This window comes from Letharia lupina (assembly GCF_014066315.1).
Source record: "Letharia lupina isolate WasteWater1 chromosome Unknown contig_5, whole genome shotgun sequence".
In the NCBI taxonomy this organism is placed as follows: domain Eukaryota; kingdom Fungi; phylum Ascomycota; class Lecanoromycetes; order Lecanorales; family Parmeliaceae; genus Letharia; species Letharia lupina.
This window is the reverse complement of record NW_023502974.1, coordinates 1,097,223-1,638,715: the sequence shown is the minus strand read 5'-3', so window position 1 is coordinate 1,638,715 and position 541,493 is coordinate 1,097,223. Positions and strand designations below refer to the sequence as shown.

At 47.3% G+C, this 541,493-nt stretch overlaps 184 protein-coding genes and 1 non-coding gene across 185 annotated transcripts; 95 read left to right on the top strand and 90 right to left on the bottom strand.

The window, feature by feature from the left end:
- Window positions 1-19,440: 19,440 nt before the first annotated feature.
- On the top strand, window positions 19,441-20,033 carry HO133_008766 (uncharacterized protein; the record flags this gene model as incomplete). The annotated part of the gene is made up of 2 exons (XM_037299630.1): window positions 19,441-19,815; window positions 19,968-20,033. The coding sequence occupies 2 exons, from the start codon at window positions 19,441-19,443 to the stop codon at window positions 20,031-20,033; spliced, it is 441 nt and encodes a 146-aa protein (XP_037155631.1).
- Window positions 20,034-22,170: 2,137 nt separating this feature from the next.
- On the bottom strand, window positions 22,171-25,835 carry HO133_008765 (uncharacterized protein; the record flags this gene model as incomplete). Its single annotated transcript, XM_037299629.1, has 8 exons — window positions 22,171-22,331; window positions 22,442-22,509; window positions 22,560-23,152; window positions 23,210-23,745; window positions 23,795-24,092; window positions 24,314-24,604; window positions 24,657-25,720; window positions 25,781-25,835. 8 exons carry the CDS (start codon window positions 25,833-25,835, stop codon window positions 22,171-22,173), a joined length of 3,066 nt encoding a protein of 1,021 aa, XP_037155630.1.
- Window positions 25,836-26,098: 263 nt separating this feature from the next.
- On the top strand, window positions 26,099-28,273 carry HO133_008764 (uncharacterized protein; the record flags this gene model as incomplete). The annotated part of the gene is made up of 5 exons (XM_037299628.1): window positions 26,099-26,107; window positions 26,278-26,294; window positions 26,348-26,957; window positions 27,018-27,183; window positions 27,231-28,273. 5 exons carry the CDS (start codon window positions 26,099-26,101, stop codon window positions 28,271-28,273), a joined length of 1,845 nt encoding a protein of 614 aa, XP_037155629.1.
- Window positions 28,274-28,956: 683 nt separating this feature from the next.
- On the bottom strand, window positions 28,957-31,668 carry HO133_008763 (uncharacterized protein; the record flags this gene model as incomplete). The annotated part of the gene is made up of 6 exons (XM_037299627.1): window positions 28,957-30,083; window positions 30,134-31,045; window positions 31,111-31,258; window positions 31,309-31,426; window positions 31,493-31,521; window positions 31,621-31,668. The coding sequence occupies 6 exons, from the start codon at window positions 31,666-31,668 to the stop codon at window positions 28,957-28,959; spliced, it is 2,382 nt and encodes a 793-aa protein (XP_037155628.1).
- Window positions 31,669-32,426: 758 nt separating this feature from the next.
- HO133_008762 (uncharacterized protein) lies at window positions 32,427-33,404 on the bottom strand (the record flags this gene model as incomplete). Its single annotated transcript, XM_037299626.1, has 3 exons — window positions 32,427-33,125; window positions 33,182-33,273; window positions 33,380-33,404. 3 exons carry the CDS (start codon window positions 33,402-33,404, stop codon window positions 32,427-32,429), a joined length of 816 nt encoding a protein of 271 aa, XP_037155627.1.
- Window positions 33,405-33,834: 430 nt separating this feature from the next.
- Window positions 33,835-35,394, bottom strand: HO133_008761 (uncharacterized protein; the record flags this gene model as incomplete). The annotated part of the gene is made up of 5 exons (XM_037299625.1): window positions 33,835-34,198; window positions 34,257-34,697; window positions 34,756-34,898; window positions 34,966-35,219; window positions 35,310-35,394. The coding sequence occupies 5 exons, from the start codon at window positions 35,392-35,394 to the stop codon at window positions 33,835-33,837; spliced, it is 1,287 nt and encodes a 428-aa protein (XP_037155626.1).
- A 1,331-nt stretch (window positions 35,395-36,725) lies between these two features.
- On the bottom strand, window positions 36,726-38,146 carry HO133_008760 (uncharacterized protein; the record flags this gene model as incomplete). Its single annotated transcript, XM_037299624.1, has 2 exons — window positions 36,726-36,890; window positions 36,941-38,146. The coding sequence occupies 2 exons, from the start codon at window positions 38,144-38,146 to the stop codon at window positions 36,726-36,728; spliced, it is 1,371 nt and encodes a 456-aa protein (XP_037155625.1).
- Window positions 38,147-38,401: 255 nt separating this feature from the next.
- HO133_008759 (uncharacterized protein) lies at window positions 38,402-38,756 on the top strand (the record flags this gene model as incomplete). The annotated part of the gene is made up of 3 exons (XM_037299623.1): window positions 38,402-38,507; window positions 38,564-38,677; window positions 38,734-38,756. The coding sequence occupies 3 exons, from the start codon at window positions 38,402-38,404 to the stop codon at window positions 38,754-38,756; spliced, it is 243 nt and encodes an 80-aa protein (XP_037155624.1).
- Window positions 38,757-38,898: 142 nt separating this feature from the next.
- HO133_008758 (uncharacterized protein) lies at window positions 38,899-39,531 on the bottom strand (the record flags this gene model as incomplete). The annotated part of the gene is made up of 3 exons (XM_037299622.1): window positions 38,899-39,039; window positions 39,098-39,138; window positions 39,294-39,531. 3 exons carry the CDS (start codon window positions 39,529-39,531, stop codon window positions 38,899-38,901), a joined length of 420 nt encoding a protein of 139 aa, XP_037155623.1.
- A 314-nt stretch (window positions 39,532-39,845) lies between these two features.
- Window positions 39,846-40,393, bottom strand: HO133_008757 (uncharacterized protein; the record flags this gene model as incomplete). The annotated part of the gene is made up of 2 exons (XM_037299621.1): window positions 39,846-40,003; window positions 40,159-40,393. 2 exons carry the CDS (start codon window positions 40,391-40,393, stop codon window positions 39,846-39,848), a joined length of 393 nt encoding a protein of 130 aa, XP_037155622.1.
- Window positions 40,394-40,825: 432 nt separating this feature from the next.
- On the bottom strand, window positions 40,826-42,816 carry HO133_008756 (uncharacterized protein; the record flags this gene model as incomplete). Its single annotated transcript, XM_037299620.1, has 2 exons — window positions 40,826-40,957; window positions 41,008-42,816. 2 exons carry the CDS (start codon window positions 42,814-42,816, stop codon window positions 40,826-40,828), a joined length of 1,941 nt encoding a protein of 646 aa, XP_037155621.1.
- A 528-nt stretch (window positions 42,817-43,344) lies between these two features.
- Window positions 43,345-44,436, top strand: HO133_008755 (uncharacterized protein; the record flags this gene model as incomplete). The annotated part of the gene is made up of 6 exons (XM_037299619.1): window positions 43,345-43,420; window positions 43,472-43,895; window positions 43,961-44,037; window positions 44,098-44,211; window positions 44,296-44,321; window positions 44,380-44,436. The coding sequence occupies 6 exons, from the start codon at window positions 43,345-43,347 to the stop codon at window positions 44,434-44,436; spliced, it is 774 nt and encodes a 257-aa protein (XP_037155620.1).
- A 326-nt stretch (window positions 44,437-44,762) lies between these two features.
- On the bottom strand, window positions 44,763-45,610 carry HO133_008754 (uncharacterized protein; the record flags this gene model as incomplete). The annotated part of the gene is made up of 2 exons (XM_037299618.1): window positions 44,763-45,450; window positions 45,498-45,610. 2 exons carry the CDS (start codon window positions 45,608-45,610, stop codon window positions 44,763-44,765), a joined length of 801 nt encoding a protein of 266 aa, XP_037155619.1.
- A 249-nt stretch (window positions 45,611-45,859) lies between these two features.
- On the top strand, window positions 45,860-46,958 carry HO133_008753 (uncharacterized protein; the record flags this gene model as incomplete). Its single annotated transcript, XM_037299617.1, has 5 exons — window positions 45,860-45,862; window positions 45,917-45,982; window positions 46,038-46,196; window positions 46,253-46,579; window positions 46,632-46,958. 5 exons carry the CDS (start codon window positions 45,860-45,862, stop codon window positions 46,956-46,958), a joined length of 882 nt encoding a protein of 293 aa, XP_037155618.1.
- Window positions 46,959-47,155: 197 nt separating this feature from the next.
- On the bottom strand, window positions 47,156-47,921 carry HO133_008752 (uncharacterized protein; the record flags this gene model as incomplete). Its single annotated transcript, XM_037299616.1, has 3 exons — window positions 47,156-47,594; window positions 47,655-47,820; window positions 47,879-47,921. The coding sequence occupies 3 exons, from the start codon at window positions 47,919-47,921 to the stop codon at window positions 47,156-47,158; spliced, it is 648 nt and encodes a 215-aa protein (XP_037155617.1).
- Window positions 47,922-48,265: 344 nt separating this feature from the next.
- HO133_008751 (uncharacterized protein) lies at window positions 48,266-50,540 on the bottom strand (the record flags this gene model as incomplete). The annotated part of the gene is made up of 4 exons (XM_037299615.1): window positions 48,266-48,486; window positions 48,545-48,706; window positions 48,766-50,462; window positions 50,536-50,540. The coding sequence occupies 4 exons, from the start codon at window positions 50,538-50,540 to the stop codon at window positions 48,266-48,268; spliced, it is 2,085 nt and encodes a 694-aa protein (XP_037155616.1).
- A 2,283-nt stretch (window positions 50,541-52,823) lies between these two features.
- On the top strand, window positions 52,824-56,887 carry HO133_008750 (uncharacterized protein; the record flags this gene model as incomplete). The annotated part of the gene is made up of 3 exons (XM_037299614.1): window positions 52,824-53,522; window positions 53,597-56,720; window positions 56,784-56,887. The coding sequence occupies 3 exons, from the start codon at window positions 52,824-52,826 to the stop codon at window positions 56,885-56,887; spliced, it is 3,927 nt and encodes a 1,308-aa protein (XP_037155615.1).
- A 390-nt stretch (window positions 56,888-57,277) lies between these two features.
- On the bottom strand, window positions 57,278-58,821 carry HO133_008749 (uncharacterized protein; the record flags this gene model as incomplete). Its single annotated transcript, XM_037299613.1, has 5 exons — window positions 57,278-57,421; window positions 57,549-57,556; window positions 57,630-57,792; window positions 57,974-58,010; window positions 58,562-58,821. The coding sequence occupies 5 exons, from the start codon at window positions 58,819-58,821 to the stop codon at window positions 57,278-57,280; spliced, it is 612 nt and encodes a 203-aa protein (XP_037155614.1).
- Window positions 58,822-59,992: 1,171 nt separating this feature from the next.
- Window positions 59,993-61,250, bottom strand: HO133_008748 (uncharacterized protein; the record flags this gene model as incomplete). Its single annotated transcript, XM_037299612.1, has 4 exons — window positions 59,993-60,033; window positions 60,094-60,334; window positions 60,382-60,968; window positions 61,028-61,250. 4 exons carry the CDS (start codon window positions 61,248-61,250, stop codon window positions 59,993-59,995), a joined length of 1,092 nt encoding a protein of 363 aa, XP_037155613.1.
- A 470-nt stretch (window positions 61,251-61,720) lies between these two features.
- On the top strand, window positions 61,721-63,340 carry HO133_008747 (uncharacterized protein; the record flags this gene model as incomplete). The annotated part of the gene is made up of 2 exons (XM_037299611.1): window positions 61,721-61,857; window positions 61,915-63,340. 2 exons carry the CDS (start codon window positions 61,721-61,723, stop codon window positions 63,338-63,340), a joined length of 1,563 nt encoding a protein of 520 aa, XP_037155612.1.
- A 356-nt stretch (window positions 63,341-63,696) lies between these two features.
- HO133_008746 (uncharacterized protein) lies at window positions 63,697-64,419 on the bottom strand (the record flags this gene model as incomplete). The annotated part of the gene is made up of 4 exons (XM_037299610.1): window positions 63,697-63,777; window positions 63,899-63,980; window positions 64,175-64,272; window positions 64,369-64,419. The coding sequence occupies 4 exons, from the start codon at window positions 64,417-64,419 to the stop codon at window positions 63,697-63,699; spliced, it is 312 nt and encodes a 103-aa protein (XP_037155611.1).
- Window positions 64,420-64,903: 484 nt separating this feature from the next.
- Window positions 64,904-67,727, bottom strand: HO133_008745 (uncharacterized protein; the record flags this gene model as incomplete). Its single annotated transcript, XM_037299609.1, has 3 exons — window positions 64,904-66,036; window positions 66,089-66,721; window positions 66,776-67,727. 3 exons carry the CDS (start codon window positions 67,725-67,727, stop codon window positions 64,904-64,906), a joined length of 2,718 nt encoding a protein of 905 aa, XP_037155610.1.
- A 1,791-nt stretch (window positions 67,728-69,518) lies between these two features.
- HO133_008744 (uncharacterized protein) lies at window positions 69,519-71,057 on the bottom strand (the record flags this gene model as incomplete). The annotated part of the gene is made up of 4 exons (XM_037299608.1): window positions 69,519-69,795; window positions 70,094-70,811; window positions 70,859-70,907; window positions 70,977-71,057. 4 exons carry the CDS (start codon window positions 71,055-71,057, stop codon window positions 69,519-69,521), a joined length of 1,125 nt encoding a protein of 374 aa, XP_037155609.1.
- Window positions 71,058-71,857: 800 nt separating this feature from the next.
- On the bottom strand, window positions 71,858-72,220 carry HO133_008743 (uncharacterized protein; the record flags this gene model as incomplete). Its single annotated transcript, XM_037299607.1, has 3 exons — window positions 71,858-71,935; window positions 72,000-72,119; window positions 72,182-72,220. 3 exons carry the CDS (start codon window positions 72,218-72,220, stop codon window positions 71,858-71,860), a joined length of 237 nt encoding a protein of 78 aa, XP_037155608.1.
- A 1,948-nt stretch (window positions 72,221-74,168) lies between these two features.
- Window positions 74,169-75,385, top strand: HO133_008742 (uncharacterized protein; the record flags this gene model as incomplete). Its single annotated transcript, XM_037299606.1, has 4 exons — window positions 74,169-74,241; window positions 74,301-74,477; window positions 74,526-75,252; window positions 75,301-75,385. The coding sequence occupies 4 exons, from the start codon at window positions 74,169-74,171 to the stop codon at window positions 75,383-75,385; spliced, it is 1,062 nt and encodes a 353-aa protein (XP_037155607.1).
- A 206-nt stretch (window positions 75,386-75,591) lies between these two features.
- Window positions 75,592-76,488, bottom strand: HO133_008741 (uncharacterized protein; the record flags this gene model as incomplete). Its single annotated transcript, XM_037299605.1, has 2 exons — window positions 75,592-76,399; window positions 76,466-76,488. The coding sequence occupies 2 exons, from the start codon at window positions 76,486-76,488 to the stop codon at window positions 75,592-75,594; spliced, it is 831 nt and encodes a 276-aa protein (XP_037155606.1).
- A 265-nt stretch (window positions 76,489-76,753) lies between these two features.
- HO133_008740 (uncharacterized protein) lies at window positions 76,754-77,617 on the top strand (the record flags this gene model as incomplete). The annotated part of the gene is made up of 2 exons (XM_037299604.1): window positions 76,754-76,823; window positions 76,926-77,617. 2 exons carry the CDS (start codon window positions 76,754-76,756, stop codon window positions 77,615-77,617), a joined length of 762 nt encoding a protein of 253 aa, XP_037155605.1.
- A 556-nt stretch (window positions 77,618-78,173) lies between these two features.
- On the bottom strand, window positions 78,174-80,275 carry HO133_008739 (uncharacterized protein; the record flags this gene model as incomplete). Its single annotated transcript, XM_037299603.1, has 4 exons — window positions 78,174-79,360; window positions 79,409-79,742; window positions 79,831-80,004; window positions 80,135-80,275. 4 exons carry the CDS (start codon window positions 80,273-80,275, stop codon window positions 78,174-78,176), a joined length of 1,836 nt encoding a protein of 611 aa, XP_037155604.1.
- A 1,603-nt stretch (window positions 80,276-81,878) lies between these two features.
- Window positions 81,879-82,349, top strand: HO133_008738 (uncharacterized protein; the record flags this gene model as incomplete). The annotated part of the gene is made up of 3 exons (XM_037299602.1): window positions 81,879-81,944; window positions 82,010-82,029; window positions 82,172-82,349. The coding sequence occupies 3 exons, from the start codon at window positions 81,879-81,881 to the stop codon at window positions 82,347-82,349; spliced, it is 264 nt and encodes an 87-aa protein (XP_037155603.1).
- Window positions 82,350-82,781: 432 nt separating this feature from the next.
- Window positions 82,782-86,912, bottom strand: HO133_008737 (uncharacterized protein; the record flags this gene model as incomplete). The annotated part of the gene is made up of 2 exons (XM_037299601.1): window positions 82,782-83,925; window positions 84,235-86,912. 2 exons carry the CDS (start codon window positions 86,910-86,912, stop codon window positions 82,782-82,784), a joined length of 3,822 nt encoding a protein of 1,273 aa, XP_037155602.1.
- Window positions 86,913-87,830: 918 nt separating this feature from the next.
- Window positions 87,831-88,739, top strand: HO133_008736 (uncharacterized protein; the record flags this gene model as incomplete). Its single annotated transcript, XM_037299600.1, has 4 exons — window positions 87,831-87,956; window positions 88,061-88,198; window positions 88,267-88,485; window positions 88,551-88,739. 4 exons carry the CDS (start codon window positions 87,831-87,833, stop codon window positions 88,737-88,739), a joined length of 672 nt encoding a protein of 223 aa, XP_037155601.1.
- Window positions 88,740-89,060: 321 nt separating this feature from the next.
- HO133_008735 (uncharacterized protein) lies at window positions 89,061-92,579 on the bottom strand (the record flags this gene model as incomplete). The annotated part of the gene is made up of 4 exons (XM_037299599.1): window positions 89,061-90,411; window positions 90,458-92,268; window positions 92,325-92,458; window positions 92,516-92,579. 4 exons carry the CDS (start codon window positions 92,577-92,579, stop codon window positions 89,061-89,063), a joined length of 3,360 nt encoding a protein of 1,119 aa, XP_037155600.1.
- Window positions 92,580-93,169: 590 nt separating this feature from the next.
- On the bottom strand, window positions 93,170-93,966 carry HO133_008734 (uncharacterized protein; the record flags this gene model as incomplete). The annotated part of the gene is made up of 4 exons (XM_037299598.1): window positions 93,170-93,313; window positions 93,376-93,827; window positions 93,896-93,914; window positions 93,964-93,966. 4 exons carry the CDS (start codon window positions 93,964-93,966, stop codon window positions 93,170-93,172), a joined length of 618 nt encoding a protein of 205 aa, XP_037155599.1.
- A 279-nt stretch (window positions 93,967-94,245) lies between these two features.
- HO133_008733 (uncharacterized protein) lies at window positions 94,246-94,990 on the top strand (the record flags this gene model as incomplete). Its single annotated transcript, XM_037299597.1, has 3 exons — window positions 94,246-94,313; window positions 94,381-94,594; window positions 94,655-94,990. 3 exons carry the CDS (start codon window positions 94,246-94,248, stop codon window positions 94,988-94,990), a joined length of 618 nt encoding a protein of 205 aa, XP_037155598.1.
- Window positions 94,991-95,682: 692 nt separating this feature from the next.
- HO133_008732 (uncharacterized protein) lies at window positions 95,683-100,434 on the bottom strand (the record flags this gene model as incomplete). Its single annotated transcript, XM_037299596.1, has 3 exons — window positions 95,683-95,714; window positions 95,761-96,414; window positions 96,492-100,434. 3 exons carry the CDS (start codon window positions 100,432-100,434, stop codon window positions 95,683-95,685), a joined length of 4,629 nt encoding a protein of 1,542 aa, XP_037155597.1.
- A 2,737-nt stretch (window positions 100,435-103,171) lies between these two features.
- HO133_008731 (uncharacterized protein) lies at window positions 103,172-104,143 on the top strand (the record flags this gene model as incomplete). The annotated part of the gene is made up of 2 exons (XM_037299595.1): window positions 103,172-103,378; window positions 103,427-104,143. The coding sequence occupies 2 exons, from the start codon at window positions 103,172-103,174 to the stop codon at window positions 104,141-104,143; spliced, it is 924 nt and encodes a 307-aa protein (XP_037155596.1).
- A 2,537-nt stretch (window positions 104,144-106,680) lies between these two features.
- On the top strand, window positions 106,681-108,539 carry HO133_008730 (uncharacterized protein; the record flags this gene model as incomplete). Its single annotated transcript, XM_037299594.1, has 2 exons — window positions 106,681-106,999; window positions 107,050-108,539. The coding sequence occupies 2 exons, from the start codon at window positions 106,681-106,683 to the stop codon at window positions 108,537-108,539; spliced, it is 1,809 nt and encodes a 602-aa protein (XP_037155595.1).
- Window positions 108,540-108,976: 437 nt separating this feature from the next.
- Window positions 108,977-110,506, bottom strand: HO133_008729 (uncharacterized protein; the record flags this gene model as incomplete). The annotated part of the gene is made up of 3 exons (XM_037299593.1): window positions 108,977-109,194; window positions 109,343-109,958; window positions 110,126-110,506. The coding sequence occupies 3 exons, from the start codon at window positions 110,504-110,506 to the stop codon at window positions 108,977-108,979; spliced, it is 1,215 nt and encodes a 404-aa protein (XP_037155594.1).
- Window positions 110,507-111,386: 880 nt separating this feature from the next.
- Window positions 111,387-114,636, top strand: HO133_008728 (uncharacterized protein; the record flags this gene model as incomplete). The annotated part of the gene is made up of 3 exons (XM_037299592.1): window positions 111,387-111,634; window positions 111,689-112,196; window positions 112,249-114,636. The coding sequence occupies 3 exons, from the start codon at window positions 111,387-111,389 to the stop codon at window positions 114,634-114,636; spliced, it is 3,144 nt and encodes a 1,047-aa protein (XP_037155593.1).
- A 615-nt stretch (window positions 114,637-115,251) lies between these two features.
- On the top strand, window positions 115,252-116,278 carry HO133_008727 (uncharacterized protein; the record flags this gene model as incomplete). Its single annotated transcript, XM_037299591.1, has 2 exons — window positions 115,252-115,312; window positions 115,509-116,278. 2 exons carry the CDS (start codon window positions 115,252-115,254, stop codon window positions 116,276-116,278), a joined length of 831 nt encoding a protein of 276 aa, XP_037155592.1.
- Window positions 116,279-116,770: 492 nt separating this feature from the next.
- Window positions 116,771-120,087, bottom strand: HO133_008726 (uncharacterized protein; the record flags this gene model as incomplete). The annotated part of the gene is made up of 7 exons (XM_037299590.1): window positions 116,771-116,852; window positions 116,910-117,134; window positions 117,183-117,280; window positions 117,338-119,050; window positions 119,102-119,704; window positions 119,756-119,913; window positions 119,970-120,087. The coding sequence occupies 7 exons, from the start codon at window positions 120,085-120,087 to the stop codon at window positions 116,771-116,773; spliced, it is 2,997 nt and encodes a 998-aa protein (XP_037155591.1).
- A 1,027-nt stretch (window positions 120,088-121,114) lies between these two features.
- On the top strand, window positions 121,115-122,413 carry HO133_008725 (uncharacterized protein; the record flags this gene model as incomplete). Its single annotated transcript, XM_037299589.1, has 7 exons — window positions 121,115-121,126; window positions 121,232-121,239; window positions 121,295-121,341; window positions 121,404-121,423; window positions 121,557-121,831; window positions 121,901-121,988; window positions 122,039-122,413. The coding sequence occupies 7 exons, from the start codon at window positions 121,115-121,117 to the stop codon at window positions 122,411-122,413; spliced, it is 825 nt and encodes a 274-aa protein (XP_037155590.1).
- Window positions 122,414-123,228: 815 nt separating this feature from the next.
- HO133_008724 (uncharacterized protein) lies at window positions 123,229-125,754 on the bottom strand (the record flags this gene model as incomplete). Its single annotated transcript, XM_037299588.1, has 12 exons — window positions 123,229-123,248; window positions 123,298-123,360; window positions 123,405-123,413; window positions 123,478-123,608; window positions 123,659-123,695; window positions 123,755-123,799; window positions 123,867-124,170; window positions 124,319-124,364; window positions 124,512-125,014; window positions 125,075-125,464; window positions 125,513-125,655; window positions 125,709-125,754. 12 exons carry the CDS (start codon window positions 125,752-125,754, stop codon window positions 123,229-123,231), a joined length of 1,737 nt encoding a protein of 578 aa, XP_037155589.1.
- A 2,048-nt stretch (window positions 125,755-127,802) lies between these two features.
- On the top strand, window positions 127,803-128,583 carry HO133_008723 (uncharacterized protein; the record flags this gene model as incomplete). Its single annotated transcript, XM_037299587.1, has 3 exons — window positions 127,803-127,827; window positions 127,974-128,126; window positions 128,456-128,583. 3 exons carry the CDS (start codon window positions 127,803-127,805, stop codon window positions 128,581-128,583), a joined length of 306 nt encoding a protein of 101 aa, XP_037155588.1.
- A 495-nt stretch (window positions 128,584-129,078) lies between these two features.
- HO133_008722 (uncharacterized protein) lies at window positions 129,079-134,124 on the top strand (the record flags this gene model as incomplete). Its single annotated transcript, XM_037299586.1, has 11 exons — window positions 129,079-129,112; window positions 129,168-129,355; window positions 129,406-130,661; window positions 130,794-131,325; window positions 131,476-131,716; window positions 131,809-132,266; window positions 132,322-133,001; window positions 133,065-133,085; window positions 133,145-133,490; window positions 133,546-133,655; window positions 133,710-134,124. The coding sequence occupies 11 exons, from the start codon at window positions 129,079-129,081 to the stop codon at window positions 134,122-134,124; spliced, it is 4,281 nt and encodes a 1,426-aa protein (XP_037155587.1).
- A 618-nt stretch (window positions 134,125-134,742) lies between these two features.
- Window positions 134,743-135,770, top strand: HO133_008721 (uncharacterized protein; the record flags this gene model as incomplete). Its single annotated transcript, XM_037299585.1, has 3 exons — window positions 134,743-134,815; window positions 134,891-135,142; window positions 135,211-135,770. The coding sequence occupies 3 exons, from the start codon at window positions 134,743-134,745 to the stop codon at window positions 135,768-135,770; spliced, it is 885 nt and encodes a 294-aa protein (XP_037155586.1).
- A 497-nt stretch (window positions 135,771-136,267) lies between these two features.
- HO133_008720 (uncharacterized protein) lies at window positions 136,268-139,483 on the bottom strand (the record flags this gene model as incomplete). Its single annotated transcript, XM_037299584.1, has 4 exons — window positions 136,268-137,664; window positions 137,713-139,233; window positions 139,286-139,387; window positions 139,447-139,483. 4 exons carry the CDS (start codon window positions 139,481-139,483, stop codon window positions 136,268-136,270), a joined length of 3,057 nt encoding a protein of 1,018 aa, XP_037155585.1.
- Window positions 139,484-140,108: 625 nt separating this feature from the next.
- HO133_008719 (uncharacterized protein) lies at window positions 140,109-141,138 on the top strand (the record flags this gene model as incomplete). The annotated part of the gene is made up of 2 exons (XM_037299583.1): window positions 140,109-140,225; window positions 140,380-141,138. The coding sequence occupies 2 exons, from the start codon at window positions 140,109-140,111 to the stop codon at window positions 141,136-141,138; spliced, it is 876 nt and encodes a 291-aa protein (XP_037155584.1).
- Window positions 141,139-141,235: 97 nt separating this feature from the next.
- HO133_008718 (uncharacterized protein) lies at window positions 141,236-143,028 on the bottom strand (the record flags this gene model as incomplete). Its single annotated transcript, XM_037299582.1, has 2 exons — window positions 141,236-142,497; window positions 142,557-143,028. The coding sequence occupies 2 exons, from the start codon at window positions 143,026-143,028 to the stop codon at window positions 141,236-141,238; spliced, it is 1,734 nt and encodes a 577-aa protein (XP_037155583.1).
- A 599-nt stretch (window positions 143,029-143,627) lies between these two features.
- HO133_008717 (uncharacterized protein) lies at window positions 143,628-144,911 on the top strand (the record flags this gene model as incomplete). Its single annotated transcript, XM_037299581.1, has 2 exons — window positions 143,628-143,763; window positions 143,830-144,911. 2 exons carry the CDS (start codon window positions 143,628-143,630, stop codon window positions 144,909-144,911), a joined length of 1,218 nt encoding a protein of 405 aa, XP_037155582.1.
- A 585-nt stretch (window positions 144,912-145,496) lies between these two features.
- Window positions 145,497-145,916, bottom strand: HO133_008716 (uncharacterized protein; the record flags this gene model as incomplete). Its single annotated transcript, XM_037299580.1, has 1 exon — window positions 145,497-145,916. One exon carries the CDS (start codon window positions 145,914-145,916, stop codon window positions 145,497-145,499), a length of 420 nt encoding a protein of 139 aa, XP_037155581.1.
- A 612-nt stretch (window positions 145,917-146,528) lies between these two features.
- On the top strand, window positions 146,529-147,439 carry HO133_008715 (uncharacterized protein; the record flags this gene model as incomplete). Its single annotated transcript, XM_037299579.1, has 5 exons — window positions 146,529-146,535; window positions 146,591-146,608; window positions 146,655-146,715; window positions 146,768-147,293; window positions 147,362-147,439. 5 exons carry the CDS (start codon window positions 146,529-146,531, stop codon window positions 147,437-147,439), a joined length of 690 nt encoding a protein of 229 aa, XP_037155580.1.
- Window positions 147,440-147,759: 320 nt separating this feature from the next.
- On the top strand, window positions 147,760-149,029 carry HO133_008714 (uncharacterized protein; the record flags this gene model as incomplete). The annotated part of the gene is made up of 2 exons (XM_037299578.1): window positions 147,760-148,029; window positions 148,085-149,029. The coding sequence occupies 2 exons, from the start codon at window positions 147,760-147,762 to the stop codon at window positions 149,027-149,029; spliced, it is 1,215 nt and encodes a 404-aa protein (XP_037155579.1).
- Window positions 149,030-149,953: 924 nt separating this feature from the next.
- Window positions 149,954-150,927, top strand: HO133_008713 (uncharacterized protein; the record flags this gene model as incomplete). The annotated part of the gene is made up of 3 exons (XM_037299577.1): window positions 149,954-150,118; window positions 150,172-150,743; window positions 150,795-150,927. The coding sequence occupies 3 exons, from the start codon at window positions 149,954-149,956 to the stop codon at window positions 150,925-150,927; spliced, it is 870 nt and encodes a 289-aa protein (XP_037155578.1).
- A 286-nt stretch (window positions 150,928-151,213) lies between these two features.
- HO133_008712 (uncharacterized protein) lies at window positions 151,214-152,127 on the top strand (the record flags this gene model as incomplete). The annotated part of the gene is made up of 2 exons (XM_037299576.1): window positions 151,214-151,226; window positions 151,298-152,127. The coding sequence occupies 2 exons, from the start codon at window positions 151,214-151,216 to the stop codon at window positions 152,125-152,127; spliced, it is 843 nt and encodes a 280-aa protein (XP_037155577.1).
- Window positions 152,128-152,263: 136 nt separating this feature from the next.
- HO133_008711 (uncharacterized protein) lies at window positions 152,264-153,175 on the bottom strand (the record flags this gene model as incomplete). Its single annotated transcript, XM_037299575.1, has 3 exons — window positions 152,264-152,874; window positions 152,937-153,084; window positions 153,146-153,175. 3 exons carry the CDS (start codon window positions 153,173-153,175, stop codon window positions 152,264-152,266), a joined length of 789 nt encoding a protein of 262 aa, XP_037155576.1.
- Window positions 153,176-160,254: 7,079 nt separating this feature from the next.
- HO133_008710 (uncharacterized protein) lies at window positions 160,255-161,235 on the top strand (the record flags this gene model as incomplete). The annotated part of the gene is made up of 3 exons (XM_037299574.1): window positions 160,255-160,581; window positions 160,640-160,940; window positions 161,009-161,235. 3 exons carry the CDS (start codon window positions 160,255-160,257, stop codon window positions 161,233-161,235), a joined length of 855 nt encoding a protein of 284 aa, XP_037155575.1.
- A 423-nt stretch (window positions 161,236-161,658) lies between these two features.
- Window positions 161,659-165,343, bottom strand: HO133_008709 (uncharacterized protein; the record flags this gene model as incomplete). The annotated part of the gene is given in 8 exon segments (XM_037299573.1): window positions 161,659-162,847; window positions 163,177-163,674; window positions 163,763-163,906; window positions 164,013-164,119; window positions 164,269-164,342; window positions 164,391-164,398; window positions 164,959-165,161; window positions 165,176-165,343. 8 exon segments carry the CDS (start codon window positions 165,341-165,343, stop codon window positions 161,659-161,661), a joined length of 2,391 nt encoding a protein of 796 aa, XP_037155574.1.
- Window positions 165,344-166,831: 1,488 nt separating this feature from the next.
- Window positions 166,832-168,042, bottom strand: HO133_008708 (uncharacterized protein; the record flags this gene model as incomplete). The annotated part of the gene is made up of 2 exons (XM_037299572.1): window positions 166,832-167,374; window positions 167,467-168,042. 2 exons carry the CDS (start codon window positions 168,040-168,042, stop codon window positions 166,832-166,834), a joined length of 1,119 nt encoding a protein of 372 aa, XP_037155573.1.
- A 26-nt stretch (window positions 168,043-168,068) lies between these two features.
- HO133_008707 (uncharacterized protein) lies at window positions 168,069-170,403 on the bottom strand (the record flags this gene model as incomplete). The annotated part of the gene is made up of 3 exons (XM_037299571.1): window positions 168,069-168,419; window positions 168,503-169,469; window positions 169,529-170,403. 3 exons carry the CDS (start codon window positions 170,401-170,403, stop codon window positions 168,069-168,071), a joined length of 2,193 nt encoding a protein of 730 aa, XP_037155572.1.
- Window positions 170,404-172,753: 2,350 nt separating this feature from the next.
- Window positions 172,754-174,045, top strand: HO133_008706 (uncharacterized protein; the record flags this gene model as incomplete). Its single annotated transcript, XM_037299570.1, has 2 exons — window positions 172,754-172,757; window positions 172,877-174,045. 2 exons carry the CDS (start codon window positions 172,754-172,756, stop codon window positions 174,043-174,045), a joined length of 1,173 nt encoding a protein of 390 aa, XP_037155571.1.
- Window positions 174,046-175,143: 1,098 nt separating this feature from the next.
- On the top strand, window positions 175,144-175,693 carry HO133_008705 (uncharacterized protein; the record flags this gene model as incomplete). The annotated part of the gene is made up of 3 exons (XM_037299569.1): window positions 175,144-175,234; window positions 175,280-175,387; window positions 175,473-175,693. 3 exons carry the CDS (start codon window positions 175,144-175,146, stop codon window positions 175,691-175,693), a joined length of 420 nt encoding a protein of 139 aa, XP_037155570.1.
- A 966-nt stretch (window positions 175,694-176,659) lies between these two features.
- HO133_008704 (uncharacterized protein) lies at window positions 176,660-178,127 on the bottom strand (the record flags this gene model as incomplete). Its single annotated transcript, XM_037299568.1, has 3 exons — window positions 176,660-176,803; window positions 177,295-177,829; window positions 177,955-178,127. The coding sequence occupies 3 exons, from the start codon at window positions 178,125-178,127 to the stop codon at window positions 176,660-176,662; spliced, it is 852 nt and encodes a 283-aa protein (XP_037155569.1).
- Window positions 178,128-180,892: 2,765 nt separating this feature from the next.
- On the top strand, window positions 180,893-181,907 carry HO133_008703 (uncharacterized protein; the record flags this gene model as incomplete). Its single annotated transcript, XM_037299567.1, has 3 exons — window positions 180,893-180,965; window positions 181,019-181,708; window positions 181,753-181,907. 3 exons carry the CDS (start codon window positions 180,893-180,895, stop codon window positions 181,905-181,907), a joined length of 918 nt encoding a protein of 305 aa, XP_037155568.1.
- Window positions 181,908-182,268: 361 nt separating this feature from the next.
- On the bottom strand, window positions 182,269-182,817 carry HO133_008702 (uncharacterized protein; the record flags this gene model as incomplete). Its single annotated transcript, XM_037299566.1, has 1 exon — window positions 182,269-182,817. The coding sequence occupies one exon, from the start codon at window positions 182,815-182,817 to the stop codon at window positions 182,269-182,271; it is 549 nt and encodes a 182-aa protein (XP_037155567.1).
- Window positions 182,818-183,916: 1,099 nt separating this feature from the next.
- On the top strand, window positions 183,917-188,639 carry HO133_008701 (uncharacterized protein; the record flags this gene model as incomplete). Its single annotated transcript, XM_037299565.1, has 2 exons — window positions 183,917-184,748; window positions 184,798-188,639. 2 exons carry the CDS (start codon window positions 183,917-183,919, stop codon window positions 188,637-188,639), a joined length of 4,674 nt encoding a protein of 1,557 aa, XP_037155566.1.
- A 1,111-nt stretch (window positions 188,640-189,750) lies between these two features.
- Window positions 189,751-191,521, top strand: HO133_008700 (uncharacterized protein; the record flags this gene model as incomplete). Its single annotated transcript, XM_037299564.1, has 2 exons — window positions 189,751-190,532; window positions 190,594-191,521. The coding sequence occupies 2 exons, from the start codon at window positions 189,751-189,753 to the stop codon at window positions 191,519-191,521; spliced, it is 1,710 nt and encodes a 569-aa protein (XP_037155565.1).
- Window positions 191,522-192,056: 535 nt separating this feature from the next.
- On the bottom strand, window positions 192,057-193,293 carry HO133_008699 (uncharacterized protein; the record flags this gene model as incomplete). The annotated part of the gene is made up of 2 exons (XM_037299563.1): window positions 192,057-192,693; window positions 192,755-193,293. The coding sequence occupies 2 exons, from the start codon at window positions 193,291-193,293 to the stop codon at window positions 192,057-192,059; spliced, it is 1,176 nt and encodes a 391-aa protein (XP_037155564.1).
- A 378-nt stretch (window positions 193,294-193,671) lies between these two features.
- Window positions 193,672-195,033, top strand: HO133_008698 (uncharacterized protein; the record flags this gene model as incomplete). The annotated part of the gene is made up of 4 exons (XM_037299562.1): window positions 193,672-193,888; window positions 193,965-194,351; window positions 194,404-194,860; window positions 194,913-195,033. The coding sequence occupies 4 exons, from the start codon at window positions 193,672-193,674 to the stop codon at window positions 195,031-195,033; spliced, it is 1,182 nt and encodes a 393-aa protein (XP_037155563.1).
- A 455-nt stretch (window positions 195,034-195,488) lies between these two features.
- On the top strand, window positions 195,489-197,705 carry HO133_008697 (uncharacterized protein; the record flags this gene model as incomplete). Its single annotated transcript, XM_037299561.1, has 3 exons — window positions 195,489-195,909; window positions 196,010-197,355; window positions 197,409-197,705. The coding sequence occupies 3 exons, from the start codon at window positions 195,489-195,491 to the stop codon at window positions 197,703-197,705; spliced, it is 2,064 nt and encodes a 687-aa protein (XP_037155562.1).
- Window positions 197,706-199,122: 1,417 nt separating this feature from the next.
- On the bottom strand, window positions 199,123-199,196 carry HO133_008696. Its single transcript has one exon. It is a non-coding gene; the product is annotated as a tRNA-Cys (tRNA).
- A 357-nt stretch (window positions 199,197-199,553) lies between these two features.
- Window positions 199,554-201,084, bottom strand: HO133_008695 (uncharacterized protein; the record flags this gene model as incomplete). The annotated part of the gene is made up of 5 exons (XM_037299560.1): window positions 199,554-199,735; window positions 199,794-199,902; window positions 199,958-200,340; window positions 200,400-200,445; window positions 200,500-201,084. The coding sequence occupies 5 exons, from the start codon at window positions 201,082-201,084 to the stop codon at window positions 199,554-199,556; spliced, it is 1,305 nt and encodes a 434-aa protein (XP_037155561.1).
- A 187-nt stretch (window positions 201,085-201,271) lies between these two features.
- Window positions 201,272-201,848, top strand: HO133_008694 (uncharacterized protein; the record flags this gene model as incomplete). Its single annotated transcript, XM_037299559.1, has 2 exons — window positions 201,272-201,706; window positions 201,765-201,848. 2 exons carry the CDS (start codon window positions 201,272-201,274, stop codon window positions 201,846-201,848), a joined length of 519 nt encoding a protein of 172 aa, XP_037155560.1.
- Window positions 201,849-202,112: 264 nt separating this feature from the next.
- HO133_008693 (uncharacterized protein) lies at window positions 202,113-204,166 on the bottom strand (the record flags this gene model as incomplete). Its single annotated transcript, XM_037299558.1, has 4 exons — window positions 202,113-202,871; window positions 202,931-203,052; window positions 203,112-203,865; window positions 203,915-204,166. 4 exons carry the CDS (start codon window positions 204,164-204,166, stop codon window positions 202,113-202,115), a joined length of 1,887 nt encoding a protein of 628 aa, XP_037155559.1.
- A 95-nt stretch (window positions 204,167-204,261) lies between these two features.
- HO133_008692 (uncharacterized protein) lies at window positions 204,262-205,265 on the bottom strand (the record flags this gene model as incomplete). The annotated part of the gene is made up of 2 exons (XM_037299557.1): window positions 204,262-205,080; window positions 205,143-205,265. The coding sequence occupies 2 exons, from the start codon at window positions 205,263-205,265 to the stop codon at window positions 204,262-204,264; spliced, it is 942 nt and encodes a 313-aa protein (XP_037155558.1).
- Window positions 205,266-208,983: 3,718 nt separating this feature from the next.
- Window positions 208,984-210,229, top strand: HO133_008691 (uncharacterized protein; the record flags this gene model as incomplete). The annotated part of the gene is made up of 3 exons (XM_037299556.1): window positions 208,984-209,318; window positions 209,393-209,756; window positions 209,804-210,229. The coding sequence occupies 3 exons, from the start codon at window positions 208,984-208,986 to the stop codon at window positions 210,227-210,229; spliced, it is 1,125 nt and encodes a 374-aa protein (XP_037155557.1).
- An 899-nt stretch (window positions 210,230-211,128) lies between these two features.
- HO133_008690 (uncharacterized protein) lies at window positions 211,129-213,221 on the top strand (the record flags this gene model as incomplete). Its single annotated transcript, XM_037299555.1, has 2 exons — window positions 211,129-211,428; window positions 211,479-213,221. The coding sequence occupies 2 exons, from the start codon at window positions 211,129-211,131 to the stop codon at window positions 213,219-213,221; spliced, it is 2,043 nt and encodes a 680-aa protein (XP_037155556.1).
- Window positions 213,222-213,623: 402 nt separating this feature from the next.
- Window positions 213,624-215,452, bottom strand: HO133_008689 (uncharacterized protein; the record flags this gene model as incomplete). The annotated part of the gene is made up of 2 exons (XM_037299554.1): window positions 213,624-215,021; window positions 215,078-215,452. The coding sequence occupies 2 exons, from the start codon at window positions 215,450-215,452 to the stop codon at window positions 213,624-213,626; spliced, it is 1,773 nt and encodes a 590-aa protein (XP_037155555.1).
- Window positions 215,453-215,794: 342 nt separating this feature from the next.
- HO133_008688 (uncharacterized protein) lies at window positions 215,795-216,525 on the top strand (the record flags this gene model as incomplete). The annotated part of the gene is made up of 4 exons (XM_037299553.1): window positions 215,795-215,891; window positions 215,947-216,196; window positions 216,277-216,400; window positions 216,448-216,525. The coding sequence occupies 4 exons, from the start codon at window positions 215,795-215,797 to the stop codon at window positions 216,523-216,525; spliced, it is 549 nt and encodes a 182-aa protein (XP_037155554.1).
- A 777-nt stretch (window positions 216,526-217,302) lies between these two features.
- Window positions 217,303-221,867, bottom strand: HO133_008687 (uncharacterized protein; the record flags this gene model as incomplete). Its single annotated transcript, XM_037299552.1, has 5 exons — window positions 217,303-218,322; window positions 218,376-218,533; window positions 218,598-221,563; window positions 221,614-221,739; window positions 221,854-221,867. The coding sequence occupies 5 exons, from the start codon at window positions 221,865-221,867 to the stop codon at window positions 217,303-217,305; spliced, it is 4,284 nt and encodes a 1,427-aa protein (XP_037155553.1).
- Window positions 221,868-222,338: 471 nt separating this feature from the next.
- Window positions 222,339-223,974, top strand: HO133_008686 (uncharacterized protein; the record flags this gene model as incomplete). Its single annotated transcript, XM_037299551.1, has 3 exons — window positions 222,339-222,497; window positions 222,652-223,281; window positions 223,333-223,974. 3 exons carry the CDS (start codon window positions 222,339-222,341, stop codon window positions 223,972-223,974), a joined length of 1,431 nt encoding a protein of 476 aa, XP_037155552.1.
- Window positions 223,975-224,402: 428 nt separating this feature from the next.
- Window positions 224,403-225,561, bottom strand: HO133_008685 (uncharacterized protein; the record flags this gene model as incomplete). Its single annotated transcript, XM_037299550.1, has 2 exons — window positions 224,403-224,854; window positions 224,922-225,561. The coding sequence occupies 2 exons, from the start codon at window positions 225,559-225,561 to the stop codon at window positions 224,403-224,405; spliced, it is 1,092 nt and encodes a 363-aa protein (XP_037155551.1).
- Window positions 225,562-225,929: 368 nt separating this feature from the next.
- HO133_008684 (uncharacterized protein) lies at window positions 225,930-229,886 on the bottom strand (the record flags this gene model as incomplete). The annotated part of the gene is made up of 5 exons (XM_037299549.1): window positions 225,930-228,813; window positions 228,866-228,954; window positions 229,163-229,335; window positions 229,489-229,499; window positions 229,870-229,886. The coding sequence occupies 5 exons, from the start codon at window positions 229,884-229,886 to the stop codon at window positions 225,930-225,932; spliced, it is 3,174 nt and encodes a 1,057-aa protein (XP_037155550.1).
- Window positions 229,887-232,094: 2,208 nt separating this feature from the next.
- HO133_008683 (uncharacterized protein) lies at window positions 232,095-233,697 on the top strand (the record flags this gene model as incomplete). The annotated part of the gene is made up of 2 exons (XM_037299548.1): window positions 232,095-233,211; window positions 233,255-233,697. 2 exons carry the CDS (start codon window positions 232,095-232,097, stop codon window positions 233,695-233,697), a joined length of 1,560 nt encoding a protein of 519 aa, XP_037155549.1.
- A 30-nt stretch (window positions 233,698-233,727) lies between these two features.
- HO133_008682 (uncharacterized protein) lies at window positions 233,728-235,824 on the bottom strand (the record flags this gene model as incomplete). Its single annotated transcript, XM_037299547.1, has 5 exons — window positions 233,728-233,734; window positions 233,913-234,809; window positions 234,864-235,108; window positions 235,159-235,590; window positions 235,789-235,824. 5 exons carry the CDS (start codon window positions 235,822-235,824, stop codon window positions 233,728-233,730), a joined length of 1,617 nt encoding a protein of 538 aa, XP_037155548.1.
- A 1,643-nt stretch (window positions 235,825-237,467) lies between these two features.
- On the top strand, window positions 237,468-239,473 carry HO133_008681 (uncharacterized protein; the record flags this gene model as incomplete). The annotated part of the gene is made up of 4 exons (XM_037299546.1): window positions 237,468-237,646; window positions 237,825-238,464; window positions 238,517-238,681; window positions 238,727-239,473. 4 exons carry the CDS (start codon window positions 237,468-237,470, stop codon window positions 239,471-239,473), a joined length of 1,731 nt encoding a protein of 576 aa, XP_037155547.1.
- Window positions 239,474-240,156: 683 nt separating this feature from the next.
- On the top strand, window positions 240,157-243,009 carry HO133_008680 (uncharacterized protein; the record flags this gene model as incomplete). The annotated part of the gene is made up of 3 exons (XM_037299545.1): window positions 240,157-240,333; window positions 240,384-240,411; window positions 240,464-243,009. The coding sequence occupies 3 exons, from the start codon at window positions 240,157-240,159 to the stop codon at window positions 243,007-243,009; spliced, it is 2,751 nt and encodes a 916-aa protein (XP_037155546.1).
- Window positions 243,010-243,163: 154 nt separating this feature from the next.
- Window positions 243,164-245,081, bottom strand: HO133_008679 (uncharacterized protein; the record flags this gene model as incomplete). The annotated part of the gene is made up of 2 exons (XM_037299544.1): window positions 243,164-244,182; window positions 244,412-245,081. The coding sequence occupies 2 exons, from the start codon at window positions 245,079-245,081 to the stop codon at window positions 243,164-243,166; spliced, it is 1,689 nt and encodes a 562-aa protein (XP_037155545.1).
- A 380-nt stretch (window positions 245,082-245,461) lies between these two features.
- Window positions 245,462-246,049, top strand: HO133_008678 (uncharacterized protein; the record flags this gene model as incomplete). Its single annotated transcript, XM_037299543.1, has 1 exon — window positions 245,462-246,049. One exon carries the CDS (start codon window positions 245,462-245,464, stop codon window positions 246,047-246,049), a length of 588 nt encoding a protein of 195 aa, XP_037155544.1.
- A 668-nt stretch (window positions 246,050-246,717) lies between these two features.
- Window positions 246,718-248,365, top strand: HO133_008677 (uncharacterized protein; the record flags this gene model as incomplete). The annotated part of the gene is made up of 3 exons (XM_037299542.1): window positions 246,718-247,241; window positions 247,291-248,277; window positions 248,335-248,365. 3 exons carry the CDS (start codon window positions 246,718-246,720, stop codon window positions 248,363-248,365), a joined length of 1,542 nt encoding a protein of 513 aa, XP_037155543.1.
- Window positions 248,366-249,863: 1,498 nt separating this feature from the next.
- HO133_008676 (uncharacterized protein) lies at window positions 249,864-250,228 on the bottom strand (the record flags this gene model as incomplete). The annotated part of the gene is made up of 2 exons (XM_037299541.1): window positions 249,864-250,164; window positions 250,215-250,228. 2 exons carry the CDS (start codon window positions 250,226-250,228, stop codon window positions 249,864-249,866), a joined length of 315 nt encoding a protein of 104 aa, XP_037155542.1.
- Window positions 250,229-250,726: 498 nt separating this feature from the next.
- On the top strand, window positions 250,727-251,931 carry HO133_008675 (uncharacterized protein; the record flags this gene model as incomplete). Its single annotated transcript, XM_037299540.1, has 2 exons — window positions 250,727-251,512; window positions 251,569-251,931. The coding sequence occupies 2 exons, from the start codon at window positions 250,727-250,729 to the stop codon at window positions 251,929-251,931; spliced, it is 1,149 nt and encodes a 382-aa protein (XP_037155541.1).
- A 1,444-nt stretch (window positions 251,932-253,375) lies between these two features.
- On the top strand, window positions 253,376-258,706 carry HO133_008674 (uncharacterized protein; the record flags this gene model as incomplete). The annotated part of the gene is made up of 6 exons (XM_037299539.1): window positions 253,376-253,420; window positions 253,488-253,508; window positions 253,573-253,599; window positions 253,650-254,021; window positions 254,072-258,301; window positions 258,359-258,706. The coding sequence occupies 6 exons, from the start codon at window positions 253,376-253,378 to the stop codon at window positions 258,704-258,706; spliced, it is 5,043 nt and encodes a 1,680-aa protein (XP_037155540.1).
- Window positions 258,707-259,413: 707 nt separating this feature from the next.
- HO133_008673 (uncharacterized protein) lies at window positions 259,414-263,121 on the top strand (the record flags this gene model as incomplete). Its single annotated transcript, XM_037299538.1, has 3 exons — window positions 259,414-259,537; window positions 259,616-262,950; window positions 263,014-263,121. The coding sequence occupies 3 exons, from the start codon at window positions 259,414-259,416 to the stop codon at window positions 263,119-263,121; spliced, it is 3,567 nt and encodes a 1,188-aa protein (XP_037155539.1).
- Window positions 263,122-263,731: 610 nt separating this feature from the next.
- HO133_008672 (uncharacterized protein) lies at window positions 263,732-264,221 on the top strand (the record flags this gene model as incomplete). The annotated part of the gene is made up of 2 exons (XM_037299537.1): window positions 263,732-263,860; window positions 264,066-264,221. 2 exons carry the CDS (start codon window positions 263,732-263,734, stop codon window positions 264,219-264,221), a joined length of 285 nt encoding a protein of 94 aa, XP_037155538.1.
- A 1,302-nt stretch (window positions 264,222-265,523) lies between these two features.
- Window positions 265,524-267,740, top strand: HO133_008671 (uncharacterized protein; the record flags this gene model as incomplete). Its single annotated transcript, XM_037299536.1, has 2 exons — window positions 265,524-266,619; window positions 267,163-267,740. 2 exons carry the CDS (start codon window positions 265,524-265,526, stop codon window positions 267,738-267,740), a joined length of 1,674 nt encoding a protein of 557 aa, XP_037155537.1.
- A 1,189-nt stretch (window positions 267,741-268,929) lies between these two features.
- HO133_008670 (uncharacterized protein) lies at window positions 268,930-271,659 on the bottom strand (the record flags this gene model as incomplete). Its single annotated transcript, XM_037299535.1, has 3 exons — window positions 268,930-270,890; window positions 270,941-271,439; window positions 271,498-271,659. The coding sequence occupies 3 exons, from the start codon at window positions 271,657-271,659 to the stop codon at window positions 268,930-268,932; spliced, it is 2,622 nt and encodes an 873-aa protein (XP_037155536.1).
- A 681-nt stretch (window positions 271,660-272,340) lies between these two features.
- On the top strand, window positions 272,341-275,563 carry HO133_008669 (uncharacterized protein; the record flags this gene model as incomplete). Its single annotated transcript, XM_037299534.1, has 2 exons — window positions 272,341-273,250; window positions 273,309-275,563. The coding sequence occupies 2 exons, from the start codon at window positions 272,341-272,343 to the stop codon at window positions 275,561-275,563; spliced, it is 3,165 nt and encodes a 1,054-aa protein (XP_037155535.1).
- Window positions 275,564-275,955: 392 nt separating this feature from the next.
- Window positions 275,956-276,824, bottom strand: HO133_008668 (uncharacterized protein; the record flags this gene model as incomplete). Its single annotated transcript, XM_037299533.1, has 4 exons — window positions 275,956-276,121; window positions 276,342-276,500; window positions 276,599-276,671; window positions 276,752-276,824. 4 exons carry the CDS (start codon window positions 276,822-276,824, stop codon window positions 275,956-275,958), a joined length of 471 nt encoding a protein of 156 aa, XP_037155534.1.
- Window positions 276,825-277,242: 418 nt separating this feature from the next.
- HO133_008667 (uncharacterized protein) lies at window positions 277,243-278,234 on the bottom strand (the record flags this gene model as incomplete). The annotated part of the gene is made up of 5 exons (XM_037299532.1): window positions 277,243-277,325; window positions 277,383-277,421; window positions 277,477-277,915; window positions 277,964-278,035; window positions 278,211-278,234. 5 exons carry the CDS (start codon window positions 278,232-278,234, stop codon window positions 277,243-277,245), a joined length of 657 nt encoding a protein of 218 aa, XP_037155533.1.
- Window positions 278,235-278,564: 330 nt separating this feature from the next.
- On the top strand, window positions 278,565-279,287 carry HO133_008666 (uncharacterized protein; the record flags this gene model as incomplete). Its single annotated transcript, XM_037299531.1, has 3 exons — window positions 278,565-278,736; window positions 278,820-279,069; window positions 279,146-279,287. The coding sequence occupies 3 exons, from the start codon at window positions 278,565-278,567 to the stop codon at window positions 279,285-279,287; spliced, it is 564 nt and encodes a 187-aa protein (XP_037155532.1).
- A 148-nt stretch (window positions 279,288-279,435) lies between these two features.
- Window positions 279,436-280,326, bottom strand: HO133_008665 (uncharacterized protein; the record flags this gene model as incomplete). The annotated part of the gene is made up of 3 exons (XM_037299530.1): window positions 279,436-279,546; window positions 279,987-280,210; window positions 280,269-280,326. 3 exons carry the CDS (start codon window positions 280,324-280,326, stop codon window positions 279,436-279,438), a joined length of 393 nt encoding a protein of 130 aa, XP_037155531.1.
- Window positions 280,327-282,125: 1,799 nt separating this feature from the next.
- HO133_008664 (uncharacterized protein) lies at window positions 282,126-282,843 on the top strand (the record flags this gene model as incomplete). The annotated part of the gene is made up of 2 exons (XM_037299529.1): window positions 282,126-282,207; window positions 282,317-282,843. The coding sequence occupies 2 exons, from the start codon at window positions 282,126-282,128 to the stop codon at window positions 282,841-282,843; spliced, it is 609 nt and encodes a 202-aa protein (XP_037155530.1).
- Window positions 282,844-283,383: 540 nt separating this feature from the next.
- Window positions 283,384-284,668, bottom strand: HO133_008663 (uncharacterized protein; the record flags this gene model as incomplete). The annotated part of the gene is made up of 2 exons (XM_037299528.1): window positions 283,384-284,221; window positions 284,274-284,668. 2 exons carry the CDS (start codon window positions 284,666-284,668, stop codon window positions 283,384-283,386), a joined length of 1,233 nt encoding a protein of 410 aa, XP_037155529.1.
- Window positions 284,669-286,711: 2,043 nt separating this feature from the next.
- Window positions 286,712-289,091, top strand: HO133_008662 (uncharacterized protein; the record flags this gene model as incomplete). The annotated part of the gene is made up of 2 exons (XM_037299527.1): window positions 286,712-288,877; window positions 288,927-289,091. 2 exons carry the CDS (start codon window positions 286,712-286,714, stop codon window positions 289,089-289,091), a joined length of 2,331 nt encoding a protein of 776 aa, XP_037155528.1.
- A 276-nt stretch (window positions 289,092-289,367) lies between these two features.
- Window positions 289,368-290,895, top strand: HO133_008661 (uncharacterized protein; the record flags this gene model as incomplete). Its single annotated transcript, XM_037299526.1, has 2 exons — window positions 289,368-289,506; window positions 289,559-290,895. 2 exons carry the CDS (start codon window positions 289,368-289,370, stop codon window positions 290,893-290,895), a joined length of 1,476 nt encoding a protein of 491 aa, XP_037155527.1.
- A 170-nt stretch (window positions 290,896-291,065) lies between these two features.
- Window positions 291,066-291,526, bottom strand: HO133_008660 (uncharacterized protein; the record flags this gene model as incomplete). Its single annotated transcript, XM_037299525.1, has 3 exons — window positions 291,066-291,377; window positions 291,426-291,470; window positions 291,524-291,526. The coding sequence occupies 3 exons, from the start codon at window positions 291,524-291,526 to the stop codon at window positions 291,066-291,068; spliced, it is 360 nt and encodes a 119-aa protein (XP_037155526.1).
- Window positions 291,527-291,746: 220 nt separating this feature from the next.
- HO133_008659 (uncharacterized protein) lies at window positions 291,747-292,825 on the top strand (the record flags this gene model as incomplete). Its single annotated transcript, XM_037299524.1, has 5 exons — window positions 291,747-291,857; window positions 291,914-292,112; window positions 292,169-292,313; window positions 292,367-292,518; window positions 292,599-292,825. 5 exons carry the CDS (start codon window positions 291,747-291,749, stop codon window positions 292,823-292,825), a joined length of 834 nt encoding a protein of 277 aa, XP_037155525.1.
- Window positions 292,826-293,511: 686 nt separating this feature from the next.
- Window positions 293,512-295,589, top strand: HO133_008658 (uncharacterized protein; the record flags this gene model as incomplete). The annotated part of the gene is made up of 3 exons (XM_037299523.1): window positions 293,512-293,600; window positions 293,658-295,423; window positions 295,474-295,589. The coding sequence occupies 3 exons, from the start codon at window positions 293,512-293,514 to the stop codon at window positions 295,587-295,589; spliced, it is 1,971 nt and encodes a 656-aa protein (XP_037155524.1).
- A 1,280-nt stretch (window positions 295,590-296,869) lies between these two features.
- Window positions 296,870-299,178, top strand: HO133_008657 (uncharacterized protein; the record flags this gene model as incomplete). The annotated part of the gene is made up of 3 exons (XM_037299522.1): window positions 296,870-297,524; window positions 297,576-298,169; window positions 298,244-299,178. The coding sequence occupies 3 exons, from the start codon at window positions 296,870-296,872 to the stop codon at window positions 299,176-299,178; spliced, it is 2,184 nt and encodes a 727-aa protein (XP_037155523.1).
- Window positions 299,179-299,754: 576 nt separating this feature from the next.
- On the top strand, window positions 299,755-302,595 carry HO133_008656 (uncharacterized protein; the record flags this gene model as incomplete). Its single annotated transcript, XM_037299521.1, has 3 exons — window positions 299,755-299,906; window positions 299,999-302,384; window positions 302,461-302,595. The coding sequence occupies 3 exons, from the start codon at window positions 299,755-299,757 to the stop codon at window positions 302,593-302,595; spliced, it is 2,673 nt and encodes an 890-aa protein (XP_037155522.1).
- A 2,932-nt stretch (window positions 302,596-305,527) lies between these two features.
- On the bottom strand, window positions 305,528-306,099 carry HO133_008655 (uncharacterized protein; the record flags this gene model as incomplete). The annotated part of the gene is made up of 2 exons (XM_037299520.1): window positions 305,528-305,900; window positions 306,062-306,099. The coding sequence occupies 2 exons, from the start codon at window positions 306,097-306,099 to the stop codon at window positions 305,528-305,530; spliced, it is 411 nt and encodes a 136-aa protein (XP_037155521.1).
- Window positions 306,100-308,106: 2,007 nt separating this feature from the next.
- On the bottom strand, window positions 308,107-311,336 carry HO133_008654 (uncharacterized protein; the record flags this gene model as incomplete). The annotated part of the gene is made up of 3 exons (XM_037299519.1): window positions 308,107-308,267; window positions 308,326-311,044; window positions 311,196-311,336. The coding sequence occupies 3 exons, from the start codon at window positions 311,334-311,336 to the stop codon at window positions 308,107-308,109; spliced, it is 3,021 nt and encodes a 1,006-aa protein (XP_037155520.1).
- A 1,273-nt stretch (window positions 311,337-312,609) lies between these two features.
- Window positions 312,610-315,474, bottom strand: HO133_008653 (uncharacterized protein; the record flags this gene model as incomplete). The annotated part of the gene is made up of 1 exon (XM_037299518.1): window positions 312,610-315,474. One exon carries the CDS (start codon window positions 315,472-315,474, stop codon window positions 312,610-312,612), a length of 2,865 nt encoding a protein of 954 aa, XP_037155519.1.
- Window positions 315,475-315,882: 408 nt separating this feature from the next.
- Window positions 315,883-318,087, bottom strand: HO133_008652 (uncharacterized protein; the record flags this gene model as incomplete). Its single annotated transcript, XM_037299517.1, has 1 exon — window positions 315,883-318,087. The coding sequence occupies one exon, from the start codon at window positions 318,085-318,087 to the stop codon at window positions 315,883-315,885; it is 2,205 nt and encodes a 734-aa protein (XP_037155518.1).
- Window positions 318,088-318,618: 531 nt separating this feature from the next.
- HO133_008651 (uncharacterized protein) lies at window positions 318,619-319,814 on the top strand (the record flags this gene model as incomplete). The annotated part of the gene is made up of 3 exons (XM_037299516.1): window positions 318,619-318,733; window positions 318,833-318,980; window positions 319,040-319,814. 3 exons carry the CDS (start codon window positions 318,619-318,621, stop codon window positions 319,812-319,814), a joined length of 1,038 nt encoding a protein of 345 aa, XP_037155517.1.
- Window positions 319,815-328,154: 8,340 nt separating this feature from the next.
- HO133_008650 (uncharacterized protein) lies at window positions 328,155-330,145 on the top strand (the record flags this gene model as incomplete). Its single annotated transcript, XM_037299515.1, has 2 exons — window positions 328,155-328,734; window positions 328,863-330,145. 2 exons carry the CDS (start codon window positions 328,155-328,157, stop codon window positions 330,143-330,145), a joined length of 1,863 nt encoding a protein of 620 aa, XP_037155516.1.
- Window positions 330,146-331,136: 991 nt separating this feature from the next.
- HO133_008649 (uncharacterized protein) lies at window positions 331,137-331,643 on the bottom strand (the record flags this gene model as incomplete). Its single annotated transcript, XM_037299514.1, has 1 exon — window positions 331,137-331,643. The coding sequence occupies one exon, from the start codon at window positions 331,641-331,643 to the stop codon at window positions 331,137-331,139; it is 507 nt and encodes a 168-aa protein (XP_037155515.1).
- A 431-nt stretch (window positions 331,644-332,074) lies between these two features.
- On the top strand, window positions 332,075-336,410 carry HO133_008648 (uncharacterized protein; the record flags this gene model as incomplete). The annotated part of the gene is made up of 6 exons (XM_037299513.1): window positions 332,075-333,623; window positions 333,686-333,740; window positions 333,809-334,217; window positions 334,291-334,388; window positions 334,554-334,660; window positions 334,819-336,410. 6 exons carry the CDS (start codon window positions 332,075-332,077, stop codon window positions 336,408-336,410), a joined length of 3,810 nt encoding a protein of 1,269 aa, XP_037155514.1.
- A 2,142-nt stretch (window positions 336,411-338,552) lies between these two features.
- Window positions 338,553-339,060, top strand: HO133_008647 (uncharacterized protein; the record flags this gene model as incomplete). The annotated part of the gene is made up of 2 exons (XM_037299512.1): window positions 338,553-338,572; window positions 338,652-339,060. The coding sequence occupies 2 exons, from the start codon at window positions 338,553-338,555 to the stop codon at window positions 339,058-339,060; spliced, it is 429 nt and encodes a 142-aa protein (XP_037155513.1).
- A 1,749-nt stretch (window positions 339,061-340,809) lies between these two features.
- On the bottom strand, window positions 340,810-341,204 carry HO133_008646 (uncharacterized protein; the record flags this gene model as incomplete). The annotated part of the gene is given in 2 exon segments (XM_037299511.1): window positions 340,810-340,968; window positions 340,980-341,204. 2 exon segments carry the CDS (start codon window positions 341,202-341,204, stop codon window positions 340,810-340,812), a joined length of 384 nt encoding a protein of 127 aa, XP_037155512.1.
- Window positions 341,205-341,783: 579 nt separating this feature from the next.
- HO133_008645 (uncharacterized protein) lies at window positions 341,784-343,395 on the top strand (the record flags this gene model as incomplete). Its single annotated transcript, XM_037299510.1, has 5 exons — window positions 341,784-341,927; window positions 342,307-342,591; window positions 342,734-342,809; window positions 343,100-343,214; window positions 343,275-343,395. The coding sequence occupies 5 exons, from the start codon at window positions 341,784-341,786 to the stop codon at window positions 343,393-343,395; spliced, it is 741 nt and encodes a 246-aa protein (XP_037155511.1).
- Window positions 343,396-343,551: 156 nt separating this feature from the next.
- On the bottom strand, window positions 343,552-344,284 carry HO133_008644 (uncharacterized protein; the record flags this gene model as incomplete). The annotated part of the gene is made up of 2 exons (XM_037299509.1): window positions 343,552-344,168; window positions 344,230-344,284. The coding sequence occupies 2 exons, from the start codon at window positions 344,282-344,284 to the stop codon at window positions 343,552-343,554; spliced, it is 672 nt and encodes a 223-aa protein (XP_037155510.1).
- Window positions 344,285-347,868: 3,584 nt separating this feature from the next.
- Window positions 347,869-351,224, top strand: HO133_008643 (uncharacterized protein; the record flags this gene model as incomplete). The annotated part of the gene is made up of 3 exons (XM_037299508.1): window positions 347,869-349,190; window positions 349,453-349,802; window positions 350,056-351,224. The coding sequence occupies 3 exons, from the start codon at window positions 347,869-347,871 to the stop codon at window positions 351,222-351,224; spliced, it is 2,841 nt and encodes a 946-aa protein (XP_037155509.1).
- Window positions 351,225-353,760: 2,536 nt separating this feature from the next.
- Window positions 353,761-355,785, bottom strand: HO133_008642 (uncharacterized protein; the record flags this gene model as incomplete). The annotated part of the gene is made up of 1 exon (XM_037299507.1): window positions 353,761-355,785. The coding sequence occupies one exon, from the start codon at window positions 355,783-355,785 to the stop codon at window positions 353,761-353,763; it is 2,025 nt and encodes a 674-aa protein (XP_037155508.1).
- A 1,277-nt stretch (window positions 355,786-357,062) lies between these two features.
- HO133_008641 (uncharacterized protein) lies at window positions 357,063-358,414 on the top strand (the record flags this gene model as incomplete). The annotated part of the gene is made up of 3 exons (XM_037299506.1): window positions 357,063-357,071; window positions 357,120-357,323; window positions 357,806-358,414. 3 exons carry the CDS (start codon window positions 357,063-357,065, stop codon window positions 358,412-358,414), a joined length of 822 nt encoding a protein of 273 aa, XP_037155507.1.
- Window positions 358,415-359,334: 920 nt separating this feature from the next.
- Window positions 359,335-362,350, top strand: HO133_008640 (uncharacterized protein; the record flags this gene model as incomplete). The annotated part of the gene is made up of 3 exons (XM_037299505.1): window positions 359,335-359,359; window positions 359,428-359,607; window positions 359,658-362,350. The coding sequence occupies 3 exons, from the start codon at window positions 359,335-359,337 to the stop codon at window positions 362,348-362,350; spliced, it is 2,898 nt and encodes a 965-aa protein (XP_037155506.1).
- Window positions 362,351-362,516: 166 nt separating this feature from the next.
- On the bottom strand, window positions 362,517-364,746 carry HO133_008639 (uncharacterized protein; the record flags this gene model as incomplete). The annotated part of the gene is made up of 11 exons (XM_037299504.1): window positions 362,517-362,596; window positions 362,644-362,749; window positions 362,793-362,941; window positions 362,993-363,317; window positions 363,384-363,786; window positions 363,843-363,963; window positions 364,020-364,117; window positions 364,176-364,258; window positions 364,338-364,417; window positions 364,484-364,539; window positions 364,595-364,746. The coding sequence occupies 11 exons, from the start codon at window positions 364,744-364,746 to the stop codon at window positions 362,517-362,519; spliced, it is 1,653 nt and encodes a 550-aa protein (XP_037155505.1).
- Window positions 364,747-365,712: 966 nt separating this feature from the next.
- HO133_008638 (uncharacterized protein) lies at window positions 365,713-369,647 on the top strand (the record flags this gene model as incomplete). Its single annotated transcript, XM_037299503.1, has 8 exons — window positions 365,713-366,228; window positions 366,283-366,295; window positions 367,416-367,975; window positions 368,023-368,264; window positions 368,315-368,372; window positions 368,526-368,606; window positions 368,664-369,246; window positions 369,313-369,647. The coding sequence occupies 8 exons, from the start codon at window positions 365,713-365,715 to the stop codon at window positions 369,645-369,647; spliced, it is 2,388 nt and encodes a 795-aa protein (XP_037155504.1).
- A 2,375-nt stretch (window positions 369,648-372,022) lies between these two features.
- HO133_008637 (uncharacterized protein) lies at window positions 372,023-372,932 on the bottom strand (the record flags this gene model as incomplete). The annotated part of the gene is made up of 5 exons (XM_037299502.1): window positions 372,023-372,104; window positions 372,169-372,209; window positions 372,268-372,310; window positions 372,368-372,391; window positions 372,442-372,932. The coding sequence occupies 5 exons, from the start codon at window positions 372,930-372,932 to the stop codon at window positions 372,023-372,025; spliced, it is 681 nt and encodes a 226-aa protein (XP_037155503.1).
- Window positions 372,933-373,078: 146 nt separating this feature from the next.
- On the bottom strand, window positions 373,079-373,989 carry HO133_008636 (uncharacterized protein; the record flags this gene model as incomplete). The annotated part of the gene is made up of 3 exons (XM_037299501.1): window positions 373,079-373,775; window positions 373,841-373,914; window positions 373,963-373,989. The coding sequence occupies 3 exons, from the start codon at window positions 373,987-373,989 to the stop codon at window positions 373,079-373,081; spliced, it is 798 nt and encodes a 265-aa protein (XP_037155502.1).
- A 513-nt stretch (window positions 373,990-374,502) lies between these two features.
- Window positions 374,503-376,721, bottom strand: HO133_008635 (uncharacterized protein; the record flags this gene model as incomplete). The annotated part of the gene is made up of 3 exons (XM_037299500.1): window positions 374,503-374,686; window positions 375,171-375,420; window positions 376,124-376,721. 3 exons carry the CDS (start codon window positions 376,719-376,721, stop codon window positions 374,503-374,505), a joined length of 1,032 nt encoding a protein of 343 aa, XP_037155501.1.
- Window positions 376,722-377,651: 930 nt separating this feature from the next.
- Window positions 377,652-378,635, bottom strand: HO133_008634 (uncharacterized protein; the record flags this gene model as incomplete). The annotated part of the gene is made up of 1 exon (XM_037299499.1): window positions 377,652-378,635. The coding sequence occupies one exon, from the start codon at window positions 378,633-378,635 to the stop codon at window positions 377,652-377,654; it is 984 nt and encodes a 327-aa protein (XP_037155500.1).
- Window positions 378,636-381,593: 2,958 nt separating this feature from the next.
- HO133_008633 (uncharacterized protein) lies at window positions 381,594-382,633 on the top strand (the record flags this gene model as incomplete). The annotated part of the gene is made up of 2 exons (XM_037299498.1): window positions 381,594-382,243; window positions 382,300-382,633. 2 exons carry the CDS (start codon window positions 381,594-381,596, stop codon window positions 382,631-382,633), a joined length of 984 nt encoding a protein of 327 aa, XP_037155499.1.
- A 1,195-nt stretch (window positions 382,634-383,828) lies between these two features.
- Window positions 383,829-386,640, bottom strand: HO133_008632 (uncharacterized protein; the record flags this gene model as incomplete). Its single annotated transcript, XM_037299497.1, has 7 exons — window positions 383,829-384,248; window positions 384,342-384,426; window positions 384,502-385,283; window positions 385,444-385,548; window positions 385,621-385,843; window positions 386,031-386,307; window positions 386,454-386,640. The coding sequence occupies 7 exons, from the start codon at window positions 386,638-386,640 to the stop codon at window positions 383,829-383,831; spliced, it is 2,079 nt and encodes a 692-aa protein (XP_037155498.1).
- A 102-nt stretch (window positions 386,641-386,742) lies between these two features.
- HO133_008631 (uncharacterized protein) lies at window positions 386,743-389,461 on the bottom strand (the record flags this gene model as incomplete). Its single annotated transcript, XM_037299496.1, has 3 exons — window positions 386,743-387,672; window positions 387,730-388,252; window positions 388,419-389,461. The coding sequence occupies 3 exons, from the start codon at window positions 389,459-389,461 to the stop codon at window positions 386,743-386,745; spliced, it is 2,496 nt and encodes an 831-aa protein (XP_037155497.1).
- Window positions 389,462-391,011: 1,550 nt separating this feature from the next.
- Window positions 391,012-391,683, top strand: HO133_008630 (uncharacterized protein; the record flags this gene model as incomplete). The annotated part of the gene is made up of 1 exon (XM_037299495.1): window positions 391,012-391,683. The coding sequence occupies one exon, from the start codon at window positions 391,012-391,014 to the stop codon at window positions 391,681-391,683; it is 672 nt and encodes a 223-aa protein (XP_037155496.1).
- Window positions 391,684-391,706: 23 nt separating this feature from the next.
- HO133_008629 (uncharacterized protein) lies at window positions 391,707-393,291 on the bottom strand (the record flags this gene model as incomplete). The annotated part of the gene is made up of 5 exons (XM_037299494.1): window positions 391,707-391,942; window positions 391,997-392,189; window positions 392,239-392,985; window positions 393,042-393,224; window positions 393,277-393,291. 5 exons carry the CDS (start codon window positions 393,289-393,291, stop codon window positions 391,707-391,709), a joined length of 1,374 nt encoding a protein of 457 aa, XP_037155495.1.
- A 339-nt stretch (window positions 393,292-393,630) lies between these two features.
- On the top strand, window positions 393,631-395,076 carry HO133_008628 (uncharacterized protein; the record flags this gene model as incomplete). Its single annotated transcript, XM_037299493.1, has 1 exon — window positions 393,631-395,076. The coding sequence occupies one exon, from the start codon at window positions 393,631-393,633 to the stop codon at window positions 395,074-395,076; it is 1,446 nt and encodes a 481-aa protein (XP_037155494.1).
- Window positions 395,077-396,450: 1,374 nt separating this feature from the next.
- Window positions 396,451-398,840, bottom strand: HO133_008627 (uncharacterized protein; the record flags this gene model as incomplete). Its single annotated transcript, XM_037299492.1, has 6 exons — window positions 396,451-396,474; window positions 396,532-396,727; window positions 396,790-397,983; window positions 398,341-398,444; window positions 398,496-398,711; window positions 398,772-398,840. The coding sequence occupies 6 exons, from the start codon at window positions 398,838-398,840 to the stop codon at window positions 396,451-396,453; spliced, it is 1,803 nt and encodes a 600-aa protein (XP_037155493.1).
- Window positions 398,841-399,467: 627 nt separating this feature from the next.
- On the bottom strand, window positions 399,468-400,689 carry HO133_008626 (uncharacterized protein; the record flags this gene model as incomplete). Its single annotated transcript, XM_037299491.1, has 4 exons — window positions 399,468-399,754; window positions 399,817-399,895; window positions 399,957-400,250; window positions 400,315-400,689. The coding sequence occupies 4 exons, from the start codon at window positions 400,687-400,689 to the stop codon at window positions 399,468-399,470; spliced, it is 1,035 nt and encodes a 344-aa protein (XP_037155492.1).
- Window positions 400,690-402,371: 1,682 nt separating this feature from the next.
- On the top strand, window positions 402,372-403,582 carry HO133_008625 (uncharacterized protein; the record flags this gene model as incomplete). The annotated part of the gene is made up of 3 exons (XM_037299490.1): window positions 402,372-402,689; window positions 402,743-403,069; window positions 403,121-403,582. The coding sequence occupies 3 exons, from the start codon at window positions 402,372-402,374 to the stop codon at window positions 403,580-403,582; spliced, it is 1,107 nt and encodes a 368-aa protein (XP_037155491.1).
- Window positions 403,583-404,458: 876 nt separating this feature from the next.
- Window positions 404,459-405,661, bottom strand: HO133_008624 (uncharacterized protein; the record flags this gene model as incomplete). The annotated part of the gene is made up of 3 exons (XM_037299489.1): window positions 404,459-404,902; window positions 404,963-405,236; window positions 405,384-405,661. The coding sequence occupies 3 exons, from the start codon at window positions 405,659-405,661 to the stop codon at window positions 404,459-404,461; spliced, it is 996 nt and encodes a 331-aa protein (XP_037155490.1).
- Window positions 405,662-406,015: 354 nt separating this feature from the next.
- HO133_008623 (uncharacterized protein) lies at window positions 406,016-407,620 on the top strand (the record flags this gene model as incomplete). The annotated part of the gene is made up of 3 exons (XM_037299488.1): window positions 406,016-406,154; window positions 406,205-406,734; window positions 406,796-407,620. The coding sequence occupies 3 exons, from the start codon at window positions 406,016-406,018 to the stop codon at window positions 407,618-407,620; spliced, it is 1,494 nt and encodes a 497-aa protein (XP_037155489.1).
- Window positions 407,621-407,811: 191 nt separating this feature from the next.
- On the bottom strand, window positions 407,812-410,428 carry HO133_008622 (uncharacterized protein; the record flags this gene model as incomplete). The annotated part of the gene is made up of 3 exons (XM_037299487.1): window positions 407,812-407,968; window positions 408,019-410,018; window positions 410,120-410,428. The coding sequence occupies 3 exons, from the start codon at window positions 410,426-410,428 to the stop codon at window positions 407,812-407,814; spliced, it is 2,466 nt and encodes an 821-aa protein (XP_037155488.1).
- Window positions 410,429-410,832: 404 nt separating this feature from the next.
- On the top strand, window positions 410,833-411,823 carry HO133_008621 (uncharacterized protein; the record flags this gene model as incomplete). Its single annotated transcript, XM_037299486.1, has 2 exons — window positions 410,833-411,394; window positions 411,456-411,823. The coding sequence occupies 2 exons, from the start codon at window positions 410,833-410,835 to the stop codon at window positions 411,821-411,823; spliced, it is 930 nt and encodes a 309-aa protein (XP_037155487.1).
- A 1,478-nt stretch (window positions 411,824-413,301) lies between these two features.
- HO133_008620 (uncharacterized protein) lies at window positions 413,302-414,189 on the top strand (the record flags this gene model as incomplete). Its single annotated transcript, XM_037299485.1, has 3 exons — window positions 413,302-413,522; window positions 413,731-413,848; window positions 413,962-414,189. 3 exons carry the CDS (start codon window positions 413,302-413,304, stop codon window positions 414,187-414,189), a joined length of 567 nt encoding a protein of 188 aa, XP_037155486.1.
- A 120-nt stretch (window positions 414,190-414,309) lies between these two features.
- HO133_008619 (uncharacterized protein) lies at window positions 414,310-415,344 on the top strand (the record flags this gene model as incomplete). The annotated part of the gene is made up of 2 exons (XM_037299484.1): window positions 414,310-414,612; window positions 414,778-415,344. The coding sequence occupies 2 exons, from the start codon at window positions 414,310-414,312 to the stop codon at window positions 415,342-415,344; spliced, it is 870 nt and encodes a 289-aa protein (XP_037155485.1).
- A 902-nt stretch (window positions 415,345-416,246) lies between these two features.
- On the top strand, window positions 416,247-417,916 carry HO133_008618 (uncharacterized protein; the record flags this gene model as incomplete). Its single annotated transcript, XM_037299483.1, has 2 exons — window positions 416,247-417,482; window positions 417,698-417,916. 2 exons carry the CDS (start codon window positions 416,247-416,249, stop codon window positions 417,914-417,916), a joined length of 1,455 nt encoding a protein of 484 aa, XP_037155484.1.
- Window positions 417,917-418,562: 646 nt separating this feature from the next.
- HO133_008617 (uncharacterized protein) lies at window positions 418,563-419,555 on the top strand (the record flags this gene model as incomplete). The annotated part of the gene is made up of 2 exons (XM_037299482.1): window positions 418,563-418,856; window positions 418,902-419,555. The coding sequence occupies 2 exons, from the start codon at window positions 418,563-418,565 to the stop codon at window positions 419,553-419,555; spliced, it is 948 nt and encodes a 315-aa protein (XP_037155483.1).
- A 1,932-nt stretch (window positions 419,556-421,487) lies between these two features.
- Window positions 421,488-423,332, bottom strand: HO133_008616 (uncharacterized protein; the record flags this gene model as incomplete). Its single annotated transcript, XM_037299481.1, has 5 exons — window positions 421,488-422,250; window positions 422,319-422,391; window positions 422,447-422,983; window positions 423,139-423,267; window positions 423,317-423,332. The coding sequence occupies 5 exons, from the start codon at window positions 423,330-423,332 to the stop codon at window positions 421,488-421,490; spliced, it is 1,518 nt and encodes a 505-aa protein (XP_037155482.1).
- A 3,971-nt stretch (window positions 423,333-427,303) lies between these two features.
- Window positions 427,304-429,761, top strand: HO133_008615 (uncharacterized protein; the record flags this gene model as incomplete). The annotated part of the gene is made up of 2 exons (XM_037299480.1): window positions 427,304-428,998; window positions 429,060-429,761. 2 exons carry the CDS (start codon window positions 427,304-427,306, stop codon window positions 429,759-429,761), a joined length of 2,397 nt encoding a protein of 798 aa, XP_037155481.1.
- A 729-nt stretch (window positions 429,762-430,490) lies between these two features.
- HO133_008614 (uncharacterized protein) lies at window positions 430,491-431,726 on the bottom strand (the record flags this gene model as incomplete). The annotated part of the gene is made up of 3 exons (XM_037299479.1): window positions 430,491-431,080; window positions 431,131-431,252; window positions 431,305-431,726. The coding sequence occupies 3 exons, from the start codon at window positions 431,724-431,726 to the stop codon at window positions 430,491-430,493; spliced, it is 1,134 nt and encodes a 377-aa protein (XP_037155480.1).
- Window positions 431,727-433,453: 1,727 nt separating this feature from the next.
- On the top strand, window positions 433,454-433,992 carry HO133_008613 (uncharacterized protein; the record flags this gene model as incomplete). Its single annotated transcript, XM_037299478.1, has 2 exons — window positions 433,454-433,934; window positions 433,967-433,992. The coding sequence occupies 2 exons, from the start codon at window positions 433,454-433,456 to the stop codon at window positions 433,990-433,992; spliced, it is 507 nt and encodes a 168-aa protein (XP_037155479.1).
- A 902-nt stretch (window positions 433,993-434,894) lies between these two features.
- HO133_008612 (uncharacterized protein) lies at window positions 434,895-436,076 on the top strand (the record flags this gene model as incomplete). The annotated part of the gene is made up of 3 exons (XM_037299477.1): window positions 434,895-435,225; window positions 435,414-435,826; window positions 435,897-436,076. 3 exons carry the CDS (start codon window positions 434,895-434,897, stop codon window positions 436,074-436,076), a joined length of 924 nt encoding a protein of 307 aa, XP_037155478.1.
- A 1,223-nt stretch (window positions 436,077-437,299) lies between these two features.
- On the bottom strand, window positions 437,300-439,674 carry HO133_008611 (uncharacterized protein; the record flags this gene model as incomplete). The annotated part of the gene is made up of 2 exons (XM_037299476.1): window positions 437,300-439,129; window positions 439,204-439,674. 2 exons carry the CDS (start codon window positions 439,672-439,674, stop codon window positions 437,300-437,302), a joined length of 2,301 nt encoding a protein of 766 aa, XP_037155477.1.
- Window positions 439,675-440,573: 899 nt separating this feature from the next.
- Window positions 440,574-442,247, bottom strand: HO133_008610 (uncharacterized protein; the record flags this gene model as incomplete). Its single annotated transcript, XM_037299475.1, has 1 exon — window positions 440,574-442,247. The coding sequence occupies one exon, from the start codon at window positions 442,245-442,247 to the stop codon at window positions 440,574-440,576; it is 1,674 nt and encodes a 557-aa protein (XP_037155476.1).
- A 902-nt stretch (window positions 442,248-443,149) lies between these two features.
- On the top strand, window positions 443,150-445,207 carry HO133_008609 (uncharacterized protein; the record flags this gene model as incomplete). Its single annotated transcript, XM_037299474.1, has 2 exons — window positions 443,150-444,156; window positions 444,370-445,207. 2 exons carry the CDS (start codon window positions 443,150-443,152, stop codon window positions 445,205-445,207), a joined length of 1,845 nt encoding a protein of 614 aa, XP_037155475.1.
- Window positions 445,208-445,822: 615 nt separating this feature from the next.
- On the top strand, window positions 445,823-448,988 carry HO133_008608 (uncharacterized protein; the record flags this gene model as incomplete). Its single annotated transcript, XM_037299473.1, has 3 exons — window positions 445,823-447,164; window positions 447,214-447,842; window positions 447,897-448,988. 3 exons carry the CDS (start codon window positions 445,823-445,825, stop codon window positions 448,986-448,988), a joined length of 3,063 nt encoding a protein of 1,020 aa, XP_037155474.1.
- Window positions 448,989-449,602: 614 nt separating this feature from the next.
- Window positions 449,603-450,769, bottom strand: HO133_008607 (uncharacterized protein; the record flags this gene model as incomplete). The annotated part of the gene is made up of 2 exons (XM_037299472.1): window positions 449,603-450,648; window positions 450,712-450,769. The coding sequence occupies 2 exons, from the start codon at window positions 450,767-450,769 to the stop codon at window positions 449,603-449,605; spliced, it is 1,104 nt and encodes a 367-aa protein (XP_037155473.1).
- A 154-nt stretch (window positions 450,770-450,923) lies between these two features.
- HO133_008606 (uncharacterized protein) lies at window positions 450,924-452,769 on the top strand (the record flags this gene model as incomplete). Its single annotated transcript, XM_037299471.1, has 5 exons — window positions 450,924-451,109; window positions 451,164-451,206; window positions 451,258-451,341; window positions 451,395-451,553; window positions 451,604-452,769. 5 exons carry the CDS (start codon window positions 450,924-450,926, stop codon window positions 452,767-452,769), a joined length of 1,638 nt encoding a protein of 545 aa, XP_037155472.1.
- A 589-nt stretch (window positions 452,770-453,358) lies between these two features.
- Window positions 453,359-455,460, bottom strand: HO133_008605 (uncharacterized protein; the record flags this gene model as incomplete). The annotated part of the gene is made up of 2 exons (XM_037299470.1): window positions 453,359-454,345; window positions 454,825-455,460. The coding sequence occupies 2 exons, from the start codon at window positions 455,458-455,460 to the stop codon at window positions 453,359-453,361; spliced, it is 1,623 nt and encodes a 540-aa protein (XP_037155471.1).
- Window positions 455,461-456,027: 567 nt separating this feature from the next.
- Window positions 456,028-457,160, bottom strand: HO133_008604 (uncharacterized protein; the record flags this gene model as incomplete). Its single annotated transcript, XM_037299469.1, has 3 exons — window positions 456,028-456,393; window positions 456,479-456,805; window positions 456,909-457,160. 3 exons carry the CDS (start codon window positions 457,158-457,160, stop codon window positions 456,028-456,030), a joined length of 945 nt encoding a protein of 314 aa, XP_037155470.1.
- A 529-nt stretch (window positions 457,161-457,689) lies between these two features.
- On the bottom strand, window positions 457,690-463,170 carry HO133_008603 (uncharacterized protein; the record flags this gene model as incomplete). The annotated part of the gene is made up of 3 exons (XM_037299468.1): window positions 457,690-459,765; window positions 459,816-460,085; window positions 460,138-463,170. 3 exons carry the CDS (start codon window positions 463,168-463,170, stop codon window positions 457,690-457,692), a joined length of 5,379 nt encoding a protein of 1,792 aa, XP_037155469.1.
- Window positions 463,171-463,269: 99 nt separating this feature from the next.
- Window positions 463,270-465,179, top strand: HO133_008602 (uncharacterized protein; the record flags this gene model as incomplete). Its single annotated transcript, XM_037299467.1, has 6 exons — window positions 463,270-463,492; window positions 463,549-463,638; window positions 463,697-463,770; window positions 463,827-463,991; window positions 464,043-464,159; window positions 464,217-465,179. 6 exons carry the CDS (start codon window positions 463,270-463,272, stop codon window positions 465,177-465,179), a joined length of 1,632 nt encoding a protein of 543 aa, XP_037155468.1.
- Window positions 465,180-465,567: 388 nt separating this feature from the next.
- On the top strand, window positions 465,568-466,899 carry HO133_008601 (uncharacterized protein; the record flags this gene model as incomplete). Its single annotated transcript, XM_037299466.1, has 3 exons — window positions 465,568-465,701; window positions 465,796-466,033; window positions 466,192-466,899. 3 exons carry the CDS (start codon window positions 465,568-465,570, stop codon window positions 466,897-466,899), a joined length of 1,080 nt encoding a protein of 359 aa, XP_037155467.1.
- A 307-nt stretch (window positions 466,900-467,206) lies between these two features.
- Window positions 467,207-469,315, top strand: HO133_008600 (uncharacterized protein; the record flags this gene model as incomplete). Its single annotated transcript, XM_037299465.1, has 2 exons — window positions 467,207-467,268; window positions 467,320-469,315. The coding sequence occupies 2 exons, from the start codon at window positions 467,207-467,209 to the stop codon at window positions 469,313-469,315; spliced, it is 2,058 nt and encodes a 685-aa protein (XP_037155466.1).
- A 1,107-nt stretch (window positions 469,316-470,422) lies between these two features.
- HO133_008599 (uncharacterized protein) lies at window positions 470,423-471,235 on the top strand (the record flags this gene model as incomplete). Its single annotated transcript, XM_037299464.1, has 4 exons — window positions 470,423-470,497; window positions 470,556-470,611; window positions 470,678-471,097; window positions 471,157-471,235. 4 exons carry the CDS (start codon window positions 470,423-470,425, stop codon window positions 471,233-471,235), a joined length of 630 nt encoding a protein of 209 aa, XP_037155465.1.
- Window positions 471,236-473,001: 1,766 nt separating this feature from the next.
- On the top strand, window positions 473,002-474,513 carry HO133_008598 (uncharacterized protein; the record flags this gene model as incomplete). Its single annotated transcript, XM_037299463.1, is given in 3 exon segments — window positions 473,002-473,807; window positions 473,822-473,969; window positions 474,136-474,513. The coding sequence occupies 3 exon segments, from the start codon at window positions 473,002-473,004 to the stop codon at window positions 474,511-474,513; spliced, it is 1,332 nt and encodes a 443-aa protein (XP_037155464.1).
- A 1,827-nt stretch (window positions 474,514-476,340) lies between these two features.
- Window positions 476,341-476,730, bottom strand: HO133_008597 (uncharacterized protein; the record flags this gene model as incomplete). The annotated part of the gene is made up of 2 exons (XM_037299462.1): window positions 476,341-476,547; window positions 476,572-476,730. The coding sequence occupies 2 exons, from the start codon at window positions 476,728-476,730 to the stop codon at window positions 476,341-476,343; spliced, it is 366 nt and encodes a 121-aa protein (XP_037155463.1).
- Window positions 476,731-477,818: 1,088 nt separating this feature from the next.
- On the top strand, window positions 477,819-478,796 carry HO133_008596 (uncharacterized protein; the record flags this gene model as incomplete). Its single annotated transcript, XM_037299461.1, has 1 exon — window positions 477,819-478,796. The coding sequence occupies one exon, from the start codon at window positions 477,819-477,821 to the stop codon at window positions 478,794-478,796; it is 978 nt and encodes a 325-aa protein (XP_037155462.1).
- A 440-nt stretch (window positions 478,797-479,236) lies between these two features.
- Window positions 479,237-480,565, bottom strand: HO133_008595 (uncharacterized protein; the record flags this gene model as incomplete). Its single annotated transcript, XM_037299460.1, has 1 exon — window positions 479,237-480,565. One exon carries the CDS (start codon window positions 480,563-480,565, stop codon window positions 479,237-479,239), a length of 1,329 nt encoding a protein of 442 aa, XP_037155461.1.
- Window positions 480,566-481,134: 569 nt separating this feature from the next.
- On the top strand, window positions 481,135-482,202 carry HO133_008594 (uncharacterized protein; the record flags this gene model as incomplete). The annotated part of the gene is made up of 3 exons (XM_037299459.1): window positions 481,135-481,352; window positions 481,405-481,509; window positions 481,566-482,202. 3 exons carry the CDS (start codon window positions 481,135-481,137, stop codon window positions 482,200-482,202), a joined length of 960 nt encoding a protein of 319 aa, XP_037155460.1.
- Window positions 482,203-483,110: 908 nt separating this feature from the next.
- HO133_008593 (uncharacterized protein) lies at window positions 483,111-483,905 on the top strand (the record flags this gene model as incomplete). The annotated part of the gene is made up of 4 exons (XM_037299458.1): window positions 483,111-483,303; window positions 483,386-483,532; window positions 483,603-483,731; window positions 483,796-483,905. 4 exons carry the CDS (start codon window positions 483,111-483,113, stop codon window positions 483,903-483,905), a joined length of 579 nt encoding a protein of 192 aa, XP_037155459.1.
- Window positions 483,906-485,030: 1,125 nt separating this feature from the next.
- Window positions 485,031-486,140, bottom strand: HO133_008592 (uncharacterized protein; the record flags this gene model as incomplete). Its single annotated transcript, XM_037299457.1, has 2 exons — window positions 485,031-485,988; window positions 486,052-486,140. 2 exons carry the CDS (start codon window positions 486,138-486,140, stop codon window positions 485,031-485,033), a joined length of 1,047 nt encoding a protein of 348 aa, XP_037155458.1.
- A 5,254-nt stretch (window positions 486,141-491,394) lies between these two features.
- HO133_008591 (uncharacterized protein) lies at window positions 491,395-493,144 on the bottom strand (the record flags this gene model as incomplete). The annotated part of the gene is made up of 5 exons (XM_037299456.1): window positions 491,395-491,699; window positions 491,758-492,376; window positions 492,433-492,706; window positions 492,754-492,977; window positions 493,028-493,144. 5 exons carry the CDS (start codon window positions 493,142-493,144, stop codon window positions 491,395-491,397), a joined length of 1,539 nt encoding a protein of 512 aa, XP_037155457.1.
- Window positions 493,145-498,071: 4,927 nt separating this feature from the next.
- HO133_008590 (uncharacterized protein) lies at window positions 498,072-498,742 on the bottom strand (the record flags this gene model as incomplete). Its single annotated transcript, XM_037299455.1, has 2 exons — window positions 498,072-498,659; window positions 498,710-498,742. 2 exons carry the CDS (start codon window positions 498,740-498,742, stop codon window positions 498,072-498,074), a joined length of 621 nt encoding a protein of 206 aa, XP_037155456.1.
- Window positions 498,743-509,267: 10,525 nt separating this feature from the next.
- HO133_008589 (uncharacterized protein) lies at window positions 509,268-510,499 on the top strand (the record flags this gene model as incomplete). Its single annotated transcript, XM_037299454.1, has 5 exons — window positions 509,268-509,637; window positions 509,706-509,781; window positions 509,835-509,880; window positions 509,940-510,284; window positions 510,365-510,499. 5 exons carry the CDS (start codon window positions 509,268-509,270, stop codon window positions 510,497-510,499), a joined length of 972 nt encoding a protein of 323 aa, XP_037155455.1.
- A 3,249-nt stretch (window positions 510,500-513,748) lies between these two features.
- HO133_008588 (uncharacterized protein) lies at window positions 513,749-514,735 on the bottom strand (the record flags this gene model as incomplete). The annotated part of the gene is made up of 1 exon (XM_037299453.1): window positions 513,749-514,735. The coding sequence occupies one exon, from the start codon at window positions 514,733-514,735 to the stop codon at window positions 513,749-513,751; it is 987 nt and encodes a 328-aa protein (XP_037155454.1).
- Window positions 514,736-515,261: 526 nt separating this feature from the next.
- Window positions 515,262-517,982, bottom strand: HO133_008587 (uncharacterized protein; the record flags this gene model as incomplete). Its single annotated transcript, XM_037299452.1, has 2 exons — window positions 515,262-517,028; window positions 517,779-517,982. 2 exons carry the CDS (start codon window positions 517,980-517,982, stop codon window positions 515,262-515,264), a joined length of 1,971 nt encoding a protein of 656 aa, XP_037155453.1.
- Window positions 517,983-518,986: 1,004 nt separating this feature from the next.
- Window positions 518,987-519,942, top strand: HO133_008586 (uncharacterized protein; the record flags this gene model as incomplete). Its single annotated transcript, XM_037299451.1, has 2 exons — window positions 518,987-519,562; window positions 519,625-519,942. The coding sequence occupies 2 exons, from the start codon at window positions 518,987-518,989 to the stop codon at window positions 519,940-519,942; spliced, it is 894 nt and encodes a 297-aa protein (XP_037155452.1).
- Window positions 519,943-520,637: 695 nt separating this feature from the next.
- HO133_008585 (uncharacterized protein) lies at window positions 520,638-521,463 on the bottom strand (the record flags this gene model as incomplete). Its single annotated transcript, XM_037299450.1, has 2 exons — window positions 520,638-521,115; window positions 521,189-521,463. The coding sequence occupies 2 exons, from the start codon at window positions 521,461-521,463 to the stop codon at window positions 520,638-520,640; spliced, it is 753 nt and encodes a 250-aa protein (XP_037155451.1).
- A 1,168-nt stretch (window positions 521,464-522,631) lies between these two features.
- HO133_008584 (uncharacterized protein) lies at window positions 522,632-524,777 on the bottom strand (the record flags this gene model as incomplete). Its single annotated transcript, XM_037299449.1, has 3 exons — window positions 522,632-523,267; window positions 524,097-524,545; window positions 524,666-524,777. The coding sequence occupies 3 exons, from the start codon at window positions 524,775-524,777 to the stop codon at window positions 522,632-522,634; spliced, it is 1,197 nt and encodes a 398-aa protein (XP_037155450.1).
- A 571-nt stretch (window positions 524,778-525,348) lies between these two features.
- On the top strand, window positions 525,349-525,738 carry HO133_008583 (uncharacterized protein; the record flags this gene model as incomplete). Its single annotated transcript, XM_037299448.1, has 1 exon — window positions 525,349-525,738. One exon carries the CDS (start codon window positions 525,349-525,351, stop codon window positions 525,736-525,738), a length of 390 nt encoding a protein of 129 aa, XP_037155449.1.
- Window positions 525,739-529,509: 3,771 nt separating this feature from the next.
- On the top strand, window positions 529,510-531,387 carry HO133_008582 (uncharacterized protein; the record flags this gene model as incomplete). Its single annotated transcript, XM_037299447.1, has 6 exons — window positions 529,510-529,735; window positions 529,783-529,843; window positions 529,894-530,392; window positions 530,445-530,873; window positions 530,938-531,104; window positions 531,228-531,387. 6 exons carry the CDS (start codon window positions 529,510-529,512, stop codon window positions 531,385-531,387), a joined length of 1,542 nt encoding a protein of 513 aa, XP_037155448.1.
- Window positions 531,388-541,493: the final 10,106 nt, after the last annotated feature.

The window sequence follows — 541,493 nt, the reverse complement described above, 5'->3', positions numbered from 1 at the left end:
AATACTATATTAAGTTAATATCGATAAAACTAAATAATTAATCTTATTTTTATTATATAATTTTAATAATATTAAGATTTAATATTAAGTTATAAAATTAAAAACTAACGTCTTAGTTTAAATATTAATTAAACTTTTCTAATTTTTCGATAATAAAGATTTTATAATAATTATTAATTATATCGCTTTAAAATCTATTTTTTAAAATAAGATTAATAGTTATTAATCTACTTGATTAAATAAATAAGTTTTATATTTATCGACTTTTTAATCTAGAATAAAAATTATATATAGAGTTAAAAAAACTTATGATAACGTTAATAGATTATCTTGATTTCTTATTAAAAATTTAATTATAGAAGAAGTATTAATAAAAAATCTAGATATAATTAGTGTTTTTTTTATAGTAATATTATAAATTAAAAAGAAATTCCTTAATAAAATTTCTATAGCTTTATTTAATAATTTATACTTTAATTATATATATAAATAAATCTAGAAATAAGTAAAGAATATTAAAGATTTAAAATCTAGCTCGTAAATTATCTATTAATTCTATTATTTTAATATTAATTTAAAATTATTCTATATATTAGATAATAAACTAAATCGCTTATATATTCTTAAAAAATTAATATATAAAATTTTAAAATATAATTATAACTATTATACTTATAAGAATATATATTAAATATATAATCGACTTTATAACTCGATATACTTTTTAAAAATATAAAAGATAATTTAGAAGTATATTAATAATTATCTAATATATTAATTATTAAAACTCTTTTAATAATTATTATATAAATAGCTCTAGCTAATAAGAAGTTTTTAATAATTATTAAAAGAACTATTTATAAACTTTAAAATTAAATTATCTTTAATCTCTAATAAATATAATTATATCTTAATAGTTATTAATAAATTCTCTAAATTCGTTTAATTAATATTAGAAAATAAGAGAGATACGGCGAAGATTTAAGCGATAAGATATTTTAATTAAATCTATAGATTTTAGAAGATCTTCTATAAATTAATCTTCGATTAAAATTTTAAATTTATTAATATATTCTAAAGAATATTATTCTTAAAATATAAAGTAATATTAGAAATAATAATAATCTATTACTTTTTAGCGAATAGATAGATAAAATATATAAATTAAATAATAAAGATAATTTTACGATATTTACTTATTAATAAATATAAAAAGAATTAGAATACTCTATTAACGAAAGTTAAGTACTCTCTAAATGTTATAAAAAACGCCTCGACTTTTATTACTTCTTTCGAAGTACTTTATAAAATTAAATCTAAAGATTTTCTAATAAATATAATTTTAAATAAAGACTTAGCGTCTATAGACTTTATTAAAATTTAAAAAATAATTTATAATAATATTTTTAATATAATTAAGCTAATATAGATTAAGATAATTATTAGATATAATATTAAATATAAAATCTTTAATCTAATTAGAAATATATATTTTAAATTAACTAAAATTAAAAATATAGATTACTATATCTTTAAAAATTCCTCGTTATCTATTAAGAAAGTTAACTTATATAAAATTCTTAAAAAGATTAATACTTTAATCTATAAACTAAAACTTTTATTTAATATATCTAAAATCTATTTAATTATTTTAATTATTTATCTAGAGTAAGCTAAGTCGAACTCTTTTAATAGAGAGATATTTTTATTTATATTTATAGTTATTAAAGGATAGAAGAAGTATATAATAGAGAAGATTATACGCTAAGAGAAATAAGAGAAGAAGAATAGATATTATATATACTAAAAAGAGTACTTCGAAACTATTTAGAAACTTATTAATATATTTTAAAAGAATATATTAAAAATAGTTAAGAAATTCGAGAAATTAAGAATATAAAAATAAGATTATAAATTTTTGCTTTCTTCTTTACACTTATAAAGTAAAAATAAATTTAAATAAATTTAAATCTTTTTATTATTATACTTCTATCTTTATTTATATAAATATATTTATATTTTATTTTAATTTAATAATATTCTACTCTAGCTATATTTTATATTTATTAATATATAAATATTATATATATAAATATTATTGTAAAAATAATAGCACTTTCGTATTTTTTCGCTAATATAATTTATTAAAAGTTTAAATATAGATATAAAAATATCTTTAAAAAGAAGATTAATTTTTATCTAATTAATTAATCGCTAATTAAAATAGATAATAATTATATCTAGCGTTTTCTAAGTATAAACTATTACTATCTAAAACTTATCTAGAAAAAAATCTAAAAAAATATTTTTAATATTTTTACACTTTTAAAAATTTAGAGAAATATTATAACTCGTATTTTTTATATAAACGACTTTAAAGATTATTCGATATTAATTCTATAATATAATAATATTATACTTTTTTATTATCTCGCTAAATTTAAATTTAAAAATCTTTTTAAGCTTTATAATATAATTCTTATAATTTTAAATAATTAATACCTCTACTTCTTAATCTAAAATATCTTATAATTATTAATTTAAGAAGTACTTTATTATATTACGAATAAAGCCTCTTAACTAATTACTAATAATATTACTAAACTCTTAAATTTTAACGAAAATCTCTATTAGATAAAGAAAGACGTTAACCGCTATTCTTTTATTTCTCTATTTATTTACACTTTTAACTATAATAATTACCCTCTATTTAATACTTTCTAATTAATTTAAATTAAGATTTACGCGAAGATATTAAAATAATTAAAAATCTTAAAAGCTTTTTATATTTACTATTTACGAGATTATTAAAAAGAAATTAAACTATAAAATAGAGATAAAAACTTCTTATTTTTTAACTCTAATTATTATCTATAAATTCGCTATAAAGTACTATTAATCGTAATTTTAAAGATAGATTAGATCTTAAACTACTTTAGAAAAGTTATTAATATTACTTTAAAAACCGCTTTAGATTATATCAATCTTTAGAGTTTTTAATAAACTATTTTTAAAAACGCGAATAAAGTATTATAGTATATCTATAATAATTTAAGAGAGTTATTAAATATAAATTAAAGTTAAAATTAAAGTAACTTTTTATTATATTTCTTACTAATTTTAAATTTAGTTATATTAGCGCTTTAAATATTAAAAAATCTAAATTACTTAATTAATATAACCTTTATTACTTTAAGAGAATTTAGAATTTTAATTATCAATATAAAGAAAGAGAATATCTTTATTACTTATCGAGATCTAGATAGATTAATAAATCGCTAGATTTTTAATAATTTAAATAATAAAGAAAAGTTTAAGAATATTATATTATAGCTTCGAACTAGCTACGCTAATAAGCCGAAATAATTTATTATTAATAGATTTTCTATCTATATTATCGTCGATATTACTAATCATATTATTAAAAAGAAATTTCTTCTCTATTTTAAAAGTTTTATATAATAAGATTATATATCGAAAATAGATTTAAGTTTTAAAAGTTTAATTTTAATTCGAAAGAATAGCTAGTCTAAAACTTTATTAGTATATATAAAAGAATAAGGTAGGGCTGAACTAGAAAACCTTGAATTTATATATACAGCCAATTATAAATTCGTTAGGTCTACGCTTTTTGGTTAGACACCGCGGGTAAATAAATTAGCATCCGCAATCATTAAAAATCTATAAAAATCTATATGCAGAAGTCTTTCCCTCTGAAATAACCAGCTTTCTACGAATACTATTATTTTATAATTTCGTAAATTATAGAGCTTAGTGTACGCTTTCTAACGCTATAAAAATAATAAAATTTGATTTATTATTAATAAATTAAACTAATATTCAAATATTGTAGTTATATTAAACGCGTTCGGGATCGAATAATAATTCTTTTATCTATTTATATAATTATTATTTCTCTATCACTCTATTAATTCTATTAATTTTATTAATATAAATATATTTACTCTCTCTACCCCTCGCTCTTATATTATTAAATCTATAAGATATATATACCTCTTTTATCTCCCTTTTAGAGCCTCTACTAATATCTTTAAGCCGCCTCTTAACGAATTTGTTATTATTAATAATCGAGGTTATAAGCGAGCTTAATAATTATCTACTACTACTTATAAACGCGTTAAAAGACCCTCAAAAAGAGTTTAAACGGATATATTTTTCTCTATATACTCTTTTTAAGCTAGCGATAGTATCTTCTAATCTAACGATGCTATCTCTTAAGACGTATCTTTCTTCTCTACTCGTTTATATTTAAAAACGCGTTAAAAGGCTCTTAAAAAGAGCCCGAACGGATTTATAATTATCGTCTTTCTCTATATACTCCTTCTAAGCTAGCGATACTCGATTAGCTATTTAATTAATACTATCTATCCTATTAGCTTAATAATTCACTTAATTAGATTATTAGCTAGTTACTTAGTTATTTACTTAGTTAATTACTTAGTTAGTTACTTAGTTAAAGTACTTAGTTAAATAAAAGAAGAAACTATAATAAGCGAATACGAAGAATATTACGGAGAATATTGCGGATATAGTTAATAGTAGTAGTAATATAATAAATCGACTCTCTATAATCTTATATTAATTTATTTAATTAAGATAAGAGAAGTTATTATAGTAAGTAAATGCGGAGAATACTATGAAGAATATTACGGAGAAACTAAGTAGTAATAAGGCTATTATTATTAAGAATACGACTTAGCTCTTTAAGATCCCACGTTATATACTCTCTACGATTTTATATTAAATTATTACTTAGTAAGCGAAGAATACTACTATAACTTAGTCTATTATTCTTATTATATTAATATAATATATTACTATAATAACGTTATAAGAGAAGAATCTACTACGATAATTATAGTTAATTAAATCTCTATAAGAGGAATATCAGACGATACATATTTAGATAAATTAAAATCGTTCGATGTCTTACTCTGATAGCTATTTTATTATTCGAAAGATTTCACTGCGGTAGGAGATAATATAAGATTCACACCACTAATTAACATGTTATCTTCATTTCTTTCCAATATTTCGATACTTCTTATCATAAGAATATGGCCTTTCTCTGTTTTTTATGGGCAATTATTACGGATTAATTCTTCACACTCGATATACCTTTCTAATTAGGCCTTAGCGCGCCTCTCTCCGCACATATATACTTATATATAGGTCAAAAACGCACAGTAAGCGATTAGAGTTCGATTTGACTTAGGGCTAGGGCTAAAATTCGATTTGACTTAGAAAAATCCAACTCTATGAATTTAATTCATGGGCCTTTACTTATACTCTATAATATATTAGCTATATAAAAAAATAAGAATAATATTAAATACTTTATTATATAAAATATATATTAACTATATAAGAATCTCGAAAAGTATATAAAACTTATATATAAGCTTTTTATTAGCGCTTAAAAAAGTATAAAAGATAGAATATACTCTAATAAACTAGTAAAAGATATTAAAGAAAAAACGATATAATATTATTATCTAAGAGATATCTATTTAAATAACTATAGAATCTTAAAAGATTAAAATATTTTAAAGAGTCTTTTATTAAATAAATAATAGAGACTCGAGAAGTTATAATCTCTCTTAACTCTATATCTTAATTAAATATTAATTATAATCTTAATATTAAGCTCTCTTAGATAGACTTTATTAAAAACTTTATTAATTAATATCTTATTTTTAATTATATAATTAATTTTACTTTTAAACTCTATTTTAATATTATTAATAATAGACTTTTTAAAAATTAAATATTTAAAGAATAAGATATCGATAAAGTTAAAAAGTATAGAGATTAGATTATTTAGATAAGTCGCTAAGCTATCTATTACTATCGTCTTTATTAATTAAAAGATTTAAGCTCTAATTATCTTCGACTTATATTAGAATAACGCGATAGCGATTTTAGCGAATAAATTCTTAATATTAAAGATAGCGATAACTATAGTAAATAGAGAGTAGATTAAATAAAATATTAATATTATTTTATAAAAAAGCGATAACGCTATTAAGACTCTCGCGATAAAGTTTTTAAATATAAAATCTCTAATCGCTTAATATAAGAGTTAAAATTTTAGAATTTCTCTAGCACTTAACGAATAAATAAACCTAGAAAATTATATTTAAATCGATGAAATTTCTAGTATTATTATTAGATATTATTTACTTTAACGCTCGAGATAAGCTTTTTTTTAAAAGAGAAGATATTATAGCTATAGCTATATCTGTTAATATTACAATTAAATATGGCTTAATATAGCTTAGCGCTTAATATAGCTTGATACTTAGTGATATCTTAGTAATAGCTTTTCTTAGAAGAATAATTATAACTTTTATTATTAAAATCTTATACTTATACTTATAATATAATAACTTTACTAAATTAGAATATTTAACTCTATTAAAAATAAAGTTATTTTATATTAATTTTAATTTTAAAATTATATATTAACTATTAAATTAATAATTATTAATTAAAAATAATTAAATATTAATACTAATAATCTAATTATAGTCTAAAATATTTTAAAGTTAATATTACTATCTTTTAATATATTTATAAATCTATTAAAATAAAAATAATAAAAATATCTTATTAATATTAATTTCTAGATTTTTAAAAGTTTTTTAAAAAAAAATTAAAGCTTTATTATCGAATTCTTTTTTATAATTATCTATATTCTATTATTATAATTATAAAATTAGAATAATTTTCGAAGTCTTATAATAGTAGCTAGCGATATAAATATTCTAAATTTAAATTTTTAAATAAATAATATAAAAAGAGTATTAATCCCTCTTTAAGAAGAAGATCTATATATTTATAATAACTATATTTTATATAATTCTATTAAAAACTAGTCTATATTTATAAATAAATTTTTATTATTAAATATCTTTTATTTTAATTATATCGCCTATATCTATTATAGCTCTATATATAAATTTTTTTTTATATATAAAAACTCGAAGTTTAAAGACGATAATTAATTAATATTAATAAGATTTTTAAAAATTCTAATAATAATTAGAGTATTTATTCTACTTCTATTATTTTATTAAATAATAGCTTTATTAACTTTAAATTCGAAGTTAATAAAAATATATTTAACTTTATAAGCGATATTAAGCTATTTAATTTTTATATTAAAATAACGTCCATGATCGGATAACGAGAATAACTGGGCTTCGAGAATCTTGGCATACTAACATTAGCGTATAGAGATAATTAATTAAATTTGATAAGGCTATTACTAATATTCTCTATAATAAAGCTACTACTAATTACCTTTCTCCGCTATTTTAATTTATAAACTATATATAATATAGTGAAATAATAATATATTTATCTATATAGTAGTCTTTAAATAGGCCTATATAATAGTTAATTAAGTCTCTTAAAGAATAAATTACTTTATATAGAGAATATCGTCTAAATACGATTATTTTCCCTTCTAAATTAATTAAATAATCTTATCTATCTTCTTATTACTAGTCTTAAAAATCTTTAACTTAATATCTAACGACTCTTAATATATAATATTAGAGAAATCTCGCTCTATTAGATCCTTCTCTAAATTATTTATCTTATTAAAGAAATTATAATATACTTCTAATTTATAATATAGAATAATAAACTTATACTTTAAAAGTATTTTTCGATAAATATTCTTCTTTTGTAAATACTTTTAGTATTTCTTCTTTATAATTCGATATCGTATCTTCTTTATCTAATCTCGCTTCTTTTTAAAAATCGTAATTTACTATATAAGTATAGCTTCTTTAATTATAAAATAATCGTTATTTAATATTAATCTTCGAAAGATAGATTTAATCTTTCAAACTCGATTCTCGCTAAATAATAGTCAATTTTATTAATTTAGAAGAATATTATCGATATAAAGCTTAGTAAATCTCTTTTTAAGCTTATAGAGTCGAAGTTCTATTATAAGACTTTAACGTATAATCTTAAAAAGCTCTATTTAAAGTCGTAGTTACTATATAGTTTTTAAAGTTTTTAATAATAATTATTCGAGCTCGAATAGCTCTAGCTCTAAAATTATAGAATAATCTTTCTAAAGTAGACGCTTATATATCTTTTAAAAATATAATAATATAAGATTAATAGCTTTAAAGCCTACTTAAATTACTTTAAGATAAAATATATACTCTTATATTTGAATATAAAGATTAATAAATAAATCTTTATTAATAGAGTCTATATTAAGCTCGAATTTTTTATTAATAATATTCTTATATACTTTCTATAGTAGTTTAAAAATAGTAATATTAAGTAATTATAAGAGATATATTATATAAGAAGATAAATATAAGAAAAGAATCCTTTAAGCGTAATATATTATAACGAATTACTATATAATATAATTATTATAACTATCTAGAATTAATAGTCGATATATAATATCGTATATTACTTCTTTAATAGCGAGGTTAAAGACTTCTATTAGCTACTTTATAATAAGCTTTAAATTTATTTAGCCTTATAAATTAATAGCTATCTTTATCTTATTTATAAGATTCTATTTTTATTAGCTACTTTATTAATTTTTATCTTTAAAGATAAGAGTTAATAGAATAATCTATTCTATAGAGTTAATAGCCTTAATAATTATAACTAATTCTCGATTTTCTAACTAAGTCTTAAATCGATATTTATCTTTAATTTTTATAATAACTTTCGCTTTAGAGGCTATATCTATAAAAATTCCTTTCTTATTAAAATTATAGATATTTTTTATAAGAATCTTATACTCGATAATAACGCTAGCTAGGAGATTAAATTAATAACGAATTATTTTAAGATATATAATCTTCGCTCGATTATTATCTAATACTCTACTATATATAGTTTTTAATTAACTATTATATTTTAAAAATTATTTTATCTATCATTTATTTATATATATATTTATATTCTCTATTTTTATTTAAAGAAGTTCTAAGACTATAATATATAGAGCGTTTACTCTAGATAAGTATCTTTATTTAATTAATTTCATATATTAGCTAGCTAGAATATTTTTCTCTTCTTAAATAAAATACTTTTATAGCTCTAATTTTTATATACGAGTTTTTCGGCTATAAATATAAGTATATAATAAGAATATAAGAATATTAAATTCGATAGCGAGCTTACTAAGTTTCTAAGTAGGATTCTTCTATTATAATTCTATTATTTTAATTATATAAATTTCGAGAGTAATAATCTTAAAAGACTTCTTCTAAGTTATAATTATTTAATTAAATATTATAAGCTAGATATTAGACTAGTAATAAAAAGAGCGAAAAAGAGATAAAAGGGTAGCGAGATAGATATTTAAACTTTATTATTTTGCAGAAAGACCCTTACTAATAAATCTATACTATATACGATTAGACAACTAAGTTTTATATATACTTACTAAGATTCTCGAAGCCCAGTCATTCTCGTTATCCGATTATAGACGTTAACTTTTTTATTTACTTTAGAGTTACTTTTAAAATCTTTTTCTAATTTTACTATCTTATCTAAAATAATAATAAAATTATTATTATTATTATCGCTATCGCTATTAAGATTATAGGTATGAGAAGTATATATGTACTCCGGGAAAGGAGTTTCACGAAGAAGAAAGGTATTTCTTGGTATGATTCTGATTGATTGATTGAAGAAGCTAGCAAGCTATGAAGAAACGAAGAAAGTAGTTACACGCCAAGTCACGCTAGGCTAAGCTACGCCAAGTCACGGAAACGTAACAATCGCTCTCTCTATTAATATTTTATATATTTTTATTTAAATTATTTTTTAACGATAATAGATTTAAATAATTAATTATAATATTTTATAATTAATATTTTTAATTAATCTTAATTTAATAGAGATAATTTTTCTCTAATTTTTATCGCTATTCTAAAATCTAATATAAGATATATTAAATAAAAATAAGATATTAAAAACTAATTAATACTTAATAACTTTTAACTTTTTATTAAAATTATTAAATTTAAAATTTATATAATTATTTTTTAATATCTTAAATATAATAATCGCTAACTTATAAAAATTAATTATAATAATAAAAATCTTTAAATAATATTAGATACTATTATTAAATATTATAAATTTAAAGATTTTAAACTCTATATAAAGCTAATTTATTAATTACTTAATATTATCTTTACTTTTAAAAGAGATATTTATTAATATAATTTTTTTTATAAAATTATTATTAAAATTATTAGTTTATATAAATTATTTATTTTATTAAAACTTTTTCTAATTTAGCTCTTTCTTATAGAACTTAAAAACTTTTTTAATATCTTTATAATAACTTATATCTAGATCTATAAGCTATATAATAATAAAATTATTAAATTTAATAAAATTATTTATATTATAATAAATAAAGAGATTTATCTATTATTATTTAAAAATAATAATAATATTATATATACTATTTATAATAATAGCGATAAAAATAAAAATAAGTAATTCGCTAAATATTATAAAATCGATAATTTAAAAACTAATCGCGAAATTTATTTTTTATATAACATTATTAAATATAAATTAAGATATCCTCTCGCTAAATATTAAATTAAATATTTTTACTTAAAATTTAAAAAATTTATATTAAAAATAAAAAAAAAGAGAGGATTTAAATTATCGCGATTAATTTTAATAATATAAAAAAAAGCCTTAGTATTAAGTGTAAGCGTATTAAAGAGATACTTTTTAATATCTTTATTCTAAAAGAGAATAAATATCTTAATATTAATTATATCTTTTTAAAAGAATTAAATTTAATTATATATTATATAAATCTTAATTTTAATAATTTTAATAATTTTAATAATTTTAATAATTCTAATATTTTTAATATAATTAATAATAAAAAAGTTATTAATTTAATAATTATTAATTCTAATTTAAAGTATAACTTAATAATTAATAATTTTATTAATCTATACTTTTATATAGTAATAAACTTTAACTACTCTTATTATTTCTTTATTAATTATTTAATATTTATTATTTATAAAAAGATTTATTTATATTTTATTCGCGATATTAAAAGTAATTAAATTTAATTTCTTAATTATAATATTATTAATTTAAATTACTTCGTTTAAAATAAATATATAAATATTATTTTATTAAATATTTTATATATATTTAATATAGATATTAATCTTCTTTTTATTAATAAACTTTTAAATATTAATATTATAATCGCTTTTTATAAAATTAATTACGCTTTAATTAAAAATAATTTAAAATTTATAAATATTAATAATTAAGATTTTTTTTAATCTTTAAAATAGTTTAAATAATATCTTAATAATATATAATATTTTTTTAAACTCGATTTATTAATTTTAATATATTTATATAAATTATTTAAGTTAATAAAATCTAAATAAACTTCTTACTATAGCGATAAATATAGATTTTATTAAGAATATCGCGAATAAGTATATTTATAAATATTATATTATAAAATATTAAAAGATTATTCTCTATATTAATCTTATTACGCTTAATATATAATTAAATAAATTTATTTATAATAATTTTATAAAATCTCTATTTTCTACTAATTTTAATAGCTATAGATACTTTATAATATTTAAAAATAATTTTATCTTTTACTCTAAAGTCTATTATATTTATTATAAAAATAAATTTTTTATTATATTTTTATAATTTAAGATTTATTTTAAATTATATAATTATAAAATTTTTTATATTTATTTTAATAATAAAGATGAATATATATTTAAAGTTTTTTTTAATTATCTCGCTCTATTAAATATTAAATAAAAATTTATTATCTTTAATAACTCTTAGATAAATAATATAGCTAAGTAATTTAGATAAACTTTATTATATAAGATATATCTTATTCTTTTAAATTTTAAATTTAATAAATCTTTTTAATTTAAAATTATTATTATTACTAATTATCTAATATTAAAATTATTATAATCTTTTTTAAAATCTTTTATTAATAAAAGCTTATTCTTTCTTATTTATATATAATTAATTCTATTACTTATATAATAAAACGAATTTAGAAAAAGCTTATAGATTAAAGTAAAAAGTATATACTATTAAAATATAAAAGGGAGTATATCTTTTAATTATATAATCTTATTAAAAAGATAATTATTTACGCTAATAGCGTATACTTTATAAAAAAAAATTAATTATAAATTTAAAAGAAGAAATTAAGATTTATAAATTTTTAAATAAATAATAATATCTAATAATATTAATATTCGCTATAAAAAAGATATTAAATAAATAATATATTATTAATATTTTAAAAGATATTAAATCTAAAGAAATATTAGAAGATATTATATTTATAATTAAAATAGTTATTAAATTTTTAATAGCTTTAAAATCTTTAATATTTATAAAATTAAGATTAAATTTTTTATAGTTAATTAATAAGCTAATATCTTCGCGAAGATTTATATAAGAGTTTTTAATATAATATATTTAATTAATTACGCGAAACCTTCTAGCTTAAATATTTTTAATATAAATTACTTAATTTACTTAATTAAATATTATATTTATATTTATATTAATAATTTAATCTATATTATCTATATAAAAAAATTTCTTAAATTTAAATTTATTATTTATTATTATTAAAGTTATATAAATTATTCGCGAAGATTATAAATTAAGCGCTATTTAAAGAATATTATATAATTATTTAAATTTTATAATTTTAAATCTATAAAATCTATTCTCTAATTCTCTTTTAAAAATCTTTATAATATTTATCTTATTTATAAATTATATTAATAAATTAAATATTTTTAAATCTATTATTTATAAATAGATTATATCTAATTAGCTATTTTAAATAAATTAAAAACTTTTTATAAAAAATAAATATAAATCTCTTATAAATAATAATACTTAATATTTTATTTAGACGTTTTTTAAGATTTATATTTTAAAAGATAAATAAATTTATATCTTAAAATAAGATCTTAATAGAAAAATTACTCGCTATAAGATATATTAAATTATTTAAAAATTCGAATAATAAAAAAGTTATAATTATTATAATACTTTTATATTAATAATAAAGTTTATAAATTATAAAATAATTTTTATATTTATAACTATTTTAAATTAAGATCTAAAATAAATAGATATTAAAATTATCTTTTTATATAATAATATAAAGAAAATTTTTTATATATATTAATTTAATAATTTTAATAAGAATAATATTAAGATTTATAAGTTAAATAAGATATTTATAATTTAAAATAATTCTCTTAAATTTAATATTAATATTTTTTAAAGTATATAAAAAAGCTAAATCTTTTCTTTATTAAATTAAATAATAATATATTTATAAATCCTAAAAAGAATATTATTATAGCGCTCTATATTAATAATATCTTAATTATTAATTTAAATAAAATTAATATTTAGTAAATTAAAAAGAGACTTAATGAGAAATTTAATATATTAAATTTAAAATTATATATTTATTATTTAGATATAATTATTAAAAGAAATTATTATAATAATATTCTTTATTTAAAATAAAAGATTTATATTATTTAATTTTTAAACTATTTTAATTATTAAAATTTTATTTTAATATTAATATTTTTTAAAATTAATTATAAATTAATTTTTATTAAAAAGAATTATATTATTTTAAAAAAATTATAAAAGAACTATTAATTTATAATAAGATCTCTTATATATATTATACTCGATATTTATTTTAATATTATTTATATAATATTATTAATAAATCGCTATTTAGTTAACTTAACTTTAATATATTAAAATATAATTATTTAAATCTTTTAATATCTAAAAAATATAGTTTACTATAAACTTATATATAAAGACTCTTTTTAAAAACTTATCGATTATATTAATTTTAATTAAGCTAATAAAGATTTATATCTAATTATCTTTTTAGAATAAAAAGTAATATAATTAATTAATTATCTAAGCGTTAAGCTATTATAATATTATTTACTTATAAAATAAAATATATTAATTAAATATAAATTATTATAAAATAATTTAATTAAAGAGTTTACTTAATTAACTCTTTTATTTTAATAATATAAATTTTAAAATTATTATTATTTTCGATAGTAATTAGAATATAATTACTCTTATAAAGAATACTTAATTTTATACTTATATTAAATATATTAATATTATTTACTATTTTATATAGAAAAAGATTAATAATAATATTATAGATATATAATATATTTTTGTTAATAAATAGATAGCTAATAAACTTATTAAGACTCTTTACTTAAATAAATTTATTACTTTTTAAAATATCTTTAAAATAAAAATTATATTTATTTATCTTTTTAATAGTCGTTAATTTTACTACTATTTTAGTATAGTTTTAATATAATAATATCTAATAGAAAAGCTATTTTATTATATCTATATTTAGATCTAAGAGAGTTATCTACTATTAACTACTTTAAAAGAATTATTTTATTAGTTTTTATACTATAAATAATCTATTTAAGCTACTCGTCGAGCCGCTATTTTAATACTCTATAAACTCGCTATTTTATATCGAAATAGCTATTTCTTTAGCGCTATTACCGCTATCGTTATTAAAACTTTTAAAGCTCTTTTAAGAAATCTATATCTATTCGTTATTAATATCTTAAGTATTATATCTTTAAATTACTATAATCGTAGCTACTATTATTAAAAATTAGTTATCTAAAATAATCTCTATAAAAATCTTATAACCGACGATATATAGTTAGAAGAATTTCTTTTAATTATTTTAGTTATTTTTATAAATATCCTTCGATCTTAAAATAAATAATTTTTAATATATACTTTATTAGATAATCTAAAAATAAAAATTTCGAAAAATCGCTTTTTAATAAAAAGTGAAATTTGAGTTATATTTAAATAGAGGCTATAATTTAATATAATTATTTTCAGATTTCAACTTTTTACTTTATCTACTCTATTTTAAATATTACGAATCTTAAATCTTATATTTTTTAATTTTATTTATATAAAAAGAGAATAGAGGTATAGAAAGTATAAGAGATATATTTTTACGCTAGCTATCCGATATTAACTTATCTTAATTATTCGATATTAATTTTATTTCTATTATTTAATATTAACTTATTTTAATTATCTAATTTAAATTTTACTTTAATTACTTAGCGCTAATTTACTTTAATAATTTAATAAAAATCGTTAAATTATTTTATCTTATCTATTTAATTTTAATATCGTTAATATTAAACTTTATATTTATTAAATTTCCGCCTATAAGAGAATATATACGAAGAAGAGTATTAAAATTCGAATTATATAACTCTTAGCGTCTTAGCGATTATGTGATATAATTACGTAATACGCCTTAGCGTATTTATATCTAGTCGCTCTTTTCTTTATAGTAACTCTATAGTTAATAACTAAGTATCTTATCTTATATTTTTATAATATATATAAATTTAAGATTTTTTAGCTTAGCTCTATCTTATTCTTTTATATATACTAATTCGATTTTATTACTATTAGTATATATAAAAGAATAAAATATAGTTAAGTTTAAAAATTTTAAATTTATATATATATCTAGCTAATTATAAATTTAGAATTACTACGCTCTTTAATTAAATCGACTAAACTATCGCGGATAAATAAATTAATATTCGTAATTATTAAAAGAATATAGTCGAATAGCTCTAATTAAAAAATAGATATATATTATTTAATTTTAGAATAACTTTTTTATTTTCTATTAAAATTTTAAGATTATCTTTTTAAATTATAGAACGAAATGTGAGCTTTTAGAGATTTTTTTTTTTTTAAATTTAGTCTTATAATTATCAAAGCGTAAGGAATTCAAATATCGCTTATTAAAGTTCGCTTACTAAAGATCGCTTATCTATTTACTCGATAGCCCTAATTAAAAAAATAATTATGAATTTAATTCATAGGCCTTTACTCGTTCTATTATGAAATAACAAATTATAAAGATTAAGTTTTAGAGATTGCAAATCCTAGTGAAGACGAGTACGCACAATAGCCTTAGTGCGGCCTTCCCGGCCCCCTACCCCTGATTGCATAATTCTTAAGAAAGAAAAAAAAATTCCCGCAGTTCTGGCACACCCCAAAATCAAAAATCAAAAATTCAATTTTTCTATATAGGTTCACAACCACAATTGATTATAGTCTAAAAATTATAAAATATATATTTTATACACTTAAGTATTTAGTATCAAAGTATCTAAAAAATTTAATTTATATAACGTAAGTAAAATAATAAAATGTTAATTTGACAGTGTCGAGGGTGCGCTGAAAAATCATCTGAATAAATGCCAAGATTTTTTTTTTTTTTACCTCGGCTATTCTAAATGCTATCAAGAGTACTTCGTAAAATTCGCTATTATTCTATTTTACAAAATAACGAATAATTTAAATCTTTTAAAAATCTTATAATCTAATCTATACTCTATTTATTAAAGGTAGCTATTACGCGTATAGCCCCTATTTACTAGACGTATAGCCTCTATCTAATAGACGTATAGCCTCTATCTACTAGACGTATAGCCTCTCTAATCGAATTAGTAATTACGTGAAAATTTATAAATATTAATCGAAATTAATAAAGAATCTATATAAGCTAACGAATACTAATTAAAAATAATAAAGAACTCGTATTTAATCTCTTCGAGATTCTTATAAAGATACTTAATAGTAGTAGAATAAGTCTCTCTATATCTCTTTCTATAGATTTATAATATTAAATAATTTTAATTTATCGATTAGTAAGATCTTTAAATAATTTCTTTATAGCGATAGCTAATTAACTAACTACTCTCTTTACTTACTATTAAAAATATATCTATTATACTTAAATATCTACTATCTATCGATTAATTAATCTTTTTATATTTAAAATATATTAAATATAATCTTATTACTCTATATATAGACCTATATAATATTATCTCGCTATTCTTATATAGTATTATCTCGCTATTCTTCTCTTATAGTCTATTTAATTTATCTATCTTATCGTCTTTCTTATATAATATCTAATTATTAAAATAGTTACTATAGCGATTATAAATCTTCTTATTATAACGCTTATAATATAGAGATAGATATAGAGATAGATATAAATATATACTCTAATTCTTATCTATTAAGCGAGAGATATAGTAGACGATAAGATAAGAGTTAATTTTACTATTATATTTTACTATAAAGATATTCGATAAAGACTAGATACGAATTCTTTACTATTTTTAATTAAATTTTATTAGCTTTCGCGCGGCCGCTAACTCGATTAGGGGGGTTATACGCCTAGTAGATAGAGGTTATACGCTTACTAAGTAAGGGCTATACGCGTAGTAGCTGCCTTATTAAATTTTGATTAATTTTTCAGATTATAATTAATTGTGGTTGTGAACCTATACAGAAAAATTGAAATTTTTGATTCTTGATTTTGGGGTGTGCCAGAACTGCGGAATTTTTCTTTCTTTCTCAAGGATTATGCAATCAGGGGTAAGGTAGATCATCATCGAGTTTCACCCACGACCCTATCTATCACCAGTACCTACATGTCCCTTACTAGCCACTATCTTAAGTATCATAATCTTGGTAGCTCGGATTTGAGGATAACTAATTGCTGACTACAGTACCTTATGTCGGCTTCACCTGCCATTTTATTCCATTCTTACTTGTCCTGCTTCCAACAGCTCGTCCGTGATGAAACCACTCATGTGGACTGTGGACTGGGAGATTGTGAGATAATTCAAGGCACCACAGGGGTGCAGCCTTGCATTGCGTGTCATACTGCTAGGAACGAGAGAGTGCGGCGCGTTTAGCAGAGGTCTTCCTTTTATTCACTAAAAAATGGTAAGGATCATCTGGACTACTGTAACTGGATGTGTATAATCTTATTATCGTTGCAACATCTAAATGATACCGTGTCGTCAGACCCCTGCTCGACTTCTCGCGGCGTACTCCAAAGCCACAATCTGATTAATATGAAGCTACAGCTCCGGGATTTATTGACTGCCTTTGCTGCTTTTGCATGTGAGAGGATGAGAGCATGCGTGTGGGCACAGGACGAGTACACTCCCATCCTGACGACTGTCTTCACCAATGCTCGCATCAAGTCTGTTGAGCGAACGCTACAACAAACACCATGGCTAATGAGGCACCTCCTACCGGCGAACCGGGCTTCAATCTCCAAGCGGATCAGGGTGACAGGATACGAGCATCGAACATCGCCTTCATAATAATACCTACAGTCTTTGTCATTCTACGTCTCGTCTCCAGGAAGATCTCGAGGGCGGGATATTGGGTATAACGTCGGATCATCTGCTTTGACATAAATATTGTACTGATGCTCTTGCGTCACATTAGTGGGACGACCTTCTCATTTTTCTTGCTTTGGTCAGTGGCATACTTTTGGTGCTCTGTTTCCGGGAGTCTGTCTGACAGTTGGGAAGCTTCTTTCATACGTCCTGCCTATACTCAATCTGATATGTCAGTCGTCAACTCTCATTACCGCTTCCAACCCACCTGACACATAAGATAGCGATTCCTCGAGGATTCGGTAGGCACATATGGATACTGCCCCTCGATGCGACATCGATGTTCCTCCAAACCCTTTGGGTCTTTGAACTTTTCTTCGGGCTCACCATTTGTTTTAACAAGCTCTCCATGTAAGATTGCCCGACGAAGGGACTTCGAGTCTGATTTGCTGATGCGGTCTCGTATCTAGTCTTGCGTTCTATCGCAGGATCTTTCCTATTGCCCAGCTCCGGATCGTTCTGCTCATCATGACTGCCGTCGTGCTGTGTTTTACAGTCACGTTCGTAATGATTGTCATATTCCAATGGTAAGCCGTCCACCCAGCGGTCTGAACGAATTTTATTCACACATACAAACTTCAGTGTGCCCATACATGCCTTTTGGGATGTAGAAGACAGAGTACATGCTCGTTGCGTGAATGTAAACTTGCTCTTCTTGGTCGCTGGTGGAGTCAATTGCGCATTGGACGCGCTGATTGTCTTTATGGTACAACCCCAGCACGCATGACTAGACGCACTTTTGCTGATATTAATGAAGCCAATTCCTCTCCTGTGGCGTCTGCGAACAACCAAGGGGCAAAAAGTAACCCTGACGTCCATTTTTATGATTGCTGGCTTGTGAGAAGATTTCCGGCTTAGATAGCCCCAACGTACTGATTATGCTTGCAGCGTTTGCCTATGCAGTATTATCCGATTAATCGTTCTCTCGCGATTGGAAGACGTTGACCTTACCTGTAAGTTTCTCGTTGCTATATCAAGGAATTATGGAAAAAGATGAGGTCCGATGAACATGCAAGGGAGGTACGTGAACGCTGGAATCTGGACTGCCACTGAGCCGACTATGGGCGTCGTCAGCGCATGTTTGCCGAGTCTACGACCTCTCCTGAAAAGGCTTGTCAGTAATACCTACCATGGCCCAACGTTCAAGGGTACGAGAAACAAGAGCGCCCAGGACTATGGCAGCGGCACCCCCTCGCGGTACACGTGGAGTCGCAACAAAGGTGAGGATGGTACCCTTAGAAGTTTCACTCGTCTTGAAGAAACGGGCGTCGAGAATAATACAACTTGGGGCCACAATGCGCACGTGCATGGCGGAAGGAAACAGCGTGGGAATCCTGATGATCAGATCAGTCTAGAGGAGATGCAAACCCCATCGAGACGCATCGTACGTACATTTCGGAGCTGATCCTTGTTTGGTAACGAAGTTGACTCGCAAGACATGTTTCGGGAGCAAGAAGACCTTTCTATTCCTCAGATCTGTCTTGCAACTTTACTTCCTACCTCGAATAAACAACGCTAACTCCGAGGTCTGCGTAGAAAGTCAAGACCGAAGTGACGTTGATCAGCACCAAAAGATTAGAGTATAGAGACCAGCTGTTTTGAGACAATTGCGCAAGCTGGCATGGGAAGCTCTAGGAGAAGGAGGTTCTGTCGTGATTTTAGATATAAAATACCTCTTTCCTTGTAGCATTGGAGTGGCTATGATGACACTCAAAGTCTAATCACGCCTTGATGGCCTTATCGACAATTTTCGAGCACCCTAGCGGATCATGAAGCTCATCCTGACGACGGCGTAGCTTGTGGCTATACATCTAGCAATAAGAAATTTCCTCGACTTGGAAAGCTCCCAGAATTCAGTCTTGTGTACATCTCCTATATAATTGAGAGAAGCCGGTGCACTACGCTGAATGCAGAGAACGTTCCTCTCGTACGAGTAGCTGCCCCGGCGATACAAAGCCTGGATACGTGTTGCAATGCCGCCCGGTATGAAAACCACCCGTTGCAAGGGCTTGCAGCATCCAGTAGACTCTTTCCCATCTTGTCAACTCTTAGTGGATACCATGGTCTGGGTTGTGAGGCAGTCGGACATTGACCTCCAAGAAGATTGCTGACCGCTGTGGGAATGGGACCAATGCAGTGCTATTGGCACCCGCAGTCACAAGGTTTTCCTTCACCCTGACTGGTGCATTGGCAGTAGCAAGTCTATCTAATTACATATACTTGCTTGTATCGGAGAAGATCGCTGCGTGAATGTTTTTGGTGATCCGGATGATCCGGAATCTCTCCTTTGACAAAAACTTCAGAAACCTCCTCAGTCCCCCACGGCGGTTACGTTACTTCCTGTATTCTCTTAGTAGCCACACTGCACTTCCATGCCATACTATCTATCTTCTTACCACGAACCACACACTTTGGCCTTTCGACCCGCTTTCTTCGCCGAATTTCCGAGGACAGAGCAAACTTCAAAAAATTACAGAATCAAAACTTGTACTTACGCAAGGCGATCAGGCACCTTGTGTGGTAGGTTACCTCACGCAATCAAATTTCCATGCAAACAACAGGCATGTCTCTTCCGGCGGCTTATTCACTCTCTCCACCTCCTCTATCTCTCCCTTCTACCCAAGCACTACGTAGCGGCACCGACCAAAACTGGTCGCTCCATCACAAGCCGTTCCACAATATCCGTAAAACAGGTCACCACTGTACGTGTTTTTGGATTAATTATTTCATACTGGGCAACGAGATTTGATCGAAAGACACTCTTGGGAGCCAGAAGCTTTGATTTACCCTCCAGAACTGTCCCCAGGCTCCAGTTACTGTTCTAACGAGGAGAAGATGATTCCGGAATCTTCAACAGTCAGGACTCACTTGAAAACGGTTAGGCTGGCCCGGCCTTGGTCGATCAGTGGCTGTGTTTCGAGGGGACGGAGCGTTTCACGCAGGAGAGCCTAGGCTATGTGGCTGACATGTTTCCACAAGTCATGGACACAGCGTACGGCCAAGAAGATCTTGAAAGAGAGATGAAGAACCTACAAGCCGACGCAGGAGGTTCCCCCACGGCATGCGGAGCCTTGGATGTCGGCTTCATTCCCGAAAGGTCCGAGGCAATCTCAAAGGGCCCAATCCTGGTATTCAACTGCCGTGTGAACCTTGACGTCAGAAATGCTAACCCGTTGGAGGGCGCGGCATGGCTCATCGCAAGAGTAAGAGCCAAGATGACAATGAATGGGCGAATGGACATTGACTTTATTATCTTGGAAAAAGCGAGTATATCGTGGCAGTAAGCTCTCATGTTGCACTCATTGTCGGCGCAGAGAGGAAGATGAGTAGAGGCAATCCCGGCAGCGAAGGAGGACATGGGAGCAAACCCTGGAGCAAAGACCTCGATTCAACTAGAGTACTTGCGTCATGACACTCTAGGTCTCTCTCATGCACCACTAACATGATGGAGAGAAATATAAATCGCCGACAGCAATGTGAGAAAGAGGCTATACGATGTTCGTCAGCTATTATAGGCGCAAAGGATTCTCGCTTGCGTCACATAAAGCTCTCGACTGCTCAGAGGATCTTCGCTCTCCTCTCATCATCTTAGCATTCGCCTTCAAAAGCTGCCACGCCATGTGCAAAACACTAACGTCCGGGGTCAAGCTACCGCTAGTATCTGCAGTGACTCCCCGCGAAATATGCGTCGCCACGCTAAGCCATAGACCATGAATACACATAGTCGGCGAACAATTATCTAGCTTCCGCGGAACAGGAACTGCATGTCCTCGGGGGTCAGCTTCTCCATAGCAACCTGATCGTTATTGATGGTGCCGTTGATCATGTTCGCCTTCTTCTCCTGTAACATCACCATGCGTGACTCGACCGAGTCCTCTATACAGAGACGGGTGATGACACCTTTTATGGGAGTCAGCATCTTCCCAGAAAAGCAAATCTGGCCCTCACAGCTACCCTCGTCACTCAATCTCAGGTTGGAATTGGAAAAAAAACCCTCGGAAAATACTTACAAGGACGCTTCTGGCCGATACGGTGACAGCGATCAGCGGACTGCCACTCGGCGGCAGGGTTCCACCAACTAAATGAGCATTAGCGGTATGTATGAGTCTATATAAAGTTGGTACTTACGGGTCGATGATAAATACTCTTGAGGCTTCTGTCAGGTTCAAAGCCACACCCCCAGCCTTTAGTGAAACGAGGAAGACCTCGACATCAGTGTTATTCATGAAATACTCAATTGACTTCTGGCGCTGAGCTGGACTCATACTGCCGTCTAGCATCACGGTGTTAAAGCCTGCACGACGAAGACGCCATTCGACCAGCTGTAGCATTGACGTGAACTGTGAAAAGACGATTGATTTGTGGGTTTGCTTCTGACTTCTTAGCTTGTAGAGATCGTAAACCAACATCTCTATTTTGGTGGATGAAGTCCAGTCTTCCATCTTGATTCGATTGATGATGGAGCTCTTCTTGACATTATCTTCGTCTTGCTCGATGTCCGGCTGATCGAAGTCGATGGTCAACGGGATGTGACATCGTGGGCAGTCTGGAGTGTCGTCTTCAAAGGACCTTACGTAGTCCTTTGCACATTTACGGCAGAACTCATGATGGCAGCGCGAACGAATGGGTTCCTCGGCAGTCTCATCGCATATACTGCAGACCAGGACGTTCTGTCCGCCTTGCGCGTGCTTCTTTAGGATAAGATCAGGGTGATTTGCTACCTGTTGAAGAATTAGATGTCAAGATATCAGGAAGGGCAAGCTGAGTAGAGGACGTACTTGACGCATCTGCATGATGAGGCCAAAAATGTTTGCGTAGTTGTTGAGCATGACACCACGACTCACGTACGTATCAAATTCCCGGGTGGTATTGGACATAATACTGGAAGAGAAGTCTCGCTCGATCTCGCCGAAGAACTCATTGTGAATGATGACTTCCTTAGGTGGAAGCTCCATGGAAGCAGTGTGATCACGTTTCATACGTCGCAGCATGATTCGGTCGGTGACAAGGCGTAGCTTGCCAAGTGCAGCCCGACGAAGCTCATGGTCTTCCCCTTGAGTGATAGGGTTCAACAACTCCTGGTTGAAAATCGAGACGTGGTCAAAGCCAGTGTGATTGCAAGTCGTACATTTCTTCGCTTCGTCTTGTGTCCAATGGAGCTCTGCACATTTGCACTTCTTGCAAAAGTAGCATGCAAAAGGCGCAATCTGAAGGAAGCGGAGAAGTGAAAAGAACTCCCCGATGCGGTTTTGCACAGGTGTACCGGACAGGCACCACTTATGATCTGCCTTGAGTGCGAAGCAAGCTTTGGCGACTGCAAATGGGTCAGACAATGAAAATCCTCTGCGGATTATAGTGCATACCTCCAGTAGTCCGCGTCTTGATATTATGTGCCTCGTCCAGGATCAGTCGATGATAATTAATAGCGTGAATCTTGCTGTTCTCTTTGATGAGGCCGTCGTCACGTTTCCAGCCCTTAGATTCTTTGCGATATACCGATTCGAGTCCTGAGTAAGATATCATGATTACATCAAAGCCTCTGAGGTCTTTCACCTTCAAGTTCTTAACCTTCGGGTTCGAATTGTGATAGATTAAAACGCGCAGTTTGCCATCCGTGTATTCATTTATCTCGTTCTGCCATTGCATGAGCGCAACGGGGGGCTGCGACAAACGGTCAGTTCCATTGGATACAGTCAACGCAGTAGTACAAATCTCATGTGACGTAGCCCAGAAGGATCAACAAGGTACAAGAGGTGGTGGCAGATGAGCGTTCAATAACGATAGAAGAAGGCAAGTTTTTTGGGGGAAAGCCAATATGGAATCGACAGAATCATCGAAGAAGAGGATTTGTGCTGTGCAGTATAAAAGCGGCGAAAACTTACGACGACTACCAATGTAGGGTCTTTTGCCGGATAATCAGACATGATCAAGGATACAGCCTGGATAGTCTTGCCCATTCCCATTTCGTCGCCGAGAAGACCTCCTTTCCATTGAGATTTCTCCTGCTTCGTCATCCAGTCCAAGCCTTCGAGCTGAAATGTTTTAAGCTTACGCGTAATCGTCTCGGGTTGCACAGCTTGCGTGAGCTTGATTAGAGGGACGGCTTCAAGATCTGTCCACATGGTCATGATCTCAGGATGCGCTTTCTCTAGCTTTTGCCGCTCTCTTACAGCCTAATGTATGTCTTAGTCCTGCATGTAGGTTCAAAAGAATCTCTGAACTTACCCTATCTTCAACCCGTCTCTGCCAAGAGCGTCTGCCTCGGGTGGACGGAGCTCCTCTACGGCCACGACGGCCAGTAGCCGGGTCGGCGGTTGGCGCTGACAAAGGGCTGTTAACCACACCGACGACATCATCAACCTCTTCACCAGCATCTTCGGATTCTTCAAATGCATCAGAACGGATATCAGAGCCGAAAAGAGACGCGTCGTCGCCATGATCAGACAAGTCAGAGTCCTCGCTGTCAAGGATTCTGCGGGAGGCCTTGTCTTTAATAGACTTGTTTGCAGAGTCCCGAGCAGCTCGAGATGGCAAAGATGTACGGTGGTTTGCCTTCAGTCTCTTACTCTTGGGCATAAGAGATTCTATGATTTCTTCCTCATTAAGGGACTCCTCTTGGGACCGATCGCCATCTACATCCGGAGGAGTAGCCCGAGATAGGAAAGCCTTGTGGCCTCTTCTGATGGACCTTCGAGACATAGGTATGTCGAGTTCTGGGACGTCGTCCGGATCTGGCGAATGCTCTTGGCTTAGATCAGAAAGCAAAAGTTCGTCTTCGGAATCTTCGATCAGACCTTTTCGAGCTCGTCTAGGTCTGCGAGCCTCTTCTTGGTCCTCGCCATACTCTCGCTCTTGTAACTTTTGAGCCAAGAGAGCATCAGCTTCCACGAGCTCGTCAACTTCCAAGCGCTTCCGCTTTCCCTTGGATGGTTCCTTGGGCTGATAAGTAGGTATGCTGCTGCTAACTCTACTTGGACGTTTGGAAGATCGTTCCTCTCTCACCAGGGATTCTGCAGGTGTCACAGCCACGCTCGTGCCTGGTGTGTCATACTCGCTAGACTGGTCGCGCACACTGGAGACGGAAGAGGCGATTGACGAGCGGCCATTGACTGGAATCACGACTTTCTTCAGTACCTGCTGAGGAAGCTGATTCCTCTTCGCCTTTGCATATATAGGCTCTTGAACCAAGTCCATGTCTTCAAATTCGGCGGCTGCGGAAATTTTGGGCCTGGATTGATTGGATGGTCTGCCTGCCTTTCGACGAGGAGATGACGATTCGGGATTCACGGCTGGAGTAATGGTCAGGCTGTATTCGTGATTGACTACTAAATGATCAAGCAGCGACTCACGAAGATGAGGGGACGAGCGGGCAATTGCCCTTGCGGCCGCGACTTTCCTGGCCATGACCGGAACAGAATAGGATCCTTGGAAATATGGCCCTTTGTAATGGCGTTTCCTGTTACACTAACAGACAAACCACGAGGAGAGAGAAAAAATTTCAATTAAAGGCAGACTCTGACTCTGGAAAATTTGAGTGTCAAAGCACCATTAAAGGAAGTGTAGAAGTAAGTAAGGGGTTCGCCCAGTGATAGATTAAAGAATCTAAAGGATTATTTGCCACACTTTCTACGACGCGTTCTGAGGGCGCGTAAAGTGATTTTCCCGCTATGAGTAAAGTCAGTCACCCTTTCCCAAATCAAACACGAGCAAGAGTACAACATACTCCATCTCAACATTCTCAAACATCACACTCCGCACTACTCTCACTTTGGATCTGGAGCAAGACGTTCGATATTACACCTACATTTCTCAACCGCACAGAAGCCTTCTTTACTACTAATTGTAGCCTGTGGCAATAACAATGTACGCTCGAGGTCCCTCCGCCAATGCATACAGTATCTAACGTTGTGACCCAGGGCAGGACGAAGAGCAGCAAACAATCAGATCAGGGGGCCCCAGTCGGCTCTCACTGACTTTCTCGCCTCGAACAACATATCTGCTGCTCAAATCTCTGCAGACTATGAGCGTCGCCAGAGGGAAGCTCGACGGCAACAGGAACAGGAATCAACCGCGAATGGTGAATCTATCGACCAAAAGGACGACGAAGAGCGTGTAGAAACGGCGGCTCAGAAGAAGAAGAGAAAACGGCAGCAGGAGAAGACTCTAGCCAAGATCAAGGAGAGCAAAGACTACAAGCGCCAAAAGAAACGCAAGGATGAAGGCTCTGATGGCGAGAATGATGATGTTGCATGGGACATGTACACGAGAAGGAAGCCATTACCTGGTCAGCTGGAGAATTGCGAGAATTGCGAGAAACGATTCACTGTCACCGCATACAGTAAGACAGGCCCAGATGGCGGACTCCTTTGCACCAAATGTTCGAAGGAGCAGGAAGATCAAAAGAAAAAGGATCAGAAGTCGAAGAAACAGGCTGTGAGTCGAGACAAACGTCGACATGTCCAGAGCAATCTTTTGGATGGTATTGTGCAGATCGGTTCCAGGACACTACAGGAGCTCTGCATTAAGGTACTGCGCCTGACTGATGCGGCCATACTCCAGCATGTGTAATGTCCTAATCCTGTACAGGAAGTTGCGAACAACATCCACGAAGTCGAAGAATTCGGTGACCTGCCGCAATCTCTACTGAATCGCTTAAGCCAAATCCTATCCAGGAGACGTGTTATTACGTCCCGAACCCTTGAGCTTTTCCTTCGTCCCGATCTTGAGACTATAGATATCTATGACTGCGGCAGTAAGTTCCGCTCGTTGTAATTACAGGGTTTGGTTGACGCTCAACAGAACTTGAGACCGAGGATTACATCAAAATTTTCTCGGTGGTTCCAAAAGTACAGAATCTTAATCTCCGAAACGCCGGGCAATTCAAAGACGAGGTTGTCGACTATATCATCGAGCGTAATGTTCCCCTTAGAATTTTACAGCTTGAGGCAGCGAACCTAGTGTCCAATGGGAAGTGGGCAGAATTCTTCGAGAATTGTGGGCTTCGGCTCGAAACTCTCAAGTTGTCTTGGCTCGATTACTCCATGGATGAAGATACTTTCATGTGTCTGATCCGCCACTGTCCTAACATCAAACGCTTGAAGATGAAGAAATGCTTCCGGCTTGGGGACGTCGCCCTTGGTGTTATGACCGAGTTGAGGCAACTGGAGCATGTGTCTCTTCGCTTTCCAACGGCAACTACCCCGGGTGTCCTTGCCGATCTTATATCATCTGTCGGTCCAGGCCTTCGTACACTTTCTCTCGAAGGGTTCAGCGATGCCGATGACGACGCTTTGTCCATGATTCATTCCAATTGCACCCAGCTAAGCAAATTACGATTTACCGAGAACGATTGTTGTACCGACGTTGGGTTCGCATCTCTCTTTATCAATTGGTCAAATCCGGCCCTTGCCTTCATCGACTTTTCCAGCAACCGTTCTGTCGATTATGCAGTACCTGACGGTCCCGAAGATCCCGTCGGACTCGCATCTGGGGGTTTTGAGGCGTTAATTAGACATTCTGGGTCCCGTCTCGAACGGTTAGATATCAGCTCATGCCGTCACATCACCTATGAAAGCTTTTCTAGAGTATTCGATGGCAAGCAACAGTACCCCGTCCTCAAGGACATCAACATCTCATTCTTAACGAAGATTGATACCTCGATAGTCGCTGGAATGTTCAGAAGCTGCCCGGAGCTGATCAAGGTTACAGCGTTTGGATGTTTCAATGTGACCGAAGTGGCAGTACCGAAAGGGGTAGCTCTCATTGGAGTGCCGAATGCACAAGACGCGATCGTACAGGAAGGCGAAGTTGACGCTGATGTTTGGAATGGCCTCACAATGTGAAGCGTGAAGAGTACATTGCTGAGACGCCAAACATCAACGAATTCAACCTGCCTCCTTCACAATGGTTTCCTTGGCTGTCAGAATACTTGTAGATAGCTCCTAGCGTAGAAAAACCAGGAGGCAAAGTATCTCGGTTGAATCACAGTTCCTAAACTGCTAGGTCGTAGATGTACCTATCCCGTCTCCTGGTAACATGTTCTGGCAAAATATCAAAGTACTGCCTCTTTTGCAACGCAACAACTTTGGTCAAAAGTCTTTTGACTAACAAGGTTTACAGTCAAACTTTGTGCTATATCATTTCCAATCTGCTCAGAGAAAGACTTTGCTTACTTTGAAAGTTTCGCTGTAGGTCGTTTCACTGTTGAGTTGTGCTATGTTGAAAGCAACGAGTTGTTGATAATCGGTCGGCAGCCCCTGAGTTTTACTTCTTGCTAGGACATCAAGACAACTGAAGGGCAAGGAGTTTGATCGAAGGCGCGAGGTATGGGACACGATCCCTTTCTCTGACCATTTCAAAAAATGGCTGAGAGTGCATGTATATCACTTGTTGATGTATACCCTAGAACGGCCGATTAATTATGATGAATAATAATGTTACATGGGTAATGTGCCGCTCCAATATTTAGACCCTAAGAAACCGGGGTCCAAAGGTCGGCAATATGTCACACTGCATTGTGCTGTGTTCAATCATGCCGTCTCCTGACCCAACCATCCACTTCAGCCTCTTTACCACCCTCCCAGACAATCGTTTCCTCAGCTTCCGGAGCAAGAGGACCAAAGGTATCCACCTCTTCGACCTCATCCTCGTCTTCCTCCTCGATGATCTCGCCACTAGTTCTTCCAGCAGCGCTCGCACTTCTGCTGCCACCCACACTGGAATCTCTTGGTCTGCCGGCAGGAATGCCACCATTACTATTACCAATGGAGAGCATTGGACCCCGAAAAGGCTTCTTCTTCCGCTTTGCGAAGACCAACCCGCTAGGAGAGGCGAAGTTGGCCGGTTCATTGTAGTTAGGCGCCGCTCGGACGAGGCGGATGTTTGAAGGGAACGCTGTCACAGTAGGGGTGGCGGGGAGAACTTTGACAGAGGTGTGCGGAGAACGTGAGGTTTTGGAAAAGGGAACAGAAGAGTGGACCGAGTTGGAAGTAGACGAGGTGGAAGACGCTTTCGAGTGGGTATGGACATGATGAATGCTGCGGATGGAGGATACTGAAGAGGAGGTAGACTTGCGGCCACGGAGACCGCCAGAAGATCGGCGATACGAGGACCGAGGCGTTATTGGAGCAGGAGACAGAGAAGACCTATGTTTGGGATTTGGTATACCAGGCCGAGGATATGAAGCGCCAGAAAGCTGGCGTGTAGGTGTGGCAGCTGATCGGCTTGGAGTCCCATTGTTTAGCGTACGGCGGGGCTCGATGGGGCTCTTTCTCTCCTGTGGAGAGTTTTTGAGCGTCGAAGAATCGCTCCTAGAGATAGGGGATTTGGCCCTCTTGGCAGATTCCATGAACCAATGCTTGATGGATGCCAGCTGGTGGAAGAAGGCGTGTTGGCGCCGACGATTGGGACGTCTCTTTGACATTCCGTTCGGCGGCGCCAGAAGGTCAGAATTCGTAGAGACCAGTTGGAGCGTGCTACCTGGACGGGATTGCCTTCTCTCTTTGGGAGGAGGAGGTGGTCGACGCCGAGAAGAGCTCGCTGAACGGGAACGTATCGAGTCTTTCTCGATTGGCGGAGGAGGGACAGGAGAGCCAGGCGAATCAAGAGTGCTCCCTTCAGGCAACAGAGGAAGCTCAGGAAGAATCAGTTGAGCTTTGTTTGTTTCAGTAGAATCCAACTACTTATATGTTCAGTCGACTTACGAGTGGGTGTGCTGCGCCTTTCCCGCCTCCCTCGACTTCGTGAAACATCAGCACTCGGTGAAGGGGAAAGACCCTCTTCATCCACTTCTCTTAAAGGTCCTGCTATGCGTTCCAGACGACTGCTAGCAGCGCTAAGCCTTCGAAGATTTTTCGCCTCCATCTCTCGCTCCCTTCGCTTTCTTTCCCTCCTTTTCTCTTTACGCCCCTCTTTCTCGATCAACAGGGCCCACCAGCCAGCCAAAGCATCGCAGCGCTGAGCAAGAACATTTTCAATGACCTTGTCCACATCAACCCCAGCACTGCGCATACGCTCCAACGTCTCTTTTTCCAAATTCGTAGTAAAGGGTAGAGGCTGAGTCAACTTTAAAATAGCTTGCTGTTGCGGAGCGTATTCCGACAGAAAGGGATTTGTCAAAATATCAGCAATTCCAGGTCGAAAGAGTGGTCTCTTCGAGAGGAGTTGGCTAATAAGAGATTTGGCATCCGGCGGAAAGGTGTCAGGAAAACTTGGCTCGCTCGAAAGAATCTTATGCTTCGTGATCATGTCATCGTCGTCATCAAAAGGTAGCTCTCCGGTCAGCAGTGCGTAAAGTATTATCCCAAGACTCCAAACATCAACCTTTTCTCCAGCGTATTTTTCTCCTTTTAGCATTTCCGGCGCGCTATAGCAGACAGTCCCACAAAATGTCTGTAGATAGCTCGATTTGCCTTCGTACTCACGTGTAAAGCCAAAATCACACAATTTGACGTTCTCATTTTTGTCCAGCAGGATGTTCTCCAGCTTTAGATCTCGGTGGACACAGGAAAGGTTGTGTACGTAGGCAACGGCTCCGACGAGCTGGGTAAAGATACTCTGGACCTTCTCCACGGGTATTGCCCCATGACGAAGCAGGTAGTTGTAGAGCTCATCCCCTGCCAGAAAACAAATCAAAAAATCAGTGGGGCTCAAGAGACAACATCAGATATCATAGTCACACCAGGGCAGTACTCCAGAACGAGCCAGACCAGATTCTCGGTTACAATGACTTCGTACAATCGAGCAATGTGAGGGTGTAGAAATTGCCGGTGATGATGGATCTCGCGGGCAAGATTCGAGTCGTCCTTGTTGGCTGACTTGAGCACCACCTTATAAATGTTTTAGCGATGATTATAGATTCCAAGAACATAAGTTGCACCTTGGACCCGTTGGTGAGTTTGTGCGATGCAAGGTAGACCTTGCCGAAAGACCCCTTGCCTATGAGGCGGCCCAATGTATAATTCCCAACTGTCCGTAATTCTTTCGACGAGAACTCTCTGTAGTGGGCGACGGTCTCAGTATATTCCTTTGAATATGTCTTCGGTCACAAGGGCGCAACATACTCCAACAGCTCATGGTAGGAATTAGCGAGCTGTGGGTCCCAGATGGTCAGCGCAAAAACAGGTCAATTGGGGAGAGAGCAGATAAAGCAAAAGTTTGAAGGTCCACGGGGATATTTGGCACTGCTGACCTTGTTTTTCTGAGTTTGCAGCTCTGCCTTGCTTCTGACAGCCGGCATATGTCACAGCGTGAGTGGTAGGTCAGACGTTATCCGCTCTAAGACCCTTGGCTCGGTATTCGGGCGGAAAGCAGCAGGCCTCAAGACGGTGGGAAGAGGGGAGAGTCTGTAGAGAGGGGAGAATATGAAAATCATTGGGATGAATGATTAGTCTAGGTACCTAGGTAGGATTTGGGCGGAAATTGGAGTTGGGTTTTTTTGGGGGGGAGGGGTTTTTGCCTCTATTATTTCTGCGCGGCCATTCACATCCCTGCCGTGACAGCGGACTCGCGGGTTTTGCACCTCGCCAGATTTCGCCTTTCTTAATCCAGTGTATCTGGTACTATCTATGGATAGAATTGCTACATTGCAGAGGCCGCTCGTGCTCACTCGTCATGATTCAATCGAGGAAGCTGGTGGTGATGAGATAAATAAAAGCCAACGATTTCTACTGTGGCAAATCACATTGTTGAAGCCCGACTCTTTTTGACTGATCCACGTGACATCAAATGCATGAACGCCTTCTGCAAAGGAGGGACGCTGGTCTTCTCGGATGCTCAAAAGCAACACAAAGGGCTCTTTCCAGATACACAATGTAGCCTTGTAAGCCCGAAGCCGGTAATGCTTCGCTGAGTCGGATTCGTTGTATCTTGTAAAGGAATCCCCTCGTTGGGAAATCCGGATGTGGCCGATGCCGAGTTGACAATATTCACATGAAATCATCGTCGCTGCAAGATATTAGAAGAAGCACCGGAAAGTATACAAAATACTGCAACGACTCACTCGTCAACGTCGGCCCCATAGCTTGTTGTGTCCGCCTTGAAGCTCGTGTCACGATTGGCTACCAATGTCGCTTTGCTCTTAGCAGCTTTGGTTTTCTTTCCGCCTTTCTCTGATGCTTTTTCCTCCTTCATCTTCTCGTTGGACAGCGTGGTCAGACCGCTAGCTATCTTCTTGATCTGATCGCTCGGCAGATCCTTGACTATTTGCTTGGTGAATTCTTGCATGAAAAGGGTGTACTGGGCCTTCTTTGAGTTGGATGCCAATATGGGCGTGAGGGTCTCGCGCAGCTTCAGGAATTGGTCTTTCGTGTTTGGGTTGAAGAGAGGAAGCACGGAAAGATCCACGGCGCTCGAGGGATCCGACAAATCTGCGGCCACCACAGCTTTTGTAGCCGACCGATCCTTTTTGATACCAATGTTGCCAAACATGTCCTCGGCGTGCTTCAGGTCCGAATCCTGTTCTGTTTGTCGTAATCTTGCGCGAGCGGTCGCCTCATCCTCCTCCTCGCTACTCGATTCCTCCTCTTCCTCCGCCTTTCTACGCATGGTAGCCATCCTCTTCTCCTCTATCCTCTGCGCTTTTGACTTTTTGTTAGCAGCTGCTTCTGCATCTGCCTTGGCTTTGGCCTCTGCTGCTTTTTTGGCCTTTTCACGTTCGACCTCGGAGTCCTCGGCGGCATCCCATGACTCGAGAACCTGATGAATTTTGAGCTTGATGTTATCTGAAATAGCGAGGCTGTCTATGTGCATACATCGCTGTCGTCTTCCTCATCATTGAACTTCGATCGTCGAGCAATAGCCGGAGGCGAGGAATCGGACGAGCTCTCATCCTCGGAGTCATCGTCTGGATTGGGCAGATATCTGCGCGTCAGCGTTACTGCTTGCAAGAATCATACCATGGAAATGCCTTGCAGCAAGTGTGTGACAGGGATCAGGTGGGGCCGACGAACCTCTTCGCCGGTTTGCTGGCGGCATGTCCGCAGTTGTAGATTAAGAGTACGGAAAGGAAAAGCTGGGCAGCTTCACTGCTGCGCGTGTCGTGTATAGTGATACCACTAGACCAGCTCTGTGAAGTGTGAAACCGATGATGTTCTGTAGGAAGGAAAGTTGTTGTGTGCGACAAAGACTACACTTTAGCACTAGCGCTCATGCGGAGAGGACGTTTACAGAGACCTTATGTACGAGTACTCAACTCCTCCAGTACTCCAGGGGCAGCCTGGATACAATCTCAGAATTGGGATGAGTAAGTTCATTCTTACTTTTGTTATTGGTTTAGGTCAATTTTGGGAGTGGGTTTCATAATACTACGGACGGGACTGCTTGAAGCTGCCGGAGAGGGCCAACTGGGTGTGTAATTTGTGGCGTTCGAAGGCCTCGGTGGCCTAGGTGTTGGCTATCCATTTCTTCAAATATTGACCGATGTTCGGAATTTCTCACCAGCAAAGATGGCGGATGGGGTCTCTTTGCTAAGCTCCTCTTCGATCCTGAGAATCTGGTTCAGCTTGGCTAGACGCTCAGACCTAGCAGGTGCCCCTGTCTTGATCTGCCCGCATCGCAATCCTACGGCAATGTCCGCGATTGTAACGTCTTCCGTCTCCCCAGAACGATGCGAAACCATCAAGCCCCATCCTGCTGCATAAGCGTCTTTGGCAGCCTGGATCGACTCCGTGAGCGTACCTATCTGATTGACTTTGAGTAGCAAGGCGTTACAAGATTTTAACTCGATCGCTTTCTTGATGAATTCGGGATTGGTAACGGTCAAGTCGTCTCTAGAAACGGTCCTTTCGTCAGCACTCCAGCTGAACGAACAGCTCAATGGATTCTTACCCAACAATCTGAAAGTCCGATGTCTTGTAGAAGTAACTCCATGCCTCCCAGTCATCTTCTGCGAAGGGATCTTCGATGCTGACGATGGGGTAGTTGCTGGCCAGAGACTTGTACATGTCTGCAAGTTGCTCGTAGGTGATCCATTTGCTCTTGTCGCTATCAGGGTTCTTGAAATCCAAATCGTATTTCTTTGCGTCTTCCTTGTAGAACTCGCTGGACGCGACGTCCATAGCGATCTTCACCTGCCCTTTGTATCCTGCCTTTTCGATAGCCTCCGTAATCAAATCTAGGGCCTCTTCTGCGGTCTGGATGTCTGGTGCGACTCCACCTTCATCCCCAACATTACCTGCGGATTGACCATACTTCTTCTTTGCGAGCGACTTGAGCTGCTGGTACACTTCGCTTCCTTGACGCATTGCTTCGCTGAAAGACGGAGCAGCACTAACGATGTCAGCTATTGGAGAAGTGCATGGCAGGGTTTCCCGAGGCCTGAACATACGCGGGCACGATCATGAACTCTTGGAAAGCCAGACGACCACCGGCATGAGATCCGCCGTTGAGAACATTCATGAAGGGAACTGGCAACACATATGGCTTTTTCGTCCCTGCAAGATCGGAAATGTGGGCGTACAAAGGCACGTTCTTTGGTGAATCGGACCTATCAGTACTAACGAAGGCGGACAAGTCTCCAAAGCCCAAGATGACATACCTTCTTCGCAGCACCCGCCTTTGCAACAGCCAAGCTGACGCCGAGGATAGCGTTGGCGCCCAATTTGGTCTTGTTCTTAGTTCCGTCTAGCTTGTTCAAGAACTCGTCGACCTTTGCCTGGTCTGTCACATCGAATCCTTCCTTGATGACAGCAGGGCCAAGGATTTCATTGACGTTTGCGACGGCTTTGAGAACCCCCTTTCCGCTCCATTTGGATTTATCGCCATCCCTTAGCTCACATGCTTCGTGTTGCCCTGCTCAAATGTTAGCCTCTTGCTTTTCTGCCTTCTTTTGTTCTTTCTTCCCTGTGCTGGCTCCGCTTGGCACGATGCTTCTGTGGAGACCAGTGCTGTCGACAAGGTCTACTTCCACGGTGGGATTGCCTCGACTGTCGTAGACATAGCGTGCGTGGATCTTCTGGATTGCCATGCTGCCTGGGGCAAAAGGAGATTAGCCTGTGAAAAGGAGGACACCAATTCCGAGGAAAGGAAGAACTGCGAAAGCTCTTAATTGACTGGCGTCAACCCAAATCAAATAGCAAGGTGTTCTCGGAGTGAGAAAATAAATGGTGATTTGCGGGCGGGATGAGGAAGCGCAAAGCATGAAGTAACAAAGACAACACGCACGGAAGTAGAGTATATGGCAGACTTACCTTGTCTTGACGAATGTTGTTCAATGAATATCTTAATGGATTCGAAAATGTTTGCGAAGGGACTATTTGCTTTTGACAGCAAAGTTGAAAAGAAACGTGTGACCAAACCGCAAATCTTAGTGGGGTAGTGGGGCAGAACGGCGGCCCGACTTTTCGGCGCTTACCCAAGAGAAAAGAAAAAGCACGGCAACACCATTGTACCAGCGCCATTAGGAATCGAACCTAATACGAACTAAATACACCCAACAATACCAAGGAGCCAAGCCTTTCGGGCAATATTCCGGAGCGACGTTTTCGAAGGAAGTGGGAGTAGATTATATTGGAACGAGAGCCGGACCCGCGTGAGAATTGAGATCCGACGCTTTTGCCGTTGGTTCCTTCGGAGTAGCCAAATTGGAAGGGAGTCGGCCCTGCGGAAGAACGCCAGTACTCGTAGAGACTCTCCATTTCTTTTCCCAGTCACAAGATATTCCATGACCCAATTCGACAACGATCATTGACGATCGAAACTTCAAATATCACAACAGGACGTACGTTTGTGGACAAGAAACACACGAGGGGTAAGAAGATGATGTCAACAATCATTGTGAAGGGATCATAGCTAGATAAGCTAAGTGACATGAGTGAGCAAAAAGTTTATGAAAATGGGATTCGATTTTCGGCTTTTGGTATGGATACTAATGCCTGCAGTTTGAGCGTTAAGAAGAGCTGGAGGCCTGCAATTTGATGGCACTGCTATGGGCAACAAACCCCAGCTTGACGACTAGATTGAGGCTGGGAGCCTGCAGTTTTGTAGCGCTGAGAAGATCAGAAGCCTGCACTTTGATGACCCTTTGAGGACACAAATCCTGTGGAACAGTGGTACAAGTCTGCCAATTGGCACACCCTTGACCCTAATGCTTGCATTTTTACGAGATTGTAACCACCATTATGCTTCAGATCGAGAACTGACTGATTGTTGAATGGTATGGAAGGGAGAAGTGCTGGACAGAGTTGTGACAGAATTGAAGCTTTGTGGGATACCGCAGTTGAATGTATATTAGGCCCATTTCTGCCACATCTGTCGACATCTTGGGGGTATGTATCATTTCGAATGCAAATTTCTTTGCTACTTGGCGTAAACCTCAAGAGTGTCCATATCGCTGATCTCCGTTTCCTCAATCCTGCTATCAGGCGATAATCGCTCTCCATCAAAGGACATGAAGACATCCTTATCTCCACCAATCTGATACCGAGAACGAAAAGCATTAACGACCTTAGAGACGAGAGTAGACTAACGCTTGTTAGCCATTGTACCAAGCAATCAACACACCAATGACGAACCGGCCGGACCTGGAGCTTGAAATCGTCGAGTCCCTTGGCTTTCAAAACGATTCTGACTTGAGTTTCATGATCCTGCACCGCCACGGCTTCCTCCTGCGCGGCCGAATCCTCTTGACCGGTAGTCTCGCTGCGCTTTGCTTTCTTGTAGGCTTCCAATATTTTGGCCGTCATCGCTTCCATATGAATTTGCCCCTCCTCTTCCTCCCACGAGCCTCCTTTCGTGGAGATCCTTCCCATGGCATCAACAGTGATGCCCAAGCTTCTGCACGTCGTGACATCAAAGACTCGCTTTCCCCGCCACGTCAGGAAGACCGTGTCTGTGAAATCGGTAGTAAAGTTCTGCCGGTTTGCCCATGCCAGTCTTACGTCTTTCAATCGCTGCGACACTCTTCTGCTAACGATCAATGGGATTGTGTTGTCAATTCTCGAGGTTATCAATATTTGAAGAATTGGATCTGGCTGTGAGGTTGGAGGCATTGGTTGGAGCAAGGACACTTGGCCCTCTTGAGGGTTTACGGTTGTAGATGCTATGTCTTCCTCCAGACGTTTTCTTCGGGCCTTTTCCCTGGCCTGACGAGCCAACTCCGGGAACTCCTCATCCGATACTGGTTGGTCATCCTCTTCAGGAGGAGCTGCAGGCTTGACAATCGCAGAACTCCAGGTTGTATCTTGCCCGGGTAATGCTGAGGAGTCTTCCTCATCTTCAAGATCAATGATATCAGAAACCTTTTGCTTCTGCTTTTGTTCTTGGCCGACTTTGCTCGCCGCAACCTTAGCTTCGTAGCGCTTGAGTAAAGATTTTGGAGAATGTATCGGCTTTTGAGAAATTGTGGGAGAAACATGGTGACTTTTGGGTTGGGTGGGGCTGGCTTTGCCTTCTTTACGACTGGAGTGACTCGAACTTTCATCGCTACTAGAGTCATCGTCCTCATCATCCTCATCCTCATCCTCAGAAACACGCCGTCTCTTGCCTGCGCGTTCTCCAATTATATTTTGACGAGCTCTTTCTCTCTCTTTCCTAGCTAACTTCCTTTTCCGTGCACGCTCCGCTTCAGCAGCAAGATCGGCATAGGCCTGATTTGAACGGTGAAAGAGATCAGTATCATTGCTCAGGGCTTGGGGCTTGCTCCAGCTTGGCTTGTTGAAGAGAGATCGCTTCCGAGGAGCGGACCCGACGGCACCCTGGGTAGGCTGTTCGGCGATCATACCGAGTCTGTCCGCTTGTTCGAGATCCAGAAAGTGAGACAGGAACTTTTGAAGTCCGGCTGAACGCGCGCTTGGCGCGGTCTCGGCGCGTAGAGTCAACCTCACTCAGTGAGTGACAGTCAGTAAAATGAAAGAAACTTGTGACCAAACCTAATTTACAAGTCCCAGCTCAAATAAAGGAGACTTGAGAACTTCTCGTTGGATCCCATCCTATCACAGTATTCTGAACCTCACAAACTTAGGTCCAAGATATCGATGGAGAACGGCGCAAATTCCGGAAGCTCTGATCCCAGCTCTTTCCTTACAGAGATAATTGGAGCGCCAGTCAAGGTGAAGCTCAATAGCTCAGTGGAGTATAGAGGTATACAGTTCCGGTTTGAGATGTCGGAGCTGTATGCTAAGATTGTGGATCTCCAGGGTACCTCATATCCGTGGACGGTTATATGAACATCTCCTTAGAGAAGACGGAGGAGTACGTGGATGGGAAATTGCGCCGTTCTTATGGAGAGGCTTTCGTGAGGGGAAATAATGGTAACCCTCTGTTTCATATTCTTTGAGTCCGGGCTTTTTCGTTAACCCTCCCTCAGTGCTGTATATCTCTGCCTCGTGAATCAACGATCGGATTTTGTCTCCAACTCTACCATGATCTGCCTAGGCGTTACCATCTGGTGGCGGTGGAAATCTTGGTCCAATACTAAGACTACGCTCGGGAGGTTTGATCGAGGCAGCGAGGTATCAAAGCGAACCATTATCTATCCACCACTTTTCAAAGGCGCTCCAGGTACCGCAGTACTCCAAGCGAAGTATGTACGCCCATGCAATTCCAACTCCCCATTTTCATTCTTCCCAACGTCTGCCGCTCCCGTTGCCTCAAGGACCCTCCTCTTCGTGTCCTTCCCTGGAGTAAGCCTGGAGACTTGATTACACATGGGTGTTATATTTTCGACTCACCGCTAGCTCTTGTCCCTCTAGTACAGCGAATTGGCTCAGAGCTACACCATTTCGGATTTAGCACTTCTCTTTCGAGACGAATTCACGAGTCTGAAGACATGTTTGGGGCAAGGACATGTGTCTTGCTCCTCAGACATGCCCTAAGAATCGAAGAAGGATATTGAAGGCGAAGAAATAACCCAAAAAGGGTGCTTACTATGGTACCTATCCCAAATAGCGTCTGAACTTAGCCATTGAGTGAATTCCACAGATTCTTCCCCGAGTGGCAGTGAGAATAGGGGCTCTGCTGCTTGAATGCTGAATGGCGTGCTTTTAAGCTGTTCCTCAAAGACTTTTCGCCACTGCTCGTGTCGAAAGCGGACATCCTCGTTGCCAAAGGACCATGTGATATCTTTCAGCTTTCCTTCCCATTCGGTGGTGGGCTTCCATGTCATGGGCGCGTTATCTTGACTCCTTCAGCTAGGCTCACAGCCAACTTTCAATCATCGAGTACAAACAGTCTTCAATGTTCTGTGCGTATTTTAGAGTCAGCATTGCCCTTTTGAGGTAAAACCCCTGAGCCATTTCATGGGTTTACCCATATCATGCCAAATGCTCCACCGGGCGAGAGAATTCTGTAGATCTCTTCAAGGGCGTCTTTGTTTGCGAACCTGAGGATGATTAGCAGCAACGGCCCGAGGAACCAATAAGAACGGCCTTTTCTGCCATACCAATGAAATGCCTTGCAAATTGGCCCTACATTAGCGCATCAAGCCCATGTCGGCCGTGTCGTAGAAGTCAATGGTCGCACCTGAGCAGCAATCACAGCATCAACGCTCTGGCTTTCCACTCCCGCCATACTACTAGCCTCGCCTTCTAGAACCTTCACACCCATCAACCCCTTCTTCTCCAATTCTTTCCTCATGTCTGAATCAATTCTTCGGTGTCAGTACCTCGCTTTCACGATACTTCTGTAAGTCATAAGACGAGTCGAGGAGGTAAATGGGGGCCAAGAGGGAATTTCTGGTCAAGACTCAAAACTTGGTATAGATGAATGAAAGACCGCTCGCAGTTGTACGCACCATTATGAGGTTCGACAGCAAGAATCTCAAAATCCTCGTTCCTACCCACTAGCAACTCCGTAAATTTGCCCGTACCTGCTGCAAGATCAACAATACGGGCTCTCTTTACTCCGTTGACTTGAAGGCGCTCGAGGAAACGAGTCACGGCTTCAGGAGGGTAGGAGGGTCGATGTTTGTCATACGAAGAGGCATTTTGAAAACCATTGGTCGAAGCTGATGGTATTGAGGATGCCATCTCTAATAGGATTATTACACAACTTGGTAAAGGCCGTACGTCAGTTAGACATTGGAGTCTTCTCAAAGACCTTGAATATGTGCAGATATGGCACTAGGATCATATGTTTGCAGCAGGACGTTTCTCCGCTAGCGTATGTACTTGGGATATCTAGTGCTAAACTCTACGGTATCTCTCTTCATGCCTGTACCTTACATGCACCCTGGTACCGCGACGCATGGCTGAGTGGATCTCGTATTAAGTGCTCAGTATGCAACCCGGCCATTGAGCCATGCAAAAAGACCCCAAGTCCAGTCTTCCCCATATGTACAGATATTTCTACAACATGACTTCCGATCGATAGAAACCTCCTTTGTACAATCAGCGCCGACAAAAAGCAAACCCCTGAACTCCGCGCTAATTGGGCTGACGAGCAAATCGACATATCTCCATCTATGCGAAGTTGCCTGCCAAACCCATGAAGAACGCTTGCACAGCGAGTTGCAACGACCATAGGCCAACCTTTTTGAAACGCCGCAGCCTAGCTTGATCATCTGTGACATCCTTTGCGAAGGCTTGATAGGTCTACCAGCACGTCAGCGACTCGTCATTCAAGCTTCGCACTCTAGTCTCACCTCTGCTGAAAGATCATCCATCAGACCGCTGTCAAAGATCGTCCAGCTACCATCAAATTCACTAGCTCGCTTAACCACACGGCAATTGATGGGGATGAAGGTTCTGCGCGAGTTCATATAAGCCACTATGGGCCGGATAAGAGCGTTCTTCACATAAGACAGATCTTTCGTGAAGATCGGCACAGCGGCACGGATATCATTAAGATGGACTCTCAGGTCCATCACAAGAAAGCGCTTGTCGTCATCAGACGGACCAGAGTCAGTCGAAGCAGTCAATTCGTCGTCTCTGCGTACATCGATGTCATTGGTTCTAATCGACTCTCGACCTTTCTGGGGGTGTCGACTGGATGTGACAGTGGCCTCCATTCTATCGTAGAAGTCGGACATGACTTTGGCAATGCTTTCATCATTATCTGCTGGGAACATTAGATCCGCTACAATGTCGACGTTCCCTTCATGGATCCAGGAGAACGGTCCTTCCACCCCCCTATTTAAATGATCTATGTTCAAGCCATCTATCCTCAGGCGGCTGTGCTTCTTCCACGGGGTTGCCTGTCCATTTATCTCAAGTCCGCTACCTAGTTGACCGCCAACATGCCCGTGCATCTGACGCGGATGAATTGTGAAGAGCGACTCGTCAAAGGATCCGGACATTATGTTAGCAGATAAAAAGTCGTAGAAGAGCCATTGCCTTCGAAGCTGAGGCAGGTCGCAAGAGAAAATGCTTATGGAGAATGGCCGAAAACCATGAGGTTGATGAACAGTCACCAGCAGATCTTCCAATTTGAAAGAGTTAATTTCAAAGTCACCTGGATTATGCTCGTGCTTGTAGGTCCGAGGGTCCACGTAGTCTCCTGTGTAGTGCACTGACGTTCTATCAATGACACCCCGAACGCCTTTGATCTCTACATCGCGGAGTAAGCCCTTGCTGTTGAACCACTTGGTAAATGAAAGAGTGACGTTGACTGTATCAAGAGACAAATCGAACTGCGTATAATTTGCGTCCTCCTCTTCTTCGTCACTTTTAGCACTGATTGAAATCATTTCCCCGGAGCCCTTCAGTTTCTCTGCGCTTGCGGCAGCAGCCGCAGCTGCAGCCTCTGTTGATGGAGAGCCTTTGCTTACTTTGCCAGCTCCCTGACCTGGCCGCCTAGACACAAAGACATTCTTGAACGTGATGACCCCATCGCCCCACTTGGGGACGATTGCTGATTCAAAGACCACCTTGACACCAGAAGACTTCGTCAGGTAATTGCCCACCCATCGAGCCAAAGTCTCCTGAGCAAAGACTGTATTTACAGCAAAGATAGCAAGGGAGAAGAATGTAGTCGTACCCAATATAATCCAAAGGACATGGCCCAGTAAGAACCAAGAGAAAAAAGCCCCAATCTCATCCGCATTGAAAGGCCGCACGCTTCGGATGGAGAACCACTTGAAACGGACCTTGAGTCGTGACCAGAAGCCAGTAGCAGCCGCAAGAAGCTCTTCTCGACTTGGTCTGTGGATGTGTGAGATATCTGGTAGGCGGTCCCTCAAATGTTTATTTGCAGCGCCTTTCATAGTACCAGGGTATAAGGACGCAGAGGAGGGTTCAGGCTTGTCAGGCGTGGTGGCATGCCGAGTTTGTATCGCATTTGGACCATCTAGGGCTGGGGATCTGTTTTTCTCTTGTCCAGAGTCTTTTCGGCGCAAGCCATACGTAGAAAACCGCCTATCATCTCCCCAATGGAGACCCAATAAGCCGCGTTTGCCTTGGATATCCGACCTCTGCTGGGCTGGACCCAGGTTTCTTCCACTTGAGAATGGCATTACGGATGCAGCCCAATCATGCAGAGGCCCCAAGGTCAGGATTGTTGGGGCGGTCGTAACTCCAATCGATCTTGGTAAGGTTCGAAATATGGGAGGACAAACATAATCTGGCAACGATATTGGTCTTGCGGTGGCAGATGCATGTCTCCAAACCCTGTGATTGATAAGAACATTAGACAAGGGTGTTATCTGAATAGCAAAGCAGGTCGCTCGCGTGCCCCAGACAGTGGCGCACAGCTTTTGTCGTACATTGCTGCTCATCCTTTTCAGACAATCATTAATCTTCCCTTGTGATCATGGTCACAGATCTATCGATGATTATTCGAGTGATTTCTTCACCCGAAAGAGATGATGAAATTTTGTGAAGTCTAACGACAAAGCACGATAATGCCGTTGAAAAACAAAACTTTGCCCACGGAAACGGCAAGATCTCGGACTTAATTTTCCGCACAACAGAATCGCTCTAAAGTAAAAGTACATCTTGACTCGAGATCGCAAAAGCACAATACACATTTACGCTACCTTGAGATGCCTGCGCCTACAGCACTGCTTAGGCGGCCTGAAAAGCTTGCAGAAGCAGAGGCAACACCATTGCCTCAAGACAGTAAGATTCTACAAATCTACGGTTTTTGGCTCTCTATCTAATTCGCTACAGATGACTATGGAGACGAAATTCTGGTCGATGCTACCAGCGCCACACCCTCAGTCCAACAGGATACAGCCGCTGAGCATCTGGATTCCGCAATGCAGGTTGACGAAGAAGGGCGCCCAAAGTTCCCACCCGCAAAAGAAGCTGAGAAGTCCCTTAAAGTAGAGGCACGAAAGGTCTTCATCCCACCCCACCGTTATCCCGCCCTCAAATCGAAATGGCCTAAGATATACCCTCCGCTTGTTGGACATTTGAAGTTGCAGGTGCGCATGAACGTATCAGCCCGAGCAGTCGAAATGAGAACCTCATCGTATACCGTTGATTCAGGAGCACTGCAGAAGGGCGAGGATTTTGTGCGGGCGTTTTGCTTGGGGTTTGATTTGGAGGATGCTATCGCAATGCTGCGGCTCGATGATTTGTATATCGAAACGTACTATCACCCCCAAGCCCCTAACGGAATGGGCACAGCTTCCATGGAGACTAATTGATAAATAGCTTCGAAATCAAAGATGTGAAGACGCTGAATGGAGAGCACAAAAATCGAGCAATTGGACGTATAGCGGGAAAAGGAGGTAAAACCTCACGACGGGACTGTCTCCTGTTTGACTTGCTGATACCGGGGTTCTTTCTAGGCAAGACAAAGTTCGCTATCGAAAACGCGAGTAAAACTAGAGTTGTGCTGGCGGACCAGACCATACATGTTTTGGGAGGGTTCAGAAACATCCACATTGCAACAGAAGCCATCTGTAAGATTTCCATCAGGCATTCCTTGTGGAGGTCAAGGGGTGCAGTGTCCTCGGCCATTTGAGTTAATATATTTGCAAAAACAGGTAGCCTGATATTAGGAAGTCCACCGGTAAGTCTCCAGCTACTCTCTTGTTTAATGCAATTGCCTGACATACTTTATCTTTCAGGGCAAGGTATACGGCAACTTGAGAACTGTGGCCTCACGTATGAAAGAACGCTTTTAGTCGCGTTTGCGCAAACAGGGTGCAGTTTGCAGGGCATTAGCATGCAGTTCTGAGCATGAGGACATGTGGATCGGGATAGAGTCAAAACCAGAAGTCATGGACAACAATGGAGTCGGCGTCGGAGAACCGAAATCAGGTATTTAGCACACGCGGAATCCGAAGTTGTTGCGGTGAAAAGGCATGGCAGGGGCGAGGTAGAAAGGTTCAGGGCTATGGCTAAATCGAGGTCTGGAGTCCGTGTAGGCATACTCAAGCGCTCAGATACATACACTATTGCGCCAGTGCGATGTCTCGTCGACACCATGCTACGTCGTGAAACCTCCAGGTTAGTCTCTCTTCAGTGGGAAGAACGCTTCCTCAATCCCTTCCTGTGTTATGACAAGCATTTGCAACCCATCCCCAACCTCGATATGGCGCTCGGTCGCGCTCGTGAACGCATCCCTTACAAGCTGCTCCACTTCATGTCTTGGCAAGGGCTCTGCCTGCCGTGCCAACAGGTCGTGACCTTCGCCAGTACTCGGCAGATATTGATTCTTGAAGTTGACCTGGTTATCCAAGAACGGCATTATCAGGCTAGCTGCAGCCCCCGCGGCTCTACATTGCTCACGCTCGTAAGAGCCAACTGGGTCGTAGCTGTACAGCGCCCCTTTGCCGTCCTCGTCCAATCCACCTAGGATCGCCGTCACGTAGTAGGGGAAAAACCGTTTACCGTAAAGAATTGTAGCTAATCTCTGGGCACAAGCCTTGACAGACATCTTCTTGCCATGCTGGTATTTGTACATCTTGACGATTGCGTTGAGGCGTTCCTTGAGAGCTGTACCGTCTGCTGCGAAACCGACAACCGAAAGTATGATGTGTGCACCCTCTCCTGTTTCATCATCGCCACCGATCCTGAATACCTTGGGGGAGTAACGAGTATTGATGCTGTAGCCTGAGGTTAAACGAGTATCGCCTGCAATGATGGCAAAATCATTGCCTGTGATGCCTAGTGTAGAGCCGCCATTGTCTGTGTATCTGGCATAATTAGACGGTGGCATACAAGCAATGATACCCAGTCTTACGGGTAGAAGGCGTGTTCTTTATTACCAGTTGCCCCATTGTTGTGTGAAGCTTGGGAGAAGGAGTAGCTTGGAATTGAAGTCAGGGTTGGATTCGCGCCGAGTATTGACGCCATACTGGAAGATCTATGGCTGCTGTAAGCAAGGTGAGTAGATCGAGGCGATTTCGGAAAGCGTGGAAGATCTGAAAGGTAGAAGGTATGATGGCTTATGATCCAAGCAGCTTGCCAAGGCCGCTAGCGCAACGACGCGCAAAGCACCTGCCTGAGCTCCCAGCTTCGTTCCCAGCGCTGAGACCAGCTTCATGATACCCTCCTTTCAGGTCTTCTCATTTTTACGTTCGAATCTCCGCCTCTACTGTCGCCATGGTTAGTCATTTCGAACAAGCGAATTTTGAATATGAGCTAACAGCGTTCACATAGACATCCATTGGTACGGGGTACGACCTTCAGAATTCTGTCTTTTCACCTGACGGCAGGAACTTTCAGGTGGCCTTGATTACTCGTGCTTTCCAGACCTTTCGGAACTGATCCTCTTTTTCAGGTCGAGTACGCGGTCAAAGCAGTCGAGAACGGAGGTACCTGCGTCGGCATTCGATGTAAAGATGGTGTTGTCTTGGCAGTAGAGAAGATTGTAACCAGCAAATTGTTAAAACCTGGTGCGAACAAGAGGATAGCAACGGTCGATCGCAATGTCGGTGTGGTAAGTGCACATTCATGGGCGAGCCTAAGTGATGGAACTAATATATGCAATCATAGGTATCTTCAGGCCTTGTCCCAGATGGTCGACATTTTGTATCACGAGCACGAGATGAGGCTTCATCATGGCGGTCGACATACAAAGCACCTATACCTCTCGCTGCTCTTGCCGGTAGATTAGGTGGCTACGTCCAAGCATACACACTTTACTCAAGTGTCAGACCGTTTGGTGTAACAGCCATAGTCGGTGGCTGGGATTCGGAAGCAGAGCTGGGAGTAGATGGACAAGTGGGTAGTGGGCCAAGCATCGGCGCTGGTGGGAAGGTATCAGGCACTAAGGCTGGAGGTCCGGGCTTGTACATGATCGAACCAAGTGGTCTTTACTGGGTGAGCGTGTCGTTCGTACGAACCTTGACGATGACTAATGGAACGTCTGCAGGGATACTATGGCGCAGCTACAGGGAAAGGTAGGCAGGCAGCTAAAGCGGAACTCGAAAAGCTGGATCTAGCATCGGGCAATCTGTCACTCGAAGCCGGCGTGAGGGAAGCAGCCCGAATCATCTATGTTGCACACGAGGACAGTAAGGACAAAGATTTTGAGCTGGAGATGTCCTGGATTAGCTCGACCGAGGGACCAACCAAGGGAAGGCACCAGGAGGTCCCGAAGGACATCTTAGAGGAGGCAGAGAAGGCAGCCAAGAAGGCGATGGAGGGCGACGACGAAGAGGAAACGACGGCCGCCGAAGGGGAGACGATGGAGGAATGAGCTGGACAGATGCAAATGGTGTAATAATACAATTTTAGCATGCGTCAGGTGCCTATGCGGCGCTTTGTCTGGTACTTGAGATTCCCACTTCGATACTTCAACCTATGTGGCTGCTCACACAATTTTGAAGGCCGTATGTGGACCAATTTTCCTGCTAATGGCGTACATGAGCGTGCATTGCCTGAATGCTCCCTTTGTCATGAGAATTTTCCCTCCGCCCAAACCTGCCTCTTCACGCCCAGCTCAACAGCTACTCTGCCCCAGTCTTCCCCATGACAGTGTCCACCATCCATTCCCGCCCTCGCCCTGCCCTGCTCCTCGTTTAGCAATGTCAACAATCCGAATACAACCGGCACTCCTAGATCCAGTTGCACCTTCATCAAGCCATGTGATGTTGCGTCAGCAATGTATTCAAAGTGCATGGTCTCGCCTTTTATAAGAACGCCAATTGCAATGATCGCTGAGAATGGTGTTGCCAAAGGTGCCGTCGAAGACTTGGACGAGTTTTGTGGAGAGGAGGCGGTGGGTTCTGGCATTGTGAGGTCGGTCAAGGAAGCGGAGGACAGCAGATCCGTGACCGCTGAGATGGGCCCAGTGGGGTTGTTCGAGGATTCAATCTGTGAGGATGTGTACATTCTGGGAAGAAGGAATCAATCGGCATTTTAAGCTGACGTACAGGAGGGGGTCATAAGAAACCTTTGCACAGCGAAGGGCAGTTCATAGCTGCCCGGCACGTCTTGAACCACTATGTTCTCTTCTCTGACGCCAGAAGCTAACAGTGATTTGCGCGCACCCGCCACGAGAGCCGAAACCATTTGTATGTTCCATCTGGCGTGGACTATGGCTATGCGGAGGTTGGAGCCTGATGATGGCGAAGCATTAGCTAGGTGATTTGGGGATGGGCGGAACAGGGCACTTGCCATCGTGAATTTGGGTCTCACCAGGGCCTTTCAGCGATGCCATTATATGCACTCATGTACTGGGCAAATGATGAAAAGAAATCAACAGTTCGGATCGGAAACAAGCGTGGCCAATTGCAATTGCAATCGTAATTCGCTTGGAAGACCACTCCGATCTCGACTTGCCCCACCCAGTTGCGTCGTCCCCCAACAGCGTTTGAACGAGGAAGGAAAAGGGAGCACAACAATTTGGAGTATGCTGTTTTAATTTCATTGCGAATCGTCTATCTATTCGTGACTGCTATCCCATTCCATGCTTTTCGGACCACCCTCACAGCGCCAAAGAAAGGCTTCGTCCAATTGAACTGGCCTCAACCATATTGAACCCGATCCCTTGACCGTCATCATCTACTCCACAGTAACAGATTTGGCCAAATTCCGAGGGAAATCAACGTTGAGGCCTTCACCGACGGCGAGCCAGTATGCGATAAGCTGGAGAGGGATGACGTTGAGTAAACCTTGGAGACAGTCAACGGTCTTGGGAATCTCAATTTTCTCCGTCTGCTCAGATGGAAATTCGGAGTCATTGGGATTGCAAATGACAATTGGTCGACCACCACGGGCAATGACTGGATTGGAGTATTAGTGGACAATTCAAGGCTAGGGCGAATTCATGTGAGAAATTACCTTGCTGGTAAGCGTTGAGCGATTTGGCAAAGATGTCATCGCGAGTGAGAATCATGATAATGGGCAGATTTTCATCAACTAGGGCTAGCACACCGTGCTTCAACTCTCCAGACATGACTGCCTCACAGTGAAGGTAGGAGATTTCCTTAATCTTCAAAGCACCTGTACATTTTATGGTCAGCATGAAGCTCGCCAGCTTTTGGTGGAGGGTGATCTCTTACCTTCCAGCGCGGTCGAGAACTGACTACCACGGCCCAAGAGTAACAAGCTCTTTTGGTGCTTGAGGAATTTGGCACACATGGCCTTGATAGGGTCATTAAGCTTCAAGATCTGCTTGAACTGCTCGGAAACATGAGCCAAACCATTCATGATATCCTCGCGCCTCTTCTGCTTTGACGAACGGTCTTCGCTGAGAGAGAGCGCAAACATCATCATGGCGACGAATTGTGAGGTATACGCCTTGGTCGAGGCAACACCAATCTCAGGGCCGGCGTTGATATGCACACCGCAGTGAGTAAGGAGCGAGATCGACGAGCCAACCACGTTGACAACGCCTACGGTCAGGGCCCCTCGCTCAAGGCAGTACTTCAAAGCCATGAGGGAATCCGCTGTCTCTCCCGACTGAGACACGAAAACGCAAGTGTCGTCGCGGAATACAGGGGCTTGTCGGTCCAAGAAATCCGATGCAAGCTCGACAGAGATGGGGATCTCTGTCAATTCCTCAAAAGCCCCACGAACGGCCATACAAGAATGGAAGCTAGTACCGCAAGCAATGAAGATCAAGCGGCGGCAGCGGCGAATGGTGCTAATGTACTGCTTCAAGCCACCCAATGTGACCTTCTTGTTGGCAACATCTAAGCGTCCACGCATTGTGTTGATGACGGACTCGGGCTGCTCGAAAATCTCTTTCTGCATGAAGTGGTCGAATTTCCCTTTCATGATTTCTTGGAGTTCCAGCTCGAGAGTCTGAATGGCTCGTACATTGGATGTCCCATCGTCCTTGCTAAGACGGTGGATATTGAGGGAGCCTTCGTGAATGTGAGCGATATCGTCGTCTTCAAGGTACAGCACTTTCTTAGTATGCTCGACAATCGCCGAGGGGTCCGAGGATAAGAAGAACTCGGTGGGAAGTGGTTGTCCATCCTCAGACAAGAAGGCGCGGGACTGTGAGCGATGAAGGAGCGATTTGTCCGGGGGTGCGAGGAGACTGGCCGAAGCCTTTTTAATTGCAACATTCTGAGAAGCTCGCTCAGCAGGCAGAGGGCCGTCTTCAGCGTATTCCACATCGACGAAATCAACTTTCATCTTCTTCTGCGTCCTCACGCCCACAACAAGTGGTGAGCCCTTGCGAGCCGCGATAACCTCGTGTGGGTAGTGCACCGATTTGAGGAGAAGACCAAAGGCTCCTTGCAACTCCTTGATGACAGCTTTGGCGAGCACGAGAAACTCGATGTCTGGGTGCGCATCGTATAGATACTTTGCGAGTTTTGCAATACACTCGGTGTCGGTTTCGGTTTCGAACTTGAACCCCTTGCCCTCAAGAAGCACTCTCAATTCCTTGTAGTTGGTGATAATACCATTGTGGACGACGGAGAATTGCCAGCTCGGATCTGATCGATGGGGATGACAGTTGATTCGTGATGGCTGGCCATGTGTAGCCCACCGCGTGTGTGCAATGCCGGCGTGGGAGTCGAAGACCTTGTTCATGTCTGGCTCGCTCTCAGCGATAAGCTGCTTAAGCCTGGCAACCTTGCCAACCTCCTTGAACGCAAGGACCTCATTTTTTTTGTCTCCATCAACAGCAAGACCTGCCGAGTCGTATCCTCTGTATTCCAAGCGCGAGAGTCCATTGACGAGTGTCTCGATAATGTACTTGCGGTCCTTCTCGACCAAGTAGTTGATGTAGCCGAAGATACCGCTGTGAAGACAAAAGATGTTGTCAGCTTTAGGATGTTTACCTGCCAAAAGACCAGATCAGGGCCATGACTAACCACATGTTTGCAATGAACGAGAGGGTGTTGAAGCGAGATTTTCAAAGAAGTAAATACTTGAGTGTTTTTGAAACTGATGAGACCACAGTCAACACGATCTAGTGGAGAAGGTAGGGGGTTGGTCGGGAAGATGTTGAGGTTGTGAAGGAAGCAAGCTTGTTGTTTATAGCTTTGACGGATTTACCCCTGTCAGTGTCACTCCGAAACGACGCGCTAACAGCCCAGCAAATGACATGAAGGCTGAGACCTTGCCCCTTTTCTCTGCTTTCGTGTTTGTCTTCTTACACAACTTTGCACGTACGTGGCGAGACAGGCGCAGTCCAGTTTATGACTACCTTTGTCCTGTCCTGGAGCAAAAATGTCATGGCAAAGAACCAAAAATAGCATGCACATTATACGAGCGCCGAAAGCGTTCCTTGCAGTAGCGCCGCTTGCAAAATGGAGCTTGCATGCTGCTGCATCAAAGGCAGCACCAACCATGCCGGTATCCAGCCTTACCCACTTACGACAATACCGGATATTGAATGGTAGAGATCCGGGAACACGATGTGACCAAGGGCAGAACGACAACTGTGTTCTACTTCCCAAGGTGTCTTTTCAATTCTGGAAATCATGACTTCGACCATGCATTCATTTGCCTGGACATTTTACGGACTGCCGTTTCCTCTAGTAGCTCTTCTAGTAGGCCAATTTTACAATCTTACAGTTCTATAACCCTGTGGTCCTAAGACAGTCACCCTTTGCCACTACTTAGGACTTTGAGCTTTGAGAAGTTTGTGTGACGGCAGGCGATACAGCCTCAGATCTCCAGGATTCAGCTACTTATTAAGCACGTCATCTACTAGACTCGGTGCGTAGATCAAGACCTCGTCCAGCACTCAATTTTCCCTTTATTGTAACTGGCAGTAAGGGAAAGCCGGGAGCTTTGATTTCACCTTCGGTCCTCACATCTGAAGTCCAACTCTTACAGAACTGAGACAGCATTAGCAAACATCTAAACTACAACGGGAACCCACCACCAATGTTGATCAGTGCCTTTCGCAGAAGAAAATGGTGTTCCAGCTCCGCCAATGGCAGCTTTTAGCTTTGAGCAAGCGGAGGATTTGCACCGTCATCTACAGAATACCTGTCACCATGCAACAAGGGCTAGATTCATTATTGCCAGTCCCATATATCGGACATTGCAGACGAAAGATACCGGTCCCAGAGGCGACTGGAAGGGAATGGAAGTTCCGGAACTATGTCACTCCTGTGCTCATATCAATCAGGCTGGCCTAGCCACACTCGAACCCTTGCCTCATAATGATCCGAAGATCATCCACATCTTTGTTTGAGTACTATCTTTCCCAAATACCCGAAGGGGCTTCTGCTCGGATGTGGTCACTCTAGGCAGACCCGTTCGTCGTCACAGGCTGAAGGCGAGATGAGGAATAGTTTCTGCTTCAACTTCAAACTCAGGTTTCCATTGGACTTTGTGTTAGCTTAATACACTTCAGCAATGCAGAAGATGTTCGATTTCGCGAGCGGCGATATTAATAGACCTGTCAAATGGACCTCTGCGGCAAAGGACAGATGATAGAAAACAGCCCTGAGGCTCCGTTTGTAGTCCACGCCTCTGCTCTTGCTTTCGTGTTGAGCGAAGCTGCTGGTAAAGTTGTGCTGCAGCATCCCGAATGATGGCCTCTGGTAACTATTGCCGCTGTCGTCATTGATCAAGGCGCCGCGCGAATTTCTTAGGCTTTGATGTAGTGACATATCCACCAGATAATTATGTTTGTCTTCGTGTACTGTAGGATAAAGGCCCTGTACTAAACCGCGTGAAGGTGTATAGAAGAAGGCGATCCGCCATGATTTGATTCGTTTTCGGCGGCTCGGAATCAGGAATCGGCTAAAATTACGGGGTTTTTTGGGAAATGTGAAAGCAACCGTAACCTCACTACATCCAGTTGCTGCTCATGACAAGTGCCTGCCATTTGCCTACCCTCTGAAACCCAACTTTATTCTGACTTCGCTGCCCTTTTCTTACCTCACTCATGCGAGGTTCATTCACAGACTTGAATCCACCAATCGAATTGTTATCTGCCTGACATTCACTCTGCCGGTGATCGCGTTAGCCCAGACCCCTCCCACCGCGTGCGAAGCCACAGCGCACAATATCTGCTTCCAGAATCTCAAGCCTCCATAATCAGTACATGAGAGACAAACCGGCGGTCACATTTTTTGGGAGAGCTAGTTGGAGCGGCGAAATGGTGCATCTCAAACGGTACAGATAGAAACCATCTCCAAGGATGTCGCGCTCGTCAAAGGGCTTTGCCGATTTCTTCCCTACTGCTCCTTCAGTGCTCCAGCAAAAACGTTCCAAAGCTTCTCAGGATCGCAGAAGACACCAGTCCCCGTCCGTTGGCCTGTCTTGTTCCTCTAGTGCGCTTTCTGCACCTCCTGCTCCCTCTGACGGCGAGGGCGAAATCGACACCCTTGCCCACGGAACACCAAATGGCCATTTCAACGCAATGTCAAGCTCGCTGACGCATGAGGAGAACGAAATTGCGAACAGCGACATCGCACATGAAGTTGGCTCCACTAGCTCTACGAGCACTACATGTTCTATCTTCAGTGCAGTCAACAGAGATGCCAACATGGCGCATCAAGATGAACCACACAAATCCACAAGCCTAACGCCCCTCACCAACACGGACTCCTCCCCTCGAGCGAATGGTAATAATTCGCCGCCCAAAAGGCGAACTCATGATGAGCATCTCTCAGTTGGAAACTCGGCACTATCACCCCCGCGAGACCAAGTGGAAGGACCGTCGATTTATCGAGGCTTGGATTTTGCACGTGCCCAACTGCCAGCCGCGCTGTCGGCACGGCCTGGCAAAGGGGAGGTCAAGGGATTCCAAGCCGTTTACGACCCAGATTTAGACAAAACGCTGAAGGGAAAGGAAAAGAGAAGCCGTCAGGTTCAGTTCAGTCCATTTGGCGAAGAGGTGTGTTTGATTGCAATGTGTACATTTACTTGTTTGTTTCAGGCTTTGGGCAAGCTAATGGAATTTCTTTGTAGGAAGATGGGGCTTCCCCAACAGACCCCCGATTAAGAATTTCTAACTATACCAAAGGAGCTGCAAACAAGCACAAAAACCGCCACCGAATCGCACCGTACTCATTAAAAGCTTACCAGTATGACAAGGAAACGTCGATTGGGCCTGGACCGCCAATTAGAATCGTGGTGACCGGATTTGATCCTCTTACCCCTGTCAACCAAATACGTCATCTTTTCTCTAGCTTTGGAGACATAGCAGACATCACTAGTCACACTGATCCGGAGAACGGTAGCTTTCTGGGTATATGCCTTATTAGATACAAGGACAGTCGGTCGCTTCGCGGCGGGCCGGCCACATCTGCAAGCGCTGCTGCAAAGAAAGCTCACCTAGAATGCAAAGACGGTCAGACTAGGGTTGGTCTCTGTCCTGTTTTTGCTGAACTTGATCGTGATGGGTCTGTGGGCCGGCGTGCACTGGCCAAGGCCAAGGAAAGACAGCGATACAAAGAGAAAAAGGTGGAAATGCCAAAGAAGGAAACGAGTATGGAGATACCGGGGCCTCCTCCATCTGCGCCAAAAGGTCCTTCTGCGAAATTTCCTGTGCGGCCCAACCTGCCACCACCACTAGTACCAACGACGCCATTACCACGATCCACTGCAATACAACAGCCACCTTCGCAATTCGATGCTTCCAGAAAGGCTGCGGAAGTCGACTACCCAGGCTCGATAGAGGAGAAGCCCATACTGGATCAAATTAAGCGCGATCCGTATATCTTCATTGCTCATTGTTACGTGCCTGTAATGCCTAAAACGGTACCACATCTGAAGAAGAGACTCAAGAACGAGAATTGGGAGCAAGTGAGGTGCGACAAGACAGGGTATTATGTGATATTCGAGAATTCGAAACGAGGCGAGGAAGCTGCGGTCAAATGCTACAAAGCGTATCGTTTGCGTGAATTGTTCACCTACATCATGAACATGGAGTGTCATGAGTTTGGAAACCCCAATTACGAAAGAAGCCCCACTCCTGAGAGAGCTATTGCAGAGCAACGTGAAAAGGCAGAGCGGGAAAGGGTTCAAAGGGAGGATGAGCTGGATCTCGAGGAGGAAAAAAAGCAAAGAGCTAAGAACCTCGACCCCGTCAGCGAAGCGGCAGAAGTTCTCAGAACTGAGCTCCAAGTCAAGCTCATGCAGGATGTCCGACTCAAGCTTGCAGCACCAACTCTATATGACTTTCTGGATCCTGACCGGCATGCGGATAAAAGACGGAGACTGAATATCACAGATCCGAACGACAGGAGAGGAAGCGGTTCCAAATTTGACATGAGCGAAACACCGCCAAACGGTACGCCAGATTCGAGGAGCGATGTCTTGATCAATGGCCGTCGGCCCCTGGCGACTTCGACGTTGAACGTTACTACTCTGCCCAGAATTCGGAAAGGAGTCGGTGGTAAGCGAGAGAACGTTGGTTTCACAGACGAACGGCGTAAGCAGAAAGCTCCTAAGAAGATGGCAGTCCGTGGACTTCACCATCGTTTGCCCACATTTCGAGACGATGACGAGGATTCGGAAGATGAACGGCGTACTACTTTCACAAGAGATACCGAAGAGCAGGATAGTAGGCCAGCGAGCCGGATGAGCATTGCGTCAGACATGTCGGAAAACGAGAGCACCAACCCAACACCGAAGAAACCTCGCCGGCACAGTAGAGCTTCAGCATGGAGTACGATGCCTGACGAGGAAGATACTGATGATGTCACGCCAGCTATGACCGATATAGATCAGGAGATTTCTCGGGATGCCAGCAAAGTTCAACAAACGTCCAAGAAGAGAAAACGACTTATCCAGGACATTGCTGACAGAAAGAAGCAGAAGGAAGATGAAGAGTTATTCGGGATTAGCAAAGACGACGGAAATGTCCTTGTGCCTTCTTCGACAATAGAGATCGATTCTTCGGTCACAGGCATCCAGTTCTTTGAAATGGACGGTCTAGCTGACAATCCATCGAAAGATATTAGCGAAACGCCGGACCTCGATTCCGAGAGCAGATTGGTAACATCAAAACAGACAAAAGGAAAGAAGAAGAAGACCAAGAAGCAGGTCTTCGAAGAGCGAGAAGCCCTCAAGAAGCGGCAAGCCAAGGCTGAATTTAATGAGATAATGGCAAATGCTCCGAAGATTGGGGAAATCCAGCCTGAAGTGGTGATTGAACTTACAGAGCAAGCAACAGCTGAGAACGAATGGAGTGCAACGAAGGGGGAACCTCAGCGCACGGTTGCTGAGGATCCGAATGTAGTGCTTGACTTGGACGGATGGCAGCATAATGTCAAAGACGAAGAAGACCTACGATACCTGCGACAAGTCCTGGCTGATCGATCCGAGGCAAGTCTGGGTAATGTCTCCCTATGGGCCTGGAAGCAAAAAGAGATCAAGGCGCTTAATCGTGGTGGTGAGAGGGGCGTCATTAGAGCCGAGACCAACATCGACGGTTATTATGTACCAAACTCCACAGGCTGCGCCAGGACTGAAGGGACCACGAAAATCTTGGAGTCGGAAAAGTCCAAGTACCTGCCCCATCGGATCAAGGTTCAGAAAGCTCGCGAAGAACGGGAAGCCCAGGCGAAGGATGACCCTGTTGCTGCCGCTGCGGAAGCCGTGGCGCTGGCGTTGGCGAAAACCCAATCCAAGTCGTCCTCACGGTCGAACCGTGTCAACAATCGTCGTCTCGTCGCCGATATTGCCGCCCAAAAACAGGTGCTGGCCACATCCAATGGCGAAGGTGACGCGATCCGCTTCAATCAGCTCAAGAAACGAAAGAAGCCTGTCAAATTTGCTCGTTCTGCCATCCACAATTGGGGACTTTACGCAATGGAGAACATCGCTGCCAATGACATGATCATAGAGTACGTTGGCGAGAAGGTGCGACAGCAGGTGGCCGACATGCGAGAACGGCAATACTTGAAGAGCGGGATCGGCAGCAGCTACCTTTTCAGAATCGACGAAAATACCGTCATCGACGCTACGAAGCGCGGTGGCATCGCACGTTTCATCAATCACAGCTGTGATCCAAATTGCACCGCCAAGATCATCAAAGTAGAAGGCAGCAAGCGAATTGTCATCTATGCCCTCCGGGACATTGGGCAAAGTAGGTCTCTTCTTCTTCTACTACCTCTCTTCTTCCCCGAAGCTCACACTAATCTTTGCTTAGATGAAGAACTCACATATGACTACAAATTCGAACGGGAATGGGGCAGCGATGATCGAATACCTTGTCTTTGTGGCACTGCACGTTGCAAAGGCTTTCTCAATTGACATCTTCCTTCATGTCTGACTTTTGTTATATCTACACGTCATGTTGGTAGATAAGTCTTTGGCGGCCAAGTCCATCAGCGTTGCATCAAGCTATCACAGCATCCAAGGCGTTTCTAAAAACGTCAGGCGACTTCCAGTGAAAATCAAGCTGGAAGGGCTGGGTGCTTGGGTCAGCTATCTGGAAGCGTGCGCATTGAGGTCGCCGAAAAATAATGTATACTAAATCACTATCTGATATGATGCTTTTAGGGTGCTTGGATTCCTGTGAAATCCACTGCTCATCCAGAAAAGCATCTTTATCTCCCCCACCTTTGTAGAAGGTCTCCAAAAACCTGCTCTTCAGAAATGGAGAAATATGTCAAGAATGCGAACAGGCTCCGTGCCCTAGCGTCATTCGAATTCTGCTAAAACACCTCGCTTTTTTAGTTGTCTAACCTTTGGATATCCTCGAGCGTGCTTCAATGTTCCATCTGCGGCCTTCTCCAGACATGCACTTTCACCGAATGTCCTTCGGATGGTCCATGCTCGGTCAGACTACAACCGATGAGCCAAGACCCTTTCCATAGATTGGCTTGACTGCTTAGAAGACAAGAAGCAGATTCTTGCAGATCAAGCCGTAAATGTAGAGTAAAAATCACAAGTATGAACGGAGACAGCTCACCAAGATGACTGGGCAACAGAAAATTGGCAATCCCCTCCTTTATCCTGTACTCATGCCCACAATTGCCGCATACCATCTTACCCTCGCGAACTTCGGTCTCGAGAAGAAGGGTGTGCAGGTCTCGCATTACCTTGTCGTGGGAAGCTTCCGTATGGGAGGTCGTGTTGACGATGTCAGGAGTTGAAAGATCCGTCGTGGGAGCGGAGATTGTTGGCTTTTCACTGGGAACGGTAGTGAAGCCGAGCTAAAGATGAGAAGCGGTAAGTGGTGACTAGCTCCATAAACAAAAATTGGAGGGTTGATCGAGACGTCGTGATTGAGGAAACAGCGATAGAGTATAGACGTGGTGCAAGGTCATACTTATTGGAAATATGTATGCAAAGGAGAACAGCAAAAATTCTGAGTGGCTGACACGAGGCACATACCTCGTTAGCAGTAATTTTGAATGCTTCCCAGTCTATCCTAGGAAGGATGTTCCGTAGAAATGAAGCATTGTACTCAATGTCCGACTGCTCGAGCTCCGCGTCTTTAAAATGGAGGGGAAAGGAAAGGGAAGAAGTCTTGCATGCTTTGACGGCACAGGTCAGGAAGTTCACTGTCAGAATCTTCATGTTCAAATCCCTGTACTCCCAAGAATTGAGGTACAATGAAATTTCTCCCCTTGTGCTGTTCCGAAGACGGCGATGGCTTTCTGAGAAATTCTGGTTTCCTACCACTCCCCCAACTCAGGCGGACTTGGCAACAAAACTACTCTCGTATCATATTTCGCTTCACCACTTCGCCTACTGGTAATATGCTCTATATCTGCACATGTCCAATTATTCGCCATGCCGTCTCTTCGTACCAAATCCTCTCACTTAGCACCGTATTGCTGAACCCATAAGATCACGATCCATTCCCATTTCTAGTGCTCGCTCATTTTCGCTGATATGAGCCCTTCTAGGATTACCATGAATTGCTCCAACAGTCCATCCAGCTCCCCCTTTGCCTGCTACCACAGTAGCGAGCTGTACAGATCTTCACTCGCCATGACGGTCACGTACAATGCCTCCTCTCCCATCGTTTGCCCTGCTAATGCCGCGAGAGCACCACTCACTACACTCTCTACTAATGAATACAAACTGCCCACGCGGTACACGCTTTCAAGTCTTTCCGCGTGATCTTCAGCTTCCACGGCCTGGTGCCACAGTGTATCCGCAATTTGCGCAGTCTTGATTCCAATTTCGCTGTCAGTGTTGCTTATTTGAGAGGGTGTTTTGAGCCTCGGAATCATGTTCGAGAGTAAACACACCGAACATAATATATGTCTTAAGCCTCAAGACTACGTCTGAAGGAGAAAATTGGGGCTCCGAAAATCCGTACGTAGTCTAGCCAACAGCACTGGGAGCTCACCCAACCCCTACCAGAGCGAAATAGAAAGCCGTCGGTTGCATAGGGCTGGAATCGGCGAGCGTTGGCGGCAGAGCGCGGAGATGCTGGGGGGAACCTGGTACGAGAGCTGCACTCGATTTGAGGCAACTATGGTGCAGATGCTTTCGTTGGTCTGAAGCAGGTTCGCCTAGCTTTCGATAATTATGGGAGCAGCGGCTGCAGGATGATGGTCGACTCCTGCGTCACTCGCTGGACTCTGGCTCACTGCGGAGGCGATCGGTGATGCAGAGCTCGCCCCATCTGCTAGAGAAACTGGATTGGTGCTATCTGCAGCATTGTCGAAGGCTGGCCCCGCATAGTGCTCTTCTGCTCTCATAGACTGGCTGTTACGCCGAGACAGGGGTAATTCTTGAGAATTGTGACTTGAGAAATTCTCCCCAGCATCAGGGACCTAAAAGTGTGCATGTTTCAGTGTGCCAAGTGATAAGATATTGAAGGGCCAATCACTGCGTTCGGGAAGGCATTGAAGGGGCGCGGAGAAAATTGTTCCTTGACGTTGGGGATTGGAGCCAAGTACTATTGGATGAGGATTCTAGGAGGATCGAATATCTCTCCTGACGCAAAGGTCTAGGCTGTGACCACACGGTCTCTAGGACCGTCTCTTATTTCCTGCTGTTGGTCTAGGTGTGCCATGTCGCTCATGTGCGGAGCAACGTACGTGCAATATCAATGAAGTTGTATAACTTTCAGAAATCGAGGCGGCCGCTGGATGAGAACCATGTCATGAAGTATGCTTCGGCAAGTGATGATAAATAGGAATGGGCTTGAGGAAACAGAAAGGGGCTGTGGAGAAAATCATAGTCTGGACCACCGCCTTCTAGAATATCACCCTACTTCTGGCATCCAGAGGGTTCTATAACGACAGAATTTATCTATTGTACTTTTTCCTCAGTCGACATGAACCCCTTCTACTCTTCAATGGCCATTGACTGGGGGATTCTTCTCATATCAGTGCGAAGCGCCCTGGAAGATATGCGTTGTATACTTTTTGGAATCGATACAAAGCCCTCATCTCATGTGGACCATATGACCACTCGTCCATCAACACCGCTGGCTGCGAAGAATTAGCATGTGGAAGTTCTTCCTGAACCCCCAACTACCAGCGGGTACTCACAGCTGAACTTTCTGACGGTTCCGCCAGCTTCATCATAAGTTCTAATTGTGGCGATGGTGTTCTGGTGCACTGTCTTGAGCTGGGTATCGTCCTTGCTCTTTCCTTTTAGATCCATTTGCCTAAACATGTTCAGAGCAGATTCTTCACGCATTTCCTCCAATCCGGGCCTGCCCTTCGACTCCATGGAGCCTACAATCTGCCAGCCTTGCTCGTTACCCCGCAGTCTGTATATTTCGCAGTCCTGCCCACCGTCAGCTGCAGGTTCCCATAGGCATGAAGATTACTTACATATCCAGCAGCAATGATTTCGCTCTCTCCATTCCAGATCAGGCTCAGGAAGGGCAGGAGTTGCGTGCTAAGGCTGACGACGGCGGTGGGAGGCTCATCAGGACCGCTTGGATAGACGACTGTGATACTACTATCATGTGCAGTGAACGCCAGAGCATTGCCGCTTGGCGAAAAAGCACAGCCATGTACCCAACCCGCTGAGTTATTTAAAAATTCTCCACACACAGTGTTGAAAGGCAGTCTTTCGCCCCAGACACTGCTCTCGGGTCTAGCATCGACCCCCTTGATAAAGCTCGAGAACACCCTCGCATGCGCATCTGTAGATCCCGCCGCCAAAAGGACCGAATTGGGGTGCCATGCCACAGTTGTGATGGTACTTCGTATGGGCTTCTTCAAATGCTTCGACACCCACCAATCATTCTCCTCCTCAAAATAACAGACTGCAATGACCCGGGCACCAGAGCCGACCGCGAATTTTTTCTCCGATGGAGACCACCGTACAAATGTAGCTGCGCGATTGATGCGGAGTAATACGAGCGTAGGCTTCCAGCCGGAAGGTGACGGTTCCCAAACGTATGCGTTGCGATCTGCGAGTCCACAAGTCAGCCTTTTTCCATAGTACCTTTAACCTTTTCCCCAGACACACCTTGCGAGCAAGTGACGATTCGCCCGGTACTCGGCGCAATGTCGACACTTGTTACAGTCTTGTCGTGTCCCTTCAGCTCATCTTGCAAGCTGAACTTGTTCCCAGACCTGCTGTAGAGCTCAACGTTGTTGTCTCTGGCCACAGCTAGTGTCTGCCTGTCTGCGGAGAAGGAATGGTCTGCGATTGGGTGATGGAAAAGGTGGTGGACGTCGGGTGAAATCATTGCGAATAACGAGCGACAGGAGTAGCTCTCTACTATCGCCGTTGACTCAAGGTATCTGGCCGAGATGTAAGGGAATTATGCTGTCGTCGCTGGTGGTGCCGTCAGATGGAGGAAGGTGGGGGGTACCGCCGCCCTACTCGTGTGGCCAAAAATTCTACTTTAAACATCTTGGCCGTCCGACGCGGGAGTATCCACCAAATAATATTTCTCGTTTCTCCGCATCTTAACCCTAAAACCATAAACCAACCCTATTGAGCACAGGCAAACTTCGAGACTTCCAGCTTCACAGACTATTTTCTCTTCTATTCTACAACTCTTGTCCTACTGCACGCGACAGGGGACCAATCCTGTACATTCAGGCCGTCGAAATGCCCGCTTGACATAGGGTTCCACTACTCAGCAAGATAAACCGCCAGCACGTACCCGTCCTTTAAGGACCACTTGTTCCACTGGGCTCCAATCTACAACCTATGGCCTCCCACGTTGTTGTTCTAGACTCATCCGCACGCCGGGCTGTCATAAAAACAACGCCTGCCAAGCACCTCGCCGACGTCTTACAGGAAGCATGCACAAAGCTCGGCTTAGACGCCTCCCGTCATGGGCTTAAGTAGGAGGTCCCACTACGACTTTGATCAAGATTATGCTAATGTGCATTTGTGGATAGGAATAATAGTAATAAGACCCTTGATCTTTCACAGCCCATCCGGCTCTCAGGTTTATCCTCAGGTGCCAAGCTACAAGTAGTTGTTCTGTCGCGCTCGCCCTCAGTTGTCTCTGTGGCTCTACAGCTTCCGGACTCAGAATCGGGCGCGTCAAACAGACTCACGGGAAAATTCCCAAGCACAACCACAATATGGCTGCTACTAAGACACTTCGAGTCTGAATCGACGGGCTCGGAGCCCAGCAGGAACTTCACTGGTCGCGGGATACCACAAATGGAGACTGGGGCGAGCGGTTCCGGAAGACTGTTCTATGAGACTCCAGTAGTACAAGTCATGGGAAGGGAGCTTGTTTCATTCGCCGACCTGCAAAAGTCTCTTGCGCAGCTGGGGTTCAATAGTGGGGGTGTTCTCTTGCGCCTCAGTTTCCGTAGAACCGAGCGTCCTCTCGAAGAAGCGATTGTGGAGATAGACCAATATTTCAAATCTGCTGAGGGCGAACAGACCGGAGGTGTACACTCGGCCAGTGCAGCAAAAGCAGGGTCTGGTCCATCCGTCTTGGAACCCTTCCCTGCCCCCAACGATCGCGAAAGACCGTCGCCTCAAGAGCCTTCATCGCCATCTCAAATACAACCGCCCTCCCAACAGTCAGCAGCTCTGTTCTCTTCCCAGTCGCCCATAGGCGATGAAGCTCAGGCCCGCCCTGAATCTAGTGCGCTCCTCTCCGATGCTTTGCCAACTTTAGACACGATCATAACGGGCCCACCCGAGCGCCCAATATCTGTGTTCGCTCCGTCGTCAGCCTCGACACCTGCAGCTTCACGCCAAGCGTTCAACGAGAAAGATTATGAGCCGACCATCGCCCACGCCAAATTGCATCAAGCCCGTCTTGCCACATCAAGCGTCAACAGGCGCCTCCCCACTGATGCTGAGCTCGCAGTCCAGGCCGAGACCCAAGCCAAGAAAACTGCGGACGCAAAAGATGTGGGAATCAAGGTTCGTTTTCCAGATCAAATGCAGGTGATCAGCACATTCTCACACCTGGATACATCGACCACACTTTACAACTTTGTCAAAGGCCTTATGGAGAAAGAGAACGAGCCGTTTTCCCTCAATTTCAGCTCAGCGCAGGGACCGAGGAGTCTACCCAAAGACGGCAACGTGAGGCTGATAGGTGATCTGGGGATGGCCGGACGCGTGCTTGTTAATGTCCTATGGGAAGTTGGAGCAAGCAGTGAAGTAAGGGCAGGCAGCGTGCTGAAACCCGAATTCCAGAACAAAGCCAAGCAAATCGAAGTCAAGGAAATAGAAAGTGTCGAAACGGTCGAGAAAGCGAATGAAACGGTCGAGGGAAAAGGAAAGCAGAAGGACGAAGGGCGGGAAAGGAAGGGAGGCGTGCCTAGATGGCTTAAGTTGCCCGGAAAGAAGTGACAACAAAGCACGATTTTGATGAAGACAACGGGTACGTGCGAGGATCTTGAAGGCCTTCTTCGGGTGAGCGATGGTGCACGACGTTATGGTACATCTTGACATTAGCGAGCATGGTTTAGACGAAGCACGCGAGTAGCATCTACATGGAGTTGGAATAGATAGCCGTGAAGCCTTTGCTGTGTGTCACGAGCGAGCCGCCATAGACAGCACAGGGTGCAATGGCACGAGGTTCCACTTGTTCAGAAGGTCAAAACCTGCATCTCAACATCTCGGTCCATCAAGCTAACCCGTAAGATGGACCACACAGGAGTCTCCATGATCGTGTCCGCAAGACCTCCAGCTCCGAACACCCTCATCTAATGTCCAGCCCTTCTTGACTCGGCAATGACACCTTGCAACTCATCAACCTTTCGCTTCGCACGTCCAAACGTCCCGAGCTGTAATTCAAGCCATGAGTGTCAGCCGGTACCCATCCAAGAGCAAGTCTAGAAAGCTTCAAGTAGTGCAGGGTAGATACTCGAAAGAGTTTGGTAGGAGTCGAAGGAAGGCAATACGTACTCGCTTCTTCGCTAGCTTGCGGGCACGCTTGTCCTTGCTGTTGCGGAGTAATTCGATCACACGACGCTCATACGGTGCTAGTCTATTGGCCAAGGCGGATCAGCTACAGTCCCTTGACTTGAGCCGCTAGTATGCCGCCCAGGCGGGGTTTATTGCAGGATACACAGTCCAACATCTCGCGTGTTGGCACAGTTTTCGACACCATCGGGCTCCAATCAAGTAGACCTGATGCTTTCCTGCCTCCGTACTCAAGACGTGGTGGGACAGATGACCTACCCAGACACCTCCTTAACGATCTCTCTTACGAACGCGGTACGCTTGCTCAAGTGTCCTTTGGTGCGTGATATGCGTGACGATTCGCGAGGGGTGGTTTTCTATTCGAGCAAGTCCGTTAGCTCCCATGCTCCAAAGCTGACGAGGCCTACAGCACAGCTCCATCATGAACGATAAGAGGGAGAGAGTAGACATACATGGCCTTTGTTGAGACCAACAGCGATTCCACTGCGTTGTTTGACAGCCATCGTGAGGTTGGCGTTGTATCGATGTGAATGTGAAGATGGTTTGTCGTTGGGATTTCGTGCGAAGGTGAAGCGGGTAGCTAGGCTGTATTGGACTTAGTCGCGTTGATCTAAGCGACTTTTCTTCAGAGTACCTCAGGAGCTCAGCTCTTCTCCTTGTCTCCGAATGCCAATAGCCACGCATACCCAGATACTCTACAGCTAAGCGGCCTAGTGAGTTGGTAATATTTATTGGTATATCATGACATATGGCATCCCAATCATGAAACCTTTCCCATCTAACTTATAGGACATGGAACCCTCTCGAATAACACCCTTTCAGAAGCAACCTCGGCCTACTTTGCCCTCCGTAGCTCATTGTTCCTGTCCTGGCTCAGCATATGTGGGTATCTTTAATTCGAATAGTCGATTCTTCCCTCGCCATGACCCTTCTCTCTGCGAATCTCGCAATCTTCGATGCCAGAGTTTTGTTCAAATGTTAAGGCCATCATTTATCGCCGGAGCAATACTCCAAAACCAATCTCTGCAGATCCAGCAGCTTGTAAGGCTTCGTCATAAACCCTTCCATTCCCACCTCCCGCGCCTTTTCCAATGCAGTGTCTGTCACGTCCGCACTAACAGCCAGCACCGTAACACCTTTAACCTGCTTTCTTTTCTTTCTTCCATCGTCATCGTCGTCCTCCTCGAAGCCTTTCTCTCCCCTCCTCTCTTGCTCTTTTTCCATTGCAAATATCCTTCGAGTAGCTTCATACCCGTCCATATTCGGCATCCATAAGTCCATCAGAACAACATCTATGGGCTTCTCGCCGCGCGCAATCCTGTCAATGCTCATCTGACGCACGGCCTCGGCGCCGTCGTAGGCTTCGTGCACGCCTGTGTAACCGAGTTTCCCAAGCATGTTTACGAGGAGCTTGCGATTTATTTTGTTGTCCTCTGCAACTAAAAAAGTAAGAGGATGCTTCTTAGCAAGGTGGCGATCAAAGGTTGGTGATTTCTTTGTCGAAGGCCGGCGGGAAGGGGTAACTTGGGCTTGTTGAGAGAGGCTATTACGACGGGAAAACGATGAAGGGCCAAGGGGCGAGGTGGCCTTGACTTCAAAAAGGTCGGGTGTTTTGCTAGCTGTGGGAGTATGGCGGCTGCGGGACGTGCGCCGATGATCTATGGATGATGTTCGCCGGGCACGAGATTTGGCAATGGGTTCGCTAGCAGGAAGACGGGCTGGTGTAGACGCGCGGCCTGGAGATGTTGCCCTGCTGTCCGGATCTGTGTAGGAAAGCGGTATGCGAAGCTCGAATTCAGAACCGCGTCGAGGACCGTCGGTATCAGTCCTTACACATTGCAGGTCTCCGCCAATTCTGCGGGCAAGACCCTTGGCAACCATCAGCCCTAGGCCTAAGCCTTCCTTTTGCCGTGTGAGGGAGTCATCTTCACGAGAGAAAGCCTTGAATAGATAAGGTTGGAAGGCCTGGGGAATACCAGGACCTGTATCGACCACGTTGATAACGATGAATTTAGCTTTGGGAGTCAGGGTTGCCCTCAGTGATATTCTGCCCTCCTCGGTGAATTTGACGGCGTTCATGAAAATACAGGAAACTAATTTCAATAGATCCCGTTCATCGACTATCATCCAATTAGCACTATGTAAAACAAGATAAACTTTGTGGTCACACACCTAATACTGTCTCTGGGACTTGGGGATCCACCGACCATTCAATGATTTTGGTACGAGAATCCCCATTCGAGCTACTGGTCTTGACTTCGATTATCTCACCGCCGTCGATGTCCTCCGCAATTGCAGACTCTGGTCTCCCTCCATTTCTCAAACAGTCGTTAATGGTCATATGCAGCAGATCACGGACTTTGGTGTGCCTCAGGCTCGGAGTCACGGTGTATTCAGGCTCGGATAATTCGAATGCATTCTCCGGCTCAATGAGAGCCGGAGTTGGCTCAGTGAAATCTTCCATACCACCCGTATTACTGTCGCATTCTTCAACGGCCGTCCGCAGAGATGCTATATGTGGTGATAGTTCTCGGCGCGGTGTTGAGCTCTGAGACTGCAAGTGCCGATGCTTGGTGACTGGGCCGCTATTGCCAGAGTCGCTTGTCCTCTGTCGTTTGCTTCGCCGAAAGAAGATGCTCTTCCCGTCGATGCTTATACTTGATCTTCTACCATTGTATGAGACCGTTGACATCCCATCCATACTCTCGTCGTCATTGGGCGGATTGGGCGTATCTGGCACTTGCATGTTCAAATCGTATGCGTGGACCACATTATCAGCAGCTTCTACGGCTCTTCGTGAGCTATCTGTCATGACTGTTATTGCCAGTCCTCATTGGTCGTCAAGGGTTGGGGAATCACCTTGGACCACCTCAATATTGTCCCGCAATGTTTTGAAGACTTTGCGGACGGACGCATCGGATTGACCTTCTAAAGATTCTTGGACCGTTGCGTGCATGACGTCGAGCATTCCCACGACACCCTGCATCGGGGTTCGCAACTCATGAGACAAACTTCGAGCGTATGGTTTCAATGACTGTGCAGCTGTGACTGCTTCAGTAGGTATGACTTTACCAAGCTTGTTCCTTTCAACATCCTTGGCGTAGCTCTGTCCATCCACGAGTCGTTCGAGAATGATGTCTTCAAGTGCATGCAAGAGCAGCTCAATGTAGCCCCAGCCTAACCTGAGGTTCTCCACACCTTTGACCGTCCACATCATGCCAAAGTGTCCAAAGCACTTTCCCTCGGCGAATAAAGGTACCCCGAGGTAGGCTTCGGTAGGGAAGGGAAACTCGTTGGGATTGTTGAGGACAAATTGTTGTAGTCCCTCGGGAATCAAAAACACTTTGTCATGTTTCATGTTATGACAAGGGGCGCCATAGGCCAGGTACTTGTAATCTCGATGAAGATTCTTGAGCTGTGCACCGTCGTTGTAATAGAAGGCGACGCCTAGCAGACATGATCCAGGTTCTCCAATTGGTGGCATCTCAACTGCCGAATTTTGATCATCTACCAAAATTCGTTTCGTTACGAAGCCGTATTGAGCGCCGGTAATACTTGTCATACCCTCCATGAGCAAGCTCCAGAAATCATAGGTAGTCGCCTCCTTAAGACTTTGCTTCAGCCGTACAAGCTGCTCAACGACATTGTTCTCCAGTACAGAATAGTGTTGCTGAACGGTTTCGCGGAAGCCCTTGTCCCCATCATGTGCAGCTATACCTGGCTCAGGACCTGAAACGCACAATGTTGTCCTTTCCATCATGTCCGCCAAAGCGTCTCCGCCGGCACTCTTCTTCGTCTTTGGACGAGTCATCTTTTGACGATTCATCTCCAACGCTGTTCTCGTACATCAGGCAACTATGTGTTGTAACACCTTGGACAAATGCAAGCGGGGCAGGAATACTGGTTGGAGGGGTATCATTGGATCGGGGCCTTGAGGTGAAGCAGGCTGATGGTGTATCTGCGCCGTCAAATGATGGGATGGCCGGGTTATGAAACGGCGCTGGCGGCACTCACTTGGATTGGGGTGATTCTGTCTGGTGACCGAGTTGAAGTGACGAGTAGGTCATTGAGAGGTGCTCACTATAGTTGGGTGCGGAAGAAAGGCTGGCTGAGCGGAGGAGTGATAGCAGAAAGTGGTTCGTGGGTTTCCTGGGGTTTCCTGGGTGTCCTAGCAAGGCAGGCGGGCAAGGATGAAAAGATGGTGAGAGTAGATCTGGAGAAGAGGCTTTGCTTTGAGCGGGAGGCGCGGGTGGGGGGGGGGGGTGTATTCCTGTGGATTGTCGATTGCTTCACCGCGGACCGGCTCGCGCCTGAACCGGATATAAGTCCAAAGGTAAAGGTCCAGATAGGCAGATAGTGTTGAGACAGGTTCATGTAATAATCACGTTACGAGTCTCCGTACTCGGTAGGGTAGGGCAGGGCAGGGCAGGGTCAGGCAGGGCAAAGGAGTAGGAAATAATAAAGATGCATGCTGGATTCAGTATCATTGGCTCGGCCGGGGCGAGACAAGACGCGCCTTCCGTGTTCTAGACCTTTTCTATCTTTTCTACTCTAACTACCCTATTTTACCTTTTTTTTAACCCTTTTTACCCTTTTTACCTTTTCTACCTCTTTCACAGTACCTATCTTGGCACCAGTTACTCTACCAGTACTCTAGTCTACCTTACCCTACTCTCACTCCCCTCCACTCCACTTCACTCTCCCTCGCAAATCACACTATTAACGAAACGATTGAGTGTCAGATCATGGTCTCGATAACAGTCAACAGGAATCAAAACATCAGTCGACGGGGTCTCCTAAGTACCCAGGTAGTCGTTGCTTCAAACTCTGTTCACCCTTTCCTGCATATCCTTCTTCGCCAATATGTGGAGAGGGCGGCTAATGTCTCGTCCGTAGCACAACAAGTGAAAGGGAAAGTATCGAATACTTCTACACTACTTTACTTTACTAGTACTATATCCAGACCCGAGGTACCACCAGTACTTCCGTCCATACACCGACAGTCCAGAGTTCGATGGAAATGCTTCTTTCTGAAGTGTGAAGAGAAGCGTGGACATCGAAGTCTAGGCCCTGACCAGTGACCGGATTCTCTGCCCGATGTCAACCGCTTTTATAACTTTATAAGCAAAAGGGACCAAATTCGCCGCTCTATCGAAGCTATGCCTCTTGCAGTTAAAATCTGATGTCATCGAGTGAGATCTTGACAGCCCAACATGACTGATCCTTGCCTCTTACGACATCCCGAATCTTAAACCCGATCCACTAATGGTCGCACTTGGATTTTACTTAAGCAGCGTGAAAAATAAGTTGAGACTAAGGTACCTTAAGTACCTACCTACCTTACTGACCAAGCACGCGCATACAGTAGGTACTACCGTATCCTATCACCCCTTCTTCCACCAACCTCTTTCCAACTTCCTGCGCTGCGTAGCAGTGACTTGAGAGTGACTTGCAGTGACTTGGCTGTGCAGCTGCCACATTGACTGGAGCTGCACCTCCAAATAACCTCTTTTCGCATCCTCGGCATCATGCAGGCGCAGTAGTGTCAAGCCTGGACCTGGTCTTCGCTGAATCTGACTCAGGTCGCTTACATCCATGGAAATCATTCCTCCTTCTGATAACTCCTTCCTATCATGTCGACCCTTTCGGCCTCATAAGGCGGGTTCGGCCTCGTAACTACCTTAGGAGAGGCTCCTCCCGAGTCGCCCACTGGCACGGCCATCTCTCTTGTAGGGATAGCGCGCGGAACGAGATTTCTCCGTCCCACTGCATCTGTCAGTATCATTGTTTTAACGTCGAGCCGTGCAGAAGTCACTGTATTTCCTAGCTGATACCGTTGGACGCCCAGTTCTTTCGGTGCGCGAATACGGTTCACTATTCTTCATCCTATGAGTCTTGTAAGCAATATTTGATCTTGTGAACGAGACGACCGAGGAAAGCCATATCAGTCTTACTAAAGTCTTTGAGACGTGCTTAGGCTACACCAGACAAGAAATGAAGGAAAGGAGCAATGCCCGGTCCCTTTGATGAAACGCACATAGCTGACATGTGACTCCGCTTTCCTCGTGCTATGCTGTTACCCGAAGGAAAAAACAAATCTAGACTTTGAATGTATTTCAAACATGTTCACAGATTGTTCACCTTGAACGCGAGCGTTTCCGCCTCGGTGATTCAGACCTTGTTCCTGCATGCAAGCCATCACTCGTCCGTCCCCTCTGTTCTACCTCGTTTCGCACCCCTGCAGTGCTCAGTTGCGGGGACGGTTTCCTGTCCCTGCCTAGCCCCGCCATAACCCTCTCCGCAGCACTTGCTCTTTTTCCCTTTGTCACCACCAACCCACTTGGTTGTCCTGGAGTGTCAGCGGCGACGAAATCGATGCTCTCGCGTTGAAGTTTGACTCTCTCTTCTCCCTTCTTCTTGGAAAGACCATGCTGGGCTTCTGCCAGCTCTTCCTTGTAGGCCCATGTAGGAAATTCCGCTGGATTCCACAGCTCGCGGGGCAATGTGGTTGTGTATTGCCGCTCGCCACTCACACCGGCGAAGTCCATCAATTTAGGTAGTAAGCTTGGGTTTTTGAGGGCCGAAGAGGATGCGAGCTTGGTGTTAAAATGAACGCCTTGCTTCTTTAGTTCAAGAAAATGAGAAAACTTGTGGTTCGCGCCTGGTGTGGGCGAGGCAAGAGGCGACTGGGGGATATCAAGGTTGGGTTTGGTAGGCAACGTCAGACTACGGATCGTTGCGCGATGGAGCGCATAAGGTGAAGAAGAGGCGGAAAGAGCGCTGCTCTCTGGGGTCACCTTTTGAGGCGGAGGTCCAAGAACGGTTCCGTTGGGTCGCGCGGGGTGGAGAGCTTCATCTTCTGCTGGGACCGCAGTTGGCTCATTCCTTGTATTATCTGCTAGAGTCAGCGCCAACAACAAATTATAGCGCATGCCCGCTCACTCGGTGGTCTTTGGCCTCCTGATACTGATAAGTCCGACTGGGTGGGTGTCTAAGGTCTATCCAGTCAGTTATAGTAACCGACAAATAGTCGAATATGGGCAGGTGGGGATACCCGTACTTGGGACTTCGACTGCATTCGCCCGCTCTCATCGACGGAGTCCTCCTCATCACTGCTTCCATAGCCCACGAGGCCAGTCATTGTAACAAGGTCAGAGATGGAACCTCAGAGTGTCTACTGGAAAGGTACAAAGTTTGTACGGCTAAATTACCGCTAGATTACCGCTAGCTACTGTAATAAATCTAGCTGCATTTATTCATACACGGCATAGTCCACCATGTCTTGAGATCGAAACGCATGTAGACACATTTCATCCCTTGTAGGAATGAGTGGAGTTCATGCGGATTGTTCAGTTAAAGTAATATGCTATATGTAGTCTCAACCACCACGCTCACGGTAGGTTTCAGGCCACTCGAAGGATTCTCTACCCACGAATTATGAAGATCTTTGAGAGTGCTCGAGTATGACTGGTAGGACAAGATACATTTTCGCTATAAATTATGAAGGATCTGCCGTTGCGAAGAGCATAGCCGCCACTCATTGTCCGATACTGAGGTTGCCTGAATGAAGTTTATCGTCCTGCGATCGCTCCACAAAAGTAATCGTCGCCGTCTGGATAGTTGATATTGATGGTGTGTATGGGTAACCCTGTACGTTAGAAGTAGCCTTTTCGGTGGTAAGAGATCGATGCTGATTGATGATTGTTAATTGGTTGCCACCAGCCCGGCTCAATGACTACCCACCACGAAAAGGTGAACAAAGTATGGAGTTTATTGGTAAAGAAAGTAAGAAGTTTGTTTTAGCGGATAACAAGAAGTAAATGCAGGCGTGTCGATTTGTGAGCTTTACTGATGAGAGGCCGTAGGAATTCCTGATGCAGAGGTCTCGACGGTGTCCACTGGGTGCGATCTATCTGAGCAATATTCTGTCGAGGAGGCTGCTCACGTCGTCAAGTGCACGCTTTTGCTTGGAACAGGGTTCTCCGGCAGGCCAGCAGGATCCATGCCAGCTCCCAGACTCTGCAAGCGACCTGTTAGCATCTAGAATTCTAGTGTAAGGTATCGCGAAACTAGGTCTGCTTACCAGTTTCAGGGCCTTGTTTGGGCTGGGCGATAGCTTCGGCGACTGCTTCTGCTGCGCGCTTGAGTTTGGAGCAGGGTTCTCCTGCTTCCCAGCAGAACCCGTGCGTGCTCCCGGAAACTGCTACATGACGTGTTAGCTTGTAAACATCTATAGTAGGGCATGAGGGATGTCAGTCAGCTTACGAGTTGTAGCAGGAGGGGGTGGAGATTTTCCGCAAGCATCGAGAGCTTCACGCTTGGCTTTCGAGCAGGGCGCTCCAGGGGCGTGACATGGATGAGCTTCTGGATCGGCAGCTGCAAAGGCTTCGGCGGTAGCTTCTGCGAGAGCGAGAGCATCACGTTTGGCTTTCGAGCACGGCTCACCAGCGAGGTAACAGAATCCGTGACAGCTCTGGGCATCAGCTATGGCTTCAGCGGCGGCCTCGGCAGCACGCTTCAGCTTGGAGCATGGTTGGTCGTCCCGGTAACAGTGTCCGTGCCAGTTCTGTGCTTCGGGCGCCGGATTTGCGACTGCAGCACCTTCAACGGAGGCGAATGTGAGGAGTGTAGTCAGGATAATGCTAGTGAACTTCATGGTGATCACTGTTGGTGGTTGGAATTGATGTATGCTTGTTGTAAGATGTTGAAGTGAGTGACTGTGGTCTGAAGAAGATGTCTGAAGATCGATGTTGAAGGGAATATGGAAAGAGAGTGTATAACGAAAGAAGATTCCAGGATGTCGAGAGCAAGTAAGAGATCTTTATAGGGCGCAGACAAGGGACTCAAGACGTTAGAACTGTCAATAAGGGTTGTCTGGTGAAGGATTGTCAATAAAGAAAAGCACTTCTCGAAAGGATATCCGCAGACCAAATTGTGCAGAATCAACTGTCAATAGGATATACAAAGGCCTGCTGGTTTGTCAATAAGAATTTCGAGTTGTTGATGACGACAGAGAGGATAAGAATAACAATAGCACAGGTGTACTTTGCACCGGGCTCATGACGGCGACAAGATTTCCGAGTCTATTTTACTGGTCGCGGGGGAAGTCTGCGACCTTTTACTATCGCCATTAGAGCAGAAAGGTCCGGGACTTGGAATGACCTCGACTTCCAAAGGACTCCCCCCAGAAAGCATGGTCTCGGAGTGCGTTTCAAGGAGGACCATGGTGGGCTTGTCCATAGAATGCGGGGCTGTCAACCTAGGCGGTTCCTTGCTCGCTGCCCGTATCCCTTCATGTCGGAGACGAGGTGGCATGAAAGGCCTCTGGTTGGGTTATTGATACCCTAATCCGGTAAGGTCGTGTGTCAAGCGCTAAACTCGTTTAGACCAAAAAACAAAGCGACCACGTAAAATGATGATAACGGCGTAAGGTTCCTTGGCTCTGAAGAACCATCTATCGCGGCCAATCATGATTCTTTATTGTTGGATACGAGGCCGGCCCGAGAGACCAAGGGGCCAAAGATTTGGTCAAGACGGAGAGCAGGACTCAGAAAGACGGATACCACCATACTTTGGCGGAAGACTGAACATGGAAGGAGAGACGCGCAAGGGGCTACTCCCAAGGGACCATGAAATGAAAGACGTAGGATACGAGACCGGGAATAGACAACGTAAGTTGAGCGGGTCGAATGGTGAACATTTCCTTTGGCAGGTAAGTGATTCTCTAGTGACTCGTGTCACATCAAGCCAGCGTGAGAGACAGGTGCCAAAATACATCAGGTTGGCATGAATATTGTCTATGGATGTACGGTAACACGGTAAATCAACAAGTTGAGCGTGGATGTAATCGCAATCATAAGAGATTGGCAGTACGAAACCATGCTTGAGTATTGTTCAATAATGATTATGAGAAGATTCAACGAATCAAGTCCTCTGCTAGCGCGTTCTGAAAGCTTGGCATCAACTACTTTAAAGTACCATTCCGAGCAAAACTCCCCTCCGCTCGTATATCCATCCGCCTTTCCTAGGTCAGCAATCACAATGCTGTCTCAAGCTCCTATAAGATTGCCAAAGGTATGGGTGAGGTCCACCTCAAGCTTCTTAGTATAAGCTGCTAATCACCGCGTTGGCTCATTAGTCCCTCTTCCAAGGCCTCAAGGCTTCATCAACATGGCGCGCAGCCCCACCAACTGCAAGGAGTACAGCCCTCCGGAACGCAAGCATTCATCATTGACTGACCTCTCCACCAGCTATGGCTACAGTGCAGTCCGATATCTTCAAGCCAACCAAATTTGGTGGGAAATACACAACGACACTCATACCTGGTGAGCAATTGAGCTTCATTCCTCGTTCCAACTTTGAGGCCGCTTACACGAGAACGCAGGCGATGGTATTGGTGCTGAGGTTGCTGAATCCGTCAAGACTATCTTCAAGGCCGATAACGTACCGATTGAGTGGGAGCAGATCGACGTCACTGGAGTTGAGTCTGGAGATAAGCATTCTGAGGAGCTGTTCCGGGAGTCAATCGCTTCCTTGAAGAGGAATAAACTAGGTCTCAAAGGTACGAAATTTCGTTTGCATGGAAGAGGCTATATTGAGACCTTGTCAGGTATCTTACACACTCCTGTCGAGAGGTCTGGCCACCAGTCTTTCAACGTTGCACTGCGACAAGAACTCGACATCTATGCGTCTATTGTCCTCATTAAAAACATTCCTGGCTACAAAACTCGGCACGATAATGTGGATCTGTGTATAATTCGAGAGAACACTGAAGGCGAATACTCAGGTCTGGAGCATCAATCTGTTTCAGGTGTCGTCGAATCTCTCAAAATTATCACAAGAGCGAAATCGGAGCGGATCGCCAAATTCGCTTTCAGCTTCGCCCTTGCTAACCACAGGCAGAAGGTGACATGCATACACAAGGCGAACATCATGAAGCTTGCCGACGGTCTTTTCAGAGATACATTTCATCAAGTTGCCCAGGATTACCCAACGTTGACGGTCAATGACATGATAGTCGACAACGCCTCAATGCAGGCTGTTTCCAGACCTCAACAGTTTGATGTCATGGTTATGCCAAATCTTTACGGTGGCATCCTATCGAACGTAGGTGCTGCGCTTGTTGGAGGCCCAGGTATTGTGCCGGGCTGCAACATGGGTCGTGACGTCGCAGTATTCGAGCCAGGATGTCGACATGTTGGCCTGGATATCAAGGGGAAGGATCAGGCTAATCCTACAGCGATGCTCTTGTCCGGTTCAATGCTTCTTCGCCATCTAGGCCTTGATGAACACGCGAATCGTATATCGAAAGCCGTCTATGACGTGATCAAAGAAGGGTAAGGTCTTCTCTACAATCGGCCTACAAATGCTGATATGCATGATAGCAAAACGAGAACTCGAGACATGGGTGGCAACAGCACCACCCACGATTTCACAAGGTCTGTCCTGGACCAAATGGAAACGGCCTGAACTCTGCAAAGACGGATGTACATAGTACTGAATACCAGGAGAGAAGAGTTGAAAATTGGAATGAGTACAGTGCGTTTGATGACTGCTTTCAGCTATGCCAACAGCTATCACTATCAACGAAGAACATGGGTCATAGGTGCAAAGCTTCCACCATCTCTGCCCAAAGCGCCATGCTAAACATCGAGTAATTCGAAAACTTCAAGGCGTCACCAAGCAATCCTTCTCCTCCTTCCACTGAATTTTGAGTTGGTTTTCACAATCTTCCCTTTCCTCTCCATCTGCTCCTTTTTCCTCAAGATCCACTGTTTACTTCCTTTTGTTACCACATTCTCTTTTCTTTTCCTTTCCTGGTTGGTTTTCCCTCTTTCCACAACATCTACCCCGTCCATGCGCTCGACCACTCCCTCAATGGCCCCACCCCCAACACTCAAAACCAAATAGACCTTGGCATTCTTCGTCGCAGCTCCATCCTCCAGCAGTCCCGCTCCAAAACCCGCCTTGATGGCCGCCGCGCTGACCATATCCCTCTGCGCCCCGTTCTTCGGGTAGAACTGGCACACCGCCTTGCCGCCTCTTCTTAAACTTGCATACAGACCGTTGAAGAAGCGCGTAAGTCGAGCTTGAGGGCTGGTATCACTGCTTTCGGCGTTGCACAGCCACTGGACGGCGCTGATACTGATAGCTGCGTCGAAAGTACCTGCCCTGAACGGCACGCCCTGCCCAATATCGGCGAGGAGGAGGTCGCCCTCGACGTCTCGTTGCAAAGCAATATCAAGCATGGAAGCGGAGATATCCATGCCGACCCAGATATGAGGACCGCCGTCCGATGGTGGCACTGAGGAAAGGATTTCGCCGGAGAGGCCAGAACCACAGCCTATGTCGAGGACCAGGGATGGAGAAGGCAGGGAGAGGAGCTCGAGGGCGCGGTTGGTCATTTCAACCTGCACATTCTGTATGCGGGAGGATGTAGTGTACTTGCGGGACTCGGAATCATTGTAGAAGAGGTCGGGAGGGCTAGCAGATGGTCAGCAGGGCAAAGGCGGGGTGGAGGAATTGGTTGTAGGGTAGGGCTTTTCATACAGTGTGTCTTCTGGACGAGACATGGTGGGAGCGGCTTATTGTCACCCTCATGTCAGATGTGTAGCAGTGGGAGACTGACGAGGGAGCGCTGAGTGTCCAAAATATCACAATGGGTAATTCAATCGAAGCTTACAAGTGACTAGAGTAGAGATTGGAGAAGAAGGACGGACAAACTTTTCTTTTTGCCGAGCGTCCAAAAGAGCCAAGAGCGGAGCGAGCTGTCATGGCTCCGCATTCCCAAGCTTCAACAACCTTGGCGTTCATGGACACGTTGCCCATCATCCCGACATGTGGATACTCCCTCTTGTCGGTTATACAGGAGTGTTGCTCGGCTTTGGCTTCCTTACCCTCGCCATAGGTATATACAATGGCCCCTACATGATCATCCTCTTCCTCTTCCTCTTCCTCTTCCCCCATCAACCGACCGTGGCAAACCCAAGCTAAACCTCTTCATTCACAGCCAGCGGACTTTATTACCTTTCCGAACTGGTAGAAGAGCACACCGTCTTCGCCCGCAAACTCCTCACGCGCCTCATCTACGCCATCATCGCCATCCAGACCCTCCTGACCCTGATCGACCGCTTCCCCCTTCTCCTCTCCCTCGTGAGCATAGCCAGCCATGGCGTCTACATGGGCAACCTGCGCCATTTCCCCATTGTCAAACTGACCGATCCCGTCTTCATCCTTTCCTGCGGCAAGCTGCCCCGAGACCCGCGGCCCCTGTCCGAGTGCGTCGAATTGACGGAATACATAGTCCTCGTCCTCGCCAACCACTTCCTCTGGTTCCGCCACTTCTCTACTCCCCCGTCGCCCTCTTCATCGTCTCGCTATCCATCATCCATCTACGACCGTCCCGAGATGCCCACCTTCACCGAAATCGCGTCCTACTTCGGTATCTGTGTCTGGCTAGTCCCGTTCGCCCTCTTCGTCTCGCTAAGCGCGGGTGAGAACGTGCTCCCGAGTATGGGCAGTGAGTACGCCACTGGGGGCAGTCTAGGCACAAGCGAAGGGAGCTTGGGCGGCGGTGGCGATGGGAGAACCAGGAGGAAAAAGGGGTTGGTGAAAGCTGCGGTCGATTGGGTCGTTGAGTGGGTTGGAGAGACTGGAGGATTACGGGGACTTTGGAGGGGAGACAAAATCAGGAAATTCTAGCGGCTGAAATGTCTCTCTGTAGTTCTATCACACCTCCATTCGTCAAGGCAAAAGCGAGAGCGGACAACGTCGACCCGTGATCTTTTCTCACGGTACCGTTAATATTTGGAAGCCGTGCGACGATTTGTTGACATGGCGCTTGAATTCAGTCACATCTGAGTGAGCAGTCCCTACATTCAATTCGTGACTTCATAAAAAGTATGGGTATCTAGACTATGTACACATGAATATGACCCAGTGACTAATAATCCGATTTTTCATTGGCACGCTTTGGACTTGAGCGTCTTGACCTGCTTGATGAGTGAGCGCTGCAGCGTTCGCTAGTGCAAACTGCTTTCTGTGATGCAGCTCCGGATCAGCTGGGGTGCTAAAAGCTCGTGCAAACAAGTAAGACTATCGATGAATCGACTCGGGTTCCAAAGTGCTATACACCTGGAGCTGCCGCTTGCCTTGAATGTGCCATAAGCGGGCCGAAGCAATGAGCTGTCAAGACAGCATCGTGATCTTGTTGAGATCGTCAGTGCCGTTATGATCGCAGATGAGTTCGTAGAGGCAGTCAATGTGGTCGTGGAGTTCCGCGTTCACGTCCAACAATTCGTCCAGCATAAGCAAGGACCGCGAGTGGATCCGCATCGTGAGGAAATGGTTCATGAGTGTCATCACGTAAGAGGGAGGGGAAGGATGGTAAATTGGGATGATGCGGAGGGTGCCGAGGTTCGGGAGGACCTTGTGGGATCGGTGGAGTAGCCACCCCTTGCTCATGCTCAAGACTTAAATCGCGAAGTGAATTCCTCTTCCGCGAGGTATCTTGAAGATCGAATAGGTTAGCCAGTTTACCGCCGCTGTCGGGTCGTGGCAACGGATGTTGGCCAAATGAGATGTTGTATGGTAGTGGGAGTTGAAGAGACTCGAACTTCATACCTGTGGATGAGGATGAATTGAATGGAGACTGTGCAGGCTGATCCGGAGCGAACGATGATGCTGTCCGGCTAGCAAGTGGTTGCAGAGTTGGTCGAGCGGCTGGTTCAGCGTACGACGAACCCTTACTGCTCGGATTCGAGCCGAGTGGTGGGAGAGACAATGCAGATTTCCTTTCTCCGTCAAACGAGGCAGGCGAGTAGAGCGATGAAGCAGCAGTGCCAGTACTCAACAACGTGGAACCTATCGACGATTTGGATGAATCTGATGGAACATCCTGAGGTTGTGTAGGAACACGAGCGGACCGCCGTGGACTTTCAAGCGGGCTCCTTCGACCTCCGGACCTTCTTGGTTCAATGAACGGTCCTGAACCATGTCCTTGCAATTTCCGCGCTTCCCTGCTCTCGAGTGCCACGATGCGGGTATAGCTCTGGTCTGGCCCTGAGGATGTCATCGCCATTCGTTCATCCTGTCTTTCAGCGGAAGGCCGACCCTGGGCAGAGGTATGAAACAGTTGGCTAGTCGAAGACTCTCTGCGAGCCGACGGTGTGGACGGCGACGCGGACAACGGCGACGTATTGCCGAGCGGAGTAAGGGATGACAGACCTCCACGTCGTACAGCTGCCCCGGAAGTAACACTTGTCGGTGATGGAAGTCCACTAGTGGCTGAATAGAGGCCCCCTGAACTCACGGATCCGACTCTCCGGTGCATGAGATCGCTACTGCCAGACAAAGACTCTATGCCATCAAGCTGGCATTCCGCACTCCCACTGCTAGTTGTACTCTCCTGGGTTTCTTCTGGGGTGAGCTTTGGCCGTTTCCCACCTTGTCACGAGTTAGCTTTCGCGAAGTGACTGGGACATTTACATATACCCGAATTCGTAGCGTGCTTGGCTTTAAATTCCGCCAAGTACTGCTGGTACACTCTATAGGACCTGGTGGTTTTATAATCCGCCATTTCGGCATGGTATTTCTCCTTCGCCGCGGAGGCCTCAGATTCATATGGCTCCTTCTCTTCTGCCGAAACATCTTGCCAGCGCTCACCTACTCTTTTGGCAATGGCCGTGAACGACAGATTTTCGGGTTTCAGTTCTTCTCGTATCTCTGATGCTATCAGTAACATCTCGTGGGGCCTTGATTGATGACGCTCACTATTCGAGAATATGACGTAGGCAGATGGTGGTCTTTCAGGCGCATTCTCATCGGTCTGCGGAGATTCGAAAAAGATTTAGCCAAATACCGGGCAAAGTGGGATAAGGCGCAACATCTCCACGCCAAAAAGGAAAGGCCTATACCTTGGGGTGACGCCGATATTTTCTTTTGCCCCCTGCGCCTGTAGCGTCCTGGCCGTCTGTCCTGCTCTCATCTCCTCCATTACTCTGACGATGATCGCGATGGCCTGATCTGAAGGACGAATGCAATTGCTCCATAGTCACACCCTGCGTCTGGGCTATCTCTCTTTGCAATACCTGAATCACCGTTAGCTCGATACTGGCGAAAGACGCCCTCTAACATGAGCGCTGATTCGACGGTTGCTGACCCGGCGATGTCCAAGCTTTACCCCCAAAGTATCCCTAAAAACACCTGTTAGCCAGGCACTTTCAGGTAGAGGGAGCGATCGTACAAATCTGATTCGGTAATGTCCAGGACGGTTTCCCAAGTCTCAAAGCCTTCTTCGCTAAATCTCTCGACATATTGGGCAAGACCCAGTCGAGACAAAACAGGGTGGAGGTCAGTCATCAACGCTCCGAGCCGTAGAGTTATTAGGATCTAATGTCCGACTTGTTTGTTCAAGAGATGTAGGCCGCAGGTGTCCCGTGAACTGCTTGGCTCTTGTATCCACACTCTTTGTATTGGGTCCTTAACAGAACGTCTGGTTGTGGGTTGTTTGAAGTCGTGATAGCCCCAACATCCCCAATGTCCAGCTGTAGGTGGGAAGTGCCCAGTGTGTGAAATGTAATTATGGGTAAGATGAGCATTGAACCGGGCAGAAGGGTTTGATGCAGGCCATGGTATATGGATTGACTATAGGTATGAGTTCCACTGAATGGGACTGGAGGTCGTACGTTGGAAGATGATGGAGGGGCAAACGGGGGTGCAGCCAGGGAGTAAGTGGGTTGAGAATGGGGAGGGGGGAGGGGGGAGGTGTCAAGGCCCAGCGCTGACGTTGCGGACTCGAAGGATGGAAGGGTAAATGGTGGATGAAGAGCAATGATGTGTGCAGATTAGCATCAGGTTGTTGAGACTGATCAAAGGGAAGAGAGAGTGAGGGAAGGTGGAAGGATGGGGATGGGAAGGGAATGACGATGAATTGATAATGTCCATGCACAGATTGGAGGCAAAAGAGTGGAAAGTGGAAAGGGGAAAGTGGAAAATGGAAAATGGAAATAAGAATGCGGAGAAATGATAGGGATAATGATTGTGCATGAGACAGCAGCTTCATCTAGCAAATGCCTGGCGCATCGATGATTTGATCGTAGATCTACTATTTGCCCTACATAAGGTAAGGTAGTAAGGTAGTAGTAATATATTGCGGAAGAAAAGCTAACGATTAGGCCGGGAGATAAAATAATAAAATATTAATAATAAAAGAGAGGAAAGGGAAGGTCAGGGAAAAAAGGTCATACTCAGCAAGTCATTGGCTGTATATTCCTTGATTCTGTCTGGCCCCTTGGACCCTTGGACCCTCGGACCCTGATTTGTTCTGGAATGTCGGGCTGTTGACTAGTTGGCATCACAATTTGCAACGTCCATCGCTTTGCATCGTCGATTTCCCATTCTCGATCCACTCACCACTCATCAGTTAGTACGTACTCTTGCCTTTACCCCACAATCGGAATTGATATCGAGCAATCGGAATTCACAATTCTCATAAGACGATTCCTATCCATCTCCGATACCCGATTCCGAATACCCGCCCTTTTCCAACATCTGGAGCGCTGATGCAACAGACATTATTTGGCCAGGAACCTAGACACATGAAGCTCGTCCACCTCTTCATGCGCATGCGAGCCGGTCCTGGCGCAGGCTTTGATGAGAAAGTCGAGGAGAGTGTCGGAGAGGCATGCCATTTCATCAATTTGCATTATTATTATTAGGTATTATTATTATTATTATTGAGCATCGCGAATTCGCTACCTACCAACCTTTACCTAAGGTCCTCACCCTATGAATCGGTCGCATCGGCTTTAAGTGCTTAGATCGGGATTTTAGATTAGATTGATCAAGGTACTCACTCACGTCACCGTCATACCTTCGAGTACAAAGTGGAGTACCTTACTCTACAAACATCAGAGTGCTAGAATCTTTTACTCTCCTCGCTGACCACGCGAAAAAAATAGCCATGCCTCCTATCAGTCGCCCTCCGGCGTCTCCGGGCGATGCTGATGCTGATGCTGATCTTGCGCGAGTATGGCATATCTCATTTCTTGCTCCATCCTATCTCTGCTTACCAACCTCTTCACCGTACTTTAGGCTTTCCAAGAACTAGCAAAGTATGCTTCTTCCCCGCGATCAAGTCCCGTGGTGGCTATCGTCTGCAATCCGGACCACAATAATAAGTGGTCACCATCTGCATCCCGCTATCATTCGCACCACAATGCCAATCCAGCTGATCGGTGAATCGGTCGGCGCTAGGGGCGAGAGAACAGCTTCAGCAATGGAGACACAGCTCACAGCTCTGGAGCGCAAGATTGACGAGTTGCTTGCTACGGTCGCCAGCGCCGATGACCGGGGCGCAGAAGTAGACCGAGCAAGCACCGAGACAATAGGCAATGTTACCGGTGCAGGCGAGGATCAGTCCGAGAGGAAGTAAGAGACACGCCATGTTCGATCAGACTCCAGCTCGAGTCCGCAATCTTTCACAATGTGATACACCCAGTCGATCGAGGGATCCAGGCATCAGACCGCACATTTTTGCCCAGTATGATATTAGCATAGAAGGGACTTTGTTCTAGGTCACGGAAAGGGCCCACTGCTAAGCCTCGAGGGGTACTACGCTCTAAAGTCTTCTACGTACAAGTGAGGACGACAGTGTATTTACAACTATTCACCTGTATATGCAGTCATCATGGACAGACAATAAGGGTATTTGGCTCTTCAATCAAACACGTAGTATTCATCCAGGATCCCTTTGGCCAGCACCGCTGTCTGCCACTCACAGCTTCAATCCTCTGCATACCTCGATGCTCTTCCTTTTCACCTCGGTCCCAGCATTCATCATGCCAGCACTTACACCAAGCTCGGATCAGATAAGAATCGCTGCGTAACGGCTGGATCCGATGGCGCTTTCAGTGCGCAGTATAAAAGGGCCAGAGCCAACACGCTTGCGTGGGATCTGGAATGATTGGGTTTGTGCGCGGCGTGGGGAAGAATTTGGTGTTTGGTTTCCGTGTTGAAATGACGACGCAGATGGCTTAGGAGGCGAAGTGACCGGGCTAAAGCCGAGCAGCTGCGTCTGCTGAGTAGTTGATCGGTGAAGGGAACTTGCCGTACTTGACGTGGAAGTTGACTGTTGTGCCGTCAACTGAGGGTGTGATGACAGCGCATTTGCGAATGGGCCTAGGTGGCTGGGGTGGTTTCCAGAAGTAGAAGCTCTGGCCAGAGACTGGGGCCTGTTGCTGTGATCGTAAAGTGGAGCTGGATTCGCGGCTTCCTTGTTATCGATAACATCTCTGACTTGATTCCTCAGAAGAGCTTCGCCGGCTGATTTACGACGTTGAGACCAGGCGTGGCTCTGGGTTTCCCAAAGGTTGTCCTTGGCTGGTAAGGCCTCGTCGCTTTCATCAGTCACAGGGTTGGATGCTTTTCTTGATCTCTCAACGGTCTTGGGGCTCTTCCTTTCGAGCGATCCGTTACTCCAGAGATCTGGAACTTCCTTGCTGCCCTTCCTCTTACGCGGTGTAGCATTTGTACCTGACTCAGGGGGGTAAGGAGCCGCCCTTCGCCCTTCATGTTCCCGGGAGGTAGGGTTTGGCACCGGTCCTTCGATTATCATACTATGGGGACGAGACCTTATGATTTCCGCTTCCCGTTGCTTGACCTGTGACGCCGAAGGAAGCGCTGGCACCGGTGGTGCATCCATGGTGATGCCGTGAGGTCCAACTGATTTTCCTGGAATTCCCCCACGGTCGTTGAACGATTCAGGCCTGTGCGCCCCTACTACCGAGAAGCTTTGACTCCTTCGACGGCCCAGGGCCCATTTCAGCTCGTGCGCCTTGATATCCACTGCAGCCGAGGCTGGTACCGCGTCCGTAAACATGCTTCGAGGACGCACTCTCGCGCCAACCAAGGATTTTGGTCTTGGCATAGCAGTACTAATCTGATGGGGATGCCAATTGCTGGCATTTTGCGATGGGTTGGGGAACATCGATGTTGCGATGTCATACGGGCTATTACTATATCAAGTTTCGGAGTCAGCATCCCTTTCTCAAGGTAAAAGTACGGGTTGTGGGACAATCCAAAGACTCGAACTGGGCTTCTTGCTCTCAGAACTGTCTTTCTGGGGTGAAAACTCGCATTACAAGACCACTCCAGTGTCAGACTAGGCTTCCTAGTCGCAAAGCGATATCTTTTCGAGAGTAGAGACCCTGTTTGTGAGACAATCCCAGGGGTTCATATGGGCTTTTTACTCCAGAAACATGCTTTGCGACCCAAATGCTGGTCTCAATTAGGGAGAAACAGCTACAAAACGTACATACCCCAAAGATTCGGTCACAGTTCCGAAGTCTGCGATCGCTACCAGTGTGTCCTGGCGGCAATGGCCCTCGGATGATTTCGCTCTTGTTCTAGAAACAGAGCGAGAGCGAGTGGACCTCTGCTTATTCTCGTCTTTTCTAATTTGCCTTTGGAGGTCCTTTCTGTCTTTCTGCAATCTTCTTTCCAATTCTTTTTCTTCTTTCAGAAGCCTTTTCTCCGTTTCCTTCTCTTCTTTAGCCAGCTTCTTCTGCTCCTTCCTTCCTCTGCCACCGCCAAATTCAGACCAGCTAGGGGATCTTACCAGATCCGAAGGACCCCATTCATCTTCGACAACATTCGTACTGGCTCGAGGTTTAGAGGAAGCTGTCGAAAATGGTCCAAAAGGTTCAGAGGCCGCTTCAAGAGCATTTGGGGGGGACGGAAACCGAACCGGCGTGTTATGAGCCTGGACCGGAGACGAGGTTCTATCTGCAGTTGTATGCTGCGAGCTTGGAAATGTATGTTCAAGAAGGGGGAATTGGCTGAGCCTGTTTGCGTGCCTCGCGGCAATGAGTGAAGGTATACGAGGTATGTTCGCATCGGTAAGCTCGTGGTATCCTGTGATGAGATTCACGGGCGGAGGCTGTGACTTCGGTCTTTGTTTCTGGAGCTTGCGTATTGGATTCCGATGAAAGGAAGATCGAGCGGAAGATCTGACAGTCTCAACGGCCTGAGGTGGGGGTGAAGCAGAGACCTTGATAGAAGGAATTGGATTATCCCCCGTTCTAAAGCAAGCTTGATCAGCAGGAGCCCCTGTCAATGAAGCATACGAACAGTATCCGCTGTCTGTTTGAGGCTTTTCTGAAGAGGTGCTGTATCTCGAAGGCTGAGAGGACGGGACGGAGAGAGGTTCGGGTCTCCACGTCGATGAGATGTTACCATTTACAGTGAGTTTTCGAAGGGCGTCTTCCCTTGAGCTGCTGTTATTACCAGCATGCTGCACCTCAGCATCGTTGATGAATGACCTCCACGTTTCCTTTGCGGGATGCTGTAAATGTGATTCGATACCCCTCTTATCTTCAAGCGGTGGGTAAGAGAACGGACCGCCGTCAAGTTCTGCAATATATTCATCTGCTATATCTGAGGCGCCGTTTGGGGGATTTTCCCCAAAACAAGAGCACTCGTCGGGCGTCCTCCCCTCAACAAGACGGGCTTTGGATGACCTCCCCTCAAAAGGGAATGAATCGCTTGATGTTTCCCCCTTGAAGCGCACAAGTTCGTCGGGTGTTTCGGTTTTGGAAGGGAAAGATTCATTTCGTATTTCCCCCTTGACACGACAAGTTTTGATTGACCCCATCTCAAGGGGAAAAGATTCTTTCGATGTTTCCCTTTCGAAGTGCTCAATTTCATCGCGTGATTCATTTTCAAAAGAGAAAGAGTTGTTAGGTGTTTCCCTTTCAAGAGGAAAAAGACTGCTGGGTTTCGTTGCTTCAGCAGGGCAGGCTTTGGATGATCCCATTTTGAAAGGATATGATTCATTCGATGACCCATCCGCCAAGCGAAGTATGTCGCTGGGTGTCTCCCTTCTAAAACGAGCTGACTGATCGGTTGCCCCCCTGTCAGAACAAGCCACTTGATCGGCCGATTCCCTTGAGAAAGGAAAAGATTCATTCGATGTTTCCCTCTCGAAAGGTGAAGACTTTTCGGGGCTGCTTGTGACTCGACTCTCATATTTCAAGGGACTCCCACCACCAGAGGGTAGAGGTGTGGCATGGTCCCCGTCCCCAGTCACACTTCCTTCAGATGCTGTGTAGTATTCGTCGTGCGTTTTGGCCTCGGGTGTTGCTGAGCGACATGCCAAGTCTAGGGGATGATCCCCCGGTACCGGCGAACTAGCTCCATTTGTAACCCTTAATGTGCCCAATTGCAGTCCTCCTAGTTGAGAATATTGAAGATCGGAAGGGGTACGTCTACCATCTTCACCCATGTTCAATGTTGCAAGATGAGAGAGAGGTGAAGACTCGGGACGCAAAGGGTCGTAATAGTACTCGTGATCTGTTGATGGCTTGGGAGGCTTCCGCAGTATATCGCTGGCATTCCTAGTGGCTATGCCTGGTGTATAAAGTGATTTCCTACGGAGTGGAGCCATGACTGAGTCAACGTGCCTATCCTCGTCGACCGGCGTAGAGACGTGGTTCTGGGCCGCTAGGCTATCATGGTAGGCTCTTTGTTTGATCTGGTCCGCGATCATGGCCGCCTCTTCGGGGTCCATTCCTTGTGACTCTGTCGAGCATGTGGAAAGTAGCCGTGAACTTGAGGAGGTTGAAAGGCGTGTTGCCGATGCTTTGGCACTCTGGAGCGGCATAATCGATGAGCCTGTGCGTGATAACCGATTTTTGACGTCGCGCGCTGCGACTGCGATTCCAGTCTGCGCCTCTTCATCATCTGACGAAGTCTGTACGGCATCATGACTCGAGCCATACAGGTAAGCTCTAATTCTGCCCCGGGATTTGCTTCGGCTTCTACGTTCGCCGTGCGAGTTCACGATGACCGCATCTCTACCGAAATAGTCCTGATCAGAGGAGTTGTGAGGTGACGATGGCGTAGTAGGCTGTTCACTAAGGACAGTGGAGGAAGACTTATTCGTCCGAGGCTTAGACAGCCGTCGGGGGCCGACATGAACGTTTGATGAGTCCTCCATGGGGAACGTTTCTTCCGAAGTGGATAAATTTCCTCGGGCGAATATGCGAAAAAGACTAGATGCTGGGAAGGTATATGTTTTTCAAATTAAGGACCGACGATTCAATTAAGGACCGAGAAGAAGCCCAATCGACAATTGCATGACACGCTAAAACATGGACGCAAAGAAGGGTTGGCAGGAAGAAATGAGAAGGCTGGGACAGGCCCGTCGACTATCTCATTGGCGCCGGAAGTCTGGCTACGGTGCGGACCTCCTTACCGACGAATATGTGAGGAAGTAGTTAGAAGAAGGTGAGAATGAGATAATGAATGAAGACGAGGGAAGACGAGGAAAGTGGATGAACGATGAGAGCCATGGCAGAGCAACGGGCGATTGATTACGCAGGTAAACAGGATTGATTTCAAGCCACGGATGAATTCACACTACCAAAGTTCACCATACCATCTATGGGCAAGTGGCTGCAGCTATCCCCTGCTTTTTCTTAGCTTACTTTCAGCCATGCGATTTTTACCCGGCCATCTGCAGATGATCGACATGATCGGCCGACTCAGCCACGGCTGAACCAGTCGTGCATGCGAGCTGTTCAGCCACCGCTAACGCTACTGTACTGTTTATAACTAAGCGAGCGAAAACTATCACATCTCTCCTCCTCGCTTCTTAGATACGCACGATACGGTACCAATTGCAATCATACAACCATACAATCATACAAGCAAGCGCACGGAACAAGTCTCACCTGACCAAGGCGAATCGCAAACCAGCATCATTTGCACCAGTGGTGAGATTTCGCATGCGGTATTTGCGTTTTTTCTGCATGGCAGGCTGTCTTGATTTCAGGACATAGAGAAGACTACATTAAAAACCAGGTTCCAGTGCACATACAAGGCCTCATTTTGCCTATCAAATAGTAACGCTGACATGTCGCTCAATCGGCCAGAGGAGGCCGGCTTCATATCAAGAAAAGCCTTCGATGAAGCCTGTCAGGCGTTGGCGCTTTGTTCAGGTTTATGGTCCAGCGATATGAGCTTGGAGACTCGTAGACATGTAAGATCCCCTTGATCAGTTCAAAACTCTCTTCTTTCTTATGCCGGATAATTGAGCATAGAGGCAAGTTCTGCGTCTTTTCTCCTATGCTCACATGCGTCTAGGGAGAACACCAATACCTCAAGATAATACGTCTTCTAAGCACCAATGTTAACCCACCAGCACCATCAGATTCGGCCAAGCTCTTCTCCGCTGCGCAAGATTCTCATGAATCTAGCAATATCGAGGAAGAAGACGAGGACGTGAGCTCAGCGTTCCTTTTCTTAATCTTACAATCCAAAGTTTCAAAAATCCTGATCTTTAGATAAAGGTCGCCATCTACCATTCTCCCCCGTCGCTCACAGTCTCATCAGTAGAGTATCACATTCTACCGTCAACAAGCTACCGGGTCCCCGTCCTCTACTTCTTTCTCCACAATCTGCCACCTTCGATATTACAGAGTATAGATTTTGTTTACGAAAAGCTAGTACCAAAGCACCTTCAATCCGGAGTGAGAAATGCGGGTGTTATGGGGGGTATTAGTATGACTGTAAGTAGCCTCAAGGGGTCTGCCCCGGGCGTCTGAAAAGGGGCTAATCGGTCGAACAATTTCAGAATCACCCATTAACAGACATTCCATGCTTTTGGGTGCACCCCTGCAACTCGGCCGAAGCTATGCAAAATATCTTGGGTGGTATCAAGGGAGAAGTCAGTCCTGTAAAGTATATGATATTGTGGATCGGGATAGTGGGTAGTGTTGTCGGCCTGAGCTTGCCTAAGGAGATATTTTCCGCCAGACCGTAAATTGACTGCAAACACACGAGACAGATCAACAACTCCTGCCATGGTGCTATCTCGTAGCAAGACAAGCTGAATCTCAACATATGTCCCATGTATCAAACCTCAAGCACATATTCATTTCTATTGTAACCATTAGATATTATTAAAGCCCGACTGTAGTGCAGCTTTACTATCCAGGGAGAGCTAGCTACCTCTGCTATGTAACAGTAACGGTATCGAGGAAATCGCCACCCAGACCGTCGGTTATTATCCTTCCCACTCATAATCAAACAGAAGCCCAAGCTAGACTACAAAGCTAGCTCCACTAGCGTTCTTCTGCTCCTTTCATTGCCCAGGTCTGACCGCCAGACGGCCTCCCACGCTGCCTCTTTTCTGCAGCTTCGCTTGACTATCCTTGCCACCCTCTATGGCAGTCGGGCCGACGCCACTGTTTCTGTTTATGTTCGGCAGAGCAGTGAGCGTGTCTACGCCTTTGCCAGCCTTTTGGTCAATGTACAGCTGTGCGTTCGGAGAAAGTGGAAATGCGGGCAGGGTAGACGGGATGATGGCACCGTTCTGAACCAGCAATTCGGCAACAGGGAAAGCAACGATTGTTTTCTGACTACCAGATGGCGTCTTGGCGTTAGGTGAGGTAACAGGTGTAGGGAGGGCGGACCCCGCTGGAGCAGCTGGATCAGCGGCTGCGAGAGCGAGAAAGATGGAGTGCGTATTTCGGGAGCGGTCGGTGGCGTTCGGGTTTGCACGCAGCGCTAGAGCGTAGAGAACACCCTGAATGTCGTTCTTTTTGACGGAAGCCAGAAGCGTTTCGTCTGAAGTGGAATAACGAGACTGGGCATTTGAGCCTATGGGGTTTATGTATGCTCTATCAGCGTATTTGGCAGTGATAAAGCGGAGACGCTGCTCACGCGTTGCTTGTGCTGAGGGTTTCTGGTTGGGGTCGAGAGTAGCTTCCCACACCATATTAGAGATACGATTGCCGATTTGGAGCAAGACTTCGACAATGTCGGTACTGAACGATGTTGTGTCAAGAGTTAGGGAGCGGACTTTAGATATGTGAGTGCCGAGGGAGCGGTGAATGCCGCTGCATTCAATGCACAGCACGATGCCTAGGTTGATAGAGACCCACTCAGTTTTGGATTCAGAGTTGCAGTCAGCGCACCAGCGATTGCCTTGATCATTGCCTCGCACTATCTGAAGGAGTTTCGAGGGGTCATCTTCAAAGCTGTTGCTATCCGTACGGACATAGGTCGGTCGTGCGCCAACGGTGCGGTGCCTATACACGCTATTGGCGGCACTTGCGTTGGAAGGTGATTGATGGTGATGATGTCCAGAGTACGATGAGCTTTTCCCCGTAAGTATAGAACCAATATTTCGATGAGCGGTCCTCTCCTCTATTGTTGAAGGAGTAAAAGGTTGAGGTTGATTTCTGCCCTCGACGGCATTCTGTAGGGCGTTGTTCAAGGCATTTATCCAATTATTCATGTCTTCTTCTGACGTTGCTTGATAGACACGCTTGAATTGTGGCGTTATGACTTCGAAGCAAAACCTCCGTTCTGCGCTGCGGGATTCTCGAACCGACGCCATCCGCAAATCGATCGGCTCCATGTGAAGATCGAGCCTTTGTTTCCAATTGCTGTACTCGGACAATTTGCCCTGATCGAGTACGATCCAGAACCTGATACATTAGTATCTGACCAAGGTACGCTTGAGAGTTTACATACTTGTGCCATGCTTGTTTATTAAGGCCTTTGGGATCGACGTGGGAACCCGGTCTGCTTAGAGCCCAAAGTAACCCTTCTTTCTTGTGCTGAACCCTGTCTGGTCCGACAGCACCATTATGATCCCTTTCTTCAAGGTCACGGAAACCTTTGAACTTGTCGGGACTCACTACGGGAACACCACTGCTAGGTCGACTGCTGGGCGTGGAAGGAACACCGTGAGTGGAGTTTCGTGCAGACAAAGTTGAACCATGTTGTGACGCGGTCGAAGAAGAATAGTGAAGACCATTCCGACCATTACTATCAGCTCGCGAGAGCTCAGATTCCTGGGCGGAGGTCCCATTGGCAATGGACTGAATGGGTAAGATGTTAGATGCATCGGCCTCAGGCTCGACGTATGTCTTAGTGTTCATCTCCAGAATTCTTCGCTTTTCTTCCCTTTCAGTGCGCTGAATCTTATACTCTTTGTCGGCTTCCTTTACCTCATGGATCAACACCTCTAATTGAGGAGTCATCTCTCCAATTTTCTTTGCAGTCGACAGAAAACTCTTCGATTGTGTCTCTGCATATTTCGTTAATTGAGAGAGGACTTCTTGTTCTTTCCTGCCACCATGCAAATCTTGCATGAAAGACGAATAGTCAAATCGTTTGAGCTCAAAATTTCTTCTCTTAGTTTGATACTTGGAGTCACTTTCGTTTCGCTTCTTCTCCTTTAACGAGTCTTGACGTTGGCCAAGATAGCGACTGACATACGCATAATAGTCCTTGCTCTCATCTTCAAAATCCTTCTTCTTGGCTTCTGCCTGCTTGATATCAATGTTATATATCTTCGAGAGAGGGTCGATGATGAGTTTCTGCAAATGCACTGTGTTCTGCTTTTCATACTGAAGGATTTGGCTGGCAATCTTCTCGAAGTAGTGCTCGAGTGCTGGCTGGATGGCATTTGCATTTGACGCCGATGCTTCTCGAAGTGCTTCCATGAACGCAGATACCGCAGCATTGCATTCGACCTGAGCTGCCTGAGCTGCTTCGGCTTTACGCAAAACCTTCTTCATCCTTGTTCGCATGTTCCCAGTCTTTTGTTCCAGGGCTTTCATCGTGGCTCGAAATAAGGGTCCGTCTTCAACGGCGCTCATGTCTTCACTGGGCCGCGGACATGAAACTCCGACTACCACTGGATCTTTGGTCGAAACCTGTGGAACGCCTAAACTGATCTCTCCAGGTTCGATGATGGGTGATGGTGGCCCTATGTCCGTATGATCTGACTCACTTGGCGCAGATATCATAGATTGTGACGATGGGAGTCGGAGTCGAGGAGGTACATTTAGTTCGAAGTATGGCGAGGGTGTTTGGGGACCAGTGAACGTTTTTGGTGTGTTCTGTACCCAGAAGCTGAACAATGCAAGGGCTTGAAGCTTGTGGGCCCTCTGATCGTATTCAGAGAAGCTGCAAGCATTACGCCAACCTCCTCCTCGATCTTCGGTCGTTTTAGGGGGGCGCCATTTCCATGACCACTCAAACTTTGCAGACGGGCTACCACCCGTTGAATAGTCGCCGACCAGCTCCACGTTGGCATTTTTGTGAAGGTTTGGGTCTGCATGAAATTCTCTAATGACTAGATTGTCAAGATCCTTGTTGTTTGATGCGAAGGCGAAGGTGAGGCCATTAATAAATGTATCAATCCCTCCTGAAACCCCCGGCAGGCTGCTTTGACTTTGACGGATCACGAAGGTGAAGTTGAATATGAGCTCGTCGTCGTTGTTTAGGCGGAACAAGAATGACGGTACAGGCAATGTAGGAGACGATTCAGGGTCCTAAAAGAAAGACCTGGTCAACCTGCTGTTTCCCTTGCAGTAGGTATTCCTATTACCTGTATGTACTCCACAAGGCTTTCGTCGCCATAGTCCTTCCTGGCAATGATCCTAGTTGCCGGGTATACATTGGGAACAACATTGAGCAGGATCTTTCCCTTAGAATTTGTGACCGTGAGGGATGCGATAGATACTGTTATTCAGACTTTAGTCAAGACAGGAGAAGGGCGTCGTGAGTTTGGGCACTTACGGCGACTTTGGTCTCGAAGGACAAATGCCCCACCGTCTTCGGTTCGACTACTGACATTCCCCATACTCCAAGGAATAGAGTCAAGACTGCGGTTAGCCGAGACCTGGCGCTTTTACTCCCGTTCGAGACCTCGAGCGACTTATGCGATTATTTGTAAGGTATCATCCTTTAGCATATTTGGATGTTGATTGATGTTCGTGCAGCGGAGACGACGGCGGCGTTATCGGGTTCGCTGGATAAATCCCGTGGTAATGGCGATGCATGAGCAGTCCCCCATTCGTTAGGTGATACAGTATACAGGACTACAAGCCAACAAGTATGGGCGTCGTTCTGATGCATCAGTTTGAGACACCAGCATTCGCGAGCGCCAAGACTTAAGATAGATGTCAGGAACTCTCGAAACGTGGGGAATATCCTAGCGCCGAGCCTTATCACCTTAAACGGTATTCTCCAACCATCTGGTCCAATAACGCTCCTAGCAATATGGAGAAATGATAGAATAAAGGTCTGCTGATTTTTGTAAAAATTCGAGACATATCACATTGTACACAACTCTCGCATAAGTGCAGGACTTTGGTTGTCAATCATCGCTATGCATGCTCAAAGGTCTCTATGCCGCCCTCCATCGCCATGCGCCTGAGACTTGATTTCCCCCTAATCTTGTCTGCCTTTCAACAGCCTCTTCGTAACTTTGTCCTTCTCAATGATGTAGACATGTGCACCCCATCCCGACAACGCGTCTCGGTCCACCGCGTTAAGTAAAGCCTGGGATATGGTTTCGAACAGATCTTCCGGCTCCTACCAAGTTCAAGTGCTGTCAGCAATGCTCTCCATGCGGCAGAATTTAAGCTCCCCCATACCAGATCTGGCTCCCACAATCCCTCACACGTTCCAAAGAGCTGATCACTAGCCGTCCCCGAAACAATAAAGTCCTTCGCGAAATCTATACACCCAATGCTATCAAAGCCGCAGATGAAAGGCTTTCCAGTCTTGTGGTTTATGCCAGCGATCACCGGGCTGACAAAGTAAGGTCCAAATCTTTTCTCGTACAGACTCGTTGAAACCAGATTCGCCATAGTCTGCGGAGATATTTGACGCTCTTCACGTAGTCTGTACATGTTGACTTTGTAGCGGAAAAGATCGGAGACGGTAGATACATCGGTGGCTAGACCCGTGAGACCGAGATAGACGTCGCCGTATGAGAAGATCTTTGGGAAGTTGTTGGAGACTGTGAGTGACTGAAGACCGAGGCGGAGGTCACAAGCTATCGCAACGCAGTCTTTGCCGACCATGGCCACACAAGCACCGCCATCTAGATGGCAGTTTCAGCAAGATGATACAAAGACGACGCCTCGTCCATTGGGGGCTATAGCAGCTTACTGATGGCGAAGGGCGAGCTCTGATGAAATGGTTAGCCAAATTGACTCAACCGAGCTATTGAGACTTACCATCTTCAACAAAGCACTATAAAGTTGTTCTCCTCTCAATGGATGCCCAGGGACAGTAATCTTAAAGCCGTGGCTGGTGGTGCGAATGGGGACGTTTGGAGCTTAGCTGTGGAGGTCTACGCGGTGAAGTCTTGGAGCTCAGGTGCATAAAATGCAATCAGGCTAATTAGATTCTAGCCTCGCAAATTCTCGAGCAAAACCACGACAGGATTATTTCGCGGCACTGGGAAATGACTTTTGACATTCTCTCTTCGCTTTCCTGATACATTTTCGAATGGTAGAATGTCTACCAAAGCTGTGCCATCCCACAATGGCCCACCCCAAAAGTCCACATTTGCTCCAAATCAAACGTGAGTCTCTTTCATGATCAATAGGCAAGCCTAGCTCTAATATGGATCTCTAGCTAAACACTCACAGACTCTACCTGACCAACCTCCCCGAAAAGATCCAGAAACGTGACCTCCGCCTCTGCCTCTATACTCTCTTCGCAACCTATGGTCCGGTCCTTGATGTCGTCGCTCTTCGGAATAACAAGATGCGAGGCCAGGCGCATGTTGCTTTTCGAGATGTGCAGGCGAGTACGCAAGCGATGAGAGCGCTACAGGGGTTTGATTTCTTTGGGAAGGAGATCGTCAGTCCTGCCTTCCTTCACCGGCTAGTCATAGAAACAGATGCTGAGAAGTGAGGATAGAAGATACAGTATGCGAAGGGGAAATCAGACACGATAGCGAAGCTGGATGGCACATATCGTATGCCCGTTGCGGTGGGGATCGACATTACGACGACGGAGCTGCAGCAGTCCATATTCGGTGCTCCACCCTCGTCACTCCCAGCACCTGTGCCTTCTGCATCTAGTGCCAACGTTACCGAAGCGTCGATTGACAAGGGGAAGGTGGACGTTGATGGAGAAGAGGACGGACGGAAGGGAGTGAAGAGAGGAAGGGAGGATGAAAGTGATGACGAGGGGGCGCCTATGGAAGAAGACAGTGATGCCCCTATGGAGGCTTCTGATGAGGATGATGAATGAACACTGTGGATTCCGAAAAGAAATCTACGGGTACAATGCTTCGAGCCTGCATGACTACGCTGTGTTCGATGTGTAAAACATTGGGCAGATCGGGAATCTTGACCTTTCTTCCCAGACCCACAAAGAGGCGCGACCGATCACTTATGGCATTATCTACGTGCCCTGACCATGTTTTTGGAAGGATATACGGCTCGCTTCCGTCATGTGCCCTCTTCGCGAGGGAACCGTCGCTTTCAAGGCGATTAGTGGTCAAATGTCTCAACAGTAGGGATACAGGGGCAAAATCGAGTTCACATATTTTAGATATGAATTTGTTATTCTAACGATTGAGGTTATATATGCAATGCCGTGCACGTCTTGTACATAATCCTCTACCTTGGGAAAGGCACGCTAGATCTATCAGTAAACCTCACGTTTTGGGATGTCGCTTCTTTTGGTCACTGAGAAAATGCTATGTGGTCGAGCCACTCGTCGTTACCGAACCCCAAAACCCAGCTAGCAAAATGGCAGGAAATAAAGAATTATACGTCGTCGTAGGAACCGGCCTGATCCAGAGATTTCATGGGTATAAAGCAGGGTAGTCGCTAGATGCCAAGCCCAAACGCCAGGCTCAAAGTACGCTCTGAAGAGAAGAATAGCCACTGACCACACATTACTTTTACATATTAGTCTGGGAGTATATGATAGATCGATCAGTCAAACGCGTTTTCTTCATGTAGCATCTCTGCCATAACGTCAGTCCTGTCAGTCCTGAACTGGGAATGACCTACCGTTATCACCGCTCATCACGGGCAAGGAGCTCTTTCTCTGGCCTGGGCTCATTAACAGCATCGAGCTCTCTCTTCTCCTCGCCTTCGCAGCACCGCCTGCAGGCAGATTTCGAGGCCGAGCCACAGCATACTCGGGCCCCGGTACGGTTACCGAGCCCTGCTGGACATGAGACGTCGATATTTCGTAAGCTGGCTGCAAAGGGATGAAACCTGTGTCACCCGGGTCCATGGTGTGACTGTTGGGCGCTTGCTCATATGGATGTGACAGCTGCGAATTGGATGCGGAGAAAGTATCTTGAGTATAAGAGGGAGTAGGTATGTCTGAAAACATCTGCCGCCTCGGTGATCGGATATCCTCTGGGGTCAGAGGCTCACTCGTCGTAACCTCTAGTGACGGAACATTCGCAGCTTCGATCTTCTCGCGAAAGACAGCATCAAATTCGGTAAGGAACATGGAGAGCACAGGAGTTGGTATGTTGAGAGTGGGGGAGAAGACGATTCCGACGTTACGCATAGTCATCTTATTGATTTCCGAATTGTTGATGATGTTGATGAGGAAGGCCGAGAGGGCTCGGAGGAGCGTAAAATTAGGTTTGGGAAGCCTGTGGACGAGGACATTATAGGCAGCTATCTTTTTTGGCTTCTCGGTAAGGTCTGTACAAGAAGGTCAGCACTTCGAAGCTCACTTTTTGCAATTTAGAGAAGGTGTTTTTAGAAACAATGTTTCTTACCCAGAACAGCAATAAACTCGAGATGCAAATCGCGCGTCAGGACCGGTTGCGGCAGCTCGCGTAGATATAGCTTCAGCAATGAAGCAACGGCGTGCACGTCAAAGTACGGCTCGTCAGGACCGAGGAAATCAAAGTCGCCTTCGGCATTAAAACGCTTTTTGAGACCTTTGATTACAACGTTTGACCCGCTCATACGGAAAATGCCTTCTTCACTCGGAGCATCTTTACTCTCTAAGTATTCGAGGCAACGATAGACGACAGCTGGTAAGCAGACATCAATACCACGCGGGCCACAGTACTCGACAGCGTCAGCAAGAGGTGCGCCAAAGGCTGCCTTCACGTTAGTGATTTGCTCCTGGTACTGCTGTTGTGTTAAGCTGAGGTTCGAGTCGTTTGGGTGGTTGAGCCCAAGATCTGGGCCATTCTTGTCGCGGAAACCCCAAATGCTTCGTTTCTTGTGTTCCCTTTGAGTTCCCACAGGGACTGCCATCGGCTTGTTACCCCAAGCTCCCACATCGTTGATCTTGGCACCATTCGAAGGCGCCGAAATAGCTTTGGACTGCGATGTGTGTGTTTTGACAGAAGGCTGTGAACTAGATGTTGTCGGTGAGGGTGACTCTGTTGCCAGAGGATCAGGGGTGATCAGCACATGAGGGGCTTGAGCTGGCTTAGTGTCCTCGTAAGGGACAGCCTGGAGACTGTCGAACTTTTCGGAGTTTGGGCTGTCTGAACTGATCACATCGGTCTTGAGCGAGCTCTTTTTCGAAGGAACCACGACCCTGCTGGATCCCGAGTCGCTGTTGAATAGTGGAGGCCTCGATTTCCCATCCATTTCCGGACCATCCACATAGTGCAACAGGGCTGCCACCCAAGAGTCTCGCTCAGCATCGCTCTCGGCGCAGAGGACATGGTCCATAAAACTATCTTTATCCTTGCGTTTCGGTTCACGGATGAGAAAAGCGTGTCTGTAGTGACCATCGTTGTCATCGGGCCCTCGCGAAGGTGAGTAAGACGGTTTACTAGAAGATTGTTTGCCGATATGAGCACTTTGAAGCTTGATTGTTCCCAATACAGATCCACCAGGAGTTTCGTAGTAACGCAAGACGGGCTCTTCGAGAACGAAGAATCTCGCCTTCCAGCCGCCAAAATTTTTACCTTTCTTAGTCAAATAGCCCTCTTTGAGAAGTCTTCCCTCAATACCTTGCGTAACAGGTGATCCAGGGTGGGGGGCGGAGGCGAAACTGTTAGCTTCCCCGAAGGTTGGCTCCGCGGCCTGGGTGGATAAGTAATAGCACAAAGCGAGCGCTGCTTTCTCGTCCATTTGCGTATCTAAAATGTTCTCGAAGTACTGTTCTAAGGCCACTCTTCGTCCATCAATCTTTGCGGGAGCATGACCAGTGAACAACGACCGGTCTGGGAGCTTGGCATTGAAGGTCGTAGATTGGCGGAGCTGTTGGTCTAACTGTAGAAGCGACTGTATGGGTCTCTCGACCTGCCATAATTCCTGGCAATCAGACCGAGCCGATATTCCTAGCGTGAACACTGGTTCCTCGTCAGTTCCCTTCAGCACTAGGCTGTGGCGTGAAGGCTTCAGGCGCGAAGAGACCACCTTCACGATAATAGAAGGGAGAGCATTAGGTGGGATCAAAAGCTCGGGGTATGCATCAGACATGAAGCCTTTAAAGATACCCCTGTGCTTTGAGGCCTCTTCAGCCTCCGGCGCTACGTGGGTTTGCAGACAACTCAAAGAGTTCTTCACAGGACTAGAGGGTACCCGGGTCGGTCCGTTGGAATCATTGCGAGACTCGAAGTTTGCCGGCTTTGGCGAAGCTAGGGACATCGACGTATTGGGAGGAAGAGGAATAGGCTGCCTTGAGACCCTCGGCGAAAGAGGGAGGCCGGAGAAAGCGTTTCTAGGAGACATTGGAGGAGACCCCAGGGATGTCCCTACAACATCACGGGGCATTCTTGGGGTTGGAGGATTCATTGGGCGATGGTTTGGGCGTGGGCTTAAGGGAAGGCCGGGGCTCATAGGCTTCAAGGTCATAAGCCTCTCCGTGGTGATCGGCCCTTTCAGGCCACCAGAGGGACTGAGTACACCCGCTAGCGAGGCTGGCGGCGACAAATACTCAGTTGTACCAGTTGCGGTAGGCTCTCGTGAAATGGTTTTGATGGACGCGGGAATGGGAGTCCCATGACGCTGCGCAGGATTCACGTTTTCCCTGGCCACTGGCTTAGCCACATCCGCTGGGGGCTTCGACCCTTTCTCCTTCTTCGAACGACTTCGATCTTGCTTTTCCTTAAGCATAGCAGCCTCTCGTTCCTTGTCATCGGCCTCTCGTGTTTTCTTCCTGCCCCTATCTAAAGCAGGCAATTCGTCCACTTCCATATTTTCATCGTAGTCAGAGCCAGAATGATCGTCGGATCGAAAATGGTGCTGGGCTGGCTCATCAGGCTTCGGCTGGCCCAGATGTAGAGGCGCAGGAGGAGGTTTGCGAGGCGGTGTCGTCCTTTCAATGTCATTTCCCGGAGGTGTTGATTCGATTAACGCTAATGTTGGACCATTGAAAGCTTTGGCAAAGAAAGGCTGGGAACGTTTCGCGGTGAAGCTATTTGTTGGTGACACAACGGGTCTTACAGCTTGCGAGATTGGTGTAGGACTGTTAGGTGTATCCTTCTGAGCTGATGGCTCCAGATCGTTTGTCTGTACGGGAGTCACGACATGCGCAGCCTTGACGGGTCCGAGAACGCCAAGATCAGAGCTCGATGTGGCCTTGTGTGAATGGTTGGAGCCTCCTGCTCGCGGTTTGCTCCTCACCCAGTCGTCCGCTTCTTCCGACACTGCTGGCGTAGAGCTCAAGGATTGTTTCTGATTTTGATCCCGATCCTGATTCTGATCCTTGCCATCTATCAATGTGCCAGTGGGCGACTCGCCGCCTTCAGAATCACGGGGAATAGCATACACCAGGCTCTGTCTCTGAATTGGTAGATCAGCAGAGGCTTCGCTAGGTGCTGGAGAATGACTGGCATCTCTTGGCCGTGGCATTGGCGCTTTATGCGTCATGCTTGGGATCGGCGGAACCTTATCCAAATGTCCTTTCAACTCCTTTCGATATTTTTCCTTGTCTCTGAGAGCTTTCTCGAGATCTTGGTTTAACCCAAGCACCAATGAACGCTGCTTATCCACGATTTTCCATAATTGAGCGTTTTGTACAGCGGAAGACTGTTTTTCCTTCAACAGATGTTGAATGACTGCCTCTGGGGAGCCTGCCGTTTCTATGAGGTCCGAGATGTCTGATGCACTAGAGGTATCCAACGAGGTTTTGTGCGAGTGCTTTGAGATAGCGGAGTCTATGGACGATGTGCGTGGCATTGGCCGAACCTCTAGCGGAGCAAGTGCTTCGCCTAGCGGCGGAGATGCCGTGGATCGAGGGGAAGGCGGGGAGGAGTTGCCCAAGGGTCTTAGTTGAGGGAAAGGGGACGAGACGTTCCGCAGCTGGCTGTAGGATTGGGCCTTCGAAGGTGCTGCTATAGTAGCTCTAGAAGCTCTATTCTCGATTCCACTCGTATCCCCATTTGTAGTGACATTTTCTGAAGCAAGAAGCTCGTTCAGCCGCTCCGGGGGGGACTTGGGCTGTTCCAGGTTCGCGGCTAGATCGGGTCGCGGCGAACGTGGAGAAGATTCTGAAAGGCTATTACTTTGGAATGCAGTAGGCGATTTGGGACTCCTGATGTTGCTGTGCGTTTCGCCAACAGTCGCCGCAGTGGCAGCCTCGCTGACCTGCAACGGGGATGGCGTAGGCTTCCGCGGCGTACTGCGTCCATCAGCGGAGCGTGGCACTTGCGCACTCTGTCGATACCCAAGCAAATTTTGGCTAATGCCGGAAGCAACCCTGCGGGACTCAAAGTTGGCCTGCTCTGCAGTCCCTTTCCATGAATCCATCAGCTCCAAGGGCACGTCCAAAGGCGATGGAGTTGCGCCCAAATACTACAAATCCGAACATTCGTTCGAGACCTGTCGCAGGATCAGCGGCTGGTTAGATTGAGGTGAGATTGCGTAATGACTGGCGTGGAAGAAGGTGGGCGGCAAGGCCTCATAGGTAGTAGTGGTGGCGATGTAGGATTAGAGATTAATCGGGTGTCATGGCTGCTTCCCAAAGTTGGCGCTGCGGTGTTGATGGCAGGCTTTTAGGGAGCAGGTGGAAGGATGGCTACATGGACGGAGAGCAAGGTGAGCAGGCACATGGATAGTAGAGTGATGTTTACGAGTCGGGTGGTAGGTATGTAAGGATATGTATAGGGATGGGGGGCTAAAATGGATAATAAAGTGTATAGTAGTGTATGTAGTAGGTATAGAGTAGCGCCAAGATGACGGCACAAAGTGCTACTCCGAGAGTCCACGAATAATACATCTTTGGGCAAAGTCCAGCGTTTTCTCCTTTCTTTCACTGATGTTATATGCTGATCTAAATCAACTCCTCCGAACAATCATGGCACGCAGTCTGGCAGTCCAACAATGGTTCGTATAGTCTCATAGCCGCCGAAAGCAGCATTCAAAACGTTTCGGGTTGCCTGACAGCAACAGCTTAGTGCACAATGCAAAATAATCCCCCACTGCCCGAGTCCAAAGCTACGCTTCTCTTCAGTCTTCACATGACTTGCTCGACTTGCTTTGGGTGGGTGTAGCGGGAAGAAGGGAAAAAGGTCGTGCATTCCGGCTTGGCTTTCATGGAATACTAAATATATATATATATATATACACACACTTACACAGAGTAAAGCTTTACATCTCGGACGAAGGAGAGGAGAGGAGAGAAGAGCAGGACCAGTCGGTTGCTCTTTCAAGTTTCAACCTCCACCACTCGACGAGGCTCAAAAAAGACGTTAACAAAAAGCTCCGAATATTAGTACTCTCTCAGTACCTAAGTACCTACCTAGTAGTGAGGTAAGGTAGTAAGAGATAGTCTAGTAGTAGCACGACTGGAGAAGCGGTGAGTTCGAAAATTGAGGAGTCAGCAGATTGTTCGCAAATTCGCAATTCGGCATGATGTGCAGCTGCTTGATCGACCGAGCCGGAGGGGGTTAAGATTGCATGGGTTTGATTTGATTGGAGATCCACATCTGAAAGTGCGCCTCTACAATCTGCTAGTGCGCTAATATCAAAGTATTATTGAGCAATGAGCAGTGAAAAGTGAAAACTGAAGACCCCTACGGAGTAAAGTACTTTAGATTATAAGGTAAAGTACTTCCTTGCCGTCATCGTTTTGCAAGGCCCCCACGCTTTCACCACAAGTACCTACTCGTAAGTATGTACCTTGATTACCACGGACCGAGTACCTAGTAATAAAATTCACGCTCCGAAAGCACCGAGCTCGAGGAACGTCGCTTGGGCTGTCACGAGGTTTCTTCCCATGCTCTGAAGATTGTATCACATCGACGTTGACATAATGCTTTCGTCGCGCGCTCCTTAAATTAGTAGTACTCGTAGCCACCTCAAACAATTAGCCACCTCAAACATTTTTCCTCGCCGGGCCAAAAAACGAGCGATTCTGAAGTCGAATAATTTGAGACTACTTCACCACATCATTTTGTAAACTAAGTTAACCTGGCATATTATGTATATATATCTATTCTATATCTCTAACTTGATTGCTAGGGTAGAAACAAGCTAGAAGTATTATGCTACGATTATTCAGATGCCGGATGAATTAGGTTTCACAGCATTCCTCGCACTGAAGAATTAATCCCTTCATTAGTTATATCGTATCTCCATAACATTCAGCTCTTCATTCATCCCTTCATTACATTCATTCCTCCATCACATTCATCCCTCCATTATATTCATCCCCTCATAACATTCATCTCTTCATAGCATTATCTCTCCACAGCATTCACAAAGAGCTTCTCAGTCTATATAAACCGAGTTTTCTCCCAAGGTCTTCTTCTTTTCTACATATACCCTTCTCACCAAGGGCTTCTTAGCCTATATAAATCGGTGTCTCTCAAAAGAACTTCTTCTTTTCTACATACTTCTTCAACAACATCAGCAGCAAACACATACGCATTATATCACTATAAATTCTTAGTAATGACTGCATCAGTGGTTTTTGATCAAACTCCTTTTTCACAGTCTACTCTCACTCTGTTGCAGTCATCAACCTCATTGCAGCACGTATTGACTGAACGCTGGACTATGCTACGCACGAGCAGTATCTGTCACTTGTTATCCAGTCTAGGATCGTCTTTCTAAATATGAAAATATATATCCAAGTATACCCTCACAATCACCTTGCTAGCGCGAGTAATCTGCAATGGTTCCTGAGCATCTGTCATGATCTCGATCCACAGTGGACTGCATCTAGATAAGAAGATGCCAGTGAGTTCCTGGAATGGCTGATTGGACAAGTCCCGGATCTCAAACCCCTCTTCACGCTCGAGGAGCGCTTCAGTCATACAGAGTCATCTGGCAAAGGGCAGCATCTTATTGCTACCGAAAAAGTCAAGATTATTCTTCTTCCTTTAACCGTTTCAGATTTGACTTCTTTGACACTCTGAAAAATTTGCTCATCTCGTACGGGTATGATCACATAGACTACACAAGGTGCAAGCTATCGTCCACGGAGTATAGCATCTTGGCGCCTCCGCAGGTCTTGCTTATCCAACTACCTCGTTCGGGAGGTATGCAAAAGAGCTCGAAATTTATCTCTTTTCTATCCACTCTCTCACCACCCTATGTCCCTGCCAGCTACGAGCTCAAGGCCGTCATCTCTCATTACGGCAGCAGCATCTACACTGGACACTACAAGGCTCTCATATCCCGCGAGTTTGAATGGCTTGAATATGATGACGACCACGTCAAGTCCGTATGCTTTGAGAGAGTCGTCTGGGTAAGTCGACACTCTTTGCTGCAGTAGACTCTACTTACTAGTAAATAGGATAGCCATGCCTTCACGTTGCTCTATCATCGAATCAACGACAGCACCTTGATCCATCCCGTTCATCCTCCAAATTTCGCGCCGCCGACGGATGATACTGAACCCTTGAATGACTTCGACATGCAAACCTCCGACCCCGATGACGATAGCAATGCCTCTAACCAGGACCAAGATATTCAGAAACTTACCGAAACGGTGAACAGTGAGGAAGCGCTCTCCGAACCTGAGTCCGGTAGCAACGCCTCCGATCGAGACCAAGATATTGAGCAGCTTACCGAAATGGTGATCAATGATGAAGCGCTCTCTGGTGAGCTAAGAAATTTTATTTTCGGTGTACAGCTCGGGACTAATGTCTTGGATATAGTCAAAGGATGTGAAGACTGCAGGATGTACAAGGATGCCTATGAAGCCGTGACTTTGGGCTTTGCACAATATGATCTCTATGTTGCTGGGGTGTACAACCCGCTACTTGAGGACCTCAAGGCAAAGTCTTTGCAGGATCCGAAGGTCGAGGCAGAATTAGAGTGGATCGAGGATCAACAAGAGCACTTTGACTCGGCCATCAACAACACAATGACACGCCTCCGCGAGGTGATGCCTGAGTACATGGTTGGGCATTGGGTGAGCCTCTTCGATAGCGTCTCAAGAAAAGCAAAAGAGAAGAAGGCAGTCGATCAAGTAGAGCCTGGCACGGAAGTCGGCTTGGGAGTGGTTTGAAATTGGAGGCAGAAAAGAAGGTGGCCTCGGAGACTGAAGTATCTCCATGGGATAGCCATATGGAGGCGACGAAGGATATCAACTGGTCAGCTTAAGTGGAAACTGGAACTCGGGAGGTTTAGCTGGCTCGCCGTGATGACACCGATCTCAACATAGCTTGTCATGTTTATTCATGGCGGTTCGATTTATGCTTTCAAGTTTTAGAACACGTTTTATGGTTTTCGATACCTTACATCAGATAGAGCAAACTCGCGCGTTTCCTTGCAAAGCCTGCGCTCCCCAGAAAATATGTGATTTGAACCTCTGAGCAACATGCCTCGGACGCGTGTGGATGTCCATGGATGCCTCAATAAGGTCTTCAGGGTTATGTACATGTAACAGGCATACCGGATTTCTCTCACTCAACACTCCGCTTTCACACATCCTATGTGTATCTGATGTATTACCACAGCAAGATAGTCGCATTTTTTTGCTTCGTGACCATATTTCCCATAGTATCGACCACGAATATAGAGCTCCTCCTCAAAAAATCATCACACTCATGCCTTTCACCCTTAGATATTTGCCTTTCCCTCATGCCTCAGGGGCTTGAGCGGACGAAGGTCCCTCCCTTAATACTTGGTTTCCAGCTTCCTCCCTGTATCGAGCTCTAATGAAGATCCCATACGGCGTAATCTATGGCATTACCGTAGAAGACATGAGTCCAGTCTTGCTTCCAAGCCTATTCAATAACTTTCAAGCTTTCCTGCCCAGGTGTCCGCCCAACAGCTGTGAGTTCGCCTTGCAGTCAAGGGACTGCAGCAGTTGTAATGAGGAGTCAGTTGGAATCACTGTGACTCGTAATCGGCTATGGCCAAGTACTGTTGGGTTATCTCTTACCCATTGGAGATGATGTTCTTGACGGCTAAATTCTCAGCCTCGTTGAATCTACCGCCGATTAGAAGAGCTCATTTTCGAGACCCCTCATGTTGCAACATCCAGAGAAAGCTCCACCATTTCCCAATGATGTGTCAAGGTCGACCCTAGTGGAATAGAGAAACAAGCGCAAGGCTGTTGCTTTTTATGCGTTCGATCCTTTTTACTCAATATCGTTTGATAGAAAGAGCCGATTTGTTTTGGTCGATAGCCACAACAATGTGGGCAAATAGCTGCTCTTAACATTTCGAGGGTTTGAATTTGCTTCTATGCTTTGGCCACATTTTCTTGCTAATTGGTTAATGGTCTGCCTTGACAATGCGCTGTTCTCTGTTTTGCACATCCAGCATTTTCCATGTCCCCTTCCGTTCCTTAGTACTTCCTTTTCCTCGGACCGCCCACCAGGTACATAAAATCAGTAGGTGCCTCAGCCTATTACTCGCACCGCGGAATGTGCTGCTCAAACGCTCAAACGGGTAAGAAACTCCAAGTGTCAAAAGTTGCCTGCCACAAGATGGAGTTAATGTCTGCCAAATTTTGGTTGCGCTGAGATAATATGGGACTCAAAAAGTCTTATTGTCCACAGTGGCGTTCTTGGCTTATTGAAAGAAAAATGAGTATCATGCTTTCGAATCGTTCCACTACAAGGAGAGATAAGGTGCACAGGCAGACGTGTTCCATTCATGGGCACGAGTGTTGAATGCTTGGTCTGATGACAGCGAGCCCATGAAACTGAGCACAAGTCAGGAAATGCAGACAGTCCCGTGGGATCCCTGTCAGAACTCTTCTGGAGCTGGGTGGTCGTCTTTCTGCTCCTGGTTCTTCGCATTGTGGCAGAGCAAACTATGAGTATGAATTAGATGAAGTATTACTGTGAGACTCTTGCAGCATGATTTCAAACTGCTGATTGCAGAGTTCATGCGAGTATCTTACAATGATAATGTTCGAGGGTTGAATGCATATTGTTAGGCTCGGATAGTCCCGAGTGGAAGAGAGATTGGCTAACCACCCAATCAATTCGTTATCAGCAAGTCCTCTATTATTTAAATACTTTACGGATTATGTTGTACAGCCTCGGAACCGAACTGGTGAATCCCCCATTTATTTCTTTACTGCACCACTTTCCAGGAGTGGAGTTCGGGGATTAAAAGCTAGCGTCAGCCCATGTAACCATCAAGCCATCCATTTTGCTTCCAGCAACGCCCTTACCTACCTTACCTTACTTCTTCTACTTTCAATCAAATGGACCACAAAACTTTCTCATAATCAACGCAAATCAACTATCAGCACCCTCGCCCAACAAGCTCCCAAGCTCTCCGCAGCCTCTATCTATACTCTACATCTGTGGGACGAGGACGCCGAAAATGTTCCACTCTTACGCCCATCGTGACCCTTCTCGCAGACCCTGACATAATCTGATCCTCTTGTCGCATCCTGAAATACCATCGTCTTTGCCTTCTCCGCGATTCCAGGGCATCTCCCCTACCCACACCTGTGGCACTCTACCTAACATAAAGCGACTGCCTGACCTCCAGACCATCCACGCTCACCATCATACATCACCCATTGCCTATCTTGGATACCTCGGGAAGCCATCTGCCGGCAGCGGTGAAGTTTGCCATATGGCGAAAGAAGCGTTTCAAGAGACCAAAGTAGACCCGGCCATGTCCTCGCCCGAGTCCAGTTCCCTCGATTCCAACGGCGTTGGTCACACACAGCCAATCTACGATGACAAGGTAGAATCCCGAGCAAGTGTCCCTCGTCGTATTTTCGACAGCTTCAGGCGGGACCCCCATTCTAGGGTCACTCCCAGTGGTGTCGTTGGTGCCAATGGCGCCGTCTTCGATGCCGAAGCGGCTGCACAAGCCACTGCAGATTCGCCGTTGGCCAGGAAGTTGAAGGGACGACATTTGCAGATGATAGCTATCGGAGGGTCGATCGGTACGGCAGTCATCCTGCAGCTGCTTAGCTTAGTGCTAATCCTCTCACAGGTACTGGTCTTTTCGTCGCCTCTGGAAAATCCCTCTCGAACGGCGGTCCAGCATCGGTATTGATTGCATACAGTCTCATTGGGATCATGCTCTTCTGTACAGTTCAAGCTCTCGGCGAAATGGCTGTCCTGTTCCCGGTCGCTGGTTCCTTCTCCGCCTACTCTACTCGGTTCCTTGACCCGGCCTGGGGTTTCGCAATGGGCTGGAATTACGCAATGCAATGGCTAGTGGTACTGCCGCTCGAAGTTGTCGCCGCAGCAATTACAGTCAAGTACTGGAACTCCAAGATCTCTCCTGCCGCTTGGGTTGCCATCTTCCTCACTATTATCATAAGCATCAATTTGTTCGGCGTCAGAGGCTACGGTGAAGCGGAATTTGTCTTCTCCATTATCAAGGTCGTAGCAGTTGTCGGCTTTATAGTACTCGGCATCATCCTCGACATTGGTGGGGGTCCCAATGGAGGGTACATAGGTGGAAAATACTGGCACAACCCTGGAGCCTTTCACAACGGCTTCAAGGGTCTCTGCTCTGTTTTCGTCACTGCCGCCTTTGCTTTTGCCGGAACGGAACTTGTCGGTCTTGCAGCTGCTGAGACTGCTAACCCTCGTAAATCCCTTCCGACGGCAGTAAAGCAGGTCTTCTGGCGCATTGCTCTATTCTACATCGTTTCTCTAACTCTCGTCGGCCTGCTGGTTCCCTACAGCGACCCCCGTCTTATAGGCTCTTCAAATTCGGACGCCAAAGCCTCTCCATTTGTTATCGCCATCGAAAATGCCGGCATCACTGGCCTGGACTCTGTCATGAACGTTGTGATCATGATTGCAGTCCTCTCCGTGGGTAACTCCTCGATCTACGGCTCCTCTCGTACCCTGGCAGCCCTGGCAGAACAAGGCCAAGCGCCCAAGATGTTCGCTTACATCGACCGAAAAGGTCGTCCGCTTGTTGCCATTGTATTTGCTTCTGCCTTAGGTTTCCTCGCGTTCCTTGCGGCATCAAGTAAAGAAGAACAAGCATTTTTGTGGATGCAAGCCCTCAGCGGTCTCAGCTCGATCTTCACTTGGGGCTCCATCTGCCTCTGCCACATCCGATTCCGCAGAGCTTGGAAGAAGCAAGGCCGTACCATTGATCAGCTAGCTTTCCGTTCCCAAGCCGGTGTCCTTGGCTCTTGGGTTGGCTTCCTTTTCAACGTCCTGGTGCTTATTGCACAATTTTGGACTGGCATTGCTCCAGTGCCTAACCAGGATGGCACTCGCGTGACTGGTGCCGCGGCCTTGACCGAGAATTTCTTCGCAGCGTATCTGGCTGTGCCTATCGTGCTGCTATTCTACATCGTTTACAAGGTCCTCTATAAGACTCCTTTCATGAGAAGCAAGGACATGGATCTGAACACGGGAATCAGGCAGCTTGATCTGAGGGAGCTTCAGGCTGAAGACGAGGTGGAGAAGGCGCAGTGGCCGAAGTGGAAGAAAGCCTACAAACTCTTCTGTTAGAACGTCCTTCACTGATCTGAATGCATGATTCTTCATACGGCTTTATAGACACTGAATGGCGTTGGGGCAAGAGTCTATATTGAGAGATATGGGCAGCGTTCGGATGCCTTGGGAAGGGACCGAGATCTAAAGGAGTCTTTGCGCATGATTTGGGACAAGGCAAACCGCGATCTATGCAAGGATACCCCATGGGCACGGTCGGATTTTCGGGGTCTAATTCGGTGTAATAGGTCAGGTATTCGAGATAGAGGACGCATTAGAAAAATATGTTCACCATTGAAACACTCTCTCAAGCGAGACACTGCATACAACGAACAAGAAAAGAAGAGGCCACCAGAGGCCGTGTGTCAGCTAGGTCATTATACGGTTAGCTTTGATCGAAGGGACCAGGACAATTTGTAATCTTTCAATGAATATATCTACTATTCTTAATCCTGTCACGACCTTAGAGCAGACCTCACAAGCCTCTTGTAGCCATCCACGGCTGTCAATAGATGGCTAGCTTTCAGATGCTCGTGATCTGAGTGAGCAACCAAGATACTCCCTGGACCATAAAGATATCGCTTGTGCTTCCCCTTGAGGTTCGGTATATCTGTTCCATAATTAACTGAAACGGTCTCGAACCCTTCCACGTCACTGTCAATGTATACTGGCCCTGGAGTAGAGATTCGCAGTTAGTGTTGCTTATCTGAGAGGGTATATGAAGCCTTGGAACAGGCCGTCAGAGTAGAAACCCCGAAAACATGTCGCAAGACTCTCAGGTTAGGTAGAGAAGAGGAAATGTGGGTCCCTGAAATACGTACCATAACTGCCGTCACTGAAATCAAGCTCTAGGTCCTCGTCCACCGCCTTTACAGCGTCTGATACCAACTTCTTCACAGTTTCCGGGCATCCAGCAGCAATCCTAATACCAATCCTTGCGTAGGCTTCTTCAGCGATTACGTTGGCAGCAACCCCACCTGACATGTGGCCGATATTCAATGTGCTGTTGCCGTACTTCTCGGAGCTTGGAAGTGCCAACTTCTGTAAAGTAATTAGAGCAGGCATGAGCATGTGGTTTGCATTCTGGCCAAGCCATGGATATCCGCTGTGTCCAGCCTTTCCGTGGGCTTTGATCGTCAAGATCATAATACCCTTGTGTCCAGTCGCGAGTTTGAGCTCTGTCGGTTCGCCGAAGATGACGGTCTGCCATTCCATCTCAAGGTCGTTGACCTTTCTCATTCCATCGCCCCCTGTCTCTTCCCCAACAACGAAGAGAAGGGAGACATCATTAGCGGAGATTTCTCCAGAAGCGAGCAACTCTTGAGTCGCATAGATCTGTGCACTGATGGAACCTTTGGCATCCACACTTCCCCTGCCGAATATTTGATCATGCCTGTGAATCTCATAGCCGTAGTGTGGAGGAACCGTGTCGATATGCTTCACCAGGAGTCAGCACTGCCACTCCAAGACAAGTTTTGGGTCACAGGATAACTCGGGGGAGCTTTATAACAAAACCATCGGCGTTTTGCTTCCGCAACATGTACTGAGGCTCAAGTCAAGAGAGGGTACAGGACGGGCGAACATGGCTCCGAAAGGGTGCTTACGCTCGACAGTAGAACGGGAGTCTGCCGGTTTTCTCCAGGGTAGGCTAGGAGATTGAATCTCTGCTTGTGCCTTCTAAGCTCTCCTGCTTGGGAGTGCTGTAAGCCTGTGGGTAGAGGGTCGACATTTTGTCTCTCGACTGTGTAATTGTGAGATCTGAGGTAAGATTCTAGAAATTCTCCAACGGCTTGCTCATTGCCTGAGATGGACTCAATGTTGACCAGAGTTTTATGTAGCGAGAACAACGCATTCTTGCTTAGCTCAAAGTCATTGAGCCCGACCGGCTGCTCGAGTCCGAGATTTAATGGGGATTGAATGTGCTGGGAGAAGGTCGTGGTAGCAAAGGCCAGGGCGCAATGGGCCAGCCATTGAGTTATGAGCATATCGTTATCGACTCGTAATGCGGAGTAAAAGCATAGCCTGAATTGCACAGCGGAGATGGAGATGTAAAGCACGTTGTCTTTGCGGTGGCTACATATTGACTGCTAGAGTTGGAGGCCGGGGTGAGGGGGGGGGGAGGGTGGGGGCTTGGGGGCTGACCGTATCTAGGCATAATGGGGCATCCCATCCCTGTACATCATTTTCATCCAGGGGGGGGTAAAAGGTTACATTGCTCCTTAATCAATCCGGTACCCACGCTACTAAAAAGTCATCTCATCCTCTTGTCGTCAGCTTCATCACACACATATTATCTACCACCGTCGTCGCATTGAATTGACTTACTGTTCATACTCTACACTCGTTTTAAAAGTTGACCCTACACGCGGCTTCTTGCTTCAGGGTCTCGTCCATCTTTTAAACTTCCCGTCTCGTTGGTCTATTTATAATACGATAAATATCCGATTCAAACAACACACTGCGAGTTCCACTACATAGTACAACACTCGATACCGCAGCTCTTACCTAGATCTAACGACTACATTTCTGGGCACCCCAACGCATATTTCCATCCCAATTTCCTCTACCACTCATCACAACGTGCTGCCTGAAACGTTTCAGCCCTGGTCCAAGAACCCAAACATTGAAATCCTTCCGTGAGCTGCCACAATTTTCACCCTTGCTGCCATCACGACTAAGCATACATAGAGGGCAACGGCCATTGGACCTTACGCGTGTAGGCGTTTCGATCCGGAGGCCCGCATTGCTGCAACCATCCATTGCATCTGAGGATGAGATAATTTTCGCCAGGAACCTGTCAAACAAACTACGAGCACCACATCTCTCGATTAGGGCAGCATCAAAGATCTCCTCGAAACCTTCTATATGCCGATCAAGTTACCGAAAGGGTTTCAACGACGCAAGTCCTCCGGGAATGCTCTGGAGGAGCTGCCAAACCCCCCTGAACCTTCGTTCCGCGTCTTCGAGCGTCCCCAAGGGAGGAAATCCTTCGATGGGGGGAACAATTATAACAACTACAAGCGTATAAGTCTGGCGCGGCCGTTGAGCGCAGGGCAATTTGGGGAAGACCACCTCTTCGTCGATGGAAGAACAAGAAACAACCCCCCCAATCGGTACGTTGCGGCGGTGTTCCCATACGAAAGTTGCAGCATACTAAAAATTGCCAGGGGCAGCGGTGGAACCCATAATTCAGCCTCCAGCGGTGGCCAAAATGACAATTCCTCGTCTGAGGCCCGGTTCAGTTCCACGTCAACACTACCATCTTCAGCCGACGTACCTTTGAACGATAGGCCTTCCCCGAATGCTAAAGACCCTTATAATGTACCGACGCCTCCAATCCCCGAGTCAAATCCACTTTCTTTGAGAGCAGCTGGAAGAGCATTTTCTTTCGGTCGAAGGAGAGCGGAGTCACGATCGCTGCCTGTACCTGGACCTGGACCAGTCACGGAACAAGCGAATTCTGATGGCTACGAATCATTCAACCGGCCAAGAGCAATGACGGAGAGTAGCTACACTAGTGGAAGTACTGCAACACCGCCAAAGCTCGATACTCGACTTGATCTGGAACAATCTGATCTTAGTGAATTTGGCAACATGTTTGACAGCTTCGGGAAGAACGAGATCAAGCTGGTGGAGGAGCCAGCAGTGCTGGCCGTAACAAATACACAGAGCCCGGTATGTCTTGAACGACTGACGTACATTGGCCGCCCCCCTAATAGTTCTCTAGAAAAACACATCACCCGCAGGATCTAGGAGTTCGACAAAACAATACTATTCTGAGCGTTCGCCGTACACCGCTTCCCCGATACAGGGCGATCGATACCGCGAAGCAGAAGAGTCCCCCCGTTCCTGGAACAGCGATCATTCGCAGGGAGACTCAACTGCTAGTAGTAGCCAACGAGCAGCAGAAGCCCTTTCTTTCTACAGCAGCAACTCTTCTGGGTCTAGACCTGACCAATTTTCGCCCAAGTTTCAGACCGTGCCACTGCCCGAGTCGACCAGCTCCCCACAGAGGAAGACACAGCAACGGCCTCCTTCTGTCGTAGGAATAGGATTGCAAAGAAATAATATTTATGCATCGCGCAAAACCTCCGGAAGGGAGTCTGCTGACTCTGGCATTTTGCAGGACGAGAATGCCAGACTGGCGATGGACTCTCTTACCACAAGGCAGAAGCTCAGTCGTCAACCTGGCGACTTTGGTGCATATAAAGACAGTGATGACGAGGTAGATAACCCGGCTGCGTCCTTAATCCCAGAGACTTCCTACCCGTCGCCGAATGTAGCCTCTGGTCCTCAACAATCATCCAGGCGGAACACCAAACAGCTATCTCCAACACCGTTATTCGACAGCAGCGATCAGGACTTCTCTGCCACCCCATGGCGGGAAGAATCATCAGAGACCACACCTCGAGCACGAAAGCGTGAATTGATATACCAGGAGGAACGTTCATTGTTCGATGCATCGCCTCAATCGATAGGAAAGTCAGCCCCTCCTGCAGATTCCCAAGTCGAGACTTCCCCAAAAACTGAAAATCAGAACAAGGTTATGACTCCTGCCCAATTTGAGCGGTATCGAAAAGAGCAGGAGATGAGACGAGAGCAGTATTTTAACCACGATGCATCAGACGAAGAGGGGGACGACTACGAAGATGACGACGAGGTAGAGCGAAACAAGCAGCTTGCTCGACAGAGAAGGAAACAAGAGGCCCATCTTTCTGTGTATCGACAGCAGATGATGAAGGTGACTGGAGAGCAACCTTCTGATTTGCCGGATGTACAGCAGCGTCCAGGCATGGACAGATCACGCATGAGCGCACCGAATCTCACGGATCGTTCGAGTACCCCAACCTTCAGCTTTGACAAGCCCCCAGACCCGGCCAAGGCTAGTGACGACGAAGACGAAGACGTTCCTTTAGGGGTACTGGCAGCGCACGGATTTCCTTCGAAGAACAAACCCCCTACCGCTCTCACCAATTCCAGCGCAAGCATCCAGTACAAGAGCGAATCATATCCACCACCTCCATTGTCTACAGCTGGCACATCAGCAGTTGGAGCAGCTCGTAGTCTGCCACCATTTGCACGGAATCTACCTCCAGATCCATACTACGGCGCAGGCCTTGTCAACCCATCGAATCGCGAGTCTCTAGCGCTTGGTCATGGGTCTCCGGCATCAGTTCACGGTGGGCCCCCACCAAGCATGGCACCGGGTGGTCTTGTCGGGGTCATCGCTGGCGAAGAACGTGCGAGAGCTGCGCGAAGGGGAAGCCCCAACGCTCAAGGGAGCTACAGCTCTCCCCTACCTCCAGGCATGTCTCAAATGCAAATGGGAATGTTGCCGGGGATGCCGCCCATGATGTCACCTGGGGAACAAGCTACTGTTCAGATGTCCGAGCAGATGAACCAGATGATGCGAATGCAGATGCAGTGGATGCAACAGATGCAGCAAATGATGGCCAGCGGAGTGCAGAGTGGACCTCAAATGCCGTTTGCTTTTCCTCCTCAACAGCAGCAGATGATGATGATGAATGCCGGAATGGTAGCTCCACCGGGCAGTATCCAAAGACCAGTGTCTACAGGCCCACGTTCTGCACCAGGAATTCCAGCAGGTACACAGGAGAAGCAAATTCGCGCAATGAGTATGATGGGGCCTACATCCGCTGCAGGGTGGCAACCCCAGGATAACAACAGAAATTCTGTGGTCCCAAGCATGATGAGTGGTGCACTTGGGGGCACAAATTCAGGCTACACGGCGTCAATCGCGCCATCCGAGCGCAGTAATGTCGGCATGCCGTCGCGCTATCGTCCAGTTTCTATAGCGCCTGCTGATGAGCATGCGCAGAAATCAGCCGCAAAAACATCTACATTCACAAGTGGAATGCTCCAGCCAGGAGTGTCTGGCGGGAACAGCAGACTGTCTACACCTGGCGATAGGCAAAGCAAACCATCCTTGAGAACTGTCTCTCAAACACCGCCCAGGAAGTCGACCGCTAGTGACGATGACGATGAAGAAGGGTGGGAAGAGATGAAGAAGAAGCGTGAAACAAAAAAGAGCATGTGGAGAATGAACAAACAAAGGGATGATAGCGCGTATCTCTATGATTATCCTGCTGCATAAATCTGGGCTGAGAGTGCTTGCAGCCTTAGGCCGTGCAGGCAAAGGGGATAGCATGCAAAGGAAAAGTCGTAATGTAGGTAAAGAGTTTAGCGGGAGTTGCTCTTGGGCCATAGAGAGCAAAGGACAATGCATATGCATGCGCGTGTTGTTACCTGGTAATAGGTAATTGGATTCCGAGTGTAGCCATAGCATTTCATTTCTGTTGTACTTAGATTGCATGGTCGCATGAGCCATTGGAGGAAGTATCTATCCAAATTTATACATGTACATCTCGTGCTTTCCAACGACGGTGATGTGCTGAGATTCTTGGTCTCATCATTCCATTCAGCCATTGACATTGTCAACACCATAGGTCACACTTAAGGCAAATTATCAAAAAAAAAAAAGTTGATGATTGAAGCGTGGTATTTTCGAATTCACACAGTGATGACAATCAAGCCGAAGAGATTGTCAATCGTTGAGCAGATGCCCTTCGAGCAGATTGTGCTGTGCACAACAGATTCTGTCTTTCGTGCCCATTGCCACTTTTGTAACCCGCAGCGGAGTCAACGACAACCTAATCGGGTATAGTGCGTCTGGAACCGAAGCTTCTCGATAATTCGAGTCGTTGCCACCATGATGGGTAAGCATGGAAGTATCTACGAACTTCGGAATCAAAATGAAGTGCTTGAGATGGGTAAGCATACTGGTAGAATCGAGCATTTTCTAGAATTGGTCTGCTGGGGTATAAATATTCCCAGCAGCACCGACTTGACTCCTCATCATTCTCAAAAGACAAAAACCAAAAGTCGAACGAAGACTACTTTACATTCTGAGCCATCTCTCCCAAAACACAAGAAATCTTCCTCAACATTCTAAATCTACCACAACAGAACATACTCGCACAAAGCCAAACCAAACAATGCAACCATACCGCATCGTCTCCACCCGCTCCATCCCTCGCGTCTGCAAGGCATCCACACCAACTCGCACAATGTTTACCACACCATTCTTCCCTCATTTCAACACCCTGGGCAGCGATTTCGCGCCCCTTTTTCGTCTGCTCGACAGTGCGACAGCCGACCTCGTGCCCTCGTCTCGTCAGCAGGCTCGTCGAACCTTCACGCCAAGGTTCGATGTCCGAGAGGTTGGCGCCAGCTACGAGCTCCAAGGCGAAATGCCAGGCCTCGAACGGAAGGATCTCGATATCGAATTCTTAGACGATCGGACTCTTGTGATCCGTGGTCGGACAGGCATCGAGGCCGCCAAGACCAACGAAGCAGCAGAAGCAGCCGAACCAGCAAGGGCTGTCGATAACGAAGCAGCCGACGACAACGTTTCAGAGAAGTCGGCCAGCTACCAGAAGGCCAGCGTTGAAGACGAATATGTCGATGCGGGGGCTGAGAGTGAGGCTGCTGAGGGGGCCAAGACACCTGCCAGCACCGCCGCTGAGGTAGCACCGACGGCCGAGACCAAGAAAGCTGCAGAGCCGAGCTTCAAGTACTGGGTCAGCGAACGCTCTGTTGGGGAGTTTGAGAGACGATTTAGCTTCCCGGGGAGAGTTGAGCTTGAGAATGTCAAGGCGTCGCTCTCTAACGGCATACTATCCGTCGTCGTTCCCAAGGTTCTAGCCAAGGATTCGAGGAGGATCAACATTGAGTAGGTTGGATTGGAAAATGCATAGCGATGGTGCTAGGGTGGATAAGGCCTAGGCGAGGAGTTCAGGTTTAGCATTAGCAGGTAGAGGAACGATGCGGCAGACACATAATTGAGATCACATCCAAAACATTTTCCACACACTGGTGTATCTGTTGCTAAGATGATAAACGAGCACACTTCGGTGAGTATCGTTACAAATGTTATACAAAAGGTACTTCTTAAGAAGTTTCAAGTGAATTATCCACAGAGTATTATTATTATGATTCTATGTGTGAAGACAGCACCTACCTGCTCGGGACTAGTGCCTCTTGGCAGATTTACTACGGCCTGGTGCCCTAGGCTTGGAGCATCGCACAAAGTCTGAGATAATCAAAGTAGAGTAGGTGAAAAGGGTGCTTGTATCTATATTCTATTTCATTCGTCTCTATGCTCCTAGTTTCGATAAGCCTCCGAGATTTGCTCGTGAGTGTATGGTCCGCAAACCCAATAACACCGCCTATTCTTTTTTGGCTCTGATCTCCAAAGGCTTGGGTAGGTAGATCTTCCGCTCAAAGAATTTTAGGATCTCGTCGATGAATCTAGTAGAGGCTCATTAGCACCTATTCGAGGCCACGTAGACTTTGATATCAACCTACATTACGGGTATGCTTATTAGTAGCACCGCCTGCCACTCGTTCCAATTCAGTGGGACAATGGAGAAGAGCGTCTGTAGGAAAGGGGTGTAGAGTAGAGCGAAGTGAAGGACCATTGACAATGTAATGGCATAGACTAGGATCATATTGTCCCACAGTGGGAGTGTCAGAAGAGATTCGCTAGATGAGAGGGCGTTCATAGCATTGAGCATCTCAATGACGACCAAGCTGAGAATCGTTAATGCGTGATGCTTCGAATACTTGGAATGTACTTACATCGAAAGCGAGATTGTGGACGCAGCTTTTGCGCTGTCGTTCGAGAACATCTCACAACCAATCTCTGGGAACTGTGATGAACACCGGTGGAAGTGAGACTACATGGACCTTGTTAGCATCAAATGCAGCCTTGAAATTTCTCGTCATATGCTCACCAGTTGCCAGAACGTGATTTGAGGACCTTCCGAATTGAACATGAACCACCAGGCATATCCGAAGACTGTCGCTCCACCAACGTAAATGCCAATAACCATATATCTAAAGAACAGCCATCCGCTGACAAGAGCTTCATCGCGGCCCCGGGGTGGTCTTCTCATGACGTCGTGATCTGGAGGGTTGAATGATAACGCCGTCGCTGGTAGACCGTCAGTAACGAGGTTCACCCACAGCAGCTGTACAGGTATCAATGCCTCCGGCATTCCGGCTGCTGCTGTTAGAAATATCGAGACAACTTCTCCAATGTTGGACGAGATTAGGTAGCGGATGAACTGCTGGGTGTTGTTGTAGATCGATCTGCCTTCTTCGACAGCGCTTTCTATCGTTGCGAAATTGTTATCCGCGAGTACCATGTCCGCAGCTAGCTTAGCGACGTCCGTTCCAGATCCCATGGCAACACCAATGTCGGATTTCTTAAGCGCAGGAGCGTCATTCACTCCATCGCCTGTCATTGCGACGACTTCACCGCTTGACTGTAATAGATCCACAAGTTGAGACTTGTGGGTGGGCTCCGTTCGAGAGAAGAGTAGTGCTGTCTTGGCAGCCTGGAGCTTTTCGCCCTCACTCAAGGCATCAAATTCTCTGCCCGTATAACTCTTCCCTTTCAGGTCTTCGTGATCGCCAAAAACGCCAATCTGACGACAGATTGTCTCGGCTGTATTCTGATTATCTCCGGTAATGACCACCACACGAATGCCTGCCTCTCTGCATTTCATGATGGACTCTGCAACCTCAGGTCGTGGCGGATCAAGCATGCCTACTAAGCCGATCAAGGTCATGTTTGTCTCCAAGCGAGTGTACTCTTCCGTAGTCTTTGCTGAGCTTAGTAGAGGATTGGATCCCACATCTTCGACACTGGCAAGCGCAATGACTCGAAGCCCACGGTTCCCATATTCGACAACCTCCTCGGATATAAGACTTGTGAGCTTTTCATTCAGCGAGACCCGCTTTCCGTTGGAACCCAGTAAAGCATGTGTGCATCGCTCCAGGACTGACTCTGGCGCTCCCTTCACAAGAAGACGTTGTTGCGGGCCGTTGCCAACAAGAACAGACATACTCTTGCGGTCTCGTGAGAATTCATATGTGGCAAGAAGCGGATTCTTCTCCTCAAAATACTTGCTGGCATGGTGCATTCTCTCATGTACGGGCAACTCTCTAGCCGCTTGGTTTATGGCTGGCTCCGGTGTGCCTATCTTTTCCACAAGAACACGTAGTGCGCCTTCAGTGGGCTCGCCAACGTTGCTATATGTCATGTTCCTTGGATCGAAAGATAATTGCGACTCGTTACATAATGCGGCGACTTCTGTCATCTTCAAGACCATCGAAGACGACGCTGCTAGATCGTTCATATACTTGCCACCCGATAGAATGCCGCCTTCTGGAGAAAATGTCGTACCTTGTACATCGATTTCCTCGAGATCGGTGCCAGATTCATTCAAGAACACCATCTTGTTGACACTCATCTGGTTTGTCGTCAGAGTACCAGTCTTGTCGGAGCAAATCACGCTACAGCTTCCAAGTGTCTCAACAGAGGGCAGACTTCGGACTACTGCATTCTTAGCCGCCATTTTTCGAGTCCCTAGAGCAAGACAAGTCGTGATGACAACAGCTAGACCCTCCGGAATTGCTGCAACGCCAAGGGATACGGCAATCTGTCCGCTCATTTAGTACCTCAATTTCGAGTCGGACCCAGTTGACTATACCTTGAGATAGTAGATAGCTCCTTTAGCCCAGCTGCCATGTGAAGGATCGTTGAAGTGTTGGATATTGATCAGCCAGACAAGAATGCAGATGACTGTGATAACCTTTGCGAGCATGTCTCCAAAATCGTTCAGTTTCTGCTTCAACGGCGTGGGCTCAGAGATTTGCGACGTAATGCTTTCATGAATATCTCCGATAGCCGTCGATGCTCCCGTCAGAACAACTAAAGCAGTGGCGTGGCCTGTGGACACGGTGGTACCCGAGAAGAGCATGTTGACTTGATCCTGTTTAACAGCTCTCGAATCTTGAAGCGCCATGGTGTCTTTGCCAACGCTTTCACTTTCCCCAGTCAGGATTGCCTGATCAACACGGAAGCTGTTGCTCTGGATCGATAGTACTCTGCAATCCGCAGGAATCCGATCCCCCACTGCCACCGAAATGACATCTCCAGGGACGAGGTCATCCGCTTTTATGCGCTTCAGCGCGCCGTTTCGGACCACCTTGGCTTCATTTGCAGAGTACTCCTGTAGCGCCGCAATAGCCTTTTCTGCGCTACTTTCCTGCGAAACTCCAACGACCGCATTTAAAATTAGGATGGTCAGGATCTGTTCATGAGTCAGCGTACTTCCTACTTAATCAGGGCTGAGAGCACCGACAACTGCTGGATCCACGAAGGCAGTCCATCCTTCCCCGTCTTCGAACAAAGCGAGGACAAACGATATTGCAGCTGATCCCAACAGTATTATGACGAGCTGGTCTTTGAATTGCTCGAGTATAAGCTGCCACAAAGGCGTTGGAGGGTCTTCTGGCAATGCTATGGAGGTAACATTAGCACAGTCTTGCGGATAGAGATGTGATGATGCACAGTACCGTTGCGCCCATACTTTTCTAAAGATCTCCGAACCTGTTGCTCGGAGAGACCTTGCTGTTCATCGACTTGAAAGTGCTCCAGACTCTGCTCGGTTGAGGAGAGGTATGAAGCGTCCATAGTGTCCTCAAAAAGAAAGGATTGCGTTGGGACACTGACCGGCAGAAGTCCAATGCTTCTTGGAAAGGGCGTCTTACAAAGCGGTAGTGGCAAGAAGTATACCGTCTGAAAGAACGACGTGGAGGATATAGCATTCTAGGGGAAAGAAAACCTATTGGTGATTATCCTCGCATGAACGTGTCCTTTGCTTTGATTGGTTGATTTTTCTCTCTTACGGCAGAACATTTGTCCTAGTCTCATTCGTTCCCGCAGGGTTCCAGCAGAGCCTCAAACTCCATTTACTCAGCGGCGTTCATTGCCTACGAGAGAGCAGTGACTCGCACGAGTCACCTATAACGAGTAATTGCGCATTTCTATTGCTATAGAACAACATGGAGATTGTAATACTACTCATATCCAAAGATTACCAATGCTTTATGCCGTTACATGCTACGCTCGTGGAAATGGAGCGGACAGAGAAAGAAGAGCATTGGTTTCGAGAGGACCGAAACCTAGGTGCTGAATTGTCGGGCACAAGGGCAGATGGTTAGCCATCCTTCCCCCAAGCGGAACATCGATTAACAGCAAGGTCCCGATATCCATAAACGTCTTCTTAGGGTCTAGAGCCGTGCAAAGACACCAAACGTAGATTCGAGATCATTCTCTAACAAAGCCAGTAGTCAAAGTACATCGCGTTCGTTTGGGGTTTCGTAACCGTAGATTAAGTGTCTTGTCATCCATATTGTGGAAGATGGCAGTAAGCGTATGCTGCACTTGACTTGAACGCAAAGCATCTGCAGCTAAAGGCAATTGCAGGGCATTGCTACAACGATCCCAATGTTTGTTTGGGCCCAGGGTAGGGCTGATTAGCGTCGTCGTCGCTTATTGCGCGGCTGCCGTAATTTGCTGTCAAAACCTCACCACCACTCTTCTACCAAGTCTGTCCTCGAGTGTATTCCATCGATTGATACGTCGCACATATCTGCATCAAATCTTGCTAAGATCAGAAGTCACTTTCCACTTCTCACATAGACCGACTTGATACACCATGACGAGTGAGGTAAGTTATCAACGCGCCTATCTGTCCGGGCGGTCCCTCACACCAACCCCCCTCCGCCATAAAGCCCGTCTTGAACAATAGCTGACCCGAGAATAACTTTTACAGCGTGAAAGGTACTCACCTATTCTCCTCCTAACAGACTTGGCGGTTGACTAAAGTGTCTTACAGCAAGACATTTCTTGCGAGGCTGTGTGAGCAAGCCGAGCGCTACGATGGTACGCATTAATTTCAGGCTCGTCATCACGATAGATCTAATACTGACATTGACGCGTTTCAGAAATGGTCACGTACATGAAGGTCAGTTAAATGAATCCATTTAACGTTCTCCATGCTCACACTACGCAGGAAGTTGCAAAGGTACTACATCTCTAGCCACCAAACAAGCAGGACAAACAGTATGAGAGGGATCAATATCTGATGCGAAGATTAGATTGGCGGTGAACTCACGGTGGATGAGCGGAACCTCCTTTCAGTTGCATACAAGAATGTCGTTGGAACCCGACGTGCTTCCTGGCGCATAATCTCGTCAATCGAGCAGAAAGAGGAGTCGAAGGGCTCAGACAAGCACGTTGGTACCATCCGCGATTACCGCCAGAAGATCGAGACAGAACTCGAGCGTGTATGTCAAGATGTGCTTGATGTGTTGGATGAATCCCTCATCCCCAAGGCCGAGTCAGGCGAATCAAAGGTGTTCTACCACAAGATGTATGTGAGGCGAAGAAGGAGATGAGCAAAAAACTCGGCATTGCAACACATGCTAAGTATGAGATTTAGGAAGGGAGACTACCATCGTTACCTTGCCGAGTTTGCGTCAGGTGAAAAGCGTAAGGTTGCTGCTACTGCTGCCCATGAGGCGTACAAGGTATGGCACCTTCATATAAATGCGCCAGCAGCCTGCTCACCTCAAGATAGAACGCTACAGACGTTGCCCAGACCGAGCTCACTCCCACGCATCCTATTCGCCTTGGTCTTGCTTTGAACTTCTCGGTCTTCTATTACGAGATCCTGAATTCACCCGATCGCGCTTGCCACCTTGCCAAGCAGGCATTCGACGACGCAATCGCGGAGCTCGACTCCCTCTCTGAGGAATCCTACCGCGACAGCACTCTCATCATGCAGCTGCTCCGCGACAACCTTACCCTCTGGACTTCGTCAGATGGCGGTGACGCTGAGGCTGCCCCAAGTGGTGAGGCATCGAAGGAGGGTGAAAAGGCAGCCGAGCCCAAGGCTGAGACCTCTGCAGCTAGCGAGGCTCCCGCCGAGGCTGCGCGTCCTTCTGAAACATAGGGACCTTCATGGCCCCATCTGCTCTGACTTGGCCTTGGTTATCATCGTCACTGAAACGAGCGGAGTGGTGTACGGAAAGCTGAGATGTAACCACCAGGTCTTTGCAGTTGTCTTCCATCTTGCACGTTGTTTGTCATGCTGTGCGCGAAAGGTAGAGAGCAGGAGGGTCGTCTAGTCAGCTCAATCGGCTGAACTGCAGAGGTCTTTTTTTCTTTTGATCCATCATCCCAGCCTTCAAAGAGTACTTCTTCTCCTCGCGGAGACCCTGCTATTCTAGATAGGAGCTCGCAAATACAAAACCAGTCTCTACCCCAAGGCACATTTCGTAATACTTCCATTGTCACTGCCTATTAAATCAAATGTTCGCTATTTGGGACTGGATCCTATCAACTTTAGTCTTTAGCTTGTACTACTGGCAGCTATATGTAATAGGATCGAGCAACACTGATGCATAGAGGCGGAGATTGCGTGCGAGACTTCCGAAGAGTCAGAAGCTGAAAACTTCAAGCTCTACAGTCAGACAGGTTGTTGAACGAGAGAAAGATCAATCGCAAGGCTTCCTCCTCTCAACTCAAGCACACATTTACGGATATCAACCAGACTGAGATAAATATTAATCTCAAGAAACCCCGAATATAGGTGTTCTGTGAAGCAAACAAGAGAATTTTCCCTCGCTAACAGGAACATTAATTGAGGGTTCGTCTGAGCACAACTGTCACCATTTCTGCGAGGGTGCCCCAAATTCTTTCAATTGCACAGACGATGCGTACGCCACCCGAGCCTGGTCCTGATGCTTTTACCAGAATGTTTTCGCTTTATGGTCCACGTTGCGGTTCTACTACTATTAGAACGACTCGCTCATAGAATGCCTGGGTATCCGTTACGATGTCCGCTCAAAATCAAATCAATATGCAAGATGATATCCTTCTTCACCAGAGATGCGTCATCTTCAACAAGTCGTGCCGGCTGAAGAAAGCTCTATTCTTCTTACCCAAGACATCTGTAGATGCAGTCAGCACAAGTGAAGACTAGAAAGATGCGCAAAGGTTTTTGCAGTATCTTACACATGGGAATACTCAGCAGGCAAATGCCAACCTGAATGCTTGCAATGACGTAGAAAACTTTTAGTATGCCGCCTTGAACAAGCCAATGGTACGCTCCCCACGTTAACCCGAAGCTGAACAGGTTTTTGAATCTGGTCGAAGAAATCAGTCAACCTATTGCATCAGGACACGGAAGACGCACATTAGAAGGCATGTAAAGGCTTCGACAGCGATATCCCCTGAGTAGCTATTAGCATGTTTCGAATGACAGCTTTTCTATAGGACAAGAAGAGCTTACGATGTGCATCGACGATGTACAATGCACTAGAAACAGCGCCGAGGACTGTGATCATTGTCAGACCACGGTGGATTTGAGATAGAATTGATTCGAAATACGCGGCCGAACTCACCCATGCCCATTACCTCCAGCGCGTAAAAAAAATCTGGCCAAAACCAACCATATTTCGCAACGTTATTTGCTGTGATCCCAAATCCATACAGTCCCGCACATCCACATACCAATTGTGCCGCGACAAGTATGATACGGAACTCCGGTTCATAAACTCCGTTGTTCCTCCGAATCATTATCTTTGCGCTCCAATCAGCTAACAAACCTGCTAAAAGGAAGCCCAATATTGCTCCAATAAATGGTCCTGTGTACATATAGCCGGTGTGTACTTCGTCGAACCAAAGGGGGGGTCCGAGAAATATCGCCTTCAAGTTTTCGGAGTTAGCATTACTTATTCAAGATGATTTTCGAGTCAGGGAACATGTTCCGAGAGCAAGATCCTGTCGAAAAATGTCTCTGGAGACGAAATCTTGCTAGAGAACAGGAAGCATCAAATCCCAAAGGTAGACTTACAGCTAGAACCACACCAATCATAACAGTCCAACCAATGAGGGCGCCTCTAGATTCCAGTTTCGCAGTCAGTATTGCCTATCCGAGGAGGTACATTGAGCCTTGAAACATGTATCGAGAGTAAAGGCTCCCGAGACATGTCTCAAGAGTCATTATTTGCTCCAAATGGGGAAATACGGGCTCCGAAAATACGTACTGTATTAGACATGCCCAAAATATGGCTGGATGAAGGAAGAGGGGGATCGGACGGAGAACTAGTCTCAAGAAGCTTTCGTCTGTCTTCCGGCCATTGAAGGGGAGGAGAGAGCGGGCAAAGCTAACTTTAGGGGGGACCTGTGTAGTAGAGCGATGTTCTGAGATTGAGAAGTGATCCTTTTTGAAGGAGACCGGCATGCTTGAGTCTGGACTTTTTCCGTCCTCGGTGGGGCGTATTTCGCACACAGGGGTGATATTGGAAGAAGAGCTATGCTGGACAGACTCCTCGCCTCTGATGTCAATATTTAAGGAGTCGTCCCTTCGGAAGGCGGTTTCCGGGACGAAAAGGAATACAAATGGCAACATAGCACCGCAGAAGATGGCGATAAAGTAAAATGACCACGGCCAGCCTATGGTATGAGTGATCTTTCCCACCAAAATGGGTGTGAAAAAGGCTCCACCAAACAGAGCAAGATTTGAGCAGGCCATGCGTTTACCTCTTTCCTATATCACAGGTCAATTGGTCGTCCATTTCGTGCACTCACAGACCAAGGTAGGGCATACGTGAATGAAGTAGAGATCTCCCACACTTGCGTTGACCAGCGCCTCGAACGGCGCCAACCCTACCCCTTGAATGATTCTTGCCCACAGCAAGCTTTTGTAATTTGTCCCGGCGGCACCTCCCCACACGCTGGAGCCAACAATAAGAACAGTACCCAGCAAGAATAGGTGACGCTTGCCCCAAACTCGCGCGGAGGCTACGAAAAGGAAGCCAGCCACGCCCACTCCTAGCAGATGATAACCCGTGGCAAGTGCCATCTGCGTAAAGTCTTTGTCGAAGAGCAACGATAGTGTGACAGTGTTTGCAGCGAGCAAAGGACTCAATGTGGAGGCAATGACCGAGAGGATTGATAGGATGGCGAGGATAGCATCACGTTTCCATAACGGCCAATTCTAATTCCATCAGCTTAGCGATGTCGCGACTAGGAAGCTCTTTCATACTAGAGGGTCGTTTGGATCGTCACTAGGTTGTGGCACGAGTATGACGGGAATAGGACCACTTGTAGTATCATACTTCAGTCGCCGCGACTCGAGTTGCCCGTCCTGCGTCGGTCGACTGGCATCATCATACATGAAGGCGGTCCCTAGCATCACAAGTAATCAGCGTCATTGAGAGCCAAACCTCAGAACAACGAACCGGGGACTGTCTCAACTCTTGAAGATTCCAGGATTCCAAGGCCCATCTTGACGAATCTTCAGTCCTGATGACTGTCCGGTCTTGTTGAAGGTGCTAACTATGGAAGCTCGGAGGTGTGTGTCATAATCAGCATGCTCTGCGTTTTGAGCTTGTTCGCCCGGCACCGCTCCCCTGTGCCCAAGTATCTTATGAGTGTAGAGCGCCCCAGGCGAGATCTTCTGGACGATGACAGCTCTTGAATCTTAGCAGTTTTACGTCGGATGTATCATTTGCAGGTACAACTGTACCCAGGAATTTTTATTTGTTGGAAGACTTTGGTCAATCAGGCAGACCAGGTTGAATGCAGACACTCGTCTGGAGTCGTCTCTTTACTGACAGTGATGAAAGGAAAGGGAATAGAGTCGATTTAGCAGTAGAGTAGCGTATCCGAGGTTCCTCCGAAGAGCGAACCCCACCACCCCAATCCCCAGTCTCTTTTATCAAACGGCTCGGGCAGTGACATCACACTGGTAGAGTACTACCTACATTACTACTATAGTACCCCTCGACCTTACTCTGCTGATCTCTGAATGCATACTCCTTAAGTCACATAGGTGCGGACCGTACTTAGTCAACAAGGCACGGATAGTCTAACTTCAAGATTTAAAGTTTGATATGTGCTGGGGCGCGGGGCTACCCAGTAGCGGAAAGCTTGTCGATACCGTGGGAAGACACTGCCTTACATACCCATGATCCACCACTAAATCACTCTAATTATTCGGGGACTCTCTGAGAGCTCTCCGAGAACTGCGGCCGAACGGGCTGCCGAAGTAAGCTCGAAGCCCTCATATTCAGAGAGTCCGCGAATAATTAGATTGCTTCTAACTGGTAGAATTGTTACTCTTAGTATATCTTTACAAACACTTTATCAAATTTCGTCTATGCTACATTATTTGAGAGTGTATAAGTAATTCTACAACTCTATAGACTCACTTTATTATCATATTGTACTTATCACGAAAGGAGTTAAAGAAGATAGATTTCGAGATTTTGAAGTTCTTACTCAGCTTTCTCTTTAGGACGTACCCGCGTTTAGCTTAGAAAAAAGAAACACCGTACCTAAGATAAGTTTTAGCGTGAAATTAGCGGAATGGGAGGACCTGATTGATCAACCTTATTTTCATGGTTGTCGAACATTTTGTGATTTCAGTCTTGAGATTGAGAAAGCAAGCTTTTCAATAAAAGGCTAAAGGCAAATCATGGACAGCTTGGTCTAGGCCTTTGAGTCCAGGGTTCGGAAATACCTTAGCATGAGCCATTGATTAGCGGATGAGCTTAAAACCTACTGCTCGCCCTTTTGGTCTCACCCCCAGACCCCTTAATCGGTGCCGGTTTTCACGGCCAATAGCTCCCGCGACGGCGCGACATTAACAAAGCCAAATGCTTGTATCGGATATGGCCTCAGACAGTGATCAAAGTGTGTCTATTTTAGCGAATAATACTTGCATTAACGAATTTAATCTTTTAGTTGACCATTCTATAGAATATCTTAGGTTTATTATTAATATGAATTATTTTAAAGGTATCGCGAACTGATTCTTACTGCTAGCTGATTTGGTGGTGTAAGAAAGCTTAAATACTGACTAAAGGCCTAGTGCGAGGTTTAGGTTGGCCTTGGAAATCGACCAAGGGATATCAAAACACAGGACTGGTAAATCTGCTTCTGCTTCTGGTTATCAAGAATTATCTTTCTTTCACATGTAACAACCCGGTTGAAAGAAATGAAGCTCCTGATCCAGACCACCTTGGTCGGGCTCGCTACCCTCTGCGCAGCCCAACTTCAAGACCTACCTGATTGTGCCAAACCTTGTGCTTCAAGTTTGCCCAGTTCGTGCAAACTAAACCCCTCATGCATATGTGCCGATGATTCATGGATAAGTGGGATCTCATGCTGTATTGCAACGGTAGCTACTATTCAATTATAGCTTAGGAACATATGACTCTAATTTAAATGCGAATAGAAGTGCTCTCCATCCGATCAACAAAGTGGGCATTTCTCATCCAAAAGTCGCAATCACTAGGCATCATACTCATCCAACTGCACAGGAACGCTCAATGTCGCCGTTCAATTTTGTGATACGTAAGTCTTAGCAGCTCAAATCGCAAATATCTTTCGCCTCTCCTAGAATTCACAAAAACTCGATCCGCTGACTATCATCTTATATAGTGTCAACGTAAAGCTGCCATCTGCAGCAAGTTGTCCCGCGTCTGCTAGTGCCACCGCAGCAGTCAGCTCTGCCGTAGGCGGGGGCAACAGTGCCGCCAGTGCAGGCGGGAGTACCGCTGCGTCTGCGGTCACAACAAGCGCTGTCTCTGGTGCCGAGACCACATCATCGAGTTCTGCCACAGGGGGTTCTACTACTAGTACATCTGCTACTGGTGAGTGGTGTTCTCTTGTTACTACTCCCTCTGGATCGCAATCTTTTGGGCCCGTTCCCTTCATACTCCCCACGAAGCATCATATATTGCAATATCTGCTGCATCCCGAACAACGGCATCCTGGAGTCTTTTACTGGTTTCAAAACCGGTGATTCACAGTGTGTGGCCAAGATCCTGCAATCTTTCTGTCCGCGTTCCGATCTGACGCCCTGTTTCTCGCGGCAGTAGCACTTTATTATTGAACTGCAGAGGGGAGATTGGGGTCGTATCCAGAATACCGCGTTTTGACTCTGCCTCAGACTATCTATTTGACAGCTGACAAAATCCAGGGTCCTCATCGTCCAAGATGGCATCAACCTCAAGCTCTGCAACTCACGCGTCCACCGGCGCAGCTCAGGTCTGGGGCTCAATTATGGGCGCTGTAGGCGCTGCTGTGGCTGTTTTAGCATGGTTGTAGCTTAGGCCGTTTCCGGACGCCGTCTTTAGTATTTCTTTTCTTGTCCTGGTTCCCCACATATAGGAAGAATTGATCACAACGGGTTGTGTGCTACTGTAAACTCGCTACACAAGCATACCAGGCCCCGTACTTCGATATTGGAATTGGGAGCCTTTGTGGACATGTTCGTGTCCTGTGTATCGAGATTCATGTTAGAACTATGCCAGAGCGAATTATGTGGTGGTGTGTAACTAGGATTTAATTGATGAGGTCTATGCTATGCTATGGGTAGGAGAATATGTAGGCCACGGTGAGAGTAATAATGGTATCTACATTAGGATTGAGTTTCGGTGTTAAGCTAGCGCAAAATGCTAAGTCCTGGCCATCGTCATCAGCGACGATTCCTTCCGAGATAATGTCCTAGGTGACCGCCTGCTATTTGCGCGGTGCTTACTTGCTTCGTTTATAGCAAAAAAGGTCGCGCGCGGTCATGCATCAAGCTTGATACTTCTCACCATGAGGCACTCCAGTATACAGCTGCGCTCGGATGGTCAGTAACCATCGTTCAGCTACAGGAGCTGTTGAGTTACTGAACATACACCCAGAGCAAGTGCCGGAGAACCTTGTTGCCTTGCTTGATGGACGAAATTTATCCTCCTCAGAACCCTCAGAACCAGAGTCCGAACGATCAAAGAAAAGGCGAAAATTGACAGGGCCGAATGCGTCACAGACGCCCCTTCACTCGTATGATTCAAATGACTACTTGACTCTTGCTCGGGTGGATATTTACTTGGTGAGATTATGCTTGAATTCGAGAGTCTGCACGGACTAAGTTTGGATCAGGCATTTCGGAAAAGCCCAAGCGAGTCATATCCATCGCCCTCTCCAGACGAGAACGACAAAGAGCACCAGGTGCGGCTTGAACGGTTCGCTGAAAGGACTGATGGAGAATACTCATGTCGGATCACCACGGTGCACGGTCTTGCCCTTTTCGACGAAGTGATCCGTTCAAGCATTGATCCGCAGACGTTAGAGGTATTGCAGATAGCCACAAACCCTCCCAGTCGCCGGCAACCGAAAAAAACATTGAGGAGCAATTGCACACTCTCTAAATCACTGGGCTTTGACCATGGTGCGAAAAGATCGGGCTTCGAACTTGACGCACGTGATTACACGCTCGATCTTTGCGTCAGGATTTTAGTGCGCAATGCAAGGAGCTTGTCTGACAGCATCGGTATATCTCGAAACGACATACTAGACATCTGCGCACCTGAGAGTCTACCGGAAAAGACGGATTCCTGGTCTCCTCGGGACTTTTACGATAACGTTCATGTGCCTAAAAGTGATGGGGTGGCGCCAGATGTCCCGTCAATTGAGCAACTTCAGTGTGAGCTGTATCCTTTCCAGAAGAGGGCCGTTCAATGGCTTCTCTGGCGAGAAGGAGCCGTAGAAGCCCATGAGTCTCCTGAAGAGCTCCCAAAGCTCCCTCATGGATTTGTACACACTACCGATGGGGACGGCAGGCAATGCCTTGTCAGCAATTTTTGGGGCATGGCGACAACCGATGATCTAGTACCAGTACACATGGGCTCCGAACCAAAGGGGGGTATACTCGCAGAAGAGACTGGACTGGGCAAGACGGTGGAGTTGGTGGCATTACTGCTGTTAAATCCGGTAAATCCGGCTAGGCAGTCTCCTTCGCCAAAGGAATTACCACGGTGCTCCGCGACACTTATCATCACACCCCCTGCTATACTTCAACAATGGAAAAACGAACTGCAAGGTCTTGCTCCCAGTCTCAGTGTGTTTGTCTACGAAGGACTGCGAGTCGAGGCTGGCAAAAGCGATCATGAAGCGCTAATGTTGCGGTGCACGCAACATGATGTTGTTTTGACAACCTATAATGTACTCACCAGAGAGATTCACTACGCTGAGACGCCTGACCGGAGTCTACGCCACCAGAAAAGGTACGAGAAGAGGCTCTCTCCGCTCACACATATCTATTGGTGGCGAGTAGTGCTAGATGAAGCTCAAATGGTAGAGAGCGGAGTCTCCAACGCTGCTAAGGTTGCGAAACTCATACCCAGAGACATAGCTTGGTATGTACATTCCCGAGCAGTCGTTTCTTAACCCATACCACAGCGAGAGCGAATTTTGCCTTGTGCCCTTTCGGGCTGTTCCGTTACTCGGGTTCTTGTCTCGAAGGAGTTCTGATTCCGAAATCTTCATAGGTGCGTTAGCGGCACTCCGGTAAAGAAAGATGCGAGGGATCTCTTCGGGCTTGTCGATTTTTTGTGCTACAAACCATATTGTGATTTTCCTACACATGTGTGGGAAAGCCTTGTCATGCGGCATAGGAACGTTTTCAAGCAAATTTTTCGTACCCTTGCTCTCCGCCACACGAAAGATCAGATCAAAGATGACATCCAATTGCCGCCGCAGAGACGGGTGGTTGTCACCGTACCGTTCACGCAAATTGAAGAACAGCATTATTCGACGATATTTGGGCAAATGGCCGAGGATTGTGGCTTAAACCTGGATGGAACCCCACGAATAGACGATTGGAATCCTAATTTACCTGCTACCGTCGAGAAAATGCGCAGTTGGCTGATTAGACTACGACAGACTTGTCTTCATCCTGAGGTTGGAGCCCGCAACAGGCGGGCCCTAGGTAGTGGTAAAGGACCTCTGCGTACTGTTGGGGAAGTTCTTGAGGTCATGATAGAACAAAATGATATTGCGGTTCGCTTGGAAGAACGCACGGTACGCAAAGCCCCAAGTGATCCCTTGCTTAAATATTCGGGAGCTGAAGGGTTCATGCTCCCGACTGTGCTTTGCGGCCCTGTCTTACGACTCAAATCTGGGCACCGATTTCACCTTGCAAAACCCTGCTGACCCTTAAACCCTTATCAGCTTTTATTATCTCAAGCACGAAGGGGGCAGATCCTTGAACATGCTGAACAGAGCGAGAAAGCCTTAGAAATCTGGTCGCACACCCTCGAAGATGCCAAGTCAATCGTCCATGATTGCAGGGGGCAATTGAAAGCTGAGATTGATCGGCTGAGCATGACTGAAGAGGCCATGGAAAAGAGTGACGAAATGGAATCAGCGACAGTCATACGTACCGGACCCCACCGACAAAGACTGCGTGCAGGTATGTACATATTCACAAAATTTGCCTAATGATTTGTTGTTCTGACTGAAACTGCGCCTGGAGATGTAAAGCTAACCTCAAATCATACACAGCTATCGAGATTGAGCATATGTGTACCTTCTTTGTTGCTAATGCTTATTACCAACTAAAGACCGATGAAACGAGGATCAAACCCGAGTCAGAAGAGTTTTCTGAGCTGCAAAGAAAAGAAGAAATGACATATGAAAGGGCAAAGATCCTACGCAAAGAGTTACTGCGAGAAGCCCACACCAAGGCTGAAATGCTGATGAGCAGGGTTAATGAAAAGGTTAACGCAAAATCCCTAGTCAACATCCCAGAGATCTCGCCACTCAAAAATCGAGGGGGCATTGAATCTAGAAGTATTTTTGAGAGACTGGAGAGTATGATCGCGATCATGCAGAATCAAGCAAAGCAAATCAACGAATGGCGGGAGAAGACAATTCAACTTCTACTTCTTACGCTTGTCGATGAAGAGGAGGCTGATCTTCAAGGAGACGAATACGAGACCTCGACGAAACGACAAGACGAGGTGTGTTGCAGGGCGCCAGCGCCCAGTTTGTTGACTTCTACTGATTTCACTCTAGGTTTATGTGTACGTCGACGCTTTGAAGGCCCTCATTGCGGACCGTCACGACGTTTTGACCGGTCAGGATAATGAACTTATCAAACACGAGATGAGTGTTGCCTCAAAGCAAGCTAAGGAGGGCAAGGGTCATTCTCCCGAGCTATTACTTAAGCTCTTGTCCACCCGAAATCGACTTAAGCCTGCGAAGGACGTAGGGTCTGTTAGGGGCATGATAACAGAGCTTCGTGAACTTAAGACCACTCTCCGGGGAGCGACTGAGAAAGGCAGTTCTCGAGCAGCGGCAGAGCTATTGCTAATCAACGTCGCATTGGAATATTTGCATCAAATTTCAGCGGGACAAACGAAGGCAGTGGCAGGTCTAGATCAGGAAATCGAGTTATTCAAAGACACCATGAACCTGCGGCTTGATTATTACCGACAACTACAACATATCTCAGACACGGTGGCTCCTTACGAGGAAGACCTGAGCGAAGAAGCTCGCAATGGTATTCTGCTTGATAAAAAAGCATCCGAATCTCGTACAAAAGCTCGCATTGCAATGTTGAAGTCTAAAGGCCGCTATCTCGTGCATTTACGGGATGAAGCCACCAATGTCGAAAGTCAGAGACTGTGCATAATATGCCAGCAGCCATTTGAAGTGGGTATCTTGACCTCATGTGGACATTCCTACTGTGTCGAGTGTGTCCGTCTCTGGTGGGGATCTCATAGAAATTGCCCAACGTGTAAAAAGCATCTGACGAGGAACGATTTTCATCAAATTACGTACGTATTCACGAGTCTCATTGTGCATAATCATCGTTAAGGGGCTGATTGGAGTGTAGTTACAAACCGCAACAGCTTAGCATGCAGGAAGAAGCGCAGGAGAAAGAAACGGAAGTCAGGGTGGCGAACGGCATGGAAGAATCTGCAATATATTCTGGAATTCGCGACACGGTCCTTCATCAGATTAAAAATATTGACCTCGGCGGCTCATTTGGAACGAAGATCGATACCATCGCCCGACACATATTGTGGATTCGAGAGCACGATCCGGGCGCTAAGTCCATTGTCTTTTCTCAGTATCGAGACTTCCTGGATGTTTTGGCAAGAGCCTTTACTCAATTTCGAATCGATTTTACAGGCATCGACCGAAAAGATGGGGTACAGAAGTTCATGACCGACCCTAGCGTATGTCTTGGAGGACAGATGACACGGAAGGCGAAATACTGATATTGTGTAATAGAAGGAATGCTTCTTCCTCCACGCCAAGGCATCATCTTCTGGCCTCAACCTGGTCAATGCTACACACGTCTTCCTTTGCGAGCCGCTGATAAACACAGCGATCGAGCTGCAGTATGTATTTTTCGAGTCTCAAGTAGGCAATGCTAACTTGACATTGTAATCCAGAGCGATTGCGAGGGTGCATCGAATTGGACAGCACCAGGTGACTACAGTGTGGATGTATATTGTGGAAGACACGGTGGAAAAATCAATCTATGACATATCCGTGACCCGGCGGTTGGCGCACATGGGTCGCTCACGTGCCAAAACGGGGAGGAGCGAAGAAGCGAATCTGGAACACAAGATTGATGCGGCGAATACTATGGAGTTGGAAGAAAGCCTACTTGGAAATCTTCTTGCCAAAGGTTCAAGCAGTGGTGAGGTGGTTGGTAAGGAAGACTTGTGGAAATGCCTCTTTCGCGGCCGGCCAGGACACACCCAGTACTCTCCGGAAGCAGAGGGAGCAGTCGCCCGACATCTTGGAGGGACTGCCGCCAAAGCTCGACTGAACTTGGACGGGCAATCTTGGAACAGTGTATGATTCAGGCCACGAAGAGATTCCTTGCACACTGCTTGGTGGACGTACGACTACCAGTCAATAAGAGGAACGGTCATGCAGAGCTTGGCAAGAGAATTGTCAATTTGATCTGGTATCTTGACATACTCCACTATCTGCTCTTATTGATTTGATTGAAGTTGCAGAATTGTGGCATGTCTTGAATTTGAGTGGTTCCTTGGTTTGTTACGATCATACGAGTTGAGTACTTTATAAAGTACTTTACCTTAGGCAAGGTACGCTCGGTAAGATTGATTAGAGCTCAAGCTTCACATCCGGACTTCCCGACGGGCCGACTAATCATGACGTCATAAGGTTTTTTTTCTCCATGAATGGGAAAGTTGAAAGCGCATCCGAAGCCGAAACTTGCCAGGGAATGAGTGTATGACTTTGTTTCTTATTCTTATAACTTACCCTCCTTTACTTTCCTTACCTTTACTTTCCTTTACCGAGTAACCTTTCACCTTCCTCTTCAATTCTATCTCCTCACATTTATTCATTTCAATATATAAAAGCCATTGTCTGAGGCGTCCACAATCCCCTCTCACCCGACACATTTACCTCCTACGCGTCTCCCTGCCAAGTCGCGCACACTGCTCCCACATGGCTATACCGAGTTTCTTGAAATACGCCTTTGTATGGATACTGCCTCTGGTGAGCGCTTGCACCTGGCTGGGTAAGTCCAAGGGTTTCTAAACCACCCCTTCACATTCACTTTGACGGGGAATACTTTGGGCTAAAATATCTTCAGCCATGCTTCTAGCCATGTTAATTGTCTGGGAGCTTGAAGGCCACCCTCATTACGCCTCAATGAGCGCCAATCAACACATAGCATACATCTCCGACATTGGCGCCCAGGGTTTGAAACCCCTCTTTATAGCAGGCTGCTGCGTCACCACTGTCTTCCTCGACCTTTCCTTCGCATCAGAGCGTTGGCTACGACACACAGGACGTTTGGCACAGAATTTGGGCGTGGCCGAGAAGGTCCTGTCCGGCTTGTCCAGTACGCTGACACCCATCTCTGTATCAAGCCGGACTGCGAGATCCATTCATACTGATCAATCATCGCAGTCATCTTCGCCATCGCAGGAACCTGCGGCCTGATCCTCCTCTCCATCTTCGACACTCTCCATCACCCGCATCTGCACGACGGCTTCCTCCTCTTGTTCATCGCTGGCTACGTCATCAGCGCCATCTTCATCTGCGCCGAGTACCAACGCCTCGGCGTGCATTTCCGCCAACATCGGATCCTGCGTCTCTCCTTCTGGCTCAAACTCATATTCATTATCGTGGAGGTCGTTTTTGCAATCATCTTCGCGGCCACCACGTTCGACGGTGAACAGAACGTCGCGGCCATTTTCGAATGGATCATCGCGTTCGTCTTTACCTTCTACGTCCTTACTTTCTTTGTGGATTTGCTGCCGGCGGCCCGGAGCACCCAGGAGCACTCGAACGCTGAGCTTCTGCGTCGCAAAGAAGCAGAGAATGGGGGTGCGATGATGGAGGATTCTGGATACACCAACGGGACGACGACGAATGGCGTCAATGGGAATGCATATGCGGTTGGAGCGGCAGGGCATGATGGTGCTGGGACGGGGCATTATAGACCACCTGCTGCGCAGAACTTTTGAGAGCGGTCTTTTCGTACTGCAGGCACGGCGTTTCGAATTGCATTCCAAGGGAGAGGTAGCTGCATAGACGCAGTATCTTGAAAAGGAAGATTTTTGACGTGCGTTATATACCAGCGAAAGTCGAGCAGATGGGATAATCCTAATGGGCCATCAAGTAGGAAAGTGACTGGTTGCCGTATAGGCGGTCAGGAATCATTTCTGAGTCGAATTTGGAAAGGTTCACTCATAATTACAGTCATGCTCAGTCAAGATCTCTCTCTACTTGGAAAGAATTCCGCCTATTGGCATGGCGTGAGGCATAGAGATTTTGACTGACAGGAAAGAACGAAGAGGAAAGTAGCTCTCTGCATTAGCATATAAATTAAGCACAAGGAACTTATACATCATTTGCTTGCCTGATCCAACGACATAGATATCTCTTCAGGAAAAACTTGCAATCGCACGATTAAGGTATCGAATCAGCCATTCTTCCCACGAACGTCTTCCAACTCCCCCATTCACAAGTCCTCCATAAACTTCGAATCCCTCGCCGGACTGTCGCTCTTCCTCGCCGTTCCACCAAGAACACCAGCTGCCGGCGGATTCAACTTCTCGGTATCAAAGGTATCCCTCGCTTCCTCAAATTCTTCGCCTCCACCAGTCGAGCTCTCCGATTCTTTCGTATGGCGAGTCAAAGCAGGATCGATGTGGCCCTTGTCGATCTCTTCGTGCACAAATTGACTTTGTGTAATTGGCTCTCGTTCTCGTGGTATGGCGCTACGACCGCGAGTGTCTTCGTCACTCGAGAGAGAGCTGATGGAGGCTGAGGAAAGAGATTCGCGTTGAAGGGCGCCTGCAGCTGTCGGTCCAGTGTGAAGGCTACGAGTAGACGCTGAATAAAGGTCATCGTTCGCGGTTGGGCTCACTAGGGGCGCTTCGGTCGTAGTCGCGGTAGGATCTTTGCCCGCAAGAGCGACTTCGCGCATAGAGGAGTCGCCGCGATCCGAGCTGGTATTACTAGCATCGGGGCCAGTGAGATTTGCGCCACCAACGAAGCCTTTCCCTTTGCCCTCAGAGGGTGCGGTGGTTGACTCGGGCTTAGCGGGTTTGCTGGCGCGGCGGGAGAATTTCGTTTTGAGCCAGGAGGAGACCTTACCTGTATCTTTGTCTTTCATCGATTTCGAGGTCGAAGGACCGCTCACCGTTGTTTCGGTTGTAGCCGCAGGTATAGTGGGAACTACTCTAGCTGCGACAGGAGCCTCGTGCTTTGTTGTCGTCGAGGGCTCTGTGACGGTGGGGGTTGGCTCTGTCTCGATTGCTGGTGCCATGGCTGTTTCTGCTCCTACAACAGGAGCCGTCTTTGCATTGGACGTGTTCTCAACCAGCTCTTCAGTACCTGTGTTTGTGTTTCCCAATGAGGTGCTTGTTGTGGGCTCTCCTTCAACAGGTGCTGAAAATACACGTCTGGCTATTTCTTCCGCATTTCCACCGAGATGTCCACCGCTGTCCGCAGTGTACACTGGTTCAAGCTCAGACTCCTCCGTAGACGCTGGCGCCAGATTGGCCTGACTGGCATTTACGAGCTCCAACTCAGATGTTGGCAGAAACGTTGGATCGATCCTCTCTTCGTCGCTTGGAAGAGTCTCAGGCTTTGAATCATCGGTAGCAAAAGGCGTGGTCGCAGGGATAGGGTCGAGCACTGGTGGTTCTGGTCCAGCAACCACAGCTTCGGAATCGGCCTCCTCGGCCTCTTCCTTGGGCTCCTCGTTCGCAACCACCACTGGAACTTCCGAGACGACCTTTGTCTCCTTGACTCTACGCTTCTCCTGCTTCTCCGCCTCGCGAAGGCGCCTTTCTTCAGATTTCTTTGCTCTCTCCTCTTCCTTTCTAGCCCTAGCTTCTCGCTTTTCTTCCTCTGGTGATCGTTAGCATATATTCCAAAATAGAACTGGAATCAACTTACCCTTGAAGCGCCTCCAATCCTCTTTGGTCTTTGCATCACGCTCCTTCTGGTCCTGATTCTTCTCCGCAGCTAGCCGTTCACGCTCAAGTTGTTGCTGGCGAAGTTCTTCGTCTCTTGCGCGGTGCTTCTCGGCAGTTGCGGTGACCTCATCAAGTGTAGGCTGGACTCTGGCGGCGGCGATCGCATCAATCTCCGACTGGTCCATGTACCTGCCACCACCTATGTTGACTTTGCCATGATTGACCATTCTTGCGGAGCTTTCAGCTTTTGCCTTGGCCTTGGCCTTCTCTTCCCAGTCCTCCATCATTGCTGGGGAAACTTTACCAGTATCGTTGAAGACCTTTTCATCCATGCCATGCATGCTTGCTCTGACATTTCTTTGAGCGGCAGCCAAGAGCGAATCCCTATCCTTTTGCCGCTTTTTTGCATCCACCTGGGCTAGTTTGTCCGTGAACAGAGACATTTCGGACCTGATCTGTTGGGAGCGCTCTTCGTCATCTGCCTGGCCATCGCTGGATGCGCGCCTTCGAGCCCGACCTCGTATTGACAGCTTGTGGGTCTGGGGTGCAGCTTGTGTTCCATAATATGTCCTGTACGCTGCATGCTCATCATGGAGCTTAGCGAGGCGCTCAGCTGCTAGTTTCTGCGCCGCTTCCTGCAGGTTGGCATACTGCGGGGGGTTATGCGGTTCCTCTGGTGTAGCCGAGGCTGGACGATTGTGCACGCTGGTAGCAGCATATGAGCTATCAGATCGCCGGGTCTCCGCCGCTGCCTCGATAGCTTTCTGTTGAACATCATACATCTGCTTTGCCATTGAGATTGCTGCAGCGCGCAGGCCGGCTTGTCTATTCTTCTCTTCCACCTCCGGCGCAACTGGGGGATGGGACGTGTACATCTCGCGTGAAAGGTTGGTGATGGCTGCATTGTGTATCTTGGCGGCATTGATCGTGGAGCCAGCTGGGGCACGTGGTGCGGGCTGACTTCTCCCAGCAGCTCTTGAAACAGATGTGGCTGCCTTCAGCGCATTTGTCGCAGAATTCTTCGAATCTGGGTATAAGCTTGGTTCGATCGGCGTAGAACCAGCTCGTTTTCTTCCGCTAGCCATCGATTGAGTTGCCGCCATCATTGCTCTCCTGCCACCTTCCTCAGTATGACCATAGTCGAGTTGAGGACTCAAGCCTTTCATGCGCATCGCTTGACCTGCTGCTGAGTTTCCAGCGTCAGTTGGCGAGGGTCTCCAGATCTTGACGTCTCCTCCCTCCCTTTGAGCGAGAAGCGCGGCTTTTGAGCCGGCGGCACTCAGCTCTGGATGCCACAACGGAGCAGCTTTGTAGTCCTTGGCTAGCATTGCTGCCTTGTTGGCAGCTGGTATGTCTCCCGGCTTCCAGTACTCGAAGGATTTATGGTCTTTGTTTGCTAGACTTGCGGCGGCTCCTGCTGAGGATTCCGGGTGGGCGAGGCCTACAACAGGAAACGCCGGTAAATCTTTCGGGTCTGCATGCTTCAATGATGTTGCCGCACCTGGCGAACGAGGTCAGTCCAAAGTTGAAAGAGCAACAGAGGCTGGACTTACTAGCAGCCGAGAGTTTGTTGTGTTCATCCAGGGGATAGTTGCTCGGCTTTGTTTGCGACTTGTTGTCTTTGCCTTTTGTTACATATAGAGCGGCCGTCGCGGCTTGTGAAGGTCAGCCTACAACAAAGTAGCACGTGTCAGGATTCCACATCGTTGCTCACCTTGATCCTCGAGCTTCTGCGACTTGGCGGAAGTCATGATGTGAGTACAAAGTTTGGCTATAGATGATATCGTTGGTTTTGTTTAGGCTGGAATGGGGGTAGAGACTCCATGCGATGCCTGCAAGGGTCAGGATTGATCGCAGAGGACAAAGGCAAGACGGGCTGTTCGATTGTTTTCGAACGTTACTATTTCAGAGTCGAGTTGAGGTTGCAGCGGCGGGATCCTAATTTCCAGATGCCACTAGCAGGCAAATATGACGTGGAGGCTGCATGGCCATTGGATGTGAACAGCAGCAAGTTACGAGCAGCAAGTTGCAACACGATCAGTCAGATGTTGAGAATCCCTACCCTACTTATTATACTCTACTCTACATATTCACAGGCCTTCAATTAATTGATCGAGAATTGCGCAGGGGATTGAAAATCAGCAAGGTGCCTGGGTGCCAGGATTGATCCTCCCTGTAGCAACATGTTCTATTTCTCGTTCACTCACATGAGTACTTAGCAGCCCTGAAGTCGGAAATTTGAGATCGCACTTTCCGCGCTTTACGAGTTGTCAATACGCAGGCGTGATGGAATTCGTTCTCGATCTCCTTTGTTGCCCTATAGTCTGATCTTTCGCCTCTGAACCTACTGCAGCAGCAGCAGCAGCAGCAGCAGACATGCCATCAGATTCCCTACAGAACATCCTCAACTTCCGAGACGTTGCCCAGACAATTAATGAAATACAAGGCAACGACCGTCTTCGACAAGGCCGCATCTACCGCAGCGCGCTCCCTGTACGTACAGTCCCGAGTACTTACTTCTTTTTCTTACCCAAATCTGAGTCGCAATACATGTCTTTTGGTAGAAAACGGCTCTGGTCACTCTTCACACCCGTCTTGAAAGTCAGACCTTGCCTTGAAGAAGTGACGCTGAATGAAATGAGCATAGGACAATGCCTCCAAATCGGATCGGGAAGCGCTGACCTCAAAATACCACATCAACAACATCATCGACCTGCGCTCCACAACCGAGCACCTTGATCAAGCCAAAAAACGAAACGCTCAATTCCACACCTCAGCGGCTCTCGCTCCGGCTAACGACGAGGCGGCCGAGCCACTAAAAATACCGGGGATTACATACCACGAGATCAACCTGAACGGCGGATCCTTCGCGCGCGCCCTGCTCTGGAAGCTCAGATGGTTGAGCCTCAGCAAACTCGTGGGGCTCATGGTGTTAGGGTATAGAGTGGAGGCCATTGCTATTCTTGGTCGCGAAGTCATGGCTGAACGCGGATTGACTGGATTGGGGAAAGATAGCCTTGATCATGGCACCTCGGAACTCCGCGGGATATTCACAGTCCTTGCTGAATCAAGCAATTACCCTGCTTTAATACATTGTACCCAAGGAAAGGATAGGACTGGCCTTGTTGTCATACTCCTTCTGTTGTTGTTGAACGTTCCACTCGGAGCGATAAGTGCGGACTACACGGCTAGTGAGAACGAATTGGAAAGCGAGAAGGAGTCGAGAATGGAGGAGATCAGGCGGATCGGATTGGGCGAGGAATTTGCTGCATGTCCGGCCGGCTTTGTGCAGGAGATAGCTGGACATCTCCACAATGTTTATGGGGGAGTGAATGAGTATTTGAAGCGCATTGGGGTGGATGAGAGGACACAGGATAAAGTCAAGGAGAACATGCTGGCTTGGTAGCGATGTCAAAGTTCAAGCGAAGGAACGCTGTGTGTGAACTGCCGTCTATACAAGCCTATCTTTATTTGTCTCCGGAACCCCAAAACTCCGAACACGCTTATCGCTGGCCTCTTCTTTGCTTCTCCCGGGCGCCTTCAGGACGCACGCTGATTTCATAGCCTTCACTGTAAGGTACAACGTCTACTTGAACGCCGTCACCTTCGTCATCATCACTTGCGCTGATATCCTCGCTTTCACTTCTCTCGGGAGTCGATTGGCGAGAGTGTTCTCGGCGCAGCGCGGAAGGCTCGGAAGCGCGCGCCTGAGGCTCTCCCCTGATGCGAGGGTATTGTAGGTCCGGCTGCGGACTTGACACTATTCGTCGGCCTTGGCTGTACTGATGCGGTATCTGCGGAATCGGAGGCGAGTATGCTATGTACTGATCTGGCGGGTAGGGTTGACTGGATACGGAAGATGCTGAGCGAGGCCGAGGTATCCAGTTCGGGTCGTCCGGAAGACGTCGCGACGACTGTGGTGAACGAGGTGCTGGCGAGGCCAGAGCAGGATCAGGACCTGAGGAGTAACGCTGTTTGTGTGCACGAGGCAACGGAGGTGAAGCCTGTGCGAGGCTGTGCGAGCTTGCTGATCGAGAACCCGAACGCGATGATCCACCCTGTGGAGCTGTGGTTGGCGGGTAATATCCCAGCGGTGAATACGCAGGCACGCCGGCTGGACCAGGGACAAGAATACCAGGAAGCGTAGCTCTTCTGGAACCGGATGAATATTCGCTATCATAGGCAGGAAAATACCCTTTGCTCTTTCTCCTGCTAGACTTTTGTTCCCTAGATGCATCACGAGACTGACCGCTGCTTCGACGTCGATCGGCGTTTCTCATTTCTGGCTTCTTACGTGCACTCTCAGCTTCATCCTTTCTTCTTTTGCGTTCGAGAGCATCTATCTCAGGCTGGCTCAGTTTAACATTTGTTCTCCCCAGCATCTGTGCACGACGTATGCGTTCCAAAGCCTTTTGCACCAATAATTCTTCCTTGTCCCTAAGAGCGATCTGCATGGTACCGCTGGCTCCATGGTCCGAGCCATAGTCATCGCCAGACGACTCGGAGGACATCCTATCACCATACACCTGTCGACGACGTGAACGTTGATTCAAGTTTGCACCTGTAAACCGCAATTCATCGCTAACGAACGCCCCATCCAACCCAACACCCTGACCGTCATCTTCATCGCTGTCTACTTCTTCAAATCGTCTATCTTCTTCCCATTGTTGTGCCTGCCTGTCCGACCCACTCCTTCTCTTCCCCGGGCGAGCCCCTGATGGTCTTCCCCATAAGGGCGAATCTTTTGGAGTTCGCGGCCGACCACCTAGACCGCCTCCTCGGAAAAAGCTGTATCGATCGGTTTGTCCATAAAGGATGCGTGACCAAGTGTAGTCACACCGATGGCTCCGACTAGCCATAAGGCTGTTGCAATTGGGGAAGCCCAGATGAAGACGGGCACACCGATGATGAACAGGCCCGTGTATAGTTGGGAGGTGGTAAGACGAGCAAAGCCCAACTCGAGCTCCCGACCATCAAGTTTTTTAATTGCAAAGAGTCCAACGCCCATGAAGACCATGTCAAAGAGCAATGCTACATTGGTAAGCAAGCTATAGACTGTGAGCATCAGGGCTACTGCGAAATAGTTGCTTGAGAAATATGACAGGTTGTAATTGACTCTGCTCTGAACCTCCCCGAAATTCGCAGGCTTGGAGAGGCGCTTGAGATCCAGGAACTCGGAGATGGGCTTGAGGTTGGCGAATCGGGACGTCAGCGACTGCGACCGCACCCCTTCAAAGCGGGATCCGAGATTAAGGCGAGAGGTCAGAGCCTCGAGGGGGATGTTGATTCGCGACATTGCCGAATGAGTGAAGGTGTTGGTTTTGGTTCGTTTTCTTGGACTTTCAAGGGTAACACGGGGTGGAAAGAGGGTTATTCTGGTCTCTTTGTATTCGATTAGCTAGTGATTACAGAGACTAGAAGTGGGAATTGTTCACAATTTTCGGTGGAAATGGTAGCGAATAGTCAGACAGGTGGTTGTATAAAGGATTGTGGAGTTGAAAGAAAGCAAATGTGTTCTTTGTCCCACAGATTTTATCTGCTAGGCTTATTTTCGATGGAGGGTCTGTGTCCTTTCAGCCACGAACTACTTCAGCCATGCTCAATTGCTCATCACATATTTTCCATCCGCGGCAACCATTAGGCGTACCGCCCAGTTTTCTTGAGAATCAAGAGGGAAGTGAGTGGGGAGAAGAGTTCTCTTGTAAGTTGACTGTGTACCGGAATTATTCGCACATTTTACATTTCGGATCTCCCCACCTGCCCGATTCCTTGATTGGGACCACGACCTACTTTTACTACACAAGCTAAAGGGCCACTAGAGGTACACGCAGGTACACACATATTGGGAGCTTTTGTGCTATAGCTTCAGGCACACATGCATCACGTTCCTTAAACATGAAACTGTCACTCTTTGTTTTGCTCTGCAGCGGTCTGCTGGCGCTGGTTGCTGGGTTTACTAAGGATGACCACGAAATATTCCGACTTCGAGACGAGATCCAGGCTTCCGAGGGTCCTGAGGTGACTTTTTACGGTAATTACTCACACCTTCCTACCATTGTAATCGTATTCATGTTGGCTTACTCTTTTCAATCTCTAGATTTCTTGGGGGTGAAGGCTAGCGCTTCTCAGGACGAGATCGTCAAAGCCTACAGGAAGAAATCCAGAATTATACATCCCGACAAGGCAAAGCAGTCGCTCATAGCCTCCAAGGCAAAGGCAACTTCCAAGCCACTACTCGGACTGAAAAACAAGGAACCAGGCGTTCACGTTAACAAAGCTCCCACGGAAAGCGAAATTCAGACCGCGGTGAAGAAGGCTAGCGAGCGGTATGCTCGACTCGGCGTTATCACCGAGATTCTGAAAGGACCTGGTCGCGAAAGATACAATTTCTTCCTGAGCAGCGGCTTCCCCAAATGGAGGGGGACTGGATATTACTACGCCCGCTTTCGCCCTGGTCTGGGATCAGTGCTGGTGGGCCTGTTTGCATTTGGAGGAGGATTGGTCCATTACGCGGCTATGTATGTAAGCTGGCAGAGACAACGAGATTACGCCGAACGGGTCATTCGAGATGCGAGACGATCAGCCTGGGGCGACGACTCAGGAGTCAGAGGGATTCCTGGCATTGATGGTGCAATGACGGGAATGACAGCTAGCCCCCCTGCTTCTTTGGCGCAAGAGAACGGTGCGGCGGTGCTTAATCGACGCCAGAAGCGCATGCAGGAGAGAGAAAACAAAAAGGAGAAAGACAAGAAAACAGGCAAGGGGCTTAAGCGGAGTGGCACAAGTACACCTACACCTATTGAGTCGGAACCTGAACAGGGGCCCCAAGGGGCTAAGAAGAAAGTTCAAGCTCGCAATGGGAAAGTTCTCATCGTGGATTCCGTGGGAAACGTTTATGTGGAAGAAGAGGATGACAACGGTGAAAGGGTGGAGCTTTTGCTAGATCCAGAGGAGATACCCAAGCCCACGTTCAGGCGGACGGTTTTGTTCCGCTTACCGGTGTGGACTTATCATAAGATTCAGAGTCGCATTGCCGGTGTTCAGTCGAACTATGAGCAATCTGAATTGGAGGATCTGGAGACTGCTAATGACGGAGAGGATGGAGACCCAGAAATAAAGGAAGATTCAAGGAATGGAGCAGCACGAAAACGTGTCAAGAGGAATGGCAAGGCGCACTGACGAGACGTATTACACCTCCGGCCATCGAAAATCATAGTCGACAACCGTGGATGAAAGCGACCTCCACAAAGAAATCCCTTCCTAGTTGCGGCCTGGTGACCTAAGCTTAGAGGTAGAAAGCGTTCAATGTTGCGCCAATTGATTATGTACAGGCTTGCAAACCGTGGGGGACTTTAGCATTCTCGTTCGCCGATATAACTTGCTTTATGCATGGTCAAAGGATTCCACCTCGGTACTCGTAAACGGGCAGTGTTTTATCCAGTACAGCACTTTGCAAGCTAGAAAAAGAGCAAGTTGGCCTTTTGCGCATACTCCGACTGCTATTGGTTTGGACATCTTTCCTGGAAGGCCACCCTCACAATTGCAGTCTAATTCATTGCGTCAAGGCAGCTGTGGAACTCGCCATTTCATGTCAGTCATCAACGGTATAATAATTCGAGGAGGATATCCAATGAATAGGTTGCCTCTCTGAACCAGGCCTCTCGCTTCCTTGCCAATTAGCATTGGCCCGTCGCAATGTAGTCATGGTATAAGCTCGGAACACTTACCTCCCACGCCTATCAGTATCAACAGTCCGTCCTGGTCTCACACAAACATCTGCGCCATCTTCATCAAACCCTGTACACCGGCCCCACCGCCTACATCACTTCTTCCTCCAAATCCTTGTTTGCCTCCAGCACCTCCCGGCACCATACTTGCCAAACCGGCCGGTAACCTGATACCAAACTTCGCCAGCACCCCCGCCAATGCCCCGCCCGTCAACAATGGTAGCAAAAGCATTATCAGCTTGACCGGATGATCGCGCGCGTAATCGTACAGGTGACGGAGGTAGCGCTTTATTTGGGAAAGGATGCGATTGACGTAGCCTCCACGGGGTCGCGCGCGGCTAGAATGTGAAGAGGAGGTCCTGTAGTAGTAGCCTTTGCTGTCATTGGAAGGACGTTGCGGGTAGGCGGACGAGCGGCGCGGAGAGGAGGAGCGACCGGGACTGGAGAACCATGCCATTGCTGGTCGATAGTGAGATGGAGCTGGGTAGAATCAAAAGTCTTCAGAAAAGCTACGAAGCTCCAAGTTCAAGAGAGAGGTTGGGGCTGATGGGCCGCTGAAAGCCAAGGCGCCCTGCCAAGACTAGCTAGGGATTTCCCCAGAGTTCAATTCGCTCCCCAGCATACAATCAGAGTCCCTGATGAATGCAAAGAACAACAAATAGCCACTCGTACACCAAGATACCCTATGATCTCAAAATCATCTCGGCTTCGTCAATCCGAATTTGCATACGGGCTGGCTGTAAGGCTTAGTTCCCTACACTTGTACCTATAGGTACAGTACCGTAGGCGAGGCGAGACCTTCGAGTTCGGAGCTTTCCATTTGCTTGGCATAACGCTAACGATACGTCATTCAGGTTGCTTTCCATGTGGCATGTGCACTTAGGCTTCCATGTTCGTTTGAATTGTGTACACGTATCCGTTGAGACTACGAGTATTCATTCAAAATTGGACCCCACCTCTGGTCGCGCGCCTCCCCTACGTCCTAGGCAGCCTTTTTTGTCCAAAGCTCTCAGCTTGCCTTTGACGTGCAATAACAGGCATCACGCCTTGAGCAGCCGTTCTCAAAGAGATGTCCAGTAAGTGCCATTCTAATGGTCCTGATTCGTGAATAGCCTGCTAATCTTGTTCCAGACGCGCCTCCAGACTACTGTACGACCGGACCACGTATTGCCCCTCGCAGTTCTAACAAGTACAGATGTGATCCTCGACATACCACCCCAAGCTACCCAACAGCAAATCCGAGATGGCTACAAGAAGTATGTCCACGCATCCATGCTGTTAATATTGCGGACTAACCGTCTTGTCAAGACAAGCCTTGAAATCGCACCCCGACCGTGTCCCCTCTGACTCCTCTGAACGCCCGGCCCGCACCAAGAAATTCCAGCAAATCAATGATGCATACTACACACTTTCAGACCCTACTCGTCGCCGCGACTACGACTCAGCCCGCTCTTACCACGGTTTTCCCACTGGTGGCGAAGACAGCGATCCTGACACTGAAGACATACCTCGCCAAGAAAAGCCATCTGGTGGCTCTGGTGGCTTCCCCTGGTCTGCGTTTGGTTTCGGTGCGAAAAATACACAAGAAGAAGAACACTTCAGCAATGAACAGTTCGGAGGTATTTTTGAGGAGATGTTGAGAGAGGAAGGGATGGCAGAAGGCAAGGAAGCGAAGCCTACCAACAAGTTTTGGAGCATGGTAGGAGGTCTTAGTGGTGGAGCTATGGGCTTCATCGTTGCAAACTTCCCAGGGGCTATCGCAGGAGCAGTGGCGGGGAACAGGTTAGGAGCAGTGAGAGATGCAAGAGGGAAGAGCGTCTACAGCGTGTTCCAGGTGAGTGGATTGCGCTTTTCCTTGTTCCTCGATGGAGCAAGGAGTGGGCTTTTCTGACGAGGTTGTAGGAGCTACCCCAAGGCGACAAGGCTAAATTACTCAGCGAATTAGCTGCGAAGGTGTTCGCTCATGCGGTCGGGTCGTAATTGTTGAGACCTGAGTTGTAAGGCTTGACATTTGGCGCAGGCGTTCTTGGTGATGGATTGGTTTGATAAGACTCTATTGCACTCATACCTATTAACCCGTAATGCGTTCATAAACCTTTGATACCTCCATGTAGGACGAGCACGCCGGATAGTTTTATTAGGTAAAGTAAGTTCGGTAAGGTAGGACGAAGTCCACATGAGCACTAACTATACCTCTTTCGGGCAAGATCCAGGCGCTACCCCAGGTCTTGGCAACCTGAACCGTGACGTTTTCGCGACGCCTCTTCATTCACTATCCTTCCTCGACCAACTCGAACATGATGTCTCGCTTTCTGAGGCTCGTCCTATTGTTATGCTATTTCTCATCCCTCTCTCCAGCATTTGGGGTCCCTTCCTCGCAATCACCCTTGGTGGAGGACCTACCAGCAATCTCGAAGCCCAACATATCCATAGAGCTTTTCAATGACCTGGAAGAGCTATCACGCATAGTCGATATTTCTTATTGTGTCGGAGTGACAGGAATAGGCATTCAAAAACCTTTCCTATGCGCGAGCCGATGCCAGGATTTCCCCAGCTTCGAGTTGATAACGGTAAGCGTCTGACTTCTGCTCTTCGGCCTGCGCCTAGGTTTATGGTTATGAGTAGACATGGAATACAGGCCCCTTCATGTCGGACAGCTGTGGATACATTGTCCTTTCTCATCCTCCATCGCCTCCAAGGATTATTGTGGCGTTCCGCGGAACTTATTCAGTAGCGAATACCATCATCGACTTGTCAACGGTTCCACAGGAGTATATGCCTTATCCAGGTGACGAGGACGAGGCTGAGGACAAGCATGCCAGAAGCTTGCGGAAACGAGCAATAAATCCGCAAAGGGCAGAATGTACCAATTGCACTGTCCACGCAGGGTTCATGACCTCATGGAGGCATACTCGACCTCATATCCTACCCCATCTCGATGAACTCGTTCAGAAATATCCGGACTACCAGGTAACCTTGGTAGGACATTCTCTCGGCGGGGCGGTGGCAGCTCTTGCGTCTCTTGACTTGGAGTCTCGGGGTTGGAACCCCCAAGTAACAACCTTTGGTGAGCCAAGAATTGGGAACCAAGGACTGATGCAATACATCGACAAGACTTTCTCGGATCATGGTCACACAGACATCACTGGCAGGTACAGACGAGTAACACATTGTGATGACCCGGTGCCGTTGCTTCCTTTAACAGAGTGGGGCTATCAAATGCACGCTGGAGAAGTCTACATTTCGAAGCCGGAGCTATCTCCGGAGGCCAAGGACCTGAGATACTGTGAGGGTGACGAAGATCCAAATTGTATAGCCGGTGCGGAAGTCCACGACGAAGGTCAGAGCGGTCCGAATATCCCAAGCATTGAACAAGGCGCCGATATAGAAGGGTTCAAGGACTGGTGGAAGGACACGAAGGGTCTTTTAACAGTACCGCCACGCTTTCGCATATGGCAATTGTTCTTTGCTCATCGAGACTACTTCTGGAGGCTCGGGCTTTGCATACCTGGCGGAGATCCCAGTGATCGGTATCGAGAGTATCCTCATGGTGAGGGAGGAGAGCTCTGAATGCCGTCTGAGCTTCTTGAATTTTAGCGATGGCGTTGGTGGCGCTGTAGGGATACTTGGGGTGCTATATCTTATGACTGCCATTTCCACCTGATACGATGATTATGAATGCAAGAGCTGAGATACCGTAATCTTAGCACAGAAATATCCGAAGTTGCAACTTGTGACCAACCTGATTGGCATCATCTTATTATATTCCTGATTCCAGGAGAGGAATAGATTTCCAGCTGCCTCTGGCCTTTTCGTAGGAGATACTCAATTGCAGCGAAGTCTTTCTTGTCCAGCCCAATGCTCCTTTCGAACTCGGTCCTATGATGATGTTAACTTGTAATTCCGAGCTGGTCAGATGATTTCTGAAATGGCACCTACCTTGCAAAGCCCTTGAAGTTTTCTCTCACGTCCTAAGACGGGTTAGATATGTTCTTCGTTTTGATGACAGACTTTATAAGGTAATTAACGAACCGCTGGCTTCTTCTCTATCTCTCTCACTTGATGATTTCGGCAGTCAGCATTACTCTTTTGGGAGGAATTTGGTGTCGCGAGACACGTCTCAGGAACAGAGAACTAGAGACATGTATGACGACTATGGGGAAGAATTGCCTCGGAAATTATAACGTACAGCACTGGCGGTAGAGTGACAAAACCCCTCTCTGCAACCCCGAGAGCCTCATATCACGGATAACGAGTGCTCAGGGGGGGAGAGTTTTACCACGGCAAGAAGCCGCAACAGAATGCCGCTGCCGGGGATTACTCAAAGAACGGCGTTTAATCTTACAAGGCCCGCTCCAAAATGATGCAATGGCAGACACGAGCGGCACGGTCAATGCACATTAATCTTCTACAATCTGCCACTTGAGCTCCAATTGGAGTTTTAGAAACGCTCCGTTCTGTCGCTGGACTGCTTTGAGTCATCTAATTCGTGCTATGCCTCCTTTCTCACGTCTGGTCCGATTCCTCGCCAAGGACGGCAGAACATACTATGGGGATGCTATCTTACCACAGGGCGTCAGCGATTTAGGCAAAACGAAGCAAGCTCGCGTGATCAAGGGAGACGTGTTCGGAAAACACGATGTGACGGAGCAAATCGCCGTACGTGCTTCCCTCCCACGGTCGTATCATCCCACTCGCTGAAATCCGATCAGGATGTACGCCTTCTCCTTGCTCCCCTTGCCAGCGAAGACGTCAGAACCGTCCGCTGCCTCGGCCTCAATTACGAGCAACACGCCAAAGAATCAAGCATGCCGCTGCCGAAGTACCCCGTGCTATTCTACAAACCAATTACTTCGCTCGGCGGGCCCTTCGATAATGTTCCTATCCCTACCATGGCCCAAGAAGTGGACGGGTTAGATTACGAATGCGAGCTCGTCGCCGTCATTGGCAAAGAGGCGAGGGAAGTCCCGGAATCTAAAGCTCTTGACTATGTCATGGGATATGCAGTCGGTGACGATGTATCACATCGCGAATGGCAACTGAAAAGAGGAGGCGGCCAGTGGGCATTGGGCAAAGGCTTCGATGGATGGGCTCCGTATGGGCCAGGCATTGTGTCGAGTGCTTTGATCAAAGATCCTCAAGCCCTCCGGATTTCGACAAAGGTTAATGGCAAGACCGTCCAGGACAGCAGCACCAAGGATATGATTTTTGGGGTGGCGAAGACGATTAGCTTCTTAAGTCAAGGGACGACTCTTCTTCCTGGGGATTTGATTTTCACTGGAACGTAAGTGCTCGTGCCTGTTTGGACTTCGAAAATAGCTGATTTGGTGATTAGACCTCAAGGCGTAGGCATGGGCAGGGAGCCGCAGTTGTGGCTTAAGGACGGGGATGTTGTTGAAGTCAGCCTGGAAGGCATTGGGACTTGCGTGAACAAAATCGAACATATCAAAAGCAGGCCAAAACTGTAAAGTTGCTGAGTCTTGTCTGCATCGTACAGAAACATCGTAGATTTTAGGTCTGTCCTACTGCCACGCAGCTCAACACACACCACCTCGACACACGTAGAAGTGCATCCCTTCAACACAACGCCTGCCCGAGCATAGCTCATTGAATGCCTCTTAGAATCGGCTTTTCAATGTTCTTTTCTTGCTCCATACTTCCATACAGCAAAGCTCTCCAAAAGTCTACCTGGCCACATTTTGACTGCCGTCTGATAATCTCCATTGCGCTTCGGTACAAGCTGTCCCTCCAAGTATGACCCAGTTCTGTACGTCACCCGCTCCGCAGTCGACGCCCGTCTTTTATTTCCCCCGAAGATAGAGCACTAACGCACCTCAGTCGTCCAATTACCAGCAGGGGACACCGTAACTCTGGACCTCGATCTCGACACTACCACGGTCGCAGCAGTCAAAGCGACAGTCGATGCCCGTCTTGAGTCCATTTGGCGGGCCAGTGGAGTTCGTATCCTGCGGAGTGACCTTCCGTTCTGTGGCATCAGATTGAGGTATCGGAACAAACTTTTAGCGATGGATTCAGTACTCTCCAGCTGCAAAGTTGGGGAAGGATCGACGCTCTATGCGCAATGGCCTCAGAATAGCGAGAAGGACGGGAGGAGGAAGCGGTATGGAAATGTTTGGAACAACGAGCCTGGATTGGAGAGGAGGATAAGAGAGAAGAGGGGGCTAAAACGAGCGGAGAGGGAAGGAAAGAGCGCGGAGAAGAAGGCCTTGCGTGGGGCGGCTAAGAAGAGGACATCGAAGGCAGTGGAGGACACGACTCAGTCTGCACTGGAAATTGGCGGGGATGACCAAGTTTTAAGTGGGTGCGTGTCAAACGACCGGCCAGGCAAAAAGGTCGAGGTCGAAGCGGAAGGAGACTGCGCAGACGCAGCTGGAGCAGGCCAACAGGACTTGAGCGAAGAAAGTGCGGATGAAGCACTAGACGAGCAACAAGCGGAGGAGGGAGGGCAAGAAGAGAGACCAACGGGAGAAGTTGAGCAGGATGATCCGTTTGCAGACGAGGACAGTGACAAGGAAAACCGAGAGTCAGAATTTGCGCCTGTTGTGCAAGATCGAGTGGATGACTATCCGGCAGAGGAGTGGTCGGTTTTCGATGAGGGTAATAGCGGCTTGGGGATGGACTTGCTGGAGGAAGTCCTTGAGTTTTGATCTCTCAATTGGCAATTTGCACGACGGCGTTCGGAGGCATTTCATGGCGGGGGAGCGGTGCGATGATACAAGTGAAGCTGGGGGCGAGCAAAGGATATCATGCCGCTCTATCGATCAGTGCTAGTCAAATCGTCATTCAAACTTCCTGCGTTCGGCCATAACCACGGATGGTCTCGGCAAACGCCCAACTCTGGTTCTCCAGCTGTTCATCTTCCTTCAACTCCACACCGCCCTCCTTCGTGACCACTGCGATCGAGTACTTATCCAGACTCCTTGCATCTCTGTAGAATAGCACCTTCATACACTCTTTCACCGCATCTACAGCCTTCTCCCTTGTCACGTCCGAGACCTGGCTCTCGTCATCCGCCACTTTTCTCAACAATGGCTGTGCCAAATGTGCTCCGAATCCTGTTGCCAGGGTAGGGCTACTGAATGTTGTGCCCAATAGATCTACGCTGCTCAGAAATGGCTTATCATCCCCATCGAGTCCGGCTACCAGCATCTGATTCCACAGTGGGTTGACGTCGGAGCGGCGCTTGTACATGACTTTTGAGAGGTAGGTGTGTAGATTTCTGGCGTTAAGGCCATGCCCTTCTGAAGAGTAATTCTCGGTGACGTCGAGGGAGTTGAGGAGCCGGTCGAGGTATTGCATATCTGAGACGTCGCCACCGATGCCGACAATTGCGCGGGAGTTGAAGGGCCGGAGGCGTTTTACGTCTGTAAAACGGGCGAGAGAACCGTAGGAAGCTGTGAGAGAAGAAAGAGGCGTTAGCCGGATCATGGTGTTTTGCCAGAGGAAGCGGTGCTACCTAAGTTATCTGCAGCGATGACGACCCCATCCTTAAACTTGACCGCGAGAACAGATGTTCCTGTGACTATGGGCTGCTGAGTGTGGGTCTGAGGGTGACTAGATTGGAGATATGAAGCATCGTATGGTCCATATACATCATCGCGTGGCTGCAACATGGACTATGTATCAGCTATAGCTCGTGGCAGGATCAGCAAGCTATCGACTTACACGGCCCCATGCCTGGGGAAGGTGGTTCATCTTAAGGACCTGGCTATTGTGACGGAGGGTTGGATGCAATTTACCAGGTTTGAGATGGATGATCTACCAAACGGAGACTTCTGGTATGTATGAGTGTGAGAAGGCAAAAGGCAGAGTATATTGTTGTATGGGAGCTCTGTGAGCTTGGAAAGTCTGCGCGTATTATGCCAAGACCACTTGGCGCGCTACTATCTAGGCAGTCAAGTGTTGGTTTTGACGGCTTATGGCCATTAGCCACGGCTTATGGCCATTAGCTATAATGTGGCTGGGGGCTACAGCCATATAGCCATAGGCAAACATAGCCATGGGTAACATAGCCATTGGCAATAGCCATATAGTTATGGATAATAGCTATATAGTCATAACTATGGTATGCTAGGGTAATTAGTTTACTTAGCGTATATGTGGAACTAACACGCCTGAAAGGCTAAGATATAATCCTCGAAGTAATTCGATTTATTATGGACTATAAGCCGAAATTAAATAACTTAAAAGAATGAATCTCTAATAATTTAGTAAGCGACTTTTTATATTTATATTAGACCTATATCTACTTATATAAAGTTCTTTTCTTATATTCTATCTATTTATATATATAATCTATTTATATAATATTTATATATAGCTCTAATCTTAATTATATTAGATATAATCTATTATATTATTAATAGATTATAAGCCTAATTAGTTATTAATCGAGGTTTTAATTTTTTATTATATTTATCTATTATCGCTATAATCTCTCTAAATATTAGAGAATATAATTATTTTAAAAATCTTATTAAAGAATACTCGAGAATAGAGTTATAGTAGATTAAGAAATAAGATTATTTATTCGCTAGATAGATAGCGTTATTAATTAAAGAATTCTTTTATTTAAAAGAAAAGAGAAAGAAGAAAGAAGAGGGGGAGAAGAATCTTCTATTCGATTTAAATAATTTGCTAATAGTCGATTTATTAAAGAAATTAGATAAGAGACTTATTAGTAAATTATACGTTAAAATGAAAGTTCTAAAGAATTTAAACTACTATTTATAGATCTAGAATTATCGATAATTTCTTAAAAAATAAGATATCTTTAAAATAGTATTAGAGAAATTATTAATATCTATATAATTTAGTAGAGAGTTAGCTAAATAATAGATTATTTTAAATAAATAGATCGCTATACTAATTAGAGATAACGTTAATTAAAATTAGAAAAATTATATCGTCTATTTTATTACTTTTAAATCTATATAAAATAAGCTTTATTAAATTTATAAAATAAGTAATAAAGAACATCTTTCTATTATATTATAGAAATTTCTTAAATATATTAAATTAATAGATTAAAAGATCGATTAAATAATAGTAAATTTATAAAATCTATAGAATAAAGTTATAAATTTAAATTTAGTTTATATATTATACGATCTTACTATAGTAATAATAATTATAAATACTTATTAGAGAAGTAAGTTCGATATAATTAAATATAATTTAGAGATTAATAATAATCTTACTATTAAAATAGTTATAAAATATTTATAAATTATAGAGTAAGATAGATAGATTAAGAATAAAGATTTATTTATATATAATAGACGAAAGAACTAACTAAGTTAAAAACCTCTTAAAGATATAAATAAGATAGAATACTATAGCTATAAGAAAATCGAATATTATAAGAGAGAGTATTTAAATAAGAAGAATAAAAAGAATAAGAATTATAAGGCGAAGAATTTAGATAGATAAAATTATAAATTAAAGAATCGATTAAAGAATTTAAAGATATTTAAAGATAGTAGATAAGAATACTTAGATCGTATTATTATAATAGTAGATAAATTAGATAATAATAGTAATATTAGTAATATAAGCGATATATATAATTAAAAGAAAGATTTATAAATAGCTAAGAAAAAGCTAGAGTTTATAAATAGTATATTATTAATAAAGAATTCTTTTATAATAATAAATTTTTTAGAAGATAGTAGCTAGCTAATAGACTTCGAAGCGACTCGCTATATAATATTAAATAAAGAATTATTTATTAATTTACAGTCTTATTAAAAGAAGATAAAATTTAATAATTAAAGTAAGTTATTAATAAGAGATAAAGAAATTATTTAAATTTATATAGATAATTATATATAGATTATAGAGAGTATTCTATATATTCTAGAAATAGATAATAATATACTATTTATTATAATATTAAATTAAAAGAATTTTAAGATATAATTTAAAAGTCTATATATTAGAATTATTAATATATTTATAGATAAGATAATAATAAGAGGCTATGTGAGGAATAGCCTATATTAATTAATTAAATCGATATTTAATAGAGTATTCGCTTCTAAAAAGTCTAGATCTCTTATTAAAAGTATATTTATATTTATAAAATAAGAATAAGTTAATTATTTTTAATTAATATATTAATAATTAAGCTATATTAAAGCGTATCGTCTAAAAAATCTATATCTCTATATAAGAGATATAGAAAAAATAAAATTATTAAAAGAATTTTAATATAATATATATGATTTTATAAAAATAATTTAATAGATTAATAAGGATTTTAGATTAAAGGAAATAGTATTAGAAGCTTAAATATATATTAACTTCTAGAGATTATATTTCGTAATTAGCATTATTAAGAGTAGTAAGTAATTTATATTTCTTATCGATAAGATTATTAATTAATTAAATCTCGAGTTTATTATATTAAAGAAATAGATCTATATCTTTATTTTTAGAAATATAATTATAATTAATAAAACGACTAGAGTAAGAGAAGTAATATTAATTAAAATTAATAATATATTAGAATATAAGTTAGTCGAGAATATACTTAAGAAATAAGATATTACTATAAAATTTATAATTATCTATATCTTATATTAGAATAATATCGCAAAACGATTTAATAAAACGTTAATTAAATTTATAAGATTTATATTTAATTAATTAGATCTATCTATAAGCTTCTAATTAGAGATCGCAGTTTATATAAATTATTTAAAAAATAGATTATTATATAATAGTAGAGAGAGTAAGTTATCTTATAAACTATAGTTTAATAAGAAATTAGATCTAAGTTATAAAAAAGTCTTCAATTATTTATACTTAATTTATTTATTAAAAGAGAAATAAGAAAATAAGCTATATATTATAACTTATTAAGATATATATATCGATTATTATTTATTTACTTAATATCGAATTTATAATCCTCGAAATAATTAATTTAAATAATTTATAAATATTTATTTTTATAAGAATTATAAGAAAGTTTAATTAATAACTCTAACTTCGTTTTTAATAGTCTATAACTTTATATAAGTAGATATCGCCTTTACTCGCTAGAATAATAATAATTTTAATAACGCCTTTATTTAGAATAGTATTAAGATTATATCTAGCGATAACGATAATAAAAAGAATTATAAGAGATCTATATCGAATATTATATCGTTATTACGAATTAAAGAAATTAAAGATATATAAAAAATTTAAATAGAGGAAGAAGTTTCTACTAACTTTCTAGAGAATATAAATAATAATAGAGATTTAGGATTAAATAGCTTAAATATATATTAAATTAAACCGAAATCTTCGCTAGATCTTCGCGAAGCTAAAGAAACTCTTAATATCTTAAATAATAAGAAAATAATAAATTAAGAGATGATATCTAAGATTAATATTTAATAATCTATTATATTTATATTTATTTCTAACTCTTCTAATCGTATTAAGCGACGTCTTATATCTTAGATCGTTATCTTTATATAATAATCTTATATTAAGAAGCTAGATTATAATTTCTATAAGTTTTATAATAATTTTAATATAAAGAATAAAATTAAGCTTATAATTATTATAATTAAATTCTTTATTTATTAAAAAGCTATTTATAAATTAAACGCTCGTAAATAAAAGTAAATTATTATTAAGAAAATTATTACTTTAATTATTAAAGGAATTTAAAAACTCGCTATTCTATCGATTAATAGACGCTTAATTATCTATAAATAAATTTTTAAAATTAAATATAATAGCGATAAAATTATTAATAAATTTAAGATTAGATTTATTATTAGAGAATTTATATAAATAGAAAATATCGACTTTTATAAGATCTTTACTTTCACTCTACGATTTAACTTTCTATATTTATTTCTATTATATATAATAATAATAGATCTTTTAATAGAATAAATAAATATTAATAATACTTATCTTAATAGCGATTTCTATAAGAAAATCTATATAATTTTATTATTAAGCTATCTATTAATAACTAGTATTAAAAATAAAATATTACTTCTCTAGAAAGAATTATATAATTTTAAATAATTAGCTTATATTTAAAATAAGAAATTTAAATATATTATTAAGAAAATAGAATTTATAGTTATTATAATTAATAGCTATATCTTTATTTAAGTACTATTAGAGAAAATAACTATTATAATACTTTATATAAATAATATTCTTATTAAAATTAAGCTATAAAATACTATAAACTATATTAAGTATTAAATTTATAAAGAATTTAAGATTATTAAAGTAGATTTAATTAATTATATTCTCGATATTTAAGTTTATTATAATTAGAAATTCTATATCTTAATTATTAAATAAGTATAATACGTTAAAAAGATATTTAAAGAATATTTAATAAATTAGACGACTCTTATTTATATCTTTATTAATAAATATAAATTAATTTAATTAAGTCGATTAGAGAAAGAATATATAAATTAGTTATAATATTAGAAGCGAATAGAAAATCTTATATTTCTTATAATTAATATATAAATTAATATAATCTTTATTATAGAAAAGCTTAATTAATTTAATTATAATCTTATTATTCGCTATATAAATATAGTAAATTAAATACTTAAGTATATATAAGATATTATATCTCTAGAACTACGCTATTAAAAAATAGAAATATTAAAAGAATTCGCGAATTTAGTATACGATAATAACTAGAAGAATTATAAGTCTATCTACGAATTCGCTCTACTATATAAATAAGTAATATTTTTATAATATAGTCGAAAATAGTAAGAAGTAGTTATATCTATTATAGAAGCTAAATATATAATCTTAATAGAAAGAAATAAGATTATTATATAAATTATACAATAATTATAAGAAGTTCGTTTTCGAGTATTAGATAAAGATTCTATAATATTACTCGATAATAATAAGAAGACTATTAATCTTATAAAGAATTTCGAGTATTATTAAAGAACTAAATATATCGATATCTAGTATTATTATATTTATTAATTAATTAAAAATAAGGTAGTTATAATAGATTATATATTTATAGTCTAAATAATAGTAGATATTCTTATTAAATTATTTAATAAGAAGCTATTTAAATAGTATAGAAAACTATTAGAGATATATAGCTATTTAACTAATTAGAAGATCGCTATTAAGAAAGTTCGATATTATATAAGATTTAAATTTACTTTCTTAAAATAATCTTATTATATATAAGGGCTATTATATATCTTAGAAGAATAAATTAGAGAACTATATTAAAAGTTTACGTTATTTCTCTACTTTCTCTACTTTCTCTATAGAGATTTTTTCGAAGAGTAATATCAACTATTTACTCTACTATCTCTATCTTCTTAATAATTAAATAAAGAGAGAGTATTAATTTTAACGACTTATAATTATTAGTTATAATTTATAATTATTAGTTATAATATAATTAAGAGCTATAATTATATAGTTATAGATAAATATAGCTATAGATAATATAGCTATTAATAATAGCTATATAGCTATAGATAATAGTTATATAGCTATAACTATAATATATTAGAATAATTAATTTACTTAGTATATATATAGAATTAATATATCTAAAAGACTAAAATATAACTTTTAAAGCAATTCGATTTATTATAAGCTATAAGCCGAAATCGAATAACTTAAAGAAACGAATCTTTAGTAATTTAGTAAGCGACTTTTTATATTTATATTAGACCTATATCTACTTATATAAAGTTCTTTTCTTATATTCTATCTATCTATATATATGATCTATTTATATAGTATTCATATATAGCCCTAGCCCTAATTGTATTGGGTATAGCCTATCATATTGCCAACATCAAGGCGCTCTGTTCTTTAGGGTTTCCAATCACCAATTCACCATACTCTAATGGCCTTCAAAGCCCATCTCAACAAGATGTACAAGACTAGTATTGATATGTAGAAATGGATGAAATAGAATTATTTTCAGGCCTGAATTTCTCCGCACTTCCAATGAATATACGTCAGAATGTTAAGCCAGTCATTGCTAAAGGAAGAGACTCGTGCTTCCCCTCCCTCTGAATGACTTTGTGCGGTGCAGGATCCAAATCATCCAAGAATGCTGGCTCCTTCATGATCCGTATTCCTGACGTGGGTCTCGACCGCTGCTGGATACTACAATCACAACAACTCAACTGCAAGTGACTTGTCTATTAATAAACAGTGACTTATCAATGTTTCATGAGAACATAGGAGCGTAGACATTCAATTTACTTTGAGGAATCAGATTTTCTGTGACGTGATTGATACGATAATTCGTGGAATCACATCTGATTCTCAAGACTACAGTCAGACCTCATTCTTAAAATACATCCATAATTATTCCATATAGTGACCGAACCTGAGACAAGCACTCTCAACGTTACTACTAGTCTGTGCAGAGGAAACTAGCCATGGAAATCAACGTACCGTACGTGCTAATTTTTTGTCTTTTCCTTTTTTTCCCAATTTTCTTTTTGCACCCTCCCTCGGCCTCCCTTCTCGAATTCGGAGCGATGCGCGACAGTCGATCGATCGATCACCCCCCAACAGCCAGTCATTCAAGCACCAGTCTTTCAGCTTCCGTCAATCTAGACCAAATCTTGGTGAATCATTATATCACATACGGTATCTATGGCTTCGCCAAATGATGACATCCATTGTCCACATAATATGTAGGCCACCATCCCTGACGCACTACACGCCTCTGCTATTTTTTCAAAACCCTCCCCACAGCCTCCAACCTTGCTCGTTTTTACGTTAGCATGCAAAAATTCTTCAACCATCAACGGGGTGAGCCTTCTCAACACCACCCAGCTCCAGTCCAAGGCAATGAGAACGGCAGGCGCAAACAAAATGGCACTCTCTCCAGGACCGTGCGTGGACACCTCGTCGCCATGTCTGGAGAATTCGTTGGCACCACTATGTTCCTCTTTTTTGGCTTCGGTGGTACTCAAATCGCCAACACTCTGACTCCTGCTTCGGCGCCGGATCTGCAACAGCTGCTCTTTATTAGCCTTTCATTCGGTTTTTCCCTCGCTGTCACTACGTGGGTGTTCTACAGGATCAGCGGCGGACTGTTCAACCCTGCTGTAAATATTCACTTGCTTAATCGTGGCCCCTACTACACATATTGAGAAGCGTATACAGGTAACGCTCGGAATGATGATATCCAATACCCTCCCTTGGACCCGTGGACTCCTACTCGTCCCAGCCCAGATGCTCGGCGGTCTTGTTGCAGCTGGACTCGTCTCCTGCATGTTTCCAGGCCCACTAGCAGTGAACACGACCCTTACCCACAGCACCTCTATAGCTCAAGGCCTCTTCATCGAGATGTTCCTGACCGCAGAACTGGTCTTGACCGTTTTGTTCTTGGCGGCAGAGAAGAGCAAGGCAACATTCTTGGCGCCAGTGGCCATTGGGCTTGCGCTTTTCGTTGCTGAACTTACGGGCTTGTTCTCACCCTGCCCACCCCTCTCAGCAATCTCCGCCTTCTCGTCACTAATGATGCATTTGTAGGGGTATACTTTACCGGCGGATCCCTAAACCCCACTCGATCATTTGGCCCCTGCGCAGTAAATCGCAACTTCCCAGGATATCACTGGATATACTGGCTTGGACCAGCCTTCGGTGCCATTCTTGCTGCAGGATACTATAGATTTGCAAAGCACTACAATTACGAGGAGGCGAATCCGGGCCAAGATGCCTCACATCCATTGGAAGTCGACCCTGAGCAGGGTGAATGAGTCATGGACTTTTATTCAGGAGGCGGACGAGCTCGTTCTTTGCAACGAGGGCCTGACACCGTGCTGCTCGGAGAGTGCTTTTAAGTACCAAAGCCCTTGGATTTTTGCAACGTACATGGCACTTTCCGTGTACTTTTCCCCTTCCTCGCTCTGGTCTCGAAGAAATGCAGATCCAGCATTCTCTCTCTCCAACAAATGATGCACCGTGATGAAATGTGCCAAGATTTCTACTTTAGGGTATGATGATGGGGATATTTCCCTGACCGCGAATGTGAACTTTGGACGTCTTCATGTTGTCACCTATTTCACCCCATGTTTTGAAACACTCAATGTCCAAGTGCACGTTTGTGCCATCCTAGAATTACAGGTATGACCGTCCCTCTCAATCTCTATCCCTGTCGTTGAATGTGCTCGGTCGTATCATCAAAACACGAGGTTGAATTCAAGTAGCTCTCGAGTACATTGCCTGACTCCATGCTCACAAGAATATACCTCATCTGCAGAGTCAAAGCTCAACTGTCTTCCAGAATCGGACCTGGTTGCGGTGCTTTTCGCTTCGACCTGCATCTCCTGGCCCTCCATCATATTTGCGACTACGTCGTCATCGACTAGGATGGTTAGACCTTTGACAGTAGACCATGTTGTTTGCCCCACCTCCCCGGGATCAATCGAGACTGCTTCCGCGATTTTCCTGGTAAGATCACAAGCTGTGCGCTCGAAAAGGTATACTGCTATGTAATGGTCAATCTGGGTTACGTGTTTGAAACCGACTGGACGTATGTAAAAACAAGCAATTTTGACTCCCCCGGGCCTTATTGATCTGTTCCTGGTCCCTTCTGGAAGATCTCGTGTCGACGTCCTTTGCTGCGACTCATCACACCATGGTGAAGTTGGAAGCTGAATCGGCTCTGACGACAACATCGAGTGTTTTGGTCTCGACGTTATCGGCATCAACGCGCTTCGTGGAGCCGAAGATGAGGACGCCGGCCCAGTCTCGGGCGATTCTGGAGATTTGTCCTTGTGCCCTAACGGGGGCCAGTCACAGTCTTGCTGTTTCTTTCCTTGTTGGTCGAGGAGTGTGTACGGCGGGGTTGAAGTGCAATTCTGTTGCAAGATCTTGATCTTACAAAGTATGCCATCCTCATGATTTCTTCGTGCTCCTGGGAGTCTCGGCGTCTTGCTTTTATCCCTGCCGAGTCTCTTGTCTTTTGGTGTCTGGCGTGTCTGCGATTGCGCTAATTGCTGCTTCAGTCTTCTGATGCGTTTTTGCCCAATAGCCATATCGTTGGCATTCTTGCGCTCTGCACCATGACTCCTGAATGACTTGATCCTGCAAAAGCTCATCTCGAGATTCGGTCTGAGAGACTGTACTGAAGTGGTCGATATCTCTTCGGTTTTACTGCAGAGTTGCATTGCAACCCCCATGACTCCTTTGCAGTGACTAAAGTCTGTTGACCGGAAATTTAATCGAAATGCGATTGAGAATTGTCTCATGTCATTGTGGTCTGCGCTCCACATCAACGAGAAGCCATCAGAGTGAACAACCTGAGAACTTGCCCCGTGGTCCGGATGATCAGATTCGTGAGGGTCCACGTATTCAATTGCCTGAGACCTCCCTTCAATTGAGCGGACCTCATCATCATCTCAGTTTCTTTCCCACAATCGCCAACAGGCTAACGGTTGTTGTCTTTGCTGCTCTGTATCGAACACGACTTGCACAGATGTGCAATACACCTGCTTACCAGGGTCGGGTCCAGCACGCAACGTATCTTCGACAGAGATGGAATAATGTGAGCCTTTGTTTAAATAAGTCACGGGGCTTTCACCAGATCCCTTTAGCATCAAAGCAGGGGGTGCGTGAAGTTTGTGGCAAAAGCGAGCCCTTGGGTCATCATGTCAGTGAATGTTGATCATGCTGAGGAACCTGAATCAAACACCCACCCGTTTGAGGGCTGCACTGATAAGGCTGACCCAGTACTCCCAGTTTTCTGGTAGAAGCTGTCCACGATCTCAGGTTCATGTGACTCGACGACGTCCACGCAATCTGGACTAGCGACATCTTCACACGCAAGAGATGACAGAGGCTGAAGATCTGGCGAGGCAGAAGATAATGTGTCCGGAAATGAAGTTTGTGGGGTTAGAGGAGATGGAAAGTCCTGAAAATCACACGACCAGATAGCCTCAGAAGTGGACAGAGATTCGGGAAGGATAAACTCTGACCACATATCGTGCTCAGTGGCGGGGGATAGTGGTTGACTCGACCCTACGACTGTTGGTTGATTACATTCTTCGACTTGTTGTCGTTCAGCAACCAGTGTTCGTCTCAAGGCTGGTTCATCTGTCATGAATGGCGTCGGTGCGACAGAGACAACATTTTCGAGGGAAAGCCACGGGACTCTGGATATCGGTGCGACAGTTATGTCATCATGTCGTGCATCACTGCAAGTCACGATTTCAATCCAGCAAATCGCTCGAGTAGCGCAAGTACATTGGGAGAAACTGTGTTGGTGGTGAGTAGATTACTTACTCCTCGTCTTTACGTCTAGACCTGATGATGCGTTGGGACTCGGTGACTGATAGGTGGATGGGTACGGAAGTTCCGGGGCTAACATCAGGGTGGTTCTCCCTGAATCTGGCATAGAGTTCGATGTCCAGCTTCTTGGAGCTCCGCCTATGGAAGTTCTGTCATTTCCTATTTGTGCATCACATCAACGACGATTGTCTGCTTGCCGATGCCACATCCTGGATGTTGATAGGGAAAAGGTTGATATGCGTACCGCTTGCGAAACATGACAGGGAAGACAACAGCTGTTGAAGCTTGAGTGGGACAGGTCCTATTGGCGCTTGCGATGGCATAAATGTTAATGGCATGGATGCGAGAATACTGTACGACCTTCTATCAGTACTGTATCTGTCCCGGATAGTGAGAATGGTCAAGTAGTTAAAGAGTTGACGAAAGCATCTGTAAGACGAAATTCAAAACAGGAAGCGGAGTTTGCTCCGCAGCGGATCACGGCATTACAGTATCCATACCTTAAAACCTAGCATGGCGATTGGCAAGATCCTCGCCCCTCCATCCAACGGGAGTGGCGTCCCGGCGATCAGGCCTAGACCCAAAAACCCTTTTCCATTCATTACCCGTTGAGCAAACTTACCGTTGGTACTGTATTTCATGTTAGGTCATAAAAATACTTATCAAGTACGTATATTAAAGGTTTCGACGTATTCACTAGTATTTTAGTGAATACATTGACCTAAGCAGGATTCATTCAGTCTCTAGTCTCTACGGAGAATCGAGGGATTTTCGGCAGTTGTGGTACCTAGCTGTCAAGGTCTCTGGAAAGTGGTACTGATGTTGCCAGACCAACCAGAACTCAAAGGTCGGCATCGGCTAGTATGTTTCTTTGAAGATTCTTATTTGAACTAGAACCTCTGCCCTTTCCAATGAATGAAGGTAAGATTGGAACCGTCGATGGCTTCATCCCGAGGTCAAGATGCCGCTGCAACATCCATAATGATCATACCTGTTTGCGCCAAGGCCTCATTTTTGGACTGGTACATTCTCCCAGGTCGTCTCGGTGTGTACTGCCTCGGAGAATCCGGTGGAGAGTCATCCAATTTTCTTCCTTTGCAAAAATCTTCTTGACCCTAGAGTCTGACGGTCATTGAAAGCTATCCATTTCCTCGTGCTCCAACTTGCGAAGATTGAATGTGTTAGTGTACATGCTTGGCTCCGGTGAATTGGCTTCCGGATACATACCGCTCTGGCATCCATCCAAATCCAATATACCAACATGATCTGCATCATCATTGACAGGATCAATCCTGTGACAATCAGGCCGTCGTCGGAAGAGCCTATCCAACCAAACATCGCCATTACGCTGCCTACCCTGCATTGCAAGCTTGTCATGACGACCTTGAGTGTCCTGTACACACACACTAAAAGAGTTCGTGAATGCAAGGATGGTTTGGTCGTCATCGCTGGACCTTTGTCCTCCTGCTGCACCGACAAGGCCGAAAGAAGAGTGGCTGACCGAGGTGCTGCATTCAGGAGTGACTCGATTGCTTGCTCTTGGCTCACCTGGGCCGCCATAGCTCTGTCAAGCATGACTCGAGGATAGAAAGGTTCCTGCGTAGAAGATGTCTTCCCCCTCCAGCACAAATCGTAACGAGATAGGTATGTGAAGATTGCATGAGCCTTTGCTGTACTGGTAGCGGGCAGTTCGTGATGTTCAATGGATACCGGAGCGCAAGTGACGAGGAAGCAAGCAGGATTCTGAAGAAGGAAAAGAAGGGATAGGGAGAAAAAGACTTTCATCGTGAATCGTGGCTGGTCAGAGACTGTGGACTTAGCTGGAGAGATGAAGAATGGTCACATAGTCTTGAGTTGTTCAAGGAAATGGGGGGGGGGAGGGGGGGTTAAGGGAAGAGGGTCAAGCATGGTAATGTAGGCCAAAAGGCGGATGGAGAGTCGATGGGTTGGTAGTAAGCTGTACTGCCGGAGTGGAATAATATCAGAGGGTCTCGCTTGTTCTACGTGGGAAAAAGGGTGTAGCAAACCCGAGCGTTCGCCGATCAATTACCGCATTGAAACCGTCTTCTTTTTCCCATTGGCCCGATCGATGAGCATCAGATCCTGTTTTGGGGAAAAAAAGTGACTTCTCTAGCTTTGAATTGGAAATGACAAAAGTACTTAACCGCATGCGGAAGCTACGGCGGACGACGGCTGACACTACGACAAAACCAAACCCAATTTTTTTTCTTTAATTTTTTTTTTCTTCCCGCGATTTTAAAGAGATACTTAAGAGATTTCTTTAAGAAATATCTTAGAGAGATATTTTAGAGGATTTTTTAGGGGTTACTTGAGGGGGATTTAGAAGAGTATTCGAGGGTATACTTTTGGAGGTACTCGAGGAGGGTATTTTAGAGAGTACTTAGAGGGTTACTCGAGGGGTTTCTTAAAGATTTACTCGAGAAATCACTCGAAAAAAAAAAAAAAAAAAAAAATTCGCGGGAAGTTCCACGGAAAGTCCCGTAATTTTTTTTTTTTTTTTTTTTTTGCGAAGAACTTCATTTATTATCCGTCGTAAGTACCCGGAAGAGTACCCGGAAGAGTACCCGGGAGAGTACCCCAGAAAGTACCTCGAAGAGTACCCGGAAGAATACCCCGGAGAGTACCCGGAAGAGTACCCCGGAGAGTACCCCGGAGAGTAGCCCCTAAAGAGTGCCTCAAAAAGTACCTCTCGAAGAGTTGAGAATATTCTAAAAAGAATATTTTGAAGAGAGTTACTAGAAATTGCGAAGAAGAAAAATGAAAAGAGAATTTTTTTTTTTTTTTTTTTTTTTTTTTTCTTTTGTCGTAGTGTCAGCCGTCGTCCGCCGTAGAAGCGCCGCCACACCGCCACAGCTCATAGCGTGTGACAGCCGAGCATGTCATTTGTGTCTGACAACCCGCAAAAATAGTCTCCGAGTCGGCCGAGAGGAATATTACAACGCCCGGTAATATATGGTAATTACCAACTCAATCAAAGTCAAAGATTAATTGAAGTGAAAACGAAATAAGATACGAATGATTTCTGACATCTTCACCATTCCTTCACCTCAGGTAAAGGAGCTCCTCCGCCTGGTTACATGGATTTTCCAAAAAGCAACTGGTGAAAAACAGTTCCCTCCAGAGGCCAACAAGTTCTGGTACTTGCATAGCGCATGTGACTTCTTGCATGCCTTGATAGCATTGACCGTAATCAACAAGAGCGCCGAAGAGCTTGTAAGCAAGGCCACGTTTGACTTGTCCTTGCTCGACACCTTGCTCCAAGCTGTCAATTCGGCTTCTGATCAAGTAGGCGTTGCGCCTCCACTCCTTCAGCCAACCATCGGTGTTCTCGAAGTCGACGGTGCAAATCGCGTGATCCACCGTCTTCTTGCCATCGCCAGTAACGCTATAGAAGTTTATCAAGACACGTCGGGCATTCCAGTCTGCAGACGCCGAAGCGCGGACTAGCTGTGGCCCATTTCCAGTGGCAATTAGAGGCTTGTTGACGGTCATGTCGGACACATCCATTCCGATCCCTTTCGTATCTGTCTTGGCCGCTTGTAGTAAGTAGTCGGCAACAGTCAGGGCAATATCGGCGTAGAGAGACTGGATGGATTAGCAATTTGCCTTAAGAAACTTTGAAATGCACTTGCCGAAGGGCAGAGAGCGGCCCCGTTGACTTTGTGCCTCTGAATCACGCTCGACAAGGATGGATGGTGGAGATCTGACTCAATGACGAGAGTGGACTTTTCATCACCGAGTTGCTGCTCGAGCACTCTTTGAACCGAAGACGTAGACAGCATAGAATTTGCGGATACGAGAGCAGCTGAGATCGCCGCGGGCTTTTCGTCTCCCTTAGTAAGGCAAAAGTCGTTGCTGTACTGGATCCAATAGTCCTTGCTATCCCAATGATAAGAAGGAAGCTGAAGAACCCTAAGGGCGTGTATGAAGTCCCGGTGATATTTCTTCCATTGAATATCGAGGCCGGCCAGGTACAGTGACGATAGACTTTTGGCCAGCACCTTCCAAGCGTCTTCATTGCGCCGAAGTGATGGGAGGGCTTGTATGTGAGAACCAAGGGCCGCTTTGATCATTTTAGAGCAAATCGGGTGAGCACCAATCTCGACCAAGATGCTTTCGTCTTTAACGGTGCCAGCATCCCTGCCAGCGACTAGTGCCGCTTGAGAGTTGACAGTCTCTCGACGGGCACGGCTCAAATAAGATGGGCCGAGTATTCCTTTATCACTAATGACTTCTCCATGTAGAGGAGACATGTAGGGCATTGATGGCTCGCTAAACCTTACAGCCTGCGCTGCGGGTTCGAAATCGTGTAAAATGCACTCGACTTGAGGTGAGTGAAAAGCGAAGAGTACATCGAGCTTGCGCTCTTGATGTTTTGCGCTGTAAGAATGATTGAAAGCAAGTCAACCTCTGAAATCGTCCCACTGAGTACAGTCTCATTAGGACCATTGATACAAGCAACTTCGTAGCTTTGCCGATTCACATAATTGCTGAGCGATGACAAAGACGCTTTGACAGCGAGCATAGCATGTGTTCCGGTGTTGCAGCGTTCTTCTAGAACCTGAGCTCTGATTCCGGCTAAGAAGATAGCGTCGCTAGCTGAGACAACTCCTGCGGTGTGTCTCCAAGGCTGTGACCGATTACCGTGGATGGATAAACTCCCCAAGAGATCCATAGTTGAGCAAGGGCCATCTGTACGCAGACAGTGCCTACTTGAGAGACTACTGGCCCGACCTCCTGAAGGCCGCCGCGAGAACCATCAATCAGGGGTACAAAGCTTGGAAATCCTTGGCTTTGCGCTATGCGATCAAAGCGCTGGATACTTGCCCGAAATGAGGAGATGTGGTCGAATAGCTGGCGTGCCAGACTGGCATATAGGGCGCCTTGGCCTGTGAATACGAAGTTCACTTTGGGGACCTTTGCGGGAATCGGAGTTGATTTAAGGTCTTCGCTTGGTCCAAGGCCTTGCAGAGCGTCTTTGGTCGATCTGAGGTCACGGCCACTGCCGATAACTCGATGGCTATGGTGCATGCGGCGAGCGGTTGATGTGTATGCCAGAGATGGGAGCGACAGTTCGGGGTTGCCATTCAGAAAAGCCGCCAAAGTTTCGATGTTCTTCTGAATTGAAAGCTTGATTTTGCCAGAAACTGCCACCAAGTGAGTGGATCGAGGGTCGAGGTGATCCATAGGGAAAACGCTAGGAGCATCTTCCATAAGCAGAGCAGTGTTCCCTCCGCCAGCACTGAAGTTGTTCAAAAATACGGTTCGTTTTCGCTTCCCATGCTCCGGTCGTCTCCAATCAGTCGGTTCCAACGCAATCTTCACATTTCTCACCTTGAGGTCGGTAGGGAAATTGTGGTTGATCTTTGTTTTGATACCGCAGTGCGGCGGGATCTCGTTCTCTTCCATCATCTTCAGGACCTTGATCAGAGAAGTTACCCTTGATCCTGACTCGGCGTGACCGACGTTTGCCTTGATCGATCCAAGGTGTAGCGAATGTTCAGGACCACGTTTTCCTGTAGCAAAAACATCTAAGACCGACTTCATCTCCACGACATCACCAGCTTGAGTGCCAGTTCCATGCATTTCGATGTAACTCACATCGAGCGGATCAACGTTTGCAACATCCAAAATATTGGTAAAGATGGAGGCTTGAGCTCCCACATGAGGCCTAGTCATTCTAGAGATCCTGTTAGCTTTCTAATTGTTCAGAAAGTCGAAGTAGGAAATGTCACTTACGAGTCCGCTTCTGCGGAGTGGTTCGTGTATGCTCCAAGAATGACGCCTCTGATAGGGTCATTGTCGGCTTCTGCGTCCTCCAACCTCTTGAGAACCACGGTTCCTACAGCATCAGCTCTGCAATAACCATTTGCACCGTCATCAAATGTGTTACAATTCCCTGTGGATGACAAGAATTGGCCACGGTCGAGACCAGCGAAAATATCTGGGTTTGTCATGACGTTTGTACCGCCAGCAATGGCAGTGTCGCAATTACCTCTCCACAATGAGTTGCAGGCTACGTGTATGGCTGCAAAACTCGAGGAACACGCTGTGTCGACGCTGAAGCTGGGTCCACTGAACTTGAAATGATAATTGATGCGCCCTGGAGTGAAAGCACGGTTGCCACCAGGTAAAAAAGAAGTGTCGATATTCTGGCCACTGTTTACTTCTCTCCAATCATCACTAGTCATGCCATAAAAGATGCCGACTCGATTCCGTTGGGTTGATGGAGTTGTGTCTGGTACAAAGCCGGCCATCTCCAGGGCTTCGTATGCAGTAATGATCGCTAATCGCTGACCTGGATCGGCATTGGCAGATTCCCGTGGTGACATGTTGAAGAACCGAGCACCGAACAAGCCTGGTTTCTCAATGAAGCAGCCATATTGGACCTTACTCGTATTCTTCTTTCGGCCAGTAGGGTCATAATGCGTTGCGACATCGAATCGGTCTTCTAGAATCTTTCGATGGACATCAAGACCCTTGTGCAGGATATCCCAGAACTTGTCTATGCTTTCAGCATCAGGGAATCTTCCCTCAAACCCAACGATTGCGATCTTCGATTGTTCTGGTTTGCCACTCGGGCTTGAAGACGGATCGTTCCTGGGGTCAGCCATGCAGGAATTGTTTATGGTTGTCTGTGACTGAGTGGCTTGTGAGAGTATCGAAGCTAAACTTTGAGCTGTAGAAGTGAGGATTAGATAGATGATGACGCGCGAAGAAGGAGATGCTTGACAAAATTCTGTCGCGCTCTCTTTCAATATGTACCAGCGAAGTTGCTAAGTTAGAACGTCATTCAGGACAATCCGCAATAAGGATCTGTAACTATATCCTGAGACTCGTTATCCCGCTGCACTGGAGAGTAAAGGAAATTTCGATCTGTAAAGAATCAAGTATTGCCTGATCACATGGAGCCAGAATTGCCTCAACATCATTCGGCCCACAGATGTGAGGTGCATGGTATGGAGCATTGATCGAGAGCTTGGTTGGTTTGAAAGCGGAGAAAGGCTCTGATTGTAACATTTGCTGGAGAACCGTGGACGGGCCGCTGATTGTTACATTAGTTGAAGTAACTGCACTCACGTAAGGTCTTGAACTCTTCGAAAGACCCTGCTGGAGTCAACAAAAGTCTCAAAATTGGCGTTGAGAGTTTACATTTGCATTAGAGAACGCATCAAGAATGGCAGCAGCCTGTTTCTCTTGCATGCCTACTATCACCGACCATATTGGTGGCACAACGGAGCGAGGTTCAATATCATTGCGTGCTTCAAAAGACCCTAGGCCTGTTCGAAATGCAACTAGGACTACTTCTGTAGCCGCAGGAAGAAGTTCAGCAACTGTTTGGGAGGTACTTATGGCAGCGGCTGCAAAAGATCCAGTACACAGTCCCACGGCATAATTGGTCGAGCTGTGAGGATATCGCCGTGATCCTTCACTATAGTACCTAACTGAAGTTAGCATTGGCCGCCGTTTAGAGTAGTAAACGCAACGACATAGTTTACGAAACGGCCAAGTTGGTTGATGCAAAGCAAAGCAAGCCCAAGAGCCGGATTGTCCCCAAACCCACGGCGTCTGGCAGTCAATAGCTCAAGGAGGGTAGTATAGCGGGGAAACCATTCTTGTTGAACGACGGGCAATCGTGCTATCTCGACACGAAGTGCATAGTTGACACGCTCAAAGAAGGATCTCAAAACACTATTGTCGTTGACATGCAGAAGTTGGCGCAAGTCTGCATCAGATGCATTCGTCTGGTCTCCAAAGATGAAGATCTGAGTCGGTGGCTCCATGTTGAAGGATCTATGCAGGCCTAGTGACCAAGTGGGAATGGAAAGAACATTGAAGCCTTGTCACTGTTACGTGCACGGCCTGGAAGGTGACTTAATAGAGAATTCTTCAGGCTCTTCGGAACTTGCCTTGACAACACTCGGGCCTCTAGGCTTGATAACGGTGTTCAATGCTTATCTCTCAGCCTCCGAAACGTATATATTCCCAAGACTAAGGTTGCAACACGGGAGAAGGGAACATGGCAAAGGAGCGATGACAGGTTTTAGCCGAGCAGCGATTGTGGTATGACGTTGTACGAAACGTTGCCGGAATTGTAAATTGCAGTATACAATCGGGTTATGCATCGAATGATTCTTGTCCGTACGGCCGAAGGCCTGCATCTTGAATCGGGTGTAGGATGTGGGTCCGCACTGTGCCCGACAGATGCCCGACATTGGAGTTGGATGGGCAGTCGGATTGACAAACATGCTCATGAAAGCACCCATGTCCAAGGTCATCACCCATCAATAACCTTCTCGGCCCAGCAGGCGAACACGGGTGCTAATGTATGGGAGTCTAAAGAGTCACACGGCTGTTGTCAGTGATTAAATGAGGTTGACTCCAGGTGAATAGAATGGCTTCTAGTAATGATTAACTTTCATGATGGCTAGATTATGCAAGAGTCGAGCATAGATTATAGATAGAAGCATAACGTACTGTGGACCAGCGAGATGCGCCATCAGCGGCTTCGAGGAGGATGTATTATGCGTCTAGCGGTGTCATGAGCTCGATGAACGAAGAGCGGACAGAATGCAGCGCTGGAACTCTACCATCGACCATCGAATCATACCATACTTTACCATCAGATCCTTGACAAGCGGTGCATGGACCCCGCTCATGTATCTGTGGTAGTCTCCTTCATCCATGCCAGGCTTGCGATAGGCGCAGACTGTCCAACATAGCAGCCGCTGAGGCTCCTCGTTCATTGGTGCCATTTCCAGAGCGCTCGAGGCTGAAGATCTTATCGTAGTTGAAGTCGTGCAGACGTTGCTAGAGTGAATGAAAACGCTTACAGGAGGAATAAGAGAGCCATTGTCATCTGCCAGGGTCATCAGCCTTCCAGGAACCGGGATCGTTAACGGTGACGCGCTTCGGCACCCGAATCTCGTGCTTGGGCACAGCGGGGGACACTTTGAAAAAAAAATGGGTCAGTTCCTTGGATTGAGCTCTTGCGCGATAATACTAGCGTATAAAAGTTTATCTAAACCGTCGAAGATATAAAAACAGCGGTATTTCGGTGGGCGACAGATATAGTCCGATTCGTAGATAGATCCGTACTCATACTACACAGGCAAAGCAGTCCTGGTCCCCTACGAGAGTCTGAGAGACCACCTGGGCCGGCTCACCCAGCCAATCAATGCAGACATGGTGAGAAAATTGGCTTCGCGTATTCCTCATCACTACCGGCTCTTGAGGCCTTGATGCCGGATGATTTCGCCGCTAGGATTCAGGGTACACAAGTAGACCCCAAAACTCCCACAAGTGATGCGGACCGACTCCCTTTCATCAATGGTCAGACAGGCGAGCGCATTGGGGAAATCAAATCGAGCAAATTTGACCGTCTCCGACGCGACAAGTTCGGTAAGCTGTTGATGGAGCTGTTGATGGAAGGACTCGACATCAAATGGGAAAAGAGTCTTACGGATATCATATACTCTGCAGATGAGACGAAAGTCACAGCACGCTTCGCAGATGGAACAAAGGACACAGGCAGTCTTTCGGTTGCATCCGACGGTACACATTCGACAGTGCGGGAGCTGCTCGTCGGAGCTGAGAAAGCTAAGGTGACCCCCACCGACTTTGCTACAACCTTGTGCTTCACGAAGCACTCTCGAGAGCGAGTTTTGTTCCTACGGAGTACACCGTTTCACCCACTCTATCAGGTCGCCCCACATCCCCATGGCTCCTTTGGCTGGCTTAGTCTCCACGACGGTGATGATGTCGATCACCCTGAGAAATGGAAGTTCTTCCATTACATTTCTTATCCCGAGCCTCGAAATGTGGAAAACAACAAGTCAATGGCTGGACGTCTCGCATACCAGAAGGAATTGGCCAAAGAATTCTGCGACCCTTTCAGGAGCGTTTTCGAATGGACACCAACCGACAGCCCCTTATGGTATGGGAAACTGCGCCAATGGGATCCAAGCGAGCCAGAGCACAGCTGGGAGAATCATGACGGCCGAATCACTCTTGCAGGGGATGCAGCGCACCCGATGACTTTTCAAATAGGGCAAGGGCTCAACCATGCGCTCAAGGATTCGTACGAGCTTTGCAAAAGGATTGAAGGGTTCTCAAATTCTGGCCGCTTTTCATCTGAGCAGAGGGCAACGGCAATTGCAGCCTATGAGAACGAGATGAGGCCGCGGGGAGGCGAGGAAGTGCGCTTGAGTGAGGCAAATAGTATAGCAATGCATGATTGGGAAAAGGTGATGTAGACTCCCTCCGTAAAGAAGGGCATGCATGCCCCATTTAAAGCTGCCAGATAATAGAATGTTGAATCCACTTCTGAAGTTTGGCTCTTGCCATGACAAGTGCCTTCGTGCGAGGTATTGAGGGTAGTACGACCTGGGATCTCGGTGCCCTTTAGCTCTGAGTTTCCTATCCTGAGATTTGTATTTGCATTGTTGGTCCCAGAAAACAGAAGGCTGAAAGGAAGATTCAATACAAAGGACTCGAAATAGTCTCTTGGGCTGGCTTTTGCACAACATGCAAAGCGAGGTATCCGTTGCAATGTAATCAACCCCTTTGCTAACATTTCTGTACAATTCCATTATACGCTGAGAACGGCTACTGGCGTGATGATGTCCACTGCCAAGCTTTACAATAAATAATGGCATGGCACTCTGTACTCGCTGCAGGTCAGCGTTGTAGCCGGCACCGAAAATCCTGCACAGCGCTAGTAGCAGCCCTAACCCTACTTTCGGAAGGCGACCTTGTAACAAGAGACCCTAGAACGTTGTTCTGGGACCGTATAGACTGAATTCTAGGGACTTCTATCGGGCCTGATAGGGGCAATGAGTCCCAAATTGGTCTCAAGTCAGTCGCGGTTCCGAAGCGAATCTAAGTGCATTGTCCAGGCAATCCTTCAGGCGGGCTTTTCTCTGAACCTCCAGCGCCAGCCCTCGGGCCTATCCTCTCTCATGACACCCCTCGGCTGTACGAGACATCTCATTTCGTCCGCACCCATCCCATTATCAAGCATGCGCCGTAAGCCCCGCCTCGCATGAATCCTGTGCAATGAGTCCGAAAGCTGTGCTGTGCTGCCTAAGCGAGATAGAGGTTTGATATTCGGACTTATGTGTATAGCACCGAGTCCGTGATGGAAGAAGCTGTGGCAAGCTGGTGAGGGTGATGGGCGCGGGGCGCAATGGGTCGCTCGCTGATGTGATTTCAACAAATTGCTGGTGGGGATTTTGACTGGCAACCATCAGCAAGGCCTCTATCTGGGACACCTCCTCTAGCCAAGCCTACATTGAAATCCTCTTCAATCCGTTCACTCCTAGATTATTGCCATAGCTCAGACCCATAGCAACATGGTACCCCACGCAACAGATTCAATCTCTTCGGCCAATCGATCGGAAACTAATGGTACTTCTCGCATTGGGAATGGCGATGCTGCCACTGGTATGGCATCAAAGCTGGAGAAATAAGCCGAGACTGATATTTCAGTCCTCATTGTCGGATCGGGGATTGGAGGCTTAATGACTGCATTGCAGTGTTGGCGGAAAGGACTTTCGATCAAGAGTTTGGAGAGAAGTGCGGGACCAGTCTACACAGGTGAGCTGCAGCAATAATGGACAGCTAACTCTAGCGGAGAACCCCAATCCTTATTGATCGCCGATTGCTGACGCCAACTGATCAGAGGATAATCTGACCATTCAACCCAGCGCCATGTCAATATTCCGCCATTGGCCCGAGCTCTGCAAGGAGATCGAAGAAGAGCAGTATGACTGCTGGATGTCCGACTACAGGCACTCGGGCCAGCACATCTACGGCCCTAAACCGCCAAGCTTCAATGATCCCGAGAACACCGTTGGACGCAACGGCCCCCGTTGCGTTTATGCAAAGCCGTTGCAAACCTAGATTCTGAACAATTCTGAGGGCTGCATCGAAGATAACGAACTGTGTATTCGAAAAACCAATTGTATGAGCTGACATACTCAACACCTGAATTGCCTGAATGGAGTATACATTGAGTTTTGACGTATAGTCTCCCAGGTGCAAGCACGAAATAGAGGCTTCGTACCACTGCTTGCTTAAATGGCATTTCTGGGCCTTCAGAAAAACCCAGGAATGCGCCACAGAGTGGCTTGCGCAATTGAGACTTGCTGCCATGATAGAAAAGAGAAGAGCAGACCACCGAAGGTCGAGACTCTTCAATTGGACACCATCCGTTACTTGTGAGGCTTTGTTCAATTCCATCCGGAACGTTGGGCCATGGACACAACCATGATACCAGAGTAAGTATTCCTCGTGATATTCCACCAGCTGCAATATTTGCCTGTTAGTCTAAACCGAAGTTTGGAGATTATGTTTCTCAATATCACGGGTACCAAATCCGCATGGCTGTGGCCATTCACATCCGCGGAATTTTTAAGCGCCAACAGGTGAATGCATTAATGACGGGATGTTGGATGGCACAAAATTGGACAGCGTCACAGCTCCATTGGTCAGAAACGTTGAAGAAGCTGGCTCGTTTCCTACTTGAGAAAGTCAAAGCCGTTGGGAGCCGTTTGCGGCACAGCGTTCGCGAATGGTGTACCAGGCAAGGGTTGAGAGGCGGTTATTTTGGTGATATCATGGACTGTGGGGTGCGGTGAGTATGTTCTTTACGTGGTTGCCAAGTTTTGCATCAGAGACGCATCTTGACCAGCATTCTGGGGCACCCCATCGCTAGTGCGCCCAGAAGGAATGGTATTTTCGGATAAGCGCACAGCGTGGAATTAAGGGTATGTCCTATCTCTCCGCGGATCGTAGCCATCTTGCCATTTGCGTGAGCAGGAGCTCGCTTCATTGTTCTCAACGCATCTCGTACAAGGGTCTTTGCGATCACATTTCTGCCGACGCATAGAGCACCTCGTACAAGTCTGTCTGGCCTTCGGCATATCGGAGGCTGATCTTGTGAGTCCCTAAAGAGCCAATCTGACTTTTGCCAGACTCTTGCAAAGTCTCAAGGTGGGCAGAGGCGAAGAGCTTCGTACAATGATGTTTCCTTGTCGGTCTTGGTCCACTTACGAGTAATAATCATCCGGAAATACATCAATTCTTGCCAAAACCAGACTGTCATCGAACCAGGAGTTGGTTACTGTGCCAAAATGCATCAATGTCGGCGAATAATGAACGTATGTCGTTATTGCATCGAATTGCTGGCAAACCACCTAATGGTGGCGCAGCTAGCGTCGTACAGCGGGTCGGGTATACGAGTACGAGTACTGGGAAGGCCGCGCCCCAGCACATATTTAGGTTAGCGAGCGGCGGACGGGTAGGGCAACTGGTATTGTAGAATTCTTTGTATAAAAACTGCTAAACCTCCCTACTCCAGTACCAAGGCCCGCACACGATGTCTTCCCCCTCCACTCTTGCCTGCATCCTCAGCTTTTCATACCATGTAAAAAGCTCAATCATAGCCTCTACTTATGTGCAACGCTACACAGAAACGGGCACTGCCAGTACCTCATACCCACCATACCACCCTGGCTTTTCTGCGGCTTAGTTGGATCCACGGAATACTTACACCCACCCTGATTCCCATCGTTCGAGTCATCAAAAGCATAATTGCTCGCCCATGCGACTTCACCATCTCCCCCGCCTGAATGTGCCCAGACAAAGCTCAAGCCCGAATTGTCAGGTGGAGATATCACTGAAAAGTCGCTTGTCGCCTCCGTTACTGTCATTATCCATCCGCCTGTTCCGAGACTGAAGGCTCCGGGCGGGTTGAGCGCACTGCGGTTTTGTGGGGCAATCCCGCCCATGGGGTGGTTTGATGCGTCACGCGCAAAGGCGATCCAGTAATTGTCACCTTGTGCCCAGGCAAGATAGAGATTGCAGTCTGAGCTATCGTCGAAATCTGTCGCCCACTCGTCGTACCATTTGCCGTCAGGGTTGGGCATTGGCCAATCATTAACCATCTTGCCAGTTTTCGCGCAGCCGGGCGACTTTACCACGCCATCTATTTCCTCCGGCATCCAAGCATACTCGGTCAAGGAATGGCAGCCGTAGCTGGATGTGAAGGTGATCAGTAGAATTACTCATAGGTTATTTGGTGTGGTGTTGGGAAAGACTGCACGTGCTCGGGGTGGCGCGGTATGGAGATGAGGAGGGATGACCAGGTATCATGAACTCACTTTTCTACTGGTTGGTATTGGGCGGGAGGGATCTGTGGAGTCATGCCATCACCGTGTTCTTGACCAGGAGTCCTTCCACCGCCACTATCATTACCAATCTCACTACCAGCGGCACCATCCTCTTCAGGGACCCTCGCCTCTAGGTGATATTTGATTGATGGATCTTGAGGCATGGCCAAGGTGCCGAGAAAAAAGGGGCTTGCAAGTAGGAGTGTCCAATGCATGATGTTGGGTTGCTGGTCTCAGGATCTTGAGTATAGAATGGGATAGAGATAAATTTATTTGGTCTTTGAAGCTGGAAACCTGTTGACGTTGAAGATGCTTTAAAGTCAAGGTATTGTGAATTCGAGGATGCTCTGAAGTTCAGAATGCTTTGACCAAGGGTTTCAAGCCCGCTTATATACTTGCAAGTCGACCGTCCTCGTTAGTGCCATTGCCAAATTTGCCGCTTTGCAGCATCTCCAAGCAACGGTCGAAACATCGCTTCAAACCCCAACGGATCCTCTGTTGCCCATATTTTGGTATATACAACACCATTCGGACTTTGAAACATAGCTTTGAGATCATTGGCCTGTGTGGCTTAGACTTCAACTGTACTAGACTTACCCTTGCAGGTACGTACTCGTAGTGCCTATATGACGTGACATCAACAGAAGATCTTGGTGGAAAGAGCTGATCTTCAAGTAATCCGTTATTCAATTATCGACACACTCTTAGAAATGATAGCTACCCATTCCTGTTGCGCAGATTTTAGACAAAATGGCATCTATTCCTAGCCCACTCCGTAAGCGACCCCTGCACAGCCTCGACGAAGAACAGCCTCACTCCACAAAATCCAAAATCCAAAACTCCGCAATCCTAAAGCCAATACAAGCCCCCAATTACAACACTATCTTCAGCTCAAATAGGCCTATTTCTCCTACACTGCCGTCGAAGGATTAAAAAAAAAAAGTAAAAAATATCGGTCATCGTCGAACACCGTATTGGCCGGCTTACCCCTGATTGCATAATCCTTGTGTCAAGGAAATGGATGACTGGGTCATGAATTCATGGTGGTGTAAAAGATGTTGATTATTCTATGTGCCTGCAGGGCAGATATGTGCGGTGCCAAGCCACGCTAGGCCCAATTGGGTGGTAGCTCTGGAGGAGGCCTTGGCGTACCGTGACACCTTGAGAAGAAAAAAAAAATCCCACAATTCTGGCACACCCAAAAATCAAAAATCAAAAATCAAAAATTTCAATTTTTCTATATAGGTTCACAATCAATTAATTATAATCTAGAAAATTATTAAAATTTAATAAATATAATATAGATTAGATTATAAAATTCTTAAAAGATTTAAATTATTCGTTATATTAGTATATATAATAGAATAAGATAAAGTTAAGTTAAAAAATCTTAAATTTATATATATAGTTAATTATGAATTCGAGATTATTACGCCTTTTAATTAGACTATTTAAATTAGCCCGCTAGTCTTTTTAAGATCTCTTATTTAAAAAAAAAAATATATTATTTACAATTAGAATAACTTTTTTGTTTTCTATTAAAAAAATCTATATTACGTTTCCGTGACTTGGCGTAGCTTAGCCTAGCGTGGCTTGGCGTGTAACTACTTTCTTCGTTTCTTTATAGCTTCCTAGCATCTTCAATCAATCAATCATATCAAGAAACACCTTTCTCCTTCGAGAAACTACTTGCCCGGAGTACATGCATACTTCTCATACCTGTAATCTTAATAATCTAATTTTTTTTTAAATTATAAAGCGTAGTTTGCGCTTTTTACCGCCGATTTTTTTTCAAAATTTAATCTTATAATTATTCAAAGGCAAAGAATTTAAATATCGCTTATTAAAGTTCGCTTACTAAATTTACTCGATAGCTCTAATTAAAAAAATAGATTATGAATTTAATTTATAGATTTAAACTCGTTATAAAATAGAATAATAGCGAATATTTCGAAATACTCTTAATAGCTTTAGAATAGCCGAGGTAATTTTTTTTTAAATGTTAATATTTATTTAGATAATTTTTTAATATAATATTAAATTAATATTATTTTATTTTACTTACGTTATAAAGATTAAAATTTTTAGATACTTTAATAATAAATACTTAAGTATATAAAGTATATTGTTACGTTCCCGACATAGCGTGAGAAACCTTACTAGCGTAACTCCTTACTAGCGTGACTTGGCATGTCGCTTCCTTTCCTTTCTTCGAGAACGTTTATAGCTGAGCATAGCGTGAGAAACCTTACTAGCGTAACTCCTTACTAGCGTGACTTGGCATGTCGCTTCCTTTCCTTTCTTCGAGAACGTTTATAGCTGAGACTTAATCAATCATTCAATCACAATCAGAACCAAGAAACACCTTTCGCTTCTTCGTGAAACTCCTTTCCAGGAGTACATGCATGCTTCTTACACAGTATCCCTAATATATATATTTTATAATTTCTAGATATAATTAATTATAGTTGTGAATCTATATAAGAATATTTGAGATTTTGATTTTTAATTTTAGGTTGTGCCAGAACTGTGGGAATTTTTTTTCTTTTTCTCAAGGATTATGCAATCAGGGGTATCCGTTTCGATGCCCCTAAAAAGCGCTTGGTTGATTTCTTCACTAGTGCTTTTAGACTCTTTTTGGGGAGCGAACAACAACTCATGGTATGGCGCAGAGTTTATCCTTTCATCAAACAGGCAACCTAAAGATACATGCATAGCGCATCCATATAAAGATAAAGGAAAGCTTTCGGACCAGTCTCCTATGGATGAGGGTCAAGCTCCGCCTTCTCCAACTGCATTGGTAAGACAGAAGAGGGTTGAGCGGTCTTTTTATCATACCACCAACGGAAAAACCGTTGCGATAAGAGGTCACCGACATTAGCTGACTGAGCCTTCAGATCTTGTCAACACTATAACTCGTTACATATCAATGAACTATAACGGTGCTCCAGGTTTGGAGTTTGGTGGAGGAAATATCAAGATTGATCCAAGCGTCGCCGCAGGTGAGATGTCACACTCGCCAGAATTCATATACTCATTGCTAAACAATATCCAGAACTACCAGAAGGCTGTCGAGTGGTATCTACTGAAAGCCATGGCGTCAGTTTCTGGGCTTATACTGGCCGTATTGACGTCGATCTGGCCGACGGGACACCACAATCATTTTTTATTAAGGTCATATCGAAAGAGCGTGGCAAGAACATGATGCATGGGGAGTTCGAGTCGATGTCCGCAACCCACGCACTCTTGCCTGACTTCACGCCGAAGCCGATAGCCTGGGGAACGTACGAAACCGTACCGGACACGCACTTCTTCTTGTGCGAATTCCGAGAGATGATCGACGAAATGCCAGACCCGCACAGATTCACCGCCCGGCTGGCAGCGCTCCACCAGAACAGCAAGTCCCCGCAAGACAAATTCGGCTTCCATGTGACAACATATACCGGCAATTTGCCCCAGGACAATGAGTGGGAAGCAAGCTGGGAGACTTACTTTGCGAAGAGCATGAGGCGGGCTCTCAATCTCGAACTCGAAGCCAAGGGACCGGATACCGAATTTGATACGCTAGTTCCAGCGCTCTTCGATAAGGTCATACCGCGTCTTCTGCGCCCACTTGAGAGCGACGGCCGGTCTTTGAAACCCTCGCTCGTGCACGGCGATCTTTGGTACGCGAATTCGGGGATCGACGTGGGGACGGGGGAATCTCTCATCTTTGATGCATGCAGTTTCTACGCTCATAACGAATGTAAGTGCTGACGTAGACTGATTGACGCAACAGAAATCATTAAGCTCACATGCAGCCGCTTGATGAAGATGAGTTTGGCCAGTGGCGGCCCGTTTGCAATAGGTTCGGCGCCGAATACCTGGCAGCATACCATTCTTACAATCAAATATCTCCGCCTGAAGAGGACTATGACGGACGTTTGGATCTCTACAAGCTGTGAGGATGCCATTTCCACGCCTATCTTGGACCTTTTCCCGAGCCTAACCTGGAACAGAAGATTCAATACGCACGTATCTGCCCTCTTCACCCAAAATCAGGCGCTCAGAGAACAGTACGAAGTTTTGTGGCCCTGCAAGGAACGCTGTTGCTGACAAAAATTTATAGAATGCTTGGCGATATCAGGGACTTAGTACAGAGATATGGATAGCTCCAGGGAGAAGCTCGTTGCAAGGAGGTTTTCTTGGATTATGTAAAGACCCCACCGTATAACGTCCCGAAGTCCAGCTCCGTCCTCTTTAAAAAATTGCCCAGGATTTTACCGAGAGCATTGCACAAAAGCACTGCCGACTTTAGTGCAGCCATCAACTCTTCTCAACCTCATGTCCAGCGGTAGAGACTTGCAATATCCGATCTTGCATCCCCTCTACGACCACCACAATGACTCCCGCATCCTTCAACTTCTGCATCCCCACATTCTCCCCAACAAACACCTCTGGCTCCCTGATGCCCACGTAAACCACCTTTATCGCGCCATTGAGCCGCAAGATCCTCTCCACGCATGTCCGATTCCCACTCAATCGCTTATTGCACGGCTCCATGGTCGTATACAGGACGGTGTTCTTCGGCAGCACTTCCCCAATACGCTCCTCGGGGAGGTTATGCTTTTGGGCCACCTTGATGAAGCAGCACTGCTCCGCGTGCGTGCTGCCGGGATCGCCCAGGGAGTCCCGCGGTAGTTCTAAAGAGTAGCCTGTGGAGAGGATGACGTTCTCGTCGGCGTCGACGAGGACGGCCCCTACGCAGAATTTGGTGGATGCGGGCGGTGAAAGGCGGGCTCGCTCCAGGGCGTATTCCATATATGCTTTGTGATCGCCGGCTGAGATGGTCGGATGGGGCGGTTCGGAAGCCATCGTTGATACCACAGTTGTCAAGAGGTTTTGGACCTGTACTTTTTCAAAATGGAAAGATTGAAATCTCGAAGATTGAGACAAATGGACGAGCCGACGGATGGGTAGATATTTTCGGATTTTGCAGGATGTGCTGCTAGTGATAGATAGCTGTCTGCTAGCCTCCTGAAGGACGTGATATTCGATGCGCGCCTGCGTCTGCCCCCAATCCCCACCTTCCGATACCCCCCCCACACCCTTTTTGACGCTAGTGCGCACGGACTTCTGCAAAGCGATGCACCCGACCAATGTGTATGACGCCGCTCAAATTCGATATGTGATGAAATCAACCCTTGAAAATCTGTAAGTCAACGTTCTCAGCGAATTTGTAGTACTTGTTTGAAGAGTTTGACGCAGCTTTCGCGACGAGGATCGGACGCTTCACAATCTGCGAAACTCCGTTTCCCAGAGGTACTTGGTGGGGGCGTTGCTCCTTGTGGGTCGGGAACGCTTACGGTCTGACGCATACGGTAGGGATCTGTTATATGTGGAAGGTGATTGGTGTGATAAGATGGGAGGTTGCGTGTCGTGGAGTTTTTGGAGCGCTTATCGTACCTTTATACAGCTTTCCATTTCGTGAGAACCCATTGGCATAGGTGTTGGAATCAGCCAATAGGAGGCCAGCATAGCTATACTGATAAGTTCCAATAGATGTTAAGTGGTAAATGGCCTTAATGTGGGCTTCACATCATAAATAGGTAGTCCTCCTCCATCCTTCTACATCCTTTATAGAAAATCACAATAGAATAACTATTCTACATGCATATGAGACTACTAAATGCACACATTATCCAATAATAGGTCAAGAACTGTTCGATAAGGAGTACTCCGTAAGGCTTCTTTGGATTGCTGGCATCATCTGAGACAGGATGCCGGGACACCATGGTAAGTTCGAAATCCAATCGGTGAGAGAGCTGAGCTGGAGTGGGGGGCCTTTTTTTATTCCCAGAAAATTTTCAAGTCTTTGATTTGGTTGTTGGAATGTTTGACTCGACTGAATCTTACACAGTCGATTTTGAGTTTCCGACACAAGGACACCGACTTGACTTCTGCCAGTACGTTAATGACCACTGCCTCCACCAGCGATGGCGTGGATGACCCAAGAGGATCCTTTGGACTGAGCCTCCTCTACGCTCCCTCCGAGCCTCTCATCGACTTCATTTTCGTGCATGGGCTTGGCGGTGGTTCGAGGAAAACATGGAGCAAGACAAGCTCAATTACACACTATTGGCCGCAGGAATGGCTTCCTAAAGATTCGGCATTTGAGAATGTACGAATGCATAGCTTCGGGTATGACTCAGACTGGGTCAAGGGCAAGGACAACTGCCTGAACATTCATCACTTCGGCAAGTCTTTACTTGGCGAAATGAGCACGTCACCATATCTAAGCCAGGCAAATACGGCAATAGTGCTCATCGGGCATAGTATGGGAGGCCTGGTTATCAAGAAAGCCTACATGCTCGCAAGGCAAGGTGCAGCGTACAAGGACTTGGCCGAACGCGTCCACACAATCTGCTTTCTTGCGACGCCCCATAGAGGTTCTGACTCGGCCAAGCTCCTGAACAACATTCTGCACTTTGCCTATTCGTCCCGTGCCTACGTTGCTGACCTTGAGCGAGGCTCCGGAGCTGTCCAGTCTATCAATGATGAGTTTCGCAACTATAGTGCTGACGTAGATCTCTGGTCGTTCTACGAGACACAAAAGCTCAAAATTGGGATCCTTAGCACGCTCATCGTTGATCCCGACTCGGCCACGCTAGGTTATCGTGAAGAAAAGCAAATACCGATGAATGCTGATCACCGTTCAATTTGCAAATTTGAGACACCGACAGACCCCAACTACGTAGTCATTCGCAACGCGCTTGCGTCCATGGTTCAAACTACCTCCAACCTAGGTAGGGCAAACCATAAAGTTCATGGCGAATGTGCTCAATATTTTGATAGTGCTGAGATCGAAAGAGAGAACACGGCACATGCAGATCAAGGACCTGGAACAATACCTACAGATACCTGAGAGATCAGCAGATGACCTCGTCGCCAGCGAAGATGCCCGTATGGCGGGAACCTGCGAGTGGTTTTCAGCGAAAGAAAGCTACTTGAGATGGAGTACCTTTGCTCTAGAAGCTCCAAGTGTGCTCTGGGTCACTGGAAAACCGGCGGCTGGCAAGTCTGTTCTCGCAGGCTATGCAGTTGGTCATTTAGAAAACCTCAACGCAGACTGCAGCTACTTTTTCTTCAAATACGGCGACAAATCTAAGTCGCGGCTTAGTGCCTGTCTTCGGTCTCTGGCTTTCCAAATGGCTTGTACTAACACCCAGGTGCGAGACACGCTCTTGGAGATGCAGGAAGATGGTATGAGATTTGACAAGGATAACGAACGCACTATATGGCATGCACTGTTCCTGCGTGGCATTTTCCAGATGGCAATTCCAGAGCAATACTGGGTCATTGATGCGCTAGATGAATGTACAAATTACGTATCATTTTTCGATTCAATGCTGGCGAAGCTTGACCAGTCCACACCGTTACGAGTTTTGATCACGAGCCGAGAGACTCCTAAATTGGCCAACCATTTCTTAAGTCTCGGCACTCATCGATTTCAGCATGAAAAGATCTCAACAGCGGATACTCTGCCTGACATTAAGCTTTTGGTTGAGGCGAAGGCGAAGTCTATAACTTTGAAAGACGACAAGGATCGTGCTACATTGGTAGAAAAGATACTGGCGAAATCGGAAGGATCTTTCCTGTGGACAGTCTTGGTCATTAGTGAATTGTCCAATTCCTACGGTGAGCAAGAAATAAGCAAAGCTCTCAAGGAGATTCCTAAGGATATGGAACCCTTATACCATAGGACACTGGAATTGATGACGCAAGCCCCGGGTGGGAAGAAGCTCGCTAAAGCTATTCTCACCTGGACAACATGTGCAACAAGGCCAATGACAATGAAGGAGCTTGAAGGCGCTCTGACATTGGACATCAAGGATAATTTTCCTAAACTTGAGGAGTGTATCCAGGTACTTTGTGGCCACTTTGTGAATGTTGATAAGTTCGGCAAGGTGCAGATGGTGCATGGAACGGCCAGAGAATTCCTATTGAGCGATGACTTGGAATCCGAATTCGCTGTCAACAAAACGGAAGCACACACGAGGCTTGCTAGAGCATGTCTCACGTATCTCACGGGGGAGGAGATGAGACCTCCTCGGACCGGCAGACGTGGTTCTGCCTTGGACATCGCGGGCAAAAGGGCCAAATTTTCAATTTACGCCTGTAGCGCATTCTCGTATCATCTAGCCAGGGCTAGCCCCTTTGCCAACGATGTCTTCTTTCTTGTCGACAAATTCTTGAAGGCAAATGTCCTGTCATGGATCGAGTTCGTTGCCCGAACACATGATCTCATCCCTTTAATTCGCGCCGCGAAGCATCTTAGGGCATATCTCGCCTCATGCGCTACCGAAAGGTCACCGTTTGACCGGTCGGTGCAGACGATCAGTGGCTGGACAACAGACTTTGTCCGCATTGTTGCGAAGTTTGCTGATGCTCTCACAATGTCACCTTCAGCGATTTATTCCCTGATCCTGCCATTCTGTCCTACGGAGTCTGCAATTCACAAGACTGCAAACCATGGGCGGAAGCTCTCTGTGGTAGGTCTCTCAAATGCTCAGTGGGATGACCGGTTGTCTTGCATCGACTTTCATGAAGGCCAGACCAGCGCCATTTGTCACGGAGATGATTTCTTTGCAGTCGGCTTGACTACTGGAATGGTTGCCTTGTACCATGCGACGTCGTTTCAGGAATACAAGATGATAAATCATGGTGAGTCTGTGAGAATTCTGCGATTCAAGAGCAAGACGGGATTGATGGCATCTTGCGGAATAAAGGCGATCCGGATCTGGGACACCTACACGGGCGAAATTATCCACAAGTTCCATGCCCCTCAACGCTTTATGGATCTCGCCTTTGACCAGAACTTTCTAATAGCTGCGTCATCGAAAAACTACATTGCGTCATGGGATCTCGATAATGCCGGTGCCCAGCAACATAACAGGCCATGGAGTGACTCAGGTGAGTTCTTGGACACGCGGTTACATCGTACACCGTGTGCTATATCCATCGCCGTGAGCCACAAAATGATGGCTGTTGCTTATAGCGGTCGACCGATAATACTCTGGGACCTTGAGGAAGATGCATATTACGGTAGCTGCGGCAAGAAGTTGGCTACTGGCGAGACGAGTACACATATGGTCACCGCCATCGTTTTCAACCCAAACCCAAATATCGGCCTCATCGCATCATCTTATCTCGATGGTGAACTCGTACTCATTGATCCGTTTGATGATCACGAGTTGGAGAGCTTCCGCGCAGACTGCCATACGCTCGCTGCCAGCCCGGATGGACGCTTACTCGCAGGTGGCGCTGGGGGGGGAACAGTCCAGGTCTATGAATTTGACACGCTGCGATTGCTCTACCGGGTCAAGTCTTCCAACGTCTACATCAAGCAACTGGCTTTTAGCAGAGACAGCCTCCGGTTCTCTGACATTAGAGGGTCACATTGCAATGTCTGGGAACCTGCAGTCCTGCTACGGGACTCTTTGGGTGACTCAAGTAGCGAAGGCACATCAACCTCAGTCGTCGATGTGGTCTCTTCAGATACTAAAGCCAGGATAAGTGCTATGGCTATACATCCCAAGGGAGATGCAGTGTTCTGCGGTAAGGATGATGGGACCGTTTCCTTGTACGACCTCAAAACTGGAACCGAGATACGAGTGCTCTACCGCCATAAGTCCCTGGTCCGTATCCTCACCTTGTGGCCTCAAGGCGATATTATCATGAGCGTCGACGCGTCAAACGGGCTCCTCGCGTGGAAATTGCAAATGTCGCAGAAGGAGGGATGGGTCACCGAAAAACTAGTGTTCCAGTCTCGCCTGGACTGCGGAAAGGCTATCATCCAGGTCTTACCAGGCGCGACAGCTGGCAAGTTCATCATGTCAACCCGTCAATCAGACCACCTTTGGACTACTGACGGCCAGCAGGAGGATGAGAGAACTTATTCGGACACGATAGGGATCCGAAAGTGGATACAGCACCAGCAGTCGCCCCTCCACATGATTTGTATTGAAGGTGCAGTCGCTCGAATCTACACCTGGACGGACTGGTCAGAAGTAGCGTGTGTACATCTTATAGCTGACATAAGGGGACTCCAATTGAAGAGCGCCACCCCTTATACTTCAGGCCGTCGATGCCAAGTCCTCGTCGAGCTCTGCGAGCTGGATGGCTCGCCAGATACACGCGGCCTACAGCTCCTCGATTCCGTCTATTTCAACAATTTCGAGGATTTCTCGCGGAATGGAAGCATTGCCGAGGCAGCCACAGAGAGTCAAGACGTGGACAAGGTCTCAACAACAACAACCACAACAAGAACAATAGAAGAAACCGCCGCCACGGATACGGCAGTCTCGACCCCGCTTCTGCTCGTCCCTCAGCTCGCGGCCCTCGCCCGCCGCGTCGCTCACGTTATCGGCCTCGGCAATAATGACGCCAACCAGCTCGTCTTCCTCGACACCCACTCCTGGGTCTGCTCGGCCGATCTCGAGACCCTCAAGAGCCACAACGGTTCGGTCATCACGTACTCGAGGCATTTCTTCGTGCCGTATGACTGGTTTGCCGGAACGAGGGACGTGGTTTGCGCGGTCGCGCCGCGGCGCGACGTGTTGTTTGCCCGGAATAACGACCTCGCGGTCATTAGGGGCGGGTTGGAGTATGTGGAGAAGGTCGATGCGGATGTATAGTATAGGATGCTGTTAGCCTTTCCGAAACGCGCGGAAACGGGTTTGAGGGGATGGAGAGAGTGGGGTTTTTCGATGGTATATGAACTAAAACCGCCGTCGAGTAGACTATATAAAGCGGATAGATATAGCTTAATAGGTTAGAAAAAAAGGCAAAAAAGATTAAGTAATAGAAAATATTATATCTAAATAGTTCTTCTCTTTAGACTATAAGAATATCTATAGATAATAATAATAGCTTATCTATTAATAAAGTCTTTTTACTCTATTAATTAATAAGACTATAATAGATATCAGAGAGTCTATATCTCTATAGTATTGAAATATGATTAGATTTGCTAAGCTATTCATTAGGGAATTTCCTGAAACTAGAACTTTTCTTTTCAACTTTTTTCTCTTTTATTATCTCGAACTTAATATTTTAGATTATTTAATTTCGAAAAAAAAGTCTTAAACTTAAGTCTTATTCTACTTCTATTATAAAGAATTATTGTATTTGATCTAGAGTTGATTAGTTTAGTATTAAGCTAAATTATCTTACGCGTAAAATCGATGCTTAAACTCGATTTCTTTTAACTCCCTAGACTCTATGTTCGAGAATTTTTTATTCTAGAAAAGAAATCTTGAACTAATAATAGTTTTTAAATTTACTTTAAAAATTTTTAAAGATTAAGCTCAGATTAAAGAAGTCGGTATCAAAATAAAGTATTTTCGATCTCTAGGCCCGCGGGAGCCCAGCGATCATCGGGCTCAGGGGCCTTAGTATAGGGTACCCGGGCCCTAAGATGACCCCCCTTAATCTCGATAGCGAGATGGCGACCCTCTAGTCATGTAAATCAAGCTACCTTATACACTGAATAAGCTCTTAGGCATTTAGGGTTTTGATCGAGGCAGTGAGGGGCGGGCGGGAGCAAGTCGTGCCAAGAAAAAGCCAGAGACCCTGATCTTCACTCCCGAGGACTTCCCGTAAACAGGATTTGCCCGCTAAAGTACTATCAGTGAAGTATCAAGCTTGGCGCTGACTTTGAATACCCGCCTTCTTCGACAATCTTTAATTTCTACCTACGACCTTCTTCGGAATTGGCCAATTATCAACTACAAAAGACAGTCAGCAATGAATGAGGAGAAGGCCGTCTCACAGCCCAATGGCCACCGCAGCGTTGGGTACGCGACAAAATTCGATCAAAAGGCAGAGTCCTTCCAAGCCAAAGCGGAGAAGCACGGCAAAGGAAAGAAAAAGGATGATGGTGCACAACCTGCCGGAGGCTTCGATGACACTGCCATTCCTCGAGCTCCTCCAGGGTTCAATGTCAAATTCACTTTCCACCGAGCCTCGAAGCTCCCAATGGCTGACATTAACACCATGTCTTCGGATCCGTACGTGCTTGCTACTTTGACCACGAGCCTGCCGCCAAGACACAAACAAGACCCCCCCATGACATTTCGTACGCCTACTGTTAGAAGGAACTGTGATCCGATATGGAATTCAGAATGGATCGTGGCCAATGTTCCGGCGAATGGCTTTGCGCTCAAAGCGCGAATCTACGACGAGGACCCCGCCGACCATGATGACCGCCTAGGCAATGTGCACGTGTATGTTGATAGTCTGACCAATAAATTCGGAGGCATACGAGATCAGTCTTACAAGATCAAGAAGCGAATGGGGAGCAAGCGCGCCTACTTGATACGAGGTTGCGCTGCCATGTTCAATCGAGGCGTTCATATGTCCGGCGAACTGTTCATTAGCGTGGAAGTGCTTGGGAAGACAGATACCGATAATGGTGGTAGACTCTGGACTGTTGGCCCTTGCAACTGGAGCCAGCATCTCAGTCCCATGGTTGGCAGGCTGGCGGGTACAAAAGAGCCAGGCAAAGATGGGAAGACAGAGAAATACGCGTAAGGAGCGCCATATCAACGTCGCTATCATGTGGAGAGCACCGCGCTAAATTATTCACAGCTTCCAAGCCAACCAGATTCAGCTTGCCGGCCCTGTCCCTGCATCCCTCTACCATCGTTATGTAGAATTCAGACCGTTCGTCAAAGGCATGTTTACATCGACCTCTCTACGCGGCCGCGTCCTCCACCACGCCCTACACCACCAACATAACCGTATCTACAATTACGACCGTGACACCATATATGGCTCCTTGCCTTCTCCCTCCCGGGACATGACCTTCCAATTCCTCGACCTCGTTCACCACGACAAAGGCGGCAGAATTTATACCTATGTGCTGACACTAGACGGGATATGGCGCTTCACAGAGACGGGCAAAGAATTTGGAATCGATCTGCTGAGCAAGCATACTATGCATAGCGACGTGAACATCTATATTGCCTTCTCTGGCGAGTTCTTCATCCGGCGGCTCAAGACGCCGCACAAGGAAGGGTCTCCTGACGACCAACCCACACACCCTCCAAGTGACATGGGGGACGGACCCCCGCAAGACGAGCCGCCCAAGGATCCAGCCTACTATTCACTCATCATCGACAATGACAGCGGCACATATCGGCCCAATGCGAAATTACTTCCTCAGCTGAAAGAGTTCTTGCAGAAGAATCTTCCCGGCATCAAGATCGTGACGTTAGATTGCAACGGCGACAAAGAGAAGATGGACAAGTGGAAGAATGAACAAAGAGAACGAAAGAAGGCGGAGGGAAAGCATACTGCCGTTGTACAGGGTGATAGTAGCAGTTTGAGTAGCAGTGACGAGGAGGATTTGGACCAGCAAGAAGGACTGGCTAAGGGCGAAGGGACACGGAGTACCAAGGATAAGGTGAAAGAAAAGGTAAAGGAACCGTTGCAAAAGGTAGAGAACATAAGGAAGGGTGACCGAGAGAGGGAGGAAAGGGAGACTGAAGATGACATGGCCGAGTCGAGTCAATGATTCCAATAACCAGCACGGCGTTTTGTTCGGATCGACGAATTCTGGGAAAGCATTGGCGTCGGTGCAACCTCATGCTGGCTAGGATACTAGTTCCTAATGACACGACATAACCGTCTTCATTTCTCTATTTATTCTTTTGCAGGTGAACTAGCACTCTAGAGTCGCCGTCTGCTTGCTAAACATCCATAGTTGTTGGATTTGGGGCCCTATATCTTTTGAACGGGCTGTTCTTGACCCAATGATAGCTGTGTATCTAATATGTCCATCCATATCTGAGAACTTTGCTGTGAAAAGCTCTTTACATGGCTACTAATGACGCGAGTAGGTAGCTGGAGGGCAATTCTCTCACCTGAGTTCGCGACTCTGAAGCTGTCAGTTGCCCCCTTTTTTCACTCCCAGTCTTTTCATCAAGTGATGCAACAAGTACTCTGCAAGGCAATGAAAGCCCTTTCCATGTTGACTGTCCAGACTCCAACTCAATCGATGTGTGCCATGTTAGTTGTGGCCTATTCGTTACATTCCGGCATCTGCTGGCTCATATTTGGAAGATCTCGTCGAGATGGAAATCTCCGTCTTCTCTCGTCTCGACAACCCCTTTCTCGGTTACGATGCAATCAATCAGACTATGGCAGGTCACATCGAATGCCGGATTCCAAGCGCCGGTAAGGTCCGCTGCAATAGCGATTTCTTGAATATCGCCTTCAACTTTTAAGCTTCCGTCCTTTAATCGCTTGATAGGACGGCCTTTCATCGTCGTTACCTCGGTGGGCGGGCGTTCTTCAATCGTAATATCTGCGCCAGAAGCCGTGCTTAAATCGATGGTGGTCCGTGGCGCTGCCACTATGAATTTGACGTTGTGGAAACTTGCCAGAGTCGCTAAACCGTACGTGCCAATTTTGTTTGCGGTGTCCCCGTTTGCAGCCACCCTGTCTGCTCCAACGATTATGCAAGAGATGTTCTCTGAATCCCTTTTAAGACCGAGGAGTGCTCCAACCATTGAGTCTGTGATGAGGGTTGCTGGTATTTTGTCATGAAGAAGCTCGTACCCTGTGAGGCGAGATCCCTGGTTGTACGGTCTTGTTTCTGTGTAATAGACTCGTTTGAGGAAACTACGAGCATGAAGGCTTCGTACGATACCCAGAGCGGTACCGTAGCCTGCAGTTGCCAGAGAACTTGAGAGAAGGCGTTAAAGAGAGATCAAGAAGATGAGCATGAGATGCCAGCAACGCTTACCCAGTATTGCAGTGTGTAATGACGGATATCTTCCCAACTGGTGGAATCAAATTGGAATTTCGTAGAATCCAATCAGCACCGAAACGCCCTATGTCCTCATTGTCTTGCACATCATCAACGAGCATCTGCTCTGCTGCTTGTATGTACGCCTCATTAATATTGAAGTCAGTCGCGCCAGCTGTGACCTGGGCCGAAGAAACAACTTTCTCTAGCTTTTTCACAGCATCCCCAAGATTGACCGCCGTAGGTCTACTCGTGAGAAGGAACCTTAGATTGTGAATAATCAAACCAGACCCTGTCATGTCTAGTCCGAGGCGCTCGGGACATGCTCCGTTCTTATTGCAATTGCTGAGACAGACTGCTACGCTGAGGGCAGCGACAATGGCTATTGCTGGAGCTCCTCGGACCTGCATAGAATGGATGGCATCCCAGGCATCTTGCACTGTTCGTATGTCTATAAAGACCTCCTCGTGGGGTAGACGGAGCTGGTCGAGGATTTCAAGCTTTCCGCGGCTGTATTTGATGGCCTGGAGTACCATGACGGCCTAGCTGTGTAACACGTATCCTTTTAATAGACGAATGTTGGCCGAATTTCAGAAAAAGATCGTAGGGACCGAGACACTTGGTCTCGAGGAATCTGCCAAGCTGCCAAGCACGCTAGGTGGGCCGCTAGCGCTTGGTCCAAGCTTCCAGAAGGCGCGTACCTCTGCCCTCCACATTCGTCAACCTCCAAGAGTTCAACTGTCCAACGCCTAGACGATACTGATAGATACTCTCTCTACCCTACCGGCCAATTGGACGCTGTTATAATCTCGGATCTGACGGCTTGGAACCTCACCACTTTTTGCCCCTGGGGCGAAGCAGGTCACTGATCTGGAAATCTCACATCTCACACTTCACCATCCCTTGTTGCAAGCATGGACGGCAAAGGAGACCCAGAGAGGGCTGATGCTCTGGAGCAGTTCAAGAACAAGTTGCTTGAGCTGAGGGAAATGGAAGCCAAGCTCAAGACACTGCGGATCGATATCAAAGGCCTACAGAAAGATTTCGATACTACGGAAGACAACATCAAGGCCTTACAGAGCGTGGGCCAGATCATAGGGGAGGTTCTGAAGCAGCTCGACGAGGAAAGATGTGAGTATTACACGTTCAAGACTTATTTGACTCAACAAAACCACGCGTAAGACTTTGCTAATACCATGGATCCTAGTCATCGTCAAAGCATCGTCCGGTCCACGTTACGTCGTTGGCTGCCGATCCAAGGTCGACAAAGCCAAGCTTAAGCAAGGCACACGCGTCGCTCTCGACATGACTACCCTTACCATAATGCGAATGCTACCTCGTGAAGTGGACCCACTGGTATACAACATGTCGCTGGAAGATCCGGGACAGGTCAGCTTTGGCGGAATTGGAGGGCTGAATGAACAGATAAGAGAACTCCGAGAGGTCATCGAGCTGCCGCTAAAGAATCCGGAGTTGTTCCTGAGGGTGGGCATCAAGCCGCCAAAGGGGGTTTTGCTCTACGGGCCCCCAGGCACGGGGAAGACACTGTTGGCAAGGGCGGTGGCAAGTGGCTTGGAGACCAATTTCCTGAAAGGTAGGGTTCGTCTGATATAGCTTGCCAATACGTCTGCTGATACTAATTGCAGTTGTATCTTCGGCCATCGTGGACAAATATATCGGGGAATCAGCACGGTTGATCAGAGAAATGTTCGGATACGCCAAGGAGCATGAGCCTTGTATCATTTTCATGGACGAGATCGATGCCATTGGAGGACGACGATTTTCAGAGGGCACGTCTGCTGACCGAGAAATCCAGCGCACGCTCATGGAACTGCTCAATCAGCTCGACGGCTTCGACTATTTGGGTAAGACCAAGATTATAATGGCAACCAATCGACCAGATACCTTAGATCCTGCACTCCTGAGAGCAGGTCGATTGGACAGGAAGATTGAAATACCACTACCAAATGAGGTCGGCAGATTAGAGATTCTTAAGATCCACACAAGCGGCGTATCTCTAGAAGGAGAGATTGATTTCGAGAGCGTCGTCAAGATGAGTGACCAGCTGAATGGTGCAGATCTTCGCAATGTGGTGACAGAAGCGTGAGTTATCTACGTTTATTGATTCGTACCGGCAACTAACTACTTATTGCAGAGGACTTTTCGCTATTAAAGATTACAGAGATTCAATAAATCAAGATGACTTCAACAAGGCAGTGAGGAAGGTCGCAGAATCCAAGAAGCTAGAAGGCAAGCTGGAATACCAGAAGCTGTAGATAGAATAATAGACAGTCCTGAAGCATAAGCATTAGCAAGGCGATTGATTCAAGTTCATCAGGCTTCCAAGAACACGCACGTATGTAGAGTAGTTGTAGAAAATATGTCGCCAGGGGTAAATCGAAAACGCCAAGGCTCGTCCAGTCAACGTTTCCAATTTCCACCTCACTTGTATCTGGACCAAAACACCTTTGAGCGTCGCGACTTCACCATTGCATATTGTTCTCTTAGGAGGCTCATATCCCCATATCACCAGAGTCTCACTTTCGGCGACTGGTAATTAGAGGTCATGAAAGCTCAACACATCATTGAGCTGCTGTCCGAGTCCGCCCATTCTTTTCGAAGAAGCTTACTTCTAACCATATAGCAGACTTCGAGGCAGCATTGGGGTTCGCGAGGGAGAATGATAATTCCGCAAGACGGGACATGTTGACCTTTGCCTTTGTCACAAAAAATGTCTCTAACACAACGTTCTCATGCCGAAGACTACTGGGGCAACTCGGGGCAACCAAGGTCACAGAACGGCAATACAAACGGTGGTCTAGGGTCAAAATTGGAAAGCTTTATGGATAAGAAAGAGTTGCCCATGTACAAGGACAAGCCCTACAACTATGCGGGATCTAGAAAATACACACCTTTTTACAGACAAAAGCGGGTCATCAGTGGAGCTATCTTGGTTTTGATGGGGTTGGTATACTGGCTTGGCATCTTCTCGCCTTCGATGGTCAAGCCCAAACTGAGAGACACCAATAAGAGCGCGTGGAATTGGCTGAGCAGCCCTACGATATCGGAATCCGTGGATTGGAACGACAGACGAGAGAAAGTAAAGGAGGCATTCATCTTGAGTTGGGACGGTTACGAGCAGTATGCATGGGGTATGTGGCTTGCAGCGACTTCGATGACATGAGACCCTTCGTCCCTGAGGAAGTCTCGAATCAGCCTCAAGATCAACAAGCTGATGACCGTATGTTGCAGGCCTCGATGAGTATCACCCAATTTCAAAAAAAGGGAAACAAATGGATACCAAAGGCAAAGGCATGGGCTGGATCATTGTCGATGCTCTGGACACTCTAATGATAATGAACCTAACATCCCGATTGTCTCATGCCAGGGAATGGATATCCACGTCTTTGGATTACGACCAGGACCATGAGGTCAATACCTTCGAGACTACGATACGCATGCTGGGGGGCCTTCTTTCAGCGCACTACCTCTCCACTGCTTTCCCTGAGATGGCTCCTCTGACGGACGATGATCAGGGTGCTCCCGGAGAGGATCTGTATCTTGAGAAGGCTGCGGATTTGGCAGGTCGCCTGATGGGCGCCTTCGATTCCAACAGCGGTGTACCGTATGCAAGCGTCAATTTAAAGACCTCCAAGGGAAAGGAATCCCACGTAGATGGAGGCGCATCATCGACCGCTGAAGCATCTAGTCTGCAATTAGAATTCAAGTATCTTGCCATGCTGACTGGGGAAAAGAACTACTGGGAAAGTGCAGAGAAAGTCATCCAAGTCATCGACGACAATGGCATGGAGGATGGTCTTGTACCAATATTCTTATACGCCACCACAGGTGGTTTCAGGGCCAATAATATACGACTAGGAAGCCGAGGCGACTCGTACTATGAATATCTCATCAAGCAATATCTGCAAACTTCCTGTGAAGAGCCCATCTATCAAGAAATGTGGAACCAGTCCCTCGCTGGTGTCAGAAAATGGCTAATTACATACTCGACTCCAAATCATTTCACCGTCCTGGCTGAGCGTCCTTTCGGTCTTGGTGGTAAACTTGAGGGGAAAATGGACCACCTCGTCTGCTTCATGCCCGGTACCATTGCCCTCGGCGTAACAGGAGGCCTTACCATCGAAGAAGTCAAGAAGGCTGGCCTTTGGAGCGAAAAGGAAGAAGAGGACATGGCACTCGCCATCGAACTAACCAAAACTTGCTGGGGAATGTACCGGATCACTCCGACAGGTTTAGCGCCAGAAATTGCTCATTTCCAAATTGGTGAAAACCCACACATGGAGTCCGATGGAATCTTAGCGTCTAAGGAGATGACGCAGGGAGCACATGCGGCGTGGAAGGATGACTATATCATCAAAGTTAACGACCGCCATAATTTACAGCGCCCAGAAACAGTTGAGTCGCTCTTCTATATGTGGCGGATCACTGGCGACGAGAAGTACCGCGAGTGGGGTTGGGAGATGTTCACGTCATTCGTTAAGTACAGTGCGGCAGAGGACGGAGCTGGCTTTACCAGCCTTGCCAACGCAAACGAGATACCCCCATTGCTGAAAGATAACATGGAGAGCTTTTGGCTGGTGAGTGGCACACCAGGTTGCTGCTGACGAGACCCACGAGCTGACAGTATCAGGCCGAGACTCTCAAATACTTCTATCTTCTTTTCTCGCCTAATGATTTATTACCATTGGAGTCTATTGTCATCAACACGGAAGCTCATATATTCCCACGCTTCAAGCTTACCCGCGGCCTGAAGACGGGCTGGGAGAGGAAGCCTAGAGATGAGAAGGGAAGGATCGTCCAGCCTACTAGGAGCGACCGCATAGGCGACCGGAAGGCTCACCAGGACAGTAATCCAGCGGCAAACACGCATACGATCAAAGTCGAGGAGACTGGACAGGCACCAGTGGGCAAAGAAACTCCACCTTAGGGACCTTTTGGCGGCCTTCATAAGGGGGGATGGGTGGGTATCATTATATGTATTATAGCAATTTAGGCGCCGCAAAAAGCATGCAGTCTTGTCATTGATTGAATAACAAGTAGGTCCCTTAGATGTGGAACGCCCATTATTTATTACACCGCTAATCAAGGCCGGTAGCCACCGAGGGCCCTTTTGGCTAGCCACAAATACCAGCCCTACGTACGTGCATGGAAATAATATGTGCTGGGGCGCGGGCTTCCCAGTAGTGAAAAGCTTGCCGAGTACTGGTTTTTGACTGATTAATTCTCAGGGAGACCCCCTAAAACCCCTCGGACCCTTCGGGGGCTCTTTAAGGGCTCTCCGAGAGCTTCTATCGGAGGGGCTGTCAAAGCAAGCTCGAAATTTGATTATTTTAGTGATATTTGATTGATTTCGAGCTTACTTTGACAGCCCCTCCGATAGAAGCCCTCGGAGAGCCCTTAAAGAGCTCCGAAGGACTTAAGGGATTTTAAGGGGTCTAACCCTGAGAATCGAGAGAGATAGTTAATATACTCAGGGGGAGACCCCCTGAAACCCCCCTAACCCTCCGGAGGCTCTCCGAGGGCTCTCCGAGGGCTCCCGCCGGAGAGGCTCTTCTCGCAAACTCGATAATTTGAATAAAAATCTTAGTTTTTAGTATATCTTTACGAATACTTTATCAAATTTCGTCTTCGCTACTTTATTTAAAAGCGTATAATTAACTCTATAACTCTATAAATTTACTTTATTATCATTTATTACGTAACGTTAAAGGAATTAAATAGAATAAATTGATAAAGTTGATGTTCGAGGTTCAGCCTTATGGTGCTTCCTCTTTTGGACGTACCCGTGTGCACCCGCTTTTAGCTTAGAAATGAAGAAATACAGTGAGTTTTAGCTTCAAAATCACGAAATCTGAAGACCTGATTGGTCAACTTTAAATTTATGGTTGTCGAACATTTTGTGATTTCAGTCTTGAGTAATGAGAAAGCAAGCTTTCCAATAAATACATCTTGATCGGAAAGCGATATCCGAGGTCGAATATCTAGAGAACTCCAGTCGTATATTCAGAAGCGATTTGAATCTTGCGCTCTTCTAGGAGATTCATAAACAAACTCCTTCTTTTCTCTTTCAAATAGTTCAATCGTGTATAACAATTGGTTTTCGTTCCGGGGGCTTGACCTCCCCTGAGGGCTATCACTTGAATCAACCCTAAAGAGAATGAATTACATAGGTACAAAAGTGGTTCTCTTGGCACGTAATCGTATCCCGGCTAGTAAATCAAAATCCGGAAATCCAGCGGGAAAAATGTGGAAAAAAGGTGGTCGGTCACCAAACGACTGCTGCCTCAGCGTCCCTACCGAGCAAGACGGAGAGCGTTCAGTAAAGTCCAAAAAAAACAAAAAAAAGCTCAAACACTGATTCGAACAGCGGACCCTGGACACTGCAAATCCATGCTCTAAACCCCTGAGCTATTTGAGCCATTTGTAGGGAAAATTTGCGCATTTCTTTATATGAACCACTTTTGAAACGATTGAGCCGTGACTCAGATGGGAGTGAGGTCCCCATCGGGACTAGCGCCAGGAATGTGCTTTTGCAAGGGGTTGAGCTGTGAAGGACTGGAGCAGGAAATTTGCCAGTCCAGAGTCTGCTCGACGTCAAGAATAGTGTTTATTGTGGGACCTTTTTCACAACGTCTGTCCGTTGGACCTCTGACTGAGAGAATCAAAATACTTGAGCAGCAAATGCGATCCTTCTAATTACTGTTTGAGCTTTGAAAATATACAAACGGTGGGGGTTTGTGGCCCGACAGGAACATGAATGGGACTCGTAGTTGTATCAATGCATGCTTTTGGCTGTATTTGAACCATGAAGATTGCCGCGTGCTTGCTGAGAAGGGAAGCTTTTTTCAAAGTTCTCTTTCGCACTGAGGCTGATGCATAGCGTCGGATCTATACTTTTCAGATCTGGGTCATGCATGATCGCCAGGGCTGCGAGACCGAGATTTGAGTGCAGGATGTCTGGTGGATCTGATGTTAGATTGCCGCTCAAGCTTGGTAGCTATGGAGGAATACGGACCAGGGACATCACCAGGCAGTTTACCAAAACCGCCGATCATATGTTGTGCCTTGTCTAGCAGATAGTGGCGAATGGCGTTGAAGTCTTGCAAATGTTCTCTGTTCAGCATCTGTCCCGGCCGCTGGTCAGCTGACGCTCGGTCATACAGTATAGCAGAAACTCACCCCCAATGTTCCTCCAACCCAGAAAGCGTAGCATGTATCAGCTACCTTGTTGCATCGACCGTTGAACCCAGCCCACTGAAGATCGTGTGGTGACATCTCGATTAGACCGTTTGGAAGAATTGCGTCTGCGACCGACACAGGGAAGGCCCCTTGGACATGAAAGGTAGGAGGGAAGGATTCCAGCGTCGTATCGGGTGGCTCCTCGTCTGCCATAGGGAGTTCATCCTCTTCGTGCAGCATCAGCGTTTGCCGCAACACGAGCCATTTGGTCACGCTCTCCACGAACTCTGCGCTCATCCTCCCCTCGTCCTTTGAATCGCTCGTACGCCGTGGCAGCTTGCCAAGTACCATTAGTGCACCGACGCCAGAGTACGTATACCCAGCTGCACACGCAGATGAGTAGGGCTTCTTCACCCGGCAACAAGAGCGACATGTTGCGTACCATGTGCCTCATGGAACGGACCCTGCGCAATGCCTCCTTCGTAAGTCTGACAAATTCAGCATCATGCGCATACCATGCCGTCATCAGACTTTCTACTCACCACGGAAGCCTCAATCCACTTTACCAACCCCTCAACGTCGATGTCCTCCACCTTTTCCATATCCTCTCCCCTCCTCAGGAACCACCTCGTCACTGCAGCCACGTAACAAAACCTCATGTCCTCAGCCCCTTCCACCACGCCTTCTTTTCCTATCCCCTCCCCAAAGCTCCCATTCGCTCTCTGCAACCTCCTCACCCACTCCAAACACTCTCTCCTCCTCACCCTCTCCATACCATCCCCTAGCACCGCCAATGACGCGCACGCAAAATACGTAGCAGCCAGGTTCGCCGCATCCCATTCGTTCCTGTTCTCATCCCCTGTCATCGTACCCGTAAACCCTCTGAAGCCTCCATCAGGGTGCTGACAGCGTAGTATCCAATTCGCGTATCCTGCGCGCTCGGAGGCAGTGGTTTTGGTGTGGAGTGCACCGAGGATATCGAGGGCGGAGAGAATGAAGAAGGCCAAGCTCATGCGCTGTGCTTCATTGGAGGTGTAAGCGTTTGGGAGGTAGGTTTTCAGGCAGCGGAGCCAGTATTTGACGTGCTTTTCTTTGTTCAGGGAGGCATGGGTGATGGAGGCGGGCATTGTTTCTTCATGCTAAGAACGAGCAACGAGTCTATACGGCTAGGAAGGGGAGGACAAGCGGAGAGCACCTCCCCCCCCCCACGCGGGCAAACCTCGGTCCCACGTCGACCTGTTCGGCTTCAACTGTAGCTTCCTGCTTACTGCCAGAAAACCAATTGGGCGCATAAAAACCTTTCCAAAGCCCACAATGGCCATCCTCTCTGCTCAATCACTCCTCCGCACTCTCTCCCTCTTCCACCTAACCCTCTCCTATTACCTCTTCACCTCACCCTCGACCATCGCCTCACAAAACCTCGTCTATGTCCTCGGCGCCGCAATGGACATCCCCGACCCTCCTATATCCCTTTCCACGCCCTCCCCCGCTTCCACCCTCGCCGCCTTGTTCCTCGCTCTATTCGCTATATCGGACTTGACGAGCTCAGGATTACCGGAAGAGGTGGGTAGCCATTACTGGAGCAGCCAGGCGCCGATCAGGTTGACGTTCTTCTTTGCGGTTACCGGGTACAGTTACGCGGGCAAGCCGGGGGGCTTGTGGGGTGGGAAGGGAAGGAGGGGAGGGGAGGTGCTGTGTAATAGTGTGGTGTTTACTTGGGGGTTTTTGGAGATGCTATGGTGGTTTTGGGTGAGTGGCCGTGCTTGAGCCTTCGGACTTCCAGGGATGATTGCTGACAGCGGACCAGATTTATGTGACGTTGAGAGATGAGAAGAGGGAGCTGATGGTGAAGGTTCAGGAGAGGAGAAAGGCGGAAGAGGATCGGCTGTGAGCTTGAGAAGTCGGCGAATGCAAAGGTCACTGCATTGTAAGAGGGCAATGCTCATCGCTCCTGCACCCCTGGCTCTATTTGGAGAAGCTATGAATGTCCAATGCGTAGGTAGTGTGCAAATGATTTGTTTGGGTTTCTCCATATACTCGGCCAGATGTCTCGCTGACCTTGTCAATGCAAAAGGGTATCTTGTGCTCGAAACGCCCCACGCTATGCAAATGAAGCCCCTTTTTTTTCCAAGCATGCAATCCCTCTCATAGTTCCTCAATTTATGCGACCTTGGTTCGTAATGATTCCATCTAATGCCTCGATCCAGCTTTCTTGTATGTCTTTGCAGATCATAGTTGACTCTTTCCCCAAGCAACGGAGCTCCGTCCCAATCACATCCTCCAATTCATCTTTGTTGGTAACCCTTGATACCTCTCCAGTGATTTCTTGAAGGACAGCGGGGCCTCGCAGCTTATCTCGCAGCTCTGTCACAGAGAGCCGAACATTGACAGACAGCTTTTTGCCTTCTTCTCGAAATCTTGCTAGCTTGGAGCCCAGCCAAGTGGCATCGACATGTTTGCATTTGCGATTCTCTGCAAGCACGTAGTCGAGGAGTGGAATCAAATATTTGCAAAGCTCCAAGTAGGTATACATAGAATGAAAGTAACTCCAAAGCGGTATTTTCAGGCTCTTCCCCAGTCGTGCAGAAGCATTCATTCCGGCTTTCATGTTTGACTCTAGGGTCTGCGAGCCGGTAGGAATATACACCTCGAGATTGTCCACAGTGTTGCGAAGCCATGCGCCGACAAACTTCCCTTCAATCGTTGGTGGCTTTTGGTAGAAGACCATGTATAGCTCCTGAAGGATTTCTAGAACCACGCCTATCGTGGACTCCGCGTCGGTAGAGGCATTTGGGTCTGACCCGCTGTTCTGTTTCATTGCAGCCAATCCAGCCTCATCGATCGAGCTATGACCGTTGTTGTGGAGCATGTCCCAGAACTTTGCCAGGCTGAGTTGGTGCTCCAACCATTTATCCTAGGATTTACAGGTCAGTGGGATATTCTTGTAATACCATGTTTCACCCTCACGCTTACGTTTGTATCAATGGTTGGGCCTGCTGAGGGTAGAGTTTCTTCGAATGTGAGCTGGCCATGAGCTTCGTAGTTTGGAAACGCCAATCGGTCCCGGGCATCCTTTGTCCGAGGAGGAATTAGCACTTTGATAGTGTTAGCAAGAATGCATTAAACCCATGAGTATTGACACTGCATCACTTACTGATATCCAGGCTTTGGATCTCATGAGACACGGAGACAAAGCGCGCTATCCGTTTAGTCTCAACGAGAAGCAGAAGCTTTGAGAATCCGGACTCGATATGAGTGCTGGTAGAGAGAGCGTCCAAGGACATGCTCCACTGGCCGTTTTCCTGCATCGATGTTACAGATCTTTTGCTGAGATCCGAGGCAGACTTATGCCAGTCTAACGCTTGGGCCATGTCGAATGCCGGGTCGATAGTTATCTGGCCTCCGCCGTTCGGACGAGATATGGTCACCAGATGCGGGTGCATTGTCGATATACGGGTATAAAGTACCCACGAGACTGTCGCATGTTGTAGGTTTTTTATTGACAGCCGAGAGTATCGCTCCATGGCCAGAGACCCTGCACCTAGAAATATGTAGAGCCGGACTAGGATCAATAACGCGTCGTAGTTGTGTTTGGAGCGCAGGAGCAGATGTTCCAGGACAACAACGCTTCGCAACAATGCGTTATTGTGCTCTGGGTACTTTTGCCGAGTTTTGTATAGACGAATGAGACCCATGGCAGCCAACAAAGCTGCGTCATCTCCGGGTAGGCGATCGCTCACTGGGAGTTTGAGATCATATTTCAATGAAAGCCTATAGAGTCGGAGACAATTGCAAACAAATTCTTGGAGGAGGCCATCCTTGAACGTATTGTCGTCTCTCGAGATAACGAGATTATATTCGAGCTTCAGCACGTTGATCTCTGATGTGATCCACAGCACCTTTTTTGACTGCGATTTGAGTTTAGTAAGGGTCAATCAATCCACTCGATTCACTGACCTCTGAACTCTCTGGCTCGGGTCGAATCTCTCGAGCAATATCACTTGAGAGCTCGACCAATTTCTCTTGCTTTACCCTGTCCAAAGATGAGATGTATGGCTGTAGATCATGGAAGCAGGCGACCTTTGTTGAAAAGTCTTTGAAGTATTCCCAGCACGAGGAAAGCAATTGATCCTGGCAATTTTTTCGTGCAGCAACCTTGCATGAGTAGAATTTGAGCAAAGCGAGTTGAGCGTTGCGAGAGCTAGGCATGCCAGTACCGAACGAATTAATCAAGTTTTCCGTGATCGTTGATCGCCTTTGATTGTCAGATTCGGCTTTTAATACAGACAAGGAGCGATGCCCACTCACTCTTCAGTACCGATGTTGCTGCTTGCCGTGATAAGTGCCTGCCACACTTTCCAGTCATCTCCCAGTTTACCAAAAGGATAATGTGTCAAATGAGATCGCCTCTCAGTAGATTCGTCACGAGCATCAACTAGGAGCTGCTGACAGAGCTGCCATGAATCTACCCATTGATGGCTCATTTCCAGCAACTCGATTAAATGCCTGACAAGCTCCCATGAATTCCTTCCGAGCGGAGACTCCATACCCATACGAGAACCTCTGACGATGGCGGCCGCTTCTGAGTATTTCCCCTGCGCTCGATACACTCTGATTAGGAGTAGAAGATCTTCCAGTTTATTGATAGCTCTGGTGGGTTTGATCCCTTCTACCCCGTCTGAAACTTCTGAGGCAGCTTTCGACAGGAATTTATAGGCCAAAGATCGCAACAGCGTTCGTTCCGACTCCGGTGTGGCCGAGTCTTCGGCAAGCTTATGCATTGTGAGAATGTAGAGGAAGAAGGGTTCTCGGTTCTTCGGAAAATTCTTCATCCAAGACTGAGAGGCCTGTTGTGCAGCTCTCAGATTGCCGACCTGGAATTTCGACCGAAACCAGACCACGTGCAGCTTTTCATCCTGAGGGCGCACTCCTGCGGCTCTTTGCCATACTTGCCGTAGCCTTGGCTCATTCTGTCCTTTCGCCTCAGCGAGAGTATCTAGAGTACGAAGAGTTTCGATGTCGACCACTGGAGGATTTCTTTCCAGTAGGACGCCGAGCTCCTTTAATCCTTGCTGATGACGTGTCTTTTCTGGCCACAAAAGAAGTACCTTGATCTTCTTGACCTGCGCTTATTTGAGCATGAAGGCTCCAAGTCGTTAGTCATTGAGGACGGAGGGTCACAAACCAGCAGATAATCGCTACTATTTGCCTTCTTCAGCTTCTTCTCACACAGACTCAAGGCTTGCTTCCACTGTTTGGCTAGGATAAGCTCATCCAAAAGGTCATCTTGCCCGTCGAGAGTAGGCATGTTGGGCTCGATGCCCGACACTTTGTGATTGACTATTTACAATTTACGCAACTATTTCGTGGGATTTATGATGGATCGGGTTTAAGCTTCATAAGATTTATTATGTCCGTTCGGCCATTCGCTCGGCAAGCTATCAGAAAAGACAGCAGTGTGAAACTCGAAGAGAAACCTCAACTTTGACTGACTATGACTGCTTCAAGAAGAAGGTTAGACAGCGGATTTCCTCCTCGTTGGTGCTGCTATTGTTAGGGATTCGTACCTTCGACTTTTGTGTTGGCACCTTGCCAGGTTACCAGAATGCTTGGCGATCGCGCTTCACATCTCGTTGCACTTCTTATCGGAATTGAGCGTTTGGCTTCATGAGAGCATGAGAACTCTTGCTGAGTGTTTCTGGACAACATTCCAATGCCTCGTTGAGTTCGTTCACCTCTGTCGGCTACGACCCCAAAGATTTTCTTACTACAAACGCTCTTCTCTTTTACCGGCCCCAAAGCTGGCAAATATCCCAACAGGCCGAGGTCTAGTAGCTGTAACTCTGATAGATAGTTGGATACTAATTTTCGAGCTCTCCCGTTCTTGCTCTCAGGAACGAGACGTTCTCAGTAAATCTCGATAACAAGGCGCACATGCGGTTGGGCCACAAAGACGACAGGGCCAAGTAAAGGTGTAAGGAGGCTGCGGCCAAAACAGATAGGTTGTAGTGCATCTAGATTTGTGACTGGGAAGATTGTGGCAAGGGGTCTCAGCGAATGTCGCGTTGGATCGGGTTGCATTGCAGTAACTGCTTGGTGCTGCCGCGCGATCGTGAGCTACACAGACTTTTCGGTTGACAGCCGGCTTTGATACTCGTGTAATCCTATGCTCAATCCAGGTTTGTCTACGTGTGACAGAACACACGCGGGCGACTCGCAGAGCCGCCTCAATCCCGAAGTTATTTTCATCGCGTCATCAGCTCTCCGCGGCGAAATGGAGACAAGCCTCATAAGGTAAGCCCCGAGCCTACTCTTCCATTCGTGTTTCGAATTGGCTCTCTTCTGCTTTCGATACTTCTGAATACGATTGCCCCTCCACACTCTTTACTTGGGTATTTCCATTATCCCAGGACTCGTAATCACCGTGATATATGCCCGATTGTAGCTAACAATCGCAGTGCCTGTCGATCTCCACGGCCAGAACACTGATTACTATCCCTTTCTCCGGGTTTACCCAATACCACTAGCAGACTTCAGCTTATTCTGGGAAGAACCCCTTGGATTGCCTCCTTTTCGCCTCATTGCGCTCGGTAGTCTGCACTATCATCAGCATTTGTGCCCGACTAACGACTTTGCTTTCCGATGCTCACCCATGCCTTCTTGCAGTCTCTGTATGCCCTGCATTGATAAATAGGTTCATCAGCCAGTGGATTCACAAGACGGGTGGCGGGCTTCCGATATCGTCCTGGACTTGGAGCTCCCGAAAGCAGAGGTTAGGCAGACTCACTGGAAATAGTCGGAGCACAGTTGCCTATCTCCTCCATTGCGGTGCAAACATTTCATGCTACGGGACGCTGCGTCCTGACACGGGTCAAAATATTTGCTGTACTCCTTGCTACCAAGTCGTCAGTTCTGAGGCATTAGAAGGTATGAGGTCCAGGCAGGCACGCAGGCAGGCACGCAGGCACGCAGGCATTATGAAATGAGTATTTCAGAATGCAGACAAGGTTTGGGAGGGCACCTTGTAAATGCGGCCTCTCCTTTGGCCCACGGGGACTCGTCAGATCCACCGGGCTGGGCCATATTTGTGAGTTGGTAGTGCAGGTGAAGGAGCAATTGATTGTTGAAAGGTTGTTGCGCCCAGAGTTCCATCTGCATGAATCGAGGTTCTATTCTTGTCTAGTAGTACAGTAGGTAGCGCTCAAGCTCGGGTAGGCTACTTTAGCGCTATCAGCACTTTAACCGATAAGGACCGAGGGGACTTCAACGTCATCTTTCCAACTAGGTACCTTAGACCAGTGCTATAACTTTCCAACCACATTACCCCTCTCAAGTCCGAAACCGACAGATTGCATATACTGACTGATGAAGTTGATCTGCATGATGCAGACTCTACCGATTTTTGCAAACCCAAGAAACAACCAGCGGCTAACATCGGCAGCAATCTTGCTTCGGTTCTGTCCCCTGGGTCCTAAGTGAAGGTTGGGCAGACAATCATCGTGTGGAAGCACGCTCGCTTCTCAAATCATGCAGGACAAATGTGCAGCTGCCGAATTTTCTGGGACCTATGCTTGACCACCTGGGTCGCTAGCTTGGAGCTTGCACTGCTCTCCAGCTTATCGAATGATGACTGTCTGTCCATATCAAGCATCTGGATCCAGACCGTCCTATGAGATTGCTAGATGAAATACGACTCGGTCGTATCCGTTCGCGTAATTCATTGGTTTTTGTCATCTTCCCTGCAGAGCGCTCGTTCTCGAATGTTACTTACTCCGAGTGTGGACGTCGAAAGTGTGTAATTGTTAGTCATTGATGTTAAGGCATTTGCTATTTGAGAGACATCTGGATAGAGTTTGAGAAGGTTTACTGCATGGCATCCCTGCATGACTGGTATAGACCTATAGGAAGAGAGAATTTCAAGCGTCAAGGATCTTAGTGCCCGTTGGAAGAGAGCAGATACTCGTGCGGTCGAGGAGTCGATCCTCATCAACAGTCCGACACGGATATACCCACCAATTAAGCTGTTCATAGAGGGTTGCAAACCCGACATTATTGGTGGATATCTCTGTGACAAAGAGATAGATGATTAGATTTCCTGGTCGCACGAGTATTTAGTCTCGGCACAATCGCATGATCCGGTCTAGCCGCATACCAAACCGAACAAAGTAACTGAATCCATATAACATATCAGCGATTGGTATCCTTTCCACCCCGGTCACCTTCTGACTTTCCCACAGATGCTTTTACCATGGCCCATACCTTCCGTCGGTTCCTTTCCGATGCAGGAAGTGGCTGAGGCGGCGCTGGTGACAGCTTTACTCCGCAAATCCGTCTCCATCTCTATCCAGAAGAACTGCATGCATCTCGATGTGTGGAGGGGTATCAACCTAGATTGTAAATTAGAGGTGCCAACGTGCTTTGGGGAACCCCGCGTAAAAGCCAGAATTGGGTTTTCTTGCCATAACAAAGTGTCTATGTTGTAGGTGCATTGTACTCGTACGGCTGAAAAATCTATCTTTTTGATACGCATATATTCACCAACCAATGTCGGCTTTGGAACTTTCAGTGCACAACCCAACTGGTGGGAATGACGCGCCCAAGTATTGATACGCGTTAGAAAGATCGACTTCTCGCGAAATACCGTCCATCTCTTCATAAGACTCTGGCATATAAGAGTCGCCCGCGTCCGAGCAAGAACCTACTCTACTATCAACATTTATAAAGCTAAATTCCTGGCGCTCGCCAGATAAGAGCAGTAAGTGTGAAGATAACAACACTCTGGCCTTGTCATACGGTCCTTCTGTGTCGTCTCACACACAGATTCGCTATTTTTCTCAATCCTTCAGATTCACTCTCTGTATCAGAGCCTTCTCTTATTCGTGGTTACAATCTAACGCGGACCATCTTTGTTACCTACTTATTGCTTGCTTCCTTCAGTCGTCTTTGTTGCTTCTAGCTGCTTCTAGCTCTTGCTTACAACATCATTTAGGCCCGGAAATCCACAACTTCATTAATTTCTTGCTGGCATGGCTACCGCGGAAGTTGAGTCACTCATGGACGACACGCGCGCACACGTCGGGCCAGTCATCAAAGCGATGTCGATGAACACGCTGAGCACCGACAATTTCGATCCCAAGAAGCACATAGATTTCACACCACCAGCCAAGACCCTGACGATGAGCGATTTGAAACTTCCTGAGGGTACCGGAGTGTCCCCATTTGCTGTCTCCGATCCCTTTCAGCTTTTCACTCAGGAGGCCGTGCAACGCATGAGAGCCGAGATATTCAGCAAAGAAGTTTTGGAAAACTGCAAATACTCGAGCAACCTAGCCCAGTGTCAGCTGAGAGGTTTCGCTGCGAAGTAAGCAAAGAACCACGACAACCTCTTCCATCCACTCATCTTCCTTCTCCTATTCCACTAACATCTTTTGTCAGATATGCACCCTTTGTGTACGATGCGTGGAAGAACCCTGAGACGCTCGCGATCATGTCTAATATTGCCGGTGTCCAACTTGTAACAGAGATGGATTTCGAGATTGCCCATATCAACATCTCCGTCAAATCAGAGAAGCAGAAAGCGGAAGAACTTGAGGCATTCTTGGACAGAAAGCTGACCGAGGACGATGAGGGTATTGCCGGCTGCCCATGGGAAGATGACAAACCCATCGTCGACTGGCACACTGACAGCTATCCTTTCGTTTGCGTTACCATGCTCAGCGACTGTACTAATATGATTGGCGGAGAGACTGTACTACGCACTGGAAATGGAGATGTCATCAAAGTCAGAGGACCTCAGATGGTATGTGAACCTAGGACTTGAAGCGAGATAAGCTTACGATTTGATAGGGTTGTGCTGTTGTGCTGCAAGGCCGCTACATCGAGCACCAAGCTCTACGCGCTCTCGGGTCAACGGAGCGGGTCACGATGGTGACATCCTTCCGTCCCAAATGCCACACCTTCAGGGACGACACCGTGCTTACCACTGTCCGCCCAGTCTCGAACTTGTCGGAACTCTACTCCCAATTCTGTGAGTACCGCCTGGAAATTCTCGAAGAGAGAATTCGCAATCAGCTCAAGGCAATGAGAGATGCGGAGAGAAGCGGTAGAAAAATGAGCACGAAGGCGCTCAAGGCATTCCTTCATGATCAGGAATTGTTTCTCGCACACATGAACAAGGAAATGATCGATGATGAGTTCGTGACAAAGGGCAGCATTGACAATAGCCATCTTTTCAGCGACTTTGCCGAGAGCAACCGCGCGAGGGTCGAGTGAGCGAGCCTTCAAATTCAGCGGGTGACAGAATGGAGCGAGAGTGATAACGGCAGCTGATGAATCTCATTGACGGTATTCAGCGAGTTGTGTACTTTGATCAGCGGCTTCCTTGACCGTGATGAACTTGTTTGGTCGCATATCTGCACCTTCGCTGCGATATACCCTGATAGAAGTAGACTAAAATGCTTGCGTACACAACATACTTCATCAGGATGCCGCCGCAGAGCGGTCTCTTCTCGTAGCTGTCTACGCAGAAATCCAGATTTGAGGCTGGCGAAATCTGAGCGATATCTTACCATTCAACCCACATAACGTTTTCTCTGCCAATCTTTTGTGGTCATAAGATACCTGACTATCTAAGAAATTCCGACTTCAGCGTTCTTTTTCCAAGGCAAATCCCGAGCAGTGACATAGATTGAAAAAGAACTAAGGGCAGCCTGGTCCCGAGATGTGTTTATGCAAACCGAAGAATGATCTGGAATAGAAAGAAATGACACTCCGAAATGTAAGATACAATCCTCTCCGTGCCTGCTTCAGGAAGCCTGGGAACTCGGAAGAAAGAAGGAGCGGGATGGTGGCGCTAAAGTACCTTAGTGTGTTCAACCGAGCCCGAATCTAAGCCTGATTCGGCTCAACCAATCGTTCTTCTTCCCCTCCAGACTTATCAAACATCACCCTTCTCTTCTTTGAAGTACAACCTTCATTACACTTCATTTCAGCCATTTCACCAACGCCGCAAGCAGTCTGACTACTACAAGAGAACATCAGTCACATCAAAGGGGTTTGATGGCAAATGCTCAGCTGTGAATCCACCCTATTCTCCGCATTCTCGTCAATCTTACCTCTTTTTGGGCGTAGCACCGCCGTTTTTCGGGCTTAGCACCGCAATTTGAATCATAATGGGAGATTCAGTCGCCAAAACAGTCAGGAGAAACTCCGGCAGCAAACCAGAGCAGGGTCGAGATGGAAGAGATGACCCCGTCGGACTACTACAAACACTGGAAACGAGCCTCGACGACATACGAACCCTCGTTACCTGCCGAGTCTGTGTACGCCCTCTCTTTGAACCTTACACCATCGAATGTGGCCACACTTTCTGCTACGGTTGCCTTGTTCGTTGGTTTGAGAGGGACCGGACCAAGAAATCTTGCCCCGACTGCCGAGCCGATGTGCTACGTCCGCCCGCCCCGGCCTATCTTGTAAGCAATTGTCCCTATACCGCTCCAAGGCCCTCACTGAAGTTTACCAGATTCGTGATATGACGCAAATATTCGCAAAGCGGGCAGAGCTCATGCCTGTCGGTGAAACTACCCAGGAACACAAAAAATGGCAGGACGAGGAGGCGGCTTTGGTCGAAAAAGACAGGACAACTACCGGCCTTAAAGGTGGCCTTTTCCGAGGTTGCTTCAAACTGACACGTCGAAGACAATTGAATGTCATTAGGGACGATGAAGATGGTGTTGATCGTTGTCCAAGGTGCACGTGGGAGCTTGAAGACGGACTTTGTGAATCTTGTGGATATCCAATGGGGGAAGACTCGGCCGAAATGAGTGATTCTGACGGCCATGGACATTGGGATGATGACCTCTACGATATGGAAGGGGCTACTATGGAAGAACTTGTGGGAGCCCTTGGTGAAGATGCTCGTATGGATGGGTATATCCCGAATCTCGACTTCTCCGAGCACGGATATTCGAGTGAAAATGGTTCTTCTGACGGAAACCCGCCGCAAATGCGTCACAGAGGTAGACGGATTACGGCACAGCTCAATCGACTGCGGGCAAATTCAGAGGACGAGCGCCCTTACGATAGTTTTCTTGATGATACAGATGAAGGCAGTCAAGGTGAGGAGGTTGGCTCACTCGATGATTTCGTTGTCAACGATGTCGAAAATGGTCATCACTCCGTTACAAGTTCGACCAGAAGCTTGCATTGGGAAACGGATGAAGGAACGGATGGGGAGGGTAACCAACTGCAAAATTCCGACAATGATCAAAACAGCCAAGAGGAAGACGCCTCAGCAATTGCGAATGGTGTTCGTAACGAAGCATCATCTGCAACTGCTCAATATGACCCTGGAGACGAGTCCGACGAAGGCCCAATCCTGCGTTCCAGGCGACAAGCTCGACGAAGATCAGTGGTGTCTAACCAGTCCAGTGGCAGTGATGGCAGTGGCGTTTCGCAGGCTTTGAATGCCCTTCGCGTGAGAAACGGATACAGCGGCAGCCGTGTATCTGTGAACGCGCAACGGAACATTCCCCATAGAAACCCAGGTGCAAGTGGTGAAAGATCCACAGGCGGCCCATTCGAGATTGAAAGTGATTCTGATTCCCCTGTGCCTGCTCAGCATACGAGAAGAAGGCGAGCTATTCCGAATCGTCTCACATCGGACGATGACAGTGCCGTGGAGGCCAGTAGTGGTACGGCTACTGTCGGTAGAGACTCCCCAAGACCGATTGCTGGTTGGATCGCTCGTAGGACTGGAGGCATCCTACCGGCCAGTCAGACCAGCAGTGCATCTTCGCCAATCTTGATCGAGTCAAGTCCGACGAGATCGGCAAACCGCCAGCTTCCTGTCCCTGGAGCTTTCCCCCAACGTTCCCGATCTGCCCGTCATCCAAACCGCTCTCTGAACATCGGCAGGCGGGCTCCTACTCGCACCAACCGTGGAGCGGATAACTCGCCTCAGGGCATTTTTACAAGACGTTCCCCAGCCAATGCTTCCCCGTCTAACGGGCTACAGCAGCGTCGAGGCACGCGGCGTCGCAGTCCACTTCCCCCTCCTGCGCATCCGCATAGCCCAACATCTAGGCAGTATCACTCACCAACGGCAATGGAAATGTTCGAGCAGGGAAGACGTGACCGTCAAGCACAGAAGATTGAGAGGAGAGCTGAACGTCGGCGCCTCAAGGCAGAGCGAGAGCAGAGAGCGAGGCCCCAAAGTGGACTGTCACCCTCGCCAGGCTCATCGAATCAATATGAAGACCTCTGATGAAACCCCGTAGGATCAAGAGACACCCGAACACGGACCAAGGGAAACGAGCGGGAAGAGACCGGTGCAGCTTGCCTGAAGGGTCACTAGGCTTTCATGCATGAGCTGACAATAGGTGTTTCTCGTGGTGCCTAGTCATCCCAAGCTGGTAAGGCGCGACATAGATGCCCGTCTGCTTAACATTGCTTACAGCGTCTTTGGCGGAAGCGGGAAGCGCTTCGGTGGCCCAACATCCATTTCGAGCTTGCGGGCTACTACTGTTGCATGTACACCAGCGCCTCAGCAGCCACAACTAATTTGCATAGCTTCATAGCATATCATACATGTTCAGTGCTGTACGAATTTGTGTGCGGCCGACCTTTGCCACGGATAGGCGACAGAGAGCTTGTTAAAACAATGCAGCTATACATCCTGCGGTTCTTTTTGCACAATCTCCTTCCCATCCCAACCTCTTTTCTCTTCCTTTGCCTCTGCCTCTGCCTCTGCAATTGTTACTATCTTAGGCACCTCAAAAACAATAGGTCTGTTCGAGCCATAGACTTTTTTCCATCTTCCCAGTCGATGCTCCGTTCCCAGTGCAGCGACAACACATAGTCCGTTTTTCCCTCTATCTCCTCTCTCAAAAACAGAGAGGTCATTAACGATGCCCCGCACATTTCTCTCCTCCTGGACACCCTGTACGTCCACACCAGCCGTCTTTTCATCTTCATCTGCGCCTTGAACCTTTCCAACGACTCCCATCGACTCCAGCCTTTTCTTATCTTGACTTACTCGCCAGACCTTCACCTGACCATCCCAGCTGCCGCTCAAAACAACATCAGAATAAGGGACCGTTGCCAGCGCTGTGATCCATCTCGGCTGTCGCTCCGGAACCCTAGCATCCGGCTCGGCTTCTGCAGATGCCTCTTCCGGCTTCATTGGTGGATCGAGTCCATGTGCTAGTGGAATGGTGAATATTGGCTTCTTCTTGTGCAGTGTCCAAAGGGATATCGAGCCGTTGTCACTTCCAGTGACGAACGACTCTTCATCGATAAGGGCGACCCGGTCGATGGATCCTTCGCCATAGCTTCTCAGCCCCGCAATCTCCCCATCTTTATTTCGCGGTCGACGCTTTTCCGAACTGCCACCGCCACGGAAGACCAATTGTGTCTGTTCAACAACCTTCCACAAGCGAGCCGTGCGATCTCTAGCCCCAACGCTTATACACCGCTCGAGCGCCAGGCTTGCCACATCGAGCACTTCCTCTTGGTGCCCGAACAACGTCTCCACATAAGCTAATTCGTCCCATATCTTGACGGTGCGGTCGACACTACTGGAATATAACTGGTTCGTGCCTCTTCGAAATGCCAAGGAGGTGACAGCATCACGGTGCTGTGTAAAAACACGCAGCGGCTCGAGTTTGTCGGCGGACCAGATGATAAGCCGTTTGTCTGCTCCCCCGGTAGCAACAAATTTGCCAGTATCCGAAGCCGCGACACAGAGTATGGGGGCTGTGTGGTGTTGGTAGTTCGGATCCCCAGTCTTGCCCCTGTCTCCCCTGGTGGTCATGAGCTTCGTTGGCCGACGGCGGACCGGGCGTGGAGGTTTTATGGGGGGTTTTCGATTTGGGGGCAGAGGAGGGGGCGGGGTGGGGAGCTCCCATTTTGTGAGGGTAAGGTCCTTGTGGACGGTATATGCGAAGGGAGCACAGGTAGCTATAGAGGTTGTGCTCAAGCATGTTGTGCGAAATGAGGTCTCCGTCGCAGAGGAGAAATCGAGCGTAGAGGCTATATGACGGTAAAGACGACCTTTGATTTCGGCCTGTAGAGCGATGAGGATCCAGGGAAGAGCAATGTGCAATTAGGCAGCCTACATACCGCGTCTTCTTGTAATCGTTCGGCAATAAGATCTTTGTCAATTTCTTCTGCGTCAAACCCAACCTCGTCTACCTCCCCTTTTATATTCTCCAGATATTGTTCCGCTAATCGTAGACGTCTCTCCGCCCCCGTCTCATCGTCCTCTTCTGATTCGTTCTCCGAGACTGCCTCTGCATCGTTAACCCTTTTACGAATCACCTCGTCCTCTGAGCCGCTGCTTGATATAGATTCATCTCGTCGAGCTGTAGCGGATTTTTTACTCGGAGGCTTTGCACTGGTCTTAGTTGTATTTCTTCTTTTTGTTGATGGAACCACATTGGCCTCGTCTCTCTTGCGCTTTCGTTGCGACGCTGGGATAGTGAAGAAGGAAGACATGGGAGCCACTAGCTTCTCAAGCTGGTACAAGAGCTTGAATGAGGGAGTGTCCCAAGTGCAAATCCGTGGATCGAGCTCCGAGAACTTTTGATAATTGCAGTGCCGCGAAATCTTGGCAGTCTCGCTAAACCTTCCTTCCCAATCCCAACCTAGACGTGCTAGTTCACGCGTAGACCTCTCGACCTGTAGCTAGCTACACCTCTCAACTTCATCCTTAACTCCGCACCAAGATGTAAGTCAACATCTACAAAAATGTACTACAGCAGCTAACAGGACAGCAGGGAGGTTCTACTCGGCTTTACTGGCAAGGATTACACCATCGTTGCGGCTTCAAAGGCTGCAATGAGAGGTGCAACGATCCTCAAAGCTGCTGATGACAAGACGAAGCAGCTCAACAAACATACGTTGATGGCGTTCTCAGGAGAAGCAGGAGACACAGGTAAAGCGGCATCGAGATACGCTAATAGTATGGCTAGCTAATCTGCAGCGGGTAGTGCAATTTGCGGAATACATACAGGCCAACATCCAGCTCTACTCCATGCGAAATGATACCGATTTGGGACCTTCAGCCGTTGCAAGCTTTGTCCGCGGAGAGTTGGCAAGAAGTCTCAGGTCAAGGAAACCATACACGGTAAATTTGCTTCTTGGAGGAATGGATCCCATCACGAATGAACCGCATCTCTACTGGCTTGACTACTTGGCGTCGCTGGCCCCGCTTCCATATGCAGCCCATGGCTATGCCCAGTATGTCGTTTTCCTCTTCCTGAGCTCCCCGTTAGAGAAGTTCACAGCCGTGAGAATCATTTTGCTGAGCGAAGGCCTAGATACTATTGCTTATCAATACTCGACAAACACCACCACCCAGACATCGACTTCGAGCAGGGGCTCAAGATACTGAAGATGTGCACAGACGAGCTGAAGCGGAGGTTGCCTATAGACTTCAAAGGGGTGAGTATCGCTCAAGGCTGCACAGAATGGGCTAATTCTTCGTTCAGATGTTGGTCAAGGTCATAGATAAAGACGGTATCAGGGAGATTGACTATGACATGAGCAAGGAAGTTCTGCCCGCATAGCGATGGGCACTCAGTATTTAATGTAGTTTCAATGCTGGAAACCACTCTGTCAGACAGCGTCGTTGCCTCCTTGTTTTACGGTCCAATCCTTGTAACGTTCTATGATTTCGTGCTGAAAACAACCCCGTTCACGGACCTTGAGACATGGCTTTCCATGGCTCGGGATTTTCGGGATGAGGCTGTGTTTGAAAAGATGATTCACGCGTTGATATTGACGACTTAAGGTCGACGCACAAGCGACGGGAAACAGCCCACCAAACCATCCATAAGCCCATCGACAAAGTACACTTTACCAAATCGAACGGGATTCCATACCAGCACCAGCTCAACGAGGTTGAATCGAGGTCCTCGGATCCCTGGCGTGTTGCCCGTGCTTTCCTCCATTCCATTGTGTATTTACCAAGTCAGCATGTCTTCTCAAGGGCCGATTGGAGTTGGAACTGGGTTCCAAAAGGGAGAGCGCTCCCGGAAAGTTGTCCAACTCGGCTCAGTTCGCCCTGAGAATGATGTGAAAACGGCCATTTCCGAGTTCCCAATCCCTCAACGTTCCACACCTTGCTTGGACATAAAGGTTCATCAGTAGAGATGAAGTTGTCAAAAAAAGAATTGAGTCTTCTCCGTTCATTGAGACCTCAATGAGACAATAACTTCACATATTTACAAGTCGCTGCCATCCATTCATCACTCCCTTACGGACGTTGGAGGTATCCGCCCTCGTCAACACGCCTAGAGACAGATGAAGTATATACAAAATCATAACCCACTTGAATTGCTCTCCTATTGGCCTCCGGCTATCCCTACCTGCCGAGAAGGGCTCTGACTCGGCCTCGACACCCCTTGCGCGCTCCCTGTCCTTTGCACCATCGGCGTAGCACTTCTACTTCCACCATTCATTCCCTGCCCACCTGCCCCTCTCTGCTGACTTTGCTGCTGCTGCCGCATGAGCTGCGCGTATTGTTGTGAATTTCCAATATTGAACATGGGACCGCCGCCTCCATTTGTCATCATAGCCGCTTGTTGCTGCATTGAGCTTGGTACTTGAAGACCCATGTTCGCATTCGCGGCAACGGCAGCGGCGTTGGAGTTGCCCGCTGCTGCTTGCATGGCTTGTTGCCGGGCTTCGTTGGACATCTTGTAGAGCTGATCAGTGGTCATGCGAGTGATCTGTTCAGGACTGGCTTGAGGATGGCGCGCTTTGAACTGCGAGGAAATCTGATTGACGGCTGGGGTCATGCCGCTGGAGAGGGCTTGGGGTTGTGTCATTCGTGGCGAGGAAGAAGAGCCTAGGGGAGGTGGTGCGCCGTTGATGGACGGGCTGGAGCGGCCTTGGAGGGAAGCGAGCATGGTGGAATTGTTCTGCGAGAGCATGTTCGGATGTTGCAGGGGCGGAGAGCCGGCTAAGCTGTTCGATTGAGCATGTTGCTGTTGCTGCTGCTGTCGCACGTATGCTTGCTGTTCTCGGAGTCGAGAAGCTTCATGAATCATGCGGTCGGGTGCCATTGGTGGCACGCGTTGTTGCATTTGCGCCTGCATATTTGGCTGCATAGGAGCGTGAGGGACGCTGTGTGAGTTGGTGGGTAAAACGCCGTTCGTTTGGCCATTCATAAGCCTTGGTATCTGCGGAACTGGTCTGGAGGAATCGCCCCCGCTTCCTCTTATCTGTCCATGCGAATTCGCTGCTGCCATATTGGGACTGCTTCCGTTCGGTACTCCTGGCACTGGTCCTGGAATACGTACAGACTGCATCCCATTGCTTTGTTGAGTAGACTGTTGGTTAATCTTCTGCGCCTGTATAGCCTTCTCAACGGTTAGCAAAATATAGTAAGACTCACAAGATGGGAAAACGTTACCTTTTGATTTGCAATCGCGTTGGCCCTGAGTAATTTAGCTTGCTCTGCCATACGGAGTTGGCTTTCATACTTGATGCGACTGAACTCCTGGGGAGTGTGCATTTGGGGCCTCTGCTTCGTAGCTTCCCTGTCCTTTCGCATTGCAGCAAGACTAGCGACTAATGATGAAAGTCAGCTTGGAAGTCTCGTGACTTACGCTCGTGAGCAGAGAAATGAACATACCATGTTGTTGCTTGTGTATCGCGGTTTCGCGCTTCTTGGCCAGCTTCCGCATTGCATCAATGAGATGCAAGTGCCTAGCGTTCTTTCTACGTTCAACGGTGAAAGGCTGGGTGGTCCGACGTCTCAACGGCATCTGATTGGCGTTATTGCCCTGTTGCTGCTGTAATGCTTGGTGCTGAGCCTCGACCATCTTCTGAGCACACTGCAACCTATGATGGTACGTTCGGAAGTAGTTGATCTTGGCCATCTCTACAGGAAGACCTTCCAAGCTAATCCAACGCTCGAAGCATTCCCACGGTGTTCGTCTTTCAGCGCCAGACGAAAACATTGACGGCGAAGATAAACAGCTTGAAATCAGCGACCAATTATAGGCAAAATCTTTGACGAATTTTTTAAGCTCGTCATCCTCTGCTTGGGTCCACTGAGACGATTGGCGGGACTCAAAGAAATTCTGTGATGGCATGTTATGTTCTGATGGAGGTCTGAAGGCATGGCCAGCGTGTATGCGATCCCTGATGTGCTTGTTTTCAGGATCGAACAAAGCGACGTCCTCTTGATCTGGGCCAAAAGCATTCTCCGAGTCCTTGATAGCCAGATTAGAGGAGTAGCTGTGGGAACCAGGGGGGTCCTGATAATCAAATCGACTTCTTTTACGCGGCGGGCCTTCCTCCGGAGATATCATCTTGCCTTGCACGTACTTAGATACCGGCACGATGGGTTTCTTCCAAGCAGAATCGGACTCAATATCGTTAACCCGCAATGCAGCGTCCTGGACCAAAGTACTCGGCCGGTATAGCGGGAGTTCGAGCATCAGCTTTTCAGTCACAGGGCTCTTGCTGAGTCCAAACACAAATATTTCAGGGGGCAAAGAGAAGATCACTGCAGGAGGACTTCCCGCAGTACCATCCACACGGGAGAAGTCATCGTCGGTCACCTCGCTGGCCCCATCATCCGCCGAGTGTACCAGGTCTGGTGTCGATACTGAGAGTGACCTTGACATTGCCCTTGCAGGCACAGATCGAACTTTGATTTGTAGTAGTCTACGTTCCTCTGGGGAAGTGGCGACCCATGTTGCACAGGCATATGCGGTGTGTTTGGCAGCTGCGTGCTTCCATTTTCTTTCTTCACGGAAGTCTGTCCTCAACCATTTCATTTGACCAAGCAATACGTCCCAGTGCGTCACTGATCTCTTGGGCTCTGCAGATCGCTCCACTTGCCGAAAAGACCAGCGATTGTTGGATTGCAGCTCGTGGATCCTTTTCAAGACAGCGCAAGCTTGTCGCTCATTGAAGTCGGTATAGTGATCCGACGTATTCAAGGTCTTGTGGGCCGTTTTCACTAGTGTATTGACAGATTGCGCTCTTATTACATTCCAAGCCTGAGCGGCAAACAATGTCAAAAAATAGTCCCTGTCCTTGACAGGGGACTCGTTATCATCTAGCCGTTGAGCTTGGGTGACTTCTGTATTCCTCGAACTAGCAAACACCACGGTCGACAGCTTACTTCTTTCTTTGTCTTTCAATTCACTAAGCCGCTGCTTGAACACCGCAGCATCGGGGGAAGTGAACGACGATGCAGATTTTGGGGTCTGCAAAAAGCCATGATCTTCTCTATGGGATTCGACTAAAGCTCGGTCTATGGCCGCTCTCTCAGCCTGAACAGGGGTAGCCTTAGGCGTCTCACCAAGAATCTCAGAGACAGATTTATGTCGAAGTGCTCCAGAAGACACTCTTGTGGTCATCCGCTCCGGGGGCGACTGGATACTCGTTGCTGGCGTTGCAGTCTTGCTAGGCGTTGCAGACCCCAAAGGAGTGGGACCATTTGTCGTACTTATGGGTGCGGTCCGTGGCCCAGCCATTGAACTTGAAGAATCGAACGTTGACGGAACTCCAGTATCGATTCGCATGGGTGGTCGTCGGCTAAGGGTAAGATCCCTAAGTGACTCCCCATTCATTCCAGAGAACATGCGATCCCGTAGAGCTGAGGAGGGGTTTGGCAAAGTGTCGTTCTGCTCACTCAGGTCTCGAGAAACGCCATCTTCTTTCAAACTCATCTCATTGCTCACATCTGAGATGTCAGGTATTGTGCTTTCCTCGCCGAGATTGTCATTTATGAATTGGGAAGGTAGGCTAGACGGCGCTGGCATCGAGTGTGAGTCTTTCAGATCATCGGCCTGCCCACCAAATGTACTCTCCGGAACCTTGGGTTGCATTGAACGGGCTTCTTCAAGCCGTAGCTGTTCATCAGGTGTAGAAGGAGCCCCACTAAAAGTCTCCGCTCTAGCGATATCCATCTGCGACTTGAGGATCGCATCATGCCCAGAGCCATCATCCGTAGGCTGCGCTTGGTCATATCTTGACCGAGAAGCCGTATCTTCTCGTGAAGCCGGCGGTGTAAGTCCGTTGACATTCAGATGACCTTTGCTTGCGTATACTGGCCCCTGCTCTTCATCACGAGATCCCCGTTCATCGGGGTGCTCCAGACGCTCCTCCTGAGCTTCTTTTGACGGCAGATGAACAACAGCAGGATGTGCGGACCTTTGTTCGGTGGTCAGGCTTTTGATCGCTATCGCATCCAAGGAGCCGACGTCGTCGGACGCCACGGGTAGAGCTTCAGATGGACGAATGCTAGGTTCGCCAGCTGCACGTTTCGTCGCTGTAATTTCCTGCGGTCCTAGACCCGTTGAGCCTTGAATTGAGGATTCAGAAAATGTAAATCCGTCCTCACCCCATCGTGATGACTCTGTGTTTTTCAATTGCGTAGAAACCAGGTCTGGCTCTCGGTCCAGCTCTTCTGGACGAGCCGCAGCATTCCCATCTCTTGGAGGCCCAGACTGTTCCTGCGAGACGGATTTCGAGACTGCTTGGGGTTCACGCAAGGCTTGGTTTGGATCTGTTGTTTGCGCCTTGAGATAACCTAATAGCGAATCTGTAGGTGGAAGGGTCGCTGGATCGAAGGAACGGTCCCTGTGCAATGATGAGTGGCAGGATTCGACGTATATTCTACGTGCACTCACTGTGTTATGTCATTTGCTTCGAGAAATGAAGCTAGACTGGCGTTGTGAGGTTTGAAATTATTGATCTCGATGATGGTCACCGTCGCATAGTATAGGGCGGCGAGATGATTCTGTCGCCTTTGAAGACTACGTCTTCAAATACCAAAACACAGCAAATATCAGCGATCCAGGCTAATGTCATACGTATGACACTTATCTTTCCAACAATTCTTGGAATGAAGCTTTGGAAATAATAGGGACTCACGAAAGGGCATCGTTTAGCGGAGACTGGAGCATCGCAAATTACGATGTATGTTTCGTAGCAAGATCATCACAATTCTTCATTACGATGTATATTTCGTAGCAAAACCATCACAGTTCTTTGTGATATTTCATCAATACCTTTTTTCAGAATTCTTTTGATGAAATTCGTGTTGTTGCCGTCATGATCATTGATGATTTGGTGTGATGGGTGGATGGATGGTGGAATGAAATAGGGCTCAAGCATGAGGGGTCCCAGGCCCGAAAGTCTCAAAATTACTGCCCGCAAAATTCTACTTCTCTGTCTCAACACTCCGTCCACAGTCTACATTTCCAACATCACTCGAGGGGGCATATAGTTTACTTTAACGGCAGGGAAGATGGGAAAGAGAAAAAGGACTGCCGCCGAAGGGGATAAAGAATTGCCCCGCCCGGCGGGCGAGGCAAAGAAAAAAAAGGTCGCACATCAGGAAGGAGCAACGCCAATGACAATTCAGATAATCATTGGGACATACGAGAAGGTCTTACACGGGATAACAGCCTCGATAACGAGTCAGGCCAAGGGACACCGTGAACAGAAACAAATCGAATTTGCGGATACTTTCCTTCTTAACGCCCATACCTCAGCCATACGTTGCCTCGCTGTATGTTTCTTTTGGAGCAGTCTCTCCCTTTCGCTACCCAATCCTGGGTCGCAAGACTCGTGTCGAGAGCGAAGACCGTTTTGGACTTCTTGCACGTGTCTTATAGCTCGCGCTCTTACCCTTGGAAGCGATGCTGACTCGGAAATGTGCGTAGATCTCGCCCTCCTCAACAGGTTCTTCCAAGTCTCAGAAAATCATACTTGCCAGTGGCAGCTCTGACCAAATGATTAATCTTTACCACTTATCTACGACACTACCGCAAAAGTCCAAAGGCTCCTCAATACCAACATTGGCCGGCAGCACCATCAAGGAGAATCCCAGAAATCGAGAGTTGGGGTCTCTGCAACATCACAACGCGGGAATTAATGCTTTGTACTTCCCTACACGCTCGAAGCTTTTGTCGGGGGCCGAGGATAATACAATAGCGGTGGCTCGAACACGGGATTGGACTGTGCTCTCGACAATAAAAGCTCCGATACCGAAAGCTCATGGACGTCCAAGCGGGGATACTGCGCCTTTTGGAGGGACTCCTGCCGGTGTGAATGATTTTGCAATCCATCCAAGTATGAAGCTCATGGTGAGCGTGGGAAAAGGAGAAAAGTGTATGCGCTTATGGAACCTGGTGACCGGCAAAAAGGCGGGCGTCCTGAACTTCGGAAGAGAACTTTTGCAAGGCGTTGGAGAGGGTAAATGGGCAAGGGGGGAAGGCAGAAGGGTGGATTGGAACACCCTTGGCGAAGAATTCGTAGTGGCATTTGAAAGAGGTTGTGCTGTGTTCGGCATGGTATGAGTATACTTGTATGTTCCGCCTCCAGAAAGCTAATTACTATGGCAGGACTCGAAGCCAAAATGTCGAATATTGCCTTTGCCACTTACCAAGATCCATCAAGTACACTACATGACCTTATCTGGGACCGATGGCGGAACCAAAGACCTTCTGGCTGTCTCAACAGAAGATGGTCGCATATTGTTCTATGATACCACAGACGTCGTCGGAACACAGATCACCAAGTCCGCCTCGAAACTCGAGACACCCATCTCTGACCCCATCTGCCAATTAGGAGGCGCTGCAGATGAAATAACTGGCCGTGTGAAAGATTTTGAAATCTTGAAACCACTAGGTTCAGAAGACTTCATCATCGTTACTGGTAGTAGCGATGGTGCTGTACGCCTTTGGACGGTTGACGAGTCAGAGCTCGTAGACGAGGCATCAAAATCGAGAGAAGTGAATGATGAAGTAAGCATCTCGGCCGATGGCGGTGATAGTAAAGCGAACGGGAACACAACGAAACTGCCCACCACAAGGCAAATCGGATTGCTCTTAGGCACATACGAAGCGGGGAACAGGATCACCTGTTTGAAGGCCTTTGTCATGTCAGAACTAGAAAGCTACAAGACCAACGGTTCGGAGAACGGCATCGATGGCAAACGTGGTAACGAACTGAACTCTGGGGATGAAAACAGTACGGGTAGCTGAACGGTCTCGCTGTCTTGTTGTGAACATTTATGAGGATACTCTCCGTACTTCCACGGAAGGCAAATTCCAAAGTCAGCTAGCATAGCATGTGACTGAAAACGGACAAGACGGTCGTAAAGCATCTCGATCCAGTGTCACACGCTGCAACAACAGAGCATAATTGCAGACCTCCTGCTTTGCGTATGGTGTTGGAGAACTCTGAGTGAAAATGCAGTTGTTGGAATGCAATAGCTTGCACGGATATTAAACGCTTCTACAAACACTTGATGAGCTGCTATAGACAACATGACAATCCCTCTTGGAAACATGCTGAACGAGACCTTCGTGAGCGCTTTGCTATGGGGACCGGATGTGCTGGAGCAAGCGCAAACCCGCCCTCAACAGAGTAGGTTCGGGTGGGAGTGGCATGAGCCTGTAGGAAATCGCAGCTAGTCCTTTTGCTCATTGAGATGGGTCAGATGCTCCTCCAGTACCCCTGACGGCTCCTCCTGACCAATAATAGCGTTGATCTGATCGGCGAAAGCGAGCGTGAAGCTGCATCTTGAATGCGAAATCCCATTATGATTGTAGTAGCCATGACTATTATACGGGAAAGGATACTCGAAGCATCGCAGCGAACGCAGCTTGTCCGCAAAGGCCATCACGCTCGACTCGACCTCGGACGCTTCCGCACGCTTGGGGAATAGCTTGAGGCTTTGCAGACCTTTGATCAGGCAGCCGTAGACTAGGGAGTCGCATTCGTTGGGCGATTGATCGCGGAGGGTGCAGATGGTGGTGTCTTCAGGAGCCATTAGGGTAGTCGATTCGTATCGGTCTACCAGCCCGTAGCACATTTCGAGGAGTGCGGAGATGCGCTCTGAGCGGGCTTCGACGATGGCGCCTACGTAATTGTGAGCAAAATGAAAGGGAGACGGGATTTGGCATCAGAGCCCAGGATAGTCACTAACCTGCTGAACCTGGAGGCATAATATCACCGACCATATTTCCCTGTGCGTTCACTATCCGTTTCTCACCGTTGACTGTGGTGACTGTCGACGTCAACACCAACGAGCGAGAGATCTTTCTGAACCCGGCCTCATCGCCAAATGTCCAAGCGATGAACAGCCAGGTCTCGTAACCCTCGTAGCCCTCTCCGCCGCCCTGAGAACACTCCTCTGCCTGAGCTTGCAGTGGAGCTTGCCATTTCGAGATCCAGGGACGAACGAGTCTGACGGTATTATATCTGTTGGTCAACCGGTAATCAGCAAGCAACCCTGTAAAAACATCGAGGGTCCAGGAGCCGCCATACTTGTCACACAGGACCGCCAACTGCAGAAGATGCTCGTAGATGAGGAGCGCGTCCGGTAAATCCGAGAACTGCAAGTGAGCAATTTGGAGTATGATCAAGAGGGCGTCGGAATCATCGTCCGGGAAGCTGAAAACGCCCGATGAATGCCTGGCCCAGTGGCCTTGGGGATCAAACATTGCACGCCATACGGGGCTGGCAAGGCACATGACTTTGGATGAGACGACGAAGTCTTGCGTGTTGGTACTCAATCGCAGGTCACCTGAAGGGTCCAGGACGGGGCAAGACTGATCTTCTTCCATCATTGGGCGTTGGTGATCTTTCACTGCTGAATTTGCCGGTGTGGTCAATTTTTGAGCCAAGCGGGGGCCGTTGAAATTTGACTGGCTCTTTATGAGTTGTCCAGTTGTTTGCTACCCTGTCCAGCTACATGCATTTGACTTGCAGTAGCGCGCTCTTGAAGCACGTTGCCGTCTCGACGCTATTGATCGTCCTGGTTGTCTCTCTGATGCTGGTATCTGGCCGCCACCTTCTTCACCCTTGCTCTTGCTATTAGCTATGTCTGTTGTCTGTTCAAGACCTGTCCAGGAAAGGGCGCCTTGCGTCATCAATACAATCTCTGAATTATATACAAGAAGTCAGATACATTTTCGCCTCTCACAAAACATTACTACATGATTAATGCAATACCCAGAATGTACCCAAGCACAACAAAGTAATTCCCCAAGACCCGCGCCCAACTCATTACTCTGGGGCCCGTCCCATGAGCTGGTCTAGACGGCGACGCCTTGCTCCCAGGCATTGAAGTCGAACCTGGAGGCCTTACCGTCTGAGACGTCGGGATCGAAGTCACAGTACTGTTCACCAGAACCATGGATGGCAATACCGACGACTTCATTGGTGTGGACCCATTGCTAGGTACAGCACCGAAACCAGCCAGAATTAAGCCGCCGAGTGGAACATCGCTTGGCGCAGCTGCGGTTGCTGTCTTCCCATTTAGAACGTACTGCAGAGCTGATGGCGATGCCTCTACAAACAGCTGTTCAGGTGTCGCGTATACTGATGTTTCAACGAAGACCTGGTTGGGCAAAGCGGATGCTTGTTGGGGCACGGTAGTGGTGCCGATGACGCTTGATGTCGCTTCTGTGAGAACGGAGGGGATTGATCCAGTGTAGGTGATGATGTGACCGCTTGATGAGTACGTGACGCCCGATGTGAGGGTTGTTTCAATGTTGGATGTCCCATATACAAGACTCGTCACGGATTGCTGCCCAGCAACTTTAGTGTTAGCTGCAAAAACGAGAGTTTTGCCATCTTCGACCAGATTATCGGCACCGACTGAGACGACATGTCCAAACAGACTGATCTGACTCCCCTGTGGTATCGTGACACCTGCAAGGACCAATCCACCGTTCGCAGCTTTCATTACAGGCTGGTTGGCAATTTCGAGTGGAGTCGGTGTCTCAAGAGGATGTGCACTAACAGGTCCGAACGCATGAGTCGTGCCGTCCAGTACGACATTACCTAAACCAACAGAAATAGCATGACCAAGCAGACTAGTCATGCTCCCTTGAGATACCGTGCTGCCCGCTATGACTAGGTCGCCATTTGCAGCTTTTAATACGGGCTCATTGGCTATCTCGAGTGGTGTCGATGTCGGTGTCTCAACAGGATAAGCAGTTACAGGTGCGAGGGAATGGGTTGTACCATCCAAAACGACGTTATCGGAGTTAGCCACTATGACATGTCCGAGCAAGCTAGTTGTGCTTCCCTGAAATATCGTAGTACCTGCTACGATCAAGCCACCGTTCGCGGCTTTTAGCACCGGGATCCTACCCACCGAAAGTGGTGCTGGCGTTTCCATTGCAACAGCGTTTGATGACTGAACATTACTAGGCTGGAAGGTTATGCCACCAGCCACGACAGGCTCATGGGTATTTCCCCCAACGCTTTGTAGTATTGGCGCAAATGTGATCCCGCCTGCAACTACGGGAGAGGCCTTTTCCACCACTGGCGCAAAAGTGATGCCATTTGTGACGACTGACGAGGGAGTCTGTATCGTTGGGGCGAAAGTAACCCCGGCCGCAACCACCGGCGGGTGGTTTTGTTGGCCTTGCGTTGATGTGGGAATCGCAACTGAAGTGGAGTCGTAATAGATCGAACCTGCTTTGTACAGGGCAGTCTTCCCACCGAGATACGCAGAAGGGCCATTTTCCGTAAGCGTTTGGCCTTGGGCAACAACCACGTTAGTCGGAGAAGCCTTAGGAATTGGTATAGGAGTTGAGTCGTAATAGAGGGACCCGGCAGAGTACACGGCCGCCTTCCCACCAATGCTGGCGGTTAGACCGTTTTCCGTGAGTGTCTGACCCTGGGCAACCACCACGTTAGTGTCTTCGGCTTTAGGAACGGCAATCGGAGTCGAGGAGTCCAGGTAAATGGAGCCTGCGGAATACACGGCAGCCTTTCCGCCGAAATTGGCTGAGGACCCACCTTCTGTAAGCGTCTGGCCTTGAGCAACGACAATGTTAGCCGGAGTGACTTGCGCGCTGGTAGGAACCGCCACCGGAGTCGAATCCACGTAAACAGAGCCCGAGGAATACACAGCAGCTTTCCCACCAATATTCGCTGAAGGACCATTTTCCGTCAGCGTTTTACCTTGGGCAACAACGATGTTAGCCGCAGACGCTGGAGTTTGAACAGGTGACTTGACAATGACTGCAGCAGCAGACCCTGGCACCTGGCCACTTGGACCGTCGTTGCCCGTAGCTACTTTCTGCGAGTCCGGGTCAGTTCCAGACGCTGGGGTTTGAGTAGGGTTGTTCGCCACGACCGCTGCTGTAGGCGCAATCAACTGGCCGCTCGGATCATTATTGGCCGCAACTGCTTCCTGCGAGTTCGGATCACTATCCTCCGGTGAAGCCGCAGGTGTTGCCACCACTTCATGGGTGTTCCCATTCAACAAGGTTATATCATTCGACTTGATGACAGATGCTGGTGGGTCAATTGCTCCTGCCATTTGTCCAGCGTTGTTTGGCGCTATTGTCGCAGCGGGAATTCCAGCAGTAGGAGTCGCCTGAGCTACGACGGGCAAAGCTGGAACAGGAGGCGGAGGGGGCGTGACTGCTGCAGGACTGGCTTGAGCGGGAGCGAGACCACTAGCCTTCGTCAAGATGCTTGGCGGATCAAAAGCTCCATAGAAAAGAGGTTGGCATGTCTCCCAAGCAGGGACGACATCAATCAGGTCCGCAGGCAAAGACAAACGCGGATTCGCGTAGGGAGTACAGCCCGGTTTGTAGACTGTACTCGTGACAATAGGCGTGTAATAGAGCTCGCTGAAGTCGATAGTGTGAAATCCACCCTCGATGTACTGCTCATCGCAATTCGGTCCTGGAATTGTGACTGTTCCATAAGCAAGGAAACGCGAAGAATACCCGATTGTCTTCGCTGCATAGGATGGTCCCACAGGATCTCCGGAAGCTGACAGGTCGCATTGACCCGTCGCCGACACCGTTGCCTGCAGCTCGCTGTATATCACGTATACCGAAGGAGATGTACTTGGCGAAGATCAGCTGCAATAACCTGAAGAAGGTCGCTCTGCTGGCTTACTACGTGAATCCATTATCCACTGTGGTGTACGGTTGAGTTGGGTTTGCGTTTGCGGTGACATTCCCTTGAGATCCCACACCGTCCGGTTCCTGTAGAGATTTCGGTCAATATTTCTCCTAAGAGGCCTAAAAATCGAGCAATGAAACACAGCGAAGAGGTATCAAGGATTTTTGCTCCAGCAGCGCTCCCTCTAGGCTAGAAATGCGAGCAATCAAACACCTCGGAGAGGTGTTCAGGGTCTCTTGCAACTTGAATAATGGTTCGAAACAGGAAGGATCGCTCCGAAGATATACATACCCAGTATACCAAACGAATGCCTCCGGGAGCCTCTATAATGCATAGTCCACAGTAGTCTGCAGGTGCTTGGGGGAGCAGAGACGATGCTGGGTCGAGGGATAGAGAAGATACTGGAGGGAGTAAACCCGATATATTCAGGTAGCGAGGGTGAACTCCATTGCCGGATAGCTTCCCTGCAGACACAGCAACGTAATTAGCAGACGTGGACCAGAAGAATAGATGCACACATGGAGAGACCACTTATGTCTCATCTCTAGCGTAAGATAGAAGCAACATATCCTGCACTCTTTCGCTACATCAAGCGACGAGGGAAGTTATTGACTTACTAGCCGTAATACTGTTCACCAAAATGCCCCAGTGTATCCCCCATCGCCAAACGTTATTGAAGGTCAACATCAGAGACAACGAAGGATAAGATCAGAGACAATGAAGACAGCGTAAGTCAGGCATTATACCTAACATATGGTTCCCATGAGGATATCAGCTTCTAATGGGCACTTTCCATGTAGAAACGCCCGCTGGGGGTGCTGATTCTGGCCTGGTCTCACGCACGAAATGGTGTGATGCGTGTAGTCCTTCAAAATCAGATGAGTGGATGGATGTTCGAACGAGGCAGGATGCCTTATGCTTGCGGATGGCAATGGCATGTACTCTACCGTGCCACCAGGAGGTTCATGAGTAATGCAGGGGCTGAAAGCAGATGCCACTTGCTTATACTTTTCATGATGAAGATTGAAGAGAAGACTTCTCAACGATTGAAGGAAGCAGTCCATGATTTTCGAAGAGAAGAAGGAGATTAGTCTGGGCGGGTGGTGGGATGAAAGCATCAAAGTGGCACAGAGATGGTCTCATCATCTCATGATTGGATACGGCATTCAATTCTCATAGCGCTGAAACAGACCCTTGGCTTCCCGCCTTAAGCCTCATGTCAGCATATATGCAGGAACTAGCGACGAGCAGACAGAAGCTGCCTGTCATTGGACCGCATCGTCCCGCTAAACATTCTAATAATTGCTTGGGCGTAACAAGCATCAATCCTTCCGAGACAGAAGTTCTCCTCACCATCCTCACTCCCTTACTACTGTACTGTTGCTACATTGCAATTTCATCACTGTCTGTGCTGCCGGAGGCCTGACTCCTTATTACGAATGCCTACATATTTTATTCTCACTCATCTCGCAGCTTCGCGATTATCAATAGTCTAACGCATATTTTCAGTGGCTCGGTCGGTCCGAGGATGGCGGCGGGCATTTGACAGCTCGGCTCTGGAATCATGATGAGGCTGAAAGAGAAATGGGAGCTGAAAGTTCCAAGCGAACACGATGTTGACAGAAGCAATCTGTTTCAAACAATCGACACAGTGCCACGGTGGTGTGGCCAACCTCGTTTTGGCCATGGCCTTCACATCCGATCTCTCTTCCATCTCCCCGTATGCGACGCAATTGACGAAGCATTTGGGGGCGAAATCCAATGGCAAAAGCTTCCCACTATTCACTACCGAATTAATTGATATATAAAGCCGTAGTTGACTGTAAGGCTGTTTTGCATATAAAGCATGGTTCTAAATAATCATTTTGAAACAACTGAGGGTTTGGTCATATAAAGCTGATATTTCTGAGAGGGTATAAAGATTACTTAGTCATCTATATAGTCAATTAAGTACCCACTCCAGTTACCTCAGTCTTACTATTTTAGCCTTTTCACATCCATTCTACACCACACCCATTCTATATATACTATTTCGACTATTATATTTACTATTCTTCGTCATCCTCACGTATCTAACTCGAGATCGTTTTTTATAGCCTCGTAGCAGGTGAATAGGTAGAGGATATACTAGAGAAATACGTTCTTACGCGTACTAATTTGGTAGATAACACGCTATCTATTCTCTAATTCTCAGCTTACTAACTAGCGGCGACAGCAGTAAAGTACTACTGGTATATAAGGCTGTTTTACATATAAAATACGGTTCTATTAGTGAAAAAAACCTCCAACACCATATAAAGCTAGAGCTTTATATATCAATTAATTCGGTAATCAGTACTGACAATCGAATGATTCGGCGCTGAGAAGTCTCGAGATGGTGATGCTACTCCAGCAATCATGCAGGATGGCAACCACACACTTTTAGGGGGGCATGCTCCCTCACTCTTCTCCTGTTACGGTAAGCGATGCTCATAATGGCAGCTGATCGACTCGAAGCAATTGTCAGCGCTGGCAGTAATATAGGTAAGCACCATGGGAAGATCAGGGCCATATTGCTCACACCCTCATACCCTTACACTCTGTTCAATCAGGCAGGCACAGACTATTGCCGGCCATCATGCAAATCCAGAGAATTGGATTTTGTTTTGCGATGGCGATGAGTATGCATAAGATATATATATAGCGTGGTGGTCAGTGTTCAGACACGGGAGTGAAACAATGATTAATAGGCCAAATAGAAATTGTCTTCATCAGGGTAGAAACAAGATAGAAGAAGGCTACACGAAAGTCTTAAGCAGAAATTCATCCAAAGTCAACATAGAAAGTCGTCATCTAATTTTATACGCTTGAGCCAGACTATAGTGCGTATAAGTATGGAAGAGTGAAGTAAGAAAGTTCCGCGGGTCAGGATCAGCGGTAAAATAGGATTCGGGTTCATAGGCCCATATTGTTCAGCCATCTTGGATCTATGAGAGCCTCCTTTGTCAAACCCACAGCTTGTGAGCTTTGAGTCTAATCAAATTGGAAGCTCGACAGTTTTCACTATTGGTATTTTGCGAGGTGCCAGCTGACAGTACCTTGAAAACAAAGTGGCCAAACAAGACTACCTACTAGAGCAACGTTGAAAAGCGGCTAGCGCGGAACTCCTCTATGACTCCAGTGACTGAATCTGTAGAATCTTGAGATTTTGCCATCTCTACAACCAGCACATCTACCAGTCGTCATGCCCTCCGCCGAGCCTCCCTCTTTGTCCTCCAGGCCTTCAAAGCCATTCTCCATCTCCTTTGGGTCCGCAAGACCTAAGACTGCCCCCACCCCGGGCCCCAAGAAGCGTCCCCACTCTGCCCTCGCAGACCACTCAGACGGTGAAGATGAAGCACAGCCTGCGGCCGAGCTAGTGTCCGGATTTGACCAGTCCGGTGCTGTTGTCACTAATGGAAGGAAAGAAGAGAAGGCGCCACTTATCATACAGGTGGAGAAGAACCGCGACTGGAGGGAAGAGAGCAGGAAGAAGAGGCGGAAAAATCTTTTACCAGCGGAGGTACAGGCCGCTCGATCAGGAAGGTCGGAGGAGCTGAAGGCCGCCCAAGTGGAACGGGATGAAGTCTCGAGACAGTCGGGTATATCCTTTGTGCAGAAGGATCAAGATGGCGACACCACAATGGCTGAGGGGCAGGCCTCCCAACATGCCACAGAGCAGACACCCAGATCTACGAAGACTGCCGATGAAGAAGCGATGGAGGCCCTACTGGGTGGCGAGAAGAAGTCGAACCTCGTCGTCCCCGCCCTAGAGAACGAAAGGGATGGCTACCAGCCCGAGGAAGACGCCTACGAAGACAATACGAATGAAGATGACCGTTTCAAGGCCGACGTCGCATCCCGTCCTGACGTCCCCACACTAGATGATTACGAGGCCACCCCTGTCTTCGACTTTGGTCCGGCCATGCTCCGCGGCATGGGCTGGAAAGATGGAGAGCCAATCGGCAAACGAAGAACCCAAGGTACCACGACTAACAAACCTCGTATCGTGGAGAGGCGACCGGCTTTGTTGGGTATTGGTGCGAAAGAGGTGCCGACCGGTGTCGGCGACGATGAGCTTGGAGCGTGGGGTAAAGGGGCGAAGGGGAAGCGGAAGACAGATCTGACGTACAGTCCCGTGATACTGAAGAATTCGAAGACTGGGGAGATGGTGACGGAGGAAGAGTTGGCGAAGAAGAAGTTGGAGCAGAACGGGAAAGGGGAGGAGGAGGACTCATGGAGGGAGAGGAAGGATAGAAATCTTGCTATTGATGCGAGGAAGAAGGAGGAGAGACGAGAGAGATTATTGATCGAGGAGAATGGTCACAGCTCATCCCGACACAGCTCATCCAGACGGGAAAGAAGCCGGTCGAAGGATCGAAAACGAAGGGATCGAAGCCGGTCGAATGAGCGAAGTAGCCACAGCTCTTCACGCCGACGCTCAAGATCGAGGGACAGAAGCCATCACTATGGCTCATCGCGAAGGGACCGAAGTCCATATAAATCCTCAAGACGAGACCGAAGCCGATCTGATGAGCGCAGACATCGGCGGTATTGATATCCTTACGCTTCAGATCTTGAGGGTCGAAGCCCATCACATAAAGATACCTATTGATGATCAAAAGCCAAAAGCGCCCAACGATTGGGGTATCTTGTGCCTCCAAACAACTAAAACACGGCTTCAATGGAATTCTCAGCATGCCGCCCTTCCGTATGTTCTGAGCTTTTATCCGTCACTGAATCGCACATTCATAGCCTTCCCCACTCAAACCACTTCCTCCCAACCCACCAACTCAAACCCACGCTAACCTGCCAAACAGCAAATCCAACCCCCATTTCTAGTCCCTGCACCAGCACCATCTTGCCCACGTAATCAGCTACGCCCCTCCATCCCCCTCTCAACCCCATTCCGAACCACCCTCCTAGTGGATAGACTTCCCCCTTCCACCTCTCCGCCGCCACCTTCGCCCCAACATTCGCAGCAGGCCAGGATAGGAAAGACAACGCGACAGAACGCACGTACAGCGCCTCGAGCGGGAAAAGGAGTATGTCAGTAATATAGCCGGAAAGGTGCTGCGCCATGCTGTCCGCGGCCTGTGCGCTGAGGGTGGTAATGCGGTGATAGGGGTAGTAGACATTGTTGGGACCAGTCGTGGACGGAGAAGGTGGGTCTCGGGGGTGACTGTTGTGATGACGGCGGCGGGGAAGGGATGAGACGGGCACAGGAATGGCGACGCTCATATGGACAGTGCCGCTCGAGGTGGTGGAGCCGGTGATTTCGATTTGAGGGCGTGGAGTCGAAGTGCGAGAGGAGGAGGAGGATGAGGAGGCGTCGTCTTCAAGAGGGTCCATGGGGGCAGGCGTTGGTGTTGGAAGTGGTAGTGGTTCCGTTGCTGGTGAGCTGCTGGGTTTTCTGGACGTGCCTGCGAACAGACCCCAGAATTGGTCGTACAAGATCTGAAAATTCCTGCCGACGTACTGCAAGTCCTTTGCAAGCTCTTCCGTTACGCTTCTGCTCTCCCATAGCTCGGGAGTGTCGACTGCATTACCGAGTCCAGGGATGTTGTCCCTATCAATCTCGTCCTCAATGGCAGCCTGAATAGAGTATATGTCGGGGAAGTCTGGTGCGGGGAGAGCGGCGCGCGTGTATTTCTGAACCTTGCGTTCCACTAGAGGTTTCATCCACGATCGTACACATAGCAAGACCACCGGACTGACAGCGAGGGACGCCAGAAATCGAAGGCAAGATGCGCCGTCTAGTCGATCTGGGAGATTAGGTAGGCGTAAAGGTGATGACGGAGAGAACGGGACGAAAGCCTTGGGATGCGGTAAGAGTGGCCATGCAGGAAGGAGACCTTGATGCTGTAATGTTGAGAAGATTTTGAAGGGGGTAAGAAGCCCAAGGGTTGTCAAGTTGAACCTGGTTTCTCGGATGTTAGCGTAGAGCAGTCGGATCCAGTGGAGTGACACCCACAATCTCCGTGCGTTCTTCAAGACGAACCATGTGATCTTTCGTGTGATGAAAGAATCAAAAGGTATGTCAAGCTGACTAGCAAGTCTCTCGATGAGCATATTCATACCCAAAATTCGACCGGCATTGAGAAAAATATACACCGTATCTGCAGCACTACCCGCAAACAGACCCTTGAAAAAGCCGAGTGTCAACCATTCCGATTTGATGATGGCCGTCAGAGGTACTTCAGAGTAAAAGCGAAATGTCTAGGTCTGCGGTCAACAACCCTTCACGTGCTTCATTCTCATCCGCATACCTGTAATCTATATCTCAAGCCAGTGGTGCACATGCCAGCCAAATTATCTACAGCCGCCTCGGTAAAGCCAACGAGCATGCCGATCTCATTCTCTCTGATGACGCCAGTGACCTTGGACTTGTCCAGAGCGACTATGCTACCATCATGGACCGGCCTTATCTGGCCATCGGCATCTACTCCAACACACACACCCACTGTGGTTAGAACATCGTTGATGGCCCTTCTAGACTGCCTGCTCAGAGCCCTTGAGGCCAAATTCTCCGGGTATCCTTTCCGATCATATTGCTGTTGGTAAGACCCAGAGTCAGCTTGGCGAATGGTGTTTGTGGCTGGCTCAGTGGTTTCTCCTGGATTATCTGCAATGCTCTGTAAAGCTTGATTTTCATTTCCTGTGGTGCCTGTCCCTGTCAGAGGTTCGAACGCAGATCGACCCTGACGAAGCTACATTAGATCTTATGTTCCACTTGCTGGCTGCTTATATACTCGCAAGTCATGATTGCTCAAGAGGTTACACTTCGTTCTTGATGAAGCCATGATCAAATGTTTGTGAAGAAAGACCGGCAAGTTTGTTGAAATGGTAAGATATCGAACACAATCTCAACGAAGTAAAATTAGCAAACTTGTACTCACCAAACAAACGCGGGTCAAGTAGGCCTGACGGCCCATTTGAGGTCAGACTGCAGGTCTACCTGTTTTGGCCTTCTGGGTGGTATTGAGTCTGGTTGCGCTGAGATAGAGCCTGTTCTGCAAGTTGAGGTTGTTGCATAAGCATTGTTGCAGTGCGTGGGTGTATTGCAGTCTTTCTTGTGGTCTAATCATTATGCCTACCTGCTGCGCTAACCGTATGTAGAATCATGTATAGATATCCTTCAACGTGCCATTGTCTATGTCCACAGACCACTTTTGATTGCGCCACCTCCTGGGTCTAATCGTCATTCGAGCAGCTTCCGCCAGCTTCCGACTACATACTGCGAACGATATGATACATGAGACGCAAGCATGGTGAAGATTAATACGAAGACAATCTAGTGGGGCGTGCTCCGAGTATATGGCGGTGGATCTCGCCCCTGCATGAGAACATGAAGGCCAGTTGAGCATCCTGAAATGAATCGTCGCCAGCCTGTGAGGCGTGACAGCAGCTTCATTTCCCTTGTGCAATACCTTGTCTTGGGCTTTATACAAAGGTTCACCAAGTGTTACTCCATTATTTCTCTCCTTCTTTATCTCTCTGCCTGCCTCCAGTGCTTAACATGGCAGATACGAAAAGAAACACGGATGGATACAAATATAAGAACGGCAGCCTTTCTAATTGTTGCAGTAGTCCGTTGGCGAAGACAACAGAGGGATCCCACTTCCAATCTCGATCTGTATTGGACTCTGTGAGGGTTCACTTATGCGCAGGAGAGGGTTTCAAGCCTACGGAGGGCGACCTCCACACCACTGGAAGTTTGGAAGATATGTGTAGTGAACGTTCCCGTACTCATAAGAGAAAGAGTATGAGAAGTGAGCTCTAGGGATGTATGGAGAACAGCTTCGGATCAGTCTGGGAGACTGTTTTTGAGCAATGCTCACCATCGAGATGAGTCGTTTGTGAAGATATTTGGGAGGGAGGTTTCCGGCATCGTCGCTTCATACATCCCTCAAGACCGCGGTCTGCAACCTGGCATATCTAATTATTTTACTGACTTTATTCACAGTCCGGATCACAATATACTTACCACAGAGATCGTTCATATTGGCGCCGACATGGACTCGACGCTAGAAGATTCGTTCCGAGAATCAAAAAGCAGGGAACGAAATTGGACCCACTTTCAAATTGAAAGTTGAAAGTTTCAATTGTTAGCGGCCGTCAGGGTCCAGGTCAGGGTCCAGACTAATGAACCGAGTTTTTCGATCCGATCAGCCTGAGTTTCACTGCTTTCGGCCACACGTGTTCCTTACCAATATTAGGTTAAGGACACATAACATTTGGCGCTCCACAGAAGGCCGCGCAATGGAAAACGGACGTGGCGTGCAAAGGGTCTTTGTCGATCGATCGAGCCGGACAATAAAGTAAGGTAGGTATTTAATCATAGCAATTAGCAAGTGCGAGTACCTTAGCCCGCAACTCGCGATTTTGGGCTTATTCCGCTACTCTGGTCTTTTAGCACCGCCCCTACCATGATCATGTTCCAACATTCTTCTCTTCTCTTCACTTCCCCCCACAGCACCTCCTGTCTCTCAACATCTGCCTCCAGAACCACCATGCAGCATACCTCTACATCTCTACCAACACACCTATATCAACGCTTCTCCGGCTTACAGCCACCATGGACCACAACCAGATATTCTCTCGACGAAGGATCGAAGCACTCATCGCTGCTGGCCGTGTCATCGTTATCACAGAAGGGAGAGTACTGCAGCTTGACGGCTGGCTAGACAAACACCCTGGCGGACGGTTGGCCGTACTTCATATGATTGGAAGAGATGCTACCGATGAGATTAATGTGTAAACACTCCTGCCCAACCTTGTTTGGTCAAATTCCTGCAACCTTCCTTTCCGAGGACGGTAAGTATTCGATCGTCGACCAAGCTCCTTAGCCTGGCTGACTCTCATGTTCGTGATGCTTTGCCTTGTCCATACTGCAAGTCAACACTTGGCTGACATGGTTCCTTTGTGTCTACAGCTACCACTCCCACAAGGCATTGCAAATGATGAACAAATACCGCATAGGCCTGATAGCTGGGCCGTGGGTAAACTTTACACCACCAATAAGAGGAGGCATCTACCGGGATAACACAGAAGCTGCTCAATACATTCCTGACGACGAAGATGGCGACGACGCTGGCAGCTCCTGGAGCTCAAACCTAGAGTCTTTGAATTCCAGTACGACAAGCCTTGATTCCATGACAACTGAGGATACCAGCCACTCGGCTATGATCAGTAGTCATTCCAACAAGGGCCTTGACCAGTACTCCTCATCTGTACACCATGATCAAGGCACGGAACATAGACATAACTCTTCAAATGCCCAACTGAACGATCATCAACCCTTGTCGCCCACGGACTACACATCTTCTGCTGTACAGAAAGCCATCGACAACGATGTCCGGGACAATCCCTCATTAGATGCAGAGACACAACGCGCGATCACCTTGAAATATCAGACATTGCATCAGCGAGTCAAAGACGAAGGTTTCTATGAATGTCATTACATCGAATACGGCAAGGAAATAATACGATACTTCCTCCTGTTCTCTCTTTTTTTGACTTTTCTTCGAGCGGAGTGGTATCTGACTTCCGCATGCTTTCTCGGTCTATTCTGGGTAAGCTCATGTACTCCATTCAGCAGTCCTCAATTTGCTGATCCGCCAATAGCATCAGATCATGTTCACGGCGCATGACGCAGGCCATAGAGGCATCACGCACAATTTTGTGGCTGATACCATGATTGGTATTTTCATTGCCGACTTTTGTTGCGGACTGTCGATAGGCTGGTGGAAGAGCAGCCATAATGTTCATCACCTTGTGACCAACCACCCAGTATGTGATATGACTTCAGTGGAAAGTATCTGCTAATCTGAACAGGAACATGACCCTGATATTCAAAACGTACCTTTGTTCGCCACTTGTCCATCTTTCTTTCGCTCCCTCCATTCCAGCTATTACGACTTCACCTACACCTGGGATGCCTTCGCCAACATTGCGGTCAAGTACCAGGCTTACACCTACTACCCAGTCATGGGCATTGCCCGATTCAACCTATACCTCCTATCATGGCTGCACCTCCTCTCTTCTCGCTCCACAAACCTTGGCTGCGCAGCCTGGACTCGGCCTACCGAGATAGCATTCATGTTGGGCTATTGGTTTCTGTTCGGGTATTGCTTGTTATGGCGAAGTATTCCAACCTGGACTCTACGCGTCGCTTTCGTTCTCGTTTCTCACATTATCACTATGCCGCTACATGTGCAGATCACACTTTCGCATTGGGCAATGCCAACTGCCGACCTCGGCGATGCAGAGTCTTTCCCTCAACGGCAGTTGAGAACAACAATGGACGTTGACTGTCCTGCTTGGTTTGACTTTGTCCATGGTGGTCTGCAGTTTCAAGCCGTGCATCACCTCTTTCCTCGGGTTCCTCGGCACAACTTGAGGAGACTGCAAGTGCTCGTAAGAGAATTTTGTGAGGATACGAACATTGAGTATAAGATCTTTGGGTTTGTTGAGGGTAATAAGCAAGTGCTGGGAAAGCTGGGCGAGGTGGCAGCGCAGGTGGAAATGATGGTCAAATGTCAAACGTACATGGCTGCAACTGGGGAGAGTGGGCTGCATTGAGCCATTGTGGGCGGTCTCCTGGTAGGGCAAAAGCGAGTCTGTAATAATATTAAGTGCGAATTTCTATTTTTTTCTTTCTTTCTTTCCAGACCCTGAAAGGATCGTTATCTCTGCTGCTCTTCATAGCTGTTCCAATAGAACCCCACACTCGATCAATTGCAATTACGAGATAGGGGTCCACAACGCGCGGCGGCGCAAGGTGGATGCGCCTAGAACAAGTCATTAGCGGAAGTAGCTTTGCACCAATTAGATAACAGACCTGCGAGTAACACAAGTTTCAAGGGTACACCACAGACCAAACTTATCTTCTGCGACTTTATGGACTTGCTCGATGAAACGCGTACCCGGATTGAATGTTTACCAATCAACTCTGTTGGGCTTAGATCTCCCGGGTCTCCGATCTCCCGCTAATTTCCATGCATGTCATTTTGATCTCCCGCCGCACCACCTAACCTAAACCTTACTTTATCGTGAAAGTGAAAGAAATTTTGGAGCAGCTTCATTCTACACTTGAGCCATATTACAGTTGATCATTCTCACTGCTTTAATTGTAAAAGGCATCAAACCCAACAAATGCGACGATCAGTAGAGGACATGGCCCATGTTTCGCACCATTTATGAGGGAGTTTGATCTTCCTTATTAGTGAATCACTTGTCTCTCCTTGCACTTGAAGGCAGCGAGCATGTCTGTGAGAAAGAAGCTTACGACCACCTATGACCCTGAGCGGACTATACAGCCAATCTATACCAGCGGTGATGTTGCCCTTGACCGAGAGGGACGGATCCTAGCAACATGCTTGGGCGAAGAAGCTCTGCTCACGGATTTGGGCACTGGGGAGCTACTGGCTCGCATAGAGGGTGTATGTAGAGATGATCTGGCAGTCAACATATCACGCTGAGGGTTTGATAGGATGGCGAGGTCCTAACGACGCTCTCACGTAACTACCCCTCTCGATACATCCATGTGGCCGGGCTAACCCTTTCATTCAGTCACGCCAAGCGCGTCGCATCTCATAGCATGTTCTCGTTCGTTATCCATGAAGATGTATGCATTACAGCACTCCGAGAACGACACACCCTTAGTCAATGCATCACTATTAAGAACATTGAAGCCTCACACAACCCCGGTGATTACGGCTGCAGTAGACAGTAGCGGGACCCTACTGGCAACAGGAGGCGCTGACGGAGTCCTCAAAGTATGGGATATCAGGGGAGGATATGTCACGCATACCTTCCGTGGCCATGCTGGTGTCATCTCTGCTCTACATTTCTTTGAAGTCTCGGCTGCCGAGCATGACAAGAACACGAAGTCCAATAAGAAGCGACGATCGAGGAGTGATTTGCAACGAGATGAAGACACGTCTAAATGCCATGATTCGGGAGCAGCATTCCGCCTGGCGTCCGGCAGCGAGGATGGCAAGATAAGGATCTGGGACCTCGCAAAGCGTAAATCAGTGGCAACGTTAGATTCTCATGTTTCTGTCGTTCGGAGTCTCGATTATTCGGCAGACTCGCATACCTTTGTTTCTGCCAGCAGAGACAAGACTGCCATTGTTTGGGATGCCCGCACTTGGAAATCGAGAAAAGTCATGCCCATCCTTGAGAGCGTTGAGGCCGTAGGGCTACTCGAGGAAGGTACCCTGCTTTACGCTGGAGGCGAACGCGGAAGACTGAGAATATGGAATGTCGAGACTGGAAGAGAGGTAACAAAAGAGCAGGAAGCTGGTGGAGAAGGACATGGAATTGTGCACGTTTTGCAAAGTTTCAGTCAGAGGTTCCTACTTTCTGTACATGCAGATCAATCATTGATACTCCATTCGACTGCTTCCCTCTCAAAAATACCGTCTGACGTCCTCATTGAACCGCTGCCTATCATTCGTCGGATATCTGGAACGCATGACGAGATCATAGACCTAGCTTATGTGACGCCAGATCGGGCGCTGTTGGCCTTAGCCACCAACTCTGAAGATATCCGTCTTGTCTCTTTGGCAAGCTCGAAATCAGATTCACTATCAGCAACTTCTGCGAGGTACTTCGGCGCTGACGTCGCCCTCCTCGAGGGCCATGAGGATATTATCATATGCCTCTCTGTCGATTGGTCTGGCTGCTGGCTCGCAACAGGTGCCAAAGATAACACAGCACGTCTATGGCGAATAGACCACGCCTCAAATTTGTACCAGCTATACGCGACATTTACAGGCCATGCCGAATCAATCGGAGCAATATCTCTCCCCTCGTCAGCACCACCTCAAAACCCATCTGAACGTACGAATCCTCTCGAGCATACTCCACCGTTCCTTTTGACAGGTTCCCAAGACCGCACCATTAAACGCTGGAACGTTCCCAAAACGTCAACATCATCCTCCAGAGCGCTATACACTCGCAAAGCCCACGACAAAGACATCAACGCCATATCCCTCTCCTCGACCTCCTCTCTTTTCGCCTCCGCCTCCCAAGATCGAACCGTCAAGATCTGGTCAACAGAAGAAGGTGAAGTCCAAGGCATCCTCCGCGGCCACCGTCGCGGCGTTTGGTCCGTCGTCTTCGCACCTAAAGACACCCCCCCCATATCTGGGGAGAATGGACCTGCAAGCTCCAATCGAGGACTAGTACTAACAGGCAGCGGGGACAAGACTGTCAAGATCTGGAGTCTGAATGATTACAGCTGTCTGCGCACACTAGAAGGCCATACCAACAGCGTACTCAAAGTGCTCTGGCTTCCAACCACATCTTCATCAATCACATTGAATGCTTCGGCCTCATCAACACGTCCCCCTCTCATCGCTTCCGCTGGAGGCGACGGTCTCCTGAAAGTCTGGGATGCATCAACAGGCGAAGTCGCAGCAACGTTAGACAACCACACCGACCGCATCTGGGCGCTTACCGTCAACCCAGACACCGGCATGCTGGTGTCCGGTGGCGGCGACAGCGTTGTTACGTTCTGGAAAGACACGAGTAGTGAGACGGCGGCCAAGACTTCTGCGGCGGCTACGAAGCGTGTGGAGCAGGATCAGGAGCTGCAGAACCACATCCACCGGGGGGACTACCGGGAAGCCATCACCCTGGCGCTGGCGTTGAATCACCCGGCAAGGTTGCTGAGCCTGCTGCAAGGCGTGGTGGACACGCAGCCGCGGGAAGCGGGGTCGATATCCGGGTCGACCGCCGTCGATCAGGTCCTCGGCTCCCTCGGCGACGAGCAACTCCTCTCCCTCCTCGCCCGGGCCCGGGACTGGAACACCAACGCCCGCACCTGCGCGGTGGCGCAGAGGGTGCTGGGTGTGGTGGTCCGGAGCTACGGCGCCGAGAGGCTGGCCGGGCTGGGGAAGAGGAGGGGCGGGAGGGAGGTGGTGGAGGCGTTGAGGGTGTACACGGAGAGGCACTACAGGAGGATCGAGGAACTGTGGGGGGAAAGCTGGCTGGTTGAGTTTTTGCTGGGGGAGATGGAGCAGTTGGGTGTGGCTGGGGAGCGGGGGGGTGCGGAGGATGTGGTGGGTGCGGAGGGGGGAGGCGGTGGGGATGTCGTTATGGTAGAATAGCGTGGGTACAGTCAAAATGCCTTTGAGCAAGATCGGTGCAATGCTAAAGGTCAGCTTCCCATGGGGGGGCAGATTTCTGGACGTTTTGTGTTCCTCAACAATGCTGAGAGAGAGCCATTTCAAACATGTCTGCTTTCTTGCCCTCCTTGGTACATCATTTCTCCTTCCCCTTCCCCTCTTTCCGCCTCTCCCACACCATCAACACACTCTCCTTCGTAAACAACGTCTCGGTAACGACCCTCTCAACGTACAGATCCTGTATTTCCAACCATTCATCCCTCGCACGATCGCGGACCTGGACCCTCCAGACCTTCCTTTCCGCCTCTCCCTCTACACTATCATCCCGCGTCCTAACAGCTTCGTGCGTCACGTTGGCCACAAGATCATACCATATCGGCTCGCCGGGTGAATGCAATGAAGGGTTCGGTTCCACGTATGGTGACATGTCGAGGGACCTGGTGGGGAAAGTGACGATTGTTGGATTATGTTCCACGACGAATTTGTTTTTGGAGAACCGTTTGATGTGGAAGAGGAGGTAAGGTGGTAATGGATGTAACAGTCGGTATCGTTTCCGCGTGTTGAGATGTTCTTGGGATTTCAATCCATCGTACTTCGATAAGATAGAGGTTAGTGGCACCTGCGGTATGATGTTCTTCTCCAATTCGTCCTGGAAGAGCGGCGCCGCCGGCAAGTCAAGGGTTAGCATCAAGTAAGGTGTAGTGTCCACCAGAACTTCTGCAGCCTCTTCGAAGCGAAGACGGTCACCAGCATCCGCTTTGGCGGTGATCTGCTGCGATTCAATTTTCAGCTTTCCTTGGAAAACCCGTTGAATAATGCTAGTTCCGGGTTTCGTTTTGCTGCCCCCGAGGGCGAGGTGCATATTGTTCAAAAACCAACTGAGAAAGTCGACGGGATCGGATTGGTGAAGGAGGTCGAAGCGTTTGTTAGATTGTCGGGAGATTTGCTGGAGAAGCTCGTGAGGGGAGACGTGGGTTTTGAAGGCGCGCGTATTCCATATTTTGCGGACGAGGACCGAGAACCGTTGGACGAGCTCAGATCTTTGGGATAGGTCTTCGAGCATGATGAAGTTTCGTAAGGGAGGGATGTGCGCTAAGGCTTGTATGATGACGTTGAAGTAGTCGTTTTCTTTGATGTTGTTCATTCCTACGAAGCCTACTGGGTGGTCAGCAAGATTTCGAGTCAGAGAACGCAAAACTCGTCATAGTTGAAACCACATCAAAGCAATATGACCAATGAAAGACACACACGACTTCTGATGTCTGTGGGCCAATGCTCTAGCCATAGGGCTTTTGTAAACTGAGACTGGCTCAAAATCAGGATGACATCTCGATCTTACAGCCCAGCTCTCTAAAAATCCGATAAAAAATGGATATGTTCGTACCTGGTCTATACTTCTTCCCACCCAAATCCCACGCGTCCTTCGCCTCCCTGTCCAATTGCACGATTTCTTCCCTTGCGAGCTGAGGATCCACCACAAATTTGATGTCATCCAAACTCTTGCTCTTCACCTCATAACCTTCTGGCAACACATAAACCCTTTTCGTTTGCATATTGACGTAAACATGGTGACCCACCTCCAAAGCATGAAAGTAGGCATGCGACTTCGGGCCTCGTCCTTGATAATACTTTCCACACACCAAGCACGCGTAGACGTTGATGTTCGATAGAGTGATTGAACAGAGCTTCTCGAAGTCAAAATCCAGTACCGACCGATTTATGGTGTCCAGATAGAGGTCGGAATAGCCCTCGGTTGGGGCTTGCTGCCGTGATGTTACTGAATATGCCGACTTCTCGTCTTGATCGACAGGCTCGCCTGCTGCCTCTTCTAGCTCCTCCTCTTCCTGATCCGCTGCCGCCAAGACATCGTCGCCGTTTCTCTCATCCTCTTCGCGTACCTCTCCATCCACGAGTACGGATCTCCCTAGTACATGACTCGAGCCATTGGTCTGTCGATGGAGGTATGGAAGGTCGTCGACTCGAGCTTTCTTCGACGCGGGAGAGTCAGCAGTCAGTACATCTTCAAGTGACTCTTCCGCCTGCCTCTTGACCATTGTAAGTGTTGCATGTAAGGACTGTTGACTTCAGGTTCGTACGGCGAGACCTTAGGGCGGGCTTGGCAGAGCAAGCCGCCGCTTTAGCGAGTGAGCACTGAGAGGCAACACAGGAGTAAAGCGACACTCGATCCACTTAAATATCTACTTGAATTTTCGATCTGCTTGAATTCTCAAGACCTGCAAGAAGAGCTTTGCCAAGCATAAGCTCAAAGCTTTGTACTGACTGTTAAGGCCTCGATGACCGATTGTATTTCGAAAGACTGTGCAATGACCATGCATTAGCTCCTGACTCACATTGTTGCACCTCTTGTCTAGCCGTTTTCCTCGCAATGTTTATTACAAAATACATTTCTCTTGCACCCGATTGACCTTACACAATGTCATCACCAACAATACACCGTCCTAGCGACACAATCACCACCGAGCGCCTCCTTCTCCGTGCTCTCTCTCCCACAGACAGAGAAGGTGTCTTTGCTATTCGCTCTGAACCCAGGGTACTCTATTGGACCGAACCCGATACGCTGGAGAAGAGTGACGAATGGCTCAGGATAAGGCTGGAAAGTGAAAAGAGCATGACTTATGCCGTCTCGCTACTCCCTTCTACCGACAATCGTTGCCCTCAGATAATCGGCGTGACAGGCGCCCACTCCCTCCCCGAGATCGGCTACATCTTCCACCCCTCCTCTTGGGGCCATGGCTACGCTACGGAAGCTTTGAAGGCTTGGATCCACATGTATTGGCAGAGGTATCCAGATGGGCATCCTGTGCTACATGAGAGTGAGAGGGCGTATCTAAAGGCGGTGACGGGACCGGGTGGAGAGGGAAGTCGGGGGGTATTGAGGAAGTGTGGGTTCAGGTGGTTTAGGGAGGATGAGGTGTGCGATGAGAGGAAAGGGGCTAAGGAGAAAGGTCTCAGCGTGGTGCTGCAAGAATTCAGGCTTGCGAGGCCGGGCGTGGAAGAGTGAGCGGGCCTGCGGCATTTTGTGTGAGATCTATAGAGAGGAAGAAGAGGACAATTTCTGTGTTGATTTGGGCTGGCCTTTGAATTGATGCTTGAGCTGTTATTGGATTCTCTTCTCGTCTCCCCACTTTCTTGGCTTCGACTCCGCTGGTCGCGAATGACTAAGATTGATCGTGTTTGTCCTCATCTTTGTTTTTGGGTAATACGAGACTTTGGCGCTTGCTGGCATGGTTCGCCATATCTTTAGCATTGGGATTGCTGTTGGCGCCATGATATAGGATAGTCATCTAAGTAGACTTGTCTTCAACGTTCGTAGAGTTGAATCATAGTCGAGATGCGGAGTGTACGATAAGACGGCGGTCACCCTAGGCCTGATAGGGAATGATGCCGGGGGCACATTTCTTCTGGCTTAGCGCTCACGGCGCTGTGCCCGCGGCAAGAAACAGCCGCCAGACTTTTTTGGGAATCATTTTCAAGACGGATTCAGATTTCTACAATTAGACGCTCACCTCGGTCTCAAGCTTCAGGAAACCTTTACAGCCTCTTTCTAAGGAATACCCAAGTGAACTCATCTGATCACAAGATCAGGGCAAGAATTGAACAGCTAAATCTAGAAGTGGGACAAGCAGAACCCTCATTTTGAGGAGGGACAAGCACTGATTCACCGCAATCATGGCGACAAACGGCGATATGCCCTCGGAAGAGGAGTCGGGACCGGAGTCTCCCCAAATGGAGCCCGTCGACGGCCAGGAAAACCACGAGGTCGAAGATCAAGAGCCGCTCGATCAGCCAAAATCGGTGCTCAAAAAATCAGAGCCACTGCCTGAGATAAAGAGACCCGAGCTCCCAGAGCAACCAGATCCAGAAAACCTCGATACTTCGCTATTGACGCCACTTTCGCCTGAAATCATCGCAAGGCAAGCTACGATCAATATTGGCACAATAGGGCACGTGGCACACGGTAAATCGACGGTGGTGAAGGCAATATCTGGGGTGCAGACTGTCAGGTTCAAGAACGAGTTGGAAAGAAACATCACGATCAAGCTGGGTTATGCGAATGCCAAGATCTATAAGTGTGACAACGAGAAGTGCCCAAGGCCAACGTGCTATAAGAGCTACAAGAGTGAAAAGGAGGTAGATCCACCGTGTGAGAGGCCAGGCTGTGAAGGTCAATATAAATTGGTTAGACATGTATCGTGAGTTGCGCCTTTCCCATATCCAGAAACTTTGCTGATCAACGTGAAGATTTGTGGATTGCCCTGGTCACGATATTCTCATGAGCACCATGTTGTCAGGCGCAGCCGTCATGGACGCAGCCCTGCTTCTTATCGCTGGGAATGAATCATGCCCTCAACCGCAGACCTCTGAGCATTTAGCAGCTATCGAGATCATGAAGCTTGACCACATCATCATTCTCCAGAATAAGGTCGACTTGATGCGATCAGAAGGCGCGGAGCAACACTTCCAGTCCATCGAAAATTTCGTTCGGGGCACAGTAGCAGATAAATCACCCATCATCCCGATATCCGCCCAGCTAAAGTACAATATTGACGCCATCAATGAGAGAATAGTCAACAAAATCCCTGTTCCCGTCCGAGACTTTGGCGCTGCACCGCATATGATCATTATCAGGTCCTTCGACGTCAACAAACCGGGAGCTGAGATAGAAGAACTGAAAGGGGGTGTGGCAGGAGGCAGTATCCTGACCGGTGTCCTGAAGCTCGGCGATGAAATCGAGATTCGACCCGGTCTAGTGACGAAAGACGAGCAAGGGAAGATCAAGTGCCGACCTATCTTCAGCAGAGTTGTTTCGCTCTTTGCCGAGCACAATGACCTGAAATTTGCCGTTCCGGGCGGTCTCATCGGTGTAGGTACTCGAGTAGATCCCACACTGTGCCGTGCCGATCGTCTCGTTGGTTTCGTTCTCGGTCTTAAAGGTCAATTACCATCGATATATACGGAGCTCGAAGTCTCCTTCGTGCTGCTCCGCCGCTTACTAGGGGTCAAGACTGCCGATGGCAAGCAGGCGAAGGTGGAAAAGCTGTCCAAGGCTGAGGTTTTGATGGTCAATATTGGATCAACGGCCACAGGTGCCAAGATCATGAACGTCAAGAAAGACGCCGCCAAGATTCAATTGACGAGTCCCGCTTGCACAGAAATAGGAGAGAAAATAGCACTGAGCAGGAGAATCGACAAGCATTGGCGGTTGATTGGGTGGGCGAATATCGTTGCGTAAGTCTCTTCTTCCTCGGATCCACGGGATTTTGCGACACTGACATCTGGATCCAGGGGCGTGACACTAGAGCCGAGTCTCGACTAGGCGGTTTCAACGACCGTTATAGAAGCTAATTGCTGTATAAACACGAGGCAGGGAAAAGCTTTTTTCTCTCATCATCGTGATGGAGTTTTGTGTCTTTGAGCATTGCATGCGTCTTACTAGATGTACTGAGAGCTTGACTCAAAAGCGATTGAGGTCTCGTCGTTCATGCGCAAGCGCTACCTATGAGAAGCCCGACCTTAGATATGTCAGTTGCAAGGCAACACATGTGATGGACAGCGTGTGCGTTTCTCCGAATTGTAACTAGCCTAAAGTAGGAATGAGAACACGATTGTACGTCAGTCAGAGGTTCGCACTAAGTAACATCGAGCTCCCATGCTATGAATGTCTGCATTTCATCTATGCCTTTCCGCCTCGGCCGACCTCTCCGGGCACCAGCCGCTATCTCTGTCATCACTCGTGCGTCATACTCCGTGGACGCGACCGCTCGTAGTCTCAGAAAGGCCCCACGCAGTGGGTCTGAGGAGGAAACCCTGCCAAGCCTCATTTTTTTGGTGGTTTGGCTGATATGAGATATTCACCTCTGGGTATATATTAGCATTGGTAGGTTTCGGGGTAGCTTTGACCCGGAGCGAGCTACCCCGAAGCTACCCCGGAATTATTCTAAAGAAACTTAATAATCTATAATTTCGATATATTATTACTCGATAACCGAACCATCACTTTTTATAAAAATTTATATTTATATTCTTAATATATATAATAATAATATATTAATTTTCTAAATTTAAAGTTCGAAGTCTCTAAAGTTATTAAGCTTTTTAATTTTTTTTCTAAAAATCTTAAAATATCTAAATAATTAAATAAATTAAAAAATAATATTAATAAAACTTTATATATCTTTACTTATATTTATAAATTATTAAATAATAATTTAAAATTATATATTATTTAATAGATTACTTAAGATAATAGCTTATATAAATAAATTTTTAATAAAAATTTAATAAGTAATATTTTAAAAAATCTAGCCGGGTATATTCTATAATAATATTCTAAAATAAATATATAAATATAATAAATATTTTAAGATTATCCTTAAGGTTTTAATGATATACGTTAAAGAATAAGAGGGGGGTTAAAGATATAGTTTTTAAAACTCTAATTTAAATCTTTTAAAAATAATTAATTAAGATATTTTATTAAAAATCGAGAAAAAAATCTAATTCTACGATATTTAAATAGTTATTTTATAGGAATTTTCTTTTATTAGAGTACGTAGTAAAAAGTTATATATAAAAAAAACTGTTGATTTTCTATTTCGGTCAATTTTGGTGAGGATCCCATACAAAATAACGGTCAATGTAGCGATTCCGTAGTTTCCTACTCAGACTCTACAGGGGGGGTATGACGGAATCGACTCGGGATTATAATAATCCGGCCCCCCCCCTAAAATGTAGAGTCTGAATTCTGAGACTAACCGCTCGAATCTTCTCTTTTAGTCTTGCCTTGGCCCTCTCAAGTGCCCCTGCTCACCATCTCAATGACTCAGGGTACACCTGCCCTTTAATTGCCTCCTCTTCAACACCATCCTTCCTTTCCTCGTCTTAAGTCTTGCCAGAAATCCAGCCCGCCTCTTCCGCACCCTATGACTTGGATTATATGTATCTCGAGGTCCATTGCGCACCTGTACTGAGGCGAGGGAGGGATGAGTGGAGATGCGGGGGAGGAGGTCGAGGGCGGGCTGAGTAGGCTCGGATTGCGGTAACGATGATGGCGATGGAGCTGACGCGTCTCGACGGAGCATGCAAGGACGGATTGAGGAGAGTATGCTGAAGGCTCTGGTAGTCTGTCAGAAGGGTTTTCGATGGTGACATATATGGGGCGTTACCGGCGCGATGACATTGGTTTTTTGGAGGGTTGGGCGCGGGGGAGGTTTGAGCGGGCGAGGAATCGAATGGCACGAAGACACAGCATGATGGCTACTGTGTTGCCTTGCTAAAACCAAGCTGAAGGTAATGGTCGCTGCAAGTGTACATCCAGCGGACAGCCCTATCACATTAAGTTTTACTCTAGCGCAAGACTATAATTTACACTCCCGAAGGCCCGCTTTTCGTGTTTAGCTTCGGACCGAGGCTGCAGCGATATTCACTCTTGCACCACTTGTGATTTCCTTCCTTTTCCAACATAGCCCATTTCAAACCCATCAAACATATCTTGGCCTAGATCACATGTACCATCTATCTCGTTAGGATTGCAAAATACAAACGTGAGCTGGTTAAAGCCGGATGCCGCCAGGATCAGCAACTTAATCCATCTCTCTCGGGCCAATGTGGGCCGTGACGGGAGAGTGAAAGAAGCAATTTGAGAAGGATTTCGGTTGTTGTGGCCAAATAACCCACCATGACAGAAGACGTTACAACTTTGCTCCATCCTCAGCCGCGAAGGCACTACGACCTCACTCCCACCTCCACCAATTCCTCTCCTTCCTCTCCAACGACGCCCTCTCGAGATTATTCCCGGCAGACCAGTGATTCCTCTCGGATGGAGGCGGAATCAATGCAGAGGGAGATATCTAACAATCGAAACCGGTCCATTCTCAACCTCACCTCCTCCACTCTTTTCGGTATATACACACCTTCCGGCCCCGGTTTCGAGACAAGTCGTGATCAACCATGGGGAAATGGTAGCCAGACACCTCGGCATAGCATCGACGACCAAAAACCACCGGTTATTGGTGCCTACAAGCGTCCGCAACCACGAAGATCACATTCTCATCAACCCCATCAGAGCTTCTTGGAATACATTCTACCTTTAGGCTTACGGACAATCTTGCTTTTCTCTTTCGGCGTGGCGTACGGAGTCATAGTATCACATCTACACGACCATCAGCAGGTGGCACCTGTGCAGCTGGAAGGTATTGAGCAATCATCATGGGCATACTTGATGGCTTGGGGCGTTGTCGGCGTTCTCCTCGGCGGACTGCTGCCGTGGATCGATGTATTCTGGGAAGAGGTCTTGGGGAGGGACAAGGAAGTCTTTGCTTCGGAAGCACAAGATTCGAGGCCTGCAGATGTTAGTGAAGATCAGGACCCGAGACCTGGGTCGAAGTCGGGGAGTGGCTTGGGGGCGGACTGGAATCCTGTTGTTAGGAGCGTAGGGGCCTTCATTGGAATTGCGTTTGCAATTGTAAGCAGTGGCATCAAATCATTAAATGTATAATATGAAGCTAACAGATGATACAGCGCAGGCTCCCCTGGCAGTCGACATCACAGGTATCTCTCACCTTAGCACTCGTCAATCCCGTACTTTGGTACCTGGTCGACCGTTCGAAACCTGGCTTCCTTCTCTCCATGCTTGTCGGCCTTGCGGGGACAGCCATTGCTTTTGGAGTCAACCCGGAGATAGTACCCTCACCAGCGGCTTCATCACCACGAGCAGGTGTAATGAACACGACTCACGATAGCGCGGCTTATGACGGTCTCATCAGTAACGAGAGCATTGGTGTTGGGATTTGGATTGCGAGCGTGCTCTTTTGCAGTAGTGTATGTTTTGGGAATATTGGGAGGAGATTGGCTGGTAGTAGGAGACCAAGTGTCTCGACATAGCACTTATATCCGTAACTTCGACACGCTTGAGAAGTGTACTTCACTCAATAGACATCTCGACTACATCCACAATGTGAAGTAGATAAGAGAATATGGACATGCGTGAGAATGTACAGCCAGTCATTGCGGCCCTCCCCAAAGCGCGGGAAAAGAGCGCCGCACCCAAGACCGGCCCTTATGCTTTCGTTCTCCATTCTATTTGACGATTCCCTGATTTCATGGAGGTCGCATACGCAGCCGTCTCATCGGAATGCTTTTATGAAGAATGTTCATTTTTGCGTTGTTCATGTAGAAAAAAGATCTGTTGCTCGGCTGCAGAAATTCATGTTAGTTTCATTTTACTGCTAGTGACTAGTGCGAGTGTACCGTATTTTATCAATACCGTCCATCGAATGGAGAAATTTCCGGATGGGCTACGACTACTTCACTGTGACATGGAAGTGAGACACCGCAAGTCTCCCGCTCCTGAGAAGGATGGTCTTACGGAGACTTTGAAAGATCGCTAATATAATCATCACCTGAAGTCCCTTGAACGACAAAAACTCTCAACAACTCTGCCAGAGGAGTCACCACAATACGAATACTTCTAGGTGAATATTCTTCAAAAGGCCAAAAAGCCCATCAATGATGCAGGTCAAATTTACTTCTCCGAAATGGTGCATGGCTACTGGCGATATGTTGCAGTGACCTCCCTAGGGAGCCAGGTATCATTCCCGGACAGATTCGATCATAGCATCTTGCCATTCTACCGGCAGCGCTACATCCTCGGTGGTCACAATGTAAGTCTTTGGCACATCCACGTCCCAGCAAGCCCGCAGTAGTGGCGTTGTACAGTGATTGTGCCAAGATGCTGCCATGATTATGTATGGGATAAACTAGTTGTAGATAAGACAATAATCGTCATGTGAGAGAGTATGGTCGAAAGATCTCATAGAAAGTACTCGGTATAGACTCCTGAAACTGCAATTTGTAAAGATAGATTGAAAACAGGACGCCATGGATTGATATGGAGTTCTAAATCGTGTTCAATATTTGTGCCAGATATTGGTGCGTTCTCCAAGTACCTATTCTGTACCAGTGCAATCCAATGCCAGTAACATCAACAATACAGGCTCCGGTCTCAGATGTTCCTGATGTGTGTTCCAGAGGTGAAAACAGTTCGAGGCTGCGCGCGCGGAAACTCTGAAGGATCGGTGATTTACATACAGCGTCCCAGCCTTAAAAATCTTGGCACGAGGCAGCTAAAGATTCAGGAGCTTTCCGGCGTGGAAGTCAACAACATCACCACATCTAATTTCTTCCCCTTCCTTTTCTTCACACTCATATTGAGGGCGCTCTTCAACGTTTAGTCATTCATTTTGAGCCTACCAGTCAGCTATTTCCTGGCTCCTCAGATTCCGGCAAGCGCGGAGTTGGTGGATGAGCACTGTGCCACACCTCAATCATGGCGGCCAACGCCCTGCCTATACGCTTCACTGAGCTACTTCAGGTGAGTCTCATGGCCGGCTATATCTGGGCAGATTGGGGGGTACCAGCTAACAGGTCCTTTTGTACAGTTGACGCATACAGAGATTGACGTACGTCCGTCGAAGCTATAACTCATATTCCATCCTCCGCAAGGTCATACTGACATTAGAAAAGCAAAAATCCATAGGCTTCAATTCTTGTGTGAGTGCCACAGCCTCGCAAGCGTGGTCGTAGACTCTGACTGTGAGCAGACACTAGAGTCCGACCACTACATCTGCGTCCGCCAGGCCATTCCGGAAGGCGCCAACCCTGAGGTGATCATAGTCAACCTCAAAAATAACAATGAAATCATCAAGAGGCCGATCAAGGCCGACAGTGCCATCATGCATTGGTACAAGCAGGTCATTGCCCTCAAAGCGCAGCAGCGAACCCTACAGATCTTCGATCTCGGACAGAAGATCAAAGTCAATTCCAACACAATGCTGGAAGACGTGATATACTGGAAATGGTACAGCCCGGATAGCTTGGGGCTAGTAACGGAGAACTCGGTGTATCACTGGAATGTCTTCGAACAACCGTCTTCTACCCCACAGAAAATGTTCGACCGGAACGCAAATCTTTCTGTGAGTGCTACTATATCTTCTACAGGGCACCCCTGACACTGATTTCACAGGGCTGTCAAATCATCAACTACCGTGTGAACGAGGACGAAAAATGGATGGCTGTTGTAGGAATCACCCAACAACAAGGTCGTGTTGTTGGTCAGATGCAATTATACTCGAGAGAGCGTGGTATCAGCCAGGCAATTGAGGCTCATGCCGCAGCCTTCGGGACCATTCGATTAGAAGGGGCCCCGGCAGACACAAGAGTCTTCACCTTCGCAGTCCGATCTGCGGCGTCAGCAAAGCTACACGTTGTGGAGATTGACCACCAGGCGTCAAACCCTCCTTTCGCGAAAAAAGCTGTCGACGTGTACTTTCCTCCTGAAGCGGTCAATGATTTTCCCGTGGCCATGCAGGTGTCTCAGAAATACAGCGTCATCTATATGGTGACAAAATATGGCTTCATCCACCTATACGACTTGGAGACCGCCGCTTGCATCTTCATGAACCGTATCTCAAGCGAGACGATCTTTACGACGGCCCCAGATTCTGACTCTTCTGGCATTGTGGGGGTCAACCGCAAAGGCCAAGTCCTCTCCGTTAGCGTAGATGAGAATACCATCATCCCATATCTACTGCAAAATCCTGCAAACGGCGCCCTCGCACTTAAGCTTGCTTCACGAGCTGGACTACCAGGAGCCGATAATCTGTACGCTCATCAGTTCGAGAACCTCATGGCTTCCGGTCAATATACGGATGCCGCCAAGATTGCTGCTAATTCTCCTCGGGGATTCTTGAGGACGCCCCAAACGACCGCGAGGTTTCAAGGCTTACCTTCTCAGGGGGGTGGATTGACTCCTCATCTACAATACTTTGGTACTTTACTGGACAAGGGACCACTCAATAGAGCAGAGAGTCTTGAGCTCGGTCGACTTGTGCTTCAACAGAATCGAAAGCACTTGATAGAGAAGTGGTTGAATGAAAACAAACTGGAGTGCTCGGAAGAATTGGGAGATGCTGCCCAACCATATGACCCTGCGCTTGCGTTGCAGATCTACTCGCGGGCCAACGTGCCACACAAAGTCATTGCAGCACTCGCAATGACAGGGCAAATTGACCAGATCCTCCCCTTCGTCAAGAAGACTGGATATCAGCCGGATTTTGCTATGCTGATCCGAAACATCGTACAAACAAATCCTGACAAAGGTGCTGAATTTGCCATCGCGCTTGCAAATGACGAGAACGGACCACTGGTAGATATCGAGCGAGTTGTTGATGTCTTCCAATCTCAAAACCTGGTTCAGCCAGCTACGGCATTCCTTCTAGATGCGCTCAAAGACAACCGGCCCGAGCAAGGTCAACTGCAGACACGCTTGTTGGAGATGAATCTAATCAATGCACCCCAAGTTGCCGACGCCATACTGGGCAATCAAATGTTCTCCTACTATGACAAGGCCCGGATTGCCCAGCTTTGTGAGAATGCTCAGCTCTACCAGCGAGTCCTAGAGAATACCGAAGATCCAGCCGTGATCAAGAGGAACATCGTTCGTACCGACAAGCTCAATAATCCCGAAGGGTGGCTAGTCGACTACTTTGGACGATTGTCTGTTGATCAGTCACTGGACTGCTTGAATGAAATGCTCAAGGCCAATATTCGTCAGAACCTCCATGCCGTCTACCAGATTGCGACCAAGTACTCTGATTCGTTGGGACCACACCGTTTGATCGACCTGTTCGAGAGGTATCGAACAGCTGAGGGCCTGTATTACTATCTCGGTAGCATCGTGAACCTGAGCGAAGATCCGGAGGTCGTTTTCAAATACATTGAGGCTGCCACTGCGATGAAGCAGACTACAGAAGTCGAGCGGATTTGCCGAGATAACAACTTTTACAACCCGGAAAAGGTAAAGAATTTCCTGAAAGAAGCCAAATTGACGGAGCAATTGCCACTAATTATCGTCTGCGACCGCTTCAACTTCATACATGACTTGGTTCTTTACCTCTACCAGAACCAGCAATTCAAGTCGATCGAGGTTTACGTTCAGCGCGTCAATCCTGCAAGAACACCGTTTGTCATCGGTGGACTCCTTGATGTTGATTGCGATGAATCAATTATCAAGAATCTTCTCCAATCCGTCGATCCTGCTTCTATTCCTATTAACGATCTCGTTTCCGAAGTCGAATCACGGAACCGCCTCAAGCTGCTTCTACCATTCCTCGAAGCTACACTCGCCAGTGGGAACCAGCAGCAAGCTGTCTACAACGCACTGGCCAAGATTTACATCGACAGCAACAACAACCCCGAGAAGTTCCTCAAAGAGAACGATATGTACGACCCGTTGACTGTTGGTAAATACTGTGAGAAGCGAGACCCCAACCTCGCATACATTGCATACCGGAAAGGCCAGAACGACCTTGAACTCATCAACGTTACCAACGAAAATTCGATGTACAAGGCACAAGCTCGGTATCTCCTCGAGCGAGCTGATCCCGAGATCTGGGCTTTCGTTCTTAACGGCAATAACATCCACCGACGTTCGCTGGTTGATCAGGTTATCTCGACCGCAGTCCCTGAGTCTACTGAACCCGAGAAAGTCTCTGTAGCTGTCAAAGCATTCCTGGATGCCGATCTACCCGCCGAGCTTATTGAGCTTCTCGAGAAAATCATCCTTGAACCGTCTCCATTCAGCGACAACGGCAGTCTTCAAAATCTGCTCATGCTCACAGCCGCCAAAGCTGACAAGGGCCGTCTGATGGAGTACATACATCAACTCTCGGCTTACAATGCAGAAGAGATAGCCAACATGTGCATATCGGTTGGCCTGCTAGAGGAGGCATTCGAAATCTACAAGAAGGGGGAGAACCATGCCGCAGCAACAACCGTGCTGGTTGAACATATTGTCAGCATTGACCGTGCCCAAGAGTATGCCGAGCGCGTAGAAATACCCGAAGTCTGGAGCAAGGTTGCCAAAGCTCAACTAGATGGTCTCCGTATTGGTGATGCGATTGAGTCCTACATCCGTGCAGAGGATCCAAGCAATCACATTGAAGTGATTGACATTGCTACTCACGCTGGAAAAGACGAAGAATTGGTCAAGTATCTGCGTATGGCACGAAAGACTCAGCGAGAGCCAGCGATCGACACCGCTCTTGCTTTCTGCTACGCTCGACTGGACCAGCTAAGCGAGCTTGAGGACTTCTTGCACTCTTCCAACGTTGCGGATGTCGAAGCTTCAGGCGACAAGGCTTACGAAGAAGGCTACCACCCGGCTGCGAAGATCTTCTTCACTAGTATCTCGAATTGGGCGAAACTTGCAACAACGCTTGTGCATCTGGAAGACTATCAAGCAGCCGTCGAATGTGCGCGGAAGGCAAATAGCGTCAAAGTTTGGAAGCAGGTCAACGAGGCCTGCGTCGCAAAGAAGGAGTTCCGACTGGCTCAGATCTGTGGTCTCAATTTGATTGTTCATGCCGAAGAGCTTCCGAACTTGATTAAACAATATGAGCGCAACGGCTATTTCGACGAGCTCATATCGCTGCTCGAGGCCGGGCTGGGTCTTGAACGTGCACATAAGGCCATGTTTACGAGCCTTGGCGTTGTGCTGTCCAAGTATCATCCTGATCGGGTGATGGAGCATCTCAAGCTGTTCTGGGCCCGTATTAACATGCCTGGGATGATCCGTGCTTGTGAGGAAGCACACCTATGGCCTGAACTGATCTTCCTCTATTGTCACGATGACGAATGGGACAATGCTGCCCTGGCGATGATAGAGCGCTCTTCCGATGCCTGGGAACACCATTCCTTCAAAGACATCATCGCCAAAGTCGCCAACCTCGAGATCTACTATCGCGCTCTCAATTTCTACCGTGAACAGCAACCAACATTACTTACGGACCTACTTCAAGCCCTGACTCCTCGTATTGAAGTCAACCGGGTGGTGAAAATGTTCAAGAAGACCGATGACCACCCCCTCATCAAGCCGTTCTTGCTTAACGTTCAAAGCCAAAACAAGAGGACTGTCAATGATGCCATTAATGATCTGCTTATCGAAGAGGAAGATTACAAGACGTTGCGTGATTCAGTTGAGAACTACGACAATTACGATTGGGCAGATCTTGCATCACGGCTTGAGAAACATGAACTTGTCTTCTTCCGGCAAATCGCTGCCAACATCTACCGCAAAAATAAGAGATGGGAGAAATCGATAGGTTTATCCAAGCAAGACAAACTGTACAAGGACGCGATTGAGACGGCGGCGCTCTCTAGCAAGAGTGATGTCGTGGAAGACTTGCTTCGTTACGTAAGTGTCCTCCGACTCCAAAAGTATTTTTTAAAGGCACTTACTGACACAACATAGTTTGTTGATATTGGCAGCCGAGAATGCTACGTTGGCATGCTCTACGCTTGTTACGATCTCATTCGCCTCAACGTCGTGATGGAGCTGTCCTGGCGTCACGGTCTTACAGACTTCAGCATGCCTTTCATGATCAATTACATGAGCCAGCAGGCATCTACGATTGAGGGACTCAAGAAAGATAACGAAGAGCGCAAGGCTCGCGAAGCAAAAGAGCAGAAAGAAGAGGACAGCACGCCCATCCTGGGAGGATCGAGACTAATGCTGACGCAAGGAAGCAGTCCCATGCCAGCACCTTACTCTCAGACCAATGGCATAACTCCTCAGCCCACCGGCTACCGAGCCTTCTAGATCCCTCGACGGCGTTACGGGATTTAGTTGACAAAAGTTGCCGAGTAGTTCTCAACAGGGTTGCACCACTTACTCCGTCGTCGAGGCGTATTCTCGTGGTGGTGCTTTTCGACGTGAACATACAAAGCAATTGGTGATGATTAGCAGGAACCTACGACAGCTCGGACGTGTTCTATGCAAGCGTTCAAGAGTTTTAGCAAGCTTCCAACGTGTACTTAATAGATAGGAACTTAAATGAGCAGAGCAAAATCATCGAAATTCTGTACCGTTACCCGTATTGTTGTGCTCTTCCTTGACCAGCAGTCGGAGAAGCTTAGTAACAGTGTCGTGTCTTTGCCCTGTCTATCTGCTTTCGCTCTTCAGACGGATTTGCGAAATTTGTAAAGCCTGTCAAAATGTGCGAAATATGTAGGCGGACATTTCAGGGGAGAGTGGTGGAGTGGAAAAAGCAAACCGTAAATTGGCCAGTCACCACTGTCCTTATCGGTTTTCGGCCAAATCGTTCTCGGCGAACCATCCGTCATATTTCCCATCCTCCAACACACTCTCCTCTTATCACCTGAGAACCTTTCGTCTTGACAACATTGCTTTTCCTAAACCTCCTACAGCTTCGCCCGTTTCCATCCCTCGCCCACGCCATCAATTGGCCCACCTGCAACCTTTCCGCTCCTCCGCTCTGCAGCGGGACCTCTACATTTCCTCTCATTATGGCACACAACGACAACGACAAGTATGCTGAGTTTTTCGATGCCGGTCACTCCGGCAAGGATCATACCGTGCATCAGAGGCTGCGAGCGAATTCGACAATCATGGAATTGAAGAAGATCTTGGGTGCGTCCAGAACCCCCGCATCCCGCGTCTGTCGCACCGTGGGATGCTACCTTTGCTAACGTGGGGTGATTGATGTAGTTGCCAACAGGGGCGAAATCCCTATACGGATTTTCCGAACTGCCCACGAGCTCTCGCTACAGACGGTAGCTGTCTTCAGCTATGAAGACCGTCTCAGCATGCATAGGCAGAAAGCCGACGAAGCCTACGTAATTGGGAAAAGAGGGCAATACACTCCTGTGGGCGCATACTTGGCAGGTGACGAGATCATCAAGATTGCAAAGCAGCATGGGGTTAACTTGATCCACCCTGGCTACGGATTTCTCTCTGAGAACGCGGGTTTCGCAAGAGCTGTCGAGGCGGCAGGTTTGATCTTTGTTGGGCCCACCGCTGAGACCATTGACTCCTTGGGAGACAAAGTCTCTGCCCGAACACTCGCCATGAAATGCAATGTACCCGTTGTGCCCGGAACCGATGGCCCTGTTGAGAAATTCGAAGACGTTAAGTCTTTCACAGACGAGTACGGGTTTCCCATCATCATCAAGGCAGCATTTGGAGGTGGTGGACGAGGTATGAGAGTCGTACGAGAGCAGGCATCCCTGAAAGACTCTTTTGAGCGAGCTACTTCCGAGGCAAAATCTGCTTTTGGTAACGGAACGGTGTTCGTGGAGAGATTCTTGGACCGGCCGAAGCACATCGAGGTCCAGCTCCTGGGAGACAACACAGGAAACGTGGTGCACCTGTTCGAGAGAGACTGCAGTGTCCAGAGACGCCACCAGAAAGTCGTAGAGCTGGCTCCGGCAAAGGATCTGCCTACTGAGGTCCGAGATAAGATCTTGTCGGACGCTGTCAAGTTGGCCAAGTCAGTCAACTACCGCAATGCAGGCACTGCAGAGTTTCTCGTGGACCAGCAGCAAAGGTATTACTTCATCGAAATCAATCCACGTATTCAAGTCGAGCACACCATTACAGAAGAGATCACCGGCATCGATATTGTTGCAGCACAGATCCAGATAGCTGCAGGTGCATCATTGGAACAGCTGGGCCTGACGCAGGATCGCATCTCAACTCGTGGGTTTGCTATCCAGTGCCGAATTACTACTGAGGATCCCGCAAATGGTTTCTCTCCGGATACTGGTAAGATCGAGGTCTATCGATCCGCTGGCGGCAACGGTGTGCGTCTGGATGGTGGCAATGGATTTGCTGGTGCAATCATTACCCCTCATTATGATTCTATGTTGGTCAAGTGCACATGCCTCGCCTCGACCTATGAAATCGTGCGGAGGAAGATGCTTCGTGCTCTAGTCGAATTCCGAATCCGTGGAGTAAAAACCAACATCCCTTTCCTCGGATCGTTGCTTACCCATCCAACGTTTATCGATGGTACTTGCTGGACTACCTTCATTGACGACACACCAGAGCTGTTTAGACTTGTGGGAAGTCAAAACAGAGCACAGAAGCTGCTGAGCTACCTTGGAGATGTGGCCGTCAATGGTAGTAGCATCAAAGGCCAAATTGGTGAGCCCAAGCTCAAGGGCGATATCATCATGCCCGAGCTCCACGACGATAATGGGAAACTTATCGATATGTCTGAACCTTGTACCAAAGGTTGGAAATACATCATTGACAAGGAAGGTCCCGCTGCATATGCGAAAGCAGTGCGGGAAAACAAAGGATGCCTGGTCATGGATACGACATGGCGTGATGCGCATCAGTCACTGCTTGCTACTAGGGTCCGCACAGTGGATCTATTGAACATCTCGAAGGAGACAAGTCATGCTTATAGCAACGCATACAGTCTGGAATGCTGGGGTGGAGCTACTTTCGACGTGGCCATGCGTTTCCTCTACGAAGACCCTTGGGATCGTTTACGGAAGATGAGGAGAGCTATTCCCAACATCCCCTTCCAGATGCTGCTCCGAGGCGCTAACGGTGTGGCTTACTCATCGCTACCAGACAACGCAATCTATCATTTCTGCGAGCAGGCGAAGCGATACGGTGTGGATATCTTTCGAATCTTCGATGCTCTTAATGACATCGATCAATTGGAGGTAGGCATCAAGGCCGTCCAGAAAGCTGGAGGCGTGGTGGAGGCCACCGTCTGCTACAGCGGTGACATGCTCAATCCTCACAAGAAGTACAATCTGGAGTACTACATGGGCTTGATCGAAAAGATAGTGAAGATTGGCACTCACATCATCGGCATCAAGGACATGGCGGGTGTATTGAAGCCAAAAGCCGCGACAATGCTTATTGGATCAATCAGGAAGAAGTATCCGGATATCCCAATCCATGTCCACACACATGACTCGGCGGGTACAGGAGTAGCAACCTACGTTGCCTGTGCAAATGCTGGTGCAGACGCCGTGGATACAGCCACTGACAGCATGTCGGGCATGACTTCTCAGCCCAGTGTTGGTGCCTTACTTGCATCTCTTGAGGGGACTGGACTGGAGCCAGGGCTAAACGGCCATCACGTCCGAGCGATAGACACCTACTGGGCCCAGCTTCGTTTGCTCTACTCACCCTTCGAGGCTGGTCTGACCGGACCCGATCCAGAAGTCTACGAACATGAGATACCAGGTGGCCAGCTGACCAATTTGATTTTCCAAGCCTCTCAACTGGGCCTTGGCGCACAGTGGGCCGAGACGAAGAAGGCCTATGAGCAAGCCAACGACCTTCTCGGCGACATTGTCAAGGTGACGCCGACTTCGAAGGTCGTTGGTGACCTGGCTCAATTCATGGTGTCCAACAAGCTTGGCGAAGAAGACGTCAAGAGGAAGGCCAAAGAGCTCGACTTTCCTGGGTCGGTACTGGAGTTCTTCGAAGGATTAATGGGTCAGCCATACGGTGGCTTCCCAGAACCTCTGCGGTCCGACGCTCTTCGCGGCCGACAAAAGCTTGACAAGCGGCCTGGACTGACCCTCGAACCGATGGACCTTGCAAAAATCAAGAAGGACATCAACTCCAAGTTCGGCAGTGCTTCTGAATGCGATGTTGCAAGCTACGCCATGTATCCCAAGGTATTCGAAGAGTACAGGAAGTTTGTTAGCAAGTACGGAGATTTGAGCGTACTGCCTACTCGGTTCTTCCTTAGCAAGCCCGAGGTCGGTGAGGAGTTCCACGTAGAGCTGGAGAAGGGTAAGGTGCTCATCCTGAAGCTGCTGGCTATCGGCCCACTTTCGGAGCAGACTGGTCAGCGTGAGGTCTTCTATGAGATGAACGGAGAGGTCAGACAGGTCACTGTCGAGGACAAGAAGGCTGGGGTAGAGAATCTGAGCAGGCCGAAGGCGGACAGCAACGACAGCAGTCAAGTTGGGGCACCCATGTCTGGTGTGGTGGTTGAAGTCCGGGTGCATGATGGAGGAGAGGTGAAGAAGGGAGATCCGGTTGCTGTTCTGAGTGCTATGAAGATGGTATGTCGCCCCAAATTATTGTCACTTGAGTTATCCAAAATCTCTCGCTAACAAAACGGACAGGAAATGGTCATCAGTGCTCCACACTCCGGGAAGATTGCAGAGCTGAAGGTGAAGGAGGGAGACTCGGTGGATGGGCAAGATCTTGTGTGCAAGATAGTGAAATCGTGAAAAAGGGGATGAGTATGACGGGATGACTTAATGGAGGCTGCTTGTGTGTTGCTTGAGACGGCCTTTTTGTTTGAACATCTTTCCTATCAATAGAGTGGAGTGTCTCAGTATATCATTCTTAGAGCTACGACTGGGAGGGAGCCTGTTCTCCTGTTCTCGTGATCTCGTGATCGTTCGATTGCGGGGTGATTGTTAGGGCAGAAACCCCCAATGGTGGGGGATGGTGGGGGCTGGTGGGGTTGTTTGTTAGAAGGCCACCGGCCAGTCACAGATCTCGACGCGCTATCATGACCTCACTATCTGGACACCTAGTGCACCAAATCTTGGGCAAACAATTGAAGCTATTTGCCCTTACTCGGCGTGGTGCGAGCGTGTAAGTAAGGTAGGTAAGGTAGAGAAAGAGCAAGCGCAGCCGGACAATCTTTCTTCTTCCTTACATTTTGTTCCTCATACACACCTCCTATCCCTCCCGCAACCACCCCCCCATCAATTCTACTTATATCAAAATCTTGCATACTACAAAATCAATACACCTCCGCATTCCAAGCTGGTCTACCCTCTATCAATCTCAACCTGATCTTTTTTCCCTCAAATACACATCGAAGCAGCCATGTCGAACTCCGGCAACAAGGGCGTCTTCAGCAACAACATCGGCAGCAGTGTCGGTGGATTCACAAAGCGTAAAAGCGGTGATGCTGGCAGTGACGCTGGTAGTGGTAATACTGCTGAACGTAGACGCGTGAGTCGTCTAACCTTTTTTTTCGTCTCGGCTCTCCTGTTCCACTTCCCGGTCAATCTTCCTCGCTCCTTACCCCAGGAGTCCCGTCTTCAATATCGACCTCCACTACCCATGCAACTCTACTCCGCCCTTGGTTACTTTCAATGATCATTCACAAGGCCTCTAAGAAATTAGATAGCAATGCTGACATCTGTACGCACCACAGTCCTCCGTGACCAAATTCGCAGGCCTCAACAGCCAAAAGCGTAACTCGCAGGACGCATCAGCTGCAGCCCGCAAGGCGAGTTTCGCGGAGCAGAACAAGGCACCCGGATTCCTCGGTGGCATGTGGCAGAATTGGACTAAAGGCAGTGGGAAATGAGAAGGGAGAGAGGGCATTGAGTCAGGAGTGAAGACGTGGGAACATCGGGAGCTTGATGATGGCTTAAGCGAGAAGATGCTCAATGTTACGGATTGGTATGGATTAGCATGGATCAGGTACCAGGCGTTCGACGAGTGGACTCGTATGTTTTTCAGGCTTGCTTGTATTGGCTGATGCTAGGATGAATGGGTAACTGCTTGCGAATTGTAAGCTGGGGTGCCAAAGGTGTGATGGCTTTTGATACATGAATAGGTCAAAAATGAGAAAGAAATTGCAGTCCTCTTTCTGCCTTGTCCACAATGCATCATGTATTCCGCAGTGTGGATGCAAGAGCGTTGATGGTGTGGTGCGCGGTAGACAAATCAATCCCTTCCTTAGTGCAACTGGACTGGGCCTAAGACGCCCTAGACGTAGGTCCCTAAGGTAGAGTATGATCAGCAGCAGGGGGGGGGCAAACATGCAACAAAAGGAAGGTTAAAGTAACAATTCCAGCCAGACGGGTCACTTCATCATAGAATTTGACGTGGATTGCGCATGATTAAATAAATGAATAAATAAATGATGCACGAGGGCTGCACGAGACACTGGGCTTTTCACTGTCACCATGTGCTTTGCCGGGTGATGGCTCCCTGCATTTCTGCAGCTGCAGGTGGAAATTAGGCATGATCTAACAGTACTCTACAGTACCGCCATTCGTAGACACCCCCATCCTCATCCTCTTCCTCATTTACCTCTTCCTCTTTCAAAATCTTATAGCATCACACAAAGTTCATATTCGCAACTAGTCGCTTCAAAATGTTCAAAAGTCAGTCTCTCCTGGCCGGTATAGTAATCATAGCCCAACCTGTTATATGCGAGAGTCAGAAAATGTGTTTGTCCCTTCTCTTTGAAACATTTGCTAGCCTTTCTTAGTGCTTTGTATATTGTACAACCTCAACACAGCCCCGTTTCGTCAGCTCGTTCAGGAGTAGAGTAGTCTCAACGGACGAGGGGGATCAAACCAAATCATAAGGTACTGAACCAAACCATGCCACGCCTTTACATTGCATTCCTTTTCTGGCGCTTACCATCAGCTGTTTGCCTTCCTCCATCTTTTGTACTTCTATCATCATCTTCATGCATCCTTCAATTCAGTCTCTCATTCACTACTTCTTCTTCTTCTTCTTGCCCAACTCCTCTCCTTCTCCTTCACCTATCCGAACCATAGCTTCCTCGAGCCTTGAGTCACCTTCACGCCAGCCTTATACGTAAGCCTTGTCGAATGATAGGCCATAGCACCCGTCGCCACTGGCCGATCACGAAATGTACGATAATCGATTTACTAGCCGTCTATACAACTACCCTTACCAATCTCAGGCCCTTACAGCTCCTGGAAAGACGCCTGATACCGTCAAGTCTACTCCTCCACTGGAATCAGACAACATCGCTATGCTCAACAGAGACCATAGGGTCGACATAATGACAACAACCCGCGGCTCCATTCGTGTGTCACCACGGACACTCACAATCACACCTCCAAGACCCGCCTCACCAACCTCATCCGACACCGATAGTGAGTGCTTGGACGATGGCTCTGATTCCCCATGCTCCTTCACTGGCGAAGAGTGCCCCGACTTATGCGGAGGTCCTAAGAATTCGTGCAGAAGCTGGACTCCTCCTGCCTCCCCTTTCTATTACACCAATGAAAGTGGGATCTTCCTCCTGGACGATCGTCAGGGTTACGAAGAGAGGCAGAAGATTGAACTAGAGCATACGCTGCTTGACTTGGCTACAAGCCTACAACGGCTGAGGGAGACCATGTCACCCCCAAGGTTCTTGAGTCGGCTTCATGAATTCGAAGGATTGACACCATCGTCTCGTACTGGAATGTCTCACGGGCCCAGCGAAGAGTTCCCACGGTCACCAACCAAAAGCCTCGCGGAACACTTTCGCGTTACGGCAACTTCTCCTGGACCGTCGTGCCCCTGTGATTGTGCCGGTACCCCATGCCGCCGCAAGCTTTCTCCAACACAAAGCGCTTCCACAGATCTACTACACCAATCAACGAATACCCAGGAGAAGGACGAGTTTGGGACTGCGGACCTTGGAAAGCTCATACAAGCCAGCTTACAACATGTCCAATCGACCAACTCGCCCCCAAAATTCCTCGCCAGCGTGTCTGAAATTGAGGCCCAGCCTCTGCTCGGAAAGCAAATCACCATTCCGAATTCACACGAACAGCTGCGTGACGAGGCTTTCTTAGTGAGGGATGCCTCGCCACAGCTACACCTCGAGAATACAGCGTACCCGACTCCACTTCCAAGCTCTCCGGAATCGAAGCCGAGTCGGAAGAGGGGACGGGATGAAAGCTCCCAAGAGAGTAGCGGCCGTAAGAGGCGCCGCGGAGAGGATGATGAATGTATTACGACGTTTTGGAGATTGCGGAACGACTAATTCTAGGATGCCATTCTGCCACAGTTTGTTGATCACCCTTTTGAGAAGGCCTTAACATTCGTGCAGTAGGCAAGGATGCGGCTATCGGAAATGCCTACCCCGGATGGGCGTCGCTGGAGGGCAATGGTGATATTCCCGATACTCGCGGTTCTTCATTTAAGGGGACTCTTAATGCACTAGATGTTACATTCCATGACTGCATGACACAGTGTTAATGGAGATTTGCGCGAAATTATTGTGAGATGCTGCAAAACCACGCCTAGCATGCGCGTCAATGCATCGATTGATTGCTGCAATTGTGATTTATCTTTCTTTGTCGTTACCGTCTTCTCGTCGGTATCCATTCTTACCAAGTTTTGCTCTCGTTCACCTCGCCTCAGGTTTCTATTTTGCTATCTGGCTCAACTTCAACAACGTTGTTAAACGATGCGCTCTTCCCTACGCTTGCTGTTGCCGTTACAGGTCTGTCTGCTTCTACTTTTATCATACACTATCCAGACCTGCTCAGCAAACCCACTTTCCTCCCAGAGCTCTGTCCTCGACCATCAGAACGTCAAGCAGCTACTTCAAACCCCCGGCTTCCATCTCGATCTTCCCACCACCATCGCCAACTCTCTAGTCGAGAAACCGCAAACATTCCACACCCTCTCCAAACGGCGCGTCCCAAGCCGGCCCCCAGGAACCATCCCTTTCAGCGCCCAGCCTTCCTCAACCTACGTCTTCCGCTTCTACAAATTCACCTACGTCATCAGTTCCGACCACCTCACGTCCCAAAAAACCAGACTCAACATCTGGATGCAGAACTTCTTCTGCGAGTTCCTCGCCGCCTCTCTCCTTGGCATCGAGCTGCAACCCCGGCGGCGCATACTCCTGCGCGCGGGACAGCTGACGCTGAACCTGCAGTCTGTCGTCGGTGTGCTGAGTCAGGAGATTGTGACGGCGGTGGTGAAGAGGTTAGGACGGATGGCGACGGAAGGATTGACGGCGTTTTTTCCAGCGGGCGAGGTGGTGCAGGTGGGGGCCGGGGTGAGGGTGTTGTTCGCGGTTGGGGTGGAGTTGAGAGGAGCCGTGGAGTTGGGCTTGTGAGCGGTTGGTGCAGGGGAAGCGGAGGTATGTGGGTGCGATACGTCTCTGCCGTGGCTAATGCGGTGCCTGCACTCACTGCGTCGAGGCCGTCTTCCCCACATGCCGCCGACTTGACTCTCAACCAATCAAGTCATCCAAAGTGATCATCCCAGACTGCCCTTTGTAACAGGTGTCCGGTTACGCGAGTCCAGCCAACGCTCAGATCGCCCTTGTCTGCGTAAAACCCTTCTTTGTCAGGGTTGTAGCACTGCTTTCTTCCTACTTGAATATCTTAGACCCTGTCTACTTCTCCAGAACTACAGTCTTCCTCATCCTGCCACGGATCAAGAATCTGTCTCAGGCTACCACCAAGGTCTCCCTCGTCCACCGACAGGCCCTGTACCACTGATGCACGCTACTCCATCGTAACTTCCGACCAGCCCCTACCAAAAAAAAAGCTCAACCCCGCCATCTCAGATGCTGCCCAAGCGCCATCGCCCAAACGGGACAGCCAAGCCAACGCCGAATCGACCCCGAGGCCCAAGCCGCCCGAGCAAAGTCCACGACGGAACGCACCGTGAGTGGTACCGACCGCGCGAACCTCTCCGACACCACGGCCACAACGTAACGTCGACCCTGCACCAAACGCGAACGACACCCCCCCCCGGCGTTGGTAGAAATAGCCGCCTCGCGCGCCGACTTCGACACCCACTTCGGAAAGACTCGGACGGGAGCTGCTCGGTAGATGGGATACCCGGCGGTAGCAGGGCCGGAGTCGGAGCGCCGTCGACGCCGGTACGATCCGGGCGCCGGCTCTGAAACACCGACTGCGGCGATGGGCGGGGGGGGGAGACGGGCGGGGGGGAGACGGGCACGGGGTTTGGAGTGCGTGCGTGGTGGGATGTAGTGGTGGATGAGAGGATGGCGGGGCGGGGCGGCTCGTCGGGGGTTAGAGGGAGCTGGGGGGGGGGTTGTTCGGGGAGCTGGAGCATGGGGTGCGGATATGCTGTGAAAGATGTGTGGGTTTTGGTGGTTGGAGGGAGCGGAGGGGAAGGGGAAGGCAATGTATGGCATTGAGGGACTGGGACTTGGAGACTTCGAAAGGATTGCGTTTGTGTTAGGATCGGAAGCTTAGCCGGCCGCCCTTCATGTCATATTAATTTTGTCCCTCGGTACTATCCCAAAAAGCTCTCGTCCCTTCGATCGTTCTCTACCTCACTCCCCTTCGACCTCTGATCTCAGCCACTGCGCCCCTCCGATGCGGGGTGTCCGCAAACAAAGCCACAACAAGATCGACCAATTCTTCGGTATCAAATTCGAGTCCGAGTTCCCCCTCCGTCCATAAATACTTGATGTCCACCAGGGGGCTCTCCAAGATGTTAGCCAGATACTGGAACTTGAGCCAGTGAGGCGCGTAAAGCGCCGTCAGCGGAACAGGATCTTGCTCGTTGCTGTGAGGTTGAGCCGCAGCTGTTGCATCTGTGAGTGGCGGGGGGATCGGTAGGAAGAGTGCTTCGAGAGCGGCTATTCGATTGCAGTAGCCAGCCAGTTGCTGAGATTCAGGCTCCGATATGTCAGACATGTCTTCGATGTCGACTACCATCTTGTTCGTGACGGTTGATAGCAGTGAGCCCAGACTCTGCAGTAAAGCCGAGTGTGAAAGCACGTCTTTCCATTGCTTGTGCAAGCCGCGGAGACGGTCGACAGTGGAAGCTATGGCAATGTCGCACTCCTGATTGAAGGGATGTTCGGTGCAGTGGACGAAGCCTTGGGCGCCGTCGAGCAGGTCGGTGATGATGGTGCGCTGAGATTCCATCTCTTTGGCGTACGCACGTTTACCGTAGCTTTCAAGGGCGAGAACATGAGCTTCAAGGTTGAGGTTGTGCGCCGTTCGACTTTGGATATGCTTTCCTGACCGGGTTATGTGGTGAGAAGCGAGCTGCTGAAGGCGTTCCGCAAGCCAAAGACTGTCGTTATAGAGGAACATGCTGCCGCTCGAGTGAGCGGCATAGCTGGCTGAGGCGCTGGCGCGATACATGGCTAACAACAGACCTGGTAGAGAGAGCAGATCTGGAGCGGCAGAGGCGATGGGCGAGTTGGCGAGATCGGACGTTTCAAGTTTCTCAGCATCTGAGACAATCTGGGTAATCATTTCTAGTATCTCCTTAGGTAGAGACGTAATATTGTACCTCTCTTTCAGGGTTACTTCGCGTGCAGCCTGTTCGGGTGCCCTGGCTAGTCCGTTTCTTTGGGTCGTTTTGATATTGGGTTGCGAGGGTTGGGGTGCCTTCTTGCTTCCTTCACCCTCGTTCTCATCCCCCCATCCCCATGCATCTTCATCATCAACATCAACATCAACATCAGCAGCAGCAGCAGCAGAATTTTCTTGGTCGCCTTGATCGGTCCCATTCTCTTTCTCGTCATCAAGCCCCCAAGCGCTGACATCCTCTTCATCCTCACCTTGTGCTGCGTTGCTAGCACTGGGTGCGTGCATTTTGGTGGGTGACCCAGACTCGTCATCAGACCATCCAGCATTCCAATCATCGCCACCACTGTTGCTTGCGAAAACTTGGTCGTGCCGTGAGAGCACTTGCGTCTCCACACGCTCGACCGTCTCGATTGTTCTAATCCCATGGGAAAGCAAATTTCGGATCTTCTTGAGTGAAGTCTCTTGACGCTTTCGAAGCCACACATTGGGTATGCTCCTAGTCCAGTCACCCAAGTCACGTTTGCCCGGCCATTTGTATGAGTCCAAAGAGTTGCCGAAATTCTGGACCAAGGACATTGTCTCTTGAAAATCATCCATTCCGTCCAGGTCTTCCGGTACCGCTGAGGCGAGCCACGTTGAGATCAACCTTGAGATCAGACGTGGCATCAAATGTTGAGCCAGGGGTTCAACCACGGACGACGGTAGTCTTGTGCGCAAGAAAGCAATAATTGAATCGAGGTCCGAGAATAGAGCTTCAGCGCTCAAGTCTGACGATTGCCCAGACACGCTAACCTCGTCACCGTCAATCTCCAAGAAGCCGACTTCACCGTCGGCTCCCACCTGCAGACGAGGTGCTACTACAAGCATTTCGAAGTCTCTGCAAAACGGAAGTAGTACGTTGTCGAATACTTGTAGCTTGGTCATTGCGGCTACCAACGTTTGAATATCCACTGTAGAAGAGTCTGGAAGTTAATGAGCCCAGGGTCAGAAGAAGAAAACGCAGGAGACCTACCATTAAGGCTACGTGAGATCTTGATTGAAGATCTAACCGAATCAACGCAAATGTATGCCTTCCAAGACTCTATCAACCTCTCAACCACATCATTTCGTAGATCGGCAGCCTTGGCACCAACGACGCCAGCTACTCTGGCGCTTTGAGGCACAGGGATTGAGTCGAGTTCCCCTTCCACCTGTCTCGAAAGGTCCACAGCTTCCAGTAGTTGGCCAGCCAGTATAGCTCTTTGGACAAGATCCAAAGTCCTTTTTGTTGCCTGTAGAGCCTCCAATGTCGCCGCCAAGCTCTTGTTGAAGGCCACCTCGCCATTCAATAATCCTACCTTGCTGGTAGCATCGTTGACCTGCTCCTCCAAGAGTTCAGCCTGCCGGGCTTGTTCCACAATCTCTCGGGCTATCTCCTGGGATTTCTCTATGTCGACACGTAGCTGCTTTGCTTGGGAAATCCAGCCTTCGATATCCGGGGCGCTGTCCCGGCTGGCTTTCCTGATACTGACCTGTGACCAGGGTTATCAATCATCCTCAAATGCTAGTAAACGAGCCGTGAATCCAAACCTTGACATCTTCTCGTGCTTGCTCTATGAGCTTCGAAACTTCGGGTAACGCTGATGGAGGGAAATCCGCTGAGACGACCTCCTCAGACTCGGGATACGCGCCGGTCTGCACATGTTCAAGCACGGCCAGGCCATACTGCTGAGGCGTGATACGCGACGGCATGGAGATGGTCGAAGCAGTGATCACGGCGCATGGAAGTCGTAAAGCCGAAGTTACGCCTCGGTGGTAGGGCTGAGATCCTGTGTGTTAAGTTTGATCTTGACATTTCTTCCCTCCTGGTGCACCCTCCATACCATTCCTTTGGCAACTTTTCCATAGAAAGCACAGATAGTTTGGATCAGCCTGCAACGACCATATTTTTGCTGAATCCTCCCGGCCGTACTTCTCTTCACAAAGCGTTCATTCCATGATACAATTCTGTCATCCTTATATCCAGTGTCTTTTTCTCAATTCATAAAGGTTCATAACCCTGTTTCAATATGTAGATAGGAGAGCTGACCTGCTTGAATCTAGCAATATTTTTACGGTTCTGAGCAAAAGGAATCGCTTACCTATTTGTTTGTAGCTACCCCTGTTGGCAGCAGCTTCGTTGTATTTTCATTTGGTCTAGCACCTTGAAAGCTTTACGAAGTAAACTATCCTTTTCACCTCGGTCAAATCCCTTGAGAACATTTTCTGGAGCATCATGTTATGCGTACAGTTCTTGTAAGCGTAACATATTGCTCAACAGTCCTATCAATTTTGCTTGGTCTTCTAGCAGTCTGGTATGCTTTGATACATGGTCGATATTCTCTGAGCCATACAAGCATCTCCTCAGAGACAGCCAAAACACTGCAAATCATCATGTCACCAACGTCTACGCCTCACAAAGCAAACGCAACGCACTTCAAAGAGATTCAGAAATTCAGCACGGAGTATTCGCCTACTACTATAACGCAGTATGAGTCTACAAGAACGGGAATGAGGATTGTGATAGTTGATAAAGAGGGTCCCAAAGTTGACGGTCTTTTCACTCTTGCAACAGAGATTCATGACGATTCAGGGGCACCTCATACTCTCGAGCATCTATGTTTCATGGGGTCTAAGAGCTATCAGTACAAAGGAATGCTGGACAAGCTTGCCACAAGAGCGTATTCCTATACCAATGCATACACAGCGACCGATCACACTGCCTACGAACTAAGCACTGCTGGCTGGGAAGGATTTGCGCAGATACTTCCAGTTTATTTGGAACATATCGTTGCGCCCACATTAACAGATGCCAGCTGTTATACAGAGATACATCATGTGGATGGCTCTGGAAATGACGCTGGTGTAGTGTACTCCGAGATGCAGGCGGAAGAAAATCAGAAAGGCGGGCTCATGTGGAGAAAGTCCAAACGACTATTGTATCCTGAGGGGGTAGGCTTCAGGTATGAAACTTTTGGAATGATGGAATCTCTGCGGGCATTAAGTGCACACCGGATCCGCGAGTTTCAACATGATATGTACCAGCCGAAGAACTTGTGTTTGGTCATTGTGGGCGCCGTCGATCATGTGAACCTGTTGGATGTTCTGGAACATTTTGAGGGTACCATATTGGAAGATATACCCAAACCTGGCGCACCTTTTAGCCGGCCTTGGTTAGAATCCAAGCAGACGCTGCCGCTGGAAAAATCAACCGTCGAATACGTTGAATTCCCCGAAGCAGACGAGTCTTCAGGCGAAATACTCATGAACTTTTTCGGACCTGACTTGGCGGATAACCTTCTTTGTTAGTGTTCGGCCTTCGTTCAATACGCGTGTCAATGTAGCTGATAATGGCTCTGTAGGTGGTGCCATGAATGTTCTCCTTAGGTATCTTGCCGGCTCATCTGCCTCAGTCTTGGACAACACGCTTGTAGAGAAGGAGCAAATTGCTAGTGGGGTGTTCTACGAATGTGAATATCGACCCAAGACAGTCATTCAATTTACCTTGACTGGCGTTGCTACAGAAGAATTGGAGCAAGTCGAAGCTAGGTTTCATGAGCTTCTTAGGGAGACCGCTGCGAAGCCAATTGATCTCGAGTACATGAAAGACTGCACTCGGCGCGAAAAGCGTCAAGTGAAATTCTACGCCGAGAGCTCAGGAGGATTCTTCACTGAACCAATTGTCAAGGACTTTCTGTTCGGCAAACGTGACGGATCAACATTAAAGGCTGATCTCGAAAATTTGGGAGAGTACGATACTTTGGAGACTTGGGAAGACTCCCAATGGAGACACTGGCTGAGGGTCTGGATGTCAGAAGCCCATCATATCAGTGTAATTGGTAAACCCTCGGCTGCTCTGCCTGATAAGATCGAGTCCAGAGAAAAGGCTCGCATTGCGGCACGAAAGGAGCGACTGGGAGTCGAAGGACTTGAGGACTTGTCTGCAAGGCTTGCAGCCGCAAAGGCGGAGAATGATAAGGAGGTCCCCAAAGAAGTTCTCGAGCAATTTGAGGTTCCAAATACATCATCAATCCACTTTATCAATACGACAACTGCACGAGCTGGTGCGGCCCGAAATATGGGCTCCCTCCAAAATCCAGCACAGCAAGTTATTGACAAGGACAGCGATCTGCCCGTTTTCTTACATTTCGAACATGTGCAGTCAAATTTTGTTTACTTGACGCTTGTGCTGGGTACTGAAGCGATTCCGGTCTCCCTCAGACCGCTACTGACCATCTACATGGAGGGATTTTTTAGCACACCGATGCTGCGCGACGGGAAGACAATCGGCTTTGAACAAGTCATCATGGAGCTGGAAAGGGACACTGTAGGCTATGCTGTCGATTCAGGTCAGCCTATTGGCAATCCTGAAGTCGTCACAATCAGAATGCAGGTCGAGGTCGAAAAATATCAAACGGCAATTCATTGGCTGAGAGAGTTGATGTATTCCTCTATTTTTGATCTCGACAGAGTCAAATCCATAACATCAAGGCTCCTGGCAGACATACCGGATGAGAAGCGAGATGGGGATGACATGAGATTAGCTGCTGAATTAATGGTTGGCACCGCACCTTCGTCTATCACCAGGGCGTGTAATACACTTGTGGGTGCTGTTTACCTCAAACGCGTCAAAAATCTCCTCAAAAAGGACCCCGAGGCCATCATCAACCAACTCAAAGACATCAACTCTGCACTCTGCCAGCCAGACAATTGGCGTATTCTTGTCGTTGGCAACGTAGAGAAGCTCCCTCACCCGGTCGCCTCGTGGAATACTCTTACCACAAAACTTGACAACGGCAAATCTCTCAAACCCCTAGACACTCGCCTCTCAAGACTCAGTGAACAGGGCAAAAGCCCAGGTAATTCGGCCTATGTCATCCCAATGCCATCGCTTGATTCGTCATTTGCGATCGCGGTTGGCAAAGGCCCGTCCTCTTACGACGACCATCTCGTGCCAGCACTCATGGTTGCGACTGCCTATCTCAACAACATCGAAGGACCAGTGTCAGCAGCCGCTCGTGGTAGGGGTCTTGCATACACCGTCAGCTTCCGCCACCACGTTGGCTCTGGCCAAGTATCGTTAGACATCTCCCGTTCTCCCAACGCCTTTGTAGCGTTCGTTGCCATCAAGGAGGTCATGCGATCGTTCGCCCTTGGCGAGAGAGTAATCGATCCTCTCGATCTGGAAAGCGCCGTCAGCTCAGTTGTGCTGGGCTTCGCTAATGCAGAAGCAACCATGGCAAGTGCAGCTGAGATTAGCTTTGTACGGCAAGTCATGAGAGGATTGCCTAAGGACTGGCCGACCATCATACTAGAACGTGTCAGGAACGTAACTAGTGAGGACTTCAGAGACTTGATGAGGAATGTTCTACTCCCCATCTTTGAAGGCAGAACCTCTAATTTAGTCGTCACTTGCGCCCCGATCATGGAAAAGGAAATCGTCCAGGGTTTTAGAGGGATTGGATTTGAGGCTGAGGTCAAGCCACTGGATTTTTTCCAGGATGACTATGGTTTAGAAGGAGGGGGGAAAGATGAGGATGAGAACGATCAAGACGGCGAAGATGAGGACGAGGACGAGGAAGAAGACGGGGAAGACGACAATTTTCCAGAATGCTGATCACGACATTGCCGCCGTTTTATGACAGTCATCGAAAAAGGCGGCAAGGTCGACCTCCAGCAGAGACGGTAAAAATTCCTTCCTGCGAGCACGTTACGCAGTCATCAACCCCTTTCAGAAGGTCCGCGAGGGAAACAAAAGCCTGAACATATAGATTAATTGTTTCGAGTGACAGGTCCAATCACAACAATTCAGTTCAAAGGCATGCCTTCCATAACTTACTAGTGCCACAGCTTACTCATACAGCGTAAAGACTCCCACCCAATTCCTGCGAAAGCAATGTTCATTTCAGAAACGTACCTTGAAAATAGACCAGAGACAGGCGGTGTTGAAAACGTATTTACAGACAGATACCCGCCAAGTCTCTTGACCGATCGTCATCCTCCACCATACTATTTCACCACCTTCTGCTTCAGCTCTCCTGCCTTCAGTTTCACGTCGCCGACAATGCCCTCCGCACCAGCCTTGGCGTCCCCAGCTATTGATTTGCCATCTTGAGCAATCTGATTCGCCTCTGTCTTCGCTTTCGCCTCTAGTGACGCTTCTCGTCCGCCGTAGCTAACGACACGTTAGTAGGTATCCACTACCCACAAAAACATAGCAATCCGTTCCGAAAATGCCATTCCGTTCCTGCCTAAGAAGCTGTTCCCAGGTCTACGTCCCCTCAATTTCCCATATCACAATCTCATATCCCATTTACCCTCCAACACCCACACTCTCCGTCCAAGGTACCATCCAGTCCCCAACCTTTCTTAGAAGAGAAGAATATGCCACTCACTTCCAGTACTCTAGATACCGATATCCCTGCGTCAACTGCGCTCCGAAATTGACAAAGTGGCAGCCGAACAGCAGATAATTCTTCGGCTGAACAGCCAAGGCGTAGCGCATGAAGGTGCCGGAGTAAAGGACCAGGGCGCCCGTCATGCGGCCGGATATGCTATGTTACCAATCACGTCAGACGAGTCGCGGTGATTTGGGAAAAGTGCGCTCCGGAGATGGCAGCTAGGGGGGGGGGAAGAGTGGGAGGGAGCGTACATGTCGGGATCTTTCTGCGTGTCCATTACGGCTGCGATGGGGATGCCGAAATTGGAGACCGGGCCCCAGAAATCTGCAGAGAGTGAAGTAGGTCAGTCGGTGATCCGGTCTTGTTTCGGAGCTGTAGAGGCGTGATGGCGCAGGCCGACGTACGGGTTGAGCAGACATAGTTCAAGACCGGCTGGGACCGGATCTTGGCATTGAGCGCTGATATTGCGGCTGCCATTGTGCGAGTGGTAATGGGGAGGAAGATGCGTTCAGTTACAGCGCAGGAGCAGGTCTTGGATTTGAGGAGTTTTGGGTTATTGCCGATAGGGCTGACGATGTTGGCGGAAAGGTTGTCACGTGCCTTTTGATTTACTATTTGGTCTGCATCTACAAAGAAGGGAGAAGCTTGAGGTCCGGCAAGTGGTGACTTCTGAAGTTTTTGATTTGTCCTGACTATTCTGACGCTTTTGTGGTATATTAGCAGTCCATCCTCCCAAACGCCAGTGCTGGCACTAGTCATTTGCAGAACCACTGCTGGGACTTTCCTCATGTCCCTGCTTTCACTTTGGTCGAGATGGAGCTCTCATGCTCGAATCAGGGGGCTCAATGTCTCCATGTATTTTGACATCGATCCAATCAGCCAACTGTCACGTAAATCACCGCCCTTGGAATCCTGGCGGTGGGAAACCGCGGCCCCCTGGGGGAGGCTGGAACCCTGGCGGCGGCTGAAACCCTTGCGCTAGAAATTTCGTCAGCCACCATCACATCAGGAGTCGGGACATGGGGTAGAGCCTACGTGGTCCTCCGGGAAATCCAGGCGGTGGTGCGAATCCAGCTAGAAACCAATAATTAGCGTTGTGCTTTGGCTCGTTGTTCTTGAATGAGCTTACGCGGTCCTCCTCCTGGGGGTCCTCCACGACCCGCAAACCCTGGTGGTGCACCACCAGGGAATCCACCAGGTGGAAATCCAGGAAACCCTCCTGGCGGCGCTGGTCCTCCTACTCCCGCAGCCGGTCCACCTAGTCCAACAGGCAATCCTCTTCCAGCTGGTCTACTTATGCCCGGTCCAGCAGCTAACGTAGGTGGTGCACCTCCAGCACCTCCTGGTGCGCTTGCTCCTAACCTTGCCGATGGGTCTGCGGGAGGAGGGCCGTCGACTGAGCAGGAGACGATATGAGTGCCGCGAACAATGGTAAGACCGAGAGTGCGCTTTTCTTCCGATTCGACGAGTGCGGGTGTAGAGCTGCCAGGAGCAGATTGTGCGCCTTTGGTGGGCTTGCGCTTTACTCGGCGGAATTCTTCTGTGTCTGCAAGGACGAGGTTCATGTGCTGCGTCAAAGTTAGCAGAAGCAGACTCTCATCTTGATATGGACTAACCTTATCGAATGCTAGCATTTGCCCAGTCATTTGTCGCCCATCATTCAGTGTAATTCTCATTCGGTAATTGATCTGGACCAGTATTAGTACTTCTGTATGCAATTCTGGCGTCTCGGAAGGGATTTGAGAGCTGGTCGGGAGGGAGCTCGGGAGCTTACGAGGTTTTGCTACCACGTGAATCGATCAGCAAGAGTATTGACAAAGCCTGACATGAAATAAAAGGCCGATTTTCGAGACCGAGACTTACCATCTTCCCCTGTTTGTTCGCCATAATGATTGACTGTGGTCGCTCACGCGACTTGTCTTGTCCAAAGATTGTAAGGAAGCTCCAAGCTTTCTTGGGCTCTCCACTCTTTCGAATGTCAAGCGCGCAGTATGGTGTATGAAGCTTTAGATTCTTGCGGTTGGAGGTTCTCAAAACGACTTGACTTGCGCTAGTTATAAATTACACGCCAAGCGCGCTATACTTTCGCTAATCGCCCACACAGGGCCTCAACTATCAACGGCAGCGACAGCATTAGCATCTTCGCAACATCTTTTTCCAACGCATTCTCGATCATGGCAAGTGACTGCAGGTGCATGGGCTTTACTGCTCACCACAATGCTAATTTGCGGTCACCAGGCGGAATCCCAAAAAGACAAGAGCGCAAACCCCATGCGCGAACTACGCATCGAGAAACTGGTCCTCAACATCTCTGTCGGCGAATCCGGTGATAGACTTACCCGCGCTGCCAAAGTGCTCGAACAGTTATCTGGTCAAACGCCTGTCTACAGTACGCATTCGTTTTCCGTACTCGTTTCTGGAGTGGTCGTCACTCTCCCGCAGCGTTGTCTAACATTATCTGCCCTCTTTCAGGCAAAGCCCGGTACACAGTCCGAACGTTCGGTATCCGACGTAACGAAAAGATCGCTGTCCATGTCACTGTCCGCGGTCCCAAGGCCGAAGAAATCCTTGAGCGCGGGCTTAAGGTGAAGGAATACGAATTGCGAAAGAAGAACTTTTCCCAGACGGGCAACTTCGGATTCGGTATTAGCGAGCATATCGATTTGGGCATCAAGTATGATCCGGCAATTGGTATCTATGGCATGGACTTTTACTGCTGCATGTGAGTCTTCTCCGTTGGGAAGATGTGTTGGGACCCTTGCAGAGTTCGGATGAGATGCTGATTGGTTATTTTACAGGACACGACCTGGCGAGCGAGTAGCCAAGCGAAGGCGTGCGCAAAGCAAAGTTGGTGCTAGCCACCGCATCAACCAGCAAGAGACAGTCAAGTGGTTCAAGAATCGATTCGAGGGTATCGTGAGAGGAGATCGCAGTACCTAGGTGATTGGCATGCAACGATACCAGGTGCTTACGTAGTGGAGTAAAGCTTGAGGGTCGCCTGAGCTAGTATCCCAGTACAACTGTTCAAAAAGCTACAATGCAAATCATTCAATTTCACAATGGAGGCTTCACTTGGGTGAACTGCCGCTTAACCATTATTGATGATTTGCTGCGTGACACCTTTGGCCTCTCCTTCTCCTTGCTGCGTTTGTGAAATATTCTTTTCGTCGAAAGCGGCCTGCATCATTAGACGGTAGGTCTATGAAGCGTGTATTGGAATAAAAGCCATGGCCCGCTCTACACCACGAATATGGATGCATCACGCGAAATTTCCGGATCCAACTGACATGCTGAAGCGTAACCCATGCCACTTCTGATCCTGTCTGAAGCTCCTACGCCCAGAGCTGAATGTTTATGCCTTGTGCCCGTATTTTAGAAAATGAGAAAGCCATTTCACACCGGATTCGCCTTAGCAATGCAACGTGAGTCCGCCAGTGAGCGGATGATACCCTACTTTCCCTTTTCAGAATTGTAATGGGCTCTGTTCCATGTCTTGTCGAATCCACTCGGCTGGTAGTCCCAACAAATAATCAGCATATGTAGACAAATCTTGCGCACCGCTCAAGGTCAAAAGTGATCCTCAAACAATTCTCTGCCCATGAATTTCCCAACGCTCCAAAAACTACGGTGTGTACTCACATCTGGTTTCTGCTCCTGATAGTTTGCCTCGTGATGTGGGCTTCCAATCCCCTTCGCCGTCTCCGTATTCCCCTCTACCGAATCAGGATGCCCTCTCTTTGTAGCAGCGCCTGGCAAATGATTCTTAGAGCCGCCGCCGGACGAATAGCGCTGCTCGATATTCTGTACACCGGAAGTCTGAAGTGGGTTTGGGAGTATACCCTCAGCGACGCCGTATCCGACACCTGTAGCCATGATGTGTGAGAAACTAACTTCTCAAACGACGGAGAATTTTGAGCATACCGACAAGAACAATACCGGCGACGAGCTTTCGAGGGTGCCGGCGGATGATTGTGGCCATTGCGTGTGTTCGGGACGATGCGGATAGGAAGTTGAGATCGTGAATGTGCTTCAGTTTCCACAAGCTTTTCGGCCTCTTTCCCTACGATTTGATGGAGTCTTGTTGAGGGATAAAATTATTTTGGTTCAACGAACATTCTTCTACTACGTCAGTGACAAGAACCCTTGCCTTAGGGTACCCCTGTATAGCGCCTGTTAGCTTCCGCCGGCTACATTAGCCGCGCTTCACGGGGAGGTCGCCGGACGAGGCAAGAATTAAATCATAAAGTACTTACTTGATTCATGAGTGGGGCGGAGTCGATCAACGTCTCGAGTGATCAGGTCTGGCTTACGATCGAGGCATCAGGGAGAAGTGGCATCCATATGTGATTGTCTTCCACGACGTATGGCGATGGCTCCGTGTCCAAAACCTTTCCCGGTTGTTCTGCTCAAGAGTGTTTATGGGTAGCTCGACGATCTGAGGGGTCGAGCCCTATGAGCTTTCGAAGATGTCTTTCTCATATGTTTTAGACTTCTGTTGTTCACCCATGTTAGCCAAGGAATAAAGCTTGTGCCTTGGCATTGCAAATTAGTCTCTATTGCTTCATACATCGCTGGGCTGCAGTGTTGTGAGCGTGAGGCATGGCAAAATAGGGTTACCTACGCATCATTCATTTGATCTCAGACCAAAGAAAAACCATGCACAGACCCTTGCATCTCTTCCGATCAAAGACGGAGAGTCTCGGATTAGGTTACGAGTATTTTCATTTGGAATTAGGTGCTGTGTCTTGTGCTCTAAAGTGGTTAACAAAACAAGGGTGCTACCGTGCTAGGAACATGGGGGTCAAACAAAAACCGCAAGAATAGCAACACATGAATTTCCAAAAGCCAAACCAAATCACGTCAACCAAAGCAGAGCACCGGAACAGTCCACCGTTGTCCGATAGGTCATGCCGCCTGCGTCTGAATGAGACCTGATGACCCTGATCCTCGGCGCTGCCGGGGAAAACGGCCCTGCGAACTCCTTTCCGCAGTCCACCCTCACCGCCGACGCCTCCAAAACCCCTCTATTCTTAGGCATGTTGCCCCTCTATCGCCGCCACAAACGTATAGGGTTCATGGTCTGGCGCATTGAGACGACGTGTGAAGATCACCGTATAAATTTTACCTAGCGGAGGGCGGGGATTTGGTGGTGCGAACTTTATGAACATTGTATTTCCCACATGCTCGAGAGGAAAAGGGAGGCCATCGGATGCTGTAACCAGGAAGGACCAAAGGTAAGGACTTCCAATTGGATCTCGGTTTGTCACTGTGGCCTCCCGCTTAATGTTCTCACAATCGGTACCAACAATGTAGCCGCCGTGGGGATATTTACGATCTTCGTCGCAATCATGTGCAACCGGTTGAGCACCACCAGCGCGAGGTTTAGCAGAGCTCATCGTGCTTGGTTTTCGGTGGCTGGTATTGCGGGTGATGGATGATCTGCTTGCGCAGATATTCGTGCGGTGTGTGGATGCTGGTGTGTGTGCAGGTATGCGAAGAGTCTTATGCTGTCTGTCTGTGCTTGCTGAAGGATATGAAAGAAAACACCAAAGAGGAGGGACATCCCTCCTCTCTTATACTCATAAGTCTAACCGCCAGGAAATCCGAGACAGCACAGCCGGGTAAGAAGAGACTGAAGTGTTTAAAATGAAACGAAACAATGCTGCGGCGTACGGCCACAATTTTGTAGGTTTGGCGCCTGAACGTCTTGTCTGAGTCCATGGGGCCAAAAGCAAGCGCTTGTCAATTATCCTCCTTTTGATTCTAGGGTTTCATGTGATGGCTGAGCTCGAGTTGAGGGGAAAAGGCTGGCGAGATGGCACAGGGCTGGGGAAGAGATTGAATCGGTTGAAACATGCGAGTACGAAAACGTGCAGGATTTACCAGACTTTCGCGGTTTCGAGACCCCCTAAGGTCGTGTCTGAACCGAAGGGAAAAGATCCGGATTCCTCCAATACTTTCATTGGCAGCCGTGGCTTTTCGACCTCTGCCGCATAGCGCTTCTCAGCCTCCTGAAGACGGATTGGAAACTCAGATTGCCCAACCTCCCTCGCACCGCCTCAGGCCCAACATCACTCCCATTCTCAGACAAACAATCACGGGCACGCAACATCCGCGACCGCACAACCCAAACATCCGTCAATTGCACATTGCGAAGCCTACCGTGCCATCAACGGCAGACGTCGGTAGTGAGGGCGAATCCGTCTCGGAGAACCCAAAAGTAGACTCTTCAGACAGAAAGTCCATACCGGCTATCTGGAAACCAGTCATTGACGCCTCGAGTGCTTGGTTCCATGACGGTGAGAGACGATGGCGAAGGGGATTGCGGTACTCGAACGGTGAAATGCCGCGGGATGCGGACGGTGTCAATCGAGCCGTGCAAGCGTGGACTCGGAAGAAGCAGAGCGCGGATGCTGCGAACCTACCGGAAACTGTCAAAAAGGCCTGCAAGCGCAAGTCTGCTTTCCTCAGGAACCTGGAACACGATGGACCCTAGACCGCCTATTGCAGCGATGTTGTTATTGTATAGATGCTGTCGTATTCTTTGACGCATTGATGAATGATCCCCAGCGCAGATGAGATTGTTGTAGAGAGCCTGCTATACTTCGCCGTTTGACTCTCTCTGCCAAGTGGCTGAGGGCTCGTGAGCCCGCATTAAAGGTCTACTGTAAAATGGCCAAGCGATGCTGCATCAACTGCTGCGACATCACTTTCTGACCAGATGGAACCAGAAGACCAGGCTCGACTGGCTCAGCCTTGACGAGCTCAAACATCAGTCCTGCAAAACCGTTGGAGCGTCAAAAGGTCACAACTTGCGTGAGTAGCGGTTGCCTTATTGGAATGTTACTCTCTAATGATCAGTAATGCCAATACATATACAGACATTGCATACTCCGAACCTAGCAAAGACCGAAGGATCGAAACCTCCAACGGTGGTAGTCTCAAGCAGATTTGGGCAATATGGAAAATGAGCCCATGTTCATGACCCCGTCGAACTATCCTGACAAAAGAACACCGTCTGTTAAGCCGCACTCATTCAATGCCAGCCTTCGCCAAGTCCCCCGTGTGTGCTATCCATCTCAGCTATAGTCGGACTCAGCGTTGGTGAAGTGAACGAAGCAAAACGTTGGTCCAGCGGCGGACTGTGCATCTGAGACGTGAATGAAGGAAACTTCTGCTCGCCGGGCGGAGACGCAAGGGACATGGGCGTGGTAGGATACGGCGTCTGTTGCACCGGTCTGCGCCTTCTGAGCAAGAGGACAACTGCTACGACTGCAGCGAGAAGCACCGCAGCTCCGCCAATAGCGATACCCGCAATGGCGCCTGGACTTAGTGTCGCCTTAGATGCGGTCGTGGATGGATTGCTAGCCGTTAATGTTGGCTCTTTGCTCGCTGAGGATGTTGGAGAGGATGTGGATGATATTGTGGTAGGGATAAAGGGCGTGGGTGTGGCCGCAGAAGAATCCTGCGAAGATGAGACACCGGCTGCAATGCCGTTGGCTGTAAGGTTGACATAAGCAGCACAATCCGCATTAGGTACAGCTAATGGGCAGGTATCAGCTTGACACAATGAGAGTAATTGAGGTCCTTGAGCTGGATTCTCTGTGACTGGCGGTGCACAGCGGACATTGTACATGCCGTTCAGGTCTGTATTTAAAGTCTGGCTGTCTTGGTCTGAGAAGCCGTAGTTTGTAGTAGCCATGCTAAGCTGATTGATGAAGTGGCCGAGGTCGGTGTAATTGAGGTTCATGTATTTATGGACGTACGCAAGACTGAGGGGACCACTGCTGCCACTGCTGGAGGGAGGTGGGGCTGGCGGATCTGAGCAGCCGAAAATGTGACTGAAGGCCTGGAAGAAATGTGCAAAAAGGCGACTGCGTGGACCGTTGTTAGCATAGATAGGTGTGGGCGGAAGACACAGCATACTACTGATTGGTCGTATTTGTCAACATGACATTGGATGTTGAGCCGTTGAGGTAGCTATGTAATGGGTCAAGTCCCCCGTCATCTAGCCAATTGATGCCCACTGCCTGATCGTTGAGATTGGTAGAGTCAATTACACCATTGAACCAAGGAGCAAGATCTACGCTTAGATCTTGGAAGGTGCCAGGATTGAGGATCCCTGTTATATCGGATGAGATATTGGTGTTACTCAACGGCGCTCCACCAAAAGCGAGCGCAACGATGTGTTGCACGAGCTGGTTTTGGGTTTGGCTGTTGTTCGCACCGTAAAGGTTCTGAGCATAGTAGTCACATGTTGAAGCATTGCTCGGGCGCTGAGCCAGGCTCACTCCAAACAAAAGTACAACAACGAGCAACATACTGGGCGACCGAAGGCCGTGGCGAACTCCAGCGGTTACAAAGCTAGCAGTAGAAACCAAGGGCATTGAGATGAAGGCATATTCTTTACTGTTGGTTGACAGGAATTCTCAGCCTTGTAATGAGCCGTCTTTGCCGACTCCATGAGCGATATAATTGATTGGCATGTGCTCTCAGTGGCCATGTATGCAGCCATGAACGCCTGGTTGCATGGGGGAAAGGTAAGCGACTGGAATGGATAGAAGAACCCGAAGCAACAGACTCTTGACTTGAAGAAGGTTGTTTCCGCTTTGGGAGCTGGAATGGCCACAGTCCTGTGGCTTCAAGACGGTGCAATTGTTTCGATATGTACCCGGGCATCGAAAGACTGGAGGAGAAATTTCGCTTATCTGTGCTAGTCCGACGGAACTTCTCTGATTTCGAAGAAAGAGTACAGCGAAGTGAATGAGCATATACTCGCCTAGGTCTTGCAATGGCATAAAAAATTAGGCTGGGAGTCTGTCGACCTGGGATAAGACCTCAGCTCGCACGCCAAGAAGTCGAGGAACACTCGAATTTTGCGGCTGCCATGCATGCCCTGAAGTTAAGGGTGTATTCTGCGGTTGAATCATTGGATTAGGATGATTCCCCTTTGGGATACCGACAGCATCCTGCATGCATTCGAAGTTGCTTGCCTATCATGACCGCCAAAGATTTCCATGAACACGGTAGATCCGGCCTAATAGTGCGGTTGCTTCTTCAAGTTTCAGCTTGAACCACGTCCCAATATCGAGGCACCATGGTTCACAGATTCATTGTCGCCATCAACGAATATGACCATCTACTACTAGCACTAGCGATAACTTCAGTCAGCACCTTCAAATCGCTGAGATAGCCCACACACTTCTTTTCATTCTCGCACGTGCCCTCTTTGGGGCTCGGAAGAGTCGTAATTAACAAGGCTGGTCTTTACTATGCTGTTGCGTCAGCTCATCTGGTATGATATACAGCGCGCGGCAGAGGAAACAATGGAAGCTGAGTGGTGTGCTTTTGGGGGAAGAAGCTGTAGCCGGGCACGTATGAGTATGAATAGATGGAGAGTCTTTGGGCGGCGCGACTGGGATGTTGGAAACCGTTATCGAGAGGCCAAGGCCACCACCTTTTTCGTCGTGATATAGACGTACTGGCCTGGTCATTGATCAAGCCTATCGCACTTGAGCAGTCATTGGCACAGCAAAGTATCATCAATCAAGCCACGTAGCTTCGTCCGCAGCGGTCTCTGTCCAGACACATAATCTTGTGCGAAGGGGCATTGCTCGAAAGAACAGTGATCCATGACTAGCATTTTTATACTTTTCTGCTGTCAAACCTCGCACTGACCGTCAAGATATTGGCTTAAGCTGTCTGAACGACACCTTCGTGTCGGAAAGAGCACAAATAATCCTGGGGAGATGCCATGGTATGAGGACTGGCTTCGGGGTAAATCTCCGCAAAAAGCGTCATTTTCTTTCGGGGCTTTCCTACGGCCGTGTCAAGTAGAGTAATCTTGAAAATGGGACTTGACGACGCTCAAATGCATAGCATTGGGGAACTGGCGAGGTCATTCAAGAGTATTATACGTCCAGCCAACAGGCCAGATTTTTCTGGCATGTGCTGAAGGAAGGAAGGGGAATGAAGCCCCCACGGTTCATGGTTACCTCAGCCCTGCCATCCCACGTCAGAGCCGTTTTCTGTTGACCAGTGTTCTTCTAACCATTGCTTTTTTACTGCGTCACACTTATCTGATACAACAGCATTGACTTTATGATTGTAACGATTTATCGCCTTTGGTGACGAATCTAAGCATACCCGTTTTTCCGCACAGTCTCATCGCCGGACCGTGTCACGCACATTTATTATACAGTGCCCGCGTGATCCAGTACTCCAAGGCAACCTAAATCCCTTCAGTACCAACAAATATCGACACCTATCACTCGGGCTCCCCATACACAATTTGATGAAAGCCCCATCCGACCTTTGCCAAAATTGAACAAGATATGCCCCGGTAACGCCCTGTGTCTGGCTCGATGTCCAGCCAAAGGAACACATCGTCTCCTTCAAGGCCCAGGCCTGTACCAAGCTCAACCTCTCCTGGCACCTCACGAGGCCGGTCGCCCGCAGCGGAGTCTACTCCTCGAGCAACCTCAACCGCCAGACTTGGGTCTCCAATTGCCTCCTTCGGCGCTCAAGGCTCTCCATCCATCCGTCAAATTCCTGCTCCGAGCCAACTCAACAGCGAAAGCCATACACCTCTCGCCGGGACCGGAACATCTGAGTCGATACCAGGGTCAGGTCATTCTGCCCTTGCTGCCGCATTGCAGGGCTCGTTTGGGAGAAGTCCACCGAGGTTTGGAACGCCGCCGTTACGACCCGTATCCCCTAGTACTGCGGGTGCTGCACTGCAAGGGAGCGGGCCTCAGACAACATATGGCTCTTTCGATAGCCGGTCCGGGCAGGGTGGTCAAAGGCGTATATCAGGCGCTCCTAATGAAGATCCGAAAGTGGTGAAGCGACATCTTGTGCAGCCGCCGAATCTGGACGGTGTTAACGACAATGGCGAGGGTAGTTCTACCCTCAGCGATAGAGCATCATCGGTGAACGTTGGTAATGGCAATGGCGGCAACGCTGCAACGGGTATAGGTGATGACGAGTTCTCCAGCCTGCGTCTTCAGGGAGGAGACATGACTCGCACAATTTATCGATGGGCTGAAAACGCCGAGGCACCTGGCCGGGCAAAACGTAGCAAGAGCTGGCATATTTCTCGTCTTGAGCCCGAAGACGAGGAACTCAAAGCGAGTGCCATAAAGCAGCCTGGTGGCTTTCGGAGGAACTACTTGAGACGACAAGCCCCCGACCAAATTTCGGGAAGGAGCAGAGGGCCAAATGGCCTGGAATCGCAAGAGGACTCTCCACAGACTGGGCGACCTATGAAGATCATAACCAACAGCTTCTACGAGTTCCTTACCATCTATGGTCACTTTGCAGGAGAGGAGCTCAAAGAAGACGATGAGGAAGAGTACTTCAACTATGAGCCATACGTCGATGAAATGGAAGGCGAAGAAAGGGAGGGTGAGCCCGGGGAAGGAAGTGCACTTTTGACGCCTGGTACTCCTGGGATGCGGAAACGCAAGGTTAAGGACCGAGGTGTAAAGAGTGAGAACACTCCCACCGGTGCAGCGCTTCTACTACTCAAGTCTTTCATTGGAACCGGCGTCCTCTTCCTTCCCAAGGCCTATCTTAATGGAGGAATGATGTTTTGTAACGTCGTCCTTTTGGGGGTTGCATCGTTAAGCTACTACTGCTTCATCCTCCTTGTCAACACTAGGCTTAAGATTGAGGGCTCTTTTGGTGACATGGGTGGAATACTCTATGGGAAGTGGATGCGTGCCCTGATCTTAACCTCTGTTGCACTCAGCCAGATTGGTTTTGTGTCCGCCTATATCGTCTTCACTGCCGAGAGCCTGCAAGCATTCGTTCTGGCGGTGTCGAAGTGTCGGACATGGATCGACATCAAGTTCATGGTTCTCATGCAGCTCGTTATCTTCCTTCCGCTGTCTCTAATCAGAGATATCAGCAAGCTGAGCTTGACTGCCATCATTGCCGATGTCTTCATCGCCCTTGGCCTTTTGTACCTCGGATACTTCGATATTCACACAATGGCGAAGTACGGCGTAGCCGATATCACCAACTTCAATCCTCGAGATTGGACTTTGTTCATCGGCACAGCGATCTTTACCTTCGAGGGAGTCGGTCTGATCATACCAATACAAGAGTCGATGAAGAATCCTTCCAAATTTCCCCCGGTCCTCGCAGGTGTGATGATTTTCATTACAATTCTCTTCATCCTCATGGGCGCCTTGTCTTATGCAGCATTTGGATCGGCCACAAAAACCGTTGTACTTTTGAACCTGCCTCAGGACAGCAAATTCGTCAATGCAATACAACTCCTCTACTCATTGGCTATCCTTCTGTCCACGCCGCTTCAGCTATTTCCAGCGATCCGGATCATGGAGAATGAGATTTTCTCGCGCAGTGGGAAAAACAATCTCTACATTAAGTGGAAGAAGAACGTCTTTCGGTTCTTTCTTGTTGTGATGTGTGCGCTCATTGCCTGGGGTGGAGCAGGCGATCTGGACAAATTTGTTGCTCTTGTTGGCAGCTTCGCCTGTGTACCCCTGGTCTACGTGTATCCAGTGCGTACTATCCTCTGCTTCGGTCTCATAAAGGCTAACGTCACCTCAGGCTATGCTTCATTTCAAAGCTGTCGCAAATTCGAAAAAGCAGCGGATTGCTGATGTCACTTTGTGCGTTTTTGGGTGCGCGGTAATGGTATACACTACCACACTAACGGTCAAGAGTTGGGCCAACGGATCGAGTAGCAAACCTCCGGGCTACTGTGACGAGTGAAATTTGGGAAAGCCGCGCTGGCTTGGGTAATTCTCTCCTGTTTTACAGGATTTTGGGTTCTTTTTGCTGCATAGCGAAGCATAGCGTTGCATCTAGATACCAGGTCGTGTCAGTAATGTTTTTGCATACTTGTTTAAGAGTTTCATATGCCTTGTGAAGAATAATCGTTACCGTCCGAATTGGGAGCGACGGAGATAAAACGCGGGGATAGCGCATTCACTGTAACAAACAATTTTATCTTTGGCGGCAGTAGAGATTCAACATCAATCAAGCGTCATGGCTACGGAGACAATAATAGCAAGTGCCAACGGAATGGCTACCCCTGATCCACCTTCGCAAGTCAGAGTACAGCTATCAACACGCCATCCTGACATCTCACTGCCAGAGAATCCCGGCCCAATCCTGGTCAATACTAGTAATGTGATAGTAGAGCTCTTGAATTCTATTCCTACTGACAACCTCGCTAGACCTCCGGCGGTATGCCCTTTCCACGCTCGTTAATACTCTATTGCAGTCCGAGAAGCCCATACCATTCGAGTTCCTCATCAATGGCACGTTTCTTCGAACATCTTTAGACGAGTACCTCACAGCGAATGGCATATCTGCCGAAACCACTCTCGCAGTCGAATATGTACGTGCGATTATACCGCCACTCTATCTTGCCTCCTTCGAACACGATGACTGGGTCAGCGCTGTGGACGTTCTCTCGGAGACCTCTCCAGCAGGCAAATGGGCAGGCAGCGCAGGAGCAAGAATGCTTGGACAAGAAAGAATATTATCTGGGAGCTACGACGGTCTTTTGAGAGTATGGAGCATGTCCTCTGAGGTACTGGTGACATCACCATCAGCAGGCAGTGGAGGACACACGTCCTCGATCAAAGCAGCAAAATACATATCCCCGTCGCACGTCGCTTCTGCTGGTCTAGACCGCACAATACGTCTATGGAAATACTCTGAGGATTCTGAAGCATCCAACGCATCCCTATCGCCTCAAATCGAGCTTTACGGTCACAAGGCCAGCATCGACTCTCTCGCCGTTCATCAACCCTCGTCCCGCATCCTCTCCGCCTCTGCGGACCACTCGCTTGGTCTTTGGTCGACTAGGAAATTCGATGCACCTGCAGCTCCAACATCTCTTCTTCCCTCAGCTACCTCTCGAAGTTCTAAGCGCAGGAAAACGGGCACCTCAACATCCACCCCCCAACGAGGCCCCCTTTCTGTCCTCAAATCTCACACCGCCCCCGTCTCCGATACCATCTTCGCTCCGAACGACCACACAGTAGCCTACTCCACGTCCTGGGATCACTCTCTCAAAACCTGGGACCTCCCCACCTCGACCTGTGTGGACACGCGCTCAACGTCGCACTCTCTCCTCTCTCTCACCGCTCTTTCTTCTCTTAGCCTCCTCGTAGCTGGCACGTCAGCACGCCATATCACCCTCATTGACCCCCGCGCCTCCGCGACTACCGTCTCAGCCATGACATTGCGCGGCCATACTAACGCGGTGGTTAGCCTGGCAGCAGATCCAGAAAGTAATTATGGGCTTGTGAGCGGGAGTCACGATGGGACGTGTAGGGTGTGGGACGTGAGGAGCTCGAGGAGCGAGAAGGAGGGCAGGGTGGGTGAGAGCTTGTATGTTGTTGAAAGGGAAAGTTTGAAGGGAGAGGGGAAAAAGGTTGGTGGAGAAGGCGTGAAGGTTTTTGGCGTGGCTTGGGATAAGGGTGTGGGGATTGTGAGTGGGGGGGAGGACAAGAGGGTTCAGGTGAATAGAGGAAAGGGAGTTATATCGGAGAAAGCGGCGTAGAGGATATAGTTTGGGAGGGATGGATACCCAGTGCCAATTTGTCTCACTCCGTCTTTTGATGCTGGTGCCCCAATGGTATGATATCCTGACTCTTGACGTGGATATCCACCCCACGCAACAACGCCTGAGCTATGCTTCTAATCCTTTCTCTCCCCGACCCCTCCCTCCCCTCAGCCCAACCGTTCAACCCTGTTGAACTTCGACGCCGTCGCCGTTTGCGTCCTCGTCCTCTGTCCCCTCACCGGCATCCCCATCGCGTGTCTCCTCCCCCTATACGTGCCCATATCCCGCAACCTCGTAATGTTCTCCCTCAGCTCTCTCCTCAGATCGTTTTCGATCTTCATGCTTGCGAGCTCGGCGTTGATGTCCAGCACGGTCTGTGAGTTGAGGGAGCTCAGCCGCGCGGTGGGGTGGATGTGCAGGCGGGCGAGCAGGTGCCGGGATATCTGGGGTCCGATGCCGTAGAAGCCTTGGAGCGTTTTCTGGGATAAGTGTCAGAGGAATGGAGGAGGAGGGTATGGGGCAAGTACGAGGACAAGGCGTTGTTCGGAGAAGTTGTTGCCGAGGATGAAGACCTGGATCGTGTCAATTGAGTTTCCTTGGGGAGTAGAATCGAAAGCAGACATACCATTCTTACGAACGATAGATATTTTCGGGTTGCTGCTCCAAGTCGACGTCCGAGGGGTCAAGATTTGAGACTTTGAGCGCGCTCGAATTGGGAAATTAGGGCAAATCTTCGGCGATGACACTAGCGTCGATTTGATTGGAGACGCTTTCCAACAGGTGTTCTTCCGCTGCTGCGATCTATCGTCCAAACATCAAAACTTTCAACATAGTTGATGATATACGACATGGCCAATCTACAGCGAGTCGTTATCTCATTGCTGCTCATTCTGACAGCATCGTTCCTTTTCCTCGCACAAACTTCGTCTGCGGCCAAAGGACCAAAGATTACCAACAAGGTAGCGTTCCATACATCCCCACCTGCTGTAGCAGGTCAATTGACAGCTGCTGTTAGGTCTATTTCGATATTACACATGGGGATGAGGAATTGGGCAGAGTCGTCATTGGTCTCTATGGGAAGACAGTCCCCAAGACTGCTGAGAACTTCCGTGCTTTGTGCACAGGGGAAAAGGGCTTTGGTTATGAGGGATCGGCTTTCCACAGAGTCATTAAGCAGTTCATGATCCAGGGTGGTGACTTCACCAATGGCGATGGTATGGACAAAGTACGAAAGATAGCACAACAGATGGGGTGTTGACATTCACATCAGGCACTGGCGGAAAATCCATCTATGGGAACAAGTTCCCTGATGAGAACTTCAAGTTGAAGCACACCAAGACTGGCATGCTCAGCATGGCCAACTCCGGAAAAGACACCAACGGTTCCCAATTCTTCATAACCACAGCTATTACTTCGTAAGTCAGCTATCCTAACTCCCAATCCGGGGCCTATGCTAATGCTACATCAGATGGCTGGATGGAAAGCATGTAGTCTTTGGAGAAGTCTTGGAAGGCTACGATGTCGTGGAGAAGGTGGAAAACGTGCCAAAGGGCGCTGGAGACAAGCCTGCCAAGACCGTCAAGATCGCAAAGGCGGGGGAGTTGCCGGTGCCAGAAGAAGGTACCCACGCGGAGCTTTAGACGCTTCTTCATCTCTTGTCACTCGTGATGCTCTGAAATGGCTGATATGTGTCGGTAAAGAACTCATCGGATCGGCTCTTCCTGCGGTGCCAGGCGACGAGTTGGACGTGACATTGGGGGATGAACCCAAGCAACAGCTAGAAACTACGGAATCTGATGTGATTCCTCCAACGGAAAGTCACGGTTTGAGCATCTTGACAAAGTTGATTTTCTTTGGCGTGATCGTTGGTGTTGTGTTGAGCTTCCTCAGGACTCGCAAGCCTATGGTAGAGAAAAGTTTCGCCTGATACCGTAGCCATAGCAATATAAGAGAAGGATCTTCACCACAAAATTGGCGTTACTTTCGAGCAATGCAGACTTGCATGAGAAAACGCAGGTTCGGAACGCTCCTCTGAGGTCTAGAAACCAATTCAACCGGCGCTAGTGTCGAGCGCCAAGGCCGGTTTGCAGGGCCGAACAGAAATCACTAAATTATCAAACTTTTTTGCCTGCTGGAAATCTTCCTGCATCTTTCTCACAACCCACATGAGAGATTTTACCCCCAGATCCACTTAACATATAGCACTGTCCTTTCTGTGGAGAGTGTTTCCTTCCGTTTCTGTCAACTCTCATCCACGACCGAGAGATTTACAGGAGCTTCAGAAGTCTCAACTTCTTCACTTCTTTCATCTCACATTACGGCCCAGACTCCTACGAACTCTCTGTATTTTACACGTCGTCCAAGCCTTAGGTACCTCTCCAGAGACTTATCTTACAAATGTAAGTCAGCTCTGCTCCCAGGCTCACCAGCAGACGTCGATATGATTCTCTTATCAGCTCAGCCTGACGCATTGCTAAATCAATCACTAAGACCAGACAGTAACACAACACAATATTGAATTGCCGCCGCAGTATGGCTGATCAACTCAATATGAACGGATTGTCCTTGGATTCCCAGCATGGACAAGGACGCTCAGCTTACATCCCGCCCCACATGCGCGGTATGCCCCCACCACAAATGGACGGACCACCGCCTCCTATGAACGGCCCAGCCAATGGGAGTGCTTGGAACGAACCATCAAAGTAAGCTCGAACAGTCGTCAAACCTCCAACCAGGACGAGCTAATCTTCATGTATTAGAGATGTGAGGAATGACCCCCACGCCGCCCCGAACTGGGCAAATGCTCCAAACTTTACCCCAAGAAGCTATGGAGGCCCTCCTACGAACGGCGTTGCTCCTCCCCCTTCTACTTGGGATAACCATGCTGCCCGTGCATTTGACGAGGGCGCTTACGGAAAACCTGGAGGAGGAGGAGGAGGTTCATCATACGGCGGAGGCGGAGGAGGTGGTTCTGCCCGCGGATCAGGCGATGGGCAGTGGAAAGATGGCAAACACATCCCTGGACCTGTCAATCAACGTGTGGAGCGTGAACTCTTTGGTGTTCCCAATGACCCTTCCAAGTTGCAGACCGGTATTAATTTTTCTAATTACGATGATATCCCTGTTGAAGCATCCGGCCAAAATGTTCCAGAGCCTTGCCTGCAGTTCACAAACCCTCCTTTGGACGACCACCTACTTTCCAACATCAAGCTTGCAAGCTACAAGACTCCCACGCCCGTGCAAAAGTATTCTATCCCCATCGTCATGGGTGGTCGAGACCTGATGGCTTGTGCTCAGACTGGCTCGGGAAAGACCGGCGGTTTCCTTTTCCCGATCCTATCACAAGCATTCATCCATGGTCCATCTGCTGCTGCACCTCCTCAAGGTGGTGGTATGGGCTACCGCTCGCGAAAAGCATTGCCTACCTCTTTGATTCTAGCTCCTACCAGAGAGCTGGTGTCTCAAATTTATGAAGAATCTCGAAAATTCGCCTACCGTTCTTGGGTTCGTCCGTGCGTGGTGTACGGAGGAGCCGATATCGGCACCCAGCTACGCTCCATGGAGCGAGGGTGCGATCTGCTTGTTGCCACACCTGGTCGTCTTGTTGACTTGATTGAGCGTGGACGTATTTCTTTGCTTAACATCAAGTATTTGGTCCTGGATGAGGCGGATCGTATGTTGGACATGGGTTTCGAACCTCAGATTCGTCGTATCGTCGAAGGTGAAGACATGCCTGGAGTTGACAGACGCCAGACGCTCATGTTTTCAGCAACATTTCCCCGAGACATCCAAATGCTTGCTAGGGATTTTCTGAAGGAATATGTGTTTCTCTCTGTTGGTCGTGTTGGATCAACCTCGGAGAACATCACGCAGAGTGTCGAATATGTTGAGGACCCAGATAAGCGCTCTGTACTTCTGGATATCCTTCACACCCATGGTGCTGGTCTTACCCTGATCTTCGTGGAGACCAAGCGTATGGCAGACTCTCTGTCAGATTTCTTAATCAACCAAAATTTCCCGGCCACATCCATCCATGGAGACCGAACGCAGCGTGAGCGTGAGCGTGCTCTAGAGATGTTCCGTAACGGACGCTGCCCAATCCTGGTTGCTACCGCAGTCGCTGCCCGTGGTCTCGATATTCCTAACGTTACACACGTTGTCAATTATGATCTACCAACTGATATCGATGACTATGTTCATCGTATTGGTCGTACCGGTCGTGCTGGTAATACCGGAAAGTCAACCGCATTCTTTAATCGAGGCAATCGCGGCATTGTCAGAGACATGATTGAGCTCCTGAAAGAGGCCCATCAAGAAGTCCCTGCGTTCCTGGAAAATGTTGCCCGCGAAGGCGCTGGCTTCGGTGGAGGGGGTGGCCGTGGTGGTCGCTCAGGTGGCCGCGGACGTGGTGGAGCGGCCACCCGTGACTTCCGTAAAGGCGGCGACCGATTTGCCCAACAGAATGCCTACGGCGGCGGTGTTGGCGGTGGCAGCGGCGGCGGCCCACCAGCTGGTGGATTTGGTGGTGAGCTCTCCTTCTGATAAGCCAAACCATTGATGCTGATACAACTGCAGGATACGGTGGTGGTGCACCGTCATATGGAGGCGGCGGCGGCGGCTATGGCGGCGGTTACGGAGGTGGCGGTTACGGGAATCCCTCTGGACCTGGAGGGCAGTCTTCCTGGTGGTAGATGCCACTACCGCACCCATCGGCGCCTCTTCTCCAAATAATACAGGGGAAGACTGTTCTTGCACGACCCAGTCCTGGCGCCTGGCTGCAGTGCTCGATCACATCACGATAATTCCCTAAATTTCTTGCAACAGCATTTAGATCTTCGATTCTTCACGGAGCCTCTTTCGGTGCCGACATTTTTTCCTACTCACTCTTCGACATGCTAGGACTGGCGCAGCAAAGCGATGCCGACGTCCACCACGGGGCGACGTTGCAACTGTCCATCAGCACGTATCATAGATAGCGTTGGCTTATACCCATTCAGACCGATTGGCCTCGATACCCTGCGCAGGCCTGGAGCCTGACGGCTTACGCAGGAAATGCGCGGTCTTCATGGGCGTTGATCTTACGAATCTTGCTGCGTTTATGCTAGCCCAGTAGGCTCCTGGCATCCCGACGACACGATAGATCTCTTCCACCTCAGCTGTTTCACTCGAATTAATGTGTGCTCCATTTCTTTACAAAAGCAAATACCGACCAATTTTCATCGATCCGGACCTTGCATTGGCCGTAACATACACACTTCCCTCACGGCAAGCTCGGTGTTCATAACGTGTCAGTGATAGACAGCATCTGAATGCAAAGGGCGTTGTTCAGGCGCATAGGCCGCAATGCTCACATTGGGTGGGCTGTTGTGCTTAGTGCGCTGGAGATAGCCTTCGGACGTTGCATTGAGCGATACTTGGGACCTCTGAGCTTTGTCTCCAGGTCTCATACCTCAAAGACAGGATCACAGGATCCGATGACCTAAGCGTTGGTCTCTAAGACCAAAAAAAACAGTCTCCAGCTTCAGATAAGAACCAATTGCATACTTGCCTCCAGTAATCCATAGACTTACCATTGAATTGACATGTAAGGTAGACGCTGCTTCGGTTGAATGAGAACTTGGATTCAATTGGGCCAATTTAGAGAATCTAGATGGCTGATCCTCGGGGATACCGCGGAAGTAAGCCGCCACACAGGCCGTGAGGCCGAATTGCTTCAATAAAGCTTGCATCGGTCGTAGGCCCAGTACGTCCACCACTCCCCACACCATCTTCTACTCACGGGCTACCAACGTTACTGGTCATGAGCAGTCAATCACCGCTTCTGTATCGAATTGACAGGTAGGGGAACGACCTAAATCCCCCGCTATCGATAGGGGATGCATAGCCGCAAGTGCTCGCTTCCGAGCTCCTGAAGGGGAAATAGGTGTCAAGATAGGTCTCGCTCGAGCAGAATCAATAAAGTCGTGAAAAGATGGAAGCGGAGCCCGAAAACCAGCCCGGTGCTCGTTCTACTCTATCACCACGAGCGAACAAGTCCGATCCCAAGCAGAGCTTACAGCACATTCTTACTTCGTCAGAGCCTCTCGTCAAGACCAAACATAGGCCCGATGATCAGCTGACTCCTAGCGAGCCTGTGAAGCCTGAGACCCCCTCGAAACAGCCAATCATATGGATTGATGGAGATTCAGGACAAGTCGATGAAAGGGACAAAGACGAGCCAGCGAGTGTTCAGAACGACTCTTACACTCGCGCAGCCGAATTCAACCCGTCACACACCATGACCGTCGCCCATACTCGACGAAATGCCAATGGCACCATCGGCTCTGTGTATTCGGGAAACAAGATACGGCATTTAAAGAAAGAAGATGGCATACCTCTTTGGCGGAAAGATATACAATTGAATTTTCTCGAATGTGTTTTCGAAGATAACACTCTGGTCTTTACCAAAGCTTACGATGGAACGACGGGGCATACATTCGCCGACATCTACGTTGATGCTATGGCACGAAGTAGCAAAACAAGCAAGATACTCAAAGAGAAGCTGCTGGCTGATCGTGGAGCTGCTATGCACATGGCTATGGTTTGCTTGTTAGTCAACGTGGGCAGAATGAATACGACGCTGAATTGTATGTGGTCTATAAATTTACTCATTGAACGAATGCTTACAAGGATGCAAGTCTTTCCCGAAATGCGCGCTCAATTGCGGACATACCACTCGATACCTTCACTTCAAGCTAATCAAGATCCCAATGCATACAAACAGCTTCAAGATGCTCCCCGCCTCAAATCAATCCTCAAGGGCGCTTCCGAAGACGCGAACCAGCCGGGTACAATTGACAAGATCAAAGCGCTTCCCATCCCTCGTACTAATCCTGTGAACCTCATCTTCGTCCTCTCTCAATATGCTCCTAAAATATCAGAAATCCATTTCCATCCGCCGAGAGATTTTTTCGACCTCGTCATGCGATCCACGCTGAGCAGCAAGAGCAGAGCAAGGTGTTTTCTATGGCTTATTTGGTTCTACCTCGAGAGCGATTTTTCCGAAGAGGCGGCTCTGAAGAATCCATTTGGGCCAGGGCAGCACGGACCCGAGACGGGTGGCTTGCCGCTCAAAGTTCCTCCATTCGAGCACTTGACGGAGGCCCAAGCGGAGGCGGAAAACGTTGACACCGAAGATGAAAAGACCTATGGGGAGGTGAAGAGGCAGGAAAGGATCCGCATCTTACAGGAGGATGAGACGGTGGGTCCTCCCATGAAAAAGGCCAAGAAAAGTAAGCCCTAAAAGACGATGGAGTCGTCACCACGAGGCGCTTGAGTGCCTAAATGCCTAGCTAACGACTATTAGATCCAACGACTGACGAACTGGGTGTCATTGCAATCTCGGATAACGACCCCACCCGCACGCCGTCTCCCACCTCAGCTTTACAATACAAGCCGCTTGCCATGGCCTACGACGGCCCTAGCGTAGACATGAATGGAGAAGCAGGGGTCCCCTTATTTGGCCGATTTCCACCTCCAAATAGGTCAGATCCACAGCGTCTGGTCCTCAAAACGCGGATGGACCCTCATTCGTCGTCTCCTGTTCCTCCTGGTTCTGGTCACCCAATTTTGTATAGTGCAGCTTCTAATGGGATGAGTTCACGACGTCCACGCCCAGAAACCTCTCATCAAAAGGCGGTCAATATCAACAGAAAGATGCGGATCGATCACATCTTACATAAGCAAATATTAGCGGAGCATGACGAGGCTCGGCGGGAAAAGAGAAGGGTCAACAGCTCCTTTGGGATGATGGTCATGAAGCGTGTCAGGAATCTACCGGACATGTATGATACTGACGACGAATGTTCATGGGGACCTGGAGGCATAATGCCAAATCCCACCGAAGCTGAAGACTTTGGTGAGGAAGCGCTGGCTTACAAGAAGGCCATCGATAGGGCAGTCAGGAGACTGTACAGAGAAGAGAATAGGGGAGCTTTGGGTGGTTTGATGGAGGGATATCGAAAGCGGAAGAGGAAGTCACGGGGTTATGCTGACGATGAAGAAAAAGACAGCCGTTCAAGGAAACGGAGGAGGGACGGTAGTAGCCCGGGGATGAGGGCAGACGGAAGCCGCGACGAAGAAAAGCCTGACGATGATCTTGACGATCTCGATCGCGCTTTACTCGGCGAAGGCGGAGACGACGATCAGGATGAAGAGGACAGCGATGACAGTGAAGGAGAGGAGGGTGACATAACAGAAGAAGATATTTACGAACGAGGCCAAGGGGTCAGCATTGTCTAGCGGTATCAGTCTGGCGCTCTGGCGTGAAAAGAAGATGGGCTGGTCATGCTCGGTAAAAAGAATGTGGTGTATAACTAGGTAGGATAGATCTGGGAACATTTCTAATCAACTGTTGCTTAAGCTCGTCTTGAGCTTGAGAGAACTAAGTGGTGGTACATGGGCAAATGTTTAGTTCTGTTTGAAAGTGCAAGTCATTTTGCATACTCTTCTCCATCCTGTGCTGGAGAATACGAGTATTCCGTAAATTGGGGTACACGTGACTCGTCCCTGCATACATTTGCGTCAACCTTCCTATTATAGATTTGCAACTGCAGTCCTTCCCACCTCTTCGTAATTGATAGCTGCCTACGAGCGGGGTCGATGATTCGAACAACTACAAAAGCACGCAGACTAGCAGCTCATGTTGTAACTCCGCCCTTCTCTAGAATCTCTGTCCATAACATACCACCATCTTCACCTGCGACTTCTCGTCTCTTCTGTGCAACTGTAAAATTTCCAGGTCTCGAGAAACGCAACCTCGTTCAGCAGAGATTCCCAGCCAGTCAGACAGTCAGACATTGCTCACATCGAAGAGCCATGTGCAGAAAGAATGCAGATATCCCCGGTGGAAGCGTCCATGTCGAGTCTAATCGAGAGGTGCTGCCAACCCACGTGAAGCCCTTGCACTATGATTTGACCTTGGAACCGAACTTTGACAAGTTCAGCTATGAGGGAACAGTGGTGATTGAGTATGTACGGTGAAGACAATGCAGGTTGTCCGACTTTCCTCTTCTCTGGTCAACGTGCCCCAGGGCTTCTGGCTAACCGAGTGACTTCCTAGTCTTGATGTCAAAGAAGACACGAAGTCCATCTCCCTCAACACGTTGGAGATAGACATTCATTCAACAAAGATCTCGGCTGGTGGCAGCGAGGTCACCTCGTCCCCAAAGCTCGCCTACAACGAAGACAATCAGATGACCACAATATCGTTTGACAAGTCGATACCTGCAGGCTCGAAAGCTCAGCTAACGCATACCTTTACTGGCTATTTGAATGATAAGATGGCTGGGTTCTACAGGTCATCGTACAAGGACGAGGAGGGCAAGACACAGTACATTGCAAGCACGCAGATGGAGCCTACAGATGCTCGAAGAGCTTTTCCATGCTTTGATGAGCCTGCTTTAAAAGCGCAGTACACCATCACTCTCGTGGCGGAAAAGAACCTCACATGCTTGAGCAATATGGATGTGGCATCCGAGAAGGAGGTGGAGTCGAAAATCAGTGGAGGCAAGAAGAAGGCCGTGACTTTCAACAAGACTCCTCTGATGTCAACCTATCTTTTGGCGTTCATTGTTGGAGAGCTAAATTACGTTGAGACCAAGGCCTTCAGAGTACCCATTCGAGTATACGCAACACCGGACAAAGATATAGAGCACGGCCGATTTTCTCTGGACCTCGCGGCAAAAACTTTGGCCTTCTATGAAAAAGAATTCGATAATGAGTTCCCATTAACAAAGATGGACATGGTGGCAGTCCCTGATTTCAGTGCCGGAGCCATGGAGAACTGGGGACTTATCACGTACAGGGTCGTCGACCTGCTGTATGACGAGCAGAAGAGTGGTGCTTCGACCAAGGAGAGGATCGCAGAGGTTGTCCAGCACGAACTTGCCCATCAATGGTTTGGTAATCTTGTCACTATGGATTTCTGGGATGGACTTTGGCTCAACGAAGGGTTTGCAACCTGGATGTCGTGGTACTCTTGCAATAAATTCTACCCCGAGTGGAAAGTCTGGCAAGGTTATGTCGTTGGTGATCTCCAGAGCGCACTGTCTCTTGACTCCCTGCGGAGTAGCCATCCTATCGAAGTACCAGTAAAACGTGCAGACGAGGTGAACCAAATCTTTGATGCGATCTCATACTCGAAAGGCTCTTGTGTGATCCGCATGATATCCCAATATCTTGGTGAACAGACCTTCATGGAGGGAATTCGGCGGTACATCAAGAAGCATGCATACGGTAACACCAAAACCGAGGATCTGTGGGCTGCGCTGAGTGATGCGAGTGGTAAGCCTGTGGAGAAGATCATGGATATCTGGACCAAGAAAGTGGGATATCCAGTGGTGACTGTGACGGAGAGCAAGGACTCAAAGAGTATCCACGTCAAACAGAATCGATTCCTGCGAACAGGCGATACAAAACCCGAAGAGGATGAGACCCTCTATCCTGTATTTTTAGGTCTCAAGACCAAGAATGGAGTCAACGAGGACCTCACCCTCTTTGGCCGTGAGCACGATTTCGAAATCCCTAACACAGACTTCTTCAAGCTCAATGCCGACCACTCCGGTACATACAGAACGTCCTACACTCCCGACCGTCTTGAGAAGCTCGGCCAAGCGGCGAAACAAGGCCTCCTTTCCGTGGAAGACCGCGCCGGCATGATCGCCGACGCTGGTGCCCTCGCCTCATCCGGCTACCAAAAAACTTCCGGCATCCTTTCCCTTCTTAAATCCTTCAGCAGCGAATCTGAATTCGTTGTCTGGGATGAACTTCTAACCCGCATTTCGTCCATCCGTTCCGCGTGGGTCTTCGAGGACCAGAAGACACAGGATGCTCTAAAAGCATTCCAGCGCGACCTCGTAAGCCCCAAGGCTCATGAAAAGGGCTGGGCTTTCAGCCCCGATGAAGATCACATTCAAGCGCAATTCAAAGCTCTACTCTTCGGGAGCGCTGGTCTTGCTGGAGATGAGAAAATCATCAAGGCCGCACAGGACATGTTCAGGGAGTGGGCCGCCGGCAACCGGAAAGCCATTCACCCGAACATCCGTGGTAGCGTCTACGCCATCGCTCTCCAAAATGGTGGTGATAAGGAATACGACACCATCTTCAACGAGTACAAGATTGCCAACGACGCAGATGAGCGCAACACCGCACTACGCTCCCTGGGCCGCGTGAAGGGCGAGAAACTGATTCATCGTTCGCTGGGTCTGCCACTGAGCGACGACGTCAAGGGTCAGGATGTGTACTTGCCTATTGCGGGGCTGAGGAGTGAGAAGGAGGGTATTGAGGGCCTGTGGAGCTGGATGACAGCGAATTGGGAGTTAATCAATAAGAAGTGTCCCGCTAGTCTGGGCATGCTGAGTACTATTGTGCAAATGTGTACAGGCGGATTCACGTCAGAAGAACAGCTGGAGCGAGTAAGAAAGTGGTTTAAGGAGAGGAGTACCAAGGTATTCTTGACTTCCGTCTTTTTTTCTGCTGCTGAGGGTCTGGAGAAAGGAGCTATTGCTAAATTTAATGGTTTAGGGCTTTGATCGAGCGTTAGAGCAGAGCTCAGACGCTGTACGCGCGAAAGCGAGTTGGTTGAAGAGAGACACAGGAGATGTGGAGAGCTGGCTCTCGGATAACGGATATCTGGCGAAGAGCGGACAGGAACTGTAGGAAAGCAGGCATGAAGACAGTGCAGTGAGCGGTAGAAGAGGCTCATTTCGTATCCTGAGCATGCATGATAGCGAGCGAATGCAAAAGCCCCTCTCCATCCGCATTCGCTTGCTCGCAAGTTTCTCCTCCAGATAAGCAGGAACTCATTCGACCCAATAGGTCCGAGGCAGCCCACTGACTAAGGGGCCGACTCTGCACCATATGCTTCGTCTAGTGTAACCCGGCAAACGGTCTTTAGACCAAACCTCCTCACTCGAGTCAGATCTCGCTAGTGAGCCACATCCTTCTTCATCCAGCCTCTCCATTGCCTCGCATCAAACGGGTGCCATAACGAGGCGCCTGCCAGACTTGTTCAAATCACTCACAATACACCATCAATGCTGACGAAGAACACAGTATGGTATGAGAGTCGAGCTGTGCGCGTGTACGCAAGGATCATATGCGTATGTGCAGCAACTGAGGTACACGGGATTAGGAACTTGCGACGAAGAAGAAGACGAAGAAGAAGAAGAAGAAGTCTGGCAAGAGCAGAGAGAGGAAGGCGGGCGAATGCAGAAGAGTAATGTCGTCAGAAGGAAGAAAGAAAGAAAGAAAGAAAGGGGGAGAGATTGTTCTGGCCAGGAGGACTAAGCTAGGACTGGGGAAATATTTGTACGTAGATTCTGGTCGCCGCTGTCGCAGTCGCATGCTGAGACGAGGGTTCCAAATGACTAGAGTGACTGAGGGAGAGATGAAGGAACGAGAAAGGGAGGGAGAGGAAGCTCTTGGGCGAACAAGCATCTATCTGTCTTGTAGGCACACACGCGCAAAGTGAGTACGTCAGGAAGGTTCTTGAAGTCTGAAGATGTCGGATTCGAACTTTTCGATGTTGACACTTGTGTCATTCAGGCAATATTTCGCTCACCCTTACGGATCTGATTCCGCCCCTACCTATTACGCCTTATCCAGATGCTAAAGGATCAACAAAGACGTCAGCATCATCGTCGGGAAACGGGGCCTGCTTCGAGGACTCCTTGGGTAACCTTGCGGATCGACCATGACGCGCCGAGCGGGACTTGCTGAGCACATGACGCTGGAGGACGCCACCAGAGTCCTCGGTTGCTGGTCTCTGTCCTCGGGGATCGATCTTCAAAGCTGCCCCGGGATCCAAGTAGACGGTCGAAGACCGATCGTCCACGGTTGCGTCTGTTGAGTCGCTGAATGTGACGGTCCGAAGGGAATAGAATCTGGTGAAGCGGAGACCGTTCGTTGTCTTGGGTCGCAAGGATTTTCTCTGGCAAGATGAATGGGGATAAGCTTACGGGGTTGGTAAAGACCTTGACAAAAACCTGGAAAAGAGTGTGTTGTTGTGTCATCATTTGGAGAATGTGTCATCCAAACGGAGTCAGCAGCGGACAGAAAGTGTTGTCGATGCTTAGCGCCGTCACCGAAAGACTCAACACATTTATATCTGGCCCCGTGAGCTACTTGTGTTAAGACAGGCGAGGCTGTCACGTCCACGCTGGTCAGAAGTGATTGCTCGAGATGCCAATGCGCGAAATCTCTCCAATGCGTCGAGTCCTACCAACTCGTGGAAAGAGTCCCCAAGCGGATGCGGAGCGGCGCTTCTGGGCAACTACAGTACGGCGGACGACGGCTGACACTACGACAAAACCAAAATCAATTTTTTCTTCAATTTTTTTTCTTCCCGCGACTTTGAAAAATTATTTAAAGAGATTTTCTAAAGAAATATTTTAGAGAAATACTTTAAGGGATTCTTTATGGGGTACTCGAGAAGGATTTAAGAGATTATTCAAAGGTATACTTTCGGAGGTACTCGAGGAGGATATTTTAGAGAGTACTTAGAGGGTTACTCGAGGAATCACTCAAAAAAGTAGAAAAAAATTAAAAATTAAAAATTCGCGGGAAGTCCCGCGGAAAGTCCCGTAAATTTTTTTTTTTTTTTTTTTTTTTTGCGAAGAACTTCATAAAACGTAAGTACCCGGAAGAGTACCCGGAAGAGTACCCGGAAGAGTACCCGGAAGAGTACCCGAGAGAGTACCCCGGAGAGTACCTCGAAGAGTACCCGGAAGAATACCCGGAGAGTACCCCGGAGAGTACCCCGAAGAGTACCCCGGAGAGTACCCCGGAGAGTAGCCCCTAAAGAGTGCCTCAAAAAGTACCTCTCGAAGAGTTGAGAATATTCTAGAAAAAATATTTTGAAGAGAGTTACTGGAAATCACGAAGAAAAAACGAAAAGAGATTTTTTTTGGTTTTGTCGTAGTGTCAGCCGTCGTCCGCCGTACTACAGACCCCATTCGTTCAATTGCCATCTTCCCGACCGAGTGCCAAGGTCGCTTCTACCTTGCTCCGAGATGTACCTCAAGGCTCAGTAAACAGTAGCCGAGCATCGTGTCGAATTCAGTAGGTCCCGGAGCGATTTCCCGAGCAGATGCCGAATCGTGATCAGGTTGTCCCTCCTCCTGACCAATCGGCCGAAGCAGGATGTCGAGGCTTCGGTCCCTCTTCCGTTCCAGCTGCAGCCGTCTTCCGGCCATCTCTCAAAGTCCTCGCGACGGACATTCCGCAAGCAGACACATCGATGCTCGGCATCATCATCTCGGCCTCCCCTTCCACCCCGCCATCTCATGGACATCCTGAGCACGTGCACCATCCAGCTCCTCAATCCTTGCGTTTTCAGGCAGTTGCCATGGCCCAGGGCATGATCTTCCCGACAACCCAACCCCTTCATCCTCGCCAAAGCATCACATCTCTTCCCCCAAGCCTCCGCCTTCATCCCCAACCCCCGCGCGCGCCGCCGTTGCCTCCACAGCATGGCCGAAGCTCCCAGCGACGCTAGACCCAAGGGCACCCCCCACACCAGCACCTGTCGCCGCCCGATCCTTCGAGCCCGCCGCCGCGCTGGCCGAGGCGGCGGCGGTGGCGGTGGCTGTCAGGGTGCTGGTGCTGACGGTGGTAGCGGCGGCCGCTGGTATCGTTCGGTGCCGTCGGGCCCGGTGTGCGGTTGTCGATCACCGATCCGACCCGAGATCGCGAACGGAGAGCTGCTGCCTTGGGTGGCGACGTCGCCGGCGCCGCCGGTAAAGTTGACGGCGTTGCGGCAGGATTCGGTCGGCGAGAACGGGAACGATCCGATCCCGTCAGCGCTGTTGACTTGGATGGTGGCATTGTCGGTCGAGGTGGTGTCGTGTTCTGAGCTTGTGGAGGCGGTTGGACTCACCATCCTGACGGTATTTGGCGCAGCCGTCACTTTGCCACGCGTGATCTGTGCAGCTTCCTCTGGAGATGACGGTTGATTCCGTGAGCTGTTAAAGATTTCGGAGTCGGTGTTTCCTTTTAGGATAGAAGGTCGAGTCTGAAGACCAAGTCTAGAAAGTAAAAGAGTGCTACCGGCGCTCGAGATATCTCGTTTTTGAATTTTGGTTCTGAGTAGGAGAGATTCATTTTTGGAAATATGTACTAGTACCTGTGGCAGACAAAGATGGTTATCGAGGCAGATGTCATCTGCGTAACAGCATGCGCTTTCCTGGTCAGCGGTAGGCGCACGGCAGGGGGTTGTCACGAGGGGATTTCCTTTCCATTTGGGGAAAATATCATGTCCGCGCCGTCGACGTGACCATCACATTCGCAAGGATTGCAGAGAGCGAAGACGAAACGAGACGAGACGGAGAGGCCATCTCCCACGCAGACGCGATGATTCTTTTCGCAGTGGAGCATCGCAGAGGAGCGGAGGGCGCAGACGAGACTATATGAACGGCGCGAAGGCTGGACTCACCGTTCAGGTTCGAATCCTGCGTACTAACTTTATCGTCGCTCCAGCCTCCAGGGTTTTCACGAGTCCACGAGGACGCGTATGTACTACCCCTATTTTCTTAATCATTGGGAAACTAGAATCGCGATTTTAGCACCCCCATCTAAAAAACAAAAAAAGTGCTTTTCTTGAATAGCCTCACAACGATAACTTATAACGCTCTAAAAACTTTATAGATTTTAATAATTATACGAGAGATTAAGAATATCAAATTATAAAAGATCTTAATCATTCGTTCTATTATAGAATAAAAATTTAATAAATTCTTAGATTTTCTCGAGATAATCTTGGCGGTAAAAAAATAGCCGAGGTAAATTTTTGAAGTTCGCGATATATTCTCGCTTTTTACATTTCACTTATAAGATTAGGATTAAAATCTTTCTAAATTTAAGAGTAGATTATTTAATATAGTGAGTAGATTTCGTAAAGTTTTTAGACTGTAAAAACGAGTAGTGGTGAGGTTATATAGGAAATTCAAATTTTTGATATTTGATTATCGGGGGGTGCCAAAATCGCAGATTTTTTTTTTTTTAATTTCCCAATGATTAAGAAAAACAGGGGTAGTACGGCTTTCACGGAGCCGTTGCGGCCCGAACAAGTGACACTGGCCCATCCCGTCGCTTTTCGGCCGTGGACCACGTCGGTCCTCCCTCCCATGATCGCGCGAGCTCGATGTGAGTGATGGATGTCCCCTCAGCCACACTTGTGCCTCGAAGGATTCGTCCTCTGCGAATACTTTTGGTTCCTTCCACCGTGGGTGGCGGCTGCGACCGGTTGATGTCTGAACCGGAAAATGCGACAAAGCGCTGGGGTTGTATACACACTCGACCGTTGCACACGGAAGGATGATACAGATGGTCGACCGGTATGGGCGATGGTAGGAGGGGACATCCACCTTTGAAATTGCAGGGTTCGATTCCCCACTTCTTCTCGAGCTGGGCCATGGGTCCTTCCGTCTTTCGTCCGTACGGAGTGGATGTGCGTCGCAGTGACAAGAAATGGGCTGCCTGCTTTTTGCGGAGGCTTTCCCCATCCGCAAAGCCGCTGTGCGTTCGTTTCGGATCCGAAGTGGCGATGCCCCTGCTTGCAGTGTCATAGTCTCGCTGAAGCCTTGTTCGAGATACTTGTGGGGAGTTTCTCACTTGGATCATACATTCCATCCAGACTCAAGGCTTCGGCATCTTCGGCCGGGGAGGCTGAATAAGCTGGCTGTATAGTTTGAGATCATTCGGTTACTATAGGAACATAAGTGGACAGACCCGAGGTTCAAAATCATCTGTATTTACGGGTCGGGGTATCTAAATACAGTCTTCGCCTTCCCCAACGACCCTTCGAAACTCAAGGAGGAACTTTCAACGCCAGTGTGACCAGCATTCCTTCCCTTCATCCAACGCCTTTGTTAATGCCACCTCTTATGCAGCGCCAGATCTCCAAGGTCCACACGAATGAGAATAGAGGTTCGTAATGCATGTCATTGTGACAGGAAGAAGGTTAGTATGCCTCGCAGCCCTCGCTAAAAATGCTTGATGTGAGACGAAACACCGCGCTCTTATTGGATGCGACCATGATTTTCGATTGCTAGAATGAAGGTAGTTCCGAGCAAAAGATGACGTTTAGCGGTGCTGGAAAGACTATGTTTGATTTGTTGTACAAAGTTCGAAGGAATCTGCATGTGAAGCAGAGAGGGCGGATATGATGAGCTATCGAGGTGGAGTGGTAGCAATTGCCGGTGTCGTAGCGGTGGCAGCGACGACTGGGGATTTCGAACGAGGTGGCGTGGCATTCGGGACGCTATTGCGCCTTGCTATGATCTGCATCTTCTTGCGAAGAGCAGCGAGGCGTGAGCGGATGCCCTGAACGACTGTATGCGCTTGTCAGCTAAAATTGCATCGAGAGCTTCTTGAGGGCATGCTATTTACGTTTGAGTACGACCTTCCGGTCCTCCGCTTCCACTCCGTTCACGACCTCTTCTTCCGTGCTTGAGCCCTTGGCATCCTTGTCCGTAGCAGTTTTCTTCGAAAACGGCCCCTCGTCATCCTCAAGAACGGCCTCTAGAAGCATTATTGCCGTGACATAGTTCATCTCACAGCCCCAGAGATCATCTCCCACCAGCTCATTGACCGCGGCCGACTTGCTCATCTCCAGCGCGCGATCATACATGAGCGTCTCAGCCGTCACGCCAGAAGTCACTATGACATTGTCCGCGGATGTGCCCATGTTCGCAGGATCTGAAGCAGAGGGATGATTGCCGGGGTGGCTTGGGTGATCTGCGGGGAGCTGCTTTTGGGCCTCGATCAGCTTCAGACGTACAACTTCGGCCTTGACAAGGACCTGATTGAATCGATCTCGAACCCATTGGACGACGTTGTTAACTCGGTTACCAATAGCTGCAGCATTTGCCGTGTTGGAATGGGTCCGAGGCGATGTCGATTCGTCGACTATCTCACCACGATTCTTTCGCGCCCACCAAGCTCCCGCAATATCCATAGACCGAGCGAGCAATGACAATGCCTTGACATAGAGTACTAACGCCTCCTCCGAGAGAGTAACGATTGCATCGACGGTCAGGGTATCATCTTCACTTATACTGTTCCCGCCCTCGCTTCCTTCTGGTATTCCTGCTTGATGCAACCCCAATCCGCGATCCATCGATGGCTCCAGAGGAATTAGCTGTTTGTACTTGACCTCTGCGAATCCATAAACGACATCACTTCTCGTGGCAGAATCTTCGATTACTTGAACGGCTTTGGAATCTTCATCCAAGGGAGCTGGGCTTCTGGAACCGTCACCAATCATGAGAGGGCCGCCTTGACTCGTAGGATAGGCGGGGAAGGGGCTGTAAGAAGGAGGAGAAGGGCCGCCTCGACCAATGCCCAAGGGAGGCGAGAACCCCATACTGAAAAGCCTGCCACTAGCCATGTTGATTGCTTTTGAGATGGCTGAAGTAGCCGAAGGAATGTTCTGTAGCCTCCTTTCGTAGGAATTCTGTCGATGATGATCAGGTCTTTTCCCAGACGCCAGCTGCATGGCTCGTGACGGTGTGATTTGAGCGCCAGCGACCGAAATAGGAGCTCCTTGAGTAGTGGCTCGTCTCACCATCGCGCCACGATTTGAATCCTGCTGAGCTTGGGTTGTGCCGTGGATTCTAGGGCTCGCGGCAAGCTCATCAGCGAAAGCATTGACTTCAACTGCTCGCTTTTCTACCACCACGTAGTCTCGCTCGAACGCTACATCATGCGCTGCACGATCTCGAGCCTCCTTAGCTTCCAAAGCCGCTTTGCGCTGCTGGTCTCTCTCATCGGACCTTGGAGAATTTGGGGCTAGAGATGTCCGACTTGGTTGCTGTTGCATGACTGCGGGCGCAGCAGCTTTGCTATTATGTGCAAGCAAGTCTTGGCGTGCTGGTGCCGTAGCATGAGAAATAATACTTGGACGCGTAGCTTGGTGTGCAGCTTCTCTTGATGGTGGGTTTGCTCGAGTAGCCTCAGTACTGTTTCTCTTTTCTCGCAAATCGCCAGTAGCGGTTCGTGGTGGCGTACCAGATGATCGACGATGAGTTGCAGGCTCAGCCCTGAGCGCAACGGTTTGTGGACTGCCTGAGATCGTTCTTCTTGGAGATTGTGACACGTTACCAGTCACGTCAACTTTTGAGGTTCTTGGCGCCGAACCCTCTCCCATTGGCCCTTCTGATGCTTTTTCTTTTCCCTTTCCCACTGGTTCCAAGTCCTCTTTGGGAAGCTGAGCTGGTCGATCTTCCTCAGCCAATCCGGGGATCTCATCCTTGATCACAGTATTGCTGAAGAAATCCTCAAAGCTTGTCCTCTCAACCGGATTCCGCTTCAGAAGACTCCGGATAAGCTTCCTCATACTGTCACTCAAGGCCACCTCTTCCGGAAATTTGATTCTGTCCTCGCCCCGCTCAATCTTACGTAGCAATTCCACGTGGTTTGAGGCTCTGAAAGGCGGCTTCCCCACCATCATCTCGTATAAGACAGTGCCAACGGACCAGAGATCTGCCTTTGCATCGTATTTCTCGTATCTTAGAATCTCGGGTGCCATGTATAGAGGCGATCCACATAGTGTTTCTGCAAGAGAAGTTGAAGGTAGAGACCGCGCGAAGCCAAAGTCCGCAATCTTCAGGGTAGGCAGAGATTCAATACCAGCGGCAGGGACCTTCGATTCGTCGTGAGCAGCATCTGGGACGGCTTCGGGCTTGAATTTGGCACAAAAAAGGGGCGATGGGTCGAGAAGGAGGTTCTGCGGCTTCACATCACGGTGGATGAAGTTTCCCTTCCTTAGGAACTCCAGAGCACTCGCTAGCTGCTTGAGGAAGTGTCGGACTATGACCTCGTTCAGACCACCAGCTGCAGGATTGGGGTACTTTCTTATCATGTCCCTGGTGGTATCATGACGGGACAGTGTGTCTCTCTTCTTGATGAAGTAGGACAAGTCCCCAAGCTCGCAAAACTCCATGATGAGATGTATATGGGCCGTGGTTTCTTGGCAATCCATAAGGGATACGATGTGTGGATGTTTCAAGTTCTTCAAGATGTGGATCTCCGAGTATAGATTGTCCTTTAGTTTCTTGTTAAGCTTGTGCAGGTCGACGGATTTGATGGCAACGTAGCCGGGTTGTTTCTATTGTAAAGTCAGGAGCATTAGCATCGACTTGATAGACGACCTCATGGCGACCTTGACTTGTAATAGCATACACTTGAGGATGCAGCACTTGGTGTTGCAAGAGGCTAAGGGTGATGGCGATGTGAGGGAAGTCAGAAGGGCTACTTACAGACTTGGAAGCTTTGTAAACCGTCGCAAAGCTTCCCCGGCCAATCTCCTCCAGTCTTCTGTAGCTACCGACAGCCATTTCTTGATGTGTTGGATCTTTAGTCCGCTTGGACGTCGAGGGCGATGGTTGTTTAGCCGCCATGATAGAAGGTCAGACGCGGGTGTCCTGCTTCTCTCGGTCCAGCTGACTAGGTTCGGAGCAACGTTACCACTGCAGATGAGGGTAAAGGGTAGCTGTCAAGGAGTTGTACATTGGAAGTGCGTTTGGTGGTTGAAGGTTGCCAAAGGTTGAGGTTTAAGAGGTTGTCATGTTAGATGCAGGTCGCAGATCCTCGCAAGGGGAAGGCCGTTAGAACCATTCCGATTTGCCGTTGGGGGTGCTGCAGATGCAGGGAACTTGGCTACAGCACTGGAGTATGCTGCTTAGAGTAATTCCCAGAGTTGCCAGGCGACGCGGGGTACAGGGTATGATGTGTGTATCAGAAGCAGTAAAGCGTGATGTAGTCAGGCGAGCGGAGGCCTAGGTATAGGCCTATGACTCGACGCGGTCCAGGACGCCAAGAGAGCGATTACCCTCGACGATTAAGGTAGGTGATTAGATGATATATGATATAAACAAAGGTTAAAGAAAGGGAGCTGTATTAGTGTATATATGTGTGTTATCCAAGACGGACGCCGAGCAGAATCATGATGATTTGTAGGAATCACGGGCGAGACGGTGACAGGACAATAATACCTTACTCGTAGGCGCCCGCTCTCCCACTTCACTTCTTATCAAAAGCCGCTAGTACCGATAAGAGGATAAGCATCCGAGGGATCACACAGCACCAGACAGTAGGACATTTGGTCTACAAGCCGAGCAAGTCATACGACGAGCACGTCATTTTTCTACAGTATAGGCAATAGACATTAATATTGACAATAATCACCATGTTGCACAGATAAATAAGGGAATATATACAATGGTTTGACTCTGGTTTGCTCTGGCTCAGTTTGATGCCCCGGAGAAAATGAAAATGAGTACCCTGGCATCGTCAAACCGTCAAACAGTCAAACCGGGCTTTTCAGCAGTCACATATGCTGCTTTCTCCATCAAGTACTCGATAACACATGTCAACCAATGCATGTTACTGACTCAAAGGGTAAGCTTAGTCTTAGTCTGAGACTTCTTGGCTGTATTGAGTATTCCGATCCTGTTGCTGTTCGGCTGCGACAGCCTACCTTTTTCTATCAGGCTGAGGGAGGAGATGGTGTGTCATGGTCCCTGCACTCTCAGCTTCATTCTAGAAGATATGAACCAATAACATTAAAGTAACTTCCCAAATTTGCCGAGAAAGCTGCCTCATCAAGGCTACCACCAGTTTGCCATGATATTTCTCCGAAACACCGACCGCTAAATCGAGCAAACAAATCAATCATATCCTCAAGCCTCGTACGAGAAGCCAAAGGATGATAGGCACAATGACATTGTCATTGCCGCCTGTTAACACTGCCTCTGTGAGACTTGCGCCTGTACCGGCAATACAGGCTTTGCCCAACGTAGTAGCCCACGAGTCTCCATGATCGCCAGCCCAGCCTCCTAGGAGAAGCCATAGCCTTGCAAAGCCCAGCCCCAAGACCACAGCCACAGCAAAAGCAAAGCTGCCTTCAAAGCTCTTGCCTCCACTCCAACACCATCTTCGGCGTCCATAGCGTCGTCCTATCAATGACGCCGCTGCATCTCCCATGCCGACGCAGACGACCCCGCTGATCATGCTAAGTTCTCGTCGCGATACGTCCCATCCTTTCCAAGGAGTGTCTCCTGTCCGCTCAATAGCTGCCAGAGATAGCCAGAGAGGTATGGCACAGCCGATCAATAGGAAGATGTGCGATACGATGACCGGACCCCGATGGTCCCTGCCATCAACATAGGGAGCCAAAAAATAGGTCAATGGCTTCGAAAGTGGAGGCAACTGTGATGCTCGGAAGAGGTCGAGAAGGAGAAAGACGGCCAGAATGAGTATCAGCGCAAGCGAGATAAATGTGGGGTCAATGAAAGTGGTAGGTAAAAACATGACCACCATCATGCCATGGAATACTTTACGTCGTGTGTCGACGTCGGCTACAGTACTGAGGCGAAATACAACTGTCAAGCCAGCGACGATGATGCTGAGACAGTAAGCGCAGATGAGCAATCGTAGGTTGGCGGCTCCTACGTTTTCGGGTCGAAATAGCTCCCTCCAGCTGCGAATGTCGAGAATTGAATAAGGAGGAGTTCCTTGCGGCAAGCAAATCCAGTCCTCGAGACTCCATTTAGACACTAGGTATCTGGACAGATGTAGGTCTCCAAGCAGGTAGCCGAGAGCCCAACCTACCGGCTCTTGCCCGTGCAAAGCTTTGCCGCCAACGTAGGGCCTGATGGCAAAAGCAATGACCGCAGTCACTATAGCATACACATAGAGTGCGAACATCCATTTCACAACAGTCGCCCGGGCTTTGGTCAGGGAGCGAAAAGACCATGACTTGGCGGACAAGAATGGAGACATTCTGCTACGTTTGAGAGAGGCTTTCGACGGGCTATCTGGAGGTGAGCCGACGTATGAAGGCAGAGTATATCGTCGTTGGCGTTCCATCGTCTTTCGAGGAACTTTAGTTGTGCCACTCACTCCGGGAATTGCTGGCTGTTTCTGATCCTTCAAAGCTGAGATCGGCATCTCCAAAGCGTACTGAGCTGAACTGTCACCTTCCGTTGGCTCGTTCTCGGGCGCGTCCAGCTTCGGAAGTTGCATACTTCGCTTTCGCGCGTGAAATTTAGGGCGTCTCTGGGGCTCCTCGCTTTCTGAAGCTTCAGAGTCTACGGCCATCAAGCCCCAATTGTTGAACTTCCTATTCAAGAATTCGTCCATCATGTATAAGGCACCCTTGTTTCCACGGATGTGATTTCTAGGCCGTCGACAGCGCCAAGTTGGTATACGAGCGAGCGCTACCCCCCATCTGAGAACCTTACCACACAGTATGAAGATGAATAGACCACCTATCCACACGAGTGATTGCAGAATCGAAGCTTGTGGTGATGCAGAGTTTATGAGTAGATTGATCATGGAAGCAGAAAGGAGTTGCAGTTCCGCTGGCAAGAGGCTTGTCGTAGTCAGGTACCCCAACGTGGGCAATAGAGCTTGATGAAGTGGGTATAGTAATACCAGAACCTCAACACCAACTACGTCATGTACAGCACGTTCAAGCCACATTGGAGCTTGACCGTTGTTCAAGTACCATATCTGAGAGGCCAAGACAGGCGTGGTGGATAGGATCCATTGCCAAGAGCTATACCATGGTAGATCACTGCCAAATGGAATGATCTTACTAGGTATCGAGGAAATGCTCAGAACAAGGTTAGGAAGTAGGAACCTTGGATCTGCATGCATCAACGACAGTGCCACAAAGACAGGAACAAGTATGGGGTAGAGTAATGGGGCTGGGTCAAATGCTGCTGGAATGTGAATGTAGAACCGAGAACGATTCTTGGACACACTTAGAGCATGATTCTGGTATATGATCCGAACCGGGTAGAGAGCATAGAGACCCAGTACAACGACAGCATGGCTCAAAAGCGCTATCGGGACGTGATCGAGGCGGAATTCCGACGCAAGGAAGCTGGAGTGAAGATACCCTCCAGCCCATAGGCGCAAAAGCCATCCACTGTCACTGCGGCAGGCGATGAAGCCAATGGCTCCCATCAAGCTCGTTTCCGAGACCCTCCGTATAAGCTCTGCTCGTCTTCTCTGATTGAACTTTTGTCTGAGTTTGATCGTCTCTTCATCGGTGCAACTCTGACTTTGTAAGCTCCCCCAACGCTTGATTTGTGCTTTTGAGTCCAGTTTGCGGGCATCCGCGTCCAGGTATGAGGGTGTAAGCAACGGGCTGTCCGTTCCCGAGCCATTGAGGCCTTTGAGACCTTTCCTTGGCCTGATGGGCGGGGCAGGTAACCCTAGTAATGAGTTACGTCCACGCTCATCGTCGGCTTCGGTACCACTGTCACTCGGCGAGGAGGAACCTTTCCGTCTCTTCCGATGGTCAGCGTCGAAATATGTATGTTCATTCTTTTTAGAGTTCAGAGAGGCGGTCACGGTTGGACCGACGAGGGCACTGCGTAGGCATGCCGCGGCATTTCCGTTGTCTTGGAGCACATCGCTCTGTTGCTTGCTGTACGGATGAGGGGAGCGCGAAAGCCTTGGAGATCGATTTGGATGATTGTTTTCATCAGCGTTCGCTTTCAGAAGAGCGGCTTGAGCCTGGGGCATATCGAGACGTGAATGCTCAAACAAGGCTCCCCCGGGGGTGTATGTGGTAGCTTGGATAGCGCTGCGGATAGGTAAATACTGCCATTCTGCGAAAAATTGCTTCGGTCATTCAACACCTGGATTGGAAACGTTGGAAGCTGTTGATTTCGCGGACCTTTAATGTCTTCTACGGATACGTAGCCGTGCATCGGGCAGAAGTACGCTAGGCCCCATTGGACGTCTCATGCCGACTTTTGTGACAACTATGGCTCAAAGCTATAGAAAGGCTAGAAGTTGTCAAACAAGGTGGTTTCAAACACGATCATTGGTAAAATAAGGAATCTGATAAGCACCTATCTACAGAGTTTCAATTGCTCAGGCTTGTGATACTGATTACCTGTTGCTCCTATAAGTGGAGCTCCGGAATGCCTAAGCTTGTTGAAGGACTATTCCAGCAGCAACTTCTTCGCCTTCGGGTGCGTAGACGGCACTGCAGGGGAAGACTTGCATGCTGAGACCGCTAAGTAGTGCTGTACGTTGTGTATAAACCGTTGCTTGTTGCAGCTGAGGTCTACAACCCTCCACAGTCGCCAATAGTACCGTACGAAACTCTTCATCCGACGATGTCAAGGATATTGTGGCATATGAGACGATGTCAACGTATGGGTTCGTAACTCCAAGAGCCTGCCATTCGATATTACAACCACGCGGTAGCTCGTCCACTTGAACCGCAAAGAAACCGGGTGGTCCAACGAATGGGGAGATTGAGAGCCGTGCAATGTCGGGTAGAGACTGAACTTCTACCTCATCTTTCATGAAACTTCCCAAGCCACCGTACTTCTTGTCCCATGCGTCCAGACCATCCTCTTCCACTCCGTCTTTCTCCCACAGCTCCTTCTGGTGCACCCCTTTCCAGATTTCCCACGCTATGATTGCTTTCATTCGCACGTCACTCTTACCACTGATGAAAGCAATGCCTCCTGTCCACCAACTCACATTCATGGTTCTCCCAATTCTCCATAGATGTTGCAAGGCCAAGCATGCCCGCTTTGAGAATGAATCCATTTCATTCTCATTTTCACTATCCATTTGTTTGTTGCCGTCCTCAACTTGCAATACCTCCATCGATGCCGGTACCAAGGGTATCTGTCCAGCAAGGTATACTATAGCGGAGCCATGTTCGGTGTTCGTTGGCACAGATATTGCTTGCGAGTAGGGTCCAATATTGGCAGGTGCCCAGTAGGATCTTGATTGAATATGCAGACCCTCTCGAGCCGCAAGAGCGCCCAGATTGACGACGAATGAGACCATGACACTCACCTCGTCTGGCAGAGACTCTCCACATGCTACAGTCACTCGGGCTGGTGGGTTTGGTTTCTTAAATAATTGTCCATAGATGCTATTAAGTCCTGGGAAATCTGCCATCGATCGAAGCAACATGGTAGTGAAGATGATATCGTCTGTTGAGCGGTCGTTTTCCGTAAGGAATTCAAGTATTCTCGAATTGATATCCGACATTTGGTCTGTGGCAATGGTATTCGGCCCACGAGATGTCATATTAGAGATCGTGAGCATTGCCTGGGTTCTGAAGACGACGGGTTCTACTTCCCAACGGGTTGGAATTGTTCTCGGATTCTTGGCCTTCGTTTGACCAGTGACTAAATGCGGATTTGCTTGACCAGTAATGAAGGGTATCTTGCCCCTCAGGTGGTGATATAATTCTTCAAACTCCCCATCCCATAGTCCGATGGTTCTCAGTAATGTTTTCCACTCTTGACCGTCGGGAGGTTCGCTATCGTCGTTGGTCACCATTGTTCCGGCATGTTCTCTAAACGCCAACCATGCCTCACCACCTCCACCCTTTTCTATCCACATCTCTCCGCCGTCTACCACAATACTTTTCCTGAATACTCCCATTGGTCCATTTACAACGAGGGTTTCGTACTCCCCACCCTCACCTAGAACACTACCTCCAAACCTGCGCATACCCTTCTCGACCCTTGCTCGTACTTTTCGATCCATCAAATTCTGCCACAGCAATTCCTCTTCCAGCCCGCCAGAAGCGACCTTCACGATACGCACATCCAAGCCAACAGCTGCCATGTCATCAAGTAAACCGCCAGCTGATGGTGGAGGGAGAGAAGGATACTGCCATAAGTAGCTCAACGGGACAAGATGGAGGCGTCGGGCTACAGACTCGATCCGTGTGCGTTGGTAGGTACTGAGTATTGCTCCGGAGCAGACCGCATTTACATGTGGATATTGCTGAAGAATTCTGCGAAGTAATTCCATCAAATCCTCTGTCTCGTCAACTCGTTGGGAATCTTGTTGACTATCTCCAGCATATTCGTAGACCTTTGACGGGTTCAACGCTGAGCCAGATATCTCCTGACGGAATACTGGCAATCCCAGTGCGTCTGAATAGAGGGGCGTAAGTCTGTGACCAGCTGTTTGATACATGTAGCTGTTGAGATCTTCTGAGATTCCGCCCAGTGACAGTGCCCGTGGCGGATACAGATTCGCAAGAGCAACAACCCGATGATTGTTGGCTAGACAGTGTAGTACCGAGAAGAAAGAGTCCTTGCCACCGGATATGAGCCCAATGACAGTCAGTGATTTGGGGTTGTCACCCATGGTGTTGCTAGGAGGCAGATTTCAAGGGACAAGGATCCTGTACATGGCAACAGAGCATTTTTCTCCCCAGGATGCGCTTTTGATGTTACTGTTCTTCAAAGGGTTCTAATTTCAAAAAAGGATGATGAGAAGTTATGGATACAGACAAGGGCTGGCCTCAGACCCATAAATCGGCGAACAGAAAAGGACTAGTAGACTCGATACGGTGCGTATCACACAAATACAGCTTCCATGGGATTTAACTGTCTCCAGAGTAGGAGGTTCACAATCTGGCTACTGCGTTCACATGTCATGTGAAAAGTCAAGGAAATCGTCGTCCTGGGGTATTCACCATCCTAGTGTCCTAGTAGATAACTTCTGAAGCTGGCAGGGCATCAAAGTATGCCTAGAATGAGCCCATACGCGACATTGCCAGTACATTGTACAATGATATGTGTATAACACTCGCAACATGCGGAGAAGAACCTTTTATATCCGAGCGCCAAGACTTTTGGCGATTCTTACACAATTGGATCACTCGTTCGTCAGCATATGACCGTACTTTTTGCAGAAGCCTATTCTACTAAGATGTCGAAAACAGTGCATATAGGCTCGAAAAGCCAGTTTGACAGTCTACTTCGATCCTCCAAGATAGTAGTGACAGACTGTAAGCAAGCTCACTTACCCCACTTAATCCTACTACCTGAGGGCGCCTCATTCCAAGCAGCTCCTTGTAAAGATAATACGCTGATTCGGTTTCCTACAGTCTACGCAGACTGGTGTGGACCATGCAAACAGATAGCTCCGATTTATGAACAGCTTTCGGCGCAGCTATCTCGACCAAATAAGATCACATTTGCTAAGGTCGACACTGAACAACAACGGGAAGTTGCACAGCGATACGGAGTTACGGCGTAGGTAACAGACGCCCAAACTAAAATTAGGGACACTTAACTAATCACCAGTCTCCTAGGCTCCCTACCTTTATTATATTCAAGAACACCGAAATCGTCGAAAGCATAAAAGGAGCTGACCCACGAAAGCTCCAGGCGGTAGTCAAGAAGCTTTCAGCAGAAGCAGATTCAGATGGTGCGAATGGATTCGGGGAGGCAAGTAGCAGTGGTTCAGCATCCTGGACGGCTGCGAGTCTGCCCAAGGGCTACAGCGACGTGACGGATCAAGTGGATGTTCGGGGTCTCGACCTACTGAACTCGGCCAGCGAATGTGGCACCGCGAGAACGCTTTTCGACAACAGCAAGCCGTCCGCGCTGGACAGTGGGAAGGGCAAAGGCAAGGGGCCTTCGAACGAGGAAGAGGATAAGAAGGACTGGGTGGAGAGTGATACGGATGAGCAGCTCATGCTCTACGTCCCATTCATGTCGACACTGAAGGTTCATACGCTACACATCACTTCCTTACCAGCAAAAGATGATGATGAGCCTCCAATGCGGCCGAAGACCATCCAGCTTTATTCGAATCGCGCGCACGTACTAGGTTTTGATGAGGCAGAAGACTTGCCAGCTACGCAGGCTATTACGTTAAGCCCTCGAGATTGGGACGAAAAGACTGGGACCGCGAAGGTTGAGCTACGCTTCGTCAAGTTTCAAAATATCACTTCGTTAGTGGTGTTCATTGTTGATGGGGAAGGGAGTGGGGACAAAGTGAGGATCGATAGGATGAGGATTGTGGGCGAGACAGGAGAGAAGAGAGATCTAGGGAAGCTTGAGAAAGTTGGAGAACATGACTGATGACTGCATACATGGGATACGAAACGCTTATTGACCTTTGCGAGCATGAGGCATGCACAAAAGCAAGCAGTGTCTTGCATTTGGTAATGACCTGCCAAATTTTGATAATGCCATCCTCCATTGGACTCCCATATGCTCTGTTTGTCCCGGCCATCGTTCCTTGCGCAAACTCTGCCAATTTGTAATCTTTCTCCGTCAACGTGCAACAACAGAGCAACAAAGAGTTCTGTACTCTAATGTCTCGGCCCTCAAGGTCAAAGTATGTTCGATCTTCACCCTCAGCTCTCTCATTCCCACATTGCATGGGGTGTAGTATTTCAACGAATAGAGCCTGCCCGGGATCACAACGACGTGCAATTCAATACTCTGTGGTACAACCGACGCTTGGGTACATCACTGAGTAAGATGACCAGGCAACACGAGGTAGAAGTCGTACCGCCGCACGAAGAAGGAAAAGAAGAGGAGGGCGAAAAGTTCGGTTGAATAGAGAACCGTAAGGCTGAGCTAGGCTTGAATTTGGAGGTACCTTAGTGGGGTGGATGAGGAGGTGGTGAGCTTTTCCTGCTGTTTTCTTTCTAACATGATATGGCTGATGATGAACGATACGAGCTGTATCACCAATATAATAGGAAGAGAATGACTTGCTCTTTGAGCAGATGATCTCAATATGACGAGTTCTGAAGCCTACGTCTTTGACAGCCTTTGGAGTGGTTGGCCCCGTGGCCGCACAACATTTCTCATCCTTCCTTATTCACAATGAAGTTCTTCATTGTCAAAAGAAAAAGAATGTGGAGACCTGTGGAACCCTAGAGCTAACCGTCTGGATGACAAAATTGATCTTTTGGACGAGCACATGCCCACAGCCATGCTCTTTCGAGTAGAAGATCAGAGGCATAGCTCTCAGATTGTGTAAGCTGCTTTGCACACGAGGCTCTCTAGCTGCATTCCAAGTCTCAAGCAGCAGCTAGCAGCGCTGTTCGCGGTGGCTGCCGGGTGGAGTCTGCTCATACTTTCTTCTGTTATTGAACCAATGCCCGTATCGATCACGTCTCCCGTTCGTTCCAAACCTCTCCGAGTGGATCTTTCCCGTTGCACGTATTTGACACTCGCGGATTAAATAGAGCACATTCCAGCCAGACTGTGGAGAGGCTGTTCTGGCAAACAAACACCAACGGTAACGAGACCAGCTATGATATCACTGACATATCGAAAACCACAGATCATATACGCCTCTTGAGCGCTCAGTGCGTTGAAGGAATAGTCCGAGCAGCATGCCCTCCCTACTAAGCTCTTGAACGTCCAGCCAGCTGCTTCACCAGCAAGGCAGGCTTCGTGTCCCAATGCTGCACCGTCTGGATTAAGTCGAGTCACTGCAACTTGAAGATTCTCTGGAAGGTTCACCATTCTACCGTCCCCAAGATCTATCGGATTCGTGGCATTAGGGACGTTCGCGTGTCTGCTACGGCTAAACATTCACAGGTGTGGAAACATCGTTCCGCGTATTCGGCTGCTATCGCTGGCTCGTAAAAAAGGCTTTCGATCTTGTTGCAATTGATCACCTGTCCCACCCATTGGCAGCCAGCTCGATCGCAGAGGCCTTCCACGTCCTCTATGTACTCTACTTGACCCCATTGATCGATGTACTGGATGGATTCCTCTGTGCCATCCTTTGCCACGTTCCATGGCTGCATAAAGATGTTCCTAGGATAATCTCGTGGATCCTGGGGCAACATTCCAGCACAGTGGCCTGTCTGATAGCCGACTCAGTGGACGTTAGGAAGAAGGATCAAGAACCTACGAAAAAGGTGCTTCGTTTGGCAAGTGGTTGTACGAGTGTCCGGTCGACGCTGAGAGGAATACATGACACTAGTGTCCACACGAGCGAGGCGACAAGGAAGAGCTTTTGTACATGGTGACAAGTCAAGCTTGCCATTATTTCGATCAGGATGATCAGTTATCAGAGGCATCAAGAGGATCAATGAGCCGGTGGAAGCGAAGCAGACTCACTCTACGAAGATCAAGCCAATTCCACAGATGAGTCTCGTTCCTCTTACACCTGTCCTAGGCGGGTATTCGGCTTCATCGACAGACAGGCTAGCAACAACTAGGTCTCACGCATTTCTTCCGTATTCAATGATTCTTGATGTCTTCAACCCGGACTTTGCAAATCTACCGGCCCTCTATTTCCCCACACGACAACTTCATGCAGGGTCTTTCCCCAGGATCGTCCACCAGCGGGCGAATCGAGAAGGCAAGTGCAGGAGTATAAGGTGGGTCGGGCGCGTATTTGTTTGAGAAGAAACGAAGCGCTCTACCCAAAAGTACCTTGTGAATCTCAGACAGCCGCCCTTTTCCCTCGTCGATTCGGGGACATTGTGCCCATGTCTACAGGTACATCCAATGTCAATGAATGCAATTAAGATTCACACAATCTTATCTCTCTGTGCTGTGATCGTCCCGTTCAAGGAAGACATTCAACAGCCAATCCTACCTCGCTTGCAATTGCAACCTGCTCCGTCTACTCTTCCCCTCAAACCGTCAACCTCAACAGCTATGCCCCTCATCATGAGCCCCTGTCTCCTCGATGACGCCAACAACCTAGCACAAAGCCCACCTCGCCACTTTCGCCTACTCCGCCTCTGCCTCCTCAAAATACCACCTCAAAATCATCGACACCTCCACCAACGAGATCGCGGCCTACGCAACCTGGATCTCCGTCCCCCCTCCTTCTCCTCTCCCGCCTCAAAGATGCCAAGCCGACGACCATGATCCATGGCCCCTCTCATCATCAGAGCTGGTGACGACGACCGACAGCAACAGCGGTCTGTGCATAGGGGCAAGGGAGAGGTTGTGGAGTACCTGTCTCTACCGGGGGGCGAGAGTGGCGTCGAAGTTTAGGCGGTTCGGGCTGAAGCACGGGGGGTGGACAGGCAGTGCAGGAAGAGGGTGGAGAGTGTGAGGCCGTCGATGGGGAGTTGCGTTGGGCTCGTGGGGGCCTGAGAGGTGTGGAGTCGGGAGAGTGGAGGTCATGATCGATCGCTCGCTACGGCCATGTTTGACGGACCGAAACGAAACGAATGTCCGCCTCGGTTATGTTTTCAGGGAGGGGCACGGATCGAGTTGAGGCTCGCGAGGAATAGGTGTTTCTGTCCGATTTGAAATGGAAGGCCGGCTGCATGTGACCCCGTCATCGATTACTTTCAGCTACCTACCGGCCGGAACAAAAGGTCCGCTTTTTTTCCTTTTTTTTGAAACAATCGCACGACTCCACGGCTTGCAGGTTGTATCCGTGTTCATGTCAAGCGAAGGGAGGCGTTCTGCGTAGTGGTTGCCATTGATCGCGTAGCATTGTACTGGCCGGTAGGTAGGCGAAAGGGGCCGGGAGCACATGCTCCGGACCACTCTTCTCACAGGACAAGAACCGCAGGCTCTGGCGCGACTCTGCGAAGGGCCTCGGTCCAGACCCGTTCTTCCTCTACCTGAAGCTGTTTCTCGCCAAGGTACCATGCTCAGATGGTATGAATCGACCGTACCACAGGATAAACCTAGACACCACTAGACTCGTAGACCCACAGCGATAGGTAAATGATTCTAACTCTGGGCGTCCGGGCTCGAGATGGGCACCGGTGCTCGGTTTGATCCCCGTGCAACATATGTAAAGGTATCTCCCATCATGAACATGACACGCTACACCAATTACGCCCGAAGACTTTGACCTTCCATCGACATCGTCATCGTCATCGTCATTCCCCCCCCCTGCCCCCTGCCCCCGTCCCCACCCACCAGATCTACAGAAACCAGGTTGACGGAGAGTCCAAAACACGGAATGTAACCTCTCCGCATGGCCAAAAAAAGGTTAAAAAAAGGGCAGTCGTAACTAACTAGTAAGAAAAGCCCGAAAAAAAAGAAAAAAAAGAAAAAAAAAGAGTTTCCTCGAATCTCGGCCAACACGTGGTTCGAAACTTTGGGGTTTTCGTCGTCGCTTTTCAGCCAGAGGAGGAGGACAGCTGGTCGGTTGGTTGATCGACGGACGGGAAAAAGGAAGGAGGGGAAAATTGAAAGAAAGGTGATCTTCAGGTACCGTACGACCACACCCAAAGCCTCCGAAAGAAGCCTGCTAGCCGTGTTTCAGGCTTCCGGGTCCCCACTCCACATGGTTGTCCCGCAAGTGCCTCGTGTGGGCCCGGGAGACTCGGATAGGAAGTCGGTGGGAAGTGTGTGTTTTGGTTTGGACTTTGGTCGTCGGAGTAAAGTGCCCCTGGTTGCGGTGAGAGAGATTTTTTTTTTTTTTTTTTTTTCCGCCATGATTTCATTTGGTAAAGTTGAGTACCGTAAATACATTACTCTAAGCGGAGGATTTCCGATAAGGTCGATAAGGGTGAATGGTGACAAGTTGCAGGCTCGCACGTCAGGGTATGCAGGTCTGACAGAGTCTGGGCCCCGTTGGGCTCCGAGTCCGCTGTTTGGGCGGCCAAGCCTCCAAAAAGCCACGGGCTTGGCCTTTTTCCCCGTGTGCCCCAAATAGAGACGGGAGGAATTCAGCGAACGGCAACCCTAACCACGGAGCATACGAAAAGTTCTCCCTTCGACAGTTCGTATCAAGTTATCGAGACGACTCGGTGTGCTGTTGGTCGGTCTTGGAGCCTCCGCTGTTGTTTGGATATGTCGCTTGGTGACGTCCCGGCGGTGTCAAAAGAGCGGAAGATGCGAATATCCGGTAGACCTTAAAGTAGGGCATTCCCAATTGAACATAGGCACCTGTGTTCAATCGTGAAGCGGTCTAAAGATAGCCCCTACCGTTGGGCGACGAGTACGACGAGATACGAATTCGTTCTGCCTTCTCCCAGATGGGCCGATGATTTGACCTCAATCTCCTCGCTTCTTGACTTCACACCAGCAACGACCTTTAGAGCATCTTCAAAACACCCGCCAAGCCGCAAGATTGCGTTCCATGGTTCTGCACATCGCTTTGACCCGTTCTCCGTTTCGACCATTTGCTGTCAGACTTCACTCCTGCCCTCCTCCATGTGAGATGCGGAGTGATACCAGGCCATCGGTAGACTTCTGGCGGTCAGGAAGTAGCACTTGGACCTACGTGGCACTACGAATGCTGGATGACGGTATTTCGCCGGCCTACAATGTCGCTTCAAGAAAAGCGTTAAGACCCTTGGGTGCATTTCATCCCTCTTTCAGCCTCTTCCGCGGAAGCTACTGGTGTATTCGTCGATGAGGCTTTTCGGCCAAACTGCAAGAGGCTATCGAGATGTTTACCAATCTCCCCTGTCACGAAGTGTTGATAAAAATCCAAGACCAGATCCACTATCCTGGTCTTGAATCTGGACTAGAGGCAAGCCCTATTCGAAAAGCCTTCGAACTTTCTTCCATCATCTATGCCTTCGGCGATTTTTCATGGGAGCAACAGGCTTCATGGTGGGCCGGTGGCTGGTGGGGAAATTCCCCCGGCCCGTTGACCCTAGATTTCGAGACCCTGGAGACTGTACTTGACTCCTGAGTGCTGATAGAGCCAAGCAAGGGTCGAGAGGGGTAAGAACTCTGAATCTTGAAGATCAATTTTCGGCGGTCCGAACAGCGGTACTCCACCCGCTCCGGAGTGAGCTCGTCTGAGGGGTTTATTCATGATGATCGGTAGTCTTTGCGGGAGAAAGATTACGGTGTTCAAGGACTTTCTGATCTGTAATTTTGTTATCGGGCATCCTTCCATGACGCAATGTCGTTAGGATTTTAATCGCGCTTTTGCCGAGGGAAGAAATGTTTTGAATATTCGAATTTTTTTACGTTTTTCATCAGCATCATTGGCAAAAACAAAGTGCCGTACCTGCGCCGTTCCTGCATTAGCTTGTGGATAGTCCCAGCCTATTCCGATTGGCGTTCTTCTATCGTAGCTCACTAGCAGGGGATGTGCATGGCTGGAAGGGACCCCTGACGAAGTCGAGCCAATAACGTGACATCCATCTAATGCAGCGTGACGAAACCAACTTGAACGGCATAAGAGCTGGGATCCGCGTATAGCGGCGAGGCTCTCTTGCCATTTTGGTAACTCATCTCTTGCCACTCAATAGTGTAGATCCTATTATTAGTAGCAGTGTCCCAGGGCGGGTTGTGCATGTCTTCTGCATAACTAGTGGTGTGTCGCTACAAAATTCCGTGCCATTGGCTGCGCCGCTCTGGAGTGGCGGGTATTTTCTTGGTGGTGTGCTGATCGTGAAGAAATAGCATGGTGCGGATTAGAGCATACCACTGTGTGGTACTTGTAATGAACCGCCGCAGAATAGTTGTGCATGACCAACAGACTCTTCAAAGGCCCAGAATTTGCGCACGGCACGCACAGAAGGACCGAACCTTTGAACAGTCAGACGCATTGATCTCATTTGATTAATTACTATGTGTCTTGTCGACACATGTCCCTGAGATATACGCGCCGCAGCACTGCTGTTGATGCGCATGTTGCTGACCCCGCACCGCACGGCGCACGGTTGTTGGTTTCAAAGGGTATCAAAGCGGTGCAAAAATGACACATTCCAATCTGCTATCGATACGGTCCAGTGAGACGAATTAATTGGCGCCTATCTATCAAAGAATCGGTACCTTGCAGGCTTTGCAGATCATGAAGAAGTAGTCAGAAGTTCTGGAAGCTCGATTGGAGCACCTTAGCACTGCAGTCATGGCGGCTATGCTTTTGACCGACCAATATGAGGCCGAGCTGTGCAGCAGGACCGCCCATTATTCCCAGGCAACGGGATCCTATCGATATGGGCGCTATTATCGATAGCGGGTGTGTGGTCCAGTAAGATGCTGACGCGGGGCCTTCGTAAGCTGATTCGTATCATCGTACGGAGATGCTTTTCTCAGCTTTCTGATCCAACAGGAGGCATCTGTTGCGTAGAATCCTGTCTTACTCCGCTGAACCATAGTTGAGATGTCACCTTTTTAGATGGACCTGTGGATTCATCAGGCTCGAGGGTCGCAGCTGAAATTCACATCATGTGGGTAGTATGCGCTTGCTTGCAGGTGGAACAGCGTGCCCCTCATCGGCATTGGCCAGTGAGGGTGCTGATCCTTGCCTGAAGGCCCCAAAGTATCCTGAGTACAGTGCCAAGTCACAGGTCGCTATGCACAGCAAGACACCTTTGGGACTGGAGTTGAGTGGTCATGCACAGGCAAAGTCTGGTACCAGGCCAAGTTTGTCTGAGAAGAGTCGTCGCTTGCTTCGTTGGGGCGTCTTGGTCGCTCGCAATTTCCCAATCATGATAAAAACAATAATGTCCCTAATGAATCTCTACCAAATTATGGCCCATTCAGGGTTTCCCCAAATCCCAATGGGAGGTCATTCATTCGTCAGCCTTCTTGCCTTTGTCATTGTAAGTCGCACGCCTAAATGATTTATTTATTTATTTTTTCGGTTCCGCTCGCTGCTGTGTCAGCCCTGAGAGAGGGAGGGGGGGGGTTTGTGTGTGGGTAGTACTGCGACTGGGACAATAATGGTACAAGTGATGAGAGAAAAGCGGCGTTGGAAAATGGACTCGTCAAATGGGTTGGACTCGGAATGCTTTCTAGTAAGCTTGGGTTAGTGCATGCGAGCTGGAGAGGCAAGGAGGAGAAAGAGGATGAGGATTCGAGGATTGAGGGATTGAGCTAGAAGCTAGAAGGCTAAAAAGTAGAGCTATTCAAGTTACTGGGATGCACTGCGCCATCATCACATCCCTCCCGAAATCCCCATACGATTTGATCCGTCTCTACTCTAGCTCATGTGCTTATGTTCGAGCCTAGGGTTCCTTAGGTCGATTTAACTCCATTTCGTTGTCCTCTTTCGCCTAAGTGGAGAATGGAAGAATAACTGGCCTTGCCTTCTTCAACGCTTGTCTGCGTTATTCTACTTTACCCGCTGAGTGCCCTCCACATTCATTTTCTTCTCTCTCCTCATTATCAGGTCTGCTCGATCATTTCGTCGACACTCCAATCTCTTTTCCATTTTTACTACTAACCCACTTCTTTGTAATATTTTTATTATTTTTGAGATCTTTGACCTCGGGCTCTTTCATTACGTGCCCTTCTTCAATCCTCTCACTGTCACTCATTTGGCACTTCTGCCCACCAGACAAGCAAACACTTCGAATTCCAGACCGAGCCCGAGCAATACTACACCCCTAAACATATTAGACAGACGTTTGGATAGTCCAGCTCTGTTGTTCAGTCACTCCTTCGACCAGTCGACAACGTTTGGAACAAACAAGTATGGCATGATCCTGGAATGTAATATGTCAGGGAAGAGGCAGTGCTGACAATTTTCACTCTAGCCCGCCAGATAATTGCACAACAGCCATGGAATCTTCACACTCGATGCATCCTCCCCACCCAATGGGACAACAATCCTTTTTCTATTACACCCCAGACCCTAATGCAGACCGTCGGCAGCACGGCAACTTCGCCCCACACCCTAATGCAATGCACGGTGGCATAGCAATGCATCAATACCAGCAACAGCTCTACCATCATGAAATGATGATGCACGGACAGTACCCTGTGTTCGCTCCGTTGCCCTCGTCCGGCCCGTCCATGTACCAGCCTCAGAAGTCAATGCTCGCCATGGCATCTCCTCGTCCCATGCAGCAGAAGCCGGCTTTCTTATGCCAATATGAAGGCCAGCAGCTTTCAGTGAACACCGAGTGCAGCACACCGGATCTTTACGTTTACCCATCGACACCACCGCTTTCTTTCTCTGGGAGTGCCTCCAACAGCCCACCATCAACTTGTGGTGTTCTGCCCACTCCAGTAACGGGTGCATACATGGGACTTGAGAAGAACATCGAGGGCGTCAAAGAGGGATGCCAAAGTGATGTGCAGAGTGAAATTCTCGCTGGCGGGGATTGGACTCGATGTTGCTCACCACCATTGACACCTGGTACGTCACATGAATCATCGATCTGTTCCCCATGTTCGACCACAACCATCGATTGATTATTGTGGATTTGAAGAAATTCGATACAATTTTCGAAGTGTCGTGTTCTAATGATTGCGTTGTGTCCGTAGTGTTTATCCACCCGCCTTCGGTAACGGCTAGCCAAGCCTCCGACCTCCTTTCCATCAATTCTTGTCCTTCACTTTCTCCTTCACCGTCACCAATCTCGCGATCCAGCACTACCACTTCCACTACCGATTTTGATTTTTGTGATCCTCGCAATCTATTTGTCGATGCGCAAAACTCAAGCAACATCGCGATCGACTTTCCACCTTTGCCAACTTTGTGCTCAGGGGACGACGAGGAGCACAAACTGATCCTTGGAGGTGATCTCAGCCTAATCAAACAAGAATCTCAATTCAGTAAATCTTTCGAGTCTTCAGCGACATCTACCCTCGGTGGTCTGCCAAGCTTCGACACATTCTCTGATCTCGACGACTCTGAGAACGAGTTCGTCACTGACCTTTCCCGATTCTCACGTTCGGAAAGCACTTCTTACCTTGGCAACAAGAGACAGCGACTCGACCTCATCTCATTTGACGACGAGGAGTTCCTCAGTGAAGACAGTTTCGAGGACTTTGAGAACGTTGACCAAGTTGCGTCGGCCGGACTTCCAACACCTCCTGAATCCCGGCGCTCCTCTGAAGACGTGTCTGCCAAGATGAAGACCACCAAGAAGCGGGGTCAGACCAAGAAGTCAGTGAAGAAGACTAGCATCAATGCCGACATATCTGACTCTGAGCCCAGCATAAAGCACGAGACGCACTCGCACGCCACTGGCTCGTCACCAGAGCAAGGTTCTGCTGCTCCCGAAACATCTGAAACTCATGATAGCAATGCTGCCTCTGACAGCAACGCTGTTGCATCTGGCACTGATACTGCTGCGACCTCCCTCCAGCCAGTGGCACGTCGAGGCCGCAAACAATCACTCACGGATGATCCATCAAAGACATTTGTTTGCAATCTGTGCTCTCGCCGCTTCCGTCGCCAAGAGCATCTCAAGCGTCACTACCGCTCTCTCCACACTCACGACAAACCCTTCGAGTGCAATGAATGTGGCAAGAAGTTCTCCCGTAGCGACAACCTTTCACAGCACGCTCGCACTCACGGAGCCGGTGCCATCGTGATGGGAGTCCTAGAGGATGGCGAACTTCCACCAACGGAGGCAGGAAGCCCCATCGACCATACTGATACAGGTGCTCTCGGTGCCGTTCTTTTCGAGGCCGCCCAAGCCGCCGCCGCCAACGCTTCAAGCAGCTCTTCATCCAGCAACAGCTCTCGCCGAGATAGTACCAGCCCAGCACCATCGATCGAGAATATCAGGACGAACAGAAAGAGGAAGAGGGAGGAATAGACAATGTCAAAATTGTACCATATTTACGACGACATAACGATGGAACGTATTCGTCCGCTCCAGCCAGCGTGACGCGGATCAAGCATAGCATGGAAGACGGCTGTCCTAGCCGCCAAAAGTGTTGCTGTATTCATAAAGGGGTATTACTATCTTAGAACGGCGTTTGCACTTGCTCTAGCGGCTTACGGGCAACGAGACAGGACTTGCTTGGAGGTTGCCAATGGGTGTTGCTGACTTTTTCTCCTTCTCTGTAATCATACTTGGGTGCTTGATGGACGGGGCTTTTCTTGCTGTGTATGCTGTATCCCGCCTTGTTGTATGCACTATGCTGGTCATTCTGCTACACATAGCTTACTATCTTATCAATGAAGACTGTTAAATAGCTATCCTAATGCTACACTGGTGGACCCGATACACTCTCAAAGGTGACATATCCTGCGGACGGAGTACTCCGTACTCAAATTATCAACATTGGGTTTCAACTCCGGGACCACACATCTGCGGCGCTAATAGCACAGTACTGTATGAAAGACCTCGCTCGGCCTCACCGACCAGGCCACCAAGATTCTCCTCGCGCCGATCCATTCGTCATACTACCCTGGTGCGACCATCCTTCAGACCGTAGCCGCTATCTTCCTGCATATACTGCCTTCACGCCAGACTTGCATAAGATAACTTTCTCTCCTTAGCGCGCGGTTGCAGGTCTCCTCTCAGCAGACCACCCAAGACCACCATCAGCGACACGCCTGTTCGTCTGGAATGGACGTGACGAATCCAACGCTGCCGTAGACAGCTCGTAGCCGCTTGAATACTGGCCATGTGATGTCTCTGGACCCGCTCCGTAGGCTCAGAGGCATTTCGTCTGGGCAGCCGTCCACGCCCTTGGCCTTGCCACCTTCACGTGAACCACAGATGTGGGGCATCCAGCGGCACAGAACCGCATGGCTTTGCTTGATACCTTTCGTTTCCTCCAAGAAGAAGAAACCATGCCTCACCCATCCTCGGCGACAGCAAAAGTCACCCTCAACCAAAGACTGCATCCCTGACAGGGCGTAATCGTCTCCCCATACTCGGCGTTCAACTCCAACTCTTCCTCCGTAATCACATAGGCACCATCCTTCCCACACCGGCAGCCACGATACCACATCTGTTCTTTCTCGTCATAGCCCATGTCACCTAGATCCACGGTTTCCAGGCCTGGGTGTGAGGGTTGGACCGGGACTCGTGTTGCGGACGATGATGTGATGAGAGAGAGGTCGTGTTCGGAGCGGGCGCTGGGATCCGTGAGGGTTTTGTAGGCGAGGGTGATAGCGTCTATGGTGTATTTTGAAGTCGACGGTGAGGCGGGGGAAGGGCGGGATTTGTCGGGGTGATGAAGGAGGAGGGCGCGGCGGTAGGCGTGGCGGATGTCTTGGTCTGTGAGGTCTTTGCTTGTAGAGGGGTTAGATGGGAGGCCAAGGACTTCGTAGTGGTTTTGGGTGTAGCTTCTTTCCGGCATGGCAGAGGAGAGTCGACCAGAGGGTGGGACTGGACTTGCTGCAAAGCACGGCGAACAGTCACTCGGAGGATTTTCCTTCAATCATACACCCGTAAGGACCCGAGGACCCTTCTTTTTCTTACCCCACAAATGACATCCTAGACGCCGATCTTTTAGATCTCATTCGCGCGTTCCTTGGCATATTCCGTTGTGTCAGTATCAAATCAAGTTTAGACAATACTAACCTCATTCGACTCCTTCCCTATGTCATTCTACTTACTGATTGAAGGTCCATATAAATTAGTATTACTATCAATTCCCAACATTGAGAGAGAACAGTTGCTTGCTCAATTGACTCTGTATACAAACCCTACTTTCCTCTCCATGTCCTGCCCCAAACCCCCGTGATTCTATGCTCTCGTTCATTTCAATAGTGCCGTTGGCCCACAATCATGTCGAACCACGACGACTTTGACGAGAATGCTTCACGCCGTACCAACCAGGCGCCATACACCGAGCGACACCCTATACCTACCATTTCAGGGTATCAGGATCGGAAACAAGAGCGCCAGGAGGACTCTGAAGCTACTGTACCCCAATCCAATATAGAGCACGAAGCTCCGGAAAAAGAAGAGCATTATGGGCTCTTTGATTCTACAAAACGTTTCCTCCACCTCGATGGCCATATCAACGATGAAACGATAAATGAACAGTACCCATACAGCTCCTACAACCGAAATGTTGACGGAAATCCTCCTGATTCGGAGGGAAAGAACGATCATAGAGATAGCCTTCCGAGTGAGGGTGGGGACCAAGACGGATCTGAAAAGTCTTCAACGCTCAAGGATACGTCGGAGGCAACCGACAGTACGTTGGATCCACGACAAAAGAGGAAGAACATGAAGCACATGAAGAGAGACCACGCCCCTCGAGAAGTGACGGATCCTGTAACGCACCTCAAGGTCATGGTCCATGATACAACTAACAAAGAGCTCCAAACTGTTCCTGCGAATGAACCTCCTCCGGGCTCAAGTCATCGAAGTGCTACTGGTGCCAGTGCAGGCTCGAAAACCAAGTCTGAACTTGAGCAGGAGACGCAGGAACAGCAGGCAGTACACCAGCGAATGGAGAAGCTCTTCCCACCGCCAAGTTTTGCTGCTACAAAAACAGAGATAAGCAGTGTCTACAGTCTTGCTTTCACAGTGGGAACAAGTTCTCTTCTTCTCACCGCGCTTTCCCTTCTTGTTGGAAGCCATTTCATCAGCGGTAGGACTGATATGCAAAGATCCTGGCCTCATACCCTGCTACTGTCCTCACTATTGCTGGTCTTTGGTGTGGTAGTTGGCGGCGGCATCATCTGGGGCATACGGGGTTGGCTAATTCACAGGATCAACGACATCTGGGATGAAGAAGTCTGGGATAGCGCAAGGAAGCAAGAACAGGAAACTATCAGCTCTCCAATGCCGGAATCGACTCAATGGCTCAACAGTCTTCTGTCCAGTGTTTGGCCACTCATCAACCCCGAACTTTTCACCAGCCTGGCGGATACTCTTGAAGATGTCATGCAAGCGTCATTACCCAAACTAGTGCGCATGGTCAGCGTCGAGGACTTGGGTCAGGGTAATGAAGCTATTCGTATTCTAGGAGTCCGGTGGCTTCCCACAGGAGCGGCTGCTAAGACGGTGTCCAAAGATGGCAAAGTCAAGAATGAGAAGGACGAAAGCGACCGTAAAGTCCCTGGGCAAGGCGGAGTCGACGATGAGACCAAACCAGACGACATGGGATCATCTGGGGAAGATGAGCAGTCAAAGGGAGATGAACAGAAGAAGGAGGGTGACGAGGAGAACATCGCTGAGGGCATGGAAGCAGAGGAAGGTGATTTTGTTAATGTTGAGGTTGGATTTTCATACAGAGCGTCAAGTAGCGGCAAAGGCATTAAGGAGAAATCCAAGAACGCTCATCTGTTTCTGGCTTTCTATCTACCTGGAGGTATTCGTTTCCGTAAGTTACTATCCCAATGCTACCTTCTCTAACTAGTAGTAAGACGTGCTAATCGGGTCCAGCTGTCTGGGTGGAGCTCCGTGGCATCGTCGGTACGATGCGTCTCCGTCTCCAACTGTAGGCTGACCGAGTCTTTCAAGCTCGCTGCTAGCACAGATCGATTGACTTGCTGACTCTGATGAAAGATGCCCCGACCCACCATTCTTCGCGCTCTGCACTTTAACCTTCCTTGGGCAGCCCAAAGCAGACCTCTCCTGTGTGCCACTGACAAAAAGGGGACTTAACCTAATGGATTTACCGCTCATCTCGTCCTTCGTGCAAAGCTCTATCGATGCTGCGCTCGCGGAATACGTAGCTCCAAAGAGCTTGACGCTGGATCTGAAAGACATGCTTGTTGGAGATGATTTCAAGAAAGATACCACGGCCCGAGGTGTTTTGATGGTCAAAATTAAAAGAGGGCGAAACTTCAAGGCAGGAGACCCAGGCTTGGGAATTTTGAAAAAGGCTTCGTCTGACGCGTACGTTGCCGTGGGATGGGCAAAATTCGGAAAGCCTGTGTGGAGTACACGAGTTATCGTGAGCGACATGGAACCTGTGAGCACCCATTCTGTGCCTTGAAGCTCATAAGTCTTATTCTAAACACAATGCTAAAACCGGATTCGTGTAGGTCTGGGATGAGACTGCTTTCATCCTTGTGGGTCCAGAGGAGCTCAATGCGGAGGAACGTATAAGGGTCCAGCTTTGGGATTCTGACCGTACTTCAGCGTAAGGCACCTTTCGGATTATCCCTTTCCATTCGCGACTGCTTTTTGAGTCGCGAGACACTCTGGAGGAACGGGTCACCCATTTTATCACCTTTCTGCTCCTCAAACATGTCTTATCTCCCAAATCTTGATCACGAATGGGAATACTGACTTCGAGATGTGCTAGCGATGATGATCTTGGCAGAATCGAAATAGACCTCAAAGAACTGATGCACTCGCCTCAATCTAAAGAAAAGATGTGGGATCGAACCGATGGCTTTCTTGCTCTAGAAGGTGCGTACACCTCGGAGTAAAGTCCCCTTCCGTGTTCGAAGGTTCAGATGCAAACCGTGTTTGGGAAGTGAATCCAAACGCTAGCTTCCTTCCTAGACCGTGTCTTGTAGCTCAAGCATCTAATTTACTGAAAACATGCTGACCCAAAATCCACGCAGGGAGTAAAGAAATGCCGGGGACCTTGGATTGGAGTGTGGGGTATTTCTCGAAGACAAGCATACGAGATGAACAGCTAAAGAAACAAACAATCGAGGAAGATGTCAGATCACTCCAGGGATTAAAAGACAAGGTCTCCAACGATGCTAAAAGCAAACTCCGGGAAGCCACGACTCATGATGAATCCCACGAGCTAGACCAGCAAAAGGCTCAGATGTTGAAGTCTAAAGAGGACGCTATGATCATTTCAACGCCCCCGCTCGAGGACTACCCGACGGGGATTCTCGCAATTCAAATTCATCAGATTACAGGCCTAGAGTTCGAGAGAATTAATAAGGGCCAATCCAAGGGAGACGAGGGCGATGATGTCGAAGAGGACAATGATCTACCATCGAGCTACTCTACTGTGATCTTGAATCACCAGACCGTATTCAAAACACGCACAAAACCTAAGAACCCGAACCCATTCTTCAATGCGGGAACCGAACGATTCATCAGAGACTGGCGGACCACCGAAGTGATTATCTCGGTCCGTGATTCTCGAATCCATGAGAATGATCCTCTCCTCGGAGTTGTTGCCCTACCTCTCGGCAAGATCTTGAGGGGGCGATCACAGGTGATGGACAATTATCCCTTGGTAGGGGGACTGGGCTATGGTAGGGTTCGCATATCCATGGTCTTCCGCTCCATAAAACTACAAGCTCCGAAAGAGCTTCTCGGCTGGGATAGCTACGGAACTCTGGAAGTCACAGGGCCAATTACTTCAAAGGACATCTCGCCTGACCTGCGAAGTTTGCGCATGAAGATACGCACGACGATCAATCGGGGTAAAATGTACTCTTCCGAAACAGACACGGAAAACGGAAGCCAGTGGACAGGCAAGCATGAGCGGCCGGTGCGCGTTGCAGTTCGTAAACGCTACTGTTCTTGCGTTGTCATCGAGTTCCGGAAGAACAATCTCGGCTTGGACAAGACTCCCGCTTTCGCCGTGCTGTGGCTCAAGGATATCCCGGATGAAGAAGATCGCACCGTTACTCTGCCAGTCTGGAAGAGTGATCCGGATACTCTAAAGCGGGCACAGTCCAATTGCGACGATAATTTAGGAGAGCGAATGGGCACTATCGAGGTGCCAATTAAGTTCTACCGCGGACTGGGCGCTTACCACCATAAGCTTACCAGCAAGAGTCCGAATCTTTCAAACGTTTTCGAGGTCCTCAGCACCGCCGATGACAACCAGGAAGTGGATATGGCCATGTCTGACGAGGAATCAGCGGACTCCAGCGATTCCAGCGATCCGGATGAGGAGGGGCCCCATCATGCCGCCAACGGTCTTATCCGCAAGCTCAAGATCAATAGCAAATCCTCCACAGACGGCGCGGAGGATGATGGCCACAAGGGTAGAGGGCCAATAGACCAGATTAAGGACTACAAAGTGCATAGCGAGCAATTGCATCGAAGACATAGAGGCTTGATGCAGTGGAAGGGCGCTAGGACCGCTAATTATCTGAAGACTAAGGTGCAGCATGGGAAGGATCATTTGACGGATCATTTCAAACATCATGAGCGGGATCCGGGGATAGAGACAGAGGTTTGATGCAAGGCGTGGGCACAGGAAGAGGAGAAGAGATGTACACGCGTTGGTCCGTTCTGCTTTTCTTATACGATACCCATCATTTGGTGGCGCTGAAGGAAAACATCGAGGCTCGTTGGGATTGACGCGGATGCTAGAATTGGTAGTCGAGCACGCAGTATTCCGAACTGATGGTACGAACGAGCGCGACGCCGCATCTTTGGTATTCTGTTTGGATCGGATACGAAACATGCTTTCGTACCACGTCCTATACGTCCATTCCACCATTCGAGAGGAGTGCTCCATCCAACACCCAAGCATCGCAGCCCCTACTCCCCATCCCCCGGTATAGCACCACGACCCCGATCGAGTACTACGAGACCTCCACCCCCCCCCCATCCGTCCAACGTCGCGCCCCATCCTCCCTTCTTCTCCCCTCCTCCAGCTTCCCGGCCTCCTCTCCCCCGCTCGAGGAACGTCGTAACTGACCACGTACCGCTACCCTCCTCCAAGCACGGCCCCCACCACCCGCTCCGGACGCGCTTACCCGTGATGCCGGCATACAAACGACGGTGCACGCGGCGAGGGCATGATGCGGGTCGCCGCGCGGTGGTGCGATCACTCGGCTCGCGGGTTCTCAGGTCGTCAAGGGTGAGATGTCAGATGGGTGGGTGGGTGATGGGGCATGATGCCGTTTTTTTGCGTGATGGAGTCTGGCGTGGACTGTATTCTGGCGTTGGGAAGTAGGCGATTTTTCTTGGGTGGATGGGGGTGAGGCTGCGAGGGTAGGGTTTGGAGGTTCGTGGTAAAGTATGCTTGCGGGTTGTGTTGTGGAGGGGTTGGGATTTGATGCGTGCGGTTGTATGAGCGAAGGTCTTGGGATGCTACTTGGTGTGAATTAGGTATGAACATTGGAAGGTTGGGATTTTGGAGCATGACTCAGGCATCTCATTCGCAGTGCCGGGCGTGTTCTCCCATCGTATGAGGGGACGAGGAGAGGTTGGTGCAAGGAGTAGTCGTAAATGCAAATCGATGATGATACGTACTCTACAACATTTACACCGCTGCGAAGTTCTTGGAATACAGAGCTACCCGACACCGGTTTCGGTTGCAGAGTAGAGTACATGAAGATAGCTAGCCCAAAGAAAGACAGAGACCCACGCGAAAATCCAGTCCAATCCAGTCCAGTCGAACGAGTGGGGGGGGGGACTATCACGTTGCTACGGAACGACCTAGGGACTTGAGTGAACAAAGGCAACGGCCGACTGCCACCAGGAACCGTGGTCGATCCAACCCCGTCCAGCGCAGCGCCCCTCTACCGTCGGCACCAACAAGCGTTCCTTTCTCCATCTCACGCATATCAGCAACGATCAAACCCAGAAGCGCAGACTTCAACGAATCAAGCACGCGGGTCCTTGACACGGGGTCCCGGCCCTTCGATCCTGACCGCGCCATCGTCCGGGAGGTGGTGCAGAGGGGTGTCGCGGCGACGTAGGTTGTCGGGCGAAGAAGGTGGGCTCAGCGACTAGTCGATCGCGTCCTCGTTGCGGCGCGTAGGGCCTCCGGTTTCGATGAAGCCATCAGGATTAGGGATGAGGTCGTGATGGGGGGAGTCACTCCGACGTAAGGGGTCGCTGTCCTCGGTGGTCGAAGGCGGGCTCACCGACCATTTGACCGCGTCCTCGTCGCGGCGGCGTAGAGCGTCGTTGTGGCTTTCGGATGTGTACCAGTGGACGGGGAAAGTGGGGGTTGGGTGGTATCCTACACGCCTTGGATTAGGCGTCGGAGTTGTCATCGAAGAGCTTGGGCAAAGGGGACGTCACTTACCGCTGGGGATGTCGATGTTGTCTGGGTTGTTGGTGATGGAATTAGAATTTTGCTTTTTTTTACCGGTCAGACAGACCCCTGAGCTGTCATCGAAAGGCTTAGGGAAGAAAAGTATCACTTACTGATGTCTGTATCGGGAAGTTGTGGTCGTAGGAGTGGGAGTGCAGAAGCCGAGAGAGCACAGACGACTGCTGCTAGGGTGTGGAGAGCGAGATGCGTAACGAGGATATAGAGAAAATTCCTCCAACAGATGTTGCTGTTGTTAGTTTGTCTCAAGAGCATAGGGAAGAGGATAGGGTCTGCTATGAGAGTGACTCTCAAAGACCACCTTTATACACAATGTCATATCGGGTACCCATGTGAGTGCAGGCCTGACCCGTTGCGGTGTAGACACGTGCAAGATTCCTTCGAGGATCATGCAAGATTGACTACCCGCAGTTCGCAGGTATTCCACAGCCCCAAAGACGTCAAAATGCCCGCAACGCGTACACCCTCGTACACGATGAGTAGTTTAACTTCATTGGTAGATGTTAAGCAGCCCGCAGCTTTTTCTCCGCGTTTCACAACAAGATACTACCACCCAGAAGATCCAGATGATTGCGGAGATGGCATCCCACGTGGGAAGTCAGGCCTTGGAACTCAGGACCGCGTCTTCAAGAAGGAAGGCACAGTCTTCGCGCTCGCCCGCGTGCCCATTCTACAAACATACATTCAAGGCTCGATGCAGACTACGAACGGCATGTTTCAGTATCAAAGACGTGCGGATGAAGAGCGCCACCACTTTCGAGAGTTGACAATTAATTCTGGTGGCACTCTTCATCCGCACGTCTTTGACGATGAAATTTAACGAGCCCGGAGCAGATGAACGGGCCTCGCAGAATCCATATTGTCCTCGCTTCCTTCAAAGACAATACGCGTATACAATCTCAGCCAAACACACGTGCACTATCATTGTAACCTGTCAGCAAATCTTCCAAACCCCCACCATCTGCACCGTTGCGGCACCGTAATGGAGACATCGGATTCTAATGCCTGGAAGCCGAGAGCATGTCAATGGCCGAAGAACCACCGCAAAGCGATACATTCCAAGACTTTATACATCAGGATCATCTTGAAAGGGGCAGGCTGCCACAAATCATGTGGAGCATGTTTACGTGAGAGCTGTGCATCGTTTCTTGGCATCACATGAGAGGCTTGTCTGTAGATGCTAAAGTGCATGAAGCGTCCTCCCAGGCACTGGGGAAGTCAAGAGAGGTTGCAGCAATAGAAATGTTCCGACGACAGTGTGACATGCAAATTGCCAATTCTGGTATTGCAATGTCGCCACCCTTCTAAATGAATGTAGCTGGAGATTGAGCCGCATTTCAGCTGAGGTAATAGGCATCACCAGATGAAACCCATTGTATGGAACATGATACAAATGATCAATACGGAGAGTCGCGGGCTACGAGGAATCGGTTTAGTATTCGTTTAGGGTTCCGTAGGTGTGGCATCGGGATCGTCGTCAGTAAATCCTCCTGATCTCAAGCATTAGCAATAGTCGGATGGAAGGTGCGGCGCAACTCACCTGGCGTCACCGGAGCTACATCCCAATTGCCATGCGTAATTGTCCAGCGCTTCTTGCGCGTGGAATCAATATCGGCAATAGCAGAGACTTCTAATACGATCCATTAGCGATGAACGATTTGAAAATATCTGCACAACACAGCTGGCTGTGTCTCGACCTCTAGTTCTTGCGGAAAGAAGCTCCGGCGCTGTTTGAGTGTGCGGATAGCACGAGGGTTTACTCTAGGTCCTTCCTTCCCCACAATCAAAAGGGCCGATTCGACATCGCGGTGCACAGGTCCATCAGACCCAACGATAGCATGTTCGACGATATCCTCGCGCCGTTTAATCGCGTGGATGGCGTTAGCATCAGCTACTTCCTCTGAGTTCAACCGTCAGCAACAATGAATGCTGCGTGTGTAAAAGGCACCCACCGGTCGATCGGGCTTTGCGACGTAGAGGGTCTTGTCCTAGGGCTCAGTCGGCGCGGAGAAGCCCAAAAGGGTCACATGGTCATCAGGCAAAGAAGTGAGGTCTGTATATGCGCATCAACCTGGCAAATGAAGAGGGTAAATGTTAGGGATTGACACGTCGAGACATGACGGCAGTGGCAGGGCAAAGACCAAGAGAGGCCAGAGAAGAAGCGCCGATGGAAGGTAGAGGGCGGAACGCATTGTGAGGGTCAATAAAGAGGCGAGTCGACGTAGCTTCTGACTTTTGAAGCAGCTGGGAGGCAAGGTGATTGCTTGAGGATCCTTGGGTATAGCTCACGTACTTTATTCACGTGGATTATGAAGGCATCGGGGGTTGACGATGCTTGGAGATCGGTCGAAAACTTTAATCGGGCGTCTTGGGACGGCATTGATGGCCGATGATGTGGGCTTCTTTCGTGCGGCGTGCGCATATCGAGTATTTGATTCGTATGCCTTGTGGCTGCATCAACAATCGACAATGTCGATTTCTCTCGTGAGGCGGCGTGTGCATTTCATGTGTTTCAATTTATGCAAACAATCCTTCCGCTTCATACGTGATGGCCCCCAACATGGATGTTTCACAGCCCCATACACGCCGCAGCGAATGTACCCGCATACCACCCGGAAGAAAATCTGCTCAGCCTTTCGATGAGGGTACCTTCGCCGTAAGAATGCATGCTTGAAGAGAGTAGAAAACCTTTGGCTCGGTTCCGACGCAAGAGAGCTTTGTTATTTCCCTAACGCTTACCCAGCTCCCACGGACACCACATGGATCTTGTAGGATCAGAAGAGCCGACTTTAAAGCAGCGAATTGATGTTTGGTAAGCCTATCCTTTCCCATTACAGTACTCGCACTCTGAAACGGAACCTCCTCGGAATGAGTCTCGAACTTCGCTTGCTGGAGGACCAGTATGGCAGGACGAACGGTGACCCACGTCAGATTCTCAGATCCCCTGAATTGACCATGGTACATACTGGCAGCGCTTTGGCTCTCAAAAGAAGGGCACAGCCTCGGTGCTCACTCATCCACTGTGCACATTCTCCATTCTGACCGTGGTGCTGGACAGAGAGTGACAGCCGGCTCTTCACAATGGTTGTGGCTTTCAGCTGCTTTTCTTCGGAGCTGAAACATCTACTGCGTCTTGTGGACAAGAGAGTGGGCGTCGTAAGACCCTACTTTCAGCCGTTGTTCATGCATGACTTCGTTTTCCGTTGGGAGTGAGGGCTGACTGTTCCTCTGGCCCCACCTGCCTCGGATTGCAGGGGCTGGCACAATGCAGAGATCGAGAGTATGTTTTCACTGTCTCAATATGCATTACTGCGACACTGTAATTGAGCGTTTGGACCTGACGCCTTCTGAAAAGCCGAGAGCGATCCTGTGGCCGCACTGCGTTCATTGAATGTGCAGGTCAAAAGCCCACAGCGATACCGTCATGCATGCTCGCTCGTATGGCCGCGATCGTAATGAATATCTAGTATCCTAGAAGTCTCCTGTTTCCTTCATTTAAGGCCTGTACTTCTCAATCCGCAGTGGTCTCGCATTGCATTCACCATGGGTGAAACACAGGGAAAAATGTACCCGCTGGCGACAGTGTTGACCCTACTGGCGGCCGTAGCTGTTCTGCTTCGCCTTCATGCTAGAGAGATTAAGAATGCGGTCCTTGCATGGGACGACTACCTGATTCTTTTCGCACTGGTAGATCGGGTCCAACGAGTGGCGCATCTGTCTTGCGATTGACAAAATGACAAAGGTAGATCCAGCTTTTCACGACTGGTACCGCATTGTGTATGTTCGTTGGTCGGTACTCGACCTCAGAGATTCGGTTGGCTGTGGGCTGATTCCGAGATACAGGAACCGCACTTGGGGATCTAGGACGACACACAAAGATCGCATCAGATGGATCACTCGTTTTTACCCATCTTTAGAGGTCTTCCAACAGGTAAGACCTTTCTCCAGTCTTCCTGTCTGTTGCATCTCCAACGGTGGTGTCTAGATTAATTATGCTTCACTGATGACCTCAACATTGACGTTCGCCCTGACGAAGTTGTCAGTGCTTCTTCTTTACAAGAGGTAGATCTATCTCATGGACGTTCGCAAGAATAAGTTACTCACAAAAGCTGCAAGGATCTTCCGCGGTGCTTTGTTCTTGGCCCTCGTCTGGACCATGATCACAATCATTGTGACATGGACCGTTGGCTTCTTCTTCGCGACTATGCTCCATTACTACCCAATATCAAAGAATCGGACTGGCTTTGGAGGCACTGCTGACACTTACATCGATGAAAACATGATGTACATTGGACAAGCGTTCTCAGACGCTATCACAGACCTCATGATCCTTGTAATGCCCATCCCTTGGGTAAGCCTTCCTATATCTCCCCTTTAGACTCGGGCTGATTGCCACCTAGATCTGGGCGTTTCAGCTGCCAGCAAAACAGAAAATCGGCGTGAGTGGCGTGTTTCTGCTGGGAATATTGTAAACCTCTTTTGCACGCATTTAGGAAGTCAATGCTTACACACTAAAGGACCATTGCGGCAAGCGTTACGAAGCTCATGTTTTTCTTAAGATTGCTGTCGGTAAGCTTTTCTTCATGATCTCATCAGAAATGGAAGGCCACTAACGACCTTCAACCTCAAGAGTCCAATCTGGTGACGAGGATTTTACTTGTATGAATATCTGCAATCCCAACAGTAACGACCTTGGCTTACCCATTGACGAAAAGGTCTGTTTACCCCAACTCTGTACTGGCTAATGATGGAATCTTCGCCCGGGATCATTGGGGCCTGCTTGCCTTTGTTTCGCCCCATCATCAGTGAACTTTTCCTAGTCCGAAGCATTCGAGAAATCATTTCCTTTCCGTCCACAGGCATTACAAGCTCGAAAAAGCCCCTGAGGGATGCTGGAAACCTGGAGGATCGCGACAACAGCTCTTCTGCGGTTAGCTCCGAAGGCTCCATATATGCTGGCGAAGACCATAACGGGTAAGCCATCTAGGCAGAAGATCTTATCTTTTCCATCGCTAACTGTAATGTTGTGACCAGGGGTCAATATCTTGGTCGCGATCAAGTCTATGTACTCAAAAAGACACTCGAGAAGGTTGTCGATGTCGGTACCAAAAGGAACGCAGTAGAGCAACGCTACCATGCAAGCGGGTACATTTGAAGGAAAAGGAACGCAACAGACGCGAACGTTGGGGGGGGGGAAGAGGGAATTCTCGAATAGATCTTATAGATTACAGATTTTGCGCAGAGAAAGTATGCCGGGCACCTTCAGAACATGCCATCATCTGTTTTCAAAGCCACTCCATCTCACCGTTTTTCAAATTTTCTTCTTCGAATTTGGACTCTTATGCTTATTCCTCTCCTCACCTTTGCTCTCACCATTCGCCGTCTTCTCCTTCCTTGCCCTATGACTCTCCACCTCTTGCCCTTCTTTCCTCTCAGCATACCACTGCCCGGCTTGCAGCACTAGCACTCCAACCAGTACGAGCGCCAATATAGTATTGCTAGCTGCCATCACTTTCAAACTGTCATCTCTCCCGAGAAACTCCTCTGCTCCCGCTTCCACACCTTTCACGCCAACAGCTAGCTCCCCTTCAACAAGCTCGCGGTCGTATACACCGCTGGTAACGACCCTCAGGCCTTTGACAATGTTGGCAAGGTATATAATCACACCGCACATGTACAGTACCAGGCTGGCGCCGTCGAAGAGCATATTGGATTCCGAGGGCCTGTAAAGCTTAATGAAGAAACCTAGGAGGCCTGTTCCGATGACCGTGTGGAGGATACGGGGGATTATGAGCGGAGAAGCGTGCAGGAATTTCAGGTGGTTCTCGAGCCTGACGTAGGCTTCAGGCGGACATGCGGCTGGGTTCCATAGGATGGGGTAGTCGTAGGGGAAGAGGGAGAAGAGGATGCCGAGGCCAAAACATGTCGCTAGTCAATAAATTCAGCGGTATTCATCATATGCATCGGTAACGAGTTAGATGATACGCACGACAGAGAATCATAAAGGTTGCAAAAGCCGTTGCGCCATGGCTTCCCCAGGCCATATCTCTGCTGGACTGTCAGGGACGGTGCGCACCGCGTAGTAGTCGAGGTGTACAACCAATCTCGGGCGGAGTACGAAGTAGATGTAATCAAGTACGATCGGGTAGGGTCCCACGAGTTATCTTGATATCGTTCGCTGCAGATGCTGCTTATCAGGCAACTGCTGAATGTGTGTGAGGAATCTTTTTCTGCGAAATATCTTTCCACAATTGGAACAGCTTAGGGTATCAGGATCACTTCGTTCAAGGTCTCTCGAGGTAATTGTAGTGACTGCTCCAAGTTATCTTGGAGAATGAGAAGGAAAGAGGCCTGCAAGAGGGTTGTCAGCAAGTGCATTAGGGCTTGGCTTCACAGTGAATTACCGTGTACGGCAAGGCGGCTACGCTAGTCCTTCATTAGGTAAAGTGTAATCTAACAGAATATCAACGACTATTTAAACCTCTCGATATTCCTCGCTATCTTTCTACTATATTTATTACTAGATATTACTCTACTCGAGATTCTTCTTCTTAGACTCTACGCTATATAAATCTTATATATAATATATTCTACTCTTAATTAAAAATATTATCGACTTATTAGAAATATATCTTTATTATAGAGTTAATATAAAAGAAAGAGTATATTATATAGCTCTCTATTAACTAATATATAATATTAAGATATTATTTTAAAACGACTTTATTTATAATAGTTAAGTCTTTATAATTATAACGATATAAAATTTACTTTCTATTAGACGTAGCTAAAATAAAAGACGAGGTCGAGTTATTAATTTATTATTATTATTATAAAACTAATATAAAAGAAAGATTATATTATATAATTCTCTACTAGCTAATATATAACTCGAAGATATTATTTAAAACGACTTTATTTATAATAGTTAAGACTTTATAATTACTAGCGATATAATATATCTCTTTTATTTTAAATAAGTTATATATATCTACTTATCTACTTATCTCTATCGAACTTTTTTTATCTCTATCGAGCTATAAGTCTCTAAAACTTCTTTTTATAAGATTAAATCTTTATCTTTAATATTATTATTATAATTAATAACGATAACTCTTTATATTAAGAATCTCTATTTTAAAGATATTATTATTTAATTTAATAATCTCTGTTACGAGCGTACTCTTAATATATTACTTAGCCCTCAGCTCTATAACTAGCGGGCCTTGACGGAGATATCCCCTATTATATTATATCTCCTTTCTATCTACATAGTTAGATAGCCTTATTATTCTTAATCTATCTTACTTATACTAGTATCGCATCTATACTAGTTCTAATAATCTCAACGATAGAATTTATAATAAACGATTAAGAATTCTCGTATAGCGCTTATTAAGCTTAAGATAAAATATATTAACTATTAAGAGAGTATAATAAAGATATTAAGTTTTATAAAAAAGATAATATAAACGACTTTAACGAGATAGATAGCGAATAATAAGATATATAATAGCTATTAAACTAGTCTTAATCGCGCTTTTTATAAGATATTAAAGAGATCTTTATTTAATATCGTTTTTTAAAAGAAATTTTTAAAAGATAATTATTCAATAGAGTAATCGCTTATGAAAATAGATTTTATTAATTTTATAAAAAATAAATCGATATCTTAATTATATTTTCATTTATTTTAATATTAAAAGCGATTTAAAAGTTACGCTTTTTAATATTAAGTTCTAAATCTACTATTATATAACGAGTTTAAATCTATAAATTAAATTTATAATCTATATTCTTTTAATTTAGAACTATCGAGTAAATTTAATAAGCGAACTTTAATAAGTAATATTTAAATTCTTTATCTTTAAATACTTATAAGACTAAATTTTTAAATTTATACGTTATTAAAATACGTAATTTACGCTTTATAATTTAAAAAAAGAATTAATTTTTTTTTAATAAAAAATTAAAAAAGTTATTTCAAATTTAAATAATATATATTAATTTTTTATTATTTAGAGCTGTCGAGTAAATTTAATAAGCGAACTTTAGTAAACGATATTTAAATTCTATATATTTAAAAACTATAAGATCGAATTCTATAATTTTTCTATATTTAAAAAGCGTAATTTACGATCTATAATTTAAAAATAAAATTATTAAATTTTGATAGAAGATAGTAAAATTATTAAATAATTAAAAATAGAGAAAGAGATTTTAATAGTTACGAACGCTAATTCATTTATTCGTAATATCTAATTAAAAAGCGTAGCGAATCCAAATTTATAATTAACTATATATATAAATTTAAGATTTTTTAGCTTAGCCCTATCTTATTCTATTATATAAACTAATTTAAGAAATTCTTAAAAAAATCTATCGGCGTCAAGCTTCGTGGAATAGAATTCTTTAAATTTGATATACTCAACGCGTTATTTTTTATTGAAAATCCTTATGAAAAAAATTGCTAAACCTCCTCCCTATTAAGGTTTCCAAAGAGGCGAGTCCGTTGCGCGACCTTCTGGCGATCCTTAGACGTCTTCAATCGGTTTGAACGCTGGTAAGAGAAGACGACGAATCAATCAAGTCGGTCCGAAATTTACGTACCTACGCAAATCGTGCATCGTTTACTGGAATTGGGGTTCGACATTTCAAAGTCAGCACTTGCAAAGTGTAAGCACAGCGCGCTTTCCTGATCGGGCAGGTGCTTGGCAATCGCGAGATACGATCGATGTGATCGCTGCAGGAACGGAAAACCTGCATGCTCGGGCAAGAAACCCCGCGGATTTAGTGAGGGGATACCTGTTATCACTAGGAAACGCAGTTTACTAGGAAATGCAGTTTTTTTAAATCCGATAAATCCGGCGCAACATTAAAATATCTACTTCTCACTAAAATTCTATAGTAACTAGGTTTAATAATAATATATATTTTACGATCTACCTATATAGATATATAGCTACTTCTATAAATTAAATTTATTATAGTAAATAAGTTTAATTACTATAGAGTAAGTATTAGTATTAAATATAATATTTACTCGCTAATAGCTAAGCGAGCTTTTTCGTCTCTAGCTAATCTATTATCTCTTATTTAAAATCATTTAATCTTAAACTCGAATAATAGATAATAGTATATATTAATTATAATATATATAAGTATAAAGCTTCTATAATTACTATAAAGTTATTATTACTAATTAAGAAGTAAGCTATAATTAAAATAAATAGTTCTAAATTCTTTTATTAACTATTATTTAGTCAGTAATAAACTAATTTATATTATTTAAATTCTAAACTATACTATAGAATACACCCTACGGTTTATACTCTTTAGAATATAGATTTCAATGCGTTAAGATAAGCCAGGCCATATTATCGTGGAAAGTAGGCGTTTTGATATTACGTCGGATTTATCGGATTTAAAAAAACTGCATTTCCTAGTAAACTGCGTTTCCTAGTGATAACAGGTAGCCGACTGCGAAGCTCCGAGACAAGTGTGTCTATGGCTTCTAGATTCACAAATTGCGTTCAGACAACATATTCGGCCTCTGTGCTTCATTTTACTCGTCTCGGAACACTAGATCCCCCTGACAGTCGTTTGAGCTCTGTGAAGTGTCACCACCATGGATCCACTAAGCTTGAGTGCCAGCATCATCGCCGTGCTACAGCTTACTGGAATGTTACTGTCGTACATAAATGATATGCAGAATGCGACGAAAGATCAAGCACAATTAGCAGTAGAGGTCTCAAACATCTACAGTCTCCTCATATCTCTCAGGTTTCGGGTAGAGCAGTCTAATTGTCACGATCCGTGGTTCACGGCTGTACGCAGCCTGGGAATAGAAGATGGACCTCTTGAACAGATAAGGAGGGCTCTACAGCGATTAGTACCAGAGGTTGAACCATCCCGCGGCATGAAGAAGCTAGGAAAGCAGCTTATGTGGAAGTTTGAGAAGTCTGAGATGGGTGATATTCTGGACCAAATCGAACGAATCAAAACACTTGTCAGCATTGCTCTCACCGATGACCTTTTCAGTCTTTCCCAAGCCATGAAACAAGAGCTCAGTGCCATAGGTAAAAGAGTGTCTGGGATCAATGATGGAGTCATAGCACTTCATGACCGTCAGCAGAGAATAAGCGAGGGTGTTTCGGATATTAGTGTTGGTGTGACTTTCCTCAATCTAGGACAGCAAGAGGAGGAGCGTCGCAAGATTGAAGAATGGCTGTCTCCAATAAACTTCAAGTCTAGACAACAAGAGATCTTGAAAGGTGCGGAACCTGGCACCCGCCAATGGCTCTTCAATTCCGAGAAGTTCCGAAATTGGATCGACGCAGGTCGAGGTAGTCTATGGTGTCCTGGGATACCTGGTGCGGGCAAGACAGTTACCTCGTCACTCATCATCGATCACTTGCAATCAAAGTACCAAACAGGAGATGTTGCAGTGCTTTGCCTGTTGTGCAACTACAGAGATCGAGCGGCCCAAAGTGCAGAAACTTTCATGGCGAATTTGTTGAAGCAAGCCATACAACAGAAACGGATCCTCTCACCGGAGCTCAAAAACATGTACGATGAGCGCGATCAGGGTCGGCCAAATTTTACCAAATTAGCAGAGTTGTTCAGTCACGAAAGTAGTTACTTTTCCAAGGCGTTCGTCCTGATAGATGCTCTGGATGAGACTTCAGAGCATGAAGACATTAGAAGGCTTCTGCTATCGGAGCTTCAAAGACTACCGATAAATCTGCTGGTAACGTCACGGTACGAAAAGTCGATCGAGCAACGGCTTGAGAAAGCCGAGCGTCTGGATATATGGGCCATGGCTGCGGATGTTCAAACCTACGTAAAAGCTCGAATCCCTTCTGAAACCTTACTCGCACGGCATATCCAAGCAGATCCAAGCTTGGAGAAGACTATTGTGGATAAGATAGTGGAAAAGTCGCAAGGGATGTATGTTTTGCGTCCCACTCACCCTTGGATTCACGTTGGTACACTCTCGATCGTTGCTAAGACCTTCACATTTGCCTGTAAATACCTTGCATTTTCCTCAACTGTGTTTGCAGATGACTGCTTTTGGACCTGATCAATAGATCTATTTGACTAGCATCTAGCTGTTTCCGAACAGAGCTTGCTGCTAGATTGTTGATATATCGAGATGTCTCTCACCATCTGTCAAGGCTTCTCTGCGGTCACAAAGTTAACTTTTTTCCAGGTTCATTATGGCTAGATTCCACATGGATTCCCTTGTGACTAAGACCAAGCGTAAAGATGTTCGCAAAGCCCTGGAAAGCCTGCCACCAGAACTGGATGGGATATATGAGCAGACGATTGAACGGATTGAAGGCCAAGGCAAGGATTACTCAGAACTGGCCAAAAGAGTCTTCCTCTGGGTTGCAAATGCCCATCGGCCACTGTCGCCGGTCGAGCTGCAACACGCGGTTGCTGTCCAGCCTGGTATGACCGAGCTAGACGACGAAGATCTAGACGACCAAGACCTGTTGGTCTCAGTCTGCGCCGGTCTTGTAGTTCTTGATGCAGAGACTCATACACTTCGCTTCACCCGTAAGTTCTATCGTCGCTCATACTTTCCTTCGCGACACAAGGCTCGTTTGTTTGGCGCTGGTGCGTGTAACCCGCTGGCCTGTCACGATTTCGAAGACAGAGTAGCGATTTGCGTATTCTATGACCACCAGGTCCGGAGGTATAATTCAGTCGGGCGTTGATCATTTAGACTGGATCAAAATTAGGGCTGCTAACAGGTCTTTTCGCAAATACAGAGCTCTGTGTGATGATTGCTAATCAACCGTACTATCAGATTACACCACGCAGGAGTACTTCGACCGCAAAGGAGAGAGCCTTTTCGGGGATGCCCACGCTCACATCGCAACGACCTGTGTAACATATCTGGATTTTGTAGACTCGCCCTTGGACGATGACGGGTTACAAATAGCCGGCCATGGTCCTTTTCTCAAACTCAGAGAACTGTCCAGTCACTACCGCCTGATGCGCTACGCAAGCACAGAATGGGCAGATCATGCTCGAAGAACAGCAAATGCACTTGCTGTAGATACAGTGATAAATTTCTTGAATAAACCAAACCACGTGATTATAGATGATATTCTCGAATACCGTGGCAATATCTCCGAGAACAATCCTAGTGATGATTTATCGCTTCGACCTTCAGCTCTACACATAGCCGCCATATATGGATTACAATACGTGGCGCAAGAACTACTCGATGAGGGCGCTCCACCAGAATGTCGCGACTTCTATGGACGAACCCCTTTGTATTTCGCGGCCATGTTTGGTGAACCGCGCATTGTGGAAATGCTGGTAGCGAGAGATGACGTCAATATCAATACTCAAACGAATCTGCCTTGGTCATGGACACCTCTAATTGTGGCAGTATCTCACAACCGATTGGAGATCGTACGAGCCCTGCTGCAAGGCGGAGCTGATGTGAGCCTTCGTTCAAAGGATGGTACAGCATTGACTCTCGCGATCCGGAACGGGGATGTAGCCAGTACCAAGCTTTTGCTTGAAGCTGGAGCCAGCCCTGATACTCGAGATGAGAACAACAATCCTATGATATTCAGGGTATTTCAAGCGGCCAACTTTTGGTCGGGTACAGACGGGATGTCTTCCTCAGTACTACTCATGGAGCTCCTGCAAAAACACGGGTCTGATCTCAAAGCCAAAGACAAATCACAAAGGACCCTTCTGCACATGGCAGCCGAGCAAGGCGATTTCAAAGCTGCACAAGTGCTACTTGCTAAAGGCCTTGATCGCAAAGCTGTCGACCTCGACGGTCAAACGCCACTGGATAAAGCTCTCGGCTGCGGACCACCGACTTATATCCATAAAACTGCTCACTATAAATTCGAGGCATGGCGTGCTACCATCGTAGAACTACTATCCGAAAAGGAGTCAGGGGTTGATAGTATTGACGGTTCTTGTGACGCCCCAACAGCGAGCTCGCAATGAGCACGATGGATACCTGGCCAAGGTTTCTACCCTGAGAGAATGGAGGGTGAAGATCACACCACCTCTGAAGGTTCAAGCGAGCCAAAGGAGGAGCCCGAGCTTTCGCGGATACCAGAATCTCGTCAGCCCCCTCTCCACAATATATAAATACTACAGTGACTCGATCTGAGCTTTTCCAACTGAAGTGGTATAATTCTATGAGAGGTACATATGGAGCATAGTTTCTTATACACGGTTTCATGAGTAGACAGGTTTAGCAACGAATTTCAAAAGAATAATTTACAGCGAGATCAGCCCTAAATATCTATTTTTTAATTAGAGCTATCGATAAATTTAGTAAGCGAACTTTAATAAACGATATTTAAGCTTCTTACTTTTTAATAATTATAAAACGGAATTTAAAATTCTTTTAGCGTTGAAAAGCGCAAATTACACTCTATAATTTGAAAAAAAAATCTTGAAATTTTAATAGAAAATAAAAAAGTTATTCTATTTATAAATAACGTATATCTATTTTTTAATAAGAGGTTTTAAAATAATTAGCGAGCTAACTTAGTCGATCTAATTAAAGAGTATAGCGAACTCGAATTTATAACTAACTATATATATAAATTTAAGATTTTTTAGCTTAACTCTATCTTATTCTTTTATATATATTAATTAAGATTCTATATTATATTAGATATAATAGAATATAAAAATATTATATTATACGAGTAAAGGTCTATAAATTAAATTTATAATTAAATTTTTAATTAGAGCTATCGAGTAAATAGATAAGTAAACTTTAATAAGCGATATTTGAATTCCTTACGCTTTAATAGTTATAAGACTAAATTTAAAAAAAGAAATTTTTAAAAGCTTATATTTCGTTCTATAATTTAAAAAAAAATCTTAAAATTTTAATAGAAAATAAAAAAGTTATTCTAAAATTAAATAATGTGTATCTGTTTTTTAATTAGAGCTGTTCGACTATCGAGCGAATTTTAATAAGCGATATTTGAATTACTTGCGCTTTAATAATTATAAGATCGAATTTCCTAATTTTTTTAATATTAAAAAGCGTAATTTACGGGCTATAATTTAAAAAAATAATCTTAAAATTTTAATAGAAAATAGTAAAGTTATTAAAGGGTTAAAAGTAAGGGTAAGAGATTTTGATGATTATAGACGCTAATTTATTTATCCGCGATAACTCAGTCGGTCTAGTTAAAAAGCGTAGAGGACTTAAATTTATAATTAACTGTATATACAAATTCAAGGTTTTCAAGCTTAGCTCTATCTTATTCTTTTATATATATTAATTATATCTTTTCGACTAGTAAGTAAACTATTAACTTCGCTATATTTCTTATATAAGTATTATTTTAAATAATAATAAGATTTACGAATTTTAATAATTAGCTAAAAGATCTCTTTATTCTATAAGAAGCGATAGCGAGATTTATTAATATCTCTATAGTAATTCGCTAACTTCGCTATATTCTCTATATAAATTTTATCTTAATAGATAATAATATAAGTAAATTATAATAACTATTTTAAGAGTTTTTTTTACTTTATTCTTTATTCTATTATAAGTAACGAGTAAAGGCCTATAAATTAAATTCATAACCATTTTTTTATTATTAGAGCTATCGAGTAAATTTGATAAGCGAACTTTTAATAGACGATATTTAAATTCTTTGCCTTTAAATTTTTATATAACTAAATTTAATAATTCTTTTTTTATTTAAAAGCCTATGTTATATTCTATAACTTAAAAGAAAAATATCAAAATTATAATAGAAAACAAAAAAGTTATTCTCAAATTAAATAATGTGCACCTGTTTTTTGATCAGGGCTGTCGAGCGAACTTTGGTGAGCGATATTTGAATTCCTTGCGCTTTAATAATTATAAGACTAAATTTAGAAATTCTTTTTTTATCTGAAAGCCCATATTTCGTTCTACAATTTAAAAAGAATATCTCAAAATTTTAATAGAAAATAAAAAAGTTATTCTATGTGTCAATAACGTACACCTATTTTTTTGATGAGGGAGGGCGAGATTTTGATGGTTGCGGACGCTAATTTATTTACCCGCGATGACTCAGCCGGTCTAACCAAAGAGCGTAGCGAACCCGAATTTATGATTGGCTGCACATACAAATTCAAGGTTTTCAAGCTCAGCCCTACCTTATTCTTTTATATATACTGATAGCGAGATCGCTAACGACAATAGCGATATCTCTACGATATCGCGTCTTGTTTTAGAATGGCGTAGCCACCCTGAAACTATGCTAATGGTATTTTTTTTTAGCGTTGGCTGAGGTATAGAAACACCCCTCCTCTGTCACGGTCTCTGTCTCTCCACTTCCTAATAACTCGTATGATCTTATCTCACATGAGCGTTTCATCCCCTTCAAACCGAGACTTATCTCACCGTCACCGAGCCACCCAAAGAAGCCAACTTGGACCCATCTTCCCACCCCCCAACCTCATTCTAGCATACTTCGCCACCGTTAATCTCACCGCGTGCTGGCTTCAACGAAGCGAGTCATTGCAGGTACGAATCATAGAAATGCCTGATTCTTTTAAGCATGTCGATCCTGTGCAATCTTTCAGCCACCATATGGGGCTCTCTGGGATAGAGAACCATGTCACAGCGGTACTTGTGGTGCAAGCAACCTCGATAAAATGCAAAGGCCTGAGATACTGGAACGCGTTCGTCTTTCTCTGAGTGGAGGATAAGGATTGGTGTCTTAATATCCTTCATATGCCAGACAGGGCTAACGTGCCGAGTTTTGAGACAGTCCATTTCCATGTTCCATGGCGCTCCACCTGCTAATTCTTCTTCAACTGCTGGAACGTCCGAAGACATCGTTAACATGTCCCAGTCTGTCACTCCACCACCACAAACAGCAGCAACAAAGCGAAAGGCCGGTCGAGTCACCGAAAGATAGCTTAAGAACCCGCCTTGGGACCATCCACCAATTCCTATCCTATCTCGGTCAAAAGTTCCACGTTCGATACCTGAAAGAACCATCGCAATTATATCACTATAGTCTTTAGTACCCAGAAGACCTCGACCATAGCTCGCAAACTTTTCACCTCGAGCACTCCCACCTCGGTAATTGGGACATAAGACTGCGTAGCCCGCTGCGGCGAGCCACGGCCCCCAATGGAAATATGGAATGTCAAAACCAAATGTGACTCTCGTATGAGGTCCGCCATGAGGTATCACAACTGTTGGCCAAGGTTTTCTACCTCTTTTCGATGGCAACAAGAGCACCCCATCGAGCTCTGTGTTGTCATCCGCCGTTGCGTTGAAGACTTCTGCAGAAGCTATGTCAAGCTTGGTTATGGCTTGTCCGTGTTGCGAGAGCTGGCTCACATTCTGATTCCATATTGAGTAGATCTCTGTGGGGCAATTGGGAGAGCCCTTCCCGAGCACCAAAACCACGTTTCCCTCACCGAGATCTAGGATGTCCCAGGTGATAATCTCGGATATATCATTATAGAATTTCTTAGTATAAAGAACGGTGGCGGAAGAGCAACCTAGTAACAAGATCTGATCCTGGAGGCCTTTCTGAACCTGGACACTAAGAGAAGTCGCAGCCAAGCGCAGATCAACTGCATCAACGCTGTCATCGAGAGCCAATGCAGTCCAACCCTGCCCGTTCTCATCGATGGTGTAGATCCCGCTCACTGTATTGTTCTTGTCTGGCGATATGCCGCCCAGGAAATACATCGAGGACTCGGACCATGTCAAGCTACTGATAGGACCTGGGAAGGTACAAAGCTTCGTTGCGTTACCATTTTCCAGGCACACCTTTTCCAGAATGACTCCTTGATACAAAGCGGAAGATTTGTATTCGGGGGTTGGTTGCAAAACATAAAAAATTTGGTCGGATTTTAGATTCCATGCGAATTCGTTAACGTGAGACGCCTTTTCGAAGAGCGTGAGGGTGGTCTTGGTTCCAACATCGATGCACCGCAGACGACTGTAATCCCAATTCGCATTGTATACGGTTGCGTCGTCTCCAATTGCAAGCTTGCAATCTTCTTTGGCTGTCATCTCGTCTGGACAAAGAAATGCAATATAGCGATCATTCGGGCTCCATTTGAGTGACGATATCTTTTTCTTTTTCTTAGGGTCTGTAAGCGGGACAGGCTCTAACGACGCCTGATCAAGAAGATAGATGGCAGAACATTTTCCTGGCTCTGCCCTGTCGGACACGAATGCTATGGTTTTGCTGTCCCAGGACCAACGTGGAAGCTCATCATTGAAATCCCCTGACGTGATCTGACGTGCTGAATGCTCCTTTCCAACTTCAGCGATCCACAGTGAAGATGTTACACGGTCACCTCGTCTTGATGCAGCGCGCAGACAGTAGACTGCGTTCTTCCCAGACGGTGCCAGTTGAACATCTCCAGGACATTCTAGGTCAACCAAGGCTTCTGGGGTGAGTCCTGTTGGCTGACTATCGACCGTGGGGACCACTCTAGCAGAGTCGCGGCTCAAGGCTGAAACTGGTGCGATGTTATTCGTCGCTCCAGAAGTTGGCGCAGCGTCATTCATGGCTGCTGCAATCTTGGAAACAAACAACGACGTTTTCAACAGCTCTAGAATTGCCTGTGTTTAAAACACAATGCCAGTAGAACAGTCTCGTGTCCCCTAAGACTAAGAGCCAATCAGAGTCCTTCAGTGTACTACCAGTGTAGGACTCATCGTGCTGGTAGGTTTTGCCGTTGGGATAATTACATCAATGACGCATCAACACCTGCTATCTTGATGACCCGCGCTGTTGGGAGGAAACTTCCTATAGCACGACTTTGGAGAACAAAGATCATCATAAACGGGGGTTTTCTACCAACTTCCTTTTCCGAGGAGCTCTCATTGCGGAGCCGTGATTCCTACGATAAAGGTTATCCAATAGATCCCGATATCATGTAGGCAGGTAGCCTCGTCCATAAAGTCCGCGGAAACGTGTGTCTCGGGTATGTATTTAAGGGCTGAAGAGCATCCGGGTCAAGATAACCATCTGGAAGCCCATTGGCTTCCAGAATCTACACATCCATCGCTATAGGCTTTTTGGAATGCACCTCGCGTGGCGTGGGGTGGGATTCGTAAGCGCGGTGGACGGCAGTCATTACTCGGATTCACCCTCTTTGCAATTTCCTGGGAGATCGAATTATGAAGCGTAGAAAAAGGTTCCTGAAGCTTCAAGAGTTCTAAAATCTGTGTCTTATTTTGATAAAGTTCTATGATACCCGCGACTTGTCGTACAATTTTGGTGAGACGTAGATATTTGGGGGTCGGACTTATCGGACATTGTGAAACCGAGTGAGGAAGGGAATCGTACGAGAGGGGGTGGCAAGTTCAGGCTATCGACTGCATTCCGAGCTCAGCAGCCCACCGATGGAATTCAGTGGATTGGTGGTACATGAGACGCGAGGAGTGCCAATTTCGGTTGGGTCCCGGGTCTGTGGACTCCTACACCATCTAGAAAGCCATCACCAATGGTAGAAATGGCGCAACGGACTTCAGAAGTTTTTCTCAGATGGGCATCTGGTCCTGCCGCTATCGTCAGACTGCCATTGACTGCCTTGCCTGCTCAATCACCACCTTGCATGTGGCCTACAACGTAGCGCACGAGGGTAACGTGGTGCATCCACAGACATGGATAGGGAACGCGGCTCTCGCAGCCTGACCCCATGTTCCATCTATAAATGCCTCAGTGGTCTCCCGCCGGATCCATGTCACGGGGCTGGAAAACAACTCCAAATATCACATCAACAGAGACTTACTTACAACATTAATCACAGATCACAGAGTTTGGACTCTAACGGAGCATTATGTCTGATGTAAATCAAATGACAACGTCCAAAGTAATTGAGGCTAATGGAAACAAGGTCTCATGCAAGGCAAATGGCCCCGAAGATGGGAGCAACAGCTGTATCGAGCCTGACTGTGACCCAGATGAGCCTCTAGAGGAGGTTACTTGTGCTTGCGGTCATGGCTATTTCAACGCAGACAAGAGATGGGTCTCAGGTTACGAAGTACGTTCAGGCCTGGCACCACCAAAGCCGTCGCGTGATGAGGAACCGAACCACAAGGTACAGTCACTTATAATTTTCGAAACCGCATTTCCACTAATGTCGCCAGTCTTCTCCTCCAATATCCTGTTTTGGATGAATGACATGGGCATGATCTTGGAGAAATACGAATCGGGGGGTTTTAGGGGGGTCTGGAAATGGGGTTCTTTTGCTGCATACATTTTAATCGTGGGTCCACTCCTCACTCGCTTGTAAGCGAGGGGTGGGACCACGATATGGCCGTGTTCAGCTGAGGTAGTGCTTGTTGAAATCTTTTTGTAGAATAATAATAGGCCAGGATCGAGGTATTGATGTATCACTATGACACGTAATGTCTACCGTCAGCGGACTTTCCATCATAGTGCGTTCTGACAGCATTGTGCATCATATTTCTGAGCGTTATTGGCTAGATGTGTGCCTACCCAACTAGAGATCTACTTGGGAACTCTTAGCCAGGCAAGGGGTTTTCAATTGGTCACATACTGACACCCATCATCCAATAGGAAAACCAATTATCTGCGCCCCGCAAGGCTGGTTCAACTGACGTCGACATATGCCTCAGTTCAAGCGTAAGCAACAGTAGCAAAACAAACCGGGAAATGGGGGCTTTGGAGAAAAAAGCCAGTATGGCGAGCAGCACAAATGAAGCAAGCTTGCGAAAAGATCCCATATTGATAAATATCGATGCTTCACAACAACAAAGCCAGGGGACCCAGTCAGCTCTTGTAGCCCCGATCAAGACTGAAGCAGCAGCTGCTGAAGCCCGTTGCTGGGAGAAAGCGGTCGAGGTAATCACTCTGATAAGAACCAAGAAGCTTGACAGCTTACTCTTCCAGATTTTTAACTTCACGTTAACAAGAGATGACAAGAAGCGTATAGACACCAAGACAATGGGGGAGCATCCCACAAGTAGCCTTAAGACCCTACTGGAATCAGCAACGCAAGCAAAGGAGGCGTCCGATGCCAGCGGCAGCACTTTCAGAAAAAAGGCAGAGCACTTCGTGACCGTGTTCCATGACTATGCAACCTGCGTTGACGCTATGATACAACAATCGCCAGAGATCACGTCCGTGGTGTGGGGCTCGATCAGATTCCTGATGGGTGTAGGTTAAGACGCGTATTCACTTGGTATCAACATTGGCTTATAAGTATCTAGGTTGCGGTAAAGGAAATACAGAACCGTGACATCTTAAGCACTGCAATAGTAGCTTTGGCAAAACGCATTGGACGTTGGGCGGAGTACTTGCATATTTTCCCCACACATGGTCGAGTCCAAGACGCGATAGCCGAGATATTCGCTCAAGTCCTCAATTATCTTATTAGAGCGAGATACCACTATTCGAAATCGTGGGTTGGTTAGTAACGCACCACAGTCTTTCAGTGTCATCTGACTAACGTTTTAGTGCGTTATGCAAAAACGGGGTTCACCCTTATTAACCGCAAGTTCGCGAGTATACTGGCTTCGATTGAAAGTGACTCTGAGACACTTGAACGAGAAGTTAATGCCGCACATTACCTAGATCATACCCTTGATCGAGATGGTAAGGTTTCAACGTGGCCTTCTGTACTTTCTACTGATCAAATTGGATCCCAGCTCAAAAGGCGCGAACGTTGATCGAAGATGCCGAGTTCGCCAAGCAGGAAGGATTCCGAACAGGTATGCCCGCACATCCATGACGGACCAATGAGTGAATGTTCAGAGTGATGGGCGAATAACATTTTCTAAGAGTCCCGTGCCCTGCATAAATGCATTGAGGATGTCTTGCCGACGCAAGGGCATACATCCGTTACACTCCGGGAACGACTTGAAGACACCCTGTCCACTATGTCTTGTACATTCCGTGAACGTCTGGAAAACATTCTGTCGATACAAGAAAGCACTTCTGTCGGCTTTCGCCAGACTCTTGAAGAGAGTCTGTCAAAGCAAGACAGGACGTACAGCATGGCTCAACGTAGGTCTAATATGAATACCAACGGCTTCAGTGTACTGACATGGAGTCAAGACATAAGTGACGTGTTTCACAATACAACAATGGCATACTGGCAAGAGCAAGAAGGTAATTACATGCCACACCAATCCATGTTCACCATACTGTTGCAAGTGCAATTCTGATAGGTATCGCAGCCAAGGCTCGCACAGATCTCGCGAGTCGAGCCCTAGCATGGCTGCAACTAGGATCTCGGGCCTCAGACTCTACACCCAGGTGGGAGAAGGGAACTTGCGAGTGGATTTTTCAGCACCCGGCCTTCGAAACCTGGTCTGCGGAGAATTACAGGAGACCGCTGTGGATATCGGGGATACCAGGTTTGCTGTTTGAGGCGGCCCTAACATCAATAGAATACTGACAGCTCTAGGTTGTGGGAAATCAGTCATGGCACGATTCCTGGCTGCAAACGCCACTACTAATATTACTCTCACCCATTTCTTTCAAAGCTCAGTGGATTTAAGCTCATCGCGAGCGACTGCTCTTGTCATCTCCATGCTTTCCCAGATCTTGGAAAGCGATATTACACGCTCACAACCGGATCTCAAACCAGCCCTTACCAGCATCGTCCCATTGTTTGACCATTTCAGATGCGGACAGGACTGTCCATTCTTGCGATTATGGCCAGTATTGGAAACAGTCCTTTCCAACATGCCAGATTACACTTTAATAGTTGACGCACTGGATGAGTGCAACGATCCAGAAAACAACGATCCTCTGATCCAGCGCTTACTCCTTTTGGGGTCAATGGCCAATTCTCGCATCATATTCCTCTCCCGCTTCCACGCGAGGTTTGAGGGACCGCTCAGAGTCTCTGTGAATCTGGCTATGGACTCGTCGACAGTGGGTGCAGACATCATACAGTTTGTCCGACAAGAGATATCCCGAGATGCCCGACTTCAGCCGCTTCAGTCCCAGATCCTTGCAAAAGTTGAAGACTCGAGTCAAGGAATGTTCCTGTGGGCAAAACTTATGCTTGACGATTTGAGCCGTGCGCCGAGCAACAACGTCCAGGCCCGTCGTCTTGCAGGCTTTCCCAGAGGTTTAGACAGTGTCTATACCGAGTATCTGCGCGAGGGAACCGAGACACTGCGCCCCGAAGAGCTCGCTTTACGACGTGAGATTTTTATTATCCTGGTCGGAGCTGTGCGTCCACTCACGGTGGATGAAGTATCGTGTGCAATTGCTTTGAAGCCATCTTGCCAACTTGATGAGAATGATCTGCTCTTAGACCCGAAGCACGAAATTCTGCGACTGTGCTGGCCATTAGCAATGGTCACCGGAGATTTTGTGCAACTGATACATATGTCTGTCAAAGAATTCCTCCTGTGGCCATCAGAAGAGGCGACAGAGATGCAAGGAAGGCTTAACCTGACAACCGGGGAATCAAACATTTACCTTGCTCGAAAATGCCTCAGTAAGCTGAGTCAAGAGACCTGTGGATCGCTTCACCGAATCGGAGCCATGATCCAGAAAAACGCGTTCTCAAGCACAGCGGCGGCAGCACTCGAAAACTTCGAGTGTTACAAGAATAGTGTATTTTATGAATACGCCTCCTTGGGTTGGCATCATCATCTGACATCAGTCCCCAACCCCAAGATCGCCGATTTGGTTCAATTGCGAGACTTTCTGCAGGATAACTATTTCGTGTACTGGGCGGAAGCGCTATACGAGTGGAAGTCTCAGGACGACATGGGCCCAGCATTGGAGGTGAGAGCCTCGATTCAGTCTTGGCTTGCTCTACTTCCATCAAAGCTCAGAGAATTGGCGCCAGTGGATTCATATTTCATTGCAGCCTATGAGTCTGTTCGTCAGCAATATGACGTTGCTGATGAGTATGATAAGAGTCTCCCGTTCTTATGCCTCTTCCGTTTGGGAGAATATGCGAACCTTGGTGACACGCCAGAGAAGTCATACATGTTTTATCGGCTATTGGCCCGAGGCCTCAAGGATACTTTTGGTGCTGAGAACCCTCTGACAATGAAAGCCACCTATCATCTAGCAAGAGAGCTCCTCTCACAAGGCAACATGCTAGAAGGGGAACGTTTGCTTTCTACAAACGGAGAGATGCAAGATCAAGTCTTGGGTCCGGACCATCCGGATCACGTCATGAGCCTAGAATACATCAGCTATGCCCAGTGGCAAATCAACAGATATGAAGAATCCGCACGAGGCCAAGCGAAGGCACAAGCGGGGCTGCAACGCCTATGGGGTCCCTTGAAAAAAGAGGTCCTGAAGAGCAAACTATTTCTGGGATACGCTCTACAAGCCCAACGAAAGCTTGAGGAAGCGTTGGATATTTTTGATGACATATGGAAGATTTGGCTGCCGGTAATGGGACCGGACAACCCCCTTTCTCTAATGGCGCAGTGCTCCATGGGTGCCATCTATCGAAAACGAAGAATGTACCAAAGAGCGAAGCAGCACCTGACTGCAAACTTCGCGGCCCGACAGCGCGTGTTTTCGCTCAAACTTGCCGTGACAATTGACTCCGGCCTCCAGCTGGCACTTCTGTACCGGGAGACTCGGTGTCTAGAAGAGGCCAAAGGGCTATTAGACCTCATTTCTTCCTCAGGGACCATAGACCAATGGTTCGAGCGTGTGTGTCAGGTGTCACACATACAAGCTTTACTGTGCATGGACCGGGGGAACGCTGAAGGTGCCGTGGAAACACTCAGAGCTATCCTCATCGCCGCGAGCGCTAAAGGCCGTGAGGCGAACAATCGCGAACTCCTCTGGGTGCGGCTCACCTTGGCGGATCTTTTGCGTTTGCAAAACTGCTACGACGAAGCCTTGCTGCTTTTTTCGAACCTTGTTAGGCATCAGGAGGTGGAGGCTAGCGACTCACGGCCCTTGAAGAAGGCGGACTCCGAGTCTCGACCACAATTGGAAATAGCAGAGCGGGCGCTGAGGTTGATTAGAGATGCGGATACCCAGGCGGCTGAGAACCTTTTGGAGAAGAATGAGTTAGAATGGGTACGGCCACAAGATTTCTGGATTATATTTGGCGGCGAAATCACAGACACCGCATGGATCAATGACCCGGTAATGGAGACTGCTTAGAATAGAATCCTTATTATCTAACACCATCCTCATTTTATCTTGTAGTTCGAAACAAGTGGCGATTAAATTGGGGAGTGTTGAAACAGAAAAGGTCCTGCTCTGATCTTTATTCGTGGCCAACTTCGATGTGCACTTCATAGCAAAGACTTGCGCTAGAAGATTAGTATCACTCTTCAGCATTGATCTTGTAGTTGCTGGTGACCAGAGAGAATAAGAAAGACACCAAGACGTTGACACAGATGAAAGCTACGCACGCGAATTAGCCCGGATCGGCAACGGATATGCATACACACTGAAACCATCACTTATTCCCTTTACGTAGGACTCTCGTACCGCTACCTGGATATAAGGCGGCAATGCCTCGAGGCACTGTAGGCTCTCAACGCACGCTGTGATGATCTGCCAAAGTCAAGAGAATTCTCGAATTCCCCACAAGGACTACCTCGGGTATATTCTCAGCATTCCTGTCCCTCAAGGCTTCTGCCATATAGAGTCGACTCCTAGACTGTGTGATTGCCGTAATCACCGACAGTGCTACCAGGTTTGCAACCGCGGTGCAAAGATGCAGGGCTCCATATGCTGCCGCTTTGTCTGCAGAAGAGTCAGCATCAAGCAAGGCTTTCCCAATGTCGACTCCCTTACCAGTGCTATCAACACTTTTCAACAAGCCGACGAGGAGAGTGCCAATGATGATGCCATTGCATATACCGCATACGAGAATCTCGGAACCGGCTTCCACCACTGGTTCCGAGCCGTTCCAGCGTAGACGAATCGCGATCGCTGCTGCGAGTAACATCACCATTGAACCTATAAGTAAATCCTTGAGGCGGCCAAAACGACGGATGTACAGACCGGCGACTAGATTGCCGGCCGCCGTACCAATGGCTATCGTTGTCACGAGTAAGCCCCCAACAGTAGTGGTGCGATGGCCTGTGAGGTTGCTATACAGTGATGTGAGGTATAATAGCTAGAGTATTGTCAGGTCTTCATTAGATCCTTTGCTTGAGAACAGGAAAAGGCGGAGTTCACATACTGTCATGAACGCCATATCCTTGAAGAATGTTATTACGAATAGAGGCCAAATAGATCTCCGAACCACAAGGTATAAAGGAACCAATGGGGTATCCAAGGTACGCCTTTCAATGATTAGAAAAAAGACGAAGGACAATCCGCTCAGCACTAGAAGCGTAGGGATGGCAGGGTGAGACCAAGGCACGTCATTACCACCCATACTCAGTGCAAGGACCAACGTTGCGACGAACGAAGCAAGGGCCATTGCTCCATATATATCGAAAGATAGTTTTTGCTGAGGGCGGACAATGCTATCACCTGGCTGATCGATTTGAATTCTCTGACTTGGCAATGGTGGCAATTGGACCGTTATGAAGACGAAAACGAATCCTAGTATAGCCACAGGAAGCTCGAGGGCGAAAGCCCTGGATCCAGCACGATTCAGTATTGTATCTTCGAATATGAGGCGGAGTATACCTACCATCTCCAGCCGATTCGATCGACGACGAGACCACCCATTGTGCCTCCAATTAATTGTCCAGTGAAGACGAAGAACTGTAGAGCGCTTTGCCACGATGATCTGTCTTGAAGCGATATGATATCTGTCCACCTCGTGGTCAGAGTCATGGTCATCAAATTGTATACTTTGCTGACTTGCCATTAAAGATCAGGGAGACCATATAGCCGAGCCCCGCTGCACCAGCTCCGACCACCAATCTGGCAATGACAAGCATCCAAAAATTGTAACTGATCGCACTGTTTATAGTCAATAATGGGTTGTCATGTATTAGTGTACAAGTAGCGTGTCTGATACCAGAGTATAATGCCCACCGTAAAAAACATATAGCTCGCAAGGAGTAATGTCTTCCTGCCATAGATGTCCGAGAGGCGACTATACTGTATGTTAATTCAGAGACGATGTTGGACTAATTGCAAGGAAAAGTCTGAATCGAGAAAGACTGCTAGCAAGACTGACGAGTGGCTGCACAGCTGCAACGCTGACACCATAAGTAATACTGAGCCATGCCACATGCCGCAATTGGTGCAACTCCGAGCCTAGAGGAGCGAGTCGTATGAGCTAGGGTGAGACGATCAATATGCACGCAGGCAATTGGAGTATACCAATCCTGGGAAAGGCAGCCAGCTCCAAAATGTTATCCGCAGCATAGAGGAGGATACTGTGTTGATAAGTATAGCCTCAATTCCCTTTAAGACGAGACTCTGGTGGCATACCCCAGAACTAGCGCTGGCAGAGCTGCGTAAAATTGCGATCGTGATATCTTGTGGGGAAAATTGGGCCTGAACGAGGGGTCAGACGCAGCCTCATCCGCCAGGAGTGGACGCGAGCTGTCATCTTCCAGATCATCATCTCTGGAGTCGTCCATGGTCGATGACACCCCTCACGGTATGATGGATGGCATATAGAGAAAGAACAAAGACTCTGAAAACGAAGAGATTCAGAGCGAGCTTGTGAATTTGAAGGACAGATAAGTTGGCATACCCAGGATAAGCCCGGCGCTGTTTCGATTGGTGATAGGTCCTGCTGATTTCATAGGCTATGCCCAATACGATTAGAGCTAGTACTTGGGGGCAGATACATTTGCAAACTCGCTTGCTAACTCGCTGGAGATTTCCCCTTTTGCACCACCCGATATTGGCTTATGGCACATAGTGATTCGGATGCGTTCGGGGGTCAATTCCAGCCTTTCTGGTATGACACGTGGGTGACAGAAGTCGTCGTACTCCCTGTGATAAGGAACGCTGGATAGCTCCACAGCGAAAGATCTGACACAGAAGAGCTACGTATGTTAATTGTGGGTCTTATTCAATCAAGAACATTTCTTCGCCAGGGTAGTTGTATTGGAGAAGCATCGATCGATTTATGCTGATTAATAAGACAGTGGGATCTCTTGACTTCTGTCACCCGCGTGGCATTAGCTCCGCATATGCGCCAGGTGGACTTACTGTCGGGATTGTATCTAGTACCCTGCGGCGTGAAAACCGCGGCCTTCCGACACAGCTCCTCGATGAGGGCTTTCGTGAGGAAAACTTTGCTGACAGATCTAGAGGTTCCAATGCTCTCTATAATAGTGCCATAGAAAATGTATTCTCAAAAGCGTTGACTATCAAAGTATCAGTCGATGAAAAAATATAAATTTGGTTGTTCCAGCGCCAAGATTTGCTGGCACGCTGCCGGGGATTTAGCCCAAGAAACCTAGAGGTTTTAAAGGATACGCTAAATGACTTGCTAGCGTGGGGGAGATCTATCCCCATATTGAGATTCGATGGCCAAGCTGGTGGACGACTGTGATTAGTCTCAGGCTTCAGCGTTCTCTTTCTTTATCACAGCCATGGCTTCTCAAGAGTACGTAAAGCTCGCACAGTCTCTCCCGCCACGACTGCTACGATTCTTCGCCCGTTACCCTCCCCCTACATCCTCCTTCGCCAACCGCGCCCCAACATCCTCAATGTCCACCTCGCTTAGCACCTCCTCCTCCAACCCAAATGCCAGTCGAGAAGAGAATACCATCTCAGATTCCCCCCCATCACTCCCTTATCCGAACCCGTTCCAATCGCAAAAGCACCCAGCTACCGGCAAATGGCACAACCCAGTCTTTTCGTTGCGGCGGCAAGCGGATCTAGTGAAGATGGCACGAGCCAATGGAATTGAAGAGCTATTACCTTACACAACCAAGGGCACAGAAGAGAGAATACAGAGGAGGGTGAAGCATGGATTGAGGGTAAAGGGGACAGGGGTCGGGCAGAAGGTGAAAGGAAAGCTGTGGGAGAGGACGATGAAGGGGAGGTTGGAGAAGAGGAGGCAGGCTATGTTGGAGATGCCCAAGTTGGTACAGGAGTGGAAACAGGTAAGCATTACCTCAAGCTACGGTGCTGTGGGACGGCGCTGACAACATCTACAGAAGGGCCACGGCCGTGGGTGGAAGAAATGGCCGAAATGATTCTTGTTGGAGGAGCGATTGCGTCCTTCATGAAATCTCGAGCCACACTCATTGATAGCTACAAGCTCTCGAGGTAAACAAGCCGGGACAAACGTTTCAGTGGTTGTATAGCTAGCAACAGCAAAAGAATGGCATAAGGGCAGGTATAGGAGTTGTGAAGCATTGTTAGGAGCCTGCTCTGTATCCTCTTCATAAGAATCTCAAGTTGTACATCAGATAACTCCAATACGCAGAGTCAGGTGGCTTATCACCTGATCAATTGGGCATTGCGCAGGTCATGAAGCATGTAGCGGACTTTCTATGGCATATCCACTCATTGGCATAAGAGTAGCTGCCTCAAACCGCCGCATATACATCTTGCAAGTCTTTGCCTGACGGCAGAGGATTACCAGCATCTCGACATTGATACATGATGCTAAGGATACCGTCTTGCTCGTTGCAGAAATAGTAAGTCCAGTTGGTGGTTGTGAATTATACATCGTCCGCCGGCCATCGGGCAAGCTGTCAAAACAAGTAGCCGTTCGATGAATTGACTCCTTCACGATTTGGACGCCGAATCTGATCTACGACTCAAAAGAACATGTTAATCGAGATCAATCTGGCGCGGAAGAAACGTTCCTCGTTGATGTTGATTTTGATGGAATTTTGCGGACTGGTGCGACTGGGTATCACTTTTTCTGTGCCATGCCAAGGCCCACCGGGAACGCTAGCCCGTTCGAGAATGCTTGGCATGTCGTCGCTGTTGGATAGAGAATTATTCTTCTGGCATGCCTTCATCGAGTAAGGTACCTCTCGCCGCTCTCAAGATTCCTGAACAGGTGAGCCGAGGGTGTAAGGGTGAGTCTAAAGGGTGAGGCGAGGGTGCGTGTAAGAGGTGGCTTGTAAATAAACAGTGTTGGCCGTCGAGCGTCCTCTAAAAATTTACGCGCGAGCTGAGACGTGCTTTGCATGAGCTGATACTGCTTTTCACCAATTACAAAGTTTACACATGACTTTACGCGCGAGAATCACTGAGGGAAATGAATCCGGATCTAATTGCCTAAAAATAACGGGCGCGAAGGATTCTCTTCAATGCTGAATAAGGAAAGCTGCAGCGGCTATCAATGAGGCAATAAACAATTCACGGACAGTCCGACAACCTGTCCTGAACGTCTCGACCTCTCATCTCGCTTTCTTTTCTCTGCTTGCATTCCGTAACGGTCTTGTGTACCACATCACTAGATACAACCTACTGTTATCACGGTCTCATCAGGATTTCCTGCTATGGCCTATCATCCGCCTGTTTTCAGCCCAAGAGGATATGCAGCAGCTTCGGCAGCAGCGAGGCGGAGACATGCAGTCGAACGGCCTGCAGGATGCAGCAGACTTCATTTACCATATCTGTCCAAAGGCTGAGCATGTGGGAAGAAATCCGCCCCACCATTTCCTACATTTCACATCTTTTAATTTAGCCTTGAATCCAGTCCCATCACGGAGCACAACAACAGACTCGAGCGTTAATCTGAAAAATGGCACTGCTCCACATTGTCCAAGACACTTTTTCAACCCTGACGAGAGTGCAAGAGCGCCAGAACCCTACCCTGTCCCTGCTGCGAGCGTTCAAGCCCAACTTGAAACTGCTCCTGAGATTGATTCTGCTCCTTCAGCACCCGAGGTAAGTAGAGACGTGCTACGGTGATAACATGTCTGATTCAAACCTAGACGCTCCCTGAGCAGGGCCTCGAAGTCCTTTACAACAAATCGCCCCCAGAGGCTGTTAACGTCAATGGCGTTATCAAACAGCTAGAGACTTCGACTACACTTCGAAAAACTACTTTCTTAAAGCGGAAAAACTTTGCTTTCGCGGCCCTGGCCATATTGCTTCTTATGGCACTAGCCGTTGGGCTCGGTGTTGGACTCCGAAAATCTCCGAGAGCCTATCCTAGCTCTTCAGCTACAGCCAGGTACGTATCTATCTAATGCTATAAGGACAATTCTTTACTTATAAAGCAAGACCCTCAGGGGGCCCGATTTCAATGAACACAGCAAGTCCCACGGCGTCTGCAGATCCTGTAAATAGCTCTTTCACGCAACAAATCCTCAACGATACTTCTTTTGCAGCAATATATATGAATATTGGCGATAGACATGTACTTTTTCAGGATATCAAAGGGGATATTCAGCAAGTTGTTTAAGCAGCCTCGGAAGATCAATGGATAGTAAAGACAAACCCAACGGGTATCTCGGACGCGAGAGATCTAACACCCTTAGCGGCTGATGCTGTGGAACAAGATGTTAGCACAAGTGTAAGTTATACATTGAGAGATACAAGAATACTTCTGTTACTGACTTCAGCAACTCAGCTTCATCTTTACTATATTTCGGTCAGCAATCGTCTCAGCTCAAGAACGTATACCGACGGTATTTGGTGGCAATCTAGTGAGGATCTCTCAAATTACACTACATTCCCGAGCACGCGGCAACTATCAGTTACGTCGACCAACAGCACTGGAACTGTTGCTGCAAATGAGACTGTTAATCAGAGTCTCTTGTTATACGAGAATCTGCATGGCGACGTGTCCGCTCTTTTGAGAGTGGCACGAGCTGCTACAGATCCGTGCGATGCCATCGCTCTCACATGTCTTAAGCTTGGGTTGGGTACAAAGTCTCACTGGATTGATATCACCTCAAACAACAAATCGGAAGCGCGCTTCGGGTTTTCGCCCATCTATTTCATTGGTAGGTTCAATCAAACTTTCAGCAGCACATTGTACGAGATGAATGGAGGAACTACACTCAGAGCCCCGTTTGCCAGCGCACCGACCCCTTTCCTGGATCAAAGTATATTAGATGTGCAGATGCTTTTCTATGACTACAACTCTACTTATTTCTTGTCGTCCGAATACACTTCGTGGAATAATGCCAGCTATGGAAAATTCTACTCGGGTTCGTAATACCTATTTCAGAACCCTAACATATGTAAATTAAACGTCAAGTTAACGAATCCATTAGGAGGGGAGACATCAACCACATCAGATCAGGCCAAAAATTTCGGAAACAGCGATTTTACCGAATCTGACCTCGTGATGATTAGTCCGCCTGGCTATTTATTTGCAATCTGGGTTAATGGCACACGGCCAGCCGTCATCAACTTCAATCCCTCCACGAACACTGCCCCCGTTGGTCCATTCCCTTTCAGGAGACTTGCTAGTATTACTTTAGCTAACCAAACGGAGAGCTACTTGTATCATCAGATTAACGGGACTACGCTTGCGGAGGAGCAGTACCTCCCTTCTTTGAACCAATGGATCACCACCTCTCACATCACGATCTCAAGTTCTTGGTGATCTCGTTGTGGTCGCCCTTATCATAACAAGAAGGCGCTGCACCATGCCTTCAAGCGAACTGGCTTGCCTTTGTCAATATAACCAGAAATAGTTTTCTCAATCGAACTGGTCGTAAACAAAGGAGCGACCCCGCTCCACAGTGAGACTGTTGACCTTGTGAGGCTCATTTTGGCTTATAGGAATAGTATAATTCTAGGAACCAAAACCAGCTTAGAAGGTGAAACAGCGAATGGGATCGTACAGTTTTGAGGACGAAGACAGAAGAAGGAGAGAGTGAAGAGGTGCTTATTCGATAAGTGCTCTTTTTATGTACCTGAGCGCTTAAAAGTGGAACCCAGTCGCCTTCGCTCACCCCGCTCATCCTCGCTCGCCTTATCGGCGATCAAGATCACTTTTGAAAGGTGAAGCGGCATGCACAATGCTAGGCATCTTGGGTAACGTACCTCAACATGAACGGAGTCAGCGTTGAATTTCGTGGTTTTCTTTCATTCCATCTTGACTGGGAACATTGTCAACACAATCAGTCCTGAACGCCGCCACTCTTGAACCTCCACATTTCCTTGAGGTCCATCTTTTTTCCTCGCGCTCAAGCGCTGCTCGTTAATATATTTCTCTCTAGCATAAAGTCGGGTCGACGTTTCCAACACGGTCATGTAGTCACGTTTTCGAACACATTCCTTCATTATATAATCTGTATCCCTCCAAGACGAATCCTCTTTGACTACCTCAATGATGCCTTCCCCTCCTTCCCTTCCCTGTCAGCAACCAACAATCTCCAGCCCTACACCCTTAATCGGCTCCCTCCATTGCCCTTGCGACCGCTCCATGCCCGAATGCAGCACCATCATCTGCCAATCGAACCCAGAAGCTAGAAACGGTGCGGCCGTGTTTGGCAGGATGAATTCGCCAAGAACGGGCTTTGAGTATCCGGGTGCCATTGCCAAGGCGATGTGTGTGAGTACTTGGGTGGCGAGGGCATCAGGCCAGCCATAGAGGACGAAATGGAGGAAGTAGCCGTGCCTTTCTAACGGGGTTTGAGATGATGGTTGATTTGAGGGGGTGGCAGGTCTTGCAATATCATACGCCCATTTGCATCAGGGAACTTTGGTCTGAAAGCTTCGAGGTCACGTCCGCGATCGCCAGGTATGTTAACAATCAGCACAGCACCGTCATCATTCAGCCGCTTCGCCTTCTTATCTCTACCCAGGTGGAACCTTGCACCTTATATCCATCATCTTTTCTGGAGGGCTCTGCAGACATCCTGTCACACAAGTGATGCCCGGTCGGGAACAGCTGTAAACAGAAAGTTGTAGGAATTAGCATACCAGTCCTTTTTTTCATCGTCATCTACAAAGGTCTTCTTCGTAGACTGTGCTTTCCATCTACAACTGATCTGTCGAACTCAGGACGCGAAGCACATGAATTCCACAGTTGAAAGTTTCTGGGCCGTACACGTCAGACTTCATATTGGATTGAAGACGCAAAAGAAATTCATATGGCACTGAGCATTTGCCTGCCATATCGTGATATCGTCCCGTTCTAGAATGTCGTTCGAAGTACCATCTAACGTCCTTCCCGAAGGCTGATGTCTTCCAAAGAGTCTCGCGCACTCCAACTTTTTTCCTACTCCACTTGCAATTTTAAGCCTTCTTCGCAAGAACAGTCTTTTCGCTGATGTTGCACAGATGTGCGGTGGTACTAGTACGCGGCCAAACGTTCCAGCCGCATCACGATAAATACGTCGTCGCCCTCTCGCAGGTACTCTAGACACGCCTTGAGCTGCACATCGACATTTTGTCCGACTGTTTCTTCGTTGCTTCGACTTTATGCATTGAAACATCTCAGAGGTTGCGAGAAATTCACTTGACACAAAATTAATCGTTGGAAAGGTTGACTGGAGCATTCGAATGTGCTGCGAGGTCTACAGAGCTAGTCTAAGTGAGGGTCGCATCCGGCATATATGCCCTGAACTATCAAAAAAAGGTAATAAATGAGCGATTCATAATCCTCGTACAACTTTCAGGATCAAGTTTGGCGGAAGCCCCGATTCCTACCTCACTCGTCATCCCACGGGGCGCCCGCCATGTTAATCGAGAAATTTCATAAGATACTCTTCAACTCTTGAGGACTGTCGGACGGATGTGCGAGGTCTTCCGTACCAAATCATCAACAGCAACAACAATAATAGTGTTTTGGGTGGCGGACTCACACGCGTTTTTCAGACCTTTGGCATCACATACGAAAAACTTATGCTTGTAGGGCAGGCCTCCGGCCATCGCGAGGTGCGGGACCTGTCCCTCGATAACGATATTATCATCGTAGAACTTGGCGGTGACCTGCTTTCCGCGAGCGTTCCCAGACTTCTCACCGACCCTTCACGACTGAACATCGTTGCCCTTGTGATGGCGGCCGAATCCGCCACCGCTGCCATCGTAGTCTCCTCTGAGAATTGCGTAGCTACAACTGTCAGTTGCTTGATCGAGCCCTAGCATGGCCTGATTTAGCTCTCAATCAACCCTACAGAGGAGTAGGAGGCAAGTCAAGACCGCCTAGCGTGATCGTCTGTGTCATCCACTGTTAGCAGCCGCCCCTCTCTTCAGAGTGGACGCAGACCACGCACCTTGCTTATCTGGAATTCCTCCAAACCATGACTTCCTCCTTCTCTGCCAAACCCTGACTCCTTGAACCCCCAAACGGAGCTACAGGATCAGACACGATACCTGTGTTGATGCCGGTCATTCCAACTATGGAGCATCAGCGAGGGTCCAAACTATGTTGTGGTTGAACCTATCACCCTGCAAAGCCTCTGCTACCCTCCATGCGATGGGCAGATTCTCGGTATAAAATGTATGCTGCTAGACCAACCTCGGATTGATTCGCTTGCGCAATTACATCTTCCTCGGTGTCAAAGCGATAAACAGTAGCAACATGCCCAAAAATTTCAGTCTGGCTGGCTTCCATTTCCGAATTCATGTTCGTCAAGATTGTGGCTGGATAAAGAGTCGAAGGAGAATCCAAGCTTCGTTCCCCACCGATCACTGCTTTTGCTCCCTTTGATTTCGCATCGGCCACAAGTTGCTCAACCTTATCAAGAGCTTCCGAACTGATAACGCAGCCGAGCGCTGTCCGATCATCTCCAATGGCACCAGTCCTCATTTGCTCATTGACCTGCTTCGTGAACTCTGCGATAAAAGCATCGTGAATGCCAGATTGCACATATATCCGATTGGGGGATACACAGGTCTGACCCGATCCGCGGAGCTTCCCCGCACGCAAGCCTGCCATGGTTTTCCTGAGATCTGCATCCTCGAACACTGTACAATACTGTCAGCATAGCGGTGGTCGACCCAAAGACTGCCAAGGAGTGATCTAACCGATAAAGGAGCATTTTCTCCAAGCTCAAACGAGCACTTCTTCATAGTCGAGCTCGCCTACGCCATGAGGAGCTTCCCAACATGGGTAGATCCTGTGAACGAGGTCTTTTTGACGTCTTTACGGGTGGTAATGGCGGTACCAACTTCCTGAACAAGTTCGTTCGTAGTCACAACGTTGAACATACCTTTAGGGACACCTGCTCGCTCCCCGAGCTCTGCCAATGCCAATGCGGAATACGGTGTCTCTGTAGCGGCCTTGAGAACGATTGCGCACCCTGCTGCGATGGCACCAGCCACTTTTCGCGTGATCGTCGCGCTTGGGAAGTTCCAAGCGGTAAGTACACCGACCACGCCAACAGGCTGCTGGATTGTAACTACGCGGTTGCCTGATGTGGTGCCGCTAGCGGTGTGGTTATATGATCTTTCAGCCTCACACCTGAACCAGTCAAAGAACCCAGCAGCAGATTTAATTCCCTGCCGCGCTCCCGCAATAGGTCGTCCATTCTCATACATTAGTATCTCTGCTAGTGTTTTCAGATGCTCAATCATCAGATCAGACCACTTCTGTACTATTCTTGCTCTCTCTTTTGGAGCTGTGTACTGAAAGGTGCTGAAAGCTCGCTGGGCTACTTCAATAGCATCGTTCATGTCCTCGGATGACCTAGATGAATGTTGCGCAAGCCTGGGACACTCCATCTTGCAGGGCCGACGAACATTTCGGGGCATGAGCCGATCACCGTAGTTGTTGCTGGATCTATCATACATCAATACCCTCAGGTGCAGCTCGACGCACCCATGACATCAAACTTTGAGCCTGACAATGACTCAAGCCATTGGGCATCGATATATGCCTTCTCACGGAAGACAGTTGGATTTTTCAGTCTAGCAGCCGTCTGCACGTCAGGTCAGCCACGCAACGTGGTCAAAGAGTGCACAATTACGGAAGCAGCCGCCCATCTAGTATTCATGTTGGAGAAGCACGAGTCTCGGGTCTGAATCACATTTCAAGCTGGAGAGCGGACGCACTTCCAGGAAGCAGCTGACTGGCGGTGGCCCGTGACTGCATGCCCAATGCGTGAGGGTACTTGAAACATGAGAAGCACTCCGTTAAGTATAGGGGATGACGGGTAGAAAAGACTTGGCAGAGAAACAGAAAATGCCTTGTAAAGCAAAGCTGACTGCAAGTGTAACGTAGAGAATGATTAGGGAAGAGACAGAGCATGGGCGCTGGGCTCTAAGGCCGAAGGTTTTAGGCCCGGCATTTCCGTGTCCGGGAGACCAGTATCTACAGGTACAGAGCAGTGTCATTCCATAAATTGCAATGGAAGATATATACTATATACGAGTGTTTTTCATGATTTACCGACTGACTACCTTATGCTCATGATATCAAAGTCCTACACTTAAGATTGCTATATCTAAAATTCTTCGATGGAGGACATGGTCCATCCGTAAAACTTTGTCCTAATTTTATCTTTATTCTACACAGCTCGACCTCCATCAACTTCCATGTTGACACCAGTCACAAAAGACGACTCATCGGACGCGAAAAAGAGACAGGCCGATGCAACGTCTGAGGGTTCGCACAGTCGGCCAAGAGGAACGTTTGACAAAAACTTCGCTCGATTTTCCGGCGTGTCAGGCACACCTGAAAAGGACTCAAACCTGCAACCACGCGTCAGTACCTTTCGGAAACATCATACCAATCCTAACTTGCGACTCACAAGCCTGTGCCACCAAGAAGCGGGCAGATTGAATTGACTCGTATGCCATGAGGACCGAACTCAGCTGCCAGACCCTTGGTCGCCTGGGAGAAACGATCAGCAGTGGGGCACAATATCACAACACAGGGTGAGAATGATCATAGGGCAGTTGAAAAGCTGGCTCTTACATTCCACACGGCTCCTTTCGAACTGTTGTACCAAACCAGCCCCGGACGCGGTCGAGTAGCTCCTACAGAGGCGATATTTATGATAGACCCGCCGCTCCTCTGCTCAAGAAGCCGGGGTAGGACGGCAGACGTGCCGAAGAAGACACCTTTGACGTTGACGTTGAAACATCTATCAAAGTCGGCTTCAGTAACCTCCAGGGTCGGCTGCAATGGGCATTAGCTTGGTGACACGCGTATTGCTTGTAGATATGGAGGCACCCCTTGTTGCGGTACGTTGTCCCAGCGTTGTTGACCAGACAATTGATGCTTCCAAACGCGGATTGCGTAGATTCAACAAGTCTTTGCCAGTCGCTCTCTTTTGCGACATTTACTTTGTGAAATCTCATGCTGTCTGGCATAGCTGAGACCGTACGCTTGCCGCCATCTTCATTGATGTCGGCCACCACTACTTTCGCCCCTTGTTCTGCAAACAATGTGGCTATGCCTGCACCATAGCCTGAGCCACCACCTGCAAAATGTTATCAGCTCTGTAATGGGCGCATGCGAGACGACGGACCAACCTGTGACAATGGCAACCTTTCCGGCTAGTCGACCCGCTTTCGCTATCGAGGACATCCCAGGCTCTACTCAGCTTTCCATTTATACTTGCCTGTGCTGTATCTCAGGCCGAGCTGCAGACGCGATCAATGTACTATTGTAGTATTTGCAGGAGGTCGCGTTCTGAGGCGGACCGCCCGGGTTCACGGATTGCGGGGTCTTCTCGGAAGCAGCCCCACGGCAATGCATGCAATTGCAAAGAGCTAATACCTAGTCAAGCTAACTACTCCAACCAATATTCACATTGAGTGATGGCCTGCGCTCCTGATGGACTGCCGTGGGCATTACCCAGTGAAAATGTGTTTGTGTCTCGATCGCTCATATACCCATCGTACCAGTTACCCTTCACCCACTTTGCCAAGAATGCTCCACCCAGTGCACCAATGATTCAAAGGTAGCAAGACGAAATACACTATTTTCAAGCTCGTACCAACATTACCTTATCTTTCCAAATTCCCTCAGCTCTAGCGTTTACCAGGGCCCCTGAAGACGTACAACGCTTGGGATGTTATTGAAGTTCTGGGCCGCAGCAATGATGTATTCCGCTATCATGTCGCAACGGATAATTCCTGTTGGAAGACATCGTTAGCATCTCCCCAGATCTGTCGATCCACTTTGACCGGACTTGCCACCATATATATTCACCAAGATGGTATCAACCCTTTTGTCGCTCAGTATAAGCTCAAACGCTTTGACCATTGTCTCCTTCGTCGCTTGCCCTCCGCCATCGAGAAAGTTTGCACATTTTCCGCCATGATGAGCAACAGCGTCATTCGTTACCATAGCCAGTCCGACCCCGTTGACGAGACGGCCGATGTTTCCTTCAAGCTGAATGTACACTAGACCATGCTTCTCGGCTTCCACTGCCAATTCTTGGTTCCGGTCGCGGAGACCGAATATCTTACTCTGGCGTTTTGATGCGGTGTTATCGATGCACACTTTGGAACCGGCGCAGATGAGACGTCCCGTTTTGGGCTCACGGATCAAGGGGTTGATCTTTACGAGTGTGGCATCGCGTTGCTTGAAGGAGGTGAAAAGACGTTGGAGTAGGGCAGTCAGTGTTTCGCGACCTGCCTGTAAAGCAAACCGTTCACATATCACAGATACGGCCTCTGCCGTCACACCTTCTGTATAATCTAATGGCACTTTGACTACAGCTCGCGGGTCTTTGGCCGCTAGCTCCTCGATACCAGGACCACCGCCTTGGGACATGACGAGTATTGGGCAGGCGTTGGCTCTGTCTGTAATGATTGCGAGGTAATACTCGTGCCCTATACTCAATTGCTCTACGACTTATACCTTGTCGACGGGCAGACCTTCAGGCGGCGTTTGATTTGTAAACAAGCGCTGGCCGAGCATCCTCGCCGAGATGTTCCTGCCTTCGTCTACTCTATTATCGTTCAGCGTTGGCTTCGCACCGATGCAGATGCGACAGCACTTGGGTTAGATCAAGTAACGATGAGACCACGCGAACGCCGCCTTTGAATCCGTTTCCAAACCTTCCCTTTCCACGCCCTCCAGCAAGGATTTCAGATTTGATCACACCCTGACCTCCGAACTTATCGATAGATTTGCAACCGCCATCCCCGCGGCATGGGGACTTCGTACTGGTGCAAGAAGGTGTTGCGCCTGGTATTCGTGAAGTCTCAGGCATCGCCGTTGAGCAAACGATATCTTGGCCAGGCATTTGGTGTGGTGTAGAAGGCTTGGTCGGGCCGTTGCTATGATATTGGAGAAGAATTTGCATCTGACAGGTTTTAAGCGGGCGGAAAAGAGGAGACGCGTTGCAGAGCACGACGTGACATTACTCAGGTCACCTTTTAGCAGGATAGATGAGGTAGCGTTGCCCTCTTGTTAATTACACACGGAGCCCCGGACCGCGGTCGCAGCGGGGCCGGGATCGGGACATTCTCGTCTCATGGTAGCATGGGCTGATGCCGAGATCATCTTGGGAGAGGATTGCAGGAATTTGCAGCAGCTAAGCAGCGAAAGGTGAGCTGCATTCGAGAGCTAGTTAGCTATTGCTTTAGTAGGCTGATAGAGACGTGGGATTTTGACTAGCACGACGCTGCGTTTACTTCTATCTCGAGCGCAAGCCGTTAGTATAATGTCGAAGGACTACCTCCTCTGTTTGTAACACGCTTAGTCCACCACGTCACCTAACATGCCCACTTTGACGTCGCCTTTCCCATTGTGTCCCCAAAGTTTGATCGATGTCGTGTCGGTCTCTCTTTCCAACAGCGCCCTGTATTTCTCCCCCGCATAAAATGGAGCCGTAGCGCGGTAACTAATGGATTGTGGAATCATGAAGTCGTCTGCTTGCTCATCTCTCCAGAAGTCTAGCATATTGATCAGGTTCAACGGACCATGCACAACAATGTCCCTATGACCTTCCACATCTCTACACCAGGGCCGCGAGTAATGTATCTTGTGAGCGTTGAAGGTAAGCGCCGAAAATCGAAAAAGTGAGACTGCGGTCTGCAAATAGTCGCGTGACTTTTGTGACGTGTCTGGTAAAGGAAGGGGAGCATCGTCACTTCCAGTAGACTCTGAGTAGTCATGCGATGGCGGAAGTCCCGAGAGCTGTGTGCGGAACACCCAATCCCTCCTGTCGAACAGTGCCAGCCCTTTCGCGTTCTCAAACGTCTTCTTCACGCCGACAACAACTATTTCTTCACCGGCTCTCGTGACTTTGGGCTTTGCAAAAACGAGTTTCGTTGTCTCTATTGCCTCGTCACCAATGCGAAGCGGGTTTTCCTTTACCCAGTCAATCCTACCACCGGCCCACATTCGTCGAGTGAACGGCTCCGCAGGACTATAGCTGATATCTGTGCCATCTCTACCCAGGTGGTCTGGCAATGCGGCTGGTGTGAAGTAGACGAGGTGGTAGCCAGGTGCCAGAGGCGTACCATTCAGTGGAATCTCGTTCTCGAGAATTTGCCCGACTCGGTAGAGCCGCGGTCTGTTGAGGGTCAAGCTGAGACGTTGAATTTGGTTTGGGTCGAGGAATTGCTTTCTGACGATCGAAGGAACACTGCTCGCTGTGTAGAAGAAGTCTTCCACTAATTGTTTGTGTCTGGGCGAGACGGCCGTGGAGGCCAAACGGCGAAAGGGTCGCGATAACATGGTCTTCGAAGATGATTCTCTAGATTCATCTCATGACCCAAGAGGTGCGGGACCTAACTTGTGTTCTTCAAATGGCTTTGAATCGTCAACAATTCTTCAACACGGCAGATCCGTGCCGCGGTCTGATCTCACTTTTCATGCGCAATGAAGAGTGCTCTTGTATATAACGTTAGATAAATGCTGATAGTGGCTACAATAGACAAATATTTGGACCACACCATAGATAGTCGAACATAAGGCTATTAATGATGTTCTCTTTGTAGCTTGATTGGACACCAGGTCGTCAAAGCCTGCGCAGCGAGTCCCCGTTGGATGTGATCGTCAAAAATGTAAGGATGGGGAATCGATATATCAGTTCAATTGTCTGACAAGGAGGGAATCTGACAGCAGCTCATATCTGACCCTCGAAGGTGAGATTGGGGTGTCTTCTTGGCCTATTTTTTATCCTTGCTCATGCAAGCTATTAGAGATATGCGTTGATCTTAATCTTAGCCCCTATCGGGCTAGGGGGAGCGCTGCTTTACACGTACGCTGCCATCCCACGATCGCACGTTTTGGTGCGTATCAACCAGAACAAATTGGCCCTTTCTATCAAAGGATATTGAATGAATGAAAAACGTTGAACGCTTAGATATTATTCCTCTGAATGTATAATGACAATTCTTTAGGAAAGTCTCATGTTCTTCTCCGGTAACGCCTCTGAATTGTAGGACTCCAACAACCTCATTCGGTAGGTTCGCCGTCTATGAATGACTTCTGCAATGTGCGTCTAGGACCCCGTCCCGTCCCCAACATATCCATAATATACAGCGCAGACTCGGGATCTCCGATGAGCGTTTCTATCCTTGGAAAGGAGCATGGCCACTTCCGAGGGAGCATCCGGGGAAGACGAAGGAAGCAAAGGAGTCAGGGAACGATGAAGACAACAGGAACAACGCGCAGGAAGGAGTCTATCCGAATTCGTCGTTTCAGGAGAGGTGCTAGCCAAAGGAGCTTACATTGGCTGCCGCGTAATCGGCTATGGCTGCTCGGTTTGAATATTTGGCCCTGAAGTCACGAAATTTACGCTCCTAGAACATCCTAAATTCATGGTTGCCAGGTCACCGCCCACCTAGGTGGTTGCTATGATGCTATTTGGCCCTAATGGACGAATGCGTGGATACGTATTCCTGGTCAATTGCCTATCTGCTCTTGTTTAATTTCACACAAAACCATCTTCATTCACTCATGGTAGAGCTTCACTTTAGCCGTTGCCTCAGCGCGTCACTGCTTTTGTACTTCCAAAGCCTCCTACCATCTTCGGCTGATTCTTCACCATGACAATTTGTGCGTAAATGTCCTCGTTGTCTTCTTCTCCGTCAAAAGGCTGGGGGATAACATGGCTGCCCGCAAGTCGTCGCATGGATACGTTGGATGCTGAGCGTACCAGATATGCTGGGCTGTAGCGTGCTCAGCCCGCCTGCTGCCCAGGTGCCGTCGCCAGGCGATGCATGTTGCTTCGCAATACTCCGCTGCTCCATTGAACCATTGTGTCGCCGAAATTGGTGAGAGCACATCCTGGCTCGGGACGAATATATCATCAATGTGGGTCAATGTTCTCGGCTCAGGGGGAAGGATCTGTAATCCACCGACGATGTTGAGAATCATGGTTATAATGCCAAAGTCGGTATGAACGACGAGCTTGATCCCAATGACCACCCACTCTCTGCGAGAGACAATTGGGTAGGCGAGGAGAAGCTCCCGAAGGCTTGTCTTGAAGACTGAGGGCGGCGAATGTGCCATGCTCGAGACCCGAGTGCTTGTCCAAAAGGGCGAGGAGATGGCGAGTAGTCCCATACGTATGACAGAAGAAGTTCTGAAAGGTCTTACAATCACTCTCAATAACTTCAGGGTTATTGCGTGGAGCTGATGTGTCAAGCATATCATCCTGTCCGAGGCTGTAGAATTCGATGCAATCGGGGCTACCGTCTTGCAGCTTCATTTCACCAACAAAGGTTCAGAAATATATACCGAAAAATACTTACGGGAGGTCTGAAGGCATGCTTTCTTAACGTTCCCTGATTAGTTTTCAGTGTTTCTTCGTTTTGGTCAAAGGCAGTCTTAGCGTGTACAAAGTATAGTATTATTCTGACTACAGTCTTTTGAGTTCACGGTGAAAAAGCCGATTTTCTTGTAAGCTTGACAGAGCCGTGGTTGTCTAGACTTATACTTATCGTTAGTCATCAGCGTATTGAAAGAGAGACACCGAAGGTTGTCTACGGATACTCTAAGGGAAGAGAGAATACTCGTTGAAGTAACTGTCCGTTGGCATTTTGGGAAGAAATGTTAAGCACTAGCGATGGCGATAGTGCCAAATGGTGGACCATGACGGATTCGGGACCAAATGGGGGAGGAAACAAAAGGTAGACAGATCTTGACCTTGGAATCCCCGGTCGATGAACTAGCCCAATGTGGACATAGCGCTTGAGCAGCGTCTAATGGACCGGTGAAGGTGTCCATTAATAACGTAAGCACTAAGGAGAATAATTTCAACAGTCATGCTGACCACATATATAGCTACAGATACCCAGACTATAATGGTTAGAGAACGGCGGAGCAGTGTAGTGCTAGCTACGGTTTTCCGGAATCTGATTCGTGCGGCGTTTGAAATTCTATGCATTTCCAAATGGCCACGGCTTTTTTACATCGAGGTTAGCAATTGCACCATCATCTGGCTCTGACATTACGAAGTGGTCAGCAATCGTTATTTTGATTTCAAAGCTGAAGGTGTGGCCAATGGTATGCTGAAGCTACACCCCCATGCTGACATGTCCTGCAGTCATAAGTCTATTCTCAAATTCATCCTCGATTTTGTGGTATGTCTGCTTTCGCCTCAAGTTGAGGGTCTTGCCCATTATTCTTGCTCCGTCTTTTAATTTGGTGCATTTTCTATCTGTATAATTGAGAGGTGCTTTTGCTATGGTAGCTCGTGTTCCGACGGGTGTCCCTTCACGGGCTAATGAAATCATTGCAACTGCTATCGCCTGTTCTATACTCTCCACCGTCTTTGTTGCAATTCGAATATACACGAGGTCCCGGATCATCCGCGCAATAGGTTGGGAGGATTATGCTGCGCTGATCACCTTACCCTTCTGCATCGCCTACGGCACCCTCCTAGGCATCTCGACCCGCTATGGAATGGGCCTGCACGCCTGGGACTTCCCCGGAGACCTCAGGGAGCAATACCAAAAGTGGATCTTCATCGCTTCCTGCACATACTTGCCGAGTCTGCTGGGCTACAAAATGTCAATCTTGTTCCTGTATCTGCGGATTTTCAATGTCGACAGGATCTTTCGGTATTGCACTTGGGCTGCCATGTTCGTCACGTTCGGCTACCTATTCAGCAATTTCTGGACTCTGATATTCGGCTGCCAACCAATCGCGAAATACTGGGATCCCGAAACACCAGGTCACTGCATTTTTACGCTCAAGGCCGACTACGGCTATGGTTCTCTGAACTTTATAACGGATCTGCTCATATTTGTTTTGCCACTGCCTATGGTCTGGCGAATACAGCTATCTCGCAAGGAGAGGATTGGGGTATCGTTGATCTTCATGATCGGCTCTGTGTGAGTCCGTCCCAGCCCGTGGCACCTCGAGCGGCCCAAGCTGATTGAATCTTTAGGAATTGGGCCGTCGCCATCGTCCGCTTCGTCTGCGCCGTGCGAGACCTCACATCGGAAGACCGTCCATGGCTGGCCGCCGAGACTTTCCTCTGGAGCATTATCGAGGTCAACACGGGTCTCATTTGCGCTTGCGTACCTGTCCTGAAGCCTTTTTTCATGCATGTTGTTCCAAAGAGCGTCACCGACAGATCGTGGTCTTTTGGAAGGGGCAAAGTCAGTCCGACTGGGGATGCGCTCGAGGATGAAAGAAAATACAGCGATAGGTTGTGGGATGATTTGGAGCGTGGGAAGGCAGGGAGCCTGGGCACCTCGGCTAGCTCATCTATTGGCTGATTTACGTTTGAATGGCCCTTGAGCGGAACTGACCCTCGTGTCAACCACATGTACAGGTCGGGGCATATTTGACTAATCTTTATTTTCTTTTGTTTTGTTTTCTCTGCTTGTGTTTTCTTTTCCTTAGTACGAGACTGTATAAATATTACTCGACAGGGAAAGCTCTTGCCATGATCAAATAGCAACTACTATAGTCACCAATCTGTATCAGGTCGGCATGCTGTAATTATTTCTCGTCTTCGTATCGCCCAATGGAGTATACTAGCTCATTATTGCGGTCCATAATCCCGGATCCCTTTAAAATGAGGGTGTGTTTCATATTTTAGATCGAGAACGCACAACTAACAGGCGATCCTCATAATACATGGCTAAAATGTTTCGCGAGCTGCATGAGGCACAAAATAAATGGGAATAGTCAGACTCGGCGTTGATCAATCACGAAGATAGCGACTAAAGAAGCAAAAGGCGAGGACAGGGACGACGCGTTTAAAGAGAAAGAAAGGAGAAAACAGAAGTTTCGTTTCGTGGCCGGGTAGCACTCAGCGAGTGGGGGAACAAGTGTGTAGCACGATCAAAGACTCAACAGACAGATGAACCCTCACAGCAGAGTCCCGTGAGCACAGCTCAGGTGACCGGCCACATGGTACGTCTGCAGCCGCGAAAAGCGTCTTAACCGTCACCGATGGATTCGAATACTCCACAGAAAAGCTACTTTGCGCCTCCAGGAACAAGCCAACATATAGGCGCCCAGACAGCCATCCCAGCCTAAGACGCAAGTTTCAACGGCGGACAAACTCTCAAAGCATGCCACCTGAAGAGACCATAGTTAGCAAATCTTGATCAAGGAGAGAAGGGACTAATGAGCCAAGTTGTACGTGAGTGAGTGAATGCCAGAGTGGGAGCCTTGCGCGGCCGTGACATGTCTTGTGACTCATGACAGGATACGTTCAGGGGAGAAATTCTTCCTAAATAATTTACGTGATATCAGTCCAGTAAGAGACTAGTTTCGGCGGATTCAATGTTGTGATGGGTTCGCCAAAGGCCGTCGTATTCGAAAATTGAAAACTCCATTTGAGAACACAGTCACGCAATTTTTCCCGTCACCACCAACACAGTATTCATGGCCGTAAGATCGAGCTTCATATTCGAAGCCCCGATATCCTCGATTCTCGTTCTTCAATTGACCCAGCGTCCATTACTTGGATTCCAATACGGCCCTTGGAAGCCAATGGCTGATAGTAGGCGGTTCCCCAGGTTTGGGGACAAAGAAGTCGTAAGCTTTGGAGGCTGAGAGGAAGTATACGGCGACGCTGCAGCCGTACTCCGGGATGGGACTCTGGTAGATGGAGCAGTCGGATTGGCTCTGGTGAGTGTCGTCGATGATCAAGCCATGGCTATCTAGGGTGCCAGAGATGTTCAAAGTGAGGACGTACTTAGAAGCCCAAGGCTCGGAGAAAACGACGTCGGCACCTGATCCTTGCGTGTAAGAAATTTCGATATCTGCAGCGCTCGAGCACGGACCGCGATTGCCAGCTTGTGTTATAGCGGTAAGCTTTACATATCGTGAATTCTTGCTGGCGAAGTTCACCGCCTTGGTGGAAGAATCATAGTGAAGCTACCAGTAGCTTAGTTATCCCGTTCATGCGAAACACGCATCACATGCACACATAGGGGACCAATAGTGTAGGTAGTGGTTGGGCTGCCTCACCCTGGGGATAGCAGGCCCCTGAAGCTGATCACCTTGTGCCATTGTTCTAATGGGCTGCACATGCGCCTGGTTCATACTCCAGATACTGAATGTTGATTTCGTGACGGAAGGAGTAACGGCCGCCGCCGTCGAGAGTAGATTGAACGGCGCCTCTCCTTACGAAATATCGTTGATGTTAATCAGAATCTGGTAGGTGCCTGCGGCAGGTTGAAGGTAGAATGCTGTCGAGAGGTCTGCTGAAATCGAGAACTGGATACTAATATCCGGCACAGCAAGATCTGGCAAAGACAAAGTAACCGTAATGTCTGGATTCTCATTCGGCACTGGAGTGTATGGATTGCCGTCTTGGTCTCTCAACTTGACATAGAGGGGGACTTTTTGGCTAGCGATTCCGGAGCATAGGCCTTCCCCGTAAGGAAAACACAAGTCTGGGGAAAGCCTATTAGAAGCGATAATGACGAACATTCCGGGCTGGCTTTGTGCATCAGATTGATCCCGGATAGTCAATACATACGTTCCAGCTCCTCTTAACGCGAACGGCAGCGAAAGACAGTCGTTGCGTATGCTAAAGCCTTTGCTAGCATCGTAGGATGGAGCGAGACCAGAGCCTTGGTTCACGAAAGTGAGGCTCAAAGGAGGCGTAGCGCCCATGCCGAGCCTTGGCTGCCCATACTGATCTTGGGGTGTGAGCGTGAGGTCGAGGCATCCGATTTCTTGAGGGTACGCAACGTCTGTATTTGCTAGGGAAAAACCACTGGGCTGAGCTTGGATCACGTTCTGAAAATCGCATTCAATCGGTGGGACCACTCCGAAATACTTAAGTACCATGTGACCCTCTAGAGAAGGCCTTGGGAAAGAAGTCTGCACACCGTTTGAGATATCAGACCAACCAAGTACCACGTTCTGCCACGTTCCATCAGGCAGACTGATGCTTAATCTCAGCTGAGAGGAGTCAAATGGTTGCAAGTAGTGTCGGGATTTGTCTTTAAGTTAGACCACGAGGTTGACATTTTGACCCCTTGGGCCTGGAGACAATCATGTCCCCCCACTACCAAGCTAGGCTTAGTGAGAAGGCTTGCGTCAGCTCCGTTGCTGCTGGGACCGTCTTGGGCAGTCGAGGATCCCCCAGAAAATGATTATCATCTTTGCCAAATATCTTGTCTAGTGCAGCTCGCACAATAGACTTGGCTGCTCCAAGAGCCGTGAGCTACTTTTCTAATTAGCAAGCAGAGCAAAGAAGTAGGTGGTGCCAACTGCTTCAATATATACGAAGACGTACCGCAGCACAGATGTCGCCAGCAATTTCGGCAACACCAGCGAGCTCAGCAAGCTCGGCCATGACGCCGGCGATTTCTTCGACGACTTCGGACAGTTCTTTGACATCCTTAAGGAGCTTGTAGAGTTTTTGCGCCATCCTATATGCTTCCTTCACATCGATCCCGAATACCCTGAATGGTCCGCTTGCTAGATCATAGGAGAGATCGACAGGCACTCCAAGCATCCTGTGGAACGGTCAGCAACGTCCAAGGCTTTTTCAGATCTAACGAACATTGCGGTGCCTGCTAGTTGCCCGAAAGCTTTGAAACTACCTCCACTCTTAGTCAAGTAAACTACCAAGCGCGGATCTAGCATCGCAGCTAATTTGGGTAATGTATCCGACAAATTCAATCGAAACAGGTAGCTGTAAACTTCCCGGTACCATCATCCCATGACATTGTGAGCGTAAGTGCTTTGATGAATTTGATGGATAGAATGTCAGGTGGATTCCAAAAATCTGCGGTAGCAACATAAAGGAACTGTGCAAGATCACATTTACTTGTGTCAACAATTCCAGTGAGTTGTCTCGATGTAGCTTCGAGGGAGCAGCTGACTTTGTCGCTTCCCGTCTGAGGAGGACGAAGAGTGTACCAGAAGTTGATGCTAAGGATCACGGACAGTTGTGATTTAGTATGCATGTCCTTCAAGGCTATCCCATCGTCTGGCGACTTGCGGGTAAAATGTCTTGGCACCCACCACCAAAAATCTATTTACATGGTATGGCCTCCAAATGCTCCTTCCAACAAGCAATATGATTAAATATCGCTATTCCACATAGCTTACAGCCATATATACCTCTTGAGGTCTGCTGGGGCCGTTTTTTTTGGCCCTTTTCTGGTATTCTGACGGTGTTAATAGATAATTCCAATAGTGGCTTCCTGATCTTTGACCATGGCTGTGGGGGACGTCCTTTTGGGACTGTCGTAGGCTTTGGATCCTTTTTCACGTGATCAAGATCATTTGACACCTTATTGCGAGGCATTTTTATTGGTTTCCTAGGCTATTTGGCTTTCATCCGATGTCTGGTAGACGCGTTGTTTTGGTGGTTCGTGTGGTCAGGCCGGTAGGGCTGAACCCCTGAATTTTACCCCCTGCCAGACGATGGGATAGCCAGTTTCAAATCTTTAGCCCATAGGTAAGAGTCTACGAGAGACCATTGCTGTAATCCACTCGCTACATTGAGTGATAGACTGTCAGCATACCACGAGGTGTCTCGTATAAAAATGATACTCGCGTTGACACAAGCGGCGTCACGATAGCCATCAAGGCCCGAAGCTGATGTTACGTCAGGCGCTTGGAGGCTTTGCGAATCCAGGCCACCGAGGATGAATGTTCCGACAAGTTGTGTAGGCTCAATCGGTGTAGCGATTCCAATGATCAGGGTTTCTAAATTCGTAAGTGTGATCAGGACATCCACAGGATTCGTTAATCCAGAAATCTTTGTTCGGCCATCCAGAGACAGGGTGTTTGTTGAAGGGGTTGTTGTACAATCGAATCCTGCCGTGAGACTTGGATCGGTAACGAACAGCGGGCCCAGTGCCCACGTTGTAACATTACTAGCAGACACTCCTACGCTTACAGGAGCTAGCCCAAACTCATTGTCGGTAGGATTCAGCTTCTTACAGACAATTGTGACAGTAGCCAAATATTGGTTGTCCGAGGGTATTGGGCAATCGGCAGGTATGGTAACCGTGGACCCAACCAGTTGAGCCAAAACTTGCTGAAAGTTGGCTGCCTGTAAGATGACGGTGACAAAGTCGTCCTGTCCGCTTGCTCCTCGGGAGACGGAGGTAGATGCATTCAAGACCACTAATATGCCAATACTCGCTGTTGTAGATGCAGAGAACTGTATTCGGCGCGTGGGCAGCTTGGGGTCTACTATATTCAAGTTCAGCGTACTGTCTGTGATGGTAAGCTTATCCGGAACAATTATCCAGGGAATTAAATGGGACACCGATGCATCCAACTCTTTCAAGGACCAGCCTTTGTCGATTTGTTGCACCATAAGAGAGCACTACGCAATTGGAGTGGCAAGTAAGGTGGATGCTTGCAGTGCTAGTTCTGATGGTACTGTCTTGGCGCTCGGATCGTTCTGGACGTCCGTTGGATTGATGCCTATGAGGGGCATTTGGAGGAATGTAGAAAGCGGAACATCTGTGTCGGCTTGACCAACGTAATAAGCTGATACGCTAGCAGTAAAGGTCGTCGCTTGCTCTTTGGCGTTACGTAGGAGCATTGCAGCTAGGACGACCTTGTATTGAGTTGAACCAATAGCACTCTGGGTAGGAGAGACGACGCCAAGCAGCTGGGCATAGTAGCTGATTTTGTTTTGGGTGGCGGCATTTCTAGGGAGCACAATCACGTTCAGCGCCAACTGTTCCAGGGTTACTGTGTCGAAGATGGTCGATTGGCCAGTCACGGCGAGCGAAGCTTGCACCGAGACGATGCTGGTCAAGTAGTTGCCTGCGGTGACTGGGTCGACAGTCTGTTGAACACGCATTGTCATTTGAGCGTTGACAGATGTGACGGCATCTCTGACGTTCGCACTTTTCGGCGCGGACGTTGGGAAGTCCACGAATCGGTGGCGACAACATCTCCAAGGAATCTAGGATGGCTGATGGCAGACTGCGCGCTTAACCCCAGACTCGCATCAGGATCGTACGACAGCGTCAAGCCAAGAGCAAATTGCCGCGGACCTGAGGGCTGACTGACACCGGCGACAAAGGCAAAGATGTTGACAGCATTCGCTATGAGACTGACCCATAAGCGTATCCTTTGATGACGGATGACTTGTCGGAAGATGTCGGGTTCGTGATGTCAAAATAGGTTCCCATACCGGTGATGGTCAGCTGCGACGTGACCTGCCAGTCCAACTCAAAGTTTGCTTTCAATTGCAATTGAGCCGGTTCTGAGGCAGTGAAAATTAAGATGCAGAATCGCTGTGTACCCCAGATATGAGAAGAGCACCAGGTCAGGTCTACTGGCACACTGCCAGGGACCTGGTTTATTTGCGCCTCTTGGTTCAGATCGTGGGGAGTTGGGGTTTTAATGGGGTCTGGGGTGGGGTTTAGTGAAGAGTCCGCAGCGATATCTTGAAGGCAGATGCTCGCATCATCGTCGACTGTGCAAGTCAACACAGTAGTAGTAGTCTTGGACTGATAGGTGATGACGACTGCCATAGGAATGTTGTAAAGCGTGATGGAATCGCCGAAAGCGGCGCTGAATGCCAATGGCATATCTGAAGGGTTCTCGTTGGCTGGCGCTAATTCGCGCTTGGCAATGAATTCGAAGTAGAGTTCTTGTAGAGAGATGTTGATGCCATCAATCGGATACCAGTATTCCTGCTGCCAGAACAATTTGGCGCTCGCGTTCTCAAGATACCATCCTGATGCGTCTTTTTGCAGTGTCAAAACTGCTTCAAACGGATCCTTGTCTTCATCCGGCAGTGTCGCGGTGGAAGGAAGCTCAAATTGAGATTCCAATTGCGCACCTGTGCCTGCACCAATGAATCGATTGAGGGCATCCTCTGGCGCTATTCCGCTTCGAGCTCCTGCACGAACGCGGAGATTGGTGGACGACACATCACCTACCGAGAGCTGGCCAGCAACCTCTAGACTCACATCATCGATGGAGACTACAGCATTGACATCCAAAATTGCATTCCAGGGACCAGCAGCCAGACCATGGTCGAGGATCAAACCTAAAGACACCTCTGACAGCTCGACACGGTTTTGGATAAGGGGCCAATTAAGATCGCTGGCAAAGTCGATTTCAATGCGCTGCAGAAAGAACGGCCCAGTCATAAGCTTTTGAATGACTAACAATGCTCCTGCAGCGAAACTGGTGCCGCTGTTCTCATCCTCAATTCCTCTAATAATATATCAAACCATCAACTTCTCCAGCCACATTCCCACGAACATCTAGCTCTAAAACGGGATATGACTTTCTGAGCCAAAAAAGATTGTGAGATCATGACAAAAGCTACCTCGAACAGGACTTTCCAGAGAGAAAACAAATGAAAAATTGCAAAAATGCTCGAAAGAAACAAGAACGATCATATGCCTATTGCCTTACCCAAGTGAATACCCGGGCTTATAGAGACGAAAGCAATCGCTTATGGATACTATAGAGACTAGTAGTAGAAATAGATGGGACCACAGCAACAATCTCATGAGCAATCTTTGACCAGAAACCTCCCCCTTCCCTAAGGAATCCGAATCCCTTTTCAATGCCCTCCCCAAAATCGCTCTCGCCCTCCCACCTTGAAATATGCTTCAAAGCCGTCCTCGTAAAACAACAAGTTACCGCATCGCTATCTGGCGACACCGAAAACAACACACTTCCAAAATTACAGCAACGATGAAGAACTCTAGGGAATCACAATAAACTTGACTAACCAACAGAAACAGAACAGCGAGATCAACGTCATCCATCGTGAACTGACGAAATTGACCCTCTTTCCCTCAGAGTCTGAGAGAGGCCTCGGAAGCTTACAAGGCACTTATGGAATCATTCTGACGCGACTCTCACTCGCGTTGCGCGAGCGTTAAGCGGCACTCACCCAAGGCCTGATAGGGGGCGATGCCGGGGCACAATACTCAAAATACGGCTTCCGTAGCACAAACCTCGCTCAGGATGAAGCTACCCGCAACCAACATGGCGAATCAACGTCCTCGTTTCATAGGATCATCGGATCATGGGATGTGGGAAAACGGTGGAGGTAATCGCACCATCCGATAAAACCTAGCTTGGCGTACAAATTCACGACTGCTTTACCGAATCCCGTAAGCCGCACTCACTTTCAGAATCTCGTCGCCCTCGACCTATCCCCAACACATCCCAGCCCCCAACAGCCCAACAGCTACACCCAGAACCGCATACCCCCCCACCTGCCCTTCCGCAGCGTCATGCTAAAGCTAGATCCTGCATCCGTCCGGTAGCCGCTACACAACACATTAAGAGCGTCTCGACAGCCATACTCTGGACCGTATAAAGCAGCGCGAGCACCGTGAGTCCGGAGCTGATGTTTCACGCCCTGGCAACCGACACGGACGGAATGGACACGAATGGAAGCGCTTGCGACGTGGGCGTTTGGGCGGGGATACTGAACGTGGCACTGAAGGCTTGCGGGTTGACCATGCTGTACTTGGCCGCCGCCGAGGGCGAGGACAGCAGGACGTAGTTGAGACTCCTCCGCCGGTAACTATAGCCGAGGCAAAGATCCTTGGCAGGTGGAGGAGCGCCAAGCCCGCCTACCAAAAATGGACTAAACCGAACCTCTCAACTTCTCATCCCTCCATGCCCACCGTCATGGCCTGACATTAGCTCGTGACCGGAGATAATACAGAAAATAATGACCACCGCCTACCCACCCACCGTCCACCACTCCAGCATCCGCGTCTCCACCCCCGAGGCCCTCTCCCTCCTCTCCGCCTACCTCGAAGCCACAACCACCGACCCCTCCCTTCATCCCAGCGCTCACCTGACAGAACACGGCCCTGTCGCGCCATCATCGGGCCACAACACAGGCCTCGTCCTACACAACCTCCGACGGGTAGAAGCTGGGCTGCGAGGGGAGAATCTGGGGGAAGATTTGACGTTCCAGAAGTACGGAGGGGATGGGTTGCCGGAGTTGATGCCTGATGGCGTAGTTGAGGGTGCGGGCGATTACGTTCATCAGGGCTCCTCGTATGGCGAACAGGGAGGGTTGGAGATGGAGAGCGAGTGGCAGGACAAAGCGGAGTTTGAGAGGCAGCAGGAGGTCGTGCAAGGGGATATTGGGAAGAGGGATAATGCCGTTGATGGCGGCTTCGAAGAGGATGGAGCGGTCGTGCCTCGCGTAAAAGCTACGTGGGGTCCTGAGGATAAAGAAGCAAGGAAGAAGGCGAAGAGGGAGAGGTTGAAAAAAATCCGATTGGAGAACGCTGCGCGAATCCAAAGGGAGGGCCGAGCGGAGAAAATTGATTCTCGAACAGACTCACTGCTGAACGATCGAATACTCAGTCCAGGTCCTAAGGCTCGATAACTACGACAAAAAACTTTTGGACGCTACAGCTCTCTATCTGAGGCTTTGACCGGCTTCTCACCATCCATCTTCTTCGCGTCAGCCTTCTTCTCATCGCCATAATATCCAAGCGCTCCGAGCCTCTCCGGCAAGATAGGATGCGAGAAGTGGTAGCTCGCATACATCCAGTCAGCGTTCATGGTGCTGAGGTTCTGGATTTGCAGCTTGATAAGGGAGCTGGCAAGGTCTTTGGAGTAGCCAAGCTTCACGGCAAATTCGTCTGGTAACAATGTTAGTGTGGTTCATCGACATTTCTAGGAATGGAAACCCTTACCAGCTTGGAATTCGAATTTTCTGCTCAGAATGTTCATCAACAATTTCACCACCGTGTCCATGGGTGCGAGGGCATCAGAGAAGAGGATGAAGCCAATGATGATGGGAAACTCCTTGTGGAACCCGAAGGATTGGTAGAGGGAGCGGTTGTTGATGAAGACGGAGAAGAGGGCAAAGATGTAGAATGTGTGGAACTAGCAAATGTCAGAGATTGGTTCACCGTTGGCAGGGCTAGTCACGGACCTGTGAGATCCCAAGTAATTTGGTCGTGTGCCCAAGACTCCAATGCCCAAGCTCGTGTGCCAATACGCCCACGACTTCTTCCGTTTCGCTCTTCTCTATCAGGGTGTCATAGATGACAATATGCTTCTTCCACGGCAGACCGTAAAAGTATGCGTTGCTGTGAGCGCTTCGCTTGCTCCCGTCGATCACATAGAGCGAGTTCAGAGGAAATTTCAATCTCTTAGCCAAATTCTCAACGCCAGTCTTCAGAGGGCCTTGTTCGAGTGGTGATAGTTTGTTGAAGAGAGGCAAGATGAAGATGGGGTAGATGGTAATGGCGAAGAGTGACACGACAACTGAAAACAGCCACAGGTAGTAGAAGAAGCTGTTGCCCGTCTTTTGTACAATGGCCAAGAATCCACTAAGCAGAGGCGCTCCAAATACGACCATCAGAGCCTGGCCTTTGATCATGTCCATAACCCAGAGCTTAACTGTCGACTTGTTGAATCCATATTTCTCTTCCAAGACGAAGGTGCTGTAGTAGGAAGTGGGTATGCTCAAGACGGTTGTGATGATGTTGTAAGTAAAGAAGAAGATCAAGGTATGTACGATCTCCCCCTGGTATTGAGCAGGCACATATCGAGTGAGCCAGACGCCGGTTAGGCCCCATAGTTTGGGTAGGAGATCGTAGTAGATGATGCCGTAGTTCTGGATTTGGCTATACAAATTCGCGACAAAGCCGAACTTTGCTTTTGCGCGACCGTATGCCTATACGGAGACGTCGTTAGCTAACATCGTGTTTACCTGGAATTACGGTTACGTACTTGGCTCTTGTCGAACACCTCTTGAGAGACCTCTCCCTCAAGTGCTTTCGGAGGCTTCTTCTCCTGCAGGACCCTGTACTGACGCGCCGAAAGGAAGCTTTCAAACAGGTATTCTGCCAGGGAAAAGCCAACAATGAGCTTCTTCCATGGAAACCCAGGCCTATCGAGGAAGCGTCCTAAACGCTATGGTAGTCGTTAGCTTAGAAGATCGCGACAATCGATCATAGCAATTTACCTGAAGGAGATCCATGGCTGTACAGAATTCGATTCAAAGAGTTGATTAGTTGGTGAGAAGATGTGTGCAAACTTGCGCGCGAAATGTGTCTTGATGTTTGAGAGCTACTTTTATCTTACAGGTATGATGCCAAGCTTTTAACGGCATGACGCTTATTTATCCCCGAACACCGAATTGGTTTGTTCCGTCAGCTAATACCAAAGCTCCCCGGGGAGTTTCACCAGACAGGATGCAGCTTCGCCCAACCTGGAGAGGGTGGCAAGATCTGGGGCAGCAAGCTTTCACAAAGAAAGGAACAGTCTTCACGAATCTTGAGAGGGTTAGGCAGACACGAACGCATCACTCAAGCACAAGATGGCATCTTCAAATACCAAGGGTACCAATGCTACCAATGGTACGCTCAAAGGCCAATCGAAATCCTCGAAGCCTAGGATGGAAAGGAAGATCTCCTCGCCCATGAACCCTGCTTTTATGACCTCTGCGCCTGGCAAAGTCATCGTCTATGGAGAACATGCGGTAGTACATGGAAAAGCAGCAATAGCTGCAGCGATCTCTCTACGGTCATACCTCCTCGTCACCACACTCTCAAAATCTCAGCGAACGATATCCCTCAGGTTCCCAGACATAGGTCTCAGTCATACATGGGACATTGACGCTCTACCCTGGTCTACGTTCTCACATCCTTCGAAAAAAAAGATGTATTATGACCTAGTCACCACTCTCGATCCCGATCTTGTCAAAGCCATGCAGCCCCATCTCTCAGACGTCTCTCCCGAAGCCACAGGTGAACACAAGAAAATACGTCAAGCCGCCGCCTCAGCTTTCCTCTATCTCTTCCTATCTCTTGGCAATCAGACCTTTCCCGGGAGCATCTATGCCCTCCGCTCCACCCTCCCCATCGGCGCTGGGCTCGGTAGCAGCGCTAGCATAAGCGTCTGTCTCAGCTCAGCTTTGCTCTTACAAATACGCACCCTGGCAGGACCTCACCCAGACCAGCCTTCCGAGGAAGCAGAGTTGCAGATCGAGCGAATAAACCGCTGGGCCTTCGTTGCTGAAATGTGCATCCACGGCAACCCCAGCGGCGTAGACAACACCGTCTCCTCAGGCGGGAAAGCCGTTCTCTTCAAGCGCGAGGACTACACCAGAGCGCCGAAGGTGACACCGCTGCGCAAGTTCCCCGAGCTCCCTATGCTGCTGGTAAACACCAAACAGGCTCGTTCCACCGCAACAGAAGTAGCCAAAGTCGGAGCATTGAAGGGGTCTTTACCTGTAATCACAGAGGCAATCCTCAACACAATCGACGCTGTCACAGAGGCCGCCTATAAACTCATCACATCCGCTACTTTCAACCAAAAGGACCCACATACAGCCGAAACTCTCGGCAAGTTGATGGGCGTCAATCATGGCCAGCTGGTCTCATTGGGTGTTTCACACCCACGTCTCGAGCGTATCAGAGAGCTCGTGGATTTAGTTGGTGTGGGTTGGACGAAGTTGACTGGTGCAGGTGGTGGCGGCAGCACTATCACACTACTGAGGCCAGACGCGTCGCCCAAGGCGCTCAAGGAGCTAGAAGGGAAGCTGGATGCGGAGGACTTTGAGAGATTCGAGACGACGCTTGGCGGCGACGGAGTGGGCGTGCTATGGCCTGCCGTTCTTAGGGATGAGGGCGAAGAGGAAGGAGGGGTTGAAATCGATCAGCAAAAATTCCTCGAGGCGGAGGGGGAAACTGGGGTGGAAAGCCTGGTCGGGGTAGGAGCCGGACGAGAGAAGAGAGAGGGATGGAAGTTCTGGAGGATTTAGAGAGAGATCTCTCAGAGCGCAGGATTGCTCAAGGTCACATCCACGCATGTTAGAAAGACAGGAAGGCTCAAGCCAATTGTAGTTTCATCTTCTTACTCTGGGGCCTTCAAACGCTGTCACGAAAACAAAGTTTCTCGTGATCTGTGACCACGAAGCTTAGCATCTGCAAGACCTCAAGTGTGGCACTGACCGGACCTCTTCAACACCCTGCTCGTCTCCAGCCCCAATAACCGTCCCATCTCCCCCCAAAAGCCGTGTCAGCATCCACGCTAATCGAACACGGCAGAGCTGACGCACCCCCCCATTACACAACGATATCCCTTCAGGGCACTGATAAACGGCATTGCCCCCTTCGGCCCGGATCCCCCGTAAGAGAATGTAGCAAAAGTCACGCACGCACAGAGCGAATATAACTTTGCGGATATGGTCCAGGACAGGGTAACGCTTCCAATCAGAGAATATCAAACAGAGAGGATCGAACGTATACAAGATCGTTAGCTTGCAGATCAAACCACGAGGTTGAGCGGAAACTCGGTCGAGAACTGTCACTCCTTTCTGCCCCCCACGTAGGAACTTCCACAGTCTCCAACAAGGATGTTCGCCCTCGATTGCATGACTTTTGCTACATTGATTCCCTCTCTCGCCCTTTACAAAAAGAAGTCACACCGAAACGGATACACTTACCAGCCAACCAGCCAGCAGATACAAGCTGCAAGCCGACCCATCCGGATGTCCATTCACGACCGCACACGGATCAAAGTGTCGGGAGTGGACAGGGTGGCGTTTCGAGAGAAGCCGGGGGCGGCAGATGGGGCGGTGAGGGGATGTGTGGATGGTACGTTGTGGTGGCATGGTGGTCATGGTGCTGGTGGTAAGCGATGGGTGCAGTCTTCCTTGAGGGGGAGGTTTTTTTTTCAAAGACGAGCAGTGTAGGCTTCTTGATGATGATATTCGAGGGCGCTCCGGTCGATGCTCACCAATGGAGTGAGTGGTTAGTCTTGGAATCACAAGCCAGGCATCGTGTTAGGAGTGACAGGCAGAGAAAAGGAGTGGACAAGGATGCATGGGTTTACGAATGACTCTCATTCTCTAGCTAAAGGAAGTATTTGCCATATCGACAAGCCGCCGGCAACAAGACAGGATTCCTAGAGCTCTACTCGCGAGAACGAGTTTCGGTTATGGTACATGTAATATTGTAGCTCCATTTACCTAATGGTCCACGCTGCGAGTGTATGGCATGGCAGTACGGTTGCTCCGCTATCCATTGTGAACTCGATAGAGACATCCACTCTTGGTGAGACCAAAGGCATACAGATATAAATTTTCTGCAAATATTTTGCAAACTTTCTGATGAGTCGGCGGAAATTGTGCGCGTTACTGGTAGCGTAAAGGCTGGGGCTGGAGTAGATGAACGGTCATTAGATATACTTACGGCAGAGTGGCTTGTTGACATACCTGAGTGTCACTGGGAAGCTGCTGCTCTCCTTGCTGCTGGTAATACTTGGTATATGGGTTCTCTCCTCTTCGGATAGCGGCATCATCCACCTCGACTCCAGGATGTCCATTCTCCATCATCATGCGTCGTTGCGTTGAAGCTTCTCTGCCGTCCTCTGAGAGCTTTGCTTTCATAATGTTTTGGACAGAAAAGGGCCTGAAGGACGATGTGTCAGTGGGCGCAGACAAGGGACCCGCGGATTTAGCCAATTGACTCACCCGTTGACTTCACGATCCAAGATCATGTACTCCTTGGCTGCTTCCTTTGTACCTCTCTCTTGTAGGTAGACCATGTAGTAGTGTGATAAGTCTTTGATGGTGAGAGGCGGCAAATGGCTCTTCTTCCTGATATCCTCATGCACTTGCTTAATCCTCTTGTACTGTGTTGGCTCGCTTTCAGCGCTAGTGGGTTGCTCGAGCTCGAAGAAAAGGTAATTGATCCAGAATGGCCTACTATCGAGGTACCAATGCTGATTCTTCTGGAAGACTTGGCGCGCTTCGTCCACGGATCCTTTGATCTTCCAGAGCAATCGTGCCCATTCTGCGACCAACGCTGCTTTGGCGTAGATATCGCATTGCACGGAGTCGATTTGGGATTTATAGACTTCAATTGCTGCGTCCAGTCCCCCGTGGCGTCGTGATAGATTCGCCAGAGAGACAATGGTCTCAATATGACCGGGTAGGTTGACCAATATAGCTTGATGGATATCTTTCGCAAGCTCAACTCTGTCGACTGATTCTTCGAAGTATGCGTAATGCAGGCGGACAGCTGGCCGTGAGATGGGTGCATAGAGCATGCTGGCACGTTGATAGATGTTTCGTACTTCCTCCTCCTTTCCATCTTGTACGATCATCCAGCGAGCGTAGCGAAGCCAGAATTCGTCGTAATAGGCGCAGGTCACCAAGCACCTCTCGTAAAGAAATTGTGTCCTCATGTAGTCGCCTTCAACCTCTTCAAAGTCGAGGTATTTTCGCCAATTGACCAATTGGCCTTCGTCGAGCTCGGTGACGTGGAAGTATGGTCGCTTGACTTCTGACTCGTAGGTCCACCGCTTAGTCGTCTCGGTTTGTGTCCGATGGAAAATCTCCAGGTGAAAATTATCGATACGGCTCCTTAGCTCACGCTCAATCTCAAGCTCCCCACGCTCTGCTGGACCCTCATTTTCAATCTCCGCGCGGAATTGGGCGAGCATGTCTGCAGGTAAGAGCTCTTGCAAAGGTCTGATCTGGGCAAGATGTCGATAACGTTCAAAGTAACGGGCGTACTGATGCATCGGTATGTGTACTATGCGGTCAAGGATTGGGAAAATCTTGTCCTGAGCTTCGAGACGCTCCTCAAATTCCAAGTATTTATCCCAGAAGGGATGCGCTAGGAAGTCCAGGCCTACAGAGCTAGCGCCTCGCTCATAGAGTCTGCAGTATATTTATTAGCTTTTGGCAGCGTTTAGGGAAAGGAGGAACGGCAAAAAGGAGGCAGAGGGCAGCAAACGTGGCATGTGTATTTGCTCAGTGATCTTGAGCTCCGCGAAAGCCCATCAAACTTCAACTTTGTACGCAAACTAGTGCATCGCAGGGTGGGCAACGTGTGAGCGAACGAAATGAAAGCGCCTGACTGTCATGTGAGAGGAAGCAATTTGGGGGCTGGTTGTGACTTTCTCACCCGTCTCAAAGCCGAGCTGAAATAGTCGTTGTTCACCATGGTGCTTGGCCAGAAAGCCGTGCTGTGTTTCTTGTGGTTATGGGAAGGAAACCTTGTCTGTCTCTACTTACTCTCGGATCACATCGGGGTCATGGCTGGTCTCGACTTTGAAGGCGCAATAATTTGTCCAAAGGTCAACGGAATTGGTGATGCTTGCTACACCACGTTCGTAGACCTGCATATTTCAGCTTCTTTCTTGGGTTGGCTCCAAAGCGATACAGCCTACCAACTCCGCAGCCTCGGTCCCCGCGATGGAAAACTCGAGATCTGCATATTTCTTCCAGTATCCAAATAGCAAGGGGAACTTGGCAAGGAAGCGATCGTATATGTCTCGAGTAGCGGAGATCGATTGGGGACTGGAGTTGCGGTTGAGACCTCCCTCGAGAGACTCTGCGGCGCGGACGAGCTTTTCCCAGTGTTCGAAGCTATCTGGTTCTTCGAGCTGTGTGATAAATGAGCAGAGTTCCAGAAAAGATACAAATGACCCTTGGGGAAGACATACCACTTCTGCGTTCAGCTTCTTCAATTCTGCATTCTCTTCATCGCTGCCACCAAAGCTGTAGTCGGCCATCGTGCGGGTAAGACCGCGCAGTGTTCGAGGATGTAGTGTATGTCGACGTCTCGAGATGTGTAACTTTGCACTAGATGCGGAATTAATTTGCTGTAGTGTTGATGATGTTGAAAGGATGTATGGAAAGATTCTTCGGAGATTCTACATCTGACTTGAATCTCGGAAAGTGTCGCCTCTTGGCACTGATGACTCAGCGTGTCCTTGGCTCACAGCAATCTCCAGTTAGCACGCGAAGTCAACGAACTAACCCAAAGGGGCTTAGCGATCTTGGCACGTCCAACTTCAAAACAATGCCCTTTCTCCTACCCGCTCGCTGCCTCACCCCTCTCAATTTCACTTGACTGTGAGACGGTTCATGTCGCGAAAGAATTCAGTCGGGCAATAATAGGATCAATATACTTGATATGCCTCGTCGCTTCATCGACACCATTCAATTAAAATGAGGCAGCTGTGGAGCTCGATTATTTGCATTGCTAATGGACAAGAAAGCAACGCACGCTTGTTTGCGACCTTGCCAAGTAAATAAAGCACCGCACGCATGCTTGCAACCTTGTCACGCCAAGTACAACACTGAAATCGCTATGTCTATGCCAATCCTCCGACCCGCCTGTCTGGTCACTTCGCCGCCTAGGCACGAAGTTTGGGCTCGATACGAAGACTTGGATTGAATGGTACCTCATGCATGACAGACTCCTGCTCTTCACTGAATGTTTCGGCGTTTGGATTCCCTTTGATAAGGTCATCTACTGCTTCGTCCCATCTGACTAGGTTTGCTTCGTGTGGTGCCAAGAGCTGTCGTGTTCCGGGCGCATCCATTGGGTCACCGGAGGCGAACTTCATGGGGAGATGAAAGCCCAGTGTTCTGTCAGAATCTGTGATCTGGGGACCGAGGCGGCTAATAGGAAAATCGAATTCTAATAGACAACGACGGTCAGCAAGAAAGGTGTACCAGAAGACCATTTGGAACGGTACTCACGGTATTTGATGATTTCATCAATTGTCTGCTGCAAGATCTGGTAGGCGCCATCCTGGTTAGCAAGGAAACATATGCCGGCCTAGAGAATGTGTCAGCTCATATGCTAAGCCTCCCATCAAAGTAGGCGAGTATGAACATACCTGGCCCTCGCCCTCAGCATTGTTGCGTATAATGATCACCCTGCCGCCGAAAATCAAATTTTCTATATACCGACCAGCCTCGCCTGTGGGGGGGTCGTCCTCCTCTGAGCCACGAATGTGAGGCGGAGTTCTTGTCTTGCCTGTTGGGCCGAGAGAGGTTACAAAAATGTGGGCGAGTTCGTGCATGAACGACTTGGCAAATGTGAACAAGAAGACTCGGAACCGCTTGGACACTTTGGAATCCGGGTCTTGAGAACTTTCTGCCCCTATTCCCGCGATGCACATTTGGTGAACCTTCTATGTTATGGTCAGCTTACTCAATCATAGAGCTCGTAACATCAAAATACTTTCGACTTACCGGTCCGTTTATCAGGATACCCTGCTTGCGGGGGTCAAAGCCGTAGCCCTCATCGCGCCAGGCGCGTCTAAAATGACACGCTATGAGGTCTGGATTTTCCATGGAGTTGTCAACAAAGACTAGAGGGAAGCGCTCAAGTATCTTGTTGATGAACGTCTCGACGATACCATCCTTGGGTAGCTTCGGATCGTATGCTTCGGCAAATTTCTTGAAAGCGTCCTTGACCCTCGAGGTTTTCAGCATTCCCCGGCATATACTTATGGATACCGCGACATAAGTGGCTGCGTTTTCGTCATACGGGATGATATTAACTGGCTGTCCCTTATTGTCTACGCGGATGATAATGAAGGCCTCATTGAATAATGGAGGAGCCATGACTGTCCTGTGGTGACTCACGGGTAGGAACGGATTGGTTTAGAGCCCGTAGAGGTGAAGTTTATGGTAGATGGGAAAATCAGCTTGACTGTAAAAAAGATGAGAGGACCTGGATGTTGAAGAGAAGAGAGAGCGCGGGTGAGTATGGGCAAAAATTGAACACTTTACACCCGAGACAGGGCCTACTCAATCTTTGGTGGGATGCGCAGCATTAGCGCCTAGTACATGAAAGGCTTAATGGTATCAGGTCTGGACATCGCACATGAGGGAGACCTTTTCCTAAACAACCTCTCCCGAAATTCCGGCTTCTCAAATCAGAATGATGTCTCGGGCATAGGCGACGAAGATGGAAGGCACTTCCTTCGGAACCTCCCTCCTGAAGTTTTCATTTGTCAAACCCATAATCTGCTGTGAGTGGGACCTTGTGTCATTGAATCAGATAGCAAGGCTGCTTCTGGTCTGTCCGTCAGTTTCTCGGATCCGCAAGCAGACACCAGCGCCCAGAGGGTCACATAACCAAGTGATTTTCCGGCTAGGACAAGTATAAAATAAGGCAGAAGTCTCTAAGGCGGTCCTGCCGAAATCTGTTCCGACAAAACGACAGTCTGGTGTGGAGGAGGTCTCATCTTACAGGTCAAGATCGCGGCGTTGCTTTAAACCTGGCTGCCAGATTCCAAGCAACGATGACAGGGTGTTACACGAAGTCTGCAACATACCGATTACGAGAGTGGCGTGGCGAAACGTACCGGGCGTGACAGTGGCGCTGCCAAGTATGGATCTGTAACTGTAGCTGTGTACCAGTCGGAGAAATGTCGAGATTGACGACCAAGAAGAGCACATTTTCTATTTGCTGAAAGCTCTGTCGGAGCTGAGTCTTACTGATGACAACTGAAACATTGGACTTGACACAAACGAGCCGTGTGAGAAGTGAAAGCCCAGGCACTTAGGAGCACTCCATACTCTGATCTCGCCTGGTGGTTACTGACTCGAGTGTGCTGCAGCTTGCCGAGAATCTGCAAATGATGCCCGCAGGCTACCAATAGGGGATACCCGGTACTGTTACTTTGCAGCCGATGGCCAGGCATCAGTGTTTAGGATGTGCAGGCATTTTGAAGATGGATTTTGCAGACGTCATGTGCCTAATGTTTTATGATAGGCGCTGGAGCGGGTCTGGGGACGGCGTTGAGTGCTTCAACGGTATGAGGCTGGATGAATTTGTCCAGTCAAGCTCTCGGTTGCAGTTGTGTTGGAAGATGATGGTGTGTTGCAAATGCCAGAATCAGAAAAGGCTCGGGAAGCGGAAAGCGCACGGCCCTTCCGGCGGCACAAAGTCTCAGATAAGGTCGTACTCCTGAGCTACACCAAGTCCACAGCTGGGTACTTCCGTGCTAAGACATGAGACATGCACGAGGAAAGTACTGAAGTACGGGTACCAGCGGCACTGCAGGTGAGAGTCATGCGCAGGCAGCCGGTCAGAGATTCGTCGACATATTGGCAGTGTAGTCTGGTGTAAATAAGTCGGGCAAGATGTCTCGGCGTCTATCAATCCTATGTTATTATACGCTAGACACAGTAGGAAAGGCCAAGCCTCTTCCTCGCAGTTTGCCTAGCTCCGCCTCCATATTTGTTTTCTGCAGGGCAATCATATTAACATTAAATACTGCTTTGTACACAAAAGCAACATGGAATCAGTTGAGTTGAGTGCCAACGAGATGCCTGCATTCGGTGATCTCATCAATCTCAGTGCCGAAAAGCTGCAAGAGTTGGAGACAGTTCTTAGCTCAATTCTGGCCTTGCCTGTCGCCCGAGAGACCTATGCTCAGATCATTGATGGAAAGCCCACTCGCACCCCTTATTCTGAGGACATCAAGGCCCACAGATCTGGTCTTTTGGAGACCATCATCGTCAATGATAATTCAAAGCCCAGTGATGGAGCTTTGCAACAGTACGAAGAGATCAGGAGGACCTTCGTGCCCCAGGGATTGAAAATTGACCTTGAGGTGCGTACTCCCTCCCTGTCAGTAGTCCACTCATCAAAACTAACTCAACACAGCTGACCCAAGCCTACCAAAATGCGCTACCAGGCAGTCGTGAACATCTGTTACGCCTCCTGCAAATAGCAGCAGCTTCAGTGAATGCATTGGCGGGAATGATATATGCATCCTTCCACCCGGATACGAAAATCATGCCTCCAGAACCGCGAGAGGGGCATTTCTGGCAATTCCGCACGACTGACCATTTCTATGTCGATTTCTATCATACAAATTACCGAAGATTCCAACGCTACCCATTCGGCCTATTGAACGTTGTGGGATACTGGGCCGAGGCCGAGCTTTTCGGCGGCGTCGTGTTGTTCGAGCGGGTAGAATCAAGCTCTAAGGTAAATGTGAATCCACTGAGTTCTGACACAACCTATGCTAACGAACACCAGATCATCAACGCTTTCCTGCATCCGCAGACCGCGGCCCGTGCTTACCAGCTCTCCGAACAGCAGCTCAAGTCATTCGCAGACCTAGGCATAGCGGGCGATGCAGCTAAAAGCGCTGGCGCAGAGACCGTCCTTCCATTCGCCAAAGAACCAGACGCCCGTACCGAGCTCACCTTCGCCAAAGTGGGAAAAGCACCACTTCGTATCTACAAGAATGAATACGACCAACCGCCGGTGTCGTACCTTCCAGAGGATCCGGGCTGCGTGAAGATGGGAGACGGAGAATCGGGCGCGAAATTCGATGACTTAATGAAGTTCGTGCAGGAAAAGGGATGGGACAGGGCGCCTACCTACCCCGCGCCTTTCGAATCCCAACCGTCTCTCCGGGATGCGTACTCGGCGAGAGACGGTGCCTCCTTCTCGTCGAAGGATGGTTCACACTCAGCGAACAACGAAGGCCCATGAATACGGACAAGCCATGGTTGTGGACGGCCGGAACCGTCCTTTCTGCTCGAACCATGGTTCTTGAAAGCGATGCTGGTCATGTTCAAGTCTCCTCGTACTCGGCGCTTGTTGTCACCTCGGTTCGTCGAGGTCTGCGATGGATCTCTTGAGGACGATGGCTGATGACTAGCATACTAGATAGAAAAACGACTTTGCATGCGTTACTTTCTGGTAGATCAATAATGACTGACTGTCTCTGACTGCGCCCTCAAGACAATCTACCTACCTACCTCACCCCTCGCTTCCAACTCCACGGCGTCCCACACTCCGACTTCCAGAAACATCTCCACGAGCTCCTGTCGCACGCCACCATCTGTACAACCGGGGCTCCCGAGCCAAGAGAACGTGGCAAAAGCCACGCATACGGGTCGGAAAGCCCCCTGATAGAATCGTAAAAGTCCTACAGTTCAGGCGCGCGGTGCCAGATAAAAGTGACGATTCTCACGAGATGCTGTAAACTGGGCATCTTACCTGGAAATGGAAGGGAGACGGTTGTAGAAGTTGTTTAGTCTAGGCGCAGTGCCGGAAGAGTATGGTAGCTTTCGCGATTTTTCTTTCTGAAGAGTTTTTCATTTTTCCTGCAAAGGAGTTGTTTTCAATGCATTTGGTTCTCTCCGGATAGTTATTCAAGAAGGATGGTCGATTTATTGTGGTCGATAGTTACAGATATGTACGTGAATGGAGGGAAAGAGAGCTTTGTCCTGTTATGAAATGGAACTGTCTCTCTACGCATGACTTTTGCCACCTTCTCTTACCATCAAGACGAAGATTGCAAATTGATCACATGTCCTTTCGACGAAACTCCAACCCGAAGTGTCCTCTATCGACGCAAGAGACCTACGAAGCCTTACTTCCATAATCGTCGATGTATTCTTTCAGCGTGTTGGTGAGCGTTCCGTCTTCTACGAAACCCAGAGCTTTCGCCCTCGAAATGTCCACTCTTGTCGGCCAGCTCAAGACTATTTTCTCCGTTGCGTCGTCTCTCTTCTCCTCTACAAGTTTCAATGCCTCATCGCCTCCCACGGCTTTCAAAGCATCCAGCATCTCCCGAATAGTCACCGTCACACCAGGGATATTCACAATCCGTGTCCCGGGGAATTTCTCCTTTGGGATGTCCCTCGCTAGTATCAGGTTCTTTACTACCGTCCTAGGCGAACAGATCCACATCTCGAGGTCTTTCGAAACAGGCAAAATGCTCTTCTCTCCGTTCAGTGGCTCGCGAAAGATACCGGAAGCGAAAGAGGACGCGGCTCCCGTGGGTTTGCCGGGCCTGACGGTAACCTGGTCATATCATTCAAATTTTACTCTAAACTTAATGGAAAGGAGAGCATAGATGTTTACCGTTGGTAGTCTACATACGCGTCCATCCAGCAACCCTCTTCTTGAATAGTCGTCAAGCAATGTCTCACATATGTGCTTCTGGGCCCCATACGACGAGCCAGGCACCGGTGCATTCAGCTCTGTTATCTTGGTCGTCGGGGTGGCAGGTGGGCCGTATACCGCTAATGAAGAGGGATAGACGACTTTGACGCCTGGGTTGGTGTGTCGAAGTATGTCCAGAATCTGCCTCGTCGAGTCGATGTTTACCCTCAAGCCCAGCTCAAGATTCGCCTCACTAGATTATAATTTCTGAGTCAGTGTCGCCTAGACGAGAGGGTGTGTTGAGCTTTGAAACATGTCTACAGAGTGGATACTTTCAAGACGTGCCTCAAGGCTCAAGATCTGTTCCGGACGACGAAATATAAACTTCGAAAATACGTACGCAGCCCCGGACATAATGCCATGGAGGAGATATACCAGGTTGATGTCCGGGGTGAAGAGAGATTGGCATGTTTCCAGAGATGTGAGATCGGCATCCAAACAGCGAGTTTCTACCTCTGATTGTGATTTCGTCTGAGGAACATCTGGTTTGAACACATCTGTCAATGTGATTTTGGAGACGAGAGGGTCTGCGAGGAGCGCAGCGGCAAGGGCCTGGCCAACGAAGCCGCCTGCTCCAGTGATTATGCAGTTGAACTTTGACCCCTCGTGAGGACCCATTCTCCTCTGTGACTTGTAATTTGAAAAGATTGAGGGTATTCCTCGTGTCACGAATTGGTTCTGCTAGAGCAATAGGCGTCTCTGAATTCTCCAAATGTTGTTTTCGTCCGCTTCATACCCCAAGCAATGAAACCCCACATCGTCATCGCGGAACGCAAACCGCGTGTGTGTGGGGGTTTGGGCGGGGTGATCAGTTTGAGCAATCGCGAGCTACAAGACGTACCTAGAATATTCAGATAATAAAACTCTTCTCGTCTTACATATACTAGACACCTTAATGTAGTCTATCTTTACTCCCTTTCTCGTACCTATCCTGACTCTACTCGTATACTCCACGCTGTTTCTGCATCGAAAATGTCTTCTAATCCCTCCCATACACTGAGCTTCCATGATTTGAAAAGACACAACAACGACCGCGATTGCTGGATTGCCGTGCATTCCAAAATATACGATATCACGAACTACCTAGACTCTCACCCAGGCGGCTCTTCGAGTTTGTTCCTCCCTAAGCAACTAGACAGGGAGGCTGCTCACCCATAGAAGTCATACTCAGATATGCTGGAAGCGACGCAACCGCAGCTTACGATGAGATCCACGCTCCGGGCATCATCGAGGAAGCTCTACCACCCGAGTGTTACAGAGGACTCCTGGATCAGGCCGAGGTGGTCAATCTGCCTCCGGAACAAAAGGAAGATATGGAGACCATCGAAAAGACCACAGGACAATCTACCTCGACGGAGACTTATACAAAGCCCGAACTTTTCAAACTCATCTCCACGCAAGACTTCGTGGACGTAGCCCGCAATACTTTGACACCGAAAGCATGGGCCTTCTACTCCTCCGCAGCGACCGATCTGGTCACGCACCATTGGAACTCGGACGTATACAGAAGAATCATGCTACGCCCTCGAGTGATGCGTAATGTGGCAAAAGCCGAAACGCGGCGCTCAATCCTAGGCTGCCCCAGCTCGGCGCCTTTCTTCATCAGTCCGGCAGCCATGGCTCGGCTTGCCCATCCCGACGGTGAACTTGCCTTGGCCAGGGGTTGTGCAAGTGAAGGCCTCATCCAAGTGGTGAGCAATCTCAAAAGGAAGACGTATAATAGCATTAGATAAATGATTGATTACACGACAGATATCGAACAACGCATCCTACCCCCTCGCCTCCGTCATCCAAGCAGGCTGCACCAACCAGCCCTTCTTCTTCCAACTCTACGTCAACGCCGAGCGCGCCAAAACCACGCAACTGCTGCACAAAGCCCGCGAGCTGGGCGTGAAGGCCATCTTCGTCACCGTCGACGCCCACGTGCCGGGGAAGCGCGAGGCGGACGAGCGCATCGCGGCCGAGAACGTATCCTCGGCCATCAGCGGCGCCGTGGCTTCCAACGACCGGAAAGGCGGCGGGATGGGGAGGCTCATGGGGCAGTACATCGATAAGACGCTGAGCTGGGACGACATCCCCTGGATCCAGCAGACGTCGCGGCTGCCGGTTGTCGTCAAGGGGATCCAGAGCGCCGCGGACGCGAAGAGAGCGGTCGAGTACGGCGTCCAGGGCATCGTGCTCTCGAACCACGGCGGCCGCTCCCTCGACACGGCACAACCGTCCATGCTTACATTGCTGGAGTTGCACCGCATCTGCCCCGAGATCTTCCACCGGTGTGAAGTCTACGTCGACGGCGGAGTCACGCGGGGTACTGACATATTGAAAGCGCTCTCGCTCGGGGCAACGGCCGTGGGGATCGGCCGGCCGTTTCTGTACAGTTTGTGCTACGGGCAAGAGGGCGTGGAGCATCTGAGTCAGATATTGAAGGATGAGTTGGAGACGAGCATGCGATTGGCCGGGATTACGGACGTCGGACAGGCGGGGCCGGGGCTGGTGAATACACGGGATGTGGATTATTTGGTGCCGGGTAGTGAGGAGCACGATTGGATTAGGTGGAGGCCGAAGGCGAAGATGTAGTTTATTGGTATCGTAAAGACAGCATCAACGAGGAAATCATTCGCTATCTCACCTTTTCCATAAAATAACGTTACTCATGAACGACACATTTTACGGATAGTCACCGTGAGTCTGCCCGGCCTTCTTGAGGGTGGCTGATGATGATGTAAGATTGCTGATTGTTTAGTAGTTGTCAAATCATCTCTCTAAGGCTATTGCCAGCCGCCCTTCCCGGCGAAGCCACTACTGTCCTCTATCTTCTTCTGGCCACTACCTCTCTGCGACTTTTGTTGTGCTGCTTCGTGCTTTCGGAGGTCCTCAGGCATCCTGGAGATCGAAGACTTTGAAAGCATTTGCTTGAGATCGTACCTAAGCATCCATTAGCGAAATTTTCGAAAGGGAGCAGGAAGTATACATACATAACATCAGAGTCCTCGTTACCAAGAAAGGTAATAGCAACACCGCTCTTCCCAGCACGACCTGTACGACCAATACGATGGGTATAGCTCTCGATGTTAGTCGCCATATTGAAGTTGACCACCAGACTGACATCAGGCACATCGATACCTCTGCCTGCCAGATCCGTAGCAACAAGCACGTCAGTACCGCCACTCCGGACGGACGCCAACGCTGCTTCTCTTTGCTCTTGGGTCTTGCTCCCATGCAATGTGACAGACGAGAAACCGCTGTGCTTGATATCCCGAGCAACAGCATCGCAGTTGCGTTTGATATTTACGAACACGATGACAGGTGGTTGGAATTCTCTTGACGATAAGATCTCGAGTAAGCGCTTCTTCCTCTTGTCTTCGCCTGCCACGAATTCGACACGCTGCTCGACGGTCTCGACAGCTTCGCCGACATTGCCGATGGTGACGATGGCTGGTCTACGAAGGTACTTCCGGGCTATCCGTTCGACAGCTGAGGGCATAGTAGCTGTGTACATCATTGTCTGCCTATAGCGGTCTTTCCCGCCCAAGTGTTGGCTCATGACAAGAGCATCTTCTGCTTCTTCTGAGTCTGGCTTCATATTTGCGACGGGAAGGGCATCGAGAATCTTGTTGACTGGCTCCTCGAAGCCAAGATCGATCATTCTGTCTGCTTCATCCATGATGACATAACAGCATTGTCCAAGTACGAGCACTCGCCTCTCGATGCAGTCAACCAGACGGCCAGGTGTGGCAATAATGATCTCGGCTCCATCCCGTAGATTGTAGGCCTGTTCTTCGAGAGAGTGACCTCCAACAATACTGACACACGTAAACCCAAGAGGAGTCGCGAATTTCCTTGCTTCGATCTCGATCTGTTGAGCCAACTCACGAGTAGGAGCCAAGATGACAGCGTAGGGACCATCGTTTTTCGTCAGCTCATTGAGGGCTGGAAGTTCCGATATGTAGACCAAAAGGGGTAATAGGAAAGCTGCTGTTTTACCCGAACCTGTCACAGCAACACCGATAAGATCTCGAGATTGAAGGGCGATAGGGATGGCAGCGCGCTGTACTGCAGAAGGTTCGGTATAGCCGACAAGGTCCACGACGTCCTGCAATTTCTTTGGCAAGCCTGATTCTGCCCATGAGCGCATGGGGTTCGGGATAGCTCCACCTTTTGTACTGATATTGAAGTCTTCTTTAAAGATTCTCCAATCTCTTTCGCGCATATGCTCTAGCCTCTTGTCGCTCCAATGTTTGTCTAACGAGCTTCTACCACCCTCTTCCTTCCTTCTCCTCTCCATCTCCATCATCTCCTTCGCTCTAGCCTTGCCTGAGTCGCGATCCGTATCTTGCAAGGCTCTAGCGTAATTACGAGCTGCGCTGTCAGCCAAGTCTTCCGAAAATCCTCCCAAGCGGCCTCTGCCATAGAATGTTGCCTCTGCTCGTGCCTGATACAGCGGGTTGTAGTCCGGGCTTGTATCCTCCTCTGCGTTCCACTCAAAGTTGAACTTCTTTTCTGTAGTCCGCCTCCGCTTCTTCTTGGCCGAAAAGGTGGATTGGTTTTGGTCCGCGCCCATATATCGTTGTTTTATCAAATTCTGCTGAGCCTCTTCAATAGCAGGTCGCTTTTCCCCTTTGGCTGCAGATGTGCCGATTACTGATGGCTTTGGAGGAGGTGGAGGAGCCATGTCGTAGCCTTTGTTTGGCTCCGAGGCACGCATGGAAGCAGGCCCTGTCGGTATCTCGCCTTTCCGCAAAGCTCTCGGACCAGTTGGTACTGGAGGACGAGCAGATCCATTGACTCCGTTTGTCTGCGTTGCAGGTCGGCCTGCTCCATTTCTAATGGGCTGAGCTGGGGCACTTTTGTCTCCATTTCGGGTTGCCCTGCTGGTATTCGCAGAAGAATCGGTCTTCTTTTTTTGCTCCTCAACCTCTTTCTCTCGCTTCTCAAGAGCTAGCTTTTCGCGCTGCGCCTTCGATAGAAATTTGGGCTAAACAAGGAAACAAAATATCAGTAGGGCTCGTTAAGTTACTAGAGTGAGGCACAAGGTGAATATAATGTAATGTAAATGTTGAATACTCGGGTTCATACCTTTGAAGCAACTTCATCCGCCTCTTTCTTTTTGCGTAGTATCTCTTCTACACTCAAAGGCTGCCTGCTGGGTGTAGCACCCCAGCCAGCCTTCTTTTTCTTCACTTCGGGCGGGGGCGGAGGCGGGTCGCCATTGGAACTAGATGGCGGCGGTGGTGGTAGATCTTCTGGGGGTGGAGGTGGAGCAAATGAGTCTGGAGGAGGTGGAGGAGCTGCGCCATCTGGGGGAGGTGGGGGCGGCGATGGGAGTCGGTCAGGCATATTATTGGAAGCGGTCTTCCTCACACCGTTTGTTAAATGGCCGTTCATACTGCTAGAAAATGTGAAAGTTATTGTGTAGTATTCGCAGACAAAATATCCGTCAGACAAGCAGCCCAAAAAAGTGGCCGTCTTCTGTACTGGCGTCTTTGCTCTTCAGCGCACCTATGGGCAGACAATCGATGTGCAGAAATAGACCAAGTTGAGTGTTTTATGGACTACGTATGAATCTCGTACTGTGCTCATCTTGTCAACGTTCATGGGGTTCTCACACTAGCGCCGCGCCTGCCTGCCGTAGGGCTGAGTCACAGGCGGAGATTCCGCTGTGAGCCTGACGGGATTGAGTGACTCCGGCAAGTGTTTTTGTCAGACGAAAATGTGTCGGCAAGCACAATGGCTCAAAGACACCTGGGGCTTCTGAAGCTCCAGCACCCCTGGAAGTCAGGTTCGCCATCATGGCCACTACGAGAGAAGCTCAGAATCTACAGAGCTCGGTATGGGATGGATCATTACCTATAGAGATCCGTCTATCACCTTCGGAATGTCGAGTCTACGATCAAGCCGATCCTTATCTCGTCCAATACCCCCGGCTCTCTTACCTACCTTTCCTTCTCCACCGTCTCCACGCTTTCTTCATCCCGTCACTTATAAACACTGATGTGATATCCTACGATGGTTGGTTCTCTTTTGAAGAAGTCCCTCTGAAATGGCAGTATCCGCTTGGGCTGCTCTACGATTTATTCTCCGGGGCTTCTCCGTCACAAGCATCTGGTCTGGATATTGCTCACCGTTCGCCCTCGGATAGTACAGATGAACAGTTGCCTTGGCGGCTGACGCTACACTTCACAGATTGGCCGGAGCAGTCGTTGGTACGTCCTGATGCTGAAGGGAAGATGCTGCACGATGCGTTTATCAACAGTGTGAAAGAGGCGGACTTTCTCAGGAATGGCACGGCCAAGGGAATCATGTCATTGTCAAAAGACGATTCGACAAAGCTGTGGAACGCTGTCCAAGAACGTATGGCTCGAGCAGTATTCCGTACAAGATGTGGACCGAGACTGACAGAGAGAACGGATAGATGACTTTGACGGGTACAACACAATCTCCAAACGACTCCTTTATGCTCAGGGCGCTCCACTTCGCCATATACCTCTGAAAATCTATCTACCTTCCTCGCCTACGGCCGCTGAGCCGGCATCTGGCCATCTGCGCGTCGTACAGTCGCTCGTCACGCCTAGCTTATCCAACTCACGAGAAAAACAGACCCTAGGCACAGCTCTGCATGCGTTGTTGCCAACGTTATTTCCTAGCCGAAGGACGCCGATCCTTGCCGAAGCTGTGCTTCACGGAGCAGTGGTGCCCATGGGGGCGTCGGTGGAGGAATTGATGAGGATCGCAGCATACTTGGATGGTTGGATACATTTGGGTGTCGTGATGATAGGCTAGGTACCGTGGTTATGGGATGTCGGGCATTCCAGTACTCCTTTCGCAGCTGAGTGCTTTGCGAAGCAGCAATTGTCAATGGTTGCCATCTTTCCGTCGATCTGGACCGCCAATATGACCGACCAGCCTATAAGCCGAGCGTGAGATACGCTGGCAGGTTTGGCGGTTGATTATGCGTGCGTTAAAGTGTGAAGAGAAGGGCGTGAAGATCCAGATCCAGTGGGTCCCTCGGTCTCGGGCGCTAGCGGCTAAGAAACCCTAGCCCTTCTCCAATATTCAAAAACCCAGGACTCAACAATCGTGCAATGGCTACTCTCTTCTCTCTGAGATGGACTTTGTTGATGTCTGCATTTCGCCGGCGCCAGTTGGCTGCTTTCACGTACTCTGGAAAGAACAAAGATGGGCTAGCCAGCCAACGAAACGACCCTTGTGAATCAACGCTAGCAGGCTAAGGAATATACAACTCGACCTACACTGCCTGGAAAGTTCCCTACTTTGAGAAGGAAATACTCGTCTTGCCAGGCTAGGAGTTGAAGTAGTGATGGTTTTCCTTCCACCGTTTCTTCGCACCAACAAATCACAGCAAACCATATCCTTGAATGCTTCTCCCCCGTGCAACTGAGACCAGCATGTTGTCCTCTTCCCGGTGCTTGTGTGTTTCCCTGCGACCACTGCACACAGGATCCTTGTGTTCTAGTACGCATGTAAACGTCAAAAATACCGATAACAGCCGTGAAGAGGTCCTTTTACACCCACACCATAGAACTTTGCAAAGTTCCGAATTTGAAAACATCTGCAATTGAACACCCATAACGAGAAGAGTATGCGCTCGTAATACGTCATTGACCTCAGCACTTGTCCCGACATCTACAGCCGTCTCTATCCCCAGAAATCCTTCCATCCTGTCCTTCAACTACCTTTAGATGACTCATTCGCCCACCAAATTGCCCATTTGAGGACACCGAAATTGGTCACTGAGCTGTAACTCCATCTGCCCTCCAATCCGAGGGAGAGAAGACATATCTGTCTATAGAGCTATCTACGGGAATCGAATGACGCACTTAACGAGAGGGAGCGGGAAGCCTTCTATAACGCTGATAGATTGGTGACTGAAGACGGCAAGCCAAGTGACTTCAGCTGCGGCTTTTTCGTACTCAGCGGCCAGGTGTCTATCAAGATGCCGATGAACCATTGTGGTGGCTTTGCAGGCTACAATTCAGCCTTCCCAGCGCCTCAATTCATCTAGATGTCAAATGGAATAGGTCCTTCCTTCTGCTGCTGATGTATCTATAATCGTTGACAGTGGTGCTGCGCGATCCTGCTTCCATCGCCGCAGAGCGGTCTAGTGATTCTGGTAACTCAGTATGAACTAATAACGCCCCTATGGAAATTTAGCTTGTAGTTCCTTCAACTTAAGAGGCGGTCATGGTACTCTGACTTTTCAGACTTGCCTTCTCTACTGTTGCCGCTCTGCGAATACCATGCGCCTCAAAGATGTTTTCTCTAGGAAACATGGAAATATCGTGAAAGCATCAAGCTGGCGCGAAGCCGACTCAACTAGGAACAAGAACCCTCAGGATGGCTCAGCAGCATCACTGGCGGGTGGGATGGGGTCTCTAAACCTCGATGGTCCTGACGTCGGACTATCTGATGTCGAAAGAGTCTCTCAGCATGAAACGCCTGCTAAAGCTTCAAAATTTTGGTACTAGCCCTTTCCTTCAGACTTGCGCCTCTCTTCCTTGAGACAATCAGACAGTTCTGATACTTCTATCGAGGGTGCGGAGGGATGAGTTCCTCTCGGAGCCTGACATTGGTGGGTTCATAATGTGAAGCATATATCAGCCGCCTCATCCGAAGCAATTTGCCTATTCAACGCTCTCCTAAGCACGATCGCTAATGTGATCGTATAGTAAGAAAAGTTACTGGGCCATAGCAGCCCAGCAACTGCAACGAGCGCAGCCTGCATTGGCTGAAGCTCTGCTGAAAATCCAGAGTGCCGCACTACTAGAAGGCCAGAACCTCGCCGAGGTACTACTAGTGGAGACGGAGAGAAGAAAAGACCAACTTCTTGAGAAGAGATGGAAGATCAACTTGCCGGAAAAGAAATCATTCTTCACGACAAGCTAAACATGATCTGCAAGTCTATCCAAGCGCTCAAAGACATGGGCAGCCAAATAGCAGGTTTAGACCCTCTCCATGCTGGTTTGCCATGGGCTGGATTTTGCCTGTTGATGCAAACTGCGTTAAGCGAATCTGATCAATACGCCGCTATGGTCGCTGGTGTAGAAGAAGTCGCCAAGCTCATTTCCCGCTATACGCACGTCGAGTTCATATGTCAAAAACGGCAGGAGGTCACTCTCGATAATTAGTTCGAAGAGCGATTGCTCAATTTGTATGGGCAAATTCTCAGGTACCAGGTTTCCGCAGCCTGTTTCTATCAGAGGAACACAGTCGTCAGGTTTCTACGATTCATTCCGAATCTGGATGATATGTCCGACGTACTAGCTCACATACGGCGAAGTAACTCGGAGTGCATAGAACTTTTACGGATTTTGTTTACCAAGGACGAACTGTTCCTGCATTCAGAGGTCTTGCTCTTCCTAAAGAGCCTCAAGGAGGATCTGGCTATCGTATCTCAAGACGTTCGTCAAATGACCGGAGGCAAGCCCATGACCCCAGAAGTACCTCCATACATTCCATTTGCATTCGACCCAGATCCCAAGTTCACGGGCCGGATAGATGTAGTTGAGGGGCTGGATGCTGGCTTCAGCAAGTATCGACGAATGGCTCTCGTTGGTTGGGCCGGGATTGGCAAATCTCAGATAACTATAGAGTATGCACATCGTGTCCACAAGCGCTCGCCACCCACCCGTATATTTTGGGTCCGAGGCGCTCGAAAGGACGCTTTCCTGAAAAGCTATAGAGACCTAGCTCGCCAACTGAAATTATCGGGATAGGATGATCCAGAAGTTAACGTTGGGAAACTTTTCGGCGACTGGCTCCGTGATCCAATAAACAGGCCCTGGTTAATGGTGGTCGATAACGTTGACGACGAGACGTTGTTTTCCAGCTCGAGTCGAAGGGAACATACTCCGAACTCGAATGCGAGCCTCGAGGTGCACCAACTTCATAGGCATCTCCCACAAGTATCGCACGGTTCAATACTTATTACCTCAAGGAATCGAGTCGCAGCAAGGGATATCACCAATGGAGACGATTGCATTATCTCCGTGGACCGCCTACCAGAGCCAGACGCGTTGTCTCTGCTGCACAAAAAGCTCCCTAAAGACAATTCGTTTATGGAAGATGCAAAGGAACTGGTCAGTCTCCTCGAGTACTTCCCTCTCGCCATAACTCAGGCCGCGGCATATATCAGTAATGGTTCTGGTCGGAGGACCATCTCTCTTTATCTGAATCTCTTCCGATCTGATCAGGTTGGCTATCTTGAGATGGCTGCCAATGATATCCGACGGGACTCAGATGAGCTAGATCAGGACTTCTCAAATTCCGTCCTGAAAACATGATTCATTACGTTCAAGCACAGCAAGGAAAAAACAACCCAGATGCTGCCGAGAATATTTGCTTCATGAGCCTTGTATTTGGACAAGAAACCCAATGGAAAGTCTTCTTTGTTTCTCCGAGGTCAATTCTCACGAAGTTGAGGAGAGCATTGGACCGCTGATTGAGTTCTCTCTAAATCACTGAGGACACGGGTAGGTTCTTCAGCATCCATCGACTAGTACAGCTTTCCGTCCAGCATTGGCTTCACACCAGTAACGACTTCGCTCGAAACGTAGAGATTGCCGTTTCAGCACTGAGTATTCGGTTTCCTTACGCACGGCAAGACAGCTGGAGGACCTGTGAGCTCTTAATGCCGCATGTCGACGTTGTCCTGGCATACGAATTTTCTTCACCTACATCACTTGAGCGTCAATCGCTACTCTTCAGTGACACCGCGAGGTATTTCAACTCAAGGGGCAATTAGGCTTTGTCGCTTGAGAGAGCTTTAGAGGCCCTTAGAATCAGCATTACTCATTTTAGCGTTGATTTCCACATAACACGGTTCAAGGCAGAGATATGCATAGTTCTAGCGCATGAGAGCCTGGGCAACAATAAGCAGGCAGAGACCCTTGCACGCTCTCTTGCGACTAGCGCTAGACAGTCATACTCGGATGATGATCGGAAGACAATGGGAGCGATAGACCTACTAGGGCGAGTTTTGGCCTCTTGTGGAAAGTACAAGGAAGCTGAAGCTGCGACAAGGGAGGCTCTGAGGCTGCGAGAAACCTACCTTGGAGAAGATGACTCGCAGACCTTGGCTAGCCTGTCCAATTTGGCCAGCGTTCTAGCGAAGCGATCAGACTTCACAATGGCTTGTTAATTGCAAGAAGCGTTGGTTGCAAGGAGCACCAATGCCAAAGGACCGATGCACAGTGACACACTACTGTTTATCAATAATTATAGCTCCACTCTGATCACAATTGGATTTCTCCAAGAGGCTGAAAAGCTACTCCGAGATATGTACTTCAAGCGGGTCGAATTGCTTACTGAAGACCATCCTGACACCATCCTGAACCTCGCGAATTACGTACTGGCACTGACGTTCCAATCCAAACTCACAGAAGCTCAGAAGTTGAATGATCACGCGTTGTACCTGACGAGAAAGAATCAGTCGGAAGGGAAAAACTCACTTCTGCTACTTCACAATAAAGGTGTCATTAACTCGATGTTGGATAGATTAGTAGAAGCAAAGGAATGCCTTCAAGAAGTAGTGCGATTGAGAGGAGAACACCTCGGTGATCTCCATCCAGACACTCTTCTGAGTATTCAGGAACTTGGTCGTTGCGAGCTCGCGCTTGGGAATCATAAAGCTGCAGAAGTACATCTCGAACACAGCTGGAAGCAGTGCGAGGAGCAGCTTGGAGAGGACCACTTTTTCACCATATTAGCTGCCGGGACTATGACGACTTTGCGAAGAAAGCAAGGTAGATTGGACGAGTCTGAGGCTTTGGCTAGGACGAATCTCGCTAGCAGTCAACGAGTCTTAGGTCTACACCATCGGCAGGCCCTTGGAAGGCAGGGTAATCTTGCACAGGTCTTGTCTAGCAAGGAGCAGTACAAACTTGCCAGTGACTGTATCAGCGATGCCTTGACGACCTCGACTCGACTTTACGGGGGGAATGATCCACAGACCCTTGCCATAAAGCACAAGTGTGCTTCGATCTTAGATGAGAGTGTGGAGACCTACCACCAAGCCGCACATGCATATCAGGAGTTGCTTGTAGACTATTCGAGTTATTATGGCTGCGCCTCTTCCGACATCGTTTCGGCACGAAGTCAATACGCATCCCTATTGTGCAAGCTTGACAAACTTGAGGAGGCAGAGGAGCTAAATCGCGAGAATGTCACAATATGTCAAAACAACCTTGGTCAGGTCCATCGACTGACATATAATGCTTTTCAAGGCCTTGCCTTCGTCCTCGCGCCGGACCACCCTGATTCAGCCTATTTAAGTAGCCAGTGTGAACAGTCCGTGATTCCAGCGGCAATGAACGCGTCTGCGGAGCGCGAACGCCGGCGGCAAGAAAGTCTCAAACTTCGACAGCAAGTGATCGAGATTAACACGACTTTGTTGGGACACGATGAGGAGCCAACTATTCGGGTAAGAGAAAAATTTGCCTCATTCCTTTAAGACGAGGGCGACAATGATGAGACCCTCATAATCTATCAAGGTGTCATGATCAAACGCCAGCAATGCTTAGGCTTGAACGATCCAGAGACGCTCGACAGATCCCATAGAATTACGTGCGTTCTTCGAAAGATGTCACGATACTCTGAAGCAGAGACGCTGTCTCGTCAAATATGGAACCTTCGGAGCATGTGCTTGGTCATGACAATGGAAACACCTTGGCTTCGAAGAATGCTCTTGCACTATCTCTGCGATATCATGAGGACATCAAAAGAGCCTTCCAATTGGACCAAGAGTTGTTAGACCACAAGAAAATCGTCTTTGGAACAGGTTCATTACAAGTCCTGCACACCATGAACAATCTTGCCATGGATTATTATGATCTGCGGGACTTCAACACGCAGTGACATGACTAGAAGAAGTGGTTACAGGCAGGAAGCAAAGACTTGGACCCAAGCATGATTTAACACTGCTCAGTACCCACAATCTTGGTCTAAATCTTCAAAAGCAGGAGAGATGGCATGAGGCTGAGACTGTGTTTCGCGAAATTTTAGCCATCCGAATCTCGATGCTGGGCCACACACATCATCTCATCAGCGAGACCATTTTTCAGCTCTCGATTTGTCTGCGCAGACAGGATAAGAACGAGGACGCAATCACATTGGCCGCGGAAGCGCTTCAACATCATGAAACAGAGCTCGGTCCCGCTCACACAAAGACGCTATTTGCTCTGGAATCCCTGGCAACAACACTGTATCTGTGCGACCAATGTTCGAGAGCAGAGTCTGCCTACAAACAGTATTTCGAATTGAGGAACAAACACCGGAGAAGGGATTAAGCATAAAACTCGCAACCTTCCAGGATTTTGCTGCAGTCCTACAAAGGCTAGGGAAATATTCTGAGGCAGAATCATGGTGCCTTCGAGCCCACAAAGGAATACAACCCATCCTTGGCATCGATCATGCAGACACTCTTTTCAGTGCCTGGAGTCTTGCCGTCTGCCTCCTTAGAACGAAACGTAAACTTCCAGAGGCAGAAACCCTATGTCGCACAATGATCGTCCTTCGAGAATCAACAGTCGGTAAAACACATAAACAGACGCTGCTTATGTTGCAGCTACTGGCATTCGCCCTCAATTTGAAAGCCGCAACGGCAGAGAATACCACACAGTTGCAAGACCTAGAGGCAAGGCTCGAAGAGAACGGCCAAGAGACTCAGCTCCATGGCGTGATCCTACAAGACTTAATGAATGCGACCAACAGTTCTAAACACTACGTCAAAGTGCAGTCATACGGATACCAGTACCTGCATTTGCAACAACAGACTCGCGGCAAAGACAGTCTGGAAGTAGCGAACGTGTTATTTTAACTCGCAGTGCTCTCGTACAACCAGGGCTTCTTCTATGAATTTGCACAGAACCTCCGCAAGGCCTTGAACATCTATGAATCGCACTCAAAGATCAAGGATGAAGAGTACCTCAACATGCTCACCCGTCTATCAGAAACGCTCCTCAAGGAAACAACGTCTGGTCAAGCACAGAAAGAGGCTCAACTCCTCTGCGACCAGGCCATCGAACTCGATCAATCACTCTCGTCTTCATCCACCCTACGCCCGCCCGTCTCTTTCCACAGCAAAGCACGAATCTCACGCCTCTCATACAAGATAGGAAAATACCCAGAGTCCGAAGCAGTGGCCCTCGGCGTGGTCACAGAGGGCGAGAAAGTCCTAAGAGCAAGCCACACGGCCCTTCTCGGTAGCAGGCGGCGGATTGCACGACTGATGGCGTGCACCGAGAGAAAAGACGAAGCACTAGTACTGATGCGCTCAGCTTTCTATTCGGACGTCGAGCGCAGGGGTAAGAATGACAAGGGCACGCTGGAGACGGCGGGGCAATACGGGGCGTTGTTGAGAGATATGGGGAGATTGTGGGAGGCAGAGTTGGCACTGAGGGCGGCGTTGATGAAGAAGGAGAGGGAACTGGGTTGCGGGAGTCCGTGGAGTGTGGAGACTAGGAACGATTATGTTTTACTTTTGCTTATGGGCTAAGATTTCTAGGGTCATGATCATGCTCCTGAGGAAGGCTTGGGTCTCGCGGGCGGGACCTGTCACGGGCTTGGTGAGGTGGAGAAACTTGGTTCGATTCTGTTTCGATAATTTCTTTGCCATGTTTGGGCCTTGTCTGAGCAGTTTCGATAACTCCTTGAAAGTATGATATATGGCCCAACCTTGGGATTCAAGGCCTGCATTACGATGTTTGTATTTATAGGGGGAAGAGCTTCTTCTAGCGAGTGATGCTCTCCGCATCTTTTGTTGGATCATGCATTCCTGGAAGCTTGGGATGATGAATGGAATATTCAACGGCTGCATGTACGTACGGTAGCGCCACAGCATCGAGTCTCGTCATGGGTCCCCAGCATTCTCCACTATGAACTCGCCGAGTTATGGCTAGGAAGGTGTCCCAGTATCGGCGAGGGAAGTACTATCCACAACGATAATATCTCATCACGCAAAAATCGTAGGACGAGACTCAATGTCTGATCAATACGTGTATGACGCCTAGGTCACATGATGCGCTAAGACGAAAAAGAAAAAGCTTGGTACGAGAAAATTTCATCTGCATTTCCACTCCTTCCACACACAACCAAAGGGACAATCTGGCGGGTCGACTGGCCTTCAAAGCATAGCAGTGTGTAATCAAGACAGTCTGATAGCTGTTCACACTCTCCTCCCTACCACCACCCTCTCGACAGCGATTAAAACTTCTTGTCCCCCACCGCCTGGAAGAATTCCCGGCGCGCTCAGGAACAGAGAACTTACTCCTCCCAACCTCATCGCGTACACCGATGGTCCAGATCACGGTGTAGGTTTCCTCCATGCGCGCTACTACCATCCGGCTCCACCGTCTACTCTAAGCGATCTCATTTATCTTTTCAAACATCCGTCCCCCCCCCCCAAAATGCAATCAATGCATTGAACGTTTACAATCACCCCCACGGCTTTGCCTACCTCCTGTACCTCTCAACCAATGGTCTCGAGGCATACTTTTATTCCAGCCGGTGGGAGAATAGCACCAGGTTTTTAGCAGAGCCGTGTCTTCTCCACCCCACCGTCATTCCGCCTTTCCGTGCGGCGGTGGGACTTTTTATACAGACAGACATCTAGATAGCTGTAGAATGCTATGGAAGTACCGGGTTGGATTTGGGAATGTGTATCAGGTGTTCTGGAATTGCCCTCCTGCGGTTGAAATCTTGAGATTCCATTTTTGAAGAATGTTGCCTGTGAATTCGCGTCTCGTGAGTCGTGTGAGACCGTGTTGGATTCCCGGCCGAAACATCTCGTTGCGATCCTCCTATATCTGGAGCCAAGAGGTGTCTCGATAGTCGTCCTCAGCCTCCTAGCGAGCTATCTAAGCAGCATGGTCCATTCCCTTTTCCTTTGTCCTGAGCATTGTGGAACTCTTTCAGATGTGATTCAAAGACCCAAAACCAGGAGGATAAATGCAAGCCCGAAGAGGATATGCTATTACGCATGGGTGAAAACGGGTCGTTGCTCGAAACCGTCCGTGTTTGAGAGTCTAACAATAATTCAGGCGCGTTGCCGGGGAAAAGTGACGGTTGTCATGGATGATTTCCGCGATAATCGTCATTTTACCTGCCACGCAGAAATTACAGTGTCCTACAGTTCGAGCGCGTTCTCAGAAAAATGGGACCCTGTTCACGAAATTTTTCTGGACACTTCGTCAACCTGCAAGGGAATTGATGGTTGAAGCCCTACAATTCAGACGCGGTGTAGACCCTGTCCACCAAGCTCTTTCCTTATAACCTCGTCAAGCTACAGGGGAAATGTTTTAAATGCGTTTAACTGTTTTACTAAATATCCTTCGGTTAGGAAGCGCCGATTCGGTCTGGCCAATACTCACACAAAAATGCGTAAATTGAGAGGCAAATCCTTCAGAATTAGGCATAACACCTACTCAATTTACAGCAGATATCGATAATCAGGACTCATATCCCCCTTCTCCGTCTTTTCAAACTCCGTCAGCCCGAGATCCGTACCCGCCTTGTCCCGGTTCCTGTTCTGCACCAGCACGCTAGCGGCGTAAGCACAGCAAGCCGCTGCGCTCAGACATGCAAAGCCGATGCAGATGCCATAGCCTTGTCTGTAACGCGGTGCATCTTTGGCCAGGAAAGCGTAGGTGGCGATGATCCCGCCAATGTTGCCGAAGCCGATCTGCCAGGCCGTTCCGACCGCTCGACGATGGTGGCCACCGAGGTTGAGGTTGAACCAGCAGACCGTCACCGGCAGGGCCGAGTAAGTGCCCATGGTGACGAGGAACAGCGCTGCGTATTCGAGATGCGGCCTCGTGTGCACGGTCAATAGGATAGCGAAACCAGCGATGGACATGGCGATTGGAATCAGTGTGAACAAGAAGCGATGCTTGAACTGGTCCGAGAAGAAAGCAACGATGAGCGCGAAGACGAAAGAGCATGCCCACGGGGGGACGCTGTGCAGTTGGGTGCCGATCTGAGTATAACCGTATGTTTTGATGATACCGGGGGCGAAGAATGCGTAGCCGTAGGCGGGGACGATGAGTCCAAAATACATGAACCCGCCGAGGAAGAACTTGTAGTCTTTGAAGCAGTTGAAGACGTCTTGGGGGGTGATGCGGCGCTCGCGGGCGGAGCGACCTTGGTCCTTCTCGAGCCGGGCTTTGACGTAGGCGCGTTCGTCTTCTCTGAGCCTGCGAATAGTGGGGTTGGTCATTTACATCTACCGGTCGGTGGGAGGGATGGGGAAGCAATTGTTTACCATTTGGCCTCTTCCGGAAAGTCTGGGATCATGAAGTAGAGTGCGAATGAAATGACACACGAAAGCACGCCCTCTATTCCAAAATCAGTGGGATGCCTCTGGCATGGCAACTCACGGAAGAGGAATACCAAGGATAAAGATCCATCTCCAGCCAAGATAGCCACGCATCCCATCCATCTTGCCAATCGCGGACGCAAGAAGGCCGCCGAAGGCCCCGGCTAGACTGGTACTACCGAAGAAGAAAGAGTAACGCTTCTGGGCCTCGGAGCGCTTATACCACATGCCAATAAGATAGAAAGAACCTGGGAACATGCCTGTCTCGGCAAGACCTAGGAAAAAGCGAGTTGCAAGAAGCCCGCTCCAGTTCTTCACTAAACCTTGGCAGATGGTTACGAGGCCGAAGAGGAACATGCACGCCGATAGCCAGACGTGCGGCTTGAGTCTTTTCAGAATGATATTCGATGGTATCTCAAAGACGATATATGGTATGAAGAACATGGTCAAGGCGGTATTATATTGAGTACCGGTCAATTTCAGATCCTTCTGGAGACCGAACACGGACGCGTTGGCGATATTGGTCCGGTCGAGGAAGGCCAGCAGATACATGAGACTGAGGACGGGTATCACGCGAAGATCGATCTTGGAGACAAGTCTGCGCTGGGAGGCTACGCACATTTCGGATTCAGCAATGCTTCTTCAAGGCAAGAACCCTGATATGACACGAGTCTCGGCAATAGAAGGGGAACTCTCCCTCGCGCACTACGTCTTGCGACTTTGGTTTTGGTACAGAGGGGGGAGAATGGCTCCGAGATATACGTACTATGCGAAGGGCACTGGACGCCGAGGTCATCGTCATATTCCGCTCCAGGCTGGGCAACATGGGGATCGTAATAGTTGCCGCCGTATTGTCCCTTGTCGTCTACAGGTGAATCGGAGGATCCGGACGTCTCTGAAAAGAGTCAATGGAATGTTTACAGCCGCCGGGAGGGTGTCGTTACTGTCGTGTGTCCCCATTATGAGCAATTTCCCCCCCAAAAAGCCTCCTGTTTCTATTTATATTGATCAACGACCTTGATAAATTGGATAAGAAAACGATGCTATACGCATGAACAGCTTTGCAGGTACGGAAGCTTTTGTAACCGCAGGTTTCGTCTTTGGTTACCTTACCCCGCAATCGGATTTTAGGCACGCTAGGGCCAATCGGATGGAGCCGTTCAACAGCCGATTCGCTTACTCTTGAATGGCGGTCAGTCAGCACTGATCCTCGGGCACTTGGACCCCCGAAAGTCTTTTTTATGCAGGCCCTCAATTCACCCCCTTTTCGCACGCACGCATGCACTCACTCCTGACGTTCCCTAATACATATCTGTATACAAGGAAGGACTTATTCCCTAACATCAGATTAACAGTAGTCCTCCAAAGCATCAGAATACCGTCAACATATTATTTATTCGAGGAATTGGCACCAAGTGGAATCATCGGAGCCGGACAAGAATAGAGACCGGAATCTGTGATGGGTTGGTAAGCATGAAAAGGGTGGATACGAGACCGTGACAGCGAGGAATCTCGGGCTGTCGACCGGCTTCTGCCCTTTGGCTGGACAAGCAGAGCATATCTTTCATATCATAAAAAATAATATATATATTAAAAAAGCGGAAAGGATACGGAACAAACACAGGAACAACGGAGCCCCATATTAGAAAAGTCACCAACACGTTTAGAAACGCAACGTTGGGGTTTATAGTCTACCGACAGTTCACAAGTCGGAAGCGCCCGCAGGAGCCGCAAAAGAGTCGGGGTTAATTACAAGAAGACCCAGAAGCGCCAGCGGTTGCCCGGCACACTCACAAAAGGATCCAGCGAAGCGACGCTGGTCATCAACAGGAGGAGCGGACAGAACCTACGTCGAAGATAGAGCAGCGAAACCCTCGTCGCGGTCAACACCCCTCGATTCAGAGATCGACACGTGAACCAACGTTGAGCCGGGGAGGTGGGGAGGCCCTTAGGAGCACAACAAAGGCACAACGAGGGAGGCCCCGTCAGAAAACGCCCGGTCAAGCACGAGTCAGTATGGCCCGACAAGGTAGTCGAGGTCCAGTGAGGTTCCCGGGAGAAGTTGTCGGAGGTCGCGCAGACACCCAAAACCGACACCGGAGCCGAGGTTCGCCAACAGAAAGCGAGTCATATTCCCAAAAGACATGGCATCAGGTACTGATCCATATACCGAGCATAGGTCGAGCTCTCAACAAGGACAGTGACCATGCCCACAAATCAGAACGACGATGAGCTCGTGGCATTCGTCTCGGACACTCGAGGCCCGCGCCCTTGGTAAGAAGCCCCGTTATTAAGCTGGCCTCGCCCAGTTGCGATGAGGTACAGACCCCGTCAAGAGTCAAACAGGACGAAAATAAGGTTAGGAACATTACTCTGCGTAGGATGAATTCCAACCACGGGCAGCGAGCAGAACAGTCCCAGGGTGAGGTTCCGGAATCAGGTATAGTGATGTGACAGGCCGCGGGTACGTGGGTACTGGTAAGCAGCAGGAGGTGACTCCGATGATCGAACCAGTTGGCCAGTGTAACATTGCTCTGAACAGATTTCTCGTGCGACAAACGAAGGGCTGATTTAAAGACAGCCAGATCGCCTAAGCGGAAAGGGGGGAAATGACCAAGGTGGCTTGTAAAGCCTGGTTACTGGAAAAACTCGTCAGGGTGTTCTCGGTGAGGGCAAGCACCTGGCAATTAATAGGGTTCATTTTCCCGAGCCCGGTCTAACATGTCGCTGGCGGACTTGCGAAATGGGCTGCTGGCGCATTCTTGATGAGTTGTGAGTTTATTGAGAAGCTGTTGACCTCGCCATTGGAGCCAGTGATTAAAGTTATAGGGGCACTGGCAATGATGAGCCCCAGCCTGCAGCGAGTCAAGTCCAAGCTTTAAAGATTGTTCCTATCTGTTAACCACAAGAGAGGAATTGGTTGCTGTAGAGATGATATTGATGCGATCGAAGGCAAGTAGAAGTATCAGAGCTACGAAACGGTATATTTCTAAAATACTCTGGGTCCAAGACGTGTTCGCGGGAGAGGGGTCGGAGAACCTTCCAGGCATCGCGAACTTTGATAGACAGGTCGATAACGACGAGGATGAAGCCGGCGATTTGGTATCCGCCCCATCAATTTGAGAAGATGCACCTCTGCGACTCTTACTTTCAAATCAGGGTACTCCCATTTCTGGTTGATTACTTAGATCGTTTATTGTGCCGGTGAATCACTAATACAGACAATCTCAGAGGAGTACAATGAGTTGATGCCGGTGATCTTTAACTTAGGTATGGGAATGTGGATGTTTGATTTTCAACGCTTCTACAAGGCTGATACACTAAACTCTCTGAGTCACGTTCGTTGTTTCCTGGATTACTCCCACTATGCGGTGATACTTACGAAGTACCATTAGCAGATGACGCCAGGGCTTCAGTCCCCATGGTAGTGACTACCGCCGCAGATGGGGTCAACCGCATCTATATTTGTAGTTGGATGTTTACGGAACTGATAATCCAATCTGAACATCTTCCTGGAGATTGTATGGTTCATCCAGATAGCAGGAATGCGAGAAAACTCCGAGCCCGGATCGACAATTGGCCGCTTGGAATGAGGTGCTTTGGTATAGGTATAGGCTCAACCTCCTTCATTAATTGGTTCTTGCAATTCGACATAATGTTCATCGAAGCGGTGTGTTGCGTTTTCTTCCGATCCCATTGAGCCAGAGATGCTGAGTTCCCAGCTCACAAAAATCGCTGCGGGGGGTTCGACAGAATCACTTAGGCTTTTCCTTGTATGTTGACTGATTCATGATCTCGGGATATGCAGCTGACAAAGCTTAGGCTGGAAAGATGCCAAATCGCTCTCAGTGACGGGTAGTGGCGCAGTCGTGAAATACAACTCAGGTACGTTACTCAGATAAAACACATGCTTGTGCAGTTATTGAGTATGTTCAACTAGGGAGTTACATGTTTCTCGCTTTGGGTAGACTCAGATAAAAGCGCCTTATGCGGCTTTGACGCATGCTGAATTTGTTAGCAATATTATTATACCGATCCGGTTTTGATATCATAGCGGATCGTAGCCCGCAAAGTGGAGGTTTTCGAGGAACTTTGCCATGGAATGCATCAATATGATACTGGTTGGTTTCTCAAGATGGCCGCTGGGATGGCAAGAGCAAGAGGAGATAGTGGAAAGGTGCGTGGGCTTTGCAGCGAGAGGTCCTACAGCGCAAGTCCGAAGGAAAAAACGAAAGAAATAGTTGCCAGGATTTCTTGTTCTTGAAACACAGTATATGGCACTAGGGATGTAGAGTACCCATAGACCTTTTTCATTGGCTCATTCTCAATGAACCGTCACACTTATATTCTGAGGATTAATCACGATACGACCAGCTCATTACTTGAGCTCTATTGTCGCACTTTTGTTAGCATCCAGCATCAGTAAAGTAGACTTCATCTACCACCCGTAAGGTACTCGTGCTGTCAGGAGTGAGTTACCTCGCTTAATAGCGCCGGGAGAGTTGACCAATCAGACTACGATTTTCGCGGAGAACTGAGTAGTTTGATTGGTTAACTCTCCCGGCGCTATTAAGCGAGGTAACTCACTCCTGGACAGCACGAGTATTGCAGACCGCAACCATTAATGCCAAGAGTCTACTCCCGCCACTAATCTTAAGGTTAATCTCCGAAGCTAGTGCTACGTCCGTACAACACTTTCCGGATAATCAATCCGTCCACTTCACTTCCATGTAGACACTAACATGTTTCTTCTGAGTCCTTCCATCAACTTCGGTCAGTGACCACAAAAAAGACAGCACCGACTCTCCTTAACTATACATTCCCTTGTGGCCGTACAGCAAACTTCCTCTGACCTCTGCCATCCGTCGAAGACCTCTACCTCGTTGCTTACGATTTCCACGCATCTTCTACTTAGCTTGACCACGCCCATCATGTGGTTTCAGAATAGTACGCCTGAAACCGTTCGAGAGTATGTCGCACGGCAAGAATCAAGAAACGCATCTAAACGCAAGGCTGCTCATGGTTCAGTCATGGAGCCTTCTACCAAGAAACAGAAGTTCCTTCACGGCTTCGTGCCTCCAGCTCCAGCTCAACCTCAAGCCCATGCCACGACGCAAAATAGGCCTACTAACGAGAGACCGAAGCTCGTTGAAGCTTCTCGGCTCCTAGCTCAAGCTCAACCCCATGAAATGACAAATTCTGGGCCCTGGACCGAGAAACGGAAGTCAGACCACTGCCCTGTCTCTCCAGCTCAAGATCATGATATGGCAAACCATGGCCTGACTATCCAAAACCTGGAGCTCGATCACGGCTCTCTGCCTTCAGCTCCAGCTCCAGCTCCAGCTCCAGCTCACGATACCACAGACCTTGGGCCCGCCACCAAGAAACAGAAGCTCTCTTATGCTAGCTTACCTCCAGCCCGAGTTCCCAAAAGGATCTCAAGCGTAGATCGCGCTCGTGCTGAAACCCTTCTCTTCCGAAGAATGCTTGGGAGATGGTGCAAAGCCTACGGATTTGATTGCCAATCATTAGATCAGAGCAGAATATCAGACACATTGTTGATGTCTCCCGACTTTGACGTTCACAGGTACTTTGCTAACGAGAGCTTGAACGTTCGTCCCTATGCTTGTCGACCACCAGAGCCTGACGTACATCCTTTCGCTAATTCATCAGCTGAGAACTTGACTGCCAAAAGCTCAAGACTGGACGTACATCGTGTGCCCGAACAGAAGCCCCGCGACTTCTCCCATCACTCGGCACCTTCCAATACAGGCGCTCAAGCGCGTCCTATCTCTGGCGAAGCCTGTGTTCATTATACACCAGCTCAAGGCCCAATCAGCAGAGGGCGTCCAGGTTCTGTGTATGAGACCTCTCATCACCCACCAATTCAAAGCACAAACGCTGAAGCGTCATTTGCCACCGGCGGCAACCCCAAGGAAGTGTGTCTGCCTCTCAGCGACGAAGCTTCCACCTCGTTGTCGGCGATCATTGCAATATACAGAAGCCCATATTGCTCTTCAGTAGATCCCAACCTGCGATGCAGTAGCACACCTGCGATCTCGGACCAGATTGCTTCAGTAGGCTCGGATCGTGATATGGGAGATGATGCTGCAGCTGTGAGCTCAGATCAGATCGCTCCCTTAGCTCCAGATTCCGGTTTGAGAGACGATACCACGCCTGCAAGCTCGTCTCAAATCTCTTCAGTCGAGCCAGCTCGTAATAAGGGAGGACGTCCCAAAGGTAGAAAGTCACGCGCACCAAAGATACCTAAAGGCCCAACGAGATTTCAAAAGAACCATCCTGTCAAGGCCAGGGTCAACATCGACGTCTGGGAGAACATTCTCTTGTTCTGTCCACCTGATTTCCTTTTAAAAGCTCGCACAATTTCTTCAACATTCAGATCCGTGCTCAGTGACGACAGCCTTATCTGGAAGAGAGCTCGTGTCAATCACTTCGGTCCTGATATGCCTGACCCACCTTCAGGCCTCTCGGAACCCCAATATGCAGATCTTCTTACCAGCACGGGCTGCCAGACGCGTGGCTGTGAGTCCAAAAAAACCAGAAAGACGTACTGGGCGTTTCAGAAACGATTGTGCATCGAGTGCTTCCAAAAATCTTTCCTTCCGGTGAGAACCTTGAGTTTGGGACTTAGGTTGGTAGTAGTTCATTGGGCTGACGTGCACCTAGCCCAGAGCACTTGGAAGGGTGTTCAAGGAACTTGAAACCAGCGAAACGCCCCAATACCGCTTAATTGCACAGTACTACCAGGGAATGGATGAGTTTCTTCCAGGGATGAAGTTTGACCGCTGGGACAACTATCAGTGGCTTGGCAGCTACGATCCTACGCCCTCGTGGGGCCAACTCCATAGAAGTGGTCAATACACCGCATATCCCGCAGCAGCTTACGCCAACTTCAGCTCAGAACTCGCACTTTTTGTGGGCAACGAATATGACGTGGAGTGTGGTCGATTTTCCTCCAACGAACCCATGCCTGGGAAGACTTGTCCTCCACAGGACGCGATTGATGCCTGGTTCGAGGAGAAGCGCGCTGCCAATGACGCTCTTGTGCCCAAGCTCCAGGCTGTGGAAAACTGGCACGAGTCTCACAAGCGCAACAACCAGAAGGTGGGCAAGGATCTCAGGAAGGACCGCGAGAGCTTCTACGAGGCCCAAGCGGAACTGGCCGGTTTGAACTCGTCGGTTCTTCAACATTTCAAGTCGTACCAGGCCGCGATCGCCATTTCGAAGCCGGCCTCCAAGCAGTCGTGGAACATCCTGCGACCAAAACTCATGGCGGAATTCGAGGCGACGAAGAAATTGCTTGCGGAGAGGGAGGGCGCGAAACAAGTGCAAGATGTCAATGCGATGGTGAGGAGGTATGGTGTTTGAAGCGAAGAGGCGGAGAGGAAGGCGGAGAGAGGCGCGGTCCTCGGAACGATACCCTAATACGATGCCCCATATCAAGAGGAGGAAACAGGACTCGATGCGTGTTGACCAAACGAATGATGAAAAGTTTCCGTCCCTCACTCCGTAACAGCGATCAGTAATGCCACGAGAGAAGAACTCATCGAGATGCGGCCGAGATCTGACGGACAGCTGGTTTCTGTACCCAAAATCATAGCCAGCGAATCACTTCTCGCATCCTTCGTACTGTACCTATCTTATCGTTTCAGCTTGCGTGCTGGCATCATACATTAGATAGGAAATATCCAATCGAATGATCATTGTGCAAGGCGTGTTGGCTGCAGGTGATGGTTCATGTGAATGTGGGATCAGAGACTGGGGGTATCTTTTCCTTGATGCCAGCTTGATCAGTCAGTACTATACCGGGTAAACGAGCCGATGTCTAGCTTTATGTATGGTAGAGTGTCTAGTTGATGATGAAGAAGCACTGAGCGATGGAAACGGCGTTTACGCAAGTACCGTGGCAGGAACGAGCAGTTTGCAAGGGAACAACAAATTCTAAGTCTAGTTCTAATGGCGGGCAGGGGGGTATGGGGTCTATGTCTACAGCCATCAGCAAGGACGCCGTCGCTCAAGATGCATCATCACGCTGCACTAGCCGCCGCGGCAGCGGTCTCCTTCACGCATCGACCGCCCTCGAGGCACCCAGTCTGATCAAGCCCCCGACGTCTTCAACGTCATGCGATCCTCCTCCTTGCTCTGAAAGGGCACCCCCAGCTCGAACAGCTTGACGATGACGTCGCTGAATTCCTTGAAGAACGCCCCGTCGTCCTTGGCGTATCTCTCCACATGCTTCTTGAAGCTCGTATCCTTGACGAGTGCCATGTCGGTCGGCAGCATCATGAGCGTCTTGCTCCCCGCATCCTCGTACTGCTTCGGTCCGTTCCACTTCTTCCAAACCCATTTCTCCCCCAGCAACAGCCGGAAATAATCGTTCGATACCACGGTCGGGGAAAAAGACCATGGTCCGTCGAAGCCGGAGCGGTCCGTGTGGCAGCGGCCGAGCGCGTGCGCACCGGATAGAGCGACGATTTCGCGGTCATCGAAGCCCATGCGGCCGAAGATGGCGCGCAGGTGGCTTTGCTCTTTTGCGCCGTCGGGTAAGCGGCCGTCGGGTGTGCACATGGACACGTCGCGGTCTGTGCGGCCTGGGCGCCAGGGGATGGAGGGGCCTTGCATTTCTTGGATGGCGCAGACGCCGGCGAGGGTCCAGAGGTCGGAGTAGGTTATCCAGGGGTGTTTTTCTGGGGGTAGTTAGAAGGGTACGGAGAGCTTCGAGGGGATGGTTGGGTACCTTTGACTGGTTTGAGGAAGTCACGGGCCGCTTTCAATCCAGCGTTTGCGCCATGGTCACCCTCGGGGGCGAAGCGCATGGTCGCGCCGTTTGAGCCGCCGGTATTGGTTTGCTTGTCATAGCTAAGGTTGCTTGTTAGCTTTCGGCTAGGAGGGACAAACACGCGAGACTTACGTTCCACTGCAATGCCACGCCAATCGAACAATCACCGGACCGTAACTACCATCATCATAATCATCCTTCTCCTCCAGCAGCTTGGCAATCTCATTGTACACCTGCTGATAGTCCTCCTTCTTTGGGGTGAACACGCCTCTTGTCTCGCCCGAGCTGCCCTTCTTCATGTCTGTGACGCCTCCATTGCTGAGATAGAAGTAGCCTGCGCCACCAGCTGCCGCGAGGGCAGCAAAAGTTACGTAGTAGCCGACTCGTGAGGCTGTGGCTTCGTTACCAGAGGCATAGCCGCGGCGGGAGGAGGATTGGAATGTCTGGCGTTGGAGGGAGAGGCGGGCGTGGTGTGTGGCGGTGAGTCGGAGAGTGGAGTTAGTAGGCGCAGTACGTGCTGTCAGACGCGTGAAGGTTCGGGCTGTTGCAGCCATTTTGGATGAGAGAGAGCAAGAATTGATGAGGTTGCGCAGGGTTCAGAGATATGTTGTATGTTGACGGAGATGAAATCCAATGACTCAAGAGACGGGGTTAAGAATCGAGGATATATGAAAGCTGTAAGGCTGGATTGATAATCTCTTGCCTCGAGATGATTGGAAGGACCCTTGGACCCACTTATCGAGATATGCCGGTCCGAGTCAGCGTACGTTTTCCGTTCCCTTCGCATATAATTAGGTAGTATCGTGTTTTCATATTGGACAGCTTCACCATCTTCTCTCATTTACGATGCTCCACTCACACTGCGATTATGCGTTGCAATTGCATTGTTCGCGTCGATAAAAACGATGACCACTTGACCAGCATAAGATGATAAAGTAAGGTAACCTTTTGGCATGCTTCCCGTCGTCCCGCCCGTTAGCTTAGCTTAGCTTATGCACTTGTGCAGGGACCGATCAGATCGACGCAAGGATCATGCCAACATACTGAAGTCTACTAGGTACCTTTCCTTTCTCTCTCCTTCTTCTCCTCTTCTCCTTTTCTCTTCTTCTCTTCTTCTCTTCAGTGTCAGCGTGTCTCTATGAGGACAGCAACTTATGAGGTACTCACTCGGAGCTATGCTACCAAGGACCTTTCGTCGTAAAAGACTCTGGTCCGATATGAGGACACCAAGCCTCTACGCAAAGTACATTGTATCCCGCTCATCTCAGGGTCTAATCCGGTACTCCCTCAGTACCATGGTAGGACGAGCGGGATACAAATCTGTCTGTCTTATTGGAGTGTTGATACATGAAATCTCACTATCCTCTCCTCTGGTCATCTCATAGTTAGCACTAAGGATGTCTAATTTTATCCCCCCTTCTTCCTCTTTAACTATAAGTTGTGAAGCATTATTCTTAGATCCACAGCATGGAATTTGATTTACACAATCCCTTTGCTGGTCTCCGGAAAGGTATCCACGATGGCCACTCGATTGGCAATGAGCGCAGAATGAGCCTGCGTTAAATTACACCAGCGTACATCTGGGACGATTAGCAGCTGTTCAATGTGCATTTCCACTGCTGCAGCAGTGTCTATCTAACTATGGTGCTTTCAGGAATTTAGCTTGGATTTCAGCTAACAAGCCTCCTTGACTCCGACATCATGCAGAACTTACTTGAATATAGGGAAAGTGATAAGTGAAGAGCCACAATGGAATTGCGCGATTCCTAGGACCCCAAAACTCCCAAAGGGCTCGGCCAAACCACGGAAAGACCTATGTGCCACTTGGTGGCTTCATACTCGGATGCCTGCGAGTATGATTGTGACACGCATCAGACTCTGTCGCTGTTGTTCTAACAATGTATAGTTCACAGTTACAGAGCAAATATTCTCCATATGGGGAAGCTATATGGAATCAATGTATCAGTACCACGTCTGAGTATTGCCTTGCAATGTCGAGAGTCGACTCTAGATTTCTTAGACGTCCGGCCCATAATTTGCCGAAAGTCAGCGACCCGCCCTTGTGCGTGATTTGAATCGGTGCGTATTAATCCGGATCGTTGTGGAAGAAGCCGTGCGTTGCCAGAAGACAATAGGAAGAACCACAAAGTTCTACAGGGTTCCAAGTGTGGACATCTGAAGTTCATAAGTCCTCACTGCTCCTCAAATCTCTTCGTCAGTATCATCTTAGACTAGCCCCAGAAACCCCTGTACCACTTTCATCCAGCTCAAAGAATGAAGAATGGCCAACTTCATGAGCCTTCCCCTCGAACTTCAGGATATAGTATACAAGTATCTACTTACTGAGGAGGTTCAGCCAACAGCTCACAAATACCCACACAACATACCCATCTGCAGTTCAAAGATGATCAGAAAGGAAGCTTACAAGGTCTACCTCTCCTCCAACAACATCATCTTCAACAACTCGGGCACAGCTTGTCTGTGGCTCGAGCACATCTCGCCATACTTCAGCACGCAAGAAGAAGAGCAACCCTTACACCTAACCTTTGACCTGCGTCATGATTGCAACCGACCTGCTGGGGAGAAGAACACACAGGAAGGGGATCAGAAGCGCCTCTTCCACCTGCTCGGCCAGCGTACGAAGCTGGATCTGACACTTAGGTCCGGCGGCCATCTTGTCGGAGACCTGTATCGTTTCCGTGCCATGGATCTTATGCACGGCTTCGCTTCGGCGACATCATCACCGGCCCCAGCGGTTGACGGTAGGTGCGGAGCTCATCGCCATCTTCAACAGTCTTCCCATCATCCGAGCGAGCGTAAGGCTGTGGCGAATGTGATGAGCATCGCGGATAGACGGGCTATAGCCTATAAAGGGCTGCTGGACAACTTCACCTCTGCCTGTCCGGCTGGTTGCCAGCATTTGGCGGGTGGGAGGGCACGGGACAGCAGGTCGACGATTCATCTCGACGTGCGGGGGCTGAAAGGTGATCCTACAAATTGCTTCATTTGCTTCACAAAGGGAGTATGAAAGAGGATGGGGTTTGCAAAGGAAATTGGAAGGGTATGGAAGTTAGGTTCGCTGAGGGTATTCAATGGCTTCCACATGCTGTAAATTCCTCTTTCTTGTGCTCGTAGCTTTCTACATCGTCTGAATTTCATTTGATAGCTCACACTACGGCGGACGAAAGCTACTGCTAGGATAAAACCAATCTATGGTTCCTTTCCTCTTCTTTTTTTGCGACTGTGCCGGGATACCTCATCTACTTATTTCTATCGTTCGAGATCGATTCTTTCTATCTACTGATCGTGTATAGCTTTGACACGGGGATGTCTGCGCTTGATGATCTGATCACCTTTATCTGGATCTGTGTTCGGGGCTATCAACCTCGATTCTGGCAATTATCCCTCCCTCTGTGGAGCTCGTCCACGAAGCTTTGAGAAAGTATCGCCGGTAAACATCGCGCCGTACAAAGCGCTCTGCACCCCCAATCGAGCGATATTTAAGGGTGGATTACCCGAAATAAGGTGTGAATATTGCCTGTATATGAAGATAAGGTAGCCCTTGCCCGCCGTATCACGTCTCTCATGTGTGTTGTTAAAAATCACCACTAGCTCCCGCTCCGGTAAATCCATCAACACACGAAATCGCTCAACACTAGCCTTCCGCCATATATGTACCAATCCGACACCGGCCGTTTTTCTCACGCAAAGCAGCTCCGGCCATGACATCCCCACCACCCACGCCCGCTCGCCTCACGACCCAACCGCCGATGGATCCACGCATGGAACATCAGGACCTTCTGCAGAACTTCCGCTTCACCGACCTCCCTGCCGAGATTCGCAACCAAATCTATCGCTGCATCCTCATCCGCCACAGGCAACCCGTCAGACTCAGCAGACTCCACGGGGGACCGACCCTCGACGACCTGGCTGTCGTCTTCACCAACCGCCTCATCTACTCCGAAGCGATGCCTGTTTTCCTCTCTGGGAACGCCTTCGCCATTACAGGACAACGCAAGGAGCACACCTGGCTGCGCCGAATGCGCCCCGAAGGTATGTACCTTTTCGGGGTATATCTTTCCTGTTCGGTAGCACATTGGGCCACATTCCAGATAATTTTCTTATTACCTAGGAGAAAGCCATCTTGCGGCAGCGAAAGGATACTTTCTGCTCTTCAAACCTGTCCCGTTTTTCCGTCATTATGCCCAAAGAGAACCACACTAACTCCGAACCCTGCGCAGGACGCAGTGAGCTCCGCAACCTCACACTCGTGGTCGACGCGTACGGGCGCAACCACGAATTCAGCCTCTACAACGCCTTGTCCCTGTGCCCGCAGGTGCACCTGACGCTGATCGTCCGTCCGACCTCCTTGGCCGAGGCGGCGCTGGACAAGAAGGGCAGTCTGCGCAACATGCACGGGTTCGCGGCCGTGACTTCGGACGCGCTGCCGGAGGAAACGGATCTCTGCCCGCACCATCGCCGGCAGGGTGTGGCCGCGGGCTCGGAGGCGACGCAGCGGCGGGATCGCATGAGACGGTTTGAGCTTTTGCTGCGCCAGTTCGGGGCTCCGTGCGCGGGCGGGTGCGGCAGGGTGCACAAGGGGCGAGAGGGGACGCATACGCAGGCTACGATCCATGTCTCGTTCGAAGGGGCCGTCTCTAATCTAGGCTGTTATTACTGTTGCTAGAGGTCAGTGATTGGCTTCCTTTTGAGGTCTTCGATAGGATTTGAAACTGTTTGTTATTTCTTTACAAGAGGGGTCAGGGAAGCATGTCCCATCAGAAGAGAAACTGACCGAGGCTACGTCCGTAGACCTGGAGCGGTCTGAGGTCTTCGATGGAGACGAGTCAGTTGTGAAGGAGGTTACAATTCTTGCGCTTTGCGCTTCCAGTCTCAGCACGTGACGTTAGCCTAGCCTTTTATGCACTAGTGTTCTACTCATCTCTGACACTTGTGGTCGGGGTGTTATTCCTTAATGGATTCCTAATCGCGCTGGTACAATGGTGTAGTGGTTTTGTGCTTTATAAATGCCTTTCCCCAACGAGCCCGCCGTGGCCCCAATCGAGTCAAAGTACCTGGGACACCGCGATCTCACATCCACACGATCGGTATCCAAGCTTCGGTCCTCACATGCTTCCGTATCCCCAGGTAATGTATTTACGAAAAAAATAATATAAACCCCTCTTCCCCACCACCTCCATCCCTCAGCCTTCAGCGCCACACCTCAGGACCCAAACTGGACCAAACCCGCTGTCTACCTCTACAATGTCGCCGGATTATCCCTCCACGGTCCGAAGAGAAGATAGATAAGATACCTCAGGTACCCTACCCACCTCAGCGTCCCCCGGGCTACCGATCTTTTCACACACCCCCAAACTGCAACACCCACCTGCAATTCGGATCTCTGGCCGTGACGGATTTCACACGTGAGGGGTTCCTCCGAACGTCTTAACCGGTAGAGTACCTTGAGCCGTCGACGACCCTTGCCGGGGGACCTCGACTCCCGACTCCATCCTATCGCAACGGGCGCAAGGACTCCAGCTGCGAAACGAGGAGGCTGTGGGGAGGACCGACGACGCGCACACGCGTCGCAAAGATGGGAACGCTACCTTTTTCCACGGCGGTGGCCGTCACCGGTGCCTGATCGGACGCTGGGCCCGCCCGACGCGGATTCAGGTGGGGCGAGATGAGATATGGATGTTTCGAGTGATTGGCGTAGAAGGGGAGTCAAGTGGCATGAGGGCATTCGCTGGACGTGCGGCGAGAATTTGGACGGTGTGTGCAAGGCCATTCTAGGAGTATAGTGACATGTCATCTCATACATCGTGCATCGTAACCCTATTGATAATCTTTAGACGATTCATTGAAAATTTCATCCGCGATCGCGATTATTCTATGTTGAAATCGAAACCAAGCCACCATGGTGAGGATTTCAATCTCATCACCGGGTATAAAAAATCTGCAACGCTGAGTAGAAGTGCCTGCGCGCAACAGCAATTATTCTATGTTGAAGTCGAAACCAAGCCACCGTGGTGAGGATTTCAATTTCAGCACCGGGTATAAAAAACATTCTGCAACGCCGAGTAGAAGTGCCTGCCCAATAAAGGTTTTCCTACGCCCATTGTCCTTACCGTATATACACAGGCAAATTTTCGTTCTCCAGGTCGTGGGCGCTCGATGGCCCTGAGTCATGCATATCGTTAGAAAGCTGCGGGTTAATTTCATTAGGTACTAGAGCCGACGGCTCCCTGGAATGAGGTTGGTCCGCCAGAACTTGAGGCACACGGGGATCGTTGATATCAAACATATCATCTTCATAAAGCACTGGAGCACTAGGCTGAGGGATTCGTCCCTCATGTCCCACTGCGGCAGCTTCAGCACCATCACCCGTGTCAGGAGCACTAGCCCGTGCCAGCAATCGTTGACGCTCGAGCTCCATCTTGTCGTCTTGAGGCTCGTCGTATGCCGGTGCTGGATGGTCCGGGCCGTACCTTCGAATGAAATCTTCTTCATCAATAGCCATAGGAGCCGAAGGGATTGGGGCTGCTGAAGAAGCAGGTTCGTCGTCCTGTGGTGGGGCGCTGGGGAGAAGTCGTTCTTCTGCTCTTCGTAGTCTGCCTTTCTCGTCGAGGTCTTCTTCGTTCTTAATTGGCGGTATGATCACCGTTGGGTGTTGCTCTAGGGCAATAGCGAGTTGGCAAGGACTGTCACGTACTTCGACATAGCTTTCCGGACGTCCAGGATCAACATCTTGGTCTTGGGTACTCTCGACACCAAGAACTGCAGACCCCTTCAATGACCTGTCCTCGTCCACAGCTGACTGGTCTTCCCTTTGCTTCCGACGCTTTCGTGAGCTGTCTTTTGTGCCTACTATGATCTCCGTCCGAGTGAAGACCACGCCTTTCGTCCTTCGGAGTTGATCCGTAACAAGGTAATTAAATCCAGGAGTTGCCGCGTAGCTGACACCGTCTGAACCCTCGATCCTAGTCATCTTTGCGTCACCATACCCATGCTGAAGGCCACTTGTCATACTCAAATGTGGACGAATGCGGTCCTGGCCTCCTATCTTCGCGCGCAGATCAACCACTATCTCAACATAGTATTTGAAGCTGACCATTTCGCCAGGTACGCAAGTGATTGTTGGGAACAGGTGCACGGGAGCTTGTATTGATGTGCTGATGACAGCGGTGAGAGACTGCGGATCGACGATGACGGGTGCGAATATTTGGTTGAGATCTTGTCGGAAAGATCTGCTTGAGCCGGCCGAGGTCAAGGATAGACCGCCAAGCCCCGTGAATGATTTAGGGTAGTAATCCTCATACTTTGGTTTCTCGCCTCGTCGCTGTGGGCCAAGTGGTATGGCCGGATGGGTATCGATCCGCCCTTGACGGTACAAGGTAATGATGATGCCTTGCATACTCTTGACGGCCGTGTTGTGTTTGATCGAGATCCGCACGGGAAATGAGTCACCAGCCAAGCAGCCTCCTTGTAAGACCTCGATCTTTGCGGATATAGTGGTCGGAGAGGGGTTGAGGATAGTATCTTCTGCACTTTCGATAACAGTATGTATAGGCGGTGTCACCGAGCCAGTCATGTTGCTCGATCTGCTGTCAGTGGTAGCAGCGGAACTGAATTCACTTGGCACTGGACTTCGTGGGGGCTCGTAGTCAATTTGGTGACTGTCGGAGTGCTCGTTGTGCTTGCCACTAACTGAGCTGGCCGGGTCCGAGTCCTCTCGTTCTCGTGATCTGGCCTTCTTCTTCTTCTTGCCTGCCTTCGATTTCCCCCTCTTGTATCCCACGTCCATCGAGACCATCTCAGCCTTTGGCTTAGGGATCAGCGAGATATCAACGGCCTCCAGAAAGCCAAGCTTTCGGTGTTGCGAAAAGGTTGGTGCGATGGTCGTGGGGCGCGTCACTGTCGACGTGAGTAGGTAAGATATGGTACCGTGTTCGAACTGTTGGGCGTCCGCGAGTTAGTAGACTACTTAGGTTGTGAAATCTGGAGACGGGGCAAGGCGTTGGTACTCACATCGATACCGGACGGCATGCCCTTTGAAGGGAGAACTATCTCAAAGCGGAATTCATATTGGCCCAGGACTCGGCCTTCGCCACACAGCACGATTTCTTTTTCAAATAGTCGTGCGAAGCCATTTCCGAAGTACTCAATGCCCCGCCTACCTCTACCCTTTTCCAAGGCCATGAGCGCTTCATCGTAGCTTATGGACTCGCCCGGAAGCTTTGCGCGATTCGATACTTTGACGAAGCCATGTAGCCGTATGACGAGGTGGGTGATGCGTTGGGACTTAGCAACATTCATATGTACTGCTCCTTTGACGGCATCACCAGACGAATACTGTCGGAATGGTTCATCAAGCCGGATGTCTTGCTCCAACGGATTGCGCTGCTTGGAGTGGAATGGGGCGGTACACTTTGCCAGAAGAGATGCGTGTTTTGTGCGCTTCTGACTTGTTTCTCTCTTGATGTTCTGGGACGCCTTCATCCTCGATTCAGCGGGAATCCGAGACCATGCGGCTGCTTATCGGCCTGGTGCTTCCGCCCCAACCGTGTTTTAGACGTCCAGTGATACTTCTGTAGGTGCAACATGGTCAATTCAAGTGTTCTGGCTGAGTATATCAAACGATGGAGTATTCCAGGAAATAGCAATATAATGAGACAAGGCCGGGACTCGTAAGGTTGTATCACGACATGGCCATGGTACATGGTGGTGAGATTGTGGAGGTGTGCAGGAAGGGAAGGCTCGACGGCGAGGCAGTCAAGAGCACCAACGCACATCTATAATGACTGCTGAAGGCGTAGTCTGCGATGGAAAGCACATACATGAATGCGATCTTGTCGCGACAATGGGAAAAGTCCCTTGCCGATGCCAAGAGCCAAGCAGCCAAGATCCGTCCAGCACGTAGGCGGCTGATCTAAAAGGCTTGGTTTCGCTATTTTGAATCTTCGAGTCGCTGCATCGCGTGATAGTTTGCGGAGCTGTATTGGACAGATAACGATCAAGTATTTGTTTGTGTAAGCGATCAATCATCGCCCTTTTGATGGCCCTGATATACAGATGGATGATTGAATCATGGGAAAATGGGGAAAACTTGGAAGGAGGGAGGACAGAAGCGAGGGGAGAAGACGGACTCGATTGGCTATGCCTGCTTAGTAATCCCTCTACCAACCGTTTCGGCCGTATGGATGGCATCCAAACGTGCTGTCTCGAGTTTTGTGTGGGTTGATGGAAGAACAAGAAAGAGCAACGGCGGGGAGCTCTAGGGACTCCGGCAGATTTGAGGCGCTTTAATCTACGGTGCCTCTTGTCGAGCTGAATAGAGCAGAAGTCTTGCTTTTGATTGCCTGCTTATGCTTTTCAATTACCGTTTATACATTCGCTTTTCAGATTCTTGAATCCTTCCGATCGTGAGTATAGCCTCTTGCAATGCCACTTCTGCCTCGCTCTATGGCGGCTCCTGCATCTTCATATGCAATCTCGAAGTCACTTCCAAGCCCCTTCCATATCCTCTTCGATTTCAGATACTCGGCCCCAGGAGAAGTCTCGCCGCCGACAACAGCCAGGTCACCTTTGGCCCGCCTGACGAGGGAATCGCTGGGCGGATTCTTGCCAGTAGATGCATTCAAATGAGACGTCCGCATGGGCCTCGTATGAGAAACATAACGTCCAGTCCGTAGATCATAGTCTGGCGGCGCGGACTCCTCTTCTGAGTCAAGCTCACTACCATTCCTGTCATCACTCTCGCCATCTGTCTTGAATCCATTGCCCCTCGCAGTATCATCTTCAGGCTGAGTCGACTCTTGCAGTATGCTCTGAAAATCACTGCTCCACTCTCCAGTCCAGACTCGCTCACTATCTCCCTTCAATGCCAGCTCCAGCTCAAATGGCGTCAAGACGGGCTTCCAGAAATCTTTGCTATCAATCAAAGAGCTCTCCCAACACCCAATAACAACCCACGCGCCGATCTCACTGAAGTTAGCTACCTTTGCTGCGTTCACTTTGCCGACTACAAAGGTGTAGCTTTTCTTGCCTGCGGCCTGTATTTGGGACTTGACGTGCTCAACAATGTGCATGTAGTTCCTTACGCTTAGGGTATTGATCAGGATTCCAACAATAGAGGCAGTGCTAACAGATGTCAACAGAGCGTATCTTCTATTCAGCGCCCGACTTGTTGATGCCAAGAACGGTTCGCGATTGCGCTCGTCATCTATCCTAGAGGTAGGATAGATACGGATGCTAGCCAAACGGGAAGCTAGAGTAAGCAAAAGTGATTCTGGCGGATCGGAAATGTGAAAGAGCTGCCAATCTTTGAGCTTGGAAGGATCAGCCTTTACTTCGTTTGGAATGGTGCGATTTGGTAAAGGCGAAGAAGGATCATGCATTATATTTGTCATGTAAAGGTTGCTATATCCGCGAGATTGCAAGACTGCTGCTATTCTCTCTAGGTGATCTTGATATGTCACGTCTGCCGTAAGAATGACCTTCGCTCGGCGGTCGACATAGAAGTCCTCGAAATCCTCAAGAAGGCTGGATTGGTCTTGGAGCTGCTGAACGGTAAAGATATGGATGACTGGTATCCTGACAGTAGGTGACAAACAAGCTCGGCCATAATGTACAACAGCATCAGCGCTTATGTGCTCAGCCGCGATCTCATCGACACAGCAAGCTCCGTAGGAAGTATCAGCAAGTATATATAGTCTCACCGCAGGTAGCTTTTCGGACGTCATGCTCAGCTTCTCCACACCGTTAACAAGCCCCTGTGAGTCAAATAATTGAGTTCTTTGCTGATCTGAAGATGACGTGGTAGGATCCAGGCCTTTGCTCAATGCCTCGAAGACTCTTGGTGCATCTGGCAGCATGATATCCGGAAACTGCAAAGCTACTCGGGAGATTTTTTTTTTTCTAATCTCAGCCACTGTTCGCTCTATTTCGTATATAACATAAAGCTGCTCATTCGAGAGCCTTAAACCTGAATTTTCGACAGACACCGCCGGCTGCTTCTCAAAGATATGAGTGGCGGGAGTTGACAGAACTGGAGGCGCCTCTGGTTTTGTCATATTGAGAACTAAAGAACACCAGGCCTATATTTTTGGCTACAAGATGATTTCGATCTTGTGTCTTCCCAAACGTTTGAACCGTGACACAAGAAAAGAGTAGATCTCTAATCGTAGTCTCAATCAATAGGGTTGAAAATAAGATTTGATAGCGGAAATCCGCCGGCGCAGGGGAGCCTTGCCTTAATGATCCATAGGTACTTACCGAACGAGCCCGCTCGTCACATCTACCTAAAGCTTTGACAGTTGATGCAAATTTGATAGCCAGCTGGCAACGTATCATCATCCCCCATTTTTGATCTTCGCTCTTCAGCACTCGCAGTCCGAAACCCCCATCTAATCAACGTCAATTAAGGACCCATCTTATTCTGGATGGACACATGGCTGGTGACGCCTCTTCGCGCCTCCGAGCTTTTCGGGAAAGAAGCTCCTCCAGCACCTTTCGCCCACGCCAACGGCAACAGACCTCCTTATCCAGGTTCGAGCAGATCATTTGCTCGCATCCACCAGTCTTTGAGTCCCTTCTCCTTCAGTTACCAACATCGTCAATCCTAGACTTATACCATACGTCAAACTACCTCCGGTTGTTTTTGCAAGGCTATCCCACAGCATGGAACCATCTTTCTTTCCGGTCTTTCAGCCCTGGAAGACTTGCATCCAGGCAGGCGTCACCCGCAAGTGACAGCTCTGGTGAGAGCTCAGCCGTTCAGTCAAAGCCATACGCCCTGGACCAATTGCTTATGGCCATTGTCCTTCCATTTGGCACTCGACTCATATCCTTAGACCTCGATCATACTGCTGTTGCGGGGGATACCTTGACATCAATTGTCCTACACAGCCGGCGAGAGACCTTACAACATCTTTCTGTCCGTGGTTGCAAGCAGGTGTCCTTGAAGTACAACATTATGCCATTCCTCACTCTCTTTAGCCTCCAAAAGTCCGCTAGTGAGTTCCAAAACTCAGGACCGGTACCCGGCCTGGCACTACGAAGCCTCTATGTTTTCCGCTGCAGACACCACAGGCATCGGCCTTACACGCCAGCCTCGCTCATCAGAAAAGACTCTGACTCAGTCCACACACACGATCTTATCAAGATATGTTACGACTTGGGAATTTGGACGGACACGGCTTGGTGTCCTACACCCGGCGGAAGATGTTTGAAACGGAAGGACTACTCAGTAGGGAGAGGAACTCCAGATGCTCGGACAGAGGTATGGGTGGTCTACGATCGGTTATGGCGCTCAGAAAATCGACTCGGGCCCGCTGTGTACTCCGAAGAGGCCAGGCCTAGGAGCACTAGAGGGCAATTGTGGGAAGACACGGAGTCCGGCTACAACGGCGAGCCGTTGGGCTGCGAACCACAACAAGGGCACGGCGAGGGGAAAACTCAAACCACACATTTACGTCAGAGTCACCGAAAGTTCATCGAGAATATTATATGTCAGGACTGTAAAGCTCAGATCCCTGAAAGATGCGAGCATTGCAGCATAAGAATGCACTGCATGGGCTGCAGGAAGACTCTTTGTGAGAATTGCGCTTTTTCTCGCCATCTACCACCGGCCAAATCTCCGAGAAGCACAATATCGGAGTCAGGCACTGGGGATGAGACAGCCAAAGAGCCATATTGGTGGGCCCCTGGTCAGATGCGAAATCCGAATCTTATGATGCAAGAAGTCGTACCCAGCAACAGTGCTGAAAATAGCAACACCCCAAATAGCACTGTCACTCCAGCTCTGAAAATGCAGTGGTGTTGCTTAAAACCCATGTTCTCAAATGGTGGTAGTATAACTTTTGTCGGACCTGGAATGACAGGTTCGGCCATCAATCACGTCCATACTGCTCCACTTCCACCAGGCCAGGGCTACGAAGACGCGGAGTTGAGCCGCCTCCGTCAATCCCACAAGACATCAGGGTCAGTGATTGACTGCCCCGTTCTTCCGGGATGTTCCCCAAGGCTGAAGCACTACCAAATGCTACATTGGCTTCTGTACGGAATGGGGAGCGAAGACCAAAACCCATGCCCTCGAAGTCTTTGTCATGATTGTTGGCAGACGCCAGGATGGAGAGCGGCCTGTCAAACCTGTAAGGAACCTTTCTGTTTTGCACATGACTTGCGCGGTTTGAGCATGCGAATCTGTGGCTATAAGGACCTCAGCACCGAAAAATCATTCCTGGAAGCGAATTCGAACTTCAGGAAAGTACTAGAAGCTTCAGAAAGCTCCACCGTTGCACTCAACACTGCACGGGAAAAAACCAAATGCACAATCCGCGAATATCTGAATGTTCTCTCGAAATTGCCAGAACTGTCACGGAGCTTCAAAGATAAATATGCTCATTTGCTGGATTCATCCCAGAGGGCCGCGTCCGACACCTTGGTACTAAGACCCGAGGTATTACTCAGTGAGGCAGCAGGCGAACTCAAAGAAACGTCTTACGAGGGCGAACTTTTGAAAATGCTCGGTTTGATAATGTCCACACCCATGTCCAACACAGACGACGAGAGTACGGAACCTCAACTCAACAACTCCTGGCTGGGCTGCGGCTCGTTTCTTTGTCCCAAATATCGCTCCATCGGTGACCATCGGCCTCGCTGTACAGCCGCTGCTCAACAATGCACGTTGTGCGAAGTCCACGTGTGTCCAGATTGCCTCGCGCAGTATTCGCGTTGCGACTGCGCATATTGCAAGGACCACTACAGCTGCCCGAATTGCGTCACGACGCTGGGAAGTCTGTGCAAGAAAGCTGAAGAAGAAGAGGAAGCTAGGCGCAAAATTAGGATACGTGAAGAGCGGCACGCGCAGTGGAAGCATCAGCTGAAAGAGGCCAATGACATGGCCGAGCTGGCTCGGGACTTTTTGGCGCGAGACATTTTGCAGTCGATGCCAACGGTAAGTCAATCAGCTACGGTCACGATGCATGAAGAGGCCCTGGCAAGGCAGAATATCGGAGAAGCTGGCGGTTGATGTATAATGGCGACAGGGTCTGGTTCAGCTCAAGAAGCCACGAAATTCTTTCGGAAAGGGGGTTAAATTTAGCAAGGTGTTTAGGTGCTAGCATTGCTGCATCATGGCCACGAAAAGCTAGCATTAAGTATTGGTGAAGTGTGTAATTCACTTGTATAATAACGATATCGTGCTTCATATAGGTTGAGGAAGGGTTACTGTATCATAATGTCATGGCGAATTAGCTATGATTGTAGCTCAAGGTATTAAAAATACGTTAACTATATACGTCTCTCGAAAGCTCTTGTTGAGTCTACGTTAGTGGTCGAGTGGTCGAGTGGTCCTCAAAAATCGGACCGCGAGCTGATATTTTAGGGTTTTGTACTAGCGCCAGAGCTAAGTGGGACCCCTAGGAGCGCTAGCCGCTCAAAATGTAAACAAACCTCGAGCATCACACACTTTACACGCACTTCATAACTAACATTGCATTCACCACAGTATGAATTCGATAATGAAAATCCTCGGACTATAGACGCATCGGTTCTTTCCGCTAACAACGCTCATCTTGCTCCGCCGAGCTTAGGAGCATCGACCGCGTCGAGAATTACCCAGTCGCACCAACAATAAACAACAGCCATGACGGGACCCACAACCTCCAAGCAGCGCACCCAGTTGATACGCGAAATGTCCAAAGATATGAACAGGACGCGCAACTCATCAGGATCTTCTCAACATTCGCTAAATCTCGCGAGTCCGCAGCCCACCGTCTCCGACTTCGACCCTGAGAACGAAGCCATCATGTCGACTCGTCAGCTCGACAATAATGCGCAGCAGCTTCCTGACCTTCGTGCAAGTGCAAAGAAATACAGTCGCTTCGCTCGACCCGAACCGGACTTCGCCATCAACACCTCGGCAATTGGTCGAGCGTTTCCTGATTTCTCCCAAGGCGGCACCTCCTCGGATGATGATAGTCCGTCGATCGAGATTGGGCGAGGTCTCAAGAAAGGGAGCAATAGCAAGGCGGGACGGATCAACGAATACTCTTCAAACGCGCAATTGAGCCTTGATGGAGAGAGCATGGATTTCTCTGCGCCAATGATTGGTAACTATGAGGTCACAGGTACCCCCCCGCTCGCGCAACGACAGTTGTCTAAGAAGAACAACGAAACTCCTGGTGGTTCTGTGAAACATGATGGACAGGTGCGTAGGCCATCTGGCTTACAGAAAGAGATTACTGGACCGTCACCGCCACCGTCCAAGACAAAGGATTACGGATCTGGGGAAAGCAGGAAAAAAGGTGAAGAGAGCCGTCGCACACTGTCTTCAATGCACGCTCGTGTGAGAGACGAGAACGAGCGATCTAGACTCAGCGAGGAAAGGCCGCCAACGCTCGATTTGACAGCAAGGAACACCCGATTTGGCAACGTGAAGGACCAGCACGCTGCATCGAATGTTGTCATGCCGAGCAAATTCACTTCGAGGCAAGGCTTGCTACAATCTCTCGCCCCAAAAAAGATACAGAATTCGCAAACTGTTGCAACCCCTCACGGGACTCAGCAATCTTTCATGTTGCCCGATTTACCAAATATATCCGAGTTAGTCTCGGGCGTTTACGAAGATGGTACTCCCGTGTTCACACGGCACGGAAAGTCACGAGCTTCCCGTTTTTTCTCAGCTTCAGGACAAACTAGCAAAAGCCAAAATTACACTGGAGTCAATGAGATACCGATACCGGCTGATGAACAGGCCATCTTCTTGTCGCTGAAGCTTCTTCAGGACAAGGTCGCTACCTTGGAGAAGGCCAATGCCGAAGCTGAGAACGCTATTAATGATCTGCAACAGAAGAACCGAGTGTTGGAGCGTGAAAAGATCGACAGAAGGAGAGCGCCACGAAGTGATAGTGCTTTAGGTACAACGGATAGCGATGGTGGTACTGAGATTCGTGGCAGTCAACGTAAGCTTTTGATCGAGAAAAACCGTAAGTGGGAATCAATTAGATGAGATAATTATTGGCTGACAGTCTTTAGGCTTGGAGTCGTCTGTCCGTGCACTTCAAAGTCAACTGGATCATTCGAATCGAAAAACCTCCACCGCCGAGACAATTCTCAAAAACATCACGCAAGAGCGTGACTCAGCCGTTTCTCAATTAGGCGTCGCGTACTTCACAATTGAGCAGCTCAAGGTTGAGAATGAAGGTCTCAAAGGCGAGAACAACGAGCTGAAGACTCGTCTTGGCCAGTTGAGCAATGAAAACGAAACTCAAAAGTGGACAGCCAAGGAGGAAGCTCTACGACGAAAGCTCGACCGGAGGACAGAAACATTCCAGAGTATGATAGAAGAAAGTGGAGTGCATCCTCCTAAGCTGCAGGAAAAGAATGTTCCTGAAGCTCGTCACACTGAGGGTACCGAGCGGAATGCAGGATCTTCTACCCATAAAGACGCAAACACTTTCTATCTTCCAAGTCGAAAGGGCATTGATGAACCTTTTAGAGGCGGGCAGCGGCCTGCTCAGATTGACGACTCCCAAGATAGTGAAGACTCTGTGTATGAGGCCCGCAAAGCGGAAGTAAAAGGCAAAGTCTGGTCACCTCGCAGCGCAAAGAATGCTCAAGGCGGCGAGACTTCGCAAAACGTGACATACTTAAGCTTCCTTGAGGTGAAAAGTCCCCCCTTATGCTTTCGCGGCAGCCGCTGACATAGTGGATCACAGAGCGATGAGATTGCCACGCTAAGAAAGACTCTGGAGCAAGAGCGTATGCAGCGCAAACAACGCCGAAATAGAGTCCATCAATCGGACGACAAGAATGACACTAATACACAGACAGTTCCACCAGAAGCACAGGCGGAGCAGGCTCAACAGATCTTTCCTCGCAAATCATCAATGAAAGACCCGACATCCAGATCCACGAATCGGAAAGATGCCACCGAGCCTTCCCTTCTTCCTGGCGCGCACCCCGAGCACAACCGTCGGCACTCCGAGGCTTCGATTTTAAGTATGCGTAGCCGACGCCGTGGCTTAGACGTCGAGAATATGACTTCTGCTTTCATTGTGCCCGATATCACCATCCGTAACCCAGGGATCGACTCTCAAGCTGTACCAAACATGACAAAAGAAGCTCAAGATGTTCTTCATGGGCTTGCGGAGCATGGCGGCCAGAATTGCACAGTCTGCACACGCGCGATCAGCCACGATGTACATCATGAGCATGGGGCGACGGTGAGAGAGGCAATCAAGATTCCCAAGCCCGTTCCTGTTTCGGACCGCATGCCGAAGTCTAGTCCATATGAAGAAGAACCCACAATCCGCCCAGCTCAAACGCCAGGTCTCGCTCTCGCACTTGTCATCAAGGGCCTTGACGATGAGCTTGCCCATCTCAAAATTGAGCTTGCTCGATATCAAGCTCTTTACAATGGCCACGACCCTGCGCTCAGCAAGCGCAAGCGCAAGTCGGTATATCACAAAATTGAGACCTTGCTTAAAGCTATTGAATTGAAGGCAGACCAGGTTTACGCACTTTATGATGTGCTCGAGGGCCAAAAGCAAGATGGCCATGAGATCAGTGAAGAAGAAGTTGAGATTACTCTACAGTCAGTCGGCATCAACACTACTGGCCTGCATCTTAGAGGAGGTGGCGCAGGCGAGGAGCAGCAGGATGGGAAGGAGAAGCTATCTGAACGCCAGCCATGGGATCTGGATAGTGATGGCGAGAACGTCGATGATTTGCCTTGGGAGGGCTTCGAGACGACTGTGGAGACTGCGAAGAGCGGGTTTGCTGGACGAACAAGGAGCTCAGATGCTTGAGTCACGAGCTTCTCACTAGACAGTTTCGCATGCAACAAATGTCCTTCCATTTTCAGCTCTGATGACGCATTCATCTGCGCCTATTCATATACCTTCACACTCTCGCCATACTCCGATCACGCCTCCTTGTCGCAGCAGAGTTCCTAATGTTGACTGACTTCGGTGTATGTCCATTAGTTGAGCTTTGTCTGTCCGGAGAGCGGCTTGAACTGAGATGATAATTTTGCGGCGACTGAATGATGTGGAAAGAGATCTCCGTATCGACTGACTCCACGGAGTGTTCATGTCTGCGGATCGAGCTCTTCTTGTCAGCATCTGCTGTCGAAACACTAGCTGGGGTCTTTGCATTCGTCTTGTACGAGCTTCGGGGTCGGATTTCTCGTCCCGTCATGTTTTGCATTGCTTACGGTCGTTGTTCGCTAAGAGATGGTGGGATCTCGGCGTTCGTGGAATTAGACAATTGTGCTTAATTGGATGACAAGGGACTCTTTAGCGGATGATACGAAAGCTTTTCCAAATCAATCCGTGCTTCATGCATCATGCTTCCAAAGGGTATCATGTATCTCCTAGTATCCAACGCCAGCGCTATGCTCTGCGGGAGTCTATTCCCTTTCTCAAAGCACATCCCCATCAACCCCTTCGCCACCGCCACCGCCGGCCGCCGCTGCACTCGCAGTCCCCACCCCTTTATCCGCCATTTCCTCCCTTTCCCTAATCTCATCTTCAACGAAGACCCCCAAGCCCCCAAACGCCTCCATCATAGCCCTAGCACAATATTCCCTCACGTCATACCCCCCAGCCGTAATCTGCGCGTCGCTTCTCGCGTTGTCCAACCACGAATGCTCATAATGGTCCCGCAGATAATAATACTCATGCTTGATCACATACCCGCCAAAGGGATCGTATTCTTTCTCTGGCGCGGGTTGGACGACGCGTTTGAGCCCTTGGATCGAGAAGAGAGGGGCGGCGGCGCCGTTGTCGACTTTGGCGGCGGCTTGTTGGCGGGACCTTTCGGCGGCCGTTCGACGTGCCGTGGATTTCTTGAGGACGACCTTTTGGGTTTCGCGGGCAATGGTATCTGCATCCCCGTCGCCCCTCGCCATCATATCGACCATCTCCCTCCTGCCCTCTTCCTTCTCCCTGCGCTCGTCCAGCTCTTCGTTCCGAGCCGCCTCGCGCCGAAGACGCGCTTGTTCCCTTTGCGCGGCGAACTGGGCCTCCGTGTTTGCGTTTTCCTGCGACTCGATCGCGGCGTTTTGCTTGATCTCTTGCTCGTTCTGCCTCTTGTACGCATCCAGCTTCTTCTCCGTCTCCTTCACGTCAACCCCCTGCAGCAAATTCCACGTCAGGTTCTCCACCTCCTCCAGATAATTGTTCCAGTCTCTCAGGCTCTCAAACTCTTCCTCCCGCTTGTTGAACACCCCCGCCACCCTTCTCCTTATGTCGACTTCGCGCTCAATGTGCAGATCCTCGAAGGTTTGCCTGCGGAAACGGGCTTTGCGTAAAGTGCGGGCGCAGCCGGCGACGGGGCAGGGGGCGGGGCCGTGGGAGAAGATTCGGTCGACGCAGGATTCGCACATCTTGTGGTAGCATTCGGGGTTCACGAGGAAGCGCATGGATGGGTTGAGGTAGCGGGAGGATTTGCAGACAGGGCAGATGTCTGGGGGTGTGTTCTTGTCAGCGATTGTTTAAGTGCAGAAACAGTCGGTTGGAGACTTCTCACCATCTTCATCTCCTGGGCGACGTGGAGCAGCTCCATTGCGGGCGGGTGCTCGCGACATAGTTTGTGACTGAGACTGTGAACGACAGGAGTTAAGTCACCGTCAATGGCTTTGTATTGACTGTAAGGCTGACAAATCTTGGCAGCGGAAATTGTTCCGCACCTGGAGCCTATATCTCATCGACGGTTATATTTCACCTTTACATATTGTAAATATGGCAGAAAACGGCATGAAAATAAGAGACAGCTTAGCCGATCTAGAGAAGTATCGCCTCCAGCTAGAACAAAACATTGCAAAGCTTCGGGCCTCCCTCCGCCACTGGCAGACATGGGAGATCGAGTATGAGGGTATGAAAGAAGAAATACTGGAGCTTGGCGAGGTTCATTCATGCTCTGATCTGGTACATGGAACCACTTTCCCTAGGGTGTGAAAGTAGTATCTCACTAGGATGTAGGAAAACATTGGTGATGCTCAGAATGAATTACTGACACCGAAAGGTGGGCAAACACATCGCAGCAACCAAGGGTTCTCAGACTAATGCCCAGCAGAGAGAAAGCTGCTGCTGCTTGATGACAGAGGTAATGTTCGGGAAAGCCATCAAGTGATTGGGCTGCTCTCCAGGCGTATCGACTGTAAGATGGACCACCATCCTTTCTTTCCCTGGTTGCATTCTTATTGGAGTCAGATGTACAACAGAACATCAGAACCATTTCCTCGCTTTTGAACACAGCACAAGAGAAGTATGCTGCTACACAAGTCCTAAGCCAACCCGAAGTCCGGAATGAAGAAGGTCTGCCTCTGACGGAGATTCACGAGGAATTAGATGAGGAAGGGCATGTCATATGTAAATCCTCGATTGCTAGTCATCTGTCTTCTAGCTGATGGCTCTCCCAGCTTCTTCTATATCTGAGCCCGGTCAGGCAGCACCTCAACTCCTAGAAAACCTCCGCAAAGCCGGTGTGAAGGATCTTCCATCAAACGCAGAGGAAGAAGGCCACTCCGTACAAAATCCAGAAAACACCCAGCAAGCGCTTTCGGACAGTAAACCCAAGGCAGACTCCGCGGAACTCAGCCCAAACTTCAGGGGAGCTAAAGGGTCCGATTCCTTGGATGTTAAAGCAAGTGAAGGCCAAAAAACTCGCAATCCCAGGAAAAGTGTCAGCTTCACTGCAGACACCAAGACAGAGAGCTTGCTTGAGCACAAAAGTAAGACCAAGATTCCAACTGTGAAGTCCGTCGACCGAGTCATCCCAGTGGACGGATTCCCGGAAGATGAGGCGCCCCGCCGACAACCAGTCATTCCCGTGAACGAGTCCTCAGAAGATGCGGCTCTCCGCCGGCAGATGATACAGTACAGCATGTCAGAAGTCAACAACATAGTAGCAGAAATTAATATTAATGATGAGGCTAGCAATGCCTCCTATTCTGACACTGGTAGCGAAGAAATTCCTGACGATAGCAGCCTCGATGAAGATGAAGATAAGTTCGGGAGGACCAAGCGGCGCGTGCTCAGTGATGACTATCTGGCCGAGATGCGCGCATTGGAGCAGAGATTAGGTGCGAAAGCTATCCAAAATGTTGGTCCAAATGCACCACTAGAGGCCTCAACATTGGCAAGCGGTCAGGAGAAAGTAGAGCAACGGCCAACACAATCCACAAGCAACGGTGTCAACAAAGCACTGAAGCCTCCTGCTAGCAAAGGCGTCCGCTTCGCCGAAGAGCTCGACAGCCAAACCAGCCCGCCTCCACCCGCTAACGCTCCATCACCCACAGCATCCCAGTCTCCCACCCAACCCAAACCCATCCACGCCAACACAGTCATCGAGCGGCCTTACTCAGCCACCTCCACCGCGCCCGCCGAACCCGACGAGTTCGACCCAGCCTTGCTCCAACAGGAAGTCAAAACCGAATACCACAAGATGCGCAACCGCATGATACAGCGCCAGGGCGGCTTCACGGCGCCCGAAGATGGCGCAGAAGTCCCACTCACGGAGGCCGAGGGCGGGCCGAAGAAGATGAGTAGGTTCAAAGCTGCGAGATTGGGAAGAGGGCCGGCTTAGGAAACAGACGTCCGCGGCAGGCCCAAGCATGTTATTCTTACGCATCGCAGTCGTTTCGGAGTATGCGTTCCATAGCGTTGTCGCCAATACCCTTTCATAAACACACATGATACACGTACCACCTCCTGACAACCCCTTTTCCACAACGCCCGAGAGCGAACCTCGGTGATTCTCAGGGCGCGTTGTTCGTCCTGTGTATATTTCTACCATGATCCCGGGAACATGATGCACCCATGCCCTCCGGGCAGACTATGACAGGCAGACCTTCTCTCGCGAGATGTTCAACCTGCCCTTGTCATACCGTGCACGCTTCCAATATCGACGAGGTTCCTCCAGGTGGGCTCTCTGATGCCATGTCCTTCCCCCCCCCTTGCGCGGGTGTTTCAAGATTTGGCTCTTCGTTTCACCCTCCACAATCCGTTCGTACAATACTTTTATAAAGAATTGATTCTGTGATATTTTGAAGTATTGAAAGACGCTAAATAGAAAGATGTTTCCGCTTCTATATGTAGTTACTAGTGAAGTTCAATCGTCACGCTCGTAGATCATGCAGCTCGTCAATACCGGTGGTAGCCATTCTGGAATGGTATCATCGAACCACTTCATTGCCCCCTTCCTCCTCCTTTTCCCCATCCAACCAGATCTCATGCCCATCCCCTTCCCGGACCAGGCCACTCAAAAGCCAACCCACCCCCGCGACGACAGCCAACGCCCACCAAACGGCCCCAACAACTCCCACCTGCAATCCCTTCCCATAACCCCACCCCCCCAAGATTGGCCCTACTGTCCTACTCGCACTACTGACGCTCTGCGCAATACCGTGAATGGTACCCAGCACACTCGGGTGTGGGGAGCAGTTGTTGATAAGGATGATGGTAGCGGGTAGGGCGAATGTGCGGCCGACGACTTGGACCAACAAGACGCAACTTAACGCGAGCCAGACCAGGATACCGGAGGCCTGATTCGGTGGAGCAAGGGAGGAGTGGATGATGGAGAGGTATGGCGTCAAAGTGTAGGTGAGAGGGAAAAGGCAAAGACTATAGCGAAAGCTTCTCAGGGTTCCGAGTCTTGCGTTTACAGCCGGGTAGACAAGAAGTTGTAGGCTTATTCCAATGATGCCAAGGACAGCCATGGCGAATCCGACGCTGCGAGGAGGCATCCCTAGTCCGCCCGTGAAGCCAAAAGGCAGGGATTGCCGTGTGTGAGAAGGTGGAGATGGGCTCTCCGGATCGAAGCGGGGCGCCGAGAGATGTATGAACCAGAGATTGTTGAAGGTACCGATGTGGAGAGCTAGAATCGAGTGGCAGAGAAGGGTGCAGAGGACGTTGCGGGTCCAGATGCGGGACAATGGCAGTTTAAGTCTTGGCTTCGGTTTCTGGGTAGGTGATTTGGGGAGGCGCGATTCGAGTTCGTAGGAGTCAAGCCGAGAGCCATCCATTGGGGAGCCCAGATCATCGTCAGCATTGATGGCGGTATAATGGTGAGTGTTTTGGCAAAAAAGGTAACGGAAGGCGTTGACGATGGAGTGACCGAGGCGGAGACCCAGGTCTGGTTGGTCTCGTATGGCTTCGAGTGTCTGCAAGATTTGTAAATTTCGAGCTGGTGACCACTTGTCATCGGTAGCATACCTCTTCAAGCCCGAACACGACTCCCATGGCAGAAATGAATAGAAAAACCGCACTCATCAAATTCGGAAGAGCATAAGGCCAATGCTCCAGCCAAAAAACCCCATTCTCCCCTCCAAACAGTGACTCGTCCCCAAAGACATTCGGATAACTCCTCACAGGATCTGAAAGCAACCCACCCAAGATTGGTCCAATAATGACTCCTATTCCCAATGTCAGTGGCAAACGTAAACAGCGTTCCACCAAACCTACCAATATTAAAACACATCGGCAGCAACAGAAAGGCCCTCGACTGGAACCTCTTTTCCTTTATAATCTCACTAATCATCGTTCTCATAACCCCCACATTCCCATTCAACGCGCCCCCCAACGTTCTGCAAACCATCGCCTGCCAAAACGTCCTGCTAAACCCGAACCCTACACAACTGACCGCCGTCCCCGCCAATCCAATCAACAGCACCCGTTTTCTACCACCCCACTCCGCATCTGCCATCCTTCCCCACAGTATAGCAGTCACGAACTGCGCGGCGGTAAAGCTGCCCTGCAGCATACCCGCTTGGGCTGAGATGGTGGAGGGAGGGAGGGACGGATTGAAGGATTTGAGCTGGTAGAACATATAAGCTTGAAGGGATGTCTGTGTCAGGGGTTCGGAGAGGCGGGCGAGGGTTAGGATTGCGAGTTGGGACTTTTTGGGAAGATCGCGCCAGGCTACGGGGCCGGGTTTGTCTTGTTTGGTGGGTGGGTGAGATGGAGATGGAGAAGTAGGTGGGGCTTCGTCTTCATCGAGGAAGGAGGCATGGCGGGCTATACTCGATGGACGAGGAAGTATGGTTGGACGCTGAGGTTTCCCCTCCTCTTGCGCTATGGGGATATCCTCTTCGTCGACGTCGTGCGTGACGTGTTGAACAACATGATGCTGCTGCTGAGATGCCGAGTCGTGGGCGAAGTCCTGTAACCTGATACTATCTGATGCATTGGGATGTTCTAACAGTCCTGCTCTTGCTACATCCTCGTTTATTGAGGTATCCAAATTCGAGATTTCATTTTCTAATGAGCTTGACCGCATAAACGTTGTTACGGCTTATCTTATCGGGAAGGCTTGGCGTGAGATGCTTGGCGGGGGCGGGGGTTTATCAGGAGGGATATTGGATGAAGGTACAATAGAAAGCAGATTTGCATGAAATACTTGTATGGACGGCATGAGAGGAATATCTCTGTTGTGGGCAGACAGTCTCTCTCCCCTCGTGACTCCACTGTGCTTTAACAGTCCGTCATAGCCGTTATCGGCACCCTTGCTAAAAGCATTAACATTGTACTATCAGACATCGAGCAATCATTAGTAGCCGTTAGTCTAGCAGCGATCAACGCACACCGGTCACGTCAGCCCAACAGATATTGCATCAAAGACAACAGAATAATCTTGAAGAGCTAGCTTTTTTTCATCTGTGTCTCGATGGATTTTTAGACCTTTGAAGTCATATCAATGCCAACGCTGAGGTCAACCCGTGGTCCAAAAGATCCGTACTCTTCCTGACCCATACCGTCCTTTTGTCATTCTATGGCGCCCTGATCCTTCCAATGCATCGTCACGCTGAATCGTCAAATCGTCAAATTGGTCGGAAAAGCGCCTCCTTCAAAGAGCCTTGATCCTCTGCCCGCCCTCCCAAGTATCTCCTGCCTCCAGGGTGTTCCAGCTGACACTTCCAGTCTCCACACATATGAATCTCTTGTATGCATCCTCAGGCGCCAAGTCCGACATCGTCTTCGATTTTTCGATCCATGGGTTCCACACTACAACATCAGGCAACATATCCCGGGTAAACTCGAACCGAGGCTTATCCTTCTCAATGATGGCGATCTCTTGAGATGGGTCCACGTGGTAGACGCGATCGACCTCAGAAGAGACAGTGATGGCTCCTGACTCTTCCTTGTTTCCGCCGCCTACTTTGTCTGCGAAGGAGACCTTTTCGAGCCCGGAGACTGAAACATTCGAGATGTTCTATGTGGTACTCGCGGTCAGCCTGCTGTTGAGATGCTTCGTTCTCGCTGTCTTTTCCATCGCATCCTTAGTCAAAGAGACTTACATCAATTGCCCAATAGCTATGTAACAGCGTCTGAAACTCGAAGTCTTTCTCTCCGGTGTTTCTTATCGCAAGACTGGTCTCCAGATCATCCCTGCCCAATGTTACTGAGTAGGTGATACCGAATTGGTAGTCCTTCCACTCCGACGGGATTTTGTCCAACATGGTATTCGAAAGTCCAAAGTCCAGTTTCACTGAGGAGTCTCCGCTGCTGTTGGGAAGTGTTGAGGATTCAGAAGAAGATTTTCCAAGGTATTCCCATTTGCTTGTGCGAGCAAAGCCATGTTGAGGGAGACCCTCAGTTGCTTTATTGGAAGATGGACCGAAGTTCTGGATGAGGCGGTCAGCAAATTGTCGCGCAAGGCGACACTAACCCACAATTATTTTGCAGTCGCAAGTCGTGAGTGGGAATCGATGTTATGGGCGTGCTTACAGGAAAGACCAGAGGAATACCACCCCTCACAGCTTTTGAGCCATCAAGGTGGGCTTTGGAGCTGACGAACAAGTTCTCCTTGCCTTTTGCAGTCTTCCACGAGAGGACAGTAGCGCCAAAGAGGAGGACCTCGACAGACTCGCCGGTGGGCAAGCTTGCAGTGACCCTAGAGTTGTCTTCTGAGATGGAGACCTGCGGGGTAGGTATTGTGGGAGAGACTGGGATAGCGGAGGGTTTGTTAGAGCGTTCCATGGTATTGATGAGGTTGAAGGGTGCTTGCGTGTAGAAGCAGTTGTTGGTCTGAAAGAATAGAGAGGAAAGTAGATGGAAGCTCGTAGAAGCTTTTTGATGATGATGATGATGATGTAGATGTAGGAAGAGATTCCCACTAATAGAAGCTTTTGCAAGGAAGTGAAGCCCGGGAATGGGGTCGCACCGTTGCCCCTGCCACCATCGGATCTTCGAGTGGGATGTACGCGAGAACCTGAAACACTTTCTTCCTCTCGCTTATGCAGGGGTTGAATTAGGGCTTCCCTCCACTTTGCTATTTTGACCAAGATATTATCTTCTTGCTAATGTCACTCATGAGTTACACCTCAAGTAAGCAGAAGCCTGTGTAATTAAATATTCGGCCATAGCTGCCAGTGGCAAAGAGCAAGTCAGTCCAAGGAATGAAGTGGTCCTTCAAGTCTTCCAACGCCCCGCTGAAGGATGCTTTGAAACAGCCAGGATGAGACATGGCAAATGCAAGGAGTGCACGCTGTGTCAAGTACACGATATGTTACATAGATATGTGACGACGACCTGCCTCGTGGACTTCCTTTACAGACTCGAACAGAATCCCAACCATTGCTCTCTCTTCCTCAGGTCCAAATGTAACTCGTTTGATGTTGTCCAGCATGCTTTGGAATTTTTGAAGGAGTCTCTGTGCAGTTGGGCTTTCTCCTTCTGTTTCAACGACGCCGCTTGCCTCAGGTTGGGCCTCGCTATCACGCCGGTTGACCCCAAACTCGCGGTCCTCGTTGTGCGTTGTAATTCTATTCTCTGGTTGATGATCTGCTGATAACGAGTCACGGCGTTGGAGTTCCTGCACTCTGGATTGTTCGTTGATTGCCTCAACATTGCCCTCATTGGCCGAAGAAGCCGTGGGCGTCGGATTTGGACGCGTTCCGATGTCTTCTGATTCCGCGCTGCTGCGTTGCAGCCACCTGAACATGCCTCTTCGCGGGGTCTTCCCTAAGGCAAGCCACTGCCCTCCTTTGCTAGAATCTGGTGAGGCTGCAGGAGACGTGTGAGGACTGTTCGTAGTGGATCCACTCAGGCGATCTGATACTCGCATACTCTTGCGCAGAGCGCTAGCTTGGTCCTTGTCAGCCTCCTCCAGTTTGAACTGGCTGTTACGCGACCCTCGCGGGCGACCGATAGATTTTTTGGCCGTCGTTGGCGTATCCTGTTCTTGGCTTGACGACTGGCTTGCTTCCGAGTTTCTGAGACAGTCCGCAGGTATCTGTTGCGCTATAGGTGTCTGTTCTACCCCTTCAGTGCTCGTAGAGATAGATGGCGGTGCGGACAGCTCCCTCTTGATCTGTCGAGGAAGGACTGAATGCAAGCGATCGGCTTCGCGCACATCGATCATGACGCAGTCAGCCACCGTCTCACCGGGCCTTGGGATTTCAGCGGCCGCCCGAGAATCCGAGGAAGCTAGCGAACGTTTTGTCTTCTTGTTCGCACTGGGTGAGTCGGCAGTGCATTTCCTCTTCTTGGTCGCTCCCCATGCTAATGGCTCCTTTTCGTCCGGCTTTGCTGATTGTTGTGAAGAAGCACGTTCCATCTCCGTAAAAAGTTGAGCAGTGACCTGGTCGTCCTCGACAGAGAGATGCGACGAAGCTTCGCTCTGGAATGAACTCGAAATATCGTTGGGCGGGTTGTCATTTTGCTCAGTAGTCTGTTTGTTCCGTGATGGCACCGAGGCAACATCGACATCGATGCCAAAGTCGGACCTGAGATCGGCATCAACAGGTACTTGCGGTGCCTTCAAGTCTGAGCCATCTTCTTGATCATTGACTGGAATTGAGGCGTCCACAACAGCGTTAATAGATTCGCCGTTAGATGAGTAATCTGTCGCACGTGGCAGCCTTTCGTCAGGGAGGCGGTTGCCGGGATCTTCCTCTGCATTCGCATCCAGCTGCACCAGAGCATGGTCTTCATGTGCCAGCGGTGTATCAGCCAATTGATTGATTTGCAAATGGGGTGAGATGAAAGGTGCAGACGGTGGGTCGTCATCAGAGCGCCGATCGCTCGACTTCTTCGAATTGGGTGTAGGCGAAGACCCAAGGAACTCATTCATCGAAGCATCTGGGGGGTAGGTTGGACTAGTGTCCTCATCTATGGCAGAGCCTGGAGCCGGATTCTGGGTAGACTTGAAAAGGAGCTTTGGTAGCATTAGATCTGTAGGTCGGGAAATGCTTCGCGGGCTCGATCTGATCTCTGGGAACATTGCAGCTGCTTCGCGGCCTTGGCGCTCTTTGACCTCTTTCTGGCGATCTGTCAGATATTGTGACTCAACCGTTTCAGGAAGCAGAGGTGATGATTCGATGGCAGCGAACTGGATTTGGGAATCATCGTGTCGTAAGCATGCCTTTGGAGTAGTCTTGACTGCCTGTCGTGCTGGAGATGGTAAAGCTTGAAACCCAGCAGCTATTCTGGTTTCCGGACTGAGCGGCACGCCTTTGATAGTATCTGAAATGCGTTGCAATGAACTTATTGACGGTGGAAGTCGAGTAGGGGATACGACAGGCTCCAGTTGACTTTCCTCTTCATCTTGGGAGTCGACGAAATGCAAAGGCGAATACAAGTCCTGGGAACGTCAGCTCTCGCATTGAAAGCAGCCAAGCAAAGTCCACTTACCTCCTCGCCATCCAATTCCGGAAAATTAGGTAGTCGAAGCTCAGTAATAGGCCTGAGCTTTCGCAGTATGTTTCTTAATTCTTCGGGATACTCCAGAGTACCTTCACCACCAAAGGTGCTGTTCCACATGACTATGGCTTCATTAACGACTGCTTTATGTCGGCTCCTAAAGCCGGCGACCACAAGTTCCTGAATGCTGAACAAAAATCTAGTATCAAAGACGACGGAATGCTCAATCGATTTCACCACATTTGTCCACAACTTGTTGACCTGGAGCGAAGCATGTCAGCGGTGCAGAATACAGTTTTGGTGGAGCACCTACTTCAGAATAGAGGGTCCTGAATGGGGACGATGGGCTCAGGCTTAGAATGCCGGTCGCATCCTCGATCCAGGGAGCCAGTCCCTGTTGTATGCGAAAGAGGACCACGCCTGTGAGCTTTGGCGGACATGAAGCTATCATCTTGGCTGTAGCTGATATGAATTTGATAACTGTGGCCGATGGCAGCGTTTCTAGAGAGGCGTAAGAATTGCTGAGTAAAACACCTACCATAGAGTACAGTTTTTCGAATGGATCCTGGGAGGTGATCTTAGGGACTACATGGGTCACTCCCCAAAGCCGGTGCTGAGCACGTTCCATCAAGTGTGGAGACGGTGGCCAGTGTACTGCCTCTAGCATCAACGTAGCAGCGGCGAAGACGGATTCGTCACATATCTTGTCATCTCTGCTGATGAATCCCGCCAACGGTTCAATTATGACGATGCCAATGGCCTCATCACCAACATCTTTTCGCAACGCGTCGATAATGTGTGTATATAATTTAGGCCACGTAGATCCACTACAATTGCAACGGAGCTGAATACCAAGCTCTAAGATCTTGACGGCCTCCCTGAACTCATGACCGGGATATTGAGGGCTGTTATTGTGGAGTTCGTTCTGCTGAGGCTGCTTCAGCGCCAAGGAGGTGCCTTCTGCAAGAAGCCTCCAGAACGTGACGTCAGCTTCCTGCTGATGAACCCCGTCTAGTGTTATCAGACGACCAAAGCTGCGAAGTATGCCAAGCTGTGTCCCTCTAGACGCTGCTGCTTGTAGTGGGATATTTAGTACGGCTTTGAGAGTGTCAATGTAGCTTGTTGCGATAGGCACATGTTGCACATTGCTGAGCAGTAAGTTCAAGAGGTGCGTTACCGGTGAATTGAGAGAACCAGAATCTCTACTGGAGCGGCTCGAAGGAGTTTCAGCTGCTTCATAGGAATCCTGCGAGGTTCGGACCAAACGCCGCTCCAAGAAAGGTATACTTCCAATCTTAGCTACTGCTTCGTTAATGAGTATGTTGATCTTCTCAAATGTCTCGGACTGGTCTGCTTTGCTTGCGATGTCTATTGGTAGAGTATTTCGCTCCCTAGCGAGCTTGGAGTTGCTTCGCTCCAATAGAAGCTTGATTTCGTTGACAATATGTGCAACAGCATTCATAGCATCCATTGATACTTTAACTTCCTTCCTACCGGCATCACCCAAGGCAAAGGTGAAACTCCGCCAAGCTAGTATTATAGGTGCGTCTCCATCCTGGGACAGTTGCCAGTCAGCATGATCGAACAATCTGTCAAAGACCTGCAATACTCTCGCCGTCCTCAGCCGGATCCATTTTGGATCGAGGCATGGTAGATCTTCCGGGTTGATGTGTCCATGATTTGCCCTGTTCTCGTCCCATATCTTTGGCTTCCCGTTCCCTGAGCAAAGTGCGGACAGTACATCGCAAGCGTGATTAATATCGTTTTTGCTGGCGATGAAGCAGCTTGGCAGGATTTGAGAGACGTAAAGATCCCAGTATTGATCCAGCTGAGCATGTGTTGCGGTCGGTCGTAAAGCATAGTATAAAAGCGTGCAGTAGGATGAGCGAGCGACTTGCTTTGCCTGCTTGGAGTTCTTGTCGCTGGATTTTCGCTCCAATTGAGAGACAATGGGTTGCCGGAGCATCTTAGCCATAGAATTTGAGGTCGATGTGTCCAGACTGGTGGCAAAGATGAGGCGATTCCAAGCACTATTAGCCTGTAGCTTGGTCTGCCCATCGCTAGAATTGAAACACCGTTGTATGACTACCAGCCAAGCTTTGAGATGTTCCCAGCTTTCGAGCTGGCGCCGGCGACTGCGAAGAAACAGAATCACAACGCTCCAGATCTGGGGTACATGGATCCCGTCTTCCTTCGCATTCGCCATTTCGATGAGACGGGAGGATAGGAAGTCCACCACTTTCCTACCATCTGCAGATGCCCTGTTGAGTACCTCGAGGCAGGCTTGTGACACTGCACTTGTTGTTCCAAGCTGCAGACCGGCGTCCACGCCAAATGCGATTGCTCGAGCACGAATATCCTTGATTGTGCTCAGCAGACCAGAGACAAGATGGTTGATCCAACTTCCTACGCGGGAAATCATCAATGGTTTGACCTGGCCAAGCAATCGTTGGTAGATCATCAGTCGATGTCCAAGAATACGATTGCCCTTCACACGAGCATTCACAACGTCCAGAGCCGAAATAAGCCTGTTAACTCGGTCGATGGTCATATACTTGGATGCAAACTTCTGCTTCTCGAGCAAATGCATGTAGTGAGAGACTAGTGTCTTCGGGGACGCTTCGTCCTCAAGGCTCGAGATTGATCGGTCCAGGATGAACGAGCAGAAGTCCTCGGGAAACATGGCTGCCATACTGGGTGTGCAGAGGAAGATGATAATCAACTTGAGAGCTGGATAGGCGAGTTGTAGATCCAGACTTCCATCTCCTTCGTTCTTGGCCGTGACATCCCGCCGGATGTATCCAGTGATTTCAGCCACCTTTTCAGCCAATTCTTGTTCCTCTGGAACCTCATCGTAGACACTCAAACACGCCAGTAGAGTTGAATAGGCATCAAGTCGAGAGGAATGTGAGGCAGACGCCAAGTGCTGGGTGGTAGAGCGAAGCATGGCTGGGAGGTTGGTATTGTCGAAAGCGAGCGGTTCATTGCTCGAAGAGTCTCCGGCGTTGTCCGTGCAGGCTTTCAGAATTGATTTGGAAGATTTGCAGTCCTTGGACCGTGGGAGTTGTCGTATCTGACCGTCTGAGTCGGACTCCGGGCCGCCAACAGAAAATCTGTGATATTGCGTGCCTAACAGTGTAAACCCTACTTTCTTCTGGGCTTTCCCTGTGGAGTCTTTGAAGTATTCTGCGGAGGAAGTAGGTGATTCATCGGGCGTGTCAAGAAGAAGATAGCCCGTTGAAGTGATCCCGAAGCCATGAGTGGGCGAGGCTTTGGCAGTGTTCTCCTTAGGTGGTGTAGGAGGGCGTGCAGCTATTGGAGCCAGTCCTGGAGCGAAGCCCGCCATGATTGATCTGATTCATGCAATTTTCCATTGAACCTTGCTCACACCCAAGTAGCAGCTCCTTGAGTCGTTGCCCTGCAAAGCATAGCATTTACATGAAGAATGATCAGTACTGGGCGGCGCCTGCTCATACTCACCTACGCCAAACACGAAAAACGCGTGCACGTCAAGAATAATTTACGAGTCATGTCGGATAAACCTCGGGCACTACTCGAGTCGAAGATCAACCCCCACGCCCTTCTCGCCATTGAACATCCGTCTTATGGACTCAACCCCACCAATTTTGGAAGCAACATGGGAACAGGACTGCAACTTAACGGCATAGGTAAGCATAATACTTACGGGAAGTCACGGGAAGTGTAACAGGGAATGTCTAACTAGAATGCGAAATTGAAGCCAAGAGAGACGAAATTGCAAGGCTCCTAAGTATCCTCGAGGTCGATATAGAGGAACAGTGTCTACCTCAGAAAGGTAAGAAGCTAAGCCTTGGTAATGGCCATGGCATGAAAGCCTAAGAATGCACTTCTAGAGAAACTCAAGAAATTGGAGCTCCTTAAGTCAAACATCACTTCAGCGGAAGATGCTGCGCTTTTCGCTCAGAAGGTAATTAATGTTTCGATCTACTTGAGACGTATACCCTCTAACCGATCGTTTGTTAGGGAGTCCAGACTTTGTGCTTTTACGCATTCGAAGATTCGGAACCTAAAGATGGAACATCTCGGGTGGCCCTGAGGTGTATTGCCAACATTCTCTTGCTGGAGAGCAAGACACGTCAGACATTTGTGCAAGAGGGGAATGCTATCAAGGTAGCAAGAAAACTAAGCGTACATTTCTAACTATCATGAGCAGTTACTCCCTGCTGAGTCCCGCGTTAGGATAGTCAAGAGCACGAACTCTTGTGTTCTCGGATCCTTTTCCTGTTGACGTATGACACCACCTACAACTTTGACAATCTCTTCGACGACTTCCCTTTGGCCGAGAAAATACACGAGGTAAGCTGCTTGCGCTCCGCCCAGGTCACCAGGTATTTTGCCGCTTACGACACACAGAATATCAGTCATGAGGCCGAGCAATTCGACAGAAGTCCAGCTAGCAACTCTCGATCTCTCTCCGGCTGGGCCCCACTGACGGAGACCCTCAAACTATTGTTTAATCTGACCTCTTTCTATCCCCACCGAATCTCCGCCTTTGACCGTACAGTTTCCCCAATCTTGGCGATCCTCAAAAACATTCAACTCCAGACACCTGTTTTGCAATCGCCAGTAACCCAACTAATTAATGCCCTCCTCAATCTCGACCTCCAAGGCAAGGAATCTGAAAACGCTCCGAATGGTAAAACATCTTCGTTCTTCCCTGATCTTGATCCAAACACCAATGTTAGCCGGCTTGTAACAATTCTCGACACCGCCATCCGCACCATCAGAGAAGAACTCCTAGAAACCACTGTCATTCCTCTCATCACTCTCCTACGCCGCACCTACGACCTGGCACCTTTCTCTGTCAAGACGCATATGCGATTGACTCTCCTCCCTTCAAACGAAGAACGCGCTCAGCCTTTAGGGAATTCAGACACATTGGCTTCGTGCTTGCTTCGGCTGTCTACCTCGGCAGTAGCACCAAATGTTCGCGAAGGCATTTCAAGCCTCCTCTTCGAAATATCTAACAAAGACGCAACATCATTTGTGCGAAACGTGGGTTACGGTTTCGCTGCCGGATTCTTGATGACGCATGATCTGCCTGTACCAGACACTGTACTCAAGGGTGAAGACGGAAGCGACGATCTAGAGGGAAGACTAACTACTGTAGATGGTAAAGAAATTAACCCTATCACTGGCCAAAGGCGCGACATGGAGCCCCAGGATTTTGGGCCAGAGATGACTGACGAGGAAAAGGAAAGAGAAGCAGAAAGGCTATTCGTACTGTTTGAGAAGCTGAAAGCTACGGGGGTTGTTAACGTCTTGAATCCAGTCGAGCAAGCCTTGCAGGAAGGCCGGTTCGAGGAGGTGGATTGACTCTTCCGATGGGTAAAGATCCAATTTCATTTGTCGACGAAATTGTATTCTAAGCAATCGCACAGACTTCTCCATCTTTGACCATGCGATTTGCGAGTCCCCATCTTCTCAGCCTTCTCCACGCTTATATGCGGAGCTGCTCTGAGGATAGTCAAGGGCACTTCAGGTCAAGAGCCGCACTTTTTGTAAGCGACAAGCGTCCTCAGCGCTGAGTCTTATGCGACACGTTTCGCTTTGTGCTCTATTGTGTGGATAGATCATAATGTTGGGCACGCAATGTCGGATTTCTTGCGGCTCCATATCTCAGACTGCCTCCATGCCGCCATTCTGTCAGCCAGTTCCCTTGTGATCTTCAACCTCCGGATTTGATCTTCTTCCTTTCGTGACCATGCCTTTCCTATCCTATAGCCATTTTCTTTGGATTTTCGTATTGGTAGCGTTTGCCGTCACCAGCAACGCTGACGTTACTCCACAATATAACGAAGAATTCGCTGCTAGGGCTTTGGTAGCACCAGGTATTACGTAAATCTCCCTCCAAATAAGCAGGCAGTGAAGACCAGGAGAGTCTCTGGGTTCTTGTATGAAACATCCGTGGACTAACCATTCTGTCTATAAGGAACGTGACGAATCTCAACAATCGATTTGCAGACTTGTCCCTCGATTACATCTCAATTAGGTCGGAGGGCTTCACCATAGATCAAGTTGCCCTTGGTTTCATAAACGCAGTCAAGCGTGAAGCGATCAAAGACTGCGATCAGTACATAGCCAGCTATACTTTCACTGATACGGAGTATGCGGACGACCCGATACGTATACAAATCAATGCTGCAGCAGGTGGTCCTGAAGGGCAGCTCGTAAGTGCACTTTCGGAGCAAGTCCTTCCTGGTTGAAACCCTTGGTATTGAGCCACAAGACACGTCTCGCGAGCAGTAGGCCGGTTTCAGTCCCTCAATTTGTTTTGTAGCCTAGCTCTTTTACTCCAAAGAAAACATTCTGACTTCGAAATGTGCAGGTCCGTTGCAATCTTGTGTATGCGATCAAGACCCTTGCCATCGATCTCATGACCCAAGAGATTCTGTATGGGGCAAGATTTACCGAGTCGTATCGCGGCCAGCTTCTTTATGTTGGTGTATTCGACAACAAGAACGATGTACCTTCGCTAGAGCAATCCAGCAACTCTTGGGCCGACCCCAGCGAAACATTGGCACAAGAAAGGCGGGCGCTGAGCACTCAATCACTGAACGCAACGAACTCTTCCACCACTCTCCTTGCCATGACAGGGTCAAATGATGTCGAATATCGAATCGAGTTCGACTTTCGTAAGAACCGGGTCCCGAAAACCGCCATCTTCTCGGCGATTCTGGAATTCATGATGACACTAGCGCAGCTAGACAATGACGACCAAATCGAGAATGTCAGCCAGGCGACTTCCACTGATTCATCATGGATCTTTGTCATGCATAATTCAGAGTCGAGTGTTTCACTGGAGGGGTTTCAACTAGTAGCGATCCTAGAGGGTATTGCACGACACGCTGTTCATTGGGGACGTTATGTAGAAATGACTTTCGATTTCTTCGTCAACAGGGAGTTTGTCGCTGGGGGTTGTGTAACGGTGCCAAATCGGTCTAGGGCGTGGTGTCAAGGATTGAGGGAGGGAGGTCCGCAGTCATTGGTCAAGAACTCGTCATCATCCTCAGGGAGTGACCTGATTCAGACCTAGTTACCAATATATTGAGCCGCGAATCACAAGTGAAACACTTATGAATCTAGAAGAGAAGCTTTTTTAGATGATGGGCACGTGACTTGACCTCAGTAGCCAAGCAATTCCAACTCCACTCAACATTTTCTACGAGCACATGAATCGCCATACATTCGCCCATCTTCGACGCATCTCCTCGCGATGTGTCTAACGACTGCGCAAGCTTATATGCACAGCCACGGGTTTAACACTCCGCCATGACTGCTGTGACTAGTGAAGCCGGACGTTGCTCCGCAATGCCTCATTGACCATGCCTTCTATCGATCGAATGGACTCGAGGGTCTTATCGGTCGTACCGTATCAGCAACCGACCAGCCGAGAAGTTGTCCTGTGAGTCTGATATCTTCTCTGTCGCTGTGCAATCTACTCATTCTTCCTCAGTCGTCACAACAATGCCGTCGTTGTCTACGAACCCCAATCAGAACGTCTAGTCCTCCGCGACGCCTCCCATGGCCAGCTCGACCTAACATTATGCCCTGCATGCCGCCAGCCGTTGCGAGGAGAGCGAAGTACGGGTAGTCAAGAGCATGGTGGTCCGGAACCAAGTCAAACTGGGGGATTCGTTCATCGAGATTACTTTCGGCTACATCAGAGCCTTTACGGATCGCCAAACTCCACAGCCCCGCCTTCTCCACGGAGAAGACTGGTAGAGCCGGTGAGACCTCAGAATAGTTCCCCGAGATCCCCCGACCAGCGCGCGTATGTGGATAGCCCACCGGCTTCCCCAGCCGCTCCGCCTGGTATCTCGGAAACCGCCTTCAGTCCAGGGTACTTTCAGAGATGTTACGTCGTGGAAAAAGAGCTTGGAAAAGGAGGGAAAGGAGTCGTGTTGCTGGTCACACATCTCTTAGATGGAAACGAAATAGGGCACTTCGCTTGCAAGAGGGTGCCTGTGGGAGATGACCGAGAATGGCTCAAAAATGTGCTCATCGAAGTCCAGCTTCTTCAACAGCTTGAGCACAAGCATCTGGTGCGATACCATCACGTGTGGCTGGAAGACGTGAAGCTGTCGAACTTCGGGCCGAGCGTGCCATGCGCTTTCATCTTACAGCAATATTGCAACGCTGGAGACCTCCACGGCTATGTGTTGAATTCGGCCAAGAGAGCAACCTCCCCTCATCATCTCAAGGAACGCGTTAGACGCCGCTCGAAAAACCAACCCGAACCGCCTCAGGATTTGTATGGTCGAAAGCTCCCGCTCGAGGAAATCTACTCGTTCTTCAAAGACATAACTTCGGGTCTGAACCATCTCCACATTAACGGCTACATTCACCGTGACCTAAAACCGAGCAACTGCCTGCTACATGATGATGGCACAGGAGAAAGACCAAGGGTATTAGTCAGCGACTTTGGAGAAGTCCAAGTAGAAGATATGGTACGGAAATCTACTGGTGCCACGGGTACCATATCCTACTGCGCTCCAGAGGTACTACGCCGTCAATCGTCTGGTGTGTATGGCAATTTCACAAGGAAGAGTGACATCTTCTCTCTTGGCATGATTCTCTACTTTCTCTGCTTTGCACGATTACCTTACAGCCATGCGGACATTCTTAACGAAGAGAATGAGGATCTAGATCAGCTGCGAAACGAGATTACCACCTGGTCAGGCCTTCACGAGGAGAGAAAGCTTCGGCCTGACCTGCCTGAACAGCTGTATACCTTCCTCAGACGATTGCTCTCTCTTGATCCTGAGGGAAGGCCTACTGCAGAAGCTATACTACTCGGGATAAAGACCAACTCCGGACTCGACAGGATCTCGGACTCTAGGTCCAGATCGGCAGGGCTCATGTTCGAGGACCTAAGGAATGATTCCAGGATCTCGCCTGTCGACAGTCCTAGACCGTCTACGCCGGCTCGAAGGATGTCTACAGGCTTCTCTCGACCAGGCGGCCCTGCCCAGCTTCGACTGGCGTCTTTGCACAAGGAGCGCAATCAATCCCCAACAGCACCAGCACGAGAAGGAGAGAGCGACCATGCGGAAGCTACGAGTCCTGGAGGAAGTCTAGTATTGAGTCGGCAATTCCCTTCGCCCACCAGGCATGAGATGCCACAGCTTACCGCACCTCCGGCACAGAGGTCTCGTTTTTCGAAGGTTGACCTCCAAAGTCTGCTTGCACGGCGGACCCTGAAGATCCTATTCCTGCTGCTCAAGATCGTCTCTGTCAACATATCTTGTGCGCCGATGGCTGCCAATCCTATGGTAGCGTACCTTCTGCTGGGTCTGGCTGCGCTTGATCTCATCTTCAACAGTCCAAGGCCTGGAACGTCAGTGGTACTTGTGGTTTTACATGTCGCTATTCTGCTGGCTGCCTCTTGGGCAGGTGTACTTTGTATGTCTGGCCCGGACTACCGGCAAAAATTGAAGATTGAATACTAGATACCCAGCATGTAACGTATTTGATGAAATGCACCCCATATCATTAAATGCCGATCCATTTCAGATCTCTGATGGCTCAAATTAATGGCTGGGAAACATAGTATTTTTACTTGGAGTGAAGCACATCTCCAAGCGGGATTCTTTTTGAGGAGCCACCACTCAAATCTGGCTAGGTTTCCAAGCTCCACCTCTCTTTACCGGCTCGTTATGATGCAGCAGCAGATAGATCAGCGCCATGAGTCTTGGGGAGTTGATTTGTCTCTCTATTAGATCATAAGCGCACTGCAGGCCGATCTCGCCATTTGCCTTGCAAGACTGATATACCATGTTCACAAAATGCGCTGTTGGCCATGCAGAAGACGGCAATTGCCTTGGTAGCAAGCTGATGAAGCACGGGCTTGATCCTGTTTCAACGTCCCAGGACCATGTTTGAAGAGGATTTTGGCGGAGATGATCCCTGCCGTCGATCTTAGGGCTATACTACTCTAAGGTACATGTCAGCAAACAAGGATTTTGGGGTTGACAGTCTTGGCATTTCCAGCCCCGCGATGACAGCCCAGCCCTCTCGCGCAGGGATACCTAAGTATCAAATCACCATCCACTGCCGCGACACAAATACAGGCTTCTTCCATTCCATTTCCGCAACTTTCCGACTCGTACATATCCTTCACTTCTGATTCCTTTGCTGACCTGTTCTCACACACACACAATCACACGTCATCCTTTGACGCAAGACTGTACAGCAATCAAGCATCCTACTTTACACAAAGCTGCTCTACCGTTGGACTAGCCCCGACCGACGAAGATCCCTCCATCTCAGACATTGCCTTCAGTACATTAGGACACTCGGGGCCCAGCTTCTAAAGCTCATCAGAAACAACTGCGCAAAATTCACACCCAGTCTGCAAGTCCTGCAGCTCCCCGGATACCAGAATCCGGCTTGTTTGGCCTTCCACCCAACCAATCGCCAGACCCATCAATCCGGTCTCCATCCCGATAATTACAGCTTCATCTTCGCACCTCAGCTCATCAACCGCTTGCTATACTCAAAGGCATCGGCCTACATCTGCGCATTAGCCGCCATCGACATTCAGTCAATACTTTGCGATGCTCGGGTACATCTTCTTCACCTTCTGGCGGCTGTTCCAGATCGTCACGCTCATTCCTACATTGGGCATGCTTGTAAGTTCAGATGCCATTGTCCCATTCATCACCTTAGGCCTGGACTGACCCAAGCTAGGCATACTTCGTCAGTGTCAACCAGAAAGCAAATCGACTCAGCCCAGCCTCCATCTTGTAAGAGCTCCATACCCTAAATCAGGCGCAGATTCGGTGCCTGATACTAACACATTCATCTTGCAGGACCCTCTTCATCGTCTCCACCCTCGCAGCCGTATGGGCGATCGTCACTCTGTTCCGCCGCAAATCTACCCAAAGATCCACCCTCTATGTCGCCTTCGTCGACCTCTGCTTCGTCGGCGCCTTCATAGCCGGCGTCTACGAACTTCGCGGCATCGCCAAAGCCAACTGCTCCAGCATCAGTGATAGTGGCCCAACATACCTGAGCGTGGGAACCAATGGGGTCTCGGGATCGAGTGGAATCTCAGCCAGTGTCAAGAGGGACTGCGCAATGCAAAAAGCGAGCTTCGCGTTCGGCATCATGAACTGCATCTTCTTCTTCATCACATTCATGATCTTGCTCTTCATGCACAGGACCAAGGATGATGATAATGTGCAGTACAAGACCGAGGTGACTAGGAGGAGGAGGAGTCATGACTCGAGGTATGCCATAATTTTATCAACAGGTGTTTTCCTGAAATTTTGCTGACTCTTATGTACAGGCGCGGACATTCACGCAGCGGTGGTGGCGGATCAACTCATCGAAGGAGCTCGAGGGATAGCAGACGCTACTATGTCTAAGAGGGCCGAGATCGTAATTGCGAAGGGGGCATGGGAGCGAGGATATCTAACGGCTGGACACCACTATCGTTTCCTCAAATGTCTCATAGTATCTTGGTCTTGATTACACCGCAGTATCAGAATCATCCGCGCGATCTAGCGAAGCGTTAAGGGAGTCAGATGGAGGATGTCCTTCGTTGACAGAGGGCCGGCAATTGGAACTACCTGATTCTGTAAATCTTTACAAAACATTCATTATCTATTACGATCCCCGATCCCTGACGCCTTTTGCTACCAGCTCTGCTCCACATGTTTTGACCATCGTCTGCGGAGTAGGTGGGTCCTATCCTGCGTCCCCAGCGTAGCCCCCGCAATCCGTCAACGATAGCGTCACCGGATGCATGAGCAAGCACCATGGCGTCGACACACCGACAGCCGTTGGGAAAGCTGCCAGAAGAAATGGCAATCTAAGCCCGTATCCCTCCTCCATACACCAAAAAAAGAGAATTAACGAGAAACCGTCTTTTCGGCCGTTCATTCGACCCCTCTCGCGGGAATGTCCCCTGACTCAAACAGAAAGAGATGTCCTTCCCGGGCGTGATGCACCGAATCGACGTACGCGGAAACAATGACCGTGCAATTAATTGGGCGAGCGCTGTGAGCCAAGCTTACGACGGACGAGGGCTGACACTACGACAAAACCAAAACCGATTTTTTTCTTCAATTTTTTTTTTTCTTCCTGCGACTTTGAAAAAATATTTGAAGAGATTTTCTAAAGAAATATTTTAAAGAAATACTTTAAGGGATTCTTTATGGGGTACTCAAGGAGGATTTAAGAGATTATTTAAGGGTATACTTTCGAAGATACTCGAGGAGGGTATTTTAGAGAGTACTTAGAGGGTTACTCGAGGGGTTTCTTAAAGATTTACTCGAGAAATCACTGGGGAAAAAAAAAAAAAAACTTCGCGGGGAGTTCCGCGGAAAGTCCCGTAATTTTTTTTTTTTTTTTTTTTTTTGCGAAGAACTTCATAAAACGTAAGTACCCGGAAGAGTACCCGGAAGAGTACCCGAGAGAGTACCCCGGAGAGTACAGAGGTTTGCACCGAAAGTCCTGCACCCGCACTAGTGCAGCCCTAACCCTACTTTCGGAAAGCGGCCCTGTAGAGGGAAAGCCTAGAAATATCTTCTTATAGCGCATGGATGGGACTTTAGATACTTCTTTTGGCTTGATAGGGGTATTAAGCCCCGAAACCTGGCTAGGGCTAGGTGCGATTCCGAAGAACTCCAGATGTATTGTCTAGGTAGCCCTTTAGGTGGGGCGTTATCCGAAGTCTGAGCGCAAGAGTCTTGGCGGGTGCAAGACTTTCGGTGCAGACCTCTATACCTCGAAGAATACCCAGAAGAATCCCTGGAGAGTACCTCGAAGAGTATCCCGGAGAGTACCCCGGAGAGTAGCCCCTAAAGAGTGCCTTAAAAAGTACCTCTCGAAGAGTTGAGAATATTCTAAAAAGAATATTTTGAAGAGAGTTACTAGAAATCGCGAAGAAAAAAACGAAAAGAGAATTTTTTTTTGGTTTTGTCGTAGTGTCAGCCGTCGTCCGCCGTAAAGCTCTGTCCGAATTCGTTATTGGCCGAAAGAAACTCGAGATTGAACGTCCTTGCGCTTCTTCCTTGTTCTTCCCATATATGATACCAAAAATCCAAGAAATCTCAACGCTCTCTGCTTTCCTTTTCCATCATGACTACTACCCTATAGCATTTGCGCAATCCGTAACAAATCAGCAAGAATGACTCAGACTTTCCCTCAATCCCCAGAACAGGGTCTCGTACCCTCGAATCAGGCGGAGCCTCAGCCAACGCCGGCAAATACCTCTATAGAAGACCATCACCTTCTCACCGCCCTCGCGCTGAAGGACAGTCTAGGCGCCGCCCTAACAAAACAAGGCAAATACTCCGAAGCCGCCACGCTCCTCCTCGAAGTCCTTACAACCCGAGAATCCCTCAACCAAAGCCCCACCTCCCCAGGCATGCTCTGCACCATGAACAACCTCGCCGCCGCACTGCACCACCAAGGCCACCTCGCCTCCGCCGAATCCCTCCACCGCCGCGTCCTGGAATCCGACACGCAAACCCTGGGCATCTCACACCCCAACACCCTCACCACGATGCACAACCTCGCCGCCGTGCTTGCCCACCAGGGTCCCGACAACGACAAAGACAACGCCAAGCTCTCTGAGGCGGCGGAACTGCTGCAGCGGGCCCTACAGCTGAGTCAACAGGTGAACGGCTCATGGAGTCCACCAACCCTGCGCATAATGGGGGAACAGGTCAATATCCTGCTCAGACAAGAGAAGTATGAGCAGGCCGAAGGGCTGGCGAGGGAGGTGCTGGCGCTGCGGCGGGAAGTGCTAAGGGCGCAGCATCCGGAGATCGCGACGGCGATGCATAGTTTGGGAATGGTGTTGGGAAAACTGGGGAAGGTGGATGAAGCGAAGGCGCTGCGGCGGGAGGAGCGGGCGCTTAGGGAGATTGATGGGGAGGAGATGGCGGGCTTGAGGGATGAAGATGGACAGGTTGCGATGAAAGAAGGCAGGTATAAAGAGGCAGAGAGTATATTCCGGAAGGGGTTGGTGACGGGAATGGCGTGAGCTACTGGAAATGGTGGCAGATTTCAGCAGTTGAGCCTTCTTCACCTGATGGAATTGCTGAAGCTGAAGCTATTGCCATCATCAAAGCTGCCATGTTCTTGGACCAGGTAGGCGCCCAATCCAGCACCGCTCTCTACACAACATCCAGTATTCCGCCTAGCAGCTTCTACTCGTATTCTTACCGATTTCGCTTCGTAGCTATACCTGTTCTCACCAATGCGTTAGCAACCCGGCCACTAGTCTGCGATTATCGCTTGATGAGATTGTGAACAGAACAGAACAGGACAGGACATCCATCTATCCAAGGTGACGCCAGTCAAAGATATCATCAACCACTTCATAGCTTTCACTCCCAGCAATGGCGTTCCAGGCCTCGAAGTCAGCTTCAGCCCCCGAGGCGATCCCGATGATGACACCAAGGCAGCCTTTGCCCCTGTGGACGGCGTCTGGAATCGAGGCGGACCGATCACACTGCTGGAGCTCAAGCCTTCCCATAAGCTCACGGCAGAAGCTCTGCGAACTGCACTAGACAACGGAACAGGTCGTCCCAAAAGAGGTTCGAGACCAAACCGATCATCGACAGCCCGCGCGCGACTAATGATCCGACGTATACGATCGTTGCGGTCTTTACGCAGGTCTTCGTCTATATGATCACAACTGGGATAGCGTCCGCCTGGCTATACCGGCGTGGCTGTGTACTTTCATGTTCCTGAACTGAACTCTACCACTCTTCATTTCCGCCTCAAGATAATCCTCGAAGTAGCACAGCGAATATCGAGGAAACCAGCGTGTGCCAGAATGCCGTGTTCGTTCGTTGCTGCCTGTCGGCGGAGAAACGAGATGCTGATTGGATTCGAAATGCGGTCGATAGCAACGCACGATTTCTCGTGGATCCTGAGGCGCAGCTGAATTTGATGTCCTCGTCGCCATTGTCAAGTACACCTGATTTCGTGTCGCCAGGCAGAGAAGACTATAGGCCACCAAAACGGAAGCGAGGATATATCCTCACCGGAGGTAGATCGATCTTATCATTGTACCGATGATACTTCTGACGATGACGGTGGTGACCATTCTTCGCTGATTCGTCCTCGACCGGCCACACGTTCCCGCACACAAAAAGGCCACAGTCGTGTCCCCGTGGCTGCCTCCATAACCTCGCCAAATGATGGGAATGGCAGTACCCGGCCCCCGCCCACCACAGGGAGAATGACCAATACCGGCTGCATGCTGTGTGCTCCTCCGCATATACCTCGCCAGTATTGTTCGCAAGCCTGTCTTCGTGGCTTGAGATACTCTTCTAAGACGAAGATTCCGCGAAAGCTCGATCCGGCCTGTCCGAATGCCGCACTGCATCCGAAGACATCAAAGCGCGAACTGACCCTTGACCAATTTCACAACTTGTTGCAGCGGCAGCTCCATCGCAGTCATACTGACGCAATCAAACACCTTGGCCTCGGTGGCAGCTCGGGACAGATGTATGCAATCTTACTATGCTCGCATGGTTACACCTTTGTTGGCAAAGGCAGCAGGTCGGACGAAGTGCCGACTCTGGTTCACGAATTTGTCGTCTACGAAAGCTGTCATCCACTGCAAGGAAATCCTATTCCTGTCTGCCTTGGTCTGCTTGATCTGGATGGACCTTGTTACTTGGAGTCACCTAATCCTATGACACATTTCTTACTCCTTTCATGCGGCGGTATTCGACTACAGCCTGGTTTAGAGCTAATTCCACCCGCTGATGTAGTGATCTCAAGCGCCAAAAGGGCGCTTAAGAAGCTACATGACTTCAACGTCACGCATCGTGATTTGTGCGTGGAGAATCTGCTATGGAGTACAGAGTTGCAGTGTGCCAGAATCGTCCACTTCGGCAAGTCCGCTTTACTGGAAATTCCTGGTGTTCCTCCATCGGCGAGGCATCGTTTGTCGTCCAGCCAAAACGGGCATCGGAGAGTTGTACCGAATGTGAAGCTAAGCTCTTCGGCTGGAGTGCGAAAGGGACGAAAGACAAGGTATCGGCATGGCGAGCTGATGTTCTTGATGGGGGAAAGACGGTGCGAACTTGCCGCCATTGAGATGGAAATTCTGCGGTGGCTACCAAAACCTGCCACATGAAGCAAGGCGACTTCCAGTGGGTGGAAGCTTTCAGATCAGATCGCCCAGCTACTGTATCAGAACTTGCGATCCATTGTGCTCGCCAATCACAAGTGGCCATCTCGATCAGATTGCCAGCCTTGTATTACCCTGGTAATTGCCTTTCAGACGATTGGTTCGACAGCCCATACCGCAATATGCTTCCAGAAGACCATTCAGCCTCTTCGCAATTTTACAGGATGAGAAGAGGTCTCGTCGCTTGTTAGGTGCTTGAGTGTCTTGGATGTTCCAGAATGAGCATCTGAATTTCCATCGCTCGTACATCCTTCTGCTCCCACTCCGCGGTTCCAGCGTACTTTCAGAGTACCCAAGCTTGGCCTCCACGCGTTAGTCGGAGGCCGGGTTGCTGACCCTCAACCAGCGATCGGTGACCTCATTGTCGCGAACAATGTCCTCGGCAGAGCCGGGCTCTGGCTTACAGGCCTCCGCCTCCTCACGCGCCCGCGCCCTCGTTCGTTTCATCCTTTTTCTCTCACGCATTGATAAGACCACAGGCTCGTCCGATGTCGGCGGTTCGACTTCGTCGCTAAAACACTCGGACGTCGCGAAAGAACATACCGCCGGCTCAATCACCTCATCGTCGCAAGTCGGGTCGCCCTGTGGGACCGGTCGCCCACCGTGCTCATGGAAGCGACACGGCCCACCCTTCTGAAGTTCGTCTTTACCCCACTTCCTCTGCGTGGCCTCGAAATAGTCCGCACCAAGGTCCCCCGCCATAATTCTAAAAAGTTCCCGCCAAGACCGGATAAAGTCGTTCGCGGGAAGGAGCCTCCTGTTGTAGCCAAACATACAGAGGTCTGCACCGAAAGTCCTGCACCCGCCAAGACTCTTACGCTCAGACTTCGGATAACGCCCCACCTAAAGGGTTACCTAAACAATACGTCTGGAGTTCTTCGGAATCGCACCTAGCCCTAGCCAGGTTTCGGGGCTTACTGCCCCTATCAAGGCTAAAAGAAGTACCTTAAGTCCCATCATACGCTATGAGAAGATATTTTTAGGCTTCCCCTCTACAGGGCCGCTTTCCGAAAGTAGGGTTAGGGCTGCACTAGTGCGGGTGCAGGACTTTCGGTGCAGACCTCTGTATCTAGCTGGCTGATTGGCTGGTTGATCGTGCCCAGGTCTACCCGAACCATTTGTCGAAGAGTGCTTGTCTCGCCGACATCCTCGTAGATGCATTTCACTACTCCTGGTTGAAGTTGCCAATCACCCCTGCCGAGGCACGCCCGAATCCGGTCCACTTCTTGATTTTGGAGAGCGACCACCTCATACATATTCGCGAAGATCGCAAGATCAACCACCGCCTCCAGCGATGCCGCCGGGTGAATCTATGGCCCGCCGGATAATGCCCACATATAAAAGTTTCGAAAAGTTGCGATCGAAATCTCCGGCGCATTGATCATCCCAGTGGTCGACTCGTTTCAAGAGTCACGCGTCAATCTCGGCTCACAGGGCTATACTACAAGTATACCTATTAAAATAGATCTTATGGTGGCATATAAGCGTTAAAAGAAATATTTAATAATATTAAATGTTTTTAAAATAATAAATCTATACTATTATAAAGTATTCTAGTATAAACTCGCTAAAATATATATTAATTAATATTAATAATATAATAAATTAATAAAGATATTATATAAAGAAAAAGATATAAAGAAAATAAACAATTATATATGAATTTATATACGATTTCTTATGGGCTTAACGTTTTAATCTTTTTATTACCCGCGAGCTAAAATAAGCGTTAATTTATTTATGACTGAACGTCGAGCAAGTGATGAGGAGGTACTATTGGTGCTGCAATAATGTCGGCTAACAAGCGTAGCTTACGATCAACTGCATCCATCCCAACACCAAGCACATCAACCTTGGTGCCGCAACTTCAACCTCTCCCTCTCCCACCACTCACATTCAACTCACAAAACACATCCTCCAATTCCTCGCCGATAAAGATCATCCCACCAGGTTTCAAACTCCCAGGTCTGTCGCCCTCGGAGTTAACACTCCTTCACCGTAAACAGACGAAATTGGCTTCCACCGTCACCTCCACCTACCATTCCCTACCCAACGCGCCAGGCCTTCTCCACGCACTAGCATCCACTCTCATCTTTGCCCAACACGAGGCCGGTACCGCCATCTGCATCGATCCAGCAGGCTGGATCCTGACCTGCGCGCACTGCTTCGGTGATGATGAAACAGAGTACCAAGCTGACTCCAGACGGAGATGGCTCCTATTTTACACGGGCCTAGCTGTGCAAGTTGAGTGTAGAGTGTGGGATCCCAAAAGGGATTTGGCGCTGTTGAAGGTTGTGGCGGTCGAGACTGATGGAGGCAAAGAGGGACGAATCCCTGCGTTTCGACACGCTTGCCTTTCGTCCAATCCACCGGCACTGAAGACGCCAATCATCTGTATAGGCCAACCTGGTCGTGATGACTTGGAGTCATCGTCTGCGCGAAGGACTAAATACAATCTGATAGAAGTCTCAGAGGGCGCTTTCCGCGGTATGGTACGTGGCGTCGATCCGCAGGACAATTCTGAGATCGGCACGCTGATGCATGATGCATGGACATACTGGGGTCATTCTGGCGCGCCGTTGTTGACGGAGGCGGATGGGAATCTGGTGGGGTTGCATTCGAGTTGGGATGACCAGACGCTGATGAGGCATGGCGTGCCACTTGCGGCGATGAGGGAGTTTTTGAGTGAGCATCTGGCAAGTGCCAAAGCTAGAGGCGGGGAAGATGTGGCGGATGGAGGGATGGCATTAGACAATCGGTTAAAATGAGTGTAGTTATACTTGGAAGGCAGAGTCACCTCCGGATTTGGCTTCTTTTGTGGGAAAAATTGCTTCAAGTCGCTAAACGATGGGGACTACGGAACTTCTTTTTGAGCCGAAAATGTGGAGAACCACAAACTATGTCAGACTGAATCTTCTGAAGCTGACGCACGGGATCGGCCAATCTTCGTGCATGGGCATCTTTGATAGCTCTTGGTCTATTATATTTGCCACAAGTTCGAGGCTTCCTAGCCTTGCGGTCTGATGGCAGACCTGAAGCTAATGATCGAGGTGCAAAAGGTAAACCCTTGAGGTGAAGCTAATGATCGAGGTGCAAAAGGTAAACCCTTGAGGTGAAGCTAATGATCGAGGTGCAAAAGGTAAACCCTTGAGGCAGAGACACTCTCATCCGTGCAGAGACATGGGTGGCGGCCGTCACCGCGTTTGATTCACTCGTCTTCCATCAGGTCTTCCTCCTCCCCAGCACGTTCCCTGCTATCCTCATCCACCTTGGAATCTCTCATTCCGTCTAGATGACCCTGCACAAGCTCAGCGACCCTGATGCCCGCAACCTCATCATGCACGACGCTGCTCGTATCAGGATCCTCAAAAATGCCTGCACTGACCAAGTCCTTTGGCAGCCTGTCTCCCGTCTTCTTTCCCACTTCCAGCAGTATCGACTTTCTTAAATATCCATCGGGTTTGTTGGGACTTGCCCAAACTCCTCCGGGCGGCAGCTTTTGTTGGAAGCCTGGCCAGGACTTGTCGTCGGCGTGCAGCCATGCGAGAGCGTAGCGCATGTATAAGAAGCGGCGGGCAGGGCGATTGTCATTGGGGAAGCTCAATTTGCGCCCGTCAATGTCGCGCCATCTCCACAACCCTCGATCGGTTTCTTTGGACATGTCTTCGAAGAAGGGCTTGTCTCTTTCGGCAGTATTTAGAAGAATAACCTTCCACTCCGTGGGACTAGATTCAACTGAGTCCACGGGCACTATGGTAATCCAACAATTGTCAAAACCTTCCTCGATCTTTTTCTGAAGGCTGAGTCCGTTCCTCCTGCTGGTCAGTGGGGCTTCATCGCTGCCGAACATGTGGGCCGTGTCCTTCGTGTTCCAGGAATAAGGAACGATGTGCGCGCATTTCACTGACCCAGAGCCCAACCAGTATCCGAGGACATTGCACCATATTCGTGAGTCTTCTGTGTCGGGGTTCTCAGTCTTGGTGCCGAGATATTCGTTGACACTATCCCGAAATTGCTTCCTGTCTAATCTCGGAGCCTTGAGACCTGGCAATCTCTCCTTTGAACTTGAGGCAGCCTCAAGTGAAATTCTGAGCTCGGTGATGTAAGCATCTTTCAGCTGTTCCCTGCTAGTGACAATGTCGTTCAAATCTTCCTCGAGAACCTTTCGCTCGGACAGGAGAAATACCTTCTCAGACAAAAGGACCTTCTCGTCTTCCTTTACTAGCGCTACAAACTCTGTCTTTGGCTTACCAGCGTCGTCAAAGAATGTATTAGCTTCTGAGAGCGCTTGCTTCTGCACCGCTCTCACTCTGAGCGTGCTTTCCACCACTGCGAGGCGCCACTTCAAAAATGGGGAGGTGGTATGCGGGGAGCCCTGATCGAGTAGCTGACTGGCCTTTCTCTTCAGGGACATCATCAGGTTCTTCGTCTTTGGAGTGCAGTCAACGCTGTCCAACACTGAAGAGTCCAAGTCCATGTCAAAGCGCGAGGAAGTGAGCTGCGTCTCAGGCTTCACAAGGGGCTGAAAGTGAGCCATATGAAATGATTTGGGAGCGAAAGCCGGTTAAGGAGATTGAATGTACAATTGCTGCCGTGAAAAATTGAATGGGTGGATGTTGGTGAACAGCAACTGAGGAGCTTTTGGGAAGGATTTTGTGGTCTAGAAAGTCGAAGGCATATGTATATATTTAGCGTAGAAAGCTTTGATTCATCAATCTATCTGTTAAAGCTTCTCAAATGTTCTCGATTCTCGAGTTTTGAGCATTGAGAAAGCAATGTGCAAGCTTTCCAATCAGGCTTCGGTTTAGATTACTTGTATGAGTCGTCATTGAATGACATAGAAGTTCGGAGAACATGTGGCTCTGTAGCATACATTTGTTGTTACCTGTTGGCTCCTTGGAAAAGGCCGGGAAAGATTGACAGTACCTCAGTCCTCAGAAAGAGATATGATATGATGGAGAGATGCGCTAGCGCAACCTTATCTAAAGGCTTATAAAGGAATGGGCAAGCTAGCGGCCATTAATCATCCTTCAAAGCCACGAGGCCTCTTCGATTGCCCTTGCGTCACTCATTACATTACCTCATACTTATGGTACCTCTGGGAAGATGGGCAAATACTCAGACTCAGACGAATGGGTGGATGTCGTTCCCATCCCTCAAGATGACGGTGGTCCTAATCCCTTGGCTGCAATCGCCTATACTGAAGAATACAGCGAAGCTATGTCGTATCTCCGAGCTGCGATGGCCAAGAACGAGAAGTCGGACAGGGCTCTAAAGCTTACAGAGGAAATTATCCGGATGAACCCTGCGCACTACACAGTCTGGTACATAAACAAAGAAGGCCAGAATGGCGGGTTACTGACAAGTACATGGCAGGCTTTATAGAGCAGACATGCTATTTTCGTTGCAGAAAGACCTTCTTGAGGAGCTAGAGTGGCTGAATACAGTAGCTCTCAAACATACCAAGAACTTTCAAATATGGTACTCATACCGCAATCCGCGAACGGGCCAAAAGCTGAAGCTTACGGACTACGCAGGCACCACCGCCAAGTAGTCATGTCCCACATCCCTACCCTACCTCCCAGAGAAACCGCATTCCTCGCCCTCATGTTCGCCAAAGACGCCAAAAACTACCACGTCTGGTCCTACCGCCAATGGCTCGTCCGGCATTTCTCCCTCTGGGATTCCGAACTACCCTACATTGAATCACTCCTCCAGATCGATGTCCGCAACAATAGCGCGTGGAACCACCGCTGGTTTGTCGTGTTCGCACGACATACCGATTCGAAGAAGCATAGCATCAAGAATGGCGACGCAGACTCAGATGTACCGCTGGAGATAATAGAGCGGGAGGTTGAGTACACAAAGGCTGCAATCTCTACGGCACCGCAGAACCAGTCCCCGTGGAATTATCTGAGGGGCGTGCTGAGGAAGAAGGGCATAGGCCTCGTGGAGTTGAAGGGGTTTGCGGAGCAATATGCGGATTTGGAGAAGGAGGATGAGGTGCGAAGTAGCCATGCGCTTGATTTTTTGGCGGATGTCTACGCCGCCGAGGAGCACAAGGAACGAAGTGGAAAGGCGCTGGAGTTGTTGGCTAGGAGGTATGATCCTATACGAAAGAACTACTGGGACTATAGGAGGAGCTTGCTGGCTTTGGACCAGGTCAGTGCGTGAGGTTGGTTCACGGTCTGTAATTGAATCAGGAATTTCATGACGGTAATGAATACTTAGATACCCAGGCATTGAGATGAAATGTGTCGAATCCGTTTCCCTATTTTTGCATGCTTCTATTTTACATTTTCCACTTCGCCCATCTATTCAACCGAATCCTTTACCCATAGTGCACAGTATCCCTTCTCTCCTCAATCATTTGACCTGACAACTCGTCGCCAGCGTACTTGGCACTTCCCTATTCTTCGTCAGCGCTTTTTCCTTCTCGGCAGATCTATGCTGAAATCTGAAAGTGGCGTGCAAAGATTGGTGTTCTGTGACGCCTGAGCGACATCGCCTCCTACTCTTCAAAAATCTTTCTCACAGCGTTTTAGTCCGACGCAGCCTCGTATACTGTTGTACATGCCCCAATTTTCGAACGGCGCCCTGCACGTGATCAAGAATGCAGCTCCCCACAAAAGAAAGAGTTGTGATATGGAAGCAGGGAACATGAACCACTTGATACCCTGCTTCCACTCTCTGCTCCAAATACGCGCGTAGTAGTACGTGCTTACGTCGGATGTCATCGTATGCGAGTCACCTTGTTAATTCCCCGCGTCAATGGGTCAAGATAGTTGGTCACGGTCGGCTTCGATGCCAAGCCAATACGTATGTCTCATCTATCCCCGCATCCCAAAAGTCCCCTATTGGATGAGGAGGCTGAGCACGGGCCAAGACGTCGCATACTTGTGTACCCGAATCAGGGGGGATCAATGAGCAACACAAAGTATTCAGCGATCCTCTCTAGAACAATACGCTGAGGAAGAGTGGAAAGATAGATTGGAGTGAAATTGATACCTGCTCCATCATTCCTGAGTACTTCCTCTCTCTCAAAGAACAAAACCATTACACGAAACATAAGTACACTTACAATGCACTTCACACTCCCTGTCTTCTTCTCCTTTATTAACCTATCTCTCGCCCTCGCTGTCACCCCTTCCAATCCCACCAACTCAACCGCCAATACAACCTTCACTCCACCAAGCCGCTACTACCTCAAAACCAGCGTAATCGGGGCCGGGAATGCCGACAAAAATGACCTCTACGTCAGCAGCTATCATACCGGTCCGCTAACCCCCGCCCTCCTCTGTTATACCCCACTCAGTCAATAATGCCACCGACACTGCCTCTTCTAACACGACCACAGGGCCTGGTCTGAGCGACGCTACCCTCCTCCCATTCTCCCCCACCAGCAACACCGTCGGCTTCCTCAACGACACGCATCAGCAATTCGACCTGCACAGCTCCGTCCCCTTCGGCATGATCATGGAACCCTCCGAGAATCTGGACGTCGGTTCGTTCGTCCTTTCCTGATTGCCAAGCAAGGATCGGTGACGGTGGACTGACGATCGTCTTCTGCGTAGCGTGGAACTTTGTACGTATCAACGAGCTTGTGTTCGATGCGGGGTATGGCTCAACGGACGGGTTCTCTTTCAACGCGTCAGGCTTGCAGTGGGATGGGCGGGGAGTTGGAGTGTTCGTTGGGTGGTTGGGTACGTGATTCTGTTTGCTTTCTCGTCTGCATGATTACATTGGTTGGCTGATTACGATTCGCAGCTTGCGATTGGTGGCACGGCGTCCCGCAGCTCTTTTGGGAGTTTTTCTTTGTTCCGACGGGCATCCCTAGTAGCTGTGCGCAGGTCGAGTTGCATCCAGTTGCCGTGTAGGCAGAATGGGTCAGTAGGGGAAACGGAGGCATCGAGGACCGAGTTAGAAAGGGAAGTCGGATTGAAGGTGTCCAATTACGCTTTGTAAAAACAAATTTATGTCAATGAATGCGTACTGCACTCCGTCTCTTCGGGATCGCAAACCGATCAGAAAGCGAAAATCCGCACAACATGATCAGATGAACGGTCTCTGCTAGAGCCACCCTCGAATGGATCGAGCTCCAATCCATCCTTGCAACTGACCCCGTTTTCCAATTATCGACTTCAACGAACGTCGACTACGCGTCATCCACAAAGACCTGTGCAGCTCGTTCATCACGACAAAAATCCCTTCATCTTCCAGTCTGACCATCAACGCCCACGCCAACGGTCTCGTGCCGAGAGCCCACTCCGCAAAGACCCATGCATCCATTGTCCACGACCCAAAGCCAAGGGCCGTCCAAAGTCCCCAGCTTTTCGCCGTCGACGAAACGTGCATGAAATGAAGCAGGTCACGGTGAGAGAGATTATGCGGCTGTACCTGCATGCGGATGGCTGCTCGAGGCGGGAATTCGTAAAGGGGTTTGGCTGGGAATGCGTTGGGGGTTCCTAGAGTAGAGGGTAGAGACGAGATGGGGAGGAATCCGATCGGTCTCACGGAATGTGAATGAAGTGGTTGGGATCGCCTGTTTATTTGGGCAACCTGCATGCATCCGGTTCAGGTCCCTACCGGTATATTGGGAGTGAAAAAACGGTTGCTTGGTGAGAAAAGGAAATTTTCAACGCGATCGCACCGTCAGTTGCCTGACTTCGCTCCTTCGGAAATGTTGCCCCAGTTGGGTCGTCCGTATACTCAAGTAGCCAAGCAGTTATTATTTTTTTAATGTTCTGATAGGGTTTGAGTCGCAGCAGAATGTTCTGTAAATTGTTATCACAATGTCTTTGTGTATAGATTACAGCTGTTGTGATGTGTCTTTGAGGGTGTGTGAACTCACGATTATAATGTTCTCGGTCACGCAATTTGTCAAGTATATCTCAACGCGAAGCTAAGGACTGTAAGATATTCTTTCGTCTGGCTCGAATCTATATTTTTCACACGGTCCCTCTATTTAATTGAAATGATTTTCACAGCACTTCATCCATCACTCATTTGTTATGACCATTTGTCGCCACAGTGCTCGGGACCTCCTTATCCTTTGTCGTCTCTCCCTCCATGAGCCCAAACCTCTCCCTCCATTCCATCAGCATCTCGAGCGTGACAGCAGCACCCCCACACACAACAACCACAATCTTACTCTCGGCCGTGAGCTCCGGCAACAACTTCTTCAATCGGCCATCGTAGCACAGCGCCACGTTGACCCCACAAGCCGGTTCGACAAGCAACCTCTCATCGTCTGCCAGTCGCCAACATCCCATCACCGCTTCTCGATCCTCAAGCACCACGCTCCTCACACTCTTCCTCTGCCCGTACTCAAACGTCTTCTCCCCAACCCGCGTCGCTCCAAGACTGGTACAAATACTCGTAATCTTTTCCAACCTGACCAGCTCTCCCTTTTCCAAACTCTTGTGCAGACTCTCGGCCCCTCTGGTCTCCAAAGCCAAGACCTTCATATCCCCCCAACCCCGCCTCTCCAGTCCCCGCATCACGCCGCAAAACAGCCCTCCACCACCAACAGAGCAGACCACCGCATCCGGCTTCTCTTCCAACTCCTCCACTATCGTAGCAGCACCATCCCACACATCCTCATGGTCAAACGGCGGCACATACACCCCATTCCTATCCTTCCCCAGCAACTCTTCCCTCAAATACGCATCGGCTTCCGCCCAGCTGGCGCCCGTCTGTACCACGTCCGTCGCCCCGGCATTCCTGATCTTCGCGACCATCAGCGGCTTCGTCGTCACGGGAACGACGACCGTGGCGGGGCGGCCGAGGGCGTGGGCGGCCGTCGCGCAGGCGAGACCGGCGTTGCCGCCGCTGGAGGAGTAGAAGTGCGTGAGGTGGGGGGTCGGGTGCGTGAGGAGGGTGCGGCGGATGAGGTTGCCGATGCCGCGGGACTTGAAGGAGGCGGCGGGCTGGAGGTTTTCGAGTTTGAGGAAGATGCGGCTGTCCGGGGGGGTTGGTCAGCGGTGTGGAGAAAGGCCGTCGGAGGGTGATGGGTGGGTGTACCATCCTGCCGCTTTGGAGAGAGCGGCGGACTCAATCAGAGGTGTCGAGACCCAGGGTTTGGGGAGGTCGGGGGGTGGTAGACTCCCCATGGTTGAAGATTCTTGGGCGTTTTTGGAGCTACGGTCGATTTGAAAGCGGACGAGGACTGTTGCAGTCGGCTGCTCAAGGGTAGTTGTAGAATCGAAGGCGAGAGGGAGGAGAGAACGAAAATCCTCCACTTCGTATATGAATAATCATTGCCAAATATCGGAGCTCAAATGCTCTCACCATCGTGTTCCTACCATAGTGACTAGAACTGGCCCAGTTCCAGTCAGCTGTAACCCGTGATAGGCTCAGTAGTAAAAATCATTAAATCAGATTTTTTTTCTTGGAAATCATAGTCAGATTATGATTATTCACTCGAATTAATTATAAATTTAAAATTATTACGCTTTTTAGCTAGACTATCTAACTTAGCTCGCTAGCTCTCTCGAGCTTTCTAATTAAAAAAATAGATATACGTTATTTATAAATAGAATAACTTTTTTATTCTCTATTAAAATCCTTTAACTTTTTTTTTAAATTATAGATTACGAGTAAAGGTCTATGAATTAAATTTATAATTTTTTTTTTAATTAGAGTTATCGAGTAAATAGATAAGCGAACTTTAATAAGCGAACTTTAATGAGCGATATTTGAATTTCTTACGCTTTAATAATTATTAGACTAAATTTAAAAATTCGTTTTTTTATCTAAAAGCCTATATTTCGTTCTATAATTTGAAAAGAAATCTTAGAATTTTAATAGAAAATAAAAAAGTTATTCTAAAATTAAATAATATATATCTATTTTTTAATTAGAGCTATTCGGCTATCGAGCGAACTCTAATAAGCGATATTTGAATTCCTTACGCTTTAATAATTATAAGACTATATTTAAAAATTCTTTTTTTATCTAAAAGTCTATATTTCGTTCTATAATTAAAAAAAAATGTCGAAGATTTAATAGAAAATAAAAAAGTTATTCTATATATTAATAATATATATCTATTTTTTTAATAAGAGAGCTTAAAAGAATTAGCGAGCTAACTTAGAAAGTCTAGTTAAAAGACGTAATAATCTTAAATTTATATTTAACTATATATATAAATTTAAGATTTTTAAGCTTAACCCTATCTTATTCTTTTATATATATTAATAATTTATACTTTCGAATAAAAAAAGAGTTATAAAACTTTATTAGAATTAATATAGATATAATATTAATATAGATATATTAAATAAGATAATTAGATATTAAATAACTATATAAATAAAAGATATTAAATAGTAAAAATATCTCTATTAAGATATATTAGACTTTAATAGATATTAAAGCTAGATAATATATTAAGAAAAATATAAAATACGCTCGTAATTAAATTAATCTTATAATAATTTAAAGATAGAAAATTTAAATATTACTTATTAAACTTCGCTTATTAAATTTACTCGATAGTCGATAAATTTAATTAAAAATAATAGATATATATTATTTAGTTTTAAAATAACTTTTTTATTTCTTATTAAAATTTATAAACTTTTTCTTTAAGCTATAAATTATAACTTACGCTTTTAAATAATAAGAGAATATTAGATTTTAATCTTATACTTATATAAGAATAAGAAATCTAAATATTACTTATTAAAGTTCGCTTATTAAATTTACTCGATAGCTTTAAATAAAAAAATAGATATATATTATTTTAACTTAAAATAACTTTCTTATTTTCTATTAAAATCTTTTAATTTTATTAAATTATAAATCTAATTTATTTATTTTAATATTTAAAGAATTTTATAATTTAATCTTATAATTATCTAAAGATAAGAAGTTTAAAGATCGCTTATTAAAAACGTATCTCTTACTTTTTATAAATTTCATTTATAGACTTAAACTTAAATTAATTAATATTTTAATATAACTATTTTTAAATTAATTTAATAGAAACTTCGCGTATAATAAAGCGATTAATAATTAAAAGATATATTAAATATTATTAAATATTATTAATAATATTTAAAATATATATTATTAATAATATTTAAAATATATACTTTAACTTAATATATATAATATTTAACTATTTATAGAAAAATATATAGAAAATAATATATAGAAAATATTTAAAATAGAAAATTATTAATTAAATATTATTAATAAAGTTATTAAAATAAAACTTCTAATTATTTTTATTAAATTATGATTATTATTATAATAATAATAATAATAATTTTCTTTAATAAAGATCTATATAGAGATTTCTAATAGTTTATAATTATATTAATATATATAATAGAATAAAATAGAATTAAGCTTAAAAATCTTAAATTTATATATATAATTAATTATAAATTCGAGTTTATTACGCTTTTTAATTAGACTAGCTAAGTTAGCTTACTAGCTCTCTTAAGCTCTTTTATTAAAAAAATAGATATACGTTATTAATATATAAAATAACTTTTTTATTTTCTATTAAAATTTTAAGATTTTTTTTTAAATTATAGAATAAAGTATAGACTTTTAAATAAGAAAAGAGTTTCTAAATTTAATCTTATAATTATTAAAGCGTAAGAAATTTAAATATTATTTATTAAAGTTCGCTCGATAGTTAAATAGTTTTAATTAGATATATATTATTTAATTTTAAAATAATATTTTTATTTTCTATTAAATTTTTATTTTTATTTTTTAAATTATAGAATAAAATATAGGCTTTTAGATAAAAAAGAATTTTTAAATATAGTCTTATAATTATTAAAGCGTAAAGAATTTGAATATCGCTTATTAAAGTTCGCTTATTAAAGATCGCTTATCTATTTACTCGATAGTCTTAATTAAAAAAAAATATATAAATTTAATTTATAAACCTTTACTCGTATTATATATAATATTTATATATATTTTTTCTTTTAGAATATATTAAATTTACTAATATAATAAAGTTATTATTTTTATTAATATAAAGTAAATAAAAATTAATAAAATAAAATATTAAAAAAAAGTTATAGAAATAAAGAAAAAGTTTTATAATAATCTAAATTAATATTATATTTAATAAGATTTATTTTTAAATAATTATTATAAGATCTTATTATTAATATTATTTAAAAAGATTTAAATATTCTTAATTTTTTTATTAGTATACGAGTAAAGACCTATGAATTAAATTTATAATCATTTTTTTTAATCAGGGCTGTCGAGTAAATTTAGATCTTTGATGAGCGAACTTTAATAAGCGATATTTAGATTCCTTGCTTATTAATAATTATAGAATTAAATTTTAAAATTCTTAAAAATTTGAAAAGCGTAAATAACGCTCTATAATTTTTAAAAAAAATCTCAAAATTTCAATAGATAACAAAAATGTTATTTCTATTATAAATAACGTATATCTATTTTTTTAATAAGAGGTCTCGAAAGGGCTAGCGGGCTAACTTAGTCGGTCTAATCAAAGAGCGTAGTAATTCTAAATTTATAATTAGCTATATATATAAATTTAAGATTTTTTAAATTAGTTTTATCTTATTCTTTTATATATACTAATATAAAAGAATAAGATAGAGTTAAATTAGAAAATCTTAAATTTATATATATAATTAATTAAATATTTAAAAGTATTACGCTCTTTAAGTAAATCGACTAGGTTATCGCGGGTAAATAAATTAGCGTTCGTAATTTTTAAAATCTCTTATTCTACTTTTACTTCTTTAATAACTTTACTATTTTCTATTAAATTTTTTAGATTTTTTTTTAAATTATAGCCCGTAACTTACGCTTTTTAATAATAAATAGTTTTTAAAATTTAATCTTATATTTCTTTAAAGATAAGATATTTAATTATCGCGTATTAAAGTTCGCTTATTATATTTACTCGATAGTAGCTCTTATTTTAAAAAAAATATATATATATATATTATTTAAATTTAAAATAACTTTTTTATTTTCTATTAAAAGCTTTCGATTTTTCTTTTAAGTTATAAAACGTAATTCGCATATTTTAATAAATTAAAAGTTAAAAGATTTCGTCTTATAATTATTTAATAATAGAATTTTCAAATATCGCTTATTCAATTTCGCTTATTAAATTTACTCGATAGTTTTAATTAAAAAAATAGATTATAAATTTAATTTATAAGTTTAAACTCGTAAATAATATAGTAATAATTAAGAGTAATAAATTATTAAAAAGTATATAATATATATAAACAGATTTAGAAAAATTAATTAATTTAATAATTATTATATATTATTTAAGAAATAGATTATATATAAACTCTTAATAAAGATATTTATTTTATTAAGATATAAAATAGCGATTATAATATTATAATATTAGCTATTAAAATAAATTATAATTATTAATTATTTAAATATATAATAATAATAGTTATAATTATTATATTTTAATTTTAATTTTAATTTTAATAATAATAAAATAGTAAAAAAGTAAAAAGAAGTTAATTCTATTTGAATATTATTTTAATTATTAATTAGATAACTATTAAGAAATAATATAATATAACTTATAAATATAATATAATCGAAAGATATTTATTAATTTATATACTTTATAAATAGATATATCTAGAGAAGAACGCGTTAAGATTTAATTAGAAAGGTATATTAAGTATAAAGAATTTATTCGTAATAATAACTTATAATATTTTTAATAGATATTCTATTATATTATATAATTTATATATAATTTATATAATAATTATTTAAATATATATATCGCTAGAATAAAAATAGATAATATATAAGCTCTTAATAGAAATATCTACTATATTAAATCTATAAAGAGCGACTATAAGATTACAATTAGATTTTAGTTTTGATGGCGCCAAAAAAAAAGTAAAAAGGGTTTGATTCTATTCGAACACCGTAGGAGACCAAATTCCCACCATTCCGAGTCATCGTTACTATTTATCTCGACGAAGTGATCCGTCCCAAGCTCGTCATCTTATCGGGCCTCCCAAAGGTTACCACTGGGGAAGAGCCCCGTCATACATTTAACGCGACCACACGTGGTTCATACAATATCTTGAATCCTTCTGTCTTGAGCTCTCCGTCCAATCCTCTGCTTGATCCTCTATTTTCTCTATACTCGGTATCCGGTGCAGCAACCTATAAGAGCGAGAGCTGAGAAGATCTAAAAAGTCTAAGACGCGTTGATAGAAGACCCAAATGAGGACACCGACTGGCTCAAACCGATAAGTAACAGGCGCCGAAACAGAAACGCCTCGAACCATGTCTTGTGTCATACCCAAAACCCAGATCTCTTTCCTCCTGAACGTAAAGTCTGACGTGACATCTTGGGCACTAGGAATCTGACACGGTTATGTACTCCGGGCGAAGCCAGGCTCGCAGTGTATCATCCCACTGTTCCTCAGCAAACGTCGTACCATTCATTTGATGGTATAGATAAGTCGCCGATCCGTCAGTCAAGGTCACACTAGCAAGCCTTGTGAAAGGGAACTCGTTGCTTGGGAGCGTTGTACTTTCGTCGTATTCCGTTTGTATCAGTGCCGGCTGTGTGCCGTTGATCCAGATACCAGATTGTATGCCAAAAGCTGCAATATCTGACTGGTGGATTGAAGCATAATCTTTTGAGGGTGGTGTATATTCTAACATAAATGTTATTTCACGGAAAACATTCCGTATATGGGGTTGCAAAATGCATACCTGTTAGGCTGAAGTTCCCAGAGCCGTTGAGGCCGACCATGTAGCTAGCAGCAAAAAAACTGTCGCCAGCGAGAGGAGTTATGGCATTCAGCGGGAGGTTAAACGGTGAGTAAAACCATGCTACGGATACTCCAAAGGTATTTGGTGCACTGCAGAACGGAGTGCTGTATACAGCAATCGGGTCTGCCTCATATAAGGTATGGCTGAATGTAGCATTTCCATATCCGGAGTGTGTGTAAAGGGCGTCGCTGTAGTTAAAACCAGGAGCATTACGGAATTCATTCGGCAATGCTTTGCTTTCTTGACTGGTGATATCAATCCATTGATCCAGCAAATACGGTCCATCATTCTGGTTTTCTGCGATTACGGTAAGAGGACGATACAACAGCGCTGATACTTTCCCGTTTGGATTCTCATAGTACAGCAGAGCTATATTGGTAGTCGAATCTTCATTATTGAGATTAGATGAATCATTTGCCACTGAAAATAAGATTATGGACAGTGAGCGCGTATCCACTGCGGTGCTGTAGCCCCCAAAGTATTGATCTTGACCCCAAGAGCCTTCGATCATTACATTTGAACACACAGTATGGTTTTCTGAAATATAGTACAGCGACATCTACATATAAGTTAGCGTGTATGCAAATGGTAGGTTTTTTTGATTTTGGCCAGTACATCGCTGTCAGGTTGGGCTTCTGTAGGGCCGATTGCTGTCAACGGCGTATTCCTCTTGGGGTTGGAGATGACTTCGGAAGAAGGATCCGCACTGGCATTGAGATTCGGGGTCGTGGTCCATTGGCCGTTAGATTCAACACGAACCGCACGTCGGATCAAACCAGTATTATCCTGGAAAAATAAGTGTCGGTCCCCATTAGAGAGGGATACGGCTGCCAGAGATGTATCGTTAAGGATATATTGAGGGGTATATGTCATATTCGACGCCGGAGGGCTATAAAAGTAAGCCAGGAGGAAATTCGATTCGTACAATTTCCGTACCTGCTAACTCTAGGAGGCTTATATAACAAATACTCGCGGTGATGCCAGATCCCAACCGAAACTCCAATAGCGATGACTGCAGCGAGAATCAACGCTATAACAATCCATGGCCATTTGCGTGTAAGCTTGGTGACATGAAGGTGTTCCTCAGTAGGCTTCTCGTTGCCATGAGCCTCTGGCAATGAATTATTATAGAGCACTTGTGGGGTGGTATCAGGTACAGTCTAAATCTGTAGTCAATACAACTTCTTGCCACGGATGGTGTTATGCTTACCTCGGGTGCCAGAGCGCTTGTATCAAGCTCAAAGGCTGTCGCATCGTAGTCGCGTTCTGGAGCTCTAGCAGTCTCATCGTGTTTAGCGAGTTCCAGGGTCGAATAGTGTCGGTCCATGCTTCAAGGTCTGAAATATCACAACTTGGCGGTAAGAGTGGGTTTGAAGAAATGTTCGCGGAAGGTAATAGTAGAAGTGGTTTTTGACATAGCCTTCATTTTCTTGTACTATGCGGTAAGGAGGGGGCGTGGTGTAGTGTATTAAATTGTTTCAAAAATGCAAGAACGGTTCAGCACGAACAACGAAAATCAAATTGATTGACGGAATTGTGCTTACGTGCAGCATGGATTATTGCCGATCTATCCTATAACTCTTGCCTCATATGAGTGATACTGCTGCGCAAAATTCGGCGCGCGTTAATTGGCGGGCATGATGTCCGGCATTGGTATTTAAATTTGTTGAAATGTTGATCTCTATATGTTGAAACATGTTAAGGGACACGTCTACGATTTGTTAAGACAAAATTTTAGGAGAGGTGGTTCATCTCATAGATCTAGCCAGAGAGGGAATTTGTCGAACGTCGTACATCCTTAAATATTCTAGAGATTAAAGGGGCGGTTCTTCGAAGTTCTGTTAGATTTTGTGAGGATGTAGTAGGAAGAAGGCTACATATATGCCCTGTGAAGCCTCTGCCAAGACTGTGTTATTCGTGTGCTCAGAGGCGGTGCATCATTTCCAACAATTTCGTTCTACGTAAGCCTTTTCTCCTGCTGGTGACCTGGAACGGATAGCCGTCGCCCGACTATTCGCTGCGCTTATTTACGCCCGGAAGAGATTTGTAGAGGCTCACGGTTTATAGCGACGGCGTTATGTAGGCCCGAGATAAATGAGCGACATTCGAGAAATACGAGAGAGAAATGTTGGTACTGTAGGTATCTCAGGTATTTGCCATGCAGAATAGCTAGTGGGCTATGTATGGAAGAGTATTCTAGTAATCACGCCAAACAAACAAGCTTCAATCTCGGTCTGGCCAGCATCCAAGACACCTTCTGCACACTTCCCAGCCCCAACGTATACGCAACGTCAAAGTTCTCGTCCCAGACAACAAGCATAACCAAATACAGCGGGCAGTTGTCCACATCCCTCCTCGTCATCAAGCCCAAAATATTGCGCTTCGGCAATCTGGATGAACTCGTGCCTGCCGATATCGAGCAAATGCTGATCAGCGCCATCAAGCAAGACCGTACCAACATTTTGAGACTCTGCGTCTATCAATCGATAGCGTAGTGGGGGAGGTTGCCATGGACCAGACGTCTCTGGTCGCTTTTCTGGTAGATTGTTTCACCCAAGCGAAATTTGACACTGCTACTTGTCCAGAACATGAGGTGGCGACTCTCGGTGTCCTTCGAAAGGCTCCAGGACCCATTGTTTGGCACCGGCGGAACATGCGATGGACTTCTATTCCCTTTGCCATCGAAATAGCAGGGACTGTTCTTTCATTCTTTGGGGAGTGTGGCGCCTTCGAAGGGGAAGCCGAGGCCGCTGTAATTCAAGGGTACTACACGCCTGGAGACGGCATCCCATACATGCCATCGGACAAGCGGCCTGACACCCTCTTGACCATACGCGTCGTTATCGTAAGCGAACAAATGTACCATCCATTTTCCGCGTCACCATGAACAGCTCATCGTACGCCACCCGGCCGACCCAGCCAGGCCACGACCAGCTGGGAAACCCGCTTCTGCGTTGAAGCTGCCTCGTCGGCTTCTAAAACAGAGCGCTGTCGAGAAGGCTTCCCGGAAGACCGAGCAGTGTCTTGCATCTGAAAAAGCGCGAGAAGATATGCAGCAATCCGGCAAATACATTTTAAGACGTCTGACTCGTAGCTTATATCGCGATAGGTATACTCCTCTATCGCCCATGTGTATTCGGCGAATACGGCAGAGCGGATGAGTCAGGTGGCGCCATACCGCGTGATCTCTGTGCTGCCATCGATCCACTTGCTCCCTGTATCCACGCCCATATGCTGACGTTTCAGCGAGAGCCACTGTAATGGTGGATAAAGCACACCGGAGTCTACGACAGTCATACCTTCCCGGCAGATCATCCTGCGGCAAATGCCATGTTATTTGGCCATGAGTGAAGACGATGAGGCGTCGGCAAAGAAGACGTTCTTGAAACGTCCAGGCACGTATGTTCCACACAGAGTCGCCACCTGGTGGTTTTGAGCGGCAAGAGGCGCAATGAGCGACAGATTGCCTTTGAGGCCTACTTGAACTTGTTGACTAGCTGGCTGGCCTGCCTGAGGAACGTATTGCTGACGGATACATTCAATACCAGAGATCGCTGTAGCCCCTTGTGCCGCGACGATGGTGCAGATGGCCGCGGTCCGTAAATTAACTTCTACGCGAAGAATATAGTTATCAAATTGATATCTAGAAGTAGTATTAAGGAATCATTATGGTTTGACTCATATATGTGTGTGGTGTAAAGTTGTTGATTAGTCTATGTGGTCTGCAGGCACATACGTGCGGAGAGAGGCGCGCTAAGGCCTAATTAGGAAGGTGTAGGGCGAATTACTAATTCATACCCCAAAAGTATGGATCCTTACCGAATCATACCCCTACACCAAATCACACCCAAATATGGGGTATGATTCGGTAATTTGCCATTGCTTGGGGTATGATTTGGTAAGTTGTCAAAGTGGCCTCAAAGTACGAAGGAGATAATCCGCGATCTGGCTTATTCGATCATAGAAATAAGGGAGTTTCTCCGACCGTATTTGATGAGAATTCTATCAGCCTAAAAACATCAGACGAAAGCCGAGTGGGCGAAATTTCGACTAACCCGAGTTACCGCTAGGCTAGAAAGCCATGCCCGGGGGTGTCCGCACTTCACGCTGCAGACACCCCTATTCGGGTCCCGTAGGCCCCGTAGGGGCCCGTAGGGCCCCCGAAGGAATAATTCCTAACAATACCACTACGCTGCCGAGGCTGCGCAACGGGGCGAGGCGGGGTAAGCTTCGGGGGTCAGACTCCGCCCCGTTGCGCAGCGTAAATTATACCACCGTCATCAATAATCAAGTCGACGACTACTTCCAGACGCTCAGTAAGAGTAAGCCTACCACTACCATTACCTTCATTAAACCCTCTCACATTTTAAGGCTACTTTGAAAACTTACCAAATCATACCCCAAGCAATGGCAAATTACCGAATCATACCCCATATTTGGATGTGATTTGGTGTAGGGGTATGATTCGGTAATTAGGGGTATGATTCGGTAAGAATTCGTACTTTCGGGGTATGATTCGGTAATTTGCCCGAAGGTGTATCGAGTGTAAAGAATTAATTCGTAATAAGTAGATATAGATAAGTCTTAAACTCTTAATAACGATTAAATCGCTATAATTAATACTATTTAAAACGCGATCTCTTATTTTAATAAAAAAAATTCTAAAAAATTCTAAAGATATTAATAAAATTATATTTTAGAATATTATATTATAAAGATTATAATATAACTTTAAGATAGCTATTACTATAACTTTATCTAATATTATCTCTATTATTCTTTTAGATAATTTTATTACTTATTTCTATTCTAAGATTTCTCTTAATATTATTATTTAATTTACTTATAATATATTAATAAAGTTTAATTTTATTACGAGCCTACTCTATATCTTTCTTAATATACTATTTAGCTCTATAGTCTATTAGGGCCTAGCGTATCTTAATAGAGATATCTACTACTATCTAATATCTTCTATCTATATAGTTATTCGATATCTAATTATCTTATTTAATATATCTATATTAATACTATATCTATATTAATTCTAATACTATAACTAGATTATTTCACTTATTACATTTAAATTAATAGATGAATTTAAGAAATCTATTAATAGAGGCTTTAATAAGATATTAAATTAAGTTATTATATCTCTAGATAAATCTATTATATAGATAATATATTATAAAGAGTATTTATTAAGATAATTTAACGATCTTATAACTAGTTAGAGAAATAAAGTAATTACTAAATTAGTTTATTTATACGATTAGCAAATTTAAAGAAATCGCTACTCTACTTAATAATTATATAATTAATTCTCTAAGCGAAGTAAAAGCATTCAAAAGAACGATATTTAGACTATCTATGATTTTTATAACAGTCTAAATAGTCTATAAATTAAGAAAAAAAGTCTCTATAAAGTATAATATTATTTTTCGAATTTATAATAAAGTCTTATAAAAGATATTATAAGAAATTTTTCTATTTTCTTCTTTACTTAATATTTATAATATTAAAAACTTAAAAGAAATAAAGTAACTCTCTTCTTTTTATTTTAAAATTATTATAAATTTCGAATATATAATTAAGTAAGATAAATCGAGTTAGTAATCTTCTTACTTAGATATTTAATTATTAATAATTCTTACTATCTAATAATATAGTAGAGAATATTAAGACTATTACGAATTCTTAATAGATTATTAATATTAATTAATTACGCTATTAAGTTAATAAGAAGCCTAATTAACTTTTTATTATACTTCGCGATCTTCGCTATTAATAAGACTAATTTCGAAATATAGCTAAGTAATATATTAACTTTAAGATTAAGAAGAATAAGATAATAAATTAATAGAATAAGATCTAATAACGCTTAAAGTAAATTAATATTAAGATTAAGAAGCTATAAAAATATAATAGAGAGCTTTAATAATAGCTAATAATAATATAATTAGATATATTTAGAAATCTATAAACTACTCTTAAAATATAAGCGTTAATTCTCAGGAGACAATGTGACTATGTCATGATTTGGGTGTGTGGTGTAAAGATGTTGATTATTCTATGTGCCCACAGGGCAGATATGTGCGGTGCCAAGCCACGCTAGGCCCAAATGGGTGGTGGCTCTGGAGGAGGCCTTGGCGTACCGTGACAACATGCCCGCAAAGAATGAAAAAAAGACACGTCCTCGTGGCTGCATCTCTGGATAGCTACATCAATCATGCGCCGTCCATATATCCATGCACCTATCCTTGGCCTATAGCCTCCATATCCTTCGCGAATCGAATGTAGCCGAGCGGAGAGGCGAAAGTGAGAAGAGAGGCGAGTTGAGAGGCGAGAAGAGAGGCGAGAAGCGAGGTAGAAAGTGGATTACTGCTGAGGCGAGGGGAAGGATCTCCGCAATTCTGCATAGTGGCCTGGTGTGGGATTGTGGAGAGTGTGCCCGATTGAATAGGACTGGTGCTGCCCATGCTCTTGTTCTTCTCCGTAAATTTCTCCGCAATTTTCTCCATATTTGCCTGTTGCAATGGCCTATGCGCTTGTTCCTGCTTCGGTGGCTGTGCCGGCTTTGGCGGAATGACTGCTTGCTTTTGCTGTGGCTGCAGTGGTCCAAATCGCTTATCAAGTGCCGTGTCAAGCGCTTCCTCTATGAGCTTGGTAATGGAGCGGACTTGCTCTGCTGAGAAGCCAGGGATCGTGATCTCGCTGCTGTTGAGAGGCATAGCGACTGGCCTATTGAAAGGATCGCTTAGTGGACGGTGGGGTCGTGTAGCGACTCGTGGGACTGTGAGTACTGGTGTAGGAGCGTACTTGGTGTTGAGGTAGGTGGGGTCCTAGGGGAGGAGTAGGCAACTGGTGTGGGAGCGAAATAAACTTAATAGACGCCTGTTGAATGATCTTCAGGTGTTGCTACCATGTTGTCAGGAGACAATGTGACTATGTCATGATTTGGGTGTGTGGTGTAAAGATGTTGATTATTCTATGTGCCCACAGGGCAGATATGTGCGGTGCCAAGCCACGCTAGGCCCAAATGGGTGGTGGCTCTGGAGGAGGCCTTGGCGTACCGTGACGTTAATTCTATTTCTATTAAAGTCTATTTAAGTTTTACTCTCTACTTATAGAAAAGAGAAGTTTATTAAGCTATTAAATTCTCTCTTCTTTATTAATAATAAAAATCTTATATAAGAGAATTAATTAGTTAAAATAAAGAAAAAGTTATCGAGTAATAAAGATTATTATTTTATTAAAACGTCTTAGATTATTTATCTTCTATTATATATAGATAAAAAAGCGATCTCATATACTTTAAATAGAAAATATAAAAATATTATAAACTTCTATATATTAATTAACGAGGTTATAAACTAACTAATTAAGATCTATAAAAAAACGAATCGTTATAAGAAGATAAAACGCGACTATAATTTTCTTTAATAGATAATTTAGTCCTTTAATAGATTCTATATAAAACTCGTTAGACTCGATTTTATACTTAACTATAACGAAATTTATCTAAGAGATAATTTAAATACTAAGCTATAAATATATATTTAACTCTATTTTATTTTTATAGCTCTTTCTAATTATAAATTTATATTCTTAAGAGATATTAAGAAATATCTTATAAATAATAATAACTTATAGCGCGTAGACTATAAATAATATCTAGCTCTATTTCTTAATAAAACAACTTCTAAAACTATCGTAACTCGAATAAGAAAAATAATTACCGCTATAACCGAGGATCGTATATCTTTCGCTATCACATCGAGTGCTTATATCTCAAATATTTTTTAGAGTATATCGAAGGCGATAACTAATATAGATCTAAGAAATTTAATATATTTTAATTATAGAAAGATAGACTATATAAGATATAATTATTTAATATAAAAACAAACTAATACTAATAAGAAGACCTTATAAGAAATAAGAATTTATAAACTTATTATCGATAACGAATATAAGATAAATCTATTAGTTAACGCTTATAAAGCCTCTAAGAATTTAAGAAATAAATAATCTCTACTAAAGTTATAATAAGAGAAACCCATAATATATATTTACTAAATACTTTTAATAATTTTTTAATACGTTATTCTTTTAGAATATAAGTTATACTATTATTATAGAAACGAAAATACTTACTCTAAAATACTCTTATCGATAGTAGATATATTAAGATATATATAGTTATTAATAAGTTTCTAGTTTATAAAATTTACAAAGAATTACTATTAAAATCGATTCTACTATTAAAATTTAAATTACTAAAGAATTATAATAACCGAATCACGAAGAAGTCTATTACCTACTATTTACTTTTAATAATAATAATAAATAATTATCGAGAGGAAATATATTCTATACTTATCGCCTCTTTTATATATAATATAATTTTAAAAAAATTATAAATAAATAAATATAAGATACTTCTCGATATAATAAAAGATAAGATTCTTTTTATATTAGATCGCTATAATTATAATAATAACGAGATCTTAATAATAGAGAATCTCGCTATCTTATTAAATTCAAAATTAAAACTCTCTACTTTATATATTATCTTAAAGAAAAAATCGCCTTCTTAATTTATATATAACGACGACTTAAACTCTACTATCGACTCGAACATTTTTAGCGAATTAATTAATAAGAAGAGATTTATATCTACTTCTTAAAACGTAAAATAAAAATAAGATATAAATCTATAATTTATTAATATCGCTGAAATTAATATTATATTATACTACTAATTAGCGCGTAATAAGAAAAATCGACTATTTACTCTTATTATAAACGAGATCTATAACTCGCTATTAAAGAAGTTATCTCCTTCGAAGAAATTATATAATCTTTATATATCGATTAATAAGCTATACTCTTATAACTTAGAAAAGAAGTATAAGAGATACTATAAATCGAATTACTCTATTTAAATTAACGCTATCGAAGTTATTAACTCTAAAGATATTAAAAGAAAACTTCTTATCGAGTATTACGATTATTTAAATATTTTCGATAAAACGAAGATAAATAAACTACTACTATATCGCCTTTACAATTATAAATTAAAATTTATTAAGATTAATATCATCGATCTATTAAAGAGTTAAGTTTATTCTATATTTAAATATAAATTAGAATAGATTAAGAAGTATTTAAATAAGTATCTAAAAAAGGGCTTTATAATACCTAGTTATACTTCGTTTATATTCTCTATCTTATTTACTAAGAAACTAAATAAAGGTTTATATTTTTATATAAACTATCGAAGGCTAAATACTATTACTAAGAGAAATCGATATCTAATTCTATTAATAGACGAGGTTCTCGCGAGAATTTAAGGCTATAAATATCTTACTCAATTAGATATTATAGTCGTATTTAATAAATTACATATATATCTTAATAGTAAAAATTTTACTATATTTATTATCTTTCTCGATATATATAAATATTAAATACTTCTCTTCGATCTAACTAATAATCTAGTTATCTATTAATAGTATATAAATAATATTCTATTTAAGTGTCTAAACGACTTCTATTAAGTCTATCTTAACGATATTCTTATTTATAATTAATCGAGAAAGAAATATATTATATATATTCGAAAGATTCTTTAGAAATTACGAGAGGCTAGATTATAGATAGATATTCTTAAATACAAATTTTATATTTAGAAAACGAAGTTTTTAGATCTTCTTATTTCGATTAATAGTCTTTAAATAAACTCTATTAAAATTTAAGCTATTATTAAATAATCTATCTCTATTAATTTAAAAAAAATATAGATCTTTATTAACTTTTATAACTTCTATTATTAATTTATAAGAGATTTCTCAAAAATTATAAAATTAATAATAAAACTTATAGTTAAGAAAGCGATATTCAATTAATTATCGATTTATTAAAAAGTCTTTTATTTACTAAAGATAGTCGTTATAAGAGTTTTAATTCTACGCTATTTCGATAAATCGAAGAATACTATACTCGAAACGAACTTCTCTAATTACGTTAATAATAATATTCTATTTTAATACGATAACAATAAAGTCTTATATTCAATAGCTTTCTATAATAAGAATCTTACTCTAACTAAGTATAATTATTAAATTTATAATAAGAAATTACTAGTTATTATTCGCTATTTAAAATACTAATATTCTAAATTAAAATATATTAATATCTTTATTAAAATCTTTATAGATTATAAGAATTTAATATACTTTATTAAAAAAAGAAATCTGAGTTATTACTAGACTCGCTATTTAAATATACTATTTAAATTTAATATTAAAATCATTTATCGCCTAGAGCCTTAAAACGTTAAAGTCGATATATTTATATATATAGTCAATTCTAAGCTAAATAGCTCTAAAAATAAGCGCTTAAAGTAGTAGTATTAGATAATACTTATACTCGACTATTTAAAACTTAATAATAATAATATTAGAATATATACTATCGACGACTCTATCTTTTATAAAATAGTCTAAAAAAATAAGATTAATAAGTTATATAATAAGATTTATAAGATAATTATAAAAGGTAAGAATAAACTTTATAAAGTTACGCTTAATAAGTGCTTTATAGAGAATAAAATACTTTATTATAAGAATCGCTTATAGATATTAAAAGGTCTATATATCGATATTATTCGCGAAGTATACGATTAGCTCTTATATAGATATTTTAATATAGTTTATATCTATAAGCTACTTAAGCGAGAATATTATTAATAAAATATAAAAGCTATAATTTCTATTTATATTTAAAACTACTACGCTTATTATAGATCTAAAGCCCCTCGCGATTAAGAATATAATTTATTATAATTACTATTAATTTCTTAAAAGCGATAATAGAATATCTCGATAGACTTTATAATGAGTTTACTTATATTTAATAGATATAATATTATCTAAATAGCGATAAATTAATTTATTAAGAAATAATATTATATCGCGTATTCTAATATAGACGAAGAAATTATAATCGAAAAAACGATTAATATATTACTTAAGAAGATCTTTCGCTTATATAAGTTATTAACGTCGATAATTTTAGATAAAGACTTTTAATTTATATTAATAATATGAAAATCCTTCTATAAATAACTCGAAATTAAGATTAAGTTATTAATAGTCTTTTATCTTAAAATTAATAGATAGATTAAATAAACTAATTAGAATATAAAACGCTATCTTCGAATATATTATAATTATATATAAGATAATTAGTCTAGATAATTACTTATTATCGAGTTTATCGATAATAATACTATATTCGCAATTACGAATATTTTATTATTCTTTATATATAAGAGCTTTTATTCTTAGATAAGTTTTAACTTAAATATTATTAATTATAATATTACTTATAAGCGTCTTAATATTATTTAAGTAAGAAATATTACTAAGTATATATAGTAGGTTTTTAACTATATTTAAAGTAATATAAATCGCGCTTAAAAGATTATAATAATTTAAATTAATAAATAACGCTAAAAGATTACTTTTAAAGTAAATAATATAATCTTTTTTAGTAGTAAGAATATTATTTTAGATTAACTATCTTGAAAGTTAAATAATAAAAAGTATAACTTATTTAGAGTAATAAATCTTATAAAAATCTTATATCGTTTAGAGTTTTTAATAAGTATAAAAATTTATAATATCTTTTACTTTAATCTCTTAACTCTTATATTAATAAACTCTCTATCTAGATAAATTAATTCTTTATTAAAGTATATTATTATTAATAGTTAAATCGAATAGATAATAAAGAAGATTCTTATCTTTAAATTTATTAATGATTATTTTAAATATAGAGTAAAATAAGAGAGTTTCGATAAGGACCTTAAATAGTATAACTCGAACGATAGCGAATTTGAAAATTATTAAGATATAATTAATAATTTCTATAAATAGTATTTATAAGTAGCTTACTAGCGTTAAATACCTTAGATATCGCGTTTTTAAATGAATTAAAACTATTCGATATTTTATAATAACTTTATTTTTATATTTATAAAATGATTTCTTAAGCTTATATTACTTTATAACGATTTTATATTAAATCTATTAAGTCGGCTTTTCTTATTAATATAACTCGTAATATATTCTAAGACTATATTAGATTATACGCGAATCTTATTATCGTTATTACTAAGTATAATCGATATTAATTAAATAACTTACTATAGAGAGATTTATTTTAATATAATTTAATATTAAATTAAAGTTTAGCGTTTATAACTCGATTTAATTTAAGACCCCTTAACTAATTAAATTATATTATTTTATTATCATTCTTCGCGCTAGAATATTAATTTGAGAATTATTATTACTTATTAAAATACTTATAATTACTACTTATTTATTATCTTATTAATTTCTTTTAATTTAAAACTTCTATACTTATTATATTTCTAGCTAACGATAATACTAATTTAGAAATTAAGATATAAGCTCTCGCTATTTATATTATCGCTAAGAAATATCGAGATATTAAAGATTTTAAATATTAAAAGTTCTTTATTATTTTATTAATTTTTAAGCGAGCGTATATATATATTATTTCTATTACTCTTTTATTTATTAATTATAAAGATATAATTCTATAAAGAAGAAGAAGTAGTATTATAAGCGTATTCTATATCTCTCTTAATATACTATTTAGCCCTATGGCCTATTAGGGCCTAGCGTATCTTAATAGAGATATCTATTACTATCTAATATCTTCTATCTATATAGTTATTTAATATCTAGTTATCTTATTTAATATATCTATATTAATATTATATCTATATCGATTTTAATAAATTTAACTTAGTTATTAATTATAATTAAACTTATTTTTAAAAATAAAATCTTTATATAAAATCGCTATAATATCGAGATTATCGATTATATATATTTAAAAGATTTCTACTTCTATAATAATTTTTATTAAATTAAATTATATCATTTAAATTATATTAAAGATATTTTATCTTTAGAATAATATTTGAATTCTTAAACTTATAGAAAATATAAGACTTCGAAATTCTAATCTAATTAATTAAGATTAAATTAATATAAAGATCTTTATTTAAAGATCTTTAAAATATAAGTAATAGTATCTTAATAAGCTTCGAAGAATAAAAAGCTATTAATTAATTAATTAATTAATTATTAGATAACTATTACGGGAAAGCGTGCCTTATCGCTAACCGTAGCGTCAAAAGAGCGTGGACCCTTATCTAAACGGTAAGAACCCTCTAAAGCACACTAAATCCGTAATAATTGCACACTTCGAAAAATGGCGTATGTCCCTATGCGCTGGCCTACACGCATGTCGTATTTAGGAATCCCCCAGGTATAACCCCGTAAGCTACTTGCGGCCTGGTGCGCAGCTAAGAAAGGCACGGAAGTTATAAGCCTCCATCAAATCTAAGTGCAGCTAAGTAAACCTATTCAGACTGTCCGGGTCACACCCGGAATCGAACCGGTGTTACTACCATTGTTACGGGAAAGCGTGCCTTATCGTTAACCGTAGCGCCAAAAGAGCGTGGACCCCTACCTAAACGATAAAAACCCTCTAAAGCACACTAAATCCGTAACAATAACTTTATTACTTAATTATTTAATACTATTTATAATAATCTTAATCTATATTAAATAGCTTATCTCTATATATCTAAGATAATTCTTTATATTTTTAATAAGAATATTATCTAATTTAATATTTAAATTATTAATAAATTTTTTAAAGTTAAGATTATAAACTTATTCTAATATAATTTTAATAAAATCTTATAGATATTAATTAGAGATATTAAAAGAAATAATATAAAAGAAAGAGATTCTTAAAAGAAGACTTTAATATTATTTACTTACTGGAAATCTACTATAAGTTAGAGATTAGTATAGATAAAATTAATCTACCTTATCATCAATAAACTCCTATTCGAGGTAGGCTAGAGACTCTCGGACCTTTCTCCAGTCATTCAAGAATGGCCTGCCGCCAGAGGTCTGCCGACCAGAGCACAAACTGAAGTATCGAATGTGCGGTCTATGGGCACATACTTGGTGGAAGGATAACAACGAACGGTGGAGTCTCGATGATGAGATCGCGAATGGAGTCGTGCGATTGACTAGGTCTAGGAAGTCTGAGAGACACTGCAGTGAGGTTGGAAAGATGTGGAGTTAAGGGTGAGGGCGAGGATTCTTAGAAAACCTCTTGGCAAAACACGCATTCACTGTAACATCGTCTATTTCTTTGCAACATTACACCGGTCTCAAATCTGTTTTCTTCACGTCGTATACGGAAGCTTTCATGTGTTGGTTACATAAAGACTGAACTACTTCATCCCTTTCCCGCAAGCACAAGTTCCATTCCCCGCAAGATAACTACAGCAATTCTATGGAATCGTCTCCCGCATACAGCAACCTGAAGTCAAGCATGGCGGGAATTTAAGAAACTAGCGACGTTTCGAGGATGTCACGATGATTATGAATATCACGTACCAGCTCTCCCAGCTTTGGACCCTTGCCGAATTCGCTTCTTCCTGGTACCCACCGAAGAAAGTGAAATGATAGAATGGCTTTGGCTCCCCGCAATGGAAACCGCTGCAAAACGGGGTTCGCAACAAGCTTTCCTCGATGCAGCGCAGACTCAGCAATATCACTTCCCAGTTGAGCATAACTAGAGGCGTCTCGCCGACTGAAAATGTGACTGGCGCGAACAAGGAGATTTGAAGCCGTTGTTAAATCCGGTTTGGAAGTTGATGCCAAGCTCGTTCCTACCTTGCCACTTCCGCGTCGGGGTCAGCAGCATAGCGGCTTTCCTCATCTGTCAAGTATTCGAGCACATCCAAGCGTGCGAAGGATTTGAAAGGGACCTTTACTTGTCGTAAGGTCACCAGAGCCAGGGCACGGTAGTAGGCACGGAGACAAGCAATCTGTTAAGCGGAGTCAGTTGGCGGCGTGACAGATGCTCGTGACCCTCCGGCACAGAGTGGTTGAAGCGGAGGCCATCTAATGACTGAGGGAGACCCAGTGTGGCTGTTGGATAAAAGGGAGGAAGAAGCGACAGATGGCCCTTTATATAATCAACATGAAATGCGTGTCAACAACGATCGTGAGCGTGTACCAATCTCATTGTTTAGAGCCAGAGCCGGAAAGCCAGGCATACCCTAGCTAGGACTAAGCGTGTAAACACTGGCGACAATATCCATATACAAGTCTCCAGTCTACCCATTACACACGTAAGAGGCGAAAGGTAGTACCTAAACCAACCGTTCTCAATGCAAGTATCGTTTCGAACAATGGGGAGGGTGGGATGTGCGTATCATTGCTCTCATCAACAGCAAGCACAAGCGTTTATTAAGCGACTTCGAAACTATTATATTTCCGGGCATTTGTTTACCCAGGGTTCAAAGGAAACGGGGTGAAAACCCTCAAGGTGGCTTAGCGCTTCACCACGTCGTGGTGACGAGCGTAGATCGCGGATGTATCGGCGCCGGGCTCGCTCTGATGGAGGTAATCATGGGCCACGCAAGCCGTACTTCAATGCATTTCTGGCTCGCCTGAACAAGGAGAAAACGTTATAGAAGGCCATCAATCTCTACTTACAGATCGACAGTCCAATTGAGTTTGAGAGCTTCTGTTATCTGTTAGAATATTTACGCTTGACCCACAATGTCAAGCTACCTGTCTTGCAGCCAGCCCGAGGAAGCAAGACTACTTATGGCCTTCACTATCACCTTGAAAGTTCCTCTAGCCGCTCCATACATGGCATCCTTATGTCAATTCCTCCTTGATATGTAGGGGACGGCCCCGCATACATTACTTCCCCCCCCCTCCAACTCCAGCATCTGGAGTAACTAGGTATTTTCCGGATCCTGACCCTCCAAACCGTGATCCTCGCTCAACAAACTTAATTATACGATACAACCAGTGCCCAATTGGCGCCTTGGAAGCAATCAAAGGTACTGATTGTAGGTCACCCACTCAAAGTCTAAGACTGTCGTGGGGGTGGTTTCGGGCTCGAAAATATATGCCTAAAGAGAAGCAACGGGTGTACGAGGAGTCTCACGGAAGGAGGCACCTCCTTGCTCCTCTAGAAAATAGACGGTAATAAAGCGATCCCGCTCCACACTTCGTGCACTATCTTTGACCGAAGCTCCGCAGGATTTTCTTTGCATCAAATGATTTGCAACTGTGTGTATGCAATGCGTCGTTGTTTTATGTTTGCTGGTCGTACATATGCAACTAGGGACAAGGAAGCGCGTGCCTGCAGGATCTTCCTCAGAAGCCGTATGCCTATGCCCAACCAATCATTCCACGCTTGGGACAGCGAACCGTTTCACCAACCTCGGGTCGTTGTCTGCAGCCTGAGTTCCACAGCCACTCCCCTCTAGAACACGACCCGACTGCTTAGGAAAAACCCAAAGCTTGGCGGAAGTCATTACTCACGGGAGCCGGCAACGGAAGTCACCCACCAGAGTGCTTCAAGGGTTACTAACCCTTAGCAAGGCACCTTAGTGGAAACCCATAGACATTGAAGATTGTTTGTCCCAAGTACTGATAGAGGGAAAAGAGAACTTCGATTTCATGCGATAATCAAGGCACAGATAAAGTCTTGTCAAATGTCGAATAAGAGTGTTGGGATTAGGTGGGAAAGTCTTGGCGACGCGTTGAGCGGGCCGGCTAGCGCCCGTCGGAGAGTTCAGGCCACTTGCCTCTAGCGAAAGTGGTGTGGTCCAGAAGGAATCCTGCAATCTCCAAATCGCACGAATCACAAGATCATGACATTATTGATCCCATCCCTTTTCGCTGTGTTTTGTTTTGACCACGTGTGATTGCATTTGCATGAAACAAAGCGCTGGGATTGCTCGGGATTCCTTGATGAGGAAGGAGGATGTGATCAAAGCTTGTTGAGGAAAAGGAAAAGAATGCAATGAGGCATGCCCCTCTGCCTTATGGACTACCTAGGTAAGGTAGCCAAGGTAAAATAAAGTAGGTAGTCGATAAGGTCAACGATGGTTCCCGGTCCCGGGTTCCTGCACCGAGCAGCCCCGCTATCCCAGCGTTGTTTTCCACTAAAGCTACTTTATTGTTTCACCAAGATAAGCTCTATCTTAGAGTTGTAGAGGATTGATTACACACACACACACATTCTTATTATTGACATACCCTGCACTCTACTCCTTCTCTCCCTTGTCACACCATTTCTCTCCCCTAAATGTCACAATCCCTCCAAATGCTGCAGGACTCAGCTCATCATGCTGCCTCCCATAAAGTCTCCATCCCCCCCCCTTGGCTTTCCTCTCCTTCTTCTTCCTTCTCTCGCTGCAGCACTGTTGATCCAGTTCCCATTTGGTTGATCCAATAGCCTTCATACCCTCTTTACAGATCCTTGCATCTTCGGATACCCTTCATTCATTCATCATGTGGTCCACATCGCAATCTCTATTTTCTTTCTTCTCTGTTCTTTGCACTCTTGTTCAGGCCAAGCCCCATGCGAATCCTCAATGGCATCACCGCCACAGCCGAGGAGTCGCTGCTTCCCCCACATCCTCGACGACTACCACTACTACCAGTACCTCTCCAACCCCAAGTACACCCCAATCCTCGGGTACTACCAGCGACTCAAGCAGCCCCAACATCGGTATCCTTTACGATAGTACCAGCGATTTGTCAGCCTTCAGTGGCCAAGTCGGTTTCTCGGTGGATTGGTCGCCCATCCCGCTCAGCTCTTCCGACAATCTCGATCTAGGCACATTCTACCCTCAACTATGGACCTTCCAGGATAGCAACCGTGAGTCGCCATACCATCAAATCTCGACCAATATCAGTGCAAGTGCTAATTGAGCATTTCCCGGACAGATCTCAACCCATGGACCAATGCTGCACCCTCATGGCCTTCTGGCATAAATCTGATCGGGTTCAATGAGCCGGACATGTAAGCTAGCAGTCGTATAAAGCAGTGAAGCTTTCCACCTAATATCTACCCAGGCCCGGACAGTCTTGGATGACGCCCAGCACAGCAATCTCAGGTTGGGTGAGTCTCAGACGCACCAACTTTGGAGAAAGGTTCCTCGAGCTAACACCTCGCCCTAGAACTACATCGCCCAATATCAGTCCTCTAAGGATGCCAAGATTTCCACACCAGGTGTCTCCAATTCTGTTGTGTCACTAGGCACGATTGACGGCGTCGCCAATCCCGCAGGGCAGGAGTGGATGTCCCAGTTCCTCTCGTTGGCGGCATCGAACAGCCCAAAATACACGTTCCAAGCTATAAGCATGCACTGGTACGGCAGCAGCTCTCTGACAGTAGATGAGAACGGCGCGATGTTGAATGAGCAGGCTGGGGCTATGATCCAGCTGGCGGAAGACAACGGTATTCCAGAAGTGTGGATCACCGAGATGGGAAGCGGTTATGATGCCTCCACAGCTACCGAAGATGTCAGTTTTGCCCCTTGCACCCACCAGAGTCCCCGACATCTATGGTTCGGTCCAATGAAGCTGACATTCGTGACTTCCAGTGTCAATTCATTCAATGGCTCGAAGGCACCTTCATGAAGAACGCCTCGAACTCCATGATCACACACTACGCCTACAATGAGCATCTGGGTACCCTGCTGAACGGGGATTCCATGACCAGTTCGGGCTCTGCGTAAGTCCGCCTTCACAATCCCTCTCGTCAGAGCACCGTCCTAATTTCACCCTCCATAGTCTCCTCGGAGGGAGCGGTTCCTGCTGATGATTCACCGCGCCGCGAGCTTCGACGCGGAGTCGACAGGATTTTCACTTCAACACATTCGTTTCACCGTCTATATTTCATATATAAACCCTCATATAGAGCGAGCCATCTCGATGACATGGCCTAAGCCAAACATATACTACGTTCTCATTTTCATCAAATGACTTATGCGGTGGCCGTATACATATACCGAATTAATTGGCATATAAGATACTACCATATAGCCGAAGCGTCCATCTGATCATCGTTTGGAACCGTATTTTATATGTAAAGGGTCATGAGATGCCTCAGGGATACTCATAGGGCCACTAGCGTAGGCTTGGCACCGCACATATCTGCCTGCAGACCACATAGATAATCAACATCTTTTACACCACACACATATATGAGTCAAACCATAATGATTCCTTAACATAAAGGGGGCTTATAACACTGTGGTATCGTATGGCCTAAGGCGCTAGTCAATGGTCTTACTAAGCTCGCTGTCGCCAATCAGAGAGCTCGGAGAGACGCTCTTTTTAGACGGGAAAATACCTCTGTACGGGGGATGGTACCTGATTTGGGGGCGTAGTGTACCGCAAATGGCCTGTACCTACTCCGACCACTCATTATTCTACTTGCCTTGCTACTGTGAGGGTACTTCTGATCTTACCCTGGGGGCCTAGTACAATAAAGTACCATTACTCAGCAGGCTATTAGGACCCCTATCTTACAGTCTAATTATGGCCTACGTCTGAAAACCGTCATTTTGAACGGTATTTTATATGCAAAGGGGCCTTATAATGATGTGGTTTTTTATATGCCAATTAATTCGGTACTACGTTGTCAGTTTCATCAAATGACTTATGCAGTGGCCGTATACATCCAGCTCAGATTTGCGTCCAAGTCCATGCTAACCTTTTTCCACTTCGCCGCCGTCGCTTCTATGTACCTTTGTAGCAGCCGTCGCCCCATGGGCTGGACAAACTCGGCTTGGCAGGGGGGGAATTGGATAGCAATCAGTCACCCGTGCCGAGCCGTCGCATCCAGAATCTAGATCTTCTCACCCGTCTAAGGTATGGAAACAGGAAACGAGCCATTTGAGCATGTTCGTAGGTAGAAGGAAATATCAACACATCTCTACACCCCGCTTAATTTCCATATCACCCCATTCCGAATCGAAAATCTTTATCGTCTTCAGCCCAGTCCAGCCCCGCCCAGCCCAGTCCAGTCCAGCCCAGTCCAGCCCAAGCTGTGGTGTGATGTGATGGTGGTGGTGCTAGGTACGTAATCTAAAACAACCCCTCCCGATTCCCCAAAGGCGCACGCACGCACGCACGCATCGAAGTCAAAGCGTCGAACCATGCGGCTAACGTGTGCCATCCATTCACGATTGGGACGTGTGCGCTGAGTGGCTTTGCGACGACTGCGTAGGGTCTGTGCGGAGGTGTGATGGGTGTGTGTAGTGTCCGTGGGCAGGTATTGTCGCGAGCGGGGAAGGGTTGGGTTGGGTAGGGTAGGGTAAAGTAGGGTAGGGTAGGGTAGGGTAAAGTAGGGTTTGAGTGGGTTTGAAGGTAAGCACTAGGGTCTTGAATGTCGGGACTCGGGGCTGCTGAGCTTCTTCTTCGCTGGCTACTTTAAGCCTCTTTGAGTTAGCTTCTTTGCTTACCTTACTACCGAACCTCTAGGTTGCCACCCGAAGGCTGCGAACTAACCCGAAGGGGCCTGGCTGAGGGCCGCTAACCCGAAGGGGCTTGGCGATCTTGGCACGTCTGAGCGACTGAGGCAATCGAGGCTGTATTTTTACTTTTCGGTGGGGGGAGGTTGTGGATGTGAAGGGAGATGGATGCGAGGATTTGTGAGCAGGTATCGTTTCTAGGGGTAAGGTAGGAGTGGGAGGGTTTTGGTTTTATGGTGGAGTACGGTAGGTACAGCGGTGTCTGACTGTAAGGTTGCCAGTTTGCTTCTGTTCATGCGGTGGAGAGAGGGGGTAGAGGGGGTTGGCGGTCCTTGATGCGTCATTACGCTCGGTGCTTGTCCGATCTTGTTGTACGCCCATGTGAGTGGTCTAGGGGATGCCAAGGTCAGTGTCGTCACTCCATGGCCAGGATTCGGGGTGTTGAGAAAAGAATGGAGTGGGAGTGATAGGAGTCTGGTTCTGTCAAAAAGTTTCTCGTTCTTCGGATAGAGGGACGTGGCGGGAGAATTGGGTTTACGCACGGTCTCATGGATGGCAACATTTCGTTTTAGCGACTCGAGTCTGGTGACCATTGGCATGCGTGCAACGCTGGTGTCTACGACACTACCTTGACATCCTTGATGTCTTACCAGATCGTGCAGGACGTCCCAGCTCGACGAAATGTCGGCGTCTGCATTGCCGGACCGTCTTGGCCGGAGCTTTGAGAGGTGTCTGTAGACTGAACACTCCCAGAATGCTCGCAAGGCTCTGTTGCTGGTTCGACAGCCGGGAGTCTGGACTCTACGTACTAACCTGTGTACGGTGGTGTTCTTGGCGGGAAACTCATCGAGGGAAGTATGCCCAGTGATAATTAGTTCTGGCGTGACTAGGAGTGCTGAGCCATCGCTAAAAGCTCTTCGGACGGCCTCGATGCTTCGGACTCAGTACTGCCAGTTCAGGAAGAGGTTTGAGTGCCAAAAAAAAATCGGGTTAGATTTGAAAGACCGTAACAGACCTTTGACTCCCGCAACATGTCCTGAGACTCAGAAGAAGGTACAGGAAAGGATGACGTCGCTCCGCAATGTTACTCTCTAATTGCCGGGTAAGTCGAGTGACCATAGATCGCTCTGTATGACGCCCAGGTTGCCAATAGAGGCAAAACGATAGCCAATCTTATCTGATAAGTCATTTTGAGCCTAGCCTACTTTATTCCAAGTACAATCTCGGAGGTGCACCTTCCCTCGTACATATCAGCATCTATTCCGAAGGATGTACGATCCCTCTGACGGAGTAGTTGATCGTCTTTCAAAAGAGCTTTGCTTGAATCATATCATTTGAGAAAGCATCATTCCATACAGGTTCCGAATCACCACACCCTCAAAATCTGGACAATAGAGCAAAATGCTAACAGTGCAATGACAGTGAAAATCCGGGACTCTGTTGTTTGCTGCGAGCTTCTTGACTGTTCAGAAAACCCCGTTATCGCTGTCCTCCTTTCCAGCAAAACAATTACATCCCCTCGATTTTCCCAATATCTTCACAGTCTCCATGACAGCCCGATCGGTTGTCGAGCAGGTAGTTGGGGATGCGGGCTTCTCCGACGGCATCCGCAATTGCGAAGAAAGCCCGCCTGGCATGAACGATCACATAGCACCTAGGTCTAAAGGCCAAATCCATGTCATCAACCATCGAACTCCGACGGATTTTCTCCCGTGAGATACCCAGTCGGATCTTCTTCTTGTCGGGACAGTCGCGGACCAAGTACGTGGCGACATACAACATCTTTCGGATCTTCTCTTTGCGCATGTTCTTCAAGCGAGCCTGCATCGCTTCGAGGAGCCTCAAACGTATGAGGATCATCAATTCGTGGAATGCAACGATGATATGGTGACTGGATGGAGTGATCTCTCGGTCCAACTCATCCAGTGATGTTCCGCCAGTATACACCACTCGATCCTCAATCAGCCTAAGCAGATAGGACGCACACCTGGCCGCAGAGAGCAGCTCCTCGTTGCGGTAGAGGACTCCACGATAGAGAATATCACTCGAGGTGTGATCGCAGCGATCATTGCGGCGACCTTGCCGGACGACGTCTTGCGCTTGTTTCTGTGCTAGGCGCAGACGCTTCAGAACTGCGGACTGAGGGAGTATGATGCAGTAGATCTGTTTTACACGCTCCTCAATCTCGAACAGCTCGAACGCGCTGTTGTAGCAGTCGATGCTTCGAGAGAGGACTGCAGCGGAGATTGACGCCGCATTTATCCGCCAGATCGAGTTATACCTCCTTGATGTACTGTTTAGTGCTGTGATGTCGGAAGCGCTGTTGAGATGCCGGTAAATTTGAAGGATGATTTCCGGTGGAAACCCTGTCATGGTCTTTTGCTCATTATTTGGATGGAGTAAAGCCACCGAGCTTAACGACTCTGCCACATCGGACACTGTGCTGCGTGACGAAGACGAAGAGGATGTTGTCGACGTGTTATCTGGTAAGTCCATGATGGGCGGTAATCTGTAAATCGGATGGTGGACTGATGGTCACTTGTCTGGTGCTGTTGGATAGTGCATCCTGTGAGTGAGTGGTTGCATTTGATGTTTGGTTCCATCGAAGGAACAGGTGATAAGTATACAATGAAGATACTGGGTGTTGTGCAAAACAAACCGCGATGAACGTGTCAATCACAAAATGTGTGTTGTCGCGAGATCCGGCCATGTTTACGCAACGATGCTTTCCTAGTGTACGACTTGCTAAGTGTTTTTCCGCGAGTGGCCAGCGCGCTGTTCGAAAAAGCTTGCTGGGCTAAATGTGCAATTGATCATGGTTGGAGTTCTACGGAAAGCTGGACAAGGGCTGGTATAGAAAGCTAACAATATGGAGTGGCAAATGATGTGTCACCATGACGATGTTCGAAGTGAGATGACTCGAAATACATATGAGTTCGAGAGCAATGAAGCACAGAACGCCGATTTCAGTACAACGTCAGTCCATGTCTCCTACATCATTTTCCTCCTGAGACTTGTGCGCCTAATCAATGACCAACTCCTTTGCATAAACATTCGACCCATTGGGCAGCCCGGGCAATCTGTCGTCTTCATCGACATCATCGGCTGACCAAAAGCCCATTGAAAACTGTTCGCTGATCCAGTCCACTCGCACGGGCATGTAGACCCTCGTAGGGTCGGTCTGTGATCTGAAATGACGGACAGCTAGGCCATCAGGAGCCATCGGACCCATAGGCGAGTTGATTTGATGAATCGGCCCTTTGAACATGAAATTCTCCCATGCCACGTCCATCGGAAATCCAACACCCTCGGGAGGCTGATACAACACCGAAGACCTAGCCAGTGGGCCAACATTTTCGCCATACTGATCTCTGTGTTTGAACCGACAGACCTGCTGGACCAGCTCGCGAACCAGGTTAACTGCCAGGAAAAAAAAACTCCTCAGACGTTCGGATACGGTCGAACCGGGTTGCGGAGAGCGGGCCAGCCACTCAAAGTCGTCGTGGAGGGTGGTCACGCATCCCGAAACGCCACCGATCCCCTCCTCCGTCTTCGCCCACGTCCCCAAGGCTTGAGGCCCGAACCGCCATTCGCACCGAAACCCCTCCAGACTTGCGAGATCCCGAAACCCCTTCGATGTCAAACCCTCATCCGGATCATCCTCCGCAAGGCCCTCGGCCTCACCTCCCGTCGGCCGAGAGATCCGCATCAGCCTGCCGTCCCACATGGTGGCCCAAAAGTCCCCGTACCGCGCCCGCTCGATCCACAGCGACGCGAGTCGCAGAGCGGGAGAAATGGCGGCGTAGGCTTCGGCCCGTGCGGTCGCGTCGGTGCCGCCGGCGAAGCGGAACTTTTCGGGCGCCCAGATGGGATGGATGGCGTTGGTCAGAGTCGGCAGTTTGACAGAGTCGGACTCCAGGGCCCCTGCTTCTTGGAGGTCTGCGCGGGTGAACCGTTGCAGGGTTTGTTCACCCTTTCCCTCGTCCGCTGCTATGGCTTTCTCTTTTCCTTTCCCTTGGCCGGCCGCTTGTACCTGCTTCTCCTCGGCCTTGTCGGCATTGACCGCTGCTACTTCCTTGCCTTTTCCTGCCCCCTCATCCACTGGCTTCTGATCCTCCAGCTCAGCCCCGTCGGTCATTCTTTTGCCTTTGGCCTTCTGTTTCGCTTTCCGGACGGCTTGTATTCCGCGTTCCTTGCGCTTGGTGCTTTTTCGCACCTTATCTACACCCTTGCTCCCTTTGGCTTCACCCTTTCCCTTGCCCTTCCCTGTGCTGACTGGCTCCGGCTCCGGCTCTGGCTCCGGTTCTGGCTCTGGCTCTGGCTCTGGCTCTGGCTCTGGCTCTGGCTCTGGCTCTGGCTCTGGCTCTGGCTCTGGTTCTGGTTCCTCTTTCTCATCCTCATCAGCCACTTTTTTGCCCTTGGCTTTCTGCTTGGTTTTGCGGACCGCTTTAGTCCCACCTTTCTTAGTCTTAGTACTTTTTTGCACCCTACCCACAACCTTTTTGTTTTTTACTTCGCCCTTGCTCTTCGCCCCTTTCCCGCCTTTCATCCCTGTTGCTTTCCTCCGTGGAGTCCGCGGCGCGGTAGTCGTCGTCGTCGCTGCGGTCGGGCCACCCCCCTGCGCCTCTCGCGCCCTCTTCATGGCACGCGTCTCGCCAGGCATCGAGGCAGATGGTGCAACCCCAACGGCGAAAAGCGGCAATGTTTGGTCTTGCAAGAGTGCGACTTTGATAATCGGAACTGAAGCGTTCCATGCTGATTTTATGGTGAGGTCTCGTTCTGGCAGATTCTAAACGCTTTGTCCTTCGGCTGCAAGCAGAGAGAACAAAGGCAAAGATCACCATTTTTCTGCGCGCGTCCCTTTCACATTCCAGTGTATCGGCTCCCCTTTCATTACCTTCGCCGGAAATGCGACCGCTTTTTGTTGATTGATGGTAGTGCGTTTCGATCTGTAAGCGTTTTCAGAGATTACGGTAGGGTTTGGACGTTTTGGATTGAAAGTGTGTATTACGCTTTATTGCATCGCTGCATTGAAGGGAACTCATTCGCACAACAGACACTGGTCTTTTTCATTGTCGCGAACGTCTCAGGCTTGAAGCCCATCTCTTCAGACCTCCATGAGCTCACGAAAAATGAAGATTGAGAAAAGGTCGCCGTCGAAGTCAGGGCTTCTTGACCTTGCAGGCTTGAGAACAATGCGACTGAGCCATGATCTCCTCGAATTTGAGTCTTTGATCGTTGTTAGTATCTATCCCTGCGCTCGTGAATCCAGTTGTCTACATATTTCTACACTATATTCCTTTCAAAGGGTCTGAGAAACCCACCTACTCACTGAAAGCCGTTGCATTCTATGATATGGCATGAACTCCCGCCGACTTCAAGTATTCTGCACCAAATGACACTCATCCATCTCGACAACCGTGATGGGAATTTGCTGTTCGGGAGGGAGGGTGCGCAGTAGAGAGCTAAGGAAGCAGAGGTTGTCAAAAAGGTCGAGGAGGAGATGACGATCACGTACAACAGCTATAGCGAAACTTACTCTCTCCTTTGTTTGATCCATCTCCAGGCGTTCCATGTCCTCCTGCTTCTTCATCAACCTTTCCTGGCACTTCTGCTCCCGTATCTCCAACCCACCAAGTTTAGCAGCCGCGACCATCTTCTCTCTCCAGGGCACGAGTCCGTGTTTGCGACTGCAGCCTCCTTCTGCGGCATGATCTTTTGCGCGCCCCCATACATCGCGCATACTGGCGATCTCCCTCTCTGCTGTCTCAAAGTCTCTTGTGTGTTTCTCTCAACCTGAGACTGGGGCCCACGTATCGTCACGTGATATGGGATCACACACTCCGTCGCTCTTTCCTCTAGCGCTCTTATTGAACCTCGCTCCCTTGCTGTGGTGAACCCTTGGCTCTCGATCATACAAAGCACGCAACTCCATCGTTAACTCTTTCCGCCTCTCTTATTCCGCTGCTTTGTGCTCGCGTTGCTGGGCAAGCAAATCTTTCAATGGCGTTTTGCAATGATTTCGATTGCTTTCAACTCTTCGATCATTATTCCTATCTTGCCCGCCAAGGAAATGGCTTACAGGATAGACTGGTGATTCGTCATAGAGAGGTCCGCACGTTACTTCTGTAAATTTTCCTCTCAATGTTTGTCCGTTGGCAACTCCTTCACTCCGCTGTTTCTCCAAGGTTTCCTATTTCCAGGCTCCGCCTTTCGAAAGACTGTTCCGTCTCTACCCTCTCCATGTCCCATCCAAATAATCGTTTCGCCGCTCCGGACACCTTGCTCTATCATGCAGCGCCCATTCTCTTTTCATCCCACCGACTGGAATCTTCTTTGCCTCTCTCGAGCTTTGGTCACCCTGTGAAGTGCAAACTTCCGACCGTCTCGATTTCATGTCCATCTTGATCGAAAACAACAAGGGGAGATTTCGAATCACAGCCCTCATGCCAGTATTCTTGTGCGTGTAGTAGTGCCTTAGAGCAACTGTTATATTGTCTTAGAAACTTTTCTTTCGTGGCTCAACCATGATTGTCTGATCTTGCTACACTTTTTGATGGCGACTTTGCCAACGCTCTTGTTTGACTGGCTCTTTCGCTCCATGCATTCAACCGGCCCTAGAAATCTCTGTATTGTTTTCTTTGTTGCTTCAAATGTACAAATAAAGCCTCAGCTCGCGCAATCCTTCAGACAATTTCCATTCTGCTTCCATATTCCCAGATATTTCTACTGCTCAACTACCTGACCATGTCCCGCGCAGTTTTGGACACTGCGGCGCGCTATCTCAATGACAGCGCTCGTCAGCGCCTCAGAGAACAGACCAAAGAGCCAGTCTCATGGGATATAGGCGCTCAATATGACCACCCACACGGCGACTTGAACGACTACCAAGAGTTCCGATCCGTAGCTCGTGCACAGCTCACCAAAGCCCAAGCAACACAACTCTTGGTCGATTTTCTAACACCACTAGAGCATCTGCATACAGCTCAAAAAGAGGCCCTCAATAGGCTTGACGCGGCAGCACGCCACCCGAAATGGGACCCTAGTCTCATGATCAAAGCGCTCGCTGATTTGGACATCGCCTTCTTCGACGGCCGTCTGAAAGGAAATGTCATAGTCATGTGGGCGACTGAAAGGGAGATATTGGAGAGAGTATGCGACGGCCAGAACCCTGAGAAAGGTTTCACGGGGCTTTGCCAACCCCTTCAGCCAGACGAAAACGAGGGAGAGCAGCGGTGCAAAGTCTGGTTGAACTCGGACAAGATCTTCAACGCACCAGACCCACGTTTGCAGATGTGGGAGACTATGTTCCATGAGCTCGTGGTCAGTGCCTGTTCAACAAGCAGCAAACGCTCAATTGATAAGCTCACTGACAAGCGGCTTAGCACGCTTACGCCCTTATCAGCTCCGACCGCGACGGCTTCATCGACTACCACGCTTATAATGATCCCTACCATGATGATCAATTCGAATACCTTTTGAGCATGGTAGACCGCCGGTCGATGTATCACATGCAGATGCCTGCCAAACCTGCAGGAAAAGGCCACACCATCTGTTTAACTTGTTGTCCAAGGCCGTTGATGCACGGAGACGAGGAATTTGGCATGGACGAGCAAGGGGAAATGTTGAGAGGGCAGGTGAGCGATCCGCGTTGGGGTCAAGCCCCGGAGGGAGGATCACAGCGGTCTCTGCCAATCTTATAGCTCTCGGCGAGGCTACGCCAGGCAGCTGCGATCGGGATAAAGGTGCGTACATATGATGGATATCAAGTGAAGGACAGAACACTCAGTTTTCGTCGCAGCCAGTTCCATGGTCTTTTCGGGGGTGTCTGGACGGAAGCTCGGTGTTGCAAGATTTGATGGATTTCTGGTTGTCAAGGACAGCGACTTCTTTTGTGGAATGTTCGAAGCTTCTCGCGTTATCTTGCGTGCGGTCCGCTGCCGGTTTATGCATTGAGATGGGAGTCGATAGATACTGAATGTTCAAGTATAGTCCCACGAATATTTGGAGTTCTTGTGAATATATCTCTGTTGTACCGTGACATGGAGTACCGCCGGTGCAGGACCTTCGGAACCCCAAACCTAGCCTGATAAGTGGGACTTTGGGAAGTAGAACACGGGTTATGACTAGGTACAGATGCCCTTGAGGCCGAGAGTGGAAAGTCTGCGTTCTGGCCAAGGATTGTAGACTGTGAGCAAATGGCGGATACAAGAATTTGATCTATCGGGATGCGATATTCTTACCAGAACGATCTGTAGACTACAGCTTACTGATGCACTCACATTGATTCAATCCAAAAGACACAAATCTGCCTCCAAATTCAACCCCGCATCTGCTCGGCCGTGATCCGTCAAGCTCGTTCTTGCTCTCATGACATCAAAACGCTGAAGCGCAAAGTTCAACCAGAGAGTAAGACCGCCGCCTCGATGCCAGATTCTTCATCACTCTCCGACAGGATAATGTTCCTCTTTAGCCAACAGTCAGGCACAAGAGTGTTGTGGTTCCACACGGCACCGGAGCAGCCAAGAGCGGGGAAGTTGTTGGGTGGAGTTTGGAAGCTGTACAAAGCACAAGCGTCCAAGCATTCTTTGAGCGAGGTTACATTGTTTATGATCTGCATGTCTACGGCCGCAGTGATGTTGTTTGTTCGAAAGTTGGTGTTGCACAGGATCTGATACGTCAGGGATGTGTCGGGTATCACGTATTCTGGACCAAGACTGGAGGAGGGTTTGTTGGTCGCGATGTAACTGGATCCATTGGCGGCGGGGCAGACTGGTGACGTTGTGGTTGAGGTTGAGGGCGCGGTGGATGTAATCGCCGGTGCTTGGGTCGCTGTGAAAATGTTGCCGGATTGTGTGACTGTAATGATAGGACTACTACGCATATTGGGAGTCTCAGCACAATGAAGTCAGATTACATGTCACGATATTTCATCGAAGATCGGCTTACCTCGATGTGCTGGATTTGCGTTTGGTTGATAGACCTGCACCAAGTCCTGCACCTAGTGCTACAGCCAGACATACAATAGCGATCACAGCAAGCGCCCAGAAAGCTTTGTTCCGGCTGGTTTTGGAGACTGAGTGGATCGGTTTATCCGGCTGGCTCAACGCAAATTCGTTCAATTCACTCGAGCCAGTGTAGTATTTGTTCCCGTCAGGCTGAAGAACAATCTCTGGACCGTCATGCGACGTGACTTCCAGTCCAGGCTGAGGGTTTCTGTCCATGGTGGAGACCCTGAAGGTGTAACTGTTGATCAAGACGTGCTTTCACTGAAGGCAGTTCAAAACCGACGCAGATGTTGTTCTCTCGGAGTTCTATTTGGCGAATCACGTTGCAGTCAAATATGGCAGTGTGAGAAAAGGAGAAGGTACAATATAGACTGGTTACCAGAAGGAAGCGAATATCGACGCATCTATTTGTAGAGTCGTGAAGTTCAACTATTCACGCCTCAACTCTAGGTTCTGATGAGTAATGCTTCCGGGTTTCAGCATCCGCGAGATCTTTCTGCGCCTGCGATCAGCTGAATCGTTGTCCAATGACCTTTATCATACTGGAATTGCTAGTCTAACATCCTTGCCAGCAGCATGGCCCCGAATGTCAATCTTATCTCTCTGCTCCATTTCCAGCGCAATGGGACTTACTAAGCTTACCTGTACTTTCGACCGCTTCTCAGTGTTTGGACCATGAATAATGCTCACTGCGTCGTGTCGAGGCTGTGCATGCATCATGCATGCACAGAAGAGGGGTAAGATAAAAGTAAGGCTTGGAGACGCCTCGAGGCCGTATCAAGGGCGCCAGATAGAGGGACAGCCTCAATAAATGAGCAACAGTGAAGGGTATAGGTATCATAGAATCAAGACAAAAGTTGCCCAATCTCTAACTCTGAGGGAAGAATAGCCGGATAGTAGTCGGAGGAACTTCCGTGAATTATATATTAGACCCTGAAGCCTAGGACATCATACTGATCTGTGATCCAATCAGGCTCAATGGGCTTCCACGACTGTTTTGGCTGCGCATTGTACACATAGCCTCTTTGCAGTGCCAGAGCCACTCAGGCTTCCTAGACGGTCAAACGATGAGTCTGTTCTTGACGGTCCTAACTTTTCTATTCCCTCTTGGCTGAGTTGGCAAGGCGATCTTTCTTAATCCACATTTCAATCTTTCGGGTTGTTATTGTAGGAATGACAGTCATTGGGAGAAGGGGATGCTGAGAGGCAGAGAAAGATGATTGGTTGGTTTCCGCAAGGATGCGGCCGAGCTAAAAGGGAAGGAATTGCGACGCCGCGGCCATCGGAGAGAGCGCCCCCAACGGTACAACCACATCTCGCAAATACTCATGCAGTCTGTGGTGTAGAAGAGCCACAGAGCAAGTCTGATCATCTTCGAGCAAGTCTATAGTTCCTTCAGTCCCTCTCCTTCGACGTACTCGTCTCCGTAAAGCTCGCTCTTCATCCCAACCAACTTCTCTTTATCCCCACCCATCAAATTCAACATATAACCCTCCAGTACTCCAATGTTATCCGTCCACAACTCCGCCCTAGCATGTAAGGCCTTAACTTCTTTTCGCCTCGTCTCCACCTCTCTGGGATCACCATCCTTGTAACCCTCCAATTCTTTCCTCAATACTCCAACCTCCCCGTCCAAGTCCAGCTTTGCACTGACTAATTCCCCCCTACCCTCATCATCCTCCCCCCTCTTCTCATTCGCCTCCCTAAGCTTCTCTTCCAACTCTCCCAGCGAAGCCTCGACCTTCGCCAATTCTTCTTTCAGCATCCCCAACACATTGTCACGGCTTTTTTTCTCCTCGGATAGGAAGCTCCAGTACCAGTTCCCACTGCCAATTTTCTCTACTCGGATCTTGCCTTCGTCGCTTAGGGCTTGGAGGTAGTCTTTGACTTGCATGCCATTGATGGAGGCGACAGACGGGAGAGCTTTCTCGAGCTCTTTGATCGAGTGGGCCGTGCGAGAGTTGTGCAAGTAGGTGAGGATGAGATTTTGTTTGGCAATGGGTGGGAGGGTTTTTGGTGCCTGCAGTGAGGGGGAATGTTAGTTGAACGCGAGAGGCGAGAGAAGAGGTTGGTTACCATTTGAGAGAGTGTGATGAATCAACCAGGATTGACTCGCGGTAGCCGTGAGTGATTGATGTATCATTTTGTGGTTGAGAACCCCTCGAACCTATCTTCGCGGGTGCCGCCAAGCATTCCTACTACTCGGTACCGAATTCGCGATCACATTGCTGCCATCACTCTCTCCTAACTACTTCAATCGAGCACTATGGCACAGAATCATTCATGAATTGTTGGACTTTCAAGAGGATGGGTTGTCGCTATCTATCTTCGTTCTATCAAAACAGGTGCAAACAAGTTCGTTTTAGTGCACGTCAACTCCGCTACCGCCCATTAATAGCTAATCAAAGACAGACCTCGACCACACAAAGATCAACAAGGGAAACAAAAGTGCAAAACGCCTAAGAACGCTACTCCGGCTCGTTCGGCTCCTTGACCTATTCCAAGACCTGGGGAACTCTGTCAAATCGCCTCTTCTTTTCTTTTTGACTGGCCCGCGATTTATCTCTCGCTACCTTCGCCTTTTGAAGTCTCTCATCTCGCTGGCTATCAGTTTCCCAATGCTTTTGCTCATGAATTCGGCGACTAATTCGATTCCCGAGAATTTTGCCGCATATTGAGCACATGTGGTGGTTGATGGTGTGAACGACCATATGTTGTCGTAGATGGCCTGCGCTTTTGAAGACTTGATGGCAGTCAAGACAGTAGAATGAAATATGTAGAGCTGCGTCTCCATCCTGCCGGGACGTTGTATCACTGGAGTCATCCTCGTTAAGCTGCTGAGAGCTTACCTCTCTTCCATCGTCCTCATCGCTCTCGGACGCCTTCCTGGTACACAATTGCGTCAATATATCTGCGAGCTGGGTTTTGGTACCTCTGCGCAAGACCGCCAGAGGGATTTCATCTTCGATCTCTTGGATGTTGAAATTTGTGCCGATACGGTTATTGGCCAAGATGAGCGCCTCTCGCAGATCTTCATCGCTAAGCTCGCTCATGGCTGTGGTTTCATCGTCTTCTTCTCTCATAGGACTTCCTGTATCTAAGATGGTATCGTCGTCCAATTTAGTATCAGCACCATAGAATGCAACATACCTGTCTTGGAAGTCGAGAGGGGACTCTATCTGCGAATCTGCAAGTGACTGCCACTGAATCATGTCGTTTGCATCAAGATCAAGCTGTGACGAAGATATCTGGGCCCGGTCTCCGGAGAGTTTAGGGCACGTAAAGTGTGCATAGCATGCTAGACATGTTGGTGAGCTTAGGATATGCCACATCCTAGCACAGGTCCCACATTGAGTATCGACACAAGGAACTTTGATCGGAGTCGATCTGGAAGACTCGCTGATTTCGAAAAAATTACCACAGAGCTCGCATTCGTCAAAACCGGAACCGGCACTAACCAGCACCGATCCAATGGTAGGGAGTGTGCCGGCCTTCTTGAGCGCCATAGCCCTCGATAGTGCTGTCGGCATCATCGTATACAGGTAGCGAATATTCGAAAATTTTGATGTCAGGTTGATCCCGGTGGGTAGGGCAAGGTTAGTTTCTATTGATTGACGTCCAGGCGGAATACCTGGCTCGGCGAAAGGTTTGGGATGGATGTGTGATTGTGTAAGGAAAGATGAGCAGTTCCCACGGAATATGAATGATCTGGCCAGCTCTAAGCCATGACACATTCTCAAAATTTCACGACAATACCAAAGAAGGTAATTGTACTCGAGCAGAATCATGGGATCGGCCTGTAAAAATTTCAGTTGACACAACAATGGCATTATCTATCAACAATCCGCCTTCTAGTCTGTTTGTATGCCCCTTTGATTGCCTCTTTGTGTGCTTTCTCTCTCTTTTAGGTTGCTTCCATACTTCATTGTCGAAGAACAATCATCAATGACTGATACATACTCTACGTAAGCCGTTGACTGTCTTTCAGTTATCTAGTCATCGACCCACGACCACAAAACATATCAACATCCTCAATCGGCCCCCAAGTTTCCAGGATAAACAGATAAGCAAACAGCCTCTCAATTCAAACACTAGAACATCATGTGTTACGCTATCTACTACGTGTACGCCGAGTGTGGACATGATAAGAAGTTAGAGATTGTCGAGTTCTGTGGAGATTTCGGAGCGAGAACATGCATGCTCATTCCCGTCTGCTTCAAGCAAGTCGACGCTCCATCTCTCTGCGTCTCGTGCTTCCGCGAGGAGGAAGCTATAATCGATGCCAGCTATGACGCCATGGTAGAGTTGATCCGAGGCAAGATGGTTGACTATGAGGCGGCCCAGGCGAATAGACAGATCCAGGGTCGCGCTCAAGGAACGGTCGACAGCTATCTCGCTCAGCTCGAGCGAGACCTGGCAGATGCGAAGAAGTTGAGAGATCTGGAGATTAGATCATTCAGAACTGAACAGGATGTCTGGGCTGATGGCTGAGGAGGCAACGAGTTGGCCGAATTGGAAAGTACGGGTAAGCTGTGAAGCGGTTTGGCGGACCAAGTTGAGTAATCCCGACTATTTTTTCCTTGCTTTCGAGTAGTCATCGCTCGAGTTGCTTCAATGTCTTTTTTACTTGTTGCCTCATGTTCACTGCAGCATACACGGCGACAAAATAGCGACCCCTTGCAACAGTCAATCTTTTGTGCGCCCTAGCGAAATTCAGGGCGAGAAACACATTTTTAGTACGTATTGCTCCAAGTTAAAGCCAATGATTTCAATCAATTCAATACAGTCGCAGCCAAGACCATCATTGTAAGTAACGGAGTGTTGAAATTGCGAAGCCGCTGAACTCCAACAGACTGTTAACATACTCGTACAATCCAGAAGTGAGTTTTTTTATTGAGCGAGGACACCAGTAAATCCTTCGACTTGGCAGAATTTCTGTTAATCTATTGGTGTCCTCACTCTATCAAAGAACTCACTTCTGGATTATACGAGTAAGGTAGTATTCCAAATCTGAGACAGCGGCGTAGCCGCAACCCGTCCTCCAACACCCCTCGCACTTTGAAACTCGACGCCGGCAGGGGAAGTACTCTAATTTAACGTCACAATGATGATACAAAGGCTGGATGTCTGCCCTTGCTTCGACGAGAGACACTCCTCTTGCCGGCCACCAGTGCATCTTTCAACCGAACCCTCAATTATATCAGCGGGGCTGTAACTGCGTTTACCTCTTTACCATCATGTTGGTCCTACAGATCGCATTGCTCGTCCTGAGGTAAGCCCAACAAGATTTCTTTGGCGACCTATGTACAGCGCACGTGCATCCTCAACTCAAATACCGCACATGCTCTTTGGGTACTCATATGTACCTTTCTGGTCTCCTGTCTATTTCTTCCATGATCCGACCTCAAATCACCTCCACAAACACCCAAACCCCAAACTGACAATCCCCCCACCAGCGCCCTTCCCCTCTCCCTCGCCAGACACCACAAACACACCCCCTCGATCTCGACCTTCGCCACCCTCACAACCTCAAACGGTACCGCCACCGCATCGCGCAGGCCCACATGCCCCACATACACCTCGATCGTGCCCCCCGAGTTCATATGCCCAGTGAGCGATAAAAGGAAAAGACAGGCGTGCCCACTGGCGCAATTGGACATGACTATCACCTCCACCGCCACGGTACCCTGCTCGTGCCCAGCGTCCGCGCCGACGACGACGGTTTCGGCTTGTCCTGCTTTTGGGTGCGAGATGCATACCACGGTTACGACGACGGTGGGTTGTACTTGAGGCGGCGAGGGGGGTGGGAAACGGTCGATGAGGCGGGGTGCTTGGACGCGTTGGCATTCACTGGGAGATGGTGAAATGAGGAGCCTGTATTAAGTGAGCTGGTAGACAAAAAGCCATGCATAGAGAGGAGATGATGCGGGTACTAAGGCGCAATTTATGACTGTATTTTCTGAGGTCTTCCTGATGCCAGGAAGAAGTGACAATTGTAATAAACTTTCCCTTCATTGCTGTAAGGATATGCGATAAGGAATCGTTTTTCCTGCGTTCAATGCTCGTTGTTCAGATTCCGTGATAGGGAAAGTCGGGTTGTTTGCAACTGATGCCCAAAAGGATACGTACAAATGGGAAACAAGGGGCTTTTAAAAATGCCATCGTTTCCTGAAAATTCTCCCGTTGAGATTTCAGAGATCTTGAGGACTCCCTCTATGCGTGAGTTCCGCCACCGTCTCTTACTTTCTTGTGAAGAGCTATTAGTCGCGTACTTCTTCGATGGCGTAACCCAGAGCAGCGTACCCATACCGAGTATGGTGCTAAAACCCTCCATGCGATACGATGATGTGCACGTGTGAGGCTGCACAAAAGCCGTGCGGCAAGAGTGCAGCATCAGCAGTCATGGTCCGGCATGTTCCTCAACGCCCACTTCAATACGGAGAATCAAGACTTCAATCAGGCCTTCCAGATCTGCCCTCTTCATCCACCCCCGGGGCCCAGCTTCTCTGTGCTTCTTACAAGCCGTCTTCCGTTCCAACCGTGTTCGAAGACGGCATCAGATCTGCCCTTGAGATTAGTCCTGACCTTTCCTGTCCCTTCATGGACACCGTCTCCGGTTCCGTCGCGAACAAAACAGGCAACAGAGCAAGAACACTCGAGAGGTCTACACTGCCCAGATCACCGGACCGACAATCTTCGATGAGCTCTCGGCGGTGGTCGGATAGTTACTCATAGGTCCTGAAAGCCGAAAGTGCGCGGATGTTTGCCACCCTCGTAATCTCATGGAAAGTCCTAGAGTCCCCCATGAGGTGGATTGTCATATCGATACAAGCCGCTTGCTGTGTCCTGTGCGAAGCGCCACATCTCGTCGAGATGCATTGTGCTGAGCGCCATATTCTCACTAACATTGCGAACCTAGCACAGACGACATTTGTAAAGACGAGCCCCTGTTAATGCAAGCGTCGGGAGCTAAAGTCGGTAGATCGTTTCCTTCTCCGTCACTGAACTCGGTGTTCCTAAGAACTTGTGGCAGATCAGGCAGGTATTGCTTGGTTTGAAGCCATTTGGCGATGAAGGGAAGGCGTATCTCGACCTCAACGATGTCACTTTGAAAGGAAATTGTCTCGCATTCAAGTAGGCAGATGCAGCAGGATCGTCTGTTGTTTCAATTGCACGCTTTCTTCAATTCTAAGGATCTGTTTGACAATGCTTCATTTTGGCTGCTGGAAAATTGCGCTGAGGACAAGGGTACCAGCAGATTATGGATTGCTGAGATCGAAAACTGTCGCAGGAGATCTTTGATTACATGTGTAATCCATTGGCCTGATCATCCGAGAAATGGTCGAAAATGGGCGAACAACCGACTCAAAAGCCTGAGACCTCTACCTTGATTAAGCGTGACTGGGGACGGGAAAGCTGAAGTAGTCAGGGTACCTTGAATAGGAGTTGCTGAAGAGTAGAGCCTAAGCACGTTCCTAGACAGCGTTTTCCTTGTTGTGCACTGTTGACCGAAGCCATCCCAGACATGTTCCACACCCGTATCACCCTCTTCACAGACAGACTCGGAAAAATTGGTGGATCCAGCTTTTCAATCAAGTCGTTCATGTGTTGCGCTTCTGGGGCATGGCGAGAAATTGATCCTAACATACAGTGCCTAAGACGTTTAGGTAAATTGCAAGATGAAGTACTTTTGGCAGCCGCAGATAATATGGATGACTCCCATTGCGAACGGATGGAGAGAGGCTGTCGTATTCGTACTGTTGATCCGATGCGACCAGCTGCATTTTGCCAAAGCACTAAAAATGGTCTCTCATTAAGTACATCCGATTGGACGAACAGACGCCCATCGTTCATACTGCAGTCAACATATCATCAATCCGTGTACCCGAGTCAAGATGGAAGGAACTAGAGTCTTGCTTTGATCTCCTTGGGAGAGGGCATGAGGGATCTCAGGCCCACCTGGCCGACGCCTTGGGGGGAACTATCATGAGAAAGACCGTCAAGCTCAAATCCCAGCTCGGAGACACGGGAGGAGCTCCGAGAAGGGCAGATATGCAGTCCGCAAGTAGAAGGTCAATCGGGGACCTGCATGAGGACGAGCATCCACACTGCTCGGCTGGACCCGCGCCTCTTCTGCTTCACGACTACCAAGTCATCCGTTGCATCCCCCAAAAACATCTTCGTATACCTACTGGTTAGTATTGCTCACTTCAAGCTACGTCAATTGTTTCTGCCTTCACAGGTAAAGTTTGACCGGCAAACATGGCACTGCTTAATGCCTTCTCTGCTTCGGCGCTTTTGTTCGTCGCTGCTGCACTCGTTGCCTCTCTATTGGCCAAGATCGTGTACCGCCTCACACTTCACCCTCTCGCTGCCTTTCCTGGACCCAAGTTGGCTGCTATCACTAACCTGTACGGCGCCTTCTTTGACTTGAGCTCAAGCAGTTCGCCGTATGTCAAGATACTGCCAGCTTTCCATGCTAAATATGGTCAATCTACCATTGTGTCACCATATGCTTTTTCTGAATAAAAATAGGACCCATTGTTCGGGCCTGGCCTAATCAGCTCCACATTCATGACATAGATGCATACAATCAGTGAGTCCAACCTGCCATGATGGGTACCACACGCTGATCTGAGATAACAGGATATTCAAAGCTGGCACAAAGTTCTCTAAGGAACGCTCCTTCTACACTAGCTACGTACCTCTCCACGGTTCATTCTTCCAACAGCTAGAAACCAAAGACGCTTTGGCCCGCAGAAACCTTTTCAGCACCTACTTCTCTCAAAGATCCGTACGACGTGCTGAGCCTCTTATCCAGAATCTGTCTTCCAAATTCCTCGATTTCTTAGAAGCAGCGGCGTCGGATGATGAAGGGAAAATCGTGAATCTAAGCAAGGGTTTCCGGTGCCTGACTTCAGATGTGATCATGAACTTCACGTTCCATAAGCCGCTGGGCGCCTTGGAATCACCTGAATTTGGTTTTCCGATGACGAGGGCCTTGAGCGAGGCTGTCAAGTATGGGCAGTGGGTCGCTTACTTCCCCAGCTCGTTCAGGATGCTATTCCGGTGGATAGACAAGCTTCCGTTATGGTTTCTTGATAAGTATATGGAGCCTTTAGCGCTCACTAAGTGGTGCATGAGGGTGAGGAGCCTACGCTCCACATTATTATTTCAATCAAATGACGTCGGACAAGGTAGCCCGAGAACGCATACTAGAATTGAAAGCTCGGCCTACCAAATCATCAGACCACCTCCCTACCATTTTCGACACTGCACTCAAACCTGATGCGGACAAAGGACAAATCAAGCCTACTATCGATGAGCTCGCAGCAGATACGCTACTCCTACTGATCGCAGGCACCGACAGTACCGCTCACGCGCTCACTTTCGCGACATACAACGTCCTGCAAGACCCCAACATACTGAGGAAACTGCAAGCGGAACTGCGGAATGCAATGCCGAGGAAAGATATGCTGCTCGAATGGGCCGAGTTGGAAAAGCTCCCGTATCTGCGCGGCATCATTAAAGAAACCCTCCGCGCATCCTCTGGGGCTCCGGGCCGCTTACCCCGTGTCGTTCCCTCTGCAGGAGCTGTCTTCTGTGGACAGCGCATTGCGCCTGGTGTAAGTGCCTGCTCAACCAACTCACCTCAAGTCCTCCTCAGGCTAACGGATTGCGCCCTCTCAGACCATAATCTCCAGCAGCGCGCATATTTACCATCATGACCCGAACGTCTTCCCTGACCCCGAGGTCTTTCGTCCCGAGCGTTGGCTGGTTGGCGACAATGAATCCACCGAACTGGAGAAGAACATGATGCCGTTCCTTAGAGGTTCAAGAATGTGTCCGGGAATAAAGTCCGTGTCTCTTCAAAGTCTTCCCGTCTGTGAAGCATATAGATTTCCCACGATCGCATCCCGTTCTACTCCTCGCTTACACCACCTCCTGGCTGGGCACAATGGCTGACTGATCGGGTACAGCTTGGCGTACACGGAATTATATCTCACCCTGGGACATCTTTTCCGCAGATTCGAGATGACCGTGCATGGGACAAGCGAGGCGGACATGGAATGGACAGACTGCGGCATAGCGCAAACGATGGGCGAATTGAAGGTCAAGCTTAGAGAGGCAAAGGAGTGAGCTGGGGACTCAATTCACAGTTCTGTAGTGTCGGAATTCAATTCCTGCATGAGGCCATCAATATATATGCGCTTCAACGATCTAAGCAACGGAATGCCGTGATCTGAATTTCAGCGTTCATGATTGCGCCCGGTAACTGCAAAGTCGGATGACTAATCTTAAGCCTTTTCTGCAACGCTCTGGTGGTCTGTTCGGGGGTACGGCTTTGAGCTCCATTTCTTTCTTTCTTTCTACCTACCTACACTCTCTAGCGGCCCGCCTGCGACAGACAGCCGTTTTCGCAATGAAAAGTTACCAATTTCTCACACAGAGTACTTTGAACACGAAGCAAAGCTGTCAGAGTCAAAGGATTCGGCAGTCTGAGGCGCTTGCCTGTAAACTTGAGCATCTATTTCGAGTCTTTGCTGTTGTCCACTTTCAGCAAGGCTACTTGGGGTTGGGTGCGAAAACCCATCAGCTGCAAATTGTGAGGCCTCTTGAAAAGGCGATGGCTGTCGAGAAGCGCTGATGGTCAGTGAAGCTGATCTTGCTGTCGAATGCTCGTTGTTGGCCTTTTGTAGTCAATCTGAAGATGCGCTTTTACGAGGTGACAATATGTTTTCCTTTTCTTGCGATTTCTGTTATTGACGTGGCGGTGATAAGGAAGCTGGCTGCCCCACTGTTTGATTGTACAGTTCATCTTCTTATGTATCGGGCGAATTACTAATTCATACCCCAAAAGTATGGATCCTTACCGAATCATACCCCTAATTACTGAATCATACCCCCACACCAAATCACACCCAAATATGGGGTATGATTCGGTAATTTGCTATTGCTTGGGGTATGATTTGATGAGGATCTTAAATGATAGCTTTCTGAGATACGGTAAGAGGGTTTAATGAAGTTAATGGTAGCGTTAGGCTTACTGAGCGTCTGATAGTAGTCGTCGACTTGATTATTGATGACGGTGGTGTTTGCGCTGCGCAACGGGGCGGGGTTCGGGGCGGGGTTTGACCCCCGAAGTTTACCCCGCCCCGTTGCGTAGTAGAAATTATTCCTTCGGGGGCCTACAGGGCCTTACGGGGCCTACGGGACCCGAATAGGTGTCTGCAGCGTGAAGTGCGGATACCCTTAGGCTCGAAATTTCGCCTACTCGGCTTTTTCGTCTGATGTTTTTAGGTTGATAGAATTCTTATCAAATGCGGTCGGAGAAACTCCCTTATTTCTATGATCGAATAAGTCAGATCGCGGATTATCTCCTTCGTAGTTTGAGGCCACTTCGATAACTTACCAAATCATACCCTAAGCAATGGCAAATTACCGAATCATACCCCATATTTGGGTGTGATTTGGTGTAGGGGTATGATTCGGTAATTAGGGGTATGATTCGGTAAGGATTCGTACTTTCGGGGTATGATTCGGTAATTTGCCCTTATGTATCCGACCTTGACCGATCCAACTGCGGTGTGCTGCTGCTGATTTTTGAGAAGTCATGACCCTGGAAGTGTCCTCGCGATGAGAAGGCTCTTGATGGTCGATCCGGGGGTGGACATTAATCCATCGATGCATCATCAGACTTTCCTCCTGCTTGTAATGCAGCAGTATACCAGAACTTTTCTCGAGGCGTTATCTTTGGAATGCATGCTCAAGGGTAACGGAATGATATGGGGCGGTAAGCGGGAGAAAGCAAGGCGTGATCCGCAGGCAAGGTCAATGGAGAAACCTTGGACTGGTCGAGTGTCTTAGGGCCCCTTCTGCAACCACATATTTTGGAAATAACCCCTACATATTTCCACTAAATAACGCCACCACTTGGCTAATGAAAATAAGGCTTGAAAATAACGCTTAGGATATTTCCAAAACAAGTAGAATATGTGTACGGTTCCGTTCTGTAACCCTGTTTCTGAGGCTAAGTCAGAATCGTCGCAAAAATTGTCTTCTCCGTAAAAAACCATTGAATTCCTACCATTCCACATCACCATGGCCGAGATACCTGCTACTACTGCTGCACAGGCTTTAACTATCATTAATACTTCTATTACTCCCTTATCCATACTTAATATTCTTAAGAAAAAGAGAATAATATATGTATATCGGTTATAGATATTCACTATTCTTAGCGTTCTTAGCCTTATTTTGGCTGAAAACAACCCTCGAGGGTTATTTCCAGATATTTTCAAGCCTGTTTTCGCTTAATAAGCGAAAATATGTCGAGGGTTGTTATCAGATATTTCAAGCCTGTTTTCGCTTAATAAGCGAAAATATGTGGAAATATGGTTACAGAACGATACCCTGTATATATTTGACGCTAAGCTGAAAATTAGTGGAAATATCTAGGGGTTATTTCCAAAATATGTGGTTGCAGAAGGGGCCCTTAACAGTGCAATCTAGAGTGATGACAACACTGGACGTCCAAGAATGGCTTTTTAGAAGGGCTAGAGATATCAGGCTGTGGAGGAAGGTACTCTAGCCTTGTGACTGTCTGATCGCTAAAGAGTGTTTTGAAGGCGAGTACATATTGATTGTGATGATCGCTGATCGTGTACGACAACTGAAGACTGTGGCTGTGTCATGGCGGCTGAGTACTTTTAGCGTACCCCTGATTGCATAATCCTTGAGAAAACCGAAAATTAGCCATCCGGTTGATAGCCTATACACTCGAGACACTCAAAATCGGGGCTTCCCAGTACTGGAAAGCTTGTCGATATCGTGGGAAGATCAATCAATACCTTACCTTACAGTTATATAACTTACTACTAAATTATTCTAATCCTTTAAAAACTCTCTAACCCTAATCCTAACTGTGTCCTGCTTGGTCTTCAGCCACCGGCCGCTTTTCACATACTAAGCTTTACACGATAGAGTCCTTCTAGTAAGTCTAGCCAACGAATGTCTTAGCCAGCGAGACTAATACTGTATCGATCGCAGCTCGCAAATAGAACCTACCGTGTCCACCTGAACCTGCCTCGTATGCGCCCTCAATCTCAACCATACTGATCCTCTTCACCTTCGCAAATCCCATAGCTGCTGCAGCGTCACGCAAGAAAGACGCTCCACCACCGTCAGCTCCCGGCCAAGACGTCTACACGGGCAGTCCTGTCCGTGACATGGAGGGAGCAAATACCGGAAGGCACAATGAAATAGATCGAGCGTTCCTTGCGTGGTAGCTATTGCTCTGTTCGACTAAACAACTTCAACTTGTAATCTGGAGTATAATCCTAACGCTTTTGGGGACTGTTACGGCGTCCGCCCCGCTCCGCGAGTGTATATTGCTACCCCTGATGGTGAGGCTTGATCACATTGAGGGTGGACGAAGTTTGGATTCTACATAGCGGCAAGTCGGCTTTCTGAGCATTGTTGAGTTGGGATTTAATTCACTGACTCTCTTCTCCGTCCATAACTATATAGATAGAACAAGACTCAATGCAAGTCTCTGCACATTTGTGCACCGATTAGACCTTTCATTGATATGGTCGGGTGTTGATCATGATCGAGCCGTAGGTATTCAATGACCATCTAAGAGAGCGGTCGAATGCTGCAATATTCTGCTATGTAACCCGCCCAAGTCGCAATCACAGGTGCAACCCCTCCATCCAACGAAGGTCCGTGGCCGTCGGCTTCGTGTAACCCGTTAGATTGGGTCTGCAGTTCTTCATCGAGAGTACTATTCCGAGGCGGATTCTGCGTTAGGGTTTCTCCTAGCTCAGACGAAGTTTGATGGCGATCATAGCAGCAAGCGTACGGATTGAACTTCGAATAACCGATAAGTAGGGGTTAATTCAATCTTATCTGAAGTTGCTCGATTCGAGCAAGCCCTTCTTTATCGCTCATACCCTTCCAGACGCTTTTTTGCCGTTCGTATATAGCTATTCATATTATGAGTTAGAATAAAGTTCTTATACAATGAGAGTTACATACCTGAAAGCTGTTCCTTTGTAAAGCTCTTCTCCAGTTAAGATCTATCGGGGGCCCCTTTTATCCAGCCGAGGAGGGATCGATAAAGTATAATCGACACCCAAGCGATAGTATTCGGTGTAATGCTAGCTATCCAGGCTTTGCTTTGTGTGTTGCTATTCGAGCCCCCCACCTTAATAGACTTGATGAATTCAAAAATTTGATTAACTGCAAAAAAAGAAGGTACCTGCCGAAAGTCAATATGAAATAATAAAACCATGAGTCCGAAGGAACTCGTACTCCATTGTGGTCTAGCGGATATAGTAAACGATCTATATTGTCTCGATCGGTAGCGGTCACAAGACAAAGCTTATCAACTCGGAGAGCGATATCTCGCTGCGTCTACTTCGTTTGATCGATTAAGTAGAGAACGGGGATCAAACTTCGGCCCTTGCTTGCCCATTAGGCAAGCACCCCCTTTTGCCGTTTGATTAACTTAGAGATATCAGAAGCGATATCGTACTTCGAAATATGAGCATCTACCTTCCGCAAATTATAAGCATCTACCTTCTGCAAATCCTCCTTCTCAATCGTTATCAGCTGGGTATTCGCTGATTCTAAGCCAGCTCTTCGGCTATATTCCTCCGCACATTCTGTCCATACAATTTTCATCTTGTCCTCGCCAATAAAAGGATCCTCATATTCAGCTATAGCCACCACTCTCTCACTGGCCTCCTTATATATGTCCCGCCGAGCTTATATTGCGGAGAAGTTCTTTCCGTGAAGAGGGGGTTTGAATGAAGGTGCCTCGAATTTTGCCTTGAGGGGTAGAAAAAGATCAGCATCAAGACATATCACAGCGCTACTCTGGAGTGAAGGGGAGATATAGTACCTTCTTTTTTGGCCGACAACCAGCGTCGGCACCCTTACTGGCCTTCGAACCTACGCGAGAGGCGGGTGCGAGAGGCATGTCGGACTCCTTAATTCCACTGTGAGCTCCCAAGGGAACCTCTGTCGTCAACCCAGAACTGTTAGAAGAATTATTACCGCTCTTCAAGCTCACTGTATCCGTCTGTGAATGCGAGCGTTTACGTCCACTTTGATTAGCCATATTCACTGTTGAAGACTGCTATGCGGCCTCATACGTCGGATGGCGTGTGGACTGAAGAGGGGACGAAACTTAGACTATTTCCGCCAGCAGGATGTTTCTTAGGGATGCGGATTTGTCATATAACACGTGAAGTCGCGTCAGACCTCTCTCGTCAATTGACTGTCATAGCAAGCCAAATGACCGCACGGCAAAAAGACTATACTATATAATTGACGGTACACCTACGCGTTAAAAGATTTCACGTAAATTCTAGAGAGATTTTCTGCTTAGTTATCTTGGTAGAGCTTCAACTACTTTAGTGGGTACGAGTATCTAGGAGCGAGGGAGTATGCAAAACCTTTCGAGTTCTTGGCATAGGGTTCTGTGGCGCGCAACGCATCGATCCAAATAATCAATTTTACACCGACAAATCAGATGGTAAGACTTCTACAATGATCCTAAAGCTTCACTGCCAAAGAAAAGAGAATTAAAGTGCATATGGACAGACTTGCAGATTCTCTAGTCAACGGTCGCTGTATCAAACAAATACTCATTAAGCCGTATTCCTTTAAGACTACCTACTCGAGGAATAAGGCAAGGTGGCTCGAAACCTCATAAAAATACTTGAGCCTTTACGCTCAATTACGGGGGTTGGCGTGGCTTATGTTCGTGAAATGAGGCGAGAGCACTGCGCTTATGTGCGATGTTTGGAGCAGGCGATCATGTCAAATGACGGCGTGTCGTCAGGACCGGCTACTCCCGATCAGCCAATCCTAGGCTTATCGATCAAAACCGAAGAGCATCTGAATGCCAAAGCCGAGGCCATCGACGGTGATAGGCATGACGAGTTTGGAAGTAGAAATGACAATCAAGTCAGAGAAGTATTTGAAGTGCTCAAGGTGAAACCGCTGTATGACAACACAGGCTTCCTCGCAAGGTGAAAGACGGTGTTTTGGAACTGTGAAGCAAAATGGTTTCAACATCTATAATCGCTGCTAGACGTGGGCTCAATATAAGAGCTATTTTGATCTAGATGTCCAAGTCACGTGCAGTCTTACTCTGACTTGACGACCATAGGAACGGAAAATTCGTCTTGTCTCAGGGCACCCTTAGCGGCTATACATTCAATACCTAAGTTGGCTTCATTAAAGGCAGAGCCATGATTCATCGACTTCACAGAGTTCTCCACACTGCACCCGTAACGGGATTTTGATCTGCAAGGTCAACCCAACCAGTCTCGCTCCTTTCTTCAAATTTGTTGTCTTAGTGCTCGCAAACAGTGAGGCCATATAAAAACAACGCATGTATAAGTAGATATATAGATATATGATTAGATATATCCAATACTAAGATAGCTAAGAGCTTTTTAGATATCTGAATTAAGTAGATAGCCTCGAAAAAGGCTTCTTAGCGCTAGAAAAACTTTTATATCTAAGTGATATACTTTAAAGTAAAATAAAGCTATATATAGATATAGATGAGAGAAAGAATAATAATATAATTTTAAAGAGAATAATTTAAATGAAGAGTTTACTTCTAATATAGTAACTATATAAATAATACTCGCTATATTTATCTATTTCTTTATTATTATATATCGTATATTTATATAATAATAAAATAACTAATTAAATAGCTATTAACGCTATGATTTTATAATAAATTTACTAATTTATAGTCTTATTATTGCGATTAATGCTTATAAATAATAAGACTATATAAAAATAATATATATATAAGTAGATATATAGATATATAATTAAATATATTTAATATTAAGATAGCTAAGAGCTTTTTAGATATTTAAATTAAGTAAATAATCTCGAAAAAGACTTCTTAGCGCTAAAAAAACTTTTAAATAATTTAAGATATTATTTAAAGAGGGCGAAGGTCTTAAGAAGAATTTCTAATAATATTTATTATAATAAGTAATAAGAATTAATAGCACTAGCGTAAATAGACTAGAAGATATTAATATTATAGTAATACTCTAAATATATAGATTAGATAAATAACGATATATAGATAATAGAAATCTAACTTTTAACGATTTAATAATTAAATCTTATTATTACTAAGATTAACGTTATATATTAATATTATAGTCTCTCTATAAAAGAAATAATCTAAATAATAATTCTTAATATTAAGTAATATTAGTATCTCGCGAAGGTTATTAATAATAATATTTTTAGTAAAAAAGAAGCTCTCTAATTAGAATAGCGATATATTAGATAAAATCTTTTATTTAAAGAGATAATATAAAACTTTAATTATGTATATATTATCGTTTAATACGATTATCGTAAATATAATATTATAACGAAATAGATTTATTTTAAATATTAAAAGTATAAGTTCTAGATAATTATTAAATAGTCTTATTAAGTAATATATAAGAAATTATTCGCCGAAGTTCTTCTATTAAAGATCTCGCTTATTATAAATAAATTTATTTATATATAGAAATATTACGAAGATAAGATAAAAGGAGATATATAGAGTCGCCTCTATATAGGTTAATTTATCGAAATAAGAAAGAATTTGAAGTAATAGATTTTTAATAATTAGATATCTTTTCTTCATATTAGCTTCGCTATAAAGATATCGACTATCTATAATAATATTATTAAGGAATAGTTCTTAATATTATAATATTAATGTGATGTAAAGTTATTCTATTAATCTATATGATCTATAGATATATATATACGAAGGAGAGACGCGCTAAGATTTAATTAAAAAGATATATCGAGTATAAAGAATTAATTCATAATAATTACTTATAAAAAATAAGAAAAATGCTATATTCTTATAGCAAGAAGTATACATATATATATGCTTTTTAAAAAATCGAAAAGAAGTAAAGATATCGGGCTAATTAGTGATATATATTCTACGAAATCTTCTACTAAAATAAAAACTTTTAAATAAAGAAATAAATATCGAAATATAATATTAAACGGTTTTAATTCGTCTAAATATATATCGTTCGATATTTCTTAATAATAGTAGATATAGCCCTTATAACTATATCGATATTTTCTTTTTTATAGCGACTTAATAAATTATAGCCTCGTTTCTATCCTCGTTATAAGTATTATTATAGCGACGTAGTATATACTTTATGAAATAATATATAGAGCTTATATAATAGCTATCGACCGATATATTATATATATAGCTCTTCTCTTCTTCATCTTAATAGATTTATAAATATATTAATTATGATTATAGTTACGGCTATAATTAGTAATATAAAGATCTCGATAGCTATTATTAATAGAACTACTAAGGCCTTAATTAATAAATGATATTAAGTCGCTTAGTAAATTTAAATCTCGCTATAGATCTATCTTAATGTGATAGAAGACCGTTGTAAGATTATTTTATTAGGGCTATTTAAGGCCTTTAATAATACGAATAATCTTTTAAATATACGTTATTACGTCTCTCTTATTAGTTATATTCTTTTTAATATAATAATATTTATCTAACTTTAACTCTATTATTAACTTCTTATATAACGATTCGAATCGTTTAATTAATACTTAATATTATAGATTAATTAATATATTAATATTATATACTTTTTTAATATAATCCTAGATCTTATAATAATATTAATTAAATATAATATCTTAAAGTATTATTACGAGATTTATTTAAATTAATTTAATGTCTTAAGACTTATTAATAACTATACTCATTAAGTAATTAATAAATGTATATACTTTTATTACGTTATCGTTAAAGTAACTTACTTTCTTAGATCTTTAACGCTTATCTTTTTATAGAACTAGTTATATCGTAATCTCGTCGATAGTCATCTAATTTTGAAACGTGGGTAAGAGATTTTGCGGAGTAGACTGTGATTAAGATTATTCGATACTTAGAAGAATTTATAATTACTAATAAAACTTATTATATAGTTAATCTATTTTAATTCTAATTTCGATTCTTATTTCGATTTTTATTTTAATTTTTAATATATCTATTTTAGTTTTTAATATACTTTAAAATAGAGCTATTAGATTCTAAATCTAATTATTTAAAAAGTTGAGAATAAATAAACTAAAATCGAAAATAGTAGGTTCTACGTTGTTTAAATTAGGGACTAGCTCTCTATTTATCTCTCCGCTTTCTTTTATTTCTTTTATTTCATCTTCTATTAAGATATAACGAGTATTAGACTTTTTAAAAGATATAGTAATAGTCTATTAAAAGGTTTACTACTTATATTTACGTATAAAGACTCTACGTAATAAGCTGAGTATTAATAAATAAGCGATAGAGAGGTAATATTAACTACTTATATATAGTAACTTTACGTAACGAGCTAAGTATTAATAGATAAACGATATAAATATTAAGATAAATAGAGGCGTAGTATAACTAATTAGTATTATAAATAAGCGAATAAATTTAATAGACTTCTATTAAGTAATCTTTAAATGTTATTATTATTTATTAAGAAATAATTCTTAATATTATAATATTAATGTAATATAAAGTTATTCTATTAATCTATATAATCTATAGATATATATATATAAAGAAAAGGCGCGCTAAGGCCTAATTGGAAAGGTATATCGAGTATAAAGAATTAATTTATAATAAATATATTATAATTAAGAATAATTAGTATATAGAATAGAATAAGGTAGGGCTAAGCTTGAAAACCTTGAATTTATATGTGCAGCCAATTATCAATTTAGAGTTACTACGCTTTTTAGTTAGATTAGCTAAATCATCGCGGATAAATAAATTAGCGTTCGCAATCATCAAAATCTCGCCCTCCCGCGTCTCCCTTATTAAAAAAATAGATATACGTTATTTATAATAGTAATAACTTTTTTATCTTCTATTAAAATTTTGAATTTTTTTTTTAAATTTTGAAGCGCTATTTACGCTTTTCGAATTTTTTAAAATTTGAAAAATTTGTCTTATAATCATTAAAGCGCAAGGAATTCAAATATCGCTTATCAAAGTTCGCTTACTAAAGACCGCTTCGCTTATTAAATTTACTCGATAGCCCTAATTAAAAAAATGATTATGAATTTAATTTATAGGTCTTTACTCGTAAAATATTAAGAGATTATTAAATTCTATATTTATATAAGCTAATCTAAGATCGATA